The 512083-nt window shown below is 43.0% G+C and overlaps 2 protein-coding genes, 2 non-coding genes and 1 pseudogene across 4 annotated transcripts; 2 read left to right on the top strand and 3 right to left on the bottom strand.

Moving 5' to 3' along the window:
• Positions 1–60393: 60393 nt before the first annotated feature.
• SERTAD4 (SERTA domain containing 4) lies at positions 60394–69454 on the top strand. Its single transcript, XM_059995232.1, has 4 exons — positions 60394–60716; positions 63586–63777; positions 65001–65116; positions 66973–69454. Exons 2-4 carry the CDS (start codon positions 63603–63605, stop codon positions 67729–67731), a joined length of 1050 nt encoding a protein of 349 aa, XP_059851215.1. The 5' UTR covers positions 60394–60716; positions 63586–63602; the 3' UTR covers positions 67732–69454.
• Positions 69455–145870: 76416 nt separating this feature from the next.
• On the top strand, positions 145871–509351 carry HHAT (hedgehog acyltransferase). Its single transcript, XM_060010033.1, has 12 exons — positions 145871–145968; positions 159340–159473; positions 173200–173267; positions 209021–209134; positions 224451–224645; positions 227789–228004; positions 236915–237086; positions 292320–292470; positions 347111–347146; positions 415946–416147; positions 449973–450117; positions 508382–509351. The coding sequence occupies exons 2-12, from the start codon at positions 159383–159385 to the stop codon at positions 508471–508473; spliced, it is 1482 nt and encodes a 493-aa protein (XP_059866016.1). The 5' UTR covers positions 145871–145968; positions 159340–159382; the 3' UTR covers positions 508474–509351.
• Positions 183349–183464, bottom strand: LOC132416726 (U5 spliceosomal RNA). Its single transcript, XR_009517696.1, has one exon. It is a non-coding gene; the product is annotated as a U5 spliceosomal RNA (small nuclear RNA).
• On the bottom strand, positions 355229–355831 carry LOC132425675 (nucleolar protein 56 pseudogene; annotated as a pseudogene).
• LOC132416643 (small nucleolar RNA SNORD86) lies at positions 356100–356185 on the bottom strand. Its single transcript, XR_009517675.1, has one exon. It is a non-coding gene; the product is annotated as a small nucleolar RNA SNORD86 (small nucleolar RNA).
• Positions 509352–512083: the final 2732 nt, after the last annotated feature.

Below are 512083 nucleotides of genomic sequence, written 5' to 3'. Positions count from 1 at the left end.
AAAGGAAAGACTTGTCTTCCTCTGCACTCTGATTGCAATTTAAATTGCTTCTCTACCCTTTCTTAAGGTTTAACTGGATTACAGCTAATTTTATTACATATGTCTCTCCCCTCGGTAGTACTTAATGCTTTATCTTGTTATCTTTATGTGCCCCTTGTTCATAGTAGGCACACTATAAATATTGACTAAACTAAATTCCCTACGGAGGAAATCAATAATACTGTTATATGGCTCAATATTTATGAATCTTATGCATGGATTTATGTCTTCATTAGTACCTACTATGTACCATGTATTTTTCTAAGTGCTACAAATGCAGAGATAACAAATTGGGTAGACAAAGTCTTTGCCCTAATGGAGCTTGCATGCTAAGGTGGGGATAGCCACAGAATGGTGTAACCTTAGCACAGGAGTACAATGTGGAGTTCAGAAAAATCTTCCTGGAGAAAATAACCCCTGGGTTGGGTCTTAGAGAATAAATACAGATTAGACTCCCATCAAGGAACTTATTCTCTCCAAGGGCAAAATTTAAAACAGTGGTTCCCAAATTATAGTGTGTTTAAGAATTATTTTGAGAGCTTAATTTGTATTCCAAAGCCCCACCTCCAGAGATTCTATTTCATTTGGTCTGGAGTGGAGCCCAAGAATCTACATTTTATTAAGCTCCCCAGGAAATTCTGTCTGTGAGGCACTGGTATAGAATATTGAGCTCATTATATAGAATCATTGGCAGCTGTCTAACCATAGATTAGTTCTTGAAGTGTGATAGTGATAAAGAAGAGCAAGATTAAGACTAGGATTAGTGCTGTTGATGTGTGTGTGTGTGTGTGTGTGTGTGCGCGCGCGCTGCCTTAAAGAGAAAGATATTTAATGAGAAATTAAAAGTGATACTTAATTATGAGCTCCTGTGCATTCACATTCAAGATAACTTTTTCAAAGTGTTTCATGGTATTATAAATAAATTCTATTATGTTAGTTTTATGATTCCTGAAAATTACTTTGGATTATTTTCAAATATTTCCTTCCAAACTGTCTTTACAATGATAGACACAAGGCAAAGAGAGAGTCTGAAGAAGGTGTTTACCTAGTACATCTGTCAATATTCTAAATGAAATAAGGCTGACCTTTAAGTATGTATAGTGGCAGCCATAAGTGGTGGCATTTTTCATTCTTGTGTATAGTAAGCTTTCTTGTCTTTTGTCATCATCCTGAATGGCTTCATTGTCATTACACTCATCAGATGAACCTCATTCCTGTACTCATTCCTGGATTCTTCACTAGAGATAGCAATGTTTCTATCACTTCTGCTCTGATCTCTATTTCCTTGATTGCTTGGCTCTTTCTTAGGGTCTTTTATTTCAAGTAACAAGTTAATACAGCAGCCTCAAGTCCTCCTTTTTCTCTAAAAATAAATGCCGTATATAGGTTCATCTGAGTTCCTATTTCCCCTCATTTATAATGTAGGCATACCTCCTTCTCTGGTGTAATATTTTGCATGAATGTATTTTACATTTTGAAAGTATTTTTCCCAACAAATATCTGTGATTAACCCACTGAAAAATGAGGTTATTTGAATTTTGAAATAATATGGAATTAGGCTGTTTTGTGACTGCTGCTGTATCATTGTGTTTGGTCCGATTATAGCTTGAAATCTGGTTAACATAATCTTAACGTGAAAGAGCTTGATAAACTTGAATTATTAGTCCATTATCAAAAATGAATGTAAGAATCTTGCTTTATTCTCCTCCTAATAGACAAGTATGTATCTTGCTTAAAATGTTCCTTCTTTCTTCCTCCCACACTTTTTTCCCCAGTCCTATTCATGTACATTCACACTGGAATTCTGAGTTCATCACAGCTGCATAATTCCTAACAAAAAGTGATACCCTGACTTTTTTCATTTTAATCACATGTGCTGGATAGTAGAGAGGACTGGATAGGTTTTCTCAGAGACTAGAGAGAGAGCAAAGCATGACCCTCTTTAGTCATTAAGTTTCTTGTATCTCTTGTGATGGTTGCTATTGTTGCTGTGCACCTAATCTTGAATAGTGTGAAGTTCCCTAATATCATGCTGTATGGGTTGGGAGCAGAGAAGGAAATTTGATTATTAATCTAACAAAAATATGGCATAATTTTATTGTACATAAAATTAGTACATAAAAATTTCTAAATAATTAATTATGAGAACAAAGTCACTGATGTGGCAGTAGTTTTGCAAGATGTTTGACGTTATTTCAATGTCATTTTGACAGTCTGCATCTCAAATTGTCCTATTATTTCAGGGTCCTTTTTCACTCTTTTTTTATTATTCTGATGACTGTTTGATATTTGAGTTTGTCTTTTAAATATTCAAGACTATTTTTAAAAGAAAAAACCTAACACCTTTCTGTTTCTTCCTTTAACATGTGAGCTCTCACCTGACACTTTTTGTGATTAAAATGAATACCCAACAGATGAAATATAATACTCTATTATACACTGAAAAAATAATTATCTGAAATTTGTTTATATATTCAGGTATTGCTTGAATGCTTATTTCCATAAATCTAAGCGGTTAATATTAAATATGGCTATTGTATTCAATGAGAAAATAGGGATTTTTCCCTTATCTCTGAGATTTATTGTCTCTCTTGGCTTTTACATCTGGTTGAAGGCTGTGAACCTCTTGCCAGCACTTCATTTGTCAATTTCTGAGTGTGCTCACCTCCTCCAGATGGTATTATTTTCGGTAACAACCAAACCTTTTATACCCTCAGGGTTGGTCCTTACCAGTGATTCCTGTTCATAACCCCCATTAATGTTGATGAAAGTAATACGTAAGCACCAGTAGAAGAAAAGACCCCTAAAGTGTAAAGGATCAATATCTTAGCACTCTGGTATAAGATGACCCCGTTAATACCTCCGTATGATTTCAGTCGTAATGGAGTGGAAGCCAACTTCTTGGAGATGAGATTTTAGATCATTATATCGTAAATTCTCTCCTTTTGGTCTTCTCTCTTCCTCCTCTAGCTTGAACATTCTTTTTATTTTATATTTTGTGAGAAAGCCTTTTCTAAATTCCTGGTTTTAAAATTGTTCATGTTGACTTAACTGGGCACTTTCATAATTAAAAAGGAAAACTGAAGTAGATAGTGTCATTGGAAGGCTTTGGGCAGGGAGGGTGCTTGTTCTTGTTGGGGCATTCTGTTTGCATAAATATTGAGAATATTTACAACATTCTATAACTATGTCGCATTTGTTTTGTGAGGGGAGACCAGGGTAGCTTTTACATATAAATTGGCTCTCTTAGTATTTACGTATATTTTAACAGTCATTTGAAACACAGCTAGGAAATAATGGTGACATTTCCAACAGTATTTTGCAATTATAAATATTACTTTAAATTTACTCAGAGAAAATTTCCAGTAGTAGCTTGCATTACAAAATTAATTTATAATGTTTCTACATAATTTTATTGAGATGAGTTTTCTTTTTGTGGTGAAAATAATATAGTGGCAACAATTTTGAGGAATCTTTAAAGCTGTCACAGAGGGGATAGCCAAACTTTGGCTGGATTTTTACTAGAATTTTGAAATAAGAAAATGTATCTATATTACTTTTCAGTTCAATTAGTCTTGATGAGAAACAGTTATTATATGGGCTTTAAGGGTCTTGATAAATGCTGGCATCTGTTCTTTTTCTAAAACTCATGATGGTCATTACTGCTCAGTACTCTTACATTGTGTTTTATTTGTCAAAATAATGTAATTTTTATGGAAAACTCAATTAGTGGAATCTTTTATTCCGTATTCCCTTATTTTCTTTCCTTCTTCCTTTCCTCTTTCTTTCTTTCTTTTTGAGGCAAGAAGCTTAATAGTATAGTTTCTACAGAGCTTTCTTACTTATTTTTCTAATAATGTATATAACAGCGTGATGAAGTTTAAATGCTCTATGAGCAAAATACTCTATTAAACAACCTGAAGAAATGCACTGCTGATTAACATTTCCTTTGGTCTTAAATTGTCTCCAAATATTTTCTAGTGATTCTATACCATGAATGGATCTTACTAATATAGCGTCTGTGTGGTTATCAACAGTGTTGTATTATTGTCACATATTAATTTGCATTTTTGATTAAAAATATAAACAGATGTGTGTGTGAAACAACCCATTTTATAGAATGAGCATATATCTAACCATTTTCATGTAATTGAAAATGTGCTGTATGTTGCATTTTTTTCTCATGTCAACTTTTCTACTATCTATACACCGATTGTCTCGGTGCCTTTTTCCTTTTGTATAATTGTATTACTTAAAGAAATTGCTGACCTCTGTGTAAACAATGTAAAAACTGTTAAAATTATTAATCCAAGGAGATTTTAATGGCAGTTTAATTTTCCAGAGAATAAATTTTTGTGTGGGTTACAAGTTACTTTTCTTCACCTTTCTGTAAGAAATCTCTTTACATTTTAGTGCTCGTTTGGAATTAGTAAGCATCTGACTTCTCTGATGATGATACACAAAAATCAGCCTGAATTCTTATCGACAAATAAGTGTTACTGTGTCTGTTACACAAAATAAAATAATGTCAGTTCCATAAGCAGATATCAAGTGGATATATGTAGATGTTATTCAGATCTTGAGTTTGAAAGGAATCTTATTTAAATGTGCTATAAAATATTGCTATCAAAATGTTTGGGTCATATTATTTTCTTTAATTCTAAGTCAAATCTGACATGCAAAGAAAATAGACTACAAACAAATTTAAACATTTTAAAATAAACTCCTTTAAAGTTTTCAAATCAGGAATAAAACTAAGTAGCTTTAAAGTGATCATAGTATCTTTAGCTGCAGTATGCATACATATACACTGTTATCTAGCCTCCTCTTTCATTTAATGTGAACTTGTCATAATTCATATGAGTATTGTCATTCTGTTTAACAAAATCATTTTCTATTTGGCAAGAATAGTTTGTTGATTTTTAATTCTTTTTTAATTAGGTAGTTATTGTATGTTTCCCAAAGACCTTGAATTTAGATGTTTTTCATATTTCATTCCCTTGTCCATTTTATTTCCAGCAACAAAGACGTATAAGAACAGACTTAACAAGTACTATTTTCCATATTCAAAAGAGTTTAAACTTTTAGTGCTCGAAAACTGACAGAAATTAAAGTTGCTACATTAACCTCTGAGTGTCTTTGAATCCTTAGTTCCATAACTTAACCAGAAGCCTTTTAAGTTAATTTTTTAAAGAGTAGAACACCAGTGCCCAATTGGTCTGGTTTAGGGTTTTTCTTTTTAAAAGAGTCATCGTTACTTAAACACAAGGAAAACATGAAACACTTCTGCTTAAAATAAATGGACTCATGACCTCCAACTAAGTTTACAGAATTTGTATCCCTTCCCAGTACGTGCTGCTGCATTCCCCCCTTCCCCCATGTTGGGCTTCCATTATTAAGACATTGAAGGTTGAAGAAGGAAAAATAATAGACTTGCTTATGAGTTTACCGCAAAAAAAGTCATATTCGTCTGGGTCACGGCTTGTCTTTCACAGAATTACAATTGATATAAAATGAAATTCCAGCAGAAAATAGGCACATCAGCATTACAACAAGCAAATCGATAAACTATCATTTTTTATTGTTACAGAGAGATTTAGTTATTCATCATACCATGTTACATACTTAAGATTAAGTTTTAATTGTAAATTGACTATAACTCCTTTGACCTTCAATATACAAAGTAATATTTAAGTCAATTTTTTTCTTTCCATAGGTTATCAAAATATTCCATGATGTTTCCCATTTGAAAATAGTCATTTCCAATTCAAAAATAAAAGGTCTCAGTAAAATATGTGAAGTATTTTGTTTGAATAGTATTTTATAATGAAATATACCTATTTGTAGGGCAGGAATAGAGACGTAGAGGTGGAGAACGGACATGTGGACACGGCGGGAAGGGGAGGGTGGGACGAACAGGGAGATTAGGTTTGACATAAACACACCATGTGTAAAATAGATAGCTAGTGGGAACCTGCTGTATAGCACAGGGAGCTCAGCTCGGTGCTCTGTGACGACCTAGATGTGGGGGGAGGAGGGGAGTGGGGGGCCCAAAGGGAGGGGATATATGTAGACATACAGCTGATTAACTTCATCATACAGCAGAAACTAGCACAACATTGTAAAGCAATTTTACTCCAATAAAAAGAAATGAATGCATATATTAGAAAAAATAGTATAATACACTAAAGGCTTCTACATAAGTAAATGCCAAATAAATGGGAACAAATTTTAGAAGGATCTCACAAATTCAATGAGTAAAAGGAAAAAAATGAGAGCATATTCTCGGTTGACGTAAGGAAATATATCTAAGGGGAAACTTTCCAAACAGTACTTTTAATACTTTTAATATACCCACTCTACCGAAATTCATGTTTTCTCTTCTTCTTGGTCATATGGCTAGCTTACTTTTTCTTGGCCTCCCTTGAAGTTAGGTATGGCCGTGTGACTGAGCTCAACCAATGGAATATGAGCAGAAGGTGATGTGCACCAATTTCGAGGAGGCTTTTTAAGAAACAATTTTGTGCTCTCCATGCCTTCTTTCCCTTTCCACGGGCTGGAAGCGGAGGAAAATGAAAGCCGACGGAATGGCAGAACCATGAGTTGGAAAGATCCTGGGTCACTGAGTCACATCACAGAAAAGAGACAACCAGATATATTTGCCTTGGAACATTAACATAAATGAGAAGAAAAACTTCTATTGTATTTGAGCCATACACATTTTAGACTCATTTGTTACTGCAAACAATTGAAACTAAAACAAATATTGGGACCTTACAGTGGGTGTTGTGTGAGGATGAAAACCTTCAATATGGTACATTGGTTTAGCAGCCAAGCAGCCAGCAGAGAGGAAATAGATACAGCAAGCTGAAAAACTGTAATTCATTATGCAGCGGCAATATGAGTTTTACTTGGAAGGGGGGGTCTGTGTGACTGCTGAACCTGTAGTTTAGGGGAATTGGACAGAAGAGACAGAGTAACAGTGTGTTTGAGATTTTTTTGTTGTTGTTAAAAGATATTACAAGAAAGCAGTCAACTCAGGCTATAAATAAATGGTCTTCCAGCAGAGACTGAAGGGAATGGAGAGGGCCCGGAGATAAAGTCCCTTAGGGGTTTGAAAAGTCTGCTGCTTCTGAACCCCAAATGTTAAGATTAGACTAAAACGGGTCTTGAGTTAAAAAGACCCATTAAATCTGCACAAGAAAACAAAAGGACTCAACCATGTGGCAAAGTTCAAAATTTTCAAAGCGATGCCTCATTTCAAAGAAAAGGTAAACTTACATGCTCATGAAGCAATCTATAAAAGTTGTATAACCCCCAAGAAGGAAATAATTCTCAATGCCTACTTCCAATGAAACCATAGCATGAGAGGGAAAAGGAAAACCTTCCCAGAAGTCAAAGCAGGGAACCACTGAGAATGATGGATGAGGGAGTTTCTCTTAGAGAAGAAGCCCAGAGCAGATCAAAACTCCTCTACTAGGAGGGAAGTAGGTGTTTTCACTGCTATGAATCAATGACTGCTGTATGTTTCTCATTGTTCCCCTTTTCAAAAGAGAATTTTAATTGCAGTTGTCCACTTCCAGCTCCACATTGTATATTTGGTGGAAGTTGGGGGTGGGTAACTTGTCTTTAAATTCCCAGATCCCTGGATTTGATGGGAAGGAGAGCGCATCACCAGAGATATGGGACTTTGAAAGGACTGCAGTAACTGGGTGGAACTTGAGGTTGTCTCCCTTAGGGAGAATGTAAGCTATTTAAAAAAACTCTTTGTTCTCCTCTTCCTCAACACACACTAGACTACATTTTCAGCCTCTCTTGCAAATGTTTGTGGCTATGTGACTGAGTTCTAGCCACCTGGAATTTGAGGGGAAGTGTACATGTCATTTCTAGGCCGAATGCCTCCTTCATCATCTGTTTCCCCATCCATTAGCTGATTACGAGTGCCCAAGGGGATGGTGGAGCGCAGGACGAAAGGAGCCTAGGTTCTTGAACCACTGCTTGGAGATCATCTTCCTACCAGCCATCTTCCCGTGTTACATGAGCAAGAAATAAACATCTGTGTTTGTGAGCTGTTATATCAATTACGTTTCAGGCCTATTTTGTTCCTGCAGCACCTACCTTACACTAATAGGTAAGCTCATGGGTTCCAATCTAGCAACTGAAAGAAGTCTGGATGTCACCATTGCCAAAAAGACAAAACTTCCATACGATGTGAGGAAGGACAGTATCTGACAGCTGATTGTTCAGGAGGCAAAACCAAGGAATGAGGTAGGTCTCAGGAACACTGCCTGCCAGCACTACCTGAAGAGATTATTTTGAGGAACAGGTTTTAAGGCTACTGGAGCGATTCAAATTACTTGCCTCTCCAGCTTGACCAGAGAAGCGGGTTTAAACTATGACCCAAGAGATGAGATGAGGTGATGGGTGGAAAGCCTAAAACCTAGGCATCAAACCTAGAGACAGAACTGAGGCAGTAAGAACATTGGAGGACCACAGGGTAAGGGAGAGGAGGAAATCGAGCTGGAACAGATAGCAGAGTTAAGGCAAGGACACCAGAAAACATTATGAGGGACGAGATGAGAGCCAGATTGTTAAAAACAAACAAACAAACAAAAAAACACCTTGAATCCAGTTCAGAGACTTTTGGACTTGAGATAAGGTTTAGAGTAGATGAGTGAGTTTTAAGAACGGTCATCGAATAGGGGATCAGTTAGGAAGCTATTCTTAGAATCCAGATGTTTTACAAATGTTAAATAACTAGACATGAGGTGATACCAGCAGCTTAGCTTAGGGGGGTGGAGAATGTTTTTTAAAAATGAAGTTGAAAAAAAACGTTTTTTTTTTTTTTCAATGAGGTTGGTGGGACTTCCCTGGTGGTCCAGTGGTTAAGACTCGGAGCTCCCAATGCAGGGGACCCAGGTTTGATCCCTGGTCAGGGAACTAGATCCCACGTGCGTGCCCGCAACTAAGAGTTCGCACGTCGCAACTAAGAGTCCACATGCCTCAACTAAGACCTGGCATGCCGCAACTAAAAACCCCAGGCAGATGCTAAGGATCCCGCGTGCCGCAACTAGGACCCGGCGCAGCCAAATAAATAAATAAATATTTTTTTAAACATGAGATTGGTGAGGGAATTCCCTGGCGGTCCAGTGGTTAGGACTCGGTGCTTTCATCTCCTAGGGCCTGGGTTCAATCCCCGGTCGGGGAACTAAGGTCCTGTAAGCCACAGGGCGTGGCCAAAAAAATAATAATAATAAAATTGGTAAGACACTGTTGTTTAAGGAAAAGTCTCTGGGACTTGATGACTAATTGAAAGTGGTGATGGGGGTAGTGCTTGAGAGAGGATGGAATTAAATAGAGTGATTTTTGAGGAGCAGGTGAGTGAGGAATGAGACCACCAAATAAAGGAGTCCAGAAAAGAAGCTGGGTTTATAAGGGTTGGTTTCAGCTATGTTGACTTTCAAATGACATTCTGACTAAGCTTATGAATATTTTAAATACACTTTATTTTAAGACAGTTTTATGGGGAGGATAAATAAGGAATTTGGGGTTAACATATACACACCACTATATACAAAATAGATAATCAACAAGGACCAACTGTATAGCACAGGGAACTCTACTCAATATTCTGTAATAACCTATATGGGAAAAGAATCAAAACAGAATGGCGATATGTATAATTGAATCACTTAGCTGCATACCTGGAACTAACACAACACTGTAAATCAACTATAATCCAATATAAAATAAAAATTAAGTTTAAAAAAGAAAAATTAAAGAGACAACCAAAAAAAAAAACAGTTTTAGATTTACAGAAAAAGAATAACACGATAATACAGAGTTCCCACATACCCTGCACCCTGTTTCCCCTATTACTAACATCTTACATCAGTGTGGCACATTTGTTACAATTAATGAACCCATATGGATACATTACAGTTAACTGGAGTTCATCATTTAATCAGATTTCCTTAGTTTCCACTTAATGTTCTTTCCTGATCCAGGATACCACACTACATTTAGTCATCCTGTCAGTTTCTCAGACTTCCCTTGTTTTTGACGACCTTGACAGTTTCAAGTAGTACTGGTGAGGTATTGTGTAGAATGTCCCTCAGTCCGGGCATTGTCGAATGTTTTTCTCGCGAGTAAACTGAGGGTATGGGTTTTCAGGAGGAAGACCACAGAGGAAAAGTGCCATTTTCAGGGCATCTTATCAAGGGTGCGTACTATCCACACGCGTTATCACTGTTGATGCTGACTTTTGATCACCTGGCCAAGGCAGTGTTGGTCAGATTTCTCCAATGTAAAGTTATTCTTTTTTCCCTTTGTATACTGTACTCTTCGGAAGGAAGTCACTATGCACCAACACTTAAGGAGTTGTGCTCCACCTTCTTGAAGGCAGAGTGTCTACCTAAATTAGTTGGAATTCTGCACAGGAGATTTGTCTCGTCTCCCATTTATTCAATCATTTAATATCAGTATAGACTCATAGATATACTCTGGGTATATACTACTCTATTTATTGTGTTGTTCAAAATGTTCTAGCTTTGGCAATTGGGAACTCTTTCATTTGGCTCCGGTGTCCTTTTGACATACCTCCTTCATTGTAGGTGCATTATTTGCTTCCCTTCCCTTCCTTCCTTCCTTCCTTCTTTCCTTTCTTTCTTTCGTTCTTTCTTTCTTTCATCCTCTTGTCCTCTCTTTCTTTCTAGTACTTCCTTACTTTCTGGCACTGTAGAGATGCTTCAAGCTCAGCTCCTCTTGTACATTTCTGGCCCCAGTCCTAGAATCAGCCATTTCTCCAAGAAGTCTCTGTTCCTATTATTAGGGAAAGGTATCAGAAACCAATATCTGAGCACTAGGTATGCTTGTTGCTCCCGGGGTATCATTGGTTCCAAGCCCTCTCAGCTGGCAGGAAATATATAATGTGTATACTAACCTGTGTATACATATATCTACAAATGTGTGTATTTAACAATCTGTATCTGTATTAAGCTAAACATGAGTTCATACTGTCTTCAACTCTAACCCATGACCACATGGATCATTCTAGCCTCCTCTCCTTGCTTGTCTGTAAAATCCCACTCCAGCAGTGAGCATTCGCCACCCCTTTGCGGGATCTTTTCTATTCCAGTATACGTGTCCAGCGTTAAACCATACCCCATGAGTAACAACTGTATCAACTAGGGAATAGTACAGTTTCTTTTGCCTTTATTCTTTCTTACAAATTCCTCCCATTTTCAAAGCTGCTTAGGTGAGCACCTTTCCCTACTCCCTTCAGTGAGGTTGTCTTATATATTCATAATACAGTTGGATCATTTTATTACGTCTTGCATTCCATCCTGGGGTTCCTTGACTTCCTAAATAATTTTTAAATATTTTCATACATTTAGGTTCATTCTTTGTATTTTAAACTTCTATAGGTTTTAATAAATGCAGTGTCATGTACCCACCATTATGGTACCATAGAGAATAGTTTCACCACCCTAAATGAACACAAATTCTGTGTTTATTCAACCCTCTCCTTCAAGCTCAAGCAATTACTGATCCTTTTACAATCATTTTGGAGGGGGGCCTCTTTTTAGAGTGTCATATAATTGAAATAATATTGTATATATCCTCTTCAAACTGGCTTCTTTCACTTAGCAATATGCGTTAAAAAACCATTCATGTCTTGTCATGACTTGATAGCTCGTTTTTTTGTTTGTTTGTTTGTTTTGCGGTACGCGGGCCTCTCACTGTTGTGGCCTCTCCCGTTGCGGAGCACAGGCTCCGGACGCACAGGCTCAGTGGCCATGACTCACGGGCCCAGCCGCCCCGCGGCATGTGGGATCCTCCCGGACCGGGGCACGAACCCGTGTCCCCTGCATCAGCAGGCGGACTCTCAACGGCTGCGCCACCAGGGAAGCCCGATAGCTCGTATTTTTTTTATCATTGGCTATTATTTCATTGTATGGATATACTATTGTTTATACATTCACCTTTTGAAACACATCTTGGTTTCTTCCAGTTTTTATCAACTTTAAATAAGCCTGCTACAAACGTTTATGTGCAGGTTTTTGTGTGGGCATAAATTTTCAAACTAAAACTGTGTAAATATCTAAGCATACAATTGCTGGACTGTATGTTAACACTATGTTTGGCTTTGTAAGAAACCGCCGAACTGTCTTCCAAAGTGTCTGTAGCATTTTGCATTCCCACCAGCAGTGAATGAGAGTTCCTGTTGCTCCACACCATTGCAAGCAATTGGTAGTTTTTTGGATTTTAGTCATTCTAATAGGTATGGAGTGGTATCTCACTGTTGTTTTAATTTGCAATTCCCTACAGATGGGGTATATGGTTTCCATCTGTACATTTTCTTTGATGAAGTATCTGTTCAGATCTTTGCCCATTTTTAAACTGGTTGGTTTGTTTTCTTAATGCTGAATTTTAAGGGTTCTGTGTATATTTTGCATACAAATCCTTTATCAGATAATAAGTTTTGCAAATTTTTTCTCCCAGTCTGTGGCATGTCTTTTCATTCTCTTAACATTGTCTTTCACAGAGCAGAAGTATTTAATTTTAAAAAGTTAAACTTATCTATTATTTTCTTCATGGATTATGCTTTCAGTTTTGTATCTAAAAACTTTTTGCCAAATCCATGGTTACCTTGATTTTCTCCTTTATTTTCTTCTAGAAGTTTTATAGTTTTGCATTTTACATTTGTATCTATGATGCATTTTGAGTAAAAACAATTTGAAAGGTATATGATAAGTGTTTTTTGTTTGTTTTTGCATTTGGGTGTACAATTATTCTACCACCATTTGTGGAAAAGTCTATCCTTTCTCCATTGAATTGCCTTTGCTCCTTTGTCAAAGATGAGTTGACTGTATTAGTATGGGCTTATTTCTGGGCTCTGTTCTTTTCCATTGATCTGTGTGTCCATTCTTTCACAAATACCATGCTGTCTTGATTAGTGTAGACTTGTAATAAGTCTTGATAATTGGCTATTGTGAGTACTCTTATCTTTGTTCTTCTTTAGTACTGTGTTGGTTATTCTAGGTATTTTGCCTTTCAATATAAACTTTAATGTTAGTTTGTCGATATCTACAAAATAGTTCATTGCAATTTTGATTGGAATTGGGTTGAATCCTAAGATCAACTTGGGAAAAATTGACATCTTCATAATATTGAATCTTTTAATTCAGGAAGACAAAATATTTCTTCATTTATTTAGATCTTTAGATGATTTCTTTCATCAGAACTTTATAACTTTCCATATACAGCTCCTGAACATACTTTGGTAGGTTTATGCCTAATTTTTTTTTTTTTGCCACACCATGCGACATGCAGGATCTTAATTCCCCGACCAGGGATAAAACCACTGCCCCCTGCACTGGAAGCATGACTTCTTAACCTCTGAACTGCCAGGGAAGTCCCTAATACTTCTTTTCTTTTTAGTGCTATTATAAACGGCACTGTCTTTTTAATTTCAAATTCCAGTTGTTCATTATTCATATGTTGGAAAGCAATTGACTTGTATATTAATCTTGTGCCCTGTGACCTTTCTATACTCACTTAGTAGTTTCAAGAGTTTTTGTTGTTGTTAATTCTCTGGGATTTTCTACATAGACAATCGTGTCATCTGCAAACAAAGGCAGTTTTCTTTCTTTCTTCCCAATGTGTATATCTTATTTCTTTTTCTTTACATATTGTCTGGGACTTCCAGTAAAATGTTGAGTAGGAGTGGTGACAGAGGACACCATTGCCTTGATCTCAATCTTAGGGAGGCATTGGTCTCTCATCATTAAGGATGTTAGGCTGTAGGGTTTTTGTAGATATTCTTTATCAGTTTGAGGAAGTTCTCCTTTGCCCCTAGTATGCTGAGAGTTTTTATCATGAATAGGTTTGAATTTTGTCGAATGCTTTTTCTGCATTAATTGATACTGATCACATGATTCTTCCTTATCCTGTTTAAGTAGTAGATTACATTGGTTAATTTTCTAATGTTGATCCAGCCTTGCATTTCTGGAACAAATATCACTTGGGCATGGTGTATAATTCTTGTTATATATTGTTGTATTCAATTTGCTAAGATTTTGTTGAGCATTTTTGCATCTATGTTATAACAAATATTGGTCTGTAGATTCCTTCTTTGTAATGTCCTTATCTAGTTTTTGTATTGGGGTAAGGTCAGGTTCATAAATGTTTGTTAAAGTTCATCTGTGAAACCATCTGCGCCTGGTGCTTTCTTTTTTGAAGGTTATAAGTTACTGCTTTGATTTTTTAACAGATTAAGCCCTATTCAGATCATCACAGAAACACACATCTTTTTGTGTGTTTTGGTACTTTGTGTCTTTCAAGGAATTTGCCCATTTCATCTAAATTATCACATTTGTGGGCACAGAGTTGTTACTAATATTCCATGATTATCCATTTAATGTGCAAGCGATCTATAGGGATATCCCTTCTTTCATTTCTGGTATTAGTAATTTGTGTCTTCTTTTTTGTTGTTGTTCCTGTACTAGCCTGGCCTAGAAGTGTATCAACGTCATTAACATTTTATGAGACCATCTTCTGGTTTTGTTGATTTTCTCTGTTGATTTCTTGTTTTCAGTTTCCTAGGTTTCAGCTCAATTTTTATTGTTTCTTTTATTCTGCCTGCTTTAATTTTAAACTGGTCTTTTTTCTCTAGTTTCCTAAGGTCCACTTAGATGACTGGTTTTAGAACTGTCTTCTTTTCTAATATATGCATTTAAAGCTGTAAATTTTCCTTTAAGCAATGCTTTTGCTGTATCCCACAAATTTTGATAAATTCTATTTTTTATTTTCATTTAGTTTAAATATTTTTAAAATTTCTCTTGAGATGTCTCCTTTGTCGTATGTGTTATTTAGAAGCATGTCATTTAATTTCCAAATCAAGAAATGTAGTTGATTTTTACTTTGTTCAGCTTTTTCTTATTTTAAGGATATGTGACAATTTCCAAGCTCTATATGTTAAAGCTGAAACCAGAAGTCCTTGGAAAGGTTTGTAACCACTTGAGCTTATTTTCTCATTTGGAGATATGACTTACTGTTGGGCTACACCCCACAGGCCTATAAGGCCTGTGCTTGCCCCACTTTGAGACCAAAGAAAGAGCCCAGAGTCAGCAACAGAGATATCAGTGGTTTAATGGATGGGGGAGCTTACACTTCTGAGGACAGGCAGGAGGGCGTGGTGGCAGTCTTTCCTCCCAGGAAGGGGGGGGGAGGGGGCGAAGTGGGTGGGGGGAAGATGAGTGGTGGGGGGAGATTATAAGGGAATTGACATTGGCATGAGGTGGGCTCATTAGTTACTAAGGAAACCAGTAGAGGGGCACGCCCCTCACCACCCCTTTGATAAGAGCAGTCACTAGCTGGGGCAGGGGCAGGTATGTAGGAAGGTCAGTCATGTGAGTCATGTGAGTAGGGTACAGGTGAGACAGGCACTGGTCGGGCAGGGGAGGTACAGAGAACAAGAGAACAGCCGTCTTGAGTGGCCTGACCATACACTTACTCAGCACAGAGTTATGAGCTTTAAGCAGCTTGACTGGGATTATCCAGCACTTACTTATTAAGTGTTTAGGTACTTTTATTTCTTTATTTCCATCTTTTCACGCTTAATGAAAAGAAACTCATGAGCTTTAGAATAGTAACTTCATATGCTTAAGAAACATTATTAAATCGACCATCTTTATTCTAAATAATACTAATACTTTCCATAAATTCTATTTTCCAGCTTTTCCATCCTCTAGATCTTTTTGAACTACTATTTTAACATCCTCTTAATCTGTGAAATCTAAACCACTACTTAATTATCTATCAAGGGTCAGAACATGATAAGGGCTTACTTTATGACCCTACATTTTACACCACTCATCTTATTTTCTTTATTTTTGAATCACATATGAGGATTCAATTTTAATTATTTACAGGCTTTTTAAGCAAAAGTTTTGTTTAAACAAAACAAAAATTTTGAGATTATTTTTAACTACTAGGCAGTATTTTGCTATATTTGTTCTTAAACTATGCGATGCAGATGTTCACCCAAATTACTTTCACATTTTGTTAACTGGAAGCTGCCATGTATTGCATATCATACACACATATAGATATCCAGAGAATTTGAAAGCAACAAAAATATGTTAAACTTCAGTGGAGATGTTTTAATGAATCAGAAACAGAACCCTAGAATATTTATTATGAATCCCAGCTTTACAAGGGATAGGATTTCAGACTACATGTGTGAGTATGTGAGAGAGAGGGACAGATTGAATGTGTGTAAAATTTTCTTTGTAGAAATATCCATACTTGTCAAAGGACTTTAACCATTTATAATCTGAATCTATCCTATAGATTTTATGATATTAGTTTTTTCTTATTATTTGATAAAAGTAGAACATCAAAAAAAGCCACTTTTACTTGGGCCTGAAACCCAAACAAGGCAAAAAATTGTTAAAGTGCAATGCTATAAGTCTATAAATGGTACCCAGGCTTACAACTGCTATAATGGTTGGTTCTTCTTTGGGATCTGGGGAGGGGGGCGTTTCAACAAGGATCTAACAATCTAAAAAGAGAAGTACATATTTTCTAGGGAATTGGGATGAAGAGGTAGCAGATTGAACACAGGCACGAAGACAGAGGCAGCGTGCTTCTTCATGAGTACCATACATCACTGATCATGGCTGGAGCATAACATGTGAGGATGATAGGATGAAAGATAATGCTGGAGAGACAGGCAAGTACTGGATCATAGAGGTCTGTGTTTGCCTTGCTAAGAGTTTCATTTATCAATAGGCAGTGGAGAATCCCTGAAGAATGTTAAGCTAGATAGTAACACGATGAGATTTTCATATTCTTAAGACCATTCTTGCAGCTATTTGGAGGATGCATCTGAGCAAAGGGAAAAACTAGAAGCACAACCTCCTATAAATAGGTCATTGCAGTAATCTGGGTAAGAAATGTTGGGGGCTTGAACTAGGATAATAGCAGGGGGAAAAAAGAGAAAATACTCAAAAAGACAGAACACGCCTTGGTGAGTGACTAGATATGGAGGATTAGAGAGGGAGAAGTATGCGAAGATACTCCATTTCTGGTTTGGACAGTTGGATAGAAGATGTTGCTATCTACTAACAGGGTGAGCCTCTCTGAAGGTAAGTTTGTTTCAGATGCCTGTGAGGATATCCCAGAGAAGATTTCCATGTGCAGATCCAAAGCGCAGAAGAAAACTCTGAGGTGGGTTTCCCTGGTGGCACAGTGGTTAAGAATCCACCTGCCAATGCAGGGGACACGGGTTTGAGCCCTGGTCCAGGAAGATCCCACAGGCCGCAGAGCAGCTAGGCCTGTGAGCCACAACTACTGAGCCTGTGTGCTGCAACTACTGAAGCCCATGTGCCTAGAGCCCATGGTGCACAACAAGAGAAGCCACTGCAATGAGAAGACCGCACACTGCAACGAAGAGTAGCCCCCGCTCGCCACAACTAGAGAAAGCCCGCGTGCAGCAGTGAAGACCCAACACAACCAAAAATAAATAAATAAAATTAAAATAATTTTTTAAAAAAAATTTAAAAAAGAAAACTGAGGTGAAGAAATGAATTTGTGGTTCATCAAATTTCAAATTATTTGAAGTCTGGATAAATGGGGTTTGTTATATGTTTGTTATATGTTATATGCCAATAGTATATAGTATAAGCAGTATATGTTACATTTAAAAATCATTTAGGCAACATTAAACCCAATGGGAAGATGGCATAGTGTCTAACAAACACTCCTACCATTTGCTAAAAAGGATTATTATAAAATAATTAGAAGAGATTTCAAATAAATTAAATGACAACTAAAAATTCACACTAGATTGTGAAGAGCCACCATAATTAATGTTGTGTTTACTTAAGTTGCTGTTGTCCCTCTGCCAGTTAGATCATTATAAGGAACTAGTTCTTTTTCTTTGCTTTTTGTTTTCTTTTGTTTGTGTTTTTTATTCTGTTTGGAACTAGTTTCTACAACTGATGTTTCATGGTGGAGGGACATAACTGATGTTAGGTGGAAGGACAGTAAATACTAACTAAATAATGAAAATTTTGTAAGCTGGTTAAAGTAACATGTTGAACCATATAAAGTAATAAACATTTTTAAAACAAATATTTACATGTTACATTGAGCCTTGTGCTCTGGTAGTCTTAAAACGTGGTATGCTACTTATCCATTTAAATAATACTGCCCTTTCTTTAACACCGTACACAAAAATAAACTCAAAATTGACTAAAGACCTAAATGTAAGACCGGACACTATAAAACTCTTAGAGGAAAACATAGGCAGAACACTCTTTGACATAAATCATACTAATATCTTTTTCGATCTGTCTCCTAGAGTAATGGAAATAAAAACAAAAATAAACAAATGGGACTTAATCAAACTCAAAAGCTTTCACACAGCAAAGGAAATCATAAACAAAACCAAAAGACAACCCACAGAATGGGAGAAAATATTTGCAAATGATGCGAGCGACAAGGGATTTATCTCCTAAATTTACAAACAGCTCATGTGACTCAGTATCAAAAAAACAAACAACCCAATCCAAAAATGGGCAGAAGGCCTAGATAGACATTTCTCCAAAGAAGACGTACAGATGGCCAAAAGGCACATGAAAAGATGCTCAGCATCACTAATTATAAGAGAAATGCAAATCAAAACTACAATGATATATCACACCTCACACCAGTCTGAAAGGCCATCATCAAAAAATCTACAAACAATAAATGCTGGAGAGGGTGTGGTGAAAAGGGAACCCTCCTACACTCTTGGTGGGAATGTAAATTGGTACAGCCACTATGGAGAACAATACGGAGATTCCTTAAAAAACTAAAAATAGAGCTACCATGTAATCCAGCAATCCCACTCCTGGGCATATATCCAGAGAAAATCATGGTTCAAAAGGATACATGCACCCCATGTTCTGGCAGCACTGATTACAATAGCCAAGACATGGAAGCAACCTAAATGTCCATCGACAGAGGAATGGATAAAGAAGATGTGGTACATACATACAATGGAATATTACTCAGCCATTAAAAAAATGAAATAATGCCATTAGCAGCAACATGGATGGACCTAGAGATTATCACGCTAAGTGAAGTAAGTCAGACAGAGAAAGACAAATATCATATGATATCACTTATATGCAGAATTTAAAAAACAAATGATACTAATGAACTAATTTACAAAACAGAAACAGACTCACAGACTTAGAGAGAGAACCTATGGTTACTTGGCGGGGGGGGAAGTGTCGGGGGGAGGGATAGATTGGGAGTTTAGGATTGACATGCACACACTGCTATATTTAAAATAGATAACCAACAAGAATCAACCGTATAGCACAGGGAACTCTGCTCAATATTCTATAATAACCTAAATGGGAAAAGAATTTGAAAAGAATAGATACATGTATATGTATAACTGAATCACCTGAAACTAACACATTATTAATCAACTATACTCCAATATAAAATAAAAATTAATTTTAAATAAATAATACTGCCTATTCAAAACATTTTAGAAACATATTCTTTTGGTATTATTTTCAGAGCCTCCCTAGTGGCCATACAAGAAAAAAAACTTCATTGTTTTATAGTCAAGTCTCATTTTTCAGAAAAATCGGAATTTTTTTCCTCTTTTTTAATGTTTTATTATGGGAAATTTAAAACATATACAAATTCAACAGAATAGAAAAAAATGAACTTTTATGTACTGCTCACCCAGATCTAATAGTTATCAACATTTTGCTGTTCTTAATGCATCTATATTTTCAGACACACTTCCCACTCTCACTTAATTTTTATTTATAATTTTTTAGTTTTTAAGGTAAATTTCACATACATTGAAATACACCAATGTTGGCTGTACAATTTTGACAATGGATACACCTTTGGAACCCTACACCTCTATCATGATATAAACCATTTTCGTCTACTAAGAATGTCCCCTTGTATCCCTTCTTAGTCAGTGGCACCTAAAAGCAACCACTATTTAGTGAATTCATCTTATGTGAATTTTGCCTGTTCTAGAATTTCAAATAAATGGAATCATGCAGTATGTACTCTTCAGGTCCAGCTGCTTTTGCTCAGCATAAGAGCTTTGAGATTCACTTGTGTTGTTGCATATATGAGCACTTCGTTCCTTTTTATGGCTGGATACTATTCCATTGTACGGATAGCCCACAATCTGTTTATCCATCCTCCCTGTCCCAGTTTCCTATGGCCACCTAACAAACCACTCCAAACTAAGTAGCTTAAAAAACTGACAGCCATTTATTTCACTCATGAATCTGCACTTTGTCCGTGGCATGGGAGGGACAGCTTCTCCCTGTTCTACATGGCGTCAACTGGGGTGACTCAAAGGCTGGAGGTCACTTGAGGGCTAGAGGCTGGAATCATCTGAAGACTCACTGACATGCCTGATGGTTGATGCTGGCTGTCAGCTGGGAACTCAGCTGGGGCCTTGGCTTCCTCACAGCCTGGCAGCTGGGCTCCAAGAACATGCATCCCAAGAGAACAAGGCAGGAGTGTGGCATTTTTATGACCTAGTTTCAGAAATCACAGAGCATAGCTTTCTTTATACTCTATTGGCCATCACAGTCATAAAGTTCTATCTAGGTTCAATGGAATAGCACATAGACTTCATGACTCATAAGTGTCAATGTCACACTGTAAGATGTGTGGGATGGAACATATTATGATAGCCATCTTTGGATAATGCTATCTGCCACAGTCTCCCTTCTGGCCACAAGAGTTCACATCCCTCCCACATACAATGTATATTCAACCCCTCCCACAAGAACCCTAAGCCTCTAACCATTATGGTATTCACTGATGGTCCAAGATATCATCACGTCATGCCATTCAGGTCTAAGTGTGGTTGAGGCTCCTTGGGAGCAGTTCCTTGAATTCAGCTCCTTGAGTAGAGTTCTGAAGAACTATGAACTAAAGAAATAAGTTTTATACTCAACATAGAGTCTCCACACAATGATGGTTCAGGCAGAGGATAACCACTCCAAACCCTGCTGTTCAAAAAGAGTTCTGCCCTCTGAGTAGTCCTTCCTTTGCCATTAAATGTAGAAGGGCTTTTAAGAAAAGCCCTTTTCTACCTAGGAACCTCTGTGGGGCTGCTACTTGACAACACCCTCAAGATCTTTAGAAGGATTTTTTGTCCATTTGAAAAGGTCCATAAAACACCATCTTGTCTTTCTGAGATCTTAACAAAGAAATTTCCAGTCATGTCCTTGGCTTCATATTTAGACCACATTTTTCTGCAGCACCACTGATTTCCTAGAAGCCATTTCTTCATTTGAGTGTCATTTACCATCTGGAGAGGCTGAAAATGAGAAAGTTTAATTTTTGCACCCAGCAATTCCTGGGTTCTTCTAAGTTTAACCGTTCTTTCTCTTATCTCTCTTCTAATCCAGAGCCAGTGAGAGGTCAAGTGGCAGTTTCGCACTTGGCCTGCAAATCTCCTTAACTAGATTAGTGATTGCATTGGGTGCATTTCCTCTTTTCCATATTACTGTAGGTGACTTTGGGGACAACTCTCCACCACTATAAAAAAAAACGTATTTTTCCCCAATTCCCAATAACATTTTCTTCAATTTCTTTTCAGTCGATAATGAGCTGTCAGCTAGGAATTCTTCTTGTTACGCATGAATTCTTCTTGTTTCCTAGCACCATAGTGTCTGGGTTCCAAGAACTAGTGTCCCAAGAGAACTGGCAGAAGTGTGTGGCATTTGTATGACCTAGCCTCGGAAGCCACATAGTGTCACTTCCTCCATCCTCTGTGGGTTGACACAGTGACACAGGTCTATCCAGGTGAGAATGGAGGGAATATGGGAGATATAATATGAGGTAGCAGCCATCTTTGGGAAATAAAATCTGCCACACTACTGTTGAGAGATATTACTTAGCTTTAACTTACGGTTTTAACTTTATCTCATTCACAAGTCTAGGTCCCAAAGGATATTTTTATATTTCTGAAGATCAAACCCATTTTCAAGGAACTATAACTGAGGTGTTGGGAATAATATCGTGGAGGCTTTCAAATCCCCAAAGAGTTTTTTAAATATTTTGAACAAAAATATTGGAAAGACTGTTTGAACAGTCTAACTGTTTGAACAAATTCTAACTCAACCCTTTAAAATAGATTGTTTATATGTGTAATCGAAGGCATTGTCTACTTCGACTATCAATTACAATGGCTAGATTATCACTATCAAGAAGAGAATTAAATTTTGCTGGCAAGGGGCAGACTGGTTAATTTCCCAAGCTCCCCAAAACCTGCGAATAATTTTATGAGATCTTTGATATGGTTAATTATTAGCGTGCTTAATTTTTCTTTCCCACTAGCACATTTCCATGAAGAAAATCAACTAATATATACTTTCTGTGAATATAGCCCAAGAGTAGGTAACAATCTAATTGTATGCTTAATTCTTCCAAGAGGTAGCTTTTTAAAAGTTGGTTGTAGGATCTCTTGCTAAATTCTGTATCCAAAGGAAGACATAACTGATGCAGGCTTTTAGGGAATCCCTGAGAAGTATTTTTTTTTTTTAAGGGCTTCAAATGCTTGGCTTTCTAATTTATTTATTTATTTATTTATTTATTTATTTATTTATTTATTTATGGCTGTGTTGGGTCTTCATTTCTGTGCGAGGGCTTTCTCTAGTTGTGGCGAGCGGGGGCCACTGTTCATCGCGGTGCGCGGGCCTCTCACTATCGCGGCCTCTCTTGTTGCGGCGCACAGGCTCCAGACGCACAGGCTCAGTAGTTGTGGCTCACGGACCTACTTGCTCCACGGCATGTGGGATCTTCCCAGACCAGGGCTCGAACCCGTGTCCCCTGCATTAGCAGGCAGATTCTCAACCACTGCGCCTCCAGGGAAGCCCCCTGAGAAGTATTTAATATATAATCCTTTCTGTTATATTTGAGACACTCAACACATGGAGAGTACTCTAGGCATAGGGCTACAGAAGAAAAATAAGCACAGGAAGAGACATGCTTGGCTACAGATATTCTGGATCATTGCAGTCACCCTGAACAGGACTTTTGACTTAAAAGTAAGAGAAGCAGAATAAGTAATAAAAAAAAAATTCTTACTCAAAAGTGATTAATATGTTCTAGTGAAAATTAGCAGGTTTTACTTGAGTGTCTTTCTCTACATACTTGCTGCGTAGGTATAACAGTTTAAATCATGTTAGTAATAGTTACAAGTTCAACTTTTAAAACACCTGAAACTAGCACAACATTGTAAATCAACTATCCTCCAATAAAATTTCTTTAAAAACAGATTTTAAAAGAAAAATTTGCATCTTCACATGTCAAATAAGCATGCTTGGAATGACAGCCTTCACTTGGGACCATGTAACTCTTACCAAGACCTCACCGCCATTTACTGTTGCTCTATTCTAATTGCGGAAGGAAGGAAACACCCAAACTTTAGAGTATCAGATTTGCAAATATAGTCATAGATTCAGGGGGTAATACTGTTTTAGAAAATAGTTTAAGTATGACTTTAGAGAAACTGCCAGATTTTTCTTCTATTTACATTATGTGAGCCATCTTTAGGAGGATTGCTACAGCTCCTCAGCTTTCTCTCCTAGATTTAAGCATCAACCTAATTTTTCCAAGTCATATGATGCTGATTCTTCAACTGACTTTACTTTGTCATTGAGAACAAGGAGAGAGAGCCTTATGGAGATGGTAGGACTTGAAATACATCTTAAAGGATAATAAGATGTTTAAAAGTATAATTTGCATCAATGTTATTTTGAGTCATTGTAGTATCTTGATTAATTAATTGAATTGTTCTATAAGCCAAAAGTAAACTTAAACATTAGCCATACTAATTAGTAATATATAAATACTGATTTTACTACATAAATCTTAATGTCAGCCTTTGAATGCAAAGGAAACTTCCTTGCTTATGTTCTTTTTTATTTTTTTAAATATTTATTTATTTATTCAGCAGTGTGGCACGCAGGATCTTTGTTGAGGCATGCGGGATCCTCCTTGCTGCATGAGGGATCTTTTTTTAGTTGCAGCACATGGCATCTTTAGTTGCCGCATGCGAACTCTTAGTTGCAGCATGTGGGATCTAGTTCCCTGACCAGGGATTGAACCTGGGCCCCCTGCATTGGGAGCATTGAGTCTTAGCCACTGGACCACCAGGGAAGTCCCACTTATGTTCTTTTTTAAAAAAAAATTAAAATAAAATTTGTTCTTTTGAATCGTTATTAAAGATAGATAGATAGGTAGATGATAGGTGATAGATAATAAACCTTCTTTAACACTGTACTGGTAGGCTATAGGAAACCTTAAAAGGTGAAAATGAATTTGGTTATTCATATTATTCAAGGTATATTCAAGGTTTTTGAGTCTGTATTTCTTTTTTTTTTTTTTTTGGCAGTACGCAGTCCTCTCACTGCTGCGGCCTCTCCCGTTGCGGAGCACAGTCTCCGGACGCGCAGACTCAGCGGCATGTGGGATCTTCCCAGACCGGGGCACGAACCCATGTCCCCTGCATCGGCAGGTGGACTCTCAACCACTGCGCCACCAGGGAAGCCCTGAGTCTGTATTTCTTGAAAACTGTTAGTGGAGGTTTGTCATTGCCTTCTCTTTGCCACTACAAACACAATCATTTTGCTCCCAATAATTTCTGATTCCCTCCTTCATTTTGATTTTGATTTTGTTCTAAATGGATCTGTCTTTGACAGCAACAGAGTAAAATTTCTTGAAGGGGAAATTGCTCTATACGATAGTTTTGAAATAAAATACCTGCCAAATTGGATTGACTGGGGCTCTGAATGCAGCAATATTAATATTAAGTGAAGAAGTTATCTTCCATAAAAACCCTTGGGTGAAATAATATGTGAGTTACAGGGCTATATTTCAAGATGTCAAATTGGGGTTCATGGTATGAAAATGAAATGCTCACTGAAATAATGCCAAATGCACTAGAAACTAGAGACACGTGCCTAGCGCTTGAGGCATAGAAAAGAAAGAAAAATTGTTTGGACCATCCAAGGCTTTTTAGTCTTTATTTCTTGAAACCCATTAGTGGATGGTCATCTACCTGCTCATTGTCACTACAAATCTAATCACTTTGTTCCCCATAAAGGTATTTCTGATTCTCTCCTTGCATTTGATTTTGTTCTAAATGGGTCTCTCTTTGACAGCAACAGAGTGAAATGTCTCGAAGGGCATTTGGGAGGTCAGGTGGTAGACGGGGGGCACAGGAAAAGACCTCAGGCATCACAGTTCTTAAATCAGTGGGCCTCAGGCTTCCATGTGCTTGAGAATCACCTGGGGAGGGAGAAGTGTTAAAAATACAGATTTTCAGGCCATAGATGCATACCAAGACAACCCCAAAGATCAATTAGATTTACCTCTAGGGCCAACAGCGTAACCCTTGACTGGATCTATGCATCAATTCCTCTCAACTTGGGAGAATTACCCTTTCTGGTTCCTTCCTCTGAAAACACTTTAAATGTTTCTTCTGAAGTAGCCTGAATGTGAGGCCAAACCCTGATGTCACCTGGAAAAATTTCAGGTGCAGAGTTTACTCTCAAGCATCTTCAGGCTTTGAATGAATGTGTGTTCTCTGGAGGTCTAGAAAATGTTACCTGGCTTTAATGTTTATTGTAGAACTAAACTATATTTGTTATACATTGAATATTGTTTTCAAAATGTTTCAGTCCAGTTATGTGTTCATTAAGTATGTTTGTTTCTAGCAGGACATTTTATTTGGGCAGGAACTTCTCTTTAACCCTTGTCACGACTAGAATCTTTTTGGAACTGAGCCAACTTCATAGGTACTAAAGTGTAGCTTCAGTCAGCTTAACTTCCATTGAAGTGCTTTGCACCCATTGATTTACGCATGGACTGAGGCATCCCCTTGAGAGGGGGAGCGGCAAGAACGTAACTGCCATCCAACGAGGCTTAAGAATAAAATAACGTTTCTGATGAACTGAGTTAGGACCAAACCAAGTCCGGATCACAGGAAATGGCTGTGGCATCCCTAAGCGCAAAGGGGGATGTCTTAATTATTGTTAAATAAAAAACAACTCCCGAATTTAATGCCTTATAACAAAAAAATCATTTATCTTGCTCATAAGTCTGTGGTCAGGAATTGGGACAAGGCATAGAGGGAATGGCTCATCTGTGCTCCATGATGTCTGAAGGTCTTGGCTGGGATGACCCCAAAGTTGGGAGCTCCCACGACCTCCCCCACCCCTTGTCTCTCTCTCTGCACACAGCCTGTCCACATGGCTAGCTTGAGCATCCTCAAAGCATGACAGCCTCTGCGTTTTCAGACTTCTTACATGGCAGTCAGGGCTCCAAGACAAGTGTCATTAAGAGGACTGGGAGGAAGCTGCAAGTCTTCTTATGACCTAGCCTCAAAAGGTCCCAGAACATCACTTCCGCCACTTTCTATCAGTCAAGTGAGTCTCTAGGACCAGGCTAGATTCAAGAAGAAGGAAATAGACTCCGCCTCTCAGTGGAGGCAGTAGTAAGGAATTCATAGCCATCTTCAATCTCCCATAGTTTGTCCTCTGGCCACAGTATTTACAATCATTGTACATGCAAAATACACTTTCCCCCTCCCAAGGCTCCCAAAACTCTCATCCCATTTCAGCACTGACCCAAAGTGCAGCATCTCATCATGTAAATCAGGATGAAGCACCTGGGTGCCATTCCTTAAATACAGTTCGTATGAATCTGAAGACTTGGGAAATAAAGATACAAGTTATCTGCTGTAAGGTAACTACAGTTAACACTGCCATTCAAAACAGAGAAGTTTGGAATAAAAGGCTCCTAATAGTCACTGGTTCACAATAATTGTGAAATCCATCCAGATCCATATCAAGAGTTCATTTTCTCTGAAGCCATTTCTTACACTGAGAACTTTTGCTGAAAGAATCTGGGGATAACACAGTTTTATTTCAAACCCAAAACTGGGAGACCTTCAAGGTGGCAGAGGAATAGGACGTGGAGATCACCTTCCTCCCCACAAATACATCAGAAATACATCTACATGTGGAAAAACTCCTACAGAACACCGACTGAATGCTGGCTTCCCAAAAGATATATATTTTTTTCTTTTTTCTCTTTCTGTGGGTGTGTATATGTATGCTTCTTTGTGTGAGTTTGTCTGCATAGCTTTGCTTTTACCATTTGTCCTAGGGTTCTGTCTGTCCATCTTTTTGTTTGTTTTTTTTTCTGTATAGTTTTTAGTGCTTGTTATCATTGTTGGATTTGTTTATTGGTTTGGTTGTTCTTTCTTTTTTTTAATGACTTTTTAATTTTTAATAATTTTTTTAATAACTTTATTTTATTTTATTATTTTTTACTTTCTTTCTTTCTTTTTTCTCCCTTTTCTTCTGAGCCATGTGGCTGACAGGGTCTTGGTCTGACAGGGTCTTCTGGCCAGGTGTCAGGCCTGTGCATCTGAGGTGAGAGAGCCGAGTTCAGAACATTGGTCCACCAGAAACCTCCTGGTTCCACGTAATATCAAATGGCAAAAGCACTCCCAGAGATCTCCACCTCAAGGCTAAGACCCAGGTCCACTCAATGACCAACAAGATACAGTACTGGACACCTTATGCCAAACAACCAGCAAGACAGCAACACAACCTCACCCATTAGCAGAGAGGCTGCCTAAAATCATAATAAGGTCACAGACACACCAAAACATACCACCGGATGTGGTTCTGCCCACCAGAAAGACAAGATCCAGCCTCATCCACCAGAACACAGGCACCAGTCCCCTCCACCAGGAAGTCTACACAACCCACTGAACCAACCTTAGCCACTGGGGGCAGACACCAAAAACAACGGGAACTACAAACCTGCAACTATACATGATACTATACATAGAGAATCCTAACGATGCAACCAGAAAATTATTACTAGAGCTAATCAATGAATTTTGTAAAGTAGCAGAATAAAAATTAATGCACAGAAATCACTTACATTCCTATACACTAATGATGAAAAAATCTGAAAGAGAAATTAAGGAAACACTCCCATTTACCATTGCAACAAAAAGAATAAAATACCTAGGAATAAACATACCTAAGGAGACAAAAGAGCTGTATGCATAAAATTATAAGACACTGATGAAAGAAAATAAAGCTGATAAAAAAGTTGGAGAGATATACCATGTTCTTGGATTGGAAGAATCAGCATTGTGAAAATGACTATACTGCCCAAAGCTATCTACAGATTCAAGGCAATCCCTGTCAAACTACCAATGGCATTTTTCACAGAACTAGAGCAAAAAATTTCACAATTTGTATGGAAACACAAAAGACCCCGAATAGCCAAAGCGATCTTGAGAAAGAAAAATGGAGCTAGAGGAATCAGGCTCCCTGACTTCAGGCTATACTACAAAGCTACAGTAATCAAGACAGTATGGTACTGGCACAAAAAGAGAAATATAGATCAATGGAACAGGATAGAAAGCCCACAGATAAACCCACACACATATGGTCACCTTATCTCTGATAAAGGAGGCAAGAATACACAATGGAGATAAGACAGCCTCTTCAATAAGTGGTGCCGGGAAAACTGGACAGGTACATGTAAAAGAATGAAATTAGAACACTCCCTAACACCATACACAAAAATAAACTCAAAATGGATTAAAGACCTAAATGTAAGGCCAGACACTATCAAACTCTTAGAGGAAAACATAGGCAGAACACTCTATGACATAAATCACAGCAAGATCCTTTTTGACCCACCTCCTAGAGAAATGGAAATAAAAACAAAAATAAACAAATGGGACCTAATGAAACTTAAAAGCTTTTGCACAGCAAAGGAAACCATAAACAAGACAAAAAGACAACCCTCAGAATGGGAAAAAATATTTGCAAGTGAATCAACTGACAAAGGATTAATCTCCAAAATTTACAAGCAGCTCATGAAGCTCAATATCCAAAAAACAAACAACCCAATCCAAAAATGAGCAGAAGACCTAAATAGACATTTCTCCAAAGAAGACAGACAGATTGCCAACAAACACATGAAAGGATGCTCAACATCACTAGTCATTAGAGAAATGCAAATCATAACTACAAGGAGGTATCATCTCACACCAGTCAGAATGGCCAGCATCAAAAAATCTACAAACAGTAAATGCTGGAGAGGGTGTGGAGAAAAGGGAACCCTCTTGCACTGTTGGTGGGAATGTAAATTGATACAGCCACTATGGAGAACAGTATGGAGGTTCCTTACAAAACTAAAAATAGAACTACCATACGACCCAGCAATCCCACTACTGGGCGTATATCCTGAGAAAACCATAATTCAAAAAGAGACATGTACCACAATGTTCACTGCAGCTCTATTTACAATAGCCAGGACATGCAGCAACCTAAGTGTCCATCGACAGATGAATGGATAAAGAAGATGTGGCACATATATACAATGGAATATTACTCAGCCATAAAAAGAAATGAAATTGAGTTATTTGTAGTGAGGTAGATGGACCTAGAGTCTGTCATACAGAGTGAAGTAAGTCAGAAAGAGAAAAACAAATACAGTATGCTAACACATATATATGGAATCTAAAAAAAAATAAATAAAGGTTCTGAAGAACCTAGGGGCAGGACAGGAATAAAGATGCAGACGTAGAGAATGGACTTGAGGACAGGGGGAGGGGGAAGGGTAAGCTGGGACGAAGTGAGAGAGTGGCATGGACTTATACATACTACCAAATGTAAAATAGATAGCTAGTGGGAAGCAGCCGCATAGCACAGGGAGATCAGCTCCGTGCTTTGTACCACCTAGAGGGGTGGGATAAGGGAGGGTGAGAGGGAGACGCAAGAGGGAGGAGATATGGGGATATATGTATATGTATAGCTGATTCACTTTGTTACAAAGCACAAACTAACATACAATTGTAAAGCAATTATACTCCAATAAAGATGTTAAAAAAAGAAGACATTTTCCAAGTAAGTTGAAAATCATACTATTATTCAAATATTCAATAAATATGTATTGAGTTCATACTAAAAAACCAAAAAATGTCCTGACACCTTAATAGGTCCTCTAGATTCTCAAAAATTGAACAGTTCCATCTTTAATTTTTTCCTTCACTTCTCGTATTTTATAATAAGTAACTAGGAAAAGCCAAGTAGCACTTTGAGGATTCTGCCTGGAGATCTATACAGCCAGAAGCTCACGATCTCTCTTTCCCACATTACCACAGGCAACAGTTTGGCTAACTGTTCTACCAGGACAGAACGCGTGTGTCCTTTCCTCCCGCCTCTGATAACATTTTCCTCATCGTCCTTCAAGGCCTTACGAAGAGTTTCCTGAGGCCCTTCCAGTTTCCACACACCACCCAGTCCCAAACCAATGTTACAAGCAACCCATTCTTGGCACCAAATTCTGTTTCAGTTATCAACGCTGTGCAGCTACTCAAGATAACAATCATTTGTTTTGCTCATGAATCCGTGGGTTGGAATTCAGACACAGAACAGTGGGGAGGGTTAATCTCTACTCCGGATGTCTGAGGCCTCAGCAGGTAGGACTTGAATGGCTGGAAACTATAACAGAGTAGGAGCTGGCTTGGGTGTCCTTACAGCGTTGCGGCATCAAGGTAGTCAGACCTTTAAAAGTGGTAGCTCAGAGCTCCAAGAATGAGTGTACTGTGGCCCAGAAGGAAGCTGCAAGGCTTCTCATGACATAGCCTCAAAGGTCCTTGAAGGTCACTTTTGCCACATTGTATCTGTCAAGCAAATCACTATAGCCAGCCCAGATTTAATGGGAGTGAAATTAGATTCCACCTGTTAATGGAAAGAACAGCAGAGAATTTGCAGCCATCTTTGTTTGAAAGAGATCTACTTTTGTAACATGATTTCATTACTTGGAATATGAACATTTGTATATATTGCAATGTCAAATAATAGCAAATGGGGACTTCCCTGGTGGTGCAGTGTTTAAGAATCTGCCTGGCAATGCAGGGGACACAGTTCGATCCCTGGCCGGGGCAGATCCCACATGACGCAGAGCAACTAAGCATGCTGTGCACCACAACTACTGAGCCTGCACTCTAGAGCCTATGAGCCACAACTACTGAGCCCTCAAGCCACAAATACTGAAGCCTGCGCACCTAGAGCCGGTGCTCTGCAACAAGAGAAGCCACTGCAGTGAGAAGCCCGCGCACCACAACAAAGAGTAGCCCCCGCTCACTGCAACTAGAGACAGCCCACGCACAGCAATGAAGACCCAATGCAGCACCCCCCCCCCAAAAAATAGCAAGTGGAAAGTGAAATGGGTGATTGACTATAATTAAGAAAAATGCAGACCATTGAAATGGTGAAGCAGATACAGCTATACATTAGTTTTCATATTCGTATTCTTTTAACTTGGCAAAACGTCGCTCAAATATATTTAGACACAAGGTGTCAGCACAAGCTTGAATTCAATTAATTCTCATCAAAATATCTGGATAATTGGGTAGGGAAGAGTTGGTCTAAAGAAGGCAATGTAGCTTAGTTTCTCTATTTTGTGTTTGGCATTCTGCTTAGTTATTTAGTTCTAATCATTTTTAAATGCTATAATATAAACTCAAAGGGGTGCTCTAAAATGATATTAAGAAAAAGCACAAAGCCATAGGAAGGCAATAAAATTTATCCAATGAGATAACAAGTCATGCGAATTTTACAGAAACAATAAACCCTTAATAGGATTATGAACAATGTGTAAAGTTTACTTTTCTTTTGTGACTAATTAGAAGTCATGCCTCTCAGACTTTTGATAATAGGAAGCTATTTCTACAAATATACGTTATCACTAACAGGTACCTGCTCTGGCTCGAGCAGAATCCATGCAACTGTTTTTAACTGTAAGTTAAAGAACATATTTTTCCAGGTTTCCACTTCTTACAACAGGAGTTGATTTATTTGTATCCCTCCACTGAGAATCTGATTTCTCCCACAGTCTTTAGAAATAAAGCTGGACATTACATACTGATAGAAGGGTCAATTCAACAAAATGACATAACAATCCTAAATGTGTGTGCACTTAGAGCTGAATCTTTGCTTTCATACTCAGTTATTTTCTTAGGATAAATTTGCTGGAAGTAGGTATGTACACTTTTACACCTTCTGATAAATCATGCCATATTGCCCTCCAGAAACGTTGCACCAATTTTTACTCCTAGCCAGAAATATATGAAAAATGCCTGCCTCTCTTCATTTTCACCAAAACAAGATGGCCATTCCATCTAAGATTATCTTTAAATGTGGTTTTATTACTTCTGATTTCTCCTACTGATAGCGACTACAGAAGTATAGTAATTTTTTTTTAAGTAGGGACTCTTGTATCTGCTTTCAAAAAGAATGAGAATGGGGACTTCCCTGGTGGTGCAGTGGTTAAGAATCTGCCTGCCAATGCAGGGGACACAGGTTCGATCCCTGGTCTGGGAAAATCCCACATGCCGCGGAGTAACTAAGCCCGTGTGCCACAACTACTGAGCCTGCGCTCTGGAGCCCACGAGCCACAACTATTGAGCCCGCACGCTACCACGACTGAAGCCCGCGCACCTAGAGCCCGGCAATGAGAGAAGCCATCGCAGTAAGAAGCCCGCACATTGCAATGAAGAGTAGCTCCCACTCACTGCCACTAGAGAAAGATGGCGTGCTGCAACGAAGACCCAAAGTAACCATAAATAAATAAATTTAAAAAAAAAACAACCAATGAGAATGGTGTTATTTGTGTGTAAACCTAGTGCTCTGAAAATGCTTCAGAGTGGTTCAAAGTTTTTCTTTAAAATTTGATGTGGAATGGTCATGTCACACAAATATGTGTGTGTGTGTGTGAGACAGTGCCAAGGTAAGTAAATTCTCCCCTCACAGCCTATATACATATTTCTATCACTAAATTGTCACATCACTTTATAATTATACAAATATGTTTTGCCTGATAGATTGTGACTTTCCTTAAGGTCAGGGATTTTTGTTTTATATGTTTTTGAGTTATCTCACAGCTACAGAGTCTGGTATGATAACCATTCAATACAGGTTTAGTGAAGGAAGGCTGGAATGAAGGAAGAAATGAGGGAAAGAGATGTGAATTTCAACCTGGTCTTTGTCTACAGAATCACAGATTTCAGTTCACATAATCATATTAAAAGAGGTTAACTGTTTTTTTGGTTTGTTTTTCTGCGGTACATGGGCTTCTCACTGTTGTGGCCTCTCCCGCTGCGGAGCACAGGCTTCGGACGCGCAGCCTCCGGACGCGCAGGCTCAGCGGCCATGGCTCACGGGCCCAGCCGCTCTGCAGCATGTGGGATCTTCCCGGACCGGGGCACGAACCCGTGTCCCCTGCATCGGCAGGCGGACTCTCAACCACTGCGCCACCAGGGAAGCCCAACTGTATCCTTTTTAAAATTAATATGTTGGCTTCTAAATCAGTCAATTATAATAAAATCCACATAGAATGCATTGCAGATGCCTACCTAGAGCCCATCAGGAAGTTCTCTCTGGGACTTCCCTGGTGGTCCAGTGCTTAAGAATACATCTTGCAGTGCAGGGGGCGCCGGTTCGGGGAACTAAGATCCCACATTCTGTGGGGCAACTAAGCCTGTGTGCCACAACTAAGACCCGATGCAGCCAAAAAATAAATACTTTTTTAAAAAAAGAAAGTTCTCTCTTGTATGAATTTTTTCATAAACACTAGCTGATAATCTGCCTTTCACACTAGTGAGAGAGTTTGGACTGGCTGATAATTGTCAGAATGTTATATGTGAACTTCCTCAACCCATGTATAGAGGATTTATATCCCTTTCTTTCCTGGTTAATTTCAAAATTTGGCTTTGTTTTATTGAAATGAGGGTAAATTTCTCATTACAATTAGAATTTTATATTTGTGTAAAATGCTTGCAAAAGCCAATCTAATAAGTATTTTCATTAGTCTGAAACTTCTATTTAACCAGAATTTTGCTAGGCGTTCATAATGACAACTCTAAAGTTTGCATTGTTTTGAAATGCATTCTGAATTATCAAGGACTTAATTGTATTTAATATAGGCTTATACATCATATTCAAACAATTTGAATATTGACATTGAATGCAGAATCAGCAATAATTTTAGAACAATAGTTGATTTTAGAGATTATCAAATTCAACTGCATCATTGTACAGATAAGAAAACTAAGGACCCAGATAGGTGAAGTCACTTGTCCAAAGCCACACAGCTGGTTAATGTCACAGTGCAGCTGGATCCCAAATCTACTGAGTTCAAGCCAATTACTGTATCCATTTATTGGCCAGGTTGACTAAGAGAATACTTTTTTCTTCAATTGATCGTGTTCCTTACCTAGAGAAAAGTGAGATTTTTCTGTAATAATATACAAAAGAATAATGGGGCCATTGGCCAATCACACAAAAGACATCAGATCTCTATAATGAAGAAAAATTAATATCCTAAGTTCTGAATATTTTGAAATGGAATCTCTCAGAATTAATTCTTCAACCTAGAATCCTCCTTATCTTTTTATAACTCTAGTTTGGGCACATAGGTAAGCATCTGGTACCTACTTGTTAGCTAATAATGAAGAATGATAAGAATTAACAAGAAGCAACTCAATCCTTATTCTTCTCCCCCTAATGATCAAGCTGAGCATCTTTATCTCATTAGTATCTGACTGTGAAATACCTTGACACCTGAAAAGACTAGCAATTTATTTATCAGGATATGGTACCTGATTGTGAGGCTTTCTGCTGGCAGAGATGTTTTTCAAAGATTCATCTTCCTCCTGGAGTAAATATCATATTTTTAATTATTCATAATGTTTCTCCTGTTTTACCACAAGCTTCCTCAGAGGACAGAAGTGCATTAAGGCTCTTACGTTACTATAAGAGTGTGAAGGGTGAATAGCAAAAACATTTATATATGTAGAGCATTTCGTTGTTCTTCTGGGCAAACAAAATTAAACGTGATTTGCAAATGGTGCAGTCAGAAATAACAAAAGGTGTAAAGTGACGCAACAAAATTTATACTGCTTGCACACCAGAAAACGCTAATGAAAAATGCTCATGGCTGAAGTGGAAACTGGGAAGATTTCACATTCTTAACAGCTATATTAGGGACGTAAAAATGTGAGCATGCCTATAAATATGAATGGAAAAGCGTTATTTAGATTCATGCTAGAGAGATACTCTACAATTGTAAGCATCTTTTATACAAGCTAACTTTCGTAACCTTCATCTTCTCATATTGAAAACTTAATAATTAATCCAAAAAAGAGAGAGACTTTCTCCATATGGTAATGTTACCTGGAACCATTAGGTTACTATCTTATAAATGCTAAAGTTGAAAGTAGTCCTATATTGCATTCAGGTTCATTGGCGAATAATTTACATGCAGTAGAATTCGTCATGTTTAGTGTACAGTGTACAGTCCTGTGAGTTTTGACAAACATTCACAGTCCATCACCACCACCACACCCAAGATACAGAGCATCTCCCTCTCCCCAGAAGTTTCCTCATGCTTCTTTCTATTCAACCTCTTCCCCCAAGTTCAACCCACCAGTGCACTAATCTTTTTTCTGTGTTTTGCCTTTTTAAGAACCTCACATAAATGGACTTGTACAGTGTTAAACCTTTTGAGGCTGGTTTCCTTCACTTAGCGTAATGCATTTGAGATTCACTCATGTTGTCCTGTTTATCTGCAGTCGGTTCCTTTTAATGGCTGAATACTCTTCCACAGTGTGGGTGTACCAGTTTCCGTACCCATTTCCAGTGGACGAGCATTTGGTTTGTTCCCAGTTTGGGGCGATTATAAATAAAACAGCTATAAGCATTCATACACAATTTTGTGTGTGTGAACATAAGTTTCTATGTCTCTTGGGTAAGTACCTTGGAGTGGGACTTCTGAATCTTACAGGAAGTATATGCTTAACTTTATTAACAGTTTATTAACTGCCAAACTCTTGTCCACAAAGCTTGTTAACATTTCTCATTCCCACTAGCAATGTATGAAAGGTCAAGGTGCTTTGCATCCTTGTCAGTATTTGTTATCAAAAGAAGTTTTTATTTTGGTTTTTAATGTTAGCCATTACCTATGTTACACACCTATTAGATGTGTAACGGTAACACACTGTGATGTGAATTTGCATTTCCCTAATGACCGGTAGTATTGAGCATCTTTACATGTACTTATTTGCCATCTGTATATCTTCTTTGGTGTGGTATATGTTTAAACACTTCGCCCATTTTCACATTGGGTTGTTTGGTTTTTTTATTATTGTGTTTTAAAGTTCTTTATGTTTGTAATGTGGTTACCAGTCCTTTAGGAGGTAAGTGTTTTGCAAATATTTTATCTCAGTCTGTGACTTTCTTTTCATTCTCTTAACAGTGTTTTTGAAGAGCAGAGGTATTTAGTTTTGTTTTGTTTAGTTTTTGTGGGTTTTTTTGCATATGGGTGTCGAATTTCTAGCGCTGTTTCTTAAAAAGACTGTCTTTTCTGTATTAAGTTGCCTTGGCATCTCTGTCAAATATCAATTGACTGCAGAAAGCGGGTCTATTTCTGGACTCTCTATTCGGTTCTATTTATCCATATGTCCATTCTTTCACCAAATAACACAGTCTTGACTACTATAGCTTGATGGCGGGTCTTGAAATCAGATAGTGTGAGTCCTCCAACTTTGTTCTTGTGTAAGTCAATGGGAAGTGATAAGAAATGCAGGTAAAGTGAAGAATGTATGACCAATCTATAAACACTCTAATTTTTAAAAATTTGCGTAGGCCAACAATACGTATCTGTAGGCTGAATTCAGTCTGTAGACTGCCAGTTTGTCTAGAAGGAAGAGACTTCCTGGTGGATCTCTTGTAGAGCACCAGCCCTTGCAGGAGACCTCTGCAGTCCCCATGACAACGAGGCTTGACCTCAGGAGCCTTCAACAGTTGACCCCAAGTAGGGAGGAGCTGTGTGGCACAGGGAGCCACGGCTGTCTTCAGTGAGGGCCCGGGGCACTCTGCAAAGCATCCTTAAAGAATGAAGTCAGGCTTCTTGTGTTCTTTGGTTTCCTATTATGCACATGTTAACTTTTAAGAAATAAATGTTATTTTGAAAACCTTAAAAAAAAAAAAAAAAAGAAGAATGAAGTCAGGGACTTCCCTGGTGGCACAGTGGTTAAGAATCCGCCTGCCAATGCAGGGGACACAAGTTCGTGCCCTGGTCCGGGAAGATCCTAGATGCTACAGAGCAACGGGGCCCGTGCACCAGAACTACTGAGCCTGCGCTCTAGAGCCCCTGAGCCACAGCTGCTGAGCCCACATACGACTACTGAGACCCACATGCCTAGAGCCCGTGCTCTGCAACAAGAGAAGCCACCGCAATGAGAAGCCCATGCATCGCGGCAAAGAGTGGCCCCTGCTCACCACAGCTGGAGAAGGCCCGCACACAGCAATGAAGACCTAACGCAGCCAAAAATAAATAAATAAATGTGTTTTAAAAATTATTATTATTATTATTATTTTGCGGTACACGGGCCTCTCACTGCTGTGGCCTCTCCCGTTGTGGAGCACAGGCTCCAGACGTGCAGGCTCAGCGGCCATGGCTCACGGGCCCAGCCGCTCCGCGGCATGTGGGATCTTCCCGGACCCATGTCCCCTGCATCGGCAGGCAGACTCTCAACCACTGCGCCACCAGGGAAGCCCCTAAAATTATTTTAAAAAGAGAGAGAATGAAATCAGAGTTCCCATTGCTTACTGATGGTTGAAATTCCTTTAACTGAGGGAAAAGACTTGAAATTCACATTCAGAGATGAGGCTTAAAATGCAACTAGCTGTTTCTTAAAAAGTTAACCATAAACTTACCATATGACCCAGCAATTCTACTCCTAGATACCTATTCAAGGGACATGGAAACATATGTCTGCACAAAGGCCAGCATGCAAGTGTTCACAGCAGCATTATTCATAATAGCCAAAAACTGGAAACAACCCAAATGTCCAGTGGAGGTCTAGCAAACACATAAGCAAAATGCAGTATATCCACAGAATGGAATACTATTCCGTGATAAAAGAGAATGAGTTGATGCCTACCACAGCATCTCAAAAATGCTATGCTAAGTAAAAGAAGCTAAACACAGAAGACCACATACTGTATGCTTTCATTTATATGAAATGTCTTGAAAAGGCAAATCTATAGAGACAGAAAGTAGATTAGTGGTTGTCTGGGGTTGAGGGTGACTACAGGGATATACTGTAAATGGACATAAGAGAATTTGAGGCGGTGAAGAAAATATTCTAAAACTGGATTATAGGGATGGCTGCACAGCTCAGTAAGCTTACTAAAAATTGCTGAATTGGACACTTACAATGAGTGAGTTTTACAATATGTAGAAGATACCTCAATAAAGTTAAAAAATAACTAAGTGTCTGTTTGAGGTAACAGTTTAGTGTGACTGAGTCTCAAGTACACTGCAGTTAGTCAAACTCTGAACTAATATGGGTGGTTATAGAGCGTAGCCTCTTTTGTTTGGGGAGAGGTTGAGGAGAGCAGAAAGCCTTTTTGGGAGGGTGGAAGGGAAGAGGAGGGGCACAGGAGAGAGGCTGCACTGCAGAGGGATTCAGAGCTTGGAGAGCCAGAGCTTTGTCCCTATCTTGTTTCCACCACTTACTAACAAGTCATCGTGGGCAAGGTACTTATCTTTAAACTCCACTGCCCCTCAGTGAAATAGTGTCTCTTTTAGGACTACTGTGAAACAACAATGAGATAATCCATGTAGCATACTTAGCAGTGTCCAACCCATAAAAAGAGCTTTTATAATTACCTATTATTATTATTAAAATAGCAGTTTGTGAATAGAAGACCAAGTTGCAAGGTGTCACTTATTTGCAGATGGTGTTCCTTATTTATTCTCAAGTGGGAATAGATTAAGCCTTATCCTTCATAGCATGAAGTGCAAGCTTAGATATTACCAGAGTCTCCCTCAATCCATCTGAAGTTTCTCTGATCTCACATGCACACCCTCACCCTTAAGCACAGGAGTATGATTGCCGGATCCTTTCTCAGGAATCTCCTGGTTTCTCCACCCTAATCTTGCGCCTTCTGAATCTTCCTCCTTCCACCCACTCCATCCTTCAGCTGGAAATGCCATCCACTTCCTCTCCAGGCAAGGAGGTGTTGCTTTATTTCATATTCCAAGTTCTCTTATGCAGAACTTTATGTTCAGATCTTTGAGCTTTGGTTTTGGTAAGTAAAGGGAAGGCTTGACATTTTCTCTCTAAACCAAGCCTGGCTTTTAACACTTTTCCCTTATTCAGTTGCAAAAAAAAAAAAAAAAAAAAAAAAATGGCAGTCAGAACTGAACAATAACTTTGTTTTTCTAGCTGGTATCTGCCCTCTCTCTAAAACAATGAAATACTGATTCAGTGAGTAAAGACATCATCCAGTGAGCTTCACATTTTTAAAAGAAATTTAAGACTACATTGGTTTAAATTGTTCAAAATTATTATATCTATTACTAATGTACAGAGAAAAAAACATTTTAAATACAAAGAATCAAGGAATTTTAAATTATTTTAGATTATCGGTGAGAGTGAGGAGAAGCAGACATTTTCATACATTGTTTTCACACATTTCTGGTGGCTGATGAGTATAAATTTGCTGATGAATGAATATAAAGGTCCAAGTGGTCACCTACTACAGCTTGTAACCTGTTCCCCTCTGCTCATCTCTACCAAACCCCTTTCTCTCTTTCTCTGAAATTTTAGAGAAGTGACAATAGATAGAAAATCTCTAAACATGGAGAATATTAAGAAAGAAAGAAATTAATTAGTTAATTTTCTCTTTTATAAATAATTTAGGTTGCAAACCAATTTAGATACATGAAGGGCATAACTTTCTGCTTCCAATTATCTTTTGAGATTTGGGATAGATTATCCAGTCCATTCATATCAAGAAGCATGTTATCGTGGAATGTATAGACTGCTTTTAATTTTGGCCATCTTGATTATATTTTTAATCTATTAATCTTGAATGTATTTTTTAATCTATTAATTTAGTAAATTTCTAATATGCTGGAAATGTTGATGCTTGCGGTCTGAAAGGTCTATATTCATGTAGGATATCCTGATTCAAATTTTCTGTTCTCCCAGTAGTAAGCTTTGCATTTAGAAAATGTGGCCTTTTCATTAGGTCAACCCAGAGGCCTAATGGGAGAACTTTTTTCCTATTCCATATCTCTTAGAATGAAGCTTTTTTAAAAATAAATTTATTTATTTTATTTATTTATGTTTGGCTGCGTTGGGTCTTTGTTGCTGCGTGCGGGCTTTAGTTGTGGCGTGGACTTCTCATTGCAGTGGCTTCTCTTGTTGCGGACTACGGGCTCTAGGCATGTGGGTTTCAGTAGTTGTGGCTAATGGGCTCTAGAGTGCAGGGTCAGTAGTTGCGGTGCACGGGCTTAGTTGCTCTGTGGCATGTAGGATGTTCCCGGACCAGGGCTCGAACCCATGTCCCCTGCATTGGCAGGCGGATTTTTAATCACTGTGCCACCAGAGAAGTCCTAGAATGGAGCTTTAAGAAGCAAAAGAGACTTCTGATCATACATGACAGATTAAGCACATATATTTACCTCCACTTCCTTCCAGAACCTCACGACATGAAATAGATTTCCTAAAAGACATAAACCAAGAAAGGCCATGAGAAAGAGAAAGGATATGACAGCATAACATGTTAGAATTTGGAAAGTAAATAGATGAGTGGTAAATGACTTATTAGATAAAAGAATGCTGAAATTTAAACCAGCAGCGAGACAAAGTAGGGTTACGCAGAATCAAAACAATGAACTCCACAGAACCTCAAAAAGGCTCAGAAATTATGGGTATCATATACCTCAAAGTGCTGGTCAGGTGGGGCTAAAAACAGGACAGGGTAAATCTGTGAAGGAAATAAAGCTCTCAAATCCCTTCTTCTACCTCACATAGTGACTACCTTTTCAACATCCCAGTAGAAGACTGGTTTAATCTCTGAAGGAGCTGCACCAGGTGGCTCAGGACATGGGACATCAGGAAGCCAAAGACAGGGATACACTGCTGGTAATGAAAGTCTGCATATGAAAGGTGAGACTCTCATTGCCTTTCTTTAATCTGATGCCCAAGAATGCTGGCATTCAGGCTGATACCCACAAGCAGAAAATGGAAAGATTCTTCTCTGGGAAAATTGACCAACCCGAGAGACTCACAGATACCGACTGCAGAGGATACTTATGACACTGTCCACCCCGGTCACCCTGTGATGAAGATCACCATTCCAGAAGCATCATCACCACTCACGCAAGGGCTTGAATACAGTTTCTTAGTGCCTCAGTCCTTAAGTAAGACACACAATAGCGGAGACAGATTGTGAGATAGAGCTGAATTACTCTCACAGAACGAAAAAAAAGGCAGAGGTGGAATAAGAGAGGGAAAATTAGAGGACCAGTCTGGACTAACTAATAATCCATGTAATAGGTATTCCGGAAATAATGAGTAGAGAAAATGAAGAGGAGGGTGTTATTATAGAAATAATCCAAGAGAATGTCCTAGAACTCAATGACATGAGTTTTCGGATTATGCCCTACACCCTACCATGCCATGATATGTCATAAAATTTCAGAACCCTGGTAATAAAGATAAGATCCTAAAAGCTTCCACAGATTTTTCAAACTATCCTATACAAGAGATGAGGAAGCTGAAGAGCATCAAACTTCTCCATAATAACAATGGAAAGTAGAAAAAATGTAACAGTATTCAAAATTCTAAGGAAAATTATTTTCAACCCAGAATTCTCTACCTAACCAAGTAATCAAATAAGAGGATAAAGACATTTTTAGATGTGCCAAGTTGGTATTCTGACTGGAACAAGGAAAATTTATTATGAAGAATTATTAATTAGTACAAGATACTTAACTAATAAATGTGGTAAAAAAAAAACACAAAAAATACACAAAAAAGAAAAGAAAAGAAAAGAAAGAACCCTAGGGGAGGAGGGATAAATTAGGAGTTTGGGATTAACATATATACATTGCTATATGTAAAATAAATAACCAACAAGGACCAACTGTATAGCACAGGGAACTATACTGAATATTTTGTAATAACCTATACGGGAAAAGAATTGGAAAAAGAATATATATATATGTACATATATATATATATATATATATATATATATATAACTGAATCACTGTGCTGTACACCTGAAACTAACAGCACTGTAAATCAACTATACTTCAATTTAAAAAAAAAGAAAAATAGATCCCTTGAAATAGAACCCTAAAGCATACAGGAGTACCAGGTGTAGGCTGCAGTTACTTCTTCTAGGGCTGAGGCAGAGTACCCCAAACCAAGGAAGGAATAAACTCAGAAGAGCCTCCTCTCCCTAAGGCTGAGATTCAGACCTCATCATAGAGGGCGCTGGTGAGACCCATTAGTTGGTGGAGATATTCACTAGGGTACCGTGGGCCACAGCTGGTCCACAGGAAGCTGCCCACTGGGGTGGGGTGAACTGCAGCCAGTGTGCAGGAGACCACCCACTGGAGCAAGCGGGAGGTGGCTCACTAGAAGTCACTTGTTAGAGAACTGGAGGAACTCACTGGAGGTGAGTGGAGAAACTTGTTGGAGGGCAAGAGCCACTGAGTTCCCTGCACACCTGTTGGCAGCTACACGTGGGACCTAGGAGGAGAAGCCCTTTCCTCTGCCATGCCTTGCAATGTCTTTCCAGAACCTGGTTATTGACCGAACCTAACACTGCTGGAAAAGGAGACATGTTCACAAGGTCCACCTCTACTTCCATAAAGAAGGACAATGGAGCCGAGAGGCAGTAATTGATAACTGGCACACAACGTCTCAGAATATTTACCTCCCAAGTGCCTTTTCTCAGGAAGCTACTAAAAATGTGATCCCCCAAAAGAAAGTAAATTAGGAAAGAAGAATATATGAAATCCAAGAAACAAGAGATAGGGGATTGATCACAGGAATGAGGTAAAGGGAATCCCAGAAGGATGATAATGAAAGACCCAGAATGACAGCTAAAGGCAGCAGCCTAGGGAGCAATCAGGATCTCTGATTGGAGCAGGAAGATACAGGGCTCCAGGAGGGATGCATCAAGACAGAAAGTGTGTGTGTGCGTGTGTGTGTGTGTGTGTGAGAGAGAAGAGTCGGGGGAGCGCTTGAGGGAGGGGGGTGTAAAGAGGAGGAAGGAAGGAAAGGAAAGAAAAGAAAAGAAAAAGGTTTGAACTACTGATGAACTATTGAAATGAATTTATGCTCTGGCAGTGAGTTTGGAGGTGAATTAATGATAGATATATCAAAAACTAAGCAAAAGAGAGAAAGAAAGAAAGGAAGGAAGGAAGGAAGGAAAGAAGGAAGGAAGAAAGAAAGAAAGAAAGAAACCCAACCCTGACAATTATTAATACAAGAGGGAAAAAAAAAAACTATTTTACAAAGAAGGTTCACTACATGGCTAGTTGTGCAAAGTATTTACATAGTCCTAAGAATCTAAACAAATATTCAACTAACCAAAAATCACGATATAACTATTGGGTTGGCCAAAAAGTTTGTTTGGGTTTTTCTGTAACATCTTATGGAAAAGCCCGAACGAACTTTTTGGCCAACTCATGTAGTAGGAAGATGAAGTGAGCAGAGGGAAGAATAAAAAGAGATATGAGAGTATTAAAGCCCCTTCTTACACAGAAATCAATGATAAATGATAATCAAAATGAAAAACATGAGGAAGAAACATTATAAAAATGCTATTCAGAAATATGAAGGTAAATACCAAAAGAAAGACCTAAAAGTGTTAGCAGGTGTTTTTTCTGGGTAGCAATAATTTGGGATGGGGACAGGTGGGATAGGGATTGTCAATTTTAGTTATAAGACTTACAGAATTTTGACATTTTAAGCTATGTATATAAGTATCTTCAATAGAAATTGGGGGAAAAATAAGTAGTAAAGGGAAAGTTCTTCCGTAAGTTTGATTTGGAACTTAAGTCTGGGTTAAACACATTCCTTCAAATTATTTCAACCAAAGACTTACCCAGGGTCTATCTCACTGCTTTGGACATATACTCAGGAACATAAAGTCCTTAGGCAGTAAGGACACCCTCCTCAAATTGTATGATAGTCAAAACCAATATGTTCCTGAGAGAATGAGAAACTACAGTGTAAGCATGACCCATCTTTACAGTAGAGAGTCAAGATTACCCAGGTGGAACTCATGGAAATCTTCTTTGTATGTATTAGAAAACATACGTATGTTATGGAGGATGGTGGAACATTCAAATACATTTCTGGAAAAATTTCCATGTGTTCATTCTTTGGTGTTACAGATACTTCAGAATTAAAACTAAGAACAGCCGCTAGAAGTTACTTTAAGGATAGAGATTTGGATTACTTTGGCTGCTAAGATATATACATGGTTACACTATCATCAGAGGTTTTGAGAGGTGTCTCCTCCCAAGTACATGCCCCTCTAGCTCTTCACAAGTATATTATGCTTCAGTTCAGTGTGTCAGATATATATTGAACACTCCATTGTATGTTATGGGTTGAATTGTGTCCCCCCCCACCAGCATTCATAGGTTGAAGTCCTAATCCCCAGTATCTCAGAATGTGGTCTTATTTGAAAATATGGTCATTCCAGATATAATTAGTGAAGGTGAGGTCATTAGAGTGGGCCCTAATCCATCATAACTGGTGTCCTTATTAAAAGAGGACATTTGGACATAGAGACACACACATAGTGAGAATGCCTTGTCAGGATGAAGGCAGAGACCTTGGTGATGCTTCTAAAAGCCAAGGAATGCTAACGATTGCCAGCCAGCCGCCAGAAGCTAAGGGCTTAGTATGGAACAGATTCTCCCTCACAGTCCTCAGAAGGAACGAACCCTGCCAACACCTTGATCTAGACTTCTAGCCTCTAGAACTGTAAGAAATTAAATTTCAATTGCTTAAGCCACGCAATTGGTGTTACTTCATTATGGCCGCCCTGGCAAACTAGCATGGTATGTAATATGCTTTCTCTATTAAGTGAAGGTCTAATTCCCAGATGATTTTCTTTTTGTTGCAAATCTTTTCCAAAGAGTCAATATAGGTATAGTGTATCTTCACAACACAAATGCATCATCAACTGAATTAGATTCCTTTTTAGAGTTACATTTGTATAGTTGTGTATGAGAAGCTGGGGATGGGGGTGAGATAGCAGAGGAAGAAAATGTAATTACTGATTTCTTTAAACTGAACAAATGCATTTATTTTTACATCAGGGGTGGAAGGTATCAGATCACTACGACTTTCCAGTTGCATTCTTTATTTGATTTTCTACCGAATCCAATTCCTGTCAGTTTACATTTCATTTGTAAGTTTTCTTAAAAGATGAATGCACATAGTTGTGTGTAGAATGCTTAATATCTATACACTGTAAGGCAAGAGTAAGCCTGCCTTTCCATTTAAAATATTCTCTGATGGCAAAATACTGTGGTTCTAACTGGACAACACTGTCCTGAGACATATGCATTACACAGAAGTTCAAGTGGTTTAGGGATCTGTGAAAACAAATGGAACTGAAAATGTTGCCTAACACAGAAGAAATTTCTAATTAATGATATATACGTGTTTCAGTGCAGTCAACCACTTATGTCTTTAGAACACATGGTCTATCTCAATGTGCACAACCGGAGTATCTCTAGAATAAAGGCCTGAAAAGATTCTATTCCTTTTAGAATTAAGAACTTCAATTCTGGCACCTGAGCCTATACATTCAAAGAGTTGAGGATTGTGATATAGCTATGCTGATAATTCAAGTTAAAATCACATTTTCTTTGATTATCCGGATGTTGCAGGCAAACGTAGGAAACTATTAGTATGAATTATTATCCAGAGAATTGAATCAATTTTCCATTTCACTTTACTCATGTAAGCATGGCCTAAATCATTGGGTGAGAAGTATTCCTAGCAATGAATTGCATTTAAAACCTCAATAAAAAGTCATTTTTATCTAATGGCCAAACATACATAACAATAATAACAATGATTCCTTATATGTACATGGGTTCGCAATTTACAAGCATCTCCCTATTTGTTAAAAATATTTGATCTGCTCAATTTTTCCCCCAAGGTGGGAACCGGTCAGAAAAATGAGGAACCTAGAGGTCAAAGGACTTGATGGAGACTACGCAGTTTAGGACTCATGAGTGTTTATTCCATTACATCAAGTGTTAATTTTTTTGTGCCATGAGCCTCTTAGGGAATTTGCAGAAGCCTTTGGACCCCGTTGCAGAAAAATGTTTTTAATTGCATTTTAGAATCACCATATGATTACAAAGGAAACCAATTATATTAAAATACAATTATCAAAAATAAAAGTATTTTAAAATGTTTGATACAGTGATACATGGGCTCTTTATTAATGCATTAAATATCAATATACAGTAGCAAACCTAATAACTACCACAATTTCAAAGATATTGAAATTGATATATCTGCAACAACTGTACTGTGATATGCAAAAGGTTGTGATTCCTACTGGTGACAATGTAACTGGCACTGCTACATATGAGACCTTGGATGTCCCCAGTAAATAGTAAGCCAAACAGGATGTGGTATTAGAGTTTTGAATGGAAATAGTTATTTGACCGGTTTCTGGAGTGGTTCAACAACTCTTGCTGGATTGTGAAGAATGAGACAGAGACCTTGGAGTAGCTACATGTTGGACTGGGGTGCAGGGTACCATCACTGGAAGGTCTGGAACCCAAGCTAAGCTATATGCATCCTAGAGCCAGAAAAGCTCCTTCATGAAGTGTAGGTGGCAGTGGCATTTATTCATTCAACAAGGATTATCTGCTGGGAACCAGGAACTGAGTGGACCTTCCTTAGCAGCTTGATCCTATCTTCAGTTATTCAAAAGCCAGTCATAGGGCTTCCCTGGTGGTGCAGGGGTTAAGAATCCGCCTGCCAATGCAGGGGACACAGGTTCGATCCCTGGTCCGGGAAGATCCCACATGCTGCGGAGCAACTAAGCCCGTGCACTACAACTACTGATCCTGCACCCTAGAGCCCATGAGACACAACTACTGAGCCTGCGTGCCTAGAGCCTGTGCTCCGCAACAAGAGAAGCCACTGCAATGAGAAGCCCGCGCACCACAACAAAGAGTAGCCCCCGCTTGCCATAACTAGAGAAAGCCCACATGCAGCAATGAAGACCCAACGCAGCCAAAAATAAAATAAATAAATTAAAACAAAAAAGCCAGTCATAAAAATCCAAGAAACACGCATCCTGATTATTGGGTTAGGCTTTCAGGACAGGGACATATATTCTATTTCTACTCATACCATTTCTTCTCCCAAAAATCTTGGTCAATTCACGTGCGTGTGCGTGTGAAAGTATTTTTACAGATTTTGTTTTTTAGAAGTTACAGATTTACCAAAAAATGAGAAGGTAGTACAAAGAGTTCCTGCACTTAGTTTCCCCTATTATTGACACTTACGTTAGTGTGGTACATTATTACAATGAATGAACTCACACGGATACATTACAATTAACTGAAGTCCATCATTTAATCAGATTTCTTTAGTGTCCACTTAATGTCCTTTCCTGATCCAGGACAGCACACTACATTTAGTCATCCTGGCTCCTTAGGCTCCGCTTGACTGTGATAGTTTTTTAGACTTTCCTCGTGTTTGATGACCTTGACAGTTTCAAGGAATACTGGTGAGGCAGTTTTAGAATCCCTCAGTTGGTATCTGTCTGATATTTTTTCATGATTGGACGGTAGCGATGAGTTTGGGGGCGGAAGACTACAGAGATAAAGTTTCATTTTTATCACATCATATCAAGGGTACATACTATCAGCGTGATTTACCACTTTTAATGGTGACCTTGATCACCTGGTTGAAGTAGTGTTTGTCAGGTTACATCATGGTAAAGTTACTCTTTTTTCCTCCTAACAACTCAATTTTTACATCTCTGTAATTAATTACTAAAGAAAAAAAAAATAGTTCCCATACAGCATGTTAATCTAGTTCTTTATAGAAGCATAGACGTAGAGGAGATTTGGGGAGATTAGTTAGCTCAGTTTCTGGGCCCAAGCCATCCTGCACAGATGGGTTTCTGGCTGGCCTACTTTTAAAGATAAAAAAGGAAGGGAACTCCACAGTGAGAGAATTCTGAACTCTTGACAGTTGATGTTCTACAGCTCAATCAACAAATAAGTAGAATGTCCTCATGTGCAAGCTGCCTAGATATGTGTGTAGCTCCAAGGCCTTTACACCATCTTACATCTTTCCTGGAACAAGTTGGTATATATGTAAATAAATATATGAGTGGAGAAGACAAATGACTGAATAAAATAGAATGCAATATAACATAGTGGGAGTCAGGATGAAAAAACTCTAGTGAGCAGTTTTAGACTCATAAAATCTAAATGTATGCTCTGGGCCCACCAGACTGAGGCACACAACTTTAGACAAGTCACTTGACCTTTCTAAACCTCAGTTTCCTTAACTGTAAGATGGAGATAATCACACCCGCTATTAACAGCTGTACAAATCAAATAACATACAGAAAGCATTGAGCATGTAGTAGGCCCTCAGTGTACTGTGGCTATTCTTACTATACAAGGAATAAGTAAGTGATCTCACTTTAGAGTCGCTCTAAATTAAATGGGATATGTTTTAGGGGGATTTTCCTCTGCTGAAATTGAGTTTAAGGGATGCACACTGTATATTCTTCTTAGTTTTCTTCCTGATTTCCACCTTCCTCCACTCCTTTCTTTCTCTTTTTTTTTTTTTTTTTCAGATTTCATTACCTCTCTGCTGCTGCCTTAGACTGCTGGAGGCCTCATATCATTTCCCACTGCCAAGCCCCCATTACACTGGTATTTCTGAAGCAGCAGAGCTTCTTAGTGCCTGGTAAGAACTGCTTCTCCCCCAGGTAGTCAGAGAGAGGCAGAAAGCTGGAGAAAAGGGGGGAAATGTTTCTGTGCCTCGGATTCCTGTGTGTGTTTATTTTGTTTTAAGTGGTTGCTTTGTTGATCCTATTACTGTAAAGGGTAATGATATTTGGGAATAAAAGTCTATGAATAAGTAATGATAATAGAAGTAAGAACCAGAACTGTGGGATGTAAAGCGTGTGTTTAAAATAGTCTGTCATTTTCAACTCTGCCTACTAAGCTTTTTCCTAGACTGAAAGACACAGACCTTCGGGGAGAGAAGCAGGCAGCCTGGGACCCAGTCCACAACCAAAGGGCAACCGCCGCTCCACAACAAACCAGCTTCTCTATTGTGGTCAAACTCTATCTCCACCACCACCACCGGGTTTCTCTGGTGCAGGCAATGAAACTTTTTTTCAAAGTTAAATAACCAGAGTAATAAATGTAAAATGTATTGATTTAAGAATGGAAGCTACAGAATGAGAACATTTTAGGGTCTGCTTTGAGAACTTTATGTTTCTTGAGACACAGTTATTCCTCTCGCAGAGCATCTGTGGTTGTGTACACTGCTGTAACAGGAAGGCCACCCAGGGATCCAATTAAAGCGCCGAAATGAGCCAGGCTGAACCATAAGGAAATATGAGGAGAAGAGACTGCGGCTCAGGATGAGGATTCAAACCCTAGCATCTGAGACATCATGCATTTCATTATCTGGAAGACTGGTCAAACCGGCGTCCTGAAACTCAGCACAAATGGCTACCAAATCCTGGTTCTAGTGAGCTAAGAGAAAACAGATAACTACATAAGAAGCAAGGGCCCTGTGCCCAAAACACCCAGCCTACAGTCCACGAAGACCAGATCCTCAGACTGCAAGCCAAGACATTACAACTGATGGGAGCCATTGCTCTGGTGCCAATCATGGCCTCGGATTTATTGCTTTCGAGGCTAAGGTCACAGGCTGAGGCATTCTCCAGATTCTGCAATTGAGCACAGACACGCCACCCTTCCTGATTCCCCCCCATCAAACGCCAGGAGTCTGTTAGGGCAGAACTGCACAAATGGGAAACACCCATCAAATGCAGCAGGAATATTAACTTCACTAGGAAGCCTTTATATGCCATTACTTTAGAAAGGATTCCTTGTTAGTCCTACCATTAAACAATTAAATTGTCAGAGATGAATTCTGTGCATGTGTGTGCAGAGCGGGCGTGTGCGTGCAGGATGTGTAATTTCCCACTCAGGTGATGTCTGCTGCAGGTCTCTCTGTCTCTCTGTCTCTGTCTCTCTCTCTCCACCTCAATTGTATGCTTTTCCCTTTACATTATTGAAAACAAATACATCTTCCTGGTGGCATAAGCAGTTTTTGTTATGAATTTTGATATGCCCATGCATTTTATATCACTCAGAAACTAGGAATACAAAACGAAATGCTCAAAGACAAATCTGTCTTCAACTATCCCCCTGGTGAAACATGACTCCTTATTCCCCTTTCCTGACACTAGTTATTGATACAGTTGGTTTACTCTATTGGCACTGTGTACATGGACATTATATGAAGTAGATCGAAATCAGGCTAATGCCTACAGACGGGCAGAATGATAACCACATATTTCCCTTACATTTTCATCCTCATTAGAGCTTTATGCCTTCACAATACTGATTTCCTTCTCCTAGTCTCTGTTATAGAATGTTTGACCTGTGGAAATCAAACACGCTTGTGAAAAGCACACATATTTCACTTAAACCCAGTACTGATTCGTTCAGTAAAGAGACAGCATACCACTTAAAACAAATTGGGTAATATTTAATAAATGTAATTAGGGTCACACTCAAATCTCTATAATTTTATATAGCTTAAAATTTTACTTAATCAGATTACATCCTTGCCTTCGTCAGCTACCAAAACTCTTCTCTGAGGCTTTAATCTTTTAAAAACTGCAAAAAAAAAAAAAAAAAATAGAATAGCTATGCACCAAGATGAAAAGACCTCTAGAAATTACACATATATAAGACAAAAGGCGAGTCCAAGAAAATACTGCCAACTCCTCAAGCCCCTGAAAGAACCATGTTGTATTAATTCTCTATGTGCCAATGCAATTATTAGTGACTTAATAAATGCTTCTTGATATGATGACATAGTATCATAAATATAACCTGCTGTTCTGATATTAAGCCTCATAAAATGTTTAGTTTATCTGTTTTACAACAATGTACTTATCTGTAGATAAAGTAGGAAAGGGATTTTGAAATCAAATTGCAAGTAGCTACAGTTTCTCCACAGACTGTCCCCTTTTGGGGTCTCATTCCCATTGGTTTATGTCTTTTTTAAAAAGGATGACAAAATTGTGAATTTTGGATCCTACCCTTGTTTATGTGGTGAGATTTCTATTCAGGCTTAAGATTAACTGGGGTCCACTCTGTTGGCCAGCTCTGCATCCCCTCCTGCAACCCTACCTAGCCTCTCCCTGGTCTCGCCAAAATCTGTCTTCAGGATTTAGATGAAACACCGCACCTCTTTCTTCAGTAACTCAGGCTTCTGAACTAGTGCTCTGGCACAGGTGAACACATGTGTTTAAGTTTTTGGTCAAAAAAAAACTGTACAGGCCCTTGATCCCAAAGGAAGGAAAGGAATATGGGTGGGGAAATCTCCTTGGAAGAAAAAAAAGGAAAATAGTTTAACAGAAAAAGGTGATATACCCAGAAAGTATTCATATCACCATTTTTCATTTATTTATTACTAAATGAATATTGTAAAAAGTTCATATTGTAAAAACTTTAAACCCACCCCACCCCCAATACACACACATAGACACACACACACACACACACACACTTTGACCATTTCTTGCTCACATAATTCTTCCTTCCGACAACAGCACTGCCATCTTTCCAAATACGAAGATTTGAACCTTAGAGTTGGCTTCTATCCGTCCAGTCCCTCATCCCTGGATCACACCATGTAAGCACTTGCCCATAATCCTCATGGGGGGTTCCTCCCTCCCCATCTCTGGTTATCCAGGTCCCACCCAACTTTCATGCCTCACGTGAATGCATCTTTTTCCTGAAGACTTGGGTTGAATAGTAAGGGTGATGTACACCCAAGCACCACACTCTTGTAGCTAATACAAGATTCACAGCATTAAAAGTGTTTTAATAGAAATTTTTAAATGGCAAAAATTACCAAGTATGTTGGAAGAACATCTCTTTACAGATAATTGGTATGTTTACTGTAAACCATTCCTACCTAGTCACTAATATAGGTGCCCCCAAAGAGTACGCTGAACAAGGGATCATATACGTTGTGTGATTTCCATTCAGAAATAATACTTATTGGCTTGTGTTATATCTGAAATCATGTCATTAATTATTAATTACTTTGATTAAAATTTGTGTGGTATTTAGGAGACTCCTATTAAAATACAAATATCCCTGAGAGAAAACACTCCAAGCTTGTTATCAATGATTTACATCTTTTCAGGGATTTTCTCAAGATTCTTTGATGAAATATCAAATCCCTTTCCACCTGTGATGGCAAATCAGTAGACTCAGTCACACGAGGAAGCACAGTGTATAACCACTTCTGTGTTGTGATGTCAGGATAGTCAGGAAAGATTGCCTGCTACCCCCCCATCCACCAACCCATCCCAAATTTCTTCTTTTAAATTTAAGCCAAAAGGGTCTTAGTACACCATTAAATACAAATATCCCTGAAAGAGGTCACACATTAGGCCAAAACATTATTTTAACCTCTGAATATTATCAGATTCTTCAAGGTGCTGACCCAAGCCTTTCACTCTTAAATTCTCTGTAATGTCTTCAATTACCTCATCATGTCCTAAGACTTCCACCTCCATAGTTATTGAAATCATCCTAAATTTTTATAATTTGCTCTCAAATTCTATCCTCAGCTAGACCAGAATATTCAGATGTCTGTCTGTCGGACATCTCCATCTGTCTGTTCCGTGAACATCTCATACGCAACATAAGCAGAGGCAACACATTCTATTCCCTTCAAACTTGCCTCTTCTCATTTGTTGTGGGTTCACTTAACCACACGGTAACTCAAGCAGAAACCTCAGAGTCATCTTTCACTCCTCCCTTCCCCACAACCAATCAATGATAATATCCTAAAGATTCCAACACTGCAACATCTCGTACCTGTCTCCTTCCTCCTCTCCAGGGACCCCCACTGTAACACAGACCCCCATTTCTCTTCACCTGGGCTGCTGAAACACCACTCTGCACTGTACACTACTCTTCCTAAAGCTGGGCTTTGATTGTGTCATTCTCCAATTCAAAACCCTTTATTTCTCCCCATTGCCCATTAAATTAAAATCAAACTCATCTTGGTTTTCAATGTTTATTAACTTATGGCCTCATCTACCTTCTACTTTCACATGCTTTTTTTTAACCCCTCTAGTAAAACTGGAATACTCACTGTTGTCTGAAGATGCCTTTAGCTTTCCAACCTATGTGCCTCAAATGGTTTCCTCCACTTGAAATACTTTCATCCATTTTCCATTTCCACCCATTAAGAGCCTATCCTTCAAGGTCAACTTCAAATTTTGCTTTCTTCAATAAGTCCTTCTGGAGTGCCCCCCTGCTGGATGTGATCTGTCCCACCATTGAACTCCCATGGCAGCCACTATTCCCTGAATTACTAAATAGTATCATTATTTTTATGCCTGTCTTATGCTATTCACTACACTGACAACTCCCTAAGTCTAGGAACAGTGTCTTATTCATTTCTACCTCACCTGCAGTTCCTAGCTCAATGCTCGCATATAAAATGCACATAATTATTGAAGGTTTCTTAGCAAGTTTTGATGGAGGATGAAAAAGACAGTAGAGGAGTTCCTGGCTTCTGAAAGGGTGGCTTTGCCAAGAAGTGACTTTCTGGAGAGCAACTTTACATACTTTGTAACCTGAAGACTACGGCTTAGGACAAGCATCTTGGCAATGGACGGAAATCTGCGTTGGCGGAAAGGAGGGCTGGTCCAGAGCACGAGCACCCACCTGGATGAAAACACAGTACTGGGGACTTTCAATGAAGGCAGGACAGCATGAAACAATTTGGGTGCTTGGGGATCTTGGGAGTGTCTTCAGGTCCTGGAATGCTGCAGGGCAGATAAGAGCACTGGGTCAGAGAATTCTAGAATAGGCAAATGAGTAGGTGATAAAATGAACTGCGTGTTTCACCATTCTACATACACTAGACTAAAGTAGCTCTATTTTAGCCTTGTTTGGGTTTCTGTACATATGTGAAACTGTCAGTTAATTGCTCAGTTAATCAGTACATAATTATTGAGTGCTTTCAGTATGCCAAGCACTGTGCTAGGTGCTGGAGATACAGGGGTGAATAAAAAAGACAAAAATCCCTGCCCTCAAGGACCTTTTTAGTGAGAAGGGATAAGTGATAAATAGAATAAATATATAAAATATAGAACTTACTAGAAGGTGATAAGTTCTCTGGATAAAAATAAAATAAGATATGGAGACTAAGTGTTAGAATTTTGAGCAGAGTGGTCAGGCTTTGTTAGGAAGGTGATATGTGAGGAAAGACTTGGAAGAGGTGGAGTGATGATCTGTGCAGCTATCCGGGGAAAGAGCATTCAGACAGAGGGAAATGTGCAAATGTCCTGAAGTAAGCACAGGCCTGACATACTGGAGGAACAGAAAGAATTGGAGGTAAGCACAGGCCTGACACACTGGAGCCAAAGTAGCTGGAGACAGAGTGAGGTCAGAGAAGTAAAGGGAGACTTGCACCCTGTGTAGGCCATTGTAAGGATGTGGTTTTTACACTGAGTGAAATGGAGAGCGTTAGGAAGAGTCTGAGCAAAAACTGACATCATTGGCTATTGGGTTGAGACTGAAAGTAGAAAGGACCAGAGACTGAAGCAAGGAGGAGGCTACTGCAATATCCCGGGCAAAAGTGATGATGGTGACTTGGACCAGGGTGGTGGCAGCAGAGATAATGAGAAGTGATCAGAGTCTAGAAAAACGTTAAAGGTAGAACCTTAAGGATTTTTGGATGTATTAGATGTAGGGTGTAAAGGAAAAAAAGAGTCAAGGGTGACTCCAAAGCTATAGTGTGGTTTATTAACTGGAGTGGAGAATATTAAGGAAGGGGGAACAGAGACAATCGGGAATTTGGTTTGGGATCTGTAAATCCTCTGATGTCTATTAAGCATCTAAGTGGAGTCTGGAGATCAAGAGAAAAATCTCGACTGGAGATCTAACTTTGGGAGTCATCAGAATATACACAGTATTTGAAGCTATGAGGCTGAGTGATTTCCACAAGAGAGTGGTTAAAAGGAAGAGACAAGGTTCAATGACTGGGCTTGAGGCACTATAGCTTTCAGAGGTCACAGAGAATCAGTAAAGGAGACTGAGAAGGAAGAACCAGTAGGGTGGGAGGCAAACCAGGTGTGTATGTTGTCCTGGAAACAGGATATAAGTTTTCAAGGAAGAGAGAGTGATCAACCTGGTCAAATGCTGCTTACAGGTCAAGAAAGATGAGAACCAAGAAAAGCCCTTTGGAATTAGCAACCCAGAGGTCACTGGTGTCATTGACAATAACAGTTTCAATGGAGTGATAGGATAAGAAAGCCTGATTAGAGAAGGTTTGAGAATAAGAGAAGAGGAATTGGAGAGATTTAATATTAGATATCTCTTTTTGTTGTTAAAAAAGGTTGCACTTTTTAAAAAATGCCAGTAATTCCGACTTTTTATAACCCAAATGGGCACTGTGTCCACAGTAATCTGAATACGTCAAATTTTACTTGAGAAATCCCCCTTTCAAATGATAACAAGTTTTTGAGAAATGGGTTTCAGCAGTTTTAAGTCTGGCACTCTCTTTGTTCACTGAAGAAAAACAATCACGTCTTCAGTGAATTTGCAGCTCAAGATATTTTAAGTTTCATAATCAAACTTTTGTCTTGGAACTTCAAACACACACGCACACACATCCAGGAATGATGACGTCAGAGCTCTCAGGTTGAATATTGCAGCTCATAAATTACATTCATTCATTCCAAATATTTCATTATTGATGTATAGTGAGTGAGTCCTTTCCTTGTGCCATAGCCACCACTTACTCACTTGAAATTTTTAAATGATGTTTCTCATTCCACGGACATTTGACTGCCTCCTCTGCCTGTAGACATTAGTTCGCGTTGTCAACAGTTGGGCCTGAATTTCTGCAAACATTAAGCTTGAGATTAAAAGTAGGCCAGGGAAAGCTTTCGTAAAACATGCTAACCTAACATATCTGAACAGGACAGGGTCAAGTTCTTACTCAGAACCACAAGGGTGCTGTGAAGTAGAATGATTTCATACTTCTGTTATGATGTCATTTTCTCGTAACATTAAAGCCAAGAGTCCTCCCCACCCAAGGGCAATGCCAGTTTCCCAGAAGTCTCATTTCTCAGAGCCAAGGCTCCAAAGATGCCAATGCAACCCATGCTGATACTCAAGTCTCATGTTTTTCTCAATTTTATGCTTAATTTGCTCCTTTTGGTTTTATGTATTTTGACACAGCTAAGGGTATGTGGGGATTTCCCCATAGTCCTTTAAATGCTATAAAACTTTAATACGGGCAGATAAAAACAATCATAAGCCATGCCTCCAAGCCCTCACATTTAGTTCTTTATTTGAGTTAGGCACTAACCAGTTTTAGACACTTAGATTTTCAAGTACCTGCACTGCTTTAAATGCCCTTGTGCCTTTCCTCGCCCCACCTAAATGAAAATTACGTTCTATCCATAACCTGGGTAGAATCTTTACAATTCTTAAATTATCATCATAACGGCCTATATATCGTGCATGAGCCAATGCAATTTAATCTGGTTCAGAATAAAGCCAAGATGGATGCCCAATTCCCAATCCTAGGCATGCAACCCTGAAATGCCTTTTGGAAAAAATGAAATAGTGCTCCTGGAAGTCTGTTGAGTTAGTCTGTTTTCAGCATAATTGCCTTCTCTCAGCTTCCTAATACCCTTAAAACCTCTGAGAGTCTTTAATGTACAAAGTTCAGCAAAAATACCTTCAAAGCAGATTAGTTCTAATTATGTTTAATATTTGTTTGCTGCCTTATTGAATAAACTACATTTGCTCTAAAAAAAAGAAATTCACTTAACTGCATGTCAGTCACCCAAATTTTAAGCGTACAAATGAAATGGAAAACATTTATTACACAAATTTAATTACAATTCTAAGAAATAAACATGCAAATTAGATAGGGTTCAATTTGCAGATGCTAATCCTCATCCTTGATCTTATTCCTTTTCTCCCTGATTTTCAGTCTGTGCCTCCTCTTGATTCCTAGGGAGCCAGGCAGCAAGAGGTTTGGTTTTTCACAGTCGGAGGATCTCTGTTTTAAAGAAGTGTTATATTTAGCACATCTGGCATAGTAGCAGTAAACAAACATTACGGTCTTTGTAACACTTTTGTGCAGGTGCCTTCCCCCCATTTTATTAGGGCTATGCCTTCCAAGCCTCTGTGTTCATTACACCTGAAATGACCCATCTCGACTATGGAGGGGTCCCTAGACAGAAGTTATGAATTAATGTTTCAAAACACAAACTCCAGTTGAGTCCAATATAGGGGAAAATTACTATTTGCAAAATAATGTGATTCCGGGGCTTAAATTAAATTCTTTTGACCGAGGACAGCCTCCTTTATTACTTTTTTATTTCCTGGAGGCTTTCCCTTGAGGCTCCCCACCCAGAAGGAGTTACCAATTCAAGTTGCAGTCTGACCAAGGTTGCTTTTTTATACATATACAGCTCCAGAGGGGCGGGGGCGGGTGGCGAGGGGAGAATAACTGCTTGGTCCTGCAAAGACATCTGTTTCTCATCTCCGTTTGCTGTGGCAAAGGAGAAGAAAGTCTTTTGCAAAGGGTGGGAAAGGCACAGATTTCTTTCTTTCTTTCTCTTTTAAATCACACGCACGCACAACAAAAAAGTAAACCAAATAAAAAAAGAGAAGACATCTCAGAAGGTTGCAGAGTGAATACATTATTCGGCTGGAGCCGAGCCCCCAGGGCTGGGGCGGGAGCCCGGGAGCGCGTGGGGTCTGGGCTGCGGGCTGGAGCTGGGCCCGCGTGTCCCCGGGCACCGGGAGGGGAGGGGAGTGGAGGGGAGGAGAGAAGGAGGGAGGGCGGGAAGGAGGGAAGAAGGCAGGGGGCGGGCTGGGGTGAGGGGAAGGCGCCCCGTGTGCTGCCTGAGGAGCGGCGGCGGCGGCGGCGGCGGCGGCGGGAGCAGAGGGAGGGAGGGAAGGAGAGCGGGCGCGCTTGTCATGTTCCTTTTCTCACCCTGGGGGCATCCTGCAGAACCTCTCCTCGGAAATCCACGGGGAAATGGCAAACAGGATTGACGGGTTTCACACGCTCCTCGCTAGACAGAGCCGCTCATTACCATAACCGTCTGCAGCGACGGCGGCGCAGCACCCCAGTCGCGGCGGCGGGACCTGCCGGGACCCTCGCCCGCCGCGCTCCAGCGGCCACCGCCGACCGGGCCGCTGGGCCGGGACCCGCGCGAGTGTGTACCGGCGGCCGGGCTGGCGCCGAGCCCGGAGAGGGCCAGGAGCAGCTCGAGAGCCGCGGCCGCCGCCTTCCGGCTGACCCCGCGGTAAGAGCCGGGCTGGGCGCGGGCGGCGGGGGCGGAGAGGCCGGGCCGGGTGGAGCACGACAGCCGGTCCCCTCGGGCGTCTTCTGGGGCTGACTGGCTCCCGCGCGCCCTTCCGGCCCCGGGGCTGCTCCGGGGTCACCGAGTGGACGCGCACCGGCCGAAGCGGGACCCGGGGCGGCTGGGGCGCCGGGGCGCTGCTGGGCGCGGAGGCGGCGCGGGCTTTTTTCCCGGCGCTGGCGAGCGCCGCGGAGCCTTTACCCGGGCGGGAACCACCGCCGCCTCTAGGGCTGCTCGCGCTGCAGCCCGCGCGCACCGAGGCGAGTCTAGGGGCGGGTGGGGACCACAGCTCTAGTGAGACCCCAGGGTCCTCAGTGGCCGCTTATTCCCTTGTCCTGGGGGACGGGGGTCAGTAGGAGGGATGCCACCAGGTCTGGACGCCGCGGCGCTTGGCAGGTGGGGAGGGAGGGATGGTGGATGTCAGGAGCGCGCGTTTGCAAGAAAAAGGAATAGCTGCAGGAGCTGACACCTTCTGTCCCCCCCGCCACCTCCGCCCCCGCACTCTCTTCCCAGGCAGCCGAGCCGCGCTGCGGGCGGCGGCGGCTCCTCTGTCCTCAGCTCACCTCCCCGGCGGGCTCGGCTGCTGCCCGCCTGGTCCACGCCTCCGCCTCTCTCCTCCCTGCCTCCCCTCCCGCCTCCACTGCCCTAGCAACTTTCCAGAGTGCCCGGCCGGGACCGCAGAGGCGGGGGGAGAGGCGGCTCCGCGGCCGAGGGTGGCGCGGACACGGCGGGCGCCTGCGGGAGGCACGGGCAGAGTCCTGGCCGCCCGGCTCCAACGGATGCGCAGGGCGATCCCGCAGGCGCGGGCTCCGAGTGGGTTTGGCCGGCGAAGGGGGGAGGGCCGGGCAGGCATCTGCTGCGGGCTGGAGCGCGGGCCGGGGCCAGCCTCTCTAGAGCCCTGCCAACCGCCGTGAGTCATTTCCTTGGAATCCTACCTTTAGTGTTTATTGCCCTTAGAAGGAAACTTGGTTTAAAAAAAAAAAAAAGAAGAAGAAGAAAAGGAAGAATAATCATAGCTCTTATTCTTCAGGAGAGGCGCACGGCTCCAGCACCGTGGAAAGACAACTTGCCTTTGTTCCCAGACACTTGGGGTGTTGTTTACTTTCTCCTTCGGTCGGCGGCCTGCAGGGCTCTGCCCGCTTCCCCGGAGAGGGGCTTGGGCTGCGGCACCGACACGCGAGGGTGTGTCAGTGTGGGAACTCGGACGTGGTGTCTGCTGCCCGCCTGCAGGGGGTGGGTCTCTAAACCTCGGACCCCAGTCTTAGGCCTGGGATGGGGAGACCTGGCTCCCGGGCTCGGGCACCCGGGCACCCCCTCGTCTCCCTCCTGCTCAGCAGCCGCATTCCAGCCCCAGAACCCGACCTAAAGATTTTGGCCTTTCAGAGCTGCAGCTGAGGAAATGTATTTCCCAGGGCAGACAGGTGTACTGCTGGGACTCGTAGAAAAGTAGTACCTCTCTATTTAGAAGGGTTGAAGGATTTTATTCCACCCACCCAGCCCCTTCCACCACCACCACTACCACGAGCTGGACAAGCTGTTGAGGTCTTGTTAGGAACAGTGTCAGGTCAAGGGCTTGATTACACCTGGGCAGGACAGCTAAGACTGGCAGTGTCAAAGGTGTATCGAAAATACCAGCCCTTTACTTTCTTTCATTTCAGTATTGGAATCAGACCTCTAACTTCTATAATGCTCTTAATAAAATGTTTTCTAATGATGGATGAAGGGGAGGGGTTGGCAAAGAGTGACCAGGATCGCCTGTTGGATGGAAGGCATCACTGAATCTGCAGCTACCCTGTTATGTGTGCTACTTCCATTAGCATCATCATGGCTCCAAGGAAAGAAGAAGCCCAACTCATCTGGAAAAACCAAGTTGTATAGAAATGCCTGGTAACTTTACTGTGAACATTTGCTGGAAAAACTTGACACTTTAGCCCTTGGCCTTCTGGGAATGCTTGAGGTGTCATTCTACTACATTCCCTTGGCTGGCGAAACAGACATGCAGGAGCCTGAGGATAAAAGGTTAGGACCTTTCTAGTTTTTATTTTTTTTAAACACTTGTGTAGACAAAACACACTTTAACACCGTTCTTTTGAATTCACTCACCAATGATGTTAAAAAAAACAAAATTTACTCTATATGTACATCTTTGTGACTCGAGTATTAACAGCACACAAATTTGTGAATTTCAACTTCTGAACTCAGTAGCAGAATTATAATGTAAATCTCATTGTACTGAGAAAAAATGACAGTTTGGATCTGTACATATAATACAAATAAAAAGAATCATGGCTTCGTGCCCCATGCTCCAATATTTCATGAACGTTAAACTTGCCTTCTTAATTTCCTAACAGCCTAGTGTAAGTTCTGGATAGACTAGGAAGATTCAATTGCAAAATCTCCTCCCTGCTCCCAAATAATCCCAACTCATTTATTTTTTTTATTCGGACTTACATAAATCACTCTTGGAACTCACCTCTCCAGTTTAGGATTTTGTGTGTAAAAGTTTCCCATTCAAGAAAAGAAAAACTTACTGAAACTAGATATCATAAAAGGAAAGAAACAGCCAAGATAAAAACTATTATGCCATGTTTCAAGTTCAAATGCATGAGTAGAATTTCATGCGGGGAAACAATACTAACAAATGGAAACGCTGAAATCCTTAACAACCAAAAAGCTACAAGGATAAGTCATTAAAATATAAACAAACTCTTACTAACATAAAATAGCACAGGACCCATATAATGTCCTTTTAAACAAAGGTAATTGCTGCTAGGGGCCTGCAAATGCTTCTCTGTCTTATGCGATATGGATTTGTCAACGTGCTTTGGTTTATATGTAATAAAATTTCCACGTAGGCAAAAAGCTTGGATCTTATTCCCAGAATCTAGCACAAAGTGAGTGTAAATTTCAAGCGAGAAAATACTGTGGCAGTCAATGAGACAGGGGCTACCGACTCTGAGAAAAAGCTATATAATTCATGTGCTCCTGGCAATAGCACTTCCTGATACAGTTATCTCTTAGATAAGTTAAGAAATTGGACCATTTCATAAGAGTCTTCCAGGAAATAAATACTTGGTTTGGATGTCGAGTTTGAGGGGTGATAGAACGGCTTAGTTTGTGAAATCAGTGTGGTCTAAATTTCTTGATTGATGACTCAAAGAACAGAGTAAATGGCATGTCCGACCATTTCTTTTTAGAGAATTAATTGAACCTTTTTTATTCTCTTGAAATAAGGTTTTCTAATAAGTCCTTGCTGCTGCCTCTTTGGAGGGCATTTTAAAAGAAAGGGGGTAGGTAATTTAGCAGCCCAAATCAGCTGGGTCCTGATTCCAGCCACTGACCTGGACACCTCCCCTGTATGTCAGAAGGCCTGACTTACTTCTTCAGTGAGGTTGGGACAGAATTTCAGGTCTCAGAGAGGAGTCTGGGTGATGGAGTCATTGCTGCCAAGAGCTGCTCTGTTAGCCAGAAGGACATTGTTACTTAACGAAGCCCTTCCCCTTGTGCCTTTCCTCCTTTTACCTGGAAGTGGACCCTTGTTATAACATGTAGGTAATAATAGTCTCCCACGAGACAATAGTAGATTCACTCTTTCCCCCAAACATTGCAAGCTGTATAATTTGGAGAAGAAAGCAAGAACTAGACCCTTAGCGTCTATTTGAAAGACGATCAGTCTTCTAGAAAGCAGGCCTGTCATCACTCTTCGTGACAGTTCTTTAAACGGCAAAGTGAGATAGTGGAGGTTTGGGTCTTGTAAAGGAATTGGTGGATAATAAGGCACTGAGGCTGCTCTGCAGTCACCACTGATCTATGGCCCCGAGGTCTTCTGGCTTTAGATCCTCTTCTCCTTTGCACTCACTCTGGACCCCACCTTGAGCCCTACTTAGGACCAGGTGAAGACACTGAGCCCCCAGGGAAAAGCCCCCACCACCCAAGGTGCCGAGGAGCCCAGGGCGCATCCCAAGAGTAGAGAGGCTCCCAGTTTCCCCACAGACCCTGGGGAAGGGCGTGAACTGGACAGAAGCGCAGTGGTGTTTTGCCTCTTGGAAAGTTTCTGCCTTGCCTCTGGGCTTTGCGGTGTAGAGTTGTCCGCTGCCTCTGGCCCTGAAGCCCTGGCTCCTGTTTAATATTCCGCCTGCTCCGTTGATGTTGTGCTTGGCTCCTGTGGGACTGCAACTCATGGCTGGAAACTGGAGCCAATTTTCTGTCTTCATCTCTCAGTGTTTTGACTGGAGGCAGATCCAGTTCAGGCCAATCAGGGCTGGTGGAAACAACTACCAAGTGTGTCTCTGTCTGCTTCGCTTTGGGAGAAGAAAGTGGAGAGAGCCCCAGAATGTTGTAGAGTAACTGGCCCTGCAGAAACAGAGGAAGAGGGGGCAGCGGGCAGCGGAACAGACTGAAGCTGAGAGCATCAGTAGGGATTCCGGGGAAGATTTCTGTCTCCTCCTTCCTTTTCTTTTGATTGATTAGCGGATTTCATCAAAGGAGACTCTCAGGGGATTGACTAGAAAATTGATTTTGCCTTATTAATAGAAAGACAGCAGCAAGGGTTTTGGCCTTGCCTCTTAGCGGTACATTTTCTGCGGGAAGGTCAGGAGGAAAATGTGTTTAGGAGGCAAAGCAGCTGTCTGGAAGAGGGCTGAGGGGAATCTGAGAACAATAAGAAATGGGGTTTTTAAAGATCCGCCCATGAAATGCAGATTGCTGAGCACAGAGGCTGAGCTAATAGCAGCAAGAGAGTTTGCTGAGGTTTTCTTTGAAAAAATAATAAAATGTTTCAGGGCAAAGGGGAGGACTGAGACGTAAAAGTTTCCCAAAGCAAACGAAGAAGGAGCCAAGGCCATCCCCTGGCTTGCTCTTGATTAGGGCTGTTTTCTTTTTTTTTCAGATCTGAGGCTGTCAGAGATGACTCTGGTTCTGTCCATGAATAGATTCTGCGAGCCCATTGTCTCGGAAGGAGCTGCTGAAATTGCCGGGTACCAGACACTATGGGAGGCTGACAGCTACGGAGGCCCAAGCCCCCCAGGGCCAGCACAGGCTCCTCTGCAGGGAGACCGGGGAGCTGGTCCCCCGCTGGCAGGTACTGCCCTTGACCTTCCCCTGCTGCCCTCTGCGGCCAGACCGATGGGCAACGGTGGTGTCTGGGGCGCCCTTCTGAGCTGAGAGAGCTCGTGCTCCAGGGACGTCCCAGGCTGCCTGTGTACCACTCATAAGTGAGCCCAAGCCTCCAGGGAAAGGACCAGGAGTGATGTTAATTGCATTCAAACCTGAGTTTCCATGTGCTGCTGCTTCGGGTAAAAGTCAGGCATCTGTATTTTTAAGAGAACCAAACCAGATCTTGAAACTTCAGTCTGAGTTTCAGTTTTCTACCTTCTGGAACTGTATGGTTCTCTCAGAGCTACACAAGCCCTGGTGGGCTTGACAATGAAATCTTTATCCCATGAGACATAAAGGAATCTGCACTTTGGGCCAGGAGCTATGTGGCTCTTCTTTTTTATTAAGCGTGCAATTGGCTTTGGTATTATAGGAAAAAAAAAATTTATAGGAAGAAAAAAATATGCTCTCCCTGATTCTTTATTCTTATACTTTAAGGTGAGTTCCTTTGGATTTTTGTGTAGTACTAGTGATTGGAAAAAAACCAAAAACCTAAAATGTAAAATGAGTACTTGTTGAAGTCAGATTTGCTAAAAAGGATTAAAAACTTGCTCTTTAAAAATTAGACCCTATTTTTATTCATGGTTGATATGTTACATTTTTGAGAGCAAAAAGGACTTTTGTTACCCTGAATTTTAATTTTAAAAATTTAAAATTTTAAAAGAAGGAATATTATGACTCCAGTGTGCAGATAATAATTTGCTTACTTACTGAGAGCCAGTAATATTTAAATGTTATTTGGTTATTAGTGCTTACAGTTAAAGATACATACATTTGAACAGTGGTGTTATATTACCATGGGTTTAATTAAATAATTGGAATAAATACTAACATTATTTCAGAGTTATTACACTACTCCCCTTTATGAATGTTGCTGTTTGCCTGTGCACAGAGTTAAGATTCTGAGTATTTAGTAAGTGCTGAAATATGTCATTTTCGTCTATAATTGTCTAGAAATCCTTGCCTAGCCTGGGTCACAGGATTCCGTATGATAGCAACTATTAAGACTAATGTTTATTTTTAATCACCACATGTACAGACAAATACGTAGCCAAGTTATCTTCTAAAAGGCAAGGCAAGGAAAGTATTTTGTTTGGAGAACCTCTGGCAAACCGCATGTCATTTGTCGTATCTGATTTATTACCACAGGATCACATTACAGGGGAATTTCAAATCCTATAACAACATCCAAGATCACATACTTTAAGAGGAAGTATGTGGAAGAAGAGGATTTTCACCCACCACTCAGCAGCTGTAGCCATAAAGTATGTTTTTTTTAATAGTCATTATTTTTATTAAGAGTTTAAGATACTTAGTAACAGTTGCTTGATCCATTTCCAGAAATTAAATTGTTCCACCCAAGCAATGAAAATGAGCCACTTCTCAGCAGAGCCATATTAACCGTTGTCACTTTTTTGGGTCCTGTGTTATTTTTCACAAGTATTTGAAGAAAGAGCCAGCAAGAGCTCCTCTGCCCAGAAATAACAAAATTATATAATCTGAAGAATGTCTTTTTTACTAATGATTTCATTTTCTCAAGTTGCATTAAGGGTCATGGTGACTAGTGCTTTCACGTGTGCAGAAATGCACCTGTTCTTTCCTGACCTCTTCCCCGTATCTGAGCTCCAGCTACCATGGCCAATGCCACACGTATGTGCCTGCACGGGGGTGGTCACCCAGGGCTTTTCCTGACCTCTCAGCGGGGGACTCACCATCCTTTGAATGTGTGCATGAAAGTAAGAAACGTCCTTCATGGTGCATTCATTACACGTTTCATTTGTTAAAATATATAATTCATTCCCAGGAAAAGACCAAAGCTAACTTTTTTGCACGTATAAGAAGAAAATAACAGGATTGGGAAAGTGCACAGAAGTACGAAACTGGCTATCTAAGCTTTTGAAATACCAGTTCCTTTTCCTTATGGCTACCTTCCTTCAAAAACAATCTGCTGGTTTAATCAAGGAGAGGATAACCCAGACCAGAGTTTTTTGAAACTCAGAGAAGAATTTTAATTTTTTAATCATCTTCCTCACTTGTTACTCCCTCTCCCCCACTCCCACCCTTTAGATGTTGCTTTGACTCTGCTCATAAAATGTCATCAGCATGCACTGGCAGGTGCTGGGCTTTCCCCTGCATTTGTAGTTCCTCCGTTAGGTCAGCTTGGGCTGGTTTAATTCACAGCTCCTCAGGCTGGCTTTTTTTTTTTATGACCTGGAAGAGCTAGCCCCCAGGACACAAGCATTTTAAGTCCTTTTTGGTTTCTGTGTTGTGGCTTATAGCAGTTTTCCAAATTGCCACTGGGTTTGTAGCAATGATCACACAGTGATGGTATCACACAGCTCAGGAGTGAGTCATCTGATTCCCTCTCTGCCTCTTTCCACCTGCCCAACACCAGAAAAAGCCTACTTTGGCCCTTCAACCAACAGTTCCTTTTAGGGTTTGAGCCTCATTCATTATTTTTGTCCCTCTATCAAGCAAAGATAATTGCAAGAATGAAACCCAGAAAAACAGCCAGAGAGAGCCATGAGATCTGACAGCCAGATCTCATGCCCCTTGATGGCTAGGCCAGGGTCTGAAGTATATTTATGATGACCTGCATGTTGGCATACTCTAAAAAGCATTTATTGACATTATATATATGTGTCACATAAAGGCCCAAGTGTCATAAGAGTCCAGCCTGATGAATCTCACAAAGTGTGAAATAGTCGTATAACTAACATCCAGATAAAGAAACAACATAACCAGCAACCCAGAACCTTTCCTGTGTCCCCTTTTAGTCACTACCTCTCTGCGCTCCAAAGAACCCCCCTCCTGACTTCTAACAGCATAGATTAGTTTTGTGCATTTCGGCATCCCCCTCACCGAGCCATTAAAGAGCAGACATCCTGACCTGTCCCTGCCGAGTTCTGCACTGTGGCTGGATTCCCCAGTGCTCGACATCACCAGTGAGTCTGCTGGGAAGGGGAGACATGAGCAGCCCCTGGGACAGCATCTCTAAATCAACCTGGGGAAACAAGATCACAGACTCCCAGACTCACAAACTGCCAAGAGAGAAATGTGCTGTGATGATATTTTAATATAGACCATTTCCTAAGCTTTCTCTTCCTTTTTTGATTTTTAGACCATCTCAATCTTTGAGGAACGAGCCCACATCCTTTATATGTCCTTAGAAAAGCTAAAGTTTATCGATGATCCTGAAGTGTACCTCCGAAGATCTGTCCTCATAAACAATTTGATGAAAAGGATCCATGGAGAGATTATCATGCAGAACAACTGGTGCTTTCCTGCCTGCTCTTTCAATGGCACCTCTGCCCAGGAGTGGTTTATGGCTCAAGACTGTCCTTACCGGAAACGACCTCGGATGGCCAAAGAGGAGTGTGAAAAGTTTCATGCCTGCTGCTTGTACCAAGAATGTGGTGGTCACTACCTAAATTTACCCCTTTCTGTCAATGCTAATGTCGGAAATGCCTCCACCACTGCCTCTTCCTCCTCCTCATCTTCCTCTTCCTCTCCCCCTCTGCCTTTACCGAGCTGTTCCCACCAGGTGGATTTTGATGTAGGCAGTGCACCTATTTACAAGGGCGATGGCCAGATACCTGCCAATGAAATCTTTGTTACTAATGTGAGGTCACTTGGTGTCCAGGAAAAGGCCAAATTAAACGAGAAAGCAAATGATGACACCAACAGGGATGGTGGCCCCCTAAGCCATGAACCTGTGGGAAATGACCTTGCTTTTGAGTGCAAAGGCCAATTTTATGATTATTTTGAGACTGGATATAATGAAAAGAGCAATGTAAGTGAGTCGTGGAAAAAGTCCTTAAGGAAAAAGGAGCCTTCACCAAGTAACAAACTGTGCTGCAGCAAAGGAAGTAAGATATGAGCCGTCTTCTCCCCGAAACTTTGACGCACGCACAGCATGATCAATTAGCTCTCATAAATTGTATTTTGAATGGATTTTAGAGTTTTGTACAACTGATACAATTATGCCATGAACATGCCATGTCATTTTAATGCCTGGAGAGCAGATTGCATAAGACACCTGTATAGTAGGCATCAGCGAGCTACTTATAAATGTGGTGACGTTACCGAGAACACAGTTGACGCTTAAAAGTATATCTTAGTTTTCTTACAGAAAAGATCAGTAGATTAGGATGGGGGACAATGTGCCCTTGTGATATTTCCGTGACCTCCAGGAGCCTGTCACTAGCGAAGAACCTTCCACCTGTTTGCCACTTAATTAGGTAGTTATTGGGTAAGCAAATCAATATAACCAGCAAAGAATGTCTGCTGCTTCTCTGTGATACAGTATTTTTTTTTCTGACTAAAAGACTGAAGACAGGGAGCTAGGTGAAATGGCTTCCTGGTGCTGTTAAGTGTTTGGATTCAACAGTCAGTGTGTGACAGATGAAAACAGGAATAGAAGGTAACGAGGCACACCTGTCTAGGGGCAGCAATCAACAAGATGAGTAGAGGCTAATCCCTGCTTGCCTGTGATGGGTGATGAGGCTTTTAGAGATATATTATACAGGGCGATTTGTGGTGCCTTACTTTATCTTAATTTTTGCCAATGTGAAAATTAAGGATAAATCAGAGTACAGCAGGGATTTAACAAACAGGAAAAAAAAAAAACACAGGGTGGATCAATATTGTTTGGAAACCGTTAATGTCGAACTATTGCGTTCAACTTTTGATTCAACATCTCTATTCTTCCTTTGTTTTTGATGCCCAATTCCTTTCGGATTTGGCATTTTTAGAAAGGGATGGAGGAAACAATAGACAGAGCTGTTAGAAACCAGCACTGGCTGCTCGAGCTTTTCTATGGCAACGGTCTGTTGCTGGGGTTTGGGTTTTCTGGGTTTTGGGTTGTTTTGTTTCGCTTTCTTGTCCAATGAAGTTCATGAACCAGTGGCATGCATCATACTTTAATCTGTTTTGCATCATTTCACTCGTTTAGATTATAAAAGCATGTGGTTTTTTATATATGACTTTTGCTGTTGATTACGAAGCACAATGTTGATAAATGATGTGGTGATCAATAAGGTTTTATCTTAAAGAATGTAAAGATTTTAGTTTGGGGAAGTTATTTTGGAGAAATGGGACTCAGTCGGCAAAAGCTCCTATGTATTTGGTCAACATTTTTCTCAATCATTTCTTTCATTTGTGCATTGGCAAGGATGTTCAGAGTACCCCTCTGACCATCCTTCCTTCCACACCAGCCAACTCTGCCTGCTAAACTGTATTCCCATTTCCAAGGTTACTGGCTGACTTGGGCCTCCTTACACACTACTTCACAGGAACCAAATGCCAAACGGAGGAAATAAGTAAGTCCTCCCAGTTTCTCCAAGATAAAGCTTTTTTATTATTGCTATTAATATTAAATATAGGTCTCATTCATACAGTGTATGAGTAGGATCATCATTTGGACAATGTCCACAAGGACCATTTTTAAAACCTGTTCTTGTGTTATGGCTGAATAGTGATGTTTTGTCCTTTATTTTCAATATTTGATAAACATTTGATGTTGAAAACTTAGATGATAGATGCTTGTATATGATTGTGTTGTTGTAATAAAGTGAAGTTTTCTTGATATATATTTATTAAAATGATCAAAATTCATTTAGATTTTCTTATTTTAATGACTGTTGGCTATATTTCTCTTTTCCATTGCTCTTTCTCCTTTAAAAAACTCAAAATGTCTAGAAACTGTCATGGGCAGTGGCCACACAGGCGTTTTCAAAGTTAGAGTGTACTTTGAGAGGCCCATCTAACAGGTGTTTCAGAATGCTCCTAGTTTGTAGGTTTAGATTTCTGTTGATTAAGAGCACAGTAAATGATGTGGTTTGTGATCGATAAGGTTTTATCTTAAAGGATCTGAAGGTTTTCATTTTTATAAAGTTTCTGAAAAAAATAGCATAACATGAAGCCATAAATACTGAATCCTAGCTGATTCCTTTATGAAATGTCAAATTGTCAAGAAGATGGCCCATGTGTAAACGGTTAAAATAGCTACAGAGGTTATTGCCAGTAGTATTCCATGCAATTCTGTATTGTTGTTGCTCTTAGAGGCTAATATTTCTTTTGATAAAAGGGGCAAGCTAGTTGGAAGCTAGTTAATTTGCCAAAAGTAGCATTCTTATTGTGAGCGTAATACATCATGGAGATTTAAATATGAAAGAAAGGACTTATATTTTTGCTTTTTAATTTTCCACAGAACCCACTAGCGCTTCTTTGCAGGATGACGGGTGCCTTTGAATCCAGCAGCATTAAAATGTGTAATATTTAGTAATCAAGTTTTTGTTTCTAGGACATTTCCAGCATACTTTTTCTTTACTAAAAAATAATCCCTAAACACCCATCCAAGTAACAAAAATGTTTCTGGTGTTGGTGTGAAAGCGTTAGGGCCTCCTCTGTGCCTACCTTGTGATTTCTACTCAAGAGCTGTTAAGTTAGATTTTCCAGAGTGGTCGAGGCTCCCCTTCATAGTTAAGTTAAGTCTATGAATTGGGTTCTATAGTTATAGCCTCAGAGATGGGAAAAGCTAAGACCGCCCTCCACAGCACACTGCTGTCTCTCCAGCTGGAAGTAACACCTTTTCTTATTGCTCTGCTTTCTTTGCTTTAAGGAAAAGCTCATATGGCCGAATCCAGACTTTTAAAAGTTGAATGAGGGGAAACCTTCACTTAAGAAAATGGCCCAGCTCCCCAAATGTGCCTTTAATTGCTACTCCCCTAGGCATCTAGGTGCATGTCTGTAACCAAATCATTAACCTCTGCCTCTGGTCCTTCCTCTCTTAAAGTGTGTGATTTGTAGAGGATAGCCTGGCAAAGGCCCTTTAAAAGGGCAAAGGTATCATTATATGCTTCCACTCTTAAAATCCTATTATTCTAAAGTTCACCTTGAAGGTGTCCTAGGGACAGGATTGTAGGCACAGGGACCCGGGAGGAAAACTTTAACGAAAAACTTAAACCTAGTGGCAGTGGCTATCTGACAACAATCAATAATTAGGGTAAAGCATCTTCGGCCTGATCTTTTAAGACAATGGAAATGTTGAACATTTTACCTGCTACTTTGTTAAATAGATGCTGAAGCGAGTGAATGTAAGGTATTTGCTTTTAGAGCTCATAGATTATAACTCCATCAAAGCATGGCTACCCACCCGTCCAAACGTGAACTTGCACTACAGCTTCCCTTGAGTACTTCTTTTCTGGGTATCAAGAAGAGAGCCAAGAACAACCTGCAGAAGACATGGGTGTTCAGAGGTACCAGCCTCACAATAAATATCAGACAGGGATATGAGGGTTTGTTTGCAATGCAGCTAAGCTTTCATGTCCCTCAAACAACTTATGAGCAGAAAACGTTTTTGAAAATAATTAGCTGTTCAAATCCACTTTTATGACAGTCCCTGAAATTTCTAGTCATTGTATTTGGAGTGAAATCACATTCCTGCCAGTTTTACTAGGCCTTATTCAAAAACAAGGATTCAACATGGCATCAATAATGGTGGTTTAAACTAGATACAGAAATGTCCTGTGAAGAGAAGAATGAAATCAATATTTAAATAATAAAAGAGACAATGTATGTTTTCTAGGATTTCATTTTAAGATTGTTGTGCTTTGATTCTGTGGTTTAAAATAAATGCATTAAGGATCTTTTAAGTCAACGGCACGATGCCTCCAGTGCTTTCTTAGTTATAGTATAGTGAATAAGCAAGGTATATTCTCTTCACTTGGCTAAAACTTCTCCATTTTATGTGATGTAGCTTCATGACCTGGAGTAACTCAGTTACTAGTTGAGAGATTATTTCCAGCCCTGTGTACTTGCCATATTTTAGCTGGGAGAATTCACTTAGGAAAAGCACTTGCAAAGATGTAAGTTATGAACACTTGAATCTCACATCCTGCCATAAAGTGCATCAGCAAGTGAGTTTAATAAAACATGCTGTTTAAAATAGTCTGTAATTTCCTGTTTCTGCATTTCCCTTCAGTATCTGTGACAGGCTGAAGAACGATGACTAAACGAAGGGAATTTACACAAGCTAGTCTGGTGGTGTTTGCAAACCATCACCATGAGCTTCATCTTCTCTGGTAAACAATTCTCTGGTGGGCTGTCTATTGCTGTATTTTTTTCCCTTAGTGTTGGTCCAATTTGTTAATTTTTAAAATGCAAACTACTTATTCACAGCCCGGAAACACCTGCTTTTGACCACAATGAAGCTGATGGAATGTATGGAGATGAATTAGTCGTTTCTCATGAAATTTCCCGTATTTCTCAACCCCAGTCAATGGAACTGTTCCATTCATTTAACATTATGAAATCTTATTAAATGCCATATCTTGGGGGGAGAACACACACAGAAAAGAACTACAGAGACGTAAGTTGTGATCTTGCTTCCTGCTGAGATTCCAAGACAGTGGGTAAATAGCAGAACTTTGGGAAAGGGGGGATGGGTTTCAGCAGGAGTTGCCTCCAATCAGGTCATTCCATGGGAGCAGCTGAGTCCAGGCATCAGGTGTGTGATCCTCCACCACCCCATCTGATTGGTCAGCTCACACATGAACCCAACCCAGATACTTCTAGACACGGTGCTTTTCTGCAGATGTCTTCTGAGGCAACTGCAATGAGCTAAGCTCAGATGTGACGTATCCCTTGTATTCTGTCAATTAAGAAGTGAGCAGATCTCTCTGAAACACATCTGGCACAGTGCTCAGGCATCTATACCATCCTCAAACTCACACAACCCCTGTGTGCATAATAAGGAAAAGATGGAGAATGACAGCCTTCAAGGCAAGGGATTTCAGCACAAGTTTGGGGAGTTGATCTCTGATGGAGTGGAGGGGAAGAAGTCTGGGAAATCCAGCACTCCACATGCACTGAGGAGTGTGTTCACTTTCTTTACAGAGAAGTCTAAAGATTAAAAAGGAAAGAAGGCAATTTTTTGGTCAAACCTCTTTACGAAGACAAGAAAAACCATTTCAGGTACTAAGGGATTTCCTTGATTTTTTTTAGGAAGAGAGAAATGGCTTGTCTGTCCTTTCTGGGAGCTGGGAGGGGTTCTCGTTGTTGTTCTTCAAGTCCTTAGATGCTGTGCTTTTCAATAAACCAACCAGACTGTCTTTGTGACTAAGTATAGGCATTAGTTCATATCTCCTATTCAGTTCAGGCACAATGGTTGCGGGTTTCTCGTGAAACTGGAATACAGCAGAGGGTTAAGAGTGCGGGACTTGGAGTCAAACTGCCTGGATGCAAATTCCAGCTCTGCCAGTGCAGCTGTGCAAACTTGGCCTTGGCCAGCAAGCCACTTCACTTCCTAGCACCTCAGTTTCCTTGTCTGTAAAATGGGGTGGCATGCCGTACCCACCTTGTCAGTTTGTCATGATTAAAGACTTTAATATTGGGGAAGTGGCTTGATCTTGCCTGGGCATACATTATGGGTGTGAAATAGCAGTCAGCCTCCATGACTTCTCCGCTAATGTCCCCGGACCCCCTGAAAGCTGGAGCTGACAGTACCAGATCCTCTTTGGGGAAATTATTCGGCCTCCTGGGTTTTGTACAGCAAGTTTGAAATTAAATAGGGGGATGGTGTCAAACCTGGGGACCCAGGACCCTTAGACAGCTATGAAAGTAGTCATTGGTTTTCCTGAGATATGTTTAATATTTCAAAAGCTTCTTGGAAATCATAAAATTTCCTGAAAGCAGTTGGGTAGGAAATTGTCAGATTTCTTTACCCTTGGCTGGAATTAAATCAGCTCTGGGTTAACACAGCACAAACTGAGAAGAAACTCTGGGAAAATGAAGGCATTTTTCCCAATAAATAAATTTATTTTGAGGATAGTATCTTTCAGAACATTGGCTACCTGAAAGGCGTAAGAGGTGTCCTTTACAAATGAAAAGATTAAAAACCACTGACCTCTGATTCACCCCTAGGATTTGCCAAAGTTCAAGTTTATCCAATTACTATATTGAATGATTCTCTTAGACCTAGTTTTTCCTCAGAAAAAAATACATTATGGAGTAAATAAATACAGACCAAGCATTATTCCTTATGTTCCTATATCTGATAATGGAGGCCAAAACAGAATTTTCTGTATAATTATAACTTCGAGGACATGGCCTCAAAGTAGTTATAAAATCACTTCGATACAGTTTCCACTTACAAGATCTAAGTTTAGAAACAGCTCAACTAGGGAGTGGTTGCCCCTACTTCAAGACCTCATTTCTTTCTATGTTGCCTTTAAACTCAGAGCCCAATTGATGACTTCAAAATAGGATTTCATTTTTAAAATTACATTTCCGTGTCTCTCGATGTTCCAAGAGTACATATTTTTCCATAAGCTGAGGTACATCACCTGTAGTGATGCTTGCTGATTGCTAGGACTGAAATGAAGACAAAACTGAACCATATAGTTTGAGAATGAGAAATTGGTGCCAGAGTGAGAGAAAATTCAGTGATGTGCCGTGATGGTTCCAGAACTTCTCTGGGACAGGTTCTCCTCCTACCCAACCGAGCTCTAGGATCGCATAAGTGACACCAGTAGTTGCCATTTGAGCTAGCAGAACAGCTGAGATGGGCATGGGGGGGGAGGACACGTCAACCTGCCCAGGGAGATCCAGGCTGGCCATCTCCAGCCTCTTGTTCTCCCCTTACTTGGAAACTCAGCAGCTGGAGGAGATTTTTTTTTTAATTAATTTATTTATTTGGCTGTGTTGGGTCTTCCTTGCTGCGCGCGTAATTTCTCTAGCTGCGGAGAGCGGGGGCTACTCCTCGTTGCGGTGTGCTGTCTTCTCATTGTGGTGGCTTCTCTTTGTTGTGGAGCACCAGCTCTAGGCGCGTGGGCTTCCGCAGGTGCGGCATGCAGGCTCAGTAGTTGTGGTTCGTGGGCTCTAGAGCACAGGCTCTGTAGTTGTGGCACAGGGCCTTAGTTGCTCCGCGGCATGTGGGATCTTCCCAGACCAGGGCTCCGAACCTGTGGTCCCTGAATTGGCAGGCAGATTCTTAACCACTGCGCCACCAGGAAAGTCCAGGCAGATTGTTAACCACTGCACACCAGGGAAGTCCCTTGGAGTAGATTTTTTATTTTCCAGCGGGTAGTATTCCAACCAGTAAGCATGCTCAGTTGGAATTCTTAACCAGTCTAGCCTTAACCTAGCTGGTTTTAGCCAAGATGACTAAATGTGCAAGGGACATGAGGCATTGGCAGGTGTGTGTGTGGGGGGGATCTCTCTGGAAAAGGTATTAGTCTGCACAGAAAGGACCCATAAAGAAATCCTGGGGCCATCTGTCTATCTGTGTGTTGCAATGGATGAATGAATAGATAAATGTTAGGAAGAACCCTGGGGTGGAGTTTGCAAGAATTGATTGATTTCCAATCCTTATGCTCATTATAGAGCAGACACGGTTTCACTCATTCTACAATTTTCTAACTTTTTACCTATAGTCTATTGCACTGGTTTCTGATCAAATGACTTCTGTTTCTTAACCATAGAAATATAACCAAGTATGTTGAGAGCTCTAGATTAGGAGTTAGGAGGCAGGTTCTTGCCGGGCTGTACCACTCACTAGCTGTCTAACCATCAACAAGCCCTTAATTTCTGAGTCTTAATTTCCCATCTGTTAAATGATGAGGCTCCACTCAAAGGGCCTTGGTCTCCTCTGGCCCTGACATTTGTGATTCTAACAACCGGAAATCTTTCTGAAGATTTTCACTTGAATTTTCTACACGTGTCACTCCTTCCTTTACTTCCCCAGTATGCCTTTATTATTTTTCCCCCAGTGAAACCGAGCTACTGCTTCTGGATGTTTCTTAAAGAATAAATCTCTGAGTTTTCGTCCAGATGATTGTATTCTGCATATGGCTGCTAACCAATTGGCTGAAATACATTCCTCCGGATAGGCCACGCTCCCCCGCGGTGTCTCAGTACAGTTACCCTCCCCCTCCCCGGAGAGGACTCCCCCCCATCCATTAGCCCATTAGCTCCACACATTCGGAGCCAGCCGGGCGCAGCGCCGCTCCTCCTGACACAAGATTGTCCTCCCCTTCAAGCAGCCAGCCTGCCTGTCCTACGCAGGCAGGAGATCCGAGAACCCTCTTCTCTCTCATGTTTATGAGTAACGAAATAGCGGACTTTCCCCCTTCTTTTTGTGAAGACAGTCCTTGAAGCTATGACTGTAACTTTTTTTTTTTTCATATGAGCCAAGATTATGGTGCCGTAAGCCAATTAGTGTCATTTGGTGGTGGTCCAAGTGCTTCCCCTGCACGAGTTTTAAGTTGGGGACCCCCGGAGGCTGCACTCCACATCTGTAGCTGGCCTGTCCTTCCTCTCCCCTTATTTGCTCGAGGTTTATGGGAGGATTAGCTGTGTGGTCTGGGAGGCGGCTGCTTCTCTTTCATCCGCACTGCTCTCGAGCCGCCGAGGAGCCTTTTACTTTTCATCAAGCCCTGGCACCTGGAAGACAGGCAGCCGGGGTGACTGGAATGAATCAGTGGATGCCCTGCAGGCCCCGAGGGGCGAGGCCCTGCTAGCGTGGGGGAGGGGAGGACGGGGGGAAGCTGCGTTCGAGGGGAGCAGCTCACCATCCCGCCAGGCTGGGCCAAGCTGGGATCCAGAGCGCAGGTCGCAGAGCAACCCCACACCCCGCCCCCACTCCCTGGCTGGCGAGGACTGGCGAGGGCTCGGGGCGCTCATTGTGCAGGCAGCTGGCACCAGCTGGGAAGGGGAATTAGCATAACAAAGAGCCGGAGCGAGCGCCGCGCGGCCCGGCTGGGGCTCTGCGGAGAGCCCCGGGCTCGGAGAAGCCGCGCTGTCATCAGCAGCGCACCCCGGGCCGCGGGGCCGGAGATCCTCGGAGCTGCCGGGCGGGACCCCATTGCAGACGACCGCGCCAGCGCGAGGTCGGCCAGCGTCCCGGCCGCCGGGCTCGCCGGGAGAAATTAGTGCGTGTGGGTGTGAGTGCCCGTGACAACGTGAGTGGGCGTGTGTGTGTGTGTGCGCGCGCGCGCCTGTGTCGGGATGCTGTGGGTCCCTCTGACTGTGCGTGAGTGTGTGCATGGACGTGCATGTGACTGTGGCCGTGGGCATGTGAAGAGGCCACCTGCAGACTGGAGGGGACCCACTAGCTCCCTTCGCTCCCTCCCAACCTAGGCCTCTTTGTTTATTCCTTCCCTGGAGAGGAGGGAATCACCGGTTCTTAACTCTGGCGGCCCCGTGGAACCCCCTGGGGAGCTTTTACAAAGCCCCCGGCCCCCAACTCGCGAATAACAGGCCCCTGCGGGGGTCTCCGGCGCGGTGTCTCCTAATCCGCCCTCGCGGATTCCGACCCGCCCCTGGGGTGAGAACAGGTGAGGACTGGCTGACCCGGCCGCCAGCCAGCGACCGAGGAAGCAAGGACCTCCGAGCCCTGCGTTTAGGGCCTCGAATCTTTGCCTTCGCCTTCACTGGCTGAGGTCAAGTGCACATTCCTCCCACACTAGCGCTTGGGTCTCAAGCTTCCGACTGGGCAACTTCATCTCAGTGTTTGCATATAATCCTTAGAGCTGCCCGTGAGAAGAAAACTGTAGGGAAACTAAGGCTCCGTTAAGTGTCACAAAAGGTCACAAAGCAGTAATTCGGCCGACCGAATTGGAGCCCAGGGCTGTGGGACTCGAAGCCCACGTTCTTTTCACTGTGACATTAAACAACAACAAAAACAAACACCGCTGTTCAATGCGCAGCAGACCTCAAGCTGACCAGGTCCCTGCAAGGACCCATGGCCCGAGAAGGCAAACACAGACCAGACGACGTCCCTAGAAAATGCCCAGGGCCTCTCCTCCAGCCCCGATTTCTGCGCCACCTTCGACCTGATCGCCCCTTCCCCGCTCTGCCCGGCTCTCGGTACAGCCCCCCGCAGACTCCGGCCCCCAGCCCCCTCCCTACAGGAAGGGAAAATGACGGCACAAGGCATTGGCCGCCATCCGGGAGCTGTCGGCAACTGCGCAGCCAGGGGCGGGGGGGGGCGGGGGCTGGAGGGAGAGAGCGCTGCAGCCGGGGACCCGGGGACCGGGGGACCAGGGAGCTACACCTCCGCGCCTCGGGCCCAGCGCCTGGGTCTCGCCTCGCTGCACCGCGCCCGCTTCTTCCTTGCGGGCGCCGGGCGCCTTTGAGGCTCCTCACGCGTTCCGTTGACAGGAGTCCCTGGCCTCGGCTGCCTGCACAACCCTCCCGGAGAGGGAGGGGAGGAGAACTGAAAGAGCTGCGGGGCTCTGCCAGTCCCAAGCTTCCGCACTACCCGGAGGTGTGCATTTCCACAAGCGCAGCCTGTTTTCGGGCGCCTTAGCATCGCCAAGCTCTAGAGCCGAAAAGGCCTCCCTCTCAGGCCACCGGGGCCCACTCAGGCTTCTCACCGTCTGGGAGACCAAGGCCCCTGGGAGATGAAGTAAATCTCCAAGTTTCACCGCCCTCTGTCTGCCTGCCCAGCTTTGCTCAGCTGCACAGACTCTTTGATAGGCAAACCCCGGTGCTTACTTACCAGGGCCATAGTCTATAGTAAGAACCCCAGTGCCGAGGAAAGGAGCGGCGCTAGGAATGCAGGCAGCAGCTCTTGGAGGTGTCCTGGAGAGGAAGAGGGTTGAAACCCTGGGCCACTAGCCTGAGTGCCACCCCATCTGAGTTAAGGAGTGCAGCAGGTGAACTGATGCTCTAAAGGGGATGGTGGTGGCTGCTGTTATTAAGAGTTCAGAATTCTCCTGCGTTCTAACAACTGCGTTCATTCTCAATAAATGGTTTCTTAATAATCATTTTAATTAGAAAAAAAGCTGTCTTATTAAAGCTAATTAAAGGCAATTTGGGAGCCTTATTTTCATACAATCATAAAATTAGAGAAACAAGAGGCTGGAGAAATGGGGAATGTCTCAGCCTTTCTGCAGAAGGGGGCAGGGAGGAGCTGGGAAGGGAGATGCTAGCTCCAAGCCAGGCCTGCAGGACAGGAGTGTCAGGTGGATGCTCAGAAGACCCCAGATTTGGGTGGCCTCATATTGTGCTGGGGGACAGCTGTGGGGAGGGATTCTCTGTCCACATTTCTCCAACTGGAGCCTCAGAGTCCCCTGACCGTCTCCCTCTGTCCCATAATGGGCCAGTTTTCTCCCTCTAATTATCTTTAAATTGGAAATGAACTACCATTACAGCCCTGATTTACCCCAGACCTCACCTCTTCTCAAAAGCTCCCCATCTGTCTCCAGGCATTCCTTCCTTCCCCATCCATTCTATGGCTGATTGTCCAAAATCACCAGGCTAGCAGTTTCCTTCACCTCTCAGGCCTCTCAGTGCCCTGCAGACTTCAGCCCAGGCTATTTGCCCAACCTCACCTCCTGCTCTCTGCAGGGAAGCATCTGCTCCAGCCACTGTTGTCTTCTCAGTATCCTCTCCTGCTGATCTGCTCCTTCCCGTCGCCCAGCCCTCACCCCTGCTTCACCCTTAGCCTGGGATAACCTTGCCCTGTCCTCAGTTATGCAAAGAGTAACTTTCCCTCAAGGCCAATTCAAGGTCATTTTTTTTTTAATTTTTGAATTTTATATTATTTTATTTTTTATACAGCAGGTCCTGATTAGTCATCAACTTTATACACATCAGTGTATACATGTCAATCCCAATCACCCAGTTCAGCACACCACCATCCCCACCCCCCAACCGCTTTCCCCCCTTGGTGTCCATACGTTTGTTCCCTACATCTGTGTCTCAATTTCTGCCCTGCAAACTGCTTCATCTGTACCATTTTTTAGGTTCCAAATATATGTGTTAATATACGATATTTGTTTTTCTCTTTCTGACTTACTTCACTCTGTATGACAGTCTCTAGATCCATCCACGTCTCAACAAATGACCCAATTTTGTTCCTTTTTAAGGCTGAGTAATATTCCATTGTATATATGTACCACATCTTCTTTATCCATTCGTCTGTTGTTGGGCATTTGGGTTGCTTCCATGACCTGGCTATTGTAAATAGTGCTGCAATGAACATTGGGGTGCATGTGTCTTTTTGAATTACGGTTTTCTCTGGGTATATGCCCAGTAGTGGGATTGCTGGATCATGTGGTAATTCTATTTTTAGTTTTTTAAGGAACCTCCATACTGTTCTCCATAGTGGCTGTATCAATTTACATTCTCACCAACAGTGCAAGAGGGGTCCCTTTTCTCCACACCCTCTCCAGCATTTGTTGTTTGTAGATTTTCTGATGATGCCCATTGTAACTGGTGTGAGGTTATACCTCATTATTGTAGTTCTGATTTGCATTTCTCTAATAATTAGTGATGTTCAGCAGCTTTTCTTGTGTTTCTTGGCCATCTCTATGTCTTCTTTGGAGATATATCTATTTAGGTCTTCTGCCCATTTTTGGATTGGGTTGTTTGGTTTTTTTAATATTGAGCTGCATGAGCTCTTTATCTATTTTGGAGATTAATCCTTTGTCCCTTGATTTGTTTGCAAATATTTTCTCCCATTCTGAGGGCTGTCTTTTCGTCTTGTTTATGGTTTCCTTTGCTGTGCAAAAGCTTTGAAGTTTCATTAGGTCCCATTTGTTTATTTTTGTTTTTATTTCCATTACTCTAGGAGGTGGATAAAAAAAGATCTTGCCGTGATTTATGTCAGTGTTCTTCCTATGTTTTCCTCTAAGAGTTTTATAGTGTCCAGTCTTACATTTAGGTCTTGAATCCATGTTGAGTTTATTTTTGTGTATGGTGTTAGGGAGTGTTCTAATTTCATTCTGTTACATGTAGCTGTCCAGTTTCTCCAGCACCACTTATTGAAGAGACTGTCTTTTCTCCACTGTATATCCTTGCCTCCTTTGCCATAGATTAGTTGACCATTGGTGTGTGGACTTATCTCTGGGCTTTCTATCTTGTTCCATTGGTCTATGTTTCTGTTTTTGTGCCAGTACCATATTGTCTTGATTACTATAGCTTTGTAGTATAGTCTGAAGTCAGGGAGTCTGATTCCTCCAGCTCCGTTTTTTTCCCTCAAGACTGCTTTGGCTATTCAGTGTCTCCACACAAATTTTAAGATTTTTTGTTCTACTTCCGTAAAAAATGCCATTGGTAATTTGATAGGGATTGCATTGAATCTGTAGATTGCTTTGGGTAGTATAGTCATTTTCACAATATTGATTCTTCCAATCCAAGAACATGGTATATCTCTCCATCTGTTGGTATCATCTTTAATTTCTTTCGTCAGTGTCTTGTAGTTTTCTGCATAAAAGCCTTTTGTCTCCCTATGTAGGTTTATTCCTAGGTATTTTACTCTTTTTGTTGCAGTGATAAATGGGAGTGTTTCCTTAATTTCTCGTTCAGATTTTTCATCATTAGTGTATAGGAATGCAAGAGGTTTCTGTGCATTAATTTTGTATCCTGCAACTTTACCAAATTCATTGATTAGCTCTAGTAGTTTTCTGGTGGCATCTTTAGGACTGTATATGTATAGTATCATGGCATCTGCAAACAGTGACAGTTTTACTTCTTCTTTTCCAATTTGAACTCCTTTTATTTCTTCTTCCTCTCTGATTGCCGTGGCTAGGACTTCCAAAACTCTGTTGAATGATAGTGGTAAGAGTGGACATCTTTGTCTTTTTCCTGATCTTAGAGGAAATGCTTTCAGTTTTTCACCATTGAGAATGATGTTTGCTGTGGGTTTGTCGTATATGGCCTTTATTACGTTGAGGTAAGTTCCCTCTATGTCTACTTTCGGGAGGTTTTTTTAATCATAAATGGGTGTTGAATTTTATCAAAAGCTTTTTCTGCATCTATTGAGGTGATCATATGGTTTTTATTCTTCAATTTGTTAATATGGTGTATCACATTGATTGATTTACGTATATTGAAGAATCCTTGCATCCCTGGGTTAAATCCCACTTGATCATGGTGCATGATCCTTTTAATGTGTTGTTGGATTCTCTTTGCTAGTATTTTGTTGAGGATTTTTGCATCTACATTCATCAGTGATATTAGTCTGTAATTTTCTTTGTTTGTAGTATCTTTGTCTGGTATTGGTATCAGAGTGATAGTGGCCTAACAGAATGAGTTTGGGAGTGTTCCTTCCTCTGCAATTTTTTGGAAGAGTTTGAGAAGGATGGGAGTTAGCTCTTCTCTTAATGTTTGATAGAATTCACCTGTGAAGCCATCTGGTCCTGGACTTTTGTTTGTTGGAATATTTTTAATCACAGTTTCAATTTCATTCCTTGTGATTGGTCTGTTCATATTTTCTATTTCTTCCTAGTTCAGTCCTGGAAGGTTATACCTTTCTAAAAATTTGTCCATTTCTCCCAGGTTGTCCATTTTATTGACATAGAGTTGCTTGTAGCAGTCTCTTAGGTTGCTTTGTATTTCTGCAGTGCCTGTTGTAACTTCTCCTTTTTCATTTCTAATTTTATTGATTTGAGTCCTCTCCCTCTTTTTCTTGATGAGTCTGGCTAATGGTTTATCAATTTTGTTTATCTTCTCAAAGAACCAGCTTTTAGTTTTATTGATCTTTGCTCTTGTTTTGTTTGTTTCTATTTCATTTATTTCTGCCCTGATCTTTATGATTTTTTTCCTCCTGCTGACTTTAGGTTTTGTTTGTTCTTCTTTCTCTAGTTCCTTTAGGTGTAAGGTTAGATTGTTTATTTGAGATTTTTCTTGTTTCTTGAGGTACGCTTGTATAGCTATAAACTTCCCTCTTAGAACTGCTTTTGCTGCATTCCATAGGTTTTGGATCATCGTGTTTTCATTGTCATTTGTCTTTTGGTATTTTTTGATTTCCTCAGTGATCTCTTGGTTATTTAGTAACGTATTGTTTAGCCTCCATGTGTTTTGTCTTTTTTATGTTGTTTTCCCCTGTAATTCATTTCTGATCTCATAGTATTGTGGTGAGAAAAGATGCTTGATATAGTTTCAATTTTCTTAAGTTTACTGAGGCTTGATTTGTGACCCAAGATGTGGTCTATCCTGGAGGATGTTCTGTGCACACTTGAGAAGAAAGTGTAATCTGCAGTTTTTGGATGGAAAGTCCTATAAATATCAGTTAAATCTCTCTGGTCTATTGTGTTATTTAAAGCTTCTGTTTCTTTATTTATTTTCATTTTGGATGATCTGTCCATTGGTTTAAGTGAGGTGTTAAAATCCACCACTATTATTGTGTTACTGTCGATTTCCTCTCATAGCTGTTGGCAGTTGCCTGATGTATTGAGGCGCTCCTATGTTGGGTGCATAAATATTTATAATTGTTATATCTTTTTCTTGGATTGATCCCTTGATCATTCTGTACTGTCCTTCCTTGTCTCTTGTAACATTCTTTATTTTAAAGTCTATTTTATCTGATATGAGTATTGCTATTCCAGCTTTCTTTTGATTTCCATTTGCATGGAATATCTTGTTCCATCCCCTCACTTTCAGTCTGTATGTGTCCCTAGGTCTGAAGTGGGACACTTGTAGACAGCATATATATGGGTCTTGTTTTTGTATCCATTCAGCAAGCCTGTGTCTTTTGGTTGGATCATTTAATCCATTCACGTTTAAGGTAATTATCGATATGTATGTTCCTATGACCATTTTCTTAATTGTTTTGGGTTTGCTTTTGTAGGTCCTTTTCTTCTCTTGTGTTTACCACTTAGAGAAGTTCCTTTAACATTTGTTGTAGAGCTGGTTTGGTGGTGCTGATTTAGCTTAGCTTTTGCTTGTCTGTAAAGCTTTTGATTTCTCCATCAAATCTGAATGAGATCCTTGCTGGGTGCAGTAATCTTGGTTGTAGTTTCTTCCCTTTCATCACTTTAAGTATATCATGCCACTCCTTTCTGGCCTGTAGAGTTTCTGCTGAGAAATCAGCTATTAACCTTATCAGAGTTCCCTTGTATGTTATTTGTCATTTTTCCCTTGCTGCTTTCAATACTTTTTCTTTGTCTTTAAATTTTGCCAGTTTGGTTACTATGTGTCTCAGCATGTTTCTCCTTGGGTTTATCCTGTATGGGACTCTCTGCACTTCCTGGACTTGGGTGGCTAGTTCCTTTCCCATGTTAGGGAAGTTTTCGACTATAATCTCTTCAAATATTTTCTCGGGTCCTTCTCTCTCTCTTCACCTTCTGGGACCCCTATGATGCAAATGTTGTTGCATTTAATGTTGTCCCAGAGGTCTCTTAGGCTGTCTTCATTTCTTTCCATTCTTTATTCTGTTCCGCAGCCGTGAATTCCACCATTATGTCTTCCAGGTCATGTATCCGTTCTTCTGCCTCAGTTATTCTGCTATTGATTCCTTCTAGTGTAGTTTTCATTTGTGTTATTGTATTGTTCATCTCTGTTTGTTTGTTCTTTAGTTCTTCTAGGTCTTTGTTAAACATTTCTTGCATCTTCTCGATCTTTGCCTCCATCCTTTTTCCGAGGTCCTGGATCATCTTCACTATCATTATTTTGAATTCTTTTTCTGGAAGGTTGCCTATCTCCACTTCATTTAGTTATTTTTCTGGGGTTTTATCTTGTTCCTCATCTGGTACATAGCCCTCTGCCTTTTCATCTTGTCTCTCTTTCTGTGAATGTGGTTTTTGTTCCACAGGCTGCAGGATTGTAGTTCTTCTTGCTTCTGCTGTCTGCCCTCTGGTATATTTGTTTTTTTAAACTATTATCCTTTATGCCTGCACAGTCCAAAGCCCATCTCTGGACCCAGGTTGGAGTTGTAACAGCCTGTGCTGGCAATGGATTGGATCCTGTGGCTGATGAGCTGGTGGGAAACCAAGAAAACAGCTTTCTGGGCCAGTTGGGAAGTTCTGAAGGCTGGCAAGTCCAAGATCAAGATGCCAGCTGATTGGTCTCTAGCGAGAGCACCCTTCCTAGCTTGCAGCCAAGGTCCACATTTTGTATGAACCCTTCCCAGGCTATTATAGGCTGGTCCGTGACTTATAAAATGTAATATTCCCCCCTCCATCTATAATGCTTTTCAGCTAGAATCTTTATATATATATATATATATATATATATATATATATATATATATATATATATATATATAATTATAAAGTTGGAATTAAACATGGGTTTTAGCAACAGAGACCTTAGTTACAATCCTGGCTTTCCATAAATTTGTGAAGTGATTTATGGGCACATCCTTGCTCTAAATATCTCGTGTCTAGTAAATGGCTTGACTTCCCTAAGCTCTGGTTTCCTCATGAGTAAGTGAGGCTAATGTTAATACCTACATCACTAAGTTATTAGGATGTGTAAATAGATAATGCATGTAAGTCATTTTACACAGTGCAGGCGTATGATACTAATAGCTCTGTGCTCATGGTCATTGTTGATGTGGCGCACCATTCAGGGGGTATGAACAAGTACACCAAGGAGAGAGCCCAGAGTCAAAGGGATTCCCTGGCTACCTGAACTCCTGCTAGACGCATCTCTAGGGGTTTCAGTGCCTCAGTGCCTCCCCTTCATCCCTTCTCTCCAGGGTTTCTCCCAAACCCTGGGGTAGGACTCTTCTCTGGGGACCACAGGGCAGTGGTTTATGGGCACATACTTACTACAAGCATCTACTGTCAGAACTCAGCAGAAGAAAGACACTGGACCGTGGGTGTCAGCTCCTTGCCTTCTTGCTTTAAGTTTCTCAGCCTCCATCCTCAGCAACCCTTCCTGTAAATGAACACCTTCTGGCAGGGATCTAACAGTTAAAAAGAGCTCTCCAGTAAATCCTACCATAACACGGAGCATTCTTGCCTGCGCTTGAAAACATAGCTTGGGACATCTGAGGATTTTGCATAGCAGACCTTGCACCTCTCCTTATCTGTCGCTTAGGCCATGAGACAGTGAGTGGCCGTGAATGAGCAGGAGCCTTCCCTGCTGTTCACCCCTGAGCATCCTTTAGATGAAGTCTTAACCATGGCAAAACTGACCACAGAGGAAGGACAATGAACAGATCACAAGGCACTAGTGTTTAGCTGCCTATTCTCCAAGTAATTGTTTAAATAGGGCCTCTGCCTTGATAATAACTATTATCACAAGACCTTATGTTTATTAGAGTCTCCTCATCAGAAGGAAATGCAAACATATGGCATTCTGATTCTGATAAACAGCACACTTTCACCTACCAGGGGCTGTAATCAAAACAGAAGTGGCACACAAATTAACCAGCAGTCCCCCACATATCAGACACAGTGTATATTTTCTTCATCTCAGCCAAGAAAGGGACTCATTTCCCATCCCTGAGCATCAAGGGCTGTGTGAGCCTCACCACAGCTTCCGATGGGGCTGGGACTAGCCTGACATATATGATTAAAGCTCCGTGTTACACAGCAGCGGCTGTGTTTTCAAGGAGATAGAGGAAACCTCACAGGACCCCTGGGGCAGGACACAACACTGCTCCTCAGAAAATTCCCTTTAAAAAAGTTGTCATGAAATCCAATTAACCAGCTGGAAGGCCGGTGTGGGCAGCCCTCCTCGGGGTTAATAAATAATAGAACATGCCCTGTGTTGGAAGGGGTCTCTCTCTTCTCTAAGCTCAGAGGCTGTGACAAGCCCTCCCCGCAGGAAGAAATGGGTCATCCCCACCACTACCTCCTCCCTTGGTCCCTGAAACCTCAGTGGGTCCAGCAGGTATGTTCCCCTAGACAGAGGCCGCAACATTCCAGGGGGCATCTCCTCCATCCCCTCCACTGCAAGCCACAAGTTCCTCAACCCAGCCCTGAGAGTAAGGGAATGATGGGGGCTTGTCTTGAGGGAATCCAGCATAGGAATGGGTGCCAGGACTCTGGTTTTAGTTCCAGGTCTGGCCCATTCTCAGATAAGCTCTGCAGAGGCTCCTAACCCCAGATGAACTTCATAGTGAGGCCTGTGAGGAGGGCGTAGCAGGCCCTTCCTTGCTGGTCCTCTCTCCAAAGCTGACCACCCTGGATGGGCTCTTTGCTTCACTTTTGGAGGACCAGTACTGTTCAGTAGAAATATAGTGCAAACCAGGGATGTGATTTTAAATTTTCTAGTAGCCACATTTTTTAATTTCAAAGAAATGAGTGACATTAATTTTAATCATATAGTTTATTTAACTCAATATGTACAAAACATTATCACTTCAACGTGTAATCCATATAAAAATAATGAATGAGATATTTCATATTCTTTTTTGTTGTATATTAAGTCTTTGAAGTCTGGTGTGTGTTTTATACAACACATACCACTTAGGACAAGATACATTTCAAGTACTCAATAGTCACATGTGTCTAGGGGCTACCGTACCAGACAGTGTAGTTCTGGACCCTTTGGGCCAAGGCCTGGCGATGGGTCTAAGCCTGGATCCCCATGATCCCTTGTACAGGGAGACATGAAGCTCCCACCTGGCTCACAATCACATCCCTTCTCCTCCCCGCTGTCCGGGCACCATGTTTATGCTTCTTGGGGACCCTCAGGCCCAGCCCTCTAGTTCAAGGCCATGGGACCAGAGAAAGGCATCAAAAGCTCTGCCGCTCCCAGTGATTTCCAATGAAAACTCCCAGCACCAGGGGGTTCACATGTTGGGCTGGCCTGGCTCTGGTCCATTCTCTCCTCACATCATCCCCACTCCCCAGGAGGGGGTGGGAAGGGGCTGCAGACAGCCGTGTTCCCAGGCTGGCAAAGGCCTCTGTTAGAAGCAGAGCAGTCTTTAATCCTCTGTGCTACCAGAGAGGCGGCAAGTAAAGTCTTGTCGGGGAAAATACTGGCAGGAAGGTGAGCCACATGCCCGGGGAACTGCCAAGTCCACCACGCCCCTCCTTTGATGTCGTGCCTCGGTGCCATGCAGGCCAGGTCAAGCCTGTGACAGACACAGCCCACCCCGGGTGAGTGTGACTGGGTGTGTGAGTGTGTGTCCCAGCCTCTAATCAGGCTGCCCCTGCCTGTCTCTGCATCTCTCCAGTCTGAGAGTATCCTGGGGGAATGAGTCCTGGGTTCATATGTTGACCCCCAAATTTAGACATGAGAAATGGGAGTGTGATGGAGAGGACCACAGGACTGGGACAGACGGCACTGTACTCATCAAGTCCATCCTTCCTCCCGGACTGCTCGTTGCCACCTTGTGGAATAGAAGTGGGTGGGTGACCACGTGACTGTCCCCACCATCAGTATGTTGAGTAGAGGGAGACGGGGGTTACAAGGAGCAGAGAGCTTTGATGGAAATGATGTTCACAGGCCTGGACTGTGGAACATGGCGCAGCCTCGGTGAGGCCCTGGAGTGGGGAAAGGACCATCTGTCAGTGAGAGAACACAAGTGGGGTTCAGTTCTCATACCAGGAATTTGGTGAGCTCTGGCTGGATGTCACCACCAGCCCCCAGATGTTAGTAATGGAAAAAGTAAGCCGGCTAATTGAGCTCTCATATTATAAAATACTTTTTGGCTTATAAAACCTTTTACCTCGATTGCGGTATAATTCTCCTAACAATCCTATAACGTTGCCAGGGCAGGTATTATTATCTTTGTTTTACAGATGAGAAAACTGTGTGGCTCAATGAAGCAAAAGACTCCTTCAAGGGGCAGCACCAAGATAAACAGGCAGACAGGCCTTTCCAGCATCGAATTCTCCAAAATCATCGCCCTCAGAGACCTGAGAGCAAAGTTCTTAAAATTGGGGGGTTTTAGTTTTTCGGGGGAGTCTCATTAAAACTTTGAATCCCCTCACTGAAAACCTGGACTTCAAATGGTCTACAACCCCCTTGAAATTTTAGAGAACGTATTATGTGTCCATTTTTAGGGGTGGGGAGTAGAGACAAGAAGAAAGAGGATCCGATTTTTAACAGAGTCTATGACATCCAAAAGGTTAAGAATTAGAGAGCTGTTCCAATGCCTTCATTGAACAGATAAGGAAACTGAAGCTCAAAGAGGGCTAGTGATGTACGCAGCATTACTTGGCCTCAGGGCAGAGGTGGGACATCTGAGTCAGGCTGCTCCTTTCACTGTTCACCAAGCTAATGAGGTCTGCAGGGGCCTGAGCTAGCTGCTCATGGATCCAGGGAATCACGGCTTCGGAAGCAAGATAGAGACTAAGAATGGATGTGCCGTCTCAGCTCTACACTTTGCCACTGAACAACCATGGCCACGACTCTGCCCTCTCTGGACCTCATTTTCCCTTCCTGAGCCATAGAGAGAGGTATCCCCTGACTCCTTACTTCTGAGGATCAGTGTGAGGATACAAAGGTAGGAAACGCAATGGAACTCCAGAGATGCAGGACAGTGGAGGGAAGAACAGAGGGAAGCAAGTGGATGTGGACCCCGGTTGAAGAGGCCAGGGCTGGGCACTCGATAAATGAGATAGGTTTGTTTTAGAGTCCCACTTCATTCCCTGGGACTAAATTTCCCCTGGGATGAGCCCCTTCCCTTGCACTGTGTAGCAAAATTCTCCTCAAACTTTGCCCCTGAATCATCTGTATTATCGGAGTCCTTCTTTGTAAAACAAAACAAAACAAAAAAGCGGGAATCTTCTCCATCTGGTTAAGTATAATGAGATTTTTTAAGGATATTGGGAGGACTGAAAAAATAGACTCCAGCTGAGTTTCTAGGACAACTCCCAGGGCCACACTGCAGATCTGGCTGCCACGGGAGCTGCTGCCTCTGTCAGGAGCAGGAAGCTGCTATCTCCGACCCATGCTGTGCCTGCTGCAATCTGATGCCAGCAAAAAAGTATGACCCCTGCTACATCCCTGTCTTTAGGTAACTCTGTTCTCAGTCAAAAGTGCATCTGACGGGTAGAACTTAAAGCCCTTACCTGCCCCCTCACAGCAAGGGAAACTGGAAAACCTGGGCAGTTTCATTTTGTATTACTTTTCTTGGGAAAGTAGGATGTATGCTCTGAAGAACTATTAAAATATCAAGAGGGTGTCTAAAAGATTTGGGCAACCACAAATAACATATATCTATGATAGTGCCCCTTGGGATGCTGGGGACATAGTCCCAAGAGGTTTGCTACAAGAATTAAGTTTTTTGAGGTCTCTCATTTTAATTTAAATTTAAATATTTTTAATTTTTATCTAAATATTTTAAAAATAATTTTAATTTAAATATTTTTTGAAAATTCATGAAAATATTTTAAATATTTTTTGAAAATTCATGAAAATTCTGTATTATATGTGAATATATCTCAATCTATCTACCTATATAGACATAGGAATGTATGTCTACCACAGCACACACATATACTACTCATAAGTACACACACACACACGTACTCTATATGTATATATATATGTATGTATATATGTGTATATATATATATGTTTTATTTAGCATAGTAATCATATTTCTCCTAAAATCTTCAAATAGAATTGAGATGCTGAGGGCGATATTTGAAGCTAATTTTCTGGTTGCCTAAAACCTCAGCCGCACACACACCTAGGCCCTGAAAGATTTTAGGAAGGGAGGCTAGCAAAATGTCCTGGTTTATCTGCAACAGTCCTGGTTTATGCCTGTGGGCCGGCATAATTATTAATAACATCCCTTTCCCTCTCCCAAATGTCCCCATTTTGATGAGAAATGGTATGGTCATTTTATTCTTGGGGGACACCTGACAGGTCTTTGGCCTCTTGGGTGTGCTGGCAGAGATATCATTGCAGCCTGACCCAGCAATCCCGGCGGCTGGGTTTGAATCCCTTGGGGAAAACTTAGCAGTCCGTCGATTTGTCTTTATGCTCCTACTATCAGATGTTGGAGATCCAGGCCCTGCCTCACCACCCTGGACTAGTCAAACTGAGACCTCTGGGGATGTGGGCTTCTAACTCCTGCTCTCTAAGAGCTAAGAATGGGCAGCTCATAGACTCTCATACTCAGCCTGTTGTCCTATTGTCCTTGCCAAGCCATGGCCATCCAGCTGCTCAAAACTGCCCTTTTATTGGAAACATCCCTAACCCATCCCACTGTAAATATAATTCTTTGGTGAGCCATGTCCTCACTTTGCATGAAATTCAGTGGAGCCTGTTTTCATGCTCATTTGGTATGCGTTCCGTACCTGTTTCATCTACTACAGTCCTGCCTTCCCTATCAGACTGGAGACCCCAGGGTCAGGAGATGTCTATCGGGGATCCCTAAATGCAGGGACTGGATTTCCCCCATGAAACTGGGGTTCTCTAAGGGCAGAGAACTGTCTCTTCTATCAGATGGGGGCTCCCAAAGACGGGAATCCTGTCATCTGGAAGAGAAATATTTCAACTCATCCTGGTACCGTCTTTGCCTTCTGTGTCCGAAGTTAGCTCCCAAGGTTCAAGGGAAGTTACAGGCGTGAGGCGCATTCTCCTAACTCCTCACCCACTTGGGCTGAGTGAAGGGGTGAGATTTGTCCCTGTTGCTCCCCCTCAGAGCAGTTCTGATTTCTCCAGTCTGCCTGGGCCTCCAGGCTGCAGAGTGGACTCCTTGCTTAATGAAGCGCATTCTCCATCTGTGGTCTGGCTCTCCTGGCAGCCCCAGCTGCCGGGGGCCTAGCTTTGGGGAAAGCAGTAAAGAAGTTCCCTCATCCCTGGCCCCTGCCCCTCAAGTACACATCAGGGGATCCACTCCCTCACGGCCGGCCCTGCCCCACCCATTTTAGGCTAATGAGATCCAGACCCCACACCGGAGCTGCTCTGACTGGCTTGACCTATTTAATTAAAACAGCAGCTTCCAAAAATGGAGGTTCTGCTCCCAAGGCTCTGCCCCTGTCCACGGAGACAGACTCTGGCCGTCTCCGGCCAGCTTGGACTTTGGCATTCCTTCTCAGCCCCTGACTTTCTTCTCTCCCTCCCTCCTTCCCTCTCCTCCATTTTCCAACATCTGTGTCCAGAAAGGAAGAAAAACCCTGTTTGGACTGGCCTCCTTCCATCTGTCATTTTTTTCCCCTTTCAAACGTCTTGTCTAAAGCAGAGTCAGTTACATAAACATTCCACCTCTTTCCATAAATTGGCCACAGTTTCTGAACAATAGAGTTACTGTGAAGGGGAAGAGAGAGCCCAAGGCCACACCCCACAAGTGCTGGTCCCCCAGCCAAATAGAACCAGAGACTTATTCTTTGAAAGAACCAAAGAGGAAATCCAGAATCTTCAGGCGAGACCTTTGCTGTTGTGCTTGGAACCGTTTCTTCACCAACCCCCCTCTTGCTCTGCCCCTCCCGCTGCCGTCCTTCCATCTCTTTAGCTTCAAGCTGTTTGAGCTGATGCCCAACTTCTGTTTTTTCCTCAACTGCCTGACAGTGTATGTCAGTGTGCATCCCAGTCCCTAGGGCAGAGTGTGTGAATGATGGAGTTGGTGGCTGCGGTGGCGGGGTGTGTGTGTGTGTGTGTGTGTGTGTGTGTCTTCTGGCATGATTTTTGGAGGCACACCCTGAAGATTTTGTTGCCTTTTTCTTTAAATAGAAACAGTTGGACCTCACTAATTCAGACCAGTTGGAGAACAGTCCGGAGGGGAAGAAAAAATCCGACTTAACAGAATACGTTGAAATGTAGGCCTTCTCATTCCCCCCAAGTTCATCGAGTTACTGGAAATGGACTAACCGCACTGGCAGATGTGGTCCTGCCAGGTCTGCTTCATGTATAGATGAAGTTTGTCATTAGCAACCTCTTGAATACCTAGTTAAATGTGAGAGCTCCTCAGCGTGTGAAAATACATTATTTCATAATAGGTCAGATACTTTCAACATTAGTAGCACTTCTCATTGGCTTAGCAAACTGTCTTCTTAGCCAGGCTGTACGCTCTCTAAGGACACGTTCCGCATCTTATCCGTTTGCTAACCAGTGTCTATTGTAGCTCCTACTAAGTGTGCAAACTATGTCTTGAATAGTGGAGGGAGGGATAGGTTCATAAGATGAATGAGGTAGGAATGGGGGCACGCGGAAAGAGTCTCGGTAGGGGGAGGTCGGAAGGAAGCTTTCAGTGACCTCACCTGACGTGTGGAGAGGGGGCAGAGGTCTGCGTCAGAGCCACAGCTTGTAACTGAGAGCATCCCCATCAGCATGTGTCAGGAGATGGCAAAGGAGAGATGTCTGGGGATGTGGCTGCGGCAGCGAGTTAGTTTCGAGAGTTCCGGTGAAGCCCAGGTAAGGAAGGCTAGAATGGAAGGTGACTGGTGGGACAGTGTAATCATGTTAATGGATCTGTGAGCAGGTCTGGGGCTGGACGATGATGTGGGTGGGCAAAGGTAAAAACAGATTAGTCACTTTGTCACAGCTTACCCTTCCCCCTCCTCATATCCTCAAGCCCATTCTCTAGTAGGTCTGTGTCTTTATTCCCGTGAGAGAGTGGCATGGACATATATACACTACCAGACGTAAAATCAGTAGCTAGTGGGAAGCAGCCGCATGGCACAGGGATATCGGCCCGGTGCTTAGTGACCACCTAGAGGGGTGGGATAGGGAGGGTGGGAGGGAGGGAGACACAAGAGGGAAGACATACGGGAACATATATATATATGTATAACTGATTCACTTTGTTATAAAGCAGAAACTAACACACCATTGTAAAGCAATTATACTCCAATAAAGATGTTTAAAAAAACCCAGATTAGTCTGTTTTGAGTAAACAAAGTTCAGCGGATGCTTAAGATGCTTTTTTTTTTAAGATGCTTTTGACAACAAGTAGCAAATAGTTTAGTTCGGTTGGCTTGCATCAGTGGTTCTCAATGGGGGATGATCTGATCCCCATAGGGGACATTTGGCAATATTTGGAGACATTTTTGGTTTTCACAATTGGGATGGGGGATCTCTCCTATTATTATCTAGTGGTTAGAGGCCAGGGACGCTGCTCAATATCCTATAATGTATAGGGTGGCTACCCACGATAAAAGATTATGTAGCCCACAATGAAGGATTATGTAGTCCAAGATGTCAGTAGTGATGTTGTTGACAAACTCTGGCTTAAACCAATAAGGAACAGTTTATTGTCCTGTACCACAAGCAGTTCTATGGTTGGTTATTCTGTTTGCTAATTGAAGAACTAGGTTCTCTCCATCCGTAGGCTTTGCCTCTGCCATTTATGGGGACTGTGTTCTCTCAGGGCCACAAGAGACTACGATGACTCCAACGCTACATCTTAACCCAAGAGCATCTTCCTGTCCCTTTTTAAAGCTCAACTTCCCTTCCTGTGTCACAAGCCTTGCATCACGTGCCGACTCCTAAATCAGTCCTGGGCAAGGGGAGTCTCATGACTGGTTTTAAATTAATTGTGATTCCTCATCTCCCCCACCCCCCTGGGGCCTGAAACCTGAAGGCAATTTATATTTTGTTAGAAAAATATGTGCCTTCCAGAGAGGAGAGAGTGCACTGTGTAGTTCATGACAAAATCTCTCTGGCTTACTGGGCTCATAAAACTGAGAGATATGCTCCTGGCCCTCAGGACCGGAGCTTGCCACTCACCTATCCACTTGGATGCAGCGCTCCTTACGTCATTCATTTCATGAGCAACAGCTATTACGGAAAGCCTCCTCCCTGTGCTAGGGGTGAAACAGACATGGCTGCTGCCGGCCTGAAGCTTCTGCTCTTGTAGGGGAGATATCATTCAAACAGTCTCATGGATGATATGCAATTATAGACAGAGACATGCTGTGGCTTAAAAGTACCTGGAGCTGTGACAGCATATGACAAAATCTTACAGGGAGGATGGAGGAGAGTCAGATCTGAAGAATGAATAAAAATTAATTAGGTAAAAGATAGGGAACAGAGGAGATTTTCCTGGGAGGATGGGCACCTGTACACATCCCTCTGAAGGGAGGACCACAGCTCAATCCAGGAATTGGCAAATAGCAGTGGAGTGCAGAGCAGAGATCCAGAGGATGGCCCAGATTTTGAGAAGTTAGGCAAGGGCTAGATCTCCTATGGCCTTGTAGCACATGCTAAGGATTCTAATCCTGATCTTAAGAGCATGGAAAAGTCATTCAAGTGTTCTACACAGATCACGTTGATGGCAGTGTGAAGAACAAGTTGGAGAGAATCAAGTGAGATTTGGGAAGATGGGGAATGGCAGGGCTAGAGGCCTGTGAGGAGTCATGGTGGTTTGAACCAGGCTGGTAGTAAGAAGGAAGAGAGGCTCTTAGATTAGAGAGATATTTAAGAGAGAAAACGGACAGAATGTGTTGTGGACCAGGGGAAAGAAGAAAGGGTTACAGATGAGTAAGCCTGAGTTCTAAGTTTCTGGATTGTGAAAATGGGAGGAAGGGGGAGCCATTTCTGAGAAAGAAAACACTGGAAAAGGAGCAGACTTGTGGGAAAATTAGAGTTTAGCTTTGGACATGGTGAGATGGCAGCTCTTTTGAGACCTCCAAGAGGAGACGATGAGTAGGCATTTGGAATATGGCTCTAGAGGTCAAAGGAGAAGACTGGCGTGGAAATATAAATGTAGGCGATATCAGCATACAGATAGGGTAGTGGCTGTCTATTGCCAAGTAACAAATTACCTCAGCGCTTAGTGACTTAGAACAACAACAATCATTTATTATCTCTCACGGTTTGGGTCTGTTGGGACTTTGGACAGGGTACAGAGGGGATGACTTAACTCCGCTCTACAATGTCTGAGGTCTCAGCTGGAAGACTCAATGGCTGGGAGCTGGAATTATCTGATGTTTATGTTGGCTGTTGGCTGAGACCTTAGCTTAACTGCTTAGCTGTTGGCTGCAACACCCACATATGGCCTCTCCATGTGGCCTGGGCTTCCTCACAATTGGGTGGATTGGTCCCCAAAGGAAAAATCCCAAGAGAGAGAGCCAGGTGGAAACTGTATCCTTTGCATGACCTAACCTCAGAAGTCATATAGTGTCACTTTCACCATACTTTATTGGCCAAGGAAGGCATAAGCTGCAACCCAGAGTCAAGAGGAGGGAGCTCAGACCCCACTTTTTGGTGGAAGAGTGTCAGTTACATTGTAAGGAGAGTATGTGGGATGGAATAAATATATAGATGTGGCTATCCTTGGGCAATACAATCCATCACAGATGGTAATTGAAGGTAATGGATAAAATGTCTTAAGGAAAGAGAATCTAGATGAGAAAAGAGCCTAGAATGGAGGCTTGGAGTCATCCCACATGGCAGGATGAAGGAGATGGGTCTACCAGGGAGACAGAGAAGGAGCAGGCAAGGAGAGAGGAGCAAACTGGAGAGTACGGCATCACAGAAGCCATTGGAAGACAGTTCATTCATTCATTCACCAAAATTTATCAAGGATCGTCTATGCCAGCCTGTTCTAGGTACTGGGACTATAGTAGTAAATGCAAAATTCCCTGACTTCATGATGGTTATATTCTAGGAGAAAAATATCTAGTTAGGTGAGGACCAAAAATACATGTGCCTGGATGTAGTGACATGAAGGTCAGTGGTGACTGTTGTAAAAACGGCTTTATTTGGAAGCCAGATTGGGGCTGGTTGAGGAACGAATGTAATAAATGGATTGGGGAGGTGAAGATAGCTCTGGCTTTCTGGCGATAAAGATGGCCACCATAGAACCCCTGCCTGGGCATTGCATCCCCTCTATAGCATGTCCTGTTGTCAGTCTGGACACCTGTGTTGGCTCTTCAAGCCCAGGGACACAGAAGTTGGGAGGAGTTGAAGCCCCATTGAAACTGGAAAGGAACCTGGATGAATTTTTCTCGGGCTCCACACGGTGTTGTTCGGGAGGGAATTGAGAGAATGTGCTGCCTTCTGCAGCCCCTCCTCCAAACCTTAGCCAACAGCTCTGTTGTCTCCCTTCCTGTCATGGATTTTTCCCTGAATGGCTTTTGGTTACTGCCCAGCTCCATCCTGAACCTGCAGCCCAGACTCCAGCCACATTGGTTTCCTCACAGGCTACACCTGGTCCCACCCTCTTGATGCCTGGACTCCTCCCTCCCTCCCTCCCTCCCTCCTTCCCTCCCTTCCTTTCTCCCATTCCACTCACCACTTGAGACCCAGTTCAAGACTCCTTCTCTGTGAAGAAACACCCACTCCAGCCTTCATGGATCCCCTTACACACTGCCCCAAGCTTGATCCTGCACCTGGTGTGGTTCTGACCAGCCCATGACCTGTACATCCTATTTAGTCTCCCCAGACCCCATGCAACCGCCTTGAAAGAGGAGCAGGATTAAGATGCTTCCTATGTCTTCACAGTTACCCTCAATACCCAGCATTGAGCTAAGCAAACAGCAGGAGACCAATATTTGTTGCAACCATTGAATGAATCAGCATAGAGCCTCCCTGTGGTCTCCCACACCTGCCCAGACTACATGTCCTTTGAGCTTGTAGCAATAGCTGAATCCAGGAGAGGGATGGGGATGAGTTTTCAAGAATCTGCTTGCTCCTGGGGAATAAACAGCAGAAGAGACCCTTTCTATACTCAGGAAGCTTCCATATGGGGCCAGGGGAAAGAGGATATGGTTCCCCATCCCCAGCAGCATTCCTAAATCAGGTAGGCAGAATATATGAACTCACAGCAACAGCTGAGCAAGTCCATTTAGGTACAGTGAATAAATACAGAATAAAGAATTGACTGAGGCAGGGTGGTCCTCTCTGGTAGTATTTTTTCCAAGTGAAATGTCTTAAATTTGATGTGGGAGAAATACAAAGCATCGCTTGCTAGCTGTATCACATTGTGCCAATTGCATAACCTCTCTGAGCCTCAGTTTTCCCATCTTTAAAATGGGAATAACAATTCCCACCACATGAGGTTGCTAGAAAAAGTGAGTGAGATAATGCACAGTCAGCCCTCATTATTTGTGGGGTTCTGTCTTTGCAAATCCACCTACTAACTCAAATGTATGTGTAAATCTGAAATCAATATTTGCTGGGCATTCAGGATCGTTCCTGGACGTGCATGAAGAATGCAGAAAGTTTGAGTCGCCTGGTATGCACGTTTCCAGCTGAGGTCACATAAGACACGCTCTGCCTTCTTGTTTCAGCCCTCATACTATAAACGAGGGTCCACTTTATGGTTTATTTAGTGCCACGTTCTCCGCATTTTTGTGCTTCTTGTTGGCAATTTCGCTGCTTAAAACGGCCCCCCCAGCACAGCGCTGATGTGCTGTCTATTGTTCCCAAGCACAAGAAGGCAGTGATGTGCCTTGTGGAGAAAATACACGGGTTAGATGTCCTTCATTCAGCCGTGAGTTATAGTGCTGTTGGCTGTGAGTTCAATGCTAATGAATCAAAAATATATATTAAATAAACACGTAAAACAAGGCTGTGCGTTGACTGGTTGATGAAAACGTTGTGACCAGAGACTCACAGGAGCCTAACCCCATATTTTCCCCAAAATCAATGGCTCAGCAATGGTTTGCTAATTCAGGGTTCACAGCGACTTTACAAATAAAACCACCATGAACAATGAGAACGGAAGATGTGGAAGCACCTACGCAGCACCTGGTGTAGATAAGCGTTCAGAAGTGTTGTCTCTGAATCTCAGTGAGAAGGAGGCAGGAAGCCCTCCAGCCAGTTCATTGCCGTAATTGTTCATGCTTTGCCAGGAATTTGGTTCCTAAAAGAGTCAAAAAAATTCTTTTTGCACGTCCGCACACCATTCTCTCCTGGCAGAATCAGTAATACAACAATGGGGTGTAACCACCCCTTATAGCTCCATCCTGCTGCTACAAATTTTTTTGTTCTTGTAAATACGTTGCTGTCTTATTCCTCTTCTAGCCGTTGGATGCCTCACATTTCTGTCCTCAGACAAGGAGCTCTAGGCACGTGCCACGTCTCCTCACAGCCTGGGGATGTGAAGGGGGCCGTGACTCTTGCCCTGTGTGTGTTTTCTGCCCTCCTTCCCTCTCAGTCCCAACTATCTTCTGTTTGTTGCTTCCGCTTTGATTGTTCTTCCTGGAGGGAAGGAAAAGAGGAACAAAAGCCTTGTGGGTATCCAGGTTTCCTGACCAGGTGAGGACATCTCTAAGCTCCAGCCCTGGGGCAGGACCGTTGGAGAGGGCGGGAGGGACCCTGGCCACCAGCTTTCCACCAGAGGAAGGCCCTCCCAGATCGGGCCACTCTTGTCTCCTCCCAGGTCGGGTGGAAGCAGCAAGAACAAGGGGAAGGGAAGAGAGGCTTTCTCTACACCTGGGTCTCATTAGACTCCCATTCCTGAGATTCTGGACTTGAACACTTTCTCTCCAGGCAGCCAATTGGAGAAAAATCTGTAAACCTGCGCTGAGGCCAGGCTTCAGGAGGCAGCCCCCGGTGAAATGGGAGGGCTGTGGGTACTTGATCTATATCAGAGCCCTCTCTGCCTCCCGGCCTCCTGCCAGCTCCCAGTCGCCCCCAGCCAGGAGTCCCGAGGAATTCAGAGCCTGGGGATTGTATTACCTTCTGAATTCTATTAGCACAGGCTGGCTGGGGCGGGGATGGGGGCGGGTAGCGCTATAAAGGGGAGGGGGGCATCCAGCAGCTTTTGGTACCAAGTAGGGCCTTCAGTTGCTTGTCTCTGTTTATCCAGGTTCCACGCCCCCTCTGCCCCCATCTCTCAAGCTCTCTGCAGGGAAGGATGTGGGTTAAGTATATTTGAACTGAGAAAGATATGGCGTTTCAGATGTTCACAGGAGAACAGAAATTAACAATGATGGTAATAATAGCAAAACTGTGTTCCAGGCACTAGTTTAATTGCTTTATATACCTTGGCACACTTAGTTCTCAAAATATCCCTATTTTACACATGAGGAAACAGGCAGACCTGTACGACCTTCAGGACATCGACACATCCCTGTTTTGAACTGCCGTTTCCTCATAACTATAAAGAGAGGTTAGATGAGATAAAGCTAAGGTACCTTTCAACACCAATGTTTTTTTCTTTTTGTTGGTCTCTTTTAACAACAAGAAGGAGGAAAAGGAAGGAGAAGGAAGAATTAAGTCCCTACTACATGGGGTTCTGTAACAGAGTCAGTAAACGCTTGTGTAAAGAGCCAGACGATAAATATTTTAGACCTTGAGGTCTGTGCAGTCTTTGTCGTCTGTTGTCACAACTACTCAACTCTACATAGACAATGTGTGAGTCAATGAGCACAGCAGCGCTTCAACAGAATTTAACCAAATAAGAAGAGGGCTGGATTTGGCCCTTTGGCCAGGTTGCTCTATAAGAAATCTGATTACCCATGCAGGGGCCCTGCCCTCAGAAAGCTTACACTCTGCTCCAAGCTTCGTCATGGGATGCATGCGGTGACTGACAGATTCCATCTGTTAACATGCAAACTACATACATCTGTGGACACACACACGCACACACACACACACACACACACACACACACAGTGTTCCCCAGCCTTATGTCCATTTACACTAGCTAAGCTCCCTTTTACATGTTGTTTATATTTCCAGATGGGGTACAGTTGACCCTTGAACAACATGGCTGTGAACTGCCTGAGTCCACTTATACGTGGATTTTTTCTACTAAATACATACTACAGTCCTACACGATCCATGGCTGGTTGAAACCGAGGATGCGGAACTGTGGATATGGAGGGTCGACTGTAAAGTTGTATGTGGATTTTCCACTGCTCGGAGGGTGGGTTCCCCTAACTCCCGAGTTGTTCAAGGGTCAACTGTAGTATTAAGCAGCCTTTTACTGGGCATTCACTGTGTGCCAGGCACCGTGCTCTGTGCTTTTCATATATTATCTCAATTCGTCCTCCTAACAATTCCATCAATAGAAGTTAGGGTCCCTGTGTTAGTTTGCTAGGGCTACCATAACCAAGTACCACAGACTGGGTGGCTTAAACAATAGAAATTTATTTCTTTTTCTCACAGTTCTGGAGGCTAGAAGTCCAAGACCAAGGTGTTGGCAGGGTTGGTTTCTCGTAAGGCCTTTCTCCTTGGCTTGTAGACGGTCACTTTCTCCCTCTGTCTTCACATAGTTGTCTCTTTGTGCCTGTTCCTGTCCTAGTCTCCTCTTCTTATAAGGACACTGGTTATATTGGATTAGGGCCCACCCACATGACTTCATTTTACCTTGATTACCTCTTTAAAGGTCCTATCTCCAAATACTCACATTCTGATGTACTAGGGTCAGGACTCCAACACATGAATTTCAGGGGCCGGGGGTTACGACTCAGCCCACAACAATCCCCATCTACAGAAAGGTAACAGAGACTCTGAAGGGCCAGGTAATCTGCCCAAGGTCACACAGCAGCTTGAATACCTTACTCCAAAGCCCATGTTCTTAATCTCTTGAAGGTAGCTTTTTCGTCATGGAAAAATCACAGCATTTTGAAAATCAGAGAGAGTAGTTTCATAGAGCTTTATGACTGAAGGCTTCTCTATGGAGAACCCTTAAAGTAATAATCCAACACCATCGTGGCCCTTTCCAATACTAGAAATATGGTCACTTTCAAGAGAAAGAAGTTATCCTCCCGCACCAACACCCCCATGTTAGGAATTATCCTGGAGCCCATTGCAACCACCACTGTTTTCCTCCTCTTCCTCTCTCTCTCATTCCCTCCTTGTCCTTCTTCCCAATAAAGTGTCTTCCCAGGGGTAGAGATTTCATCCTAAGGGCCTAAGAAAAGGCACCATGTCCCAAGAGAAATAGCCCTGAGACAGAAGAGGACCTTCCTAGGACCATTTAACCAGAGCCCCACGGGGAAGTACCCTGCCCTGTGAAGCCCAAGTGACCACCAGGTGGTAGGTCTGCAGTGGCTACAGGGCAAATTCAGGGCAGTTGTAGTCACTGCGGTAAGTAAACCAGGGTTTGACTGGGCTAAACATATTTCTTGGGTGAGAAAGAATCACTCCCAGCTCCTCGATGCCTAGTACTTTTCCCAGAAGATTCTTTGGCGTTCTCTATAGCCTGTTCAACCCTCAGATACCCTGACCACTATCTCAATCTTCCTTTCACTATTGATTAGTTATTCCTGTTCTAGAACTTCATATTAAAGGAACATAGAGTATATGTTCATGTTTGTCCGGTTTCTTTGGCTCAGCGTAATGTTTTGGGGATTTATCCGTGTCGCTGCTTGTATCAGCAGTTTACTCCTTTCTATTCCACTGAATGCATATATCACTGTTTTCTTATTCATGTTTTTCACTGATGGACATCTGTGCTGTTTCCAGGCTGCTATGAATAAAGCCACTCTGAGCCTTCTTACACAAGTCTTTTTGTGGACATAAGCTCTAATTTCTCTTCACTAAATATGTAGGAGTGGAATTGCTGGGTAATAGGGTAAGTGGAATGTTTAACTTTATAAGAAATCGCCAAACTATTTTCCGAAGTGTTTGTACTATTTTACGCTCCCACCAGCAATGGATGAGAGTTCTGGTTGTTTGATATCCTCATCAACGTTCGGTTGTTTTTTCTCTTTGCTACTGGGTTGTAGGAGTTTTGTTCAGGAGATTGACTTCTGACATGAGAGAGTGGGGAGCTCTGCAGGACCACTCCCCAGTGAAATTGGTAACAATTCTTTAAAAACAACAACAACATTTAAAGGCTCTGGAAATGACCATAATGGCATATAGCAAATAAAGAAATTTCTACTAAAGAAAAATGGACAAGTATTTGGTGAGAAAAGTGATAGTCTGTGGTATTTAAAACACTACTTCTTTGTAGAAAGTTTCTTTGACAGGCTGATTCTAAAATTCTTATGGATTTGCAAGGAACTCAGAAAAATCTTGAAGAAAAAAGAAAATAAAGTAGGACTCATACATACCAATTAAAAAACTTACTATAAAGCAACAGTAAACAAACATTATGGTACTGGCACAGGAAAGACATATAATCACATTTCAAATAGTTGAAATGTGAATAGCCACGTGCAAAAGAATGAGGTTGGATCCTTACTTCACACCATATACAAAAATTAACTCAAAGTGGACCAAAGATATGTATGTAAGACCTAAAACTATAAAACTCTTAAAAAAAAACATAGGGGTAAATATTTATAACCTTGGATTTGGCAAAGGATTCTTAGATATGACACCAAAAGCCCCAGCAACAAAAGAAAAATTAGATAATTTGGACTTCATCAAAATGAAAAACTCGTCTGCTTCAAATGACACCATCAAGAAAGTGAAAAGACAACCCACAGAATGGGAAAAAATATTTGCAAATCACATATATATAAAGGGACTGTATCCAGCATATATAAAGAATGCTTACAGCTCAATAATAACACAAGTAACCCAAGTTAAAAATGCGGAAAGGGGGGGCTTCCCTGGTGGTGCAGTTGTTGAGAATCCGCCTGCCAATGCAGGGGACACGGGTTCCAGCCCTGGTCCGGGAAGATCCCACATGCCACGGGGCAACTAAGCCCGTGCGCCACAACTACTGATCCTGTGCTCTAGAGCTCGCGTGCTGCAACTACTGAAGCCTGTGTGCCTAGAGCCCGTGCTCTGCAACAAGAGAAGCCACCACAATGAGAAGCCTGCACACGGCAACGAAGAGTAGCCCCTGCTCAGCGCAACTAGAGAAAACCCACGTGCAGCAACGAAGACCCAACACAGCCAAAAATAAATAAATTTATTTTTTAAAAAAATGGGGAAAGGATCTGAATAGACATTTCTCCAAGGAAGATAAACAAACGGTCAATAAGTACATGGAATGTTGCTTGACATCATTAGTCATTAGGGAAGTACAAAATCAAAATCACCTGCTAGGATGGCAAGAATCAGAAAATCATATGCCTGTGCATTTGAGCTTTATAGCAACAGCCTTCAAATGCTAGGTACCTGTCTTCAGTACACAAGTGACTATGCACCTGACAAAGAGTTTGGGCATATTTTGTAGCAATTTCACATGAGGGACTGTGTTTGTCAAACGCTCAGCTAAAGCAGCCTGAATAGTTGGAAACTGGGCGTGATTTTAAGGGAGATGATAATCTAAACATAGGAAGCAACCAAGAGAGTTTTTCATCTGAGGTCCAGAGACCTCCAAAGGAGTCCATGAGTAGAGCTTTATCTCAATACAATTGGTTTCCCAGGTAATCCCATGTTTTATATATATATATATATATATATATATATATATATATATATATATATATATTTTTTTTTTTTTTTTTTTTTTTTTTTTTTGTGGTACGCGGGCCTCTCACTGTCGTGGCCTCTCCCGTTGCGGAGCACAGGCTCCGGATGCGCAGGCCCAGCGGCCATGGCTCACGGGCCCAGCCGCTCCGCGGCATGTGGGATCTTCCTGGACCGGGGCACGAACCCATGTACCGTCCATCGGCAGGTGGGCTCTCAACCACTGTGCCACCAGGGAAGCCCTATTTTATATATTTGAAAACACTATTTGGAGAAGAGGTCTGGAGGCTTCACTAGTTTGTCAAAGTGGTCTATGGTACCAAAAAATGGTTAAGAACCCAGGGCCTCTCTCTCCTCTCTCCTTTCTTTCCTTTTCTCTCCTCTCTATCTCCTTTCTCAGTTTTCTTAGCAGGGCAACTGCAAGACAAAAAATGCCCTTTGTTGTTAATACCGATCCCTTCTCATAGCACACTTTTTTAAAATTAATAAGACTTTTTTTCATTATTTTTTGGCCACACTGTGTGGCATGCGGAACTTCCCCAACCAGGGATGGAACCTGTGCCCCCTGCAGTGGAAGTGCAGAGTCTTAACCACTGGACCACCAGGGAAGGCCTCATAACATACTTCTGATATGTTTGTTTAAAAATGAAACATCCCTATCAGGAGAGAATGGGGAAAAACAAAGGCGCTGACCCCACTCTCACTTTCTAGTGGGGAAGGTATCCATCCAATGGTTTATTTGTATCCCAGCTCCCTCCAGAAAGGGCTTGCGGCAAATAAAAATATTTCAACATATGCAAACCTATGTCTTAGGTATCAGACAGCAGGATAGAGAACACAGGAGTGATCCTGGAATGCTGGCAGAGACCTTGCTCAGTGGTTGAAATTAGCATTTGGCTCTATTCCAAAAAGCTCCTTCCCCACCTTTAGAGCATATCTCAGAATCTAATAATAATCTATGTGAGTATTTTTGTCAAACTTAAAAAGCTTGGCATGTTCTGTCCTTTAATAATCCCTTCTCAGAAAAGGTAAGCTACTTAATAAATCTCAGTGGTAATGGATGGAATCAGTCAGGAGGAAGAAAGTTTATTTAACAGTCATTTGACTTAATTAGTCTTCAAAATATTTTCCTGGAGAGGAATCGGACAATTCAAGACTTTTTCTGTCAGTAACAGTGAGAAGTGGCTTTGGTACTTAGGTATTTGTGGGGTCACTGTAGGAAGTTTCCAGCTTCCAACTCTGTGTACAGTTTGGCTTTTTGAATATTAGTCACAAACAACATGGTACAACTTTGCCAGGTATTTTCAGAAATCATCAGGAATAAAAATTCCACTTAGTTCCTAAAATATGCATTAGTCCTATAGCATATTGGTTTGCCCCCAATATCCATTTTCCCTTCCCTTCTTTAGTATAGAATCACCAAGATTTATCTGGGCACATTATTACGTAGCTAAAGACCACATTTCCAGCTCTTTTGCAGCTCAGTGTGGATGTATGACTGAGTCTTGGCCAGTGAGATGTAAGCAGAAGTGATATGTGCACCTTCCATATCATTCTTTTAGGAAAAAGATGTGCCCATCATCACCTCTTCTCCCCTTCCCACTGGCTGGAAGGTAGAAGTTATGGCAGGAGCTGAAGCAGCCATCTTAGACCAGGAGGTAGAATTGCAAGCAGCAATATAGAAGAAACCTGGCTCTCCAAGAAGATAGAAGAAGCCTGTATCTCCAACAACACAGAATCACCCTCCTAGCCTTAAATCACCATCTATCCTAATCTTTACGTAAGAGAAATATACGCTGTTAGAGACACCATTATTTTGGCCTTTGGCATAGTAGCCAAATCTGTGTTCTACCCCATCTTGGTCCCAGCCACATTTCTTCCTGCTCCTAGTTACTTTTATCCTCGTCTAGACTGCATTTCATCTGGCTGGTCAACCTCTGACATTTTGTCACCATGATCCAGTTTCCTCAGTCACTCTCCCTTACTTACTGCATCTTCTATCACTTCCCCATCCAATCCCATCCTCAATTCTCCACCATGGCCCATCTCTAGACAATCTGTGATCTCAAGCTTCTGAAAAGAATCCATCGAAATAAAAGAACAAATGCTGACAATATTTATTCAGTGCTTTTCACGTGCCACTCTCTGTTCTAAACTAATTACTCATTCAAGTAGCATCTTAACTAATGACATTTCATTTTAACCTTTCAACAACACTTTGATGTAAAAAGTTTTATTCCCTCTATTTTGGAGATGAGGAATCTGAGGCACAAAATGATGAGGGGTTGCTCTTACCGTTAATCATACAGGGATCCTGCCTCTAGAAATCCTAAATAGAGACACACAAGGATAAAGTCCTCGAGGTCACTGAAGAGTGTGAAAGCCAGGCTATATATGACCAAGGAGGTCCCGGGGGCAGCTGTGGGCTCTTCTCTGATGGCCCTGAAACCCATGTGCTGCGGGCAGCCTCTTCTTGCACAAGTCACTCCAGGCGACCAGCAGCAGGTAAAGAAGCAGAGCCGGGAGCAGCTGGCACTTTTTGTATTCCAGGTTGTTGAGCTTTACAGGACAAGCTGACAGGATTCCCTAGGCAGACTTTCCTAAACGTGTAATTCCATATATTCCCCTCCTCCGCCATCACCATCTCCCTAGCTCCTCTTGGTAGACCTCGTTTTGTCATTGATCTCATCAGTCTTCCTCGCCAGGGACCACTGGGTCTTTGGCCAGTGTCCTTGAGCGGGTCTTACCTTAGCAGGGGAACAGTCCTGCCATTGATTCACCAGAACTAACATGAGGTGGGCATTCAGAGCCTACCTTGTTCTGGTACCAGGGATGGTTCTGGGCAGAACCCTAATAGGGGTGTAGAGATAAGCTAAGAAACTTTGGGGTCTCCTGCGGCACGTCTGGTTCTCAAGAAGCTACTCGGCTGCTCTCAGGGTTCTGTTGTCATTTACACACTGCCCCACTCTTCCTCTTCCTCCTTGCTCCCCACACATAGCTCCACAGTGGTTTTTTTTTTTTTTTTCGCGGGCCTCTCACTGTTGTAGCCTCTCCCGTTGCGGAGCACAGGCTCCAGACGCACAGGCTCAGCGGCCATGGCTCATGGGCCCAGCCGTTCCACGGCATGTGGGATCTTCCCGGACCGGGGACACGAACCCATGTCCCCTGCATCGGCAGACGGACTCTCAACAACTGCGCCACCAGGGAAGCCCTCACAGTGGTTTTAAATGGTGCTGTCCCCCAGGGCCCCGCAGAATCCTCCAATCCTCACCCTCAGGCCCTCTCCATTTTATCTAATTATTTTTTCTTTGTCAAGCTCCGAGTTTAATTAGAACCACATTCTAGCAGAGAGTAAGTCACCATGCCAGACCCCCAGAGGACCCTAGGAGGAGGAACTGGGTTTCTCCCCTCAGCCTGAGGACAGCTGTGTCCTTCCCCCCCTCACATTGACCAGCTGAAAGACACCCAGTACAGCCACAGAGAAATCAATATGAAGTAAAAGATGCCTATTCAAAATGGAAAATTCTTCTCCCTCTCTCTCTCATCCTTCCTCTTACCACCTAGAACATCCCTCTGTTTCTTGCTCCCCACTTGCCGTTGCAACAAGGATGGTGTGTACCCTCAAGTCAATAGAGTGTAATTCCTCCTCCCATTAAAGTGTTTGTCTGCGGGGCAGTTTCATGCTCTCCTACTAGGGGTGCCACAGATAGGTCTTTGTTCTTTACACTACCATAGAATAAATGCAACGTGTTAGCGGTATTATTGTTATTCTGCCAAAATGGCTGAAAGGACTGCAGTGATGATGGTCGATGGTCACTCAGTATTTGTTCCACCTCCCCAAGTATGACTTCCTGGATTACACAGGCTGGTAAACTAAACTCTCTGTTTCTCAGACTCCCTTGCAGCTAGGATTTGGGATGAGGATTTGGGCTCTGCCAACTCGATGCACTTGAGGCAAGTAGGCAAAGGCCCTCTTCCTGCAGCTTTGGCTGTTGAGCATCTACCTGAGAACCAGGGATTTCAGCTTGTCCGACCTCATGGTCTTGCCCAGAGTAATCCTGGAAACTGCAGCGAGTGTGGCTGTGTAGACACTGTGTGTTTCTGCAGCAGCCTTCCAGTGTTCTGTCACCAGTCTTGTAGGTGTCAAGAAGCAGTGGCTGTGATGGTGGTGGTGACAGGTTCCTGATCCCTGAATCCAGCTATAGCCATGGCCATGTAGGTTTTTTAATTCATCAGCTTCAGATTCACCCACCTAGGTGTCAGCTCCTGTGTTGGGGCAGTTCTGGGGTGCTCTGGGAGTTATTCCAGAGGCACCATCTAGAGCCTCCTGCTTCAGCCCTTCCAACAATTTTTCAGGCACCTAACTCCCAGTAGTAAATAATATTTCTGTTTAACATAGGTATAATGGTTTCTGTTTCCTACAACTAAACTCTTTTGAAATAGGAAGATGTGGAAGAAAAGAGAGTTGAGAACTATGGAAAAGAAGTTTTAGTATTTGCCTGTGGAAAGAGGAAGTCATATTACTCTTCTTGCTGAAATGCCCATAAAAAGCTAGAAAGGTATTTCTTTATGGCAATATTTATTCCAGTTTGGAAAGAAGACTTAGATTTCAAGCTTGCCCTAGGAAAGTTTAATTCATTCACTCAACAAACATTTATTTTGTACCAGAGACTAGGCCAGGCACTGGGGTCAAATGAAGAATAAACCATGATTTTTGCCCTCCAAGTACCTGGGGCAAGCATCCAAAGTTTAAAAAAAAAAAAAAAAAGAGGTAACTTGGAAGAAAAATTTTAATCAAACTTTGGGAATAAGACCAAGCTTAAATTGTGATTGATGACAGTTAAAATTAACTGACTCTGTGTAGCTGTTTCCCTGAAATCCTTTTTGGAACTGACGTGAGTCAGTAGATAGAGATCCTTGCTTGTGTGTTTTGTTGAAAAGCTTGCTTCCTGAGCATCTTATCCAAATGGTTCATATGCTTTAGCAAAGAATTGTAATTTTCGTTTTTAAAGTATCTGAAAATTTTATCATTCCAGGCTAGAGCTTAGGTACAACACACGCAATGTAGTTTGGAATGTGATAGCAAAGCGTCTACCACCAGCTGGGTGCAGAGCATTCCAATTCTGGGAAAAATAGAACATCCTGAGAGCCGTATCTGTAAAACTAAAGTTTTAAAAGGACAACAATAAAGGGCCAGTGGCTGATGCTTCATCTCTGTACCCAAAGCTTTTTGGTAATATTGATTGATTAAACTGACTGCTTATTTTAACACGTACAAAACAAAACCCTTCTTCGTTTTCTTCCCCAAATCTTTCCCTCTCGCAGGGCAGGGACCTTATCTATTTTGTTCAGTGCTGAATCCCTAGCAACTAAAATAGACATAGCTGAGCTCAATAAACATTTTTTGAATGTGGAATACATGTTTTAAAAGGATCCTTCTGGCTACTGGGTGAAGGATAGGCTGTCAGGGGTAAGATGCGAAGTAAGGTGGCCGTTTAGTGGGCTGCTATGGTAATCCAGGTGGGGGATGGTGGTGGCTTGGATTAGGATTGTTGATGGAGATGATAATAAGTAGTCTGATTTGGGATCTCTTTAGCATGTAAACCTGTCGGGACTTGCTAATGGATTGGCTATGGAGTCTGGGGGAAAAAAAGGAGTCAAGGATGACTCTTAAATCCATGGCCGGAGCAATTGCGTGAATCATGGGTCCATTTATGGGAACTGCAGGCCTAGGCAGGTGTGGGCTCAGCCTGTTCAAGGAGGCCAGTGAGTGAGCTGAGGTCACAGAGGTGGCAGGAACCAGATCCCAGAGAGCTTGTCAGCCAAGCGAGACTCTTTTGAATGTTGTTCTCAGTGATGGGAAGGTCTTGGAGGGTTTTGCACCTTGTTGTAATATGATCTGATTTGCATTTTAAAAGGATCACTCGGGCTGCAAGTGTGGAAAATCAACCATAGAAAACAAGAAACAGAAATCGGGAGTCTGGCTATAGAGGCTGTAGTAGTGAATCAGGTGGGAGACAGTGGGGGCTGACCAGGTTGGCAGCGGTGGTGTGGATGAGACAAACCAGGTTGTGTCTCCCCTGTGATGAAAACTTGCTCCTTCTCAAGCACACCAAACTCACTTCCTCGTCTGGGTCTGGTTCACTCTCCAACTCACTTCATTCAGCTCTCTGCCCAAACGCCACCTCCTTGGAAGTCTCAATCCCTTTTTTTGTTTAATTTATTTTTTGAAATATAGTTGATTTACAATGTCATGTGAATCTCTATTGTACAGCAAAGTGAGTCAGTTATACATATATATATTCTTTTTCATTACGGTTTATCACAGGATATTGAATATAGGTCCCTGTGCTTTACGGTAGGACCTTGTTTTTTATACATCTGTACCTCAATACCTTTCTGCGTTTGGTGCCAGGTACGCTCTTCTCATTCACTCCCTTTCCCTTCTTCAATTTTTTTGGCGGGGGTGGGGGAGGGGTGTGGGCTAGGCCGAGAGGCTTGTGGGATCTTAGTTCCCTGACCAGGGATGGAACCCGGGCCCTTGACAGTGAAAGCACAGAGTCCCAACCCCTGGACCGCCAGGGAATTCCCTCCCTGCTTCATTTTTATTCACATTCTGTATCACTCCCTGTTCTGTAGTTTCTGTTCTATAGTTTATTTCCTTACTTTTATCATCTGTCTTCCCCCACTAGAAGGTAAGCTCCGTGAGGGCAGGGGCTTGGATTTGCCTCTTGGCCAGTGCCTGCAAACAGACCCTTCACAGGTCTTTGGTGAACACAGTGAAGCACTTGTGTAGGAGCTGGGAAGGTTTTCTTTATATGAGAACAGGGTTTCATATGCAACTGTGTAGTGTAGACATGATTTAAGGGCAGGGGTAATATTCAAACTACCTTAGGGAACTTTCTATTCTAAATACCTGTTGCCACACAGCCAACTTGTGATGGGAGCACCGTTAGGTTGGTGCTTATATGGATGTGAGCAATTTCTTGCATCTCAACACAGGTTTAAATGAAAAAAATTATTTATTTATTTTAAATAACTTATGACTGATTAATCTTCTAAAAAATAGCACATATCCACAATACATATCTTTATACAAATGCATGTGTCGAGTGTATACATGCTCTTTTATTATTTTTTTTAATGCAGTCTTTCTTTTCATTTCCTTTTCTCTCCCTTTGCGGAGCACAGGCTCTGGACGTGCAGGCTCAGCGGCCATGGCTCACGGGCCCAGCCGCTCCACGGCATGTGGGATCTTCCCAGACCGGGGCACAAACCCGTGTCCCCTGCATCGGCAGGAGGACTCTCAGCCACTGTGCCACCAGGGAAGGCCCATTTCCTTTTTTTATGGTCAGCCCTAGCCGCATTTTCTACCCAGCTTAATGCCTTCAATATAGAGTATATTTTTCAATATTTTCTCTAGGCTCACATATTCTACATAGAATATATACATATACACATACTGAGGGGAGGCTGTTCATTGGTTCACAAATGTAGATCATTTATACACCTTTTATCCCCACACTGTACTTTTCTCCCTCAATGACATTTCATAGAAATTCCTCTATGTTATCTGGCATAGCTCTGATTTTTCATGTTCGTTGGTTACATACTATTTCATGGTGTGGATGTACAATAATTTGTTTAGCTATTCCCTCTTGGAAGGCATTCTCTCTCTGTTTCCTGGTTTTTCCTCCTTTGAACTATGCCACAACACCCATCCTTGAAATATACAGTTAGTTTCCAAGCGTGAAGTTACTTGTTCTTTCATTCAATCCCATAGTTTTACAATTGAGGCAATGAAGATCAGAAAGGGAAAGGAATGTGTCCAAGATCACACAGCTCTTTAGTATTTGACAAAAATTTGAACAGGCATTATTTCACAGAGTCTTCACAAGCAGGGCAAGTATTATCAAGTCATCCTTAAAGGTACAGAAACTGAAGCCAAAGAGACTAACTGATTTGATTTCATGGCCAGTGAGGGCGAAAGCCAGGGCTTAAAGCCAGGACTTTTGATTCCTGATTCCCAGTAGCTTCTTCCACTCCTAGTTTTATTGATGTCATTAACACAAACCATCTACAGGGCTGCCTTTGTTAATTTATTCTGGACTTAATGCACTCTGCCTGCAGAAAAGTTTTGCTAAAAGAATGACGCAGTTCGGATTTGCCAACAATTCAGGACACACGTTCCTTACCCATCAGGTGGAAATCATGGTTGGGGTTGTAAAAGACAGTCTTTGGAATCAGACAGATTTAATTTTGTGTGCTGGCTTTGCCGCTAGCTCTGTGACTTTCAGCAGATGACTCAGTATCCCAAAAACCCAGTTTCCTCATCTGTAAACTAGGGATAGGATTGTACCACACCTACCTTATCAGACATTGTTAGGATTAGATAACACAAGATACGTGAGCAGATAGGACAGTGCCTGGCCTTAGTAAGCTCTCCATAAATATTAGCTATTACTTTGGATGTTTGGCTCCACCCAACTGACTGGTAGATATCTATCCTTCCTAACTGTCTTTTATCTGGGATAGGAAAAGCCTTTCTCATGGCAGGCCCAGGTCAGTTAGGATGTCCTTGCTGGTTGCCCTGTTGTTTCTTCATAGGCAGAAAGTAAGAGAGAGAAAGACCTGGGAAGAGTTTTCCCTTTTTGCATTGCACAGTGCCTTAAGTGGAGGGGAATCTGTCTCTTAAAAAGGAAAGCAGGACTTCCCTGGTGGTGCAGTGGTTAAGAATCCACCTGCCAAGGCAGGGGACACGGGTTCGAGCCCTGGTCCAGGAAGATCCCACCTGCCGTGGAGCAAGTAAGCCCGTGCACCACAACTACTGAGCCTGCGCTCTAGAGCCCGCGAGCCACAACTACTGAAGCCCGCGCACCTAGAGCCCGTGCTCCGCAACAAGAGAAGCCACTGCAATGAGAAGTCTGCGCGCTGCAAGGGTAGCCCCCGCTCACTGCAACTAGAGAAAACCCCACAGCAATGAAGACCCACTGCAGCCATAAATAAATAAATAAATAAATTTATTGGGGAAAAAAAAAGGAAAGCAGGAACATTCTGACCTTCCTGAGTGTGCCTGCCTGTGTGAAACACGGCGAGTGCAGACATTTTTCAGCAACAGAGCATAACTGTCAATAGATGTGTTACAGCTATTTTAGTGCCTTCTCCTCTCCAGGAGAAAAGCCATTTTCAAGCCAGTTGTTTGCAATGCATCAAGTGATGAAATACAGATAACAAATTGTGCATTTGTTTGGCTTCATGCTTATTACACCCCAGTTCTGGAAAGCATTGCACTTAGCCCCTTAATAATCCCTCTCGCGAGATCAATTACCGGGATTTATCTGGTTCCTCGAGCATAAAAGTGTTTTATTGTTTTTACTTTTGCTCCAAGTGAAGTGTGAGGGGGTAGGCCAGGTTTAAAGGGACTGTACCAGGCAAGAGTGTGAAGTGGGGATGATTGGCCCTGCTTTCCTGTCTACTAAATCCTCATGAACAGGAAAGTAGGGAACATTTGGAGGCGTCTCCCCTGAGGAGTGACCTGGCCCAGATGTTCTCATCCCTGATTATTTGCACTTAGAATGTAGGTTTGCAGGTGCCTGGGAAGGTGGGTGCTGCTTGAGGGGAGAGGCTGGAAAGCAGAGCTAAGTTACCATTTCAGACCAAATCATTTTTCCTCTAAAGTTTCGCTGTAATCCAAACCAGTTGAGCATTTGAGAAGAAGTAGGTACCATGAAAAGGGGTAATGGAATTAGCTTTCATGTTTTTCCAGGACTCTAAACCATATTTCCTGTCACAACTGTACATTATTAATACAAGGCATCTGTTAGCACAGAACTGCCCGAAAATGTGCACCCAAAACCTTACATCTGGTTTCGATAATTTATTTCTGACATTTGTAGTTGGTGGGGAAGGGTGGGGGGAGGATGGGAAAAAATGGAGAATTAAACCAAGATGTTGCTTTTAACCCATCAGAAGCTCCTAGTCAGAGCCAAAAGACGGAGTTCTTAACGTGGTTTTTGCATTAGGTAATATAATTATATTAATTTAGCAGCAAATAGCATGACTCCGGGGCTGGTGGGTGTGGGTCCACGCTCGCTTTTATCCTGCCTTCTCTGGCTGCAGCAATTAGCTTCCTCTCGCGAAGGGGATTAGCGGGACCACCCCCCCGCCCTGCGGGGGCTGGGGGGACTCGCTCAGAGCTGTCAGGTGTCACTCGGCTTTCCCGGGCCCCCTCCCCCTCCCCACCCCTGCAATTAATTCCCTCTCCTGCTTTGCCCGTAGACAAAGCTGTCTGTTCCCGAGGTGTCTGACCTCCCGCCCCCTTGGCGGGCCCAGCCGGGGCTCCTCCAGCAGGAATCGCCCCAGGCGCTGTGAGCCCGAGCCGGCCAGGTCTGAGACCCGCCCCAGACTTTTCACGATCAGATTTCAGCTCGACTAAACAGGAGAAAAGAAAGAAAGAACGCGCGACTTCCGCGAGCCGGAGCCGCTGGGGCCCGAGGGAAACGCGGCCCGGGTGGGAGGGGAGGCCGAGGGGCTCCGGGCTCGGCCTGTGTCTGCTCCGGGCCCGGCGGGAGGATGGGTCCCGCACAGGTGTCCGAGGCGGGCCGCCCTTGACCGGATGCGGACGGGCCCCCTGAGCCTCCCTCCAGCTCTGCAATCATCTCCCCAGAAATGCCTCTGCGTCTGCCGGGGCGTCAAGGTCGCGGATGCTGTGTGCGACGAATGTCCGCTTAAAGCCGGCGGTCCTCAGTTACCCCGCCAGAACTGGAGGGCAGCGCCCAGATTGTCCTCAATAGAACACTCAGAAAACAGGGGGTTAGTGGCCTTTGGGACTTCGGGCACTGTTTTTTAAGGCAAGAGACTTACTTGCTAGACTCGTCAGCTTCGAAACACAGGTTTTCTGTTTGTTTAATATTAGAACCTCAAAGATCATTAAGTCCAACAACAGCCTTCTCCTTTCCCAGATGAGGGAACTGGAAACCAGAGAGGTTTTGCGTTTTGCTCAAGGTCACACAGGTGAAGTTTGTGGTTGGGCTGGGAGGAACCAAGTCTGTTGAGCCCAGCGCAGTGCTTTCTGCAGCGATGATAGGAAAAAATAAAGAAAAAACCTTGGCTCTGCGGGAGATGGGGGAGACATCCAGGCCTGACTTGGGCAGCCAGGAGTGAGGCTTAGTCCGGGGTTCAGATTTTCCTGGAGCCAGTCCACTGGCGGTCAGGCCACATGTGAGTAATAAAGGATTGAGTGTTGTATACTTTAGACTGGTCCCCCTCTTCTTGGCCCCCTTCCCCGGCCTTAACTTCCTTTTGGAGTCCCTACTGACTTCTGGGTGTCCACCATGGGCCATGTTGGAAAAATTTCAGCTCCATCTCAGAATAAAAGGAATGAAAACCTGGGGAAAGAAGCCAAGGAGGAAAGCCACAAATACGCATCTGGCCGCGGCAGACGGAGCAGCTCCGAGTCTGCAGAGTGCACTGTGACGGCTGTTTGCAGATGTCAAGCTGCCAGAGGCTCGGGTGCCCTCCCAGGACGGTTCCTGAGAAGTGAGACCAGCCAAGAGAGCAGGCACATCTTCCCTACCACACTCTTCCTCCTGCCGCCCACCCAAGCCCCGCAAGTTTCTGCAGACGGTGGGGGAATAGCAAGAACCATGGGAGTCAGACAGCCATGCGCTGGAATCCTAACTCCACAGTCCATTGGCTGGGGCCTTGAGCCAGTGACTGAACCTCTCTGAGCCTCAGTTTCTTTACTGATTACATGGGTAACGAGAGGACTGTAGCCAGGGCCATATTGTGACTTTCATGGATCGTAGCCACTTTTACCTTTGTGGCTGCGGGCCCGCTCCTCAAACAGTTTTCTTTTCTTTTCTTTTTTTTAAAGAGAGAGAGGCAGTTTTTATTTATTTATTTATTTATTTTTGGCTGGGTTGGGTCTTCGTTTCTGTGGGAGGGCTTTCTCCGGTTGCGGCAAGCGGGGGCGGGGGGCACTCCTCATTGCGGTGCGTGGGCCTCTCACTATCGCAGCCCCTCTTGTTGCGGAGCACAGGCTCCAGACGCGCAGGCTCAGTAGTTGTGGCTCACGGGCCTAGTTGCTCCACAGCATGTGGGATCCTCCCAGACCAGGGCTCGAACCCGTGTCCCCTGCATTAGCAGGCAGATTCTCAACCACTGCGCCACCAGGGAAGCCCAAAGTTTTCTTTTTTAATAAAAATCTATTTTATGATCGCATGGGTATAAAGATGCATATACTCATGTACTAAAACATTTTTTAATCTAAAATTTTCTTTTTTCTTCTGTTTCTACAAAGGAAAGATTTTCACGGGCTCCCAAAAGTACTGTGGGCCCTCTGCATGGATAATCGTAATGGTAAGTGGGCCGGCCCTCACCCAGTGAGACTCTGGGCCCTCAGCTCAGAGTCTGCTTTTGGGGCAGCCCAAACTAAGACATACTGCGTTAGAGGAACTCCAGCAGAGAAGCTACTGAGATAGGAGTGTGTTGACCGAGGTCTGGGGGACGGGAAGGAGCAGCTTCACAAACTCCTCACCCACTGCCCCCTCCCATCCAGTCTCCACCCCATGCGGGTTGTGGTGCAGACTTCCCTGCAGGATGGGTCAGACCGTGCTTCCTTCACATGTGCCCTCTGCACCTCCATGCCTTCATTTCCACTCCCTCTGCTCATACCCAGGCAAGTAGAGTGAGGCCCACCCACCCCTCTAGCTCCATCTCCTCGGTCCCTTTTCAGGGACGGGCATCTATTCTGCCCCTCCTGCCAGGGGACATCCCGGGCCCTGGGGCTCTCAGCCGGCCTCCCTCGCTGCGCGCCTCCTGAGGCCCACATCTGGCATATCTGGCTGTGCCTTCCCCACCCTCTTTCCTCCCTGGAGCAGGCCCCCTCTTCAGCTTCCGAGAGCCTCAGGAGGAGAGTGGACGGGAGAAAAAAAGCCGCTTTTGCGTGATATTAGCTTCTTGCCTGTCTCAAGTCACAAGGCTGGATCCCGCCGCCCCTGGGGCCTCAAAGCCCTTATGATTCTCTTCAAGCTACCAGGCAACTGGCGGGAACTAAAGAACTTATGTTTCAAAAGTGGGAGTGGCTGGTGTTTATCAAAGACTGATGGGCTCCAGGGGCCCCTCCAGACGATGGCTGAGGCCTGTCCCGAGCGCTGTGGAAGCAGGAAGCTCCCGGCTAGGCTGGGGCTTGCTGGCTTTGCTGGAGAACTGGCAGGACCTGAGGAAAGCATTCCTCACAAATGTCTCCTTCAGAGGCTGCTGGATTCCTTTAACAGCTAATTAGTGAGAAGTCGCTACTGTGATGAGGGCTGACCTGGGCCTTCCTCCACCTCCTCCTAGGGGTCAAGGCCCCTGGGGAGGTCAGCAGTGCTTTACTATGGCCATATTTCCTCCCAACGTCAGCTGTTTCTTCGGGAATCATCTCTCCAGCTTAAGCCTTTTTTCAGAAACAAGCTTTCCCCTGACAAGTCTGCAGCTCAAAAGAAGCCGGCCCCTCTTAACTGTTGAAATCAGGCGCATCTGGAAGCAGTAAACTTTTCAACAGGCTGAGAGAAAGAAAAGACATATTGTAGGGGATGGATTCACCTCTGGGACTAATTATTCTTTATATTTCACCCGTCACATTTACAATCTTCGTCAGAGCAAAGAGACAATAAATGATCTCATTAAAACCCAGAAAGATGCTTCTCCCCGTCGAGAAGAACCTTCCCTCAACGCCCTGATCTCTGACGAGAGAGCCGTGTCAGTGAGGCGGGTGCTGGGTCCCGGGGACCAGGGATGGGAGGGGCATGGCTCTGCCAAATGTTTTTCCTTGTCTGAATACAATATCTAATTTTTCCATCACTGGAAATATCCTCGTGAGTCTGAAATCAAAGTCTTCTCTGGCCACATTTTCCCCAGAGGCAGGATCTTGTGGCGGAGACAGTAATCAGGAGGGGGTGTTGGACTGTGAGTTTTAAAAAATCATCTGAAGCAACAGAAAGAAAGAAAGAAAGATGAAGAAGAAAGAAAAGAAAAGTTATCGGAATCAGCTTTTCTTCTTTCTTCCTCCCCTATCAAAAACCCATCCTGGGCTTCCCTGGTGGTACAGTGGGTAAGAATCCACCTGCCAAGGCAGGGAACACAGGTTCGAGCCCCGGTCCGGGAAGATCCCACATGCCACGGAGTAACTAAGCCCGTGCGCCACAACTACTGAGCCTGCACTCTAGAGCCCATGAGCCACAACTACTGAGCCTGCGTGCTGCAACTACTGAAGCCTGTGCACCTAGAGCCCGTGCTCCACAAGGGAAGGCACCGCAATGAGAACCCTGCACACCGCAGAGAAGAGTAGCCCCCGCTCACTGCAACTAGAGAAAAACCCGCACATGGCAATGAAGACCCAATGCAGCCAAAAATAAAATAAATAAATTAAAAAAAAAAAAGGTCAAGAACCCATCCTGGTGAAAAGATTCCAGAGAAGACACTGAATCATATTCTTCCAGGGCTGGGGTGATGCCCACACAGTCATTGATATCAGGATCTGAGGGGGCTCTTGTTACCCACTTTTCCAACCATACAAAGGGATGGCCCAGATTGGGCACCCTAGAGTCCTCCCAGCCATACTTCCTCATCCTCCACCAGGCACAGTGGCCTTAGGGCAACTTAGAATCCCCCCGCCCCGACCCAGCTCCTACTCAACTCCCCAGTCGTTGGGGCTGTGTGCCAGAGGAGAAATTCTGCAATCTTGTCGGGTGTTGGCCCTGCAGGTGGGAACTCCTTCTGCTGAAGGGGGCTGGTGTTTTCCAGGTCCTTGCCAATTAAAATGGGATCAGAAGCATTAGCATCACTTGGAAACCCCTTCAAAACACAAAATCACCTCACTCCTTCCACCCCCCCATCCCAGGCATTTTAACAAGACCTCCAGGTGAGCTGTATGAATACTAAAGCTTGAGAAGTAATGCCCTAGGCCCGCCGTTCTCAATTTTTTACTTGGCTCGGGTCGCCTGGAGGGCTCATTAAAACTCAGGATGCAGGACCCAGAGATTCTGATTCAGTAGGTTGGAGTGGCTAAGAATTTGCATTTCGGATCCATCTCCAGGTGGTGCAGTTGCTGCTGGTCCAGGGACCACATCAAGCTGATTCCCAAGCCTAACGGGACGCGCTTAAGGAATCATATTTTAAAATACCGATTCCTGGGCTCCACTTGAAGAAATGCAGATTCAAAGATCTTGTCATCTAATAACAGTGTCCTTCCAACAATGTACATCTGTCTAGCACAGTTGACAAAGCACCTTGACAATCAATATTCCATTTACTCTTTGGGAATGAGAAACTTCTTACAAAGGATGAGGCAGCTCAGGCTCTGAGAGGTTATGTGAATTACCTAATGTCTCTCAGAGAGTGAGTAAGCCAGGATTTGAACCCAGAAATGCCAAAGTCACAACCTATACTTTCCCACCTCAACCCAACCTGCCTTAACAAAATCATTTTAAAGACGGTTGAGTCCATTTCAGTTATTTTAGTTTCATGATCATATTTGAGTCAACTGTTCATAGCGTTTCCCAGAGGTGGTTTTATGGTCCTCTGGAGCCTGGTTAATGAACAGGTAAGACTCTTTTGTACCGAGCAGCATCCATTGAGATGCTGGTAATATCCTACAATACTTAGAAGCATGCCAAATAGATTGAGCATACCTTCTCTGATCTCGCCTACCCTTTCAATTTACCTTTAGAAACAGGTTTTTAAGAGAAAGCAAAAAGACCCAACCCTTTCTTCGAAGGTCAAAAATGATCGGATTTTGATTTAGCTGTGTCTGAATCGGTGAGTTCACTGGAGTTCACACCTCCAGTGCCCATCACTGCCATAATGCAGTGAAGCTTTTTCAGTCAAAGTAAAGGCATTTGCTTGCATTGTAAATACTAGTTGTTGATTAAAAAACAAAACAAACCCACACGTAACATTGTAGGCCTTAGGCCATAGCTATGAAAAGAAAAAAATCTTCCCCTGAGTCTGTCCTCAGATCCTTTTAGAAGTGCAAGTTGAGACGAGGTTTCCAAGCTGGCTGGAACGGAGAACAATGCCCTGTGGGCGTGGGTGTGGGAGTGGGCGCAGCTTGTCATCCGGCAGCTTTTGAACAGGTGTCAAAAAAAGGCCAATTTGGAATAAATGGTCCTGTTGCCTCAAAGAGAGCGGTACCTAGGTCAGAAATGTCCAGAGGTCTCTTTGAAGGAAAAAAAAAAACAACTTTTCTGCTCTTCCGTGTCTGGAGGGGAGCAGAGCTGGTATTTTCCCATTGACTGAGCACTTTCTCCCAGAGGTGTTTCTGGAAGCATAGAGATCAAATTACTAAGCCATTTTCTGCCTCACAATTACTTGGTTGGATTTTTAACTTGTAAAACTTTCTTCTTTCAAAGTCTAGTGCTACATTTATTTTCCCTTCCCCCCCCCCCCCCCCCCCCCCGGACAGGGGTGGGAATCAAGGTGGCATTAGCCATCCCAGAAAGTGAGCCAAGGGTGCCTCTGCGTTAGATCACATGTCCTAACCAGGAAATATTTTTAGAAATTTAAAAAAAAAAATCTCCTGGGCAAATGGTGTCGATCTTGTGCTGTTTGGGGAAAGTGGCTCATCAGAGTAAATGCTTCTTTCTCTGATGCCTTAAGTATCCTCCCTGCCTCAGATGAGCGGGTTATTAAGGTAATGTTACCCTTTATTGCTGAAAAGCCGTGTAAATAGACACCCAGACTACAGAGATTACCAGCTTTCAAACAGCAGAAATGAGACACCTTCTCTTACAATTTCCTTTTCCTCCAAATAGCATACCCTATTTACTTAGGGGAATAGTCACCTTCTTATAATGACCACACCCATTCGCTCAGACAGAAAAAGCTGGCGAAGTGAGTGTAGCTATTACGTGGGCAAATCTTTGCGTGTCTTCCCCCTCCTGTGTGCTCCGCTGTGTGCTCACTGCCCCCCGTTCATTTGGTCACGTACAGAAAGTACTGCCTCCTTTCTCCCGAGCCCTCCTTTGCCAAGGGTCAGGGAACTCCCAGTCCTAGGACAGAGGATGCCTCTTGACTGGTGGGGGAGGAAACCCTGAGACTGGGTGAGGAGACACAGCCATCTGTGGTTGGAGAGCTCCTAGTTGATGGAGCACAGTGCTCACACTGAGGAAACTTACATATATACATATACACACATATTCGTATATATCCACATACACACGTTCATACATATGTGCACAGCCATATACATTATATATTTCCACTAAACATTATTATATTTATTAATATATAAATTGTTTTTCTTAGAATGCTTATAGAAAAGTGGCATTGATGAATAACGCTGAGACTTGAAAACGAGGACATAATTAGTATCAGCTGACCCAAACTCTGGAGTTCGTGCGGAGGGAAGAGGTCTTTAAAGGGAGAGAGTGTGGCCGGGGTACACTCTGAGTGCTTAATATTAGGCTAGGAAGGAATGGCAGAAACTCCGCCTCCTCTTTCCCGACCAAGATTCCTTCGTAACCAAGGCACAAAAGCTTCACCCAGCCCACTGTAACAGGATAAACAAGTTTGATGTAACTTCCAAATCTATTTTCTATTGTAAGTTCCGTTTATTGAATAAAATAGCAATTCAACATGTTTGCAAATCATGGTGCTGTTAGATGCCAGTGCTGGCAGAGATTCCTGTGTTTACTGTACGGCTCTCCCAGCTAGGCTCTGCGACTCAGCAGAGCATCATTGTGGAATTCCAAACAGCTGCAAGGAGTAAGTTGAAAGAAATTCTGGTTAATCTTTCAGGGGGCTGTGTGGTATGGTGGAAACTGGTTCCAGACAGCAGAAGGTACTTGCTTTTAGACTTAAGGCTCAGAACAGCTTCGGATACTTGTTTCTCGGACTGACGGAAATTAAGAGCCAGGCTGTGACATGACATTGCACATTTATATTCAGTATCGTCTAAACGTGAACCTGAATTGGCTTTATGTTCAAAAACCCCTACTTTTTCAACATTTTTTCGCCCTGGTTCCCAGGCTCTGGGAAAATGCACAAAAGCAAAGATGTGGCCCACTCATGGAGGAAAATGGGAAAGCTAACGTTACCTCCTCAAGCTGCCCCAAATGATTCAGAAATTCTTCAGAGAATTTGTTGTCGAGCTAGGTTGAAGGTAGAATTCACCTTCACGCATTTGGCTAGAGAAGAGTTGATCTTGATTTCCTGGTCAAAGCACATTTTCAAGATGGAGATGCAGAATTTGGTGGTGGTCTACCAAGTACACCTAATCTGTGAATTGCGCTGTTCAAGTTTGGCCACCACAAAATCAGGACTTTGCAGGCCTGATGCTTGGGTCCTACCTTTTGCAGTGATTCCCAGCCCCATCCCACCACCATGTCCTGCCTACAGCCCACGGAAGCCCAGCCTAGAGGCTGCGTTTCATTCCCATCAGGACCGGGATGGGAAGACCCTCTGCAGCTGCCTTTTGCTGGTAGCTGGAGCACTGTGGACACAGCCTTGAAACGGACTGTAAATAGAAAAAATAGAAGTACATGAGTAGCCAGGCTGTCTGCCTGGTCCCTTCTGCCCTGGTCTTTGGCATGGAGGTAGGCCTAGCCTGTGTTCCAGCCGCCCGGCTGGTTGCTGCCAGTTCAGTTTCCCAGGACTTGGGTCTAATCCCAGTCTCACACCTCACATGGAGCTGGCTGGTTCCTGTTAGCGTTTCAGTCTACCCCTAACAGGGAGCATAGCTCCTGCCAAGAACTCATGAAACTGGATTCCCATTTGGCCCCTTCTGATCAGACCCTGCCGGATCACTTTGCCTGCTTGGAAACAGATGGTGGCTGTACCACGTCTCTCCATATATTCTGATTCAAGTTACCCCCTGTCTCCCCAGCTTGTGGTGCAACAGGCTCTGATCTGGAATTCTAGGTAATGCTAGCCCCCTTTCAGAATAGTTCCTTAGAGATATAACCTGTGCCAAACAAAATAAAGAAAGCTTATCGAGTGAGGAGACTTTCAGAGAACTTTATCTATTTTTCAAAGTCTTCCACGGAAAGTTCCCAAGAACATTCTAGAAGATAACATGGTTTTATTTGCTCAGCGGCTTAGCTCAAGTCAGAGGTGATTTGATAGATTTATGACGAGGCCTTTTTTAAAATGCGTCGATCTGGTGATCTGGCTAGCTTTGACCTGCCCTCGAAGGAATGCTCTGCCCTGAAGCAGGCCCATCTGGCCAGACATAGTTACACAAATGGGAAGCTTCTTGCAAATGGTCAATCAACTTACAGAGAGCAAAACAACCAGCCGAGCCTTTAGTTGTGTCTCAAAGTACTGCTATTTTCAAAGCTATTTTCATTGAGACCTTCTGCCTGGAGGAAAACACTTGTTAAATCTGTGTGTTATGAAGTGTTAGGCTAGTGACATTCAAAACTGTTAACACTCAGACAGTTTTTATTTATTAATGGACTTTTCATCTTTTCAAACTGGCTTTTTAAAATCAATAATAATCTCTGTTAATCAAAATGCATACAGAAACACAATTTATGAGTTGGTCATTATTCTTTCTTGCTATAGAAAATTAGCCAACAGCTGTTCAACAGACCCACACAACCAGCAATAACTTTGAAATATAGTTAATAACAAACGTATTCGTGATTTTTCACTATCTTGCTTGTTCTAAGTGATAAGAATCAATATAACTGTCTCGTGTTAAGATTTGTGTTTGTTCCTTTCTGGTGTGTGCAAAAGAAATAAAACAGTATTCCCAACAGTTAGTATTTTAATTGCTTTGTTCGTTTCAGTGTGTTTTAGAAAAAATCACTTACTCTGGTCTTATCTATTAATAAAAAGTTATTATGACTTCAAATCCTCTTTTGGCTAGATCGTGAATACAAATAAATATAGAATCCATTGAAAATCTACTACATACAAGTCACCTAAAACAGACCTATTTTCAAGACCTTTCTACTAAGCTATGGAGACCTTTTTGTTAATCTATGAAAACTTTCCTACTATAGGGAAAACAGATGAAATAGTGACGGTCATGGTTGAATTGGTGGTGAAAGGCCCAGAACCTGCCAGGAGCTACTCCCTCAATCTCAAGGTCTCTCTCAAGGGTTACCTCCAAGCACTCAGGCTACCGCGAAGCACAGTTAGAAAGCTACAACCTGATAGGTGCAATGTGATTTCAACCCTAGTTCTTCTTGGGTACAGAGGGGGGTCACCTTAACAGCATCAATCCAAATTTTAGTGAGTCTTCTTGCTGTGTATTCAACCAGGACCTTCAACCTATTTCCATAAAGTCCCACCCAGACTCCACAGAGATGTCTCACATGTCCTTATGAATGGTGACCATGTTATTACAGGCAACATGCAGATTCTCCCAGGTGCATCCCCTTTTCCCTGGCCCTGGCCGATCCAAGGTCCTCTGTCCACAAAGCCTCTTGAGGGTGCCTCCCCGTGACCCCTGCTTCTGGCCACCACAGTCAGAATTTCAACTTTCAAGCCAAAGCAAATAAATATAGGGTCCAAAGCTGTCACTTCATTAGGGTCAGAATAGCGCTATATTCTCACCCATCTGTCCAGCAGCCTGTGTCATGCTCTCCTGGGGATATAAGAATGCTACTCGCAGAGTCCTTCCTGAAGACCAACCCTACAGCTTTGGCTCAGGCCCTCTTCTACAGGGCTCAAACACCAAGCTAAAGTGCCAGGAGGGAACAAATCCCATGCTGGCTTTTCATTTTCACCCCACCAGTCGTCACTAAACTTCCTCCCTTCTCTTTCAGCCCCATACAACAAAACTACAAACTGACTACTCTCATCTACTCAGCAGTTTAGGTACCTTCTCTGACATGTGTGGACCTCGGTTTGGGCTCAAGGTGGAATTCATCAGACTATGTTACTTTGAGCCAAGTTTGATATCAGCTGTCCTGCTTTGCTTAGAATGACACCATTGACTTGTCCAAGCCAAGGCTCTGAGCCCAGCCCCTGAGGTGCCATGAGCTTAAACGCAGAGATGTGCTCAGGATATGAGACAGTCTCAGCAAACACATCAATTCTTTTGGCCCTTGGAATGAATGTGCTACCCAAAGGGCAGCTACTGTCTTGATTATATTTCCCAGAAAGCTACGAGGAAAAACAAACCAACCAACCAACCACAAAAGCTATTTCCTGGCTCTCCCAGCAACTCTGACTAGTTTTGAGTGGTTGTTTTTTATTATCCCTTCCTTTGGGGAACAAATTAAAGTTGTGTGTTTATTTCTGCAACACTGAGAAACACAAAGAGAAAGTCTCCCAAAAGGATGATCCCGTTTCCCATTCCAGAGATTTGCCAACAACCACATGAAAAGGAAAAATAAACTTGAAGGCGTTGCATTATGTAATAGATTTGCCCTTTTATATGACTTATAATTCCGTTTCTGTGTTAAATTCACTCAAGGTATGATCATCCTCAACCCCCCAAAAAAGTCATGCTCCCCCGAGAAAGACATAGGTAATAAAGTGAACGCTCACTATATACCTAGTATATCTGTTATGTAGACGTTCTCATTCTCAGGTTCCTCAAAGTGGGGCATAAATGTATTTTTCCACAGTGTCTGCGTGAGTCAGTCCAAACCTTAGGGACTTTTTATGACAGCTTGTACTCTAACAATGTCATGGTCTCTGAGATTAGGCGTGATACAGATGGAACTGAGATATTATCACACACACCAGATTGTCAGGGACAGATACCCTGGCCGTGGCCTCCTTGCCTGGTCTAACCTAGTCCTGGTCTTCATGCCCCAATACCCAGGCCAGATACATGGACTTATCTCAGTCATTGTGGGTCTCCTACTTAGTCCCTGCTCCCGAGGTCTAGAGGCTGGATTGTGTGAGTGGGTAAGAAGCAATAAACCTGGGCTATCAATACCACAGGTCTTTGAGCTTTTCCTGTGCCACCCAGTTGCAGGTGCCTACACTGTTTTTCCTGGTGGGTGGCCCCTGGGATTTCCAGGGGATTGACCATAGCCCGGATGGTAACAGAAACCACTTAGCCCACATGTTTCCCCAGAAGGAGATGTGTTCCCAATGAAGGTGCACTGGCTGAGCCCAGAGCTTGGGAGAAGATCTCCTTGGGATGAAAGGACTTGCTAAAGAGAGCAGCAAAAGAGCATTGGAGCTTGAAGGCAGCAAACCCCACTGGCCTGAAAGAACTTATGTGTCAGTTTCCTAGGGTGGGAGAAAAGTTGGAAGGACCCTGAAAGTTCTCTTCAGCTCTATGACTTCTGGTTTTAAGTGACCACATCTGCCTTGACAGCAGACCTCAGAGAGCTGGGGAAGAAATACAACTGTTCCTGGGCCCAAGGGAGAAAATCAGGGACAGAATGGCAAGGACTTTGGTGTGCATCTGTCAGTGTCTGTGAAGAGAGTAAGGCTGCTTGCCTAAGGCCCCTGGGCTGATCACATCCCCCTTTCCCTAAGCCCTCAGGGTCATCACCACTGGCTGTTGTCTCTCCCTAGTATTTTCATGCTCATGCTTGACCTGAGGCATTTTCTCAAAGGGTTGAAGTTCCTTCTTTCTTTATTCTGCCCACCAGACTGCATAGGCTATTCTACTGTTCCTCCAGCCACCTCACTGCTAAGACTGATGTCTAAGTTTCTGGCCCTTATGTGTATCTGTAGAAAAGTTCTGAGGCAACTATGCATCTATCTCTGGTCCATCTTAGCTTGGGCTGGTATAACAAAATATCATAGACTGGGTGGCCTAAACAACAGACATTTATGTCTCACATTTCTGGAGGCTAAGTCCAAAATCAGGGTGCCAGCATGTTTGGGGTTTTGTGAGGTCTCCTTTTCTGGCATGCAGATGGCTGCCTTCTTGCTGTGTCCTCACATGAAAAAGTGTGCACACTGGTCTCTTCCTCTTCTTGTAAGGACATTAATCTGATCGTGGGGCTCTACCCTCATGACCTCATCCATACCTAATAACCTCCCAGAGGCTCCAGTTCCTAATACCATGACATTGGGAGGTAGGGTTTCAACATATGAATATTAGGGGCACGGCACACAAAGATTCAGTCCATAACGCTGGTCCATAAGCCGAGATGCACCACAGCTGGAAAGAGACACTCATACAGGACATCACCAGAGAGAAAACGATTCTAACAAAAGCGAGTCATGACCATATACAGCATCTAGGATGGGGAAAACCTACTGTCTCCTTCCCCATTGGCTCTCCTTTTGGGTCACTGGAGACAGTCCTTCTTGAGGACCTCTCTGAGCTGATTTCAGTTAGTGGCTCATTAGAGTCCAACATTTTCAGAATCATCCAAAAACACCATTCTGAAGCAGTCTTGCTTCTATCAATAGTGATGGCCTCTAATAACTGTGACATGTTATTGTGGTAAAAGAACTCCTTTCCAAGGTGAAGGAGGGATGGAAAAAAAGGCAGTGAAGGGAATTGTGAGATACACATGTATTAGTTTGCTACAGCTGCTGCAACAAATTACCCCAAACTTGGTAGCCTAAAACAATAGAAATTTATTCTCTCACAGGTCTGGAGGTCAGAAGTCCAAGGTCAAGGTGCTAACAAAGTTGGTTCTTTCTGGTAGCTCTGAGGGAAAATCTGCTCCATGCCTCTCTCCTAGCTTCTGGTGGCTGCTGCAACTCTTGGCCTTCCTTGGCCTGCAGATGCATCACTATGACCTCTGCCTCTGTCTTCACAGCACCTTCTTCACTGAGTGTCTTCTCTCCTATATAAAGAAACTTGCCATTGGATTCAGGGTACATTCTAATTAAGATCCTTAATTAAATTACATCTGCAAAGACCATTTTTCCAAATAAGGTCACATTCACAAGTTCTAAGTAGACATATCTTTTGGGGAGATACATTTAACCAATACAACATGTAAAGGAAAATCAAGTAAATCCAAATAAGAAAGGTAACCAACATCTCTATAACAATCGTAGAACAGATCAAATAGACTGGAGTTGTGAACTGGGAGTGAAGATATTGGGTTATAGTCTTAGTTCTGTCAATAATAGTGATTCTGCAATCTTGGGCTATATCCTCCCTTTTGTAGGCTCCATTGCTGCATCTCGAAAATGAGAAAATGGATTAAATGAGCTCTTCCAGCTCCACTGTTCTATGGTTCCATTTGATAGTCTTTCTTCTAATTAGATCTCACATGTGTTCATGTGTGCACACGCGCACACACACACACATGCGTGCATGCAAAGCACACCCCTCCCTGCTGCAGATCAAGCCAGACACCTCCCAGTCACCCAGCTGACTATTGAATTTATACTGTTTCATGTGGGGAGTCTGGAATCTCGCTTCCATTGTGTCATGTTTGACTTGGCTGGAGAAATCTATTTGGCAGTGCTTAAAAATGCCGCACCTTTATATCCTGAGTTTTTCCACAATCTTCTTGTCCTGGGTTTCAGAACACTTCTTTTCTTCTTTTCCATTTGAGTCTTTCAGTCTCTGGTCTTCGGCGGGTCCACTGTTCTTTCTGCCCCAGGAGTGGTCACGTCTCAGATGGTGTGTCCTGGCTCTGGCAGATCATTCAAAAAGAGGGTGATGGATAAAGAAGAGAGGCTTGGAAATTCCAGGGCTTTGTTTCTTCATGGAACTCCTGACGGTATGACGACCAAGTACTGGAATTTACATCACGACCCTACTCCAGAAAACATGTGTGCCTCTAATTGTGGTAGATAAACTGTATCTTATTATCCCATAGTTTACATGTGAGGGCTGGGCAAAGGAGGACGGTAGTCATGGAACACAGGATGAAAGGGCTGGAGAAATCGTTTGCAATCGTTCCTATGTGTATGAATGTTTAGAAAATATAAGTTCTGTGAGAGGACAGGGGTCTTACTGTCCTGTTCTTCACACCTGTATCCTCAGCGCCTAGCTCAGGGTGTGGCACATAGCAGACACCCTTTTAATTTCTGATTATGACTGAAAATGAATGTATGAATCATATTCTTAGAGGAGTACAGATCTCATGCAGTGCCCTCATTTCTGGTTCATTTTCAGTAGGCAGAAATGTTAACAGGCTAACACTTCTCTACTAAATAACTGATGATCTCAAAATGATTAAAGGTATTGAGGGAATTCTGCTCCATATTAGCTCTGAGGTCCTTCCATTAATAGGTATTAAGAAAAATAACCCTCTACTTACCTGTTTTATAAATTTAGGTATTTTGATGTTGATTATTTTTCTTAAACTTCCATCTTTGCCTCCTCATCCTCTCCACTGGGCACGCTCCTAAACGCACACACACAGACACACACACCACACACAGGAGTAGCTGGGGAGGGTCTGGTGTCTGCCACCAGCTTGTCTCCAACAGGAACAAACAGGTGGTCTGTGCGGCCACCTAGTGGAGTCTCTTCATCCCTGCAGTTCCTCGTAGCTTTTGAAGGAGCTGAGGGAAACTGCAGGCACGAGGTACTCCGAAGATTCCCCACTGCCTCAGGACGTTGGAGACCCGCCCTGGAATGTAAGCCAGAGGAGAAAGGCGGGTGAACTTGAAGGCGTGACCGGTTCGGGTCGCTGCCCCACTTCCGCAGGGATGGGTGGCCAAAGCCTGCCGCGCCTGAGGCTGGGCGACCCTGATCCAGCCGGAGGAAGTGATGTCACGGCCTCCTCCTCAGAGATGCCTTTGAAACGGAGGGTGGGGTGTGTGTGTGGGAGGCGGGGAGAGTGGAATGAGTGCCCGGGTGAGACAGAAAGTCCTTGTTTCCTGGGAAAGGTCAGGCTTTGAGAGACTTTTTAGCAAAGATCTCTCGCCTCAATTTTGAACTCTCCATTCGAGTTCCTTTAGAGAATTGTTCTTTGGGACTGAGGAACTGTAGTGATTGTGGAGGACACAGAAAGGGAGCAGCAAAATGGTGATCAGAGAACAGAGCCAGCAAAACTCAACAGCCGCTGGGAAATGGAGTTTAAATGAGGAGTTTGGGCTGTGACATAGAAAGAGGCTCCTAGGAGGAGACACTCTAGAACCTTCCCACGGGGCCCTCAATCTACGTAGATCCCTGAGTACTGGGCCCCAAGAAGGGGGTGGCGCTGGGAGACGGAACTACAAGATCAGCATTGCTGAGACACACACCATTACCAAGAGCGTCCCCCAATTTCACACTCATCCTGCAGGTGCCACAAAGAATGAGACTATTGTGAGACGTCACCTTTCCTTTGCTAATTTTTTTTTTTTTTTTTTTTGGTACGCGGGCCTCTCACTGCTGTGGCCTCTCCCGTTGCGGAGCACAGGCTCCGGACACGCAGGCTCAGCGGCCATGGCTCACGGGCCCAGCCCCTCCGCGGCATGTGGGATCTTCCCGGACCGGGGCACGAACCCGCGTCCCCTGCATTGGCAGGCGGACTCTCAACCACTGCGCCACCAGGGAAGCCCCCTTTGCTAATTTTATCAGGTTTTGCCTGAATGTGCACCACATTGGAAATCACCTCTAGCCCTGGCGCCTACCTTTACCCAGATGGCTCCGTGTAAGCCCTTCCTGTGCGCCTACAAATTCTCCCTATCAATCCTTAGGTTTCTCCATTTAGAATAAGAAGAACTTGTCCTCAGTTCTTGTCGTGCTCCTCCACATCCACTCTCCTTTCCGTACAGGTGTCTCCAAAGAGCAGTTTATTCTTTTTTTTCTTTTCCGCATCTTTATTGGAGTATAATTGCTTTACAATGTTGTGTTAGCTTCTGCTGTACAACAAAGTGAATCAGCCATATGCATACGCGTGTCCCCATAGCTCCTCCCTCTTGCGTCTCCCTCCCACCCTCCCTATCCCACCCCTCTAGGTGGTCACAAAGCACCGAGCTGATCTCCCTGTGCTATGCGGCTGCTTCCCGCTAGCTATTTTACATTTGGTAATGTATATATGTCCATGCCACTCTCTCACTTCATCCCAGCTTCCCCTTCCCCACTCCTGTGTCCTCAAGTCTGTTCTCTATGCCTGTGTCTTTATTCCTGTCCTGCCCCTAGGTTCATCAGTACCGAAGAGCAGTTTATTCTGACCCCTCTGTCCTATTCCCATCTGGTTTTTGTCTTAACCATTCCCTGGAAATTGCCCTTTTAGAGACTGCTCAGGACTTTCTCGGTGCCCAATCCAAAGGCCTCATTACTAATAACATGTCAGGTTTGATATTTCTTACAGTCTCAGCCCCTGGTGTTCAAGGATATAACTTTATTTTCCTAGAACTGACCTCAGACCAGCAACTCAGACTCCAATGTCTGCTTGGCAGCAGAAAACATAGCCTTTCCTAATTCAACATAAACTCAGCCAATTCTGTTTTATTTTTTGATCCATTTACAGACAATAACTTGGGGGATTATGATTCAAAAATTAGCTTTGTTTTCTGGTACTCCGGGCAGTTCTGTTTTCTACATGGTTGTGTTATATATCACTTTGCCCTTTATATTATGGTAAAGAAAACATAACATAATAAAAGTATGTGTATTTTATTGAGATGTAATCGACATATAACATTATGTTAGTTTCAGGTGTACAACATAAAGATTCAGTATTTGTATATGTTGTGAAATGATCACCACAATGAGTCTAGTTAACATACATCACCAAACATAGTTTTTTTTTTTTTTTTGCAGTACGCGGGCCTCTCACTGTTGTGGCCTCTCCCATTGTGGAACACAGGCTCCAGACGCGCAGGCTCAGCGGCCATGGCTCACGGGCCCAGCCCCTCCGCGGCATGTGGGATCCTCCCAGACCGGGGCACGAACCTGTGTCCCCTGCATCGGCAGGTGGACTCTCAACCACTGCACCACCAGGGAAGCCCATAGTTATAATTTTTTTTATTGTGATGGAAACTTTTAAGATCTACTCTCTTAGCAACTTTCAAATATGCAATACAGTGTTATTAACTCTAGTCACCATGCTGTACGTTACATCCCCAGGACTTATTTATCTTATAACTGGAAGTTTGTACCTTTTGACCCCCTTTACCCAGTTCACCCATCCCCTCCCCGCTGCCCCTGCCTCTGGCGACTATAATCTGTTATCTGTGTGTATCTATGAGCTTGGTTTTTGGTTTTGTTTTGTTTCTTAGATTCCACATATAAGCGAGATCTTACAGTATTTGTCTTTCTCTGTCTGACTTATTTCACTTAGCCTAATGGCTTCAAGGTCCATCCATGTTGTTGCAATGGCAAGATTTCATTCTTTTTTTTAAAACTGGTATATAGTTGATTTCAAATATTATATTAGTTTCAGGTGTACAACATAGTGATTTGGTGTTTTTATGGATTATACTCCATTTAAAATTACTATAAAATATTGGTTATACTCCCTGTGTTGTACATTACATATTTGTATCCTACTTGTTTTATACCTAGTGGTTTGTACTTCTTAATTCCTTTCCCCTGTCTTGCTTCTCCTGACTACCCCCTTCCCATTGGTAACCACCCCCTTATTTTCTATATCTGTGAGTCTGCTTCTGTTCTGTTATATTCATTTGTTTGTTGTATTTTTTAGACTCCACATATAAGTGAAAACATACAGTATTTGTCTTTCTCCATCTGACTTACTTCACTTAGCATAATACCATCCAGGCCCATCCATGTTGTTGCAAATGGAAGCATTTCATTCTTTTTTATGGCTGAGTAATATTCCATTGTGTACATATGCCACATCTTCTTTATCTGTCATCGGTTGATGGATACGTAGATTGCTTTCATATCTTGGCTATTTTAAGTAATTGTAAATAGTGTTGCTGTGAATATCTGTGGTGCATGTATCTTTCCGAATTAGTGTTTTTTTTTTTTTTTTTTTTTTTTTTTTCGGTACGCGGGCCTCTCACTATTGTGGCCTCTCCCGTTGCAGAGCACAGGCTCTGGACACGCAGGCTCAGTGGCCATGGCTCACGGGCCCAGCCCCTCCGCGGCATGTGGGATCTTCCCGGACCGGGGCACGAACCCATGTCCCCTGCAACAGCAGGCGGACTCTCAACCACTGCGCCACCAGGGAAGCCCCGAATTAGTGTTTTTGTTTTCTTTGGCTACATACCCAGGAGTGGAATTGCTGGATCATATGGTAGTTCTATTTTTAGTTTTTTGAGGAACCTCCATACTGTTTTTCATAGTGGCTACACCAATTTACATTCCCACCAGCAGTTTACTAGAATTACCTTTTCTCCACATCCTCACCATTTATTATCTGTTGTCTTTTTCATGATAACCATTCTGACAGGTGTGAGGTGATACCTCATTGTGGTTTTGATTTGCATTTCCCTGATGATTAGTGATGTTGAGCATTTTTTCATGTGCCTGTTGGCCATCTGTGTGTCTTTGGAAAAATGTCTATTCAAGTCTTCTGCCTATTTTGTAATTAGGTTTTTTGTTCTTTCTATATTGATTTGTATGAGCTCTTTATATATTTTGAATGTTAACCCCTTATCAGACATATCATCTGCAAATATCTTCTCTCACTCAGTAGGTTGTCGTTTCATTTCATTGATGGTTTCCTTTGCTGTGCAAAAGCTTTTAAATTTAATTAGGTCCCTTTTGTTTATTTCTGCTTTTGTTTCCCTTGCCTGAGGACAGATCCAAAAAATATATCGCTAAGACTTACATCAAAGAGTGTCCTGCCATGTTTTCTTCTAGGAGTTTTATGGTTTCTGGTCTTACATTTAGGTCTTTAATCCATTTTGAGTTTCTTTTTGTATATGGTGTGAGAAAATGTTCTAATATTATTCTTTTACATGTAGCTGTCCAGTTTTCCTAACACCACTTACTGAAGAGACTCTCTTTTCTTCATTGTATATTTTTGCCTCCTTTGTTGTAGATTAATTGATCATATATGCATGGGTTTATTTCTGGGCTCTCTATTCTGTTCTGTTGATGTGTGTCTGTTTTTGTGCCATACCAATTTGTTTTGATTACTGCAGCTTTGTAGTATAGTCTGAAGTTGGGGAGTGTGATATCTCCAGCTTTGTTCTTTTTTCTCAAGATTGCTTTGGCTATTTGGTGTCTTTGTGGTTCCTAACAAATTTTAGGATTATTTGTTCTAATTCTGTGAAAAATGTCATGGGTATATTGATAGAGATTGCATTAAATCTGTAGATTGCTTTGGGTATTATGGACATTTTAATAATAGTAATTCTTCCAATCCATGAACACAGGGTATCTTTCCATTTATTTGTATTGTCTTCAATTTCCTTCATCAGTGTCTTATAGCTTTCAGAGTATAGGTCTTTTTCTTGGTTAAGCTTATTCTTAGATATTTTATTCTTTTTGATACAATTTTAAATGGGATTGTTTTCTTGCTTTCTCTTTATGGTAGTTCATTATTAGTGTACAGAAAAGCAACAGATTTCTGTATATTAACCTAGATCCTGAAACTATACTGAATTCACTTATTTGTACTAATAGTTTTGTGGTGGAGACTTTAGGGGTTTCTATATCATGTCATCTGCAAATAGTGACAGTTTTACTTCTTCCTTTCCAATTTGGATGTTTTTATTACTTTTTATAGTTTGATTGTTGTGGCTAGGACTTCCAATACGACGTTAAATAGAAATGGCATGAGTGAACATCCCTTGTTCCTGATTTTAGAGGAAAATCTTTCAGTTTTTTACTAGTGAGTATGATGTTAGCTGTGGGTTTGTATAAATGGTCTTTATTATATTGAGATATGTTCCCTCTATACCAACTTTGTTGAGAGTTTTTTTTTTCATCATGAATGGGTGTTGAATTTTGTCAAATGGTTTTTCTGCATCTATTGAGATGACCAAGTGATTTTTATCTTTCATTTTGTTAATGTGGTATATCACATTGATTGATTTGCAGATATTGAACCATCTCTGCATCTCTGGAATAAATCCCACTTGATCATGGTATATGATCCTTTTTATATATTGTTGAATTCAGTTTGCTAATATTTTCTTGAGGATTTTTGCATAGATTTCATTCTTTTATGGCTGAATTATATATATATAATTATTATAATATATACAATTATATATTATATGTAATATATATTTTATATATATATATATGTATATACCTCACCTCTTCTTTATCCATTCATCCATTGATGGACACTTAGGTTGTTTCCATATCTTGGCTGTTATAAATGATGCTGCAATGAACATGGGGGTGCATATATCTTTTTGAGTTAGACTTTTCATTTTCTTCAGATAAATACCCAGAAGTGGAATTGCTGGATCATATGATAGTTCTATTTTTAATTTTTTGAGGTACCTCCATACTGTTTTATAATTCTGGTCCTAAAACAGGATTAAAACATGGTCTCTTTTGGGTAGCTATTCAGGAGTTTTCTTCTCTTTATTCCTTCTACTTCTTTCAGTCTTTGAAGCTGCAGAGGACACCTGTCTGGGGAGTGGAGCTTATGCATACCCTGATTTGGAAGGGAAAGCAGTGTACAGCCCACCAGGAGGCTCTGTCACTGCTAGCAGCTCTTCCCACATGGTCCCATTGTCCTAAGCCAGTGTCATTTCCTGAAGTCCAAGTTTCCACCATTGCTTCTCCTTGCCTATATCATCATAGTCTAGACTCTAGTTCCTTTGAGTCTGTTTGGCTGGCTCACGGCCTCTTATGCCTTCCTCTTGGTGGCCACAGAAAGTTTTCATACCTTTTCCCACCTTGCCAAGATGCCTAGAACTCTGTGCAGCCACTCTAGGCTACAGCTTTCGTGTTCTCCCAGCACCATTCTGGATGCAGCAATTCTCCCAGGAGCTGTTGTTCGTCCTGGGACACTCTGAATGGAGAGACACACGTGCCCTCTGCTATGGCATTTCTGGTATGTGCAAATTTCACTGACTGTGAGCACAGTAGGAAATACATTTTACATCACGGCTGAATACATGTACACAACATAAGTGAAACAACAGCTTCATGAAATAATGTTTACCATTACTCCAATGTACTCCATTGTACTGCAATGTACTCTGGTATTTTCTATTTCATTCCATTTCCTTTAATACCAGCTTTAACCCAATAAATCAATCTTATTATCCACGAGTAGGTCTCAACCCACAGTTTGAAAAACACTGCCCCCTAATAGTGGGTTTCTATCCTTCACTAGTCCTGGGATTTGGTTCATGGGGTGGGCACTGGGCCCCAAATCAAAAATCAGGAAACAGTTCCACACTTGGGTGGTTCTTTCTCAAGATGCACAGCTTTTGGAATAAAAGAAAGTTCTGCCTTTCAAGATGTTATCTCTACTACGAGTTATCCATTCAGACATTCAACAGACTTCTAATTTTCAGCTTTCTCTACGCTCTGAGAACAATATGTATAGAATATGACAGAATGGTAGAGGAAAGAGTAGCGGAAAGACACAGAAAGAAATCAAACCTCAGTTAGTATTTCCAAACATCTTATGTTCTATTGCTCATAGTTACAATAATAGCTAATGATGACTGAGTGCATATTATGGGCCAGGCACTGTACTTGGCTTTTCACATTTACTATTTCAGTTAATCCCCATAACATCTCAGTGATATGGTACAAATATTATCCCCATTTTATAAAGAGGAAATGAAAGCTAACCTACATTTGACTCTGTCCCCTCCCTCAACATCTAAAGACCATTTCTCATTTCTATTTCCTACTTTGTGCTGATTCCACCTCCATAAGATGAGGGATGGGGACTAGACTATCTCTTTCAGCTAAAAAAGAGCTCAGCAACCTTACACAAGGCACAGCTGCTTTCTGTGAAGTTTGAAAAGTAACAGTCTGGGGCTTCCCTGGTGGCACAGTGGTTGAGAGTCCGCCTGCCGATGCAGGGGACACGGGTTCGTGCCCCGGTCTGGGAAGATCCCACATGCCGCGGAGCGGCTGGGCCCGTGAGCCATGGCCGCTGAGCCTGCCCGTCCGGAGCCTGTGCTCCGCAACGGGAGGGGCCACAACAGTGAGAGGCCCGCGTACCGCAAAAAAAAAAAAACAAAAAAACAGAAAAGTAACAGTCCGTTGTAAGCCTGTAGTTTGACCTGCACATGATCCCTCCCGTTGCTCTTAGTCACTTCCCATCCAGGGCTTCTTCCTACGGCCTAGAACTCAAGGTCATCTACAATCTTCTCCCAAACTAGAAGAGATTGGAGTCCTTCCCGGTTCTTAGCAACCTGCAGGCCCTCAGAGGAAATGACTCTAGTAACTTCTCTTTATCTTCTAAAACCCACATCTTTAGAAGGGAGAAAGATGCCTGGATAAAGCAAACAAGAGATAAATCACAAACTATGAATTTTTTTCCCTTGCAATTTGGTTAGTTCATGTATTCCACACATATTTATTGACTATGTACTAGGTACTATGTTATGTAGTACTGGAGATTTGGTGGTGAACAAGACAATTCAAACTCTTGCCCTTCTGGAGTTTATATTCTATAGGGGCTGTTTTCAGGGGAGGGTAGACACTAACAGGTCGGGTGCTTTTCAACCTTCTCGCAAATCACACCTCCCAGTAAGAATACTTTTGCACAGCTGAGAAATTCATTCGTTTTCTCTTCTCCTCACCCAACAGAATAAAAAGTTTTGTAGAGTAACACTCTTATTACGTATTAAAAAAAAACCCAGAATTAATATTAATACTTGAATGCAGCATAGAAAAAATTCCCAAATAAGCAATACAAAGACAAAAATTACGCAAGATTTTATTTAGTGCACTAGGTGCTTGTACGCTTCTCAGTTCATTCCAATCCAGAACATACAAGGACAATACTTCGTGCATCAATGCACAAGCCTGTTTCTCTCCTTTGTTTTAATCAGTTTTAAAGTTTGAAAATCCTGGTTCATGCAATAATGGTAATAATAGTGACGCATTCTTTTTTTTTTTTTTTTTTTTTTTTTGTGGTACGCGGGCCTCTCACTGTTGTGGCCTCTCCCGTTGCGGAGCACTGGCTCCGGACGCGCAGGCTCAGCGGCCATGGCCCACGGGCCCAGCTGCTCCGCGCCATGTGGGATCCTCCCAGACCAGGGCACGAACCCGTGTCTCCCGCATTGGCAGGCGGACTCTCAACCACTGCGCCACCAGGGAAGCCCCTGATGCATTCTTTTTACCTGGCAATGGAGATTCTTCTTTAATCTCACCCTAAAATGGTGACGAATTTAATGCCTTGTGATCATCCTTTAGTGCAAAAGAAGAACTAAGGTGCAATAATTCATTTGCCTCTCTGAGGCACCAAGTTTAGGTCAATTATTGATTCAGAATTTTAAAAAAGAAAATGGTTTTTTCATCTGAAAGAATTTTCTTAATATTTATAATTTCTCTTCTGGAAAGTAATGATTACACATTTGAAACTGAGTAATGGAATGTAACAATTTCCCTAATTTGATGTCCGTCCCTGTCTTTACTGATAATGTCCTTTTCAATATGTTGTGCTAATACTGGGAACAAGTAGGAGCGAGGGTGATTGCTTTCACATTACTTGCCAGAACAAAATGTCGTTTGGAATCCTGGATATGTTTAGCTTGCTGAATTATCATGTTGTTTTCTCCCTGAAGTTATAAATTTCAGTTTATTAAAAATATCAATATCGGGCTTCCCTGGGGGCACAGTGGTTGAGAGTCCGCCTGCCGATGCGGGGGACACGGATTCATGTCCCGGTCCGGGAAGATCCCACGTGCCGCGGAGCGGCTGGGCACGTGAGCCATGGCCGCTGAGCCTGCGCGTCCGGAGCCTGTGCTCCGCAACGGGAGAGGCCACAACAGTGAGAGGCCTGCGTACTGCAAAAAAAAAAAAATCAATATCATCAGTTAAATATACTAATTCTAAATCCCAAACATCATCTTCAAAAGTGAGATTGCTTGCCAAATGAGATTGCTTTTCATATAGAAAAATGTGACTCATTTCTGAGTTTACTCACCATGCTTAATAGTGAGTCACATTTTCCTTGGGTTCCCTTAGGACAGTCAGTGAACTTCATTCAGTATGCTTCAGCATGAGGGTCTGGCTAGCTCCAGTTTGAACAAAACACGTCAATATTTTGGCTGTTCCATGAGCTCTCTTTAATAAATTTAACACCTTCACCATGGTTTACGCGGGCCTCTCACTGTTGTGGCCTCTCCCGTTGCGCAGCACAGGCTCCAGACACGCCGGCTCAGCGGCCATGGCTCACGGGCCCAGCTGCTCTGCGTCACATGGGATCCTCCCGGACCGGGGCACGAACCCGCGTCCCCTGCATCAGCAGGCAGACTCTCAACCACTGCGCCACCAGGGAAGCCCTCTTTTTTTTTTTTTAAACACTTCCATGAGATACAGCAGAATCATTTCTAGAGATGTCAAGTAGAATTCCTATTGATTCTAAGCACAAGTGTTATTAGTAGCTCTTAACAATATTTAAATAATTGTTGTTATGTTTTCTAGCCACATCTGCTGGCTCCACCACTCACACTTCCTTTATTATTTTTCCAGTTTGATAGATATTGACCGACAAGGCATTTTTTTCCAGTTTTGTAAATACATCTGACCCAGTGTATGCCAGGTTAAATTTAAACACACGCACACGCACACACACAGACACGTTCCTTGTCATCTTGCATAAACTAGAAGAGTTGAATAACTTAGAGCATCCACGTTCTTTTGGAGATGGATCTCAAACTCGATACTGGATTTTAACTACATGAGGAGCATGGCTTTGGAAGTTTCTGCAATAGTGCAGATTCAACTAGAAATAGTATTATCCCAAAGAGTTGTAAATTTTAATTTATCAGCTGATTTAGCATTAAAAATCATATGCATCATTTCTATTTATGTTAGAAGAGTAATGTTTTAACATCTGTATGAGCCATTTTCTCTTTGCCAAACCATATGTAACAAAATCTCATTAACAGTCTGTAGAACAACTAAGAAACTGTGCCAATAATTTTTCGTCTTTTGTTTTCATTTAAAAGTGTTTGAGTGGCTTGTTGACAAGTCCAGTATGCTGTGTTTCTAAGTGTCCTACTTAGTTTTGAAGGTGTCATTACAAATAATATATTGGAATTTGTCGCTTTTGTTGGATTTTACTCACTGAAAAAAATACTGTAAATAATCTGCCTCATAAGATCTTCCATTCTTTTTTTCTTTTTAGAATGCTCCTCCAATGAAGTTGAAGCTTACTATTAGAGCCAATATTTTTCTCAACATTGTCTACAGTTCTAGATACCTAGAGTTTGAACTGGGGCGTTCCTCCAATTTTCCCTTCATCATTCTTTGCTCTTGTAATGGTAAGGAGAAATCCCATTAAAGGGAAATTCATGCTAATTTAATTAAATGTACATTTGACACAAACCTGAAACATATCATGTTTGATAACATTCTTTCAGAAAAATGCTTTACAATGAAGTCTGAAAAATTTTAATATAAAATATAAATTCTGGTTAATTGTCTTGTAATGGTGATGGTCATATTCTCATCATATACCAAAATATCAAATGAGATGTTAATTAGAAGAAGGCAGAATAACTTGTATTAGTCAACTGAAATTCATCATAGCCTTCCATTATTTCTCTTAATTCTGTTCCTAGCAAACAGATGCAGTATTTCCAAGTTCACAATTCTTAATAAAAATCCAGTGATGTAGAATCCAGTGATTCTCATTCTATTCTATTCTACTCTATTCTATTGTAATTTGTTTAAAAAAAATTAAGTCTGGTTATGACCCGTTAGCTTTATTTTACAATCTACTAAAGTATTATGTCTTGCAAATAGCCGGAATAATACTGGCATAGATAATAAACACCTGTTAAAAAACCAAGAGAAGTTCAGAGAGTGGCAGTGCTATAGTAAAATATAAAAGAATAGTGTAATAGAACAGAGAATGACTGGGCAGAGACTAATTTTGCCAAGGTGGTCAGGGAAGGCTTCTTGGAGGAGGTGGCATTGAATTGTCCTCGGTAGAGTTTACGCTACTGATATGAATCCATTCTTCAGCATTCATAGGCAGTTTGAATTATATTATTTTAAATATACTTATTATTTTTTAGCTGTTTTGTGTATATTTGATGAATCCCCAGCTAGACTGCAACTTCCTGTGGGACAAGTCTTTTTTTCACTTAAAAAATCTCCCCCAGCCTTCAATTTGTGCTGTGTGTAAAGTAGATGCTGGACAAATGCTAGGTCAATGTTGACTATTGCAAATCACCATAAAGTAGAGCGAACATCCTCGTAGGTGGAGCAGATGAGAGCCTGTGCCAGGTGGTGAGGGTTGGGAAGGCCCTTGAATCCTTCTGAATAGCTCCCCATTATTTCCTGTGCCTGAAATTTCATAATTAGAAATTCACTCCTTTATCTTTAAGCCTTTATCAATTAAGTCTCAACAATCATTTGTGCCTCTGTTGAATCAGTATAATTTCTATGAGTCATAGTTGAATTCACAAAGAAGAGTTGGCTGGTTAATCCTTCCTAAGCACCAGTCCTGCCATCTGGAGAGTGGCTCCCAGGTGCTCAGGGCTGCCTGTCGAGACAGGAGGCCCCACTAGACTACTTAGGCCCCACTAACCGAGAGGGCCGGAGAGAAAACATGCCCAGTGAAGGCACCTGATTAATGACTTTAGGATCAAAATAATGGTATAAAGAATGACTGACCATTAATTGCCCACATTTACATACTAATTTTGATATTTTTGCTTTTAAAGAAACATAATACCAAGGCACAAATTAGTTTCCTCTTTTAAACCTCAGTTATCATCAATTTTGGTCAGTTTACTCTAGGCATGGTTCGCTTCTCAACTCCAGGGAGGAATTTCTCTGGCTTTACTTGAATGGTCAGAACAGAGGCCTTCCAAGGCAAAGCAGCTCTGGCTATGTCTGGGCCCTGGACTGGCCACTTCAGCTCCGAGTCAGGGAGCTCCAGAACCCTGATACTTCTGCTCTAAGACAGGCACAGATCACTGAAGGCCAGATACTTCCGCCTACGTGTAAAGCACTGAAGAGAGAAGGGAAAATCCTCTCCTCTTCAACACCCACAACTTTTTCCCTGGTGTCTAGATTCTGACATTTATTCCAGTTATCTTCCCTCTCACTTCCAAAAGGGGCTGAATATCCAACCATCCACTCCTTCCACTCTAAACCCTGGCCTTTGCGAGATGTCCATGCTTTTCAACAAATGGTGTTGGGAAAACTGGATATGCACATGCAAAAGAATGAATTTGGACCCTTGCTTTACCCAATATACAGGAATTAACTCAAAATGGATCAAATATCTACTATAAAGAACTAAAACTATAAAACTATGAAAAAAAAACAGGGGAATATTAGAGGAAAAGTTTCATAACACTGGATTTGGCAATGATTTCCCGGCTATGACACCCAAAGTGCTTGCAGGGAAAAAAATAGATATACTAGACTTCATCAAAATTAAAAATTTTTGTGCATCAAAGGACACAATCAACAGAGTGAAAGGGCAACCCACAGAAGGGGAGAAAATACTTGGAAATCATATGTCTGATAAGTGGTTAATATCCAGAATATATAAAGAACTACAGCCACTCAACATCAAAAAGACAACCTGATTAAAAAACGGGCCAAGGACTTGAATAGACATTTCTCCAAAGAAGACTAGTAAATGGTCAATAGGCACATGAAAAATGGTCAGCATCACTAATCATTAGAGAAATACAAATCAAAATCACAATGATTTATCACCTCATACCTATTAGGATGGCTGTTATCAAAACAAACAAATAAACACAACACAAAACAACAACAAAAAACAAATGAATTTCAAAATAACGTGAGGATATAGAGAAATTGGAATCCTTGTACGTGTTGCTTGGAATGTAAAATGGTGCAGCTATGGAAAACAGGCTATGGAAAACAGTATGGCTGTTCCTCCAAAAATTAAAAAAATAGAATTACTATTTGATCCAACAATTCCATTTCTGGGTATATACCCAGAAGAATTGGAAGCAGAGTCTGGAAGAGGTACTTATATACCCATGTTCACAGCAGCATTATTCAGCGTAGCCAAAAGGTAGAAGCTACTCAAGTGTCCACTGACAGGTGAATGGATAAAGATTGTCTATACATACAAAGGAATACTATTCAGCTTTAAAAAAGGAAGGAAATTCTGGCACATGATACAACAGGCTAAGCCTTGAGGTCATTATGCTAAGTGAAATAAGCCACTCACAAAAGGACAAATGCTGTATGATTCCATTTATATAAGTGGCCTAGAGTAGTCAAATTCATAGAGACAGAAAGTAGAATGGTGGTTGCCAGGGACTAGCATAGTGAGGAGTTACTTTTTATGGGTACAGAGTTTCAGTGCTGCAAGATGTAAAGAGTCTGGAGTGGCACAACAACGTGAATATACTTAACACTGCTGAACTGTACACCTAACAATGGTTATGATGGTAAATGTTGTGTTATGTGTATTTTACTACAAAAATTTAAAAAACTCGATGCTATTAAGCTTGTCCCCTTTTAGAATGTAAAACCCAAGGCTGTATATAATTTGCTGAATTAAAAATAATATTTAAGGTACTTTAATTACGGTATGGTTATGTGAATGACAAAGTTGATAGATTCAACATAGAACAATTTGCTAAGATAGACCCTAGGTTAACAGACAGCATGCAGAGTTGGCTAAGGTGTTTATACTTAGGGAAAATGTTTTAAGGAGCTTTTACTGTTTAGATAGTTTCAGCATTTAATACATGATTGTGCAATTGTGAGATTCTAGAGTTTGTAAAACTGACATTATAAGAAAAGTCCTTTGTTTTTCAGGGGGTATCACCTTAAGATTTTTCTGTTATAAAATTAATTTGTGCTTAATAAAAAAGTGGAAAAATTAAGAATAAAGTCCCACCACCCAAATTTAACCTTATTTCCTTTCCAATCATTTTTCCATGCACAAGTTTAAAAAAATATTTAGGGCTTCCTTGGTGGCGCAGTGGTTGAGAGTCTGCCTGCCGATGCAGGGGACGCGGGTTCGTGCCCCAGTCCGGGAAGATCCCACATACCGCAGAGCGGCTGGGCCCGTGAGCCATGGCCGCTGAGCCTGCGCGTCCGGAGCCTGTGCTCCGCAACGGGAGAGGCCACAACAGTGACAGCCCCGCGTACCGCAAAAAAAAAAAAAAAAAAAATTAGTTATGATCATATTACATATGAATAGTAACCATTATTTTAAGAGGTTGCAAGTATAATAGATGACAGAGTATATAAGTTTTAGTTTAATTTCCACTTTTTTATTTTTGGAAAATTAGGGAATTTTCAGGATATCCCCCCCCAGTTATAGTATATTTTGGTGCATTATACTATATTTACCTTATTATGGTATAAATTAAAACAATATAAATTAAAATTGAAATCTTTATTTGTAAAGAGCATTTTCTACATTATGGATTATCTCCTTTGGATTTATTCCCATAAACAAAATTCAACATCAAAAGGTTTAAACATTAAGGGTTTTCATAATTGTAAGGGTTTTGATATTGCCAAATCGCTTAACTACCTAAAAAGTGTATAAGTGCCGTCACACAGCACCCTCGCCAGCCTTTAATGTCATTTATTAATTTTTGTCAACTATTTTTGTGGAAAATTGTGTTATTTTACTTTGCACTTCTTTGAGCTTCTTTCAGTATGTTTGTGTCCTTATTGTATATCCTAGTTTTTTTTTAGTGGCTTGTTTATTCATGTGTCTTGCTCATCTACAATTGGATTCTAATGTTTTCTTATTAATTGTATTTAATTTATATATAATAAACAGTAACACTTTGTATCATAGTTCCTGCAAGTACTTTCCCCGGTCTATTGCTTACATTTCAATTTTGACTATTTTTATTTAATTGATGTTTCTAATTTACCTATGATGGAATCTGCCCTTATTTTCATTTGTGTTTTCCAGTGAATATGTTGTGTGTGCAGAAAGTGGTTAAATGTAAATGACAGTGAACCTACATTATTGTCCAATAGTGTCATTTAGAAATAACACAGGAGTTATCTCATTCCTGTCCCTGAGTCTGACACTACCTGAGTAGTGAGAGTTCTTACTCTGTCCCTCCCTCTGCCAAACCCTTCAGGTGAGGGTTGCCAGATCAAATACAGGATGCCCAATTAAATCTGAATTTCAGATAAACAACAAATACTTTTTAAAAAAAGCATCAGTATGTCCCAAATATTGCATGGGCCACACAGATACTAAAAAAATAGTATTCATTGTTCATCTGAGACTAGATTCAATTTTAGCTGGGCATCCTGTATTTTTATTTGCTACATCTGGCACTCCTACTTGGGACTAGTTTATTTACACCTGCTTACTTAACACCATCCTGTACTGTGTTGGGGCTGCGGATGGTGGGAGCTGAACGAGGAGATAGTTCCTGTCCTCAGAGAGTTTATATTCTTGTTTCCCAGAGAATTTTGCGATCAGAAAAATAATCTCCTGGACTATTTCAATGACTGCTAGAATAAACTTTGAGCACAGCCTCTGTATTTTCCTGCTGCCTAACGCAGAGTTGTCCACGTTCACCTGACCACAGAACCACCTGAAACACCCTCCCCTGGGGAGTCTGATTCTTTTGGTTTGAAGAGGGATCCAGGTGCCAGCGGTTTTAACAAGAGCCCAGGTGATTCTCCTGCCCAGGAAAGTCTGTGGAACTCTGGCAGCCTTGGCGTTGGAGGCCTCTGAGTAACACCTGGCATAAAGTCACGGTCCAAGGCAGCTTCAGATCTTCCACTCTTTTACGATCTATTCAAAATCACTGATATACATTTTGCAGTGCTGATCATCTTTGTAAGCTGCTTTACAGTTCATGAAGTTCATCCCATTTGGTCTTCACTCTAATTCTCCAGGAAAGCCGGGAAGCTTATTTCCGCTTTACAGAGAAGGACAAGGAGGCTCAGCTAAATTCACACAGCAAGCTCCAGAAGCCGCCGGAGCGGCAAGGCCCGCCCTCTTTCCACCCCACCGAGCTACCTCCTTTCGCGTACAAAGTACGTGGGGACCACTGGGGCTGGACTTCAGGTGACTTCCGCTCCCAAACCTGCAGCCCCAAGGCGTGCAATTAACAAACGGGGGTGGAGAGGTCCGTGCGCTGCTGGGCGCAGGCACCGGGGCCCACGGGTGAGCGGGGGCTGGGGCTCCGCGGGCCGGCGCCAGGCGCTCCGGGTGCGGAGTGGCGGGCAGTCCTCCTGCGGGACCCCTGCAACCGCGCGGCCTGCTCGCCACCGCTCCCGGGGCGCCGCCTGCTTGCGAGCCCGGCGGCCTGGAGCGGCGCGCGCGGGCACGGCGGCGGCGGGGACGTGCTCCGAGGACGCGCGCGGGGCTGGTTCTCCAACCGCCGCTCCCGGGGAAGAGGGCGGCTTCCCGGGAAGCCCGTCGCCGCCGCCGGCTCGGAGGTGCGGAGAGGGTTGTTGGGAATTCGGGGCGCGCGTGAGCGTCACCAACGCTGCCGCCACCCGGGACAGCCCGGAGGTTGGTAGCTGGTGATCGTAGCGGGTCCTCGGGAAGTTAGGTGTTGACTTTCTGCTTCGACTGACTCGGTTGAGAAAAAGAAACGCCCGATACGCTTTCTGTTTCCAATTCCCGTTCCTGCGTGCGCGCCCGAGGGCGGAGCAGAGGAGCGAAGACAAAGGCGGTGGCGGGGGGGTGAGGGGGGCGTGCGCCCGGGTCAAGGCTGCGTTCCACCCCCGGCCGGCCGAGTCCGCTCACGCCCCTGCCAGCGTCCCCCATCCTTGGCATCGTCCCCAGTTTCTGGCACTGTTGCTGGAAGTGTGGACGCCGGTCCCCTTGGCGATCTTAGAAGTGCGCCTGCCTGACTGCTGCGGTTCCAGTGACCCCCAAAGTTAGAGACTTTTGCTTTCTACTCTCCGGACTCAGTTTCCCTCTTTTCTTCTACCTGTGGCCTTTAGGTGGCATCAGTCTTGATGTGGAAAGGCCCTCCTCCTCTCAAGCCCTACAAAGTGGGCGGGAGAGGTACTAGGATGGATAGCACTGGTGGTGAGAAATGTGCTGCTTCATTGCTTCGTGGCTCTTGGATCAGGGCAGTCAGGCTAGCCAGTTGGTATCCTCGGTGGTTTACATTATATGGGGGTGCGACTCACTGTTTCTGTCCTTTTCTGATTTGTATTCCTCCTTCATTCATTCGCACAGCTAGGAGTTTACTTCCATGTGATAAGTGCTATGGGAACACGAGGAGAGGGAAGGCTTTCCTGAGGAGGGGGTGGTTTTTATACTGGAATTTGAAGAATAAGTATGATTTTTTTTTCCCTTTCATTCTTCATGTTCCGCCTTTCCTATAATTTGTCTCCCTCCTTTCTCAGTGGCAGCCCCTAACTGTGATTAAGTGTTGGGTAGGAACCGTCAGTTCTGACTTGAAAGATTCAGCTAATAGTGATGGGGACGATGTGCTTGTCAGGTGCTTTAAATCCATTATTTTTAAACCTTGCAATAACTGGGAAGGATACCTAGTGTTAGCCCTTTTCACAGCAGAAGAAAGGAATACTTAGATGCCAGAGCCACAGAAAGTAAGTGCTGGGGTCGGGTTTTGCACTCCTCTTTCTGGGTCAAAGCCTATGCTTTATCTGCTGTTTACTTTGCCCCCTCCTTGGGAAGTAAGTTATATAGACTAACTTAGAGTGAAGGCCAAGTCTTTAGAGAGAGCAGTCATTTTGTGGGTGGCTAGATGTTGGTGGGAGCTCTGAAGGTAATGTCAGGGACTAGCCAGGGTGAGCCTTACTCATCTGTGTGTCTTCTTCCAGGCCAGGGCCTGGCCAAAGGGAAGTGCTCCTTAACCGTTGCCTGGGAGTTCCATGGCTTGGGTGAGAGCCTTGATTCTTTGTAGGGGTTCCTTACCCTTTTTTTGTGCCATGGACTTCTTTGGAGTCTGGGGAAGCCAATTTTTAAAAGGCATTTCAAAGTACATAGAGTTACAAATTATATTGAAACAGTGATCAAAATAGTGTAAACCCCCCAACATTTATAATAGTATTTTTTTTCTTGATTAGTGCATTAAGTGACAAAATTCAGGGCTGTATCAGGTAAGTCTCAGAATTTCAAAGTAGTGATGCCCATGTAAATGATGTTTTGCAGTATTTGCAACAGCTGCACTGTAGTATGACAGAATTTGTGACACTTATTGGTGACAGTCACCAGAAATGCTCTTACTAGTGTGATTTGCTCTTCGCACTTACAATCAAATGAAATCCTGAATTTCAGTTAGAGGTTCGCGAAAATACAGACATATGAGAAAAGAAATTTAAGTTCATGGCCTCCTGAATTCTGCCTATGGACATCTTGTGGGTGGAGGGCTGGGTATCGAGATTACAAACCCAGCCAGTGGTGGTTTTTCTTCCTCCACGTTCTTGCTGGCCACCCTACAGCGTTACTAATGGCTGTTCCCTTCTCCTTCAGTTCGTGTCTCCTTTTCCGCAGGTGCACGGTTGTTTGTGATGATAAAAGCTGTTGAGAGAGAATTGCTGGATTGTTTACATGCTCTACCTCTCTTGCTCCTTCTGTGCGTAATTCTGCTGGAGAATATTCCAGCGATAGTGGATTTATTTGTGTCATATAATGCATGACCATCTTCCCTTCCCTCCCTCCAATGGTGTATGGTATTACCAGTGTCAGGGAAGAAAAAAGGAGTTATCACTACATATCCTACAGACATTTAAAAAATCTTCAGATGTTATTATGAACAATTTTATGGTAATACATTTGAAAATTCAGATGAAATGGACAAGTTTTTTCAATAAAATACCTCATAAGACATAAGAACTAGAAAATCTGTATAGTTCCATATCTATAAAGAAATTAAATATGTAATTAAAAATCTTTTCATAGCAGAATTTCCAGGCCTCGATGGTGTCACTAGTGCAATATTACAAACATTTTAAAAAATGAAAAAGAAGGAATACTCCCTGACTGCTTTTATAAGGCCAGCATAACCTTGTTACTAAAGCTTGATAAGGAGGTTACAAGAAACTATAGTCCAAACTCTCACAGAAAAGAAGCAAAAGCCCTAAAATGGGTATTGGTGAATCAAATCTAGCGGCCTATACCTATATTTATAGGATACCAAACCATGACCAAGTTGGATTTATTCCAGGAATGTAAACTTTGTCTAACATTAGAAAATCAATAAATAATTTAACCACAGTCACAGAATAAAGGAGAAAAACTACTTGAGAAACTTCAACACCCATTTGTGATAAAAATTCTTTGCAAAGTAAAACATTATTGAGAGAATTTAAAGTTTTAAAATAATGAAGGGTAAGTCATTGCTCTACAAATAAATGTGTGGATTCAGTATAATCCCAATCAAAATCCCAGCAGATTTTTTCCAAAAATAGTAAGCCAATTTTAAAATATATTTGGAAATTCTAGAAAATCTAAGCAAAAGAACACAATTGGAAAACTCAAGCTAATAGATAGTACTGTACGTAGCTTGTCAGCATGGTGTTGGCACAGTGCTAGACAGGTCACGGAACTGAGTAGAGAATCCATGAACAGCCTCACATGTATGAGGTCTCTTGATGTATGAGAGAAGTGGCGCTGCAGTGCTCTGGAGAAAGGACAGCCTTTTCAGTAAACGATGCTGGGCCAATCGGATATTGCAAATGGACGAGATGAATTTTGATCATCTACCTCACCCCATACACAAAAATTAATCTAGATACATCATACACCTAAATGTGAAATCTAAAACAAGGAAGCTTCTGGAAGAAAGCAAAGTCAAACACCTTTATGACAAAGGTTTATTGACTAGGACACAAGAAGCAGTAGTTATAAAGGAAAATATTGGTAAGAACTACTGTTCATCTAAAGATTCCATAAAGCGAGTGAAAAGGCAAGCTACAGAATGGGTGAAGGTATTTGTGATGGTTATATCCCATAAAGGACTCATACCCAGAATGTAGAAATAATTTTTACAAATCATTGAGAAAAAGCCCAGTAGAAGAACGGGCAAGTCACTTCCCCAAAAGATTTCCAGATTCCCAATAAACATATGAAAAAGTGGTTAACCTCATTAGTAATTAGGGAAACGCAAATGAAAACTACAATGGGATATCACTCTATACTCAACAGAGTGGCTAAAAACAAAAAACAAACCCAAAAACCTGGCAATGCTGAGTATTGGTTAGGATATGGAAAACCTGAACTTCTCATACATTGCTGATTGTTATGAAAATTAGTGTAACTTCTGGAAATTGTTTTGCAGTATCATTTACTAAAGAAGAACATACACATCCCCTATGACCTAGTTTCCTGTTTAGTGTCTATCATTCTTTGATAACCACTAAGCAGTAAGACAGGCGTATTTGTACCGAAAGACATGTAAAAGTATATGCAGAGCAGTATTATTCCTTATAGCCCCAAGTTGGAAACAACCCGTGGGTTCATCCAGAGTGGAATGGACAAAAGCCTAAGTAAATTGCTTATACAATGGTATACGCCACAGTAATAAGAATAACAAATTATTGCAAGTGGGGCCAAAAGAAGGTAGACACAAGAGTAAGAGCTATGTGATTCCATTTTTTTTTTTGAAGTCCGAAGATGGGCAAAACTAAATAAACTAGGGCGTTAGGAGTCAGGCTAGTGGTCACCTTTAGTGGAGTTATAAGGAAAGAACAGAAGGGGCATTCAGTTTTTCATCTGAGCAGTAATTCCTGGCGTGAGTCTGCTTTTGGAAAGCCTTACATTTTTTTTTCTTTAAGCATACTTTAATACAAAGTTTACTTAAAATATATTATTAAAAAAATTGATTCACTCACGATGCCCCTAATCTGGAGAGTGGAAGATGTGGTGGGCATGATTCTCGGTGATTAAACAGGCTTAAAATAGGTTGAGAATTTTCCGGGAAAAGGATGCAATATCACACCAGTAGCTTTTCTGAACTAGGGGCTTATAAATCTGACTCCGTTTCTGCCAATCTTTAACAGCAGAGATCTGGCTTAAGGGCAGTTCATATAAAAGGACTTAAGAGTTATGTTTGATATTAAGATTGATATCAGTGTGAGACAGAAGCCAAAAAAAATGCTAAGTTGAGAACTGAATGCAAAATTTTTGTTTTCAGGTTTCATTTTTTTGCAATTTAAGTGTTTAAAGTTTATAACCATTAGATTAAAATATTCTGATGTTTTATATAAATCCCTTTAATTAGGTACTTTCCTTCCACTAGGCCATGAACTAATTGAGGGCAGGGGTAGCATATTAGTTTCTGTAACAAATGACCACAAACTTAGTGGCTTCAAACAACAGAAATTGATTACCTACAGTTCTGGGGATCAGAAGTCCACAATGGGGTGGCAGGGCTGCATTCCTTCTGGAGGCTTGGAGTGGTGGGGGGCGAGGCAGAGGAATGGTGTCTTTCTTCGTTGCTGCTGTTCTCTGCCTCTACCATTCCTTTGTTCTCGGCCCCTTCCTCCATCCTCAAAGGGTTATCTAACCTCTGCTTCCATCATCATATCTCCTCTCTGTCTCTGACCCTCCTTCTTCCCTCTTAGAATGACCCTTGTGATTACATGGGCCCACATAGATAATCAGGGATAATGTCCGCATCTCAAGATCTTTAACTTGATCACATCTGCAAAGTCCCTTTTCCATGTAAGGTAACATATTTACATGTTCAGGGATTAGGGCATGGACGTTTCTGGGGTAGCTGTATTTGGGGGATCCTACAGACGGAATCTTTATATTTTGCCTTCACAAATAGTGCAGTTCCTGATCTTCGGTAGGAGCTCACTGATATCTGTCGAATGCAGGAATGAGTCTGAGATTTCACTATTTGACGTATACTTTCGGAAGAAGAGAGACGATGGTCTTGTCCTACTCTTGCTCTGCCACAGCTGGAATTTTGGGTTCAGCTTTAGGTACCTATACTATAAAGAGACAACTGACAGAATGGGAAAGGGTCTGGGAAGCAAGCCACTGAAATGATTGAAGGAAGCATGGGGGTTTGTCCTGGAAGAGGGCTTGGGATGGAGCGGGTAGCATTAATTATCTCTAAATATTTGAAGGAGTATGATTGGCAAGAATAATTAAGCCTTTCAGTATACTTAATAGTAGCAGTAATATTAAACACAACAAGAATGAGCATTTTAGAGCTTACAATGGCCAAGGTAAGATTCTATCTCTTTGTAAACCCGTTTAATCCTCACAGCAACTCTCTGAGGGTTATTATTATCTCTATTTCATAAGTAAGGACATTGAGGCACAGTGAGGTCATGCAACTTGTGCTGGGTCACACAGCTAGAAAGTAGCAAAGCTGGGATTCAGCCTTTGGCATTCTGACTCCAGAGCCATCCTCTAAACTATCATACTATCCGGCCTCCGTGCTTTTAGTTCCTGCAGGTACAATAGGACTAGTAGCAGAACGTTTTTTAGAAATAGAGGGGCAGATTTTGACTCAGTTTAAGAAAAAAAAAGATGATAACAATAAGAACTTCTTAGAAACAGAGTTTCCCTGCCTTGCAGTGTTGCTGGAAGTGGTCAGGTAGGTTATTGTAAAAGGAATTCCCAAACTGGCTGGAGATTAGACCAGATGACAATATTGATTTTGAAATTTTGATTTGAGAACGTAATTCTTTAAAATATACATCTCTCTCAACCTTTGTGACATTTTATGTAATAAAGACCTACTATGAGATGTAGTTTTCCCACTAACTTTCCAGATTTTATTTATTAGGAGTTCTAACATACTGGTATGGTAAGCTACGTCCCCGCCCCTTTTTTAGGTGCCATTGCTGTTCCTCCAGTAAGGAGATGGAAGCTGTTCTCTCTTCCCCCTTGAATCTGGGCTGGGCTCTTGACCAATAAAATGTTCTTTGAATTCTGGAGCCTGGTCCTTAAGAGACCTTGCACCTCTTGCCTTTGTTCTTTTAAGACCCTGAAGCCACCATGCTATGAAGGGTCCAGCCTACTGGAGGATGAGTGCCCACATGGAGGAGAAGTAAGGCATCTAGCTGACAGCCGGCACAAAATGCCAGACATGTGGGTGAGATCATGTTGTCCTCCCCAGTTTCCTTGAGCCATGCAGTGACTTAGTCATATGAGTGATGCCAGGTGAGATCAGCAGACGAACTGCCCAGATTGCCATCCCATAGAATCACGAGAGAGAATAGATCTTGTTATTTTAAGCCACTGTGTTTCGGGAATGGTTCATTGCACAGTGATACATAACATTTGGTGCATATTTTGAAGTAGTGATATGTATTTTTAACTATTCTGTAATTAGACTTTTGCCCAGCCCAATGGACCTCGTCAATCTAACTGATCATTCCAGTGCGTTGGTGAAGGCTTTCTGGGTGTGGAAAAGCGTTTCTCCGTAGTATCACGTGGGTAGAAGAATAAGACTCTTTGTAAGACTCTTAAGCAGGGTTTGGAGAACACTGTACTGTGAGAAGACACGATGAATCTGGGCCTGGTTTTCCTGGTGAAAGTCATGTAATTTATATTCTGCAAAATAGGTTTCATCAAATTCTACCTGGAAAAGAGCAAAAGCCTCCTAACATCTTTTCCAGATGTGCTAGAATATTGCTCTACTATTATATTTTCTTTTCTTCAAAGCCATTGTCATTTCAGTGGGCATGGGTTCCTTTTACGTTATTACTTTGTGGTTTCCAGAGTGCTCATTTGTTCATAAATTTAGAACTATTTCCATTTTATTCAGTCCTTACCTCTATATAACTCCTGACTTTCCCCTCTTATTTCCGAGGTAAATTGGTTTGGTTTAGTTTGTCTTCTTCAGTAAATCTTCTAAGGAACGTACGAGTTAGATGTTTCATGTGTATTTTGAGTACATCTAGCTGATTTTCTTCCTGGGGTGTATCTACGTTATACATAACTTTAAATTCTTTTGCATGTATATAGCTTATATTATCTTCTAACTTTCCCAATGAATTGATTTTGTCATAGATGTTGAAAAAATGAATCCTGTGAACTCTGTAAGAATAGGGAGGTGGGTGAGAGAAGGCTCTGGAATTAGACTTGATAAGTATGAACCTAAGCTCTGCTGCTTACTAGCTGTGTGATTTGGGGCAGGTTTCTTGATCCTTCTGGGCTTTGGTCATCTTTTGTGTTAAATGAGGATACCAGAAGTACCAACCTCAAAGAGTTGTTACGGAGATTAAATGAAAGAATACTTGTAAAGTGCTTTCTCAGCATAAGTAATCTGTAAATACTACTTATTGTAGTACAGCTGTTGCTAAACTCTGGGAAAACTCAGAGAAAAATTTCAGTTTAGTTGGGAGTGATAATGGTGATGGCACTGGAGATTGTTAGCTTCATGCTGCGGGTGCCGTTTTAAAGTCCTCTGGTGCGTGGGAGTATTTGGTGATAGCCCATTTAGCGCTAAATATCAAAGGTGAGGGGCAGAAAAGAATTTAATGTGGGAGTGTTGGAATCCATGTGTTGTATTTATCAACAATAAAGATAAAAGACTTTTTTGTGTGTGTGTGTGTGTGTGGTACGCGGGCCTCTCACTGTTGTGGCCTCTCCCGTCGCAGAGCACAGGCTCCGGACGCGCAGGCTCAGCGGCTCAGCGGCTCAGCGGCTCAGCGGCTATGGCTCACGGGCCCAGCCGCTCCGCGGCATGTGGGATCTTCCCGGACCAGGGCACGAACCCGTGTACCCTGCATCGGCAGGCGGACTCTCAACCACTGCGCCACCAGGGAAGCCTGGATAAAAGATTTTTGAAAAGATATTGGAAGTTACTGGGGAAAAGCATCTTCCAGAAGTTCTGTGTATGCACACTTCAGGCTCTGGCATAGTGAGCTATACTTTTCTGCCAAGAGTAAAGAACAGGATTTCTGCCTAAGAGAGTGGGAGTTGAGAACTTGGGTTCTCTTTTCTGCTCCATTGCTGGCTTCTCTGGATCCTTGGGCAGATCCTGTCTTTTCTCTGAGCAAGATTCTGATTCCTGAAAAAAGAGCTAACAGGTAGCCCTCCTGGTGAGAATGAGAGTGGATGGCATCTTTGAAAGCAGGTGGAATGTTAAATTACAATGTGAATGCAAATGTACATTGCTTCAGTATAGAAAAATCCCTCTAAGCTGAGGAATTCTTGCCATTTTCCAGCTAAGATTTTATTATGTGGGCCGCTTGAGTTCTACAGTTCCCAGATAAATATAATACTTTTTGGAAATACCCAGCTTGGGGCTCTTATACCCAGTATGGGGGTAGAGAAATCTTGTTCCTCCAGTTTGACTTCTTTCCCCTAATCCCAGGGAAACCTCTGCTATGATTTTCTTCCAAGACCTAATCTTAAATGCGTTTTTTCTCTGTCTTCACTTTGTGCCCGTTTCTCACTTTCATCAATAATATTCAGCTTTGAGACACTGTAGTCTTGACAGCTTTGGAGATGCTATTTTATGTCTTTTATTTTCCTCTCCCCCCCCATGCCTCCTGGACTAACTTGGTGTCAGGTGCAACTTAATTTTCCCTCCTCTCTGTTGCTTGGTTCCAGCACTTTCTCTCCACTTCCCACTGCGAGCCTGAATCGCTGACCTCCCTGCCTTTAGTCTCTACTGCTATGTCAAGGGGCTTCTTCCTGAAGCTTCCTGAAAAAATTAAATGTGCTGGCTCACAAGCCTGAGATTTCTTCACGTAATCAGATCCGAGCCTGTCATCATATATGTTTAAGACCCTCCGCCACTTGGCTCCTAAACTGTCCCCATTTATTTCTTCCTCACAGTCCTGACCAGTATTCCCACCAAAGTGGAAGTGTTCTCAGACACATGTTCCCCATCAGACATCCCAGCAACCCGCCTTAGCTCTCACATATCAGTACTATAACCTCCTTTATATAGATCGATCAGGTAGTCTCCTACTTAAAAACAGGCTGTGTTGCTGTAGATTGGCTGTTTCCTATAGAAGTCATGTTACAAATGGTGACGAGTTTCTAGGCTATCGAATGGATGCCCACTTAGCTGATAATGTTGCTGCAGGACTGAATCTTATGCATGAAAAACAGAAAAGAGGCATTACTTACACATTTGAGTAAGGGCTTTGATTTCATCGTGGTAGCTTATGCCTAAAGAAGAACATAAGCGTGTTTAGAAAATGAGACATGGAAACTTGAGAAGTCTCTGAGAGAGTTTTTAGGAACGTTTATGGGTTTGGACATTAAAAAAAAAAAAAGTTCTAGTTACATTCCCAAAGGTACAGCTTTGTGTTGTGTCATTGAATCCTTTAAAACATATCTACTCTGATTGGCTCTCTGAGTGCACAGCTGAAGTGAACAGGGAGGGGGGAAAACACTGGGGAGAGGAATTTTCTTGAGATAAGTGGACAAGAGTTGAAAAGAAGTATTAAGGAAGAAAGATCTGTTAAGAAGGACAGGTGGGTGTCTGTGTGGTGGTGGTGTTTTGAGGTCACATTCCTGGGATTGTGAATGATGAGGCAAGAAAAGTGAGGACTGTATATAATTCCTTTGGGGCTAAGAAAAGAGGTGGTGAGAAGAGACAGTGGTCAGAAAGCTCTCCAGGTGGCTCCCAAGGACAGTTTGTTAGCTGTCTGGGGTGGCCTTGGGTCGAATGTGGGGAGAGGATGGGGATGAGAAACTGGAGAGAATTCTGGGGATGCCGGTCAGCTGAAGAAGGCCCAGCGGCAGGTAGGATGCTCACCCCCTCTCCCCATGGAAGGTCAGTTAGCTGTCATCAATTCTGGAAGGAAACCAGGGCTCTGGCTAGGTAAGCTCCTGATGAGTTAAATTTACTCACTGGTCCTTCTGGCAGATCTTAGCTAATGTTTATTGAGTGCTTGCTCTGTGCCAGGCCCTGGGTAAACATTTTACATTTAATCCATTCAATAACTCTATGAGGAAACGTATCTGGAAAGTTGTGATCCACTTAAATTCCTCAGCCAGTCAGCGGCGGAGCCCGGTCTCCCCTAGGTCTGCATCTCTCCCTGATGCATCTCTCCCTGATACGCTGTCAGCAGGAGGCTACCCTAGGTCTGCATCTCTCCCTGATGCATCTCTCCCTGATACGCTGTCAGCAGGAGGCTATTTGGTCCAGTCCCCAGATTTTAGATATGAGGACACAGCCCTGCTGCTTTGTTGTTTATTACTATGTAACTTTGTGTATATGTCTGCAAAACATATACACTGTAGCTAAGCGCAGCATCAAAAAGGAAAATGTTATAACGCTGAGTTTTCTAGTGTCCTGACAGTTAAATCACTAATTCAGGGGAACTGTCCTAGAAGGAGAATGTCCATGAAAAGGTTCAAAAGAGCAGGGCTTCAGGAACTTTGATTTAATCTCCAAGATTATTTATGTTCAAATTTAGTAGCATTTCAAGAGGGGTTCAGCTCTTTGCTAATTGAGGAGGTCATCCAATATAGTAATACCAACATCCTTGGAAAGGAGAGACAATACGAAACCCAGAGGTTGAAATTCACTTCCCAGTAAATTGAAAATGACTATATTCCTACAAATTCCAGAAAGAAATCTTAACATATTCTAGGAGATGCCAGGTATTTAAAAATAAAGTGTGACTAGAAATGTATGAAGTTAGAAGTGGCTCTGAAAAGTAGTAGGGCAACCTGAGAAGGCATTGTTGGAGTACTAGGGCTTAGAGAGCTTGGAATTGAGAGCATGAGTGGCTGCTTCTGGATTTTTTAGGAGATCTGCAGGAGAAACTCAGACTAGACTGGCTTGGCAACTTTTAGGTAATGACCAGAGGGTCCTCTGGTTCTAGGACCACTGATTTCTGACCTCATATTTTATGAAGGTGTTACTGAGCCCAAGCTCGTACTGCTCACCACACAACAGACCAATAAATTGAGAGACAAGGTGTTGGGGCAGGGAATAGCAACTTTATTCGGAAAGCCAGCAGACTGAGAAGATGGTGGACTAGTGTCCCAAAGAACCATCTTACCTGAATTTGAATTCAGGTTTCTTTTATAGTGAAAGGAGAGAGGGTATGGCTGGTTGTTACAAACATCTTAGTGTCAGGATCCTTTGTTCTTGCAGCTGTCCATGTAGGTCAGATGGTTATGATGTTCCTGTGAACCTCCAACAAGACAAATGTTATTCTCCGTCCTGCAACTTTTTATCTCTATATGAACGAAAAAGTATTATACCATTAAAGGTCAGAGCCTTGAGAATGGGCTCTCCTGTATGTTTCAGGCTATAGGCAATGTTTTTAACTTGTAGCAAATGCAATAGAATACAAAGGTTAAAAGTTAAACAAAACAGATCCAACATGGAGTCAGATTTGTTCTTCCCTATTACAAAAGCTAAAGTTTATATCCCTTCCTGCTGCGTCTCCCTGTAGCCTGAAGAAAGGAGTTTGTGTGTGGAAGATTCCGAGCCAGGCCCTAAGGACAAGTAACCCTGTGAACTGGCAGTAATGGGGCTGGTGGCTGTACCTGAGCAGTGGGGTGGGGACCCAATGGTCCCAAGACCTGGATTTGAGCCGTGGCTCAGTTGTTTCTGATTGTGTGACCTCACCGTGCTTCACATTCCTCATCTGTAAATGCCTACCTCCCTTGCTCCACCTACTTCACCTGGCTGTTGTGAAGGTAAAACGAGCTCACGTGTGAATTCTGATTTTTGGCGTTACTGTCACATAATAGAAATGCTTGCTTGGGGCTTAAAATTTTGCTCTTGTTTTAATTTGACATCCACAATGAGACATATTGGAGAGGTTTAAGTAAAGCAATGAGGGCCATAAAAGGGTTTACATTTCATTAACTCTTTGTTATTTGGGAACTGATCATTTAATTTACAGCATTTTAGGACTTTCTGTTACCTGCTTTATTACTTAGAATATAGACATGGCAGCCATAACAGAGAGATGGAGAACAGCACAGGCTTAAACATCCTGGGGGTGCATTTCTCTTTCATGTAATCGTCCAGATATAAGAGGTTCAGGGCAGTTTTGGGGGTGGGGCTGAGGTGGGGTGGTACACGCAGTCAGGGACCGAGGTGCCTCTGTCTTGTTTTTCTATGTGGCTTTTACCTCTTGGTCCAAAGGTGGCTGTTCCAACTCCACCCAGCAGGAAGGGGATGACCACAGCCTCAGAGCCAGAACTATTCAAATGTCCACACTTGGATACACTGTAGAGTCGAGCTCAGCAACCATGTGTTCAGATAGAAATTCAATTACTGTGTAAGAAGGGAGCTTGCGTATACAGGGTGGGCAACTAGTAGGCTATTAACTTCTGTTTAAGAAGTGCCCAGAAGATGGAAGACAGAGTGGCTTTATTAATCCATTCTTATAAACAACTGTGGGATGACATTTGAAGGGGAGAACAAGGAGGTTAATGCTGTTGGCTTAGAAGAGGTTTGGAGATGATTCGTGCTTTTCTTTTATGCAGGCTTTTGAATAATTTATTATTTATTTGTGGAACATTTAGTAGTCCTTTCCTGCTACATTCCACGTCCTGTGCTAGGTGCTGGGACTCAGAGATCATGGTCCCTACTCTCTAAAGGTCCACTCCACAGGGGGAGACAGGTGTGGCAGGCAATGAGAACAGAAGTGTCTGGTGTACACTGTGATGGGAGACAGATGGGGGGCTGTGGGAACTCATAAGGAAAGACCTGCCCACCCTGGGCAGGCAGGGTGTGTGTGTGTGTGTGTGTGTGTGTGTGTGTGTGTGTGTTGCGATGCAGGTGGGATAAGGTCATGGCAGGAGGAGGTGTGATAGGAGGAGGGTTATGTCTGTGTCCCCTTGAATAGTGATGGGTCCCTGGGAGAACAAGTAAGATTCTGTCCTCTAGTGTCATGTTTATGGTTTAATGTTTTTATTTCTGTTTCTCTTCCTAGAAACTCTCAGCGTGGGCCACGGGACCCTTTGTCACAAGGAGCAATGCTGCCCCGATGGGAACTGTCTTTTTACCTGTTTGCTTCCCTAGGCTTCCACTTCTATTCTTTCTATGAAGTTTACAAAGTCTCCAGAGGTAAGGCCCCAACTTTTCTAAACTTGTATCAAGAAAGAAAGATGGAGGAGGGAGTGCTCAGAGGTGGAAGATTCAGGAAGGTAGCCCCATGGGCTCAGGGTGACTTGAGCTCTGCTTTGCTTTCCTCCTGTCTTGGACAGTTTGAATCAATGACCTGAGTCGTGGAAACACCCTAATCCTGGATCTTTTGGGGATCCTGTGGCTGGTCTTCTGTAATAAGAAGGTTTGATTCAATGGCTACTGAAGGCCATGGAGATGATTTGCATTCATAATTAGCAGTAATCTCTTTAACTTCTCTCTCGCCATTACTCCTCTCAGACACATGGAGGCCCGGACTGTTTACTCTTCTTGTTCTGCTGTCCACAGTGCTTTTGTGCACATGTTGAAGAGGACTCATTACCAAGTCCTCATGCCAGCCCATGGGAAGGGGCATGGGAACCCTCCTTTCTTTTAAGGGCAGCTTGGAATAAACATTACCCTGTCACTTCTGCTCACACCAGTTGGCCAGCACTGAGTTCCCTGGCCCCAGCTGGAAGGCTGGGAAATCTTGTCGTTAGCTTGGTGGCCGTGTGCTACATAAAACTTCCCATACTGGGGAAGAATGGAAGAAAGAATTTTGGAGGGTCCATGAGTGAGCTCTTCCGTAGTCAGGGACAGTTTCCTAGAGGTGATGGTGAGCCTTGTTTTAAGGAAGAACAGAAGTCAGCCAAGTAGAGAAAGGGGCAGAGGCTCTGTGGACAGAGATGTGTTTGCAGGCAAATGGACCAGCATGTGCAATGCCATTGGGGTGTGAGAAAACACAGCATGATCTGGGAACCCCAAACCACTCAGGAGGGCTGGAGTGTAGCGTGGGGAGGGAGAGTGGTAAGAGTTGAGCTTAGATCAAAGAGCGAGATAGATTGTGAATGACGTTGTGGATTCATTTGGCCGAGGAGTCTGGACTTTATCTTGAAGGCAGGGGAGTTTGCTGAAAGTAATTGTGGTCTCTTAAAATGGCAAAGGTAGGTTTTGGGAAGCACAGTTGACAGTGCTGCGCCCCCAGCAGCTGCCTCGCTGTGGATCACTGGGACTGATTTGCGGCACTGGGATCAGCTTAGCCCGCATTCTACATATGTCCCGCTCAAAGCCATGGGAGAGACTGACCATCTAAAGTAGATGAAGGGGGCTTCCCTGGTGGCGCAGTGCTTGAGAGTCTGCCTGCCGATGCAGGGGACACGGGTTCGTGCCCCGGTCAGGGAAGATCCCACATGCCGCGGAGCGTCTGGGCCCGTGAGCCCTGGCCGCTGAGCCTGTGCGTCTGGAGCCTGTGCTCTGCAACGGGAGAGGCCACAACAGTGAGAGGCCCGCGTACCGCAAATAAATAAATATAAATAAATAAATAAATAAATAAATAAATAAAGTAGATGAAGACTGTTTGGTCAAGGCTGTCCAAGTAGCTGCATTCCCTGGCTGGAGCCTCTGAGCTCTCAGGGCCCATGTGCAAGGAACTCACCTGGTCTTTGTCAGGCACCCTGTTAGGTACTTTATGTACCCTGTCTCATTCTATCTTTACAGCAGCCCTGTGAGATGGTGTGTTACTTAGAAGATAGGCTTGGCTGCAGAAACATAGCCTCCAGAATAACTGTGGTCAGGGCTGGTATGGTGTCTGGATAGCATCCATGACCCTGGCTCCTTCTACTATGTTCCTCTGCCATCCTTGACATATGGTTCCACCTCATGACGTGAGATGGCTGCTCCAACTCCAGCTGCCATGTTCGCTTTTTTCCCAGCAGGAAGCGTGCAAGGGAAGGGGGAGGGCAGACCCTCTCTTTTTTTAGAGCATAACCTTGAAAGTTGCTTGTGTCGTATTCTTTCATGCGCTGTTCGTTAGAACCTAGTCCGTGGCCATATCAACTATGAGGGAAACTAGTAAATGTAATCTTTGCTCGGGAGGCCATCTTTTTCCCAGCTAAACCAAAGGGTTTTATTATAGAGGAAGAAAGAAAGAATGGGTGTTAGCAGTTAATCATCAGTCTTTTCCATAAAATGGGTGCGATTGTTGTCCATTGTTACCTAACAAACCATCCTGAAGCTTTGTGATTTAAAACAACTACCGCCATTTATTATCTCTCACTGTTCTGCGAGGTTCTTTTCCTTTTAAATAGACTGTTTTTTTAAGAGCAGTTTTAGGTTCTCAGCAGCATTGAGCAGGAAATACAAAGAGCTTCTATGCACTCAGTGCCCCCTGGCAAGCACAGCCTCCCTGACTATAGCATCCTGGGCTAGAGTTGATACAGTTTGTTACAATTGACAAACCTGTATTGATTTATCATTATCATCCAAAGTCCATAGTTCATAGTAGGGTGCATTCTTGGTATCATCATAGTGTCATCCAGAGTAGTTTCACTGCCCTAAAAATCCTTTGTGCTCTGTTCATCCCTCCCTCCCCTTTAACCACTGGCAACCCCTTATCTTTTTACCATCTCCATAGTTTTACCTATTTCAGTTTTTAAAAAAAATTTTTTTTTTTTTTTTTTTTTTTGGCCGCCCTGCACAGCTTGTGGGATCCTAGTTCCCTGACCGAGGATCGAATCTGGGCCCCCTGCAGTGGAAGTGCAGAGTCCTAACCACTGGACCCCCAGGGAATTCCCAGTTTTATCTATTTCAAAGTATCCTATAGTTGGAATCATACAGTATGTAGCCTTTTCACGTGAGTTTCTTTCACTTAATATGCATTTAAGGTTCCTCCATGACTTTTCATGGCTTGGTGGCTTATTTCTTTTTAGTGAGGAACAGTATTCCATTGTCTGAATGTACCACAGTTTATTCATTCACTTACTTAAAGGCATCTTGGTTGCCTCCAAGTTTTGGCAATTATGAATAAAGCTGCTATAAACATCCATGTGAAGGTTTTTGTACGGACATAAGTTCTCAGCTCTTTTGGGTAAATACCAAGGAGCAATGGCTGAATTGTATGTTAAGAGTATGTTTATTTTTATAAACAGCTTTCTTCCAAAGAGTTGCCAGTTTTCTTCCAAAGAGGCTGTATCATTTTGCCCTCCCGCCAGCAATGGGTTCCTGTTGCTCCACATCCTTGTCAGCGTTTGGTGTTGTCGGTGTTTTAGATTTTGGCCATTCTAATAGGTGTGTAGTGGTGTCTTGTTATTGTTTTAATTTGCATTTCCCTGATGTGTATTGTGGAGCATAGTTTCATATGTTTGCCATCTACATGCTTTGATGAGCTGTCAGGTGAGGACTTTTGCCCATTTTAAAATCAGATTGTTCATTTTCTCACTGTTGATTTTCAACAGTTTTTGGTATCTTTTAGATAATAACCCTTTATAAGATATGTTTTTGCAAATATTTTCTTCCAATCTGTGGCTAGTCTTCTCATTCTCTTTACAGTGTCTTTCATAGAGCAAAACTTTTAAATTTTAACACAGGCAGCTTATCAATTTTTTTCTTTCACGAATTATGCCTTTGGTGGTGTATCTAAAAAGTCATTGCCACATCCAAGGTCATCTAGATTTTCTCTGATGTTATCTTCCAGGAGTTTTATAGTTTAGCATTTTACATTGAGATCTATGATGTCCATTTGTGAAGGGTGTAAAGTCTGTGTCTGGATTCATTTTTTTTTGCATGTGGATGTCCATTTGTTCCAGCACCTTTTGTTGAAGAGGCTGTCTTTGCTCCACTGTATTACCTTTGCTTGTTTGTCAGAGATTGGTTGTGTATATTGATGTGGGTCTGTTTCTGGGCTGTCTATTCTGTTGCATGGATCTCTTTGTCTGTTCTTTTACCCATACCACACTGTCTTGCATACCATACCTTTTTAGTAAGTCTTGAAGTTGGATAGTACTGGTTGTCCGACTTCGTTTTCCTCCTTCAATATTGTGTTGTCTGTTCTGGGTCTTTTGCCTCTCCATATAAACTCTAGAATCAGTTTGTTGATATATACAAAATAACTTGCTAGGATTTTGATTTGGGTTGCATTGAATATATAGATCAAGTATGGAAGAACTGATATCTTGACAATATTGAGTCTTTCCATGAGCATGGAATATATCTCCATTTATTTAGTTCTTCTTTGATTTCTTTAATCAGAGTTTTGTTATTTTCCTCATTTATAACATGCATATTTTGTTAGATTTATACCTAAATATTTCATTTTGGGGGGTGCTGTTGTTTTTAATTTCAAATTCTACTTGTTCATTGCTGATATATATTTGTTTATTTATTTTTTGGCTGCGTTGGGTCTTCATTGCTGCACACAGGCTTTCTCTAGTTGCAGCAAGCGGGGGCTACTCTTCGTTGTGGTGTACGGGCTTCTCATTGTGGCGGCTTTTCTTGTTGCAGAGCACGGGCTCTAGGCGCGCAGGCTTCAGTAGTTGTAGCACATGGGCTCAGTAGTTGTGGCTGGTGGGCTCTAGAGCACAGGCTCGGTAGTTGTGGCGCACGGGCTTAGTTGCTCTGTGGTATCTGGGATCTTCCTGGACCAGGGCTCGAACCCATGTCCCCTGCATTGGCAGGCGGATTCTTAACCACTGTGCCATCAGGGAAGCCCCATTGCTGATATATAGTAAAGCGACTGACCTTTATATATTAACCTTGTTTCCTGCAACCTTGCCATAATTGCTTATTAATTCCAGGAGTTTTTTTGTCGATTCTTTGGTTTTTCTAGATAGACAGTCATGTTATCTGCATACAAAGACAGTTTTATTTCCGCCTTCCCATTCTGTATACCTTATATTTCATTTTCTTCTCTTACTGCATTAGCTAGGATTTCCAGTACAGTGTTGAGAAGGAGTGATGAGGGGGAACATCCTTACCTTTTTCCTGATCTGAGCAGGAAAGCTTCTAGTTACTCACCATTAAGGATGATGTTAGCTGTAGGTTTTTGTGGGTGTTCTTTACTCAGTTGAGGAGGGTCCTCTCTATTTCTAGTTTACTGGGAGTTTTGAATCATAAATGGGTGTCGGATTTTTTTGAATGCTTTTTGTGCATCTACTGATATGATCATGTAATTTTTCTTTAGCCTGTTGTTTTGATGGATTACATTGATGGAGTTTCATGTTCTGTGAGACTTTGTTTTTAATCAATCTGGATTGGACTTAGCTGGGCAGTTCTTCTGCTTTGTGTGTTGTTGGTGGGCTGCAATTATCTGGTGGCTCAGCTAGGCTGAAACGTCCAAGATGGCTGACTCACATGACAGGTTATCAGCCAAGAGCTCAGCTGGAGGCTGTCAACTGGAATGCTGTGGCTCTCTGTATGTGGTTCTCCACGTGGCTTTGAAGAAGGAGTATTGCATGTGTGTAAAACCAGAAGCTGCAGATCTCTTAAAGCCCAATCTGGGAAGTTGAGTAGGTCACTTCTGCCTCACTTATTGGTCAAAGCAAATCATAGGGCCAGGCCAGATTCAAGGGGAGGAAGGACTATGGCTTTTTATGGCTGGAGCAGTGCACATAGACACGGAGACAAGGAATTGATGGTGGCCATCTTTGGAGTCTCTCTACCACAATGGGTGTTATACTTCTTTACCCAGATGGGGATACTGAGGTTGAAAAATATAACTTGTCCAAGGCCACACATCTAATAAATAATGGAACAGGTTTGTCCAATTCTAGACCCAATATTTTATTCTATTCTGCCACTCGTATTTATTGATAATTTAATTTCCTAAAGCAGCTTGCTTTATAGGAGAAGCCCTTTTATCCATTATACTGTAAAAGTTCAAACCTTAAAATTTTATCCCACTGGAACAAAATTTTTCCTTCTTATGTGGTGAAAGCTACTGGGATGGAGGTGGGAGGGGATCCTTCTGTGGAGAATACAGAACTTCTCTGCATCTCAGTCGATCCAGCAGCTGTCATCCTGTTTGATTTATTACTGACCACACCCTAGCCTGGAGCTTCTTTTATCCTTCAGGCTTTTCCTCTTAATATCATTGCCAAAGTGGCCACTCCCAAGAAGTGTCTTATTTCTCTATTCCTTTTTCCATTCAGCTCATGGAAGCCAGATCCCCCTGCCTTGCCAAAGTGTGTTTAACGCAATGTTGAGTTTCTTTGGCTCCACGTCTTACTATCTGATTCAGGAAAAAGTGCCACTTAACCCAATTATGGAAGTAGATCCACTGGGAAAACTGTCTCTTCTTTGAACTTTTTTGGGTGTTTGTTTCTGGAGCAAATATAGGGCCTAGAACATACTAGAGGCTCAGAACTTATTTGTTAAGTGGAATGCCACGGGTGGGCACTTACACGGCTGCTTTCTCTGGGCACAGAGCAGGCATCTCATTCGCTGCTCTCTTCCCCATCAGCAGTAGCAGGGTGGTCTGACCATTAGGGACAGCAGCAGACTGATTATAACAGCCCTAGTCACAAGGGATCTCTTGGTAAATCCACAGCAGGGACTGAACAGAACAGCCCTTCTTCCACTCAGCTCTTCCAAGAGTCTACATAGAGTGTGTCAAAGTCATATGGAAATGCTTGGGGGTGGGGTGGTGGTGGTAGTGGTGATCTTCTATGCTTGGTGACCTCTCCCCTGGTATTCCGCAGTATTGTGGCTAATCCAAACCTGCTCCATTAAGTTTGTGTCTTATGGTTTAGAACATGTAGAAATACTTTTATGTCTCTCTGATTGCACTTAATTTGAGGAAAGATGCAATGTGTCACGCAGTAACCTTGAAAGAATTAATGCCTCTGCCTAAAAGAGGGCTATGTATTTTTGTCACTCGTATCAGCTTAACGCAGTTCTTGGAATGAAAACAGTTGAATTCTCATCAGTGAAAACCATTGGTGATAGGAGGTCACCTGGAAAAGCATCTGGAAAGGGAAGTCATGGCCTACTGTTTCAGCTTACTATTGATTTATGTTCAAAATTTCTTTCTTCTTGTACCTATTTCGACATTTTGTAGCTTTCTAGCGATCTATGCATTTTATGGAGGTTTTCAACTTGATTAGTATATTGTGGTTTGTAATACTTACCTTAGAAAAAATTTGTTGTTTCTCTAGTTGGCTTTTCTCTCATTGTATACTTTGTTATTTACATCTTCTCCTTCACTCCCTCCGTCCTACTTTTTTTTCCTTTGATCAATTGTGCTAGAGATCTTATTAATCTTTTCAGCTTTGTTAGATGTCTCAATTGTTTCTTTTTGTTCTCCAATTCATTGATTTCTGCCCTTATCTGATTATTCCCTTCCTTATTGTTTCTTTGGGTTTGCTCTGTTCCTTCATTCCAACTTCATGAGTTGAATGCTTAGCTCATTTATTTTGTGAGGAATCTATTTGTACTGTTTTATCATACCTGATTGTTTCTCTCAGAAGGATTTCCGGAAGAGGAAGTATAGAGTCAAACTACATGAATGTTTTTAAGGTTCTTGATAGATAAACCCAGACTGTTCTCCAGGAAGGCTGTGCCAATTAACACGTTTTCTATTGGAGAATGTCCATCTTACTGTAGTCTCAGTAAGTTTAGCCTTTATTCTTCAATCCACCTCATATGTATTTGGTATATTGATAAGAAGTGTGAAGAGTTAAATTACTTTTTTCCCCAAATAGGTAACCAAACACTATTTAATAAGTCTTTCTTTATTGAATTATAATGCAGTCTTGATCATGTACTAAATTATTATATCTACTAAATTCTTTTATGGAGATGCACACATGCATACACACACAGTATGGGGGCTGTCTTTTCTGTTTCATTGATTTCTCAATTAATTCTTACATCAGTACTGTGCTGTTTTAATTATTTCTGCTTTTTAAGTGTCTGAATATCTGGTGGAGTAAGTTACTACTCCTTGTTCTTTATTTCCATTCTTTTCTTAGCTATTCTTACTGGTTTATTCTTTGAGATACATTTGAAATTGGCAGGTTCCAAAAAAATCTCATTAGGGTTTTAATCAGAATTACAGTAAGCCTAGAAATTAATTTGTAAATAATTGACAATCTTATAATATTGCATCCAGGAGTATGGTATTTTTTTCTCAAGGTTTCTGTTACTTCCCTTAAAAAAAGTTCATGGTTGTCTTCATAATAGGCCCTGTTAAAATTCCTAAGATTATTTATAAGTCTTTTTCTTTGTTTTATAATTGGGAACCTTTCCAGTTATATTTTCTGTAATTTCTAGCTGATTATTTCTGGTCTATAGTAAAGTTGTTTATTTTGGTTTCTCTACTTTATGTTCCAAAAAGTATTGAATTCTCTTAGGGTTCCACTGGCTTTTATCATTTGATTCTCCTGGTGTTTGTACTTAGATAATACCCACACATAATGATAATGGTTTTGCTTCATCTATTATTACTTAGCCAGGACTTCTAGAACAATATACTAGTTGGAAAAGAATGCTGTCCTTATTTTGTTATCCCTAACTTTAATGGAAAGCCGTATATTGTTTTACCATTAGTGAAACGCTGAATAAGCTTTTCTTTGGAAAAAAAACATGTTAAGGAATATGTCTAGCTCCCTTTTACTAAAATTTTAAAATCAGCAATACATGTTGAATTTTATCCATTTTTAAAGAATCTATTCAGATGATTACATAGTTTTCCTTTCTCAACCTATTGATATTGTAATCATATTTCCAATATAGTTCATATGGTTTCCTACAACAAACCTACTGTGACTATGCTATTTTTAAATACACTGGTTGTTTCTGTGTTTAAAAAAATATTAATAATTTCTGAGTGAGATTAACTGGCCTGTAGTTTTATTGTTTCATCCTCAGATTTCAGTATCAGCGTTCTGTTAAGTTTTTGAAATGAATGGGGAAGCTCCCCCACTGACTCCGCCAATATTATGGAACTGTTTAAGTAGTATACGAAGTGTCGGCATCAAAGTTTGATATCATTCGCTTGTAAGTTTGTCTAGCCACAGAGTCTCTTTGGAAGTAGACTTATTGAAAACTTTTCAGTATCTTTCAGGATTATTGGTATACGTAGCATTTCTTCTTAAGTCAGTGTGAGTAATTTATATTTTTCGATTTCATTGAAATTTTCACATGTATTAATGTACGGTTGTATGTCATATTCTTAAAATGTTTTGAATTCTACGTGTGTCCCTTGTTTTAGGAAATTTAAAAAGATTTTGTCTACTTGGTAGGTTGGTTCTCTTTTTCGAAGAACAAGCTCTTGGATTGATTTATAAATTCTACCATTATTCTGTTCTCTGTGATTGCTTTCTGATGAACAGCAGCCACCCTAGATCTTTTTGGCTTTGCAGAGCCCAGGCTCACCTTTCATGGAGTAGCCATCTTCCTGAAAATTTGCAGTTAGAGACATTTTTATAAAAGGAACTGTGCTTTCCATTGATTTGAGTTTTTATTTCACAGGTATTTTATTTTCATTTCTTTAATCTTCAGTGACAAGCAGTTAATGTTTCTCTAAATAAACTCTGTGACACCAGAGGGCCCTGATATTTAAGCAGATATGGAGCAAATCATTTGAATTGCCGCCTCCAGTTTCTTTTCTCTTTTTTTTTCTAGTAGGTGTTCTTAAAGTGGGATGCAAATATAGTTGAGCATATTCATCTTTTGACTTTTGTTTGTTCCTTTACATGCCTTTTCTTATCACTTGTCACTAATCCCAGCTTATGAGAAAAGGCTATAGCAGCTCATTTATGGATTAATTCTTTTATGTCGTTCATGCAACATACTAACCTGTCACAGGGGACAGGCTTTGTCAATCCGGAGGTAATTTTTCCCACTTGCTTCTGTGATTAGGAGTTTGGTTGCAAGACGGCTGGTTACTTATCTGGTGGCCCCAGTTCAGGGCAGGGAAACAAAGGCTACCAGTCCTGTGTTTGTACAGGTGCCCTTGGAACCAGGTGAGCTGGCTGCCCATGGACAGAACCACTAGGGGCCCTTCAGTTAATACAGCCTTGTGAAAGGACCCAAGTGCAGGGGGCAAGGTCTGGACAGCCTGTCTAGATAGCCAGCATTAATTGTGCTGTGGTGCAGCTAAGACTCCGAGTGTTCCATTTGTCAGGGCTTCGTGTTATATTTGATCTTTTTTTTTCCATGTTACCTATGGCCAGGGTCATAGGAAACCGTCAAGTCGCTGCCTTCCTACTGGAATTCCAAGTCTCCTGGCCCACCTGTTCCTCTCAGGCTTGCACTGGTGTTTTCTTCCTAGATTGACACTGATCCTCAAGGGAGGGGCTTGTTGGCTTCCAGAGAGCCTGCTTTCTTAAAGCCTGTGATTAACCTCTCACAAGCACTCGGGACCGGGCCCTGGGCTGGGGGGCACTTGAAGGCAACCCTCAGTGTTAGACTCTACAGCGCCTCACTCCTCAGGCCCCCTGCTCCCCCAGCCTTTGCTCTGTGTTGCGTCAAAGCTTACGGCTTTTTCTTTACTGGAGCGTTTCCATCTTAGTCTGGGGCTTCTGGCTCTCCAGGAAGCCCTAAGGATTCCCATGCAAACTGTGTGCCTGGTGGCCTGCCTTGATAGACCCCAGAATTCCTAAGGAGTCGCAGATGAGCAGCTCTTTCAGGGAGATTTGAAGGTCATTTATGTGTATATCGCTTTGCATCCTATTTACATATATGATTTGTTTTTGCTTGGGCTATTTCTAAACCACTTTATTATTCCCTGAGTGGGAACTGGAAGAGAAGCGAGAAGGAGCCCACGTACTTCTCATGGAAAAACGAGCGCCTTTTCTTCCCTCTTGTGTATGATCATGTACCTGTGCATATCTGAGAGTTGCTTACTATTCAATTCTCTTATCTTTAGAAGCCCATCTTTTCGGCTCCCTTCCCCCACTCTCATTTACTACCAGGGTCTGCTCTATCCTCCGGCTTCCTAGAGAAATAAAGACTCCATAGGAGCTGATTGGAATTTTTCAAATGCATAGAAACAGCAGGACAGTTGGGCCACGGTTGGGTGTGCATGTGCCCGACAGCGGCTTGTATCAGACGAGGGTGTGTGTGTGTGTGTGTGTGTGTGTGTGTGTGTGTGTGTGTGTGTGTGTGTGTGTGTGTGTGTGTGTGTGTGTGTGTGTGTTTCCCTCCCCTTCCCTCTAATTACCCCTACCCACACCGGAATTGATTTCCCATCACACTGTTGAGGGTGAAAGGGTAGGTAGGTTAGAGGCTTTAAGTGAACGGTTTACCACCACAGCTGATTGGTGATTGAAATGCGAACCCTCTCACTCACCAGGTGGAATGAGGCTTTGATGTATCCCATTGTTGGGTGGTGGTTGGTGGTGGAGGGCAGGGGAAGAATCAACAGCTGACGTAGTATTGAGGGCTCATCAGCAGAAACTGCTTAATTTCTCTGCTCTCAGGCAGTTTTGTGGAGCGCTGAATTTGGGGAAGTGGAACCAGGGCACCTAGAAGAAAGGGCTGGCTCTGCCCACAGTCAGGCCTGTGTGGTACAGAGAAAAGTGCTCAGGTAGAGAAGGCTTCTCTCCATTTGCAGCGTCCTCTTGCTTGAGGGAATGTGAGTTATGATGAAATCTCGTTCTTGCCCAAAGGGTGAGGGTGTGGGGTCCTCACCTAAGCAGGATAATCAGAGAAGTTCTGAGGGTCGTCACCCTTCACGGAAAGATCTCCTGCTACAGTTTCTCAGCTTCCGTTCTACCAAATTCTACCAAATTTGGTAGAATTCAACCAAACTTTGGTAGAACTCTACCAAATTCTATAGCAATGCATTTCAGCTAATTCAAGACGGTCTGAAAACAGAGATCACCAAAGTATCATGAAAGGATCTAAGTTGTAATTTAAATGTACGTCATACAGCATTTGTTTGTGTCAAGAAATCAGAGAAGGGTGATTGGTAGGAATTCTCCAAAAGCTGAGGGAGGGTTTTGGTGTAGAACCATACTGTCCATTGCTATAGCCGCACGTGGCTAATGAGCTCTTGAAATGTGGCCACTTCAAATTGAGATGTGCTGTAAGGATAATGTGTCCATGGAATTTTGAAGAATTAGTAAGAAAAAGGAATGTAAAATAACTCATTAATAATTGTTTAATATTGATTCCATGTTGAAATAATGTTTGGACATATTAGGGTAAATAAAATATTCTAAAATTAATTTCACTTTGAAAAATTATTTTTTTAAAGTGTGGCTACTAGAAACTTTAAAATTATAAATGTGTCTCAGATAGTATTTCCACTGGACAGCGCCAGACAGGATTTCATCTTAATTCTCATGTCTGCATACGATTCCTCTTTCCCACTAGAGGGAGATGTGTCCTAATTTGGGGGAGTCAGCTGCTTAGCTTGTAAACTTCACGGCTTTGGAATGTACCCTTTTAAAAAAGAAGCACTCACGTTTTTGCCTTGTTTCAATTCTGCATAATTCTGTTGTTTCTGGAGGTTGCACTTTGTAGGAAAGTGAAGCCAAAACAGAGGAGGCAGGAAAGCAGAGAGGTTCCCCCCTTGTTTTTGTTAGTGTTCAGAGAGACCTGTTACTTTGTTGGATTGTAATAGCTTGCTGCTTGTTTGTGGGCTGTTCCCTTGGAACTTGAGTCTGTGTACAGCACAGCGCACACACACAGACACGCGCACACACACACACACACACACACACACACACACACAACGTGGCCTGTGTGCAGCTGTAACAGAAAGGACCAGGGCAATCACACACAGCCACAGCACCTCCTGGACCTTAAGAAATTCAGTGTGAATGTGACCTGGAGTTGCGCCCTGTGGCACACTGGGCCCCAGGACTCGATGAGCCTCCCTTTTGTGCTTTTCCTGGGGGCAGTGTTGCCTGGGGTTTGAGGCTGGGGGTGCTGTTTGCATCTAGTGTGTGTAAATCTGCCCTTTGATCCTACTCTGAAACCAGCATCATTTCACGATTATGTTTTAGTGACGCACTCTCTCCTGGTTTTCTTTGATCTTTCTGGGTAGCTCCTTTGTGGTCCTCTGTGTTTTTTGTATGTTTGTTGGTCCGATGAGCACTGGATTTTTCTTTTCTTGTCTATGTCTATGCAGTCTGTGCCCTTTTGGGTGATCTCAGTTATTCTGGAGGCTTCATTACTACCCTGGGGACTCCTAAGTCTTTACCTCCAACTGAGGCGCTGTTTTGAGCTCTGTCCATGCCCATCCAGCTGCCTATTGACATCAAATAGACACCCCAGACTCAACCCCCACAGCACTCCTTACCTCCCATATCATGGCATTCTTCAGCACCATTGTAATTTCTTATTATTTGTTTGTCTCTCTCATCCAGTGTACAGTAAGTCCCAGGAGAGCAAAAGTCTTGCCAATCGTGTTCTGCGTTACTCCTACTATTTCACACCGCGCCTGGTTATTGTTCACCCTTAGGAAGTATTTGAATAAGATTTTAAAATATTTTTTGTTTTAAACCAATTGTACTGTTTACTTATAAGCACATATATTACCATTATACAATTCCATCAATAATCTTGTTAGCTTTATATCACAGGGCTATGATCACCATCATTTTGTGGCATGGTCTGTTTAAAATTTTTTTTCACCATCTGTACAAGCGGGGCATTTGCCCTCATCCCTCCTGTGCTTCCTTGTGCTGGAAGCTTTTGCGCTTAATCCCTCTCCTTTTGTGACCCTTATGACAAATTAAAGGGACATTTCCATCAGCCCCACCATGTATTTCCAGGAGATGAGGTCACAGAAATGAAGGAGTGTGACATGTTTCCATGCCTGTAGCTCAGTCCACGGGCAGCTTTTCCAGGACGTATTCCAGTTTCCTTTGGTACCTCTCCTGTTACACCAAGCCCACTTTCATTTGGATTCGTGACTAATGCACACTGTTTTTCTTGTCAGAACATGAAGAGGAACTGGACCAAGAATTTGACCTGGACACTGACACTTTATTTGGAGGATTAAAGAAGGTACAGAGTGGATCAGTGATAAACCTTTTCCATTTTCAAACCCGGTTTCAGTGTTTTGCATCACTTTTGTATTTGGCGTTGACCCAGCCATAGTACTCAGCAACGACTGGACATTAAGTACCTTTCCTGCTGTAAAAGGTGCGAGTGTGCCGTGTAGAGAAAGGCATTCCCGTGCTTTGTCTTTATCTCATCCCATGTTCTCCTCTCAAAATACTAGAGATGTGGATCGGTAACCTTATCGGTTCATGCAGATTTCACTTTTGTAAAGTTTAGGAAGTTCCTTCCTGACCTAGCCATAGCTATTGGAGTCAAATGTGGCTCCTGGACACTCCCTATACCAACTCATGGCAACTATGGAACTGTTTCCTTCCTGCCTCTACTGCCCCTGGCCATCCACACCCTGCAGAGCATGCTGGGAATCCCCCGCCCCTCTGCTCCCTGGTTCCGGGTGGCAGTGGGCCATTTATCCTCCACTGCAGCTCATTGTGCCTGCTTAGATCGCTGGCAGGGTGGCCGCTGTTGCTCTCCTAGTGGTGACGGTTAGCACTTCTGTTCTTCAGAGTATGTCATGGGTAGGTACCAGACCCTCCTCTTTTGATTGCAAGATGTTAGACTACTTTCTGTGTCCCACCAGAACTCCTTTCCTCTTGAGTCTGGAGTTTTTCTTATTCTTCCCCTTTCAGTTTTCCAGGACCCCATTTCGGTAATGACTTGGATCACATGACATCCAGCTTCAGCTCATAGTTTGGGTTCAGGTCAACCCTAGTGAGGAGCTGTGTATTTGTTTTTCTAGGCATTTGGATATGTTTAAAAAAATGATATCACACCATTGCTTTTTACTATTTTTGCTCTAAGTGTGTAGTGTGCCAGGTATATTGTAAGTTTAATCAGCTTTTGTTGGTTGGCTTGGAGCATAGAAAGATGCTTGCACTCCAGGTTCGGAGCACCTGACTTACAAATGAACTTTGGAAGACAGTTCGTTTCCAAACTGGGTACTGCCTGTATTGATATCTTCCTACTTTGAGAGTTACAGATCTTACTTAGAATTGAAGAAAACTGGCTTCCATTTCCATTTGATTTTCTAGGGTAACCTGTCCCTTTTCTTCCAGCTCTGGCTCTGTACAGAGCCACCATATTAAATACATGGTTCATGTTTGTCTGGGGCTGGGAAGAATGTCCTGCCCTGCATGATGCTCTTCCCAGTTGTTCTGCCCACCAGACATTTCCGTGAAAAGTTGGATATAAATTTAATTTTCGTACATCGAATCCATTTGTAAATGTTTCTGATTTAAATAAGCCCTTTTTAGGATTATTCGTAAGATGTGTAATGTGCCCACTTCAGAGATGAGGAAATTTGGGAAGCTTTATGTCACAGTGGAACTTGAGTTGTCACAGTGTTACAGAACTCAGGTTTAGCTGCTCATCGCTCAGGAATCCAATACTGAGAGATAAGTGTTGGGTAAAAGGAAAGGTAGCTTTACTGAGGTAGCTGTCAATCCTGGCGAGAAGGTGGACTCATGTCCCAAAGAACCAACTCCCCAAGTTTTGTTCAGAAATTATATAGGGAAAAGAGGAAGGGGCTATGTGTTGAGGAGAGAGTTGCAAGGTGCATCATCAGCTCATGGACATTCTTGGTTGGTGGTGAGGCAACCAGGAGTCAACATCATCAACCTTCTGGTGCTGATTGGTCTGGGGTCTACGTGCTTGTGGGCAGCATCTAGTTAACTTCTTCCACCTGGTGGGGGTTTCAGTATCTGCAAAACAGCTCAAAGGATATGGCTCAGAATATATCTATAGCCCCTGAGGAGAAACTAAAGGTCCTTGACTTTGTTTAATGGCTAAGCTATTATTGTTTTGCCTTGTTTGACTTTTTCCTTTGCTTTTGCATTTTCTCACTTCTCTGATTAAACTTACTCTTTGATTACAGTTTTTCTGCAGACGAGACAGGCGGAGGACAGTGGGCGGGGGGGGGGGGTTTGTCCTGGGAAGGCCCCATTGGGTCCTGCTCTGGTTACAACAGCAGATAGCCCTTGTGAGTGTCTGGGATCTACTCTTTAGAAATATACTGCTATTGGATCTCTTACAACAGAAAAAAAATGGTGATTTAAAAAAAAATTTTAGAGTCATAATTCAGGCATTTCAGATAATACTGAATTGTTTGCCAGGGGCAAAAATAAGCAAACTCATTTTAGACTAAGAGACTTTTCGCTGAAGAGAAGCAACTGTGAGGCAGTATGAGAAGCTGAACGAGGATCAGGCCCTGACAGGTTTGGAGCTCCCATGGATTTCATTGTTGCAGGCTCAGCCCTGCTGGGTGTTGCTACTTCTAGACAAAGGGGCTTTGTCTTCGCTGACTTCCCAGCTCCCACCACCCCATCACGTTCAGCTGCTTGACTCCCTGCCAAAGCTTCAGAATCCTGGGGACATGACCTCTTCTGTGCATTCTCCATGACAGCCCCCTGGGGTGATGGGCACAGGCAGTGGATGTCGACGTTTAGGTCGACCCTGCCTTTGTGGAACAGTGCACAAGGCTCAGATAAAAGCTCCAAGGACTTTTTCTATTCTGAAAAATCTCTGTTCCTCTGTCCTGCTGATCATCCTTCCATCCATTCATCTGATGGTGTTGAGCACCTCTTGTCCTCATCTTTCTGTATCTCATTACCCTGCATAGGGGATGAGTAGTTTGGAGTCCTAGAATTTAGAGGGAAAATGGTGAGCCAGGGTGGATAGCCAACAGATGAAGGAAATTGATTCTGTGTCCTTGGTGAAGATCATAAAATAGACCCGGGGCCATATGTAGTGACAGGAGGTTCATGGATGTCTGCTGAAAGTCTTATTGCAGCTAAAACAGAAGCCTAATAGGTTCTGAGTATTTCCTTTGGAGGTTATGGGAGGTGGCAAGCAAACGCTATTCTGGTCTAAATTCTAATCAAAAGGTGACATTAGGCATGAGTAGAAATTGTGAACTTGAGAAGGAAGCTTTTATGTCCTCTGACCAGTCCATCCTTTAAATGTCGCTAAACCTCAGCACTGCTGACCTCCTTTGTTTGGGGGCCTGTTTTGTACATTGTACGGTGTTCAGCAGCATCCCTGGACTCCACCTCGTAGGTGCCAGTAGCACCAAGTCATGACAGTCACGAATGTCTCCAGGCGTCACCACATGCCCCCTAAGGACAAAACCGCCTCTCTTTGAGAACGGCTGGCCTGCAGTCGTATTTAAGGGCTTCGTCATGCTGACTTGGCCATTTCTTACCTTTGCTCATCCTGTTTCCTCCTCTGGATCGTGCTCCACCTCTTCCCTATCTGGTCCTCACTCACACTTCACATCTGAGCCCAGGTGTCTCCTGTCATGGAAGCATTGCGTGGACCTTTAACTTGGGCTTTTTAATGCGCATAGTTCCTGACACTTCTCTGCTTCTCTTTTTATCTCCTTCCACAAAGACAGCTTTTAACGCATGTGTTTCTGTGCCCAAGTCCATGTGGAGTGCTAGGGACATAGTAGTGAACCAGACAGACAAACTTCCTGTCCCAGTGTCTCCTAGTGGGGACAGACCAACAGTAAGTAAATGAATAAACGTTAACAGCCACAGATTGAGCTAAATGATCTGAAGGAGATGAACAGGGTGATGTGTAGTCATGCTTTGGATTGAATCTTGTACCCTATCATGATAAATATATTTGTACAGTGTTATCTTGTAGTATCCATCCTCCACCAGACTGTGAATCTCACAGGGGCAGGGCTGGGATTTAATGAGTCCTGTATCTTCAGTGCCTGGGACAGAGTAGGTGAGTATTTTGCTGAATTTAACTGCAGGAGACAGTAACACTGTGCCAGGTGGCAACATTGGCGTAAAATGCATCAGTCCTAAGTTCACCTTGATTGGCATGTACATGAATGCCGAGTGGGACAGTGTTGACAGTCAGAGCAGGGAGAGACCACCGTGGGCACAAGCAATCCCACACTGCTTCTGGGGGCAGACCTTCAGCTGAGCTCCACAGAATGGGTGGGATTTGGCAAGGTCATCTGTAGAGAAGATGCTCTTCCAGAGGGGCTCAGTGTGGTTGGAAAGGAGACGAATGTATCAGGGTGATGGTGACTCAAGGGGAAGCTTCCCTTAGGACAGTGAAAGGTTGCTGGGTCTGAGCACAGTCCTCCGGTTGCCGATGATGGTAGGGAGGATTATAGCCCAAATCAGGAATACCTTTGGGTCTTATCATTCCTTTGGTGTAAAGCTGCTTGTTTCTGCCGAGAGACGCCAGTTGTGGTGGGGGAGATTGCGTAGATGTAGCTCTCAAGGAGTGTTCGGGTTAGGTATGCTGTGACGTTTGCATGCTGTTTCGCGATGTATCTTTTTCCAGGCTTGAAAGTGCCTCCCCGCGTGGGCTCCAGTGGCGTCTTGGAGCAGTCCTGCGCTGGGAACCTGTGTGTGGCCAGGGACAGGTCGAGCCCGATGCCTTTCCAGTTCTGGCCATCTGTCTCGGTGTTTGGTGGTTCCCTTTTGTCTTGCCTAGTGTTTTTGCTAGATGTCCCAAGAACATGAAGGAAACTTTTTAGTGGCCATGTTCCTTGCTTGATATTTCTAGATAGTAGGTTCTGAATCAAACTGACATGAATGAAGCTCCATGTTGGGTTGTATTATCATGAATTTGTTTTCCTTTTCTTTCTTTTTTTTTTTTTTTTTGCGGTACGCGGGCCTCTCACTGTTGTGGCCTCTCCCGTTGCGGAGCACAGGCTCCGGACGCACAGGCTCAGCGGCCATGGCTCACGGGCGCAGCCGCTCTGCGGCATGTGGGATCTTCCCGGACCGGGGCACGAACCCGTGTCCCCTGCATCGGCAGGCGGACTCTCAACCACTGCGCCACCAGGGAAGCCCCTATTTTTATTTATGATTCAAGATAGTTGTTATAATGGAAAGAGCACAGGTGTGGAGTTGGATGGACTTGAGTTCAAAATGCAGTTTGCTCCATTTTGGAAAATCATTCACCTCATTTGAGCCTTAGTTTTATGTTTTGGAATATGGGAACGGGAGGGCTTATTGTGGAGAAAGAGATGATGATAAAACACCCAGCATGTATGTGGTTGGTACAGAATGGATCCTCAGTCCATGCTTCTGTGGTCATTATTTTGTCCTTCCATGGATGGTGACGTCCTTGCTTTAGAGCTAAGATTTGTTGATTCCCCCTGTCTGGCAAGGAGATAATGTTCTACAGAGAAACGTTTAAATCTAGAAGGGGATGGATTGCTACTGAAAGGAGCTCTCAAAAGCCTAATGCATTATGAAGAATTTTACATGTAATCAGTTACTCATTTCTTTCCTGAGGACATCTCTTCCTGTGACAGTTCTGAAATTGGGGCCCACTTGTGAATGAGACGTTCTTTGAGAAGTAGAATCAGAGAGGAATTTTCAGTGCCTGCCAAGAAGGTTAGAAAGAGAAGATAAGATCAGAGAAGGGAAGCTTGATCACTTATGTCTTTGAATGTTAAGAGAGAAGAGGTCGTTTCTAAAGTAAAGATAAAATTTTTAGCTACTCAGATTTTACCTATAAAGATTTTAATATTCAACTTATTTATAAATTCCTCTGTATTTTGATACTTCAAAAAAAACACCCTCAGCAAGCTCTATGTTGAATCATTTAACAAATATTCATTGAGTGGCTGCTGTGTGAGAGGCTTCTAGGCTGGGTGCTGGGGGGCTGTGACCTTCCAGGCTCTGTCTTCACTGGGCCCTGAATTCAGGGGACACTGATGCTGAGACAGTGAGGTAAGTGATGCAGCTATTCACGGGGCATGCAGAAACAGAAGGTGCCTGTAACCCAGACTCACAGAAGTTAGAGCTGAGGTACTGGGGAAGGATGGGTGAAGGGGGCAGCGGCCCTAAGGACTGGATTTGAGAGAGTCCTTCAGTTTGGCTGGGAGGTTGAGTGAGAGCAAGGGATGATACAGGATAGACAGGGGCTGGATCATAAAGGCCATTGGGTGCTATAGGTGGAGCCTGGACTTTATTCAGAAGGCAAGGGACGGTTACTGAAGGGGTTGGGGCCATTGCCATTTCTTCTGAGGACTCTTTGAGGAGCCTTGGCATTTCTCTACCTTGCCCGCCTCCCCCGATCTCCCCCACTCAAGGTTTGTGCATCCCTGGACTTAACGTCCTGGAATGTATATCTCATAATGTTCCTCCCCATTTCTTACAGTATGAAGTCCAGACTCGGTGGCTGACATTCAGCCCCGTTTGTCCACTGGCCCTACCTCGTTTTAGCAGCCTCATCTCCATGTAGTAACCACGTGCTACGAAATAACAGGATCGTCTGCCATTCCCCAAGGATGCCTTGAGGTTTCCTCCCCGTCATCCTCATGCAGACTGGGCACACTTCCCTGCGGCTCAAGGAACAGCCCACGTGAAACCTTTCCTGACGCCTCTCTCCCCGGCTCCTCCCCCTGTTGGCATTGATTCCTCCCTCCTATGAGCTCCATTCCCAGGACTCCTCCCCGAGCCTGTTATAGAGCAGTTACCTGTTTTAGGTGTAAGAGGATCTTTCATCCCTGCCTCACTGGAGCAGGCATTCAGTAGTGGCGGTTGGGTTAAGGTGGACATGGCTGTCTGGTTGGGCACTTACTGTGAAGGATCATTGGCCCCCTGGCGATGTTTGCTTTGTTTCACGTGTCTCAACTCTGGCAGGTTTAGAGAGTGTAGGCCTTACCTCATTTTCATTCAGCCGTAGCTCTTCCAAGATGATTGCGGTGTTCTGGTCGTGTCTGCCTTCCTCCATCTGATGGGAACAGGTGAACGTGTGGTTTGGTTGTTTGTGTGAATTTTCAGCCCATCCTTATTAACAGAGGATTGGATGCAGCTTTGCCCCTTCACAGAGGGGCTGCTCAGCAGAGGGAGATTCTTGTGTCCTGTTCCAGCCTCTCCAGGCAGAGAGGGTGTGGGCTGAGGAGTCTCCAAATGGTGGGAGCAAGAAGCCCGCAGACTAGTAATGGAGGGAAGTTTCTTGAGCACACGTTGGGCTTGATTCCCTCTCGTTTACATGAAGAACTCCTGCTCTTAACCTGCCAGTACGCTGTCTCTTGTCTAGTCTCATCCCTGCTGGATGTCCTTCCTGATATGTAGGAGATTTGCAACTAGGCGGGGGGAAAAGTGAGGCAGTAGTGATTTCCTGGGGAGCACAGGAAAGGGAAGCTCTCTGCCTTATGTGAAAATAGGGTCTATAATGCAGATGGATAAGCATCAAATTTGCTTATTAGCTCAATCACTAAGCCCCCTGCTTGGCCCTTCTCTCTCTTTTATATCTATTAACTCATGCAAAATATTGTTTTTTTAAAAAAAATTAATTAATGATTGATTGATCGATTTTTGTCTGCGTTGGGTCTTCGTTGCTGCACGCGGGCTTTCTCTAGTTGCGGCGAGCGGGCGCTACTCTTTGTTGCGGTGCACGGTCTTCTCATTGCGGTGGCTTCTCTTGTTGCAGAGTACGGGCTGTAGTCGCGCAGGATTCAGTAGTTGTGGCACACGGGCTTAGTTACTCCGCGGCATGTGGGACCTTCCTGGACCAAGGATCAAACCTGTGTCCCCTGCATTGGCAGGCGTATTCTTACCACTGTGCCACTAGGGAAGTCCTGCCAAATATTGTTTATTTTGTTATAAAGTTTCTTGAAGGAGCCCGGAGAAGATAAGGTGAAATTAGAACCAAGGGTTTAGCCCTGCAGGACTAAAAAATCAGGTGTGTGTATGTGTGCATGTACACGTATGGAGGGAGAGAAGGGAGAAAAAGAAACAGATTGAGAGAGAGGTTCCCCATGACTACTTAGTAAAACCTTGAGGTGATGATATAGGTTTGGAGCAGTGAGACATTTCTCAGCCACAGGCCGGTCAGTTAACAAGTAATTCTTTGCTAATCAACTGCTTTTCTATAGGTGCTGTGGATTAAGGGAAGTAAGAAGCATAGCTTCTCTCCTCAAGAAGCTAATACTCCATCTGAGAATGCCAGGCTGCCATGTGGCTTTAATAGGGATGATGCTCTAATTATTTAACTAAGGGCAGCAGCATCTGTCAAGCTGAAGAGATAGCAGGTGTACACAGCCAGGACAACTGACCCTGTTTGTGTGTCCTTCCGGAAAATCGGCATTTCACTGAACAAAGTGTTTCCATTTTTATGAGTGTCCCTGGTTGGTATAGCCCAAAATTGCCATGTGAGTTTCCAACCTTGGAATGACCAGGGAAGGCTCCCCAGAGGAGGTGGATCTGAGCTGAGCCTTGAACAGGAGGATAGTGTTTTGAACTGACCCGAGTCTGTCTGATTGTTGAACAAAAGTCAGATTCTTTGGTTTTACTCTTATTAGCTTCTGGTAGTTGGACGTGGGTAGGAGTTAAATATCTTCCTTTCCTGTAACCTCACTACCAAGTGATACGTCGTAGGGAAAGAGTTCAGATCTGAATTCTGCCACATGTGCAAACACTTATTACTTATTTCTTCAGTGGCAGGTACAAAATCTGCCACTGAACCTGTTCTCTGTCTGTAGGTTCTCCAACAAGCACCCTGCAGGAAGGATTCATCTGAGGCTGAGGCAGTTCTACTCTGGGCTGGAGCAGACACCCTGCTAGTCTGACAGGGGGAATGGAACCTTATGAAGTAAAGGGACATAGAAGCACAGGGGGTGCTAGAAGGAGGGCTGTTTTCTCTGAAGCTCTGGGTGCCTGCTCCAGGGATTCTGATGCCTCACCCTTATGAGGTTATTGGAGGCTGAGAAAATTTCTCACCCACTGCCCATGTTGAACACCACTTCCTTCATTTGTACATTACTTCTTTCTAACATCCTTAATGCCAATAAATTCTCAGGTGCAGCTTTCAATACCAATATTGAAATCAGTTGAATTGTAGCCATGTCTGGAACTGGATTTCTGACTGGGACCCTTGGAGGCTAACTCGTCCCTTCTGGAATGTGGACTCTGCATTTGGGCACTTTTATTGTCAAGAACAGCCCCTCAGGGTAGAGGAGGTTGTTTACACAACACATCCTATGTAAGTGCTCCAACAGATAGGATTCTGAGAGTAGAAGGAGCAGAGTTCAGCAGCGGCTTAGAGCTGAAATTTGGGGAGAGACATGGGGGAGGGTGGAGGAGGGGAAACCCTTCCTTTTCCCAGTACCTTCCCTAAAAGTGATGCCTGTCACCATTCTTTAAAAGGTTATTACCTTTTAAAATCATGACATGACAGTTGATAAGTCTCTGTTAAAAAGAAATTAGAAGCAGCTGCAGGATAAAAGTGAGATCATGGGCCCGTGGGAGATGTGAAGGGCGGTGTCTTTGTGTGGGGAACTGACTGAAGCCACTTGCAGGATCACAGTATCTGCTGAAAGGAAAGGTTCACGTTGGTGAGGGTTAGTTAGTCCATTATAATTTTGCTCGTGGGTTGTATGAAGGCCGTTCTCCAGCTAAATTTGATCACACATATAGACGTTTATTAGGCAAGCAGTAGAAACCAGTTCACACCAGCCTGTTTGCTGGGCTGGGTGAAGTTTCAGGAGGCTCTTTGTCCTTTAGGAGCTGGTACCACTACCATGCATTTAAGGTTCCTCTCGTGGCTATGACATCATGCACTGGGGATTCTGGACGATCTGGCATCAGACCACCACATACTTTCCAACTTGGAACTGAATACAGGACCTTTGAGTGGGGCTTCAGGGCCATCACTTAGGATATATGTTTTCAACATTTTAGATTCTTCATTACATAGGGGAGGGAAGGGGAACGGTTCAGTTGTTTTAGCCAATGTTTCTGATGTGAGTGGCAACTGGCAAGTCAACACTTCATCAGTGGAAATTCATTTGACATAAATTTATGACATTTTACTAGAACAGCTCAGGCAGAAAACCAATAAAACTTTATAAGCTTCTTACTTATAATACTAAAACTGTGTAGGTTAATCAGAACAGTTCAGGTAGAAAACCAATAAAACCTTAGCCTATAAGCTTCTTATAATACTAAACCTTGTAGGTTAAGAGGAATAATGGCATGTTGAAAGCGGCAGGAAGATGGGTTATTTCAGAAAGATCATGTCTTTTATTACAACATCAGACACTAGCCCTGCCAAAGCAAGGCCTCAAAAAGTTTGTGGAACATTCAGACTTAGTTCTCTTCACGGAAATCTTTAGTAAAAGGCGAAAGATTTATTCTATCTGAAGAGAAACCAGACTCTAACGCTGGTTTACTAAGCTCATTTCTCCAGTAACCGCGGATCCTACTTCACTGATGGGGGCTCTTTGTCCCCAAGGGCACTTCCTGCTTAAAGTTTGTACAAGGGATTTGGTAAGCAAACTTCTCATAGTTAGAAATGTTCAGTTGAAAGGAATATTCTTTTAAACTTGAAAGGATTGTACTCTATACAGGGTACTGTGGGTATGCAAATGAGAAGTCTGACTCATCAACTTTGAGATTCTGCAAATACCATAGTATTCCTAGCATGCCTCAGGAACCACCATTAGGGGGCGAAGCAGAGGTCTACGTGGCTGGGCTTTAAACCCCATCCTGGTTCAACCACGGAAACTGCAGTTTTTGTATGTGGTATATTGGGACTTTTGAGTGTGGTTCTATTCCTTTCCTTTCATTAACCACCAACACAGTTAAAATATAGAACCAGAAAGAACTTCCTTTCTGCCTCTTTCTAGTCACACCCATCCTGCTCTCGCCATCCCGAACCCGTGGAAGCCACAGTTTTGTCTTTCCATCTCATGATTTTGTCATTTGAGAATGTTATATAAATGGAGTCATACGGTATTATAACCTTTGGAGACTGGCTCCCTCCCCCGCCCCCAGCTTAATGCCCTTGAGATTCATACAAGTTGTGTGTATCAGTAATTTATTCCTTTTCTTTGCAGGGTATTAGTTAATGATATGGATGGACCACAGTTTGTTTAACCATTCGACCCGTGAAGGACATTTCGGTTGTTTCCAGTTTTTGGCTATTATAAATAAATCTGAGGTGAATATTTGTGTACAGGTTTTCATGTGAACTTCAGTTTTATTTTCTCAGGGATAAATACCCAGGTGTTTGATTGCTGGATCGTATGATAAGTACATGTTTGGTTTTATGAAAAACTGTATGAACTGTTTTCCAAAATGGCTCTACCATTTTACATTCCCACCAGAAAAAGGTATGAGATACTCAGTTTCTCTGCACACTTACTAGCATCTGACCTTATTAACATTTTAAATTTCAGCTATTCTGATAGGCGGGTAGTGATATCTCATCATGGTTTTCATTTGCGTTTCCCTAATAGTTAAAGACGTTGAACATATTTTCATGTGCTTATTTGTCATCTCTATATACTCTTTAGTGAAATTCTGTTCATATCTTTTGCATGTTTTTACTTGGAGTGTTTGGTTTATTTTCACTGTTGAGTTCAGAGAGTTCTCTGTATAGTCTAGATACTAGTGCTTTGTCAGGTAGGTGGTTTGCAAATATTATTTCTCAGGCGGTGGCTTGACTTTTCATCCTCTTGGTAGGGTCTTTCACAGAAATCCAGTTTATTAATTTTTTTTTCTCTTAAGAACTGTGCTTTTGGTGTCATGTCTAAGTACTCTTGGCCTAGTTTTATGACCCAAAGATTTTTTTCTTTTCCCCCCCACAAAGTTGCCTAGTTTTGCATTTTACCTTTAAGTCTGTGATCCCTTTTGGGTTAATTTTTGTGTTAATTTAGGTAGAGATTTATTATTATTATTTTTTTGCTTATGGATATCCAATTGCTACAGCACCTTTTGTTGAAAAGACTGTCTTCCTCTATTGAATTGTTTCACACCTTTGTCATAAATCAGTTGGCCAAACTTGTGTGGCTCTATTTCTGGGTTTTCATTTCTGTTCCATTGATATATGTATCTGTCTTTACACTAATGCCACATTTTCTTGATTACTGGTGAGTCTTAAAATCAAGTAATGTAATCTAATTTTATTCTTTTTTTCCAAATTGTTTTAGCTCATTTAGTTCCTTTGCCTTTCCAAATATGCTTTAGAATAAGCTCTTCTATATCTACAAGACTTTTTGCTGGGATTTTGGTACAATTCTGATAAATTTATAGATCAATTTGGAAAATTGATGTCTTCACTATGTTGAATTTTCCAATCCACGAACAGTGTGTCTTTAGCCTTATTTACATCTTTTCGGATTTATTTCATTAGTACTTTGTAGTTTTTAGGAGACAAATTCTATACATGTTTTGTTACCTTTATGCCTAAGTATTTTATTTTTTGAGTGATTATAAATGGTTTTACATTTTAAATTTCAATTTCCACATGTTCATTGCTAGTATATAGAAGTACAGTTGGCTTTTATATGTTGATCTTATATCCTATGGCTTTTCTGAGCTCATTTATTCCTTATTGGAGGGTTTTTTTTTCCTTTCTTTTTGGACAGACTTGTTGAGTTTTTCTGTGTAAGCAATCATGTCACCTGCAAATCAGGACATTTTCATGTCTTCCTTTTCAATCTGTTATGACTCTTCTTTTCTTTTCTTATTGTGCTGGCTAGGACTTCTAGTATTATGTTGAATAAGAGTTATGAGAGTGTACATCCTTGGCTTTTTCCCAGTCTTAACCATTAACATCAGTCATTCACCATTAAGTATGATGTTTCTGTAGGTTTTTCTGTAGATGTTCTTTATCAAGGGGGGGAAGTTTCCCTCTATTCCTAGTTTTCTGAGAATTTTTATGAATCAGTATTGAATTTTGTTAGATGATTTTTCTGCATCAATTGGTATGATGATGCTATTTTTCTTCTTTAATTAAGAAGATGTTAATATGTTGTATTACTTTGATTGATTTTTGAGTATTGAACCAGCCTTGCATCCCTGGGATAAACTCCACTTGGTCATGGTGTATAATTTTTTTATATATGTAGCTGGACTACACTTGCTGATATTCTGCTGAGATTTTTCTTGTCTGTGTTCAGGAGGGGTATTAGACTGTAGTTCTCTCTGTCTCTCTGAGTACTGTCTATGTCTGATTTTTGACTGATTATATATGGTCTTGTATCTTTAATTTCAGATTTCATATGTTTATTACTAGACTTAGAAAATGAGTTCGGCAGTATCTCCCCTATTACGGAGAAGTTCTTTAGGTGTCAGGTAGAATTCTTTAGTGAAACCACGTGGGACTGGAGATTTCTTTTTAGGGATTTTAAAACTATGAATTCAATTTGTTTGATGGTTAAAATGATATATATATATATATATATTTAAAATTTTTGAATTTTATTAAATTTGTTTTTTTATACAGCAGGTTCTTATTAGTCATCAATTTTATACACATCAGTGTATACATGTCAATCCCAATCGCCCAATTCATCACACCCCCACCTCCACCACCCACCCCCACCCTCCCCGCCGCTTTCCCCACTTGGTGTCCATACGTTTGTTCCCTACATCTGTGTCTCAATTTCTGCCTTGCAAACTGGTTCATATGTACCATTTTTCTAGGTTCCACATATATGCGTTAATATACAATATTTGTTTTTCTCTTTCTGACTTACTTCACTCTGTATGACAGTCTCTAGATCCATCCATGTCTCAACAAATGACCCAATTTCGTTCCTTTTTATGGCTGAGTAATACTCCATTGTATATATGTATCACATCTTCTTTATCCATTCGTCTGTCAATGGGCATTTAGGTTGCTTCCATGACCCGGCTATTGTAAATAGTGCTGCAATGAACATTGGGGTGCAATGTGTCTTTTTGAATTATGGTTTTCTCTGGGTGTATGCCCAGTAGTGGGATTGCTGGATCATATGTTAACTCTATTTTTAGTTTTTTAAGGAACCTCCATACTGTTCTCCATAGTGGCTGTATCAATTTACATTCCCACCAACAGTGCAAGAGGGGTCCCTTTTCTCCACACCCTCTCCAGCATTTGTTGTTTGTAGATTTTCTGATGATGCCCATTCTAACTGGTGTGAGGTTATACCTCATTGTAGTTTTGATTTGCATTTCTCTAATAATTAGTGATGTTGAGCAACTTTTCATGTGCCTCTTGGCCATCTATATGTCTTCTTTGGAGATATATCTATTTAGGTCTTCTGCCCAATTTTGGATTGGGTTGTTTGTTTTTTTAATATTGAGCTGCATGAGCTCTTTATCTATTTTGGAGATTAATCCTTTGTCCCTTGATTCGTTTGCAAATATTTTCTCCCATTCTGAGGGTTGTCTTTTCGTCTTGTTTATGGTTTCCTTTGCTGTGCAAAAGCTTTGAAGTTTCATTAGGTCCCATTTGTTTATTTTTGTTTTTATTTCCATTACTCTAGGAGGTGGATCAAAGAAGATCTTGCTGTGATTTATGTCAAAGAGTGTTCTTCCTATATTTTCCTCTAAGAGTTTGATAGTGTCTGGTCTTGCATTTAGGTCTCTAATCTATTTATTTATTTATTTATTTTTTGCGGTATGCGGGCCTCTCACTGTCATGGCCTCTCCCACCGTAGAGCACAGGCTCCGGACGCGCAGGCTCAGCGGCCATGGCTCACGGGCCCAGCCACTCTGCGGCACGTGGGATCTTCCCGGACCGGGGTACGAACCCGTGTTCCCTGCATCGGCAGGTGGACTCTGAACCACTGCGCCACCAGGGAAGCCCTCTAATCTATTTTGAGTTTATTTTTATGTATGGTGTTAAGGAGTGTTCTAATTTCATTCTTTTACATGTAGCTGTCCAGTTTTCCCAGCACCACTTATTGAAGAGACTGTCTTTTCTCCATTGTATATCCTTGCCTCCTTTGTCATAGATTAGTTGACCATAGGTGAGTGAGTTTACTTCTGGACTTTCTATCTTGTTCCATTGATCTATGTTTCTCTTTTTGTGCCAGTACCATATTGTCTTGATTACTATAGCTTTGTAGTATAGTCTGAAGACAGGGAGTCTGATTCCTCCAGCTCCATATTGTTCCCTCAAGACTGCTTTGGCTATTCGGGGTCTTTTGTGTCTCTATACAAATTTTAAGATTTTTTGTTCTAGTTCTGTAAAAAATGCCATTGGTAATTTGATAGGGATTGCATTGAATCTGTAGATTGCTTTGGATAGTATAGTCATTTTCACAATATTGATTCTTCCAGTCCAAGAACATGGTATATCTCTCCATCTGTTGGTATCATCTTTAATTTCCTTCATCAGTGTCTTATAGTTTTCTGCATACAGGTCTTTTGTCTCCCTAGGTAGGTTTATTCTTAGGTATTTTATTCTTTTTGTTGCAGTGGTAAATGGGAGTGTTTCCTTAATTTCTCTTTCAGATTTTTCATCATTAGTGTATAGGAATGCAAGAGATTTCTGTGCATTAATTTTGTATTCGGCTGCTTTACCAAATTCATTGATTAGCTCTAGTAGTTTTCTGGTAGCCTCTTTGGGATCCTCTATGTAGAGTATCATGTCATCTGCAAACATTAACAGTTTTACTTCTTCTTTTCCAATTTGTATTCCTTTTATTTCTTTTTCTTCTCTGATTGCCATGGCTAGGACTTCCAAAACTCTGTTGAACAATAGTGGTGAGAGTGGACATCCTTGTCTTGTTCCTGATCTTAGATGAAATGCTATCAGTTTTTCATGGTTGAGAATGATGTTTGCTGTGGGTTTGTCCTATATGGCCTTTATTATGTTTAGGTAGTTTCCGTCTATGCCCACTTTCTGGAGAGTTTTTATCATAAATGAGTGTTGAATTTTGTCAAAAGCTTTCTCTGCATCTATTGAGATGATCATATGGTTTTTATTCTTTAGTTTGTTAATATGGTGTATCACATTGATTGATTTGCATATATTGAAGATTCCTTGCATCGTTGGGATAAATCCCACTTGATAATGGTGTATGATCCTTTTAATGTGCTGTTGGCTTCTGTTTGCTAGTATTTTGTTGAGGATTTTTGCATCGATATTAATGAGTGATATTGAAGTGTGATTTTTTTTTTTGTAGTATCTTTGTCTGGTTTTGGTATCTGGGTGATGGTGGCCTCTTAGAATGAGTTTGGGAGTGTTCCTTCCTCCGCAATTTTTTGGAAGAGTTTGAGAAGGATGGGAGTTAGCTCTTCTCTAAATGTTTGATAGAATTCACCTGTGAAGCCATCTGGTCCTGGACTTTTGTTTGTTGGACGATTTTTAATCACAGTTTCAATTTCATTAGTTGTGATTGGTCTGTTCATATTTTCTATTTCTTCCTGGTTCAGTCCTGGAAGGTTATACCTTTCTAAGAATTTGTCCATTTCTTCCAGGTTGTCCATTTTATTAGCATACAGTTGCTTGTAGTAGTCTCTTAGGATGCTTTGTATTTCTGTGGTGTCTGTTGTAACTTCTCTTTCTTCATTTCTAATTTTATTGATTTGAGTCCTCTGCCTCTTTTTCTTGATGAGTCTGGCTAATGGTTTATCAATTTTGTTTATCTTCTCAAAGAACCAGCTTTTAGTTTTATTGATCTTTGCTCTTGTTTTCTTTGTTTCTATTTCATTGATTTCTGCTCTGATCTTTATGATTTCTTTACTTCTGCTAACTTTGGGTTTTGTTTGTTCTTCTTTCTCTAGTTCCTTTAGGTGTAAGGTTAGATTGTTTATTTGAGATATTTGTTGTTTCTTGAGGTAGGCTTGTATAGCTATAAACTTCCCTCTTAGAACTGCTTTTGCTGCATCCCATAGGTTTTGGATCATCGTGTTTTTATTGTCATTTGTCTCTAGGTATTTTTTGATTTCCTCTTTGATTTCTTCAGTGATATCTTGGTTACTTAGTAACGTATTTTTTAGCCTCCATGTGTTTGTGTTTTTTACGTTTTTTTCCCCTGTAATTCATTTCTAATCTCATAGCATTGTGGTCAGAAAAGATGCTTTATATGATTTCAATTTTCTTAAATTTACTGAGGCTGTTTGTGACCCAAGATGTGATCTATCCTGGAGGATGTTCCATGCGCACTTGAGAAGAAAGTGTAATCTTCTCTTTCTGGATGGAAAGTCCTATAAATATCAATTAAATCTATCTGGTCTATTGTATTATTTAAAGCTTCTGTTTCCTTATTTATTTTCATTTTGGATGATCTGTCCATTGGTTTAAGTGAGGTGTTAAAATCCCCCACCATTATTGTGTTACTGTTGGTTTCCTCTTTTATAGCTGTTAGCAGTTGCCTTATGTATTGAGGTGCTCCTATGTTGGGTGCATAAATGTTTATAATTGTTATCTCTTCTTGGATTGATCCCTTGATCATTCTGTAGTGTCCTTCCTTGTCTCTTGTAACATTCTTTATTTTAAAGTCTATTTTATCTGATATGAGTAGTGCTACTCCAGCTCTCTTTTGATTTCCATTTGCATGGAATACCTTTTTCCATCCCCTCACTTTCAGTCTGTATGTGTCCTTAGGTCTGAAATGGGTCTCTTGTAGACAACATATATATGGGTCTTGTTTTTGTATCCATTCAGCAAGCCTGTGTCTTTTGGTTGGGGCATTTAATCCATTCACGTTTAAGGTAATTTTTGATATGTATGTTCCTATGACCATTTTCTTAATTTGTTTGGGTTTGTTTTTGTAGGTCCTTTTCTTCTCTTGCGTTTCCCACTTAGAGAAGTTTCTTTAGCATTTGTTGTAGAGCTTGTTTGGTGGTGCTGAATTCTCTTAGCTTTTGCTTGTCTGTAAAGCTTTGGATTTCTCCGTGAAATGTGAGTGAGATCCTTGTGTGGTAGAGTAATCTTGGTTGTAGGTTCTTCCCTTTCATCACTTTAAGTATATCATGCTACTCCCTTCTGGCTTGTAGAGTTTCTGCTGAGAATTCTACTGTTAACCTTATGGGAGTTCCCTTGTATGTTATTTGTCATTTTTCCCTTGCTGCTTTCAATAATTTTTCTTTGTCTTTAATTTTTGCCAATTTGATTACTATGTGTCTCGGCGTGTTTCTCCTTGGGTTTATCCTTTATGGGACTGTCTGTGCTTCCTGCACTTGGGTGGCTATTTCCTTTCCCATGTTAGGGAAGTTGTCGACTATAATCTCTTCAAATATTTTCTCGGGTCCTTTCTCTCTCTCTTCTCCTTCTGGGACCCCTATAATGCGAATGTTGTTGTGTTTAATGTTGTCCCAGAGGTCTCTTAGGCTGTCTTTATTTCTTTTCATTCTTTTTTCTTTATTCTGTTCCGCAGCCGTGAATTCTACCATTCTGTCTTCCAGGTCATGTATCCGTTCTTCTGCCTCAGTTATTCTGCTATTGATTCCTTTGAGTGTAGTTTTCATTTCAGTTATTGTATTGTTCATCTCTGTTTGTTTGTTCTTTAATTCTTCTAGGTCTTTGTTAAACATTTCTTACATCATCTAGATTTTTGCCTCCATTCTTTTTCTGAGGTCCTGGATCATCTTCACTATTATTATTCTGAATTCTTTTTCTGGAAGGTTGCCTATCTCCACTTCATTCGGTTGTGTTTCTTGGGTTTCATCTTGTTCCTTCATCGGGCACATAGCCCTCTGCCTTTTCATCTTGTCTCTCTTTCTGTGGATGTGGTTTTTGTTCCACAGCCTGCAGTATTGTAGTTCTTCCTGCTTCTGTTGTCTGCCTTCTGGTGGATGAAGCAATCTAAGAGGCATGTGCAAGTTTCTTGATGGGATGGACTGGTGGTGGGTAGAGCTGACTGTTGCTCTGGTGGGCAGAGCTGAGTAAAACTTTAATCTGCTTTTCTGATGATGGGTAGGGCTGGGTTCCCTCCTTTTTGGTTGTTTGGCCTGAGGCAACCCAACACTGGAGACTACCTGGGCTCTTTGATGGGGCTAATGGAAGACTCTGGGGGGCTCACGCGAAGGAGTACTTCCCAGAACTTCTGCTGCCTGTGTCCTTGTCCTCATGGTGAGCCACAGCCTCCCCCTGCTTCTGTAGGAGATCCTCCAACGCTAGCAGGTAGGTCTCGTTCAGTCTTTGCTGGGGTCACTGCTCCTTCCCCTGTGTCCCGATGTGCACACTACTTTGTGTGTGCCCTCCAAGAGGGGAGTCTCTGTTTCCCCCAGTCCTGTTGAAGTCCTGCATTCAAATCCCACTAGCCTTCAAAGTCTGATTCTCTAGGAATTCCTCCTGCCGTTGCCAGACCCCCAGGTTGGGAAGCCTGATGTGGGGCTCAGAACCTTCACTCCAGTGGGTGGACTTCTGTGGTATAAGTGTTCTCCAGTCTGTGAGTCACCCACCCAGTGGTTATGGGATTAGATTTTACTGTGATTGCGCCCCTCCTACCGTCTCATTGTGGCTTCTCCTTTGTCTTTGGATGTGGAGTATCTTTTCTGGTGAGTTCCAGTGTCTTCCTGTCGATAACTGTCCAGCAGCTGTTTGTGATTCTCATGTTCTCACAAGAGGGAGTGAGAGCACGTCCTTTTATTCCACCATCTTGGTTCAGGGCCTGCCCCGTGATTTGTCTGAGAGGGGCTGAGAACCTTAGGGAGGCCAAAATGTTATATTTTTATTGGGTGAATTTTGGTAGTTTGTGCTTTTTGAGGAATTAGACCATTTAATCTAAGTTGTCAAATTTATGTATATAGAGTTTTTCTTAGTATGTCTTATTATCCTCATAATGTCTGTGGACTATGTAGTGATAGCCCCCTTTTTATTCCTGATTTTGGTAATTTGGGTCATCTTCTTCTTTATTTTTTGCTTGTTTTCTGGAAATTTGTGAGCGTATTGATTTTTATAGAGAACCAGCTTTTTGTTTCATGAGGTTTCTCTCTTTTTCTGTTTTTGATTTCATTGATTTCTGCTCTTTATGTCCTTCTTCTTGCTTGCTCTGTGTTTGTTTTGCTTCTCATTTTCTAGTTTCTTGTGGTGGTAGCTTAGAATTTTGAGATTTTTCCTCTAATGTAACTGTTTAGTGTTTTGTATTTTCTTCAGCACTGCTTTAGCTATACATTTTGATAAATTGTCTTTTCATTTTTTAAAAAATTAATTTTTGGCTGCGTTGTGTCTTCGTTGCTGCGTGGGGCTTTCTCTAGTGGTGGCGAGTGGGGTCTGCTTTCCATTGTGGTGCGCGGGCTCCTCATTGTGGTGACTTCTCTTTGTTGCAGAGCACGGGCTCTAGGTGTGCGGCCTTTGGTAGTTGTGCCATGCAGGCTCAGTAGTTGCTCCATGGCATGTGGGATCTTCCCAGACTAAGGCTCGAACCCATGTCCCCTGCATTGGCAGGTGGATTCTTAACCACTGCACCATCAGGGAAGTCCCTGTCTTTTCGTTTTTATTCAGTTCTATTTATTTTTTATTTCCCTCAACACTTCCTCTTTGACTCGTGTTATTTAGAAAAGTGTTTGGAGAGTTTCCTATTATGTTTCTGATACTGATTTCTAGTTTGATTCCATTGTTGTCAGAGAATACACTCTGTATGATGAAATTCTTTTAAATTTGTTGGGATTCGTTTTATGGCCCAGGATATAGTCTATCTTAATGAATGTTCCATGGGTACTTGTAAAGAATGTATATTCTGATGTTGTTGAATGGCATGTTCTACAAATGTTGATTAGATCCTGTTGGTTGGTAGTGGTAAGTTTTTTTGTAACCTTAATGATTTTCTGTCTGGTAGTTTGATCAGTTGCTGAGAGACAGGTGTTAAAGTCTCCAACTATAGTTGTGGATTTGTCTGTTTTTATCTGTTCTATCAGGTTTTGCTTCATATGTTTTACAGCTCTGTTGTTTGGTGCATATACATTTAGGATTGTTATGTCTTCTTTATGGATTGACTGTTTTATCATAACTTAATGATCCTTTCTGACACTGGTGATTTTCTTTCACTGAAATCTACTTTATCTGATATTAATATAGTCACTCCTGCTTTCTTTTGATTAATATTTGTAGGTCATATCCTTTTCTAGCCTTTTATTTTCAACCTACCTATATCGTTATTTTGAAGTGAATTTCTTGTAGATGGCATAGAGTTAGATTGCTTCTTAAAAGTCCATTCTGCCAATCTCTGTCTTTTAATTGGTATATTTAATTTGATTGGGTTCAGATTCTTGAATCTTTAGGTTTATTCCTTTTGCAAATTTGGGAAATTTTTAGTTTTTATTTCTTTGAATGTTTTTTCATCCCCACATTTTTCTCCTTTCTTTCTAGGATTCCAATGACACAAATGTTAGACCTTTTATAACCGTGTTACAGGTCCCTGAGGCTCTGTTTATGTTTTTCAGCCTATTTTTTTCTCTGTTATTCAGACTGTGTAATATCTGTTGACATATCTTTAGGCTCAGTGTTTCTTTCCTCTGTAATCTACCTCTGCTATTAAGTCCATCCAATGAGTTATTTTATTTTATTTATTCCTCAAGTCCTGAGGTCTCTAGCCAGTCTGCCTTCTTCTTTCCATCTTTCAGAATCTTCTTCTGTTTGTTTCATAATTACATCCAGGGTTTTTAGCTGTCCTTAGTGGGGGGCGGTTAGGGAGAAATGTGTTCATTGTATCTTGACTGGAACTAGAAGTCTCTGTGTTGAAGTATTTAAAATAAATTCAGAAATGATAAAAAAAAAACCCGATAAGTCATTTTAATAACAAATAAATGTCTGCAGAGAGATGGCTGAGGCAATGCACTGTGGGGGAATGGTTGGTGGAGATGTGCCCGGAAGATGTGGTGAGCCTTGGATCTTGTTTTCGTTTGTTTGCATTCCCAGCCTTGGAGGTATCTCAGCTACTGTGATGGCTGACAGTTCTAAGGGATGCTTTGGGAGGGAAAGGTATAGAAAACCTCCCTTCTCCTGTGTTTCTCCTTTACTCTCATAATACTACCACACTTACAGTACTTCTGACACCAGCTGTGTGTGCGGTTTCCCCACACTAAGCAGTTCTGCAAAACAGCCGGGTGTCCTACAGTTTAACTCAATTCTGACACTACCTGGAGATAGCATCAGATCCCACAGGTTAAGGGCTCAACCCCACAAGACTGCTCCCCCTACCTCCCTTAAGGTGCCAACTGCAAGTCCGGTTTGTTACCTTTGTTTCTGACCAACTGGTTTTAAATCGGAGCTTCCCACCACCCCTTCCTCAGGTTCAATTAATTTGCTAGAGCAGCTCACAGAACTCAGGAAAACAGTTAACTTACTGTTTACTGGTTTATTATAAAAGGATGTAATAAAGGATGATCATCCAGATGGAAGAAATGCATAGGGCAGGGTATGTGGGAAGGGGCATGGAGATTTCATGCCCTCTCCGAGAGCGTCACTCTCCCAGGACCTCTATGTGTTCACCAATCCGGAAGCTCTCTGAACTCTGTCCTTTTGGGATTTTTATGGAGGCTTCCTCATGTAGGCAGGATCGATCATTAACTTCATTTCTAGGCCTTCTCCCTTCTCTGGACAACGGGGAGTGGGGCTGAAAATTCCAAGCTTCTAATCCCGGCTTGGTCTTTCTGGTGACCAGCCCGCATCCAGAAGCTCACTAAAAGTCACCTTATTAGAACAAAAGACACTGCTGTTACTCAGGAAATTCCAGGGGATTTAGAAGCTTTGTGTCAGGAACCAGGGTCAAAGACCAAATATTCAAACAAAAGGTGTTCCAAGTGCTCTTATCACAGGAAATTCCAAGGTTTCAGCAGTTCTGTGCTAGGCACCGTGGGCAGTCAACAATATACATTTTCTATTATTTCACAGGGAGGTCTCTCTTTGAGAGCTTGGGCAGCCAGCTAATGGGCAAAGGGGACAGATTGAAAAGATACATGGGAGAATCCTTCCACATACTCTGATTGCTCACTTTCCTGGTCTTTCATGCAGTGTGTAAAATTCAAGGAGAGAAATGGTATGTGGGACTATGAAAAGCTCCCCTCCTCCCCCCTAGATGGATGGCAAAAATGTCAGTTTTTCCTTTTTCTCTCTTGTATTATTCTTACCATTCTTAATTGGCCTTCTGCCCTGGGGACCTTCAACATTTTGGGATTCCATCTGGAGTTGTAGTTTGCTCGTATTTGCCCACCACAGAGACGTTACATGTTAATGAGTTTTCTTGAACGTGTGAAGACTTCCTAAGAAGAAAGCAAATTCTCCGAGCGTGAGGGCCATTTTAGGGGCCGTGGCTCCCAAAGGACTGGGGATCATTGTTTTTTTCTCCGTGTTACTGTGACTTTGTCTTTTTGGTGTTCTGGAGGAGTGACACTAATGAGATGCATGATTTATTAGCATAGTTTGTAGCTGGGAAATCTTGAGCTTGTATAACTTGCTGTCTAGTCATCCCATTCTATTAATTTTTTTTTTTTTTGGTCATGACCCCTAACTTATTTAGCAGCTTTATTGTTTATAGCTCACTTCTCCACATACCTTATAGAAAATATGGTTAGTGTTTTAACAGTTTGACAGATATGGGGACTATAATATAGTTTTTGTGCCTTTGATTTCATACCAGAATTTAATATTTCTTTTAAAAAATTGATTCTTTTTTAGCTTTAGGAAGAAAGGGAGAAATATGGAATAGGCAAAGTACACAGAGAGAATCTATATATGTTTGATCACGTATATTGCACATATCTTGAATAATCTGGAGCAACTTCTAGAAAGCAGGGAGGTAGAGGTATAGCCCGAGGATGTTACTGAGTTTGGGTTGGCAACTGGGTTGAAGAGATTCAAAGAATCCACCCACGTTAATTAGGTCCCCTTGATGAATTAAGTCATTTTGAGAGGTTTTCTCTTTCCTTGTGCAGAACACCTCCCACCCCCATTATACCCTGGACCTATTAGCAAGGCTTAGATCCTGAGGGCCAGTTAAGAGACTGGATGGTACATGTTAAACAGTACTGTTGTTACCGAGTCCAGGCTTGCTCTGCTTGCCACACGACAGACCAATAAATCGGGAGACGAGGCCTTGAGGCAAGGCATAGCGACTTTACTCGGAAAGTCGGCAGACTGAGAAGATGGCGGACTAGGGTCCCCAAGAAACCATCTTACGGGGTCTGGATGACAGTTTCTTTTATAGAACAGAAGGGGAGGAGGTGAGGAAGTACAGTAAAAAGGCCATTTATCTTGCAAGATAGGACGGGGATGTTCTGCAGCCATCCACAGGTGGGCAGGGTCAGAATGTATGTCTGTGAGCTGAACAAAGACCTTTTAGTTTAACAGGCAGAGGGGCAGGGTTCCCTGTGGCAGGCCATTATGTATGCTTACAGCCATAGACAGTGATTATAATAACAAAAGCAGTGAAAAGCAAAGGTTAAAGTAAAAGAAGCAGATCCAACATGGAGTCAGAATTGGCTCTTCCCTGTTGCCCTGTTTTTGCTAGTCCTGTTGATGGCGTCCCCACCCTTGTGAGCATCTTCTTTACCTGGGCAGGATGGTAAAGATGTTTAAACAGAGACTTGTTATTTACAGAAAAAAAAAAGTTTTGTTAGTGAAAATATTTTATCTTTGAGGAAATGTTGGGGAAAGAGTATTGTCTCTGGAAATTGTGAGCAGTAAAATAATTTAGTTCAAATTATTTTAGAAATAGCAAAGCATCTGCTGAAAGATAAAGAAAACTCTTCCAATAATTGCTAAATGAATCATTAGCCTGAGTTCATCCAGAGAGCAGTGCTGCTTCTGTGCAAAATCCCTACAAATTAGTCATATTTTTTTTCCTTCCCCTTTGGAGAATTATAGACCATTAAGGTGAGCTTGCTGACTTTGAATGTGTAGGGAAACATTTCTGGATTCAAGTATCTTACAAAGGTTTTCTCTATTCATAGATAAGTTTTGCTCAGTGTGTTTGGGAATTAGGTATGGTCTCAAAGTAAATAATATGCACAAATGCTGTTTAGGAAACAGATATGCAAAAGTATTTAGTGTTTCCTGTTGTATTGCTTTTTTTTTTGCAAAATGTTGGATATGAGGTAAGGAAAACAGTAAATATATACAGCTCTCCTTGTTTTCCCTATCCAAGGAGAAAATAGCCATGGTAATGAAAAATACAGACCAGTGGGTAAGGTAGCTAATTTTTTATTTGGTTTTGAAATCCATAAATTGGTGCACTTATGAATGTGAAACACTCACTGCCTTCATTATCCAGTTCTAGAACACTCCTTGGAGTGATCTACCTGGTGTTTTTTTCTCCGTTTATTTTTCTCCACTGAATAGACTTATTTCAGAATGATGTTCTTCAAAGTGAATTATTTTCATAATGCTTCTATAATACAGCTAGAGCTGTACTGCAGTCAGAAGAAAAATCCTTTCGAAAGTATGTTGATCAAGGCTCCATTGCAGACAACAGAATCCACCCCAGTTAGTTTAAGCAGAAAGGACTTTATTGCAGGGATTTAAGGAGATTTCAGAATAGTCAAAAGGTCTATAGGGATGGGCACTAAGTAAGGTTCCTGGAGCAATTCCCAGAGCCACCCTGTAAAACCGTGGCTGCTGCCCAGCTCCTGGCTGGAGAATGCAATGCTATGGTGCACTAGTAAAAGCTGCCACACCAGGAAGCTACAGCACCTCTGGACTGACTGGACCCTGGAGCCTCCACCGTGGCTGCTGCAGAATAACAAAAGCCTCTGCCACCATTCTTTCAGAAGTCTCAAAACCCATACATTTTTATGTTCGTTCTTTCACCTTCAGGTCTGTGTATTTTTTCATCAGAAGCTAGGTCCAGAGGGAATATGCTAGCTACAGGGAATTCTGGGAAATGTAGTTTTTTGCCTTCTAACCTCTAATGTATAGGAAGTCAAACGAGAAGTGGTCGGAGGAGTGTTGATTGAGGCAATTGGCAGTATCAGCCACGCAGAGCAGATATTTTATTTTGAGAAGAAGGTTAAGATGGTTGCTTTCCCAAGGCATTTTAGATGTTGCAGCTTCTCTGAATGCAGATGTTCCCCTTTTGTTAATCATGGATTCACTCCTTTCCAGTCCAGTTTCTAGAACCTTTATGCTTTCCTTTCTTTTGACTGGGTTTGAGGAAATCTTGAGCAGGTCCCCTCTCTACTTCTATCTATCTCCATATCTATGAGCATCTCTATCTGTTTCAGGATATACAGCTTGAAAACTCTCAGATTTATATTTCTGGGGCTATCAGAATAAAATAGAGTTTGTTGTTTGTTTTTTTGTTTGCATATTTACTTAACAAACACACACATAGTACTTAATAAGTACTAGGCACTATTCCAAGTGTTTTTCATATTTTAATTTATTTAAGTCTTATAATTAAACCATGAAATAGACCCTCTATTATGACAGTACTCTATTTTGTCCATCTCTTTAGAGCAAGTAATTGATACAACCAGAGGGTGGGCCTTGAGTTGGTGAAGATAATCTGCAGAGCACATCATACACTAGAAATATTCCGTGAGTTTCTGTTCCCTAACTGTGATTATAAAGGCATTTAAGGATAGGTGCCAGGTTCTCCACTTTTTGTATCTCTTATTCCCTTTTCCCGGTAGACTGTGTTTACACTAGGTTCTTAAAAATGATTTGACCCATATGTCATTCAGTTTATTCAACAAGCTTTTATTGAGTGTCTAGTATGTGTTGGTTTCTTGGAGGATACAATGCTGAATATACATGTAGTCCCTTTTGGGGCAGGGGGAGAGGTCACAGTTTAGTGGAGAGGCAGCTCAGTAACCTACAATTAAAGTACAATGTGGTAAATTGCCATGATATGGGTAACCGTCGTACATTGAGGGAAAATAGACAAGGGACAATCTGTCTGGACTATAAATGGATGGATTAGGTAAAGCTTCCTGGGAGAGGGCTTGCCTGACCTGAGGCCTGAAAGGTAGGTCATCATCCTGATGTTTGAGGGACAGGTTTCTCCAAGTAAAGGGAGCAAAGGGTGGGAAGTTTCGGCCATATGAACGCAGCACGTTTGGGTGGTCAGCACGGCCATGTTGCAGAACTGGGGAGAAAAGTTGGGTAGGATGATGAAGGCTGGGCAGGGCCAGATAGGAAGAGCTGCATGCGTCTTGCTGAGAATGTTTCTCTGGTATGCTAAGGGGGAAACCTGAAGAATATTAAGTGGGAGAGTGACTTGATCAGGTGTGATCCTAAAAATGTTACTTTGGTGCTGTGAAGAGGGAACAGAATGGGGGGAACAAGACCAATTGTGCAGAGAATAGTCCCCACCTTTGAAGTATGTCCAGTGCAGAGTACCGGGAGGAAAAAGATGTGCAGTTGCTCCGAGTTTTTCCTGGATAACCAAGGGGAATGGGTGTGCTGCAGCTGAGGCTTCTGTGGCCTTCGTAGAATCTGCTTCATCTGTAGATATAGACTTCAGAGCTGATAGTAAATTACCTAAAAATGCCATCCATACGTGTAATAAAACAATGTTCCTGACCTACTCTCACTAGGAGACAAGTGGTGGGGTCTAGGAGAAATGGTAATCCCTTAGAAGAGGGGCCTGCAAACCAGGGCCTTTGGACCAAATTTGGCCCTCCACCTGTTTTTGTGGGTACAGTTTTTTTGGAGCACAACTGCTCCCATTTGTTTATGTCTTACTATGACTGCCTTCGGGCTACACCATCAGAGTTGAGTAGTTGCCACAGAGACTCTATGGCTCACACAGCTGAAAATATTTACCATCTAGCCCTTTATTAAAGTTTGCTAGCCCTTGTTTCAGTGTGATTATTTTGATAGCAATACGCAGGATGGATTTGGAGGGATGAGTTCAATTTTAGAGGCATTAACATTTTTTAACTTTAGACTTTGCACTTCACCAATGAATCCCTTTAGCTTTTATGATCCCTTTAAACTCTAATTCTATAAATGCCATTTGCAGCAACATGGATGGACCTAGAGGTTATCGTACTAAGTGAAGTAAGTCAGACAAAGACAAATATCATATGCTATCACTTATATGTGGAATCTCAAATATGACACAAATGAACTTATCTACAAAACAGAAACAGACTCACAGACATAAAGAACAGACTTGTGGTTGCCAGAGAGGTGGGAGGGAAGGACGGACTGGGAGTTTGGGATTGGCAGGTGCAAACTATTACATATAGAATGGATAAACAACAAAGTCCTCCTGTATAGCACAGGAACTATATTCAATATCCTGTGATAAACCATAATGGGAAAGAATATGAAAAAGAATATATATATATAAAGAATAAAAGAATATATATATAATAAATATATATAATAATAAATAAATAAATATATAAATAAAATAAAAATAAAAAATTAAACAAATAAAAAATAAAATATAAAAGAATATATATATGTGTGTATGTATATATACACATAGATATATGTATAACTGAGTCACTTTGCTATACGGCAGAGATTAACATTGTAAATCAACTATACTTCAATAAAATAAATTTAAAAAAATTCTAATTATATAAAGGAGGACTGACCAGCCTGAGGTCACATAAGGGTAGGTGACAGAACTGAGACTCAAGCCTGGCGCTCCTGAACGTGAACACAGTCCAGTCTCTGCCACACACAGCACACCACTGGCTCCATCAGCCACTTCGAGAATAAGGTCACTTTCCCTGCATTGTGATAGACACAAATTCGAGGTGAGAATAGTATCTCCGGGAAACAGGCAGGTCTTCCTCTGAGGCCACCCATGACAATCACTTTCCTCTGTGTTCTTGGTGTCCTTTACTGGGAGGGATGTTAAAGCCCACGATCTCCTCGTTAGTGATGTTAATTCCCTCTGTTAACTCTGTGGGAATCTCCACCCGTGCTCCCTTCAAGGCCCCAGAAGAGTGTAGAAATGAAGGTCAGATTTAACTCTGTTGAATCAATGGAAGTAGCTGAACATTCCAGTTAGGCTGCAGCTCTTCCTGAACCCTGAGGAATTGAATTTTACGATTCTAAGGTCCTGAACCCTCCTTCTGGTGGGTACTGAGCCAAGACTGTCTGCACCCGGGAGATTTCTATCACGTTCTTTCAGTTCCTGATCGCGTTTATGGATGGTAATAAATTTGCTGGTCAGAGCAGATTTCATCATTAAGTAAATAGCCATTTTAGCCTTTGTATCGATCTTAACAAAACAATAATTCTTTCAAACGAACCGAAAGAATTATTGAATTTAAAAAATTCAGATGCAAAATCCTGCAGACTGACAGGATTAACTTTTCAGGGAGCACTTTATGTAATAAGATATATCCCAAAGCCAATTTTTACCCCCTTATTTCCAGCCATTGCTGACGTTTGCCCCCAGGATGAAATTGGAATGTTAAAACAGCAGATTCCTCAAGTGTCTGCCCAAGGAGGTAAGCAGGCTCAGAGCAGCGAGAGGCCTTGTTGAAAGAGCTGAGTTCTCTGTGATGCTAGTAGAACTCCCCGTGGGCAGAGGGTTAGCTTAGGAAGCCTTTTTTTTTTTTTTTTTGGCCTTAAAAACTCAAACTTGGAATGTAAAATGGTGTAGCCACTGTGGAAAACAGTTTGCGGGTTGCTCAAAACATTACACATAGATCGTGATATGACCCAACAGTACTACTCCTAGGTGTAGACCTAAAAGAATTGAAAATGGGTATTTTAAAAAACACTTGTACGCAGATATTTATAGCATTAGTCACAGTAGACGAAAGGGGGAAACAGCTGAAATATCCATTAATGGTTGAATAGATAAACAAAATGTGGTATATCCCTATAACGGGATGTGATCCAGCCATAACAAAGAATGGCGTACTCGTACGTGTTACGATGTGGATCGACCTTAGCAATGTTATGTTGAGTAAAAGAAGCCAAGTCGCACATTGCAGGACTCCATTTATATGAAATACCCAGCGCAGCTAAATCCATAGAGATAGAAAGCAGGTTCATGATTGTCAGAGCCTGGGGGAGGAGGGTGGAATGGGGAGTGACCAGTTAATGGGTACAGAGCTTCCTTTTGGGGTGATGGAAATGTTTGGAACTAGATAGAGGTGGTGGTTACACAACCCTGGAAGTGTAGATGCCACTGAGTTGAATTTAAGGTGATGAATTCTATGCTATGTGAATTTACCTTAAACCAACAGCAGCAAAACAAGAAATTCCCCCAAACTCAAGCTTTTTCAGAATCCCTAAGTTGTGGAGTTTCGGTTCTGTTAAATCTTGGCAAATACCCTTCTAATAATATGTGAGTTAAAGTTTCAGCTACTGGTAAGAGCAGTGATTTATTGGAAAGTAGGCAAGGTCTTGGGAGAGTCTGGGTTAAAAAAACAGTGGTGGACTTGGTGTAACTGATTTTATCTGTGGGATGACTTCCTCAGCCTCCCTTGGGGTGTCTTGGTAGGTGCCTTGGGGTTGTACTTGGTACCAGATGCTTTAACAACATTTGAGTCCAGTGGTCTGGCCATATTAGCCATGGGATTATCTTCAGCCAATGTTAATTCAACATGGTCTGAGGAATGCAGGAAAAAAAAGCAGAGAAGGAGAGTTTTGGCCATTCCCCTGTGATAACACTGCAGGACTCCAGCTAAGAGGCCAGAAGTGAGGGTGCTGTCATCTGGTGAGCTTCAGGGCTGATGGGAATTCATGGCTAGAATAAGGAAAAATTTACTCAGTGGTGAGTTGGCAACATAAGATCTTCATTTGCCAGGAGTTTTTTCTTTTAACTTTCTGCCCTTGAAGTACTAGATGATTTTGAAAGAGATTTGAACCGCCAGATATGAGTACACATGTTAAAAAGAAAAAAAAAAAGGTCATTTGGCAACATTAGGAAATCATTTAAAATTCAAAATACTAAAGAGTAAACCTTTAGCACACCCATGTTCGTAACGGCATTATTCACAACAGCCAAGAAGTGGAAGCAACCCAAATGTCCGTTGGTTGACAGATGAATGGATAAATAAAATGTGGGGTATCCATGCAGTGGTGGAATATTATTCAGCCTCAAAAAGGGGGGGAATTCTGCAGTATGCTGCAGCCTGGATGAACCTTGAGGACATTGTGTCAGGTGGAACAAGCCAGACACAAAAGAACAAATGCCGTATGATTCCACTTACGTGAGGTACCCAGAGTAGTCAAATCCATAGAGACAGAAGTAGAATGGTGGTTGTCAGGGGCGGGGGTGAGGTATGAACGGGGAGTTACTGTCTAATGGGTACAGAATTTCAGTTTTACGAAACAAAGAGCTCTGGAGGTGGATGGTGGTGACGGTTGTATAACAGCGTGAACGTACTTCATGCCACTAAGCTGCACACTTGAAAAGGGTTAAGGTGGTAAATTGTATGTTACATATATTTTACTACGTGAGGCACAGACTCTGCAGCCTGAGGACCTGGGGCTTTAAAGTCGAGCTCTGTCATATATTAGCTGTGGGACCTTGGATGTGGTATTTAACCTTTCTGAAGATAGTTTTCTTTTTCTTATCTTGCTATAGGCAGAATCATAGCACATAGTCAGTCTGTATACCATAGTTTCTTCCCAATCTGGGGAAGAGGCTGATGACTGGGGAACTTGCTGGAACAGAACAGGCTGACAGTGTGGATGTGGAACTTGGAGGCCTGGGTTGGTGACACGGGAGTGTGAGGGGGGAATCTCTCCCCCCTACCCCCGAATGATGGGCACTCAGTCAGGACGCTGTCTGTAGGCGGGTGACTAGCTGTTCTCTTAGTATTTCTTTCCTTTAGTATTTTTTCCTTTAGGAAAAAAATAACTTTTTTTTTCCACCCTTTGAAAGCAATCTGCCCTTCTTACATACAGGAAGGCTCAGGGCCAGATAGTGAAGTGACTTGTCCAAGTTTACACAGGGGGAGAAATGTGATGAGAACTTAGGTCACCCGATTTTACTTCCCCACCATTTTAAAGGCCTACTGATTGTTGGGTAATCATGATAGAAATTTGCAGTTAAGTCAAGGTTTTTGCTCTCAGGAACTTACTATTTTTTCCCTCTAGAGAGAAAATACATGAAATAGCTAGAGTGAAAAGTGCTATACTGAATATGCTGTAGTAAAATGTGCTATCGTAAAAGTGCTGGAATTGAGTTGTGAATTGACAGAGAAAGGGTTGCAGTGAGGGCCACCTGGAAGGGTGGAGAAGGCTTCACACTGGAGCTGACATGTCTGTGGATATGGGGCATTAACGAGGCATCCCCAGGGTTGGAAACGATTTGGTCGGATAGTGGGGTGTGTGTATGTGTCTGGGAGTGGTGGGGGAATCCAGGTAGAGCGTCAGCACAAGTAGAAACAGCTTGGAAAAGGGCTTCCTCTTTGGTATCAGGCAGGACTGGGTTTGAAACCCAGCTCTGCCGCCTCTAGTTTTGCCTGCTCTGACCTCCAGTTAACTCATCTGTAACATGGATTAAAAAAAAGGAAAGGTCTCAGTTGTATCTCTAGTATGTGTAGATGAATGACACCACTGTTACCTGTCTTTCTTTGCAGTGGTTTTCAGAGTCCGGGGTGTTAGTGTTGGTACTGTGACCTCCTCCAGGGTGAGGAATTCTACATTTCTGCCCCCCGTACCTAGTGTAGAACTCTGCTCTCTATGGGAAAAGAGGCCCAGATCCTTTTCCTTGTTAAGAGTAGGAGAAATAACGTTTCACCAGGAAGTTAGAGTCACTATTTAAGAGACCAAGAATCATCATGTCCTTAGAGTTCTCTGCTCTTGCCTCATTGCACACTGAAAACCTCAGAATGAATAACCATGCTTAACTCACTCAGTTTATTACAGGATGATGGTTGCTCTGTTTGTGAATATTAGGTGGTCAGCCTTAGTGTGTCCCTGCCTGGGAATGGTGTGGGGTGGTGTGAGCTGTTAAGGGTTCTCTGGGCTTATGAACAATGTAGGGAATCATGATTGATGATGTCAATCTCTACAACTTGAAATGTGGTCCCCAGGCCAGCAGCATGGCATCCCCTGAGAGCTTGGATGAAAGACAGAATCCCAGGCCCTATCCCAGACTTCTTGGATCAGAATCTGCATTTTAGCAAAATCTGTAGGTGATTTGTGTGTCCACTGAGGTTTGAGAAGCGCTGATGTAGAAGATGGGCTGTGAATCTTGGAGTTCAGGCTCCCCTTTCTCCACGGGGGAGCCTTCCTGGTTCTGGCCAGCTAGAATTTATCCCCGGTTTATATTTGACTTCCTTACAGAACCAAAGAAGAGGCTTCTAATTGACTAAGAATTACAGGATCGAGAAAGAAAATGGGGAGGGAACAGAACATGAAAAAGTTGTTCTTGATTTGAGACTTTAAGATTTACCTTGAAATGAGTGAGCTCAGGGTCTATAAGGCTTTTGCTTATGGAATCAGGCAAGTCGACATTTTTCTTCCCCAAATCAGTAACTGCTACTTATTGGCCATCTTCTATTCATTAATTCAGCTCTTCTGTCCGGTTATTTCCTTTAGGTAAATATTTTAAATGGAGAAGAATAGACATAAGAAAAATGTTTTTATTTCCTTTAAATGGCTCTTTTCTGAAATAATTAGTGATGAGAGACTGTGTAGTTTTGATGGGATTTTTTAAAAAAATTTATTTATTTAATTTATTTATATTTGGCTGCGTTGGGTCTTCATTGCTGCGCGTGGGCTTTCTCTAGTTGTGGCGAGCGGGGACTCCGCTTCGTTGAGGTGCATGGGCTTCTCATTGCGGTGGCTTCTCTTGTTGCAGAGCACAGGCTCTAGGCGTGTGGGCTTCAGTAGTTGTGACACGCGGGCTCAGTAGTTGTCGATCGTGGGGTCTAGAGTGCAGGCTCAGTAGTTGTGGCGCACGGGCTTAGTTGCTCCGCGGCATGTGGGATCTTCCCGGACCAGGGCTCGAACCTGTGTCCCCTGCATTGGCAGGTGGATTCCTAACCACTGCACCACCAGGGAAGCCCTGTTGATGGGATTTTACCAGCACAGGGTTTTCAGTAGTTTTGGGCCTTAGGATGAAGCATAAAGGTTTTTTGGTTTCTTGAATGTTATGAGATATTATTTCATTTTTACCCCCTAGAAATTAAACTTGGACAAGTTTTGAAACATAGGTATAAGTCTGTGGTGATGAATTCTAATGTAATTCTGAATGTTCAAAAACATTATTTATATTTAAAAAGCTAAAATGTTGGGATTTTTATTTTGAGGGGGCTAAAAAAATTCCATCTTGGTTTTTAGCGTCTGCATCCATGTTACAAAGTGGCATTTTACTAGCATGGCCTCATCACATGACCTTTGCGCCTTTAATCAGTTGATTGACTCTCCACTAATTTGACATTTTTAAGATGGGGAAGTGAGCTCTGGAACAGGGATAAAGCCAGGTTGACGATTTGAGTTCTTTGCTCTGCTGCTGCCTGGGTGTGCAGCGTGGGCACGTCCTGGGCTCTGATGCAGTCAGTCTTTGAATGGAAGGAATTGGACTAGATCTATGATTTTCATGGGATGGGGTCTCTATGAGCAGGTTGTGTGTGTATCAGGATCTTGGTTGTGGGGAAAACGTGTTGTTTGAGAAGCACAGTACTGCTGTCTTTCTTCATTTGGAAAATAGAAAAACTTTTTTTTTTTTAAACAAGAGGCAACATGTAAAGTGTGATACAATCTTAGCTGGTTAACACAGGATGGAAAGCACATGGGACTAGCAGTTAGTGGCAAGTAACAATTTTTAGTGAGTACTGTGTGCCGGGTACTGTTTTAAAATTTTGATATGCATGTATTTTCAGTTAAACCTCACAAATTCCTAGAAAATCAGTCCTGTTATCATATGAGCAGACAGCGGAAAGGTGAAGTATCTCACTCAAGGTCATCACAGCCAGTATGTAGATAGATCTGGGATCCAAACCCAAGATGAATCGGCAGCCTTAGCTGCTACATACATTTGCTACCTCTACATCCATAGTCTGATATGAATCAAGGTCACTTCAATCTGTATTTTACCTTCTGAAAAAAAGTTTTGTACTATGTGTAACTTGTATGAAATTGCCCCTCAATCCTCAGGTGCAAAAAAAAAGAAAAAAATCGAAAAAAATCCTATTTTCCTTTAAACCCAATTAAAAATTTGACTCAAAGTTTCACTTGTAGAGACTGATGAGATGTTCAGTATCGATAGATCAGTAGTCAGTGGGGGATTCCTTCGTCACCCACACGATTTGGCTAGAAAATTCTGAGGGCCTCAAATCTGCACTCCATCCTGGTGGTGCCCAGATGCTCATGGGCCAAGCCCACATTCTCCGTTTGAGAGTGGCCAATCACTGTGCTTATTCCCTCCATGCTCAGCTTGGCTGCCATGATCTCCCCGGAGCTCCTGAGGCCGAGGCTTTTAGGTGTGAGCCCCCAGGTGTCCATGGGTCCAATCTTTCCAGAGGTTTTTCACCTGCCCCTGTCAGGGAGCCATATAGACACAGAGCCTGGTACAGACGCAGACAAAGGGCACTGACGGACATAGCTTCCCAAGGTGAAGGGAAGTATATTTTTCATTCTTTCCTTGTCATCTTATAGGGAATTAGTTAATTTCTCTATCAAATTATCCTCCTGCCTGTAAGTGACGGCAAGATGTAACATGACTGACCTTACACAATTTTATTAGTGTCCAGCGTACATCTCTCTTGCTGGTGAAAGCATCTAGGTGATGAAACTGAGATAACCTAAGTTGTTATTTGTACTATCTATGTGACGCTGGGTAAATGACCTGAATTCTTTAAGTCTCTGTTTCATATTTTATAACGTGGGGTCAATAATAGTTTCTGTCCCATAGACGGTCCAGAGGTTGGGGGATCAGCTTTAACAGAGACACTCAGTGGGGGAATGGCAATGAAACCAGCTAAGCTGGAGGGGAGGGTATAAGTAGGTGCGGTGTGTGGTGGGGTAGATGCTGGAAATGTTGTGTAAATGCCGTTGTATAGCATTTGGACTCACACTGGCCTTCTTCTTGCAATTGTTTTATTAACTGGAGTTTGTGTTCTGCCTCAAACACGTACCAAGATCCCTCTGATAAACTGCTGTTTTGGCCGATTTAGGACCCAACTGACTTTGAGTGGAGCTTCTGGATGGAGTGGGGCAAGCAGCGGCTGGTGTGGCTTCTCCTTGGCCACATGGGTGTGTCTCAAGTAGCCAACCTGCTTGCAAGGAAGGTACGGTTATGTGCATCATTTCCGTTTAAGCTTCTTTCTCCTTTGCTTTTTGTGAAGAAAGAGACCTGAGCTAGCGAATCAGGAGACATGGATATTAGCCTTGGAAGACTGGAAAAGATGGGAAAGAATTGTTACTGGTCAATAGGATAAATTATCAGATAAAAAGATAAAAAGAAAAGATAAAGATAAGATAAATTGTTAATGATGTTGATAAGATAAAAATGTCATACATGCTTATCCTGTGCTTACTTCCTCCAAGTCGTTTTTCAAACCAATGAATATGAAGGTTTTAGACTAAAACTAAACTTCAGATGGTATTCTTTAAGACCACTCTTAATCAAATGATCCTATAAAAACCCCCTGTTGAGAATATATGTGATTTCAGTTCAGAAGAAAGAGAATGATTTCATTAAGAAGTGGGAATGATTTTCATGTCAAGTAATTTATGCTACAGTAGCTGTTATAGATCAGGATTCTAGTATTTTGCTCTTTCCTTGGCCTGGTTTCGAGAACAAGAGATTCTTCCAAGAAGTTGTTTGAAAAGTGCTTTTGCAAGAGCTGGGATTGAGAACCTCTTTATATTGTAGCTAATACGGGGCCTGAGATAGTGCCAGGAGGATCTTTCTCTAGTGTAGGGGCCAGGCTTTGTCCAGCATCCTCTCATATATGCATCTTGCCTCTGTGGTTTCCTAATCTGAAAAGAAATGAGTCTGTGCTTGGAATTCTACCCAGTGAAAACAAAGCACAGCCAAAAATGGACTTGGAAGTCAACCCAGGAGAAATGTTTGATTCTTAGAGGTTCACGGAGGTGAAGAAACTGAAGGGACAGAAGGAGCAGGAGCCTCTGGGCTCAAGAGACCTGGACGTGAACTGAGAAAACAGTGCCATGTGCTTAGAGATGTCACCGGACTTGGGCTATTTTTCAGCTCTTTCCTGAAAATTGGTACTTTCTGGGCCTGCTTCTCATCCTGGAATACAGAAAATCCCAGTAGCACACCAACTTTCTTTGTTTTAAATATGATAATGATTACTTTTTTGTACTCAAGTGGTTTCCGTCTTCTAAAGTAGCAAAAAATTAAAAATTTTAGATGCTGTCAGATCTGAATATATTTTAAAATTTCATACAACTTTCTTTTTTTCAGTTTTATTGAGATGTAATTGACATATGGCACTGTATAAGTAAGGTATACAGCATGATGACTTAACATACACATATTGTGAAATGATTACCACAATAAGCTTAGTTAATATCCATTGTCTAATATAGATACAAAGAAAAAACGAGAAAAAAGAAAAGAATGTGTTTTCCTTGTCATGAGAACTTTTAGGATCTATTCTATTCTCTTAGCGGCTTTCAAATATACCATACAGCAGTGTTAACCATAGTCATCATGTTGTACATTATATTCTTAGTACTTATTTTTCTTATAACTGGAAGTTTGTACCTTTTGATCACCTTCATTCAATTTTATATAACCTTCTGAGCAAACATAATAATAAGTAATCCATTGTTTTTTGTATTCCTAAACTAGTTATGAACATATCCACCTCAGCCTTCATTAATGTGTTTCTTTTCTTCCACAAATTTGTTTGGTATTTGCTAAGACATCAATGTTTCTAGAAATTTAACATTTTTGTTTCTAACACAAAGTTTCTCTGCCCCTAGATAAATGACTTACTGCCCCTAGGTCTTAGTTTTCCCATCTGTAAAATAAATAGCTTAATACTTGTGTTTTCTATCTCTGTGGCGGGGCAGGGGGGGAAGATGAACTATTTTGAGGAGTATGTGAAATTCAGCCTGTCTCACTACTGCTGCTGTGGGAAAGGGTCAGCTGTCGTGGAGGGGAAGAGTGCTGGATGATGGATTAGGTCCTGGGCTTTCTCATTTGTTAGCTTTCTGACCTTAGAAAGGCTTTTCACCACTGAATCTTAATTTATCATTTTCTGTAAAGTAGGGTTGATGAGATAGTATTATTCTTTTTCTTTTCCTCCTTTTAAAACATGGTGGGCTTCTCACTATTCACAATAGCCAAAACATGGAAGCAAACTAAATGTCCATCGACAGATGAATGGATAAAGAAGATGTGGCACATATATACTGTGGAATACTACTCAGCCATAAAAAATGAAATAATATCATATGCAGCAACATGGATGGACCTAGAGATTATCATACTAAGTGAAGTAGGTCAGAAAGACAAATACCATATGCTGTCACTTATATGTGGAATCTAAAATATGACACGAATGAACTTATCTATGAAACAGAAACAGACTCACAGACATAGAGAACAGACTTGTGGTTGCCAAGGGGGAGAGAGGTGGGGGAGGGATGGATTGGGAGTTTGGGATTAGCAGATGCAAACTATTATATATAGAATGGATAAACAACAAAGTCCTAACTATATTCAGTATCCTGTGATAAACCATAATGGAAAAGAGTATGAAAAAGAATGTATATATATGTATAACTGAATCAATTTGCTGTACAGCAGGAATTAACACAACATTATAAATCAACTGTACTTCAATAAAATACATTTAAAAAAAAGGGTGGGCTTCATTTGTTAGAACTTTCATTAAAAAGTAAGGATGAAACATGGAAAAGGTAGGACAAAGAGGAAGCACCAAAGAAATGGCAGAAATAAATGCAAATATATCAGTAGTCACAATCAGTGTGAATGGACCCAATCCACCCCCCAACCCTAGAAAAGGATTGTCAGACTGGATAAAAGTAAAACAGAAAAAAAGGAAAATAAACAAAGAAATAAAACAGCATCCACAGGGGTGCTTCCTAGCAAGATATACTTAAAATGGAAGGACACAAGGACACAGAGTGTTTGAAAGTGAAAGGATGGCGAAAGGTGTTCCAGCAAATATAAGACTCATCTTTGTCCCGTCCACCTAGATACTAGTGCAGTTTCATTAATAGCTGGCAAAGAACATTATTTGTGACAAAGAGGGTTCTTGTTTAATGATAAAATGTTCATTTCATTAGGAAGATATTATAATTCTAAGTTTGTTTATTTTCCTTCCAAATATAGAAAGCAAAAGTTGATCAATACCATAAAGATAAATAGATATATCTGTGATTTTAGGGAGAGATTTTAACATAATTTTATCACTAATTGATATATCAGATAGAAGAAAACAAATAATACAATTAATAAGTTTGATATAAGAAATGTAAATGGGGACTTCCCTGGCGGTCCAGTGGCTGGGACTCCATGCTCCCAATGCAGGGGGCCTGTGTTCGATCCCTGGTCGGGGAACTAGATCCTACATGCCACAACTAAGACCTGGCACAGCCAAATAAATAAATAAATAAAAAGGTAGTTTATAAGCGGGCTATGAAGGATCTTAAATACTATAGTTTGGGAAGCAGGAATCCACTGAAGGTTTAAAAAAAAAAAAAAGAAACGTAATGATTACATCTAACAACTGGAGAATTCACATCCTCTTAAAGAACACATAGAATATTTATAAAAACTGACCACATCTTAACCATAAAGTAATTTTCAATGAATTTCAAAGACTGTGTTTTAAATAGGTTACCTTCTCTAATCCCAGTGTAATTAAGTTAGAAACCAGTAACACAATGACCTGAAAACTGTAATTCATTTAGAAATTAAAAGAGAAAGCAAACTTTAAAATAACAATAGGTAAAAAAAGAGATCATACTGGAAATTAGAAAATAGCTAGAAATGAATAAAAAATATATTACATATCAATACTTGTAGGGTGCTACTTGGATAATTTTAAGTTTATGTAAGTGCATAACTTTACATGCTCCTATTAAAACAAAAGAAAAGCTGAAAATTAATGAGCTAAGCATACAACTTAAGAAATTAGGAAAGAACAGAAAAAAGAAACGAAGAAGGAAAGAACAAAAATAAGAGTAGACATTAATGAAACAATCAGTGGCATGATTGGTCAAAAAAAATGCACAAATAACCAATATTAGGTGTGGAAAAGAGGATAAAAAAATATAGTAAGGATATTTTGCACAACTTTATGACAATAATTTTGAAAACTTTGGCAAAGCAGACACATTTCTAGAAAATGTGTCTTACCAAAACTGACTCATGAAGAAATAGAAAGACTGAATAGTACTATAACCATGAAAAGAAGTTGAGTAAGTAGTTAAAAATCTATTTGTAAAGAAAACAATAGTCTAACACAGCACTTCTTCCAAACATTCAAGGCACAAATTATTTAAATCTTTTCCAGGCTTTTTCAGAAAATAGAAAAAGAGGGAACATTCATTTTATGAAGAAGAGAGCATAAAATTGATACCAAAATCAGAGTATGCGCCCTACCGGATACTATGACTTAATGAAGATATAATAATTAGGACATTGTTGTATTGGCACCAGGATAGATAAATAGACCAATGTAACAGAGTAGAGTTTAGAAAATACTTGTACATAGATGGAAACTTGATTTTGACAGATGTGGCATTTCAGATCTGCGTGGAAAAGATAAACATCAATAAACAGTGCTGACACAATTGTTGAGTCATATTAAAAAGAAATGAATACTTACCTCATACCATTCATAATCATTTTCAAGGTGAATTAAGTCCTTAAAATAGGACTTCCGTGGTGGCACAGCGGTTAAGAATCCACCTGCCAGTGCAGGGGACACGGGTTCGATCACTGGTCCAAGAAGATCCCACATGCCGCAGAGCAGCGAAGCCCGAGAGCCACAACTACTGAGCTTTTGTGCCACAACTACTGAAGCCCGCACGCCTAGAGCCCATGCTTCGTAACAAGAGAAGCCCACGCACCACAGCGAAGAGTAGCCCCCACTCGCCACAACTAGAGAAAGCCCGCACGCAGCAATGAAGACCCAATGCAGCCAGAAAAAAAAAAGGACTTAAAAAAAAAAAAAGAGTATGAAACTTTTAGCAAGCATGATGTAGGAGGAGAATATTTCTTGATGGTAGGGTAGAGAAAGATTTCTTAATTAAGACACAAAAAGTATAACCTGTAGAGGAAAAATTTGATAAGTTTAACCATATTAAAACCAAGAACTTATCAATGTATAATAATCAATGTACATCTTTGTATGTATCCAGAAACACAGTGAAGAAAGTGAAAAGGCAAGTCACTAATTGAGAAGTTATTTGCAACCTGACAGAGGTTTGGTATTGGAATATATAAAGAAATTTCAAAAGGAAAAAGCAAGTCACCCAATAGAAAAAGGGCTCAATATGGGAAAAGGAATTTGCAGAAGAGGAAACACAAATGACCAATAAACTTATGAAAATGTGTTCAACTTCATTAGTAGTCAAGCAAATATACCTTAAATCTACAAGATACCATTTCATACTTTCAGTTTGGCAGAGATAAAACAAAAATCCCCTGATGATATCAAGTACTGGCCACCTGAACTCATACAGAGAGGTTGTGAGTATGTGTTGGTATGGCTTCTTTGTATTACATTACCTAGTGAAGTCAAAGAGGTGCAAAGTCCACAGCTACCAGTGCGAACTTGGACATGTTCCCTGCAGAAGCTCTTCTCTGCCAATCAGGGGACATGAGCCAGGACGTTCATTGCAGCAATGGGATTGTAGTAACAAAGAGGCAGAAGCAATCCAAATATTCTTTATGGGGAAATGGATGAATTGTAGTGAATTTATTCCATGGAAAGGAATGAATTATAATTGTAATTGTCAACGTGGCTGAATTTCTGGATCACGACATTGAGCTAATAAGGCAAGTTGCAGAGGAATCTATCAGATATGCTCCTATGCGCATAGAGCTGTACAGACTACATTGATATACATTCATGTGTATGATCACAAAGATGAGATAGCCATGAAAATAAGTTCAGGATAGTGGTCACATCTCGTTGGGGAGATAGAATCAGAGGGGAGAGGGATTCCCCTGGTGGCACAGAGATTAAGAATCCGCCTGCCAATGCAGTGGACATGGGTTCAATCCCTGGTCCAGGAAGATCCCACATGCCATGGGGCAACTAAGCCTGTGCACCACAACTACTGAAGCCCGCACGCTCTAGGGCCTGTGTGCGGCAACTACTGAGCCCACGTGCTGCAGCTACTGAAGCCCGTGTACCTAGAGCCCGTGCTTCGCAGTAAGAGAAGCCACCACAATGAGAAGCCCGCGCACTGCAACGAAGAGTAGCCCCCGCTCACCGCAACTAGAGAAAGCCCGCACACAGCAATGAAGACCCAACGCAGCCAAAAAAAAAAAAGCTGAAAAAATAATCAGAGGAGAGATAACCAGGGCCCTTTTTTGGTTTGTTTGGTTTTGCTTTGATTATTTGTTTATTTATTTTTATTGAGGTATAATTGACATTTTTAAAATTGAGATGTATTTGACATATGCTCAGGGGCCCTTTAAAGCACTGATAGCTTTATCTTTCTTAAGCTGGTGCTAGGTATGCAGGTGTTATTTCATCATTCTTTATACCTTATAAACTTTATAAATATTCCTTTCCCTGTGTTTGATATGTGATATATTTTTCACTGAACATGTGGAAGGATGGTGTGGCAGGGAGAAGGAAAGATGAGGCTGCCCTGGGCACACTGAGTTTTCATCCCCTACCTTCCTCACCCTTCTGCCATGTGCATCAGGCCCAACATGGCTGCATCTGACTGGTCTCCTTTGCTTCCCACTCTTTGTCTTGCTACCTCTTGTTTGCTTCCTGTAGATCAGTGTTTCTCTAGCTTTTTTTTTTTTTTCATTATTTCTCCCCCAGGAGCATTTTTAGCTATTTTCCCCCAATTGTCACTTCCTCTTTATGACATTTTAATACCACAGATGTACTGTCTGTTTATGTACTGTGTACCGGCCTGTGCTTTATGCATAGAGGAAGGTTTTCTTGTCTGCAAGAACCAATTCCTCCCTTCCCTTGGAGCAGATATAGCCCCAGTAGACAGTGCAAGATGTAGATTAACCCTCTGCTCGTGGACGGATATCCCTCCCTCTTTCCAAATTTCCTCTGTTTTCAGCTCCTGTTTTGTACCTACCACCATCAGAAACCTACCTAGGTTAGGATATAGATGTGCCTGTGGTTAATTTGCTTGTAACTTTGAGTTAAGTCTCTTCCTGTTAGGAGTCCACATTCAGGGTGGCTAAGGGCTCCTGGCTGAAACCCGGCTTTGTTGCTTTTTAGTGATGCAGTCTTAAGCCAGTTAATATCTTGAAGGCTTTCTCCTCATTTGTACAACAGGGACGGTACCGCTTGCTTCCTGGGGTAGTGGTGAGAGTCCGATGGTTTTCAAGGTTGTGCTGGCATACATACGATGACAGCCAAGTAAGAGGTGACTGCTGCTGGGGTCCGCTGGCCTTTGCTGTGTGCCGCGACTGCGGTCTGTGTGTGCTCCTGGGAGCCGTTCCCTCTGTGGTGCTCAAAAAGGAGGCGACTGTCAGAACTTCTGAAACCCCAGAGGGCAGAGGCTGTCTGTCCAGCCATACCTACCTTCCTCTCCTGCATGTCTTTCTCTGACCCTGTTTCAAGCTTGAGCTGGGCTGTGGGAGAAAGGATGGGGAGACACAGTCCCGCCCCCAGGAGCTGAGTGAGAAGTGACAGAGGAAACCAGATCCTGATCAGGATGCTGGGAGGAGCGGGCCACATCTGCCTGGGGGTGTCAGGGAAGGCCCCCGAGGAAGTAGCTTGTGAGCTGTGCCTTGAAGGGAGTGGAAGCATCTGCTTATTTCAGCTTCCTGCATCTCATTACCAGGCATGAGTGGATAGGTGGACTTGTCTTTTTATCTGCAGAGCACATCTTATCCAAACTCAGTAGGAGGTTTTGTTTGCATTTTTCTTGGAATGTGGCAGAGTTTGCGCTGAGCCGTGTGTGTGTGTGTGTGTGTGTGTGTGTGTGTGTGTGTGTGTGTGTGTGTGTGTGTGTGTGTGTGGTGGTGGTGGTGGGGTGTCTCCCATCTCTTTGTGACCACAGGTTTGATTTGTGCAACAGCTGGTGGGCAGGGTTCTGGTCGGATTGGGGCACAGTGTGCTCTTTGTCTGAATCCGCTTGGTCCTTATGTAAGTATGAACCACAACTTTGGCCCCATTAGCTCCATGCTTTCACCACCTGGACTGAGTGTTCCAGATGACCTTCATTTGGGTGGATGCTTTTGGTACTTATTCAGGGTGGAAGATTTGGGTTGCAGTCGTCTTTTGTTTCCCCATTCTGGGGGGCATCATGAACTGTGGACGATGCTGTGCAGAGGATTAGGCATTATCACTTCTTGCGGTTACAACCCTGGAACCCTGAAGGATGCTTCCCGCCTTCATCTACTATAATACCGTCTCTGCCTTTGTGGCCCTACCTCCTCCCAGAGAGGCAAAGAAGGGTTTATTTTCAAAAGTGGGATTTTCTTTTTCTTTTTTTTTTTTTTTTGCCATGACAAGTAATAAAACTTTCCACTGAGCTCCTCGGCCAAGGTTAAACGCCTTTTCTCTGGGTAGGGCGCTCTCTGGGATTTGGCAAGACTACATCGCGGGCAGTGTCCTGGGAGGGAGGGGAGGCTGAGTAACGGCTCTGAGCTTTGGCTAGGGGGTTGTTATGATTGGAACGTATGTGGGGTGGTCAGACAGTGGCCTCCTTTCTTGAACACCCTCACCACCTGAGACATTGCGTTCCCTGCCCTCAGAACCAAAAATACCCCCGTGCAAACTTTTTGAGAAGGCTAGCTGCGTGGGGGGCCGAGGCTGGGTGCTGTTGCTGACCACAGGGTGCGTTCTCACCTGACCTCTGACTGGCAGCACCTGCATTATTAGCACTGGGCCCCGGCTGGCTGAGCTCATTGGATGCAGGCTGAAAAGCGTGGTCCCATGGCGCTGGCTGAGACAAGTAAACTAACCTCTGGAAGGCCGTGGTGAACAGGCGCTCCCTTCCAGCATATTATCGAAACCACACACCTAATAGGAATCTCATGCATTAATGGTTTTCCTGGAATCAGACTCTTCCACCTCCATCACTGCATCTCTAAGGAGGGATGAAATTGGCTTTGTTTGGGCCCACGGGGCTTTGCTCCCAGGAAAAGGAGGCTAGAAGGCCGTTGTGTGGACTCTGCGATGGTTTTGGTTATTTTCCCTTTTTGTTTGTGTGGGGATACACACACACACACACACACACACACCACACACCACACACACCACACACACACACACCACACACACACCACACACCACACACACCACACACACACACCCCCCCACACACACACCACACACACACCACACACACCACACACACACCACACACACACACACACCACACACACACCACACACACACCACACACACCACACACACACACACACACACCACACACACACCACACACACCACACACCACACACCACACACATACACACACCATACACACACATGCCACACACACACACCACACACCACACACACACACACACACACATATATATATATATTTTTTCAGTAGCAGCTGCAGTTGATTATGTAGTATGCAATAAATTATGCCGTGCATAAGGGTTATTGATTGACTCCTTTTATTTATTTCTCAAACAGTGCCCCCCACTGAGTGGTTTCTGGGCAGATGTACAAAAAGAATTAATATACAGCAAAGTCTGGTCCAGTTGCCAGCAGGAGTCTTCACCAAGCCTTTGCACTTTTGTTCCTCCCTACAGAGGTGAGCTAATGAGGGGAACCACTCAGCCACATCCTGTTATCACTCAGTGTCCACAGCACAGAACAAGCTAACGCAGAAGGGAAGAAGAGATGGTGTGAGGGGGGCATGGCCAGCCAGCTCCTCCTGTGGCTGGGTCCTGGCTCCCTATGAGGAAGAGTTGAAGAATATAGATTTGCAAAAGAAAAGGCCGCAAGTCCATGGTCTTTTCTCAGGGGTGCTGATTTCAGCCTTTGAAACACGCCAGCTGAAATTGTTGATCTCTCGGAAGTCTTCCCTGGGGTGACAGGAATCAGGTTCTATCAGAGAGTCTGCTTTCAAAGGTTGGTGCCTGTACCCTATCAGTTGTGCACTATTTGAGGCTTCCCCCAGCACAAGATTGTAAGAGATCCCTGTGAGTGAAAACAGGCAGTAGGCAGTGAGATGTGAAATAACACCTTTTTATCCTATCTGCATTGGCAAAGCAGTCTGTTCATAAGGGGTTAGGTGTACAAGCAGAGACTTTGGAAATCAGCAGGTTTTCATATTAGTGACTAAAAAGCCCCAAATTTTGGTGCTAATTTCTTGTTCTTAGTCATAACTGCCAGGTTAAACCCCAATATCTGGGGAAGCATATCCACCCATCCGTCCACCCATCTATCCATCCAACTATTCTAACCATTCATTTATCCAGTGTTTATGAAACACTTGCTATGTGCTAGGTACCATGTAAAATTCTTACGTTATTGTATTATGAACAAGACAGGATATTAATTTGTTAAGGGAGCCTATCAAAAAGAGAGACCGTTATGCCCTGTTTTGAGAATTGGTTCAGTATAAACACAGGGGGCAATGGGAACCGAGGGCAAGTTCGCCTACCCAGTTCAGTCTGGCCTAATTCCATCAGAAAGGCCATAGTATTTAGTCTCGCTTTATCTCAACTGCCACGAAAACAGAGTACAGTTTCTTTCTTACTGTTTGTTAAACTTTTAAAAGTTTCTCCTCTTCCCCTGCCTTCCTTTTGGTCTCCTAATCAGGAACTGAAGAACCTGGAATAAAGAGAGTTAAGGGGGTCAGGAGAGTTCTGATGGGCTGGCTTCTTGTGCCCCAGCGGAGTTCACTCAGTCCATCTTATTGATGCAGGGTTCAGGTTGCTCACACTTTGATACCCTTTAAAAGAACATAATGGTAAATGCAAGTTAAAGCCACAGTGGGATTCCCCTGTCCAACTACCAGAGTTGATCAGGTAAAAAATAGTAACAACACCAAATGCTGGTGAGGAGGCAGCATTGGATCCCTTGTATGTTGCTGGTGGAAATGTGAAATGGCCACTCTGGGAAACTGTTGGGCAGTTTTTACAGAGCTCTAAACATGCAACTACCATGCAGCCCAGCAAGCTCACCCTTGGGCATTTATCCTAGAGAAATGAAAACATATTTACATAAAAACCTGTACATGTATATTCATTTCAGTTTTTATTCATAATAGCCCCAAGCTGGAAAACAGCCCAGATGTCCTTCAGCAGGTGAAGGGTTAAAGAAACTGTGGTCCATCCACACCGTGGAAACTACGCAGCAATATAAAGGGGGCAGTCCTTTGATACCTGTCACAACTTGGGTGGATTTCAGGGAATTATGCTGAATGAAAAAAAGCCAGTCCTGGGACTTCCCTGGTGGTGCAGCGGTTAAGAATCCGCCTGCCAGTGCATGGGACACGGGTTCGAGCCCTGGTCCCGGAAGATCCCACATGCCGCGGAGCAACTAAGCCCGTGCGCCACAACTACAGAGCCTGCGCTCTAGAGCCCGCGAGCCACAACTACTGAGCCCGTGTGCCTAGAGCCCATGCTCCGCAACAAAAGAAGCCACCGCAATGAGAAGCTCGAGCACTGCGACGAAGAGTAGCCCCCGCTCACCACAACTAGAGAAAGCCTGCACCCAGCAGCGAAAACCCAACACAGCCAAAAAATAAAAAGCAAGAAAATTAAAAAAAAAAAAAAAAAGCCAATCCTAAAGGTTGCATACTGTATGACTTTTGGAATGGCAAAATTTTAGAAACGGAGAGATTATTAGTGGTTTCCAGGGATTAAGGATGTAGGGTAAAGGAAGCAGGAAAAAGGTGGGTGTGGTTATAAAAGGGCAATGCAAGAGATGCTTGTGGTGATGGAGTTGTTCAATATCTTTACTGTGGTGGACACTGAACCTATATGTGATAAAACCTTTTATGTGATAAAACCGTAAGAACTAAACACACACACACACACACACACACACACACACACACACACACATACACGAGTGCAGGTAAAACTGGGGAAACCTGAATGTCTGTGGATTGTTGCAATGTCACCATCCTGGTTGTGATATATTCTGGTTTTGCAAAATGTTACCATAGGGGGAAATTGGGTAAAGTGTCCAGAGGATCTCTCTGTGTTATTTCTTATAACTGCAGGAGAGTCTACAACTGTCTCAATAAAAATCTCAGTTAAAAAAAAAGCATCATATAAAATAACACTTGATTCGAATTTAAATCTCTAAATTAGAAACATCACAACCCAACATTAAATTAAGATTGTTTTATTTGTACACATTATTTGATCAACATGATTCTTTGTGCCTCATTTCAAGTGAACAGCAGTTTCCAATCATAATCGTCATTTGAACCTCTTAACTTAAATGAATTGGGTTATTCTGACTTTTAGGCAGATCTTTTATCAATTAATTAAAATTAATTAATTAAAATTAACTAATTGGTTTTAATTAATTAATTACATTGGCTGCGCTGCCTGGCTTGCGGGATCTTAGTTCCCGACCAGGGATTGAACCCAGGCTCTCAGCAGTGAAAGCACGGAGTTCTAACCACTGGACCGCCAGGGAATTCCCTAGGCAGGTTTTTAAATCTTGAACTTGACATAGATTATGCCTGTGACCAAAACTGTGCGTATCTGCCCAGATCGCCCTGAGAACTTGGAGAAAACGTTTTTAAAGCCTTTCTAGTGATGAATCAGAAGTATTGTTTTGGAATAAAACATAACACACTTTCTTTTTTAGTTTTGAAAAGTTAAAAGATTCCTGGCATATTTGATGTCAGAGGCTCAATGTCTGATATTTAAGCATTTTTGCTAAAGAGGACACAGGTTTGATAAACTAAATACATAAGCACTTTTGGAGTAGAAATAGGTGGGACCGGGCTGTCTTTAGGGCTTTGCATATGAAAACGGTCTTTGAAACACTTGGGCAAAGCACCCCTCCTCCTCAGAGCAGCAGACCTTCTATGCTGCTGCCTGCGCGGCTAGGCAGTGTCACATTTCTACTTCTCGCCCTCTCTGCCCTGCTTCTTGCTGGTCTAGGCGTGTGTGTGTGTGGGGGGGGGGTAGGGGGGGATAGCGGTCAGAGGAGGTGTGCCCTAAGGGCTGCATTGATGGTGGGGGACTGTTCCTCTGATGCCAGTCAGAGAACAAGGCATGGAAGACTAATCATGCTGTATCAGCATCTTAGTGGTGTTTTCAAGGATGGGATTCCAATTGCATTCACTTTATAGAATGAAAAAAATCAATATGTTAGTCGGGTTCTAATTTATGTTTTAAAACAGGTGATTTCTTTTTTGCATTGTTCACATCTTTCCCTTTTTATCACGTGCCCACCGTGAATGTGTATAGTGGAGTTGTCTTTGCCCGTTGGGGAGGATGAGTGTGTAATAGGAGGGATAGAAGAGAATATGAGGTTCACGTGCATGCATTTTCTGTGATGTCTTAGAGAAAATTAGACGTTGTCTGCCTCTACTCTTCGGCAGGAGGAAGATGGTGAGGGATGAGAGTATAGGACAACCTTGTGTGCCCCCATGGTATCATTTGTGAGCACAGGTAAATTCATCAGATAATCTCTGGAGCAGATGGGGTTTGCACAGCACTATTAAGTAGTTCCTGAAGGTTCCTCCAGTTTTTTCAAGCTGAAGCAGCTTAAGTCTGTGGTTAAGTTCCCAAATGAATCCCAACAGGCTTCTTCCAAATGGATCAAATAGCATTCAATAAAAACGTAGCTGTGTTACGTGTATATGTATGTAGCCATGCACACATGGAAAAAGACTCCAAGTGGTAAATGCTATAGATCAAGTTGAAAAAGACACCCCTTCCCTTTTTTTCGCTCATTAGAACTACTTCTTAAAATAGTCTCTGGTGACCTTGTTCCTTATAATTGAACTCTGTCCAGAGGTGAGTGCTTGGGGGAAAGTTTGAAGCAAATTTATGTGGCTGTTTAATGAGGGTAGTAGGATGGAAAAATAGTAAAAATGAACTGCAGATTTCTCTGATTTTCTTGGAACTTCAAAGTGGCTGACCTAGTCCCTCATTTAAAATGTTCTCTCTGAGGCTGGAGTAGAAGTTTGGTAAGGAATTGTACTAAGGCAATATTTTGGGAGAGTTAGCACTGAAGGACGGCATTTACAGTGTGCGGTCCACATCTGTCTTTCCCTTAAAGAAGTCTTTTTGTTTTCACAGGAAGACCTAATTTCAAGCAGCCCCTACTTTTCAACTTAGTGTATTCCTGGAAATCCTATTTTTGAATGCTCACCAAAAAGCCACATCATATTTTCCTATAGGAATAATAACTAGTATTTGCCTTGTCCTTCCTGTGTATGCAGACACCATTGTAAGCATTTTACGTGCATTAACTTAGTTAATCCTCACGACAACCTCATGAAGTAGATACTGTTACTATCCTAATTTTATACCTGCGAAAACCGAGGCACAGAGAGATTAAGTAAGTTGCCGAGGGTCACACAGCTAGTTAATGGGGATACCAGGATTTATTTTAGGTAATTGGACTTCAAAGCTTGAGTAATTACACCACTATGATATGTTGCCTCTCAAACAATGTTAAAACATTATTGTGGTTTTTTAAGTAAGGATTTACCAGCCAGATAGGACCAAGACTATATTGTAAAAGCAAAGACATGTTAATTTGTCTGTTTAGTTATTCAATGTCAATAACTATAAAACTTGATAATGAAATAGAAAAATCCTCTCCTAAAATGGGAATAAATGTATTAATTGGATTGATTATGCAAAGGCCTCACTATCACTGAAAACGGGTAAGCTATACTTTTTCTGTGACACAAACTTGACTGTAAATAATATGCTAATGAAATAAAAATGTAATTAGAGATTTCCTTGTAAGTCTCTGGTTTAAACTTTAGAAAGCCTTTTGTGGTTTAGAGGGTCCAGTTTTCTCAGTAAGACTCCTGAGAAGTTTGCACCAGTATTTTATCTTACCTTCGTTTTGCAGAATAGTGTACGCAGGGGCTAGTGTGCCAGATTGGCAGCTTTTCTAACTGTCTTCAGGCTCCCATAATGTCTGTTGAAAGTCAGCCATAAATCTCATTGTTGTGGGATCCAGTGGTCTGGGTGGTTTTGGCTGAAGGCAGGAAAGTGGCTCCTTTCTCTGGGCGGATCTGGTGGAGTTCTGGGGACCTGGGGCTAGGCAGCCATCGCTCTGGGGTTAATGTGGAAAGTCCCTCTGAATCCTCTTTGTCTGTGTTACACTAAATCTCCAGGCCAGTGAGAACAGTTTGGTTAATGGGTCACAAGACATTACCCTCTTTTATGTAGAACCTTCAATAGCAATGCCTGTTAACTTACCCTTCTCTTTTTTCTTCCTCCCCACCCCCCCCATGTCTTTCTCACTGGGTCCCTCCCTGTCTGCAGCACAAACCCTGGATCCTCACAGCCTATGGGATGTGGGCCTGCTGGTGTGTGCTGGAGACCCAAGGCACAACCATGGTTCTTATTCACACCACCATCTCCTTCTGTGTTGCCCAGTTCCGGTCGCTGTTCCTGTCATGGCTCTGTTCTCTCTTCCTGCTCTCTACACTGAGGCTTCAAGATGTGGAGGAAGTTATGGTAAGAGTCTCCGTTTTACCATTGGGAAGGAGAAGGCACCTTTGGCAGTGCCTTTATCCAGGTAGATGCCTTTGTTTTCAGACAAGAGTCAATTGAAGAACTGTGGTGGCGCTCCCTCTAGTGGCCACAGGGGGTTGATGCATGTGAACCCTGGTGTTGCGTTCTGCAGTCTTTTGTATCTGACTATGCCTTAGTCCTTGGAGGTTGCCCAGCGCTGACCTTGTACCTTTTCTCCCAGTTTGGGCAGGCATGGATGGTGCCAGATGTCACAGGAACAAAGGGGAAAAAAAAGCAATATGCAAAAAAGCAAAAAAAAAAATCCCCTATGCATTTAATAAAACAATCATCTGTAGAATGCTGCAGGGTTTATAGGGAACTCTCACATTCCTTATCTCATCAGAAGCCCACGATAGTCCCTGAACAGATAAGGGAGGTATTTTCCTTGCACAGAACATCTTGGGAAGCTTTTGATATTCTTTCTTTAGTCATGTGGAACTGGGCTTCCCATGGTGTCTTTATTTTTGTTCATTTGTTCACTCATTCGTTCACCTTTTCATTGATTTAAGTGATAGCACTTAGAATTGGTGAGGCCTGGATCTGTACAGTCATGGGAAAGAATGCGACGGGAAGGATGAGCCGGTGGTTTTCTAGTCTCTTCTATTCACTGTCTCTTCTCCTCTTGAAACTGGAGGCGGTGTTTAACCTCTGAGTCTTAATTTCGTCATTTGGAAAATGGAGGTAATAGCTGCTCTGTCTTCCTCATGGAGTTGTTCTAAGGATCCAACAAGATAATACGTGTTAAGCAATTTTGTAAAAATGGTAGCATTTTGAAAATTCAAGAATTCTTGCTGTTGTTAGGCTGCCTTAATTTTTCTTCACTCTTACCAATGGACTGGGGCGAATACTTCAAGCACATGTCTCAAAACCTGGACTTAAGAGAATAAGCACGGTAGCGTCTCTCTCCTAACAAAGATACGTAACTTCCCAGAATGATTAAACTAGGCGATCACTTAAATAAGTGTGCTTAAAAATAGATTTGTGGGGGCTTCCCTGGTGGCGCAGTGGTTGAGAGTCCGCCTGCCGATGCAGGGGACACGGGTTCGTGCCCCGGTCCGGGAAGATCCCACATGTCTCGAGTGGCTGGGCCCGTGAGCCATGGCCGCTGAGCCTGCAGGTCCAGAGCCTGTGCTCCGCAACGGGAGAGGCCACGACAGTGAGAGGCCCGCGTAACGAAAAAAAAAAAAATAGATTTGTGATAAAAATAAAAACAAATTCACACCTAACTTCTGGGGGACCTGGCAAACGTTCAAAGACGGTCTCCAGTTGTAATTATCCTTTATTTGGGGACTCTTAGCATCAGTTATGGGTGTTGGTGGTGAATAAGTATTCTATTTGTTATGTAAGCTGGTGGTGTGAAAAATATTGCTGAAGGGGAGCGAGCAAATGACCAGAAACTAGTTGCCCTGGGTTTCCATACTTTCACACATGCGGTTTTCTTGGTTTTCCTTGGTGGCTGCCGAAGTCCTGGACGTGGAATAGAAACTCTGTTCGGTACTTAGTTTTTCAGTGTAAAGCCTTAAAAGACCCTCGTGGATCAAGTGAACAACTCTTTCCTTTGTCCCAATTTTATTTCTTGTATCTATTTCCATAACCTATTTTCTCATTAAAAAAGCAATACATACGTATTATAGAAAATATGGAAAATATAGAAAAATATAAAGATTATAAAATGATCCATAATTTTATGCCCTCACTATTAAGATTTTACCACATTTGCTTTTAGTCTTTTGTTCCGTACCTAATTTTGTACGTGCTTTTTTTTTTTTTTTTTTTTTTTTGCGGTACGTGGGCCTCTCACTGCTATGGTCTCTCCCGTTGCGGAGCACAGACTCCGGACGCGCAGGCCCAGCGGCCATGGCTCACGGGCCCAGCCGCTCCGCGGCATGTGGGACCTTCCCGGACCGGGGCACAAACCCGTGTCCCCTGCATCGGCAGGAGGACCCTCAACCACTGCGCCACCAGGGAAGCCCTGTACGTGCTTTTTATTCTTTCATGCTGTGTTGTAATTATACTTTTACATACCTATCTCTGGTATGAGAATTTAGGTACATTGAGGGCAGGGACTATTTCTTTCTTTTCTTTTTTTTCTTTTTTTTTGCGGTACGCGGGCCTCTCACTGTTGTGGCCTCTCCCGTTGCGGAGCACAGGCTCAGCAGCCATGGCTCACGGGCCCAGCCGCTCCGCGGCATGTTGGATCCTCCCAGACCGGGGCACGAACCCGTGTCCCCTGCATCGCCAGGCGGACTCTCAACCACTGTGCCACCAGGGAAGCCCCGGGACTATTTCTTTTGATGATGTTTTTCTAAAGCTTATTTGGAAAATAGTCTTCCACTACATGTGGAGCCAAATTAATGATAGAAGAACAAAAGGAAAGATACACTGAACACATAAATCCCACGTGACATTTACAGACACACCCCATTTTATTGCACTTTGCAGATATTGCATTTTTTTTTTTTTAACAAACTGAAGGTTTGTGGCAACCCTGCGTTGTCAGATGATCAACAGCATTTTTTCTGTTTTTCAGCGATAAAGTATTTTTAAATTAAGGTATGTTCTTTGTCTTTTTAGACATAATGCTGTTGCACAGTTTACTAGACTACAGTATAGCGTAAACATAACTTTTATGTGCACTGGGAAAGCAAAAAATTGTGTGACTCATTTTATTGCAGTGTTCGCTTTAATGCGGTGGTCTGGAACCGAACCTGCAGTACCCTGAGGTCTGCCTGTATAAGTCTGTCGTTGTCTTCAGAGTTGATGAAGGAGCTGTTAGAGTACCCACTGGATGTAGCTGATCTCCATGCTGTCCGCTGGTGTATCTGATAGAAGCATATCTGGGAAAACCTTCACTCTGTGTTGCATCAGGCTTAATGCGAAGCTTATGGCTGATGTTAGGGACACTCTCCTGCCCGTTCCTCATTAATTGCTTGTTTTGATGATCGATGATGTTTACCTGCTGTTCAGTGGTTCTCGACTCCCTGGATGGGACAGCTGCTCTGCCCGTGGAAGAGATCTCCTTCCTGGGAGACTGGATGACGTCCCTCCTTGCCACTCAAGGTTGTTGTCTCCTTGTGACTTTGCAGAGAGGGTGGTACCAGACGGAAAATGAGTACTACTTGCTGCAGTTCACACTGACCGTTCGCTGCCTGTACTACACCAGCTTCAGCCTGGAGTTCTGCTGGCAGCAGCCGCCGGCTGAGCGCACCTTCTGCTCCTTTCCCTGGATGGTGGCCTATGTCTTCTACTACCCAGTCTTCCACAACGGGCCCATCCTCAGCTTCCCGGAGTTCATCGCACAGGTGAGAGCCTTTCGGGGATTGGATGGGTGTTTCTGCAGATGATGCTTCTGTCTCTGTTGCTGTGGTCATCCGTGAGTCTTCATACAGGGGTGCCCACAAGTTTAAGAACACACGTTATTGTCATGATTTCTGATAATAAATGAAATACTTCTGGGAAATAAGCCTTCAAAATAAAGGTCAGCATATCTCTTGGGCCTGTTGGTGGTAGGAGCTCCCACCCGGATTCTCTGTGGACTGTGGCAGCCAGAAATAATAACTGGGCACAGCCAGGAACTTGGGGGGTAGGCATCCCCTGCAGGGCTGTCCCAGAGAAAGAAAACTGGCTTCTTGTGGTATTACTTGGAAAGTGGAAGGAGGAACTGGCTAAGCTCTTGTTTGGCAAATAATAGGTGCCCTTTTATTTTCACAAACTGCTTATGAAATAGCTCTACCGTGGCCTGGGAATTGTTCAGGGCGATCTGGATGGGATAACAGAGTGGAGTTGAAGAGGGTTTGAGAGAAATGGTGTGCTTTCAGGTCTGGGTGCCTGTTTCTGTCCAGGATCTCGCCTCCCTACTTCTGGACAGCAGCCTTGTCTGAAGCTCATGGGAAGCCACCTTCGTCATTGCCACCTCACTTTTCCTCCTAGTTCGGATTTTTTTTCTCATTCCACAGCTAGCCTCGTGGAACACGTGTACTACGTTAATTCACCTGAAGTGTGAGTAATCAATTGATGTTCCCGAAAAACAGTGTTTCTCAAAGGACATTCCTGTCTCCCTCCCCCCAACAAAACAATCCCCATGGAGGTGAGAACAATAATACGTACGCACACACAGTGCACACATGTGCAAGCACACATATGTACACGTAGTGCACACACACTGGGGCCTGGACACGTAGTTCAAAGAGCAGGGCCAGCAGCAGTGTTTGACATTTTCGGAGGGCAACCCGAAAGGTGCCCCCTGCACAAATAGGGGGGTTCTTAGAAATCCCTTATTTCATCTTAAAAATTTCACTGAGTTGCACATTGTACTAGAAGTATATTTCTGCATTATAACAATAACTTAATGTTTAAAAATTACCAGTTAAATCATTGAATGTTTTCCTCTCTGCAGATCTTTAAGTGAAGTTGATATTCTGGGCAGATGTATGTTTAGTACATGGTTTCTCATACCTCAGTTTGGGTTGTCTAGGATCGTTCTTTTGCCGTGAAGGAATTTGAAATCTGTGTTTGAAAATCATGGTTAAAATTGTGTAAAAGAAAGAGGTGGTTTAGTGATGGCAGCTGATCTCCTAACTCAGTGATTCTCCAAGTGTGGTCCCTGGACCAGCAGCTACAGTATCACCTGGGAAGTTGTCAGAAATGCACATTCTCAGGCCCCTCCCCAGACCTAATGAATCAGGAACCCGGGGGCGGGGCCCAGCAGCGTGGTCCCGATGCTGTTAGAGATAGAGAACCACTATCCGAAGTTCTTAGAAGAGCAGGGGGTTGGGTGAGGGTGGGGTAGACCCGGGGGAGGGTGGGTTCAGGTTCTCCGAATTTTGTCTCCTTTACAACCTCCTTGCCACTGTAAGTTTTTAATTCTAACATTGCAGTCAATAACTTTTGGACTAAACATCCACAAGCACACCCCCCATCCCTCCCTTGAAGACAGATAATTCTCAGAGAAACATAGACTAAACCCATTAAGAGGAAACAAATTGGGACTTCCCTGGTGGTGCAGTGGTTAAGAATCCGCCTGCCAGTGCAGGGGACACGGGTTCGACCCCTGATCCAGGAAGATCCCACATGCCGTGGAGCAACTAAGCCCGTGCGCCATGACTACTGAGCCTGTGCTCTAGAGCCCGCGAGCCACAGCTACTGAGCCCGTGAGCCACAACTACTGAAGCCCGTGCGCCTAGCGCCTGTGCTCCGCAATGAGAAGCCCCCACACTGCAATGAAGAGTAGCCCCCGCTCGCCGCAACTAGAGGAAGCCCGTGCACAGCAACCAAGACCCAATGCAGCCAAAAATAAAATAAATAAATTTATATATATAAAAAAAGAGGAAACAAATTATTTTCCTAACTGCCTCTTATCCATTAAGGAGCTTAGCCCTATGGGATCTGTACTTTGTTGTTAGGCAAATCATCATTCTTCTTAGTTCTCGTCTGTCTCCTCCTTTCTGATTGTACCCTGTAGGGTCTTGAGGGAATATGAGAGGCGGGTCTCAGGGTCCTGAATATGTTACACAGAGGCGAGCTTTGAGATTATCGCTCACCTACATCCTTAGCCAAAGGCTCTTGTTTTTGAGTTTCAGCCTGGGGAAATGAAGGGGTTTCTCCCTGTACCTAAGTCAGGTCTGGAGACTCCAGGTACCATCTATGTCCCCTCTCTCTGTTTTTTTTACCCCTTTCAAAGTGGTAGCAATTGCCGAAAGCAGGGAACTCAAAAAGGCAAGTTGGAACCTTTCTCTGTGGTCTGAGAAGATTCATAGAAAAGTCAGTCTAGAAAAGGCAAAGTGTTTAATAAGCTACAGGGCAATAAAAACAAGCCAGGTGGTTTCTGCAGTTGCTGGGGGTGACCTCGTGTGAGAAAAATGGGTCTAAAAGGAGAGCAGTTAAACTAGGGAGCTAATCTAGTAGTGAAAGGGCTCCTTCAGAGAAGCCGGGAGGGGGCAGAAGAAAGCCAACTGGAAGAGCTTGTAAGTAAGGTTTGCTCTGAACGAGTGCTTGTGTGAATGAATAAACGTTAATAGGAAATGGTAGTATTGAAATTTTGGCTCTTAGCTTCTCAGGTCAACACTCACAAACTCTAAAGAGCAGGGAGAGACTTGCCACCAGGGGGCAGCAGAGCCTCACCGTGGAGACGAACCCAGCTGGGCAAACCACAGTCCATAAATTTACAGTACTAGGCCCACCCTGGGAGAATGTTCTCTTTCACCCAGTTTTTTTTTTTTTTTTTTTTTTAGTGTGTAAATTTACATATCCAAGATGAGTCAAGTATAGAAGAGGTGCCTCTGTAATGTATGGCATGTGAAATGTGTACACATCAATCATGAACAGGGGAAAATGTGCCTGTCAACAGGCCTCAGTGCCTTAACTTGAAGGCCATCTCTGATGGCATTTGGAGTTTTAGGAATATGGGCCCCGTTTATTTTTCTCCCAGGGTTCTATGGAACTCAGATACGGAGCCGGGGGTGAGGTCGGGGAACAGGGTCGGGGAGGTCTAGGGAAAGGCAGGAAATGCTGTTTATTTGCTGAGCTGGGAGCCTGGGGCCACTACATCTTAACTCGGAGCAGGTTGAATCATGCAGTGAGGGAGGAGCTGATATGGGGGGGACGGTGAGCCTGGGTGTGGGAGGACCAGGGGGTTTTCCTTGCTGAGGGCTGTGTTCCTGCCCCGAGGGGAAGAGCCAGTGCTCAAATAGGGAACTAGGTTGGTGGTTAAGAGCAAAGACTCTTGCGCCCAGTCCTATTGTTACAGGGTTTGAATCCCTGCTCTGCTTTGGCTTGAGAACTTTTGGTGAGTTACTCACCTTAGTTGTGACTCAGTTTCCTTATCAATGAAATGGGAAGAGTAATAATACCTCCCTCACAGGGTTGTCATAAGGATTAAACGATTTTGTATAGATAGTGGGGCTTGACATGTAACACTATGAGGTGTTAACTGTTACTATTATTGTTGTTATTGTTATCCCAAAGCAGGGGCATTTCTAGGGTAAGTTGTTGGAGGAGGGCATTGAAAGGATGTGACCGCTGGTTGACCTGCAGTCTGGACCTGGGCTGTTGGAGGCTCTTCCCCCCTCCCCTGCCCTTGGAATATACGTTCTGCCTGCCATTCCCACACTAGGAGCCATTTCAGGGACATAGCCTTGACCTTGAACGAGGAAGGTGTTGTTGAGACCATCTGAACTGACTATGTGACTAAACCCAGGTAAGGCCTCTATTTAAACTTTAAAATTCTGGCCAGTGGATGCAGAGATCTACTTGCCTTTCAGCGCCCAAGACAAGGCTCATCTGTAAGCTCCCTTGCTTATTAAACCTGCCACCTGCCAACCCGGAATGGTCTGGCTGTTTTTCTTTGGTCTCTCCTCGCCCTCTGTGTACAAGGGGCCAGTTGCAGATTTCACCCAGGGAAGCTCCCGAGGGTGAGAACTAACATAAGTTTATGCTAGAACTGAGGCCCTGGGTGTCCAGGCTGATAGGTGAGGGCAGCAGCAGGGGCCATTCTGGGCAGGATTCTGGGCAGGGACCATCCTTGATCTCAGAGGAGGCCAGCGGAAGACAGATGCAGGCAGTGGCTGCAGGTGCAGGGGCGGGCCCAGCCCCTGAAGGACCAGGCCTGGCAGTCAGCGTCCCAGACAAACCATTCAGTGTATGGGGTGGGCTCTGGTTCTAGGGCGCATCTGGAATGGTGCTAACTGTGAGAAGTAACCCTAACCGAGCACTTACTCCCAACCAGGCTTTCCATGTTCTGATGCCTTTCATCCTGGCAACAACCCCAGGAGAGAGGCACTGTCGTTACTCCCACTTCACAGACGGTAACACGGAGGCAAGGACAGGCTAACGCAATGCGCGTTGGGGTGGGAGGGACGAAGACCAGACAGAGCCTTGTCGCCAGCTCGGGGAGCCGCACAGGAGTTAGAGGGAGGAAGCAGTGTGGCCTGGTGGACGTGCGGGTCTGGAGGCTCAAGCTGGCCAGACCGGGTCCCAGTCCTGTGACAGCTACACCGACTGCAGGCCCTACTTGCTGTTCTGCCAGAGACCACTCGGTACTACTGGCCTTGGTCCGGATGCTGGGGAGGGGCAGTGAGGGTCTGATTAGGGAATGATTTCCTGGGAGTAGGGGTACGGTCTATGACCCTGGGCTGGAGAGAAGCTCCCGTGTTACAAAGGAACAAGACGCGGGCTACAGTGCCCTTGACCCAAGCGTGGAGGTTGGAGCAGAGGTAACTCAGTTGAACAGTTGCCTCTGGGGAAGGCTTCTGTTTGCTGCTCTCCAACATGGGTATTATTCGTATGCGAAAGAAAAGAACCTTTCATCTTTGAGCACTGTCATCTTTAATCATTAGCATATCTTGGAAGGGCTTCGATATTCGTTTTTATGCAATTTGCATGAAATGAGGTTTTAAAATACAACGTGTTTTAAAATGCGCTTCGCAGATGAGTTAAGGTGTATTTTTTAGTGGAGCCTTAACTAAAAATTCCCATTGACGGCAGTTTCCTGTGGTCTTAAGATTGGCACTCCCCTCAGTTTGAAATACCTCAAGTGAAACGCTTTGCGTGCAGAGGTTGAATAGTGAGCAACCCTGCTCGTTAGGTGAGCTGTGTGTGGTGTGTCTTTTCCCGCTGCCGAATTGACAAGAGACAAATATAAATGGGCTGTAATAACAGCACAACTCTGAAGAAAGACTAATAACCATGTTTTTAAGTAAAAGCGAATAGAATGAAAAATTGGATTGGTTTCCTTCTTCTGTGTTTACTTGTGCAATTAAGGAATAGATGTTTCTCTTACTCTGGATGGGAAGGCATCCAGCATCAAAAAGGGAGCATTGCAGAGAGAAGTCCAGCCCTTCTGGTCCAGTGGTGACACATAAGTATGCCTTTTTTTTTTTTTCTGGTACACGGGCCTCTCACTGTTGTGGCCTCTCCCGTTGCGGAGCACAGGCTCCGGACGTGCAGGCTCAGCGGCCGTGGCTCACGGGCCCAGCCGCTCCGCGGCATGTGGGATCTTCCCGGACCGGGGCACGAACCCATGTCCCCTGCGTCGGCAGGTGGACTCCCAACCACTGCGCCACCAGGGAAGCCCATAAGTATGCCTTTCTAAACCTGGAGAGCGAGTTTGGCCCTGGGGAAAGTAGGGAAGTCATTATTGGGAGGCCAGTCAGTCACAAAATGCACCTCATGTTTCTTCTTAATTACAGATACTCGTGTCATTTTAGACCGTGCATTGTTTGGGGAAGGAAAGGAGGGCCTCTGGACTGACCTTGAGATGTGGTCGCCTGGAGCTGGAGGTGATCGGACACTTATTTTCCTGATGGCCTGGCATGGCTGTTGTTCTGATCTCACAGTGGCTTCCCTCCTGTCTAGATGCTTCTCCTCTCCCTGGGACGGGGCTGCACACCCAGTGACGCTCCAAGGCCTCGGGTGCAGTTCTGGTCTTCAGGGGACCTGAGCTTGGGGTTGGGCAACTGCTCAGGGGCCTGCAGGCCATGCGCATAGTTGCTTATTTGGGAGCACTGGAGACAGTTGTGCAAAGATTGTCTTTTGTCAGCACTGCTTTTGAGGTCGTTATCACATTCATTCAGGGAATCTGCTTTCCTCCAAGAGTCTGGCACCAAGAAAGGCCCCTTCTGTTGGTCCGGAATGGTTTTAGGTGCCTCTTCATGTCTTAGCTTTCCCAGTTGCCTTGGTGTGAACTGTTCTAGCCTCCACAGACTAATGGACACTGTATTCGTAATTGTTTCTTCATTTGCTGATGGTCATTTGGTCAAAATGAGTTTGCTTTAGAGAGCTGAAAAAGGGTTGAGAATGAACAAAGGGCAACTCAGCGTGTAACTAAGAAAGTCTCCGAGTGAGGTGGGAAGGTTAGGAGAAATAAAGATGGGTAGCACAAAAGAGAGACAGGCTTGCTTGTTCATAGAGAGGATGCTGGGCTCCCCTGGGGAGGTCCTGAGACTCGGCATTTTTTACAAGAAGGCTGCAGAAACAGAGGGCTTGCCTCTTTAACAGAGAGGACCAAAGTCTTCACGATATCGTAAAGTTACATTACTTTTTGCCCTGATTACAAAAATAATAATAGTTAAAAAATAACAAGAATCTTACTATCCAAAGATTACCATCACTGCTGCCATTTTGGTGTCTGTGTCTCCAGCCTTTCTTTATTTATGCACATTTATATCAAAAAATAGTTTGCACGGCTACGTAAGATTCAGCCGCACTCACGCATTTAACCAAGCCCCAAGCCCATACTGTTGGAAGTTTGGGTTATTTCCTTTTTCTTCTCAATTATATAATGTAGACACGAGGGATCGGGCAGGTAGGGGGTCTCTCACTGAGGATTTCTCCATCCACCGGCGTGTCGATGCTCTGCTCCAGACTCTGTAGCATGTAGCATGCACGCTTGACGTAAGGATTCATATGAAAACCACCCTCAGTTATGCCTAGAGAGGGAAAGGGGTCTGCATTGGGTCGCTGTGAGCTGTGATCCCTGCAAGACTGCAAACCCATCTGTGCCCCACCTTCCTTCCTGGATAACCTTCCCAGCTAGCGCTTCCCCTGTCAAACTTGGCTGGGTGGATCCTTCAAAGCAGTTACTTTTGTTTCCTAATAAATAGCTTTCTGAGGTGAACTGGAGAAAATGAAAGGAAATTCCTGTTAATTTGATCAACTTACATTAAAAAATTTAAAACAACAGCTTTCCTGGACATAGCTAACCAAGCAGATGGCAAAAGGGGGAAAGCCATTTATGCAGTTTCACTGCGCCAGCCAGAATTTCTTGGTCTGGTTTCTTGCTGTAAGAGGACCGTTTGAGACCGTGGTAGAATAGATGCTCAAGAATGGAATAGAAATTAACTCTTTGGAGTGTAGATAGCCCATCACCTCTAAGGGCAGTGCCTGCCGCCCCTCCTGGCTGCCGTGGGACCCCTGCGCCTTGATGGTTAGAGGAGAGGAGAAGCATGTCAGGATCACCTTCCCCTAGGGATGGGCCTCTCTTGTTCCTGTAGTGTCTGGAGCCCTAATTGTCAAGCCCTTGCTGAGCCAAGTCCATAGCCTCTGCCAGCTAATGTGTGCAGATACAACTTCCTAATTAAGGCCGTCACGTCACCTCTGCATTTCCAGGCAGCCTTCAGTCTAATAAAATCGTGTCAGTGTAAGATCCGGAAAACGTATACGCGCTCTCTTGCTTTTCTGTGTTTGTCTAGGACACATCAGGAACTGCCCTCCATCCTGGGTTTTGGGCAGGGCTGCCGCTGGGGTGAAGGGATGCGGAACCCCTTCTTGGTTCTCAGCACTGGGCTAGCTTGTGGCCTCCACCCTTTTCTTGCTCTTGGACAGAGTTTTCTAGCTTGGACATGACTTAAAAAATTTTTTTTAATTGAAATATAGTTGATTTACAATGTTCTGTTAGTTTCAATTGTACAGCAAAGTGATTCAGTTATCTATCTATCTATTCTTCTTTAGGTTCTTTTCCATTATAGGTTATTACAAGATATTGAACATCTTGTAATATATTACTGTGTCTACCGTAGGTCCTTGTTGGTTATCTATTTTATATATAGTAGTGTGTATCTGTTAATCCCAAACTCCCAATTTATCCCTACTCCCTTTTCCCTTTGGTCACCGTAAGTTTGCTTTCTATGTCTGTGGGTCTATTTCTGTTTTGTAAATAAGTTCATTTGTCTCATAATTTTTAGATTCCACACATATGTGATATCATATGGTATTTGTCGGACATATTTTTTTTTTACCCGAGAACGCCGAGTGTTCCCGAGGCAAACTAAACCAGCCCTCCCTTAGAAGATACAGCGAAAATGAAAATTTATAAAAACGTTGTCTAGGGGACTCTGAAAGGTTTTAAGAATGGAGGTGAGGCTTCCCTGGTGGCGCAGGGGTTGAGAATCTGCCTGCCGATGCAGGGGACACGGGTTCGAGCCCCGGTCTGGGAGGATCCCACATGCCGCGGAGCGACTAGGCCCGTGAGCCACAGCTACTGAGCCTGCGTGTCTGGAGCCTGTGCTCCGCAACAAGAGAGGCCACGACAGTGAGAGGCCCGCGCACCGCGATGAAGAGCGGCCCCCGCTCGCCACAACTAGAGAAAGCCCTCGCACAGGAACGAAGACCCAACACAGCCAAAATAAATTAATTAATTAATAAACTCCTACCCCCAACATCTTCTTAAAAAAAAAAATGGAGTTGCCATCTAATGACTTCTTCTGTTTCTACTTTAGATGCAGCAGCAGGAGCAGGGCTCGCCCAAGGCCGGCCTTCCCACCCTTGCCCGGGGACTGGGCCGCCTCCTCTCCTGTTGGTGGCTGGCGGAGCTGATGGTTCATCTTATGTACATGCACGCCATCTACAGCAGCACCTCCCTCCTGAGGGCCGTCTCCTGTTGGACCTTAGGTAATGGTGGAAATCACTGGCGGTAGAACAAGCATCGGGAGAGGTAGCTTCACGGCGAAGCTGGACGGGGGGCAGACAGGGGTGTAGTTGCCTTGAGCAAACCCTCCTTTTTTTTCACCTTGTTCCTCTTGTGGCCGAGGTGACGCATGTGTGAGGTGGCTGACAGAGGTGAGGGTCAGGCTTGGTGGTCTTGGAACCAAGGATGGTAGCAATCCCTCTTCCTAATGGAATCCTGCTAAGTTCAGCTGGGTCCGCATCTTCCTGGTATGGCCAGCATTGCACTTGACAGGAGAAGGCAAGAGATGCTGGGTGCAGCCTTGTAGCCCCTGCTAAGAGGTAATGCTTTAAGACCGAGTTCTGCAGTAATCCTTGTTGTTTTCCTCTATGATATAAAGCAAAGAGCATGAGCTTTAGAGTCAGACAGATACAGGTTTTTTTTTTTTATTGAAGTGTAGTTGATTTACAATGTTGTGTTAGTTTCAGGTGTTTCTCTTCCCTTATAGGTTATTACAAAATACTGAGTATAGTTCCGTGTGCTATACAGTAGAACCTTGTTGGTTATCTGTTTTATATATAGTAGTGTGTATCTGTTAATCCCAAACTCCTAATTTATCCCTCCCCCCACCCCCAGCTTTCCCCTTTGGTAACCATAAGTTTGTTTTCTATGTCTGTGGGTCTATTTCTGTCTTGTAAATAAGTTCATTCGTATCATTTTTTTAGATTCCACATATAAGTGATAGCATATGATATTTGTCTTTCTGTTTGGCTTACTTCGTGTAGTATGATAAAATCTAGGTCCATCCATGTTGGTGCGAATGGCATTATTTCATTCTTTTTTATGGCTGAGTAATATTCCGTTGTCTATATGTACTACATCTTCTTTATCCATTCACAGCCAGACATAGGCTTGAACCTCGGCTCCACCAGTCGCTAGTGGGCAACCTTTGGCAGCTTGCTACAACTGTCTGCACGTTCACCTGTCAAATGAGCAGACTCACCTTTGCAGGGTTGTTTGGAGGATTAAGTGAAACCATGAAGGTGAAGGGCTTACCTCGTAAAATGTCTGATAGATAGAATTAATGGTGTGTTCTTATGTAGGCCCCTCTGTTGGCCCCTTTTTCTTGTTTGCCCATTTCTTTCTGTCTGCAGGTAGGTGGGCTGGAGGTCTTATTTCCTTAGCAGGACACAGTCTCCAGTATAAGACTTTTCTGTGGAGATGCTATCATTCTTTATTCCTCAGGCCGAAACATCAGAGAACATGCTCCTTTCTGAACGAAATCTTTTCATTTCTTTGCACTCCTTTCAAGAACTGAAATTCAGCCCCGTGGTCTGACCTCCAGCCTGTGGCTCCAATGGGAAATGAGCGATCTTCCGGCCAGATTAAGCTCCCTGCCGAGGGCAAGAGTAATAGCCTGACTCCTTATCTGTTTGGTGATTTATAGATTTAAAAAAAAAATCTTGATTGCCCTTGTTATCACACATGCTGAATCAGAATGTTTTCAAGGAAGATGCCTTTTAGGACTGGAAAAATGCTGAGTTGTTTTAATGACAGTCCGTTCTTCCCAGACAAAATCTTTTTTCATACTTGGGGGTGACTAATAATCTAAGACTTTAATGATACACTTAGGCAAACAAAATAGGATTAAGTGATGGCTTATGCTAAATCATAGCCCAGTTGTACTGCATCCAAATTAAGAGATTGTATCCGTTTGGGTGATTTTAACTATGAAAACTGGAAAGCAAAACTGAAAATGGGGTTTAAACGAAAAGGAAAAGTTATCTCAGACAGCTATTACTCCTAAGGTCAGCACTAAGGGTGGTAAATCCAGTGACAAAGAAAAGTCATTAGGGGTCCATTTGGGTACCAACCACTCAGCTTAAGGGCTAACCAGAATCCTACAAGCCCTTTGTTTGCACCCATAATAACCCCATCACCTCCTTTCACTCCCTCCACAAAGATAACCTGACTTTTGGGTTTATCATTCCCTTTTTATAAAATCTTTTTTTTAAAATAACTTTATTTTTAGAGCGATTTTGGATTTATAGCAAAACTGAGAGCAGAGTACAGAGATTTCCCATATATCCCCTGCCCCACACGTGCACAGCCTCCACCAGTATCAACGTTCCCACCAGTGTGGTATATTTATTACAATTGATAAACCTACAGTGACACGTCATTATCACCCGAAGTCCATCTTTACATTAGGATTTACTCAGTGTTGTACAGTCTGTGGGTTTTGACGGATGTGTAATGACGTGTATCCACTCCTATAATATGAGACAGAGTAGTTTCACAGCCCTAAAAATTCTCTGTGCTCTATTCATCCCTCTCTCCCCTTTAATCCCTGGCAACCACTGATCTTTTTACCATCTCCATAGTTTTACATTTTCCAGAATGTTGTTGTATAGTTGGAATCATACGGTATGTAGTTTTCTCAGATTGACATATTTCACTCAGTGATATGCATCTAAGGTTCCGCCATGTCTTTTTATGGTTTGATAGATAATTCGTTTTTAGTGCTGAATAATATTACATTGTCTGGATGTTCCACAGTTCATTTATCTGTTTGTCTACTGAAGTACATCTCAGTTGATTCTAAGTTTTGCAAGTATGAATAAATTTGCTATAGATACCCACGTGCAGAGTTTTATGTGGCCGTAAGTTTTCAACTCCTTTGGAGTGATTATATGGTAAGAAAATGTTTCTTTTCGTAAGAAACTCTCAAACTGACATTTTTCAAGCTGGCTTTTTTTTTTTTTTTTTTCCTTACCTGCAAGTTATGAGCGCCTGCCACTGCACATACTTGCCAGTATAACAGTCCTTTATCGGGTGTGTCTTTCGCAAATATTTTCTCCCAGTCTGTGGCTTATCTTCTCTTTCTCTTGACAGTGCCTTTAACAGAGCAAAAGTTTTTAATTTTAATGAAATCCAGCCTATCAATTATTTCTTTCATAGATCGTGCATTTGGTGTTGTATCTAAAAAATCCACCATCCCCAGGGTCACCTAGGTTTTCTCCTGTGTCATCTTCTAAGAGTTTTAGAGTTGCGTGTTTTATGTTTAGGTCTATGATCTATTTCGAGTTCATTTTTGTGAAGGGTGTAAGAAATTAGACATGAATTTCTTCCAGCACCATTTGTTAAAAAGACTGTCTTTGCTCCATTATGTTGCCTTTGCTCCTTTGTCAAAGATTGGTCGACTTTATTTAGATTTATGAGTCTATTTCTTGGCTCTCTGTTTTGTGCCATTGATCTTTTTGTTTATTCTTTCACCAGTGTCACACTGTCTTGATTAATGTAGCTTTAAAGTAAGTCTCGAAGTCAGATAGTGGCAGGCCTTTGACTTTCTTCTTCTTCTCCAATGTTGTACTGGTTATTCTGGGTCTTTTTGCCTCTCCACATAAACTTTAGCATCAGTTTGTCGATATCCACTAAATAACTTGCTAGGATTTTGATTTGGGTTGCATTGAATCTATAGATGGAGTATGGAAGAATTGATATCTTGTTATCTCGAGTCTTTCTATCCATGAACATGGCTGTCTTTCCATTTATTTAGTTCTTCTCTGATTTCTTTCATCAGACATTTTTAGTTTTCCTCATATATAACTTGCACATATTTTGTTATATTTATATTTATACCTGAATTTTTTTAGAGGAGTACTAATGTAAATGGTATTGTGTTTTTAGTTTCAAATTCCACTTGTTTATTGCTGGTAAATAGAAAAGTGATTGACTTTACTATATTAACCTTATTTTGTACAACCTTGCTACAATTTCTTATTCCAGGAGATTTTTTTGTTGTTGTTGTTTCTTTGGGATTTTCTACATAGACAATCATGTCATCTGCAAGGAAAAGTAATTTTTTCCTTCCCAAATATATGTTTTTTGTTTCATTTTCTTCTTTTATTCAATTAGCTAAGACTTCCAGTATGATATTGAAAAGGAGTGGTGAGAGGGGACATCCTTGCCTTTTTTCCTGTTTAATCTCCAAGTATTTTGAGATTTCCTAGCTATATATTGTTGATTTCTAATTTAATTCGATTATTATCCATTATTATCTGAGAGCAGACATTGTATGATTTCTGTTCTCTTAAATTTATTTAGGTGTGTTATATGGTCCAGAATGTGGTCTGTCTTGGAGAATGTTCCCTGTGAGCTTGAGAAGACTGTGTGTTCTGTTGTTGGATAAAATAGCCTATAGATGTCAATTATATCCACTTGACCGATGGCGCTGTTGAGTTCAACCATGTCCTTACTGATTTTCTGCCTGATAAATCTGTCCATTTCTGTTAGAGGGGTGGTGAAATCTCTAATTACAATAGTTGGATTCATCTGTTTCTCCTTGCTTTTCTATCAGTTTTTGCCTCACATCTTTTGACCCTCTGTTGTTATGCACATACATATTATATATTATTATGTCTTTTTAGAGAAGTGACCCTTTTATCATTATGTAATGCCCCTTTTCATCTCTGATAATTTTCCTTGCTTGGAGGTCTGATGTGTCTGAAATATATCTACTCCAGCTTTGATTAGTCTTAGTATGGTATATCTTCCTCTATGCCTTTACTTTTAACTTAACTGTATCTTTATATTTAAAGTGGGTTTCTTTTAGGCAATATATGGTTGGGTCCTTTTTTGTTTGTTTGTTTTTTGTTTTTTTTTTTTGCGGTACGCGGGCCTCTCACTGTTGTGGCCTCTCCCGTTGCGGAGCAACAGGCTCCGGACGCGCAGGCTCAGCTGCCATGGCTCACGGGCCTAGCCGCTCCGCGGCATGTGCGATCTTCCCGGACTGGGGCACGAACCCGTGTCCCCTGCATCGGCAGGTGGACTCTCAACCACTGCGCCACCAGGGAAGCCCGGGTCCTAGTTTTTGACCCACTCTGATAATCTCTATCTTTTAATGGATATATTTAGACCATTGATGTTTAAAGTGATTATTGATATGATTGGATTATTATCTATCATGTTCGTTACTCTTTTCTATTCATCGCCCTTGATTTTTGTTCCTATTTTTATGTTTCCTTCTTTGTTTGCCTTTTTTGTTTTTAATTAAACATTTTATATCATTCCATTTTCTTTATTTTCTTAGCATATCAAGTATACCTCTTTTTTAACTTTCTCAGTAGTTGCCGTAAAATTTGCAGTATACATTTACAACTACTCTGAATCTATTTTCAGATAACACAATATCACTTAACAGGTACTGCAAGTACCTTAAAATATTCCTGATTGTTCCTTATCATAAAATATTCCTAATTCCTCCCTCCTGTCGTTTGTGTAATTACTATCATTCATTTTACTTATATATAAACTGTAGTGGTAAATACATTGTTGCTTTTATGATTTTGAACAAACTGTTATTTGTTAGATCAAGAATAGAAAAGAATTAGCAGAGGTTTTATTTTACCTTCATTTATTAGCTCTTCCCTTCTTTATATAGATCCATGTTTCTAACCTATATCATTTTCCTTCTCTCTGAAGAATTTCTTTTAACATTTCCTGCAAGCCAAGTCTACTGGAAACAAATTCCACCATTTTTGTTTGTCTGAGGAAGGCTTTATTTCTCATTCACTTTTGAAGGGTACTTTCACAGGACCACAGCGTTCTAGGTGGTTGTTTTTTCTCCTGTCAGTACTTTAAATGTTTTCTTCTACTCTCTTTGCTTGCACGTTTCTAGGAGAAGCGGCAGGTAATTCTTGTCTTTGTTCCTCTACAGGTTAGATGTTTCCCACCTCCACCACCTTGCTTCTTTCAGTGTTTTTTCTTCGCCTTTGGTTTTCTGAAGTTTGAATATGATACGCATAGGTGCAGTTTTGGGGGCATTTGTCCTGCTTTGTGTTCCCTGAGCTCCTGGATCTTTGGTTTGGTGTCTCATGTTAATTTGGGGAAATTCTTAGTCATTATTGCTTCAAATATTGCTTCTGTTCTTCTCCTTCTGGTATTCCCATTACATTTATGTTACACCTTTTCTAATTGTCACACAGTTCTTGGGTACTCCATTCTGTGTTTTTTTTCCTTCAGTCTTTTTTCTGTTTGCTTTTCATGTTTAGATGTTTTTATCGACAAATCCTCAAGCTCAGAGGTTTTTCCCTCAGCTGTATGCGGTCTACTGATAAGCTCTTCAAAGGCTTTCTTCATCTCTGTTCAGTGTTTTTGAGCTCTAGCATTTCTTTGATTCTTAGCGTTTCCATCTCTCTGCTTACATTATCCATCTATTCCTGCATGTTGTCTACCTTTTCCATTAAAGCTCTTCATATATTAATCATAGTTGTTTTAAATTCCCAATTTGATAATTCCTACATCCTGCCATATCTAGGTCTGGTTCTGCTGCTTTGTCTGTGTTTTTGTTTTGTTTTTTTGCCTTTTAGTATGCTTTGTAATGTTTTTTGGAAAGGCGGACATGATGTGCTGAGTAAAAAGAACTTTAGTATATAAGGTGTTGGGAGAGGGGAAGTGTTCTTTAGTTCTGTGATTAGGTCTCAGACTTTCAGTGAGCCTATGCCCCTGTGATGTGAACTTCACAAATGAGTCTTAGATTTTTTTCCCCCATCCTCTTTGGTAGGATGACTAGGGGGTACTGGAGTTGGGTATTTTTTCCATTCATGTGGAAGGCTATATAGCAGACTAGAGTTGGGAATTTTCCTTCCCCCAAGTTGGTAAAGCTCTGATAAAATCCCAGTAGATTAGGCTCTGGTAAAGTAGTTTGTCTTAACAAGGAGGACAGTTCTTGTTAAGAAGAACATATGGACAGGGCTGAGGGGGAGAGGTTGGACTGCAGCTTAAATAAAGTTTCCTGCTTGGTATGGGTTACTCTGCTGTACTCAGAGAACTGTGAGTTATAAGGAGAGCTGGACGCGGAGTCTAAGGTATAGTGAGAGATTCTGCCAGAAAGACATGAAGGGTTTTTATTAGGAAGAGCTTCTGGAGCATGCTAAGGAGGATTTGTTCTACCTTTTAGGTGATAGGGACCCATGGACGTATTTATATAGTTTAAGTAATTTAAATACCCAAAGAGTGAAAACCACAAAGTATTTAAGGGGAGAGGAAACAGGATTAGATTTGGGGTTTAGAAATATTCTGCTTGCAGTGTAGAATATGAATCAGAGTGGAGTAAAACTAGAAATAGGAAAATCTGAATAGAAAAAGGTCCATGTCTTTATTCAACGAATATTAAAGAGCCAGACAGTGCTTTACATGATGGAACATTAGACTCAGTGAGGAGCAAGGTGATGAAGACTTGAGTGAAGCAGGGAGGTTGGAGAAGAAGGGAGTGATGAGAGGGATGGAGGTACAGTCAATAGGCTCTGCTCACCAATGAGACAGGGAAGATGAGAGAGGGAAGATCTAGGGAATCTTCTGATTTAGAGTTTAGGTGATTGACACTTCCATTCACCAAGAACAGGGAATATAGGAGGACTGGGAGCAGGTTTTAGGGAAGAATAAAGAGTCCAGTTTTTGACAAGTTATGCTTAAAACTGAACATCCAGGTGGAGACATCTCTGCTACAGTTAGACGGCACTGGAGCTCAGGAGAGGGATTGGGGATGCAGACAGACATTTGAAAGCCATCATGTATATGTGATAGTTGAGTCCATGGGAGTACAGGGATTTCCTAGAAAAATGTGTGGAGTGAGAATAAAGGAGGGCCAACTATAGAACTTGAAGGAATGCCAACATTTCAGAGGCAGGCAGAAAAGGAAGAGCCAGCAACAAGTGAGAAGGAATATTAACAAATGAAGGGGGAAGCAGATGGTTTTGCGAAGGTTTCGATAAGAAAGGGAGGCTCAATTTATCAGAGGCTGAAGAGAGGCCAAGGAAGAGGGGACTGAAGAGAGTGTTTCATTCTGAAAGTCATTGTTGACTTTGGCCATGTTTGACTTTTTTTGTAGTTGACTTGGTCATTTTTAAGGAGTATAAACCAGGGTAGTAGAATAATCAGAAGTGAGAAAATAGAGGCAGAAGCTAATATGCTGCTTTAATGGTGTTAAATGATAATGCCTGTTGTGTTCTGTCTCCCTGTCAAGGAAGCTCAGATGGCCTGGCCTGCTTCTCACTTTCTTGTGGCAGACCTGCCACCCCTGTGTCTCTCCTCGGGGTTTCCCTTCCTCCTGGCTGCCATGGGATTGGAGTAGAGCCTGACAAGCATCCCCTTTCTTTATGCACAGGATTTCCCCAGCTTCAGGGTTTGGGGGCTAATCCCTCTTGGGATGTTCAGAGAGATAAAGAAAATAAGCATCAGGGAGTGTAAGGCTTACAAAGGCCCTTGGGCCCTGGTCTGCAATTTATGATTTCCTTCTGATATAGTGAAGAAATACTTTTATTTTTTTTATTCTGTTAGGCTTTTATTCTCTTGATGAAAGGGTTCTCCCTTCTTCTGTGGTGGCCGTTTTTCCCCACCCTAAAGTTGCAGTTGAGTGGGAGGCAGCAGTGCAGACAGAATAAAAGGCGGCTCTTTGTCTCACCTGTGAGAAGATATACAACCGGGTTTTCACCTCCAAGGATCTCAGGACTGAGTAACATTCTACTCTGCCCAGAGATGACTCCCTCTGAGCACCACTAAGTAGGGTGAAAGCTGCTTTGGAGAAGAAGCTGTGCCACTACCTTTGGTGTCTGTCCCCCTCAGTGCTCACTAAAGAAGAGTGCACTGCACAGGTGCTTAAGGAGTACTCACATACACGTTCAGGTGAACAAAATAAATCTTCTAGGAATTCTGCCTAGTGAATGTGAGTGATCAGACATTCAAACCAGTGATATTCAACATTCTGCATAAGGTGCCAAAGGGAAATCATCCAAAAAGTGATGAGTGCAGATTCAAATGAGGATGGTGGAGTAGGAGGACACAGAGCTCACCTCCCCCCATGAAAACATCCAAAATACATCTACATGCAGAGCAATGCTCACTGAAAACTAACTGGAGACTGGCAGAAAGACTCTTGCACAACCAAGGCTGGAAGAAAGATCCACATGGAGTGGGGTAGGAAGGGAATAGAAGCGATTAGGTTTGGGACCTGTGCCCCTGGGAGGGGACTCAGAAGAGGAGGGGATTACAGAGGTGGAGGTCCTCCCTTGGAAGTGAGAGGTTTGAGCCACGTGTTGGATGTCGCAGTACTGGGGTCCAACACCAGGAAGACAAGTCTCCTTAGCTGGTTAGAAAGCCAGTGGGACTAACAGGAGGACTGTAAGAAACCTAGACTCCTCTCAGGAAGAGCATGCACACACTTGCTTACTCCTGGGAACAAGGTGGAGAAAGCAGATTGAAACTGCATGGGACTCTGGCTGGTTTTCTGTGACCACCCTCGCATGCACCCCAGCCTGCACTGAGTGTCCACTCTGGCCCCACTTGCTTCGTGATACAGCTCCACACTAGGGTCAGGGCTGTTGCAGCTGAGCGGAGTACTCAGTTGTGAGGGATAGAGCCTGCTTGGACCCGGAATGACATCTGAACAGGGTGGGGACAGCTGTACTGGTCCTTATGGAGGCAGCGCATCAGAAGTGGTCTTGGACTCTAGGGCCAGGACTGCCACAGCCTGAGCCCTGACCCATGCTGAGCTCCTGCTCCAGCCCCTGCTCCAGGCCCTCTTGCTCCAGCACTGCTCTGCTCTGGGGCAGGGGTGCCAGTGCTAGGAGTGGGGAGAGCACACACTTAAAGGGAATGGAACCATCTTGGACCCAACCCTCAGAGCTTCTGCTCCAGCAGCTTGGGGCCCACCCCTGCCCCTTGTAGGGTGGTGGTGGCCACTGAGCAGAGGAGAAGCCCCAGCTCACACCTGGCTCTGTCCCTATCTGCTCCATCTCCAACCCCATCTCCTACCAAGGTGATAGCTGCCAGCACACCCTGGGGAAAGACATGATTCCTGCTCACATCAGATCCAGCTCTCCCACTGTCAGATTCAGGCACTGGGCACACGCAGACTGTATAGGGAGACTCCCACTCAAGAGCACACCTTCAAGACTGGAATAGGTAACTATTTCACCTAATTTCATACAGACAGAGAAAGTCAAGCAAAATGAGAAGACAGAAGAATTTGTTTCAATTGTAAAAACAAGAGAAAACCCCTGAAAAAACAACTAATGAAACAAAAATAAATAATTTACCCTGTAAAGAATTCAAAGCATTAATAAAAAGAATGTTAACTGATATAGGGAAAAGAATTGATGAACACAGTGAGAATTTTAACAAGGAACTAGAAAATATAAAAAAGAACCAGTCAGAACTGAAGAATACAATAACTGAAATGAAAAAACATATTAGAAGGAATTAATAGCAGACCAGGTGATACAGAAGAACGCACAAGTGATCTGGAAGATAGAATAATGGAAGTCACCCAATCAGACGGCAAAAAGAAAAACAAATTAAAAAAAATGATAACGGTTTAAGGGACCTCTTGAACAACATCAAGTGCACCAATGGCAAAAGTTAAAGAGAGAATTCTAAAGGCAGCAAGAGAAGAACAAAGAGTCATGTACAGGGGAACCCCCATAATGTTGTCAGCTGATTTTTCTGCAGAAACTTTGCAGGCTAGAAGGGAGTAGCATGATATGTTTAAAATGCTGAAAGGAAAAAACCTGCAACATAGGATAATCTACCCAGCAAGATTATCATTTAGAATGAAAGGAGAGATAAAGAACTTCTCAGATAAAGCAAAAACTAAAAGTTCATCAATACTAAACCTACCCTAAAAGAAATGTTAAAGCATCTTATCTAAACGGAAAAGAAAAGGCTATAGCAAGGATCAGTAGATGAGGGGAAAATCCCACTCTATAGTAAAGGCAAATATATGTTAAGGGCTGAGGATCAACTACTTAAATAAGCTAGTACAAAGATTAAAAGACAAAAAATTTTAAAATCAACTACAACCACAATAAATAGTAAAGGGATAAACATGAAGATGTAAAATATGACATCAAAAACACAAAATGGGGGAGGGGAGTAAAAAATGTAGCTCTTTTAGAACGTATTTGAAATTAAATGACTACCAGTTTAAAACAAGTAGATACAGTTATAGGTCAACATTTATGAACACCATGGTAACCACAAATCAAAAACCTACAATAGATAACAAAAACTAGAGAAAGGAACACAAGCATACCATAAAAGAAAATCATCAAATCACAAGGAAAGAAACTAAAAGAAGAACAGAGAAGGCCTACAAAAACAACCAGAAAACAGGTAACAAAATGGCAATAAGTACATACCTATCAGTAATCACTTTAAATGTCAGTTTCTAATCAAAAGATATATGGTGGCTGATTGGATAAAAAAACAAGACCCATTTATATGCTACTTACAAGAGACTCACTTCAGATCTAAAGACACACACAGATTAAAGCGAGGGGATGGAAAAAGATATTTCATGCAAAAAGAAATGACAAGAAAGTGGGGGTAGCAATGCGCATATCAGACAACATAGATTTAAAACAAAGTTTATAACAAAAGACAAAGAAGGGCATTCTCTAATGGTAAAGTTATCAATATAAGAAGAGTATATAACACTCCTTATCATATATGTACTCAATAAGGAGCATCTAAATATATAAAGCAAATATTAACAGACATAAAGGGAGAAATTTACAATAATCATTGATAGCAGGGGACTTTAACACCCCACTGACATCTATGGACAGATCACCCAGAAAGAAAATCAGTAAGGAAACATTGGCCTTAAATGACATATTAGATCAGTTGGACTTAATAGATATCTACAGGACATTCCATCCTCAAACAGAAGAAACACATTCTTTTCAAGTGTACATGGAACATTCTCTAAGATAGACCACATTCTAGGTCACAAAACATGTCTCAACAAATTTAAAAGGATACAAATTATATCAGGCATTTTTTTCTGACCACAATGGTATGAAACTATAATTGAAATCAGTTATAGGAAGAAAAATGGGAAAAACACAAACACATGAAACTAAAAAACTAATGGGTCAGTGAAGAAAGCAAAGAGGAAATCAGAAAATACCTCAAGACAAATGAAAATGGAAACACATCTTTCCAAAACCTATGGAATGCAGCAAAAATAATTTTAAGAGGGATGTGTAGAGAGATACAGGCCTATCTCAAGAAGTAAGAAAAATCTCAAATACCCTAACCTACCATCTAACAAATTAGAAGAAGAACAATGAAAAAAGCCCAAAGTCAGCAGGAAAGAGGAAAAATTAAAGACAGAAAAGAAATAAATAAAATAGAGACCAAAAACTGTTAGAAGAGGTCGAGGAAACCTAGAGCTGTTTTTTTTAAAAGATAAATAAAATTGATAAACCTTTTGTCAGGCTTGTCAAGAAGAAAAGAGAGAAGAACAAAATTTAAAAAATAAAATGAAAGGAGAAATAACAACTGTACCACAAAAAAATTATAAGAGAATACTATGAACCATTATTTGGCAACAAATTGGACAACCTAGAAGAGATGGACAACTTTCTAGACACATAGACCTTCTGCAGCTGAATCAGGAAGAAATAGACAATCTCAACAGACTGATGACTAGTAATTAAACTGAATCTGTAATAAAAAAAACTCCCAGCGAACTAAAGTCCAGGATCAGACAGCTTCACAGTGGAATTCTACCAAACATATAAAGAAGAACTTAGTACCTATCTTTCTCAAACTATTCCAAAAAAATGAAGCGGTGGGGGCCACTCCCAAGTACATTTGGTGATCCCACCATTACCCTGATACAAAAACCAGACAAGGACAATTCAAAACAGGAAAATTACAGGCTAATATCTTTGATGAACAGAGATGCAAAAATCCTCAACAACATATTAGTAAACTGAATCCAACAGTATATAAAAAGGATCATACACCATGATCAAGTGGAATTTATTCCAGGAATGGAAGGATGGTTCAACATATGCAAATCAATCAATGTGATACACCACATTAACAAAAGGAAGGATAAAAATTACATGATCATCCCAAAAGATGCAGAAAAAGCATTTGACGAAATTCAACACCCATTCATGATGAAAATGCTCATCAAAATGTTATAGAGGGAACATAAATATCTCAACATAATAAAGGCCATTTTTGACTAACCTGCTGCTAACATCATACTGAATAGTGAAAAGTTAAAAGCTTTTCCTCTAAAATCAGGAAAAAGCAAGGATGCACACTCTCGCCACTTCTATTTAACATAGTATTGGAAGTCCTAGCCACAACAATCAGGCAAGAAAAAGAAATGAGAGGCATCCAAGTTGGAAGGGAAGAAGTAAAACTGTCACTGTTTGCAGATGACATGATGCTACATGTAGAAAACCCACCACAAAACTATTAGAATTAATAAATGAGTTCAGTGAAGTTGCAGGATACAGATTAAATGCAGAAGTCTATTATAACTTTTTATACATACCATATACAAAAATAAACTCAAAGTGGATTAAAGACCTAACTGTAAGACCAGAAATCATAAAACTCCTAGAAGAGAACATGGGTGGAACAATCTTTGATGTAAATTGTAGCAATATTTTTTTGGATCTTAAGGGTAAGACAAAAGAAACCAAAGCAAAAATAAACAATTGGAACCTAATTAAAAGCTTTTGCACAGCAAAGGAAACTATCAACTAAACAAATAGACAGGGCTTCCCTGGTGGCTCAGTGGTTGAGAGTCCGCCTGCTGATGCAGGGGACGCGGGTTCGTGCCCCGGTCTGGGAGGATCCCACGTGTCACGGAGCGGCTGGGCCTGTGAGCCATGGCCTCTGAGCCTGCGCGTCCGGAGCCTGTGCTTCGCAACGGGAGAGGCCAGCATACCGCAAAACAACAACAACAACAAAAACAAATAGACAATCTATTGAATGGAATAAAATATTTGCAAATGATATGACTGATAAGGGGTTGATGTCCAAAGTTTATAAACAGTTTGTACAACTCAGTACATAAAAAAACTTGTTTAAAAAGTGAGCAGAAGGCCTGAATAGACATTTTTCCAAAGAAGATATACAGATAGCCAACAGCACATGAAAAGATGCTCAAAATAGTTAATCATCAGAAAAATGCAAATCAAAATCACAATGAGACATTATTACCTCACACCAGTCAGAATGGCTATCACTAAAATGTCTACAAATAACAAATGCTGGAGAGGGTGTGGAGAAAAGGGAACCCTCGTACACTGTTGGTGGGAATGTAAATTGGTGCAGTCACTATGAAAACAGTATGGAGGTTCCTAAAAAACTAGAGCTAGAACTACTGTATGATCCAGCAATTCCACTCCTGGGCATATATCTGAAGAAAATGAAAACGCTAATTCGAAAAGATACATGCACCCCAGTGTTCATAGCAGCACTATTTACAGTAGCCAAGATATGGAAGCAGTCTAAATTCCATCAGCTGATGAATGAATAAAGAAGATGTGATATATATATGTGTGTATATATATATATATATATATATATATATATATATATACAGAAAATGGAATATTAACCATAAAAGAATGAAATTTTGTCATTTGCAACAACATGGTTGGAGCTAGAGGGTATTATGCTTTAGTGAAGTAAGTCAGACAGAGAAAGAGAAATAATCTGTTATCACTTATTTGTGGAATCTGAAAAATAAAATGAATGGATATAAGCACATAAAAACAGATGCACAGTTACAGAGAACAATCTAGTGGTTATCAGTTTGGAGAGGGAAGGGGGGAGGGCAAGATAGTGGTAGGGAATTAAGAGACACAAACTACTATGTATAAAATGAGTAAGTAACAAAGGTATATTGTACAAACACAGGGAAATATAACCATTACTTTATAATAACCTTAAATGGAGTATAATCTATGAAATTATTGGATCACCAGGTTGTATGCATGAAAGTAATATAATATTGTAAATCAACTATACTTCAATTAAAAAAAAGTGATGACTGCAAAGTTAACAGGAATAGGGGTGTAAATAGAGGTTGTTTACTATGGGATTCATTTGGTTTGGTTAATCCAACAGTGAAGATATTCACAAACTCTGTGGAAGGTATTAAATCCTCTCCTGGTGGGGATGGAAAAAGCAGTGGTGGCTGGCTTGGCCATCAGAGCTCAAGTGTGCCTCACTGATTAAGAGGACTTTAGGAACTCCATGGCAACAGGTGACATTTGCTTTTCTTTCATTCCCTTTCATACTTTCCTAGAGATGTCAAAATATTCTTCCCATGTATTTTATCTCTTCTCAGCGAGATGTTGGTTTCTTTTCCCTTCTACTTCAGTTTCCAGTGAGGCTTAGAGCTGCTATAATCAGATTCTCAGGTGGAGACCAGATTCTAGGAAGATCTGCTACATGAACAGAGTGGACAGAGCTTTAGGGGCTATGGGTGGTGCCCATGTCAGGGTTGTGCATGCCCTCAAGGGGCTACCTCTGCCCCCTGTGGAGCTGTGGGGCTGTTCCAGCACCTCCATTAGACATATCTTACTAGAAGGATAGAACTTTAGAAAACATCAACATTTAAGAGACGGGTAGAAAAGGAGGATCCAGTGACAAATGAGAAGGAATATTAATAAATGAAGAAGAAAGCAAATGGTTTTGTGAAGGTTTCAAGAAGAAAGCAGTGCTCCATTGATCAGAATTTGAAGAGAGGTCAAGTAAGAGGGGACTGGAAGGAATTCTGTTTCATTTGGCAGTTAAGAAGTCATTGTTCTCTTTGGTCATTTTGGAGGAGTATAAACCGGGGTTGTAGAATAAGGCGGCAGTGAGGACATAGAAGCAGTTTGGGGGGTAACTTTTAACGTGTCTGTTGAGACCAACTAAAAACCATCAGAAGGGCAGACACAAGTGGAAACAGTGACAGTAATTGTACCTTTCTGAAGGCCAACAGGAGGATGAATTCTGTTAAGATGCAGGAATTTACAGGAAGAGGATGCTGACCAGCTCCTCTTCATGTCTGTTGAGTTCAAAGAAGATTTAAGTTAAAGCAAGGAGACCTTGTTAGATATGGTCCTCAAGTGCTTTGCCACGGACTGACCTTCAAGAAGATACACAGCTATCCCTCACGGAGCGCAAAACATGCACATCCTTCTCCAGAGAGGAACAACCCAACAACAAGTCCAAGTCCGAGTCCAGGCTCTCAGGGGGGTGTCCGTGTCGCCTTGAGTTCTGTCGTAACGATAACATTCTATAACTGTGGGCTCAGTTGTGGAGTTCACCACCAACAGCACACTTTATGTTAAATAGTAGGGGAATGGGCTAGGAGTGAAGAGGAATATTAGTTAAAATTTATATGTGTTGTCCAATAGGGTAGCCACTAGCCATATGTAGCTATTTAAATATAAAATTAAAATCAATTAAAGTTACAAATCAGTTCTTCATTTGCACTAGTCACTATAATTGGACAATACAGGTGTAATCTATTACTCACAATGTTATACCTCAGTATACTGCTACTTAATACCATCAAAGGCATTGCTAGGCAGGCTCAAACTGCACAGATTCTTCTTGTCCAGGTAATAAAGACACCTATGTTGGGTGAAATGAAAAAAAAAAATTTATATGTGAATACAGTGCACAGCAAATAAGAAAAATGGTAAATGTTTTAGAGCTAATTCTAATCAGAGGACTTACGACTTTTGTTTTCTACTTTCCATTCCATGTTCTCTTTGCCTTCAATCAGTACCTTTGTTGTTTGGGGTTCTTTGCCCAGTGGTGTGATCGAAATCTCCATTCCTGAGGGCTCTAAGCCCTAGGTGCTTCTATGTATGTTTGGCTGCTGTAGTCTTCCATTAACTAACCAGTAGAAACAGCAATACTGAGAAGCACCCCACAAGTTCCCTCTGTATTCCTTCCTGCCTCCAATGTGTAGGGGTAACTCTGTTTCCCCTTGATAGTGAGGATTAATTTAGCCAGCTAACACCATTATCCCTCTTTGCTTGTTCACCTAGTTCCATGAGGAGCCCCAAATGGCTACATAATAGTAGCTTTTGATTCAGTGGAATCATCGTGTATTCCCAGATGGAAGCATTTCCTTGCTGGGTGGTTAAGCCTCTAGACAAGTAGATCAGAGTTGACAGGGATGGGAAGCAACTATTTTAGGAGTGGATTAATAGGTATAATTAATCCACTTCTACTTCTTGGTTACCGACTCTACTTATTTAAGCAATGAATAAAGCATATGTAGTTTGCTGGTTCAGAACACTTGCTACATCCCATGAGAGAGCACCTCAACATCATAGGCAAGGACAGCATCTCAGCGTCATCAGACAGTGTCTTTCCTCTGGTGCCACACTGGAACTATTGATAGACTATAAGGTCAGCTGCTTCTGGGTGATGGCATAAGACCAGTGAATCCCATGGATGTAACTCATTGTCTCACTCCATTTGATGCAGTCAGGTCACCAGTCAGAAGCTGTGTTAGGTCTGATAACATGGCAGTGAATAAGACAGTCAGTAAGTCCATGGATGGCAGTACTGGAATGAGCATTGTGGAAAGCAAATTCACATCCAGAATAAGAATAGTTCTCTGGCCCCTCCAGGGTGGAAGAGGTTCAGTGTAATCAACCTGACATCAGAGTATAGAGGCTGGAAAGTTAGATGCTCAGCAGCAGTGATAGGGTAATTTTGGTGAGGGGCATTCCGTATTGTCGATTCCATGCAAAGCCTTCATTGCTGCCACTGTGGCCACTTTGGTCATGGAACCCTTGAAAATCATTGGAATGGCTGTGGAAAGAGGCTGGTTGGTATGTACAGGGCCCATCACCTTGTTGTCGAGAGCAGTAGGGCCCTTTGGTTGAGTATTTACATGGGTTACAATCTTCTCATTGGCTTCATTCTAAGGTGTTCACTTACACATCTCTTCTTCAAAATCTCCTTATCAACACTTCCGAGCTTACCATAGACAGCCATCCGTGAACAGAGCTCATTTTTTCCCTCCTTTATCAAATCCTCATGGGGCCTTAGGTGTGGGATGAGAGAAAGATGGCAATTAGCAGGAGTCACCATACTGGGAAGGTGAGGTCCCTTTTCCTGCAACATATTTGTGACTTCAAGATCCTCTCTCTTTGTGTGTATGTGTGTGTGTGTGTGTACGTGTATGAATATATGTATGTGTATATGTATGTGTGTATGAATATACATGTATGTGTATATATGTGTGTGTATCCATTGATGATGGAGTGCTACCAGGCATACCTGATTTTATGGTTAGGTGGATCAGATAACTCCCAGTGGATAAAAGACAACTCGGGTAGCATGGTCTTCTGGTATCCTCTGGTTAGGCATAGTTCATCTAGTAAAGGATGAGTCAAAGCAGCGTGCCCAACTGTGTATATATTGCTTCCAAAGTCCCAAGAGGCTTACTAACAGTCGTACCTCTTTATTAGGACTAAGGAGCATAAGGTGGACCTACTTGTCCTTTACTTGGATCTCAAGGTCCCCCACAGAAATTTCTCTAAGGTAACTCAGCCCTATATTCTCTTTCATTTCTGGTTTGCTTGTATCTTACATCTGGTATACCTGGAACTTCTAGGTTTATAGGTCTTATTAGCATGATCCTAATAAGGTACCACATCAACTTCAGGTCTTCCGTGAGGGAAGAGACCAACTTGTTTCCTACAGGTAAATGAGGGACACAGAACTGGAGAGGTAGTGTTACCCCTAAGGCCACACTGTAGAGGTGTCCTTCTGTCCCAACCAAGTTAAAGTATTCTACTTTTGATACTTTTTCTTATTAGGAAAGAGAAAAAATTTTCCAGGTTAAGAGCTGAAAATCAGGTGCCGGGGGCTGTGTGAATTTTCCCCAATATATTACGGCTAGAAGAGCACCTTCTAAATCTGTAATTGGAGTCCCTAACTGTATTAAATATACAGTAATGCATAGTCATTCTCTAAGGCTCATCTAGCTCCTATACTTGAGAGATTGGCAAGTTAAATGACAGTGTGATTAGAATCATTTTACCTACGTCTTTTGGGTGCACAGTCATCCCGGTAAATGACCTCATCTCTTTAGGGAGTGCTAGGGAGAAGAGATGAGTCATACTGTGTACTTGTGATATTGTTGTAGAATTTTTTCCCTCATGGTAACTTGGCCTCCCCTTCATTCAGGGGACTCTAGATCTATGAATTGACTCAGGTCTTGGGTTAGGTTGAAGAGCTATAACTGTCATGGTGGCTTAGGTCTGGTCTCTGTTCATTAAGACTTGATTTTTTCCCCTAGCTATTCATATAATAATAACGGTAGTGGTAATAATGATATCTAACATTTATTGAGTCCTTACTCTGTGCCAGACATTTCCTTAAAACTTTTACATATATCGACATATATAATCTTCACAGCAGTCCTATGAGTAGGTAGTAGGTCTATACCTATATTACAGGTGGGGAAACAAACACAGAGAAACCTAGTAAGTGAAGAAGTTTGTCCAAAGTAAGTGATGAGAATCCCCATTGATTTAAGGTCCAGGGACCTCATGGTCAGTTACCCTTCACCAAAGATGCCTGTGGGTCAGAGCATTGTGACTACCAAGCTGGCCACATGCCTTACTGTCATAATTATGCCCACTTTGCCTTGAGGGTAAGGCACTGCTATTTAGTCTTTATCACTTAACATTGTCTCTACAATGAAAGGTGGGATCTCACTTTCCCTAAACAGCCTCCCCAGCCCACAGAGAACGGCCTTGGCAATGCATTTCAGAGATGTTCCTGCTCTCCTTACTAATGTATAATCTCAAAGTCTTAGTGAAGGGAGTATCTTCTGGGCTCTCTTGGGGACATAGTTAGGGGTGGGTTAGCAGGTCACACATGATAAATCTACCCGAACACTCTTATCTCCTGAAATGATTCTATTACTTCCTTTACGATTTCCTAAAGAATTTCTGGCATCTCAGTCCCGTAAGTATGGGCAGTTGTGGTGGCTGGGTTTCTAAACTCTCAAATGATTGGCACCATTCCCAGCGGCTACAGCTGTCATATGGAATCCCGAGTTGCCGGTAAGTGCACTCATATTGATAATTCCACCCAATGTAGCATTAGTTCTTTTCTCCTCCATCGAGAATCCTCAGAATCCACGTCCACAACTTTTGTCAATATAAGATGACAAACTCTTGCCGTTCTTTTGGAGTGAAAGCCTTGAAGTAGGCCCCCTGGGTCATGCTGGGGTCCATCCTAGCTGGTAAAGAGTGGTAGGCAGAAGGAACGAGGAAGATGGGCTTCACTGGCACAGGAGTTCCCTCAAGTGACTTCACTGAAGGAGTCTTCAGTCAAGGCCAGATCAGCCTTATCTCACAGGGGAAGAAGGACTGCTTCTACTGGCAAGGGATGCTCACTAAGGCTTGGGGGTTCAGGGTATTCTGGGTAGTCTCCACTGTAGTTCTCAGGGGTCCCACCCTTTAAAGATTGGTGCCTGATGTTCGCATTAAAGGCACGGGTGAGAATTCAGTTCATGTTGTAATTCGATAAACCTAACGATCAAACTTTTGGGTTGCTTTTGGCTCTCGCAGACCTATGACTGCAGGAGATGAGATTTTTTTTTTTAAAGCAGAGTAATAAAAGGTCTCTGGATTTCAATCCTTTGCTTGAGCTGAGAATTTAGGACTGTGAGCCTGTCATCCTCTTCTTACTCTCCTGTTAAAGCTCTCCATGGCTGTTGGAGCCCACACCATATTTCCTGGCTTTCACCAAGGGTGTGATGTCTATAGCTACTCCGGTATCAGTTTCTTAATCAGTCAGTTTCTTCCTTGGAAGTAGCAAAAACCACCTCTGGGTGATTCATGCAGAAAATCAAATGCATGAAAAGGAAAATGGGTAGTTCATAGAATCACAGGGAGGGCTGGAGAGCTGAATTCAGGGCATGTAGCCAGGAATCAAACCCCAAACTATGCCACAGAACTGATCTGTGAGGGTACCATTGCCCTCATCACAGCCACTGCTGGCACCCGTCTCTGTAGCCCATACTGTCAACACCAGCACTGGCCGCTGGGTGCCACCATTAATGTCACTGCCCCCAGAGTGTCCCTGTCTAATTGGCAGAGCCTAAGTAAAGTGCAAGGGAATCTGGGGAAGCACGTGTCTGGCATGGTCTACTTTTATAGTGGGAGGAAGGCTGTACCAACTACAAAGACTTGTAAGATGGGGAATTCCCTGAACACAAGAGGGTAGATGCTAGGCAGCCAAAAGTCATTATAAATGTTTACTGTATCATTTGAAACAAACAAACTCGACCACTGATTCCTTACATAGTCACCATTCTGTCTCTTTTTCCTCCAGCACAACAGCAATAAGCTATTGCTTACATTTTTCCTCTAGAAGATGATCATTTAATTTTTTATACCCCACCACCACTATACAAATGCATACTTCTCACCCTCCCATCCTTCCCATGTAGTTATTTTCAATTCTGGTTAGATCAGTAGGTAATGCTTTCATTACATGACAATCTGAGTTAGGTATTTACCATCATTATTTTTCTTTTACTGAATAGTTTTTCAGTTTCCCTGAAGTTAATAATTTTTGTCTGTTTGTTTGCTTTTCTATTTATTCATCATTAATCTATTCCCACATTCTCCCCCAGCTACGTATATGTCCTTTGAATGTGTTCACAGAGATTGGGTATATATGAATTTTATCTTTAAGCCTTTTCTGGAGTCTTCTGTCCTGACGCCATCTGGGTTTGTTGATTTCCAGGCCTGCTGCATAACTGTTGTCCAGGGAAATGCCTTTCTCCATTATCCTGGGGATTCCTTTTGCTGCTTTTGTGCGTTGGAGCCCTGTTTCCTGAAATACACTTGTTCTTTGAGTTTCTCCCTCATTTAGACAAAGTATATCCTCCAATATCTTTCTGAAAAAGGAGGCAGGGAAGGTCAATTTTTGATAGTCTACATATCTAAATTTTTTTTTTTTTTTTTTTTTTTTTTGTGGTACGCGGGCCTCTCACTGTTGTGGCCTCTCCTGTTGCAGAGCACAGGCTCCGGACGTGCAGGCTCAGCGGCCATGGCTCACGGGCACAGCCGCTCCGCGGCATGTGGGATCTTCCCGGACCGGGGCGTGAACCCGTGTCCCCTGCATCGGCAGGCGGACTCTCAACCACTGCGCCACCAGGGAAGCCCTAAAATGTTTTTATTCTGCCCTCTTCATGCTCTATAAGGTGGCGAGGTATAGAATTCAGAGTTGGAAATCATTTTTCCTCACCAGAGTTTTGAGAACATTGCCCCAGTATTTTCTGGCTTGTGGTGCTACAGTTGAGTCTGACGTCATTCATTTTCTGGATCTTGTGTATGAAATTCGACTTTTTTGAGCCTCCTTTCTGGGAGCTTTTAAGGTCTTCTCTTCGTCCAGAATGTTCTAAAATTTCATAACGATATGTCCTGGTTTGGGACTATTTTCATCTATAGTCAGAGGCCCTTTCAAAAAAAGGCCTGCTGCATAACTGTTGTCCAGGGAAATTCCTTTAATTCTGGCTAATATTCTTGAATTACTTTGCTAATGCTTTCCTTACCTCCATACTTTAATTTTAATTTTTTAGTTCTCTCTCTTTGGTGCCTTTCGTTCAGTTGTTGGACCTCCTGGACAGGGCCTCCTCTAATTTTCTAATACTTTTTCCTTTATTTTTCTCACCTTTTTTTTTTTTTTGCTCTGTTTTCTGGGATATTTTTTTCAACTGTCTCTAATCTGTCTATTTAATATATTTTAAAAAAATGTTGGCTTTCACAGTTTTAATTTTCATGAGTTCCTTTTGTTCTTCAAATGTTGGTATTTCCTAGCCTTCTGTTTTCATGGATCATGGTATCTTTTCTTATTTCATTGGTGACTTTACTTATGTCTTTGGGTGGGGAGTTCTTCTCTTTGCATTGCTCCTTTTTCCAGGTTCCTATTTTCTCCTTTGTTTTGTTGGTCTGTCTTTCATGTTAATAAATGACTGGTGACGCTTGGCCCTTTAGAGAGAGAGTGAGGCTCTTAAGGGTAGGAGCAGAGTTTCTTTTTTACTGACTGTTGTATCCCCAGTTAGGTTGCACGTAATGGAAGCCTGACTGTAGTAGCACAATCACATAGGCATTTATTTTTCTCACAGAACAAGAAATGGAAGGATGAGCAGGTCAGTGCTGGTGTAGCTGCTCTAAGGAGTTACAAGTGACCTGGGCTCCTTCCAGCTCTCTGTAGCTTGTGGTCTCAAGGTGGCCTCACTTAGGCATTGTAAGAAGGAAAAAGTGGGAAGACGGAAAGGTTAAAGATGAGTTTCAAATCATGCTCTACCTTTTGTTGGAAAAACAGTCATTTTCCCAAAAGCCCGATGGAATAGAAAATTGCTTATTATATTCTCATGGGACAGATATGAGTCATGGCCACTCCTAGGTGCAAAGCATCCTGGGAAGGTGATTATTTTTAAGAGGCACATTGCTACTTGAGCAAAGTCAAGATTCTATTAGGAAGAAAGGGCAAATGGATATTGGATAGGTGAGCGGCGGTGTGTTCCACACCAAGCACAATATCTGGCACATCAATGTCTGTTGAATGGACAAATGAGGAATGAGACAAACCTACAGAGCACAGACACGTATGTGCCAAGAAACCGAGACGTTTAAAAGTAGACATGTGGGGTTAATTGTGAGATAATTAAGAATGCTTTGTGTTTTTGCAAGTATAAATAAAAATAAGAGTGGATTCTCTTGGAAAATGCCATAACTGTAGAAGAATAGGGCCAGTTTTGTCCCTTAGATCAGAAGTCAAGTAATCTGGCATTGCTAGGACGCACAGTTCTGTCCCAGGAACTAAAATGGGAGAACTGTTGGTTTTCTCTGAACTAAGAGCCTGTCTTTCTATGACTTCCTCGTTCTCATTTTTCCAAATCCTCATTTCCCAATTATGTTCTTTCTTGCCCAGTCTCCACTCTCAGACCTAACTTCTCCATGATGATATGGCCTATTGCTTTCTCATAAGTTGGAGTGTGTGTGTGTGTGTGTGTGTGTGTTTGTGCATGCATGTTGTATTTGTATGAATGTGTTTACATATATGCTATTTGAATATTTCATACCTGTTTGCTGGTTCTAGTGCATCTAAATATTTTGAGCAGATCCGTGAGAAGCTGAAAACATCTTCTGTATGTCCTGAATGTGGTACCATGTGAACTGGGTGTCTACCTGAGGCTTTCTGTTGGGGACAAGAGAGATGACAGTAAAGATCCTGGTGTTGGGAAAAGATCTCCTCTCATGCTCTGAGGCTATTTCTTTGTGGCATCTCCCTTTGCTTAAGGCTGCACTTTCTTATAGGCCCCAGACTTTTGAGAAAAAGGGAAGAAAAAGACTTTTGAGTGCCTACTGAAAAATGGAGGCCAGATGTTCATCGTCAAGTTTTTTTTTGGGGGGGGGCACTTATCTGATAGATACCATAGACACCACCTGAGAATTCTTCCCCAGCAGCAAATGCTTCTGTGCATGTATTTGTCAGATGTTGATACCTCTGAAGCCAGAGCAAGAGATGCAAAGATTAGAGTACCTTGCTCTGCAGAAATTTATTATGCAGCCTGGAGGATAGGCAGATCGAACCACTCAAATCAGCAGGCCCCTAGAATAAGTCATCTGAGACTACTATCACTTCTAGCCGTTGTAGTTATACTTGCCTCTCTAATTATCCCATCTCCTGTGGCATTCTCTTTAGACTCTTGGTCATTCTTCCTAGCCAAGAGTTCTATGTGGTTAAAGCCTGAACTTGGGCTGATATCCCTAAGGGAAAAATGATTAGATTAGGTGTGTTAACATTTCTTATCCACTGCACTGTTTGATTTGTGGGAAGTGAGACCTTACTTCTGGATATTTTTGGATAGTTAAAATTCAGTAAGAAAATGTACTTGGCCTTCAGAAGCGTGGATGATGAATTATTTCCTTCCAGCATTTCTTAGTAGGATCTCAGGCTCGCTCAGTGTCCTAACAGATAACTTAAAAAAAAAATCAAGACATGGGACTTCCCTGGTGGAACAGTGTTTAAGAATCCACCTGCCAGTGCAGGGGACACGGGTTCGAGCCCTGGTCCGGGAAGATCCCACATGCCCCAGAGCAGTGAAGCCCGTGTGCCACAACTACTGAGCCTGTGCTCTAGAGCCCACGAGCCACAGCTACTGAGCCTGTGTGCCACAACTACTGAAGCCTGTGTGCCTAGAGCCCGAGCTCTGCAACAAGAGAAGCCACCGCAATGAGAAGCCCGCACATCACAACAAAGAGTAGCCTCCGCTGGCCACAACTAGAGAAAGCCCCCGTGCAGCAACAAAGACCCAATGCAACCAAAAATAAATAAATAAATGTATACTAAAAAAAAAAAATCAAGACACAAGATCCTATCATGCTAACAAATCTCTTTCCTCGTCTGTAGACCTGTGAACAAGAACATAAATGCCATTTGCTCTTTTGCTCATTACCCTTGAGTTTATCTCCAGCCACCTTACTGTGAGTTCTATTGCAAAAGTATGGACATTGGAATCTTAGGGATGGAAACTAGAAATTTCATAGAGCTTCAGTTCAAGACCTTCTTATAGGATCCATGGATAAAGGTATAGTTCCAGGGCTGTTTGCCAGGAGTGCAGGCTAGAAAGATGGATTGGACTAATAAAGCCAGTCCCAGATTATTGTCCAAGACAGGAGAACAGAAGCTAGAGTTAGAAAGTCCAGTAAGATTTGAGATGGGTGACCAGGGTCACGAGAGCTAGAAGACTGTCCTGAATTGCTGGAATGGAACTCTGCAGGTGAAGATTTGGTTTTAGAAGCAATCCTGACTAAACCAGATGATGAATTTAAAGCTAGGATTGTAACCAAGGCAGGTTAAAAGTTATCAAACTGGGACTACATAGAAATTATAAATACGCAGAATTCCTCAGATATCTACCTGTAGGGGGTTCAGGGGGTTCCATGGCTGATCAAGGAAGAAGACATGAGCACGACGCGGCAGTAGCACATACAAGCTTTATTTGGGGGATGCTTTGACAGGTTGCGTTCAGGGGAAGTCCCTCACGGTATGAGTCCCTCCAGAGGCTACATGGTGTGGGTCCCCACTCAGAAGGGGAGGAGGGCAAGGGAACTCCCTGGGGAGAGTGGAATCAGAGAGGAGAGGGTGTCTAGGTGACGTCGCTCAGCACCATGGCTTGGAGTCTTTGAGTCAGAGAGCGCCGAAGGGCAGCAGTGGTGTGGGTCTTCGTAGCCCTGAGGTTTGTCTTGTCTACGGCTAGTAGATGTTGGACACAGTTTCACAGGGTATGCAAAGCAGGTTCTAGGTGGCAAAGAAGTCTGCTTATTTAAAAAACTGGATGTATAAAAATTTGAGTTTGGCACTAGTGGGGTTGTGAACTAATGGGTCTCAGCCTGATGTGAAGAAATAAACAGTTTAGGAGCCAGTACACAGAAGCCAGTTTTGGCTCATTTATGTAACACTGTCTCCTCTCAAGGTGCTACCTATCAGTGCACTGGTCTTTTACACAGGTCTAGCTTAGGAGACAGACAGAAAGCAGGTCACAACCCACCTTGGGTCAGAGAATCTGGCCAGGAGGTGGAGCCTTGTGGCAAAGACACTGACAGGTAAAGAACTGTGCTGTACTCATTCACAAATGAGCTAATTGATTCACACCTTTTTTGGTTAGGTAACAAGGATGTAAAGGTGAACAGGCAAGTTCAGCCTCTGTCCTGGCATAATGCGTGGTTTAGAGAGTTGTTTAAGAAACAAAATAAAGGAAAAACAAAAAAAGCAATAACAATGCAGGGCAATAGGTCCTGTGATCATGGGAGTCCAAGGTGCTGTGGAAGTGTCAAGAAGTACGTAGCTCAGTCTAGGGGAGCCTGGAAAGGCTTCTCAGAGGAAGTGATGTCTAAGGGGAAACCTGAAGGATGACTAGGAATTAAGCAGATAATAGGTAGATGAGGGAATGAAGATTGGGGGAAGGATGCTCTAGGCGGAGGCACCAGCACATGCAAAAGTCCAAAGAGGAAACATCTAAGGGCAGGTTTGGGGAAAAGAGAGACGTTCAGCATGGTTAGAAGCTCCTGTGAAATGTATGTGTGTGTGTTTTGGGGGAAAGCAAGATTGGAGTGAAGGCAGGCAGACAAGAGGTGATGGAAAGTTTCAAGATCTCTGATAATGAACATAAAAGGAAATTGGGGACATTCATGAGGTAGAATTGACTGGCATTACTAAACAACTGGTGGTGGGAGTGAGGGAGAGAGGGTGGAGTCAGGGATGAAGGCTGGGATTCTGCCTTGGAAACCTGGCAGGTGAGTTGCCGTCAGCCTTTTAATCCACACGTTCTACCCAGACCTTCTTGCAGCTAAACATGTCTTCCCAACTCTCCTGTGACAGGCTGATGATTGCAAGCAACCACTATCAACTTCTCTGGAGTGGCACACTGCATGAATGCATGTGTTGGTTTTTTAAAGACATGCCTGAGATTAAACTAGCCATTGCCTGAGTATGTAGAGAATTTCTGAAAACTGAGTGCAGGACACTTATTTTCCTTTTGTTCTGGTTCTAAGGTTTCTCTGCATTTAAGATTGGGTGTGAGCTCTCAGTTACTCCGGTGCTTCTGAATTCTGACTGAGTCTAAGGGGTGACTGGGTACAGTTGATTAATCACAGGCAGTAGAACAGCTTCCTTTCTGTCTTTTGGCTTCAGACATTCTTATCCTTTGTTCTTTGACTCTTTTTGAAAATTTCAGGTCAATTTCATGAATTTTGTTAGGTGCTCTGAAGGGTTACAAAAAGACACAATGTCTGTCATCTATGAATATGCAATGTTTTGGAAGAGACAAACAGGTGGATATTCTGGTAATACTCCTGTTTTTCTGTAATCTTAAGGGTAAAATAGTTAATGTTTTAACTTTTATTATAGGTAACCAGACTGGAGTCCATTTGAGAAATGTGTTTGTTAACTGTTTTGGTTAATATCCATTAATGGTCAGCAGACATGGATCGTGCCCTCCATGTGACTGTGTCTCTCTTTCCTCATTGTTTGCCTGGTGTAGAATAAGTGCTCCGTACATATTTGTCGAAAGGATCGCAGGTGAACAAATGGATTCCTTTGTTGACTCTTCTGTTGTCAGCCATATGTTTTCTTTGTTTTTCAGTTGATTTTCTTTAAGACATTAATGACGCAGTGAAATAACGTACGGTGATGGTTCAATGCTAAAATAAGGGATTTTTCTTATTCATATGACTGTTGTTGAATACTTACAAAAATTCCTCTGTGTACGTGTTTTATTGGTTATAAAAAAAAAATCCTGTCAAACTAAGAGCACCTAATGGGACAAGGTGAATGAAGGCACTTTTAATTAAGGAACATATGTGTCCCTGAGGCAACCCAAGGCCTCCATTGCCGGTGATCTGCAGATGGTGTTGATTTGAGCAGCAGTGTGAGTACAAGTCAAAAAAGTGTTATATTTTGTTCTGACGCAGAGTGTAGAGGGCGTCTGGGGGGAAGCAAACCAAACAGAGAGCATGTTGAGAGATAGAGTGACCCGACTGACATGGTTTGCCAGAGACTGTCCTGGATTTGGCACTGAGAGTTTTATCCTGGGAAACTCCGCAGTCCTGGGCAAACTGGGATGCTTGGTTCCCCTATGTAAGAACTCAGAGCTGAATATAGAGCAGATGAAGGGGTGCTTTTGCATGATCAAGTAAATGCATGGTTAAAGAAGAAGTGCTGTAAAGAATGGCTTCCCCAAGAGGCCCATAGAGGAGGCACCCGAACTGGTTTTGCAGAGTCCAGATTTGTGCAGTGAGAGTTACTATAAAATGGAATTGTTTGAGAAGATCCCCTGGCCTCCAGGTACACTGGGCCATCTGTTTCCCATGGTCCAGGGGTTTCTTTGGAAGTGAAATATTTGGGAGATTTTGAACTCTGAAATTTTAGAGCCAAATTAGACCTCACAGATTGTCTAACATTTATTCTGCAGATTAGGAATGGAGGCTCAGAGAAACTCAGTGGCCTTTCCAGGGTCACGGTTGGTTGGTGACCAAGCATAGGTGGGAGCCAAGTGTGTCCATTTCCAGGCCCCTGTTCTTTCTGTGGCCTTCACTCCCTCTCATTTGGTCCCGTTGCATCGCCGGGTATGTGAGTGTTGCCAGTCAGGGCTGATGTGGGCGTCTTCCTGAAAGGGGTAAGAATGCAAACCATTGATGTCTCTGCCTGTGTGATGCGGATGGATGGTAAGGAATGAGGACTAGGAAGGGGACTGTAGCCAAGTTTTGCAAATGTAGTATTGATTTCAGACAACAGCAACTTGTTGTTGAATGGCCTGAGAATCTTAGAGTTGCCACTGAGGCCTCCTGGGGGTTACTAGGAAATCTCAAGCCTGCTGGGCCCTCCACAGGCAGGGAGCTCGGTGGTAGTTTTCACAGAGCTGCAGGCCCAAAGGTCTTCCGAAAAGAGACCTTGCGCACTTCTCTGGTTGATCTTTCTCCACACCCTCCTGATGCCAAACTCTTACCCAAATGAGTTTCTAACAGTCAGATGCTCACCAGCGAGTGTACTAGCAGTGTGGAGTTAAAACTGCAAAAGTCTCCCCAGCCGCCCTCTACTTTCCCCATTTCCCTTTTGTTTCTTGTCCAGATTATTTACAAAGATTTGTGCGTTCCCCTGCTTACCTTCCAATCCACTTGTTAACTGAGTATATTCTGAATTTTTCCTTATGTGTTGAAAGAGTCTTGTAGATTCGAATTCCCTTAGAGTATGATTTTTACCAGTTTTACCACGTTCCTTCCTATGACTTGACTGTAATTGAATTGACTGATTCTCTGTTGTTGACCACTGTTTAAAAGTTTGCCCTGTTGTAAATAAACCTTCAGCGAGCATATTTGTGTAAGCCTTTTTGAGCTCATCCCTCATGACGTCCTGAGGGTGATTTCCTAGGTCAAAGGCTACTGTTGCCAAACCAGTCTTTTGAAAGAAAGATAGAGCTGTTTTTCTTTCCCCGTGTCAGCAGTGTTTAAACGTGGGTGTGGAGGGCAGTGATTTTTTATGCAATGAACTTCTATGTAGAAGGCATGTATCCTCCCTACCTTACTCTCTTCCCTACCCCTCAGTGCTCTCCCCCCCACCACCATTCTTTCCTTCTCTCCCCACCATTCTCTTTTCTTGACTCTCCTTCCCTGCTCACCTCTTGGGGTGTTTTTGATCATCTCTTTGCTATGGGACAGCTATAGGTTTTATCTCAGAGTTGCGGAGAAAGCAGTTGTCAGGCTGCCATCTGAGCAGTGACCTGCAGCAAAGCAGGATGGCCTTGGGCCTGAGGGAGATGCTGCTGTCCGGGTGGGTGAGGGGAGGAGTCAGGCAGGCCCCCCCCACCCCCCACCCCCCCGTGTTTCTGAACTGAGCTCTTCTAGAAGGCAGTCAGTGCCTCCTGGGAGCCTCGCTGGGTCTCCTGGGAGCCTTGCTGGGCTTTCTGGAGCACGGAGGCCATGAATCCACTACTTCTGAGTACGGGTTTTCATAGATAGGATTCCCAATGAAAATAATCAACAAACAACCTATAATAGGAACAGAAAAGAGTTTCATTTGAGCCAAACTGGGGACCATAGCCCAGAAGACAGCTTCCCAGATTACTCTGAGAAACTGCTCCAGAGAAGCATGGTTTTCAACACAGTTTTATATCTTGTCAGAACAAAGAACGTCAAATAAGTCAGGGATACATTTCTTCAAGGTTTCAAAAAAAAACCCCAAACCCAAAACCAACAGATCAACACATGCACAGTGAGTCAGCATGGCTTTGGTACCTGGAAAGGGAGTCGTATCACTGAAGGATCACCAGCACTGGCGTCCCAGGAAGGGAGGCATTTCATCTTTATTTTTAACATGACACTCTTTACTTCTGGTCAGTGTGCCCATTTCTTTAATAATTAAAGCAGATGTGCAATGTGTGTTTGTTAAGCCACGAACAGGCTATTTTACTTAGCATAAAATTCAAGTAGAAGCCAGAATGGCTTCCCCAGACCTCAGTCTATGAACATTTCTTTTATCAGGACAAACTTTTCTCCTTCTCCCCAGATAACTTGTGTTCTGAGTTTTTCAGATACCTCTTACTTGTTTATGGAAGGCATTGTAAGTTCATCAAAGACTTGAATCGTTGTGCAGTAGGAATAGTGAGCTGATTGAGACTTTGGAATTCTGGGGTGTAAAACCTATTCTGGAATGCTGTGACTTCTTTGAAAGGTGGCACATTTCCGTAGTAGCGTAATGGCTTTCCATTGCGCTTTGAATAAAATCTGACTGATCCTCCTTAACAAAAGGCCGTGTGGTTTGGCTCCCACCCACCTCCCGACTAGCCTTTTACCACCCCCTGTTTGCCCTCTGCTCCCCACAGCACTGAACTTCTTGTTCTTTTTCAGACATAGCCAGTATGGTCCCATCTCAGGGGACCACGCTGTGGTCTTAGCTGTCCCTTCCGGTTAGAATGCTCTTCCCCTTCATCATTGTATGTCTTCTTGGAATTTCCACCTCAGCTTAAATGTCCTTTCCCAGAGAAGCTTTCCCTGGTGACCCAAACGGAAATAGCCAATCAGCATTTGACATCCCCGCTTTCATTCTCTGCACAGGGCTTATCACCATCTGAATCTTTCCTTGTTTGTCTGTCCCCACTGAATATATGTCCCATGGAATAGGAACCTTATTTAAATTCATCATCCTTCACCTATATGAGAAAAGAATCTGAAAAAGAATGAAAATATGTATGTGTGTAACTGAATTACTTTTCCATACACCTGAAACTAACATAACATTGTAAATCAACTATTCTCCAATAAAATAAAGGAAAAAGTAAAGTAGAAATCTTAGATCCACAAAAACAAAAAAGATTCATCCACGTTGTAGCATGAAAAAATAAATAATTCATCGTCCTGGTGTTCCAAAGTGCCTAGAACAACAGGTAGCTGAGAATTGACTGTCCATAACTAGTTGTTATATAGCAGTAGGTCAGTCGGTCAGGCGGAGTTCCTTTATGTTTACTGTTAAGAGCTGGCTTCCTCAGTAGACTCACCTGGGGTTCAGAGATGTCAGTTTTAGTCTTAACCCTGTATTCACTAATTCTGTGACCTTGGAAAAACCACTTACCATCTCTGAATCTCAGTGTCTTTATCTGCAAAACAAGAATCATAATATTTACGCAAAGAACCCCAAAGGGTGCTTGAGAGGACTAGCTGCAATGAGGGATGTACAAACTCTGTGTAAACTTCTGATCATTCAACAAATGGAAATTATCATTACCTGTTTATTGGAAGTACATGGAACTACCGTGGTGCCCCCAAAAGCTCGGAAATAGGGACGGTACAGCCCATTACAGACAGCCGACTGTGGTACCAGTGCACGGTGGAGCAGAGACATCGGATCTCGGTCAACACTTAACTGATGGAAGCTTCACTGGAGCCTTTATCATCCCCATGAAAACATTCTGCCAACCAGAAAGGGAGGTGGATTGGCCAGAACTGGACAGGGAAATATCTCAAAGGCAAGGCCTGATCATTCCCATTCAAGCATTGACGGGAGAAGGATAGATACCCTGTTCCAGAGATTTGCGTTGTCGTGTCCGGTGGCAGAATATTCCAGTTGTGGGGCAGACGACCCCATCTCTCAGAGCCCGATGCCTTTAAAAGTTCATATTCTCTGGCCAGTGCCCTGGCCCTGATTTCCTCCTCACTAAGCAGTTCTCTGAGTGCATGATTTGATCTCCAGTGTGTCTGACCTAGAGAGAAAAGTGGTTCTTGTAGGAAAATAAGAGGCCTGGGTTACCTTGGAGGTGATGATTCTCACTCTAAATTGGTACTTTGGTGTTTATGTCTTAGAGATCTGTCTCCGTGAGCTTGGTGAATATGCATCTGCCCCTAGACACAGATCTGCCCCCAGCGTGCCGACGGATTGGGGGCAGGGGGTAGTCAGCCTGGCTGGGGTGACCTTATCACTGTACAGCTGCCTTATTCAGGGGCTCCCACTCTATATCACAGCTTTACAGTTGCAATGTAATCATGGTTTCATTTGATGCTCTGTCTAGCTGGAGATGCGTGAATGTGGTAATGGATTTTGTGTGTGTGTGCTTATCAGCACCACTGGTTCAGGGGGGACATACCAGAAAGGGCCAGGAGGTGGCAGTAAAAGCTAGGCAGTCATCTGAGCAATTCCAATTAGACATTTTATTAACCTCATTTCAGCCTCTCCTGGGCAATTTCCAGAGTTTTGAAGTGGGGGTAAGGTGGTGGTACTGCTGCCGGACCAGAGAGAGGTGGTCTACCATAGTGGCCATTCTCATCCCAGTTATCACAATATCCCTGAGTCTTACCACTCTAAGTTCTTTTTATGAAATTCTGTAAAATAATAATAAAAAATCTTAATATACTCTAATTTTCAGGGTTTTCTGTGGAACATGTTTTTATATATAGGCTGTCGATCAGATTTCACTGGATTTTAGCTGTGAGCGTCTCCCAGCCCCTTAATTTCTAGACAATGTGAACTTGACTTCTTATTCCCTGGACTGAGCAGAGCCCAGTGCTCTCCTGAGACTCGGTTCGTGGCCTCCTCTGTCTCTCATCTCTGGCTTTTGTGGAGTTCGTTCTGTTTAGGGATCTTGTGCTGTCCCCACTGGATATCGCCCTCATTATCACGTGGTACTTTGTTCTTTTTCTTGACTACTACATAAACACACACACACACACACACACACACACACACACACACACGCACGAACTGAAATCTGTTCAGGTAAAGCCTTTGTGTGTGTTAGGGGACTTTAGCAAAGGTTTGGCAGATAGCCACGCTAACAGCTTGAAATAGACAACTGGAGCTCCCTGGCTCCTCCACCACGTCGGAACTTAGGCTCAGGTCCCAGCTATGCTGCTCCATCCTTTTCTCTGTCCTCCTCCTCTTTCTGCCCTTCTCCTCTCTGGAACAAAACCATCCCCCGTTTTCTTATAGACAGAGCTTTCTAAAATAAAACAGGGCTTCCCTGATGGCACAGTGGTTAAGAATCCGCCTGCCAATGCAGGGGACACGGGTCCGAGCCCTGGTCTGGGAAGATCCCACATGCTGCGGAGAAACTAAGCCTGTGTGCCCAACTACTGGGCCTGCATGCCACAAATATTGAAACCCGTGTGCCTAGACCTCAAGCTCTGCAACAGAAGAGCCACTGCAATGAGAAGCCCGCGCACTGCAACGGAGACACAACACAGCCTAAAAGAAAATAAAATAAAACAAAACAGATCATCTTACCTTCCTGATTGGTTTCTCAGGTCTTTTACTGTAAAGTTGTGCTTCTTCACTGACAGATGACCCTTTCTGATCATGCCTCTCCTGACGCTGAAGCTGCAGTACCATTCCCGCAAATGCTGTTCCTTTTGGCATATTGAACCGTTTTTTAAAAAAACTTACTTTATTTAAGTATAGTCAGTTTGCAGTGTTGTGTTTATCTCTGCTGTACAGCAAAGTGATTTGGTTATACGTAGATACATTCTTTTTAATATTCTTTTCCGTATGGTTTATCACAGGATATTGAATATAGTTCCCTGGGCTATACAGTAGGACCTTGCTGTTTATCCATCCTATATATAACAGCTTGCATCTGCTCACCCCAAACTCCCAATCCTTCCCTCCCCCACTCCTCACCCTTGGCAACCATGAGTCTGTTCTCTACGTCTGTGAGTCTGTTTCTGTTTTGTAGATAGGTTCGTTTGTTGGACCGTTTCGTATCCTCATGCTTTGTACACGTCATTGCTTGAGGTTTCCTTTGTCTAACTAACTCCTCCCTCAAAACATCTCACTTCTGGGCTACTTCCCCCATTGCTCAGGTTCCGGTGATGCCTCCCTTCACCTCCAGCGACTGTGATGAATTACTTTTGGGTAGGAGAGCAAAGTTGAGTGTCCTAGTCCTGAATTGTCACCAACTTTGCAATACTGGGCATATTAAGGGAGTTGAGATGGGCTCAATGATTGTGAAGTGTTATTTAAGTGCTAAGCTTCCTCAGATCTAGTTGTGGTCAATGAGAAATTGATGGTCGTTTCATTCAAATCAGTTCAACAAGGTTTCATTAAGCCTCCAGAAGGGAGTCACTGTCTGCTCACTCATTCTCCAGACCTCCATCAGGCGCATGTTGGATGCCAGATACTGTGTGGGGACCAGAGGTATGGAGATGAAGTGGAGTTGTCCCGGGGTGATTGCATCTACAGTTTTGGAATTCAAGAGAAATATCAGTGTTAGCGATATGTGTTTGGGTTTCACAGCGAATGGGTGGCCATTAAAGCTGTGGGAGCAGTTGACACCAGGTAGGGAAAATGCACTCCACATAGATCGCCGGGGTGTTGAGCACAGCTTGCTTTTCAGACATTTCTCTTCCTGTGAAAGGAAAGGTGCCCAGAGTGTAACTTCCATTTTCTGAAAGATTAAAATAAATCATTGTATATCTTTTATCGCTGGTACGTTTTAAATCATTTTCATGTACCTTAAGGACTATCACAATAGCAGAGGGAACATATTGTGATGAAACTATAGGTTAAATAAACACATAGATAAAATCTATAAACTTTTTTTCCCCTGAAATTCTAGTAGACTTACCAATTACCTGATGATTTACCCATTGAGGGGAGCTTTGATACCTGCAGTGACTCCTTACACTATGGAATAGAATGGTGTTGTTTTTATTTATTTTTATTTTTTTATACAGCGGGTTCTTATTAGTCATCCATTTTATACATATCAGTGTATACATGTCAATCCCAATCACCCAATTCAGCACACCACCACCCCTACCCCCCCACCACTTTCCCGCCTTGGTGTCCATACGTTTGTTCTCTACACCTGTGTTTCAATTTCTGCCCTGCAAACCAGTTCATCTGTACCATTTTTCTAGGTTCCACATATATGCGTTAATATACGATATTTGTTTTTCTCTTTCTGACTTATTTCACTCTGTATGACAGTCTCTAGATCCATCCACATCTCAACAAATGACCCAATTTCGTTCCTTTTTATGGCTGAGTAATATTCCATTGTATATATGTACCACATCTTCTTTATCCATTCGTCTGTTGATGGGCATTTAGGTTGCTTCCATGACCTGGCTATTGTAAATAGTGCTGCAATGAACATTGGGGTGCATGGGTCTTTTTGAATTATGGTTCTCTCTGGGTATATGCCCAGTAATGGGATTGCTGGGGATATGGTAATTCTATTTTTAGTTTTTTAAGGAACCTCCATACTATTCTCCATAGTGGCTGTATCAATTTACATTCCCACCAACAGTGCAAGAGGGTTCCCTTTTCTCCACACTCTCTCCAGCATTTGTTGTTTGTAGAGTTTCTGATGATGCCCATTCTAACTGGTGTGAGGTGATACCTCATTGTAGTTTTGATTTGCATTTCTCTAATAATTAGTGATGTTGAGCACCTTTTCATATGCTTCTTGGCCATCTGTATGTCTTCTTTGGAGAAATGTCTATTTAGGTCTTCTGCCCAGTTTTGGATTGGCTTGTTTGTTTTTTTAATATTGAGCTGCATGAGCTGTTTCTATATTTTGGAGATTAATCCTTTGTCCGTTGATTCGTTTGCAAATATTTTCTCCCATTCTGAGGGCTGTCTTTTCATCTTGTTTATGGTTTCCTTTGCTGTGCAAAAGCTCTTAAGTTTCATTAGGTCCCATTTGTTTATTTTTGTTTTTATTTCCATTACTCTAGGAGGTGGATCAAAAAAGATCTTGCTGTGATTTATGTCAAAGAGTGTTCTTCCTATGTTTTCCTCTAAGAGTTTTATAGTGTCCGGTCTTACATTTAGGTCTCTAATCCATCTTGAGTTTATTTTTGTGTATGGTGTTAGGGAGTGTTCTAATTTCATTCTTTTACATGTAGCTGTCCAGTTTTCCCAGCACCATTTATTGAAGAGACTGTCTTTTCTCCATTGTATATCCTTGCCTCCTTTGTCGTAGATTAGTTGACCATAGGTGTGTGGGTTTATCTCTGGGCTTTCTATCCTGTTCCATTGAGCTATGTTTCTGTTTTTGTGCCAGTACCATATTGTCTTGATTACTGTAGCTTTATAGTATAGTCTGAAGTCAGGGAGTCTGATTCCTCCAGCTCGGTTTTTTTCTCTCAAGACTGCTTTGGCTATTCGGGGTCTTGTGTCTCCATACAGATTTTAAGATTTTTTGTTCTAGTTCTGTAAAAAATGCCATTGGTAATTTGATAGGGATTGCATAGAATCTGTAGATTGCTTTGGGTTGTATAGTCATTTTCACAATATTGATTCTTCCAATCCAAGAACATGGTATATCTCTCCATCTGTTTGTTTCATCTTTAATTTCTTTCATCAGTGTCTTATAGTTTTCTGCATACAGGTGTTTTGTCTCCCTAGGTAGGTTTATTCCTAGGCATTTTATTCTTTTTGTTGCAATGGTAAGTGGGAGTGTTTCCTTAATTTCTCATTCAGATTTTTCATCATTAGTGTATAGGAATGCAAGAGATTTCTGTGCATTAATTTTGTGTCCTGCTACTTTACCAAATTCATTCATTAGCTCTAGTAGTTTTCTGGTGGCATCTTTAGGATTCTCTATGTATAGTATCATGTCATCTGCAAACAGTGACCGTTTTACTTCTTCTTTTCCAATTTGTATTCCTTTTATTTCTTTTTCTTCTCTGATTGCCATGGCTAGGACTTCCAAAACTCTGTTGAATGATAGTGGTAAGAGTGGACATCCTTGTCTTGTTCCTTATCTTAGAGGAAATGCTTTCAGTTTTTCACCATTGAGAATGATGTTTGCTGCGGGTTTGTCGTATATGGCCTTTATTATGTTGAGGTAAGTTCCCTCTATGCCAACTTTCTGGACAGTTTTTATCGTAAATGGGTATTGAATTTTGTCAAAAGCTTTTTCTGCATCTACTGAGATGATCATACGGTTTTTATTCTCCAGTTTGTTAATATGGTGTATCACATTGATTGATTTGCATATATTGAAGAATCCTTGCATCCCTGGGTTAAATCCCACTTGATCATGGTGTATGATCCTTTTAATGTGTTGCTGGATTCTGTTTGCTAGTATTTTGTTGAGAAATTTTGCATCTATATTCATGAGTGATATTGGTGTGTAATTTTCTTTTTTTGTAGTATCTTTGTCTGGTTTTGGTATCAGGGTGATGGTGGCCTCATAGAATGAGTTTGGGAGTGTTCCTTCCTCTGCAAGTTTTTGGAAGAGTTTGAGAAGGATGAGTGTGAACTCTTCTCTAAATCTTTGATAGAATTCCCTTGTGAAGCTGTCTGGTCCTGGACTTTTGTTTATTGGAAAATTTTTGATCACAGTTTCAATTTCATTTCTTGTGATTGGTCCGTTCATATTTTCTGTTTCTTCCTGGCTCAGTCTTGGAAGGTTGTACCTTTCTAAGAATTTGTCCATTTCTTCCAGGAGGTCCATTTTATTTGCATGGAGTTAGTTGCTTGTAGTAGTCTCTTAGGATGCTTTGTATTTCTGTGGTGTCTGTTGTAACTTCTGCTTTTTCATTTCTAATTTTATTGATTTGAGTCCACTCCCTCTTTTTCTTGATGAGTCTGGCTAATGGTTTATCAATTTTGTTTATCTTCTCAAAGAACCAGCTTTTAGTTTTATTGATCTTTGCTCTTGTTTTCTTTGTTTCTATTTCATTTATTTCTGCTCGGATCTTTATGATTTCTTTCCTTCTACTAAGTATGGGCTTTGTTTGTTCTTCTTTCTCTAGGTTCTTTAGATATAAGGTTAGATTGTTTATTTGAGATGTTTGTTGTTTCTTGAGGTACGATTGTATAGCTATAAACTTCCCTCTTAGAACTGCTTTTGCTGCATCCCATAGGTTTTGGATCGTCATGTTTTCATTGTCATTTGTCTCTAGGTATTTTTTGATTTCCTCTTTGATTTCTTCAGTGATCTCTTTGTTATTTAGTAACATATTGTTTAGCCTCCATGTGTTTGTGTTTTTTACGTTTTTTTCCCTGTAACTGACTTCTGATCTCATAGCATTGTGGTCAGAAAAGATGCTTGATATGATTTCAGTTTTCTTAAATTTACTGAGGTTTGATTTGTGACCCAAGATGTGATCTATCCTGGAGAATGTTCCATGCGCACTTGAGAAGATAGTGTAATCTGGTTTTGGTTGGAATGTCCTATAAATATCAATTAAATCTGTCTGGTCTATTGTGTTATTTAAAGCTTCTATTTCCTTATTAATTTTCTGTTTGGATGATCTGTCCATTGGTTTAAGTGAGAAATTTAAGTCCCCCACTACTATTGTGTTACTGTCGATTTCCTCTCTTATAGCTATGGCAGTTGCCTTATGTATTGAGGTGCTCCTATGTTGAGTGCATATATATTTATAATTGTTATATCTTCTTCTTGGATTCATCCCTTGATCATTATGTAGTGTCTTTCCTTGTCTGTTGTAACATTCTTTATTTTAAAGTCTATTTTATCTGATATGAGTATTGCTACTCCAGCTTTCTTTTGATTTCCATTTGCATGGAATATCTTGTTCCATCCCCTCACTCTCAGCATGTATCTGTCCCTAGGTCTGAAGTGGGTCTCTTGTACACAGCGTATATATGGGTCTTGTTTTTGTATCCATTCAGCAAGCCTGTCTTTTGGTTGGAGCATTTAATCCATTCACGTTTAAGGTAATTATCGATATGTATGTTCCTATGACCATTTTCTTAATTGTTTTGGGTTTGCTTTTGTAGGTCCTTTTCTTCTGTTGCGTTTCGCACTTAGAGAAGTTTCTTTAGCATTTGTTGTAGAGCTGGTTTGGTGGTGCTGAATTCTCTTAGCTTCTGCTTCTCTGTAAAGTTTTTGATTTCTCCATCAAATCTGAATGAGATCCGTGCCGATAGAGTAATCTTGGTTGTAGGTTCTTCCCTTTCATCACTTTAAATATGTCATGCCACTCCCTTCTGGCCTGTAGAGTTTCTGCTGAGAAATCAGCTGTTAACCTTATCAGAGTTCCCTTGTATATTATTTGTTGTTTTCCCTTGCTGCTTTCAATACTTTTTCTTTGTCATTAATTTTTGCCAGTTTGCTTACTATGTGTCTTGGCGTGTTTCTCCTTGGGTTTATCCTGTATGGGACTCTCTGCGCTTCCTGGACTTGGGTGGCTACTTCCTTTCCCATGTTAGGAAGTTGTCGACTATAATCTCTTCAGATATTTTCTCGGGTCCTTTCTCTCTCTCTTCTCCATCTGGGACCCCTATGATGTAAATGTTGTTGCGTTTAATGTTGTCCCAGAGGTCTCTTAGGCTGTCTTCATTTCTTTTCATTCTTTTTTCTTTATTCTGTTCCACAGCAGTGAATTCCACTGTTCTGTCAGGTCACTTATCTGTTCTTCTGCCTCAGTTATTCTGTTATTGATTCCTTCTAGTGTATTTGTCATTTCAGTTATTGTATTGTTCATCTCTGTTTGTTTTTTCTTTAATTCTTCTAGGTCTATGTTAAACATTTCTTATATCTTCTCGATCTTTGCCTCCATTCTTTTTCCAAGGTCCTGGATCATCTTCACTATCATTATTCTGAGTTCCTTTTCTGGAAGGTTGCCTATCTCCACTTCATTTAGTTGTTTTTCTTGGGTTTTATCTTGTTCCTTCCTCTGGTACATAGCCCGCTGCCTTTTCATCTTGTCTGTCTTTCTGTGGATGTGGTTTTTGTTCTGCAGGCTGCAGGATTGTAGTTCTTCTTGCTTCTCCTGTCTTCCCTCTGGTGGATGAGGCTATCTAAGAGGCTTGTGCAAGTTTCCTGACGGGAGGGACTGGTGATGGGTAGAGCTGGTTGTTGTTGCTCTGGTGGGCAGAGCTCAGTAAAACTTTAATCTGCTTGTCTGCTGCTGGGTAGGGCTGGGTTCCCTCCCTGTTGGTTGTTTGGCCTGAGGCGACCCAACCCTGGAGCCTACCCAGCTCTTCGGTGGGTTTGATGGCGGACTCTGGGAGGACTCACGCGAAGGAGTACTTCCCAGAACTTCTGCCGTCAGTGTCCTTGTCGTCATGGTGAGACACAGCCACCCCCTGCCTCTGCTTCAGACCCTCCAGCACTAGCAGGTAGGTCTTGTTCAGTCTCGTATGGGGTCACTGTTCCTTCCCCTGGGTCCCAATGAGCACACTAGTTTGTGTGTGCCCTCCAAGTGTGGAGTCAGTGTTTCCCTAGTCCTGTCGAAGTCCTGCAGTCAAATCCCAGTAGCCTTCAAAGTCTGATTTTCTAGGTATTTCTCCTCCCGTTGCCAGACCCCCAGTTTGGGAAGGCTGACGTGGTGCTCAGAACCTTCACTCCAGTGGGTGGACTTCTGTGGTATAAGTATTCTCAAGTTTGTGAGTCACCCACCTACCAGTTATGGGAATTGATTTTATTGTGATTGTGCCCTTCCTACTGTCTCATTGTGGCTTCTCCTTTGTCCTTGGATGTGGGGTATCTGTTTTGGTGAGTTCCAGTGTCTTATTGTTGATGATTGTTCCGCAGTTAGTTGTGATTCCGGTGCTCTCCCAAGAGTGAGTAAGAGCACGTCCTTCTACTCTGCTACCTTGAACCAAGTCCTCTATTTCTGTTTTTTATATAGATTCATTTGTATCATTTTTTTTTTTTTTCTGGTACGTGGGCTTCTCACTGCTGTGGCCTCTCCTGTTGCGGAGCACAGGCTCCGGACGCGCAGGCTCAGCGGCCATGGCTCACAAGCCCAGCCGCTCCGCAGCACGTGGGATCCTCCTGGACCGGGGCACGAACCCGCGTCCCCTGCATCGGCAGGTGGACTTGCAAACACTGCACCACCAGGGAAGCCCATTTTGTATCATTTTTTAAGATTCCACATATAAGTGATATTGTATGATATTTGTCTTCCTCTGTCTGACTTACTTCACCTAATATGATAATCTCTAGGTCCATCCATGTTGCTGCCAATGGCATTATTTCATTCTTTTTTATGGCTGAGTAATATTCCACTGTATATATGTACCACATCCTCTTTATCTGTTCGTCTGTTGATGGATGCTTAGGTTGCTTGGCTGTTGTAAATAGAGTAGCACAACTTTTTGAGGACGTATTTATTTTAGCAGAACTCATTGCAGAGAAATGTGGGGCTTCCTTTCTCTAATGGAGGGTATCAGATTGGGCCCAGGAGACCACCGGTCTTCCCTCTCAAGCTAGAAGAATATTATTTCTTCACAATTATGTTGCTGTTATCAAAATTATAGCAGTCTTTAGCTAAGAAGATTGAAGGTCAGTCCTGTGGCTCAGATTTTCCTTTGAAATTCCCTGCATGTTCCCTTTTTGGTAACTCGGCCATGAGTGTCAGAATGAGTCTGAAACATTACCTTTGAAGTTCTGTCATAGAACCAACAGAGTGAGCAAGAGAGGGGTCTCTTTTCTATACATGAAAATCAGAAAATGTGAATGAACAGCAGCAGAAAGGTAACCTTACTTTCCCCAGGAAAATTGCTGTTTACACTTTGATGTATGTTTTTAAACATGGGGAAAGGGAATAGGGTGTGGATTTTTTAACTCAGAATTTCTCAAACTTGACTGAACATAACTTCCCAGAACTTGTTCTGCATTCAGATTTCAGGGCTCGGACCCAAACCTACTGAACCAGAATGTGTCAGGGAGGGGCCTGGGAATCTCTGTGATTACCTGTTATCCTCGGTGATTCTTAGGACCAAATCAACTTGAGAAACGTTGTTATTGATGAAGATCGCCGTGGGGCATCTTCCTATATGGAGACATGCTTCTTCATGGGCTGCCAGTTCTCAGTGATTCAGGGACTGATTAGCAGTTTCATTATTCCACCTCATGGCATTCTCTCCCTTCTCCTTCCTGTCACTGGCCTCTCCATTTTACCCTTTTCAGACTTTCTGTGCTCACAATGTGAGAAGGAGGTGGAATTGTGCTGGTATTAGTACATCTTGCTCACTATCCCCTGCAGATGGGTTTGGTTGGTGGATAAACAGGAAGTTAAATATTTCTGGCTAAAATTCAGCGTTCTGGTGGGGGCTCTTAATGCCTCCCATTTTAAAAGTTCATACTTTGGAAAAATAAAAGCATAAGCATATAATTAACCCCCAAATATTCATCACCCAGGTTCAACAATTATCAACTCATGGCCATGTTTTCTTTCGTCTGTACTCTCTCTGATACTACTGTTTGGAAGCAAATCCCAGATGTCTTATCACTATACATAAACATTTCAGTAGTATCTCTAGAAGATAATAACTCTCATTTTCTTTTCTTTCATTCTTTTTTAAAAAGACTTTATTATTTTTTTATAGCACTTTCAGGTTCACAGCAAAATTGAGAGGAAGGTACAGAGATTTCCTATATACCTCCTGTTCCCCCTGGCTGCCCACTGTAAACATCCCCTATCAGAGAAGGTACATCAGCTAAAATTGATGAACCTACATTGATACATCATTATCACCCAAAGTCCATAGTTTACAATAGGGGTTCACTTTTGGTGTTGTACGTCCTAGGGCTTTGGACAAATGTACGATGACATGTATCCTCATTTTCTTTTGAACATCAGAATCTTATAAGAAGACAAAATATGGCAACCTGAAACTATACCTGAATTTGAGTTTAGGAGTTTAGGATTAAGGAGGGCAAAGGCAATAACTTATGGCTTTTCTTTAAAAGACCCCAAAAAGATCACATTTCTTGAGTTCATTATTGAATAGTGTTTCACCATGGTAAATCTATGGTAAATCCAGGTATAAGAGGTTATGGGGATAAAAGAGAGCTTTGGCAAGGGATTTGAGAGTGATTGAAGGGGTGGGGTGGTGAAAATAATTGCGGGTGAGTTGTTCTTACCTCATAGGTAAAGATATAATGAAGCTCTGCGGAATGTACATTAGAGTCTTCTGAAATCTTAACTGTTCACTGGTTGGACTTTAGAGCCCCATCTCCTAAGTACATGTAGTTTTGTAACTCATTGTTTAAGCACTAGCTGTTGTTGAAATAATGTCTGCGCACCTACCTAAATGCTAATGAAATGCTAACAAAGCCATCCATTGGCTTTTTCTCCTTCTATAACATCACAATGAAGGAAGAGGGATCAGACGTTTGACATCTGATGTCTGTCTTGAAAACTAGGGACACAAACATATGTCAGATAGCGTTAAGAGTCTCTTCGCTTTTTCACCCTTTGGAGGCATTAAATATGCCGAGGTTTGTTAAGATACAACAGAAAATTTTTATAAATTCTCTCCTTGGATTAGAATCCTGAGGTTATTTAAAATTAATATAGTGTGAACCCATAGCTACACTGGGATTTACTGCTGTGGGACTTGACTGTTCAATTACAGGTGCTCCGTGTGGTGGGAGGATAATTTCATGGTGCCTGCTTGCAGAATGGGAGAGATGCCTGCTCCATGTGGGGTCATAAAGGGTAGCAAGTTGCACCACAGTTATTTAAAACATTAAAACACTATCCCTTGCCCTCCCCAGTATCCCTCAGAATACTGTGATCTTTGTTGATCCCTACCTAACCCATTATTGTGCTCAGGTAGCTTAGTGTACAGCTAACTTCTTAGATACCATAAAACAGGCGTATTTTTCTTTTAAGCAAAGTTGATATATGGAAGTCTAAATTTGTTGGATACTTTGGGGAGGCAGTTATTTGCTTCCTAAAGGGATTTTGTGGTTTCTTGAGGATTTGCAATAGAATACTTTAATTAGTAGTTAATTTCCAATTCTTTTTGCACATAGATTTTACAGACCACTTCTTCTGGGCAAAATGAGTTACACTGAAGCATCAAAATCCAAACAATAATCTACACCTGATCTCTACCTGCAGATTTGCTTTTTAGAGTTTTCAGGTCACTCAGCCCTGTGTAAATCTCCCTCCTTTCCCACATAACTTCATTAAGTCTTACTTAGCTGTGTGTGTAGTATTACTCTGTTTCTGCTGCGTGGGTTCTTCTTCCCTCACAGTTTTTGGATGGGGAGGGGCCTTTGCAGACTTATATAAACTCTTAATTCAGCATGTCTGTTCTGTTACATGACAATAGTCATTTTTAAAAAAGATTTTAAATATATTTTACCATTTAAAAATGCTTCTGGAACACTTTGATTTTACTTTAAGATCTATTTTGTGATGTATTTAATATTTTTATTGGACAATTATAATTTGATATTAAGTGTGATTTATTGTGGCTTATAGCCTTTTCCCTAAAGATGTTAACAATTTATAATTAAAGAGGATGGGAAAATAGGATTTAATATTCTATCCGGATAATTCTTTTCCCCCTAGCAATATACCTTTTCTTTGAAGAGAGGCATTTTGGTGCTTTAAACTCTAACAAGAAGAAAGTTTTGAAAACTAGATTTTGCATTAACTAGTATGCCCAAAGATTAAGCATTTTGGAAGGTAAACTTTCTGAGTTTCTCAGTTAATAACTACTTATTTTGATGCTATGAGGATCAGAATTCTCCCATCTGTGAATCCAGAGCTGCTCACCACAGCACATTTGTTTTTTGCATATCTTTGCTTACTGTGTGCTCCTTGAGGCTGGCTTCCAGAGGATCTTTAGAGCTCGGTCCCTGCCTGTTTATTTTCTGCTTGGAATACCTCCTTCAACTCCCTTTAGCAACTCGCTTGTTGTCCTGTCATCTGGTCTACCTCACACAGACTCTGTTCCGAGTCTGGTCTCAGAGTTGTATGTGAATCTAGTAAATGTGGTGACTTGGAAGCAGCAGATCCAGATTCAAGTCCTGACTCTGCTACTTTAGTGTGTGATCTTAAGCAAGCTTTGTAACCCTTTTTTGTGCCCAGGTTCCTGTCTATAAAATGTGGGTCGTTATAATACCCATGCCCACAGAGGGGTATGTTGTGAGAATTAAAAATGATGATGCATACCGCTCGGTATATAGAGAGAGCAAGTGCTTAATAATCAGTAGCTGCTGCTAGTATCCCAGAATGTATCTCAGAAACTAGTTTGTTGGTAAACTTGTCCTGGCAGTGAGACTATATTTTATACACACACACAAACACACACACACACACTTGAGATATTTCAAAAGTCATTAAAAATATAGTGAATATGTGTTTATCCATCACTTAGTTTAAAAAGTAAAGTATTACCAACACAGTTGAAGCCCCGTGGAGACGCCTCCTGATTGCCTTTCCCTTCCTCCTTCTAAACGGTAACCACTATCCTGAGTTTGGTGATTTTTGCTCTCATGTGTTTCTTTACGCTTTCACTACATATGTGACTATTGTTTTAAATGGCTGTTGGTAACGAATAGGGCATGTGGAAAATGAACTAGAGTTGTTTGAGGAGCCTCATGTAAAGGATGTTGTGGGTCCCATCCTCACAGTCGTAGGGAGAGAAGAAAGGGCAGAGCTCTGACTTACACCCTGTCAGGAGAGCCCAGGCCTTGGTTCCCTTGCTTGGCTGCTGCTCCGCCCCCCACCGGCATGGGGACCCACCTGAGGACTACAGCCTGGCCTCTGTGTCCTCTGCTGTACATCACTTAGAAAGAAATTGCGTGGCCAGAAAGTTACATCTCCAGGATCACTCTTGAACAACTTGAGTGTGTTCTTGTTCCATTTGGCATCCACCCTCTTGGCTCGCCTCCAGTTTGGGGGTTTGGGCGCTTTGATTACCATTCCTCTAGCCTCTCCAACTCATTGCCTTTTTTTTTTGACTCCTCCCAGCTCCTTGGTTTGGCATTACTTGCACTGAATACTCAGTATTTGCATTTCTAAGAAGCAGCCTTCTCTGAACTGCTTATGGGGGAGATGCAGCCTGGGTGCTGGGACCACCGTCCCTTCTTTTTGAGCCCTGGAGGGTCACCTGCTGGGCGTGGGTGACCTTGTCATCTACATGTACAGCCAGTTGTTTAGAGCATATTATTACTATAGTATGAGCAGGGAATCTCGTGATGCAAACCATGCCCCGGTAGATAAATGACAGGTATTCACGTTAGTTAGAGATTCAGCTCAGGATGATGTAGTGGATGAGTCTGAACTCATTACTGGCTCCAGCTGGTTTCTCCTTCAGTAGGTCAGTTATCCTGTGGAGCCCAGAAGGTGAGACACTGACTCCTACCTGGTGGGGCTGCAGGTTCAACTTCTAAATCCTTAGGTTTAGGTTGAAACTACAGAATTTGCTGTAGTTACTTATTGAATTCCTTTTATCTCCTTGGCCTCCGCAGGCTGGGCAAGGTTCATGAGCTCCGTCGGCGACATCTCTCACCAGCACGCTGTTCTTTCCTTCCTGACTTCAATGCTTGCTCTTCTGTAGCTCGTGGTAGCAATTCCTCAGTTTTGTTATCTCATGCCCTTCCCCTGTCAATCACGTTTACTGACTTGGTTTTCTTGGCACCAGTCCATCTTCTCCTCCTGACAAAGAGTGTTATGTAACCACTGCAAGGCAATAGCTATCTCTGCTTTAGTGTCTCTATGGGAACCTGTGAAATCATGGTAACTCTGACCACGGGTGTTGACCTTCCCAAGACGTGAGCTCCCCTTCCTCCTGATAACCCCAGCGGGAAGGGAAGAATTGCCAATTCTATCATGGCACTACTTCTCTTTAGGTTGTGGTTCCTGATCTGTATTCTTACTGACTGATCTTCATACTTCTAGTACTCACCCTGATCTTATATAGGAAAGGTTCTTTTTTTTAATTATTGTGGTAAGAATACTTAACATGAGATCTATGCTCTTACCACATTTTTAGGTGTAAAATACGGTACTGTTCACTGTAGGCATGAAAATTCTTATAAAGAACTTTATGTGTGAGGAAACTTTTATAAAATATCTAGGCTTCCTAATCCGAACAGACAATCACAGAATGGTTCACAAAATCTAGAATAGGTTAGATGTAGGCAAGATGAAAGTGACTGGAGTCATTTGCCTTGGAGCAGAAAAGGTCCAGGGTTGAGGTCAGGGTATGGACTGAGGCAGGAGCCTAGGACAGGCTGGAGATGGGAGTGTAGTGGTGGGTCAGGGTGGCACAAGCTGGTGGGGACAGATACGACAGTATGATAGTGCAGAGACAACATGCCTCCTGAAGCGGAGTGAAGCTGGAGCCAGTGCCTTTCACTGACTGTTGGCATCCCAAGGACAGGGCTCAGGCATGCAAAGATGGCAGCTCTGCAGCAGGCCAGCAGAGCCGAGGGACGTCTCTCTCCAATCCTCGGCAAACTGTGGCATAAGACATGACTTGACCCATTCTCTGGTTAGTGAAGGCTTTTCACTAGAGGGAGAGGTCATTGATTTTGGAAACAAGAGACCTGGGTTTTAAGATCCAGTGTTGATGACTCCTGAGACTTGAGGAGGTCATAATCCTTACAAATGTTTGTTTTTTTAAATCTGACAATGGGAGTAATACTTATGACCCAGGGTTGAATAAAAAATAGCAGTGGGTTAATATACATGAAAGTACATTTATTTTTTTCAGTGCATTTCTTCATTCAGCAAATACCCATTGGTCATATCCATGCTGTGTCAGACACTGCTTGGGGCTAAGGGGACGGAGGTGGAGAGGACAGCTGTGGCCCCTGCCCCATAGAGCTTACGGTGACCGGACTTCGCAGAAAGCTGTCCCACGTTATGTACTTGCAAGGAAGCATGTGACTGTTTTGGCTGGAGCTTTAGGGAAGACTTTGTGAAATAATGGCCTTAGGTGGGGCCTTAAAGAAGGATACAGTTTCAGCAGACAAAATGGAGAGGGGAGGACCTTTAGGCAGAGGAATGAGTGAGCAAAGAGAGAGTGAAGGGTGCAATTGGGTAAAATGAGTAGTTCCAGGGAGGAGAAGTGAGCTGGGCCTGACTCACTTTCCCCTTCACACCTACCCCCCCCCCCCAATATGAAATTCTTCATCTACTTGTTTGAGGACCAGAGCTGAGAGGAGGGGGAGATCCAAATGGGAGCCCATCACCAGCTGCTTTAGATCAGTTCAAATTACGGTGAGGTCATGTCAAATGCAGAGAGTATGGAGGGCTGGATAGGTAGGGGTGTCAATGGAGGAAGGGCTGAACTCAAGGGAACCCCAACATTTGGGACTTTTTCTCAGTTCCCATTCTCTTAGAACTCTTTGTAGAATTAATCTCCTCCTGTCTCGAAAGTCTACTCTGTTTCTGGTTTTGAGGGAGAGAAAGCCTCCTTCTCTTTGGACAAGTTGAGTTTGAGGCCCTTCCAGTTGGAGGTGGCCCACAGGTGGTAGAATTCACTACACATTCAGTCACTTGGAGGCAACAGCAAGCATAGACCTAGGACTTCTGGTTCTGTCTCCCTTCCCCGGCTTTGTTCTTGATGCTGGGAAGTCCCAGACCCACAGAGGATTCTTTTATTTGGTGGCAGGTCTGAACTTCAGTAGTGGCTTAGTCCTCAGAATAGAGGATTAAGATCTTAGAATATCAGTATACTTCCCAGAAAAACCCTGATACAAAGAGTTTTCATACTACGGGGTGAATGATCAATTTAGTTACTTTTCAAGGAAACATTTATTAAGCTTTAATTATAGGTCAGATATTAGGTGCTGGGAATGCAAGAGGCATATGATATAATTCCTGATCTTGAAAAGCTTGTGGTCTCGCAGAATGGGTACAACTGTGGTCTGGTGTGATAATCACAGCACAAACCATAGAACAAAGGATGATGACAGCCTGGAGAGAGCCGGGGGGCTGCATAGCTCACCCCCTTACCTTCAAGGTTTTGCTCAAATATCCTCTTTTCAATGAGGACCACCCTGACTCCCCTTTTAAAACATAGCAGCACCTGCCATCTCTGCATTCTGAGTTCCCTTACCCTGCTCAACAATTTTTATTTCTTTTTCCATTGCATTTATCACCCTCTGTCCCAGTGGGCTGTTGCTGAATAACAAACCATCCCCAAACTTAGTTGAAAACAGTGATTTCCTCTCTCTCACTCTTTCGTTGGTTGACAGGACTTGGTTGGGTAGTTCTTTTATTTATTTATTTATTTATTTAGTGTTACACGGGCCTCTCACTGCTGTGGCCTCTCCCGTTGCGGAGCACAGGCTCCGGACGCGCAGGCTCAGTGGCCACGGCTCACGGGCCCAGCCGCTCCGCGGCATGTGGGATCCTCCCGGACCGGGGCACGAACCCGTGTCCCCTGCATCGGCAGGCAGACTCTCAACCACTGTGCCACCAGGGAAGCCCGGTTGGGTAGTTCTTGCTTGGGGTCTCTCCTGTGGTTGCTGCCAGATATCAGCTCGTGCTGCAGGCATCTGAAGGTTCTACTGGGCAGGACATCGAAGGTGGCTCCTCACACGGTTGGCAATTGAGGCTGACTTGGCTGGGAGCTCAGCGGGTGCTGTCGTCTCGAGCATCTTCATGTGGCCTCTCTCCGTGGCTCAGGCATCTCGCAGCCTGGCAGCTGGATCCAGGAGTGAGCGTTCCAAAGGGCAGGAAGCAGAAGATGCCAGGCCGATGACAGGCTACACTTGGAATTGGAACAGCATCACTTTTTCTGAATCTCCTGGTCCTAGGACCTGCCCAGATTTACTTTTGCCGGGGGGAGTGGCAAGATTACATTACAGAAGGGCATGTGAGATGGAAGATATCATTGCAGCCACTGTTGGGGAATATGTTCTGCCATACTTCCTTAGTATCCATATAGAATTCATTTATTTTTATGTCTGTTTTTTGTTGAGTCCTGTTAAGATGTAAGCCCCATGAAGGCAGGAATGTCCACTGATGTATACCAAGCATCTACACCATACTAGGCATGTAATAATTACAACGAATAGTTTTAAGTGTTCTAACAAATTTGTCTAAGTCACTGTGTTCAGATTGTTCTAGACGTGAGGATTTTAATCCCACTCCTGATTTACATTATTTTCTGTCACTTTTAACACACTGTATACTCTATAAAGCAGGGATCTCATGTCTTTATTCAACACTGTATGGCTCAGTATGTGGTAAGCAGTTGGTGCTCAATAATTATATATTGAATTAATGCAAAATAAGTTATTGATTCCACTTGAAGCATAGGGAAGTTAAGAAGAGGCCGTATTGGAATTGGGGCCTGAAGGATAAATGGGATTTTGCCAGGGAACGGTGGGATAGGGCATAAAGGCAGAAGAAAACACCAAGTGCCAAGGGGAGAGATAAATGGCACTGTAATGAAACTGACCTGTGAGCTCCCTGAAGCCTGGGTCCCCACCTGGTCTGACCGCTAGTCTACTTCCCATAGCAACTAACTAGTGATTCAGTGGTCAGGTGCTCGGAACACGCTTGTTGAACGAATGAGTGTAACGTATGAACTCATCTATGACTTTTTTGGGAGGAAGGTGTTGGGTTAGGTTAAAACCAATCATAACTCCTGCGAGTAAGAAGATCTTTTAAATACAATCCTGGCAAAAATGTTTTAAAATATTTAAAAAAATAGCTAAATTTTGTATTTTTAAATATACTGAAAGTGAGTTCAATTTATGTATGTCAAATAACTTTCAATCAGAGTAGAGTCACTTGTATTCTTTTTTTTGAATTTTTATTGGAATTTAGTTGATTTACAGTGTTGTGTTAGTTTCTGCTGTACAGCAAAGTGAATCAGTTGTACATATACATACATCCACTCTTTTTTAGATTCTTTTCCCATATGGGTCATTACAGAGTATTGAGTAGAGTTCCCTGTGCTATACAGTAGGTCCTTCTTAGTTATCTATTTTAGATATGTCAATCCCAATCTCCCAGTTTATTCCTCCTCCCCCCTTTCCCCCCTGGTAACCATAAGTTTGTTTTTTTTTACATCTGTGACTCTATTTCTGTTTTGTACATAAGTACATTTGTACCATTTTTTAGATTCCACATATCAGTGATATCATATGATATTTTTCTTTCTTATGTTGCCTTCCAGCATATCATATTCCTAGTGGGAGATTGTTAATCCCTAGGGTTAGCCCTGAAACCTTGGGCCAAATCTTAAAAGGGAAAGACTAATCTTCAGGTCAAGGGGAAAGAAGAATGAGCCATGCGTCTTTCATAGGGATGATAGAAATCAACAGCAAGAGAGCAGAATTGTTCAACTCATGGGTTTAACACATGGGTTTAACACATTTTTTTTTCAGAAAGACTAAATACAGAAATCACAATTATAATGTTTTAACAACCACTATGCATCATTTCTTTTTCTATAAGCTTATGAACCAGTTACTAAAATGTCAAGGAGAAAGTTAAGCCTTTTGTATCTTAATCCATAAAAAAATACTCAATATCAGGTAAATGGGGCACTTGTTACATATTGATACATATGTGGCTTCTTGTGCTTTCCACCCATATTGGGGGAAAAAGTCCCCAATTGTGTTATCTTCAATTAGATCTAGCCACAGAGTTCTATTAGATACCTGTACAAAAGCAACCCTTTCCTTAGCCTAGTTCCATATGAAAGTACTAACGAATGGTGACGATTGTATGCAAATGGTGATTCACAAAAATGTAGATTCAGTTATGGATTTTAATTCATATGCCTCATATATAACAGCTGTACGAAAAAAATGTCAAATTAAAGGCAGCATTTGAGACGAGGAGCAGCCTGTTCTTCCTGATCTGGTATCCGTTAACAAGGAAAAGAAATCTCTGATGCTTCGTCTATAAAAGAGCTCTGGGTGGCCTTGACCATCCATGTTCAGTCTTCCATAGGTCCTTTGATACCTTCAGTTCTTCAGGCTGATCATTGTCAGATCTGGAAGCTTTGTGCCTTTTAATTAGTCATTCTTACTTCTGTCCTGCCTTTTGGTAGCTCTGAGACTTTTCTGGCTAGAGCCTGGTGGTTCATTTTGAAATACGTTATAGGTTCCCTCACTGCCATCTCAGCCAATGGAACTGATTTCTCCACCATTCAGGGTAGTCCTGTGCCCCCCAGCAAATGCTTTTAGGATGGTATTGTTAGCATATATATCCCTCTTCTTGTTGAATTTGTATCTACACACCCACACACACATATATATGTATTCACACACACACATGCACACACATCAACTTTTTTCTTGTCTCTTATCAGATACATCCAAGAAGGCTACCATTATATACCAGCCCTTCCAACAGATATGACTGTAGTCTGGCTTCCAAAAAGAACCTGTTTGACCACTCCCGAGTGGGACTGAGACGTGGTGATTCCTGGGGTTTTCTCCTTATAAGACATATGGCTGCTGAATTTGAACCACTGTTTGCCTTTGCCCAAATTGTATATTCAGAAAAGGGCTTCTGTGTTTCTGCTGGCACAGAGTTACTATTTATAGACACACATTCCATGGTAGTGATATCCTTTCAAAGATCCTCGTGTAACATCAAGAGGACCAGATAGTAATATCTTCTGCTAGTACTTCTTTAAGGCTTAGCTCTTTCCTTCAGACTATCCCATAGATAAGCTGGTCAGTGGCATCAGCCTGCCCTGCATTATTTCCCTGCACGCTGGGGAAGGTGAGTTTGGAGGTTGGACAGCACGTGGCCACTGGTCATCTACTCCAGGGTTTCCTCGTGCACTTTGCCCTTGGCCTTCTCCTTATGGGCACTGCTCTGGCAGACTCGCTTCACCTCCTCACGCTGCTGCTGAGGCCAGCAGTTTGCCCAGGTTTGTGGTGCCCCGTAGACCTATAGCCCAGATGCCCCATCCTCCTCTCAGGGTGAAGAGGTTGGAAGCAACTGGCCCAGAAGCCCACAGGGATGTGCCAATCAGTAGAGCATCCTGAGCTCCAGCTGGAGACGTGGGTCGCCCTCAGAGGGCGCAGGCGGAGGCCTGTGGCGCCAGAGTATGTGTCTCGGCCTCAGATCTCACCCTGCGCCCACACCCTGCATTCCTTTTGCTCCAGAAGGACACAGTTCTGGCCAAGAAGCTGCTGGTTCTTATAGCTTGGGGCCCTTATGTTTTTTTTTTAATAGCTTTATTGTGATAGAGTTCACATATCATACAATCCATCCATTTAAAGTGTACAACTCAATGCCTTTTAGTATATCACAGATATGTGCAAATATCACCACCACCAATTTTAGAACATTTTCATTACCTCAGAAAAAGCCCCTACCATTTAGCCACCACCCCCCATAATCTTGCTCTCCAGCCCCTCAGTGCTAAGGAACTAGTAATCAACTTTCTGTCTCTATTTCTGTTTTTGTTTCCCTCTTCTGGACTTGCATATGAATGGAATCATGTAATATGTGGCCTTTCGTGGCTCACTTCACTTAGCATGTTGTTTTCAAGATTCATGTTGCAGCATGTATCAGTACTTCATTTCTTTCTTTCTTTTTTAAAATTTATTAATTTTGGGCTGCATTCGGTCTTCATTGTTGCGCACGGCCTTTCTCTATTTGTAGCGAGCGGGGGCTACTCTTTGTTGCGGTGTGCGGGCTTCTCATTGCAGTGGCTTCTCTTGTCGTGGAGCACGGGCTCTAGGTGCATGGGCTTCGGTAGTTGCAGCATGCGGGCTCAGTAGGTATGGCTCACGGGCTCTAGAGCTCAGGCTCAGTTGTTGTGGTGCATGGGCTTAGTTGCTCCAGGGCATGTGGGATCTTCCTGGACTAGGGCTCGAACCCGTGTCCTCTGCATTGGGAGGCGGATTATTAACCACATTATTGGGTGAATAATGCTGCTATGAACATTCAGGTACAAGTTTCTATGTGGACCCCTGTTTTCATTTCTCTTGGGTATATACCCAAGAGTGGAATTGCTGGGTCATATGGTAACTGTATGTTTAATCATTTAAGAACTGACAAATGTTTTCTAAAGTGGCCGCATCAGGACTTCCCTGGTGGTCCAGTGGTTAAGACTCTGCACTTCCACTGCAGTGTGCATGGGTTTGATCCCTGGTCAGGGAACTAAGATCCCCCATGCTGTGTGGCGTGGCCAAAAAGAAAAGTGGCCACATCATTTTACATTCCTACCAACAGTGTATGATGGTTCTAGTTTCTCTGCATCTTTGCCCCCTTGTTGATCTGACTTTATGCTTCTAACCATCCTAGTGGGTGTGAACTCACGTGAGGTTTTGAAAGGATTTGGGAAGGATTTTTCCTTTCTAATAGTTTTTAATGCCATATATATATATATATATATATATATATATATATTTATTTATTTATTTATTTACATATCTGTGTATTTTTAAAGTGTGCCCTTTTCTAGCATTTGTAAAAGCATGACGGTTAAGAGGTCCTGTTGCCTGTCACAATAATAAAGGAGATTTCAGTATTTGTTAATGCCAAAATATCATTGCCCAGAACCGACATGGGAGACTTGTTAAATGTGTGAGTTGCGGGGAGGGGAGGGGAGTGGTCGGAGAAGCGGGAGCAGGTAGTGTGTTTCTGGAGCCTTGCATCTTTCCCAGGAGATTGCTCCACTTCTTGTCGCTGTGTCTCACAGGCCCCTCTGTCTTTCAGGAGGACTGGCGTTGGCCCAAGTGCTCTTCTTCTATGTGAAGTACTTGGTGCTCTTTGGTGTCCCAGCTCTGCTCATGCGCCTGGATGGACTCACGCCACCGCCTCTCCCTCGCTGTGTGAGCACCATGTTCAGTTTCACGGGGATGTGGAGGTCAGTGGCTTGGTTTATTAAGGCCCTTCAGGGACATCCAGTGGGAGGACCCATGGCTTGGCCAGCTTCAGAGCGCCTGGGCCACCATCCTTTCTCTGCCCTTCACTCAAGTCGCGTTTGGCCCTTCGGTTTTTTTAATCTGTGTAACAGGATGGCAATCCATGTTTTCTGACCCTCTCAAAAATATTGTCAGGCTATGAAAATTGTGAGGTAAGAAACTTTCTCACCAAGTTTGTGTACAGATACACAAAGGGCTATGTCTAAAGCGGTTTTTTACTAACTTGGGACATGACATATATATATATATATTTTTTTTAATTAATTAATTTATTTTTGACTGCACTGGGTCTTTGTTGCTGCGCTCGGGCTTTCTTTAGTTGCAGTGAGCAGGTGCTACTCTTCGTTGCGGTGCGCGGGCCTCTCACTGCGGTGGCATCTCCCGCTGCAGAGCACGGGCTCCAGGCTCGCGGGCTTCAGTAGTTGTGGCTCGTGGGCTCCAGAGCGCAGGCCTAGAGGTCGTGGTGCACGGGCCTAGTTGCTCCGTAGCACATGGGATCTTCCCAGACCAGGGCTCAAACTCGTGTCCTCTGCGTTGGCAGGCAGACTCATAACCACTGTGTCACCAGGGAAGCCCCCATGACGTATATTTTGATGATTTCATCGCTGTCTGTTTTTCTTGAAAATAACGTCTTTGTATGTGGGACTGTAGATTAAAAAAATAGACTTAGGTTAATAGCACAGGCCAGGGCATTTACGAGCTCTGAGATCCAGGGCAACTTACTAAATCTAGGTTTCAGTTTTCTTATCTCTTACATGGTAATAATAATGGTAATGATAATAATAATACTCATCTCTAAAAGCTGTTTTGAAGATTAAATAAGCTAAAATGTACGTTGAAAGCATCTGGCACATAGTAGGTGTTTACAGACGTTAGCTTTCATCCTTATTTATTTGTTTGTTTGTTTAGTTTTTGGCTGTGTTGGGTCTTCATTGCTGCACGAGGGGTTTCTCTAGTTGCAGCGAGCAGGGGCTACTCTTCGTTGTGGTGCATGGGCTTCTCATTGTGGTGGCTTCTCGTTGCGGAGCACAGGCTCTAAGTGTGCGGGGCTTCAGTAGTTGCAGCATGTGGGCTCAGTGGTTGCGGAGCACAGGCTCTAGGTTGCAAGGGTTTCAGTAGCTGTGGCTCGTGGGCTCTAGAGCGCAGGCTCAGTAGTTGTGGCGCACGGGCTTAGTTGCTCCGCGGCATGAGGGATCTTCCTGGACCCGGGATCGAACCTGTGTCCCCTGCATTGGCAGGCGGATTCTTAACCACTGCGCCACCAGGGAAGTCCCTAGCCTTATATCATTCCTACGCTCATGCACTTGGCTACACAGGTGCTTCTCCTGAGTTTTCTTAGTCTTCTTGATTTTGCCCCATAAACGTATAGTTGCCCTGGAGTCTTTGTTCTCAAAGATCCCTCAGCTCCCCCTGCCATTTCTGATTGTTGTTCTCCAGATGGGCTTGCTTGCCACTGTGTTTTATTATCACTTGCAGTGTGGAACAAGTGGCCGGCTGGCTCTTGCAATTGCAAAGCTAATGTAAGAACCTCAGGCTGAGGACTTGCACATCTGTGGGAGGCAATACCTACTTCAACTGTGCTCCTTAGAAGCCTCCATTCGCTTCACCCGAGTCCTGGCCCTGCTCAGAAAATCCATCCTGGCTCATCCAGTCTTATATTTCATCTCTGAGCTTAGTGAATATTGTTATATCAATGATGCTCTTGGAAAGGGGGTAGACAGCATGCAACAAACATCCTGGTTTTCCATAGTAATTTATTATGGAGGCTGAATTGATCTAAGCCTCTTGTACACATTTTATTTTTGGTCCACTTTGCTTCTTGGGGTTAGAAATGTCATGTGATTATTGTAAGGAATGTCAAGTAATTGCTTTGATTTGTCTTTTTTTTTTAACATCTTTATTGGAGTAAATTACTTTACAATGGTGTATTAGTTTCTGCTTTATAACAGAGTGAATCAGTTATACATATACATATGTTCCCATATCTCTTCCTTCTTGCGTCTCCCTCCCTCCCACCCTCCCTATCCCACCCCTCTAGGTGGTCACAAACCACCGAGCTGATCTCCCTGTGCTATGTGGCTGCTTCCCACTAGCTATCTGTTTTACATTTGGTAGAGTATATATGTCTATGCTACTGTCTCACTTTCTCACAGCTTACCCTTCCCCTCCCCATATCCTCAAGTCCATTCTCTGGTAGGTCTGCGTCTTTATTCCCATCTTACCCCTAGGTTCTTCATGACTTTTTTTTTTTTTCTTAGATTCCATATATATGTGTTAGCATACGGTATTTGTTTTTCTCTTTCTGATTTACTTCGCTCTGTATGACAGACTCTAGGTCCATCCACATCACTACAAATAACTCAATTTCATTTCTTTTTATGGCTGAGTAATATTCCATTGTATATATGTGCCACATCTTCTTTATCCATTTATCTGATGATGGACACTTAGGTTGCTTCCATCTCCTGGCTATTGTAAATAGAGTTGCAATGAACATTTTGGTACATGACTCTTTTTGAATTATGATTTTCTCAGGGTATATGCCCAGTAGTGGGATTGCTGGGTTGTATGGTAGTTCTATTTGTAGATTTTTAAGGAACCTCCATACTGTTCTCCATAGTGGCTGAACCAATTCACATTCCCACCAGCAGTGCAAGAGTGTTCCCTTTTCTCCACACCCTCTCCAGCATTTATTGTTTCTAGATTTTTTGATGATGGCCATTCTGACCGGTGTGAGATGATATCTCATTGTAGTTTTGATTTGCATTTCTCTAATGATTAATGATGTTGAGCATTCTTTCATGTGTTTGTTGGCAATCTGTATATCTTCTTTGGAGAAATGTCTATTTAGGTCTTCTGCCCATTTTTGGATTGGGTTGTTTGTTTTTTTTGTTATTGAGCTGTATGAGCTGCTTGTAAATTTTGGAGATTAATCCTTTGTCAGTTGCTTCATTTGCAAATATTTTCTCCCATTCTGAGGGTTGTCTTTTGGTCTTGTTTATGGTTTCGTTTACTGTGCAAAAGCTTTTAAGTTTCATTAGGTCCCATTTGTTTATTTTTATTTCCATTTCTCTAGGAGGTGGGTCAAAAAGGATCTTGCTGTGATTTATGTCATAGAGTGTTCTGCCTATGTCTTCCTCTAAGAGTTTTATAGTGTCTGGCCTTACATTTAGGTCTTTAATCCATTTTGAGCTTATGTTTGTGTATGGTGTGAGGGAGTGTTCTAATCTCATACTTTTACATGAACCTGTCCAGTTTTCCTGGCACCACTTATTGAAGAGACTGTCTTTTCTCCACTGTACATTCCTGCCTCCTTTATCAAAGATAAGGTGACCATAGGTGCGTGGGTTTATCTCTGGGCTTTCTATCCTGTTCCATTGATCTATATTTCTGTTTTGGTGCCAGTACCATACTGTCTAGATTACTGTAGCTTTGTAGTATAGTCTGAAGTCAGGGAGCCTGATTCCTCCAGCTCCATTTTTCATTCTCAAGATTGCTTTGGCTATTTGGGGTCTTTTGTGTTTCCATACAAATTGTGAAATTTTTTGTTTAGTTCTGTGAAAAATGCCAGTGGCAGTTTGATAGGGATTGCATTGAATCTGTAGAGTGCTTTGGATAGTAGAATCATTTTCACAATGTTGATTCTTCCAATGCAAGAACACGGTATATCTCTCCATCTATTTGTGTCATCTTTAGTTTCTTTCATCAGTGTCTTATAATTTTCTGCATACAGATCTTTTGTCTCCTTACGTAGGTTAATTCCTAGATATTTTATTCTTTTTGTTGCAGTGGTAAATGAGAGTGTTTTCTTAATTTCACTTTCAGATTTTTTATCATTAGTGTATAGGAATGCCAGAGATTTCTGTACATTACCTTTGTATCCTGCTACTCTACCCAATTCATTGATTAGCTCTAGTAGTTTTCTGGTAGCATCTTCAGGATTCTCTATGTATAGTATCATGTCATCTGGAAACAGTGACAGCTTTACTTCTTCTTTTCTGATTTGGATTCTTTTTATTTCTTTTTCTTCTCTGATAGCTGTGGCTAAAACTTCCAAAACTATGTTGAATAATAGTGGTGAGAGTGGGCAACCTTGTCTTCTTCCTGATCTTAGTGGAAATGGTTTCAGTTTTTCACCATTGAGGACGATGTTGGCTGTGGGTTTGTCATATATGGCCTTTATTATGTTGAGGAAAGTTCCCTCTATGCCTACTTTCTGCAGGGTTTTTATCATAAATGGGTGTTGAATTTTGTCAGAAGCTTTCTCTGCATCTGTTGAGATGATCATATGGTTTTTCTCCTTCAATTTGTTAATATGGTGTATCACGTTGATTGATTTGCATATATTGAAGAATCCTTGCATTCCTGGAATAAACCGCACTTGATCCATGGTGTATGATCCTTTTAATGTGCTGTTGGATTCTGTTTGCTAGTATTTTGTTGAGGAGTTTTGCATCTATGTTCATCAGTGATATTGGCCTGTAGTTTTCTTTCTTTTTGACATCTTTGTCTGGTTTTGGTATCAGAGTGATGGTGGCCTCACAGAATGAGTTTGGGAGTGTTCCTCCCTCTGCTATATTTTGGAAGAGTTTGAGAAGGATAGGTGTTAGCTCTTCTCTAAATGTTTGATAGAATTCGCCTGTGAAGCCATCTGGTCCTGGGCTTTTGTTTGTTGGAAGATTTTTAATCACAGTTTCAATTTCAGTGCTTGTGATTGGTCTGTTCATATTTTCTATTTCTTCCTGGTTCAGTCTTGGAAGGTTTTGCATTTCTGCGAATTTGTCCATTTCTTCCAGGTTGTCCATTTTATTGGCATAGAGTTGCTTGTAGTAATCTCTCATGATCCTTTGTATTTCTGCAGTGTCAGTTGTTACTTCTCCTTTTTCATTTCTAATTCTATTGATTTGAGTCTTCTCCCTTTTTTTCTTGATGAGTCTGTTTAATGGTTTATCAATTATGTTTATCTTCTCAAAGAGCCGGGTTTTACTTTTATTGATCTTTGCTATCATTTCCTTCATTTCTTTTTCATTTATTTCTGCTCTGATCTTTATGATTTCTTTCCTTCTGCTAACTTTGGGGTTTTTTTGTTCTTCTTTCTCTAATTGCTCTAGGTGCAAGGTTAGGTTGTTTATTTGAGATGTTTCCTGTTTCCTAAGGTAGGATTGTATTGCTATAAACTTCCCTCTTAAAACTGTAATTTGTCTTTAATTATTTCATCAAATATCATAGGTTGCCTGGCTTTAATGGCAAGTTTAGGAAAGGGGCTCTCTCTGTAGCTAGGGGGCCAGGAAGTGGTTCTGTTTGAAAGGTGAGCCTCGTTGGAAGGCTCTGTTCACTTTTGACCTGCTCATAAAAGTAATTTACTGAACAGACGGGTTGGGACCTAGCATGGCCTGGGGGACATGTGATGAATGCCTTGTGGGCACCCAGCGCGGTTCCTCTGCCTCCTTGGTGTGAATGATTGCTCTCATGCATTTCTTGGAAGCACATTCTCCTAAAGGGCTTCTCCACTGTTGGCTGGGATAATAAAAAAATCCTTGACTCTTGGCATGCATGCTGGCTCCAGGCGAGTGAATTAAGTATTTTATTTTTTGTCCAGGATCCTCTGTTATAGACAAACCACTGAGGTGGAGAAAGTATATCTGCCAAGACCTTTGTCATTCTTGTTTGGAACCAGACTCAAATAGTGTAAACACCAGCTTGTTGAAACCCTCCCTCCTCCCTCTCTGTTACTGTGCGGGCAAGAGAGTAATAATGAAAAGTTACTCTGAGGGGGGGCTCTGGGGTGACTGCTTGGAGTGATGTGATTCTAAAGGGCGGTGCTCACAAGGGCATGGGATGAAGCAGCAGACATGGTCTTTCCTGGTGGTGACCTAGACTTGTATCCTGGCTTCCTTTAGCAGGCATGGGTGTAGATCTGCCCCTTCATGTTTGTTTCAGTTTCTTGAAGGGTTTTCTGGTTTGCCAGCTACATGTGGAAACGCTTGGGCCTTCATTCTTTGTACAATAACTGTTCCACATTAAGTAGTTGAATTTAGGAAGGGAGATGAACTCTTTTTGAGCAATTCGGTGCCCAATTTAAGGTTCAGAAGAAGTAGTTTTTTAAGTGAAAAAAGAAAGAATAAAAATTGTAGATTCTCCTTTGCACTATTTATGACGTTCCTCCACCCTTAGTTTACGATGCTCATAGTCAGGATCTGGTCGCGTAACCCTGCAGTGGTCCTGGTCCCCATTCTCTAACTTTTTCTCCGTAAGAAGGCATGCCAAAGGAAAATAAAATTTCCAATCTGTAGTTTCTATTTATATCTAATATTTCTGGGCCATCATTGAGGCATTGCTGTAGACAGGGCATTGCTCCCCCTTCCTGGGTTAAGGTTCGAGAGGAATTGAGTCATGAGCAGCTGTGAACGCTGGTGATGCAGCTCATTCTGCGGGGCTGTGGCAGCCACTCACCCAGTGACGCAAAGGGCAAGGTGGATGGGAAGTGGAGGGAAGAGATTTAAAACCAATCTCCGGAGATTGTTTAATGGCTACCTAAGCTTCTAGAACATCCACACTGAATGAGGTTTACAACTGAGGATGAGAGATGGAGTTTTAGCCTCCTATTTGAAAGGAGCCTTACACACCTGAACACGGTGCTGACTGATTGCACCATCTTTCAGCCCCCTTAGCAGTGAGAGAAGACTTGAAGCTGGCAGCTGACCGTATCAGAGGAATCTGAGCTCTACATTACAGAAGAGATGAAACTGGCCATCAGCAGAGAGATAATGTTCCCTGACATGATAGTTCAAATTGATCGTGAAAAATTGCTATTTGCCCAGATGGCCCAAACGTAAAAGTTAGGACCTGATGTGTTTATTTTTTTTTTTCCTTCTAGCTCTTCTGTTTCGTGTAATTCTTGCTCAGATATTTGCAGGCAGAACAAACCCCTAAGGAGTGTGTGTATTCCCGCTTGTGTGATTTTTCTGTGGCTGTACAGACATGAGAAATTGAGAATTTTCTGCTTAATTTGGGGGGGTTTCAGGTTTTAATTTAGGTAGGCTGAGATCTGTAATGAGCATCTTTTTCCAGGAGTCATTAAAGATGACATTGCGTGTCTGAGGTTCCAAATTAGAAACCTGATCATGTTCTTCTGATTTGATTTCTAGCTATGGAAGCAAAGTGTGCAAAGTGATAGAATTTCCCATGGTGGCTGGTGAGTTATGGGTCAATTTCAATTATCTCAGGAATCTCGCACAGCTTGCCCTCTGCATTTCTTCAACTATGATGCTCTCAGGTCTTCACAGGCAAATTCATGCATCACTGCTTATCCCAGAGGGATCTGGGTGCTGTTGGTGGCTACTAGACTTTAATGTATGGGGACATCTTTGGGCTGGGGATGGGAGGAATCCGAGCCTCCTTTTTCAGTGGGGCATTGATTGCATGAACTGTTAGGTCAATAGAAGAATTTAGGTCCCCAGATGGAGAGTTGGTCCAGGCCTGCAGTAGATGATTAAAAAACAGCTACACAAACTGCCGACTTTGTATGAGTCCTGGCCTTGTGTGAGTCCTGCCTTTGAATCACGTTTAACCTCAAGTTGCGGGGCAGGATGGCAAGCGTGGAGTTTGTGAAATACACACCGTATCTACCAGCATTGTTGGGGGGAAAGCAGGGAAATTATGAACATAAAGGAGAAAGGATGCTTCTTAACAGGTGCTGTTAATAAGAGTTCACTTGTTTTTTGGAGGCAACGTAGTAACTAAGAGTTTCCTACGCCACATACTAGCTGTGTGATTTGGGCAAATGATTAAAAGTCTCTGGGCCAATCTTTTTGTTTCTAAAATGGAGATAATAATAGCCCTTGCCTCCTCGTGGTGACATGAGGGTTGATTGAGCCTGGGGTATAGTCGTTCCTCAGGAAGTGGTAGCTTCTTACTTTTCTGCACTTGAAAATCTAACAAAGCCAGAGGTGACTGAGAGATGGGCCGGGTTGGGGAAGCAGTGGATGAGACTGGCTGAAGAGAGGCTCTGGCCCAGCTCTGAGCCTGAGATGTGACAATTCAGAGATACAGACTGTGGTGGAAAAGAGACGGGCTCTGCCCTCAGGAGGGAGCTTGGTCAGGTTACTTTTACCTCAGTTTCCTCCTCTGTTAAATGAAAGACAGACTCTCGTCACTAGATGATGTCTATGGTCCCTTGCAGTTCTACCATTATATTAGCCCCAGCCCCACTGGATGGAGATGACCACCAGTATCCTCGCGCTAAAATACTCCCACCCCTCCCCCACCCGTGTAATTGGGCAGGTGATTTAACCTCCTTATGCCTGTGTTTTCTGAGGTATCAAAATGGGGCGAATCATAGTGTTTGCGTCACTGGGGAGGTGCAAGGGTGAAGTGAGACCATGTGCTGAAGCAGTGAACGCAAGCAGGCACACTGTAGACATCAACACGTTAGCTAATAATCAGAATTGCAGACAGGAGAGTAAAGGCTGCACTGTTTGTTTTTTAATTTCTCAGAAAAGAAAGGCCTGATCGGGTGGCTGGGTGAGGATGTGGCAAGTGGGGGTGGAGGGCGATATGTGGGAGGCGTGGATTTCAAAATGGAAGCACGGGGGTCCCTGAAATCTAGACCATCGCGACCTCCCCTTCACCCCTGCGGGAATTCTTTTTGCAAATAGTTTCCAGCTGCGGGCCATTCGTATTCTCTCACATTTTGGATACCTCTCTTAGTCTACCCTTCTCTCTTCTGAATCCCAACAGACTCAGAAAACATATTTTCTTTCTTCTTCCATTCATATTTCAAAAATCCTCTTACCTTTTCCTCCAAGCACAGACTTCTGTAAATCAAAGCAGAAATGGGATGTCAAGTTGAGACAGATTTTGTGAGCCATCATATGTTTTGCTTCCCGGATTTATTTTTACTTCAAAGACAGTTGCTCTGCTCCTCTCTCCATTTTTCCCTGTGTGGAGAGTGTTTTCAGTTCACGTATTACTGAGCGAACCCTCAAACTTTTTAGAGTACGAAGCGCTTTGATGCAGGAAACACCAGGGCATCTTCAAACAGAAGGCTTTCATTGGTCACCCGGTCACCAGAGCCCAGACGTGGAGTCTGACTGCCTGCATTTGAATCCTGCCTCTGTTCCTCATTACCCAGTGACCCCCCTCTGTGCCTCAGTTTCCTTCTCTGGAAAATGGGGATATTATAATACTCATCTCTGGGAACTAAGACCCTGTACTTGTCATGCAGCAGCCATGCTCCACAGTAGATGTCTCCTTACTTGTTCATATCCCAGCAGACTATAAGCTCTTTGAGGGCAATGATCAGATCTTGTTTTGTTCAGTGCTGTGTCCCCAGCACCCTCCCTGGTTCCCAGCATGTAGTGGGCACTCGGGAAATATGTGCTGAATGGGTGAATAGTCACTCTTCTCTGTAATTCTGGACACTAAATTTGGACACTAAAGGTCTGAAGAGCAAGATTTTTCAAATAGTTTGATCTGGTGTTTGAGCAGTTGCTCTGTGTCGCTGGCACTGACACACCGTGACCACTGTCAATACCCCACCCTCTCTGTCTCCCTGTTTTTCTCGTTAAATGTGTGTACATGGCTTGCCAAAATACTGTGTCTGCTTGCAGTTTTCCTGAGAATGAATCTGCCTTGTGAGGAAGGAGGGATGTACGCCTTTCTCACTTAATTACTGTCATTATTTTATCTGACATTGTGCCACGTCCTTGATACCAGATGAGGGAGAACGTTGCAAACTTACAGGAAGAAAAGAGATTCCATTCAGACTTTGATGTGAGAGAGGAGTTTGACAACTGTTTCTCTTTGGAGATAGGATTTTTCCGAGGGAGGGGCTACGATGGAGAACGCGGAACAGGACTTGGAGGGAAGTGCTTCGAAAACATGTCCTCACGACGAATACAGCTGACCCCTGAGCAGCTCAGGGGTTGGGGCGCCGACCCTCCTGACAGTTGGAAATCCACGTATAATTTATGGTCGGTCCTCTGTATCCATGGTTCTGTGGTTCCGCATCCTTGGATTCAGTCCGCCTCGGACCAAATAGTACTGTAGTATTTACTATTGAAAGAAATCCGAGGATAAGTGGACCCACAGAGTTCAAACCCGTGTTGTTCAAGGGTCAACAGGTATGGCAGGAGTAATAATAATAATAGAGGCAGTGGCAGCAAACAGTGCGTACATCACGCCAGGCACATTTCTAAATGCTTTTATAGATCTAACTTATGTAATCCTCACAAAACTCCTACGTTGTAGCTTCTGTTATCCCCACTTTACAAATGATGAAACTGATGGAATCACACACCTTAAATCCTTAAATCACACTGCTAGTTAGTGGTGGAGCTGGGATTTGAACCCGACACATGGCTGTAGCATCTGTGCTCAGAATCACCGCCTTTCACTGTCTCCAGTGAAATGGAGCTGAAGTGGATTCCTCCTCCAGGGTCTGGAATGTAAGGCTTGTGTGACAGGCTCTGGAACTCAGGGATACTTGAGAATGACGATGGCTTTTGTACTGACTCCCTAGAAAGGGAGATGGTGCAGGGGGTGAGGGGAGGGGGCCGTCGGGCAGCGGGTCGGCCTCTATGTACCAAAGGGATGAGGAGACAGGGAGTTGCCATTTAACCCTGAGTAACTGACCAAGGGAATGGTGTGGGGTCCACGGGGTTTCTGTTCTTACGTTACATCCCTTACGTTACAAATGGCGATCCAGAAGTGGCTGCCTCAGTGGAGGTGGGAAGGGGGCCACATAAAAACTGGACTTCGTTTCTCCTGCCAGTGTCTCCTCCTCCTGTGCCCCCTGGCACGTGGCCACCTTGATGGCTGTCCTCCCCCTCCTGCTCTGTTTCTTTGTCTTACATCAGGCTGGGTCAGACCCTCTTTGTCAACAAGGATGGAGAATCGTCCCACATCTGCCAGCCGGGAACCTTATGGGCACTTAGCACTCTCTTGTTTCTAATTCATGCCCTCCCTTTAGCAAACCCTTGTTGCTTTTTGCCCCACCTCCGTTCTGAGGATTAAATTAAAAGTGCAACCTGCTGTTTCCCTGAAATGTTTATAGGCATTTTGATGTATCAGTTTTACGTTTGTATGCGGTCAGGTCTCTCCTTATTTTCCTGTGTAGTTTCTGCCTTTGGTGATAATCTGAGGAAGTCCATTTGACATTTACTAACTTTTATATAAGGCAAGAATCCTTCATTTGGGGATCCGTAAGCTACTGAAAGAGTTTTTCTGTAGATTCTCAGAAACCCGCTCTCCATAGTCTCTGCATCACCCAGCACTGAGCCTGGCACATAGTAGGCCCTCAACAAACATATATCCCAAGTAAAGAAAGATGATCCCCCAGGCCTCCCACTCCTTTAAGAGATAAAAGGGAAATTGGCTTACATGTGAAGTATGGGTCGAACTTAATTATTCCCAGTGGCTAACCTGCCTTCCTGACCGCATTTATGGTGCATTTATACAATGCCACCTGCTTCCGTATAATCTGTTTCCTATGGTGTACCTGAGGCTCTTTCTGGCCCCCCCCCCCCCACTCCTACAGCGTGCATTCTAGGTTCTGTGTTCTTTCAAATGTGAATGTTTCTATCTTTTCTGTATTGAACGACTTACCATTAGAATCCAAGAGGGAATTTGTGTTTCTTTGTTGGGCCTGGTGCAAAAAAGAGCAGGGGGTGAGTAAAGAAAACAACTCTTATCCCTCCTCATTAAAGGCCCCAAACCAGCAAACCAGCCACCATCACCATCACCATCACCACCACCACCACAACAACAAAAAAAGAAAAATTTAAAGGACTTTCATTATTTCAGGGACAACAGACTAGGGAGAGGCTGTCCTCTTTCAGTGGGTGGGAAGGAGTGAAACCCTCATCGTGGACCGCCAGTGGTGTTTGTGCAGAAGCAAAGGATAAGGGTCAAATTTGGAGCCTCCTGAGGAAAAGAAAGGGGCTGAGTAGGTGTCATCTGGGATGGGAAAATTATGCCGCCCAGGGGTTCTGAGTAACTGAACCTCAGATTCTCCTCCTTGGACCCCCTGGAGCTTTCCATCCATTGCTTCTCCTCTCTGTCCTCTCTCCCTGTTTTACATGATATAACGTCTCCTGCCTGGGCCTGGGCTTGGGAGGAGTAGGACCAGCTTGATCACTTATCAGTCGAGGGGAAGGCAGGCCCTCGCTTCTTTGCTTTGAGTGAAGATTGCTCCTGGCATCCCAGGTTGCCCCCCGAGTGCATATTCTCTTGGAAAATTGGTCTAAACCACGGTCAGATTCCACATCACTATTACTAGTGGACTGAGTAGGCCTCAGATGATAGTATATGTTAGAATCATCTGCACGGCTCGTTAAATGGCAGAATAGGAGTCCATGTCTAGATTCTGTTTTAGTTTGGAGTAGGGCCCAGTAATCTGAATTTTGTCAAGCAACTAAAGTGATCTGTGGTCCACGGACCGCGCTTTAAGAAACATTTGCTACCATCACCCTTAGCCTTGGGAAGGAGAACAGATTCCTGCAGAGCCTTTCCTGATGTGGCCCCAGCTACTGTCTTTCATTCTCTTTATTCTGAGCACTTGCCATGTGATAGTCTAATGGGGAAGAGAGATACGAATTCAAAGACTAATAGAATTGCACTGAGACAGATGCTGTGAAGGGGAGATCCATGGTGCTCTTAGAACCTGTGTAGGGGGATTTGTTCTCATCATAGAAAGCTCCTCTGCTGAGATATGGATTGACCTGAGGTCTGAAAGTTGAGTAGAAGGGGAAAGAGTTTTCCAGGAGGAGGAAATGGCATGTCCAAAGGCCCTCTGGTAGGAGAATGTGGCAGTTCTCTGGCCCAAAGAAGGCCATTGTGTGGTGTGCAGAGAGCACATGTTTGGGGCTCATTTGAGATGAGAATGCATACAGGTGGGGTCTCTGACCAAAGATGACCTTGTAGGCCCAGGGAGGAATTTAGTCTTCAAACAAGGACCGAGATTTTAGGACTTCAGCACTTTCAGCCTGGGTGGACAGGTTTGAGCCTGTAAAGCAGATTAAAAAAAAAGGATTGCCTAGAGAAGGCCAACTTCTCTTGGTAAATAAAAAAGAACAACCAGGGAACATATTTTACCGAGAAGAGCAAAGAGTGTTTTGAGAAAGGAGGAAGTGGTTATCAGAGCCCAGTGCTTCTGAGGTTGAGCGTGATGAAGCCTTTTGGGGTTTGTCAACTGAAGGTTATTACTAACCTTATCAAGAGAGGTTGCTTCAGTGGAGTAAAGGGGCTGGGGGCTGGATGTGAGGGGTCTCAGTGTGAGAGGGGAGGGAACCCTTATCTCCTTGCAGCCCCTCCCTCAATTCGATGTCCTGGCTCTGTCAGACTCTCTGTTGCCTCCAAGGCCATCAGCTGTCTCTTCACTGAAAGCCTTTGCCCATTCACCTCCTCCTCCACCCATTCTCTGTTCCCTCCAACTTCTGCATCTTCTGTTCTTACCTCACACTGCATCTTTTCTGGGATACCTGGTTCTCTAAGGTTGAATTAGGTACCTTTTGCTGTGCTTCCATGGTACTCTCTGTACTTTCACTATTACCATGGTTTGTACCCATTGGCATTATTATCACTTGTCAACTTGCCTGTCTTTTTCTGTTGGGCTGTGAGCTCCTCAAGCCAGGGCCAGCACTGTGCGCCTGTCGTATCACATACGCCTTTTGCATCGCTGAGCAGTTAGGAGGCGTTCAGTAAATGTTTGTGGAATGAACAGTGAATGAATGAATGAGCGTATAATTCAGTTATGGCCAGAGTGATGTCTGTGGTAGGATCATTATCATGTATACCCCTATCATATATAACATCTTGTTACTGACTATATGACAATATACCATTGTTATATAGCTGGTAATACGCGTGCTCTTAGCCATTCAGGACTCTTCTTTGTAGAGGTGAAACGTACCGTGGTTCCCGTCTTTTCTAATGCTACTTCCATTCACTTAAGACGTAACTATTGAGTATATCCCATGTGCTAAGAAGAACAGAGGGAAATAAAGAAATGTGAATTTTGTTTGCCCTCTGAGGACATGTGCTTAAATATCAAATACATGGCAGAATATGGCAAGGCTTAAAGACTAATTTAGGCAGTGAGTGTATGTGGAGTACAGGGGCAGCGGAGATTACTTCCAGCTGGGCTTATCAAGCAAGATGTTCTGAATGAGTTGGCATTAAGAGGAGGGCTCAGGTCCATCCACCTAGAGTCTGTCATACAGAGTGAAGGAAGTCAGAAAGAGAAAAACAAATACCGTATGCTAATACATATGTACGGAATCTAAAAAAAAAAAGGTTCTGAGGAACCTAGGGGCAGGACAGGAATAAAGACTCAGACGTAGAGAATGGACTTGAGGACACGGGGAAGGGGAAGGGGAAGGGGAAGCTGGGATGCAGTGAGAGAGTGGCATGGACATATATACACTACCAAATGTAAGATAGATAGCTAGTGGGAAGCAGCCACATAGCACAGGGAGATCAGCTCAGTGCTTTGTGACCACCTAGAGAGGTGGGATAGGGAGGTTGGGACGGAGGGAGATGCAAGAGGGAGGAGATATGGGGATGTATGTATATGTATAGCTGATTCACTTTGTTATACAGCAGAAACTAACACACTGTAAAGCAATTATACTCCAATAAAGATGTTTTTAAAAAAATAAAGAGGAGGGCTCGTTTCTTCATTTATCATCGTGTCTCCCATGAACCAGGCTCTGTTAGGTTTCGGCTGTACAAAAGTGTATGTGATAAAGTCCCCAAACTCTTGGAGGGATGGGAAAGGAGTGGAGCAAGAGGACTGAGAAAGTGATCACATGTGCCAGGTACTGGGCTGGTCATTTTCATATTCTCCATGTCATGGAACGTAGTTCATGTGTTATCACTCTAATATACCAAATAAATGTAATCTCTCTATTTCAAACAGTTTATGCACTCTCCCTCATTATGATATCTGGGAATGGGGCTGGCAAAGGGCATTTCAGTTTTAAAAGCCAGTCAGTAAATGTCGAGTGCCTATGTGGGAGATGCTGTTTCAGGCTCATGACGTAAAGTAGTGAGAAAAGAAGCAGAACATCCTGCCCCTTATGGAACTTCCATAATAATAATAAGAGGAAGATAATAAGCAAAATAAGTAAACTAGGTAGTTTGTTAGAAATTCATAACTACAGAGAAAGATAAGCCGGGTGAAGGGGATAGGGAGTGCCAGCAGTTGCAGTGTGAAATGTGGAGGACGAGGAAGTTTCACTGAGGAGGCGCCATGTGAGCAGAGCCTTGGACGAAATGAGCGAGTAGCCACATGGGTGGCTGAGCAGAGTGTTCCCAGCAGAAAGTACGTGGAGGACAGAGCGTGAGCCTCGGTGTGGAAGGCATGGCAGGGCTGCCAGTGCCATTACTCTTGCAGAAGGAGCAAGAGTAAATGTAGAGGCAAATGGGTGGCCAAGAGAACAGGGGGCCGTTTGAAGGGCTTTGGATTTTGTTTGCTTTATGAATTTTAAGCTCTGCTGCTGCGTCCACACTCATTTGGGAGTGTTATACTTTCTTGATGAAGGAACCATTTTATCATTTTATAATTATCCTCTTTATTGTTAATATTTCTTGTTCTGAGGTTTATTTTGTCTAATATTAATATAGTGAATCCAGCTTTTTTTTTGATGTGTTTTCATAGCATATATTATTCCATCCTTTTACTTTTAACCTTGTGTGTTTTTATAATTAAAATAAGTTTTTTTGTAGACAGCACAGAGTTGAGTTTTACTTTTTTATCCAGACTGACAGTCTCTGCCATTGGGGCATTTATGTTATTATTGGTGTGGCTGCATTTAAATCTGCCATCTTGATAATTGTTTTCTGTTTATCCCATTTGTTATTTGTTCTTTTTTTATGCCTTCGTATCTACCCATCTGTCTGTCTGTCTGTCTATCTATCTATCATGGTAACATACACAATTTAATATAAAATTTACTTTTTTTGTAGTATGAGGAGCTCACATTTATTGAAGGTTTACTCCATGTCACTATATAGAGCTATGTATTTTTCAAAGGTTATATCAGTTCCCACAATATATCTCTGAAGAAGAGTTTAGTTCCCTAATGAACAAGTAAGTAGTTTGGAGTTTATAAAGTTTATCACCTAAGGTCACTATACTAATGTGGACTTGAATGCAGCTCAGGTCAATAGCATCATCTGAGCTCTTATCAAGACTTTCCTTTTCTGTGATATTATGACGCCCTTCAGTTACTGAAGTATCTACACTTTTTCCCTTAACAAGATGGGAAAATTTACCATTTTAATCATTTTATTTTATTTTATTTTGCCTGTGCCGTGCAGCATGTGGGATCTTAATTCCCTGACCAGGGATCAAAGCCATGCCCCCCTTGCACTGGAAGTGCAGAGTCTTAACTACTGGACCGCCAGGGAAGTCCCTTAACCATTTTACAGTGTACAGTTCAGTGGCATTAAGTACATTCATATTATTCCGTGATCATCACCACCATCCATCTGTGCAACTTTCTCATCTTTCCAAACACGAACTCCAGACCCACTAAACGATAACTCCTCCCCAGCCCATTTCTGGTGCTATTAATTTCTTTGTATAAATCCAGATATTCCATTTGATATTATATTTCTTTCTGCCTGAAGAACTTCCTTAGCCTTCTGGTCTGCTGGCAATGAATTATATAAACTATTATTTCTTTTTTTGGGGAAAATGTTCTTATTTTGTATTCATTTTTGAAAGATATTTTTACTGGATATTGAATTTTATGTTGACAGTTATTTTTTTCCTTCAGCGTCTTAAAGATGTCTTTCCATTATCTGCTGGCTTGCTTCGTTTCTGACAAGAAGGCTCATATAATTCCTCTGTGTGTTATGTTTCTTTTTTTTTCCTTCTGGCTGACTTCAAGATTTTCCCTTTACCTTTGGTTTCAGCAGTTTGGCTGTGATGTGCTTAGGTATAGTTTTCTTTGTTTTCTGCCTGGAGTTCTCTGAGCTTGGATCTATGGTTTATTTTCTTTCATTAATTTTGAAAAATTCTTGGCATTATCCCTTCAAATATTTCTTTCCTACCATTTTCTCTTTTCCTGCTGGCATTCCAATTAGACTGTCTGGTATTATCCCACAATTCTTTGATGCTTGGTTTGTCTTTTTTGCCTCCCAATTCTTTTTTTTTCCTTTTTGTGTTTTGATTTGGATACTTTCTATTGGCTTATCTTTAAGTTCATTGCTCCTTTCTTCTGTTGTGTCCAGTCTGCTTCTCCATATCCTTACCTAAAGTAGTAAAGGAAGATGAGGATTGACACTGGAGTTACCCCTATGGAGGTCACTGGTGACCTTGACAGAAGCAGTTTTAGTGAAGTGGTAGGAGCAAAAGCCCCATTAAAGTGGACTCAAAGGAGAATGCGGATCTTATCTGAGCCCCAGGAACCTGTGCAGAGTCTAATACGAAGAAGCCGGTGAAGCTGGCCCAGACTTCCTGTCTTCCTTACTCTGCCTCATCACAGTTCTTTTGACTAGGCAGACCCCTTTGAGTCTCGGCCAGGCCCTGGCAAGGCTGTGCACTACACTTTGCAGTGTACTCACCTTGCCATTCATCACAGGTGTCCCTAAACCAGATTTATTGGCTCTCATCTTACTACCTTCCATGTGGAACTTCTGAATCTCTTTTGCCATAAGGTTGCTGAAGGAGACTCAGCAATGCAGCTACGCTCTCTCCTTCACTCTGCCTAACTATATATCTTCCAATATGCCCACGCTTTGTTGTTGAGAGCATCCTGCAAGGTGGTCTCTCAGAGTTCCAACTAGAAAGGAAAGACGGAGTCTCTCTGCTTGGGTTTTTATCTCCATCTGTATAATGGACTTCCCTTTTAGGGTGTCATGGGGTGGGCTGATGGGAAGAGGAGCCGGGACAGGTTTCTGAATTCTCCCATCCTCTTTCATCCCTTCCTCCCCTTCCCAGAGTCCACTGAGTCACAGGGGCAGGTTTTCTATCTTCTCTTTTGACATATTCTTCTCCTCTAGGGCAGAGAGCCTTGTGGCCTAGGTGTTATAGATAGAAGGGGGTATTCTTTATTAATATGGAGAAAAATACCCTAAGATCCAATTCAGTTAGACTTAGTGCTAAATCTGTGAGCAGTTGGACAAACCGGAAGTAGGGATTGCTGAGAACAAAATACATTGTTTTAGTTTTAAAAAGTCCCCTGTTAGAATTAACTTATTTTTTCTTGTAGTAGTATCGTTGGATAAGGATTTAAATATCATCATCACCGTGTAAGAACTAGAGATGTAAGTAATGTTTCCAGAGTCACATAGGTAGTACATTCTAATTGCATTAAAATCTAAATCCTAATCCTCTTAATAAGAAAGGTTTAGATGCATAATGCATTTGCTTGTAGATGAGTATGTGAAAATTCATACCTTCCCTAGCACCACGGGTAAGTAGGTTTCCTTTTCCCATTATACCAAGGAGAAGTGCAAAAATATTTGATGTCATCCACCTTGTGAGTCCTGAGATTTCAGACTACTTTAGCTCCAGACATGTTACCTGCCATCTTTATTCGATCCACCTGACTACAGTAGGCACTCAAAGATTTTTCTCTTGATGTGCTAATGAAATTCTCTGATACTGTACAACTACTTACCTAATGAACAAGATGAATACTGTCGCCTCCTGAGTACTGTACGCTATAGATAACCTGCAGGGTAAAGTTAAGACTAATTCTCTAATAATATTTCATTGTTAAGCATGACATACAAACCTGGCTCCAACCTACCATTTCAAATGCTTCTCACTCACCTTATAAGACAACGGGGCAGAACTGGTCACTGTTCCTCAGTCGAGCCCATCCAGTTCTCTCACAAACCTTCATGACCTTGGTGCTGATGTGCTAGTTCTGCAGGGCTCGCTGTCATGCTTCTCCTTCTATCAGGCAAGATACCGCATAGTCTTCAAGTCAGTCCCAGCTTCAGTGCCTGTCAAGCTGTGCTCAACCCCCCAGCAGAGGGATTGCTCTCTCCTCATTACTCCATGGTACCGTGTACGTTCATGTATTTTAATACGTATACATGCTCTTGCAGTCATTGTGTCTAGCTCACTGAGCTTTTGGAGGCCAGGGACTACCATACCTTACTTATTTTGTATTTGGTTATTTTGTATGTTTGGTATTTAATACAGCCAATGTCTGTATTTAGCAAGAGCCATGCTAGCCCAAGTATGGTCTGGGGAATAGCCTCTTCTGAGAGCTTGTTAGAAATGCAGAATATTGGGTCCCACCCAAGACCTACTGAGTCAGAATCTGCTTTTTAACAAGATCTCCTAGGACCATTGTGTGCGCATTAAAACTTAAGGGGCACTGGGCTGGGCTAGAGGTCTCCTAAGGACTCCTCCTCGCTGACATGCCATGACCGTAGACTACCTGGACGATGGCCTTGGGTGACTCTAAGTATCTGTGAACGTTCAGTATCTTACATTCACATGGGTCACAGGGACTGGGCCCCGGAACAACTCCAGCAGGAGCTTTTGCTGGTGTTCTCAGGGGAGGGGACCACAGAGGGACTAAAGAGATGGGGGGGGAGGGTGAACTCAATCAGCCCCAAGGTAAGGAGGGGCCTGGGGGGTAGCTCTTGATGCCGAGATAAGGAATCAGTCAAACCAGACTTGGAGCCACCCAAGCAAGATGGAGGCCACTGACCTACAGTCAAAAAAACATAGGAACAGTGAGCCACCCCTATTGGTTGTCCAGGATGCGTTTGTCCTCCAACTTGTTTTTCCTTCACGTGGACTTCTCCCTTTCTCTGCCCTCTTCCCTCAGTTCTCCTAGAATTGTTCCTCTTGTGTAAGAAGCCCACGGGTGAGGGAATGTGCCATCCAGGAAGGAACGTCTGACCTCTCTCTCCTGGGAGCTGACTGTGTCCTGCAGACAACCTTCTCTGGATTTTGGAGGGCTTCCTTCCTGCTCCCCATTGCAGGGAGGGGCACGGCTTTCCCTATGAGGCTATTTACACAGGAGATCTGGCCCACCAGGCTTCTGGAAAGCAATGCCTGCGGACATGACCTTACTGTTAAAGTCGAGATGATAGATACAAGTAGTCATGATGTTTCTGGGAAATGTTGCTAGCAGCAGTGTATAGAGGATTTGCTAAGAAGTTAATTAAAATATACATCTTGGGTATCCTACAGGTGCCAACTGGGTTGTGAACAGTGAATGAGTTAGCAGCAGTCAGACGAGGTTGCTGGCTTCCTTATTACAGTTGAGGTTCTTCTGCTGTGGGTGGGAAGCAGGGTTCTTATCAGGGGGACAGGAAAATGGACTCACAGAGGCTTGGTGGTGACGTAGCCCAAATCCCATTATGATACATTGTCATCCTAATGTTATCGAATGGGGGTCTCGCTGATCGCTGCTTACAGAATCATTACTCACACATGGTAGAAAGGAAAGTTGCCTTTAATCAGAATGCCAGCAATCTGGGGAGATGGTAGACTCAGTGTCCCCCAGAAACAACCTCTGAAGATTCTACTCAGCCATGAAAGCATTTAAAGAGCAACAGGGGGGCTTCCCTGGTGGCGCAGTGGTTGAGAGTCCGCCTGCCGATACAGGGGACACGGGTTCATGCCCCGGTCCGGGAAGATCCCTCATACCGCGGAGCAGCTGGGCCTGTGAGCCATGGCCGCTGAGCCTGCGCGTCCGGAGCCTGTGCTCTGCAACGGGAGAGGCCACAACAGTGAGAGGCCCGCGTACAGCAAAAAAAAAAAAAAAAAAAAAGCAACAGGGAAGTAATTTCAGTTAAGCATTGAGATGGGGGTCAGAGTCGACGCCACCTGCCAGTGTGTGCAGGCTTGTGGACTCCTCGTGATCTTCCTCCAGATGTTCTCTTGTTCACACGCTTTGTTTATGGCTTGTTCCAGAGATTACTGAAGGGGAAGCTAGGGAGGAGATCTGGTCATCTGTTAATTACTTATTCTTCATTTCCACTTCTTTGATCTATGGAAAGAACCAACAAGTTAGGCAAGGTATCATGTGATTACAATATCTGAAAGCTGTGCTTGGACTGGAAATGAGTAGAGCATGCAGGTGCCTGGTTTGAAAGTTAGTTGCAATATAGCTTTGCCAAAGTGACAAGAAAAGGGGCTTCCTGCTGAGGGCGGTTTCCTGTAAAGAGCTGCTTACAATAACATAAATCTGCATGCAAAGATATTACTTGCCTAGTTGGCAACTGACTTCACTGGTAGCAGTAATCGTCGTAGCAATATATCTCCCAGACTACTTATATTTTTGTTACAGCTGGGATTAGTTACCCTTCTTGCAGTCTGAGGTTTTACTGCAAAAACTGAGCGCCAATATTTTAGATTCCCTAGGATTTCTCAAGTGAGTTTCGACAACAGGGTGAGATGTGGTATATCTGAGACAGGGTGTGTTTTCTCCTAATAGTTGTGTGGTCACTCAGTTCCATGAGGTTGGTCCATAAAGAAATCCGGGGGACCGGTTTTGTATGTCAGGTTTTCTGTGTTTCATTTCCTATTTGACAGCAGATTTAATTTCCTAAAGGTTGCTGGCAAGATCGTCTGCCAGAATTTTGTGTTTGACTCAAACTCATGAGCAACTACCACGTGGTCTGTGCACTTTACTTTCTGAAGGTCATTGGTCCCTCAAGTCCTATCAGTAAAACCAAGAAACTGTGCCATCACCTCGTGTGGGTTTGAGTGGGAGACCTCGGCTTGAATGACCTGAGGGATTTGACTGTGGTCCTTGACTCCTTGGCATGGCAAAAGGGGAGGGTTAGGGTTACCTCTTGTAATCTGGGAAAATCCTTAGTGACCTGAGGTCCAGGTCTCCTGGCTGAGGAGTCAGAGGAGAGGGGAGGGTATGAGGTGAGGTGGGGAAAACGATCGTCTCCCACTCTATAAAAGCTCTTCCCTGATGGAGCCTGGGCTACAGGGATTTAGTGCTGTGTCAGCACAATGTAGAGAGATACAGGAACTGCCCTTGAGAACTCCACACAGGCTGTTCTTGTGAGTTTCTCAAACATGCTGCTCCTCCAAACACAGATGGATACTTGAACTGCTGGCGGCAGGGAATGTGCCTTGATGTTTTTCTGGTATTGAGAATAGTTGTCCGAAGCCCCTCCCTCCACGATGAGAGAAGGGCATTTGTGAGAGGATTAGCACGATGGGGCGGTCTGTCTGCAAAGCCACTTGGACCGTGTGGGGTTAAATTCATGACTGATGGCTCAGTGCTGGGACCACTGGTGGAGGTGCCCAGCAGCAGGGGCAGCAAAAAACCTGTCTGCTTTTCCAAGGCAAGTTTCATCAGCATCTCACTGAGCAGAGTGTCCCTGGTGCATGGGCTTATTTCCAAATTATTCTGCAACTTCATATTTCATTCTCAAATATTAAAATGATTGATTTTATGATTATCTTCCACTTACAGACTATTTAAATAAATTGTAAATGCCGTCTTAAGGCATTATAACTAAAAGTCCAAATTCTCTTTGTTCATTAAGTATTTATTGAGCACCTACATGTGCCAGCCACCAATTTATGCATACAGAGCTGAGTAGGGTAGTCTCTGCCCTCAGGGAATTAAATGGCAACAAGTAATGTATCCCAAGTCAGGCATGACCATCCTTGACCCTGTAAAGTACTTCAGCATTGAAAAATACTTCCACATCTGTTGTCTCGTTCGTGGGTTCAGTGGGTTGGTCAGAGAAGGTCTTATTTTTATTATTCCCATTTTATTGACAAGGAAAATAAAAGCCATAGAGGTTAAATGATTTTCCCAAAGAGGTAAGTAGTAGAGCTGGGACACCATGTCCCTTCTCAATAACATGTCTTCATTTACTTAATGTTAGCTTTTTTAAAAAAATATTTTAACAATAATTAGGTTTAAACAGTTATGTCTTTAAGGCGCAAATATCATAGAGTTAATGGACACCATGAAAAATAAATTGATTTACACAAATTCCCTGAAAATATATAAAATAAGTTGTTTCATTTGGATAATAATATGTGACCATTGACATAAAGCTGTCGAGAAAGTACAGCAATTTTTATATCAATTTGTTTAAAAAGAATTTAAAGAATTACATAGTACAGAGAATAAGGGGGAACTTTGGAGTCTGACAGACCCGACATCACATTCTTTCTTTAGTAGGTCTGTGACCTTGATTAAGTTTGTTTAACCTCTCTAAGTTTTAGTCTCTCCACCTGTTAATGGGCTAACGCTGCGTACGTGCTGGGGTGGAAATGAGGGTTTAATCTTTCTTTATAAATTAAATAAGGTTCATGTTCTGGCTGTTACTGAATCATGCAGACATTAAAGATGTATGTGGTTGGTTGACTTAAAATATAAGCTGCACAGCATATCAGAATTCACTTGGGGCAGGATGGGTTGCGGTCACCCTACAGGTGTGCTGACAGCGAGTGAATGAGGATTGGGAGAGGTGTAGCCTGTGTAGTTCAGACTCCACAGGCAGAACACAAGCTGAGTTGTCAGAGTCGAGCCCCAAGTCAAAAGTTGCCCGGGCAGACACTCTGACCTGCAGCTGTTGATTGGTGAGACAGTCCTTCTTACCTGGGCACCTCTGGAACTTATTCCGGGGGAACCAATGTCAGCAATTTATTTATCAAGGATTATTAATAATTTCTTTTAGCAGTTCTGCATTGACCATATAGAGACCTAGGAAACGTTATGGGTGCTCCTGGTGCCCCCTTTCCCTTCCATTTGGAACTCATTGGGTTCTGTGTCCCAGGTGATCTGCACCTTCCCAGCGTACAGTCCACCTTTAGAAACCTCCTAACTGTCCACCTGGTTCAGCTTCAGAGCCTGCGGGCAAACTTTTTCTGTCCCATCTGGCCTCCACCTCCGTTAGTCTCAGCTGACCCTGAGCTGCTGTTTCTCTCACCTTCCTCTCATGAACCCTATCCAGCCCAGAATCGCCACCGTATTCCTCGTTTCTCTGATGCCCTCGTGTGTGACTTACCCTGCAGGAACCTTCTTGTCCAGACCCCTGCTTCAGGGGAAGTTCTGACTGTCCGTTGATTTGTGTATTCGTTTATTGATCCAACAAATATTTTCTGAGTGCCTATTATACCAAAAACTGTGCTAGGTGCTAGGGACAGAGCAGTGAACAAAACAAGTGAGAGCATGCCCTCTCACAGAGTTTACTTTCCAGCTGGCGAGACAGATAATAATCAACATAATAAATAAGTAATATGGCATGTTAGGACATAATAAATGCTGTGGCAAAACTCAAGCCAGGTAAGGGAGATCTGGAGTTCCAGGGGAAGTGTTGCAATATTCAGTCAATAAAGGTTCTGCGAACACTGAATCAGCGAATACTGAGCCATCGCTCCTAGGGAAATACAGGATTAGGTTCCTGTGAGTCTCTGGTTGCAACATTTTTGTCAGCCAGTCAATATGTAACCTTGTTTTAATGTACGTTTCTGTTTAAGGGCACTTATCTAATATATATTGTTGATTCATTAGCCTTGAACTCATGGCCTACAGCACTATAAATCATGCCTGAGTGAGGTTGTCTAACATACATGTTTTCTCCGTAAGGCACATCACAGCCTTCTTGTGCTTAGGAACAGTAGACAGAACTTCAGCAGTATCCTTGGGGGCCATTTTAAACAGTGAAATCACCAAAAAGAAAAAAAAAAAGCACAAAAGTACAAAACACATGGTACCAGACAGACTATGAAAAGGACACTTGTTTACAGTCTGAGAGCTGAAACAAGAAGCAGAGTGCTGCCTCGTTCCATCTTGGCCAGGTGCATGGGTACTGGGTGGTTCACATTTTCTTCTGCTCTGAGCTTGTCTGACTGCAGAAGTACCTCAAGTATTGATTGGGGGTTACAAATAAATTTTAGTGAGTAGGCAAATTCGCAAATACAGAATCAGAGAATAATGAGGACTGACTGTAAATGGGGTGATCAGGGTCGGCCTCACTGAGAAGGTGACATTTGGTGAAGACTTGGAGGAGACGGTGGGAATCACATGGCTATCCGGAGAAGGGTTCCAGGAAGAGGGTGCAGCCAGCGCAGAGGCCCCGGGCTGTAAACATGCCCAAAGTGCTCTAGGAGGAGCCAGGAGGCCAGGGCAGCTGCAATGGAGTGCGGAGTGATCAGAGGAGACGGGAGTGGGGGGGATGGCAGGTCACGTAGGGCTTTGTAAGCCGTTGTGCGTTTTATTGCAGTTAGAAGATTTACTAGATAAAGTTCTCCAGAGAAACAGAGCCAGTAATCAATGCAGTTGACCCTCGAACAACATGGGTTTGTATTGCGCAGGTACACTTAAATAGGTGAATTTTCTTCAGTAGTTAATACTACAGTACTACACGATCTGCAGTTGGCTGGATTAGTGGGTCCAGAGGGGCCGTATATACAGAGGGACAACTGTAAGTTATACCTGGATTTTTGACTGTGTGGTGAGTTGGTGTCCCTAACCCCCATGTTGTTCAAGGCTTGCCTGTGTTTCCATACGTGTGTGTGTATATATACATATGTATGTATACGTATGTGTATATATATGTATGTATATGTGCACGTATATATATGTATACGTGTGTGTAAATATATAATTACGCACATACACATATAAATAAAATATATGTGCGTGTGTACGTATATGTGTCAGGTAGGGCTTTGTAAACTATTGTGCATTTTATCCGAGTTAGATAGTTTACTATTTAGGGTTCTCCAGAGAAACAGAACCGATGATACATGCAGTTGACCCTTGAACAACATAGGTTTGAACTGTGCAGGTCTGTTTGTACATGGATGGTTTTCTATAGCAAATACTAAAGTACTACACGATCCACAGTCAGTCGAATCTGTGGATACGGAGGGCCGACTCCTAAGTGACACATGGATTTTCAACTGCACAGAGGGTTGATGGAGCCCCTAACCCCAACAGGGTTCAAGGGTCAACTGTACATATGAGGAGACTTTTTATAGGAGTTGGCTCATGTAACTATGGAGGCTGAGAAGTCCCACTGTCTGCCATCTGCAAGCTGGAGACCCAGGAATGCTAGTGGTATAATTTAGTCTGAGTCCAAAGGCCCTGAGTCCAGGGGAGCCGATGGTGTAAGTCCCAGTCCAAAGGCTCGAGGATCCGGGGCTGACGGTGTACATCTTGGTCTGCGTAAGAGGGTCTGGGAATCAGTAGTGTCTATGGCCGAGGGCAGGAAAAGATGGATGTCCCAGCTCTAGCAGAGAGCGCATTCCCCCTTCCTCTGCCTTTTTGTTCTATTCAGCACCTCCATGGATTGGGTGATGCCCACCCACGCTGGTGAGGGTGGATCTTCTTTACTCAGTTTACTGATTCCAATTGCTAATCTCTTCTGGAAACACCCTCTCGAGCACACCCAGAAATAATGTTTTACCAACTATCTGGGCGTCCCTTAGCCGAGTCAAGTCAACACATAAAATGAACCATCACAGATGGGCAGACATGGAAAGGATTTGAGCTGGAAGTGACACTGTACTGTGTTATGAGACCAGTCCTTAGGGCTAAGGGCAAGAGCCGTGAGCAGGTAAGAGGGTGTTATAGTAACCCAGAACCAGGCCTTGATGTTGTGAGGCTCACAGCTTACAAGAACTTTCCAGCCCCTCCTCTGCCCCTAAACCACTCTCAGGTTAAAAAAGGGAGCACAGCCTCAGGAGGAACTAAAAGAGAGCTGAACCACAGGATTGCTGTCCCCAATGCTACCGGTGCCTGTCTGAAGATGTGCTCCAGCTTGAAATTGAACTAATTGCAGCTTTGGTTTGTATAAAGCAATTTGGCAATCTGCATTCTTAGTCTTGCACTTTCAAATTAAATACAGGACGCCGAGTAATTAGAAAAATACTCCATTGTTTTTCGTAATGAAAGGTACGGATGTATCCTTACTGTTTTGACTTTCCTTTTCACAACCACAATCACATCCCTTGAGAACCACATCTCATTCACCTTGACAGGGAAGGAGAACGTGGCCAGACAGATTGCCTGCGTGAAGATATTTGTACCCAGAGTAGAGTGTAGACATAATTCACGTCACGTTGCTGCATGGCTCAAATGAATACAGAAAAGACTTTGGGGAATGCGTTATTAAAGGCACGCACGGCAGAGCTGCCTTGTATACCATCTAAGTGTGAACTTATTAGCATTTCAGGTTGATGCCTCTTTTAGATTTAATTCGATTTCAGGCTTCAGTCGGTTTACTAAATGAATTTCTCACTGCTCAAAAGGTGTAATGGGCTCACGACGGTAGTTTTTCATCACTCTCTCATTTCCTCACGCTCTCAAGCGGATCTCGGCTTCCCGTCTTGGATTCAAAGCCGGGGGTTATTTTCCAAAGATACTGTGTTGTATTGTGTAGCCCCTTTTGTGCTTCCAGACACTGGGGCCATGTGGTGGGCTGGTTTTTACCCACACTGTCTGATGTGAATGTACCTCTTGTAGATTTACCACCAGTAAATTTAACTAATGCACAAATAATAGCACTGTTTTCTGTTTCGATGGCCCTTTGTCACTGTGAATCTTTCTAGTGTTACTTTGGCACCGAGTCCACAGACCTTTACTTCTAGTGCTATGAGGAGAGCGCTGAGACTGTTCACAGGGTGGGAAATTAAAAGTAATGAATCAAACCATATTAGTGATTCTCAAGATGAGCTGGAGAGCTAGACTGTGAAATGCAATAATTTATACTGATTGTATAAATTTGTTTAGAAGAGTACAGTGAATGCTTCTTGGAGCCTCCGGCAGATCCTAACCCCATAGTTAGTGTTGCCTGCTTGCATGAACTTAAGTCAGCTGTGATTGTCTCATTTGTGAAGTGGGGCTCCTGATATCTTCTCATCCTAAGACAAGGAGAGGTCTGCTTGATTTCTAATGGCTCCTTCCAGCTCTAGGTTGTGTGTATGTGGGTGGGGGGCAAGGGGAAGTGGTGTGAAAAATAGATAAGCTTCTGGTTATGTTCAATAACCATGATCTAGATAAGTAATTCTATAGTACAAAGTCGAAGAAGTGATGTATTTTAGATATCCAGCTGAACTAGGACCTCAGCTCCCAGAAGAAAGTTGTTTGTATTACATGTACTGTATATCTTCAAATGTACTGCATTTTGAAAGTCCAGTTGGAAAGGGGATTAAGACATAGCAACCAAAGTAGGATAATAGAAGTATAAATCCACCGTTCTATAGTATAAATCTATTTCTATAGTATAAAGATAAATCCATTTTTTACCACAAAGCAAAAGCTGGGTTCAGAATGCTGTGAATTCACAATTCAGAAAAAAAAAAAAGAGAGTTAAGAAGCAAAGCCCAGAGGCAAAGTGGGATTGTGGCTGATTGACAGGCTCATCTTTGAAGAGAGGGCTAACTTTATTTATTTTTGCAAGATTCAGTGTGGGCTAGCTTATGTAAGAGGTCTGTGAATTAAAAAAAAAACAACTTCTGATTTTCCACCCATTCATTATTCATATAGGAATGATATACCCTGTTATTAACTCCATGCCTGATGTCTTTCAGAGGAGAGAGTGGAAAGTTCTGGGCTACCATGGAGCTGTGGTTGTAGGGTTTCCTCACACCTGGAAGATTTTCACAGCCCTTCTGTCTTTTATGACATTGAAGAGTATAGTTCCCCCTTATTTAATAGAACATTCCCCATTTTGAGTTTGTCTGCTGTTTCCTTGTGAGTAGATTTAGATTGTGTCGTTTTTTTAAAAATGTATGCATTCATTCATTCATTCATTTATTTTTGGCTGTGTTGGGTCTTCGTTGCTTCACGCGGGCTTTCTCTAGTTGTGGTCAGCGGCGGCTACTCTTCGTTGCAATGTGCGGGCTCTTCATTGTGGTGGCTTCTCTTTTTGCAGAGCACGGGCTCTAGGCATGTGGGCTTCAGTAGTTGTGGCACGCGGGCTCAGTAGCTGTGGCTTGTGGGTTCTAGAGCGCAGGCTCAGTAGTTGTGGCGCACGGGCCTAGCTGCTCTGCGGCATGTGGGATCTTCCCGGACCAGGGCTCGAACCCGTGTCTCCTGCATTGGCAGGCGGATTCCCAACCACTGCAATACCAGGAAAGTCCTGATTGTGTCCGATTTAGGGCATCACATCTGGAGGCAGATCATGAGCAACCGTCTCATTGGTGATGTTAGTTTTCACCATCCTGGAAGAGAATACTGAACACTTCAGTAGATAAGGATTTATCTACTGTATAGTTAGTACTACTTTTTTGGCCTTGTAACTCATAAGCATTCTGTAGGAGACACTTTAGTATGATACAAATATTCTGCTCTTCTTTAAGACATTCCCCCCAGATTTAGCATCATGGGTGATCGTTGCCTGAGCCAGTGTTCACTGTGGTGATTGCAAAATGATGATTTTCCAACTTTGGCGCTTACCAGTCGGCACTTGGCATTCTATTGTAAACAGCAGCCTCTCCCCCATTTGTTTAACTCACTATTATCTGTATAATTGCACCACTTCCTATTTTCCAGAGGTTTATAATTTGTTACTGTACTTCATTTTTTAGTGCTCACATTGTCCCAGTCTTAGCCAGTGAGGCCCCCATCAACCTGCCTTGGACATGCTCAAATGGTATTTGGGAAGGATACTCATATGTGCAAACCTCTGTCCTGCCAATAACCTTTCTCTCCTCTGGTCCCAGAAGTGTCTACAAATAAGTCCAGGGTCATGGCTATGTGCAGAGTACTAGTAAGATGAGGTTTTGGGGGTCTCTTTGCTCATTATTGGACCCAAACTTGAACTTCAGTGTCTGGTCTCATGTCAAACGACTCAAGAAGAACAAGAGAGAGAAGAGGGTATGTGAGAATGTGAGTGAGGAAGGAGAAAGAACAAAGAGGCCAGACCCCACCCCCCCGCTGCCATGTAAGAGGGGGCCCAGGACGTAGATGGGAATGAGAATAAGGAACACACCTGTGTGCTTGGCTTTTAACACAGGAACTCCTCCCTCTAGTACACGTGGCACAGTTAGAGCTCCAGAATATGATCACTCGGAGGCTGGTCCTCCTCTGTGGGTTCAGGGTCAGGCTCTGTAGACTTGTTCACCAGTCACATCCACTCAGAGCTATGGCCTCATCCTTGTGTTCACAGATGCTTAAGAACAGGGGCTATTTAATTGCCTCCTTGGGGGCTCCCAGCAGAACTGACATGTGGACCTCTTCCGCCAGCAACTCGTCATGTCCCAGGGCCACTTGGACCATGGGATCAAAGACTGCGTGCCCTATGTTGTCTTGTGTTTCCAGAGGGCATCTAATAAGCTGTCATATTGGGCCTCAGTTTCCTTTAATGCTAAAAGAGGGACTAGAATTAGGGTCTTTAAAATCCTCCTCAGCTTTAAAATTCTCTAATTCTGAAAGTTGAGGTAGGGATTTTATGTGCCTGAATTGATACTCTCACATATTTGTCCGTACCCATCAACCCTACAGATTCTGCTCTTGGGTCAGGCAAAACAGGCCCTTTGCATAGGTTACCTTCTTTAATAATTTCTTACCCTCCAAATTATCTCTAACGATAGAAGTATAATCAGGATGTTAATTAATACTCTTGCTAGCTATAACGTAGAGATGCATAGACACAAAGTATTCTCGAAGGAAGGGAGGTGAATTTCTGTAACAGTCTGTGAAAGGGCACATTTCTGAATTGCTCCTGAGCCTGCATTTTAAGTTAACGCTTACCTATAATGAAGCCACCCCAGTCAGCTTCGCATTTCTTCGCTCATTCTGAAGGATTGTTCTGGAGATGCTGAAAGTGCTATTCGCATTGTTAATAACTAGAGCTTTTGTCTAGAGATCGGGTGCTCTTCTAGGTACTCTGACCGTCAGCAGCTCTGTGTCCTCATCTGCTAGATGATGGTAGAACTGGCTGAGGGTGTGTCCATTTAAGGGGACAGTCAGAGTCCACACACAGACCTTCAGTGCGGGGAAGGAACAGTGGTTCCCATGCGTCACATCAGCTTCTGAGGTGGTTAATTAGAGCGGATTTGTCCCAGTACTTTTCCTGTAGTTTTTGTACTTCGAAAGTTAAGGGGTTCTGCAAACTCAAGAGTCAAGAGCATCCGGCTCAGGAGTCAGTGTCATCTAAGAGCAAGCCTCTTGGTTCTCTTCTTATTGGCTTTGGTGACAGGCAGGCAAGTGTCCCCTCCTCCATGTCATGAAATCCTGCACAGGCTGCTGACCTAAAGGAAAGCTTGATTTGCTGTTTATACTGTGGCTTTGAAAGGCTCATCAGCTCTTTTTAAAAAGGAGGGAAAGATCTGCCTCTGAGGAAGTTAAAATGGAGGGATAATAAAGTCCCCAGTCCTTCTCCACCTAAAGCCATGTAATTATTTTAAATCGTTTTCACTGTCTATGCTTCCTACCTATGATGTGATTTTTCAGGTTTCACTCCTAAGACATCCAGATCTTGGGGCAGAGGGTGGGAGAAGACAGAAGAGAACGGGGGCTGCCATGCGTCTGTGTGGCTGTGGAAGAGCTTGGGAGTCAGCCAGATGGCAACGCAGCAGGTGTGGACGGAGGGAGGGGCTCAGGACCACGGGTGAGAGCACGGGGCATTGCAGAACTGGGAGGGTATGGTAATGGCTAGGAATGCCTAGGATTAGTTAAGACTTAAAAATAAGGGAAAGCTACCAAGAAGGCTTTTCAGCAATGGAAGAGGATAAACACGGTTTCCTGCAGAGCCACACAACACCTACTTGAGTTTCTTCCCGGACTTCAAAGAGAATGATCTTCGGGGCATCCAGCTGAAAGATGGAAGATCAAGAGCGTTCTGAAGGAAGGTTCACGGTGGTCGCCACAGCGCACCGTCCTCCTGCACATTTGTTTTGACGACCGGGAAAGATGGGTATGTTTCATTGTGATGAGAGATGGATAGTGAACACCTTGGAAAAGAGGTCCAGAGTTGCTGGAGAACTTGACAGTTCAGGGCGGTAGTTCATAATACAGAGGGACACCTATAAAAGTCACCTGGCTCTTCCTTTCTTTCTTCTGGCCTTCCCCCAAACTTCTGTATCACACATTCCCTCATCTCCTTCAGGTCTTGACTCAGGGGTCACCTTCAACATGAGACTCACCCTGACCATCCCCACCCATCTCCCTTTCCCCACGCTACTCTTTCTGTTTGCTCCAGCGCTCACCGTCCCCTGACACACTATACGGTCTACTTACCTATAGTGCGTGTTGCTTATTGTTTCTCTCTCCCCGTTGGAACAGATCTCCGTGTTTGTGTTGTTCACTGATGTATTCCAAGAGACAAAAACGATGCCTGGCACCTAGTAGGTGTTCCGTTATTATTTGTTCAATGGTTGAATGAAATGACTAAGATAGAAAACATTCACAGATAGCCCAGAAGCCAAATAGGGTCCTGGAGGAATCCCAAGATCAAGTTTGGTGTAAGAGGAGAAGGGAATTTCCATAACAAAAGGTGAACAACAGAAGCCATACTTTCCTGAATGGTTTACGATAAATTCTATCAACTGATATGTAATGGGATTTCCGGTGCTTCTTCATTCAAGATTCAATCTCTTTGATAAAAAAGCAAAGCAGCGGGTGGGGGGGGGGCGGTTGGGGGGTGTGGGGTGGGGTGGGAGTGGGGTGGGGTGTGTGTGATGAATTGGGAGATCGGGATTGACATATATACACTAATATCTATAAAATGGATAACTCATAAGAACTTGCTGTATAAAAAATAAATAAAATAAAATTCAAAAATTCAAAAAAAAAAAAGCAATGATATTAAGCACTAGACTAAAAGATACTACCTGGAAGGAACACCTAAGACATTCTAGCCTTGGAAAACAGTAGGTGTAACCAAATTTCACAGTAATGCACATAGTGTGTTCTCAGATGACAACTCAAAAAAAAAAAGGCATTATTTTGATTATTCATTTTTGGTACAGCTGAAGTTGAATGCAATATAAGTTATTTCTTTCAAATATGACAGTCTTGCAAAAGGTTGCGTTACTGTTGGTAATAGTTTTCTGCCGGCGGTGAAGAGCTAAGTGTGGGGAGTGCAATTAGCCAAGCTGGAGGGAAGAGAGTGGGAAGAGCGGAAGAAGAAACCTGGGGTCAGGGCCGCACCGGGATTCGTTAGGAGAAGCGACTCAGGAGTCATTTGGAGACCCTGTGAATTTAACTACGTAATTGGTCTACATAGTTAAATACAGAAATGTTGTGGACACGCCGATGAAAGTCTTCACGAGAGAGAAGCAGGCCTGATTTGAGGATCTTATTCTGTGCCATTGGCTTGTGTTTGTAATTGTCCCCATAGCATTATTTTGTTTGTTCTCAGCCTCCCCGAGTTTTTCGGCAGTTTCTCTTGACCAGGGTCTCTTTTTGTAATGTTCTTTGTCTACTCCGTGGCAACTGGTCTTCAGGGCAGTCCTGGTAACTATCAGCTGCTGTGTTTCAGTTTCTTATTTGGAGCTTGTAAAGCTGAGGTTGGAGGTCAGGTGTCCTACATGTTGACTAATCTGGAGAATCCAGGAAAACTGCCCCTGACCGTGTTAATCAGAGCGTACACCTGTCGAGTGCATGCCTTTAGTTAAAGAAGGGCGCGGTGGAAAGTTTTGGACGCTTATCCCACGTTACTTGCAAGTATTTGCCTCCAGTGGCCTATGGTGCTTCCTTTGGGAAGGTCATTACATCACGTAAGGTTATTTCAAATCAACTGAGTGGGCTTATCTGTCGGAGGCATAGTCCTTAAACATTTTCCCATGTCCTAACATAGAGCCTTCACTAACCACTGAGATGTAAGGAAGCAAAGAATCTTATCAGCCCATTTTATTTTTTTATTTTAAAAATTTTATTGAAGGATAGTTGATTTACAGTGTTGTGTTAATTTCTGCTGTACAGCGAAGTGACTCAGTTAGACATATATATATTCTTTTCCACAGGATATCGAATATAGTTCCCTGCGCTATACAGGAGGACCTTGTTGTTTATCCGTCCTATATATACTAGTTTGCATCTGCTAATCCCAAACTCCCAATCCTTCCCTCCCCCACCCCTCTTTCCCCCTTGGCAACCACAAGTCTGTTCCTTATGAAACCATTTTAGAAAGAACAGTATGTATCTGAAACACACCATTTTGGTAACCAGCCAAGAGGCCCCTGAATCAGCCCAGGTCTGGCATCTGAGCTTGGCTCCCTGATGTCTGATAAGGGAGCTGGACTCCGGGCTCATAGGCTGCCAGACCTTCGAGTTCCATTGGGCCTCAATGAAGTGATGGGCCAACCAATGTTTTAGAAGAAGGGGAGGCAAAGAGACTTGTTAAATTAAGAGGAAAACTGGCCTTTAACACGTTCTAAAGAAAGAAAATGTATCTCTGAGCGTCTCAGAGAAATTTCAGCCCCCTGCAGGTGCTCTGCCAGAAGTAACGACCACAAGTTTAAATGAGTGAGGAGGTGTTTCTACTGATTTTCTTGAACCATCTTCATTTGGTGTTGACACACCTTTACTTAGACCTGGCTCCCAGGAGAATTCTCTAGAGGAGAACCCCTCTGGACATGAAAATTGAGGCTCAAACACCAAATCTGAGAACGTTCACGTTCACCCAAGAGGTGGTATTCTGGCTGAATCCCATGCCTTAGAAAAGTCCCCAGGTTTGACATGCATGCGTGTCCTCAGGCGAAAATCTTTAATAAGATTAGTCAAAACTAGTGTTCTCACAAAAGGAATGAAACAGGACCCACGGACCTGATGGTGGCATTATACTAGAAATTGAAATCAGGTCTGTGGCGTTTAACCTGGGTGTCAACATCATAATTTTCGTCAAGTCTAAGCTGAGTAATAGGGAAAGATTGTGAAGACTTTCATCTACTAAGAAAAACATACACAGGAGAGATTTTTACTTAGCATCTAGAAGAGTACTTACAATATGAAATTACAAAACCATTTTATTCACACCAGAGACAAAAATAACACATCGCAAGGAGCACCAGGCCAAACCCAGAAGTCCCATAAAGAAACAGTTGAAAACAGCCAATGTGTGTTGAAGCTTTTTTATTCTGCAACCATCTCATGTAACCTGCCCAAAGACACCACTTTTTTTTTTTTAAATGACGTTAAATAAAGCCCTTGATTGAAAGTGGGAAGAGATGGGAGAGGGTCAGTGATTTCTTTACGTGCTGCTAAATCCTCTGTGACCCTAGTCCATGCTGGTGCAAGCCTGGTCCAGGCACCTCGGGCTGATCTCAGCAGGACCACCGCCATCTCTCAGAACTGGCCTCCCCACCTCCTCCGTGGCCAGGGTGGGATCTTTGGCAGAAGACGAATCTCTGGCCAGTCATTCCTTTGCTTGTAATGGCTGCCTCGTGCCCTTAGGATAAACTGCAGACTCTGATGTGCGAGCTTGTTGAGAGAGGCAGTGTGAAGGCTGAGCTCACTGCTGTGGGTTTGCAGCCACACCTCCCGGGTTAGGATTTGCCTGTGCCGCTTCCTAGCTGAGAACCCTTAGGCAAACTATTTACCTTTCTGGGCTTCAGCTGCCTCAACTGTAAAACAGATGATAGTAATAATAGAATCCTTTAGGGTTGTTGTGAGGATTAAATGAGTTCTAACACATGCCAAACACCCCATAAACATTCACTCTTATGCTGATTGCTGCCTAAGGCAACTTCATGTGCCCAAAGCACAGCGAAGCCCAAACAAACCGAAAAGGTAGAGTTTGGAGCAGAGAAAGGTTTATTGCAGGGCCGTGCAAGGATACAGGTGGCTCATGCCCCCCAAGAAAACCCAGCTCCCCGAAGGGGTTCAGCAAAGCATTTTTAAAGGCCAGGTGGATGGGGGTGGGTCGCAGGGTATGTGATCAGCTTGTGCACAATTCTCTGATTGGTTGATGGTGAGGTAACAGGGCCATGTCACAGGGGTTAACATTTTCAGTCCTTAGGCTCCAGGAGGCCTGAGGGCTGTGTGCTCATGGTCATCAGGCAGTTAACGTCTTACATTTGTTGGGGTTTTCACATCTGTAAAACAGCTCAGGAAATGTGCATCAGATACTGTTATCTAGGTACTTCAGAGAGGAGCGAAAGCAGAGGAGATGAGGGGAGGGGGCTGTCCCTGGAAGGACCCGTAGGGTCCTGCTTGGTTACATGATTATTTATATTTTGTTGTCATTTTGCCTCTGCCCCTCAGTCGTATCAACTGTTTGCAATACCTTCCCTACCTCCATTCACCTAATGGGACATATTTCCTCTGGTCTCTATTTCTATAAGCCGATTCCTTTGATTGGAATGTCACCACACACACACACACACACACACACACACACACACGCATGCACACACGCACTCTTACACATCTATGTACATCCTCTCCATTCACCTACTACATCCTCTGGCTAACTCTTCAACCTCCAAAGCTCAGCTCAGTCAAGTCTCCTTTCCTCTGATTGGCCTACCCACGTGTCATTGTCTGCATCTTCTAGGCTCCCGTTGCTCCAGTTCTTGCTTTAATCCTACCACTTATCACATGATAGAATGACGGCCTATTCACGTGTAGGTCTTTCCTCACTGCTTTTATACTTGTGAAAGAGGGATTATATCTTGGTCATTTCTGTATACTCACTATCTATGCACTGTGTGCTTGTGCTCTTGGAGAGACAGCAGAGAGTGGTGGCTTGAAGCAAGATCTTAGTTCCCTGGCCAGCAATTGAACCTGGGTATCCTGGGTGAAAAATCAGGAATGCTAACCGCTAATCCACCAGGGGCTAGGGGCTAGAGGCTAGAGGCAAAGTTGCCCTGGATCTTGCCCCATTTGAAAAATGAATTTCTCGAGGAGGCAAAGACTGTAAAAACAGGTACAAAGTTTATTATTAGAGACACAGCACAACATGGGGGAGAGCACACAGAGAAACAGTTTGTTTATTTAAGACAGAGGCAAGGCAGAAATACACACTGGGAGAGAAAGGGTGTGTGCATCCTCCCTAATGAGGAGTAGGGCAGTAAAGAGGTAGTTAAATCATTTATATAGGGCAGTTCTTCCGGGTCTTTGTTTACTTTTGGCCAGTTCTTACTTCTTTTCCCACACCTGACCTGTCCTAGGACCCTCCCCCACATGTGTGCACATCTTTTTGCGAAGATGGAGTCCAGCGCAGAGGCCTATGGGGAGGTTGACACCACCTATAATGGGGTGGCGCCCCCTCCCTTTTTGACCCCCGTGGAACTTTTCTGCACATTTGTCGTTGGGGAGGTCTCCTTAACCTCAGGAGTGGGCATCTTATCTCTTTACTCCAGCAGAGCTCAGCTCCTCCCATTAACTTTGTCCTTGGAGCGTCCAGGGAAAACGAAGCTCCACTTTTACTCCACTTGACAGACACCAGCTGTTGGATATGCTAAGTTTGAAACTTCTTTCAGACATCCGACTAGATATGTTTAAAAAACACAGGGAGATGTGTGGGTCTGGAGGATAAGAGGGAGGTCTGGGTCGGAAATACCAATTTGGGAGTTTTGGGCATACAGATAGCATTTAAAATTTGGATCTAGGATGGCGGGACTGCCAAAACAATGAATGTATGGGGACGAGAAGAGGACCGAGGACCAGTGAGCCAAGGCTCTCTGACTTGACAGGTTGGAGGTCGGCAAAGGCATCTGAGAAGGAACAGCCAGTGAGTTGTGAGGAAAACCAGCAGAGTGTGAAATGAAGGGCAGGGGAGATATTTATATGATAGATTACAAACAATATCAATATACCTCATATGTAACAGTTAAGATGAATATGTAATAAATACTTCATATAAATATATCTTTATATAAATACAAATAGATTAGACAGTATATGTAATGGATTACATCTGGGGGAATAACCAGGAATCAGAACACCTGGGTGTTGGGCTCAGTTCTCCTGTTCTTAGTATTTTGACTCCAGACAATTTAAATAGCTATTTTGAGCAACATTTTTTTACTCATCTGGAAAGTGGGGATTTTAATCCTGGTTTTACTGTCAGAGTTATTGTGAGAATCAGTTGAAATAATTGATATAGATATGGTTTGTTAGCACACACTCCCTCTCTCATATCTATATTCTCTGTCTCTATCCATATACACACATGTATATATGCATGTATACTTATATGTGAATATATGCATTTATGGGATTCCAGATATTTGGTATATTATTAATGTCTCATGAATCACAAAGGTTTATGACCTATTAGTGGGTCATAATCATTTTCGTGGGTTGCAGACAGCGGTTTGAAAAATAGAATAGAAAGCATCACTGTGAATTGCTCAGAGTAAAGGTAAGTCAGATTTCTTGAAAGTCTCTGTTTCAGTTATATACCTGTAGTAGTTATCTCTTCCTATGTAACAAATCACCCCAAAACTTAGCAGTTTAAAACAACAAGCATTTATTATTTCTGAGGGTCCGTGGCTGCCAAGCTGGATGGTTTGACTCAGGTTGAAGACAAGCTACCCTCCAGGACTGTGGTCATCGGGAGACTTGACTGGGCTGGAGGAACCACTTGCAACCACTCTTGTGCCCATTGGCTGGAGGCTCAGCTCCTGGTCATGTGCGTCTTTCCTTAGGGCTACTCATGACATCGTAGCTGGCTTCCCCCAGGGCACATGAGCTGAGAGAGAGAGCAAGAGAGCATCTCCAAGACAGAAGCCACAGTCTTGTTTATAACCTCCTCTCATCACTTCTGCCATGATTCTCTTCTATTCCGTTAGTCACACAGACCAATCCTGGCACAGTGGGGAGTGTACAAGGCTGTGATGCCAGGAGGCAAGGGCCGTTGAGGACAACATTGGAGCCTGGCTACCACAACCTCCCTAGATATTTGTGAATACTGGGTTGAGATATAAACTACATTTCTTAATGTGGGTCATGTGAAAAAATGTTTAAGAAACACTGCTCTTCGATGTCTCATACTGTGTGCCATTGGACAGAGGTGTACATTAGCTGGCAGAAGCCCATTTAAGAAGCTCCGCTCTTTTATACCCATGGTTAGTTACCAGTGACTTTCAGATCATGAATATGAACACCAGTGATTTTTACAATGAAACAATACAACTGAAGTCTTAAATGGGCTGTGTGGGTCTGTTTATCCTTAAATAAAATGAGCCTGTGCTTGTGTCCTTTCCTAGTCCCCCATCTGATTTCTGTAGTGCTGCATCACTTACCCATCTGGTCATCTGCCAACACATCTGCTGTTTGTGGGTTCTCACTTCAAATCTGTGGCCATATTTTATGCCAACTGTGTGACTTGTTTCATGTATCTTGTGGAATATGATATCTGGGTTTGTGATAGTAATTATACTTTCTGCTTTTTTTTTTTTTTTTCTGTTTGCTTATTGGCCTGTGGGTGTAGTCTGAGTAATAAGCTTGTGGGAAATTTTACCTGTAGATAAAGGGGTTTACCTGTAGATAAAGATGTAGGTTTATAATTAAACTTTTATGTTTTGTGAAGAAGGCTTATTACATACATAATAATGTACCCTATTTAAAGGACTCTTATAGAATATTTATAGCTGTGACTTTTAATATAGCTTAATATACCCTGCTGTGAAAAGCAAACCTGTTTTAGCTTTCCTAGCCGATTTTTTAAAAAACGCTAAGTGACTGAAAAAGAACAAATGATCTTTGAAGCACTAAGAGACTCTAAGCAGGCTAGGAAGTCTCTAGTTAAACAGTTAAGAGACCAGTGGAAAGCACAACACTAAGTAAAAAATTATGGCCATTGGCTTTGTTTTTTTTTTTTGCGGTAACACGGGCCTCTCACTGTTGTGGCCTCTCCCGGTGCGGAGCACAGGCTCCGGACGCGCAGGCTCAGCGGCTATGGCTCACAGGCCCAGCCGCTCCGCAGCATGTGGGATCCTCCGGGACCGGGGCACGAACCCGTGTCCCCTCCATCGGCAGGCGGACTCTCAACCACTGCACCACCAGGGAAGCCCTCCTGGCCCTTGGCTTTTAACATAAAACTGTGGGAGTTTCAAAATGGAGTAGTTTCTTAGGGGTAAAAGGAGTGCTACCAATTGATTGGAAAGCAGCTGTTTTACAAGAAGCCTTGTGGTTTGCTGTTTACTGTTTGTGCTTCAAAATGCGCATACTGCTTCTCAGCCCTGCAACCATAGGTTTTTTCTGACTTGTTGAGATCTTGTGACTGAGGGCTTTTCTCCATCACAAGTTGCAGGGGAGGATCAGAGGAGGACTGTTATTCTCAGCAGGCTCCCAGGGACAGAGGCCCATTTGGTTCTCAAAGAGGAGCTCTCCTAGCAATCTGGGCTTACTGTATTTTTTATTTGTGTATTAGTTACCTCCCTAACCAGTAAACTTACAAGCAGACACTGCCCTCAGCACCTGCCAGTAACTGGCTCAAGGCAGGGACTAGACACATATTTGTTGAAGGGAGGAAGAAAATTCTTTATTCTGTTGAATGGGTTTATGTTTAGAAGAACAAGGTTTGTGGTACAATATGCATATGATGCTACTTTTTCTCAGTGTTTCTATTAAGTGTAGTAAAATTTAATTTTCCCTGAAATATGTGAACTTTAAAATGTTGAAGACTTTACAATATCATTTTTCTTTCTTGAAGTGAGATCTTTTTTTCCTTTGAAGCCTATCTCATTTTCGGTAACATTCAATGGGAGAAGGGCTTAATTTTCATAACGCAGACGTGGCCCACTGACAGTGTGAGTGAGCAGGTCGAGGACTGCTGAGCTAAAGAACTGAAGGTCTCTTGAGGTTCAAAGCTGTGTACATCCCTGAAGGCCAGAGTCCTTGTAGACCAGGCAGCATCATCCGTCAGCCGTATGAGATGCCTTCCTCTCTATCCATGTTACTGAACCAAACTTGGGTACTCTCCCCCCATGCGCAGTAAAGCCAATCTACTGACATTGGGTTGTGGTGAAGGAAAGTGCAGCGCGTATTGTAAGGCGCCAGACAAGGAGTCCTGGAAAGCTAATGCTCGGAAAGACCAAACTCCGCGATGGGTTTCAGCAAAGCATTTTTAAAGGCAAGGTGAGGGAGGGTATTTCTAGGTCATGTGATCAACTCATGTCCAATTCTCTGATTGGTTGATGGTTAGGTAACAGGGTGGTGTCACAGGGGTTAACATTATCCATCTTTAGGCTCTAGTAGGCCTGGAGACTATGTGCTCATGGTCATCAAGTAGTTAACTTCATTTGGTGGGGTTTTTCTGCATCTGTAAAATAACCCAGGAAATGTGCATCAGATACTGTTATCTAGGTACTTCAGAGAGGAGCGAAAGCAGAGGATACGAGGGGAGGGCTGTCCCTGGAAGGCCCCGTAGGGTCCTGCTTGGTTACATCCAGAACACGGAACAAAGGACCACTAATGAGGCTGACGTAAGCTTGGCCCACTGACCTGGCTTTGGCATTATAACTATGAAAATCAAAAGCAAATGTCTGCATGATGGTTTGTGAAAAGTCAAGAGATTTTGTGTGTATTAGCTCTCTGCCTTGCTGTCTCTTGATTTTTCCTCGCTGGCTGTGCTGGGCTGATCAGTCCCATGCAGTATGTCCTGTCTGGTTTGCGTAAGACCATCTGTGTCATGCTGCTTTAAGCCTCAGGTCTTGCACCGTGATACAGCCCTGCAAAGTTCCATCCTCATTTGTGCCCCTCTGCTCCCTGCTCCCCATTCCCTATACCTGTATCTGCTTTATTGCAATGTGAGTTATTTTCCCTTTGACAAAGGTTGCTTTGTAACCTCTTCTATTTTTTTCTTCTGAATTTCTATAAAGAGAATTTGATAGAAAGTTACAGAAGGAAAGATAGTCATATTCACCTTGATTAGCTGGAGCCATCTAGGTAAAAGAGATGCCTAAGGAGAGACTAAGAAATTTTGCTAGTAATTAGCATAGCAGAGGCCGCAAAGACTTGGAGACCCATTGTTTTAAAACCCTGGAACTCTGCTTACATCTTGGACAGTCAAGTAGGGAATAAATAGCAAAGGGGCATTCTTATCAAGGCTCCCATATGTAATTAGTATGAAAATAAAACTGAAGAGGGAAAGGGTACAAATTAGTGAGAATTGACACTAATATCAAATTTATTTATAAAATGTATTATCAAGTATCATTTTTATATATAATGATATATATGATATATATATTTCATTTTTTTTGAAATTCCAATTATGATAATGAATCTTTTGTTTCAGTATAAAAAAAGAGGAAGAACCTGTGTCCCTCACCCCAGTTAAACATACTTGAGTCTTATTTCTGTCTTTTCAAACCTATTGGCCTTAGATTATTAATAGTGGCAGAACCAAATGTTTGACTGTCCCAAGGAGTGAAACTGGATCATTGATGATCGTGTGATGCAATTCTTCAGACCATAATGAACGGCTTCATGAGGCACATGGCATGAGGGATCACTCATGGTAATGTTGTATGCACGAGAGAAATGCTGTATGGTGGAACAGGATTTTAATCAGATGACTGATTGTAAATATACATGTACAGGGAAGACTTTTCAACTTTTAAGACCGTGTTAACATTTGCTCTGTGTTGAATTCCTGTGTTTTGGTGGCATTTGGGGGATAAGTATTGACTTGTTTAATTGCCTAGTTCCCAATCCCAACCTTCTGAGGCCTGACCTACTTTGTCGAGGTTCCCGAAACACTGAGTATCTTGGGTCCAGTTTACTTTATAAACAGAAGCTGAGGCCCATGTCTCTATATATCTTCCCTGATGGGGGAATGAAAGGTGAAGATCAGATGTTCTCATTTTCTATTTGGAGATAATTCGGTAGTCAGGTTGTCAAGGGCAACCTGGGCACAAAGATCAGCAGGGCCGCATCAGCAATTCCATGGGGGTATGTTTTCTCTCCTTTTATCTTGTTGCTTCTGGTTGCCTTCTGGGCATCATCACTGCAAGTGCTGCTTGGGAGAGAGAAGAGTACATCTATCACCATCTCCTATGTCTCTGGAGCCAGCTCTCCTCCTACTCAGCAATATTTTAGATTCCAGCCCATAGTGATGTTCTGTGGGGGTCCTAGTAACTGGCTTCCAGGGGGAGGAGCCTAAGCACCATGGAATTGACATGCTGCCTAGATGGCACTTCCCACCCCAGATGGGCCAACTTCTATTTATCCTACAAACCCCAGCTAGAACATTACCTCCTCTGGGAAGCCCTTACTGAATGCCTCCCCTGCTGTTATAATGTAAATACCTGTTTCGTGAGCAGCTGGACACTGTGTTTGTTTTTTGGGGGGTCTTTTGGTTTGTTTGATTTTTTTTTTTTTTTTTTTTTTGTGGTACGTGGGCCTCTCACTGTCGTGGCCTCTCCCATTGCGGAGCACAGGCTCCGGACGCGCAGTCTCAGCGGCCATGACTCACGGGACCAGCCGCTCCGCGGCATGTGGGATCCTCCCGGACCGGGGCACGAACCCATGTCCCCTGCATCGGCAGGCGGACTCTCAACCACTGCACCACCAGGGAAGCCCAGTTTGTTTGATTTTTTACAAGACCCTGTCCATCCCATCAGTAGGTGCTTTAATTTTATTAATGTGAGGGGACCCCCTCTACCATAGTCCTACCTCAGCAATTAATATCCCCTATTACTATGTTTCAGGTGTCCAAACCCAGTGTATTCTTCTTAAGAATAAAAAAAAAAAATCTTTCCTAGTCCAGAAATTACAAACACAATCTTTTGATAAGCATATCTCATTTGATTTATAATATATGTCACTTTAAAAGCCCTGAATTTTTTTTTCCCATCTTGCCCCTAGGTTTTTCTGACCATTTTCTTTCTTTCTTTTTTTTTTTTAGATTCCATATATATGTGTTAGCATACGGTATTTGTTTTTTTCTTTCTGACTTACTTCACTCTGTATGACAGTCTCTAGGTCCATCCACCTCACTACAAATAACTCAGTTTCGTTCCTTTTTATGGCTGAGTAATATTCCATTGTATATATGTGCCACATCTTCTTTATCCATTCATCTGTTGATGGGCACTTACGTTGCTTCCATGTCCTAAAGCCCTGAATTTTTAATGAGGAGATCTGAGTTCAAGTTGAAGTTGGGTTCCTTATTAACTATATGATTGTAGGCAAATCATTTAACCTTCATTCACGCATTTATTCATTCATTCACATATTTATTGAGCCTGTGGGCCAGTCCCTGTTAGGCACCCTGCATTGGCTTCCTTAGCTAGCAAATGGGCATAATATACGCGCCCTAATTTTCCTTACAGTTTTGTTAAGAACGTTTGTGACAGTGCTTTGTAAATGTAAAACTCTATTGAGACATTATTATGATTTTAATGGACGAGGACTTGTGCATTAGGAATAGAATAGAACAAAGAAGCAGAGAATTGCTTCTTTAGTAGAATTTGTTGTAGCCACATCAGAAAAGTGTTATGGACATATCAAAGTGCAACATCTGGGGTGGATCAGCCTTAATTCTTTTTTTTTTCTTCCTTGCTATCTCTACATTTGAAATATAATCCTGAGAACAAGAATCCCATTGGCTTAGCCTCGGTGCCTTTCCTATCCTCCTCAGGAAGGCAGAAACAGGAACTGACTGTCTCGCTAGAACTGGACACAGTGGGTGAGAGGGAGGTCCCCAGAAGGATGTCAGACTTCCCCCAAAATAAACAAGCAAGCAAACAGAAGCAGCAAATGTCTACCACGTAACTCTTATCCATTTTTCTCTCAACGGATGACTTTGTCTCATACTCTGTTAAAAGACCTCCCTCTACTAATTCTGCTGGCTTCTGCACCCATCCCTTGGCACAATGGAAAATTTCCCCCTAGATGAACAAAAAAAAACACCTCTCATCCTTCTGAAGCTACGACCCTCCCTTCTCCCCTTTAGGACCACACTGTATACCCAACCTGGGAGTTATTTATACCCACTGTCCCTGCTTCCTCTCCTTCCCATTCACTCTTCACTCTGGCCTGGCTTCCATTTCAGCCACTCAGTGAGACTGCACTGGTCCAAGCTGCCAGTGACCTTTCATGTTGGCCAGTATGTCTAGTGGATAGTTTTACATGAAGAAATGAAAAGCAAGACGAACTTAGATCACCATGCACAAAAGTTAACTTCAGATAGCTTAGCGACTTAAATATAAGAGCAAAACTTAAAGCTTTTAGAAGAAAACATAGGAGAAATATCTCCAAGAATGTGGGTTAGGCAAAGATGTCTTAGCCATGACACTGAAAGCATGATCCATAAAAGAAAAGTTGATAAGTTGGACATTTAAAAATTCAAAATTTTTGCACTTCAAAAGACAATTTTAAGAAAATAAAAAGACAAGCTACAGACTGCGAGAATATATTTCAAGTCACACATTGGATAAAGGACCTGTTTCTAGAATGTACACAAGCGTAGGAACTTAGCTTTCTTGTTCACTGTTGTATTCTAAGCATCTATTGCAGTGCATGACATTTGGAAGGAGCTCCATAAATATTTGTGGGATAAATGAATGAATATAAGTAGCACTAGTGCAGTTTGGAGAAGAGTTTTTAGGAACATAATACTGAGGAGGAGAGAAAATAATCTCGAACATTTGTAGAATGCACTTGTACCCACTACATTTATTCCTTTTTGGCACTGTAGGTATCATCATCTCCATGCCACAGTGAAGGAAACTGAGACATGCAAGGATGATTTATTTTTTTTTGCCTGAGATCAAATACTATGAAGTGGGAGAGCCAGAGAGCAGACCTTGAATTTCTAATTCCACATAAGGAAACATGGGATGTGGTTTCCGCTGTAGTTTAGGATAGCTCTTCACTCCCAAGCCACTTATGCCTGGCACTGTGCCTTCTCTTCTTGTCTTTCTCCGACAGTATGAGATGTCCAGATCTCTAGGCTTTGGGATTATTTTCTCAGAATTTGCTCCCTGATAATCTGATGGCAGACACACTTGTCTGATGAAGTGAAGAGCTGTCATGTGAAAACCTGGCACTAGCTTTCACTATGTTTGTTTTTGAAAATTTGTCCTCCCAGGGCTACAATTCTCATTTTCTACCTTCCTGTCAAACTGTATTCCACCAAACATGTTTTGGCTGCCAACTGGGATCTGACTGGCCTAACTTCACTTTCACTTTTCCCTGTTTTCCCCACATCACTTTCTGTTCGTGACTGTGCAGGCTCTAATCTCAAATTGATAGGCAGGTTAGATCCAGACTGGACCAGACTGTGGAAAAGCATAAGAAAGTGAGGGAATGGCATGCTGCAGACTCTATACACGGACTTTTACAGGTGGTGATGGAGATGGTGTGACATGATGTCGGTTATTACATGATGTCAACAGGAAGCCTGTTCTAAGTAACAATATTATGTCCTGAGCATTCTCAGAAAATAAAGACGCTGATTGAGGCCGAGAGGAGGGCGCTATTGTGACACTTTGAATAAATTAGAACTGGGGTCTAGGGGACCTGGACTGTTAAGCCTCAGCTCTGCTGCTCGTTGTGTTTCAAATTATTTCATCTTCCTTATCCTTTCTTTCCTAAACTGCCAAGTGAGGAGGTTAGAGCCGATAAACTTTAAGGTCTTTTTCACTCTTTGAAATTAAGTTAGGTAGCCCAACCAGAACTAATCAGGACTTCTTGAGTCTGGGTGTAAACTTTATTCTCCTAGTGATTTGATTTCGTTTTGACCTCCAGCCCTCTAAGTCAGTCTTCAAACTTCCCAGGTAGGAATGTGAGAGCTAAACTTTGGCAGCCCACTCGTGGGATAAACAGGTCTGGAGATGAAAAACTGTGAGGATTGTGCATTGAAGAAGGCGAGGCAAGGATTGAGATCTGAATATGGTACCTCACCAAATACTGCCCCACGTGTGTCATGCTAAGTGGCCATAACAACAGTGGTTCTAAACCAGGGGTCCCCAACCCCTGGGCCATAGACCACTACCGGTCTGTGGCCTGTTAGGAACCGGGCCTCACGGCAGGAGGTGAGCAGCGGGTAAGTGAGTGAAGCTTCATCTGTATTTACAGCCGCTCCCCATCACTCACATCACCGCCTGAGCTCCGCCTCCTGTCAGATCAGCGGCGGCATTAGATTCTCATAGGAGCGTGAACCCTACTGTGAACTGCGCATGCGAGGGATCTAGGTTCCTTATGAGAATCTAATGCCTGATGATCTGAGGGGGAGCTGAGGCGGTGATGCTAGCACTGGGGAACGGCTGCGAATACAGATTATCATCAGCAGAGAGGTTTGACTGCACAGAAACCATAATAAATCAGTTGCTTGCAGACTCATATCAAAACCCTATCAGTGGGCTTCCCTGGTGGCGCAGTGGTTGAGAGTCCGCCTGCTGATGCAGGGGACACGGGTTCGTGCTCCGGTCCAGGAGGATCCCACATGCCGCGGAGCGGCTGGGCCCGTGAGCCATGGCCGCTGGACCTGCGCGTCCGGAGCCTGTGCTCCGCGACGGGAGAGGCCACAACAGTGAGAGGCCCGCATACCGCAAAAACAAAAACAAAACAAAACAAAAAAACAAGACAAAACCCTATCAGTGAGTGGCAAGTGACAACGAACTCAGGGCTCCCACTGATTCTGCATTATGGTGAGTTGTGTAATTATTTCATTATATATTACAAGGTAATAACAATAGAAATAAAGTGCACAGTAAATGTAATGCGCTCGAATCATCCTGAAACCATCCCCCACCCCATCCCCGGTCCGTGGAAAAATTGTCTTCCACAAAACCGGTCCCTGGTGCCAAAAAGGTTGGGGACCGCTGTTCTAAACCATACCTCACTGATTATATGAGATTTGCAGCTTCTGGCCACAGTTCATTGCTTTTTTTTTTTTTTTTTTTAAACTCTAGCTCCCAACCAGCCAAGATCAGCCTGGGAGAGAGGACCAGGACCCCAAAAGGCAGGCAGCCTGGCAGAGCAGAACAGATCCTGGATCTAAGTGTGGGCTCTGGTCTGAGCTCTGCCATGGACATGCTGTGTTGGCCTGACCCTTCCTTTTCTCAGAGGGGGTTCTCTGTGCTCTGTGAGTAACTGTAAGTGCACACCACTCTGGCAGGTGGTACGACCCTAATTTTGATGCACTGTGAGGCCCCAACAGGAACAGCAGTCAGAATTGTAATAAATAAACCGTCAGGGTTGCAATGGAAGCATTAGCCCAGGCACAGTCTACTAATTTGCTCATGGTTATCAGACACGAGCTCCTGCTATGGAAGTGAGGCTTCATACTTAGAGATGCTTCCTGAAAGTGACTGAAACAGGGAGTCGGAAGCCTGAGGCTAGGTGGCAGCTTTAAGTTCATCCATTCTGGTTTTCTGTCTGATGGTTCAGTCTCCTCTAAACACCCTTTTAACCCATGCTTGAACTCGTCTTGTGATGGGAAATTCACTGCCTTGTTAGGATACTGCAGCTTGTTCCACATTTCCCTCTCCTCTGTCGAACTGTTGCTGCTATCAGGTGATGTTCAGACAACAAAAATGTCCATGTCACACGTGCACACAGAAGATTTCCCATCTTTATTTTCCTTAAGGAACCGGGAATAATATGCACAGGACCGCTGCTGCTTATGTCTCCTCATAAGGATATCTTGGTTTACTGTGAGCTGGTAGCCGTGAGAGATTCCTTTCTTAAAAGGTGATCAGAATAATGGTGCTCTAGTTTGGTAGGTATCTTATTTCAGGAGAGAAGCCTCATTTCTATCTGTGGGTATTAATGTTATGTATTTACATATAGTAACGGATGTGTTAAATGATTACGTTTGAGCATCTGCTATCTGCAGCGTACTATGCTAAGTGCCAGAGCAGGCGGGGGCGTCGGTGCCTTCTGACAGCACATCAGTCACACGTTGATTTGTTACCCATCTGGGTTCTTGGACTCTTTAATCAATAGAAATTGATAAGAGGCCAGACGAGAAATTCAGGCAGGGCTTTATTGGGACTCCTGCTGCAGCACGAGGGGGCGAACACAAGTAACGGGTTCCCTTGCTCGCGCCTGAGGAGGAGCCAGCTGGTTCCTTAAATGGGGTCAGGGTTGGGGCGGACCGGTGGGTTGGGCTGGAGGAGTGGCTTGGGTGACCCCTTGTGGTGCTCTGTGAGTGTGTGGGGGGGGAGGGGATGGTGCGCAGTGCCCTGCTTTTGCTCCATGCATCTCAGAAGTGGCAGTTGGGTTTTGGCCTTTTTGTATCTTGTTCATAATTTGCCCCAGCTGTGTGCATGCATGCATTTATTTTTAGTCCCTTATAGTTTCTTTGTATTCTGTTGCTCAAGGAGACGTTTGTCCAGGTACAAGCATTGCAGCAAAGAGTCCCGGGTCCCAGGTCCCAACGTGTCTCAGATTCACCCAATAGATACTAAGAATCTACTTGGTGACTGCCTTTGGTTCTTGCCCTTAAGGAGTTTGCAGTTCACCGAGGGAGACAGTGTTTGATATCGATGGCACTGTATTGAATTATTATTGACTTTCCCACCCCTTTACTAGGCTCTGCTCTCCTTGAAGCTGGGGGGTTATGTGCCATGCATTACTGAATCCCCACCACCTGGCACATTGTAGGCACAAGGTAAATATTTGTTAAATGGGTCAGTAGCTAAATGCATGAAGGGAAAAACACAGACTTTGGCATCTGGTGCTCTGAGCTAGGTCTTGACTCAGCAATTTGCCAGCTAGGTGGCTGGGGATAAGGCCATGCAGCGTTATGAAACAGGGGCCTATTTTGCAGGGTGGTTGCGAGGATTAAAAGAAAGAATACACAGATTGCCTAGCAGTGCCTGGCATACAAATCTAAAATCAAAAATAGTATTCTCTTCCTACTCTAGCTCCCTTAAGGCACCTTTTCCATCTATCCAGGAAAACCAAGGAGAACATATTTCTAGAGTTCACTGGTTTGCTTGTGTTTTGAAATTAAAGACAAAGCCCCACAGGTGAGACCCCACCCCGAACCCTTTGGAAGGAGCCCAAATCAGCTTTTCCATTGTATAGAGGAAACCCAGGGTGCCGCTTGAGGAAGATGAAGTTCTGGAGATGGATGGTGGCGATAGTTTTACAACAATGTGAATGTGCTTAATGCCACTGAACTATACACTTAAAAATGGTTAAAATGGTAAATTTTATGTGATGTATACTTCACCACAATACATTAATACAACAAAAAAAGAAAAAAATATTGCTATGACTTATAGCTCTCCCAACAGGTGGGCCATTTTTAAGTGTAAGTAATCCCAGGCCATTCTCATTCCCTTAATCTGCATGTGGGTCACCAAGCATTATTGAGGTGGTAATTCCCTAAGAAGCCAAGACTTTGAGGCTGCTTGGTTTGAAATTGAGTGATAAGAGGCACTCGCACCTATTTTGCAGGTTATGTTTCCCTTTATTTGCTCCACCCTGCATGAGTGTGTCAACAAGTCTTTTTGACTCCACACAAAATCCTGTTGGAATCCGTCCCTGTCTCTCCTCTCTTGTTTCCAGTATTTCCATCTGGGGGCTGAGCCCCCATCATCTCTCACCTGGACTGCAATGGCTGTTTAAGTGGTCTCCCTGCCCTCCGGCTTCTCTTACCATCCATTCTCTTCAGGACACCCAAAGTGTTCTTTTTAATATGCAAACCAAAGCATACCACAGCTCTACCGCTGGAAGAATGAAATTTAAATAAAGGAAAAAATACCACTCCTCTGTTCCTATCAATGTTAAATTAAAACCCAAACTCCTTATCATGCATGCACAGTCCTTTCAGATCTGGTCCCTGCCCCCCTCTCCCAACCTCTGCTGTCCCCGTCTCCCCTCGCTCACCATTCTCCAGTCACGCTGGCCTTCTTTCTCCATCTCTCACCTGCCCCATTCCTTCCCAACCTGGGCCCTTTCTCTGGATGTCCTACTGCCTGGAAATCTAGATCCTCTGATCTTTGCATAGCTGGCTCTTTCTGACCATACAGATCTCAACCCAAACGTCACCACCTCAGAGAAGCCTTCCCAGAGTGCCTGTGTGGCCTGTCCCTCTGTGCTGTCACTGTGTGTGCATTCTCTGCCCTCTGACGTTATCTTCTGTATGTAAGTGCTTATTTGTTGTTTACCTCTTCCACCTAGAATGTGAGTGCCATGAGAAGTAGGTGCCTTGTTATGTTACCCTCCACTGCATCCCCAGGGCTAGACCAATGCCTGGCCCATAGAAGGCCCAGATGGAATATCTGTCGAATGAATGAATACCAGATGAATTAATGCCGTAAAGGAGTAAGATATGTTTACCTATGAAATAGTTCTGTTTTTGTCCTCTTACATTTTTCCTGTCACGTTTTCTGATGCAAATCCCCATCCCACCCTCACCTCGACCATCTCCATTCTACTTGTTTCCAGGTAATTATTAACCTTTATAGCAGGAGTCCCCAATCCCTGGGCCTCGGGCCAGTAGCAGCCCACGGCCTGTTAGGAGCCTGCCTGCACAGCAGGAGGTGAGCGGCTGGGGAGCGAGCGAAGCTTCGCCAGCCACTCCCCATCGCTCCCCATCGCTCGCATTACCGCCTGAACCGTTCTGCCCCCCCACCTGCCCCCTGGTCCGTGGGAAAATTGTCTTCCACGAAACTGGTCCTTGGTGCCAAAAAGGTCGGGGACCCCTTCTTTATACTGTTCTCTTGACAGCTTGCCTGTCACAAGGATGCTGAAAGTCCTCCGCTTGTCCCAGCCTCAAATTCCATCCGCCACCAGTCACACGTGTATGAGAGGAAACAGTCTGAAACACAAGCTGTGTCACAGCCCCTCACTTCTGTACATTTAGACCCTGACTTTTAGGGCCGCCATAGCTGCAGGTGAACCTGGGTGTGCACTGGTGTGTATTGGTATGCCAGTATGAGATGCTGGTCAGGAGCGGGGCAGGCAGGGTGAGGCTCCCCGTGACCCCAGCCCTCACCCCTGCGCTCAGCTTCAAGGCTCTTTGTGGGACACTGATCCTCCGGCTCGCCTGCCTGTGCCCTGAGCTTGGTGCTCGCCCCTCAGAGTTCCAGCCCCGCTGCCCCCTTCTCCAGGGCTCAGGCCCTGCCCGTGCCCTGGATTAATGGCCTCCCTTTCTGGGCTGCATTGTAAGACAACTTATGTCCTTCTTTTTATTTATTTATTTATTTTTGCAGTACGTGGGCCTCTCACTGTTGTGGCCTCTCCCGTTGCAGAGCACAGGCTCCGGACGTGCAGGCCCAGCAGCCATGGCTCACGGGCCCAGCCGCTCCGCGGCATGCGGGATCCTCCCGGACCGGGGCACGAACTCGTGCCCCCTGGATCGGCAGGCAGACTCTCAACCACTGCGCCACCAGGGAAGCCCCATATGTCCTTCTTTTTAATGTGTCTTGCTTCTCCTGCTGAGTTATTAGGAATGGGGCTGCCATTAAAACAACTCTTAAAAACTGGAGGAAAGGGGACTACTATTTATTGAGTACACGTGGTGGACCAAGCACTGTGCTAAGCCCCGTATCTCTATTTTCTCACTTAAGTCTCATAACCTCCCTACGAGTAAGGGGTCTCCATTTTTCCCAGTGGGGAAGCTGGAGCCCAGAGAATCGACACAGCTTTCCAGAGCCTGGCTGACTCTAAGACCCGAGGAGGTAGGTGGCGCCTGCAGAGACCGTGGGCTTGCCCGGAACAGGGGGAAGCAGAGGTTAGGTGGAGGTGGAAAGGAGCGCTGATTTAAAATCAACAGCCATTTTCAATTAGTAATAATGAGGGGCAGTGAGAGCCTGTACTTTTAGTGGGAGGAGCACATAATTCGTGGCTTTCAGGGCTCAGTTTGACTCCCAGCTCTGTCCTCTCCTAGCTGTGAGCTCTGTGCCAGTTACTTAGCCTCTGCACTCTAGTTCCTTCACCGGTAAATGGGGATGCCAGTACCTACCTCGCCGGCAACCAGGTACGTGTGTGAGTACTGAACAGAGTAGTTGCCACCTTCTGGGTGCTAAATGAATAACAATTTCTATGTATATTATTAGGTTTTTCATTATTGCTTCAGGGTCTTCTTCCCCTACCGCACCTCTACACTGAGGGTCTCTGTGATTCCTTTCATGTCTGTTTCATCCTCTGATTCCTGTAACAGAGTCTGTTGCTGGTGTAATTGAAAAGACTGAAATCTTTGTTTTAATCCATACATACTTCTACCGCCCATATTGCTGTTCTGGCAAACGTACAATTGCTGTCTGTCATATGAAGGTTTTACTTATGTTGCTGAGCAATGTAGCCTTGGTTTTGGTCGAGAGGAGGGATCATTTCTGTTTCTGTTTCTTTTTTTTTTTAAATCTGTGTTAAATATGAGTATAGGAATTGACCTTATCCAGGTCAATGTAAAATCAGCTGAAACAAATCAGCTACCCCTGCAGGTATATCTCCCTCTAGAGCTCTGCTCAGAGGCTTATGAGTAGATGGAATTTACGCACAATACCTTGACTTTGAGTTTCCCTGAATTATATAACTATTTCAGGTAAGTGATATAATAAATGAGGTACCTCGTATTTTGGCTTTGTTTCTTTATTCTCACCTACCCTGTGTCTATAATCTATAAACAGATGCTTGAGCGCATGAAAGAATCTTGTCATTTAAAGGTATCCCACAAGGAATCTTAATATCTATAATCACCTGCTATATGTCAGGGACGGTGGGGTGCCAAGTAGGCTGAGATGTTCCAGGGAAGGGCTAGGGTGGACCCGGATGCTAGGGACAGTCAGGGCCTGCCTGGGCAGTTGGACCCCACTCTAGGGGGAATTTCTGAGTCCACTGCTCACTGTCTGTAGGGACAGAAGTCCCTCGGGCTTGCCTCAGGCTGCTTGCTAACTGGGGAGGCCAGTCCAGTGGGTGGCACACAACCACCACCATCCAGGTGTTAGGAGTAGTGATTATACCTGGTGGGCGGCACCATCATGACTCGGGCCAGACCCAAAGGTGAGAGAAGGACACCGGCTAAGCGGGCAGAGGTTTAGGGGGAACAAGCGTGCTCATTAGGGCAACCAAGGCCGTCCCACTCATATGGACTGAGCCAGTCTGGTGGTGTCAGAGGGAGGCTGTGACTGAAGGGGTCCACTACCGCCCAGGGTTTTCTGGATGCTTGTGTGACGCCCAAGCACAATGCAGGCTCACCAGCGAGTGCATGGAACTGCCTTCTCCCTTCCCTGCTAGAGCGGACCCGGATATGGGGGGGTTGTTCTCTCCTGCGAAAAGCTCCAGGGACTATGGCCAGGAGGAGATGGAAGAACAGAGTTCACCTTCCCCCACCCCTCTTCTTCCCTCTGGCCAGTGTGGATTCATGCTTTTAAATCATAATTTCATTTATTTTTGAGTAAATGAACATCAGAGACAACTAGTGCTATAAAATGACTCCCCTTTTGGAAAAGTGGTGAAGTTCACTTTTCTGGCTTCTGTTTCGAGAGAGAGAGAGAGAGTTTAGGCTTGCTGAGATACTTTTGCTCTCATGAAGCAGCGGTTCTGCATCAGAATCATCTGGCGGGCTTGTTAAAGCTAATTACTGGGCCTCATCCCCAGGATTTCTGAATCAGTGTGTGAGGGTGGGGACTGAGAATTTGACCAGGGAATGCTGCTGCGGTTGCTCCAGGGGTCATGCTTCGAGAACCACTGTCATGGAGTAATCCATGTATTCACCATGTTCCAAATGTGAATGATATATTTTTGGTCAAGTCCACCACTGCTGTGAATATCTTCTATTGATATGCTTGTCTTTGTCTCCCTTCAACAGGTATTTTGACGTTGGACTGCATGATTTCTTAGTTAGGTAAGCCAATCGTTTTTATTTTAGGTATCATTGGAATAGCGTGTCTATTATGGAATACTGAGATGAAAATAAAATCCTTGTGAGATATCTTGATAAATAATGGCAACCATATATTTGACAAGAAAATACCACTAGCTCTGTTTTTTGTGCCTCCCAGAATCACACAAGGATATCCTTTTTAAACAATCAAAGGAATTTATTTTTAAAGGGATTTGTATCTGAAATGATAGTTACCCAACTATTGGGCTACTGGAAAAACAAATAGAATAGTGAAGAGAGGACTTTCCTGGTGGCTCAGTGGTTAAGAATCCGCCTGCCAATGCAGGGGACATGGGTTCGATCCCTGGTCCGGGAAGATCCCACATGCCGCGGGTAGCCCCTGCTCGCCGCAACTAGAGAAAGCCCGTGCGCAGCAATGAAGACCCAACGCTGCCAAAAATAAATAATAAAGTAAATAAATAAATTTATAAAAAAAAGAATAGTGAAGAGAGCCAGCTTGCATTCATACATTAAACAACCCTCTTGACCAATTTTCCCTCCGTTGAATTTAAGCTTTTTAAACTGAATCTACTACTTGTTTCACAATCATGAAGATACAGTCTTGTTCATCATTGAAAGAGATCGCAGTTTATATCCTAGTATATTGGTGATTTTTACCAGCGTTGGCTTATGGGGCATATTAATTCCAAATAGCTATTAAATCAAACAGAGGTTAAATGGAAATATACCAGAAGATTAACAGTGTTGGTAATAATATGCACAATATTTTTCCTGTTATAAACTTTATTGTACTTTTTAGATTTTTTATTATATTGAGTTATATTCATTATTCTAATAATGGTGGAAAGTGGTCATTAAAAATACCTATCAAAAATATATGTGGGGAGCAATAATGGTTGCTGAGGGACTATAAGCTAAGATCACAAGGAAACCAGAAATCATGTAGAGTGATTTACTTTCTGCAAATATGTAGCTCTAAATGCTAATTAATTCTGAGTCCACTAATAAACAGTATTGTAAATCACATGTGATTTCTGGGTAGATGTTACAGTAGTTCAGTTCTCCACAATGCATGGCCATCTCCCTGTGGTTAAGATGCTGTCTGAGGGGACATGTACATCTTTGGCATCACCTTGATCCTAAACCAGCAGCATTTCCTCTGTGACAGATTGCATATGGCGGTGTTCCGAGCAAAGCCATACATACCTTGTCCTTTCTCTAGGTCTTTATGCAAGGCTGTGCTTGGAAATCTCCTTGGCCTACCCCAGACCCAAGGAATCTGGATTATCCTGGCTTTCTCCAGGATATGACACACACAAGGCAGTGTGTAAACAGTTACCCTTGACACATCAAGGGTAAATGTATTTTAGTTAGGAGGGTTAAAGGGCCAGTGGTCATGGGAAAGGCAGGCATGAGAATTCTATACCTAAACCGATAAGAAAAACTGTCTGGGTGTACTTCAGGGAGTTGTTTGGATTTTTTGAGTTAATGTCTTTGGTACTTTGTATTACTCCTGTGCTACTGTTCACGTAATTACTGTGGTAGCTGCAAGTTTGTACTTCTCTTACTTTCTCTAGTAACTTTCTTGAGGGCAGGGAACACGCCTCAATCATCTTTCCATAATTAAACTGGATGGAATCAACCTTCAGCAAACATTTGTGTATGGGAATGTAAATTGATACAGCCACTATGGAAAACAGTATGGAGGTTCCTTTAAAAAAAAAAATAGAACTACCATACGACCCAGCAATCCCACTATTGGGCATATACCCAGAGAAAGCCATAATTCAAAAAAAGTCATGTACCACAATGTTCATTGCAGCTCTATTTACAATAGCCAGGACATGGAAGCAACCTAAGTGTCCATCAACAGATGAATGGATAAAGAAGATGTGGCACATATATACAATGGAATATTACTCAGCCATAAAAAGGAACGAAATTGAGTTATTTGTAGTGAGGTCGATGGACCTAGAGTCTGTCATACAGAGTGGAGCAAGTCAGAAAGAGAAAAACAAATACTGTATACTAACACATATATATGGAATCTAAAAAAAAAAAAATGGTCATGAAGAACCTAGGGGCAGGATGGGAATAAAGACACAGACCTACTAGAGAATGGACTTGAGGACATGGAGAGGGGGAAGGGTAAGCTGGGAGAAAGTGAGAGAGTGGCATGGACATATATACACCACCAAATGTAAAATAGATAGCTAGTGGTAAGCAGCCGCATAGCACAGGGAGATCAACTCGGTGCTTTGTGACCACCTGGAGGGGTGGGATAGGGAGTGTGGGAGGGAGACGCAAGAGGGAGGAGATATGGGAATATATGTATATGTATAGCTGACTCACTTTGTTATAAAGCAGAAACTAACACACCATTGAAAAGCAATTATACTCCAATAAAGATGTTAAAAAACACAAAAAAACCCCAACCAAACAAAGAAAAAAACAATTGTGTAGAAGTGACTGAATGAGTAAATGAATGAAATGAGGCAGAAAGGACAGAGGGTGAGGATTAAGAAGAAGCTGTTCATTTATTCAACAGATAGTTATTAAGCCTACCATGTGCCACTTCCTTGGTTACATCTGGGAATACCACGGTGAGGAAAATAGACATTTGATTTAAAGCTTTCCCTGAGCTCATCTCTTGCCAGCCTTGTGGTTTGAGCAACTTGAAGTGAGGAGGGTGGTCTGCCTCTGGGACCCCTCCTCCCTGTCCTTCTTCTGGGCTCCAACCGTGTTTCCTATGTTGGGTGCGGAGGAGGCAGAGGGAAGGGTTAAGTGCCTCTAATGTAACTGGAACAGATGCTGGGACGCCCTGGCCCTGGCAGGAGGCCCTTATGGGTGCGTGCTAGTAAGATGCTCAACTAGTCACCTTAATCGGTTGTTCTGTGAACCAAGCAGATCTGGGGCTTTTTTCTGCCCTGCTGTCTTCCTGCAGTTTTCCTTTCTTTTACTCTGGTAGGGGCAGGACAAATCAACGTGCCCACTGTTATCCACTGTGGGAGTAAAAGTCTCCCCTTCTTGCAGGCATGCCCAGTCTCTGGATAAAGTCTCTTCATCCCCTCCCCCAACATACAGCAGCACTCCCCATTAAGCCAGGAACCTAGGGGCTCGAAGGAGTCTCTTCCTCGGTCCTCTTGCCAGCTTGGGGATAGGGTGGGGCCGGGCGTTGGGTAGGGAGGTGGTTGGGGGAGCAGTCAGTTGTCCATCTCTTAGTAATCCCAGGATGGGGTGCAAACCCCTTTGTTTGCAGCTGTCTGTAGAAAATGGGTCCTTTCTGCTCCCAGTTTGGGAGGTCATGCCTGGTGGGGACTGAGCCCTGTTGATCTTTGGGCACCTTAGTGAGAACTGTTTCATCTGCATGTCGACCCCAGAAGCCAGCGGGGTTGAAGAAGGGTGTGGGCACAATGAAAGTGGGAGGTGAGGGAATGGCAACCACAACTCCTTTAAGAAGTTAAGCTGTGATAGGGAGGAAAGAAAGGCATGGCAGCTGGTGGAGAAGGTGGTTTGAGTGGGGATTTTTTTTTTTCTTTTTAATTGGAGGAGCTCTTGTATTTCGCCACCAGAAGGTCTTAAGTGCCCTTTAGACTTAGAGAAAGTGTTTTCAGTTGGGTGGAGAGAAGCAGCACACGATTGCCGGGGGAACGAAGAAGCAAAGCAGTGAATGGTGACTTAGTGACTCCAGTGGGCAATGGCGCTTTCCTGGAAGTATACCGCTGGAGAGCACCTTAGAGGTTGGAAGAATGTGGGGTCGTACTTGTGGGACCCTTCTTGTTCTGTGATAGCCGGGAGAAGAAAATATATTTCCCTTTGTAAAAGGGAATTGGCATAGTTTTTTTTTTTTTTTTAATTAACTGCATTTATTGGCTCCAGTAAACTCTTAGCATGTACTCTGGGTTGTCCCGCTGTATTGAATGCTTAGCGTTTGGAAGGAAAGAAGCTGCAGCATGCCTGAAATTAATCAGCTGCATCTTTTCCGTTGATGGAAGCAATGTCGACTTCTCTGGAATGACATCAGTTTCCACAAAGGCAAGAGCCCTATCTGTGATCTCAGCCTGGGCAACTGCAGGGAGGGACATGTTTCCTTTTAAGTTGTTGGAGTGCTTCACTGAGCTATGGGGCCGGAAGGCGCTGTCACGTTTAATGAAATGTGAGCATTTCTGATATTGGCGTTTTATGATGACTGTGGGAAAACTCAGTGTGCTCAGTCCTTCTGCATCTTACAGAAACCAAAGGGAAGACTTTCAGGAAACAGTAATCACAACTCACTTAAGAAATAGCCTCAGAAGAATATTGGCTGGAATTCTTAATGTGATGCTACAAAAGGAAAAGGAAAAAAGTGACCAATCTAGGAAAAGAGATTACAGAAGAAACCACCGCTTTGATTTTAGATAACAGGATGGCTTGTTTAAATTTAGCTTAGTTAAGTTTTGGCAAGAAAGTAGAATTGACTAGTGATGTTCGGTTTGATTCTTGCTGACTGAGGCATATTTCATTTTACCCAGAACTGTAGCCAGCCCTACCCCTTTTATGAAAGGTATACTCTAATTGCTTTGTACCTACCTCCTTGCCCTCTTCTAAGTTCCTCAGGTTGGGGAATCGGTTTAAGTAATACAGGATGCTCTCGTGACTTTTCAAAGAAAACCTGGAGACATCCCTCTTACATGTTGTCTGAAAGATAAAATTTGTCAGTGTTTTTTTTTTTTTAAACAATTGCTCCTACGCTTATGCATGTAAAAAACAGGAAAGTATTCACCTGTGTTTTCGTCTTACTTTCTGTATTGTTTATATTTAGCTATTTAATCCATTTCAAATACATATTTCAAATAAGAATCTAACTTAAAAAAAAAATAGCAGGAATTCCTTGGTGGTCCAGTGGTTAAGTCTCGGTACTTTCACTGCCGTGGGCCTGGTTTCAATCCGTGGTTGGGGAACTAAGGTCCCACAAGCCTCATGGCGCTGCCAAAAAAAGAAAAGCAATTTATTCAATAAAGGTCATCACTTTCCCTTTTTATTCTAAAGTCCATGTGTGAGTGCATCAGAGCCATTACTTTTGTCCTTGGGAGACTGTTTTGATATCCTGTCAGGAGCAGAAGTGCAGTGTGGCGGTGATGCCGTGGGTACTTCTTAGGCAAACAGAAAAAGGCAGTGAGCCTCAGGCATGGCCCTAAAGCTGTTTGAGAAGCTCTCTGGAGTTAATACACTCATCAGAAGATAAATTCCTTTGCATAAGCAAACAGATTCTGCCTAGAGAATGTTCAGTATAGTGCAGATTCAATCCTGTACAAATGCTAATGTGTCCATGAAACAGCACAGCTGTGCCCTTTTGAAGCGTGATTTTGTTCTGGTGAGAGAGAAGGTAGAATGGGCCAGCTGCTCACTTCTGTAGTGTCTTTTGTTCTTCTTCTGGAGGTTGATCCTGGGATCCCACAATGGTCTGGAGGGTCTTTGAATTGTCAGAGGGCAGCACATTTCAGTGATGTGTGAATTAATGGTTCACTGAATTCTGAAATAAGCAAAACGGTTTTTAGCTTTCCCTTAGTGACAACCTGTACCTACCTGACCCATTCATAAACCCAGCCCCACAGCAGAACAGAAGCTTCATGAATCACAGGGTAGTTTTTCTCCACCTCTATTCTGAGCACCCTGAAGTTCACCACCACTTTTGCTATAGTTAACGGTGCTGATAAAGAAGTCATTTGAAATATGTCTTGGATTGTATGATGTCCAACATGTTCAAAAGAGTCCACCTTGCATCTTTAAGAAGTCTAGTAGTCAAGGGCTTCCCTGGTGGCGCAGTGGTTGAGAGTCTGCCTGACGATCCAGGGGACACGGGTTCGTGCCCCGGTCCGGGAGGATCCCACGTGCCGCGGAGCGGCTGGGCCCGTGAGCCATGGCCGCTGAGCCTGCGCGTCCGGAGCCCGTGCTCCGCAACGGGAGGGGCCGCAACAGTGAGAGGCCTGCTTACCACACACACACACAAAAAGAAGTCTAGTAGTCAAAAGCGAGATTCATTTCAGGCTAAAGGTGTCCTCCTGAGAAGGAGAAGGAAGAGTGCTGGGGATAAGCCTCTCTCTTTCCTGTGTCTCCTCAGGACAGTTGAGACCTGTTTAGGCTCTGAGCTGCTCTGGAAGCGGAGATGTTGAGGAAGAATGTGGGCATTTGGTCCTGGGAGTAAGAACCAGGAAGATAATTAGCATCTGTATTCAGTCTAGTAGCTTAGAAACAACTTAAATACATACTTGAAACCATTATGTATATATATTTTTTTCTTTTTTTTTTTTTTTTTGCGGTACGCGGGCCTCTCACTGTTGTCTCTCCCGTTGCGGAGCACAGGCTCCGGACACGGAGGCTCAGCGGCCATGGCTCACGGGCCCAGCCGCTCCACGGCATGTGGGATCTTCCCGGACCGGGGCACGAACCCGTGTCCGCTGCATCGGCAGGCGGACTCTCAACCACTGCGCCACCAGGGAAGCCCTGTGTATATTTTTATAGACAAATATAAAAGGAGGGAAGATAAAACCAATATATATCTATTTTTCAGCACACACAGAGGTGATAACCCAGAGGCCAAATACCTGATTTGTTACATAGGATTTTGAATTTGTTATTGTGTGACTATAACACGGAAGTCAACTTTTGTTTGTCTACGTAGATAATTTTTTAATAGTGGTATAAAAAGTAAATGAGCTGATTAAAAAGCTGCCCCCGCCTGAGGGAGCCTGACCTCTGCATTTCTGCCCCTGATCAGGCACTGCTGATCCCCTCTTAGTGGCAGTGGGAGGAGAGATGTGGCACCTGGGTCGGAGCCACCAAGTCCCCTTGGTCCCTGGCCACTGCACACGCCTCTCCTTTGCAGGGACTGCAGCCTCCCAGCCTTCTTTTTAAAGCTTCCTTTCATTCGACTTGTGGAATATGAAACCAGCAGCTCATGAGCTGTGTGGTGTTCCAGTAACAAAGTGTTTTCAATGAAAAGCGAGGAACTTGTGCGTGAAGAAAGCCGGATCCCAAAGCGGCCCCACGGAGAAAGATCATAGGATGCAGGCAGGGTGCTGAAGAGAAGGTGACTGCAGCCACCGTTGCTCCCGGGCCCCGTCAGCTTCCAGATCCTGTTGAGTCTGTCTCCTCACCATCTCTCACATCACCCTTTCCTTTGTTTCTGGAGGAAAGATATGCACCTTTGTCAGTAATTTGGGCTTCTTCCCTCATAGGGCTGTAGTGAGGTTTAATACTATATGCAAAACACTTAGCTCCGTGCCTGGGGAAACAGTGGGGACGTAGTAGGGGTTAGTTTTGTCCTTCCCCCGACCCCACTTCACCTCTGGAATCAGGGTAACAGGGTTTGAGGCCTGGCCCCTCCCCTTCCTGTGTGACTTTAGGCAGCTCACTATCCCTTTCTGAACTCTTGACGACTTACCTGATGCTGTCACTCCCTGCTCAGAACCAGTCAGTGATTCTCTTTCCTCTGTCAGAACCAGACTAATCCCCCCCCTGCTCGCCCAATGTCCTGGGTCCACCACAGTAGGTCTCAGGCTCCCTTTCCATCTCATCTCACCATTATTCTCCTTTGGGTCACCGCCAAATGGGTCTAAATGCTGCTTTCTGTCTTTCCCCCATTCCCTGGCTTCCTTTCTTGGCTCATGTGTTCCCTGTGCATGAAGTGCCCACCCTGCCCCCACATCCAAGTCCTGCTTCGCTCAGGTCCATCTCAGATGCGGCCTTCTCCACGCTCAGCATAAGTGTCTCCATCTTGGGCCCATTGTCTTGTTTTTAACAGGCTATATGTCAATTATATCTCCATTTTAAAATAAGGTAATATTTATTCCATTAAAAAAAAAAAAGAGTAGAGCAGTGGACTGAGAAAGTTCCTTTTCCTGGTGACAGAGCTGAAACCAGTATCTCTAGTCTGACGAACCCAAGGACATAGAGCGTAGGGAAGTGGTCGCCTGAGCATTTGGTGCCATTAATTTAAAAAAATGTTTAACGAATACGTTTTATTTCTCAAAAATGTAACATGACTTAGTAACCATCTCCCTTTTTCTTCTTTTTTTTTGACTCGTGAATTTGTTTTTATTTTTATTGGGCTATAGGGGATGGGTTGGGAAATATCTCTGTAAGTTGTGCCCTCCTAGGGAAATGTTCATTCTCATTTTCCTGCGATAGCTTTCGGAGCTTTTTCTTTTTCTTGGAGCTGCAGGTCTTGCTGGCAGCAGCCTCTTCAGGTTCACTGCTGAGAGGCTCCTCCTTAGAAGAGAATTTCCTCTTTTTCTTGGGGACCCTCTTGTTTCCTGACTCTTCAGGGTCACTATCTGGTTCCTCTTTGGGGAAGGATTTCTTCCTCTTGGTAGGACTTCCACTGCCAGCTGTCTCTTCACGATCACTACTAACCAGCTCCTCCTTGGAAAAAGATTTCTTTTTTTGGGGGTTTGGAGGAGACAGATGGGGGTCTTCCATTCCATTCTCCTGAGGAGCCTCCTGGGGCTTTTGCTTCTTCGTCTTTTTGGGTCTTTTCATCTGTCTCCTCACATTCTTCCGGGGTCCTACTGCTGTTTTCTGAAGATGCAGGGCAATCACAGCTAGCCTTTTCTTTTCCTTCTTCAAGCATTTCTTCTCCTGCTTCTCCGGCTTCCTAGTAATCTCAGCAGCCGCTTCCTCTGCCTGAACCATTGCCTCCTTCATGACATCCAGATTCTTTTGTGGAATCTCTCCAGTCTCATAGGACAGCCGCTGCTCAACTTGTTCTCGAAGCTTCTCCCCAAATACACTGGTAGGTACCTCAGAGAAGCCATCAATTTGCTGCATTAGTTTGCCAGGAATTGGGAGATGCGGCCTCTGTTCTGGCAGCTCCGCGGCCAATGAAGGTAGAGTGGAAAATGAGTCCATATTTTGGGGTGTTACCCCTTGTCTTCAGGGCTCTGGAAAGTTGGTCCCTGTGCTGGGCCCAGGGAATCACTCAGACACCAGGACTGGCCATCACCCCCAGAGCAGAGGCCTGTACAGGTCAGGGAGCCCTGGTCAACCATCACCGTGATCCTTTTTTCTTTTAATGCATTTATTTATGCAACCAATTAAGTGGTCTAAGCACTATTCCAGGAGCTGGGATAAAAGCAATGACGAGCTAGACAATACCCCTGCCCTCCCTCGGCTTGCCTTGTGTGGGTGAAGACAGAGAAAACAAGTAAGCAAGCCCTTTAATGCCCGTGATGTGATGGAGGAGCCAGGTGGGAGAGCTAGCTCCCTTCGATAGCATGGGCAGGAAGGGCCTCTTGGAGGCGGTAGGTGACCCTGGGTAAGAGAAGGGTGAGTGGGAAGAGGCTTCCGGGGGAGATCTGAGGCTGGGCTGTTTCAGGCAGAGGGAAGGGCAAGCGCCAAGACCCTGAGATGGGAAGGAGCCCCTTGAGGAATGGAAGGAGGGAAGCCCGTGGGGCTGGAGGGTGTGGAGCAAGGAGCCAAGGGTCCAAAATGATTCTGGAGGACGAGGCGACGGCCGGACGGTGAAGAAGAGCAGGGTCTCTTTTAGATGCAGTAAGAGCCATTGGAGGGTTTTCAGTAGGGGTGTAACAGGTCTGTGTCAGGCTTAGCTAGGAATTTAGTGAAATTGTGATCTTTGAACCTCAGCCATTACCATGCTGCTCTACCGTGAGCTGGAGCTTGGTGACCCAGGCCTGTCCATGCTCCTCAGGGAAGTTTCTTTGACAACCAGCTGCTGTGAAAGCTACTCTGTGTTGAGTAACAGTAGCCCTAACTATCCTTTAATTTCCTTCTGTTTACGTTTGCTTGGTGTGTTGTAAAAGGTGTGATTATACATGTGGACATGAACCTGGAGGCAGTTAAACGATGGTGGAACCTGGCAATAGGCATTTGGAGACCGTGGCTTGGCTCTGGGAAGGCCACCTGGGGTGGTGTTTGTAGCTTTCTCATGGGGACAAGTAACCATCTTGCCTCGTGAGCTCTCGGTCCTTCACTGTGGAGTCTCTGAAGGTCCAGTTCTTAACCCTCCGTGCTCCTGTCTTTGTGCCGCTCCCTTTGGATGTCGGCCACCCTCAGGACAGGAGGCCTTCTCGATCTAAGTACAGCACTGGTCCCCCACCTTGGGGCTGCCTGGAGGAGAACTCCATCTGGTTCGCTCATGAGAGCTGTTGCATAATGAGTTGGTATATTCTCCCCTCATATTCTCGGTTGGTACATTCTCAGTTTTTGTCACAGACTGAACCCCTTCCTGGCTTCCCCCATCACAATCACTGTCCAAGACAGCATTTCTCTTCCCCCAGACTCCAACACCTGGAGTGATTTGTAGTCTGTTCCTTCCCTTTGTAGAATCTTAGGATGGAAGAGCCTCGATGATTAAGCCTCACATTACAATACTTTTCAGTTCTTAGAAGATTTCTCAGATCCACTCTTGCTTCCTTCCTACTGCTGCCACTTCTGAGGAAGAACTTTCCAGAATTGTTCATCTTCATGGCTGTGCTATATCGAGTTTGTTAATTAGAAAATCCAGATTAAAAAAGAAAAGAAAAGAAACCCTTCACGCTCTAAGAGTCAAAATGCATAATTCACTTCCCACCATACATAGCTTCTATCAATATAGATGTTCTGGTGAATAAATGTATCCTTTAAAAAATTGAAAAGAGCCCCTGGTGAATTAATTGAGAAAATTTGCAATATAGAGACATAATTTTAAGTGTACAAAGCTCTGGGTCAGGGAAGGATGCTGCTGAGTGAGATGGGCTGTAAAATCCATGGTCCAAACCAGTACAGATGGGGTATTTATTCAACACGGCATTTGTTAAGTGGTGGTGGTGTTGCCTTTTTTTTTTTTAATTTATTTATTTTAGTTTTGGCTGCTTTAGGTCTTCATTACTGCCCGCAGGCTTTCTCTAGCTGTGGCGAGCAGAGCGGGGGCTTCTCTTGTTGTGGAGCACGGGCTCTAGGCACGCAGGCTTCAGTAGTTGCAGCATGCGGGCTCAGTAGTTGTGGCTCACGGGCTCTAGAGCACAGGCTCAGTAGTTGTGGCGCACAGGCTTAGTTGCTCCGCAGCATGTGGGATCTTCCCAGACCAGGGCTCGAACCCGTGTCCCCTGCATTGGCAGTTGGATTCTTAACCACTGCACCAACAGGGAAGCCCGGTGCCTTTTTAAAAAATTCTTTTCCTAATTTCTGACCTGTGGGGCTTCTGCACCAGGTAGAAGCCAGAAACTTGCTTTCCTTTGTCGTAAGAGTCTCCTCCCCTCTCTTTAGCTTTTACTGAGAATGACATGTGGAGGGAGGGGGCCGTGGAATGCATTCTGGTGATCCTGGCAGCAGTGCCATCCAGCGTGGAGAGGCAGATATCTGGCTGGCCGTTCCCCTGAGCCCAGTGGCAGGCACAGTAGGGTCCCCATCAGAGCAGTGGTGGTGTGATTTGACAACAGTACCTGACTGCATAGCCTCCGAGCCTGGCTTTGAGACCCTCTCTCAGAGATTGTGCAAACTGCTGGTCCTTCCTTAATTGATTCCTTTCATATTAAAACTAACCAGAGTGGGTTCTGTTATCTGCTTCTAAAGTATCTGATGTAGCTGCTTACCCAGTGATGTTTGGGATGTCTCGCTCGGCAGGGGGAGTACATGATCTTTACTTGGCTTTGCCCATGAGCCACATCGATTCCACACTCCAGATTTAAATAAAATTGCAGTTATTTTTGCATCCGTACCAGAAGCAGCCTGTGAAATGGAAAGGGCATTGGATCAGATACAGAAGGCCGTGGCTCCAGCCTGCCTTGCTGCTCTCTCGCTGCAGTGATTTTGTGCCCGTCACTTCTCCTGTTGGGGGCCTTAGTTTTCTTCTTTGTAAAATGAGAAAATTATACCTGATAATCTCTAAGGTCCCTTCCAATCTCGGCAGCCTCAGATGAGCAGCTCTGGTGTTTTTCTTATTAGCGAGCCGCTCCTGTTCAGATCTGTGCTCTTTCATACGGCAGCTACTAGCCACCTGTGGCTATGTAAGTTTAAATGGTTTAAAGTCCGGCAAGATTACAAACTTTGTTGTTCCTTAGTTGCACCAGCCACACTTGAAGTGCTTATAGCCACGTGTAGCTCTCATCTTGGACAAGGCAGATATAGCACATTTCCATCATCACGAACATTCTCTTGGCCCACACTGGTCTACATGATAATGCCATGTGTCTGCTCCCTTTGTAGAGGTGCTGGGTGTTCAATTGTATTTCTGCCTGCTTAGTTGAAAGATCAACATGCATCTTATTAGCCGTTCAGCTTGCCCCAAAAGGACCTCCTTATCTACTCTTACCCCCTCTCAACCTCCCCTTTGTCCCATCCCTACTCTCCGCCCATCTTAGGGATGGCTCCCCACCCATATTAACCAATGCAGAAACCTTGGGGTCCGTCTGGAAATGCCCTTCGTCACCACCCTTCACGTTCCCCATTTTGGTCCCTAAGTTCTGTCAGTTCCTCCTGTTAAATATTAACCGAACGTGCCCTGTTTTCCTCATTTGTACTGTGTGCACCGTAACCGAGGCCCCTCATCTTCCGTTTCCCTTCTATTGTGAACCTCACCTTTACTTTCTTCCTCATTCCACCTGTCCCCTCAGCCCAGCCATTGAATCGAAACACAGTTTACAGACAAACCAACAAAAGGCAGTTTTAATCAGCCATTTTCCTCCCTCCACCGCCATGTATTCAACTGCCTTTTCCTGACTTAACTCTTAGCCCCATGAGCAGCCGCATTAACTTCTTTCTGTTCCCTGAACAAGACTCGCTCCTTAATTTTCTTCTTTCTTTTTGTGCGTGTTTGCTTCCCTCTTCCCATATAGGCCTTCTCAGCACTGGGTGCAGAGGTCATGACCTCTCTTGCAGAGCTCTTGCTGGCTCCCCTGGAGGAGTTAGGTGCTCCCCCTGGGGCGCTCTGCCATCTTGAAGGTCACAGTTGGTGGCTTGGGGTTCAGGCTCCGGTGTTGGGCTGCCTGGGTTTGAATGCTGGTTGCATCACTGTTGATTCTGTGACCAACTTGACAGCTCTGTGCTCGACTTTCCTCATCTGTACAAAGAGTATTAGTAATAATACCCAATTCCCAGGCTCTTTTTGAGGATGAGGTGACATTGATATATTTAAAGTGCTTAAAATAGCACTCAGCATGGAGTAAGCACTTAATAATTGTTCATTTTTGTCACCATCATTATACTTCACTTGACTCCTTGTTCATCTGCTGGGGTGATAGCAGACTGAATGGCAACACCAAGTTTTTTTTTTTTTTTAAAGAGAAATCTAGGATGGTGCTTTCTCTTCGGTTTGATGATTGACATGTAAGCTCCGTGAGCTTGCTTTCTCCTCCATTTTCCTTTGAGCACCTGGCAACAGATGGTGTGTCCACGGGATGGACGTGAACAGGTGGAGTTGGCTGTAGCCCAAACCCAAGCCAGCTCTAGCACTTACTAGCAACGTGACTTGACTAGCAAGTTTTTTCATATCACGGCTGCCGTTTCCCCATTTGTGAGTTAAATCAAGCAAATCAATACCACATGGGTGAGATCAATGATTCTAAATGCAGGGATCCACTCATGTATCGTCAGATCATTTTAGTACCTACTGTGGGCGAGAACACAGTAGGAAGCAAATAGGGACATGGCTCCTGCTCTCATGGAGTTTAGGGTTCGGGAGCAGAGAGCCGTCTGTGGGACATCATACACGTTTGTGGACAAGTATAGTAGCCAGTAGTGCCAAGAAGGAGACACGTGGTCCTACAAGTGCGTAGGGCACTTGACCCGGGAGTGGAACGGGAGCTCCCCGGGGGGAAGGCTCCCCAGGAGGCAGTGCTGAGGTGGAGGGAAAAGTATCGTCAAAGAGCAGCGTGCATTCCAGGAGGAAGGACAGAAAGAAGGTCCTAGTGGTTGAAGCGCAGAGTGACGGGGGCACAGGGAGGCTGGGAGGTTGTCCTGGACCAGGCCATGCAAGGTCTTGAGTGCTGTTTTTCCTTTTGAACTGTACGCCCTCCTCCTCGCTCTCCTCTGCATTGATTCAAGTCCTTGGATGCTGAGAATGACCACCTTAGCCTCTGTGTGCATCCCTGCCTGTTGCCTCACTCTCCTCAAATCCACCCTCTACTCTGCCGCCACAGATGCCTCAAAAGGTAGGTTGGGTCCTGTCATCTGTTGAAATCCGCCTGAAGCTTTCTCCTCATCAGGCCATACAAGCCCTGTGAAGGTCTGACCTGCCTCAGCTCCCACCACTTTCCCTCCTGCTGCCCTGGCACCAGCCATAGTCACGCCGAACAGTGTCGCCCTAACCGGCGATGCTCTCTTTGGCTTTTATATCCTCTCCCGAAAGTTCTTCCCCTTCCCCCTTGCTTCCAGGCTGTTTCCTACTCAACCCTTCAGTCACAGGCCATCCATCACCTCTTCCGAGTTGCCTCCTTGCTCTCCAACATGTATCCACAGCCTCTTGTGATTTCTTTTTCCTCACAGCTCTTACCCCACCACATCAACATGGCACACTTCCTGTCTCCCCAGAGAGGCAGTGAGCTCCATGAGGACCATTTGTGATGTCTTTTTTGTCTATCAACATCTCCTGAGACAGGATCGTTAACTGGGGAGGGGGGAAGTGTTGATATGTGTTGGTTAAAATAAGCTCCACTGAATGGTGTTTGAAAGATCAAAGTCAGGGAAACAACCTAACTGTCCACCAGCAGAGGAATGGATAAAGAAGATGTGGTACATTTATACAATGGAATATTACTCAGCCATAAAAAAGAATGAAATAATGCCGTTTGTAGCAACATGGATGCAGCTAGAGATTATCATACTAAGTGAAGTAAGTCAGAAGGAGAAAGACAAATACCATATGATGTCATTTATATGTGGAATCTGAAACATGGCACAAATGAACCTATCTATGAAACAGAAACAGACACACATAGAGTACAGACTTGTGGTTGCCAGAGAGGTGGGAGGGAAGGATGGACTGTGATTTTGGGATTGGCAGGTGCAAACTATTATATATAGAATGGGTAAACAACAAGGTCCTACTGTATAGCACAGGGAACTATATTCAATATCCTGTGATAAACCATGATGGAAAAGAACATAAAAAAGAATGTACATGTGTATAACTGAGTTACTTTGCTGTACAGCAGAAATTAACACACCATTAACACAACTGTACTTCAATAAAAAATTAAAAAAAATATATAGTCAGGCTCAGATTCTAAGCAGTAACTTGGAAATGGGTGACTAAAGTTTGCTGGGAAAGTGTAGCTGTAGTTAAAAATTACTTACGCATATGTATCCTAACACATCTGAAGTCCTCACTTAGACAATGGAATTGATGTACTGAAGGGAAAAAACCTTCAGCAGAAAATGCATAGTGTAGCCTATTAATGTACTAGAGTGGGAGGATCTTTATCACTAATATGTCAATAATACTAATAATACCAACATTTAAAATGATGAAAACTTTTATATCAATTAGAGAAGATTCATTTGCATTCAGAAAACCTCTACCCAAATGAGAAGAATGTGTGAAGGGACAGTCAGCGAGCTGGGAGTTGGGCATACCCTGCAGTCTGTAGGAATGAGGAGTTGCTGATGTACCAGGGAGGAGGTATGATGCTGTGAGTCAGGGTAGCGACTTTCTTCTCTATCATTTCTTTTGGGGGATTGTCAAAATCCTGGTGTGCTCGTGGGAATATGTTACTCCTTTGAACATGACCTGTTAATAAGTTAATAAGCCTTGGAACGTTGGGGATGTTTCCAAATGTTAGTCAACATACAAGATCAAGGTCTGTTGCAATGAGGATGATACGTGCTGTTGAGTTGGTGGACATCAGACAGAACATCGAAGCAAGCACACCTGTGAGGAAAGGGGTCGACTTGCTATGGGGGAGGGGCTTGGTAGGGCACCAGCCTAGTACCAGGAGGTCAATGTTTGCCAGGAGTTGGGTACAGTTTGCTTCCTAAGTAGAGTGGACATTTGCTCCATCCTCTGGCTACTCAGTAAGTACCTTTTGAACATCCTTCTGGCTTTGGGAAATGTCTGGCCTTCTGAACTCTACCTCCTCAAAGTACAAGTCAAAAAGTCACTTTCTGCGTCTCCCTGGCAGCCAGTCCCAGAATATATTACAGGCTCTGCCAGTCAGATGCATCAAAGGGGTGACTTTGATTCAGAAGGCAGTCAGGAGAGGCGTCCCACTGAAGTGTTCCTCGAGAGGGTGGCAGTAGCATCTGCAGTAGGGCCTGCAGGGGCTCTCTGGTGAGTCCGTCATCTCCCAGCCTGATTCACTGGTCCACCCAGATGTTCTGTGACCTAATGTCCTTAAGAAATTTCGCTTCTGCTTCAGTTATCTAGAGTGCCTTCTGTTGTTTACAACTAAAAACTCTGAATGGTATGGGAGGCTATACAAATGGACGTGGCCAAGGCAGCTCTGTCCTCACAGCAACTCAGTGCTGACCAGAGACCATGGGAATCTTGAGGAAACTGGATACAGTTTCATGCTTTTGGTTGTGCTGCCAATTCAAGGTGTTTCCGGTGTAATGCGAGGCACACAAACTTGAAAAATCTCAGGTTATATAAAATGGCACATAAAAAGATAACAGGACTTACGGGAAAAGAGAGTTGGCTAGATCACCCCAAATCTATGAAACTCCATCCAGAACACGAAGAAAAACAACAATCCTAATAAGGATGTCAGCTCAACTGGAAAGTCACACTGAATTACTAAGAAATAAATGTTCTAGGCAGTACCAGCCTTTACCTTAAAAGGTGACGGTACCTTGATGGAAGGGGGATAGAGACTGCTGAGTTCTGAAGGCAAGGTTAGAGGGGGGTGGGGAAAAGTGCTTGTAGGCTTCACACAGATTTGAGTGATGACTGAGATGGATGGCTGCGGATCCTTGCTTTGTGATGTTCTTTTACACTGCATCTTCGAGAACTGTGCCTTATGTCTGTCTGTGACAGAGCATGTGGCTCTACTAGGCTAATAGGAAAAAGGGGCGGGATGAATGGGTACCTGGTACAGTAATGTAATCAGCTCTGTTAGTGAGTTTTGTGTTCAGATGCTTTTACTTGGGGCTGAGTATTAACAAGCTAAGAAAAAATTACATATAAACAGACACCATTTGTGTTTTGTATGGACGTTGTTCTCCTATTTACCAGTGACATATGGACTATGGTATTTAGGGAAACGTGTGCTATAGTAGACGAGAGTGTATTTGAGAGTGTTCCATAAACCTGAAAATATGGAAGACGCTTGGCCTGTAGATAAAGGGACTGTGGGATAAAGGATCCCCAGCATTATTTAAGAGGAGGAACCCCAGGAGAAGAGTAGGCTGCTTTATTGCTGAGGGCAAGAGATATGGCCTGGCATAGAAGTTAGAGGCACAGGCTGTGGACAGACCACCTGGGTATGAATCCCTCCTCTCCCATGTGCTAGGTCTGAGCCCTAGTTTGATCATTTGTAAAATGGAGATAATGAGGATACTGCCTTAAATGTGTTAATGCATGTGAAAGACTTGGGGCAGTTCCCTAAATGACAGCCATTGTTGTTGACTTCTCATCTATCTGTCTACCATCCGATCTGCTTCAAGGGTAAGGAGAGAAAGCTCGCGTGAAGTACTTCTCACAGGGTCTAACATGTAATAGGCATTCGGTCCACATTTGTTGAATTTGGATCCAGTGAGAAATATCCACATAGACTGCAACCAGCACAGTTTCCTTTCCTCCTCCTAAGTCAGTGTGGACACTGCTTACTGGCAAGGACCGGATGCTCTGTATTGAAAGGACAGATTCAGGAGCACATTCTGGACTGGAGGGCTGTGTGTGCATCCCGGGTGCTTGAGAGTAGTAACATAAAATCCCAAGGGAAGGTCAGACCTTCAGAACAGAGCCTGAGTGGAAGGAATTTGCCTCCAGCCTGATTTCAGTTGCAACCAGGCCATTTCAATTAAAACACTTTAGATGCTGGAAGCCACAGCGTCTGTTTCTAATTGAAAGGTTATTTGCAGACAATATGTTCTTCACAGAGTGACATTTGTATGTGTTTATTAATACAGAGTCTATTGCAGTAAAATCCATTTTGGAAATGGAAATAGATAATTGTTTTTGAACCTTTTAATCATTTTTTAAGCCAAACAGTGAACTGGAAAGCACTTAGCCGAGGAAGTGCATCTGATTACGCAAGCAAATTACTCAGTTGGGATGGGATGCAAATATATGCTGTCTCCTTCTGTTCTATCAGGGTAGGCAGAGGGGAGAGGTTCCTCATTTTATCTCTAGGTTCTGTGACATTTTTTACTCACATCTGATGCTTTAGAGCCCCGCGATTCTAGTCCTGGCTTTTCCATTCATTTCATGGTCTTGGGAAAGTCACTTTACGTTTCTGGGCATCAGTTACTCATCTGTAAAATACCTTATGATTTAAAAGGTCTCTTCTAGCTCTGACCATATGTAATTGTAGGATTCTGTGCCTTGGTGAAAGTGGACAGATTCCTGTGAGCACTTGAGCCATCCAAGAACACTGGTCTCCTTGATGCCCCAGACTGGAGTTAAAGATACTAGATTTTCTGTTTTATTCACTATGCACAGAGCTCCTACTGTATGCAGAGTACATTAAGGCCAGCGAGGGGGCAGAAGAGTAAGCAACTGCTTAAATTTCCTGTGGTCTAGTTGCAGAGGGAAAGCAAACATTTATAACATAGTCAGGAAGATTAAGCCGGTTAGAAATACCAGTGCTCAAGCTTTCCCAGTTGTTGTGGAATATTGAAGGAAGAGTGTCCTAGTGGGAAATCTGGGGAATTGGACAAATTCCTAAGGACAATATTTATAACTGAATGATGGGACTTGGTTTTCTACTCTCTTTGCTGAGCCAAATCTAAACTATTTATTTTCTTTCTTTTTTTTTCTATTTTTAAAAATTTTGAAGTATATTTGACTTACAATGTTGTGTCAATTTCTACTGTACAGGAAAGTGACTCAGTTACACACATAGATACATTCTTCTTTTATATTCTTTTCCATTATGTTTTATCACAGGATATTGAATATAGTTTCTTGTGCTATACATTAGGACCTTGTTGTTTATCCTAGACTATTTATTTTCTTTCTATCATTTTTTTAAATATAGTTGGGTGGGTCTTCCTCCCTTCCGCTTTTCCTTGAGTGTTTGAAAAGCCCATGGCATCTAGTATAGCGCTTTGTTTAATATAAATGTCTTGAATGGTGGAATGCCCGCCCCCCTGCCCATCCTCACCCTGGGCAGGACTGGGTTAGATGATCTATGCAGAAGAACTTGGTACCCTTGTAAAATATCTTTAAGGTTAATTACCAGCCCGTTGTTCTAACCCACTGGGTTGTAATCTTGTGGGGACAGGGGACTGGATAATGTGGCAGTCTTGCTGTTTTCTAAGGTGGAAGAAATATGCCCTGCTTTCAAGGATCTAAGAGAAACAGATATATAAAAATAATCGATGTTTCGTAGCTGATGATTCTCTGGACATTGGCTGGAATCCCTGTGGCTGGGGGAGGGAGAAGAGCAGGAAACCAGTCAGCTTAGTGTACAGAAAGCTCTGTCCACACATCAGACATCAGACCTGGACTGGCCTTTTATAACAGAAGCTACTTTGAGGGATGCTCTTGCTGATGTGTGTGAGGGTCTGTATCTCCTTATGCTGCATCTGCATGGGAAATACAGCAAAGGTTTTGGTTGATTTTTTTTTTTTTGGAGGTGGGGAGAATCCCTGTGTCTAGCATACCCACGGGTGTATTTCCAAGAGCCAAAGAACAAAGACACAAAATAAACAATGTTCCAGATCAAACCAAAGTGACAACCACAGAAAACATGTAGAAACGCTAAGAGCGTTGCAACCAGTAGCATTACCCACCGTGGTTCTGAATTACAGAGCCCAGAAGAGCATGTTGGCAGCGGGCGTTGAGGTCTCTAGGCTAATTCCAGCAATTACTCAGCCAGCAGCCAGCTCCTTGACTCAGAGAGAGCTGCTGCAGAGAGGCCTGGAGTACCGGTGTGTCACGTCCAGCCGTGCCTCCTGGGTAACTGCTCTGGTTCTCTTAAAGTGGCAGAGTTTTTTTTAAATGTTTTCTTCCCTTTAACTGGGGAAAATACTTTTAGAGCTTTCGTCAGGTAATCACTGAAGCCACTGCTGTTCAGTGTACAGATACCTATCTGAAGGCGCTGAGACAGCTGTATAAATGTAGCCCATTCCCGCACGCAGACCCACACCGTCCACCACCCATGCAGCCCAGAGGCTCTGAGTCCTGTTGGTTCAAAGCTGCTGCTGGTATTCTGAGGATGTTTCGGAGCATCTTTCCGGTGCTCTTTCAACCCCGTTTGTCTAATTAGACAAAATGTGTCCTGTTTGCCCCAGTTTCCCACTGGGGAACCCAGCTGTCTGCTGTTTCTGTGTGTGTCTACCCCAGTCATGCTGCATTCAGCACCCCTTTACTGCTGGTGGCCTGGGGGCTTTTAGTGATTGTGTGTCTCTCCTGCACTGCATCACCTGATGGGAAGACCAAAGAGGGCAAAAGCTGTCCTTTCCCATTTCAGCTGGAGAAGGATTTGTGTATTCTAATCAACAGAAAATGAATGTAGCTGGGGCATTCAGATAAGGGATGTGGTGCTAATACAGGTGATCGGGAGAGTAGCAAAGGCCTCTGTCAAAGAGTTCCCCCAAGAACTACTGTCTAAATTGGACCCTTGCTAAGATATAAAGCAGGATTTCTCAACCCTGATACTAGTGACATTTTGGATCAGAAACATCTTTGTTGTGGAAGGATGCCCTGTCTACCATAGATGTTTAGTAACATTTCTGGCCTCTAGTCACTAAGTACCAGTAGTAGCCTCAGTTGTGACAACCAAAAATGTCTCGAGACAGTGCAGAATGTCCCTGAGGGTGGGGTGAGGAGAGAAGAATTGCTCTTGGTTGAGAAACTTCTATAAAATAAAATACCATGTCTGGTTTTGAACTGTACCTAAAGAGGATGTGAAAAAGGTGGCTATAAGGGCTTCAAGTTTAAAATGATGTCTGCCTCTGGCTTCTGATACAGCCTCGCTCATTTACCCATGATGATGTCTGGAAAACACTGGAAGAGATGAAAATAAATACTGGGAAGTAGGGCTGGAATTCAGCTTGTTGTCAGAATCAATGAGAAATTTCCTTTAACATGGCACACGGAGCTGGTCTGAAAAAGGAACTCAGTGGCTCCTGCATACTGTGCTGTGCAGTGCCCTCGCCCTTCTCCTGGTATCTGTTCCACCAGTTTAGAAACACGTGGTCTGTCCCCACCAGAAAAGTGAACTGCCCTCCGCCAGTCCATAGCTGTTGTATTTTGTCCCAATACGGTTGTTCTGTTCCTCCTCCCTTCATAAGCACCTCTCTTTCTGCATCAATATGGAGACTGACTGATGGTAATAAGTTAAGTAGGCAGGAAGTGGGAGATGTGAGATTGGACTGGCAGTGGTGCATTTCTGCTGGAGGTGAGAATGGAGACGGAGGGGCCCTGCCAACACATCGGAAATCATCATTTTAATGTGCCATATTGGTTGGTTGATTGGATGAGCAAGGAAATGGACTGAGGAAAGATGAGCCATATCAGAGAATACCCATGAGAAACTGGAAATGGACTGGGTGCTGACACCTCGTTATATTCTTCATGTGCATTGCCTGAGAAGGAGCTTGGACTCTTGTTTGTTTAAGAAGACAGAGAACATTCTGAGGGTCATCTTTTAGTCTTGTTTGTGGTTTCCTTTGCTGTGTAAAAGCTTTTAAGTTTCAGTAGGTCCCATTTGTTTATTTTTCATTTTATTTCCAGTACTCTAGGAGGTGGGTCAAGAAAGATCTTGCTGTGATTTATTTGTAAATAGTGCTGCAATGAACATTGGGATACATGACTCTTTTTGAATTTTGGTTTTCTCAGGGTATATGTCCAGTAGTGGGATTGCTGGGTCGTATGGTAGTTCTATTTTTAGTTTTTTAAGGAACCTCCATACGGTTCTCCATAGTGGCTGTATCAATTTACATACCCAGAAACAGTGCAAGAGGGTTCCCTTTTCTCCACACCCTCTCCAGCATTTATTATTTGTAGACTTTTTGATGTTGCCCATTCTGACCGGTGTGTGGTGATACCTCACTGTAGTTTTGATTTGCATTTCTCTAATGATTAGTGATGTTGAGCATCCTTTCATGTGTTTGTTGGCAATCTGTATATCTTCTATGGAGAAATGTCTATTTAGGTCTTCTGCCCATTATTGGATTGGGTTGTTTGTTCTTTTGATATTGAGCTGCATGAGCTGCTTGTATATTTTGGAGATTAATCCTGTGTCAGTTGCTTCCTTTGCAAATATTTTCTCCCATTCTGAGGGTTGTCTTTTCTTCTTGTTTATAGTTTCCTTTGCTGTGCAAAAGCTTTTAAGTTTCATTAGGTCCCCTTTGTTTAGTTTTGACCTTATTTCCATTTCTCTAGGAGGTCGGTCAAAAAGGATCTTGCTGTGATTTATGTCATAGAGTGTTCTGCCTATGTTTTCCTCTGAGAGTTTTATAGTGACTGGCCTTACATTTAGGTCTTTAATCCATTTTCAGTTTATTTTTGTGTATGATGTTAAGGAGTGTTCTAATTTCATTCTTTTACCTGTAGCTGTCCAGTTTTCCCAGCACCACTTGCTGAAGAGGCAGTCTTTCCTCCATTGTATACTCTTGCCTCCTTTATCAAAGATAAGGTGACCATATGTGCATTGGTTTATCTCTGGGCTTTCTATCTTGTTCCATTGATCTATATTTCTGGTTTTTGCCAGTGCCATACTGTCTGGACTACTGTAGCTTTGTAGTATACTCTGAAGTCTGAGAACCTGATTCCTCCAGCTCTGTTTTTCTTTCTCAAGATTGCTTTGGCTATTCAGGGTCCTTTGTGTTTCCATACAGATTGTGAAATTTTTTGTGCTAGTTCTGTGAAAAAAGGTAATTGGTCATTTGATAGGGATTGCACTGAATCTGTAGATTGCTTTGGATAGTAGAATCATTTTCACAATGTTGATTCTTCCAATCCAAGAACATGGTCTATCTCTCCATCTGTTTGTATCATCTTTAATTTCTTTCATCAGTGTCTTATAGTTTTCTACATACAGGTCTTTTGTCTCCTTAGGTAGGTTTATTCCTAGGTATTTTTTTCTTTTTGTTGCAGTGGTAAATGGGGGAGTTTCCTTAATTTCTCCTAAAGATTTTTTATCATTAGTGTATAGGAATGCAAGAGATTTATGTGCATTAATTTTGTATCCTGCTACTTGATGAAATTCATTGATTAGCTCTAGTAGTTTTCTGGTAGCATCTTTAGGATTCACTGTGTATAGTATCATGGCACCTGCAAACAGGGACAGCTTTACTTCTTCTTTTCCTATTTGGATTTCTTTTATTTCTTTTTCTTCTCTGATTGCTGTGGCTAGAACTTCCAAAATTATGTTGAATAATAGTGGTGAGAGTGGGCAACCTTGTCTTCTTCCTGATCTTAGTGGAAATGGTTTCAGCTTTTCACCATTGAGGATGATGTTGGCTGTGGATTTGTCATATATGGCCTTTATTATGTTGAGGTAAGTTCCCTCTGTGCCTACTTTCTGGAGGGTTTTTTTTTTTATCATAGATGGGTGTTGAATTTTGTCGAAAGCTTTCTCTGCATGTATTGAGATGATCGTATGGTTTTTCTCCTTCAGTTTGTTAATATGGTGTATCACATTGATTGATTTGCATATATTGAAGAATCCTTGCATTCCTGGGATAAACCCCACTTGATCATGGTGTATGATCCTTTTAATGTGCTGTTGGATTCTGTTTGCTAGTATTTTGTTGAGGATTTTTGCATCTATGTTCATCAGTGATATTGGCCTGTAGTTTTCTTTCTTTGTGACATCCTTGTCTGGTTTTGGTGTCAGGGTGATGGTGGCCTTGTAGAATGAGTTTGGGAGTGTTCCTCCCCCTGCTATATTTTGGAAGAGTTTGAGAAGGATGGGTGTTAGCTCTTCCCTAAATGTTTGATACAATTCGCCCATGAAGCCATCTGGTCCTGGGCTTTTGTTTTTTGGAAGATTTTAAATCACAGTTTCAATTTCAGGGCTTGTGATTGGTCTGTTTAATATTTTCTGTTCTTTCCTGGTTCAGTCTCGGAAGGTTGTGCATTTCTAAGAATTTGTCCATTTCTTCCAGGTTGTCCATTTTATTGGCATATAGTTGTGATAATCTCTCATGATCTATTAATTTTATAGAAAGTAATTTTATGGGTCCTTTTTTGAGTGATTAAATGCTGTAAGAATTTTTAGTGGTTTTCTTTTCTTCATAGTTAGAAAGAGTGATTAGAGTATCTTTTATATTTCATGGCATTTTTCCTTTCAACAGTTGTATGTATTTTGTATTCTTTGCTCTTCTCCATATAGACTTTAATCAGAATGGATTCATTGTGTGCTATAATCTGCTATTATCCTACATCATGAAAATGAGTTATTTCCATCTCTGAAATATAATGCTGAATGTAATATATAAAAAAGTAAAAGGCAATATAGTTTTTGTTGATAGATATCAAGTTGTCGATAGATGCGAAGTCTGAATATAATTTACTTCATCTAGGGATTTATATATATAAAAAAATAATATTTAGCCATTGAAAAACAATTCCATTATAAAATAAAGGCCACATTACCCTACATCTCAGCGCAAGAGCAGACCTGTAAGGTTATTTATTGTAAGAAACAGGAGAAATATTTAAAAAATTCTTTACTCAGAATGGAACAAGAAGATGGTGGTATATAAGAAAAAGGAGTGGTAAGCCATACATAGAGGAGAAGAAGGGAAGAAAATGGAGTTAGGGGAAATAAGAAAGGATTATAGGAAGAATAAGGATGCAAACACATAATTAAAATTCACTTGAAGAATGTTAAGATCAGAATTGACACTTTTAGAATATGGACTCATATGTGGAAGGCAGTCTTGAGATGTTCTTCCACAATGTAGAAAAAATAGTAGAATATCATGAGAGGAAGTAGTAAATATAGAATAGAATTATTGAGGTTCCTGACGATGAAACCGGAACAATGAGAGCAGAAATCATTTTTAAAAAGAGAAAAGAGGGCTTCCCTGGTGGCGCAGTGGTTGAGAGTCCGCCTGCCGATGCAGGGGACACGGGTTCGTGCCCCGGTCCGGGAAGATCCCACATGCCGCGGAGCAGCTGGGCCCGTGAGCCATGGCCGCTGAGCCTGCGCGTCCGGAGCCTGTGCTCCGCAATGGGAGAGGCCACAACAGTGAGAGGCCCGCGTACCACAAAAAAAAAAAAAAAAAAAAAGAGAAAAGAAAAACTTTTCTGGGCTTAAAAGGACTAACCGTATTACAGACAAAATACACAGAAAGGGAGCCATATGGAGGCACAGTCTGCCATAATTTTAAAATTCCTGAATCAAGGAAGAAAGTGTATAAGGATCCAAGCAGAAAACAGGGTTGCTTATAAGGAGGAAAAAGATGTCAGACGTCTGCTTGGTAACACTTCATGCCAGACACAGTGAAATGATGTAACCGAGTACTGAGAGGAGAAGACGGTAGTTCGAGAAGTTTATATCCAGTAGAATTGCCTTAATGTGTGAAGTCAACAGAAGGACTGCTCTAAAGATGCTTTGAGGTGCCTGCTGTGGTCAAGCCCTCTTCTCATAGAATCACCTTCAGCTCTAAGGACCCTGAGGAGTAGGTGGGCCCTTGAGCCATGTGACTTGCCATCTCCAGCTAACCTGGTGGGACTAGGAGTGGACATCTCTCGGAAGTAACCTGTGACTTAAGAGTTGGCTAATGGAGATGAGCGAGCCAATTAGATTCTTCCTCAGGGATTTTGGAGCAGAGAAAATGTGGTGGTTGGTTTGAAGACTGGAGCTGGGAAGTCACAGGGACCAGAGTATTGCTAGCACCGTGGCAAGTCAAACCATGTGCAAACTAACCTTCAGGGAGGGCTTCCCTGGTGGCGCAATGGTTGCGAGTCCGCCTGCCGATGCAGGGGACACGGGTTCGTGCCCCGGTCTGGGAAGATCCCACATGCCGCGGACCGGCTGGGCCCGTGAGCCATGGCCGCTGAGCCTGCGCGTCCGGAGCCTGTGCTCCGCAACGGGAGAGGCCACAACAGCGAGAGGCCCGCGTACCGCAAAAGAAAAAAAACACCTTCAGGGAGAAGCAGAAACTAGGAGGACGCAGAGAAGCTGATCGGGGGAGAGACAGGAGAAGAGACCAGGGTCAGAGGGAAGCAGAGTGGCCGTGAAAGGAGACAGGGTTGCTACCTCAGTTCCTTTCTTGTTCCCATGAAGCCCTTTCATCTTTCGAGTTTTATCCTGTGCCATTACAGTAAATCCTCTTGGACATGAGCAGGTGTCTCTTCCTTCCAGTCAAGAAAAGTTCTTACTACAAGGACATTTTCAGATAATCAAGGACTTATGAAGTGTGCCACCTTGGAACCTGGAATTGAAAAAGTTGCTTGAAGTAGAATAAAAATTATAAATCAAATAATAATGAAGTATGAAAAGTTTGGATGGCTCTGTGGGCCTCTCATCAGGCGTAATACTAAATTTATCCCTACATTCTTGAGGACACTCGTCACCTAGTGAGCCACCCTGATGTCTTAGCCACTCTCATGACAGAAGGTGGCGGAGGGTTTGGTGCTTCTTTTCACAGTGGCACCAGGATGAAACTTTAAAGAATGTTGTTAGGGATCCTTATTCCTAATTCAGGCAATAATCCTATAATCTGACATAAAGGATCTTCCAGAGCAGCTTCTCTCTGAGGTAGCATTTATCATCAGGATTTTCAGCAAATATTTATTAAGAACAGTGTATAGACTACTTTGTTAGCTAAAGGTTATCTGTTGATTAGAATGCTTGGTTATAAGAGAAATAATGATCTTATATGTTTATCATAGGGCATTATCTTTTTAAAAAATTAATTTAAAAAATTGAAGCATAGTTGATTTACAATGTTGTGTTAGTTTCCGGTGTACAGCGAAGTGATTCAATTGTACATATATATATATATTCTTTTTCATATTCTTTTCCATTATGTTTTTATCATCAGGATTTTAATTGCATTTAAATATAACTATAACAATGTAGCAAACATCTACGACGTAGCCTGGGAAGAAAACTGGGGAAAAACATACCAAAATATTGACATGATTTTCTTTGATGGTGGGACAAGAAGTGATTTTTTTTTTCTTTTCTCTCTCTCTCTGTCTCATACACCACATATCCACACAGATGTTTGTGTGTGTATGTTTGCTTCAGTGAGTAAATGTTGATTTTTAAATGAAAAGATAAACTTTATATTATTAAAACATTTGAAAAAATACTGAGCAACATTTCCAACTAAAACCATAGTAATGACTTACTAAGAGCCTGCTCTTTGTGGGTACCGTGTTCAGGCTGTTTATAAGCATTGTCTCCCCAAATGTTGTGAATCCAACAAAGAGAGGGTGGGTTATTCCCATTTTCTAGAGTAGGAAACTCATGCTCTTTGAGGTTAAAGACTTGACAAGGTCTCACAGGCAGTAATTAGCAGGTCTGGGAATTTGAATCCAGATCCCTTCCACTCCCGAGTCCTCTCTCTACCCCACTGCACTGCATCTTCTGAATAAGCCAGGGATTGAGATGGGACTTGTAAACTTGTGTCACTGCACTGGGATTAATCACTATGAAGAGGAAAGAGAGAGAATCCAGGGGAGAATTGGGGAGAATCCAGGGTTTTGGAGGAAGGTTATTTAGAGAAACCACCAGGTATATGATATGGAACAAGTCATCGACTCTTCTCCCTTTCAAGTTTCAGTTTCTTTGTGAAACTAAGGTCTTGGGTCACTCAGTCCCTTGGCATCTTGCCACTCTTATGTTCTTGGGCTCATCTAAACAAGCACGCCAACCAGAATTGGGCTCGTTTCTTTGTTGTTGCTTGCTGTTCGTTTTTGCTTTAGCAGGGATTTGAGATGGGAATGAAAAACATGGGCAAGGTTGTAAAGTACAGTAGAGTTCAGTTAGAGAGTTTTATGGTTAAAGTTCCAGAAAGCAGTAATTATTATGCAATACATAATATGGGTTGAACAATGATTTGGAAACATGCAATTACTTTTTCATCTGAGTTGTACATTTTTTTTTTTTTTTTTTTTTTTTGTGGTACACGGACCTCCCACTGTTGTGGCCTCTCCTGTTGTGGAGCACAGGCTCCGGACGCACAGGCTCAGCGGCCATGGCTCACGGGCCTAGCCGCTCCGTGGCATGTGGGATCTTCCCGGACCGGGGCACGAACCCATGTCCCCTGCATTGGCAGGTGGGCTCTCAACTACTGCGCCACCAGGGAAGCCCCTGAGTTGAACATTTTTTATGGAAAATTCTAGTTTTTTCATTCTAACCAGAAATCATAACACATGTTCCAGTACTTTCCTTAAATGACACTAGTTACAGACATATTCACACTATAATGAGTCAATTGACCTAACCATAAGTTATTATCTTAATTTCTTTCTGTTTTTGTACCTGAATACATCATGTTCCACGTGTGTATTAAAGAGAACAATGGCTTAGGAGCCAGGAGATTGCCCCTACCTATCTATATAAAACTGGCCAAATTACTCTACCTATCGGGCTTCAATTTTCTCATCTATAAAATGAGTTGAACTGTGCCTATTCCAACACTCGCTGTAGCCTACAAACTACTTTTTCCTCACTTTTTAAAGAGCTCTTGACTCCGCTTGACTGACAAAATACACAGAAAATATGACAATAAGAGCCAGCATTTACTGAGTACTCATTAAGTTTCAGGTACTTTCTGAGTGTTTTGTATGTGTTATTTCAGTTAAATCTCAGGACATCCTTTTGACGTTAGAGAGTACTGTTATTACTCCACTTAAAGTTAGAAAGCTCAGAGAGTGTCAGTAACTATATAAGGTTAAACGGCCGAACATTTACTCAAGTAGTTCAACTCCAGGACCTGAGTTCTTGGGCACTTTGGTAATATCAAGGCCACACGGGGGTGGTGGAAGGGCCCCTGAATAGCAGTGCATACGTGACTGGGGGTGAAGAGCTGCAGGGGTAGGTCTGTGCCTCTGGAGATGGCTTAGGGTAATCCCTTACAATTGGTATTTATGCAGTACCTGTGAACCCACCCTCTGAGAAAATGTACATTACCCATGAAGGTTGACCGTCCTCAAAAAGAATATCCACTTCCACGGGGGAACTTTAGAGAGCTTCGATGCAATCATCTGCAGCCTAGTCTGAATGAGTCAGACCGGGGTCCGCTCAGTATTCCAGGCCAGCCATGCGGCTCCTTGGTGATCATCTTCTGAGTTGGCTAGGGGAGTCTGTCAAGGTTTTTTTCAGTGGTTGCCTGTAGTGCCCCAGTGTCTAAACAGGGCAACTGACCAGTTGGTGGATTCGTCTCTCTCCTCCCCCTGCTTTCTCTTCCCGCTCCCCCTGGATGTCTTCCTGGCTGTTCTCTTTGCCTCCAGCCCTACTTTTTGGGTGGCAAAGGAAGGTGCAATTCAAACTGTTTCAAGATGGACAAGACGAGAAACTGTCACTATTGACAGGAATGATGCCTTTGCATCCTTATAGACCTTGACTATTCCGCTTTCCCATCTGCCAGCCTCTCCAGCCTGGAGGTGGGAAATAAACGGATGGGGGAGACTGGCTTCCAACTGCCTAGATGTCTCTTGCTGTCACTGAACGGTTACCCCTGGGTTACCACTGTCATGGTTATCCCACTAGGGTCATTGTGTTTGACAAACACATCTTGATTTCTCTCCAATCCAGCAAAAGCATTAGCTTCTTTTCCTGTTTTTGCCGTTCCAGTGTTAGGTGTAGGAAATTAATAAAATTCCGAAACTATTTTTACTGCTTCAGTGTTTTGTGTAAAAGAATCAATATTATCCTAAGTCATATATGTGTTGTATAGATATTGCATATATGTGTGCGATTCTGTATTTTCGATTGTTTTGTTCTACATTTGCAAAAGGTTTAGGGGCTGTTCTCAGAGGTGGTTGCCTATAGAGGTGGGTTAATGTGACACTGTTGCTCACAGGCAAGCATCATGGAGAAAATTAGATTTACTTCACTGTAATGACCAGAGTTAAGCAAAGGTTTTAATTTTCCTGTTCCAAAGCCTCTATAGAACCTCAGTCCGACTGAGAAGGGGGAAGCACATTTAGTGAGTCCATGATCAGGAAACGACAAAGGAACTTTAAAAAAAAAGCAGGTGGGTTTTGAAGGAAAAGAAATTCAGCACATTTCATAAAGGTAGGCTAACTAGAAGGATAGGAGGAGAAGGTGACAGGAAGGGCTACCCTCATGGGTGGGATGGTTCTCCATGCTTTATCTGAAAGACTGAAGGGGTTGCTCAAATAATCTCTCCTGACACTTCTAAACTCAGGTTTTATGAATTTTTATAATTGCATGTTTTCCCTTCTTTTAATTTGTCGTTAGGCTCTCATCATTTCTTCATAGGACCCTTCAATAGTCTTCTCGCTGTGTTTCATATTATCGCCTGTGTTCTTTTGCCCTTTCAGTCCAGCCTTTCTGCTGCCTCACTACCTTCTCAGAACATGGATCAGAGTCTCCTTTGAAAGCTCCCCTCCCTCTGCCCACAGGGTGAGGGTCAGAGGCCTGCCAATCAGAGGCTTTCATATTGGACCCCAGGTCACCTTTCCAACCTTACTTCTCTACACCTGCTTTCCTTACCTTGCACTTAACCTCGGAGCTGAAGTGGTTGTTAGTCCAGAACACATTGTTGACAGTTCTCCCCTCTGTGCCTTTGGGTTGCACATAGCGTATGAACTGTCTGTTAGATCCAAGATCTGTCTGTTCCGTGGTCCTTGGCCCTCTCAAACACCAGTCCCTGATAAAAGGACAGAGAAGGAAGTGGTATGCACTGCCATCCCCTCTATTCTCCCAGCACTGGTCCTGAGGCAGGATCCTCTCAAGCTCTTGGCATCTCCCTGGAGAAGGGTGTAGCCGTCAGTGCACACAGTTTTCATGACTTTTGACTGTGTGGGTTCCTGTCAAGTAACTTTGTCAAATATCTTCATCTAGGGAAAGTCAGAAGGGTCTGATGGGGTTCCAGGGTTCAGTTCTCTTACATGTGGGCCCCCTCCTGGTTCATCCAAAACATATTTAACTACAACTCATGACCTTTCCCCAAGATCTGATCTCTTCAAGAGTTGTTATCTCAGTAAACGGTGCTATTACTTCTCCTGCTACATGTACCAGACTGCAGGAGTCATGTCGGATATCTTGTCCTCACCTCCAGGTCAATCCATTACCAAGTCTGTTGATTGTTAAGTCCCTAATGTCTCCCAGATTTGCCCATTGTCTCCAAATCTCCATTGCTACTCTCACCTCTTGTCTGGACAACTGAAATAATTTCTTCTGTGGTCAACCTGCATTCATTCCCCCAGTCCTACCCCATTTTTTTTTTTGTTGTTTGTTTGTTTGTTTTTTTGCGGTACGCAGGCCTCTTACTGTTGTGGCCTCTCCCGTTGCGGAGCACAGGCTCCGGACGCGCAGGCTCAGCGGCCATGGCTCACGGGCCCAGCCGGTCCGCGGCATGTGGGATCTTCCCGGACCGGGGCACGAACCTGTGTCCCCTGCATTGTCAGGCGGACTCTCAACCACTGCGCCACCAGGGAAGCCCCATTCTCCATATTGTAATGAGAATGACTTTTTTGAAACAGTTCTGATCATGACAACCTTTGCTTAAACACTCAGTGGTTTCCTTGCTTTGAAGATGAAGACAAAATTCTTGAACTGACCTGGAAAGGGCAAAGAGGTTGCTCTTGACCTCTCACCGTTCTTACCCCTCCAGCCTCAACTTCTGCTGTGCATCCCTCGCTCTCTGCACTTCAGCCTCATGAGTTCTCTTTCATTCCTTGCATGCACTCTTTCCCTTCCTGCCACAGGCGTTTGCACAAGTTATTCCATCTGCTTAGAATACTATCCCTCTCTCACTTGCTTAATAAACTTTCCCTTTAGAACTCAATTTAGTCATTACTTCTTCAGGAGAACCTTTTCTGATCTTCAAGTCAAATCTTCCTATTACTTCTCTCTAAATAGTATGTTCTACCTCTTTGGGGCCTCATTACAGTTTTTTATTTATTTGTTAAATGATTCAGTTGCTTTATTTCCCTGTTGGGCTGTAAGCTCCAATAAGCCAGGGATCATGTCTGGTTGTACTCATTATTAGATCACCAATACCTGGTACTTAATAGGTTCCTTTAAATATTTGTTGAAGGCCACGAGGAAGGACATTTACCGTACACTTAAGTTCATGTTGTTTTCTCACTGACGCTCCTCTTTTTCCTCCTCTTACTTAAGGTTCAGTCTAGATGCCTGATCCTAGATTATACTATCCTGGTCCTCAGCAGCCTGAATTACTCTGTGATTCAACTGATCCGTTCAGCTAACATTCTCTCAGTGTCTGCTGTGCCTGGCAATGCACTGCTCCTTGGGGATATACAGATGGAAAAGACATGGTCCCTGACACACATGACCCGTAGCTTACCAGAATGTGGTGTGACTAAGTGCTGTGCTCAGTGATAACATAAAGTGACAGTGAAATACAGAAGAGGGAGCATCAGCTCAGCCTGGGGAAGCCAGGGGAACGCTTCAGAGACTGGGACACAGGGGCTGGATGTGAAGATTTGAGTGTGATTTTGCTAAGCCTGCTGGGCGGGGGAAGAGGGCATTGTTGGAGAGGAAGCCGTGGGAGCAGGGGTGGGAAGACGAATGTGTGTTTGGAGAGAACGAGGTTCACTGTGGCTGGAGCAGAGGTGTCAGGCCCATGTGGAGGACTGTGGTTGTTACAGACCTGGGTTATTGGCCTCCTTAATCAAGAGAAATTGATGAGAGGCCAGACAAGAAATTCAGGCAAGGCTTTATTGGGGGCCCCTGCTGCATCACAAGGAAGCGAAAATAAGCAACAGGTTCCCTTGCTCGCCTGCTTGCCCAGGGGCAGCGAGCTGGTTCTTTATATGGGGTGAGGGTAGGCGTGTGTCCATGGGTTGGGCCAGAGGCGGGGCTTAGGTCGTTTTCCCACCCTTTTGGTGGTGGTATGTGCCGGGGACATGCGCAGTACCCTGCTTTTTACTCCGACAAGGTGCTTTCCCTCCCGCAGCTCTTCAGAAGTGGTAGTTGGGGTTTGGGTCTCTTTGTATCTTGTTGTCCATAATTTTCCCCAGCTGTGCATGCACGCATTTATTTCTAGTCCCTTATAGTTCCTTTGTATTCTGTTGCTTGAGGAGATGTTTGTCCAGGTGCAAGCACTGCAGCAAAGGGTCCCAGGTCACAGCCTGTCTCATGCTGAGAGGGGAGGCTTGAGGAACAGGCCAGGGAGCTGGGGCTTAACCCTACCCAGGCACTGTGGAGCCTCTGCATGGCTTTAAACACGGGATTAACAAGATCATATTTTTAAAACGATAGCCCAGTCTTAGTACGGAGAGTATGCGGCGGCTGGTGGTGGCAAGGATGGAGGCATAGTGATAGGTAAGAAGGTTGTTACAATGATCTGCGCCCTCAACGAGAAGGGCTTGAATCTTCGCCGTGGAAGTGGGAGGGGGTCGGATGGGGTGATTTGAGAAAATCACGAAAGTGGGAGAAACAGGACTTGATAATGAATGAGTCTTGATGGGTAAGAATGAGGGGAGAGTGGAGTCAAAGATGGCTTGGGGCTTTGAGTTAGAGGGAAGTGATAGATAACGATGCTTTGAATTGAGCTGGTCAGGACTTCTCTGGACTCTTTCAGATGGTCCCAGGTGGCCTTACTGGTCTGCAGATAGCAGTGTGGGTTGAAATGTAATACAGAGAATTAAATTTAATAGATTGCAAGAAAAAAAAAATATTTGATTCATAATCTGAGGACAGCCTGAGCAGAAATTTGAACTGGTTTTCTATGAAAAAGCAAGCTACTTGACTTGTTAATAGTATTAACAGAAAATGACAGGGGCATGCGTGAGCCCGTTCAGAACCTGGATCGCGGCCCCTAAGCAGTGCTCTTGCTAGCTGTGACGAGGGCACATTGGTTTTATCTGCTTACTAAGGCAGGTCCCGAAGGGCCTCTATTTAGCAATACTCCAGTAATCTAGTTACTGTTTTTATTTTCTAGACTTAGCAGACCCCCACTGTGTATATAACATTGAGTTGGGAGCTGTGAGGAATACGATTGAGTGAGTTGTGAAAACCTCATTTCTTCTAAAGCCTCTGGTGACTCAGACTCCCAAGTTTCCCCCCCAGATAGGTTTATTTTATAAATCTGCCCAAGTGCCCCAGGGGCTTCAGAGCCTCCCTCAGGGACGCACTTCCCATAGCCTTTACTGAACCTGGGCTATTTGAGCAGGTGTGTCACACCGCGCAGGTGCTGGTTCCCAAGTGTGTGTGGAGAGCCCAGCAAATTGGCTTTGAAGTGCGATGGCTTGAAAAGTCACAGTATGAAACTATTCACAGAAAAGGAGTATAAAACAACCTAGCGGCAAGATGGTGTTTACATGAAACAGAGTCCAAGAAGCTTTCAGGGGAGACTGATGAGAGAGCTGCGTTTGCTCTCTCATTCCATATCCCACCGTGCTTACTGTCACCAGAAGTGATGGGCCGTCCTCGGGAGTTGCTGTTGTCTTATTTGAACGTTTCCATCTGCTTGGTGCCCCTCATGGAACTTGGGGAAAGCTCCCACAGACACCCGGGAAAAGGGCCTGACCCAGTTACTAAAGCCAAGCAAGCCACTGTGAACTCAGGCCTGATTGTGGCCTGCGTTGGTGTTCTCGAGGTGGGTACTGGGGCAGATGCGAGGAGGTACAGAGCTTCTGGGGCTCTGTTGAAGGGGACGTGATGCTAGGGTTAACAGAAACAGTAGCTGCTTTGAAAGCCTGTATCCCCCCAGCCTACAACAAGGCTTAGAAAATAGTAAATCTTTTTTTTTTTTAATTAATTTATTTTATTTATTTTTGGCTGTGTTGGGTCGTTGTTGCTGCATGCGGGCTTTCTCTAGTTGTGGCGAGCGGGGGCTACTCTTCATTGAGGTGCGCGGGCTTCTCATTCTGGTGGCTTCTCTTGTTGCGGAGCACGGGCTCTAGGCACACGGGCTTCAGTAGTTGTGGCTCGCGGGCTCTAGAGCGCAGGCTCAGTAGTTGTGGCGCACGGGCTTAGTTGCTCCGCGGCATGTGGGATCTTCCCGGACCAGGGCTCGAACCCGTGTCCCCTGCACTGGCAGGCAGATTCTTAACCATAGCACCACCAGAGAAATCCTGAAAATAGTAAATCTTTAATAGTTATTTGTAAGTTGAATGAATGAACGAACAAATGAATGAATGAAGAACAAATGGTTGAAAGGGTGAATCAGGGTCCAAGCCAAGGACCCCAGAGTAGGAGGCAGGGGATCCAGTGAGAAGGTGGGTAGAGGAGGCTGGAGACAGGAGCCAGGCTGCAGCTTGATGCCCATGCCACATCCAGGGCTCTGCTTCTCCTTGGTGCACTGGGGAGCAGGCAACAGACTGTTCTAGACCCCCGCTCACCAGGGGGAAGGTATTCTGGGCTTTACCACCAGCCTCTCATTGGGCGGGGCCTCCCAGGTGGTAGATGGCAGTGTAGTGGTTAAGAACATGGACCCTGGAGCCCGACTCCCAGGTTTCAGTCTTGGCTCTGCCACTGACTGCCCTGGGCATCTAGTGCTTTAGTTTGCTCATCTGTAAAATGGGATTAATAATAGTACCTACCTCCCAGGGTCATTGTGAGGGTCAAATGGCATAATACATTCAAAGTGCTAAGTTAGGTATTATCGTTGTTTTTGTTTTCATTGTTATTTTTATCATTGAAAGTAGGGTGAAGGAGGCAGGATGAGATGTCATCTCTTTTTTTTTTTTTTTTTCAACCGAGGCTTAGGTTCTTAGAATGAAGGGTCAGTATTGAGCTACTGGCAGTGAGGGAATGCGAAGGATATATACGAAGGATATATACAACAAGGCTTAGAAAATAGTAAATCTTATTTTAAAAAATTAATCTATTTTATTCTATTTATTTTTGGCTGTGTTGGGTCTTCGTTGCTGCTATAGCAGAGTGTGGTCTTGTGTGGGCTTTGATATTCAGAGTCCCTGGTCCTCTAGGAAGTCCATGGTAAGCCAGCAGGGCTGCTGAACTTGTGAAACTATATGAAGGAAAGTGTGTGGAGGAGAACCCAGAGCTCTGGTCAGTTCTCTGTGGCCATTTCATGGGAAATCATCCATGCCCCTGCAGGGTCTGGCAGTTACGAGTCTTGAGTTTTAGGTTCACCATTCACCTGGGGCAGTTGTGGGTCAGTTACGCCTCATTTTTCCTCTCTTTAAATTGAGCGGTATAGTGCGTGCCCTGTTAGCCCTGTGGCATCATGACAGCATAAAAATGAAGAAGGGAAAGGTTTGAAAAGGTTAAGATATCCATAAATGCAATTTTTTATTCTTATTAAATTGGGCCCCACTCCTCACATTCTGCCTTTTAAAACAGCATAATGAGTCATCGTCTATCCTGGGACGCATGTACCAAAGCCTCATTACGGCCAACGAGGAGGAAATTTACTGTCAGTCCCCACCTCCCAATTCCCAGCACAGGCCTTTGTGCTGGTTCCTGAAGTGTTTTCTTTCCTATTTCTCATCATCTAAACGTGACTCTGCCTTCACGCCCAGCTTACGTTTCACGCTCTTCTCCAAAGCGGTTTGACTCTTCCAGCCACAAGGCGTTCTCTCTTTTCTAAAATCCAAAACCCAGCATCGACTTATGCTTCAGCTAGCTTGGGTTTCTAACCGCTTTGTAGGTGACTTGCCTGTCTGAGCCACGGTTATCATGTGTGCGTCCAGAAGTACGTTGGAGAAATAGATCTGTCTGTACAGCAGAAAAAGCACTCTCAGTCTTGAGATTGGAATCTGCCTTCCACAATCTGTGTCCTTGGGTGGGTTACTTCAGCTCTCTGAACCTCAGTTTTCTCAACTGTGAAATGGTGATATTAATATCTACTTCAGGATTTCTCTGCAGCTTAAATGATGGAAAGCTCTGAGCACAGCGACGAGCACGTGGTAGGCGTTCAGTAAATGCTGCTTCGGTTCCCTTCTCCCCTGCCGGGAACGACTTAGTGGGGTAGGGGAGGAGAGGTGAAAAAGATATTTTTAACCCCACTGAAACCCAACATTTACTTCTCAGTGGCTTGTCTCATCTTCAGAAGTGATGATTTCTCAACGGGAATGAGGACATCTTCTGAAGACCGACACCACTCGGATGCACACATCTTGTGGTGTCAAGAATCCTGACATTAGCCAGAGTGTGGGTTTCAGCAACGATGTCCTGACTCTTCACAAGTCTTGGGTTCCTTGTATGATGTGACGCATACTCCACTGCACAAATTTAAGTGCCTGCAGAGGTTCTCAGTGCTGCCCTACCGCAACCCCCAGTGGAAATGCCGTCCATGAGACAAGATTCAGAACCCTTGCCCTCCCCCACCCCTATTCCACGACCAGCTGGAAGGAGGGCGCCCAGCCCTCCTTGTCCCCATTCTGATGATCCTGCACCATTTTAGAGACAGCTCAGAGTTAGTAATTTTTCTGAAAATTCTAACCCTGCTAGAAGATGGGTAGTTTGTTTTTCTAATTGTGTTTCTGTGTAATCCCCGAGGAGAGGCAGCTGGGCTGTTGGCTTCCAGGACCAGCCACCAGTGACTTTAAAGTGATGAATGCTCTCCCCCTTCATTATTCAAGATACCGTTTTATCATCACAAGGAACGACTTAATCAAAATGCCAGGAATCCTCTCGGTTATAAGAAATTTATTGGAATGATTCTTTTTTAATCTCAAGTCATAAAACCGTTTTAAACTTTAAATGTCATAGCAACATTATGAATGATTTATGGAGGGGAAAACAAATTGGTTTATTGTCTCCCAGGCTGCTCTGGTAACTAAGGTACTTCGCAGAAGCTTTTACCTTTGTAAATAGGCGTGCAAGCTTTGCAGAATGGCTGAGCTCCTGAAGGTTTTGCAATGTTGAAGTTTTGGAAAGGGAAGCTGGTTTTTTAATTCACTCTCAAGGCCATTTCAGTTATGCCTGAGCTCTGGTTTTTCTGCAAAGTGGCGAAACTAGACTCTGATAGGGAAACAGACTGTCCTTACTGACAGTCAGCTACAATGTGAAGAGTTCAGTTTCCTTTCTTTCTGCTTCAAAATCCATGACCAGCAGTTAAAAAAAAAAATAAAAAGTTTGCAGTGACATTGTTCCCTCGGCGTTATTGATTGCCTCGAGAGCAGCTTTCCCCCCATTTGTATTCCTTGTGACAGTGGTAACATTTTGTTTCTGTGGATAAACAGCGTTGTGAAGAATGAAGAGGGTCCACAGGGAAGCAGGTGGCGGGAATTAGGTTTCGAGAGAACTCCTCCAGGCGTTAGAATTTTCCGTATAGATTCCTCCAGACGTCTCATAACTTTGAGTGCTTTGGGAGGAAGTTTCATCTTTGACAAATAGTGCTTTACTTGTTTAAAATGTAAGTTATTTATGCATCAGACTTACCTCCTTCAGAGATGTCTTCCCCCAAAACCTCTGCCTGTGCCCTGTACCTGGCTGAGGTAGTGGGTTATCTGGGAAAGAGATTCCAAGGTGGAGATTTGAGTGCAGATTCTTTGTTTTTCCCCTTTGGGTTTTTAAAAAATTTTTATCGAAGTATAGTTGATTTACAACGTTGCGTTAATTTCTTCTGGACAGCAGAGTACCTCAGCTCTCTCTCTCTCTATATATATATATATATGTGTGTGTGTGTGTGTGTGTATTCTTTATCATATTCTTTTCCATTATGGTTTGTCACAGGGTGGATAAACAACAAGGTCCTACTGTATAGCACAGGGAACTATATTCAGTATCCCGAGTGCAGATTCTTTTCTGGGAAGTGCTCTTTGGACAAACACCTTTGAGGGAGCGCGGGAAGCGGGTTTAAGCAAAGGGAAGATTGAGCTGCTGTCATTCACAAAGAGGCCTCCCTCAGTGAGCCCCACGGGTAGCTCTGGAGCTGGGACGCTCTTCACAGTTGAGACAGAGAGGCTAGACCTTTACAGCCCTCTCCCTCTTGACCAGTTACTGGATGCAGCTGCCTCTAGGAAGCGGCTGGGCCCTTGGCAGCTCTGACTGGGGGCAGCTCCTGGAGAGAGACTCAGCTATCCACCAGGAAAACACATGCACGTGGTGGTCGTGGTGGTTGTGTCCTGTCGCCGTCAGCACTCCTTTGAGACGTGTTCTGTGACTTTCTCCCCCCGCAGGGTGATTCTTGCCCTCCTTTGTGCTTGGCTTCTGTGCGACCATAGCTGCCCGTCCCCCCCGTCCCACCCCCTGCCCGCCTCTCTGTAGGACTGTGAGCTCCATGAGGGCAGGGGCAGGTCTCCTCTACCTCCTCCATTTCTTGTCCCGGCATTTACTGCAGTTCCTGGGCCCAGTAAGCGCAGGTTGAATGAATGACTAAATGCAGTTTCCCTCTCATTCCAGCGACTGTAAACCATCTGTGCTTGTCTGCAGCATCTTTTACTGCTCCAGTAGACTGAGGGGCTGAGGAGGGGAGAGGAAGACAGGTTTCCAGAGGCAGCTGTGGAGGTTTCCTGCCCCCAGGGGCTCCAGGGCTGCCCACAAGCAGGGGACCGAGGCTGGCTTCTCGGTCCACAGCAAGAAGGGCCAAGTCCGGTGAATTTTCAGAGCCTGGCAGCCCCTGCTGCCTCTTCTTCCTCAGCTCTCAGCTGGGGCCCCTCTCTGCACTCTGACTTCAGAGGCTCCCAGAGAGGTTGGGGTGGAGAGAGGCTACACAGCTTCCCTCTTCTCAGGAACCTTTCAGGCGGAGGGGAGGGACATTATTCCTTCCATCGAGCTGCTTCCAGGATCATGGAGAAGACAGACACACACCCACGAAGGCAAAAGAGAGAGACTTTAGACACAAGAGCATGCGCAGGGCAAAGAGGCTGAAAACCATCTGCATTTTGGAGTGGCAGCTCGCTTACCTATGGGGTTTCACAGGCCCCTCCAAGTTCCGTCCCTACACCTGCTACCTGCTCGCAGAGCATCCTACAGGGCTCTTCTCGGAGGCCAGGGTTAAACATCTTGGCGTTCAGGACTGGCCTAGTCCCCTGTGGTGTGAGCTTCCCAAATCACCTCTCCGTGGGCCTCGGTTTCTTCCTCTGCAGACGGGGCTGTCGCGGGCACGCTCTGCCTCCTTTCCTCTCTTTCTCTCCCCCTCTGGTCGCCCCCGGCCCTGCCTTCTCCTGGTGCTGGTAATTATACTTATCCACCTCATTAGTCTCCAGCTCCCTCCTACTCCTGTCTGGGGTTGACGTGTTATTAGAAATGGCCCTGAGATTGTCTTCTCCCCTGGATAAATATTCATCACTTAGATGTGTATTTTTATGGAAAGTTTCAAGAGGAGCAGGCTCCGTTTATGTTGTCATATATCACGGGCACATAAAGCCTTGCATGAGTGAGTGAGCGAAACCGAGGGCAGACGGCGTTTATGAGCAGAGTGTGTGGAGGGGCAGGGATGGGGACGGTGAGTGCCTGTGATTTTTCTAGCAGGAATTTTCAGAGACTGTAATAGTAGCAGCAGCAGTAAAAACACGTAGGTTAATAATTTTAGGACGAGGACAACCCACTGTTATAATTGTGTAATTAGAGTTTTGTTCACTGCTGTATCCTCAGTACCGTCTAGAGTGTTTATGATAATGTAGGGGTTCAAATATACTGTTGAATGAATGACTTCCAGGAAAACCATCACTCTCTACTCTCATTCAGCTAAGGGCATAGCCTCATTTTGCTGCTTTGCTCTCCTGGCCTGGCAGACAAGCTTTGGTTCGGTACTGTGCTCTGATGATGCTGTAACTCTGAGGGCCGAGGGAGTGATTTCACTGTTGAGTGAAGTCTCGGTTAGAGCTCAGTGTAGGGTCTGGGCCTTGAAGGTTGAGATTTGGCTTTGGGGATGAAGGTACCATTCTCTACGCAGAGAGAGTCATGGGTCTGTGTGTGTGAGTCTGCGGAGGTGCCGTGAGCATGTGTGTCAGTGCATTGCTGCTGTGTGTAGGGGAGATGCTGGGGAGGAAGCGGGTAGCTTTCAGCTTAAGCCTGTAAAGGCGCTGTGGTCCTTTAAGCGGGGAGATGCCATCCCTAAAGCATGGCCAGGAGGGTGGGTTTTCCTGGATTTCCTGTCCTTAGGAATGGATTTATTTGGAACTATCTAGTCTTCCTCAAGGTGCCCCATGTGATCAGTGGAGATCTGCGCTAAGGGTGGGTAACTGTTGGAACGTGATGCCAAGAGAGAGTTTTCTTTTTATTCTGGGAAGCTGGTGAAGATCCAAAACTGGGACAAGAGGCAATGAACCCCACATTCTAAGTGCAGAGGGCTGCCAGGGATTATTGAAAGTCCTGAGTCAGAGAAGCAGTCCTACGTGCCCCCTCCCGCCACCTACCTGCCAATATTAAGGGACCAGAAGAGAGAAAAGGGGTTTAGGGGGAGTGAGGTGTTTGTAAATAGATGCTCTTGATTTCCTCCATTCCCTATCCCTGGGGGAAGGAGAAGGAGTATTTCCCCTCTCTGATGCTGAGAGAGGAAGATCCCAAGAAAATAACTCATAAAATTTGGGGGTGCCCAAAACTCTTCCCCCTCAGTTAAATCAGGACTAGTGATTACCTCACCTCTGAAAGTTGTCGAGCCACCAGGTTTGCAAAATCCCAGAGCTGCTGTGGTTTGGAGATGGGGTCAGGGGAGAAATGGAGAGTCTGGAAAGGGGTTGCCATCCAGCAGTCTGCTCTGTGGCCATCTGGTAAGGCTAGAATACGCGAGGTTCATGTCTGTTGGATGGGCCTCTTGGAAGGTGCCAGGGCTTGAGCCGTCTTGCTGGCATCTTCTCTTCTGCCGAGAAAGCTGTCTACCAGGTAAGGGGTCGCAGAAGCAAGAAGGTATGGGTTGGGCCTCCTCTGAGAAAGACCAGAGGATGGATGGATGGGAGCTCCGTGGTGAACTTTTGGGTGGACACCTCACACCCAGACCCTTCTGGAGGGGGTCTCTCCTAAGAACCAATAAAAGCTTGCCACAAAAGACTGGCGTTTGGACACATTGCCACAAGGAAAAACTAACCACGAGCCAGTTTGAGGAAACAGGGACAGGCCACAGAAAGGGGACTATCTCATTGTCATAAGCCCTCACCTGAGAAGAGCTCGCTCTATCTGTTCCTCCCACGATCCCACCCTGACACCAGAAGTGAAGCACACACGGGGGGAGGAGAAACGTGTGCTTACAGAACCCGCTTCCCCTTCTCTCTGAGCCAGTAGAACATACAACAATTCCTGCCTGTACTGGGGCAACAGGAAAGAGATTAGTTTTAATTCATGTATGAGATTGGAGTTGTAGGTCACATGGCCTGAGAAGTCCTGGAATTGGGCTGAGATCCTGTTCAGGAAGTGGCACCCATCAGTGGGAGTTCCCGGGAGGGTGGGGATGACGTAGAATACCTGGGGCCGTTAGGGAAATATCAGAAGAGGCCATCAGTCAATCACTGTCAGAAGAAGTTCTCTGGTTTTCTGTTTTCGTAGGGGAGTTGGTGCTGTTTCACACAGCCAGTCTTTCACATGCCATCCCTGATAACCGTCAGATAACAGGACTCGGCGGTGTGGCCGTGATCAGACACCTGGGTCGAAACCTTTAGAGGCTAACGAACAAACCAGCTGAACTAATGGCACGAGACTCATGTATGGTTGACAGGCACCCAGGGACAGAAATGATGCCTGTTGGGCCCCGTGGAAGCCTAGCAGTAAGTTCAGTGCTGGTGGCCTCGTTAGTATGCATGTGTGTGGACTCCAATCAGATAAGGGCCGGGAAGTGTTATTAAACCCAGCAAGGAAAGGTGGGCCAGCGGAGCCTTATTAGTATTGATTGGCATTTCTTCCCACCAGTAACTCTGCTTATTAATGTTGATGTTTGGAGTCCCTGTTGTCATAAGAGCAGCCATCTTTGTTCTTTTCTCTTTTACCCTTCCTTCCACCTGATTTTTTTTTTTTTTTGCAATGACAGTTTTCATTTGAAAACGTAATTTGTGAAGGCTCAGCCCTGTGATCTGCAGAGGGTTTGGTCTGCTCCACACTTTTGCTCCTCTTCCTTCCCCCCCACCCCTGTCTTTTTTTTTTCTTAATTTATTTTACTGAAGTATAGTTGATTTACAATGTTGTGGTAATTTCTACTGGACAGCAAAGTGATTCAGTTATACACATATATACATTCTTTTTCATACTCTTTTCTGTTATGGTTTATCCCAGGATATTGACTATAGTTCCCCGTGCTATACAGTAGGACCTTGTTGTTTATCCATTCTATATATAATAGTTTACATCTGCTAATCCCAAACTCCCAGTGCATTTCTCCCTCACTCCCCCTCCCCCTTGGCAACCACAAGTCTGTTCTCTATGTCTGTGAGCCTGTTTCTGTTTTGTAGATAAGTTCATTTGTGTCATATCTTAGATTCCACATATAAGTGATATCATATGGTATTTGTCTTTCTCTGTCTGACTTACTTCACTTAGTATGATAATCTCCAGGTCTATCCATGTTGCTGCAAATGACATTATTTCATTTTTTATGGCTGAGTAATATTCCATTGTATATATGTACCACATCTTCTTTTTTTTTTTTAACATCTTTATTGGAGTATAATTGCTTTACAGTGGTGTGTTAGTTTCTGCTTTATAACAAAGTGAATCAGTTATACATATACATACATTCCCATATCTCTTCCCTCTTGCATCTCCCTCCCTCCCACCCTCCCTATCCCACCCCTCTAGGTGGTCACAGAGCACCAAGCTGATCTCCCTGTACCACATCTTCTTTATCCATTCACCTGTCAGTGGACAGTTAGGTTGTTTCCATGTCTCGGCTATTGTAAATAGTGCTAAAATGAGCATTGGGCTGTATGTATCTTTTCAAATTAGAGTTCTCTCTGGATATATGCCCAGGATCCCTCACCCCTGTTTTTTCTCAGCTAGTCCCCAGCGCTCAGGAGGGGTGGGGATAGGGCGGGGTCGGGGGGCAGGGCAGCAGCTGCAAGTCACAGTCCCACCAACCACCTCCTCATGTCACCCAGCCTTCAGAGAGAGTTTCCTCTTAGGTGGTATCTTTCACCTAGTTTTCTTAAAACAAGCAAAACCCCTAAACCTTCTATAATTTGACTCCATCTTTGCGAAAATGGCAGTTCTACTAGAGCAGCACTGTGTCCCTTTTGCTTATCACTACATGCGTTATCTGTGGTCAGCCCCAGACATTGTTAAGTGCATGAATATGGAAAAGCATCCTCACCCATCCTGTTTCCCACTTCTCCCCGCTGCTTCACCAGGACTCTGGGGGCTGCCCTCGCTGCCATCTTACCAACACGCGGTACTGCCTTCCTGTCATCACCTTCCCACCCCTGCACGTCCTTTCCTTCCACTGATACACCCATAGACCATTCCTGCAGGCTCAGAAGCAGCCCGAAGTCCAACACGACAGCTCTGCTTTCGTGCCCACGTTAGACTGATTGCAGCTTGGCAGATGCTGTCGATTAGCTCTTTGAGTTGCAGACTGGCACTGATGAGACCAAGACCGTGAAATTTAACTTCATGTAATTTGCCCCAAAATAGCAACTTGCTGACCACAGATGTTACCCCTAAACTGGCCAGTCGCTCACAAATGGGTATGATTTGTTCTGGGAGAGTAAGTATATCAGACTCACCATAATTTAGTACCACCAGGAAAACAGCTCAAAGTCAGTGACCTCCTGCAGAGCCAGATAGGCATTTCATCCTTTTACATGAGGGAGGGTGCATCATTGTGGCTGGAGGGGCATGGGAGCCAAATTCATGTGAGGTTTCCTACAGACTGTGCTGGTTGTCGCCTGAGTGTGTTGAAGGAGTGTGGAGAAAGCCCAGTGACACTGAAGACTCATACATGAGAAAGAGACCTCAGGAAGAGAGGCTGTATTTGCTGGGGCCAACTTTGAGTATATAGTTCATTTAAAGAGTAAAATGCATTACGCTATTAACCGACACTTGACAAATTGCTGGATAAACGATACGGAAAGGTCTTTCTTATGAGTCAAGGACTGGTTCCTTATAGTAAATACCCCCGCAGATGTCAGAGTTTCCTTAGATGACAGGTGAGTCCCAGATGAGCCAACCTCCCCTCCCTACCTTTCCAGCTCCACAATCCCTGGTTCAGAGAGTTGAGCAGTTTTGTAATCTTCCCAGTGTTGAGATCATAACCCAAGTCACATTTCTGAACGACTGCCTCCTGCTTGGGTAGTAGGTACCCAGGGCCAGTTATCTGTTGGCTACTGTCAGGGAAGAAGTGGGAAAGGTGTTAGCTGATTATTTGGGTGAACAGGAGTATGTAGGTAGAGCAGGCCAGGTGGCACTGTCTACATGAGCGTTCAGACACGTCTTCTAGGAGGGCCAGAAGGGTAGTGTTCCTACTTGACCTTCAACTGTCTTGGGCAAGTGGCTACACTTCACATGGGCCTGGATCCCCAAGGATTTTTTCTTCAGCTTAGGTAATAACAGTGATTGACTCCACTTTGTATTTGGGGGAAATACCATATTGCAAGTGGCAGAGACTTTCTTCTTACTCAGGTTTGAATATCCTATAACACCTAACACTGGACCTTCTGCTAGAAGGTATTCAACAAATGGTAGTTGGGTGAAAGCTAAAAAAACTATGAAACGTGCCTCACAAAGCACAAATATTAGGTGGTTCCTAGTATTACAGAAGGAATCAGGATAGTGGGAGCTTTAGGTGAAGGCTGGTGACGTTGTTCTGCAGAGTGCTGCAGCAGAGTTCTCCTACTTGGCTGACCTGTGTTTCTTTCTCTTGCTACTTTATTCAGACACAAAGGATGCATTTGTCCCAAAGGTCAGACACTTGCCACCTGCCAGGACTTGCCTTTGGGCCTGTTTTTGTTGGCTTGAGTGGTTTTTTTAGTGTTTAGTGATTCTGGTGGGAGAATTGCTAGGGAAAAGGAATAGGGAAGGGAAAAAAGCTGTTTAGGAAACGGATTTAGTTACTTTCTTTTCTTGTTGCTTTCTGGTCAGTTTTTTTGTTTGTTTGTTTGTTTTCAGTATGCGGGCCTCTCACCGCTGCAGCCTCTCCTGCCGCAGAGCACAGGCTCCTGACGCGCAGGCCCAGCGGCCATGGCTCACGGGCCCAGCCGCTCCGCGGCATGTGGGATCTTCCCGGACCGGGGCACGAACCCGCGTGCCCTGCATCGGCAGGCGGACTCCCAACCACTGCACCACCAGGGAAGCCCTGGTCAGTTTTGAGGTATTCCTCATTGAAAAGGCTCACATGTTTAGGCAAAATGAGGAAGGAAAATACTTTCCTTTCCATGTGGTTAAACAATCTCTGCTCTTTTCTTCATAGCTCCAGAGCAGCTCCAGAGGAAAGAGGTTTTTCTCAGGATTAGGCATCCATAGAGTGGGGTCAGATGGTTGGTACATGGTTTGATGGACATCCTTGGGGAAGGTGCCCAAAGAAATTGAAATGGAAGGCTAGGCTCTGTCTTGGCATCAGATCAGTTGTAAGGATGAGGAGTATATAAGATACCTCCTAGTCTGGAAATAGTGAGGAGACTGTATTTGTAAAGTTCCTGTTTATTTCATAATGATGTCAAGTAGTAACTCATGGAATTAGGTAACCTCTAACTTGAAGGAATCCTCTTTAGCCAGTTCAGTTTTAGTCAGTTGATACGAATTTGCTGAACATTTGCTGTGTGCTTCACACTCTAACAGATGTCATAGAGAATAAAGAATTTATAGGCATGATGTGTGTGCCCCAGAAGTTTATCTCCTAGTTCAGGATACGGATTAACATACAGGAAAGAGTAGTGAATAACACGGTGTCATCTATAGTGAGATTCTAAATTACGTCATCCTACTCTAGCCCCTTATCTTGCTTTATTTTTTCACAGAAAGTATTGTTAATTAATTATTGTTAACAAAAGTATAATCAAAATTATTATGGATCAAAGTATTTCACTTATTCACTTGTTTACTTATTTAAGTCTCCTCCACCAGAATCCTTCGTGAGAGCAGAGACTTTGTTTTGTTCACAATTTTAAATAAACAATTTAATCTCTGTCTGCTTGGCCCATATTGGGTGCTCAGTAGCTATCTGTTGAACCAGTGGAGTGGATCCTAAGTGCTAGAGGAGAGGTTTGTCAGAAAAGGTTAATGGGAAGCAGGGTTTAGTAATAGGCCTAATTTTTAATTCCATTCAGCATATATTATCCAGCACCCGTTGTATGTAGCTTTTAGCTCTTTGCAGAGTCACGCTGATGTCTGGAGTAGTGGAGCTGGGGTTTGGACCCAGGCCTGTCTGGCTCCTAAAGCCACATCTTCCGGCTGCAGGATTCTGCCATCTACAAAAATGGCCAGGTCTTCCCCCCAAAAGGTCCTGGTGACCACAGGTCAGAGACAGAAATTCAGATCTGGTCTACATGTGCTCAACCAACCAGGATTTAATTTTTATTTTATTTTATTTTATATATATATATATATTTTTAATTTATTTATTTATTTATTTATTCTTGGCCGTGCTGGGTCTTCGCTTCTGTGCATGCGAGGACCTTCTCCAGTTGCGGCGAGCGGGGGCCACTCTTCATCGCGGTGCGCGGGCCTCTCACTATCGCGGCCTCTCGTTGTGGAGCACAGGCTCCAGACGCGCAGGTTCAGTAGCTGTGGCTCACGGGCCCAGTTGCACCGCGGCATGTGGGATCCTCCCAGACCAGGGCTCGAACCCGTGTCCCCTGCATCGGCAGGCAGACTCTCAACCACTGCGCCACCAGGGGAGCCCCAGGATTTAATTTGATTGTGATGCTGCGCTGGCAGCTCTGCCATGAGTTATGTAGATGTTGTTCCTTCTTTCAGCTGTCTAGTCATTTTGCTACCAGGAAAATGAAGGTATTGTGTGTGTGTGTGTGTGTGTGTGTGTGTGTGTGTGATAAGTGAAAAAATATGTTCCAGGCTCCATAACTTATTATCTAAGAAATTATAGCATTTCCACCCAGAAATGTTTCTAATAAGGCTGAGAACCTGATGAGTCTGAAATAATTTGGGTAATGGTCAGGGGAGTGAGAGCTTTGGTCCACTATGACATTAGAAGGCCCCAAAAGGCCATTTAGTAGGATCCAATGTTTGTTTCTTTTGGTTTGACCACCTCGTAGCTCCGCCACTCTGTAAAGTTTTCCTGTGCTTTCCTTTCTCATGAACCTTAGAATCATGTGAAAATACTCAGTACTGAGGTGTTCAGGCCTCCAGGTTCTCTCTGGGACCATTCTAAGGAGTAGGCCCTACCTTCGAATTGGTATTTAGTTCTTGAAGATTAAATTTAGTTCTTGCTTGTTCTCTTTTAGAAATGTGAACAAAGAGAGAAAGGATGAGAACGTATCTGACATCTTGCCTCTCTCATACTTGGTTGCTTTTCCCCAAATGGGATTATTCTGAGACATGTTTGTGGTGCAGAGCGCTGACACTGCAGGTTAGAAAGAGCCAGTAGAAAAAGGCCAGCAGTGACATTGTCAGATGGCATGAGCGGGGGGCAGCATGGTGGATTCCTTTTTTCCTTTTTCTTTTTTCACTTTGAAAGCTTTGCAGATTAAGAAATGCCAAGCCCTGAGCTACACTGACCATGGAGACAGAAGGAAGCTGTCTTAGTCCACTCGGGCTCCTACAACAGCATACCATAGACTGGGTGGACTAGAAACTTACTGCTCACAGTTCTGGGGGCTGGAAGTCTAAGATTCAGGTGCCAGCATGGTCAGGTTCTGGTGAGGGTGCTCTTCCACCTGGAGACCGCTGGTTTCTCATTGTGTCCTCACATGGTGGAAGGGGCAAGAGAGCTCTCTGGAGTCCCTTTTATAAGGGCACAAATCCCATTCATGAGGGCTCCACCCTCATGAACTAATTATTTCCCAAAGGCCCCACCTCCTGATACCATCACATTGGGGGTTAGGATTCAACATATGAATTTAGGGAAGACACAAATCAGTCCATCGCAGAAGTTAATCATTACTGAGGGCCAGATTCTCTACAAGGTTCTTTCATAAACCTTTTCTCAAAGAAAGAATTGAGAGATATGGTGACAGTGGCCACCCTCTTTCCTAGTTTAAATACAGAATCGTTTGCCATACTCCAGTCCCCAGCTGAGTTTGGGACGAGCCCTGTGGAACCAGGTAATTTCTTTCCTGGCCTATGCTCTTGACTCTTGTTATGGCTTCTGGGTGATCATGGGCTACGTTTTTGGGCAGAGAGAGGGGCTATTGGTTTAGTCATAAAGAGTTTATAGGATTAAAAGACTAAGAACTCTTAAAAATAAATCTGTTCGTAATTTTAAAATATGAGCCATTCTATACCTAGTTTTGCATAAATTTTATATAAATAAGTTTTAGCTGAAGAGATTGAGCTAAGAGTTAGCATGATATGGCGACAAAATGCCAGTTTCAGAGACAGATCTGAGTCCAAGTCTAAACACACTGAGTAGTTTTCCTCTTCTGGAAAATGGGAAGTTTTTAACTTACCTGATAGGTTTAAATGTGGCAAGTGCCCAGCCAGGTGGCTGGCATATAGAAGGTACTGGATGAACGTTAATTGTTATTCATCTTTCAGAGGCACTCACACTGCTGTCTCTTTCAAGCAGTGATTGTTTAGTCTATCAATCAGGTCATCGGTTCCATGGAGGTAAGGAGTGTGTCTCTAGCATTTTTATATTTCTCATCGTGCCCAACACAGTGTCTGATACCTAAAAGCCACTTAATAAATCCTTAATGAAGGTTCACCTAGAGATGGTGAAACAAGAGGTATCCGGTGCCATGACATTTTCAGGGAGACATCACTGAGGTGTGTATATCCCCAGTACTTAGCCCAGTGCCTGGTGCATAGTGGGTGCCCAAAGTAGGGAATGAATGAATGCATGAGTGAATGAACGAATATGACAGGTTAACTGAATATGACAAACTTCATCATATTAAATCAACCACTACAGAGCCCTGGCATTGCAGGGACTAATGAAGCCTTAATTACAGGATTACAACTCACAAATATCATGCAATAAGCCAGTTCAATTTTAGCTAGCTATTGAACTGTTAGGACATTGGGTATTTACTGCTATTTCTAGAACACCCTTTAGTGTAAAATATACTAGCCATACAAATCATGTAAACACTAATTAGAGAGGGTACTTGGGAATAATGTGTATTTTTCTAATCTGAATTGTTGACATTTGGGACTCCCACTGATCCAGCTTATTAAGGCATGTAATGCTCATAAGGAAAAGAGTGCTTTGTAGAAGTTCTTTTCAATCCGATCACTAAGGGTGAAGAGGGTGGGCGTGGGTGAAGAATTGTGAAGTTGCTGTGGATGTGAGGACATAATGCTTTGGAGAGAGGACTTGGCTCTCTTGCTTTCTCTTCACTTGTCTTCTTCTCAGGTGTGTTTTCCTTGTCACAGCTGACATCTGACATCTATTGGGTGCTTGCTGTATGCCCGGCACTGTCCTGAGCTCTTTACATTCAGTATCCCAGGTCATCTTTATGACAAGCCTATGAGGTGGGTTTTATTACCTCCACTCGACCAGTCAGGACCCTGAGACTCAGAGCCTCACAGCTAGTAAGTGAAGGTGGAATGAGAACCCAGGGGAGGAGTCACGCTCTCAACCACTGCACTTTAAGCTCCTAGGTTAATGCCCCTGGGTCAGGTGATTCTGCCCGTGGCGAGCACCTAGAGGGAATAAGGAAGTATACTGGGCATTTGGGGCTGTAGCTTCAAGTAACAGACTAGGTCTCAATCTATGGCATTCAACTGTAGTCAAGAGAATGAAGCAACTGAAAACTTGTATAGTTATAAAAATTTAAGAATAGCAAAAAAAAAAAAAATTGTGTTGGAGGTCAGGGGTTGTCCTTTGGGTGTGGCAGCTGAATGATGTTAATCTGGGAAGGAGCTGAGAGGTGAAGCTGGGGTTGGGGAGTGGAAGGCAGTTCATGAGAGAGTGGGTGGGAAGGTGGGAGGCGTGGTGGGCAGGGTTCTAGAGTGAAATACAGGGAGCACTTCTTCAGGGTCACCTCCCAAGGGTACCTGTGCCCAGGGATTGCTGGGGGCTGATCACCCTAGGGGCCAGTTGGGAGCTTCTTCTTGCCCATTCAGTAGTGCCTCTCAGCCACTGCATGACAGATCCAGCTCTCAGCAAAGGCGTGAAGGAGAGAGATTGGTTTTGGTGCTTCTCTGTCGTTTTCCCTTCACCCCTTCTTTCTTCTTTTCCTTGCCCTCAGATGGGTCTGCTGCTGGGGAAAGTCATGTCTGCAGCAGTACTGCTCACCAGAGCCCTTCTCCCCCTTCCTCTTGCCTTCTGATGAGTGTAGCAGAGATTCCTTGAGCATCTTCTGTATATTAGCATCTCTGTTTACCTGTTCTATGTGTGGCAGACTAGCTGGCTGTGATAGATGAACCCACACTCAGTGACAGCTTTGTCAGTGTGCCAGTGCAGCCCCCCAGTGTGAGCGCATAGAGGTCTAGGGAGAGAGCCCTGAGAAGCTGCTGACACTTTTAGAACGAGGCAGAGAGTGAGAAGCCTGCGATGGAGACTGAGAAGCGATGGCTCTGGAGGTAAAAGGAAAACAAAAACAGTGGTTTCACTGGAGCCAAGGGAGGAAAGAACGTGAATAAGGAAGGTGGAGACACGGAAGGATGCTCGAGATAGATTAGGTGAACAGAGCAGTTTCCTAAAGTGGTACATAATGTGTATTTATAGGAAGATGTCAGAGAGAATGTAGACAAAAAGGTCATTGATGGTTATTTCTGGATTTTTTATATATCTGTTTCTAAATTTTCTATAATGAACATAAGTAGTGCTGTAACAGTAAGACATAAAGCAGAAATTTATCAAAAGAGGAAAATGCAAGACACAGGCAATGCCAAATATAGCAGCAAGTAAGAGGAAGATACAAATATATTCATTGGCTTTGGCGATCTGGAGGCCATTAATGATCTTGACAAATGTTGTTTGAATGTAGTGGGGACGGACAGAAGTCAGATTGCAACAGGTTAGGGATCGACTGGGAGTGGGGGAGCTTAGAGACTGGGTGTAGACTGCTCCTTCAAGGATCTTGAAATACTTGACTGTGAAGAAAAGTAGTTAGGATCAAAGTTGAAGAAGTAGAAGTTGCGGGGTAAAAGAAGGGTGTTTATAAAATAGGAAGGACTGGAAAATATGTCTTTGTGCTAAGGAGGGAACCAGTTCAGTTAAGCTGGATAAGGATACAGGGTAATTGATGGAGCATGGTCCCTCAGGAGTCAGAAGCGGATAGAACGAAAGAGCAGAGGTAGCCTTAGTCATGGAAAGGACATCTCTTCCACTGTGGGCACATAAATGAATGAGTGGATAGGTACCGAAAGAGATAAAAATGTATGTGGTTAGGAAAGAAGTGAGGGCACTCTTATGCGATGGTCTTGACTTTCTCAGGAACATAGTAGGTGCAGACTTTGGTATGAGATAAGGCTGCCTTGAAATAAATGTCACAACGGGCTTCATCATTATAATAGGTTAGTAAGCTCTCTGAGGGCAGTCTTCCATGGCACGTTCCTGAATGTCTCCACTGCTAATTGTTGTACTTGGAATATAGTAAATGCATAGAAAATGTTTGTTGATGGTATGAATATATGGTTAGAAAAAGAATACGGTATTCCGAGTCTCTTCTTCACTATTCATGTCATTCCATAAATGTGCAATCTATTTCAGGTATTACAATTCCAGGGGAACACAAACAAATGAGGAAGTATCTAGAAAAAGGGAAATTATAGCAGGAGATTTGGAACTGGGTGTAAAAGAATGGGTAAAGAAACTGAGGCTACGTTGTGTCCAAAATCAAACCTTTGGAGAGACATGAGAACCTTCATCAGATGTTTGACAGGCTGCCAGTTGAAGACCCGGTACCCATGTTCAAAATGTTGCTTCAGAGAGGAGAACCAGGGTCAACACTGAAAAGTACAGAGAAGCACGCTCTCTCCAATCTAAGTTGTCCTAAAAGGGTAGAAAAGACTGTTTCAAAAAGCCGAGAGTTCTTGGTCACTGAGAGTGTTGAGGTGGAGGCTGGATGGTTTCTGGTTGTGGGTATAGTACAGGGGGAGCCGTACACAAGATGAGCTCTCAGATCCTTACTGTCTCCAGGGTCCTTTGTGCCAACAAGAGGGGATTGTTCTTGACCTCTAGACTTTGAGGTGTTATAATACATTTCTACCAGATTTATTTGAGTGGAAGTTCACTGGATTTTTGTCATCCCATAGTGATCTGGACACTTATCTAGAACTGTCATGCTTTGCTGCTACAAAGATAATTTAGGTTCCCAGAAATGACCAAAAGATGCTAAAGTACCATCTAAATCAAATGAGATGCTGTAGAAAGCACTGAATATGGTGATTGACACCTATTTGGGGCTCAAAAGATAGATAGTATTTAATCTAATATTTCTTAACTATCTTTTTAATGTTAGGCATACAGGTTATTTATGCCTCAAGTCTATAGTTATCGTGGGGAAACCACTTGATCTAGTGAAAAGAGCATGCGTTTTTGGAAGCAGACCTGACTCTCCTTCCCCACTCCACGATTAGCTGTGTTCCTTTTCTCCTTTCAGACAGCTCAGAGTGAAGAGAACATGCTTCCCTGTGATTCTTACCAGTTGGTCTGGGTCCTGTACTCTGATGCAACATAGATCTAGTCTGCCAGTTCTTTGACTGGGGCTGTAAATAACCTTCTCTGAGCTTTATTTTCCTCATCTGTAAATGGGGGGAGTGGGCAGATTCCCTGGGTAGTTTAGGACATTGAATAACATGTAAAATGTTCAGCACAGTGCCCGCCTTACGGTGAGCAGTCAGTGTTTTCTCTCTCTCTTCCTTATTAAGAAAAATATTTAATTTATTGGAGATTCCTTCCTTGATTATTATGGCTAATGGTAATCCTAATATACTATTATCTATATACTGTTAGTATAATAATCATTTGTTTTACATTAATTTTCAGTTCTTTTCATCCCTTTTGCCTTATCTGATGATCATGTACAATCCTATGAGGTGAACTGGACGTGGATTATAAATAGTGTATCTCCTAGATTGACACTCTGGTCCTGCCTGGGTCACAGCAGTTCAGGGTTATGGAGGTAGAGACAGATCCTGGCATGTACGCGAGGTGCTGCCTGCCAAGCCAGGCTCACCCCCCAGGCAGCCTCATTAACATCCACGTGTGACATCTAGGTGCCCTTGGTTCCCAGGTAACTCGTTAAGAAAGCCTCATTTTATTTCGTGTGTCATGTGCCCAAATATCTCTCTGTAGCCTGCCATTCAGATTTTCCAAAGGGAAATGTAAGATTACATTTTCTAAAGATTTGTCAACTTTTTTTTTTTTTTGCGGTACGCGGGCCTCTCACTGTTTTGGCCTCTCCCGTTGCGGAGCACAGGCTCCGGACGCGCAGGCTCAGTGGCCATGGCTCACGGGCCCAGCCGCTCCGCGGCATGTGGGATCTTCCCGGACCGGGGCACGAACCCGTGTCCCCTGCATCGGCAGGCGGACTCTCAACCACTGCGCCACCAGGGAAGCCCAGATTTGTCAACTTTTAAGATTTTTTTTTTCCTTGAGAGATTTAAGAAGGGAATGATAAACTTTTTCCTCTGACATTGGCTTTGGGGAGAGTTTGCCAGCCTTATTAGTGTTAACTTGAAATTGATGTCAACTAGTCAGTAAAGGCAAAATAGAGCCCCCCTTCTCTCTGTAGTCCCTTCCTTCTCTATCTCAGGTGTGGCCTTCTCTATAAACCCTCCCCTGGGGACCATTCTACAGACCCTCCCCCTCCCCCCTCCCCTGCACACCCCCAGCACGTGCGTGCTGTTTACATCTCTAGGCTGCATGTATTTCCTTCTGCCTTGATGTGCAGTTTTTAACTGTACCTCTAGATGTCAAATTCTACCGCTAGACCATCCACTCCAGGCAGCAGGACGTTTCTATTCATTTTTTTATTATCTCAGTGTCTCTCACAGTGCCTAGACTGTAGTAGCTAGTGGGCATATTTTTTCTATAGGCACATTCCTTTCACAAAAGCAAATACACACATGCATGATTTGGGAGCAAGGAGTCCCTTGGTTTGAGTCTAGTGGACAGTCGCTGTACAGTTACGTGATACCAGGTTATACAGGTGCAACTCAGAGTCTCCGTTAGAGTTTCATATGCTTTGTACCCTTAAAGGGTGGCATTTCCTTGGCAGAGTCCTGTGCCCTGCTCAGAGTGTGATGCCGTGGGGTGTCTTACTCCCGAGGGACTTTGGACTCGGGTCCTCCAAAGAGCTGTGCAGCCCTGAGGGGCTCAGCAGAGACCCTGATGCGAGCTCCCTTCGAGATTGGTGTTGGGCACCTGTCACTGCATGGGGCAGCCCCGGAGAACGAGGGGTTCCTTGAGAGGATGGGGGGTGCTGGATTCCGCAGCTGCATCAGAGACAGCCACACGTGCAGGGGCCGGTGCTGCCGAGGCAGAGCATAAGCCCCAGACCCGCCCCAAGGCTGTCTGTGGAGTGAGCTGTTGCCAGTGTGACTGGGGAGTCACCCTTGACATCCAGTGCGGTGGAGAGATTTCCATTCTGCCAGCAAACTTCTCGCCGAGGAGCTAGAACACTGAGGACTGAAGTGACTGAGAATTGCAGTCCTGAAACTCCCGGAAGAGGTCACTTAAGGCAATGCCCTCAAGTCCAGCCTGAGGCCTCAGGGGTCTAGTCATGACCGTGACACAGCAGGAAATTGTCGCAGACGTGATGACAGCCAGATGGGTGGGGATGTTGGCCCCAGAGTTGAACTCTGAAGAGCAGACTGCTTGTCCCCTCCATCTGGTCCACTCCAGCATCCCCCTGGATGGTTCTCGGCTCCTGACTCCCTACGAGGAGCTGCTGTTTAAAGCCCACGGCCATACAGCCCGTGTGTGCTGTGCTTTGCAGCATGGGCAGGCACCCTCTCTCTCGGGAGGTTCCAGAGACTCATTCTAGAAGGGGGCTCCCTGTCTCCTAGACTTGGCCATGGAATTGAAAAGGATCTGTTCATTGAGTTCTCAAAACAGACTTCCTCATCTGTGCCGCCTAAGGCGCCAACAGTAAACCGAGAGTCCGCTACCTCCTGCCCTGCACCTTGTCTTTGGGCACATGACCCAAATAGACTGCATGTCCTCCACGTCCTTTCCTCCTTCCTTAGGGAAGCTGATGATGCTGGAGGCCCAGACCTGCTGGACTGGTTACCGGGCCTTAGATTTGTGTTAGTGGCTATAGCCTGAGCCAGTGAGACTCCACAGGCAGGCAGGAGCTCCAAGGGGACATCCTTGCCCCCTTTGGCTTCCACGGAATGACTCTGCTTGGGAGCTGCTCTTTGTCTACTCTTTTTTTTTTTTTTTTTTTTTTTTTTTTGCGATACGCGGGCCTCTCACTGTTCCCGTTGCGGAGCACAGGCTCCGGACGCGCAGGCTCAGCGGCCATGGCTCACGGGCCCAGCCGCTCCGCGGCACGTGGGATCTTCCCAGACCGCGGCACGAACCCGTGTCCCCTGCATCGGCAGGCGGACTCTCAACCACTGCGCCACCAGGGAAGCCCTTTGTCTGCTCTTTTACCGGGAGGCAAGATGGTGGTGTGGGAGGGGAGAGCTGGCAACAGCGCTTCTTTCATTGGGACCCCAGCTGCCTCTCTGCAGGCTCAGACTCAAGATCTGGCTTTTCTCCGCAGCTGTATTAGCCACAGGTTGCTTGAGAGAACCTGATTTCCCGTCATCCTCTCCGCCCACCTTTGTCAGGGATAAGGTAAAAGTCAAGCATAGTACTCTGCAGCCCACAAAGCTTCTTTCTTCACCTCGACCCCACTTGAGAGGGAGCCTGGCGAGCAAAATCCCATTCTGACGGTCTACGTCTTTCTCCAACCCTTGGGAAGGGACTGTTTCCCAACATGGACGACCATGTTAATATCCAGTTCCATGACCGACATCTTTGGATTTCGTATGGTTTTATTGTATAAACGGTGGCATTCTTAATCTACAGGAGACTCCCTTTTGTGGCACACATTGAATGTCATCCTTAGACTGTCTCTGTAAAATGCTAGCTCTTAAAATATTAATCTCTAAATGGGCACTCAAGAGTTCATTCAATTATACCGTAGCACCTTCTGAATAAGCAGCGTCATCTGGGTGGCTCTCGCTGCATTAAGGGGAAAATGCTTATGGGGCATTGTTTCCCAGGCATGGGATGATGCTCTTGCTTTGTTTCCATTAAGTGTTGCGCTGGCGTGGTTTTGTTGGACGCTGCTGCAGATTTATCGTCATTCATGCCCAGACCCAAGCATTATCAGTTTTCTCTTCCAGTGCCCAGCCTTAAAAGGTATCATGTCTGGTAGGGACTGTGGATCATAATTATGATAAATGAGAGGCACTCGGAACAGTTCTGTTAGAGCTGATTTGTCAGAGTACTGAGTTCAGTCCAGAGAGGGAGCAGCAGCCTCTGTATTACCACCAGCAACCATTTCTCTTTGATTTTTTTTTTAGGATAATTTCTTTCTTTTTTTTTTTTAACATCTTTATTGGAGTATAATTGATTTACAATGGTGTGTTAGCTTCTGCTTTATAACAAAGTGAATCAGTTATACATATGCATATGTTCCCATATCTCTTTCTTCTTGCATCTCCCTCCCTCCCACCCTCCCTATCCCACCCCTCTAGGTGGTCACAAAGCACCGAGCTGATCTCCCTGTGCTATGCGGCTGCTTCCCACTAGCTATCTATTTTACATTTGGCGGTGTATATATGTCCATGCCACTCTCTCACTTCGTCCCAGCTTACCCTTCCCCCTCCCCGTGTCCTCAAGTCCATTCTCTAGTAGGTCTGTGTCTTTGATTATTTTTTAAACAGCACTTCGTTGCCTGGGACCTTTATTTTTCTTCCTCCTGAAAACAGTCTTCAATGGCAGTGTTTTGAAAGAGGTACCTGTATACCTGCTGGCATTTTCTCCCATTTTTCTCCCTTTCTGGGCGTTGAAACCCATCTGTGGCCCACTCAGCTGAACATTTTTATTACCAATGACTGTTACTTTTTAAGGAAGTCCAGAATATGTATGTCTGAAGTGATGAAGCAGATAAACTGGGAGTGGGGTGGGGGTGGGGGTGGAAATTTGCTCTTAGGAAAGGATTTGTCACCTTGAGTCAAGATGCACTTCAGGCTTCCTTCAGATAACCCTCTCCTTGTGCATTTTGTGTTAGTTCATACGTTAGCTTCATGGCAGCAGAGAAGTGGGGGGAATGGGGAACTCAGGAGCATAAGCTATGGTTTTAGGAGCTCCGTGTCCTGAAAATCCATTAGAGAAGACAGATCTTTCTGTTTTAGCAGAGACCAGTAGCAAAGCAGCACACTGTTGTAATTGATCATAACTCTTCAAGACCATTCGTGCTTATGTCCCAAATGTTCCAAACTATATAGACCTCACCCCTAGTTGTCCTGTAGCCCTGAAACTTTTACCAGTTGTAAACCAAGGCCTGGAAAAGAGACCATCACTGAAATCTGTGACCCTGGCTTCCCCATCCACACTCCACTCTCCTCTGTGCTCTGAGGCACTGTGTGTGTGTGTGTGTGTGTGTGTATGTGTATGTGTATGTGTGCATTCATTCATGTCCAACAGTGGTCCTGACCCCTCACTACTTTTCTTGTGGCCAAAGTGCGCATCGGACTTGGAAGTGATGTTCACGGCAGAGGAAGAGATTTTGTTAGCAAAGTGAAGCCAAGCGATCCAGCGAAGGGCAAAGCCACACTCCCGCTGGCCTCGTGAACACCCGCCCCCGCACGCATCTGGTCCTGAGGAGCATGTCCAGGATTTTATTTGTGACTTTTAAAGTTAATATCACAAATCTTAAACCTCCCAGTTTGGGTGCTCTAATATTAAAACCATTTAACGCTGAAGTTTTGCTTTTTGGTTAAATCTCCCTTTTGGGTACTTCTGGCAGCTTCCTGGGGAAGTTGGAGTTGCTAATTGTCCCACCTCTCGGTCCCTGTCAGCTGTCCCCTCACTTAGGGGCACCTTCAGCTGGCATCTGTGATTTAGTCTGACTTTGTAAATATCACCCTCCAAACCCCATAGCTCTTTAGAGAAGAAAGTGGTGGAGGCAGACGTGAACAAGGACATTTACTCAGGAGGCCACGCTTTCCAGATGGAGAATTCTCTTTTGTGTATATAGAGTGACAAGGAAAAGAGGAAGGGAATGAATGAATGAGTCAGAGAAAGGAGGATGAGGAAAAGAAGGCAGTCGATCAGGGTTCATTGAGCACCCCCGAGTTCAGAGTTTAAGTTAGATTCTGGGAGAAATAAAAAGAGAAATGTTATAGTTCTCTGATCCATGTCTTGACTGTGAGGTGGGGAGTCCCACGTACCCTCAGACCTGATGAAGTAGCTCAGAATTGCTAAGGAACAGCACATCAACAAGTCTGAAGAAATAACTTAGCCCGAGACGAACACGTGAATTCTGCAGAGATGAAGAATCATCGGGCCACCCGCATTCAGTGGGATCAGCTGGGGGAAATAGTCCCTGAAGTGAATGCCGAACCCATTTTGAAAGATCAGATGGTGGAAAGGACAGACAGAGGTCTTACATGATTGGGGGGTGGGCTGGCATGATGGTAGGGCCCACACTTGTGCAAGAATGAAGTTCATTAATTGGAGTGGAGAATCTGTTTTGGAAACTCGTAAGATGGAGTTCATGGCATAGGAGGGAGCCAGCGGGAGAATGATTTTTAAAAAGCCAGGCTGATGGGTTTTAGTTTAGGACGTAATGTGATGGCTATGCACTGTAAGCAGGACCCCTGAGGCTAGGGACCGCCATTCTAAGACTGGATGCTTCCCGAGGACAAAGGATTTGCCTCTTCTTTGCCTCAGCGGTTCATTTTTGTTTTTGCCCGAGTGACCAACCTACTGGGCTTTATCACTTGAGATACTGTGTCACCATAGGAATGTAGAGTATACACCTGTCAAGGCTGTGGGCCTGCCTCTGTGGGGACCTGTCCAGCACAGCTGTCTCAAAATCATCACACCACCAACCCAGGTGGAGAATGAAACGCTTCAGCATTCAGTCAGGCATTTCTTTCGCGCGCTTGTCTGCAGAGCACGTTCTTCTGGAGGCCCCCCCACCCACCCAAGGCATTGTACCAGCACAGTCATTTTTGAGTTGTACATGGTTTTATAGTGAACATTTTCCTAACAGTTGTGATAAATGAGTGAGAAGATTAGGACGAGCAGGAGTGGCACTGAATAGGATGTGGGTGAGAGGCAGAGCTGAAAAGGGAGCACAAAGGAGACACAGTACAGCCGCTGATAAGAGGAGGCATATGCCCCGGACGGTGGTAATTTGGACCCTGGGTTTGGGATCTGCTGATGGAGCAAAGGCTGAGAAGTGTGTTAGGAGAAGGGGACAATGGGGTCTCTCCCCTCAACCCTTTCCTTCTGACTCTGAGACACGGAATCACACACACCTCCATCCTACAAACATGCGGGTTTGCCTGCACAACAGCCGGCTTTTTGTACCCTCCGCCTCTTGGTCCGGCCTAGGGCAGCTTATAGATGCTTTCAGCATCCTCTCAGGAGGAAGGTGGGAAGACAGGCAGGCAGCCAGGAAGTCTTGGTGGTTATTAAACTGAGGCTTTGAAGACCTTTTTATTAGCGATGAGACTCAAGTCCTTAGCACTGGAGAGTGCAAACTCCCGCTCACTCTCCTTTGCTCAGACCTCCAAAGAATCTGTTTTATATGGTGTTTATGTATAACCCAGAACAGATGTGGGCCCGGGAACCCTGGGGATTGCTGAGGCTTCAGTGTGCTCTTAAGCAAAAGAGCGTTAGCAGCCCCATGGAGGGAAAAAGCACACACCCCTTTCTTTGCTCACTCCCCCCCTGGGCCTTCCCATCTCTCATTTGTGACTAGAGGCTCATTTTTGAAGAAGGACATCTTAAAGACTTGTTTGTTTTTTCAGTCTGTAAGCATGAAGTTTGTAATACTGCAAAGACTTAGGCATCACCAAGACTCTAACCTCTGGAACATTAGTAGGCTGCTTTAAACGAGTTGAGTGACTAAACCAGTATAAGCACTTTCTGGTCCTGCCCGCCCAGCAGTCCCCCATTATAAGGAAAGGACTTGGTGAGGTGACTTGTACTCTGTAGATAAGAGGGGACCTGAGCGGAAGGGCTACGGCGATTTGAAGGTGAGATGTTGGTATCAGACCAAGTTGTGGTAGAGGCTGCTTTGCCCTGATCCGCCCACATGGCCCCTACAGGATCTTCTGTAGCCTGTATCAGGTGTCTGGGTTAGGCATCATCAACAAGTCCATGTGAGTGTTGAACCCATAACTTTGAAGGGGGGCAGAATGTGCAACCCCCCAAAGATGCCACTTTGGCATGTGGATGATTTTGAGCTGCAGGCAGTCAAGATCCTGCAGACTCAGGAAAAACTTTTCCCTCTAACTTAACTATCTCAAAGAATTTAGACAGGGGGCCTGTACCAGAAAAAGAGCTATCCCCAGAGATAACATATTTATCTGAAAGACGTATCTGCAGGGCAGGGCAAACTTCTAATGGCCAAACATCTGCTCTTCTTAATCACCCTGTGAATTCCCTTCCTACACTTTGAAGCCCCAGATCCCTATCCCATTCCGTAGCTCAGGACAGCATATGAGCCTCAGCTGCTTCACCTGCCCTTGAGTCTCACTGTCTTTGTGAACTCCCCTGCATATGTAATTAAATTTGTCTTTCTCCTATTAATCTGCCTATGTCTCTTATGTTGTTAGCCCAGCCAAAGAACCTAGAAGAGTAGGAGAAAAAAATTTTCCTCCGCTCTAGCTTTGACCCCTTAGCACTAAACGACCTGGTGCCAATGGTGGCATATTTAAGGCTAATGGTTTTAAGTGAAGAACATCCCTGAGCAAGCAGGCCGGAGGTCTTGGTGCCTTGAAATGCTTGTGAAAAATACAGGGATGCTAATCATTATGATAACGGCACCTTGTTTTTTCCTGAGTGCAAGCATGCTGCCGCTGGCCCATTGTTATTAAGTATGCACCCTTCTGTTTACATGGAGTGTTCAAATCTCCAAACTCCTTAAACATGTATTGTATCATCTGATCTTTACAACAACTCACACCAAAGCAGATTTTAACATTCCCAGTATGTGCTCAATGTACAGACTTAAGCTGAGCAGCCTTGATTGTCAGGGTCAAGGTTACAGAGATTGGTAAGTGGCAGAACAGGACCAAGGCCACATCTCCAGCATCCAGGTGCTGCCCTCCTTCTTGTCCCATGCCTTGCTGCTGTTGCTGCTTGGGCATGTTCTAGTGGTAAGGGCAGCTGGGCTGAGCCATTCATGCTCTTTTAGCCTCTTCCGCAGGAAGGAAGATAGAGCTTTTGGGGAGCTAGAGTTTGGCTTTTGGTTTATGAGGGTAGAGTTGAATCTTTCTCTAGGATGGAAGTTACAGGCTTAGGTTCATCAGCATGGTACTTCAGCCCACTGAGCTACTGGCTTCGTGGAATGAAAAGATTAATTTTTAAAAAAATGTTGGCATCTAATTACATGAACCTAGAAGTTTAAGTGTAGACTAAATATAGCTGGATTTTAGTCTCTGTTTTATAAATTCCACAGTATTTTGTTGCCAAATAGGACATAACATTTTTAATAGGCAATTTTTCAGAGTTGCATACAAAACCTTTAGCCAGCATCTTTCAGTCTTAGCCCAGCTCAGACGTGCCCTCTGCTTTGAAAGTGGACCTCTCTTAGCCTCCAGAGATGATAAGGTCTGCAGATGCCCATTAACCAACTGCTGGTTTTTACTTATTAAAATCCCATTATGATCTGTACTGGGCAGAAAGATATTAAAAGTAAATTATACTTTCTGCGTGCATCTTCCTTTGAAAACTTTTAATAAGTAAATATATAGTTTAGTTCCTGTGTGAGAGCTAAACACCAGACCTTTGTCCACTACCTAGAGGATGGGGATTTGACTGGTGGGTCATCACTGGGCTGTGAGAAAGAGAACTCAGATGTGGGCCAAGGCCAAAGCCAGAGCCAGGGTCGGGTTGCGGGAGCCACTGCCCGTGAGAGCTGGGTTTAGGAGAGCACGGCCACCTCTGCAGAGAACTCTAAGCAGGAACTCATCTCAGAGCCCAGGTGAAGCCAAGGTGGGGTCACCTTACCACCAGTGGGACACAGCCAGAAGTCCTCCCTTCCCAGCCACTAAGACTCTAGTGTTTAAAAGACTAGTACTTGTCATTTTTGAAATCTCTCGAGGTTGGGATATGTCTGGAGCTTTGGGGCTGCATGATTTTTACTTTAATAGGGGAAGTAGGGTTACAAAGTGTGGGGAGACTTCAGAGCCGTCAGGTCTCTATGTTCTTTGGGAATGAGTGTCTTCCGAAGTGTCCCCAATAATGAGAGCAGGTCCGTGTAATCCTTCCTTGTTTCCTAATCTTTCATAATGGGTCTGTGACAGTGTGACAGTTTATCACAAATGTAAAAGCTATTGGAGATTATGAAAAGTAAATGAAAATTATATTGTTAGGTATTTAAATACTGTTGACTAGTAACTGTATAATAACGCATGCATACACACACACACACACACACACACACACATATGTAGAACTGCCTAAAATAATTTTACAGTTTAGCTGAAATGACCATCATAATAGAAAAGACATCTTTTGATGAATAACTGTTCAATTCAGTGGTACAAACAGTAGCTTCTCTGGGTTAAATAGAGAGTGGGGATATTTTAAAAGAGACTTCCTGGAGGAGTTGGGAAACCAGAGAGGATGGAGGATGTGAAAATGGTATGACCAAAAGCACAGAAGTGTGAAAGCCCCATTTGTTCAGGATTTCAGGATTTTTCAAGAGAACTAGTGGGAAGTAGGGTAGAAAGATAAGGCAGAGCTGGAATAGGATGTCAGCCACTGCCTGCCCCAGCTCAGCCAAGTAATAGGTAATTGAAGATGGGAAGTCAGCAACTTCAGCTCAATCCATGGGACAGTAAAAACCAAGTCTTTCAGTATCTTAGGTGCCTCATCCTCTTACCTCGCTAGGGTCTGGGGTTCGTGGCAAAGGGTTTGAAAATAACATGGCAAGCCAGGAAGCTATTGAGTAGGTCCTGGAAAAAAAGAGAGCATTGTGATGTTAAGAGTAATGTCTTTTTAAAAATTTTTAAAATTTGTTTTACATCTTTATTAGAGTATCGTTGCTTTACAATGCTGTGTTAGTTTCTGCTGTGTAACAAAGTGAATCAGCTATATGTATACATATATCCCCATATCTCCTCCTTCTTGCATCTTCCTCCCAGGCTCCCTATCCCACCCCTCTAGGTGGTCAAAAAGCACCGAGCTGATCTCCCTGTGTTATGCGGCTGCTTCCCACTAGCCATCTATTTTACATTTGGTAGTGTGTATATATCAATGCTACTCTCTCACTTTGTCCCAGCTTACCCTTCCCCCTCCCCATGTCCTCAAGTCCATTCTCCATCTCTGCATCTTTATTCCTGTCCTGCCCCTAGGTTCTTCAGAACCATTTTTTTTTCTTTTTAGATTCCATGTATATGTGTTAGCATACGGCATTTGTTTTTCTCCTTCTGACTTACTTCACTCTGTATGACAGTGTCTAGGTCCATCCACCTCACTACAAATAACTGAATTTTGTTTCTTTTTATGACTGAGACTTACATTATATTTTATTATATTTTTATATATAACATAGTATAATTATATATTATATATAATATAGTATATATTATATACTGTATTATATTATATTTATATTCCATTGTATATATGTGCCACATCTTCTTTATCCATTCATCTGTCAATGGACATTTAGGTTGCTTCCATGTCCTGGCTATTGTAAATAGTGCTGCAGTGAACATTGTGATACATGTCCCTCTTTGAATTATGGTTTTCTCAGGGTATATGCCCAGTAGTGGGATTGCTGGGTCATGTGGTAGTTCTATTTTTAGTTTTTTAAGGAACCTCCATACTGTTCTCCATAGTGGCTGTATCAATTTACATTCCCACCAACAGTGCAAGAGGGTTCCCTTTTCTCCACACCCGCTCCAGCATTTATTGTTACCACGTGGATTCTCACCACCCCTGTCCCGACTGTCAAACATTCTTGAGTTGTTTTCCAGAGGGGTGTGAGGGAAGTAGATACTTTCTTCTCCCTTCACGTATGCCTACTACTCAGCAACAAGCCCCAACCATCAACCTCTTACACGTAACTTCGAACATAGACATCTGCAGGATGCCTGCCTGGACAAGACGGTAGGAGGGACGGAAGGAATTTATTTAGTCTGTTTAAAAATGGAACTTGTAACTCTGGCTTTCTGGCACAGAGCTCCTTGGCCTAAACTCCTTTGTAAATAACGAGCATCTTTCTTCAGTTAATAAAATACTGGTTGGATGTTTCTGTGGAGACCGCTTTGAAGATTTGGTTGAATCAGAGGAACATCTCACCAAGAGATGCTCCCATTACGGTAAATGGCTTCATAGAACACAGGCCTAGGGGTTCTGAAAGTAGAACATTCCAGGTTCGGATTCCACCTCTCCCATGTAAAATAGGGCTGGTCCTTGCAAAGTTGTGTAAGTGATTAGAAACAGTTTATATAAAGTACCTGGTACATGGATATTCAGTAGAGGGTAGACATTATAAATAACATCTACATTTTAGACAGGTTCCTCCTGAGTTGGGGGTTTGCTATGTTGCATTAATTCTGTTAGATGGTTTTAAATTAATAAGGTGGCACAGATGGGTGGTAACTACCTCAAGCAACGTTCTCTGCAAGCACTGACCCCACGAAGCCATCCTGGCAGGGGCAGGCCTTGCGCACACTCAAGCTCACACAGTCACTGACAGGAAAAAAAATCTTTTTATTTTTGCTTCGCTGAGAAGGTGGTACTGAACGCTTTCTTCCACTGGGAAATCAATTTCAGTGTGCAGCGGATCTCAGCAAGTGAGGTCGTACTCCTGCTTTTCTAAAAGAGACACACACTTCTGTTTTTATTAATCATGGAACTGATACAAGCCTGGTAGAATTTGTAAAAGGAAACATGCTCGCTCTCCTTGCTGTATCTACTGCCTTCTTCAAATTAAGAGAGAAGAAGGGATTTTTGTCTTCCAGTCTAGAAACCATACCCTCTTCTGGTTTAAACCAAGCAAGCAACCTCATGTCCTTGGAGACCTGCCATATATGAGTTTCTGGAGTAAAAGGCATTTTCAGAGATTTTTGTCGGCTGTCACTTTTGAAGGCAAAGTAGCAAAGCCATGATGCCGAGAGATGCCTGAAATAGCTGTGCATGTAATTTTGGGGCTAGATGCTTCCTTGTCACAAGCTTGAAAACATGTTCTTTTTGGAGTTGAATCTAATATTAAGGACCATTGATGTGGACTAAGCGAGGTTTTTATTCTCTACTGGGGTTTTCTGATATATGTAGTGCAGCTCACTTTAACGTAGTGAGATACAACAAAAATCTCAACATAAAACACACCAGTGTTGGATGAGAAGAGTATTAGGATCAGAATTAACTTGTTTTATAAAATGATTATCTGCAAAGTTTCTGTAAACAGCAGTTATTCCTTATCCTTTTGAACTTGGTTTGGCCACCCCATTTTTTTTTTTTAACGTGCAACCTTCTTACACACAGAACTGATTGTGTGAAGTGGAGTATAGCCCCATGGAGCCCCATGATGGGTCAGTCGTTACCTTCATGCAGGTGGGAGGCTGCAGAGGTTTGTGGTCCATTTTTTGCCTCTGCTGAGCATTCTACACCAATAACCAAGTAGCCTGTAGGGGGCAGCAGAATGCCAAATAAAACACCTGTTCCTGGGGCTGTCAGGCTTTTCGGGCTCATTGCCCGCCCCTTCTTGGTCCATGATGCAGCACCCACCCTTCTCCCCTTTGCCTGGCAAAGTTCATCCTCTAGGCCTTTCCAGGGTGGGGACCTTTACCATTAAGCCTCCCGTAACCCACTCGCCTCCACTGACCCTGTTCTCCTCCACACTCTTAAGCCCTCCTGGTATACTTTCTACGGTATCATATAGCAAACAAGTACCATATCAGCTTAATGATGGGACTTGTTTGCTATTGTTTCACAACCAGCTCTACCTGTCCTTTGGGCAGGAACAACGTCTTGTGTCTCTGCGTTGCTCATAATGCCAGGACTGCCCTGGAGGCCTAAATAAATGCTTGACAGCAGATGGAGGATTCCTTAAGCGGTAGTGAGTGCTTGATGCGTATCTGCTAACTTGATTGTCAAGATGGTCTTGTTTGTGCACAAGAGAAAGTATTTTCTTTGCTTCGCTTGTTTCTGAAATACCTACACTCTCACACGCTTTCCGGTTTGTTTCAGATTGGGATGTAAGATAGGAGGGCTTTCAAAATAAACCCAGAGGTGTAATGGAAAACATTAACTCTGGTGCCATAGTCGCAGATTTGCATCTAGGCCCTTCCCCTTCCCAGCCCGTTTTTCTCACCCAGATAGTGGGGCTAGCTAAGCTGATCACATAAGCTACCGTCTAACCTGGAGCACCTTTGAAGGTGAGGGAGGACATTTAAAACTACTTATAGTCACATAGTCTTTAGAAGTATTTATTGACTGGGGAATGGTTTTTATTTTGTTTTTTTTGGCTTGCCTATAAAACTGTTCTATTCGAAAATGATTTTAAAGATAAAATTTCTGACAAAATATTAAAATAATATATAAACAAGACAACTTGTCCATGGGTTGGCATGCTAGAACAGCATATGGTGTTTCAAAGAATCAAGCTGAGTGATCCATGGAAAGTGTCTAGTGCCGTGCCTGGGACACACTGGGTATTCAGGGAATGATGATTTCCTTCTCCTTCGTGGAAGAAGGTTGGACAAAGAAGCACTGACCAGCAGTAAACAAAGGCCTATGGGCTTTTTAAAAAAGGCTGCTGTAAGGAGGGTGTGCTCCTAGTTGTCCAGATCCTGACAAGCCAAGATGTGAGTTTTGCCCAACTCTGGCAGGAACATACTGATTGAAGAACACGGCTCTGTGGGTATGTAGTCAGACAGCTGTCTCAACAGTAGAGAACATACCCGAGGGATGGCTGTAGCTTTCGGGTGATAAGCCGGCTGCCCTGTGAGCACAGTGCGAATTCGTACTGATTCTGGGCAGCTTCCCAGGAAAGCTCGAGGATCTGGCCTTGGCTCCCCTCTTCTGCAGGAGCTGTCCTGCCATTTAGGGACCTGAATTCAGCAATTGTGCTTAAATACTGGGTTTACCAGAAACTTAATAGTTTGAGCTGTAAAATACATACCTGCCTTGAAGTCTGGTGTCCTCATGTAACCAGAAACTTAACTGCCATTCTGTGAGTGAGCTACGGTGGGGTGCGTCCCTTTCAGAAACTCTAAATTCAGTACTCCTCACCCTGCCTCCTATAAGTGCTATTTTGCTCGAGTGATGAGAGCTCTTTAGCCTGTGTGTTCATTTAAGCTAAAGCCCCTCAGAGCTGAGGTTTATGTATTGCCACCTCCGTGTGTGATGGAGAATTCAGGGAGTGCTCTGTGGCTTCCTGGAAGTCAGGAAGGGTCTGCACACAGTGAACAGCAATGTGTGATGGGAGAATCAAGCCCGGGAGCAAGCGGTATTGCCGGGACAGCCCTCCACATGGTTCCTAAAAGCCTCTTCTGTCTCTAGGTATGTGTACATTCCAGCGGGCGGGTCCCAGCACGGCCTGCTAGGGACACTGTTTTCCACTGCAATGACGTTTGCGTTTGTGAGCTTCTGGCATGGTGGGAATGACTACCTCTGGTGCTGGGCAACACTCAACTGGCTGGGAGTCACCGTGGAGAACGGAGTCCAGAGGCTTGTGCAGGCGCCGCGTGTCCAGGACAGCTTGGTGAGCTGGGTCCTTGCTTGTGCAGTAGGGGACAGCCACGCTCGGTGGACTGGGTTTGGGAGGGAAGGCGGTCATCACGTTTACCCCATTGTGGGCCATTCCTGCTAGATTGGTTCAAAACTCGTGTGCCCAGAGGTAGGACAGCTGAAAAAGAGGCTTCTGTAGCTATTTTTTTAAAATAAATGTTTTAACTATAAAAGTAATACATATTTATTATATGAGAATTAGAAAATTCAGACAAGTATAAGGAAAGAAAAAGGTCTCCTCAAGAGAAACCACTGTTAATCCCATTCTTCTAAATTTTTTCTCTCTCTACACACACACACACACACACACACACACACACCATTTAAAACATGCTGTTATACTAGAGATACAGTTGTATCAGGATGCCTTTCTTTGTCATCAAATGCATTTCTAACAACCCTTTTTTTTTTTTTTTTTTTTTTTTTGCGGTACGCGGGCCTCTCACTGTTGTGGCCTCTCCCGTTGCGGAGCACAGGCTCCAGATGCGCAGGCTCAGCGGCCATGGCTCATGGGCCTAGCCGCTCCGTGTCATGTGGGATCTTCCCAGACCAGGGCACGAACCCGTGTCCCCTGCATCGGCAGGCGGACTCGCAACCACTACGCCACCAGGGAAGCCCTCTAACAACCCTTTTTAATGGCTTCATAAAATTCCATTATGTGGATGTGTCATAACTTATTTAATTAGTCTCCTATTATTAACATGTTTTTCCAGTTTTTCTGCAGTTACCAGTTGCATTGAGATGACTATCATAACCAGGGTGCATTGTTCAGTGTAACATTGCTAAGTGAAAGGTTTTCTCACTTTTAAGTTTTGCCATACATACTTGCTTACCTGTTTCTTAACTGCCCTGTAGACAAAGTTTGCCAATTTACATTCCTACCCAACAGTGCCTGAGAATGCCCTTGCCAATACTGAGTAGTACTGGTATTTTTAATCGTTGCTATTTTGATAAGTTCTAGTAGCATAAAAATCAGGTAAGGATTTAAGACACATTTGCACTCTATAGGCAAATGATTTGGAAAATTAAGCATTTTTCTTTACACACATATTTTAAGTGATTTTAAACTATGAGCAAGTGTTTTATCATGTAAGTGTGGCACAGTATGTATTAGAATCTTATAGGAAATCATCAATTCTGAATATGCAGCAATATTCCGATAACCCTGAAAAAAAGTATCTAAAAAGAAATATGCTAGCATCAGTGTTCATGGCAGGCAGTAAAACACAAGAAATTTACTGGGAAATGATTAACATGGGTAAATTCCCCCCGTATTTGCAACTAAAGCAAATGTATTTCAAAAAGCCAACATCACCAAAATATAATACATCTGAGTGTTTTTCTATAAAGATAGCCATAGTACAAGTGGACAGTTGTTTCAATAAAAACTGATACAAAGCACATAACAAAAATAACACTCCTGAAGGAAGTTAAATATATTTATGTATGTTTATAGATAAGTATTTTATTCAGTACTAGTACCCAGCAATCAGCAGGAAAGAAATGTCAGTGAATTCCAGTAGAAAGTGGAATTTCAATGAAAGTCATGGCTTTGTAACACAAAGAAAAACCATAAAGGGTGGTATCATAAAGGTTACAAACTTCACCGTCAAATCTAAGTAGTCTTCCCCAAAGTGGGAAACCCAGTCATCAGGCATGAAAGCCAGAAAATTCTTTTCAGCCCCGGCTGAAGCCCTATGACACATTTCCATGTTCCCTCATGAAGGGTCTGACATTAACCTTGAACTTAATCTTATGCAGAGCTCCGTAGACTTTGAGCCATGGCTTACATTACTAAGAAACCTAAAGAATCTAAAATATTAAAGGAGTAACCCACGCTGTGCAATGTAGTGTCTGGCTTGTTAATTTCGGTTAAAAATGAAGGAAGACAGTGAAAAGACATGCTCACAGGATGAAGCACTTGAATGTCTGCTCTGCCCCATCACAGCTCATTCCAGGACCTTCACGTGTTCACCTCATTTGCGCTTCCATCCACAATTCAAGCTCCCAGGTGTATAGTAATTTCTGAACATGCATTTCTTTGGTGAGATATACGTCTTGTATATTGCAAATGTGGTGTTTAGTTTACATACTTATTAAGCAAGAACACATTTTGTAAAACCTATTTTTTATCACCTGTCTTGCATCCTGACAGCCTGGTGGTTGGCTATGGCTGTTTAGACTAGGATCTCCTTGAGCACAAGGTCAGGACCCCATTATCACTTATATCCCCAGTGGTTAGCTGCATGTCTTGAGTTAGCCTCAGTAAGTCAGTACACAATTAATGCTTCCGAATTGGGTTCTTTAGTTCTTCTTCCACTTGTCCACTTAAGGACTTTTTCTTCATTACTCTGCTTCTTATACAGTTCAGCACAGATTCTGTTTTCTTTCAGAAAAACATGGCTGGCATTCCAGATGTACACAGCCTTTTGAATAAATTGTTTCCCCACTTGGGTTACATCCTTCCCTCTCTTTCATGAATCCATTTCCCATTCATTTTTAAAATTAAGGTACAATATTATTGTACAATATTATATGTTACAGGCGTACAACATAGTGATTCACAGTTTTAAAGGTTATACTCCATTTATAGTTATTGTAAAATATTGGCTATAAATTTACCATTCTTTTGTCAAAATCCAAATAAGCACTTAATGCCTCCTTGGTACTTAATTTCATCTGACTTTAGTCTCCCCAGTTGATCTGATAGTATTTTTAAAATATGGGCTCTCTCCGCATGCCTCTTATACACTCTCCCCATGCCTTTCATGCTTCATCTGTTTTGTTTTGTTGTTTCTTTTTTATGATGGATTGAAAGATACCTGAATAACAAGGATTATCATTACTTCTTTTCCCATATCTTCTTCATCTTCAACCTCAAAGCTTTGTCTGGGACACAAAATACAGTAGGATTCTATTTCTTGGTGACAGTTGAACGCTCACTGAAAGACCAGTCAGAGCTGAGTGTTGTAAATAGGAAGCCCTCTGACGTTCTAGCCAGGGCTTTCCGGTCAAGCTTTATGCAGTAATGGAAATGTCCATTGTGTTGTCCAATACAAGTAGTCACGAGCCACCCTGAGTACTTGAAATGCACCTAGCATCACTGAAAAACTAGTTTTTTAATTTATTTAACTTCAATTAATTTGAATCTAAGTAGCCCCCTTGTGGCTAGTGGCTTCCATTTTGAATAATACAGTTCTGGAACATACCCCTTTTCTAGAAAAAAGAAAAGTAAAAGTATATAGTGTTTGACTCTGCTATAATATAGAATGATTTTTATTACTGATGTGGTGCCTTGTATATGCAGCTGGCTACTGAACCTCTCCACTTGAATATCTCACAGATATCTCAGACTTAACATGCCTAATACTGACCTCGTGGACCCCCGTCCCCCAATAATTCCAATTAGCTCCTTTGCCTCTAGCATTCTCTCTTTCTACAAAAGCCACCGTCATCTTTCTAGTCACTCAAGGCCAAAACCATCAAGTTATCCTTTGTACCTCCCTCTCTCCCAGTTCTACCTGTATGTACTGTACGTTCTACCTCCTAGGTAGATCTTAATTTTTAAAAATTGTTTCCATTTCCACTGAATCATCCTAACCCCACTGTTATCATTTCTTGCCCAGTCTACCAAGTAGCTTTGAACTGGTCTCCCTGCTTCCACTCCTGCCTTCTTCAGTTCATTATTCTCATAGTAGTAAATGATGCTTCTCAATAAAAACCTAACGAACCATGCTGTTGTCCTTAAAATCCTTAGTGGCATACCGTTTTCTCTGGGCTCAGTCCACAATATTGAAGATGACCTATAAGGCCTTGGCTGATCTCGATCTTGCTACCTCTCTCCATCCTCTCTGCCTCTCTCCCCTCGCACTCTGTCCTTCCTTCTGTTCGTTTACATACCTGGGCCCTCCAGCCCCACCTCCCCCGCACAGGCTCTTCCATCTCTACAGTGCTCTTGCTCCTTTCCCTCCTATTTCATCCTTCAGATTTCACCTTCAATGACAGCTTGTTTGGGTACCCTTCACTGACCCTCCTAAGTCAATCAGGTCCCAATTAGTAACTCATTTGGGGGCACCTTGTACGTGGTCTCTTCTGCTGTACCTATCACAGTTACAATGAAATATTTTTACACAATAATTTATTTAATCCTTATCTCCCTCACCAGACTGTAAGCATCATGAAATCAGAGATCTGCATCCTTGACATATATGATGCCTGGCGCAGAGGAAGCATGCAGTACATACTTGCTGAATGAATGAGTGAATATATTTTCTGACTTCACTGAGGGGCATATAAGAGGTGATAAGCTTACACAGCAGCATGAAGAATATAGATTGAATACTGGAAGAACTCACTAAGGCTGAGGCTTATTGAACATTATATAGGGAGATTGTTTTGTAGCAGGGTAGACACTAATTGGTCTAGTGACGGCAAAATGCTAATTGGTCTAGTGATGCACAAAATATATATAGAAGAAAGAAAAGGGTAGGGAGGAGTTAGCCTTCCTGGTACCCTGCTGCTTTATGAGAGGGGGGAATATTGGCTGTGACTCACTGAGGCCCAGAGCTGTGGGAAGCTGACAAAAGGCATTTTCACAAGGCACCAAGCAGGGTGGAATGAAGAGGAGTTACTGCTAAAGCAGCATGCTTCTTCTCTGTACAAGTACTCTCCCGGGGAGCTAGAATTTGTGTTCAGCACAGAAATCTTTTAATAAGTGGAAACATTTTGAGCATCAGTAGAGAGACACTACTTCTTGCCAATTCTCGATTTGATCGCTCCTTTTTTTTTTTTTAAACATCTTTATTGGAGTATAATTGCTTTACAATGGTGTGTTAGTTTCTGCTTTATAACAAAGTGAATCAGTTATACATATACATAAGTTCCCATATCTCTTCCCTCTTGCGTCTCCCTCCCTCCCACCCTCCCTATCATACCCCTCTAGGTGGTCACAAACCACCTAGCTGATCTCCCTGTGCTATCTGGCTGCTTACGTTTGGTAGTGTATATATGTCCCTGCCACTCTCTCACTGTGTCCCAGCTTACCCTTTCCCCTCCCTGTATCCTCAAGTCCATTCTCTAGTAGGTCTGCGTCTTTATTCCTGACTTGCCCCTAGGTTCTTCATGACCATTTTTTTTTTTTAGATTCCATATATATGTGTTAGTGTACGGTATTTGTTTTTCTCTTTCTGACTTACTTCACTCTGTATGACAGACTCTAGGTCCATCCACCTCACTACATATAACTCAATTTCGTTACTTTTTATGGCTGAGTAATATTCCACTGTATATATGTGCCACATCTTCTTTATCCATTCATCTGTTGATGGACACTTAGGTTGCTTCCATGTCCTGGCTGTTGTAAACAGAGCTGCAATGAACACTGTGGTACGTGACTCTCTTTCGATTATGGTTTTCTCAGGGTATATGCCCAGTAGTGGGATTGCAGGGTCGTACGGTAGTTCTATTTGTAGTTTTTTAAGGAACTGCCATAGTGTTCTCCATAGTGGCTATATCCATTTACATGCCCACCAACAGTGCAAGAGGGTTCCCTTTTCTCCACACCCTCTCCAACATTTACTGTTTCTAGACTTTTTGATGATGGCCATTCTGACTGGTGTGAGATGATATCTCATTGTAGTTTTGATTTGCATTTCTCTAATGATTAATGATGTTGAGTATTCTTTCATCTGTTTGTTGGCAATCTGTATATCTTCTTTGGAGAAATGTCTGTTTAGGTCTTCTGCCCATTTTGGGATTGGGTTGTTTGTTTTTTGATATTGAGCTGCATGAGCTGCTTATAAATTTTGGAGATTAATCCTTTGTCAGTTGCTTCATTTGCAAATATTTTCTCCCAATCTGAGGGTTGTCTTTTCTTCTTGTTTATGGTTTCCTTTGCTGTGCAAAAGCTTTGAAGTTTCATTAGGTCCCATTTGTTTATTTTTATTTTTATTTCCATTTCTCTAGGAGGTGGGTCAAAAAGGATCTTGCTGTGATTTATATCATAGAGTGTTCTGTCTATATTTTCCTCTAAGAGTTTAATAGTGTCTGGCCTTACAGTTAGGTCTTTAATCCATTTTGAGTTTATTTTTGTGTATGGTGTTAGGGAGTGTTCTAATTTCATTCTTTTACATGTAGCTGTCCAGTTTTCCCAGCACCACTTATTGAAGAGGCTATCTTTTCTCCACTGTATATTCTTGCCTCCTTTATCAAAGATAAGGTGACCAGGGCTTCCCTGGTGGCACAGTGGTTGAGAGTCCACCTGCCGATGCAGGGGACGTGGGTTCATTCCCTGGTCCGGGAAGATCCCACATGCCACGGAGCGGCTGGGCTGCTGAGCCTGTGCATGTGGAGCCTGTATTCCACAACAGGAGAGGCCACGACAGTGAGAGGCCCGTGTACCACCAAAAAAAAAAAAAAAAAAAGATAAGGTGACCATATGTGCATGGGTTTATCTCTGGGATTTCTATCCTGTTCCATTGATCTGTATTTCTGTTTTTGTGCCAGTACCATACTGTCTTGATTACTGTAGCTTAGTAGTATAGTCTGAAGGCAGGGAGCCTGATTCCTCCGGCTCTGTTTTTCTTTCTCAAGATTGCTTTGGCTCTTCAGTGTCTTCTGTGTTTCCATACAAATTGTGAAATTTTTTGTTCTACTTCTGTGAAAAATGCCAGTGGTAGTTTGATAGGGATTGCATTGAATCTGGAGATTGCTTTGGGTGGTAGAGTCATTTTCACAATATTGATCCTTCCAATCCAAGAACATGGTATATCTCTCCAACTATTTGTATCATCTTTAATTTCTTTCATCAGTGTCTTATAATTTTCTGCATACAGGTCTTTTGTCTCCTTAGGTAGGTTTATTCCTAGATGTTTTATTCTTTTTGTTGCAATGGTAAATGGGAGTGTTTTCTTAATTTCACTTTCAGATTTTTCATCATTAGTGTATAGGAATGCCAGAGATTTCTGTGCATTAATTTTGTATCCTGCTACTTGATGAAATTCATTGATTAGCTCTAGTAGTTTTCTGGTAGCATCTTTAGGATTCTCTGTGTATAGTATCATGTCATCTGTAAGCAGGGACAGCTTTACTTCTTTTCCAATTTGGATTCCTTTTATTTATTTTTTTTCTTCTCTGATTGCTGTGGCTAAAATTTCCAAAACTATGTTGAATAAGAGTGGTGAGAGTGGGCAACCTTGTCTTCTTCCTGATCTTAGTGGAAATGGTTTCAGTTTTTCACCATTGAGGACGATGTTGGCTGTGGGTTTGTCATACATGGCCTTTATTTTGTTGAGGAAAGTTCCCTCTATGCCTACTTTCTGCAGGGTTTTTATCATAAATGGGTGTTGAATTTTGTCAAAAGCTTTCTCTGCATCTATTGAGATGCTGATATGGTTTTTCTCCTTCAATTTTTTAATATGGTGTATCACGTTGATTGATTTGCATATATTGAAGAGTCCTTGCATTCCTGGGATAAACCCCACTTGATCATGATGTATGATCCTTTTAACGTGCTGTTGGATTCTGTTTGCTAGTATTTTGTTGAGGATTTTTGCATCTATGTTCATCAGTGATATTGGCCTGTAGTTTTCTTTCTTTATGACATCTTTTTCTGATTTTGGTATCAGGGTGAGACCCTCGTAGAATGAGTTTGGGAGTGTTCCTCCCTCTGCTATATTTTGGAAGAGTTTGAGAAGGATAGGTGTTAGCTCTTCTCTAAATGTTTGATAGAATTCGCCTGTGAAGCCATCTGGTCCTGGGCTTTTGTTTGTTGGAAGATTTTTAATCACAGTTTCAATTTCAGTGCTTGTGAATGGTCTGTTCATATTTTCTATTCCTTCCTGGTTCATTCTCGGAAGGTTGTGCATTTCTGCGAATTTGTCCATTTCTTCCAGGTTGTCCATTTTATTGGCTTAGAGTTGCTTGTCGTAATCTCTCATGATCTTTTGTATTTCTGCAGTGTCACTTGTTACTTCTCGTCTTTCATTTCTAATTCTATTGATTTGAGTCTTCTCCCTTTTTTTCTTTTTGCGTCTGGCTAATGGTTTATCAATTTTGTTTATCTTCTCAAAGAACCAGCTTTTAGTTTTACTGATCTTTGCTGTCATTTCCTTCATTTCTTTTCCATTTATTTCTGATCTGATCTTTATGATTTCTTTCCTTCTGCTAACTTTGGGGTTTTTTTGTTCTTCCTCTAATTGCTTTAGGTGTAAGGTTAGGTTGTTTATTTGAGATGTTTCTTATTTCTTAAGGTAGGATTGTATTGCTATAAACTTCCCTCTTAGAACTGATTTTGCTGCATCCCATAGGCTTTGGGTCATCGTGTTTTCATTGTCATTTGTTTCTAGGTATTTTTTGATTTCCTCTTTGATTTCTTCATTGATCTCTTGGTTATTAAGTAGTGTGTTGTTTAGCCTCCATACGTTTGTATTTTTTACAGATTTTTTCCTGTTACTGATATCTAGTCTCATAGCATTGTGGTTGGACACGGTACTTGATATGATTTCAATTTTCTTAAATTTACCAAGGCTTGATTTGTGACCCAAGATATGATCTATCCTGGAGAATGTTCCATGAGCACTTGAGAAGAATGTGTATTCTGTTGTTTTTGGATGGAATGTCCTGTATATATTAATTAAGTCCATCTTGTTTAATGTATCATTTAAAGCTTTTGATCTCTCCTTTGAAGTAAGACACCTTCAGGGTGCTTGTTAGTTATTCCTACACAAAGGAGAATCTATATCTCAAGCTGCTCACCCACCCTACCCCTGATTTCCATTTCATTGAGTAATTTAAATACATCCTCCTCCCCCAGCCCTTGTCCCTTCTTCTTTGTGCCAAGAGTATCCTGCTGAGCTGATTTATGTCCTATCTGAAGCAGTAAAATTTCTATGTATAGACTTAATTGAGAAAACATGCCTCCAGTGAAAATCATGGACGGTCAGTCTAATGGTTCTTGGAGGGACCTGATGCTCTGCTGTGTCAGAAAGAACCCATAGCTCTGTGGTGATGTCCATTCAGTTTATCAGTTATATTGATCAGTTTGACTTTGAAGAGGAGTTTGAGAGATCAGTCAACCTGAAAGGATAATTGATTGTAAAACTATTGGCATGATCCACCCAATGGTTTCCTAGTTCTGTGGAACCCTAACTCACCAGTTGGCAAGATGTACATGGCAGTTGGCCTGATCAGAAAACCTTTTCACTGGAGGTCAGTGATCATAGCCCAGCTAACTCACTGAAGGAATACAAAGCAAACTGGTCTGAGAAGAGTTATTCTGTTGGACAATGGCTCATGATCTTCTATTCCTCCACCACTTGCATTCATTTCGACAAACAGAGATCAAGTGCTTCCTGTCAGTGACCCTTTTCTTCAGACCAGAACCCTTCTTAGACTGAGCCCATTTAGGCAGAGTCAACCTGGCTGGTCCTTTGTTTCTGAGTTTGCTCATCTAGGAAAAAAAAATTTCAGTGCCCTATGTGGGAGACACATTGCAGTTAGGGAACTCTGAGTGAAAGACTTGATCCCTCCCTCCTCATTCCTTTTTCTTCATATTCTTTTGGTGCTTCAGTGAATACAATGTACTAGTCTATCAGTGTTTAATGGTACAGTCTATTATTAGTTGATTTTCTCCATGAATAAGGTATCTCACCTGGCCTCCTATCAGGATGATCATCTTTATAGTGGCTCCTTTGGAGTAGAGAGGCAATAAAACCACGGAATGAGGGCTTTTCTCCATGAGGAGCTAAGTGATTTATATTTAAAAAATGGACTTGTCTTCATAAATATCATAAAATACTAATTGGCCTATTCTTCCCAGGCATTGCTCAGAAGAAAGGTCTGGGCTGGAGACAGATGTTTGGGAGCATGTAGATGATATTTTGGAGCTGTGGAATTGTCTGAGACTTTCTAAAGAGAGGGAGTACAGAAAGAGAGGAAAAGGAGACTGCCCAGGAATGAACTGAGGACACCAACATTTAGAAATTAGATAGAGAAGGAGGGACCAAGAGGTGGGAGGGAAATCTAGAGGATAATTTCACAGAGACCAAGAAAAAGAAGGTACTTCATGGAGGGAGTGGTCAATGGTGTTGATGCTACTGGGGAGTCAAGTAAGGTGAGGTTATGGCTCCATGTCAGAGAGCTAACAGTGGAAGAGAAGAGCAGTGAGTCATCATCCCCATCCTCACGAGTTTATGATTTGGTTGGAGAGGCAAGATGTGTGCACACCAGTTGAGGACCAGTATAAGGCATTATGTGCAGAGAGACCCAAATGAGTCATAGAGGCAGCTGATGTTCTTATGGGGTGGTGGTCAGAGTGAGCTAAGCTTTTAGGAATGGTTTATTTAAAGATCTGGGGCTTGAGTAGGATTCTGAGGAATTAAGATTTGGATAGGTAAGTAGAGAGAAGACAGGCTCAAGGCTAGGGGATTAGCACACACAGCCTGGAGTCAGGCGTGGGCATGCCATGCTCAGGTGAGGAGGCTGCTTTGACACTCAAGGGGCTGTCACTGGGGAGGATGGAGGAAAAGAGGTTAGAGAGGCCAAATAGTCCCCCCATAAAGAGTTTTGAATGCCAGAGTTAGAAATATAGAAATGCAACACTTAACCAAACAGGAGAGCATCAAATTAACATATTAATCCCACACGTTAAATAAGCCTTTGTAGTAGCTTGCTAGCCCTCACCTGGGCCCCTGGGTCTCAAAAAAGCAATGCCCGTTGTTATGAACAATGTGTTCCTTGGTGGATGACGACCTCTTGGCGCCCCCCTCATTGTCTCCCACTCCAAAGGATCATTAACAATGCAGGAAACATGATGCAATTACCTGGTTATACATTTTCTTCTCTGTGGGAATCTGAACCCATGCCTTAACCCCTCTTGGTCTGAGTGGTAGAATGCTGCAAATAATTCCACCTTTTAGTTCAAATATGTTTAGAAAGGCAAAAGCATTTTCAAAGGTTCTTTTTTAACTTTCCATTACTGAGTCTGCTATCTGACAGAGAAGGCTTGAAATGGAGGCAATTTTCAGATATTCAGCCCAGCTGGTCTGGTCAGCTCTGGGGCTTCTGCTGCCTTTCCCGTCCCTCTCAGTTTAGGCTTGAGCAATGCAGGGGCAGCTCTCTCATCACTGCTGCCGCCAGGGCACTCTTGTCCATTCTCCCCTCCAAGTGCGCAGCACAAACCCTCACCCTGGGGAACTGTAGCCTCGGGAAAGAATACTGAGCCAAAGTTGAGATTCCACGGCTTGAATGTAAATGGTTGAAATGGGCTTTTCTAGGTGGCTTGTGGTATGAGATTCTTTATGTGAGAGACCCTGATTTCTGCTTCGACAGCATAATCTAGTGCCTAGCAGTTTTCTATAGATGAGCTTAGGAAGAAGCACAGTCTTATTATGTACATGCTGAAGCTTTGGATGTGTGTTTCCAAATCTGGGTCTCTTTTTCCTCCCAGAAAATCCAAATTACCCACTGGAGGTAGCAGACCATGAGTTTCCAGTGTTCCTATTATCAATGGAAAGGTAAAATAGTCACTTCATTCCAAAATAATATGCACATACTTAGTGCAATATATTTTTACAGTATGTATTTATTTACAGTGTATGATATGTGTTGTGTATATATGCTGTGACTGTGTGTAGCATATATATACTGCATTTATATATGTGTATATGTATGTATATGTGTATATATCTATTCATTTTATTTGGAATTATATTTTATTTATTTTTTAATAGAGCAGGTTCTAATTAGTTATCCATTTTATACATATAAGTGTACATATGTCAATCCCAATCTCCCAATTCATCACACCACCACCCCGCCACGTTCCTCTCTTGGTGTCCATACGTTCATTCTCTACATCTGTGTCTCTATTTCTGCCCTACAAACCGGTTCGTCTGTGCCATTTTTCTAGGTTCCACATGTATACATTAATATAAAATATTTGTTTTTCTCTTTCTGACTTACTTCACTCTGTATGACACTCTCTAGATCCATCCACGTCTACAGATGACCCAATTTCGCTCCTTTTTATGGCTGATTAATATTCCACTGTATATATGTACCACATCTTCTTTATCCATTTGCCTGTCGACGGACATTTAGGTTGCTTCCATGACCTGGCTATTGTAAATAGTGCTGCAATGAACATTGGGGTGCATATGTCTTTTTGAATTATGGTTTTCTCTGGGTATATGCCCAGTAGTGGGATTGCTGGGTCATAGGTAATTCTATTTGTAGTTTTCTAAGGAACCTCCCTACTGTTCTCCATAGTGGCTGTATCAATTTACATTCCCAGCAACAGTGCAAGAGGGTTCCCTTTTCTCCACACCCTCTCCAGCATTTGTTGATTGCAGATTTTCTGATGATGCCCATTCTAACCACTGTGAGGTGATACCTCATTGTAGTTTTGATTTGCATTTCATTAATAGTTAGTGATGTTGAGCAGCTTTTCATGTACTTCTTGGACATCTGTATGTCTTCTTTGGAGAAATGTTATTTAGGTCCTCCCTCCATTTTTGGATTGGGTTATTTGTTTTTTTAATATTGAGCTGCATGAGCTGTTTATATATTTTGGAGATTAATCCTTTGTCCCTTGATTCATTTGCAGATATTTTCTCCCATTCTGAGGGTTGTCTTTTCGTCTTGTTTGTAGTTTCCTTTGCTGTGCAAAAGCTTTTAAGTTTCATTAGGTCCCATTTGTTTATTTTTGTTTTTATTTCCATTTCTCTAGGAGGTAGATCAAAAAAGAGCTTGCTGTGATTTATGTCAAAGAGTGATCTTCCTATGTTTCACTCTAAGAGTTTTATAGTGTCTGGTCTTACATTTAGGTCTTTAATCCATTTTGAGTTTATTTTTGTGTATGGTGTTAGGGAGTGTTCTAATTTCATTCTTTTTTGTTTTGGTTTGTTTGTTTGTTTGTTTTTGCAGTACGCGGGTCTCTCACTGTTGTGGCCTCTCCCGTTGCGGAGCACAGGCTCTGGACTTGCAGGCTCAGTGGCCATGGCTCACGGGCCCAGCCACTCCGTGGCATGTGAGATCCTCCCAGACCGGGGCATGAACCCGTGTCCCCTGCATCGGCAGGCGGACTCTCAACCACTGCGCCACCGGGGAAGCCCTAATTTCATTCTTTTACGTGTAGCTGTCTGGTTTTCCCAGCACCACTTATTGAAGAGACTATCTTTTCTCCATTGTACATCCTTGCCTCCTTTGTCATAGATTAGTTGACCATAGGTGTGTGGGTTTATCTCTGGGCTTTCTATCCTGTTCTGTTGATCTATGTTTCTGTTTTTGTGCCAGTACCATATTGTTTTGATTACTGTAGCTTTGTAGTATCATCTGAAGTCAGGGAGTCTGTTTCCTCCAGCTCCGTTTTTTCGCCTCAAGACTGCTTTGGCTATTTGGGGTCTTTTGTGTCTCCATACAGATTTTAAGATTTTTTGTTCTAGTTCTGTAAAAAAATGCCATTGGTAATTTGATAGGGATTACATTGAATCTGTAGATTGCTTTGGGTAGTATAGTCATTTTCACAATATTGATTCTTCCAATCCAAGAACACAGTATATCTCTCCATCTGTTGGTCTCATCCTTAATTTCTTTCATCAGTGTCTTAGAGTTTTCTGCATACAGGTCTTTTGTCTCCCTAGATAGGTTTATTCCTAGGTATTTTATTCTTTTTGTTGCAATGGTAAATGGGAGTGTTTCCTTAATTTCTCTTTCAGATTTTTCATCACTACTGTATAGGAATGCAAGAAATTTCCATGCATTAATTTTGTATCCTGCTACTTTACCAAATTCATTGATTAACTCTAGAAGTTCTCTGGTGGCATCTTTAGGATTCTCTATGTATAATATCATTTCATCTGCAGACGGTGACAGTTTTGCTTCTTCTTTTCCAATTTGTATTCCTTTTATTTCTTTTTCTTCTCTGATTGCTGTGGCTAGGACTTCCAAAACTATGTTGAATCTTACTGACCAGAGTGGACATCCTTGTCTTGTTCCTGATCTTAGAGGACATGCTTTAAGTTTTTCACCACTGAGAATGATGTGTGCTGTGGGTTTGTCATATATGGCCTTAATTATGTTGAGGTAGGTTCCCTCTATGCCCACTTTCTGGAGAATTTTTTTATCATAAATCGGTGATGAATTTTGTCAAAAGCTTTTTCTGCATCTATTGAGATTATCATATGGTTTCTATTCTTCAGTTTGTTAATATGGTGTATCACATTGATTGATTTGCATATGTTGAAGAATCCTTGCATCCCTGGGATACATCCCACTAGATCATGGTGTATGATCCTTTTAATGTGTTGTTGGATTCTATTTGCTAGTATTATGTTGAGAATTTTTACATCTATATTCATCAGTGACATTGGTCTGTAATTTTCTTTTTTTGTAGTATCTTTGTCTGGTTTTGATATCAGTGTGATGGTGGCCTCATAGAATGAGTTTGGGAGTGTTCCTTCCTCTGCAGTTTTTTGGAAGAGTTTGAGAAGGGTGGGTGTTACCTCTTCTCTAAATGTGTGGTAGAATTCACCCGTGAAGCCGTCTGGTCCTAGACTTTTGTTTGTTGGAAGATTTTTAATCAGTTTCAATTTCATTACTTGTGATTGGTCTGTTCATATTTTCTATTTCTTCCTGGTTCGGTCTTGGAAGTTTATACCTTTCTAAGAATTTGTCTATTTCCTCCAGGTTGTCCATTTTATTGGCATAGAGTTGCTTGTAGTAGTCTCTTAGGATGCTTTGTTTTTCTGTGGTGTCTGATGTAACTTCTCCTTTTTCATTTCTAATTTTATTGATTTGAGTCCTCTCCCTCTTTTTCTTGATGCGTCTGGCTAATGGTTTATCAACTTTATCTTCTCAAAGAAGCAGCTTTTAGTTTTATTGCTCTTTGCTATTGTTTTCTTTGTTTCTATTTCATTTATTTCTGCTCGGTCTTTATGATTTCTTTTCTTCTGCTAACATTGGGTTTTGTTTGTTCTTCTTTCTCTAGTTCCTTTAGGCGTAAGGTTAGATTGTTTATTTGAGATTTTTCTTGTTTCTTGAGGTAGGCTTGTATTGCTATAAACTTCCCTCTTAGAACTGTTTTTGCTGCATTCCATAGGTTTTGGATTGTCGTGTTTTCATTGTCATTTGTCTCTAGATATTTTTTTATTTCCTCTTTGATTTCTTCAGTGATCTCTTGGTTGTTTACTAACGTATTGTTCAGCCTCCATTTGTTTGTGGTTTTTACGTTTTTTTTCCAGTAATTGATTTCTAATCTCATATCGTTGTGGTCAGAAAAGATGCTTGATATGATTTCAATTTTCTTAAATTTACTGAGTCTTGATCTGTGACCCAGGGTATGATCTATCCTGGAGAATGTTCCATGCACACTTGAGAAGAAAGTGTAATCTGGTGTTTTTCAATGGAATGTCCTATAAATATCAATTAAATCTATCTGGTCTATTGTGTCATTTAAAGCCTGTGTTTCCTTATTAATTTTCTGTCAGGATTATCTGTCCATTGGTGTAAGTGAGGTGTTAAAGTCCCCCACTATTACTGTGTTACTGTTGATTTCCTCCTTTATAGCTGTCAGAAGTTACCTTATGTATTGAGGTGCTACTATGTTGGGTGCATATATATTTATAATTGTTATTTCTTCTTCTTGTATTGATTCCTTGATCATTATGTAGTGTCCTTCCTTGTCTCTTGTAACATTCTTTATTTTAAAGTCTATTTTATCTGATATGGGTATTGCTACTCCAGCTTTCTTTTGATTTCCATTTGCATGGAATATCATTTTCCATCCCCTCACTTTCAGTCTGTATGTGTCCCTAGATCTGAAGTAGTTCTCTTGTAGATAGCATATATATGTCTCTTGGTTTTGTAGCCATTCAGTGAGCCTGTGTCTTTTGGTTGGAGCATTTAATCCATTCACGTTTAAAGTAATTATCGATATGTATGTTCCTATGACCATTTTCTTAATTATTATGGGATTGTTTTTGTAGGTCCTTTTCTTCTCTTGTGTTTCCCACTTAGAGAAGTTCCTTTAGCATTTGTTGTAAAGCTGGTTTGGTGGTGCTGAGTTCTCTTAGCTTTTGCTTGTCTGTAAAGCTTTTGATTTCTCTGTTGAATCTGAATGAGATCCTTGCCGGATAGTGTAATCTTGGTTGTAGATTCTTCCCTTTCATCATTTTAAGTATATCATGCCACTCCCTTCTGGCTTGTAGAGTTTCTGCTGAGAAATCAATTGTTAACCTTATGGGCGTTCCCTTGTATGTTATTTGTCATTTTCCCTTGTTGCTTTCAATAATTTTTCTTTGTTTTTAATTTTTGTCAATTTGGTTACTATTTGTCTCAGCGTGTTTCTTCTTGGGTGTATCCTGCCTGGGACTTTCTGTGCTTCCTGGACTTGGGTGGCTGTTTCCTTTCCCATGTTAGGGAAGTTTTCGACTATAATCTCTTCAAATATTTTCCGTGGTCCTTTCTCTCTCTCTTCTCCTTCTGGGACCCCTATAATGCGAATGTTGTTGTTTTTATGTTGTCCCAGACGTCTGTTAGGCTGTCTTCATTTCGTTTCATTCTTTTTTCTCTATTCTGTTCCGCAGCAGTAAATTCCACCATTCTGTCTTCCAGGTCACGTATCCGTTCTTCTGCCTCAGTTATTCTGCTATTGATTCCTTCTAGTGTATTTGTCATTTCAGTATATTGTAATGTTCATCTCTGTTTGTTTGTTCTTTAATTCTTCTAGGTCTTTGTTAAACATTTCTTGCATCTTCTCGATCTTTGCCTTCATTCTTTTTCCGAGGTCCTGGATCATCTTCACTATCATTATTCGGAATTCTTTTTCTGGAAGATTTCCTATCTCCACTTCATTTAGTTGTTTTTCTGGAGTTTTATCTTGTTCCTTTATCTGGTACATATCCCTCTGCCTTTTCATCTTGTCTGTCTTTCTGTGAAAGTGGTTTTTGTTCCATAGGCTGCAGGATTGTAGTTCTTCTTGCTTCTGCTGTCTGCCCTCTGGTGGATGAGGCTATCTAAGAGGCTTGTGTAAGTTTCCTGACAGGAGGGACTGGTGGTGGGTAGAGATGGCTGTTGCTCTGGTGGGCAGAGCTCAGTAAATCTTTGTCTATCTGTTCATTTTTAAATCTCTGAGATGTCAGAAATGCGCAGGACTTCCAAAATATCTCACATTCCTTTCAATGCCTAGAAATAAATGTTGCTTTAAAAAGCATATCAAGCAGCTGCTGGCCTTTTTTGAGATGAGCTGGGTTGGAATCAATGTACTCTTGATCACCAACATGTATTGAAACACACAATTTAAGGTGGCTCTTGCTTTCTCCTCTGGTGTCAACCCTGTAATCCACTCAGTAGGCCAGATTGAGTGTTGGAACGGCCACTGTTTAACCCCTGAAGGGTGACAGGAAAGAGTATAATATAAACGGTGCAGGACATCTGTCAAGCCAACTATGCAGCTTTTGAAAGTGATGATGTTGAAATAATTTCTCTGTGAGAAGATGAAAATGAAGAATGTGAAATAGTAGGTATAATAAAAATGCATTTTTATTTAGAAATTGAAACATAGAAAAGCGTCTGGAAGGTTATACACTAAAACGTCAATGGTCACATTATTTATGGTGCATGTTTTCTTGTTTTGGCTCATTTATATTTTCAACCTTTTCTACAGTGAATAAGTATTGCTATCTAATCAAAGATTATTGAGAGAAGAGGGAAGAGGGTGGACTTACCCTCCGGTTTTGCTTAGTTGACCCTGGATGCTTAGTTTATGTTAGAAATTGAAGGTTAAAGTTGTCATTCTCAGGAGCAGATGGATGTGCGACTATTGTAACTGCCATCCTGTGCTGTAGAAGGAACTGCACCAGACACTGCACAAAGATCTTCCATGTTCATTATATTATTTACCCATCACAACAACCCTTCAGGGCAAGTGTTACTACCTCCAGTTTTACAGATGAGGAACCTAAAGATGAGGAATTTATAAGTAATCTTTCTAAAAACAGATGGTTAGTTTGATAGAAAGAAGTCAAATCCAGTTTCTCATGATCTATTCAAGCCTCCTTGATTTCAGACTAGGAGTCTTCCATGATAAACCCAAGCCACTTAGATTACTCATCCACGTCCCATCTCCTTGCTGCTTGTGCAGAGATTTGGCATTCGATGAGTCGACAAAACAGCCCTCAGTTCTTAGACAACTTGTGTTTTAAGTGTGGCTCCACACAACTTGTCTGTGGAAGAACTCTTCTGAAAAATTGGTCCAAGGGAAGTGAGAATGTTTCCCAAAGCACTTTTACTGCATTATCTCGTGTGATTTTAATAGTAGCTTGATAGGTAAATATCATCATTATCCCTATTTTACAGTGTGAAAAACTGAAACCCAGGAAGTTTAAAAAAAAATAGGTTCATGGTTCAAAAGTCAAATATTACACAAGGCTTCATTTAGATAAATAAATAGAAGAGCTCTCTCCATTCCTCCCACTCTTATGTTCTTATCTCCATTAGCAACAATTTTTTTGAATTTTATTTTATTTATTTTTTATACAGCAGGTTATTAGTTATCTATTTTATACATATTAGTGTATATATGTCAATCAAAATCTCCCAATTCACCCCACTACAACTTTCAATTCTCTTAGTTGTTTCTGATATTTACCTCTGTCTTTTTAAAGTATATTCTATTATTCTTCACTTATGGATTATAAATATTGAGTGATTTCTACATGAGGTTTTAGCCTCTTAGATGTACTCCCCACTTCTCCTCCTAATGTAATAATATCTCTCCCTTTTGTTAAATCAGAACTCAGTGTTTACATTATCATCACTATGTTAAGTGTGGCTCCCTGCCAAACCAGTTAATGTTCTATAATTGCATTTTCTTTCTTAGTCACCCGTTTCCGCAACTCAGATTAAGAATTGCCTTGCCTATTTTGTTTGATTAATTGGTTTACTGTCATCACTTCTTTCCAAACTCCCTAATAAAATTGGAAAAATCTCTGAGAATAGTGTTTTATTTTCCATGTGGTCAGATGTCTCTGGTAATCTGTCAGTTCTCTTTACCTGGAAAATATTTCTTGGAGACCTTCCATCCTCCCTTCCCATCTGGATTATTTCTCTTCAGATCTGCTCTGTGGCTGTTGTCCTGACATGTCCCCTTTCCTCTCTCCTAGGCTGAATCTTTGTGTCTTGGGCCCCAGATCTCCTTGTTTCCCCCCCGCTCCCTTTGATTTGCTGGAGCACATCCTTTAGTAGCTTCCTTAGAAAGGGATCATGGGTGATACTTTTTTATTTTTTTTTGAGACCTAGTATTTCTAGAACTCTCTTTATTCTACCCTCACATTTAATTGATTATCTTAGCACTGAATCTTAGGTTGAAAAGTAATTTCTCCTGAAAATTTTCAAGATATTATTTGTCTTCTAGTTTTTAGCTTTACTGTTGAGAAATGCCATTTAATTCTTGATTCCTTGTATGTACTCTGTTTTTCTCTCTAGAAGCTTAATGCAGATACCTTTGGTAATTCTGAAATGTCATTGTGCTTATTGTCCCTGACTTTAGAATCTCTTTGATGGAGTTTATTTATGGAAAAAAAAAAACTTCATCATGGGTTGGGGTGGGGATGGGGAGAAAGAAGGATCTTTATCCTTGTGGTCCATATGCTCATTACCCAGGTTTTTAACCAATCTCTGGTTTTTTCCTCCGTGGTTTACTGTTGTTGTCTGTGGTATATGGTATCTCTAATGCCTGGGACTTCTGGGGACCTGGTATATGAGTGACTTTTCTTCTCTTTGGCATCTAGTAGTATTCAGGTATCTCAGCTCTGCTAATTCATTCATCTGCTTTCTATCTTATAAAGATGGTTTGACTTTGCTCACTTACTGTTCACTTCTCTTCCATTCCTTGTCTGTGGATTTATACCTTTTCAAATGTTTACTTTTCATTTTAATGGGGTTTGTGAAGGGAGCAGAGATGTCTCATCTACTATGTTTAACTGAATGTCACTAGAAGAGTTTTCTGTGCCATCATTTGGTGAATTATTTTGGAATGCTTTACCTGTTTGTCAGTTTTAGATTTTTAAATGTCAAGTTTGCTTTAGAAGCAGGCCTTGCCCTAAGCTGTTGTTTCTGTGTTTGAACAGGATATAGCTGAGGCCATAGCTGTGACATCCTAGGCTTATTTAATAGTCCCAATGGACCTCAGTGCTGCTTAGAGAGGGAGGACCCCAGTGCCATGAGCAGCCACGACTTGGGTGTGATGGTCGTCTGGATTCCATCTTTCCACCCATGTGCCTTGACTCTCTATACTCAGGGGAGGTGGCCAGGCTCTAGGGTCATTTAGTGGAAAGATTCCTAGATTTCCTTTTTTTATTCTTTTATTCTTTATACTTTATGAAGTCATTTATGACCATATGATCTTGAAAAAAATACAGATAAGGCTGAAGTTCCTCTAAGGCACTCATCACCCAAACAGACACACCTTGTTCACTTTCCTCCCATGAAAGGTAGCCGTTGTTATCAGATTGCAGTGTAGCCTTGCATACCTTTCATACTTTGTATGTACATATATGTGTGTGTGTGGTTTAGAAATGTATAAATATTTTTAAGTTTTCACTTTTTTCCCTCCTCATATTATGTTTTGAAAATGTTTCTATATTAGAGTATGTAGATCTGCATAACTGGACATAATTTGGATATGTGAGAATTGATTTATTCTATTGTTGAAAATTATTCTATTGAAAATTTAGGTTGCCTCTCATTTTTTTTTTTTCTTTTGCAAATGCAGCTGCAGTACATTGCCTGTTCATGCCTCCTTGTTCATAAAGTGTTTCTTTAGGGCAATACAGAGAATAGAATAGAGCAGGAGTTGGCAAAGGATGGCCCAGGGACCAAATCTGGTCTGCTGCCTGTTTTTGTATGGCCTGCACCAAGAATGCTTTCTACATTTTAAAATTGTTTTATTCAGTAATCTTTCCCTCACTGATTTGAAAGATCACATTTAATATATTGTAAATATCCAGATACACACGGGTTCATTTTTGGGCTCTCTTTTCTGTTGCATTGATCTATTTAATTAGTCCTGTTTAAAATATTAGAGTTTTGAATGTCTTGATTCCCAGTAAGGAAAGTCCTGTGCTCCTTTTTGTTCTTTTTTGGAGTTACATTGGCTGTTTTTGCGCATTGCTTCTTCTGTATGAATCTTAGAATTCCTCAAAAGTGAAGTTTCTCAAAACACCCTTTGGTATTTATATTGGAATTTATTAGATTTGCTTTGAATTTTATCTTTGAGTAGAGTTGACATGTCTGTAATGCTGAGTCTTCCCAGCCTTGAATAGTAATTTATTCAAGTCTTCCTTTATGTTCTTACATAAAGTTTTATCATTTCTCAGAAGTCTTGTGCATTTCTTTTTGAATTATTGCTATTGTGTAGGAAAGGTATTGATTTTTGTTTTGAGTTGATCATTTTGCATCTACTTTAAATCTTTTTTTAGCTCTAGTGATTTTTCAATTGTTTCCTTTGAATTTTCTAGATTGATGGTCATATCATCTACAAATAATGACAGTTTTGTTTTTGCCAACAATTTTAACTCTTGCTGCATTTAATTGTTTCACTATACTTGGTCCTTTGGTACAGTTTTGAATGATACAGGAAAAAAATGTCTTTTTCTTTTTTTTTTAATTACTGTTTTTTAAAAAAATATTTATTTATTTTTGGCTGCATTGGGTCTTTGTTGCTGCGCGCGGGCTTCTCTAGTTGCGGCGAGCAGGGGCTACTCTTTATTGCTGTGCGTGGGCTTCTCATTGCGGTGGCTTCTCGTCACTGAGCATCGGCTCTAGGTGCACGGGCTTCAGTAGTTGTGGCTCATGGGCTCAGTAGTTGTGGCTCGGGGGCTCTAGAGCACAGGCTCAGTAGTTGTGGCGCACGGGCTTAGTTGCTCCACGGCATGCGGGATCCTCCCGGACCAGGGCTCGAACCCGTGTGCCCTGCATTGGCAGGCGGATTCTTAACCACTGCGCCGCCAGGGAAGCCCCAAAAATGTCTTTTTCTTGAAGCTAGTGGGAATATTTTCTCTGGGTTTTTGATATACCCTCTTTATCAACTTAAAAAAGCTTACTTTATTGTCATCTATTGAGTTATCATATGATTATTCTGCTTTAATTATTTAATCCCATGAGTTACGTGGATTTCTAATGTTTCTAATGTTGAATCATCCTTCCATTCCTGGGATAAATCTTACTTGATCGAGAGTATTCTTTGAACCATTCCTGTATTTGATTTGCGGCTATTTAATTTAGAATTTTTAAGGTAATTTCTGGAACAAAGATTGACTTCTGGTTTTCTTTTCTTGTTTTGGCTTTTTATGACTTTGGTATCAGAGTTGTGCTGGCATCCTCAAATGAGTGGAAGCTTCCCATGGTTTTCTACCCTCTGAAACAGTTCCTATGAGATGGAAATTATCCATTTCTTGACCATCTGGTAGAACTTTCTCATTAAGAATATCTGGGCAGTTTTTCTTTGAGCATAGAGCTTTGACCACAGTTTCAATTCTTCTATGTTTATGCTTTTTTTTTTTTTTTAGTCTTCCTACTTTTCCTATGAGAGTTTTAGGTAGTTTAAATTTTCTAGATAAATTATCTTTTATCTAGGTTTCCAAATATATTGCTATATACTTTCCAAAGATTTTTAAATGTCGTATGTATTATTTCCTCTTGTTGTTTTATTTCACCTTATTGTTTTATTTCACCTTATTTTCTTAATTGATCACACTTGCCAAAGTTTATCCATTTTCTTATTCCTGGAATAAAAACTTTTAGCTAAAATGAATGAAATTTAAAGTAATTTACCAGTGTGTTAATTTTTGCTAATATTTGTTGTTGATGAGCATAAACTTCATGATAAATTTTTAAAATGTACTTATATTCCTTTCCTGGCTTAGTACACGTTCAGTTTGATTATGGCCCACATGTGTATGAAAATTGCATGTATTCACTATTCGGCAGATCTGTCTATTAGACAAGGCCTAATAATTCTTGTGATAAAACATACATAACAGAAAATTTACCAGTTTAACCACTTTTACATGTAAAATTCAGAGTCATTAAATACATTCACATTGTTGTGCAACTGTCACCACCATCAGTCTCCAGAATGTTTTCATCATCCCAGATTGAAACTCTGTGCCTACTAAACAATGACTCCTGTTACCTTTTCCCCCTAACCCCTGGAAACCACTATTTCACTTTCTTTTTCTATGAGTTTGACTATTCTGGGTACTGTATATAAGTGGTATTGTGCAATATTTGCCCTTCTGTGTCATGATTATAACTGAGCCTAACGTCTTCATGATTCATCCATGTTGCAGTGTCTGTCAGAATTTCCTTTCTTTCTAAGACTGAGCAGTATTTCCATTCTACATGTATATCATAGTTTGCTTACACATTTATCCATCAGTGGACATTAGGGTTGTTTCTTTGTTTTGTCTATTGTGAGTAATACTGCTATGAACATTGGTATACAAATATCTGTTCTGTCCCTGCTTTCATTTCTTTTGAATATATACCTAGAAGTGGGTTGCTGCATTATATGATAATTCTATTTTTAATTTTTGAGAAACTGCCATACTGTTTTCCACAATGGCTACACCATTTTGCATTCTCACTAGCAATGCACAAGGACTCCATTTTTCCACATCCTCATCAACACTTAGTTTCTGTTTTTGATTATAGCCATTTTAGTAGGTGTAAAGGTGTGGTTCATGTGGCTCATTATGGTTTTGATTTGCATTTCCATAATGAATAGTGATATTGAACAATCTTTTCATGTGCTTATTGACCATTTGTATATCTTCTCTGGATAAATATCTTTTCAAGTCATTTGCCTATTTTTGAAGTGAGTTGTTTTTCTGTTGTCAGAATTCTTTATATATTCTGGATATTAATCCCTTATTGATATGAGATTCTAAATATTTTCTCTCATTCTTTGGGTTACCTTTTCACTTTGTTGATAGTGTCCTTTTTTTGTGTGTGGTACGCGGGCCTCTCACTGTTGTGGCCTCTCCCGTTGCGGAGCACAGGCTCTGGACGCGCAGGCTCAGCGGCCACGGCTCACGGGCCCAGCTGCTCCGCGGTACATGGGATCTTCCCGGACCGGGGCACGAGCCCGCGTCCCCTGCATTGGCAGGCGGACTCTCAACCACTGCACCACCAGGGAAGCCTGATAGTGTCCTTTGATGCATGGAAGTTTTTAATTTTGGTGAAGTGCAGTTTATCTATTTTTACTTTTGTTGCCTGTGCTTTTGGTGTCCTACCCAGGAAATCATTGATAAATCCAATATTATGAATTTTTTTTCCTATGTTTTCTTCTAAGAGTTTTATAGTTTCAATTCTGTTGTTTAGATTTTTTTTTTTTTTTTGGCCGCACCATGCAGCATGTTGGATCTTAGTTTCCAGACCAGGGATTGAACCTGCGCCCCCTGCAGTTGAAGCGTGGCGTCTTAACCAGTGGACCGCCAGGGAAGTCCCTGATGTTTAGATTTTTGATTCATCAACTTAATTTTTGTATCTGGTATAAAGTGAGGGTTCAAATGCACTGCTTTGCATGTGGTTATCCTGTTTTCTTAGCACCATTTGTTGAAGAGTTTAACTACCCCAGCCTTCTTTGGTTTACATTTTCATGAAATGTCTTTTTCCATCCCTTCGCTGTGTGTGTCCTCAAAGCTAAAGTGAGTGTCTTGTAGGCATGATATAGCTGGATCTTGTTTTTTAATCCATTTAGTCACTCTGTGCCTTTTGATTGGATAATTTAGTTCATTTACACTTAAAGTAATTATTGATAGATATGAACTTACTAGTGCCATTTTGTTAATTGTTTTCTGTTTGTTTTATAATTCCTTTGTGTTTTGGTTCCTCTTTTGCTCTATTCCTTTGTGATATGATGATTTTCTGTAGTGGTATGCTTTGATTCCCTTATGTTTGTATATCTACTGTAGGTTTTTGCTTTGTGGTTGCCATTATGCTTTCATAAAACATCTTATACTTATAACAGTCTATTTTATGCTGATAACAAGTTAACTTCAAATGCATACAAAAGCTCTAGGTTTTTACACTTCCACTCCACACATTTTATGTTTTGGATGTCACAATTTACATTTTTTTACATTGTGTATTCATTAACAAATTATTGTACTTGTAGTTGTCTTTAAAACTTTTTGCTTTTAACCTTTATACTAGAGTTATAAGTGATCTACCCACCACAATTACAACATTAGAGTACTCTGAATTTAACTATGTGTTCACCATTAACATTAGGCTTTATACGTTCACATGTTTTCCTGTTACTAATTAGCATCCTTTTTTTTCAACTTGAAAAAAACCCCTTTAACATTTCTTGTAAGGCTGGTCTAGTGGTGATGAATTCCTTCAGCTTTTTTTTTGTTTTTGTTCAGGAAAACTCTTTATCTCTCCTTCAGTTCAGAAGGACAGCTTTGCCAGGTAGAATATTCTTGGTTGGCAGTGTTTTTCTTTCAGCAATCTGAATATATTATGCTGCTCCTTCTGGCCTACAAAATTTCTATTGAAAAATATGCTGGTAGTCTTATGGGAGTTCACTTGTATATAACAAGTTGCTTTCTCTTGCTGCTTTTAAGGTCCTCTCTGTCTTTAACTTTTCACAGTTTAATTATAATGTGTCTTTGTGTGGGTCTCTTTAGATTTATCTTATTTGGTACTGTTTGGGCTTCCTAGATATAGATGTTTGTTTACTTCCCCAGGTTAGGGAAGCTTTTAGCCATTATTTCTGTGAATAAGTGCTCTGCCCCTTTCTCTGTTTTCCTTCTGGGACCCCCATAATACATTGGTCTGCTTGATGGCATCTATAAGTCCCTTAAGCTATCTTCACTAATTTTCATTCTTTTGTTTTTTTTTTTTTTTTGGTTCCTCTGATTGGATGAAGTCCACTGCACTGTCCTTGAGTTTGCTGATCTCTTCTTCTGCTTGATCTAGTTTGTTGTTGAACTGTTGAACCCTTCTATTGAATTTTTCAGTTCAGTTACTGTATTCTTCAGCTCTATGATTTCTGTTTGATACTTTCTTATATTTTATCGATTTATTCACAGGGAATTGCTCCATATATAGCTGTCCATTCAGTGCCTCCATGGGAGGAGTGGAGTTCAGGACCCCCTTATGTCACCATCTTGATCGACTCTCCTGTTCTTTTTCAAGATTGTTTTGACCATTCAGGGGTCCCTTGAGATTTCATGTTAACTTTAGTATGAATTTTTCTGTTTCAGCAAACAAAAATCTTTGGGATTTTGATAGGGATTTAATTGAAGCTAGAGACAGCTTTCGGTGGTAATGTCATCTTAACAATATTAAGTATTCCAGCCCATGAATATGGATGTCATACCTACAATGTTTTGTCGTTTTCAGTGTACAATATTTTGCCTCCTTTGTTAAGTGTATTCCTAAGTATTTTATTCTTTTTGATGCTATCGTCAATGGAATTATTAATTTCCTTTTCAGATTGTTCATTGTTAATGTATAGACATACAACTGATTTTTGCATGTTAATTTCATATACTGCAACCTTTGCTGAATTTGTTAGTTATAACTTTTTAAATAGAATCTTTAGTGCTTTCTACATATAAGATCATGTCATTTGTGAACAGAGGTAATTTTTCATCCTTTTCAATTTGGATGCTAGGCCTATTAATTTCTATTCAGCAGCTCTGTATTCTTTCTTACTTTTGGTCTGTTAGGTGTCATTTTCTAGGGAGATATACTGAACCTCCTTCTGTAATTGTGAATTCCAATTGCTTTTTAAAAGTCCAATGCCATTCTAAGCCATATTGTTCTTGAAAATATTGAGGTCCTGAAATTGACACTTGGTGGGTATCTATCAACCATTGCTAAAGGAACACATGCATGAAGTATCTGTGGAACAAACATTTCTTGAAAATCTACTTTGTATCTGGCACTGAAGAGATAAACTTCTTGAAGATTCCAGTCTAGAGGAGGGGATAATCACTGTTACACAGACGTGAAGTTGTATAATGTAGTGGGGGGTAGGAAGACATTGAATTAGTGAAACCTGTGTGAATCCTGCTCTGTACTTACCAGTGTATATAACCTGGGTCCAGTTACTTAATATCTGCTCCTCTAGTTCGTCCTTTGTAAAATGGGAATAATTTAACCTACTTTGCAGTATAGGTAAAGTTCTTCACATAGTGAATTTTTTTACATTAAAAATTGTAGCTCTCTAAGACCTATATAGATTGATGCTATCTATCCCATAGCTTATAGAAACAGAAAATAGGTGATCAACACTCCCAGGTTTAGGGTGGCCTACAGTTATCAAATACCAACTGTGAACTAGGTAGATGGGGATCCTGAGCTTGCTCTGGGCAGCACAGTTAAAAGGTGGAAAGCCAGAACCTGAACCCAATTTGGGCTGGTCCAAAGCCATTGCTCTCCTGAGCTGACATTGGGCTGGAGCTTGAAGAAGGAATAAGGAGGGCACATTCTAAGTAGAGAAAACAGCTTGGACAAAGGCACAGAGATGTAAAAGTGCATGTTATGTTTGGAGAGCAGTGAATAGAGCTATACCATTGAGAAAGAGTGGCAGGAGTTAAGGTTGGAAAGTGAAATGGGCTCTGATTGTAAAGTGCCTTCCCAGTTTGGATTTTAGTCTGTAAGCAACGAAAAACCACTAAAATACTTTGCATAATGGAGAGTCATAGTCAGTGTGCTTGATGAACTAGAGGAGTAAAGGCCAGAGTAGAGCATGCCAGTTAAGAAAGAGTCTTCTGCGAAATCCAGAGCAGAGACGTACAGACTGGAGGTGGGTCCATGGTAGTGGAAAAGTAAAAACACAGGGTGACACGGTTCTGTTGGCCATTCCAGAACTTTTAGCAAGACCCCAGGCACTTAATATATGGCTTAAGCTTTCTAAATGTAACAGGAGACAGCTGTTTCCTTAGTTATTTGAAAGTTCTCTGAAATCTTTTCATATGCTGCATGGATTTGGATCCTAAGTTATAGCCTCTGCTGTTTTTAACTGAACTGGACTTCTAAACTGTGGAGCAGGTAACTGTTCCGTTTAAGCAAAGCCGGCTTTGCCTTCATCACTGCAGGTATCTGACTCTCTCTTAGGAGCATGTATTGCTTAGATCACAGTAGCAAACAGAGATTGAAAATTTTAACTTCATTGGCCAGAGATTTTTTGACACTCCATACGTGTACAAAGTGTTGCTTTCTGAGTGCCTTCATGTATTCATTTGGCTTGGATATAGCATGGGGATGGAATAGTAAGGAAGTCAGGAGATTCTGTAACTTACGTAGGGCAAAGAACAGGTGCCCTGTTCTTTGGGAGGAAGGAACAGGTGTAAGATAATTACTGAGCGCACACAGAGTATGCGTGGGCCTTGGGTGTTACAGATTGAAGAATAGGCCACGCTGTCCTTCAGGAACTTACCATGCTGGTGGGAACATGAGAGAGATGGGTAACTGGTAAAACAGACTTCTAAGTGGAAATGACCCAAGTGCCTTGAGAATGGAAGCAAGGGGAGCAGTGTCCTGGCAGGTTGGTACAGAGATGGGACAGGGACACTGGGATGAGTTTGGGGTTTGGGTCCTCCTGACCCTGAGCGTTTCACTCTGACCACCCTTCTCTTTCACAAGAGCTATAATTGTTTCTTTTGTTGTCTTTGGTCTCATCTTTATGGCCTGTGGGGTGTCCACCCCTCGTTTGCTCTCCCTGGTCTGCACTAGTCTCTCCCGTTGCCATGTCCTTGTTTATCCTCTCTTTCCCTCTCGTTAGTGTTTTTATTAGAAAATGAAAAACTTCAGTGATTATATGGAAGAACTGTGTCCAGCTGCTCAAACCCACCCAGTTTCTTTTTTTAGCTTCTCCCCCACTTAAAAATAAAAAGCATCAGGTCCCACTTGCCAAGCCTTTGTCACTGTCTCCAGCAGCCGTTCCTCCGGCCCATATGCTCCCCCAGATGCTCAGCCCGTCCCCTCCTCCTGTCTCAGCCCCACGTGCGGGCCCTCCGTGGACAAGTGCGGGGCCCCCGGAGCACAGCCACCTGCAGCCCCACCACACCATCTGCTTCTCACCCCCACGGCCACTCTGAGCATCACTTCTGACCCAGATTCCGTGGACCGCACCCCCCACCCCAGGCCCTGGCTTGTTTGCCTGGCCAGTCCTGTGATTTCCAAGGACAGGATGTTGACTGGAAAAGATAGAGGAGTTGCCATGGAGATATGAATAAACACACTTGCAGACACCTCGCAGCAGGAACTGCAAACTCTTCTGACAGACGTTTAGTTCAGCCCCAGGTTTCCTTTGTTTGGGTTACATGCCTCACCTTTGGAGTTAGTGTCTTAGAGGGAAGTTTAGAGCCGTCGCTAAACTGTTAGTTATAGCATTTCCACACACCAGCCCTTGTTTCTTCTTTCAGAGACAGCGAGCTCACCCCGAGGAATTAGAGGGTACCTGCTCTTGGGCCTGAAGAGTGGGTTATATTGACACTAACATGGAGAGAAACTGCCCCAACCTGTCGCATGAGTTAAGAGTCAGTGCGAAAGCACTGGTCATCCCTGTAGGGGAACAAAGTGGTGCTTTCCAACGTGCTTGGCCTCCCATTCTTCCTTTCTCCTCCAGGTCTCAGGGCTGTGAGGGTGAGGAGGTTGCTACGTCTTGCCTGAACATAACTGGGGACACAAGAGGCTCCCCCTCTCTCAAATGTGATACCAGGTGGTAGTGGGTGGGGGGAGCGAGGGGGCCTAGCACTGGGACACTATAAAAGGACGCTTTCCCTGCCCTGGGGTGCATTTTTCTGGGCCCCAGGGGGAAACAGGCATGTTTTTGCCATTGCTCCTAGAGATGAGAGCGGAAGGGAGGTTCTGTGCCCCATGGGCCGAGAGAGAAGTTAGCTCTACAATGAAAGTAGAAGAAAACCTTTGACCCTTTCTCAAGAGGGCGCTGTTGACATTTTGGGCCAGGACGGTTCTATCCCACACATTGCAGTATGTTTATAATCCCTGGCCCATCAAATGCCACAGTTACCTCCTGCCAATTGTGTTGTCCTTGGGACAACCAAAAATGTCTAGCAAATTTCCAAACGTCCCCTGGGGTTTTTTTGCTGCCAGAATACTGGATGGCCACAGACTCATCTGTCCTCTGGGAAGAGACCATGACGAGACCAGGGCTCTTTTTTATCCTCATGTAGTCATGGTAATGAAAATGAAAATCTGTTTACTAATCAGTGCCTTATCTGATCAAGTCAGCAGTTCTTTTCATACCTGTTGGATCTTCATTGCACAGTGATTTTTTTTTTCCCCTCCCTATTTGGTTTACAATTCCTCAACCTTTCAAGCACCTGAGCCGTGAGGATGGGTGACTAACATGTGAGGCTTGACCCTGCCCATGAACAACCTGCATCCTAGATGGGAAGGACCACAGGAGTGATGACAGTAATTGCAGTAGGACTTCAGAAGAGACAGTGCAAAAGACAGGAAGTGTTTAAAGTGGGAATTTTGGCCCTGTGGCCCTAGGGGCCCAGAAAGTCATATTTATTGACGGAGCTGGCTGGGCCAAGGGAATATACTCTTGCAGCCTTGCCCAGATGGCATTTTTTTTTCCTCCGGGGAACCCTGAATGTGGTGCTTACCTCTAGAGTTCCTGTAAACCAATGACTAAGGCCAGATGGTTCCCGAGATAGAAAGAAATCCCTGATGTCAAATCTGTCACCTTCTACAATGAGATGAGGGAACCCAAAGAGGAAAGACGAGTTGCAGGCAAGGCTTCCGTCCCCTTTGCTATTAATTATTACCCTCCTGTGGATTATCCAGACAGGTCCTCTTTTTCCTTTCTTCTGGCTCATCATTCTGCCTTCCCACTGGTTCACAATGAAGAGACACAGTGTTCTGTCAAGTTTGCTGCGTGTTGGCAAGGCTAATTTTGCCAGTTCAGAGGATGGGGCTCTTAGTTAAAATTAGGTTTTGGGATTTTCTTTATCATCATCTATTTTGTCTTCCACCCACTCACCCCGGGGTGGGGGTCAGATAATCAAGAATTGCCCATGAGCATCGTGATTTCTCCTTAAGTCTTTGTAGCCTATTGATTCCAACAGCCTGTGCCTTTACCATTCCTGTTAATTTTTAAAAAATAAATTAACTATTTCTAAAGATTGACTTGTGGTCGGTCATTTCAAATCTTAGATCTTCCCTCCTGTCTCTGAGATAAGAGGCTCCTTTGTATTTGCTCTTACTCTGACTTCCGTTTTTCCTGAGTAGAAATAGGAATTTATTGAATCGTGTAGCTGAGAGAGATACTGGGGTAATCAGAGAATCAAAGGAAGAGCAGTAGGAACCAGGGTCTCAGGTGCTGGAGAGAGGACCCCCGTGCCTCCAGCCCTCACTCTCTGCTGCATCTCTTCCCTTGCTCTGCCTCTTGCCCCCCAGCTTCGCCTCCCCCTGTAGCCCGGCCCTCGCCCTGTACCAGGTAACCCGGCACCACAGCCCCGCTTAGCAACCTAATGCAAACAGTGTTTTCCTCTCTGGTTATCTCTGTGTTGATTATTTAATAATTGTAATCATTTCCCACAAAAGGAGAACCACTTTGAGCTTTAACCAAGCAATGTGCGCTCTCTGTAATCAACATTAAAAAGGGAAAGATCAGTGGGGTCTTTGAACTCCCCTAACAGGATATAAGGTTAGGGAAGACTGATAGCGTTTGAACAGAAGTTCCTCACGTTCCTTAGAAATCAAATGTGTTATCAGTGACCCCTGTACCTGGAGAGAATTATTTGGGCACATTTATGTCAATTACAACAGTTCATATTTTCTTGACTTATTATTGTGGATTTTTCCCCCATCTCCCTGCTTCCTCTCACCCCACCTCCTGAGTCACTGCTAATTGAGTCAGTAACACTCAGAAAGTATCTTCCTCTGCTCGAAAATGCAGAAACTGGCAGGTTAATGTCTCCTTATTCTCAGAGGTGAAGAGTGCTGAATTACAATTCTGCTTCATCCCTGTTTCTCTTTCATTACCAGTTTTTATGCTGTGTAGTTCTCTCTTCTCTGGTCTCGTTTGGCCGCATCCCCTGTGCATGCTTGTGGCCTCTCAGAGGAGGGGGAGAGACTAGAGGTCATCTTGTCTGGTGGCCTCTAACCAGGGGCATGTCAGCATCACACGAGAGCTTTCCAGAACAACCGTGTGCAGGCAGACAACTTAGTCACCGCCTGCTACACAGCTTATCCATGAGAAAGTCACACTCTCACAGATGGTGGCAGTAAAACCCATGCTCCAAAATGATGCTAGAGGAGAGAGCCATGGATGGGAAGCTATAGGGTAGCAGGTACATCTGAGCCTACAGACCAGACCTGGGACTGGCAGGGGAGAAACGGGGAGGGGATCAGGAATTCCTTTCTCTAGGCTTTCAGAGGACGCTACCAAGGCTTACAGAGTAGCCACAGATGATCCATAGTAGGGTCACCAGGAATAAGTAAATCTCCTATTTGAGACTCACCCTCTAGCTTAGTCTTTTTTGCTTGTTAATTCAGAATTCTGTTTGTAACAGGAGCACAGCTGAAATCAAGATGCAAGTGACCCCAGAGATGTGCAGGCTTTAGGAAGATATTCAGGAATGATCTCTAGAACCTCTGCTCTCTCTCTTTCCTATGTCTTTTTTGTTTTTTTTAAAAAAATCTTTATTTATTTGGCTGCGTCGGGTCTTTTTGCGGCATGCGGGATCTTTTCGTTGCAGCCCGCGGGCTCTCTAGTTGCAGCGCACGGGCTTAGTTTCCCCGCAGCATGTGAGATCTTAGTTCCCCGACCAGGAATCGAACCCATGTCCTCTGCATTGGAAGGTGGATTCTTAACCACTGGACCACCAGGGAAATCCCTCTTTTCTGTGTCTTTGGATTAGGCTGAGGTATTTGTCGGAAACCTTGGGTTGAGCCGTACCTGGTTCTCATTCTGAATCTGCAGTCCCGAAGGACAATCCCGGTGCACGTACCGATGGGGCGCACATACTCCAGCCACAGCATTGTGATCTCACTCAGTAGGGCACCAGAATGATCAACGCTGAGAAATAAACACTTTGTTTCAGTTATGAAATCCCTGAGAAAATATTAAAAGGGGAGGAAAAGTGCAGTGAAGACCTTGGACGGACGAGCAGAAATTTTTATCATCATTACTGGAAATCATCTCTCCAGTTCCTGCTTGTTTTAGGCGCTGTGATAAGCTGACATTCTCTGATGCTGCTACAAGTTCACTCTCGGTGGGGCATGTACCCTGAGCTCTGATTCCAGGAAGGGGGTTGGCTTGTACTGATTCTCCTGAACCCTTTTAATGGGATTCCCACTATTAGTGGGTCAGATTTATGGGGGTGCTTCCCTGAGTCAAGTTAACTGGCCCAGAAGATCGCCCTGAGCTTGACCTCATGACACAGAGTTGTGCTTGTCATCATGGAGAGGAGTCTAAACAGTTCTTGTACCTGTAGGTTTACGTGCAGAAAGCGTGTGGAGACATTTCAGCTAGATCCTCACTAGGTTGGGTGCTTGTGTTACACATGTCAGAGGGAAGCCCATTTTGGCAATAGGAAATAGCAACTTGGGAGTGTGTCACTTCATTCCTTACACCAGAATGCGCATCTTGCAGGAATAGAAGTTTTGAGAGCTGTTTAAATATCAACCTACCTCAGGCTCTGCAGGGAGGCATCCTGAGCTGGTAACAGAGAAAGGCTGTGTGATGTCTCAGCCCGATTTTTTCCACCCTTGTATTGAGATGCCTTCTAACTTTTCCCCATAGGCCCAGTTCCTCTCCCCACAAGCTCGCCGTCGACTCCATGCTGCCCTGGCATCTTGTTCCACCTCCATGCTGATCCTGTCCAACCTGGTGTTTCTTGGGGGCAATCAAGTCGGGAAAATCTACTGGAATAGGATCTTCATACAAGGTAAGTTGCTGTTTTCAGACAATTTCTTGTTTTCCGCATTTGTGCCGCTGGTATCCCGTATGTGACGGCGGGGAGGCATTCCTTGCTCTGTGCGTGGTGTGTGACCTATAAACATACCAGCCAGGAGCAAAGTCCTGTGTTTAGCTGTGGTTTTAACTGTTCCCTATTTTGATGTACATTTTATCTGCCGTGTGTGATACTCATCATCAAAATGTACCATCCCACATCTCCCAAACTCTATCATTCCCTTCTACTAAGCTACCTCTCCAATTACTGGATTTTTCCTAATCTTCCCTGCTATCTTTAGATCAGCCTTCACTACACTGTAGAGTCTTAACCTTGTTCCACTTAATACCCTGAATGTCCTACCAGGAGAATGTCCTAGAAGCCCCATTGTGCTGCTGCTATGGGCACGGTGCCTGGTTTGCCACACCTCTTTGTTGTGGATTTTTTTTTCTGAACACGGGCTTGCCAGTATCAGCAACCAACCTGATGTTTAATGTACATGTGTTTAATGTCATGTATGTCTCCATGTCCACAGCAGAGTCACCCCTGCAGCGGGTAAAATTGCATTAGTAATTGCATTGCATTAATAATTGGTCATCATTTATTTATGGTCATCATTTCCTTTGGGCTAGAACTGAGAGTTACGTCACGTCCTAAGAGTATTGGGAGAATGGGAACTACTCACAGAGCACATTATTCAGCCAGTTCACTGTGTGTTCAGAGCAAAGGTCCCCTGTTCCGTTTCCCTGACCAGTGACCTGGTTTTGTGTTTTTGGTTTCGGAAGTTTTGCCAAGTGGTAATGGTCATGGCTAGGCTGTTACCTCTACATCTGGGTCCCCGACAAGCCAGCGATGCTTTGGCTGCAGCTCTTTTCACAACAGAAATAACCCCAACACAGCTGCATGATCCCAGGGTGCCAGGTCATGAATCTAAACTGTGGCAGGCTTAGGTGAGCCAGGCTCAAAGGGACCGTGAGAGAGCCCTGTTCTGCTTTCATCTTGTCACTACAATACCCCTTTGATCTTGCTTTCTGAGAAATGTTTTAGCTGATAGTTCCTGAAAAGACCAGGTACTTTTTTAAGTGGAAGCTGCCCTTTAATAAAGATGGGAGGTGGACTGTCCTGGTGGCGCAGTGGTTAAGAATCTGCCTGCCAATGCAGGGGACACGGGTTCGAGCCCTGGTCCAGGAAGGTCCCACATGCTGCGGAGCAACTAAGCCCAGGTGCCACAACTACTGAGCCTGTGCTCTAGGGCCTGTGAGCCACAGCTACTGAGCCCACGCACCACAACTACTGAAGCCTGTGCGCCTAGAGCCCATGCCTCACAACAAGAGAAGCCACCGCAATGAGAAGCCTGTTGACACAACTAGAGAAAGCCCACGCGCAGCAATGAAGACCCAACACAGCCAAAAATAAATAAATTAAATAAATTAATTAAAAAAAAAAAAGAATTCTGATTCGGGAAAATCCCACATGCCGCAGAGCAACTAAGCCCGTGCGCCACAACTACTGAGCCTGTGCTCTAGAGCCTGCGAGCCACAACTACTGAGCCCACGTGCCACAACTACTGAAGCCCACATGCCTAGAGCCCGTGCTCTGCAATAAGAGAAGCCACTGTAATAAGAAGCACGCGCACCGCAACGAAGAGTAGCCCCCGTTCACCGCAACTGGAGAAAGCCCGCACACAGCAACAAAGACCCAACACAGCCCAAAAAAAAAAAAAAAAAAAGATGGGAGTTAATGGGGTGCAGAGGACCTAAAGATAAAAGAATCCTCCTTGAAGTGGGCAACACAATGTCGACCTTTCTTGCCTCCTCCCACCATGCCTAGCAAAGAACACGATGACTCTGGAAAATGCTGACTTGGGCTTTGCTGGTCACATGAACAAGAAGACTCTAATCTTTGCTTCAGTAAATAAACGCAGCGGGTTTTTGCTACTTGTGAGGCACTGAGAAGACAAGGGTGGAGAAGGAAGCACAAATGTGGGAGCCAGACATGCAGACGTGTCAACAGAGTCAGGTAATTGCTGTGCCAAAGGCACAGGGGATTGCTGGACATCACAGCACGGAGGGCTGGCCTTCCTGTGGAAGTTGAACTTCACAGAGAGTATGGAACACTAGCGGCTACGTCAGACCATCCCAAACTCTCAGCAATTTTTCCCCATAGAGGTGTATTCCTCTCACAGTTCAGTGAAGGTCCAGTGTTTTTTTCTAAGCAGTGACTCCAGGAGCTAGATGGTTTCTGTTTTGATTCTTCACCTTGTTGTCCCGGCATTATGGAGGAGAAGAGAACACGGGGACAGTGTCACCAGGTACTAAACACCCCCGCCAGAAGCAACACTCGGCGTTTCTGCCCACATTCCGTTGGCCAGCACCAGTCATGTGACCACCCTAAATGCAGTTCAGGGAGATGTGGGGAAGCACACAGGTACCGTAGGCTGTGGCACGGCAGGACAGGGCACATGAGGCAACTGGCTGGAGGCGCCCAGGAGGCAGTTAAAAATGTGACCTGGCATTGGGGAGGAGGATGGACGGAATGACTGTGAGACAGGGCATGGAGGCGGTGGGTGAGGCCGTGGGAGTGGATACAGTTCGCCAAGCAGCACACACACAGTGAGAAGGGACAGCTGGGAGGTAAAACCTGGCGATGCTGGCATTTAAAGGGGCAGAGGAAAGATAGCAGCTATAAGGTGTTCTTTCTGCTTCTCGAAGACATGAAGATCAAAGCGTGATTTGCCCTGCACCCGGTGGAGCTAACATCAGGCACACGGGGGAGCGGGGAGCAGGGCTCTGAAATATCTGGTCTGCTTCTGCTGTGTGGGTCCTATTATGATCTACGACTGGATATACCTGTGTCCTCCTTGGAGCTAGGTGCTGGAGTCCCGAGCGAATGATTCTCTGAATATGGAGGGTCCTGGAATCGTTTCTCTCTGGGTTCTGAGGCCAGGGAAGCTCAGCTTAGAAGGCATTTTCTGTGTCAGAGATTCTTCACATCAGCCTGGTCCCATCTCAGCTGGTCTGTCCCATGGGTGCCCTCAGTCTGGGAAGGTTTCCTGGGGGTTTGGTGGTTACCTCGTTTGTTCCCCGCTGCGGGTCTTTTATCCCTGAGTGATTGAATTTAGATAGCTCTTGGAGGAAAGTGAACCAGATGGTGCCAAATCTACCATCCTTGAGAACTCTGGATTTCTTTTCATAACTAATTTGGTTGACCTGATAGAAGATTAGTATGAATATTCATGTTTTGGTACAAAAAAGTACTAATGAGTTTATAGGCTGCTTCCTCAGCCGCTGCTGGGGGTGTCATATTAGCTTTCTAAAATAAAAAGAATCTGAATTCTGAAAATCGTCTGGCTCCAAAGGTTTCAGATAAGGGATTGTTGTGCTGTACCTATAGCTGCTGATGGATGAGCCAGGACTTAGACATCCTGCTTGTCTCTGGCCTCTTCCTTTGGCCACGTGATCAGGAGCTGTTTTTCCAAGACCCATCTGTACACACGGAGGAAAACATGAAGGAGTGAGCCAGGAGGTCTGACTGTGGGGAACGGAGAGCGGTTAAGCTCAGTCTCTAGATTTCCAGCTTTCATGGGAAGGTAAATCTTCCCCCAAGGGTAACCACCCTTGTCCCTTTGTGCCTTGATGGGCTGGGACTTGCAGTGACAGAGAGGAGCTGGTAGCACCACAGACTTCCAAGGTGTCCAAGGAGGACAGGGATTATGGAGGAGATTACCAGTGCCCCACAGTGACTGGGATGTGGATACACACACGCCCTAAAGGACAGCCTCATTAATCCTTAGGGAGCCTTTTCCCGGTATCACTGGTGTCTCTAGAAGTATCTCACGATTAGCCTGGAGGAGTTGCCTTGTCTCCCTGACTCCAGTTCACTGCTTTAGACATGGATTTGTTTGCTTTAAGCTACAAAGCTTGTTTTAGTAAATATCTAAATATTTACCTTATGTAAATATCTCTATCCTGGTCTCAACGGGGTTGGTGATGTGAGGCTGTAAACCCAGATCCTTCCCTTTCTGCTGTGCACTCTGCCCAGCTGTCCAGAAAAGTGGACAGTGCCAGCCACAGGATGGAAATGCTGAGTGGCTTTCTGCGGTTCTGGTACATGTCACACAGTGTTATCTCTGCTGCAGAGATTGGAAAAGTAATGTTCAGTTAATTCAGTGGAGAATAAAGAATCTAGATCTTTGCCTTTTAAAAAAATCCCCCAACTTTTACTATTGAAATTTACGTCAAGCAGCTTGAGGAGTGTGACTGTTTAAGCCTATTATATATGTATTTAAAGGAACTTCGCTGGGTCTAGGGATCTGAGAAGGCTGTGGCTGGGGATTTGGTCCCTAAGCCTGCTCTAAGAGGGACCCTGCTGTGTCATGCTTTGCAGAGGCAAACACAGGTTGCTTCTTACATAACTCTGTGGCTCTGAAAAGGATTTGTTGTTGGAAGGAGCTTTCTCATGTCTGCCTTAAAATCTCGACATTGAAGTGTAAGTTAATTTCTTGAACAAGCAGTTGATGACTGCTCTGTAACTCAAAAGTATCAATGCATTATAACTCCAAATCTCCAAATCTGTGTCTTAAGCATCCTTGCAGTGCTCTGTCGTCCTGGGACAGTGGGGAGAAAAGGCAGTCAGTGGGGATGGGTATGCACTGGGAATATATCTGGCCTTGAGGGGGCTGAGAGCTTTACAGTGTTGTTTGGGTGCAGGGTCGTGTTCCTTCTGAAAAGTCCATCTAGTCAACAGAAGGCATGGAACCTAATCATTTCCTAAGTGGTAGAGCCCCAGATCCTGCATCTGTTGGAGGTGGTAGAGACATGGTATCCATCAACCTTTCTCCTGCCTGACTCCTCTTCTCTCTTACACAAACACACACACACACACACACACACACACACACACACACACACGTGTTTGTTTTCCCTTCTTCTTGTTGCCTGATCTAGGTTGGCAAACTCCATCTCAACACTTAACTCCTGACCCTGTGTCAAGGCGAGGAGAATTGGGTTGTTTTCCCACCAGATTGCAATGAGAGAGGAGCTAGCAATTTTCTTATGTAGGTCAGAACCTTTACACTCCCCATATTTGCTTGCTATCTCTAGCTGAGAAAGGAGACAGTATATTTTCTCTCTGATTACTAGCTTGCCCAGGCAGTTCAGTCATCTCCTGACTCAGATGGCTCTGGACAGGCATTTTATTTAAAGCCGAATTGGGGTGTTGCACTGGAAATTCCTAAAGGCTGTGGTTAAATAGAAACTCATTCCCCTCACATCTCGTTACATTCTTGGGACTAAAATTTCATCTTTGATGAGGGGAGACAGAAGGCAGATGTCAGTGTCTCAGGCACCTTCTTTGTGATTCCTTATTTCACCCTCTTCACTAGCCCTTACCTTGCAATGGAGTTTTCATTGCTCTGATTGATTCTGCTTCTGCCCCACTGGATCCTCTGCAAGTTCTAGAAGCATTTGAGGAGCAGGTGCTTCCCACCCATCGTATCGGCAGTGAAGTTGATACGTAGATATAGGTGAAGCGAGTTATCCATGGTTGCACATTGGTCCATTACAGACCATTCTTGGAATCTGAATTTCAAGACTTTCAGATGCCTTGGTTTCTTCTTCAGTCTGCGCCACGTGGTCACCCAGATGTCGTGGGCATCAGTTCTCCTAAAAGTATTTCAGCACAAGTCACTAGGCATAGGACGTGAGAAATAGAGAGTGGGAGTTCTTCTCCAGAAGTGTGCCTGGGGTTATGTTAAAGCTGAGAGAATTTCTAAAATATCTAGAAAGGAGTTTGAATCATCATACATTTAAGTCCTGCTTTCTGTGAGGTTGTGTGAAACTTTTTGCTGTTAACCAGGAGTTTTTGCGAATTCATTTGAAAAGAGTTTTATGGAACTTGGGAACATTTTAAAGTGTCTTTAAATAGAATATCAAGTAAAGGATAGTATGGTTAGACACAGTTCATCGAATAAAAAGAAAGCAATTTTGATTTTTACTGATTCGAAGTCTCTACCTCTCATTGGCCCTCAATCATATATGTGCAGGGTGATATTCAAAAGCATATTACAATCAAATCATTATATTGTCCACCTTAAACGAATACAATATTACATGTCAATTATAGCTCCATAATTATATGTCAGTTATTTCTCAATAGGAAAAAAAAGCATGTTACAAATTAAAATCAAACCAAAATAATTTTAAAAATTTAAATAAGTTCCCTTTATCCTCTAATTAAACCTGATATGTGTTCAATATATAACAGGCTATCTGTAGCCGCACTCCCAAGTCTGTACTCTAAGGCTCAAACCAAGAAGTCACGTGGGATTTCTGAAATGAACACACATCCTGGAATTTATATTATTAATTTATTTGACTGTTTATCACTGTTGTTATTATATTACCAGTGGGTGCAGAAGTAGCTCAGCACGAGCCCTGCCAGTGAATGCCAGCTGACAGTGAAAGGGAAGTGCCCTGGCAGTCTGAAATGGTTATCACACACGCTGGAGGCCCCTTTCACCAAACCTTCTCCTCAGGTCATTACTGAACATTTTATTTAAGTGTTAAAAGTTAAGAATATTTAATTTGGAATTCAGTAACATTTTTGTAACAGAAGGGCAAATCTAGCAAGAGTCATCATTCTCAGGTGTCTCAGCTCTGGGAGCAGATTCTTCTGTGCAGTAGACCCCATCCTTGAGTTTGTTTCTGTTTACCAGCGCACCGGACAGTGACCACTTGCTGTATGCTGCCACTCGCATTAGTTTCCTGTGGCCACTGTAACAAATTAGTATGAACTTAATGACTTCAAAGAGCACAGTTTTATCTCTTACTGTTCTGGAGGCCAGAAGTCTGAAATCAGTCTCGCTGGGCTAAACTCAAGATGTTGGCAAGACTGGTTCCTTCTGGAAACTCGGGGAGAATTTGTTTCTTTGCCTTTACCAGCTTCTGGAGGCTGGCTATATAGCTTGGCTCATGGCTTACCTTCTTCCTCTTCAAAGCCAGCAGTGTAGCATCTTTCTTTTTTTTTTAACATCTTTATTGGGGTATAATTGCTTTACAATGGTGTGTTAGTTTCTGCTTTATAACAAAGTGAATCAGTTATACATATACATATGTTCCCATATGTCTTCCCTCTTGCGTCTCCCTCCCTCCCACCCTCCCTATCCCACCCCTCCAGGCTGTCACAAAGCACCAAGCCAATATCCCTGTGCCATGCGGCTGCTTCCCACTAGCTATCTACCTTACTACGTTTGTTAGTGTGTATATGTCCATGACTCTCTCTCGCCCCGTCACAGCTCACCCTTCCCCCTCCCCATAACCTCAAGTCCGTTCTCTAGGAGGTCTGCGTCTTTATTCCTGTCTTACCCCTAGGTTCTTCATGACATTTTTTTTTCTTAAATTCCATATATATGTGTTAGCATACGGTATTTGTCTTTTTCTTTCTGACTTACTTCACTCTCTATGACAGACTCTAGGTCTATCCACCTCATTACAAATAGCTCAATTTCGTTTCTTTTTATGGCTGAGTAATATTCCATTGTATATATGTGCCACGTCTTCTTTATCCATTCATCCGATGATGGGCACTTAGGTTGTTTCCATCTCCGGGCTATTGTAAATAGAGCTGCAATGAACATTTTGGTACATGACTCTTTTTGAATTTTGGTTTTCTAAGGGTATATGCCCAGTAGTGGGATTGCTGGGTCATATGGTAGTTCTATTTGTAGTTTTTTAAGGAACCTCCATACTGTTCTCCATAGTGGCTGAACCAATTCACATTCCCACCAGCAGTGCAAGAGTGTTCCCTTTTCTCCACACCCTCTCCAGCATTTATTGTTTCTAGATTTTTTGATGATGGCCATTCTGACTGGTGTGAGATGATATCTCATTGTAGTTTTGATTTGCATTTCTCTAATGATTAATGATGTTGAGCATTCTTTCATGTGTTTGTTGGCAATCTGTATATCTTCTTTGGAGAAATGTCTATTTAGGTCTTCTGCCCATTTTTGGATTGCGTTGTTTGTTTTTTTGTTATTGAGCTGCATGAGCTGCTTGTAAGTTTTGGAGATTAATCCTTTGTCAGTTGCTTCATTTGCAAATATTTTCTCCTATTCTGAGGGTTGTCTTTTCATCTTGTTTATGGTTTCCTTTGCTGTGCAAAAGCTTTTAAGTTTCATTAGGTCCCATTTATTTATTTTTGTTTTTATTTCCATTACTCTAGGAGGTGGGTCAGAAAAGATCTTGCTGTGATTTTTGTCATAGAGTGTTCTGCCTATGTTTTCCTCTAAGAGTTTGATAGTTTCTGGCCTTACATTTAGGTCTTTAATCCATTTTGAGCTTATTTTTGTGTATGGTGTTAGGGAGTGATCTAATTTCATTCTTTTACATGTAGCTGTCCAGTTTTCCCAGCACCACTTATTGAAGAGGCTGTCCTTTCTCCACTGTACATTCCTGCCTCCTTTATCACAGATAAGGTGTCCATATGTGCGTGGGTTTATCTCTGGGCTTTCTATCCTGTTCCATTGATCTGTATTTCTGTTTTTGTGCCAGTACCATTACTGTCTTGATTACTGTAGCTTTGTAGTATAGTCTGAAGTCAGGGAGCCTGATTCCTCCAGCTCCATTTTTCCGTTCTCAAGATTGCTTTGGCTATTCGGGGTCTTTTGTGTTTCCATACAAATTGCTAAATTTTTTTTTCTAGTTCTGTGAAAAATGCCAGTGGTAGTTTGATAGGGATTGCATTGAATCTGTAGATTGCTCTGGGTAGTAGAGTCATTTTCACCATGTTGATTCTTCCAATCCAAGAACATGGTATATCTCTCCATCTATTTGTATCATCTTTAATTTCTTTCATCAGTGTCTCATAATTTTCTGCATACAGGTCTTTTGTCTCCTTAGGTAGGTTTATTCCTAGATATTTTATTCTTTTTTTGCAATGGTAAATGGGAGTATTTTCTTGATTTCACGTTCAGATTTTTCATCATTAGTATATAGGAATGCCAGAGATTTCTGTGCATTAATTTTGTATCCTGCTACTTGACGAAATTCATTGATTAGCTCTAGTAGTTTTCTGGTAGCATCTTTAGGATTCTCTATGTATAGTATCATGTCATCTGCAGACAGTGACAGCTTTACTTCTTCTTTTCTGATTTGGATTCCTTTCATTTCCTTTTCTTCTCTGATTGCTGTGGCTAAAACTTCCAAAACTATGTTGAATAATAGTGGTGAGAGTGGGCAACCTTGTCTTGTTCCTGATCTTAGTGGAAATGCTTTCAGTTTTTCACCATTGAGGATGATGTTTGCTGTGGACTTTTCATATATGGCCTTTATTATGTTGAGGAAAGTTCCCTCTAGGCCAACATTCTGCAGGGTTTTTATCATAAATGGGTGTTGAATTTTGTCAAAAGCTTTCTCTGCATCTGTTGAGATGATCGTATGGTTTTTCTCCTTCAATTTGTTAATATGGTGTATCACATTGATAGATTTGCGTATATTGAAGAATCCTTGCATTCCTGGAATAAGCCCCACTTGATCATGGTGTATGATCCTTTTAGTGTGCTGTTGGATTCTGTTTGCTAGTATTTTGTTGAGGGTTTTTGCATCTGTGTTCATCAGTGATATTGGCCTGTAGTTTCTTTCTTTGTGACATCCTTGTCTGGGTTGGTATCAAGGTGATGGTGGCCTTGTAGAAGGAATTTGGGTGTTCCTCCCTCTGCTATATTTTGGAAGAGTTTGAGAAGGATAGGTGTTAGCTCTTCTCTAAATGTTTGATAGAATTTGCCTGTGAAGCCATCTGGTCCTGGGCTTTTGTTTGTTGGAAGATTTTTAATCACAGTTTCAATTTCAGTGCTTGTGATTGGTCTGTTCATATTTTCTATTTCTTCCTGATTCAGTCTTGGCAGGTTGTGCATTTCTAAGAATTTGTCCATTTCTTCCAGGTTGTCCATTTTATTGGCATAGAGTTGCTTGTAGTAATCTCTCATGATCTTTTGTATTTCTGCAGCGTCAGTTGTTACTTCTTCTTTTTCATTTCTAATTCTATTGATTTGAGTCTTCTCCCTTTTTTTCTTGATGAGTCTGGCTAATGGTTTATCAATTTTGTTTATCTTCTCAAAGAACCACCTTTTAGTTTTATTGATCTTTGCTATTGTTTCCTTCATTTCTTTTTCATCTATTTCTGATCTGATTTTTATGATTTCTTTCCTTCTGCTAGCTTTGGGGTTTTTTTGTTCTTCTTTCTCTAATTGCTTGAGGTGCAAGGTTAGGTTGTTTATTCGAGATGTTTCCTGCTTCTTAAGGTGGGCTTGTATTGCTGTAAACTTCCCCCTTAGAACTGCTTTTGCTGCATCCCATAGGCTTTGGGTCATTGTGTCTCCATTGTCATTTGTTTCTAGGTATTTTTTTTATTTCCTCTTTGATTTCTTCAGTGATCATTTCATTATTAAGTAATGTATTGTTTAGCCTCCATGTGTTTGTATTTTTTACAGATCTTTTCCTGTAATTGATATCTAGTCTCATGGCGTTGTGGTCAGAAAAGATACTTGATACAATTTCAATTTTCTTAAATTTACCAAGGCTTGATTTGTGACCCAAGATATGATCTATCCTGGAGAATGTTCCATGAGCACTTGAGAAAAATGTGTATCCTGTTGTTTTTGGATGGAGTGTCCTATAAATATCAATTAAGTCCCTATTGTTTAATGTATCATTTAAAGCTTATGTTTCCTTATTTATTTTCATTTTGGATGATCTGTCCATGGGTGAAAGTGGGGTGTTAAAGTCCCCTGCTATGAATGTGTTACTGTCGATTTCCCCTTTTATGGCTGTTAGTATTTGCCTTATATATTGAGGTGCTCCTATGTTGGGTGCATAAATATTTACAATTGTTATATCTTTTTCTTGGATCGATCCCTTGATCATTATGTAGTGTCCTTCTTTGTCTCTTTTAATGGTCCTTATTTTAAAGTCTATTTTGTCTGATATGAGAATTGCTACTCCAGGTTTCTTTTGGTTTCCATTTGCATGGAATATCTTTTTCCATCCCCTCACTTTCAGTCTGTATGTGTCTCTAGGTCTGAAGTGGGTCTCTTGTGGGTCTTGCTTTTGTATCCATTCAGCCAATCTGTGTCTTTTGGTGGGAGCATTTAGTTCATTTACATTTAAGGTAATTATCGATATGTATGTTCCTATTCCCATTTTCTAAATTGTTTTGGGTTCGTTATTATAGGTCTTTTCCTTCTCTTGTGTTTCTTGTCTAGAGAAGTTCCTTTAGCATTTGTTGTAAAGCTGGTTTGGTGGTGCTGAACTCTCTCAGCTTTTGCTTGTCTGTAAAGGTTTTAATTTCTCCATCAAATCTGAATGAGATCCTTGCTGGGTAGAGTAGTCTTGGTTGCAGGTTTTTCTCCTTCATCACTTTCCGTATGTCCTGCCACTCCCTTCTGGCTTGTAGGGTTTCTGCTGAGAGATCAGCTGTTAACCTTATGGGGATTCCCTTGTGTGTTATTTGTTGTTTTTCCCTTGCTGCTTTTAATATGCTTTCTTTGTATTTAATTTTTGACAGTTTGATTAATAATGTGTCTTGGCGTATTTCTCCTTGGCTTTATCCTGTATGGGACTCTCTGTGCTTCCTGGACTTGATTAACTATTTCCTTTCCCATATTAGGGAAGTTTTCAACTGTAATCTCTTCAAATATTTTCTCAGTCCCTTTCTTTTTCTCTTCTTCTTCTGGAACCCCTATAATTCAAATGTTGGTGAGTTTAATGTTGTACCAGAGGTCTCTGAGACTGTCCTCAGTTCTTTTCATTCTTTTTTCTTTATTCTGCTCTGCAGTAGTTATTTCCACTATTTTGTCTTCCAGGTCACTTATCCGTTCTTCTGCCTCAGTTATTCTGCTATTGATCCCATCTAGAGTAGTTTTAATTTCATTTATTGTGTTGTTAATCATTGCTTGTTTCATCTTTATTTCTTCTAGGTCCTTGTTAACTGTTTCTTGCATTTTGTCCATTCTATTTCCAAGATTTCGGATCATCCTTACTATCATTATTCTGAATTCTTTTTCAGGTAGACTGCCTATTTCCTCTTCATTTGTTAGGTCTGGTGCATTTTTATCTTGCTCCTTTATCCGCTGTGTGTTTTTCTGTCTTCTCATTTTGCTTATCTTACTGTGTTTGGGGTCTCCTTTTTGCAGGTTCGTAGTTCCCGCTGTTTTTGATGTCTGTCTCCAGTGGCTAAGGTTGGTTCAGTGGGTTGTGTAGGCTTCCTGGTGGAGGGGACTAGTGCCTGTGTTGTGGCGGATGAGGCTGGATCTTGTCTCTCTAGTGGGCAGGTTCACGTCTGGTGGTGTGTTTTGGGGTGTCTGTGGCCTTATTATGATTTTAGGCAGCCTCTCTGCTAATGGGTGGGGTTGTGTTCCTGTTTTGCTAGTTGTTTGGCATAGGTTGTCCAGCACTGTAGCTTGCTGGTCATTGAGTGAAGCTGGGTGCTGGTGTTAAGATGGAGGTCTCTGGGAGATTTTCACCGTTTTATATTATGTGGCACTGGGAGGTCTGTTGTTGACCAGTGTCCTGAAGTTGGCTCTCCTACCTCAGAGGCAGAGCCCTGACTCCTGGCTGGAGCACCAAGAGCCTTTCATCCACATGGTTCAGAATAAAAGGGAGGAAAATTAGAGAGATTTAGTAGAAGTATGAGGAAAGAAAGAAGGAAAGGAGGGAAGGAAGGAAGGAAGAAAGAAAGAAAGAAAGAAAGAAAGCAGGCAAGGAGGAAAGAAAGGAGGGAGGGAGGAAGGAAGGAAGGAGGGAAAGAAGGAAAAAAAGACAGAAAGAAAGAAGATACAGTAAAAATAAAATAAAGTATAATAAAGTTATTGAATTAAAAAATACTTATTTAGAAAAAAAAGGGACGGATAGAACCTTAGGACAAATGTTGGAAGCAAAGCTCTACAGACAAAATCTTACACAGAAGCATACACATACACCCTCACAAAAAGAGGTAAAGGGGGAAAAATCATAAATCTTGCTCTCAGAGACCACCTCCTCAATTTGGGATGATTCGTTGTTTAAAGGAGGGAAGGAAGGAAGGAAAGAAAGAAAGAAAGAAAGAACGAAGGTAAAGTATAATAAAGTTATTAAAATTAATTATTAAGAAAAAATTTTTGTAAAAAAACCATGGACGGATAGAACCCTAGGACAAATGGTGGAACCAAGACTATACAGACAAGATCTCACACAGAAGCACACACATACACATTCACAAAAAGAGGAAAAGGGAAAAAAATCATAGATCTTGCTCTCGAAGCCCACCTCCTCAATTTGGGATGATTCGTTGTCCATTCATGTATTCCACAGATGCAGGGTACATCAAGTTGATTGTGGAGCTTTAATCCCCTGCTTCTGAGGCTGCTGGGAGAGATTTCCCTTTCTCTTCTTTGTTCTCACAGCCCCCAGGGGCTCAGCTTTGGATTTGGCCCCGCCTCTGTGTGTAGGTCGCTGGAGGGCGTCTGTTTTTTGCTCAGACAGGCCGGGTTAAAGGAGCCGCTGATTCGGGGGCTCAGGCGCATTCAGGCCCGGGGTCGGGGGGGGCGGTAGGAGCACTGTGTGCGGGGCGGGCCTGCGGCGGCAGAGGCCAGCGTGACGTTGCACCAGCCTGAGGCCCGCCGTGCGTTCGCCCGGGGAAGTTGTCCCTGGATTCCGGGAACCTGGCAGTGGCGGGCTGCACAGGCTCCGCGGAAGAGGGGTGTGGAGAGTGACCTGTGCTCGCACACAGGCCCCTTGGTGGCGGCAGCAGCAGCCTTAGCGTCTCCCGCCCGTCTCTGGGGTCCGTGCTTTTAGCCGCGGCTCGCGCCCGTCTCTGGAGCTCCTTTAAGCAGCGCTCTTAAACCCCTCTCCTCGCGCACCAGGAAACAAAGAGGGAAGAAAAAGTCTCTTGCCTCTTCGGCAGGTGCAGACTTTTCCCCAGACTCCCTCCCGGCTAGTGGTACACTAACCCCTTCAGGCTATGTTCAAGCCACCAACCCCAGTCCTCTCCCTGCGCTCCGTCCGCATCTTTCTTTTCTAATTTTATTTTTTATTTGAGTATAATTGCTTTACAATGTTGTGTTAGTTTCTGCTGTACAGCGAAGTGAATCAGCCATATGTATACATATATCCCCTCCCCCCGCCCCATCCCACCCATCTAGGTCATTACAAAGCACCAAGCTGAGCTCCCTGTGCTGTATAGCACGTTCCCACTAGCTAGCTGTTTTACACATGGTATTGTATATAGGTATTGACATATAATCTCCCAATTCGTCCCACCCTCCCCTTCCCGCCTCGGTGTCCACATGTTCATTCTCTACGTCTGCGTCTCTATTCCTGCCCTGGAAATAGGTTCATCTGTACCATTTATCTAGATTCCACATATATGCGTTAATATACAATATTTGTTTTTCTGACTTACTTTACTCTGTGCGACAGTCTCTAGGTCCATCCACATCTCTACAAATGACCCAATTTCGTTACTTTTTGTGGCTGAATAATATTCCACTGTATATATGTACCACATCTTCTTTATCCATTCATCTGTCGATAAACATTTAGGTTGTTTCCATGTCCTGGCTATTGTAAAATCTCCTCCTCTCTGTCCTGTTTTTCTGCTCCCATCATGGCATTGCCCACTTTCTAACTCCTCCTGTGTCTCTCCTATAAGGACCCTTATGATTATTGAGCTCACCTGGATAATCCAGGATACTCTTCCCATTTCAAGATCTTTAACTTGATCACACCTGCAAAGTCCCTGCAAAGCCAGGTAAGCCAACTTGCCTGAGTTCCAGGGATTAGGACATGACCATCCTTGGAGGAGCCATTATTTAGTCCACCACGGCACGATTGAGTAACATTTGCTATTACACAGAACATCCGCCACTGGATGTGGCACCACTGCACCACTGCAATAGCTTCTTTCTCAAGAAATTTGATTATAAAATAGCAATTTGGACACACTGCTAGTCTTATTAAAATAAGAATCTGTGGGCTTCCCTGGTGACGCAGTGGTTGAGAGTCCACCTGCCGGTGCAGGGGACACGGGTTCGTGCCCCGGTCCAGGAAGATCCCACATGCCGCGGAGCGGCTGGGCCCGTGAGCCATGGCCGCTGAGCCTGCGCGTCCGGAGCCTGTGCTCCACAACGGGAGAGGCCACAACAGTGAGAGGCCCGCAAACCTCAAAAAAAAAAAAAAAAAAAAGAATCTGTGAAAAGAAATGATGCTTAATTTCACAGAAGTACACATGTGAGATTTGTTGTCTTGAGGGCATTTAGAGAGCAGTGTAGGGAAAAGCTGCAGTTTTGCTTGTTCAACACTTGCTCCGCATTCTTTGGTAACAAATCTCTGTTACCCCACTTTCAGTCTATGTCATACTGAGATCTAGGGGTCAACATGTGAGCGGGACTGGCCCGTCAGTATGGTCTGTCTCCCCACGTGGTGCAATTCCAGAGTTTTTGTTGGAACCGTCAGGGAGGAGAAGCTCTCTTTTGTTGCAGAGGTGTCAGAATATTGGGCTGGAGCTGCTGGCAGCCCTCTTGCTGTCACCAGTAGAGAAGCCAAGAGGAAAGAACTGCATGTTGGAAACTGTATTTTGGAGGTAGTATTTTGAGACAACCCACTGCAACATATTCTTTTTTACCTTTTTTTTTCTTTCTTTGCGGTACGCGGGCCTCTCACCGCTGTGGCCTCTCCCGTTACGTAGCACAGGCTCCGGGCGCGCAGGCCCAGCGGCCATGGCTCACGGGCCCAGCCGCTCCGCGGCATGTGGGATCCTCCCGGACCGGGGCACGAACCCGTGTCCCCTGCATCGGCAGGTGGACTCTCAACCACTGCACCACCAGAGAAGCCCCAACATATTCTTTTTTAAAAAGATTTTATTGTAGTATATTTGATTTACAATGTTGTGTTAGTTTCAGGTATACAGCAAAGTGATTCAGTTATACATATTTTTTCAGATTTTTTTTCCCACATAGGTTATTGCAGAATATTGAGTAGAGTTCCCTGTGCTATACAGTAGGTCCTTGTTGGTTATCTGTTTTATATATAGTAGCATGTGTATGTTAATCCCAAGCTCCTGATTTCCGGGAGATCTTGAAGCCAACATATACGTGTACTTTTCAATAATAGGAGCCTCTGTTTTTTACTCAGTTCACATAATTCTCCAGGGCTCTCTTGTGTTTCTGTGTGTCTTTTGAGCAGATATACTGACTGCTTTTGTTCCAGGCTGTCTTTCCAAGAATATTTGTATAGCAAACATCTTTGGAAGATGGAGATAGTGTCTTTCTCCAAAGTAGAGGGTATTTGATTACTGTCCAGTATAATAAAATAATCTCTCTCTCTGGGGCAAAGGTCAGGCAGGCTTACTGCCTATTATAAAATATTTAGATTCCTCTGTCTGGGGCTTATCTCCTATAACATAACCACTGCACGTGCAGGCATCACCTTGGCCCTCTTCGCATCGCATTGTGGGATCTGGGGCTCAGGGAAACGGTACAAATGCTCTGGCGACTTTTTTTGCTATGAGCGAGAAAGTCCTTCGTCTCTGACCTAAGAGTCTCATGTCTTCTGCCAGAATCCATGAAACTGTATCAGGCTAATTCGTTGCTTGCAAGTAGAGTTAAATCTCAGATTCTTCACTTATTGACAATCCAGTTCGGTTAGGTTTCTGTAACTTGTAACCAAAAGCATATGATTAATGTAGATTAATGAGATAATGTTGGTGGAATACACCACTGTTACAGGTCCTTAAGGGAAGGATATTTGGGGAGATTCTTTTATACTGAATCATTTTTTTGGTATAATTTTTTTTGGCTTATGTGCCTCCTAATAGAGTAACTTTGAGAAATTATGTACCCTGTTAAGTGTTTTAAAGTAGGCATATAAAAAAAAAGTAGGCATCTAATTTCTTGTATTATAAATTTAAATAATTATGAAATACCTATTTTTTGCCATATTATAAATATTGACATTTAAAAGATAAACCAATGCCTCTAAATAATATAAATTATAAATAACTTAGTGATTTGATATCCACCATCATCCTTTAAAAATATAAATGAGCAAGATGCTCTTTCACAGTAACATTTCCTTGATTTCATATTTCCATTTCATTGCTCCCGCAGAATTTTGTCTTGTCTCAAAGTTATGTCCTTTATCAACTATCATACTTCTCTGTGGCACTGGTTTTTTTTTTTTTTTTTGGTTTGTTTTTCTACCACTGTAAGGCTAGAAGTGTAATCATTTTTCTCCTGGGTTGGGTTATCATTACAGTTCTTATTAGTGCATGACTCCTCTTAAAGATGATACCGTTTGATACATAATTATTAAACATAAAAAGTAAAATTTCTCTTGAAATGGATGGAGTAGGAATTTATGGTTATTTGATTAAAGGAATTATCTAATTGTCCCTTTATGTTGTTCCTCTATTGTAAAGCTTTTTATTGAACTATAACATAGCCTAGCAAAGTGCACATATCATAAGAATTTTCTCTAGGCAAACACACATGTATAACCAGCACCTAGAGGCTCCTTCTCATGACCCCTACCGGTTACTACCTGCCCTATTCTGACATCTAAATGCATAGCTTTCTGTGAGGAGCTTGTTCGTTTAATGCACACACACACACACACACACACACACACACACACACACAGATACATACATATTATGTGATTCTATAAAGAGAGAGAGAATCACATAATATGTATTCTTTTGTGTCTGGCTTATTTTGTTCAATATCGTATTGAGAGATTCATTCATATTTTTGAGTGTTGTTACAGATTTTTCCTGCTTATCACTACTATAAAGTATTTCATTGTGTGAACATGCCACAATTTATCCATTCTAATGTTGATGAACATAATAGCTGTGAGCTCCTATGGGCTGTCATGTATATGACCTGTGGTGAAGCTCTGTATGCGTTTTTGTTGGGCTTATACCTGGGAACGGATTGCTGTGTCACTGGGTGTACATATATTCAGCTTTCATAGCCACTGTCAAATAGTTTCTCAAAGTGTTGTACTGATTCCCTTGAGGTTTTTACATCCTGGAGCAATAATCTGAGATAAGGAAGATGGGGAGGAAGTTTGTTTTTTTTGTTTTTAAAGTGAGATGAAGGATATTTTATGAGAAGAGAAGGGGAAAGGAGAAACTTAGCTTTAGGTTAATTTTTAGGATCTGAAAATCCATTCTTCTAAAGTTTTCCATGTTGTTTATACTTTGGAAAGTCCTGCTGAATACACCTAGTGGTATGCATAACCCGGTTTGAAGACTACTGCTCTACTGGGGAGAGAAGGTCACTCTGTCCTTTGAGTCCCACCTCACCATCTTTATCCTAGCCCAAAGGAGAAGTGTTAATTTGGACTGGACAGTAGTTGAGGTTAGCATGTATCAGTTAGCCACTGCTACATAACAAACCACCCCAAAACGTAATGGCTTAAAAGAATAAGCATTTATATAACTCATGGGTCTCTCTGTCAACTGGGGTCTGGCTGGTCTAGGACAGCTGCATGCATCCATCTATGGGTCAGCTGTGGTTGGGTTGGATTTGCTGATCTTAGCTGGGCTGTCACATTTCTAGGGCCTTGATGAGGACAAATTGGCTGAGTCAGGTCTGCTCCATGTTGATTTCTTATCCTTCAGCAGACCTGTCCAGGCTTGTTCATGTGGCAGTCATAGTGGTTCAAGAGAGAAGGCAGAAAGTATGCAAGACTTTTCAGGCTCAGAACTGGCACATAATCAGTCTTGTTGCATCCTTTTGGCCAAAGCATGTGATATACTAGCCCAAATTCAAGGGCAGGGGAAATAGATTCCATCTCCTGATGGGAAGAGCTACGAAATCATATTGTAAAGGGTGCTGATACGAGTAGGAGTGAAGGAGTGTGACTGACTATTTTTTGCAGTCTACCTCACTTGACACAAGAGTGTGGTCGCTTAGATGATCCCATGAATTTGGTCCCAGTTTGCCGTCTCTCCCTTGACCTCTTCCCAGATTCCCTCCCTCTTCTCCCTGCAGAGAGTTTCTCTGCCTCCCGTGTGGTAACTCAGACCCTTTGTTTTGGTTGGGGAAAGCCAGGAACAAGCCTGGGGGCTAAGGCCTTGGCCAGCTCTGCATCTTTCTGTGAAATAATCACTAACACTCTGTGTGTGTGTGTGTGTGTGTGTGTGTGTGTGTGTGTGTGTGAGAGAGAGAGAGAGAGAGAGAAAGAGAGAGAGAGAGAGAGAGAGAGAGAGAGAGGGAGAGATCCATATTGTTAAAATCTGGGACATTGAGACATTCAGGCTGATCTCACTTAAAGGAGCTTCTCTGTGGTCCAGCCTGGCCACGTGGAGTCCGTATAGGGTGTGGGACCAGAGCCCAAGTATTCCTTTCCTTTGCACAGATTTCTAGGCTACCTGGCATTCAGATTTTCCTGAGTCCTCTGACTCAATATAATTTAATGCCACTTAGTAGCATCCATTGTTACTATTTTAACTCTTCATTGTTGGTTAAGTAATTTCCAGGTTACTAGTTCAGTTGATCTTCTCAACAACCCCCTGTGAGATAGTTAGGCAGACATCATCACAGTATTACTAATAACACTGAGGCTCACAGAGATCAGGACACCTGGTTATCGTCACACAGCTGGGAAGCAGAGGAACCAGGTGAGTTAGAAGCCCTTTGATGCCAAATCCCATAGCTTTGTATTATACTACACTGACCTCTCTGCTCTGTGAGAACTAAACCGTGCAGGTGACCACAGTTTTCATCACAGAACATGCCTGAGTGTCACTGTTGGAGACAAGAATCTAGGGTGCCTGGTTTGTTGTTCTGTTTCTGGTAGTTATGAGTAGGCGGTTGGGGCTAGGTGACAGAGGTCAGACCTAGAGTTTCTGGAGCTGATAGACCAGCCCGTGGCCACTAGCTGGATTGGCCGCCAGCTGGTCTGTGTCTCTCTACAACTATAGCAGTACCCACTTATCCTATGTTTCACTTTCCTCAGTTTCAATTACCCTTTGTCAACTGCAGTCTGAAAATATTAACTGGGAAATTCCAGAAATAAACAATTCTTAAGTTTTAAATTGCATATGCTATTCTGAGTAGTGTGGTGAAGTCTCGTGCTGTCCTGCTCCAACCCACCTGGGACATGAATCATCCCTTTGTACAGCTTGTCCTGCCTATTAATCACTTAGTATGCGTCTTGGTCATCAGGTTAGCTGTTCACGGTATCCCGGTGCTTGTGTTCAAGTAACCCTTATTTTACTTAATTCTGGCCCCAAAGCACAGGAGTAGTGGTGCCGGCAGTATAGATATGCCAAGGAGAAACCATGAAGTGCGTCCTTTAAGTGAAAAGGTGAAAGTTCTTGACTTAATAGGGAAAGAAAAAAAATCGTATGCTGAGCTGCTAAGATCTACAGTAAGAATGAGTCTTCTATACATGAAATTATGAAGAAGGAAAAAGAAGTTCATGCTAGTTTTGCTGTTATACCTCAAAGTGCAAAAGTTATGCCCACGGTGCATTACAGGTACTTAGTTAAGATGGGAAAAGCATTACATTTGTACGGTAAGATATTTTGAGAGAGAGAGAGAGAGAGACCATATTCACATAACTTTTATTACAGTATATTGTTATAATTGTTCTATTCTATTATCAGTTATTGTTGTTCATCTCTTACTGTGCCTACCTGGCAAATTAAACTTTATCATAGGTGTGTATGTATAGGAAAAAAAACAGTATATATAGGGTTCAGTACTATCTGCAGTTTCACGCATCCACCAGGGTCTTGGAACATATCTCCCGCAGACAAGGAAGGACTGCTGTAGTTTTATCCTAATCTTGTTCAGTGGGTGGAGGACTCTGGCTCACCCGACGAACCAGCCCTCAGGGTGTTGGTTTTGCCCCTTTTAGGCTTACTCGGGCATTGCATTAGCTTGCTGTCCTGTGTCTCATCACCCTTGCTCAGACCAAGAAAGCAGTGGAAGGAGAAAATGGTTTTGTATGGATGTGCCACCTGAATTACCAAAGAAACGAAACGATCTCAGGAATGGCTATTGTAAGAGCCGAAGGCCTGTGACCGTGATATATTGTGTTGTGCAGTGCTGGAAATGCAGCAGAAGGCAGCAGCATGGGCTGCTTGTGGTTCTTTTCTTTGCAGTACAGATCAGGAGCTGGAATCCAGGGGAATGTTCCCTCGCCTCAGGAATTCTGTCGGGCGCTGTGGTCACCTCTCTGGAGTGTAATTAAGGCAGTCAAGTATTTGTGTGAATAGTCAGTGAATGAGAATGAAAAGTATGGAGAAAAACCTTTCATTGTCTTGAAATAAAGATAGAGAAAAAGAAGAATCCTGTTTTGGGAGCACCTGTTTGGTTCCACACAGGATTGTTGGGGAGGTTAGAGCTTCATGCCGACAGGCACTTGAGCCTCGTCTGGACCATTTTTCTCTGCACTGGCCCTGTGATTGATTCTTGTAGCCTGCCAGCTGCCCCCGGTCATAGTACCTGCTGTTGTGGAGTTTTCTTTACAAGGGGAACCTACTCAGAGAGGAGGGCATGGCAAAGGAGGTGCTGTGGATTGAATTGTGTCGCCGAAAAGATAGGTGGAAGTCCCCATCCCAGTGTCTCAACATGTAACCTTCTAGGTTCTTTACAGAGGGACTCAAGTCAAGAGGAGACCATCAGGGTGAGCCCTAATCCACAGGACTCGTGTCCTTATCAAAAGGGGAAATTTGGACAGACAGGCGTACACAGAAGGAGGATAATGTAAAGTCACAAGGAAAAGGTGACCTTGTGAAGACAGAGGGAGAGATTGGACTTGAGCTGCCACATGCCACGGAAGGCCTGGGACCACCAGCAGCTGCAGGAGGCAAAGAAGGAACCTCCCCTAGAGGCTCGGAGGGACCATGGCTCTGCCAACTGCTTCACTTCAGACTTCTAGGCTCCAGAACTGTGAGACCATAAATTTCTGTTGTTTTAAGTCATTCCGTTGGTGGTACTTTGTTTCAGGAGCCCTAGGAAGCTCGTACAGGTTGTGTGGTGTGGGAAGGTGGGTGGAGGGGTCGGATGCAGGACTGAGCTGGGCGGGGAGTGACTCCTTCCCCACTATAAGAAACGCAGTGCAGAGCATGAGTCCAGAGCTGGACGGTCAGAAATACACTCTTCAGGTGTTGAGATCCACACCATAGACTTTGCTCTCTGGGCATGGGCCTCAGGACAGGCATCCCAAAGGTCTGAAATGAGGGTGGGAGCAGTTACACACCGGCCACAACAATGCCACGTGGTAAATGTAGTCACTCAGAGTAGGGTATTCTGAGCCAGAAGCCCAGTGGTGAGAGCCCAGTGAAGGTGAGAAGCAAGGCAAGCTGACCTCCTAGTTCCTGGAGAAATCTCATCTTTCATGGGTGATCCCTGTCAGGTTAGAGTGGTGATGGTTGGTGAAGATGGGCGGGCAGAGGCGGGGACCCACAGTGACCATCCAGGGGTGCACTAACTAGCTGGTTTTATTTATTTTGTCCACGCCGTGTGGCATGTGGGATCTTAGTTCCCCAACCAGGGATCGAACCCGCATCCCCTGCATTGGAAGCGCGGAGCCGTGACCACTGGACCGCCAGGGAAATCCCAAATCAGCTGATTTTAAAACAAAGCCAAACTTCCAACTACCGCCTGCCTTAACATTTGTCTCTTGCTCGTGTGACCTTCTCTGACCATGACATTGATTATACAGGAAGCAGCAGATAGAAATAGCTGGTCTGGAGGTATACGTCACCCTACGTCAGGCTTCCGGGGGGGGGCAGGCAGGGCCGATGCTCCACTCGGCAGCTGCCCAGCGTCCAGCCAGCCCGAGGCTCGAAGCCCCTGCCCCCTGGTGGGGGACAGAGCATGCCCGCGGCAGCATGCCCGCGGCAGCATGCCCGCGGCGCCTCTCTGCTCCCCTCTGTTCTCCTCGGGGTATTGTCACACTCCAGCTGCTGCCAGCTCTTGCCCGGAGAGGGAGGCAGCTGCTAATTTTAGCCCTATTTAGGTCTCTAGGCAGCACATCTCCGGACTTTTCTTTATTTTTCTGGTGACATTTTCATGTGACCTTGGGGGAAAAAAACTGAGAAGATTCACCTGCTGTCAGGAAAATAAAAGGGGAAATCTGATATCTTGTTTTAAATGGTGATTGTATTCCTTTGCTGTTAGAAGACTTCCAGGGGCCAGGGGTATGTACCAAAGGGAGTTACCTATAACCTCTGGCTTTTAGGGGGAGAAGAAAACAGGTAACTGAGGGTTGAGCCAGGGGATATAACATTCCGCCCAGGAAGATGTCTCTGGGCTGTTTGGAGGAGGCCAGGCCACCCAGTTTATGACATGGGAACATGGGATTTCGCTTGATAAACCTGATTTCCCTTTCCCCAATTGTTTGTCTGCACATTGGGTAACAATGCGAGGGGGTCCAAATGAGAGTGGGTCCACTCTCATTTGTCTTGGTTCCAGGTTGAGTTTCCTATGTGAGAAGGTTTTTGACAACATTTGTAATAAGGGACAGGAAGGGACCATTTGCATTCTGAGGGCTGTCAATCACAAAGATGTCAGATAACATAACGAGTGCTGTTACTTGGCTGACTTTCAAATGACAGATAGACAAACGGTGGTCACACAGACCTGTCGTGGGAGCCATGCCTTTCCTCAGAAAGTCATTGTTTTTTAACAAAACTAGAAGAAAACAGGTAACTTATAATAAAATTGTTTCTGCTTCTGTTTTATCATTCTATTTGTGTCCACAGTTACCTATCACTTACTTTTCTTATTTTTCAAGCTTGCCTCTTGATTACTTTTCTCACTTCACGGCTGCCCCAACAAGATTGCTGGAGGGTTGGGTCATACTTTTTGCCTTGCTGTAAAAAATTGCTACCAGAGGGAGGATTTTACTAAAAGAAGCAAAAGTACACAGTAAGAAAATAAGAAATGTGGGAAGTGTCTCTGCCTATTTGATTCAGGAAAAAGAGGTACAGTGCTCAGATGAGTCTGGATGAGGCTAAGATCTTTTTTTACAGAGAAAATTGCTTAAAGGAGAGGGCCTTCCTGTATTTCTCCTGGTCATTGTGTTAGGTGCTTGGGAGACAGTGATAATCAAATACGGCACAGTGTGCCACAGTGCTTCGGGACATAGTGTTTTGGGGACAGAGAGGTGAATGGTTAACTTTATCTTCTGGGTGAGAAATTCACCATGGAGGAGGTGACCTCAGAGTTGGGCTTAAAGGATGTTTAAGCATCAGACCTAGGGGATGGGCACAGCTTGCACAAAGGCATGGAGGCATAAAATTGTACATTCAGGAAACTGCAAGCATCTTAGGATCATAGCAGGAGAAGATGTGACGTATGATGTCAGGGAATAGGCTGGTTGCACCAGGGGACACCAAAAAGGTAACTTGAAGACAAGATAACGAAGGCCACGCATGCCATGCCGTGGAGCTTGGACTTCATCCTTAATAGGCTGAAATAGGGGTGGGTCACAGAAAGACTTTTGCGAGGGAGTGGCACAAATCTCACTTTTGAAAGATCCATGCAGAGGTAATGTGGAGGCTGATTTGGAGGAGAGCAGTACTAGGAACAGGAAGGCCAGTCAGGAAGGCTATGTGAGGAATGACAAGGGCTTCTGGGTGTCAAAGACAGGAAATATGGAAGAAGGAATCTTCAGAATTCTCCCACAGAAGATTTTAGGGAATTGCTTAAGTCTTCATATTTGTACAGTTTAATGGTTTTGGCACCTGAGACAGGGACAAAAATACTTGAGGTTTATCCAGTGTTTTTGTAGCTCACATAGATTAATTTCTGAATTTTGGAGAAAGAATGGCCAGTACAGATTTCTCCTCTGTTTCCTTACCTTTGCTCCTGAAATAATACTGGTAATATTATTATATTATTATATGCTACTCACATGGCCTCTTTTTCTTCTGTCAGAAATAGTTTGGTGGATATCCACATACAAAAGAATGAAGTTAGACCTTTACCTCATACCATATACAAAAATTAACTCAAAATGCATCAAAGACCTAAGTGTAAGAACTAAAACTATAAAGCTCTTGGAAGAAAGTAGAGGGCTATATCCTTGGGACCTTAGATTAGCCAATAGTTTCTTATATATGACACCAGAAACACAAGCAACAGAAGAAAAAATGGGTCAATTGGACATCATTGAAAGTAAAAATTTTTGTGACTGAAAGGACATCAAGAAAGTGAAAATGCAACCAGAGTACAAGAAAAATTTGCAAACCATACATCTGATAAAGAATTTATCTATATAAGGAATGATTACAACTCAATAATAGAATAACACATAACTCAATTTAAAATTGGCTAAGGTGAATAGACGTTTATCCAAAGAAGATATACAAATACCCAACAAACACATGACAAGATAGTCAACATCATTAACCACCAGGAAAATGCAAATTAAAACCACAGTGAGATACCCCTAAGATGGCTATAATAACAAATAAACAAACAAAAAGTGGAAAATAAGTGTTGGAGACGATATAGAAATATTTGAACCCTCATACACTGCCTGTGGGAATGTAAAGTAGAAAACAGACACTTTGGAATATAGTCTGGCAGTTCTTCAAAAAGTTAAACATAGGGACTTCCCTGGCGGTCCAGTGGTTAAGACTCCGCACTTCCACTGCAGGGGGCGCGGGTTTGATCTCTGGCCGGGGAACTGCATGCTGTGCAGTGCAGCCAAAAAATAAATAAATACATACATAAATACATAAAATAATAAATAAAATAAACAAGACCTAAAAAAAAAGTTAAGCATAGAGTTACCATATGACTCAGCAGTTTTACTCCTAGGTATATACCCACACACAAAAACTTCATACATGAATGTTCATAGCAACATTATTGATATTAGACAAAAAAGTGAAAACAGCCCATATGTCTATCAGTTGAAGAATAGATAAATAAGAAGTGGTATATCCATACAATGGAATATTATTCAGCAGTTAAAAGGAATGAAGTACTGATTCATGCTATGACATAGATGAATCTTGAAAATTTACTGTAAGTGAAAGAAGCCAGTCATTAAGGGCCACATATTGTATGATTCCATTTATATGAGATGTCCAGGATAAGCAAATCTATGGAGACAAAAAGTATGTTAGGTCGCCTAGGGCTGGGAGGGATGGGGGTTTGGAGGGTGATGGCGAATGAGCAGGAGTTCCTTTTCTGGGGTGATAAAATGTTCTATAATTGATTGTGGTGAGTTGCACTCCTCTGTGAGTATATGAAAAGCCATTGAATTATATATACTTTACATGGGTGAATTGTATGGTATTTTAATTACATCTCAATAAATCTGTTAAAAATAATTTAGGGATAAAAGATAATTGATCTGACATGGTTCTCTTACATTTTCTTCCAGCCATCTGTCCATCCCTCTTTCCATCCACCCATCTATCATCTATCCATCCATCTATCCATCCATCCATCCACTCTTTATCAGTCCATGCGTTTATCCATTTCCCTTGTCTTCCAGCCTCTTATCCCATCCTATCTCATTTTCTCCTTCCTTGCTCACTCTATAAATCCAAAAAAAAAAAAAAAAAGATTTATTGGTCATCTGCTAAAGTCTAGGAACCATTCTAGTCCCTGACTTTCATCATGTTAGTTTGACATTTCTGGTGTCCTTATGCTTTGCAACTGCCTAGCATAGGGTGACTTTTCCAAGCTCTCCAGAGGAAATGCTCTTTATCAATCCATCTGGTAAACAGATGGATGCATAGAAGCGGGGAGAGTGGGGAGATTGATACGTAGTCAGGGGCATGATGAAATGGCAGGAACACCCCACTTCTGGTCACGTCTCACTTCTGATGAGTCCTCGGAATGGTGTGTAGGAAATTTTCTGGTTTTGTTTATTTGCTGTGACAACTCAGTGTTAAATACGTTTGACATTCTCTCCTGCCTCCTGTCTGTGGCTCAGTGCAGGTTTGATGCCTGGTTGCTGCATTTCTCATTATTAACACAGTGTTGAGTGATTTCAAGGTTGATCTGGTCTAACACAGCTTCCTTAACGAGATTGCTTCCCTTTGTGTCATCACTAATCAGAATGTTGTCAGCCGTTCTCTTGCCCAACCTCCAGGACCGTTGTTTCATAACTTTATTGCCCATCAGAACCACCTGACAAGCTTATTTAAAATGCGTAACCCTGAGATTCTCTAAGAGATTCTGATCCGGTAGGTCTAGGATAGCACCCCAACTCTGTATTTTAATGAACACTCTTAATGATTCTAATTGAAATGCTCTCTCTGTCACCCTTGAGACCTTTGGTCGCATAATTCGGTCTGTTAATACAAGCATTAGTTAACAATATGGGAAATTTCTAGTTTCCCTTCTAGTGTCCTTCCTTCAAGCATGGAAGAGTTGCTTTATGGCTAAGAAGGAGCAAGCATTATTCTGTGTGTGAACCTCTCCCACTGAGTTTAGTGGGCAGAATTTATAATGAGCTTTGAGATTCTGGAAGGAGATAAGAACCCAACAGCCCAGCACCTCTAGGCAGCATCCGTATATACAATGATATGGATAATCCAAAAGAACTTATCCAAATAATCAGCATCTACGTTTATTTTTTATAAGATTTATTTATTTAGTTAGTTTCTTTGGTTTGTTTTGGCCATGCCGCACGGCGTGGCATGTGGGATCTTAGTTTCCCAACCAGGGATCGAACCCCTGCAGTGTAAACACGGAGTCTTAACCACTGGACCACCAGGGAAGTCCAGCATCTGCGTTTAGAGGCATATTTTTAGATAACAGATTTTTGTGCCCTCTTCAATTTACGTGATAGAAAAAACAAACTCAAAATTTAGGAGACAGGATGGAGGGGCCTTAGGAAGAGAATGAACCAGGGTCAGGGGGAGTGGAAAGGGGGCAGTGTTAGCTGTAGCAAAAACTCTTCTCTGAACACAGATAACTGAGTATTGACTCCAACGTGGTGGGGAGGAAGCTTTACAGTGTCTCTAGATCTGCACATAACTCCAAATGCTGAGTGGACACATGTTTTCCTGATGAAGACATTAATGCATCAGAGCAACAAATCCCTCACGACATCACCATCAAAATGCCTTTGTGGAAGCCCTAATTACACACGAGGCTGTATAAAAAAACTTAGGCTAATGCCAGCCATCCTTGTTATTTGGGATTTTGATGTCCACAACATTGCTGATGTACACCAACAGGGAAAGAGGAGGCTTAAACTAAATTTTAGTTAAACGTGAGAGAGAAGATACTGTATCAACACCTTATGCATGTATATCTCTTTACATTTTGCAAAGCACTTTCACTTGCATTACAGTCCTATTTGACAGATTGAACAGAATTATTATACTTATTTAGTGGGTGAGGAAACTAGAACTTAGGTGAAGTGACTTGCCAAACCCAATTAGCTAGAAAATGGCACAGCTGAGACTTGAATCCATGTCATGTAGTTCCTTCTTCAATGTATTTCACCTGGCTAAAAAAATGCTGCAGTTTCTGCTAAACTATCTGTCTGGAGTTGATAATTTAGGAATCCTCGTTTGTAATTCTTTGGGGTATGAATGATGAACTACTGAACACTGCATGAAAAGAGCTGTATAAATGTGACATGAGTGTCAGTGATTGGTGTACCCTGTGTTCTGCGAGGAACTGGATGTCCATACAGTGGGGCAGGAAAATCTCAGTACTTATCCTAAAAGCCCAGGAAGCCTTCCTGAAAAGGGGCAGATTTTGTTTTTCAATTTTAAAAGTTTTTTTGAACTTTTATTTAAAAATATACGTAAATCAATGGGCACGAATCTTAAGTGTACAGCAGGATGAATTTTCATAAACTGAACATACCTGTTTAGCTAGTACCTAGCGCTCCAGAAGTTTCTCCTTGTGATCCCTCCTAGTCACAACCCACTCTACGGTAAACAACATCCGGATGTCTAATGTCACGGATTAATTTTGCCTGTGTTTGAACCTTATTTAAATAGAATAATAAGGTACTATCTGTTCTGCTGTAATGCTTGTTTTGGAAATGCAAATTTTCATCATGATGGATACATTAGGGAACAATTTGAGCATAATGCAGTTTAGTGTTTGCTTATGCACAGTGTTGTCCTCAAGAAACTCTAGGTGAATGCAGAAAACTGCACCCAGCTGAACCGAGCCCATAGGAATACACAACACGCACACACCTCAAAGGTCTACCAGCCTCCTCAGTCCAGCTAGCATGTTGTGAGCCACACCCAGCCATGTCTACTGTTACAACACTCCATCCAATGTCAGTCAACCCTCCTTCCATCACTTTGTATATAGTAACTTGCAGGCTGCAGCCCTTCTGACACCCACTTCCATAAGCAAACTTCAGATCTTTGTAAACCTAAAGTACTGTTTGTTTTAGTATTTACTCATTTCTTCATCATTTTACATGTGTAAAACCATGCTACCACTTTGATTAGATTTCTATCTTTTTTTTCTTTTGTGTGTCACTGGCAAGGTTTTTGAGTATTATGCCCCTCTGTTTTTTTCCCCCTTAGGCCCAATGGTTTTAACTGCATCATTTTGCATAGTGTGGTGATTTTTAGGAACACGTACATCATGTTTTAGCAGATCTTACTATATTTCTCTCTCTTGCCTTGCTTCTTCTAACATTATGTTTGAGAGATTCATCAATATCATTACATATAGCTGTAGTTTTTTCACTTTCATTGATGTATAAGATCTCATTGTATGAATATACCACAATTCATGTATCTGTTCCACTGGACTTTATAGGTTGTTTTTAGATTGAGGCTATTACAAATAGCGTTACTGTGAAAAATCTTGTACAGGTCTTTTACTGGACATATGTACACATTTCTATTGGGTGTGAGCCCAGGAGTGGAATTGCTGGGTCTTAGAATGTGTATATGATCAGTTTCCGTAGAAGTCATCAGTTTTCTAATGTTGTTGCACCAATTTATTCTCTAAACATTGTGCACGAGGATTCCAATGACTATATCCTCTCCAAAACTTGGAGTTGTCCATCTTCTTGATCTTCTGTTCTGTGTGTGTGTGTGTGTGTGTGTGTGTGTGTGTGCGTGTGAGATTTCATCATGAATTTACTTACATTTCCCTGATGACTAAAGTGTACTTAGCTTTGCATATGTTTATTGAACACTTGTATATTCTCTTTTGTGAAATGCCTTTAGAAGTCTTTTGGCCATTTTAAAAAATTGAGTCAGTTGCCTTTTTTTCCCTTGATTCGTAGCATTCTTTATATATTCCAGGTTAAGAGTCTTTTGTTGGTTTTATATATTGCAAATACGTTCTCCCCCTCTGTGGCTTCCACGTTTTACTCTTTTAATGATGTTTTCTGATGAACAGACATTTTTAATTTTCATTAAGCCCTGTTTATCAATCTTTTCCTTCATTGTTAGTGGTTTCTGTGTCCTCCTTAAGAAGGTGTTTGTTTATGCCAAGGTCACGAAGGTATCGCTCTATATTATCTTCTAGACCTTTTACTTTTTTATTTTTCCCATTTACATCTCCACTCCATTTAAAACTAATTTTTGTGTATGATATGATATAGGGATGACGATTTTTTTTTTCTGTGTGAGTATCTAATTGACCCAGCAACACTGATTGAAAAGACCATCATTTCCCCAATGATGTGCAGTGCAGTCTTTGTCATAAATCAGAGGTCCAATGATTTATTTGTTTCTTGGGCCAATACTGTAATGTCTTAATTAGTGAAGTTTTATAATTCTTGTTGCTGATAATGTAATTTTTTAAATTATTTATTTATTAATTTTCATTTTTGGCTTCATTGGGTCTTCATTGCTGCGTGCAGGCCTTCTCCAGGTGCAGAGAGTGGGGGCTACTCTTCATTGCGGTGCACGGGCTTCTCATTGTGGTGGCTTCTCTTGTGGCAGAGCATAGGCTCTAGACGCACAGGCTTCAGTAGTTGTGGGTCGCGGGCTGTATAGCGCAGGCTCAGTAGTTGTGGCGCATGGGCTTAGGTGCTCCGCGGCATGTGGGATCTTCCGGACCAGGATTCGAACCCGTGTCTATTGCATTGACAGGCAGATTCTTAACCACTCGCCACCAGGGAAGCCCTGGTAATGTCATTTCAGTAAGTAGCAGGAGACAGGCTGTATTAAGTTTATGTGGTCATTGCAGAACATGAACTCTCCATTTATTTTTACTAAATATATTTGATTTTTGTTGCAAAGACACTTATGAGCAGCAGGACTTTAAGGCTCATTTGTGAAAACTCTTGAGAATAAGAGGACTATCCATGTTATTATACTATATCAGAAAAAATTACCCTCACACTCCCTGGCTTGAGCCTCTTGTGCGGGCAGAATAAGTTCATCTTTTTCCAATTTCGCAAGGAACAAATGCATCCTACTACTGCATGCCCTGTTCTAATCCTTTTAGGCCTAATCAGCAGGCTATGAACACATCCCCAAGCCCCAGGATAAGAAGTCAAGACAAAAGCCCATAAGACAAGGCATTGAATCCTATTTTTTTTTTTTTTTTTTTTGCGGTACGCGGGCCTCTCACTGTTGTGGTCTCTGCCGTTGCGGAGCACAGGCTCCGGATGCGCAGGCTCAGCGGCCATGGCTCACGGGCCCAGCCGCTCCGCAGCATGTGGGATCCTCCCGGACCGGGGCACGAACCCGTGTCCCCTGCATCGGCAGGCAGACTCTCAACCACTGCGCCACCAGGAAAGACCTGAATCCTATCTTTTACTTTTATGAAAATAATAATGTCTCTGGAAAGTAAAAGTGTGTTTCTTTTGAAAATATTTTTTATACAATGAGGAAATTTTAAAAGTTACCAAAAAAAGAAATATTGCCCATAATCCCATAGCCCAGAAATAATCATTGTTAACATTTTGTCTTTGCTCACAGATCTTGCAGAAATGCATCTTTTATCTTCTGTTTGTGAATTTGTTATACTATTAACCATGGAGTATAAAAATTATTTTAAGCCAAAATCCTAGATATTTTATATAAAACATGTTCTCATTTATATTTAAAATAATTTTGAGGAATTAAAGGGTAATTGGCAATATATAAAGGTCTGCAATTTGGTCATCATTCTAAAACAAAAAATGTCAGCATCCCCAGTTATTCCAATTTTGAATAAAATTACTCAGATCTTCAAAGAAGGAGTGGATGATTTTTTCTGTATCATATTAGGTCCCTAGAACTGATATAACAGAATACCATAAACATGGTGGCTTAAACAACAGAATTTATTCTCTCACAGTTCTGGAAGCTAGAAGTCTGAAATCAGGGTGTCAGCTAGGCCATGCTCTTCTGGGACCCTGGGGAGAATCCTTCCTCGTCTCTCTGTTTCTGGTGGTGGCCGGCAATCCTTGGTGTCCCCTGGCTTGCCGCTGCATCACTGTAATCTCTGCAGAGGCGGGCATCACATGGCAGGCTCTCTGACTGTCTGTCTCTGTGTCTTTCTTTCTTCTTTTCATAAGGACATCAAACGTATCGGATTTAGGACCCACTCCAATTGACTATGACCTCATACTTGATTACATCTGCAAAGACTGAATTTCCACATAAGGACACATGCTTTGGGGGCAATACAATTCAACCTATAACACCATTTCCTGTCCTTACCCACTCTACCAGCGGTGGGTATACTTGCCAGGACACCTACCTTTCAGTGTGACCAGCAGAGATGCCTCAGACAGGCATGTTCTGTGACACATCTTGGGGGAGTCACCCTCTGCAGTGCCCTGACCACCACCTTCCCTGCTCCTCCCACCACCACTAGCCTTATTACCTGTCTACTCCCCTTTTCTTAACCTCATCCCAACATCTCTGCTAAATAGTTTCAAGAGTCTTTACTAGAACTGGTGGCCTCTCTCCAGTTTTTATAAGAATACAAACTAAGGGTAGAGATAGAACTATGGGAAGGAAACAGGTTTTTTTTTTTTCCTTAAATTTCCAGATTGAGATTCAGAAACAATTATTGAGTGTCTGTTTTATGCAGCCACTGAGCCAGTTTCCTCTGATATGTGTGACATCATTTATTTTAAATGTTATGCAATTTTTACTGATGAGGAGAGAGTTTAAGTAGGTAGAGTCACACAGTAGGTAAATTTCAGCATAGGTAGATTTCATTTAAATCCCTAAATGACAGCTGGAAGATAGGAAGATGATAATAAATATTCTGGCTCCATTTTGGATGTTCGACTGCTGACAGCACCCAAACCCCACCCTCCTTCATCCCGTTGTGTCCCATCTCTGGGCAAGCCAACAAGAAAATGGACTCTCCTTCCCTGGGTGCTGGTGGCAAACTCAAACCATGCAAACCCAGCCACTGCTAACCCTGGCCCTGCCCCCAACCACGACAGAAACCAAAGCCATTTGCCACTCCCTTTCAGGATGGCTTGGGTGCCTGCTTTCCCCAGAAATCCTCATTCTGTGAGTAATACAACTTTCTATACCCTCTTGGTACGTGTGTGGCATCATCATTTCTCAACACCTGAAGCACTTTTGCAGAAGGTGGTGGCGTTCTGCAGGGCAACCACAGAAAAATATTCAAGCAAATTGAGTGCCGTTGTGCTAATCCTCAGAGGACTACTATGAACATATAGTCAGTGTATGTTTCGCTGAGGAGACTTGAAGCCATGCATTTATTTATTTATTTATTTATTATTATTATTATTATTTTAACATCTTTATTGGAATATAATTGCTTTACAATGGTGTGTTAGTTTCTGCTTTATAACAAAGTGAATCAGTTATACATATACATATATCCTTATATCTCTTCCCCCTTGCGTCTCCCTCCCTCCAACCCTCCCTATCCCACCCCTCTAGGTGGTCACAAAGCACCAAGCTGATCTCCCTGTGCTATGCAGCTGCTTCCCACTAGCTATTTGACATTTGATAGTGTATATATGTCCATGCCACTGTCTCACTTTGTCCCAGCTTACCCTTCGCCCTCCCCGTATCCTCAAGTCCATTCTCTAGTAGGTCTGCGTCTTTATTCCTGTCTTGCCCCTAGGTTCTTCATGACTTTTTTTTTTTTTAGATTCCATATATATGTGTTAGCATACGGTATTTGTTTTTCTCTTTCTGACTTAATTCACTCTGTATGACAGACTGTAGGCCCATCCCCCTCACTACAAATATCTCAATTTCGTTTCTTTTTATGGCTGAGTAACATTCCATTGTATATATGTGCCACATCTTCTTTATCCATTTATCTGTCGATGGACACTCAGGTTGCTTCCATGTCCTGGCTATTGTAAATAGAGCTGCAATGAACATTGTGGTACATGACTCTTTTTGAATTATGGTTTTCTCAGGGTATATGCCCAGTAGTGGGATTGCTGGGTCATATGGTAGTTCTATTTGTAGTTTTTTAAGGAACCTCCACACTGTTCTCCATAGTGGCTGTATCCATTTACATTCCCACGAACAGTGCAAGAGAGTTCCCTTTTTTCCACACCCTCTCTAGCATTTATTGTTTGTAGATTTTTTGATGATGGCCATTCTGAGCGGTGTGAGATGATATCTCATTTTAGTTTTGATTTGCATTTCTCTAATGATTAATGATGTTGAGCATTTTTTCATGTATTTGTTGGCAATCTGTATATCTTCTTTGGAGAAATGTCTCTTTAGGTCTTCTGCCTATTTTTGGATTGGGTTGTTTGTTTTTTTGATATTGAGCTGCATGAGCTGCTTGTAAATTTTGGAGACTAATCCTTTGTCATTTGCTTCATTTGGAAATATTTTCTCCCATTCTGAGGGTTGTCTTTTCATCTTGTTTATGGTTTCCTTTGCTGTGCAAAAGCTTTTAAGTTTCATTAGGTCCCATTCATTTATTTTTGTTTTTATTTCCATTTCTCTAGGAGGTGAGTCAAAAAGGATCTTGCTGTGATTTATGTCATGGAGTGTTCTGCCTATGTTTTCCTCTAAGAGTTTAAAAGTGTCTGGCCTTACATTTAAGTCTTTAATCCATTTTGAGTTTATTTTTGTGTATGGTGTTAAGGAGTGTTCTAATTTCATTCTTTTACATGTAGCTGTCCAGTTTTCCCAGCACCACTTATTGAAGAGGCTGTCTTTTCTCCACTGTATATTCTTGCCTCCTTTATCAAAGATAAGGTGACCATATGTGCATGGGTTTATCTCTGGGCTTTCTATCCTGTTCCATTGATCTCTGTTTCTGTTTTTGTGCCAGTACCATACTGTCTTGATTACTGTAGCTTTGTAGTATAGTCTGAAGTCAGGAAGCCTGATTCCTCCAGCTCCATTTTTCATTCTCAAGATTGCTTTGGCTGTTTGGGGTCTTTTGTGTTTCCATACATATTGTGAAGTTTTTTGTTCTACTTCTGTGAAAAATGCCAGTGGTAGTTTGATAGGGATTGCATTGAATCTGTAGATTGCTCTGGGTAGTAGAGTCATTTTCACAATGTTGATTCTTCCAATCCAAGAACATGGTATATCTCTCCATCTATTTGTATCATCTTTAATTTCTTTCATCAGTGTCTTATAATTTTCTGCATACAGGTCTTTTGTCTCCTTAGGTAGGTTTATTCCTAGGTATTTTATTCTTTTTGTTGCGATGGTAAATGGGAGTGTTTTCTTAATTTCACTTTCAGATCTTTCATCATTAGTGTATAAGAATGCAAGAGATTTCTGTGCATTAATTTTGTATCCTGCTACTTGACGAAATTCATTGATTAGCTCTAGTAGTTTTCTGGTAGCATCTTTAGGATTCTCTGTGTATTGTATCATGTCATCTGCAAACAGGGACAGCTTTACTTCTTCTTTTCTGATTTGGATTCCTTTCATTTCTTTTTCTTCTCTGATTGCTGTGGCTAAAACTTCCAAAACTATGTTGAATAATAAGCCATGCATTTATAATTCAGGCCCTTCCTCCCCTGGCTGTGTACTTGGTGGAGCTGGTGGTGGAGAAAACGTTCCCCCCATCTTGGCAGCATCTGTTTTTTTCTCTGTCATTTCACTACTCTGGGTTCATTACTCATCAGTAAAGGTCTTCAGTCTTGCCCTCAGTGTCCAATTGCTTATTCAGTGCTGTTTGGTTATTATCCCAAGACCCTAAATCCATATGCACTTGGTGTAAAGCCCCACAAGCTGATTGATTATGCATAGCAGCATATGCATTCTCCAGCAGTTTTTTTTTTTTTCCCCTCCAAGGAGGATTGATTTGTTCTGTAGAAAAATCTGTGGCTGTATGTATTGCATGTGTGTTCATACAAAATGCAGGATTAATTGTAAAATTGCACACAGTTCTGAAAGTGCATTATGCAAAATGCAAAAACTGGTTGTATTATGAACGTTTGAATGAACATGTCTGCATGCAAAAATATTCAGGGAATTTGTGGTTCAGTTAAAGTGACACCAGAATTGAGCCTTTTAAAAACAGACCATTCCCAGCATAATGATTCTATAATTTATTCAGACTCAGACATCTACCACTGTTGAATTTTGTGTTAAATAACCCACCTGGGGAATATGAAACAGCTTACACTGATTTAAATCCTTGGAATAAGCCCATCTGTATCATCTTGGCCTCAGCCATTTAAATACTTGAGGAGGGTACAAGGGATATTTCGCATATATTTGGCTATATATTCAACTCTAGTACATGGGGATTATCCTCAGATACATGGCAGTCTTCAGATGGCATTTGGAATCCCATTCTGGGTGCCCTCTGACCACCCAGCATACACAGAAGTCCCTTTTCCCCCATGTCTCAGTGGGCTTAGGAATATAGACTTATTTCTAGGAGTCTAAGCATAGCACAATTACAAAGGAATTCACAAAACAAGCCGTGGATTCGTATCAGCTCCCAAAGAATAACCTAGATAGGCCTGAGTGGGTCAGACCGAGGTAGCTCCCACATGGTGCTGGCCACACTGAATACAGCAATGATTGGTGGTACTGGAGGCAAACCTTGCCAGGGCCATGGTAGATCTTTCTGTACAAGGATGACCCTCAAATAGTGGGATGCAGGTAGCACACTATTTTTCCAGTTATGAGGGTGGGCTGCTTGGCGCCGTCCACACCGCCCACACTGTGTCTGAAAGGTGGCTGCCTCAGGGTCCGTGTTGTCTCTGGCAGTGACCACGTAGGGGTCAGAGTCACGAATGACCTTGACCTGTCATACGTAGGTGTCAACCAGCTTGTCTGGCTTATGGGAAGTGGGAAAGCAGAATGTTGAAATGTTGGGCGTGGGGATCCAAGCTGGTGTTACAGAAATCATGCTGTTGACAAACAGCAATGCTGATGGGATGATAGGTTTAAGTAACAGCAGCAAGTTTGGGGTTAGAAACAACAAAATAGCAAAATGTTTATGCAGGCAGAGTATATTCAGGGTTTGTGTCTCCATACCTCTACAAGCCAGAAATGGGCTTGTTCAACAGCAGGTTTTAGGCATAAGGAAACCTTTTTGGACTTAGAGTTTTGAGATGTTTTGCTCTCTTCAGGCATCCTCCTGAATGAATGGAGAATCATAATGATTTTGTGAGTGGAGATTTTTCAATCTGGTTTTAAAGAAAAGAAAACAAGAGGTTCAGAGAAGTTAGTATATATAGCTAACATGAAGTTAGTATATATAGCTGACATGGGGTGAAACTCAGACTCCTGAGTCCAAGGGCAGGGCTCTTTTCTGGGGCTGAGGGTTCTGGCTCCTGAAACTGGCCCAACCATGGAGGTAGGTAATATTACTCCTTTCTGCTTTGTGGTTCCTCATCCTAGAGAGAGGACGGAAGTAAGAGAGGATTTTTTAAAACTTATTTTTAAAGATTCCATTGAACAGGTTGGAGTATAGGTACATTCTTGGGTTTAACAAAGGGGAGAACATAGTCTGATTATTTTTTGCTTTTTATTAAAAGGGCAAACATAATACAAAAGCCTTTTATTTGCAGTTTTGGAATTTAGCCAACTGTAAACACATTTAAGGGGATTCAGCTACAACTCAAATTCTTATCAGAATGATTGGAAGCTCTTGGACAAAAGGCAATTTTTTAATTGAAGAATAGTTGATTTATAATATTGTATTAGTTTCATGTATACAGAAAAGTGATTCAGCTATATATATACATGTTTTTTACAGATTATTTTCCAATATAGGTGATTACAAGGTATTTAATGTAATTCCCTGTGTTATACAGTAAATCCTTGCTGCTTATCTATTTTATGTATAGCAGTTTATCCCATACTCCTAATTTATCCCCCCACCTCCCCTTCTCCTTTGGTAACCATAAGTTTAGTTTGTTTTCTATGTCTGTGAGTCTGTTTCTATGTTGTATATGGATTCATTTGTATTATTTTTTAGATTCCACATATAAGTGATATCATACAATATTTGTCTTTCTCTGTCTGACTTACTTCACTTAGTATGATCATCTCTAGGTCCATCCACGTTGCTGAAAATGGCAATATTTCATTCTTTTTTATGCCTGAATAATATCCCATTATATATACATGGCTGAATAATATCCCATTTATATATTATATATAAAAAATGGGACATAAGTATATCACATCTTAAAACAGTCATTTGTTGTTGGGCACTTGGGTTGTTTCCATGTCTTGGCTAATGTAAATAGTGTTGCTGTGAACATTGGGGTGCATGTATCTTTTTGAATTAGAGTTTTCATCTTTTCTGGAAATATACCCAGGAGTGGGATTGCTGGATTATATGGTAGCTCTATTTTAGTATTTTTAAGGAACGTCTGTATTGTTTTCCATAGTGGCTGCACCAATTTACATTCCCACCAACAGTGTGGGAGGGTTCATTTTTCTCTACACCCTCTCCAGCATTTGTTATTTGTAGGCATTTTGATGATGGCCATTCTGACAGGTGTGAGATGATATCTCACTGTGGTTTTTAAAAACCATTTTTATTGAAGTATAGTTGATTTCAACGTTCAGCAAAGTGATTCAGTTATTCTTTTTCATTATGGTTTATTACAGGATATTGAACATGGTTCCCTGTGCTATACAGTAGGACCTTGTTTTTTATCTATTTTATATATAGTGGTTTGTATCTGCTAATCCCAAACTGCTAATTTATCCCTCCCCTGCCGCCTTTCCCCTTTGGTAACCATAAGTTTGTTTTCTATGTCTGTGAGTCTGTTTCTGTTTTGTAAATAAGTTCATTTGTATCATATTTTAGGTTCCACATATAAATGATATCATATGATATTTGTTGTTCTCTTTCTGACTTACTTCACTTCGTATGATCTCTAGGTCTATCCATGTTGCTGCAAATGGCATTACTTCATTCTTTTTTATGGCTGAGTAGTATTCCATTGTATATATATACACACCACATCTTTTTTTATCCATTTATCTGTCAATGAACATTCAGGTTGCTTCCATGTCTTGGCTGTTGTAAATAGTGCTGCAGTGAACACTGGGGGTGCATGTATCTTTTCGAATTAGGGTTTTGTCTAGATATATGCCTAGGAGTGGGATTTCTGGGTTGTATGGTAGCTCTATTTTTAGTTTTTTAAGGAACCTCCATACTGTTCTCCATAGTGGCTGCACCAAGTTACATTCCCACCAACAGTGTAGGAGGGTTTCCTTTTCTCCACACCTTCTCCAGCATTCATTATGTGTAGACGTTTTAATGGTGGCCATTCTGATGGGTGTGAGGTGATACCTCATTGTAGTTTTGATTTGCATTTCTCTAATAATTAGTGATCTTGAGCATCTTTTCATGTACCTATTGGCCATCTGTATGTCTTCTTTGAAGAAGTGTCTATTTAGGTCTTCTGCCCATTTTTAGATTGGGTTATTTATTTTTGTATATTGAGTTGTTTGAACTGTATGTATATCTTGGACATTATTAACCCCTTGTCGGTCACATCATTTGCAAATATTTTCTCCCATTCCGTAGGTTCTTTTTTCATTTTGTTGATGGTTTCCTTTGCTGTGAAAAGCTTTTAAGTTTGATTAGGTCCCACTTGTTTATTTTTGCTTTTATTTCTGGACAAAAGGAATTTTTAATCTCATTCTAGAGCAACTGGATATCCCTTTATAGCTATTAATTTAGACAAGATAAGCTGTTGAACCCTTCTCTCCTTATAAGGGATGGAGAGGTATGTGGGCACTGGGCAAGCCTACCCTTTATTAACTTATTTGCTTCATGCACACTCCTTCTCTAGTTTGTCCAGGAGGGCCAAACATAGGGGGTTTTTTTTGTTGTTTTTTTAAAACATATTTTCATATTATAAATTCAGAAAGAGAAAGAGAAGATAATTCACTATAAGAAATTTTACTGATTAAATATTGTGTTGAAAAGCCCTGGATAACTGTCTCCTGGGAGTTATACAGTCTCATCTCTGGCAGGGAGAGAAGAACCAGCTCAGAATGCAGCCTGGAGCAATTAAAAAAACTACAACAGATCATGACTCTGACTATGGGAGAAATAATACTTGGATGAGAACCCTCCAGGTGATTCTCTTTAAATGGTGAACCCCCAGAATCTTGGGTCCCTCCTCTGTGCATGGTAGTCTCCCCCATTCACCTCTCCAGACTCAACATGATTATTGTTTTCTCCTTCCCTAGTCCTCCTGCTACCACAGGGGGCACTTATAAGGCTCTGGGCTAAAATTGGGAGTTAAGTGATGCACAAAGTCAAGGTCTAGTCAGGAAAATAGAGATGATGCAAGGTATTTCAAACAGAGGGATTTAATCCAGGGAATGACATAAGTATCAGAAGGCTGAAAGAGCAAAAAGGGACCCTGAAGTAACCCAGATATTAGCAACTGTAGAAAGCAGTTACTAAGCCTAGGGCTGGGGAAATAAAAAGGAAGGGGTAGGATCACTGGACTGTGGGAGCTCAGAGAAGAGGCCCCTGGTAGCTGGTGCTCAGATCTCGGAGGGGTGCCCTCTGGCTTATGCCTGAACCTCAGACCAGGGGTGCTGTGGCTGGTTCTTAGACCTTAAGGGAGTCGAGTGCTGCTGAGTTTGAGAGTGTGAGTAGGAGCTGCAGTTTGAAGCCACTGCCGCCTTCTAGTGCTGGAGGAATACTGACAAGAACTGGAAACAAAAAGAAGTCCATTCTTCCCCTCCTCTTCCTCCTCCATTCTAGTAGAAATTGCTCAGAATTGAGGAGCAAAACAAGCTTAATGATCAGCCCTGGACCATCCTGGAGAGGAACATAGAAAACCTGGGTTTCACAGTAATAAGCAGACATCCGGACTTGCCACTGGCAGCCTCTAGGCCAGGACTTGGTTGGCGGTAAGGAAAGCCCAGAGAAGGGGCTAGTGGAGCAGTAGATGAGAGGCTCACAACAGCCCAGAACCTTGGCCTCGAGGCCCATTGCATGGTGTGGCTGAGGCTCATTTATATAATCCTTAATTCCATCCATTGTGATTGGCTCAGAACTGAAGGAAGACCTAATTGTCAAGGAGGTAGAGGGTAAGTCATTGGAATAGATGCTAGTTACGGTACACATGTCACCCAGCTATACTGGGAGATGCATGAGAGAAGGCTTAGGGAGCAAAGCCTTGCCTGCCCCACAATTCAGTATTAAGTGAGCAGTGGATGGGGTGGATAGAAGGAAGAGAGGGGAGGGGACGGGAGGGAGTTGAATGAAAGGGAGAGAGCAGGGCAGGAAGGAAGGAAGGAAAGAAAGGAGGGAGGGAGGGAAGGAAGGCAGGCAAATAAAGCCTTGCCCCAGCTCCCAGCTGAAGGGCCGTATCGAGGGAGATAGAAGTATACAGCCTTTCCTGCCTGGCTCACCAAGAACTCTCTGCAGAGATTATGATGCCAATAGTAAAGAACTTTGTCTTGATTTCTTCACTTAATAAAGATTCAGAAACAGTGGAACACTGAGCTGCTACAGAAGGCGGAACCTAGTGCCGGCCGTGTTCTTTGGGCAGGGATCCCTGCATGGGGGCCCCTTGATTGCTCACGGTGACTGCTCCCATCTCAGCAGCTTGTACCCAGGCCTGTCCCTGACTGTGGCCAGCTACCCACTGACTCAGCGCCCTTGACCTCACACTCTTGTTGATGGTTGCAGAACACCCTTCAGGCTGGGCATAGAAATAACCACTCTCACCCCTAGAATTTGTGAGAAAAAAAGCACCAACTTAGTAGAAGAGTGGAAAAAGGACTTGAATAGACAGGTCACAGAAGGGTGAAACACAAGTGGCTCTGAAACAAATGAAAAGATGCCCAACCTCACTCTTTTTTTTATTGAGGTGTCATTGACATATAAAATTATATTCGTTTCAGGTGTACAACATAAGGAGTCAGTATTTGTATATCAGCCTCAGTAAGAGAAATGCAAATTACAAGCACCAGATTGCACAGATCAAAAAGTTTAACCTCATACATTCGTCTTGGGGTATAAAGCGGTAACTCCTCTGTAGGGAATGGTTTGGAAATATCTACCAAAACTGACCCAGCAGAAATTCCACTTCTAGGAATTTGTCATTCACATATACTTGCATACATGTGAAATGAAGTGTTATACAAAAATATTTATTGTGACATTGTTTGTATTAGCAAAACTTAGAATGGACATAACACCCATCAGAGGGAGTCAGGTAAATAAATTATGGTATATAAAGTCAGAAATGTCCACAGCCATTCAAAAGGATGAAGCAGCATTACGTGTACTTATATGGAACAATCCCCCGTATATAAAACCTTAATAAAATGAGGAAATGAACAGTGTGTGTAGCGTTTGTGTTCAAAATAATACATATTTCAAAATGAAGAGTTAAAAACCATTTTAAATATATATATGTGTATGTATGTATTTGTACGTGTGCATGTGTATATATGGATATATATGTTTATGCTTCTGTGTGCAAAGAATATCTCTGGGAGTAGAAACAACTGGAAACAGACCTTCTAGGGAGAGGAATTGGGTGGACTGGACACGAGGTTGGGAGATAGAGATTTACTTTTCCTTGCTTACTCTTCGATACATTTGAATTTTATATTGTGCATTACTCTTTGGTACATTTGAATTTTATATTGTGCGTTACCTGGTCAAAAAATAGATTAAAATCTGGGGGAAAAATCCATTCTAAGTCTTGTTGGATGGACAGTCTTACTGGAGGGCAGGCCTTCTTCCACTGAGGGAGGGTTTATCCAGAGGATGGAAATTACTGGAAGGTATGTGCTTAAGAGAGTGGAATAGCTAGCCATGGCTGGCCCTTCTGGCTCACGCACTGGTGATGGTCAAAGTCAAGGCGGTCCACATTTCCGTAGCTCTCTCTGCTCCTGTGTCCTCCACGGCCGGGCTTTCAGTGCTCTGGGTTCTCCTTCTCCAGAATGGAGCTCTTTGAGCACAGAAGCCAGTTCTTCCTGTCCAGTTTTACCAGCCTTTGACATTATGTCCAGTGCACGGAAAAATCCTCCACATTGGGAGACACCCTGAGGTCATGACTTATCTTTTTACGTGGAATTCCTGTATCTGTAACTGCAAGTCAGCCTTTTAATCTCCCCAGTATCCCTAGCACTTAACCCAGTGCCCTGTATGTAGTAGGAGCTCAGTAATGTTGAATGATGAGTCACGAAGATGATTAGTTTAAGATCAGATCCTTCCCAGCCCTTACAGCAAGAACGGAGCCAAATCTTCCCAAATGGAGCACAGGGCAGCCCCCTAGGGGAGGGAGGTGGAGGCTCTGCAATGAAAGATGCCAACAGCCAAGGTCAGACCTCCACCCAGGAGTGTCATGGGAGAGTGGGCTGTCACAGTTCCATCACCACTTCAAGCTCCGTTGCTGGGACACAAGTTAGGAAGAACTGGGTAGATGTGATGGGTCAGATGGCGGGGGAGTCCAGATCCACGCCATAGAGCTGACTCGCGGAGACACACTGCCTTGTCCCTTTAGAGGAATCCGAGAAAGCGCATGACGGCCCGGTTCCACGCCCTGAGTTGACCCACACCGAGGCAGCATCTGGGAACTCTGCAAGGAGTCCAGAGTGTCATGTGTGCTCTGAGGTCACAAGCAGAACCACGCCAGAAACTGCGGCAACTAAGATCCCTTCCCTGGAGGCTGTCCCTTCCCTGGAGCCTGACAATTAATCCCATGTAAAGACTACCGGGAAGAGAGTAAACAGTGGGATGAGTTTCCTTGAAGGGTCCCAGCCTCCCGCCACTCCTGCTGGCTGGGCAGGAAGCTCAGAGGAGGCGGCGGGGAAGGGTGCTCATTCCTTATTAGTGACTACAGCTAATTACCATTAGTTAATTCTTAACATCCCTGGAGAGATCCAGGCTGCCTTTGCCTTGCACCTCCTCAGCTGCACTTCAACAGAGCCCTGTCCTGTCTTCTCTGCCCCGTAGAAAACTGGTTCGAGGTGTTTGGTTCTGAGCAGATGGGCAAGGGAGGAAGAGCGCTTCCCTGTGAGCACCCCGTGTGAGATTGCTGAATGTTTGCTCCCTGCAAAGGTTTGCATGGGATCAGGTACATCCAGGCTGCCCAAGTGAGCAGGGGTGCCAGAAGGGACCCTTGGAAGCGGGGGACAAATCCCAGCTTCTGGCAGTACTAGCCTTGTTGTCCCAGGCAGACCCACCCTCAGGATCACGGGCTAGAGTCAGTAGCCTGAGAGGAACACTGTGTTCCTTTGGAATGGGGTCTTTAAGGCACAAAAACATCTTTCTCTGTAATCAGAAACGTGTCTGAGTCACTCTGTATGTCAGGTAAATATCTTCATAAGCACCTCACTAAGAATCTGTCGTATCTTGTGACATTTCCACAGTTTGCTAGAACCCTGCTTTCTGTTCCCAGTCCAGACAGGATGCCCCTTCTCCCCCTGCACCTGACTGCAGTGGTCTTTTAGTCTAACTTCAGTCTTTGTCTGTACCTTTCCTGGGGCAGGGGGAGGGGAAGATGATTTGAGGACTTGAATTTTACAGGGCTGTAATCTCTTTAAGAGTTGGAAGGGGTCATCTGGTCCCATCGCCCATCAGAGGCAGCCATCCTTACTATGAATGCCGACAGGGGTGGGCATCCGGGACGGGGAGGCTGTAAACGTTACAGGCTCCTTTTGGTAAGAGCCAAAATCTGCCTCTAACTTCCATCTCTTGGCCCCAGTTCTGTCTTCCGGAGTGACGTAAAACAAGCCTAATTAATTCTCTTTCCACGTGGCCTCGTGGCCTTTTTCCAGGCTAAACTTTAACTTATCAGCATGCCCACCCTGAGGAGCCCTTCTAGACCCTCCTTGAAGTGGCTTCTGTGTGATCGTGTCACTTGTAAAACATGGTGCCTGGAATTGGTCAGCCTTGCTCGAGTCCACACTCACACGTGTGTGCTTTCTCTCACTCTCAGGCTGAACACACATCCCTCTCGCTAGCCCCTGTGTGCCCTGTGGCCTGAGGTGACAGCAGCAGTGACCATGGCTACTGTCCAGAGCCATGCTTGCCCCATGCTTGCACATGGCTCCATAGCCTTACCCTCCTGCAGAGGAAAAGCAGCTATGATGTGGGGCTGCTCTGTGCCTCTCTGTTCACCCTCAGCAGAGCCCTGGGTCTCCAGTGTGTGTGCGTTTGATGGGAGGGCCCTATGGAGTCTTCTGTGTTTCTTTTCCCTCCCCGGAACAGTGACCTAAGAGCCCTTGCCCCATCCCATGGAAGCGCTGATTTTTCTTCAGCAGAGAAGGGCCTCGGGCTCCTTGAGGCTGTGGCTGGCCGTTCCCTGTGCTGCCTTCACCTGGTGCTCAGGACCACCGAGGTGCTCTGTGCTACTGTGGGATGAGCAGGCTGCTACCCCCGCCTCAAGCTGGCTGGCTGGCTGGGGGACATGTGGACGCTGCTGCCAGCAGCACATCCCCTGAGCTTAGACACTCTTCTTACCTCTGTTTCCCACAGCCTTCTTTACACCAGCACCTAGGAAGTGAAGATGCCTTTCCCGAATACCATTTATAAATGTTGGAGCCACATTTTTTCTGAACTCATCTCAGAGCTGTTTCGTGCTTCTGTCAAGTGCCTTTTGAAGAAGGTGAGCAGCAGCTCAGGTGGTTAAAGTCGGCACTAATGAGACCAAACCTCTGGGCTCAGTACCCTTAGAGAGAAACTACATCCTGGCCACTGACTGCGCCCACTGAGGATGGTGCACAGACAGGCCCTTTGCTCCGCCGTACCTCCCGTGCTCAATCTGAACCCGTTCCTCAGCGTGGAGATGAGCAAAATACACTTATGCAGACACAGTAAGTGGGAGTGGCGAGGTGAGAGCAAAGGTGGCTCTGACAGGCAGGAACATTTCCTTCTTCCCGAGGGGCGGCTGGAGTGCCTAGCCCGCTGTTGCCCCCAAGAGCTCCGGGGGGAGAGATGCTGCTGCCACCGCTGCCGGGAGCTTGGTTTTATCATTGCGTTCTTTGCTGAGAAATTTAAGTCAAGTAATTTGGAGTCATTTATCTAATAACTGCTTTAGGAAGAGAACGTGTCAGCCGGATCTGCTGACATCACCTTTTCAGAGGTTCACGTGATTTAGGCGTCACTCTCTCTTCCTTTCCAGCTCTCCCTGGTGTATTCCTTTAGTGGTGACAGGAAGCGGGATGACGAGTGGCTTTCCTGCTCTGCCGTCCTTTGCTAAAGTCTAGGTGTTCTCAGCCAGTACCTGCCAGGCGCCTCTTCTCCCAGGCACGCACACAAGCGTAGATGATGCTTCAGCTGTTCAACTGTGGGCACTTCTGTCCGTTGGTTGCATGTCCCATGGGCTGGGAAGATAGAGGCGAGATGTACATATATAGGGTTTCTTGATCAGGGATTTTGCAACAACTGTTATTTTTGATTACCCGTATTAGGGATTTGGGAGTCTTGTGACTGAGTACTCAGAAGTACTCATGTACCCATGTCTGTTTATTCATTGACCATTTTACCATGGATGCCCTGGTCCTAGTGACCTGGGAAGAAAGGAGCCGATTCACAGACTCTCAGACCTATTCCACCTCCAGTCCAGAAGAGGAATCTCCTTGCCGCCTGTCCTGCCTCTGCTGCCTTCCCCTGGATGGGGATGCTCAGAGTGTCCTGAGCTTGTTCCAGTGCTGGAGGGCTCCAGCTGCCAGAGTGTTTCTCTGCCTCCAGAGTGTCCCTCCCCCAACCAGCACCCCCTGTGGGGTGCGCACATGTCTCCTCATCCTGCTTCCAAAGGGTAGAGACTGTTCTATATGCTTTTCTCTTCTCCAGAGTCTCCGTGATTCCAGATAAACATTGCCAGGTCTGTCAACCCCTCCTCCCGTGACATGGATCCCAGGCCGCCGCCATCCCATATGTATATAGTTGGATTAGGAAACAAAACAAAAACCGTTAAGCTCAGCCATTTTCATCCTAGTGCAATGTCAACTTACTAGTGTCAGCCCATCATCCCGGCTGGCCCAGGTGTTTGAGAATTTGTCTCTGTCGTCTGTGTCTCCCCAAGCCTTCCGTTATGTGCACGTTTGGAGGTGGAGCTGTAGAGCCAAACGGCAAGGTTAGGTGGAGAGTTGGGGGCCCCGAGCGTGCTCTTAGCCTTTGGGGGCACGTTCTCACAGGCCTCAGATGAAGGCTCAGACTGCTTGTGTGACATGTGTCAAGGCTGCCTGTCTAAACGCTGGGCACACGGTAGGTGCTTCATAAATGCCCAGGTGGGTGAGTGGTTGTCAGGGCGGTGCGGCAGGGAGCCCGCCCCACACTGCGCGCCAGCCCTTTGTTTGCGGGAAGCCGCTTCCCTGAGCTCATTTGCTAGGCAGTCGCCGCCGTGTTATGTTACGTGGTCATGAAGAACGATGAACAATAGCCCTAATCAGCCTGTTTAAAACAAAACACGTTAAGGAAGAGAAACAGCTGGGAAGCGTGATCCGATTGCGCAGCCTCTGGCCCCAGTGGCCGGAGTTGGGGGCGTGACAGCAACGGCAGGGACAGTTTTCTCCGAAGCAGGTCCCCCACCTGCCCTGGAGAGAGAAGAAAATCTGTGTTTTCTCAGCTCCACCTTCTACTCACGCTGTCAGGGTAAGAAAGGGTGGCTCTGGTTTGTTCTCCCCACGTCCTCAGTTTCACGTGAAATGATTTTGCTTTACGGCAGCGAGTGCTTCCGTAAGCACCGGTCTGCGGGGCTTGTGCTGGGAGGTGGGGAAGGGTGAAAACTACAGCGCAGGTTGGCTTCCTCAGAATGTGAAATTGACTGTGAACAACGCGAGTTATTAAAGGCACGCTATTCGCGCCTGTTAAAATGTGGCCACAGCGCCCAGCAAATGACTGTTGCTCAGGATGGCAGGAAGCCCTCTGAGGGCCGTCCGTCACCCCTTCCTCTCTGTCTCCCTGCTGGATGCCCTGTGCAGGCTCAGCCCATGGCCAGGATCAAATAATTGTGACTCTTACAATTTTAATAAAAGACCATCCAGGCACTGGGGACATGCTCCATCGTGGCCCCAGTCTAAATTAGGCAGCTGCCACCACGAGGGGTGTAAAATGTTCATCCAGGCTTTCTTTTCCCAATTATGACAAAGATGGGGAAACTGAGGACCCCAGAGATGGGGTGACCAAGCAAGTTAGTGATGATGACGCCTAAAAATATGAACCTGATGCTCCCCACTTCCCGTTGCCTTAGCACCATGAGTAGAGGGATGAAACAAGATTTGGAGGCAGAGGATTTAAAGGAGAGACACCACGCTACGAGGTGGGGCTCAGACGTGAGCCCTTCCCCGATGTGCTCCGTCCGAGGCCAGTCAGGGCTTTGGAGCTTAGGCAGCCACACTGTCGTGAGTTCCAAGTGTGACCTGATGACCAGTTGGCTGTCAGACCTCAAGAAAGTTACTCTCCTTCTCTGATGCTTAGTATCCTTTTCTGTGAAGTGGAGCGAATAATACCTCCCTGAGAAGGTGTTTGTGAGGATGTGGAGTGCAGCCGGCAAAGCACCTGGCGACCTGTAATGCTCAGTGCTCGTCCATCCCCTCTGCTCGAGAGAGAGCCCAGTCAGTGTGCGAACGACCGGTATAAGCTCTTCCCTCAGCCCTGTGCGGAGTGCCCTAGAACAGGGGTCCCAAAGGGTGACTCCTGGACCGGCAGAATCCACATCACTGGGGATCGTGGTAGAAATGCAAATCTTGGGCCCACCCAGACATCCTGGATCAGGAACTCTGGGGGATGGGACCTTGCATTCTAACATGCCCTCCTGGTGATTCTGATGTGGGCTCGTGTTTGAGAACCAGTGCCCTAGAATTTCATGCTTCAATTTTGAACAAATTAGAACCACCTAGTTCTTCTTTCTCACGCGAGGGTGTGAAAGAGGCAGCTGAGCGTTTTTTGAAAGAACACCGAGGCCTCAAAACCTGGGTTTGAGGCCCTGGTTTATAAACGACTTGAAGGCAAGAAATGGTTATTCTAACCCTAGATAGCAAAAGCCTGTTCTTTAGACCTTCTGTCCATATGCCCATGGGTTTGAAAATAGACCCAGCAGTGTACAGGCTTGGAAGCCTGGGCAGCTGTGCTCTTGCTGTGTATCCTTCAATAAGGTAGCCCTGGGCTTCCCTGGTGGTGCAGCAGTTGAGAGTCCGCCTGCGGAGGCAGGGGACATGGGTTCGTGCCCCGGTCCGGGAAGATCCCACATGCCGCTGAGCGGCCGGGCCTGTGAGCCATGGCCACTGAGCCTGCACGTCCGGAGCCTGTGCTCCACAACGGGAGAGGCCACAACAGTGAGAGGCCCGCGTACCGCAAACAATAAATAAATAAATAAGGTAGCCCTTGGACAGGAAAAGGCTCCTGTCCTATAGCTTTATTAAGATGAAAGCTCTAAATTGAGCTGTGAAGGAAGGTCTGCAGGCTCAGGACCATTTGATGAACGGCTCCACAATATCTCCGGGCTGGGGCTACTCGGGAAAATAAGTCTGAAATAAAGCTACCAAGGCCCTTTTTCATTTCCCCGCATCAGATCTGAGTATTGTTAAAAATAAAGTGCTGTCAAGAGCAAGCTGTTTTAATGAAGACAGCGTATAAAGTCCTTCTGAATAATTAATGAAATGACAGTAGTGAAGCCGGTGGGGCGGTGCAGAGAGTGCCCTGGTGTTTCTCAGATCCTGAGCCAGCCCCTCTGGGACTAGAGTCTGATGCACGAGCTCGTTCTCCAAGCAAAGAAACACTCGGCCTTCACTGGCCTCAGAGTAGAAAATGCCACCAAGGCAGAGCAGTATATATGTAGGATGTGCGGATGATATTCAAAATATCTAACAAATGGTAAGGCACGGGCACAGACCAGTCAACTCAAAGAGATGGTGGCTAAGTGCTGGAGCAGGTCCTAGAGGCCCCTACAGAACCAGGTGTTACTCCTTTGGATGTTATCTATATCAGAGGACAGGTCCTGAGGGGAGGCTGGGACCATGGCTTTTACTAACTGGTAGGGTAGCGCATCAGTCTATTAACGTAAGGTGTGGTCTCTCTGATGTGCGCCAGCTGGTGTCAGCCCTGAGGGTACCGTCTGAGGCAGTGCTCAGGGTCAGTGAGAGGGAGTGTGTTCTTTGGCCCCCAACTCCATCAGTCACCACATCCTATGTCTCTGTCTTCTGCAGCATCTCCGAGAATCACCTCTTCATTCCATTTCCCTATTGCATATCCTCCGAGCCTGCCCGTTCACAAAGGCCCGCTGTAGAGGTTGCATTTCATCAGTCTCACATTCGTCTTCACCCAGATGGTGATACGGGCTGTTATATATGCACCTGCATCCCCAGGGTTATGGATGGATATGTTGGTGGCCCTTGATGATCATGATACATCCTTCACATTTGTGTTCTAGGCTCCAGCCAAGGCGAGTTTGTCTGGAGAGGTGAGACTTGTTTCCTTTGTAGCCAGATGGCTCTTAGGATGGGAAGCTCCTCTTTTTCCTTTCTTAGAATGGCTGTGAGTCGCTGGGTAACATTGCTGCTTCATGGGGCCAGAAGGTGAGAGTCTATCCGTCCAGCTGTAGGGACCCAAGAGCCAAGCTGAGAGGGTCAAGATGTCCTTCAACCCTCAGGAGAACTGTGGCTCAGCAAGGGGACGACTGAGCAGTGGATGAGTGGGAGGGACAACGGGCCAGTGGGTGAGTGGGAAGGACAACGGGCCACAGGGCGTCAGAGCCTCTGGCTAGAAATCTTGCCTGAGTGGATGGAGGGAGGAAGCTAGGGCATTGTTAATGGTAGATAAATGATAGATAATTGTAGATAAAACTAAAGGACAGACTCAAGTCCTTCAGACTATTCTCCAGGTAGGATTCAGTCTGACACCCTGGCCTTGGGATGTGGACTCTGGGCCCCTTTGAGGCAATATAGCTTCAAGAAAGAATATTAGTATAGGTTAGTAATTTCTATCTCAAGGTGTTGTGAGGATTCACTAGGACTGTGTATTCTTGGGCTTCCCTGGTGGCGCAGTGGTTAAGAATCCGCCTGCCAATGCAGGGGACACGAACCCTGGCCTGGGAAGGTCCCATGTGCCGCAGAGCAACTAAGCCCGTGTGCCACAACTACTGAGCCTGCGCTCTAGAGCCCATGAGCCACAACTACTGAAGCCTGCGTGCCTAGAGCCCGTGCCCCACAACAAGAGAAGCCACCGCAATGAGAAGCCCGCGCACCGCAACGAAAAGTAGCCCCCGCTCGCTGCAACTAGAGAAAGCCCGCGCGCAGCAACAAAGACCCAACGCAGCCAAACATAGATAAATAAATAAACTAAAAAAAAAAAAAAGATTGTGTATTCTTTTAAACTGTACAGTAGATTGCATATTCTTTGTAAACTACTCACCTATGGATAGGGACTATGTTTCTGGTTGACTGGAAGCAAGGATGGGAAGAAGGGCTTCACTGCAAAGTTTTCTCACATGCTGGTCACCAGCCATTTTCTTCTAAAAATGGTTAACAGCGGGATGTGGCCTTTAAAAAAGCCTTGTTAGGGCTTCCCTGGTGGCACAGTGGTTGAGAGTCTGCCTGCCGATACAGGGGACACGGGTTCGTGCCCCAGTCCGGGAGGATCCCACGTGCCGCGGAGCGGCTGGGCCCGTGAGCCATGGCCGCTGAGCCTGCGCGTCCGGAACCTGTGCGCTGCAGCGGTGAGAGCCCCGTGTACCGCAAAAAAAAAAAAAAAAAAAAAAAGCCTTGTTAGAGCCAAGATGGCAGTCACAGGCTCGGCAGCATTGCCCATCCTGACAGCAGAGCAAGCCTTTGATGGGGTAATTGATAGCTCATACACAATGCAGCAACTCAGTTAACTCCTCTCCCATTAGGAAGGATTGATTTCTTCCCCAGGATAGGGATTTGTGCTGATTCAGCTGCTGAATACATCGGCATGGCTAAGAGAGTTCCTCTGGTTGTCCTCCTCAGAGGCCCCAGCAGAAGAAAGCATGATGAGAGGAGCCCAGTGTTCAGTCCCACACATGGCAAGTCCTCCTGCCCCTAGGGAGGTGAGGGACTGAAGACCCAGCATCATATCAAAAAATGAATTGCATCCCACTACTGGGCATATACTCTGAGAAAACCGTAATTCAAAAAGAGTCATGTACCACAATGTTCTCTATTTACAATAGCCAGGACATGGAAGCAACCTAAGTGTCCATCGACAGATGAATGGATAAAGAAGATGTGGCACATATATACAATGGAATATTACTCAGCCATAAAAAGAAACGAAACTGAGTTATTTGTAGTGAGGTGGATGGACCTAGAGTCTGTCATACAGAGTGAAGTAAGTCAGAAAGAGAAAAACAAATACTGTATGCTAACACATATATATGGAATCTAAAAAAAAAAGAAGAGTGGTTCTAAGAACCTAGGGGCAGGACAGGAATAAAGACGCAGACGTGGGGAATGGACTTGAGGACACGGGGAGAGGGAAGGGGAAGCTGGGACGAAGTGAGAGAGTGGCATGGACACATACACTACCAAATGTAAAACGGATAGCTAGTGGGAAGCAGCCGCATAGCACAGGGAGATCAGCTCCGTGCTTTGCGACCACCTGGATGGGTGGGATAGGGAGGGAGGGAGGGAGACACAAGAGGGAGGGGTTATGGGGATGTATGTATATGTATAGCTGATTCACTTTGTTATACTGCAGAAACTAACACACCATTGGAAAGCAATTATACTCCAATAAAGATGTTAAAAATAAATGAATTGCATCTTTTGTTTGAATACCTTGGGGCACATATAGCCTAGGACATTGCAGTAGAGTACTACAAGCCTGTGATTTGCTAATGTTCCAAGAACACCTTTAAATTTTTTTTTATGACAACTTTATTGAGAAATAATTTACGCACAATAAAATGTATCCATTTAATGTATTTTCCAGTTGTATATACCCTGAAAAACTGTCCCATGATCAAGATGCAAAACATCTTCATCATCCCCAAAGATTCCTAGTGCCCCTTTGTAATCTGTTTCTCCCTTTGCTCCAGCCCCAGGCAACCCCTGACATGCTTTTTGTTACTATAAATCAGTTTGCATTTTATATATGTAGAATAATACAGCATGTATTATTTTGTTGATGGCTTCTTTCATTCAGCATAATTTTTTATTGTGGTAAATCATATAACATAAAATTTACCATTTTAATTCTACAGTTCAGTGGTGTTAAGTACATTCACATTGCTACGCAAGCATCACCACCATCCATGTCTAGATCTTTTTTCCCCTTGCAAAACTGAACCTCTGTACCCATTAAACATTAACTCCCCATTCCTCCCAGCCCCTGGCAACCACCATTGTATTATCTGTCTCTGTGAATTTGACTACTCTAGGTACCTTATATAAGTGAAAATCTTGCAGTATTTGCCCTTTTGTTACTGGCTTATCTCATTTAGCATGATGCCTTCAAAGTTCACCCATGTCGTAGCACGTGTCAGAATTTCCTTTTTTTAAGGCTGATTGATATTCTATTATATATGTAGACCACGTTTTGTGTATCTGTCAGTGGATGCTTGTTGCTTCTACCTTGGGACTGTTGGAGGCAGTGCTGCTGTGAACTTGGGTGTACAAATACCTCTTCTAGTTCTTGCTTTTAATTCTTTTGGGTATATATGTGGTAATTCTATGTTTGATTTTTTTGAGGAACCTCCGTACTCTTTTCCACTGTGGCTGCACCATTCTATAACATTACTTGTGAAACAATATTTTTCATTAGACCTGCTTCTTGTTCTGATTATCCCTTCACTTTCCAGAAACCCAGCTGGAGATATCCTTTGACTTCTCATGGCCCTGCATGATAACGGTCTTTTCCTTCAGTGTCCTGAACCTCTGCCTTTCTAGTCCTTTCCTACTGATGTAATTGCTCAGAGAGAGGCTCAGCCTTAATAACCTCAAGTCAAATTACATGGCTCACTTTCTATTAGCTACAGCCATTCCCCTCTGTGTCCTACCTGTCTCTCATTAGCTGTAGTTATTATACAACCCACCAATATCCTATTAACAATATCATGATACAGCCACCTATTAACTCCATATATTATACGCCTACCTTGGTCCTCTTAATTGACTTTATTGTGCTAAACATCCTGCTTATATGCATTTCGCTGTATCTGTTAAATAATCTGTCCTATTAACTGTATACCCCAGTCCTTTGCAACTGTTGTCTGACTCGCTAGCACACTGTTCTTAATATCTTCAATGCTGCCTCGCTGTTCACCTGTTCAAAGTGTTCACCTGTTTGCATCTTGTTAGGTATCAAAAGCCCACCAGGAAGCTGCACCTATCATTGACTCTGGGGGCCCAGCCGTAAATGAACAGCATGTGCGGGGGGCTTCAGCCCTAAAGTAGGATCTTTTCCTTTGACCAGTACAGTACAGCCTACCAGTCTCTATAAGCCACATTAATGATGTGTGTGTGTGTGTGTGTATGCATGCATGGGTTTGAGGATGTGGGGATAAGGGAGTTTTCTGGACACATAGGTTTGGAAAGCCTGGTGAGAAAGGACAACATGGAAGAAGAAAACTTAGTAGGGAGAGGCCAGGGGGAGAGAGGGCCGAAGGATGAGATCCCTGTTCCTTTGGCGGGACAGAACACTTTCTGATGCCATCTTTTTTGTTAGCGGTCGACAAGCCTGGATGACCGTGTGTCACAGCAACCCTTGGCATGTTGCCAGAATGACAGTCCATTTATTTCCAGTTTTATGATCCTGTGTTTATCTGAGCCCTGATGAAGAGGGGCCTCTGCCCCAAGCACCCTGTCACGCTCGGGCCACATCTGCTTGGTTAGCAGCAGCCGCAGTTGAAGAACAGAGCCAGGCACATAGCAAATGCTCGTCCAGTGTTGGTTGAATGCTATGGAAGGGTGGCTTGTGGAATCTCTCTTTTTGTTGTCATCACGTATCTTACTCCTGAGGTCAGGAAAGGAGAATGGGTTCTTGAATGCCATCTGGTACACACTGGGGCTACTGTCTGGAGGAACACTCATGCATTAAAAAGACCAATGAGTTGTGTGTACATAAGAGAATTCTCAGGTAATCCTTTGCCTTTCTGAAATACTTTTTAAAAGCACTAGCAAACCTGTGATTTTATTTTAGTTCACATGCTTTTATTTATTTTTGACCTCCAATGTGTAGATAGAGAAACCGAGATCCTGCTACGGTCTCCTAGTAGCGTCAGGATTACTGCTGTCTAGCTGCCTCTGTGCATGGCATGCAGTAACACCAGGGAGAATTTTCAGGGCCCAGCTGTGGTCCAGACTGAACATGTATATGCCTTACCTCTGGGCAGGGCTCCTTGCAGTTCTGTGTGCTGGGCAGGAGCTTTCACAGGGATGTGCCTTCACAGCCTCGGGGCCAAGCACAGCTGTGCCATTCCCCAGGCCCAGCTTTGTGTAAATGAAACATCCCCATTCTCCCACTTCTGCAGCCAGCCTCTGGTTTCTGTGTTTACCGAACAAGTGCTGATGCCTTACCCTAAACACAGCTGAAGTCTGGGTTCGCCTCCTGCACCTGAAGCCCCCTCCCCGCTTCCTGCTCCCTGAGGCTACTGAGGACCAGGTGTTGAAAGGTCCCCTGGCATCTGTGTCTGAGCCACAGCGGTGAGGGATCTGAGGGCGCCTCCAGGCAGGATGGGTCTGTCTTGAAGCTTGAAAAAGTACCTGGCTGTACTGAGCTGAATAGCACCCACAAAATTCATATGTACCTAGAACCTCAGAATGTGACTTCGTTTGGAAATAGGGTCTTTGCAGGTATAATTAGTTAAGGATCTTGAGGAAAAAATTATCCTGGATTTAGAGTGGACCCTATATCCAATGACTGGTCGTGTCCTTATTAGAGAAGAGGAGACAGGGAAAAAGGCTTCCATAAGCCAAGGAAGGCCTGGGGTCACCAGAAACTGGAAGAGGCAAGGAAGCATCCTCCCCCAGAGCCTTCAGAGAGAGGGGAACTCTGCCAACACCTTGATTTCAGACTTCTGGCCTCCAAAAGTGTGAGAGAATAAATTTCTCTTCTTTGAAGTCACTAAGTCTGGGGTAATTTGTTCCAGCAGGTATAGGAAACTCTTAGCCTGGCCGACTAGCAGACGGGAGGTGGGACTGCAGTACTGGTCCCAGAGCCAGGCTGTTGGGCCTCCTCTGCTGCCCTTTCTTCTCTTGCCATCAGGGCCTGGGAAAACACTGTGCCAAGCCAGTCCCAGGAGCAAGGGGAAGACAGGAGTTAGGAGGAAGACCAGGGCTTGCTCTCCCTGTTGTCACTCTAATCTTGGTGTAGAAGGACTTCTGTACCCTCTCAATACCACTATTACATCACTACCTTTCTTTAGTGCTCCACCATGGGCCAGACACTGTGCAGGTCTTTACATCACTTCACACAATTGTTATATCTTAGCTCAGGCTGCCATCACAACATACCATAGACTGGGTGGCTTAAACAACAGACATTTATTTCTCTGGAAGCTGGAAAATCCAAGATCAAAGTTTTGTTGGTTGATGGTTTTGTTCTTGGTGAGGACTCTCTTCCTGACTTGTGGATGGCTGCCTTCTCACTGTGTCCTTATAGGCCATAGAGAGAGAGGAAGCCAGGTCTCTGGTATCTCTTCTTATAAGGGCACTAATCCCATCATGAGAGCCCTACCCTCATGACCTCATCTCAACCTATTTACCTCCCAAAGGCCCCACCTCCAAGTACCATCACACTGAGGGTTAGGGCTTCAACATATGAATTGAGGAGTGAGTACACAATTCAGTCTGTGGCACCTTATAAAGACACTATTCAGTAAGTTGCTCTATCCCTCCTAGTTTTACATTTGAGATTCGTTAAGGTCACACAGCTGGCAAGTGGCAGAGCCAGGATTTGAACTTGTGTCCAATTCCACTTCAGCAACTGCACTTAACCACTATGCTATATTGACTGAACCTATGTCATATTAATAATAGTAACTAATGGTTGACTTAGCAAGGAGAGAGCCTGCCAGAGTTATAATCACCCTCAGTGGCTTCCCTCCTCCTACTTCTGTCCCTACCCTGCCCGCCCCTCCCTGTGCAGTAGTCACATCACATGATCCCTGTTCCTTGGATGACCCCTTTATGGTCACACGTCAAGTGATCTCTCTGGTAGCTTGTCCTGGTTCCTTTCCATCTGACGTCTCTTGCTCATCTCCCATGGTGCAGTTTAAATGTGCTCTGTACACATCATTACCTAGCACACATTACATGGCTCGTAAATCCCACTGGAGGGTGTTTGTCCTTTCCATGCTGAAGGGAGAGCACCTTTGACACAGGACTAAATCTTTCTATTTTGGCATCTGGTACCTTCCACAGCACCTCTGGCTCCCCAAGCCCCCAGTGTTTGAATAAGTGAAACATGTAGAAGACATGGAGATCATTAAGTAACAAGTAGCAGAGAGGGCTGTTATTTTTTAAAAAAGAAGAAAACAACATCAGATATTCTAAGACAAGTACTTGTAGAAGGAACCACTAAAAGCTTTGACTTTTGAAACTGAATGTTTAATGTAGGCCCTCTTCTGTGTGCTGGCAGACGGCACTCAATTCAATAGAATGGTCAATGTACATTTTTGAGATTTTCTATGGGTCTCATGGATGTTTCATCTTTTTTGATTATTAACTACGTTAGTCTTCTAAATATGTATTCTTTAAAAGCTTGTCCTGCTTCTCAACGTAATTTGCATGTGCTATAGTGCACCCCCTCATTTTATGCTGACCCATTCCCAGTGGGGACATAGGGATCAACTTGCTGGTGTTCCAGTTAGTGCAGACTTTCTAGGAGGCATGTGTCTTAATGCATAAACGGAGGCCCACGTTGTTTCCTGAGTTGCCTTCTCCAAAGGGGACAGTTTGGACCGGTGGGAGGTCCTGCCCCGGACATTCCTAACCATCCTCTATCTCTGTTCTCCCCCTGCAGGCTGGCCGTGTGTGACCCTCTCTGTGCTGGGATTCCTGTACTGCTACTCCCACGTGGGCATTGCCTGGGCCCAGACATACTCCGTGAACTAATGGCGCTGGGCCCCGGTCAGCCCTTCTGGCTGGCTTCCAAGACAAATAGTGCTTCACCCTGACCTTGCACCTCAAGGTAACCTCCAGGGGAGCAGTGCCTGATCTGCTCATCTTTTGTCGAAGTTACCTCACTCCAAGACTGGAAGCTTGAGCTCTCATAACTTTGGGAACTTAGAGATCATCTTCCCAGCCTTCCTGTTGAGTAGGCTGGGGTCCAAAGCAGTAAAGTGTCTTGCCTAGCTGCACATGGTGACGGGATCCAGAATCCAGTCCCAAGAAAGAACCCTTTGGGTTCTTTCTCCTTTACCAAGAATGAAATGTAATAGACATTTCTTGACTGAGGCATAGAAATTCTCATTAGTGATAGGCCTGTCCTCCCCTGGGCGGTATTTCTGGGCGGTCAGTGGCATTCGAGTGTCCCCTTCCCCATGTCCTGCAGTGCAGTCTGTAGAACCAGCCCTGGGTTCAGCTTCACACTTCAGCTCCTCAGCAGGGAGGTGACAAAGCCACAGCGGTGTTTCTAATTACCGGGTCATAGAAGACTGAATGTGTTCTGTGGCATTGCAAGGAGTCAGTACCCAAGGAGAGCTGTTACTTGAGCTGATCTACATTTGGCTGCTTCTTCCCTAGATTTGCAGAGAAGTATAAACATGGCAGTTCCTCTACCTGACAGTTAACTCTTTCCCAATAAAGAAGCAGAATTTAAAAACCAAGGAACAGTGTATCACAGACAGGTGCTATCAGGCAAGTCATAGAGGGTAAAGATGACTTCCTGTGGTCTCTCCTCTCTTCACACAAGTCTCAGCAGTCATCTTCCCACTGGGCGGTTTACACTCTGTGGTTTCCCTTGTTTTGTTTTGTTTCCAATAAAATGGAGCCTTTTCTATCACATAGATAATTCATATTCTTGTAAAATTGTTTTGAATATTTTTTGAGGAAAATGTTTAAAATCAAAACACACGTACCGAATTCTGAATTATTCACTCTTCTGGAAAGATGCTGACAGGCCACTAACGGCCCCAAGTGGTAGATAATTCAGAATACTTCTGTGTGGCTTTGGATTTTTGTCTTCTGAGGGGGCAAGAGGGTAAGTGAAGCAGTTTCAAAATTTGAATCCAGAGTGTACCCAATTGTGGGAGAATAGAACATCTCAAGCACGTGAATTAACCGTCATTGAGTGAAAGTGCACCTGGACCTGGTCTGGGCCCCGCTGTCTCCCGTTAGTCACTTGCTGTTGTCCTTGTGTCCGGGCTGTGGTTATTAGCTCAATGAGGTTTAAACTCCTGGTGCAGGACCATTTTGCCGACGTGGTTTCTTCCTAGCCACGCTGCTCGGAAGAGAGTTGGGAGGGGACCAGCCGTGGATGCCAGGGAGGGGCACACACCATGCTAGCTGCAGCAAAGGACAGAGGCTGGAGGGAGGCAAGCAGACCAGGGCAGCAGTCGCCTCCGCAGCTGCCTTGGTAAAGGACGGGGGGTGGGGAGACAGGCAGGTGAGTCCAAGGTGCTGCGAAGTTTTAAGGCGGGGATGAAGTTGAGGAAGATTGAGCCGTCAGATGAATACAGTAAAACTTCATGGACTCTTAACACATGCAAGATTTGTGGTCAGCCAGAACCCTCTTGGCTGAAGTTTACAGGGGAAAAAGTAGTATGAAGATGATTGCAGGGAAATGTCCAATGCATGTGCATATATAAACAGTGCAAAATATTTTCAACTCTTCAGAGACGCCATTTATATAAAAATAAATAGGCTTATTTACTCGTTTAACTACATTGGAAGAGTCAGTGAATATATTTGAAAGTAATAGCCCTGAATTTCTTTCAAGCTATTCTATGATTTAGAGTGGTTCTCAGGAATGAGTAAATGATTACTGTCTTTAGCTCTATATTCGAGGCCTGGTTACACAATATGTGGATCATCCAGGACCAGTGTTTTCTTTAACCTCTTGCTTTTCTCCAACTGTAATATGAAAATGATGTCTCTTTTCATGCATATGAGCTCAAATCTTGGAGTTCCTTTAAATGAAAGACTCCCGACGTGTCTGAGCAGACAGAGCAGTTCCAGCTGAGGTGCATCCGGTGCGTCACTTTCCATAGTTATCAGCCTTGGGCCACTTCAAGCACAGGGAAGGGAAACAGCTAGACAGATCCCAAGATCATTTCTAGCCCCAGGATCCTCTGACTCCAACCTAGCTCTGTGAGCAAACCGGAGAGCTCCAAGCATGAGCGTCATGATGAGCCCCAAGGAGGCAAGTAAAACATCTGAAGGACAGCAAAATCTTGGTGATTTTGACTAATTCTTGGGACCGTGCAAGAAGACTGAAAAGTGTTTATTTCATTATTTCCGCAGATTAATTTATTTGAGAAGTGACAGAAGAAGCCTTTTGTTCTACTAAAGGCTGCAGACTTAGAAAGAAAATATATCAATCATATATATAATTGTATAATGATCTGCATATTGGGAGAACAGTAATTTAGTGGGAGGGGGTTTCCCCTTAGAGAAACTGAGACTGCTCATTGCTTATTTGAGGTAACAATAGAATTACTGATTAAGTATAACAAATTAACCATAATACAATGAGTTTCTTTTCTAGCAAATGTACCAGAACACATCCATACAGAAAGGCCAACTGTGGAGAAACCAGATTATCTGGACGGTCCTGGCCTCTCTCAGTGCATGGTGAGATGCCTCTCTGAGGCCCTTCTTCAGGGTAATTGTTTTATTTTAAAACCAACCAACAAAATCCCTCTTTTTTATTGTTGAAACCCATTTGTCATCCAAAATGTAGTATCTATTACTTGACTCTGTGTTGCTTAGTCCTTTTGACTAATTATAAAAATCATAGTCACAAAGAAAGATTTTTTTTCATCGTTGAGGATATCTAAAGAGTACAATATGTTTAGTGCTTTATTAGGTGGGACTTTTGCAATGAACATCAATCATTTGGAATTTTAAAAAATATCACCCTTAAAATAGTTTTATTATGCTCTTCTGCAATGTAAAAAAATAATAGGGTGTGGGGAGAAAGTCATCAAAAATACTGGATTTATACTGTGGCCCTATGAAATCAAGCAGAGGCCTGAATAGGGCTTGCAGATCACAGATTCCTCATCCCTAAGTTGTACTGTCTATAAGAAGAAAAGCGCCATTTTTGAAATGTAGTCCGTTAGTATGAAATAAGAACTCATGTTGGCAGTACTGTGGAGACTCTTGCCATGAGCAGGAAGCAATAGCTGTTCAAACCACAGCAGAACTGAAACAGTGCTGGTGTACAGGACTAGCTTAGGGACACGCGGTCCTCTCCCTTAATGGCTTCTGTGACGATTAGTGAATTAAAGCACAGATCAGAACTCATACTGTTGACGCTGAGTCATTCCAAAAAGACTCAGTAAAGTTTTTGACAGTATGTATGTTTTAAAAGGCAGCAAAGCACGAGTACACAAATTTTAATCCAAATTGTTCAAGAAAGGTTAAAAAGTTCAGTTCTAGGTGGGAGGTCAGCTTCAGTTCTGTGTTCAGTGTGTTATACCGCAATTTTCCAGTGATGCCAGGTTTGGAGAGCATCTCTGTACATTTGTATAGCAGATACAGCTCTATTTCAAGATCATAT

Source organism: Delphinus delphis, chromosome 1, assembly GCF_949987515.2.
Source record: "Delphinus delphis chromosome 1, mDelDel1.2, whole genome shotgun sequence".
Lineage (NCBI taxonomy): Eukaryota > Metazoa > Chordata > Mammalia > Artiodactyla > Delphinidae > Delphinus > Delphinus delphis.
This window is presented reverse-complemented; position numbering and strand designations above follow the sequence as displayed.

Coding starts and splice junctions, on each gene's coding strand:
- HHAT (XM_060010033.1), top strand. CDS start 159,383: ATGCTGCCCCGATGGGAACTGTCTTTTTACCTGTTTGCTTCCCTAGGC. Junction 209,135..224,450: donor CCAACCTGCTTGCAAGGAAG/GTACGGTTATGT, acceptor CCCTGTCTGCAG/CACAAACCCTGGATCCTCAC. Junction 292,471..347,110: donor AGTTTCACGGGGATGTGGAG/GTCAGTGGCTTG, acceptor TCCCTTCAACAG/GTATTTTGACGTTGGACTGC.
- SERTAD4 (XM_059995232.1), top strand. CDS start 63,603: ATGACTCTGGTTCTGTCCATGAATAGATTCTGCGAGCCCATTGTCTCG. Junction 63,778..65,000: donor AGCTGGTCCCCCGCTGGCAG/GTACTGCCCTTG, acceptor TTATTACCACAG/GATCACATTACAGGGGAATT. Junction 65,117..66,972: donor TCAGCAGCTGTAGCCATAAA/GTATGTTTTTTT, acceptor TTTGATTTTTAG/ACCATCTCAATCTTTGAGGA.